Source organism: Odocoileus virginianus, chromosome 10, assembly GCF_023699985.2.
Source record: "Odocoileus virginianus isolate 20LAN1187 ecotype Illinois chromosome 10, Ovbor_1.2, whole genome shotgun sequence".
In the NCBI taxonomy this organism is placed as follows: domain Eukaryota; kingdom Metazoa; phylum Chordata; class Mammalia; order Artiodactyla; family Cervidae; genus Odocoileus; species Odocoileus virginianus.
In genome coordinates this window covers 15,442,691-15,963,017 of record NC_069683.1, presented here as the reverse complement: position 1 = coordinate 15,963,017, position 520,327 = coordinate 15,442,691, and the positions used below count along the sequence as shown (strand labels likewise).

At 43.6% G+C, this 520,327-nt stretch overlaps 3 protein-coding genes, 7 long non-coding RNA genes, 1 other non-coding gene and 4 pseudogenes across 19 annotated transcripts; 10 read left to right on the top strand and 5 right to left on the bottom strand.

Annotated features, from left to right (window-relative positions):
- The first annotated feature begins 6,620 nt into the window (after window positions 1-6,620).
- Window positions 6,621-14,282, top strand: LOC139037009 (uncharacterized). Of its 3 annotated transcripts, none has more exons than XR_011489784.1 (3): window positions 6,621-6,906; window positions 8,351-8,428; window positions 14,092-14,282. It is a non-coding gene; the product is annotated as an uncharacterized lncRNA (long non-coding RNA). The 3 variants fall into 3 exon arrangements; XR_011489783.1 differs by lacking the exon at window positions 6,621-6,906 and adding an exon at window positions 7,043-7,275; XR_011489782.1 differs by lacking the exon at window positions 6,621-6,906 and having other exon boundaries at window positions 8,023-8,428.
- Window positions 14,283-34,182: 19,900 nt separating this feature from the next.
- Window positions 34,183-34,823, top strand: LOC110130858 (large ribosomal subunit protein uL22-like; annotated as a pseudogene).
- Window positions 34,824-48,507: 13,684 nt separating this feature from the next.
- Window positions 48,508-169,796, top strand: LOC110130833 (uncharacterized). 2 transcript variants are annotated; one of them, XR_011489890.1, is made up of 5 exons: window positions 48,508-48,653; window positions 80,508-80,622; window positions 142,715-142,820; window positions 145,287-145,358; window positions 169,401-169,796. It is a non-coding gene; the product is annotated as an uncharacterized lncRNA (long non-coding RNA). The 2 variants fall into 2 exon arrangements; XR_002311991.2 differs by lacking the exon at window positions 48,508-48,653 and adding an exon at window positions 76,168-76,257.
- Window positions 64,846-65,920, top strand: LOC110130810 (uncharacterized). The gene is made up of 2 exons (XR_002311981.2): window positions 64,846-65,100; window positions 65,295-65,920. It is a non-coding gene; the product is annotated as an uncharacterized lncRNA (long non-coding RNA).
- On the top strand, window positions 148,513-155,735 carry LOC110130847 (uncharacterized). Its single transcript, XR_002311994.2, has 2 exons — window positions 148,513-148,613; window positions 153,901-155,735. It is a non-coding gene; the product is annotated as an uncharacterized lncRNA (long non-coding RNA).
- LOC139037289 (U6 spliceosomal RNA) lies at window positions 168,433-168,539 on the bottom strand. The gene has a single exon (XR_011490110.1). It is a non-coding gene; the product is annotated as a U6 spliceosomal RNA (small nuclear RNA).
- Window positions 169,797-170,288: 492 nt separating the features above from the next.
- Window positions 170,289-170,414, top strand: LOC139037237 (5S ribosomal RNA; annotated as a pseudogene).
- A 1,769-nt stretch (window positions 170,415-172,183) lies between these two features.
- On the bottom strand, window positions 172,184-176,994 carry LOC139037093 (uncharacterized). Its single transcript, XR_011489892.1, has 2 exons — window positions 176,924-176,994; window positions 172,184-176,167 (listed from the first exon to the last, which is right to left on the bottom strand). It is a non-coding gene; the product is annotated as an uncharacterized lncRNA (long non-coding RNA).
- A 339-nt stretch (window positions 176,995-177,333) lies between these two features.
- Window positions 177,334-350,548, top strand: HSD17B12 (hydroxysteroid 17-beta dehydrogenase 12). Of its 3 annotated transcripts, XM_070473144.1 has the most exons (12): window positions 177,334-177,625; window positions 237,769-237,815; window positions 240,470-240,545; window positions 279,486-279,593; window positions 296,265-296,329; window positions 297,191-297,235; window positions 318,289-318,323; window positions 326,449-326,530; window positions 328,157-328,222; window positions 343,378-343,527; window positions 343,789-343,938; window positions 348,539-350,548. In XM_070473144.1, exons 1-11 carry the CDS (start codon window positions 177,466-177,468, stop codon window positions 343,891-343,893), a joined length of 939 nt encoding a protein of 312 aa, XP_070329245.1. In that variant the 5' UTR covers window positions 177,334-177,465; the 3' UTR covers window positions 343,894-343,938; window positions 348,539-350,548. The 3 variants fall into 3 exon arrangements, with proteins under 3 accessions (XP_070329245.1, XP_070329244.1, XP_070329246.1); XM_070473143.1 differs by lacking the exon at window positions 348,539-350,548 and having other exon boundaries at window positions 343,789-347,746; XM_070473145.1 differs by lacking the exons at window positions 237,769-237,815; window positions 240,470-240,545; window positions 348,539-350,548 and having other exon boundaries at window positions 343,789-347,746.
- LOC139037209 (core histone macro-H2A.2 pseudogene) lies at window positions 249,832-264,849 on the bottom strand (annotated as a pseudogene).
- On the top strand, window positions 313,593-313,692 carry LOC139037241 (U6 spliceosomal RNA; annotated as a pseudogene).
- An 11,184-nt stretch (window positions 350,549-361,732) lies between the features above and the next one.
- On the top strand, window positions 361,733-401,208 carry ALKBH3 (alkB homolog 3, alpha-ketoglutarate dependent dioxygenase). Of its 4 annotated transcripts, XM_070473140.1 has the most exons (11): window positions 361,737-361,903; window positions 362,414-362,511; window positions 363,676-363,821; window positions 363,924-364,027; window positions 364,818-364,852; window positions 367,184-367,231; window positions 372,907-373,010; window positions 374,601-374,689; window positions 383,425-383,634; window positions 400,020-400,118; window positions 400,850-401,208. In XM_070473140.1, the coding sequence occupies exons 3-11, from the start codon at window positions 363,743-363,745 to the stop codon at window positions 400,940-400,942; spliced, it is 861 nt and encodes a 286-aa protein (XP_070329241.1). In that variant the 5' UTR covers window positions 361,737-361,903; window positions 362,414-362,511; window positions 363,676-363,742; the 3' UTR covers window positions 400,943-401,208. The 4 variants fall into 4 exon arrangements, with proteins under 4 accessions (XP_070329243.1, XP_070329241.1, XP_020763163.2 ...); XM_020907504.2 differs by lacking the exon at window positions 362,414-362,511; XM_070473141.1 differs by lacking the exon at window positions 361,737-361,903 and having other exon boundaries at window positions 362,397-362,511.
- Window positions 401,209-412,409: 11,201 nt separating this feature from the next.
- On the bottom strand, window positions 412,410-418,562 carry LOC139037091 (uncharacterized). The gene is made up of 2 exons (XR_011489888.1): window positions 417,927-418,562; window positions 412,410-417,009 (listed from the first exon to the last, which is right to left on the bottom strand). It is a non-coding gene; the product is annotated as an uncharacterized lncRNA (long non-coding RNA).
- A 5,829-nt stretch (window positions 418,563-424,391) lies between these two features.
- On the top strand, window positions 424,392-425,924 carry C10H11orf96 (chromosome 10 C11orf96 homolog). The gene has a single exon (XM_020907501.2). The coding sequence runs from the start codon at window positions 424,407-424,409 to the stop codon at window positions 425,262-425,264; it is 858 nt and encodes a 285-aa protein (XP_020763160.2). The 5' UTR covers window positions 424,392-424,406; the 3' UTR covers window positions 425,265-425,924.
- A 25,924-nt stretch (window positions 425,925-451,848) lies between these two features.
- On the bottom strand, window positions 451,849-459,646 carry LOC139037008 (uncharacterized). The gene is made up of 2 exons (XR_011489781.1): window positions 459,096-459,646; window positions 451,849-452,811 (listed from the first exon to the last, which is right to left on the bottom strand). It is a non-coding gene; the product is annotated as an uncharacterized lncRNA (long non-coding RNA).
- Between the last annotated feature and the right edge of the window lie 60,681 nt (window positions 459,647-520,327).

Genomic DNA, 520,327 nt, shown 5'->3' with positions numbered 1-520,327 from the left:
GGTGGCAGCTGGACACAGGGCTGAGCATCTGAGGACCAGACGAAGCGGGGACCACGTGGCGTTCCAGACCCGGGGATGCTCACCATCAGCGCAGTTCAGAGTCCTACCTGCGGAGGACGGCGGAACGGGGAGAAGGAGGCGCCCACAGACCCCGCTGTCCACAGCGGCAGCCGCGAACCAGTCTGCCTACTGACATGAACATTTAAACTCATCAAAATGGGATAAAACTAAAGATTCAGTTCCCTCGGTTGCACCAGTCACATTTCAAGTGCTCAATAGCCACATGGGGCTGCTGCATTGGACGGCACAGATAGGAGACGTCTCCATCAGCAGAGTGTCCCACGCGGGGACCACTGCCCGTGGAGAGGGGGCTCCGTCCTGCCCCCAAGGGTATGAACACCCAGGCACCAGATGAGTCTGCGTCAACCCCAGAGAAGGGGTCCATTCAGAAGGTTCCAAGAGTGGGTCCCGGGATCCAGACCCCTCCTCACCTCCTTCTCTTATTCCTTTCCAGTTTTATGGAGATATAATTGACATGCAGCCCTGTAAGAGTCTAAAGCGTACCGCTTAATGACTTGACTTACATAGTTTGTGAAACGATGACCACAGTAAGTTTCGTGAACATCCATCATCTCATATATTGGGACGACCAAAAAGTTCATTTGGGTTTATCATAATATCTGATGGAAAAAACTCAAATGAACTTTTTGACCAGCCTGATACAAAAAGGAAAAAAAAAAAGTTTTTGTTCTTTTTTTTTCCTGTGATGAGACTTCTTAAGATCTACTCTCTTAACAAGTTTCAAATACACTATGGAGCAGTGTTAACTATAACCATCAAGTAGTATATTACATCCTCAGTACTTTTTAATCTTTAGACTGGAAGTTGGTACCTTTCAACTGCCTTCATCCATTTCCTCCTCCCCTTCTTCTTCTTAGGAAATAATCATTACTTCTCGAAGGCCCTGAGGCCTCAAGGAGCCTGGATGGTTTAGGCTCCTTGAGGCCTCAGGGCCTTTGAACCTGCTGTCCCCGCTTCCAGGGATGCCAGGATGCTCTCTCGCATCTACATGCCAAAAGTGCCATGCCGGGGCTGTTGGTACATGCCCATCCCCTCAGCACCGTGTCAACATGCTCACAGTGGCCGCCTGGGGACTGTGCCAGCTGTGGGGGCCGTCTGACCCTGGCACGGGCAGGCCGTGCTGGGGAGTTAACGCCCCAACAGATGGGGTGTTGGTGGACAGACACCTCTTGAGTAAGATCCCTCTGAGAGCTGTTCTACGCGTGCTGCAGAAGCCCGAGTGTCGGCGGTCCCCAGGGGCAACTGGCCTGAAGAGACAGACACCCGTTACCAGCATCCTCCCACCCTATTCGACCTCTCACCCCGCACTGGTGTCTCCTCGGATCACTTCCCAAATGACTAGAGTGACTGGGCAGGAGATGTAGTCATTCACGGAGAAAAGAAATTCAAAGGAAAACTCAGGTTTGGGGTGATAGGTGAGGAGTTCTGTGGTGGAGAGTGACGGATTTAGAAATCTATCACTATCATTATCGATTTCTAAATTGAAGGGTGTATGTAAAAATATACACTATTTTTATATTCTTAAGAATAACTTACTTACTGTAGCACTTTGAACATGATGGGTGGCAACCACATCGAAGGGGTGGTTGAAGCCTTGGCTGAGGCTGGGCGATGCCGGGATGACGGTAAACAAAGGCAGAAGGAACAATGGCCAGGGACAGCACCCTCAAGGACACCGGTGACTCCTCACCCCAGGCCCTCACCTGGAATCTGCTAGAAAATCTCTCTCAGACTTCCCTGATGATCCAGGAGTTAAGAATCCACCTGCCGACGCAGGGGGTATGGGTTCGATCCCGAGTCTGGGAAGATTCCATGTACCACGGGGCCACTAAGCCCATATGCCACGACTACCGTGCCCACACGCTCTTGAGAAGCCCATGGTCCGTGATGAGAAGCCACTGCAATGATAAGCCCCTGGGCCGCAACTAGAGAGAGCCCACACTCAGCGATGAGGAGTCAGAGCAGCCGCAAATCGGTCAGTCAATAAGCAAGCTTTAAGAAAACGCCTCTCCGTCCATGCAGACAGACAGCCTTTGCTTCTGCGTCACCTTCTCCGGGAAGCCTCCTGCCAAGCACAGCGATCTGGTCCAGTGGTGGTCACACTGCAGCCATAAGCTGCTCGCTGGACGTCTCCGCTCACCCCTGTGTCCCAAGGTCAGGGCTGGTTCAATCACGTTTGAGTCCCTGGTGCTTGGTACAGTGTTCGGCGAAGGTTCACAGGTGAATGAATGACTGAAGGAACCCGTTCTCTGAGGTCTGTGACATACTCCACACTTCTTGTCTTTCTGGAAGGAGACTTTCCTGCCTGGGAGGATACTGCCTCTGGAAGGAGCCCTCCAGCTAGTCAAGGACCAGTGACCTGAGGAATGTGGCCCCAACCGCACAGCCTGGCTTTCAAAGCCCTCCATGGGGAAGGTCCATCCTTTTCTCCACTTCCTGTCAAAATCCTAGACTTTCTTTGAGATTTGTATTTTTCCTGATCACCTCCTCCCAATTATTTGGAAGTAACTGCTCTAATTCTCTTAACATCTTATCTGATCTCTTCTGTGGTAATTTGATCATGTTCTACCTTTTCTGTGTTTATTCAGTTCAGTTCAGTTGCTCAGTTGTGTCTGACTGTTTGTGACCCCATGGTCTGCAGCACGCCAGTCTTCCCTGTCCATCACCAGCTCCTGGAGTTTGCTCAAACTCATGTCCATCGAGTCAGTGATGCCATCCAACCATCTCATCCTCTGTTGTCCCCTTCTCCTCTGGCCTTCAATCTTTCCCAGCATCAGGGTCTTTTCCAATGAGTCAGTTCTTCACATCATGTGGCCAAAGTATTGGAGTTTCAGCTTCAGCATCAGTCCTTCCAATGAATATTCAGAACTGGTTTCCTTTAGGATGGACTGGTTGGATCTCCTTGCAGTCCAAGGAACTCTCAAGAGTCTTCTCCAACACCACAGTTCAAAAACATCAATTCTTCAGCGCTCAGCTTTCTTTCTAGTCCAACTCTCATATCCATTCATGACTACTGGAAAAACCATAGCTTTGATAAGACGAACCTTTGTTGGCAAAGTAATGTCTCTGCTTTTTAATATGCTGTCTAGTTTGTTATAGCTTTTCTTTCAAGGAGCAAGCATCTTTTAATGTCGTGGCTGCAGTCATCATCTGCAGTGTTTTTGGAGCCAAAAAAATAAAGTTTCTCACTGTTTCTCCATCTATTTGCCTTGAAGCAATGGGGCCAGATGCCATGATCTTAGTTTTCTGAATGTTGAGTTTTAAGCCAACTTTTTCACTCTCCTCTTTCACTTTCATCAAGAGGCTCTTTAGTTGTTCTTTGCTTTCTGCCATAAGGGTGGTGTCATCTGCATATCTGAGGCTATTGATATTTCTCCCAGCAATCTTGATTCCAGATTGTGTTTCATTCAGCCTGGCATTTTGCATGATGTACTCTGCATATAATTTAAATAAGCAGGGTGACGACATACAGCCTTGATGTACTCCTTTCCAGATTTGGAACCAGTCTGTTGCTCCATGTCCTGTATTCATTATATATACACTATTGTTATATTCTTAAGACTATTTTACTTGCTATACTACTTTGAACATGATAGGTGTCAGATATTCAGGATTATTTACTGAATTCCAAATGAATTTGCTTTAAGATATCTAGCCAAGAGGAAATCTACAGAATCTACAGAAATCTCTGATAAAGGGGTCTTTGTCAGCTATCACTGCATAACAAGCTATCCTAAACTCAGTGGCCTGAAATAACACTTATTATTATACCTTATCTGTCTTTAGGTTGACTGTGAGTAGGCTAATCAAGGCTAGGCTCAAATGGGGCTCAGGGGTCTGCTGACTTTACTGGGGTCACTTCTGTATCTCGAGGTTGGTTTGGGGATAGTCCTTTAGGCAGGGACTAGACAGCTTCATTGGGGCACACGTCTCTCACCCTCTTCCTAGGATCAGCTAGGCCAGAATATTCTCATGGCAATGGCAGAAGCACCAGGGAACACGCCGTCAGGCGAGCATGTTTAAATACGCTGCTTGGGCCACACTGGCCAAACCCACCGTCCAGGGTAGGGGACTTACAGCTTGCCCTCAGAGCCACAGGGCAGTGAGCATGGATATAAGGACTGAAAAACTGGGGCCATTAACACAACTTGCCACAGTCTTCTTCCAAGTTTTGCTGTCAGGAAGCCAGGTAGACAGAACGTTTGCTTTGTGTTTTGTCCAACCCACAGCCCTAGAGGAAGGGTCACTTTGGGGTGAGCTTTTAGGGGGTCAGTTCCCTGGTAGCCCCTCTGTTGTACCACACCCCACATGGCGCTATGGTTGGTTCTGAGATGGTTGAAGCCTACAGCCCTTTTGAGGAGGAGGTGAATAAGGTCTCTCCTGCTTCCCTTGAGTCTTGTGCAACAAGGTATCTTGCCCAAGAACTGGTCTTTCTTTAGGAGCTAATAATCACACAGCACAATGTCTCGCTTATGCAAATGCTTGACTTGTACCCCTGATCACACAGCAACAGTAGATCTTGCCCGGAACCTGTTCTCCCTGGCTAATCTTGTGCCAAAGTCATCTCAGAATGTATGCCCTGGGAAAGAATCTGGTGGAACTCTAACAACCTTGAGGTATTCTTTTAATCTATTCTCAGCAGCCAGTTGAGAAGCATATGAGGCCCTGCTTAAACCAGTGAGGGTGGGTACTCTTTCGACCCCTTTTCGACGTCTATGTCAGAAGCTTCCTCTGTCCTAAAATCTCGGCTGCGCGAAGCTCTGAGTGACTGAGACTGTGTCTTTGGTCCCAGAGTTAGATCTTCCCCTTTGGAGGCCATGAACACGGCACCGAACACCGCTCACTGTGAGTTATCAGTTTTGGGGTGTCTCTCTCCTCTGTTACACTGGGTGCCCCTTCTTACTCATCTAGAGCCCAGAGTGGATGTCCATAAACACGTTTTTTTTTTTTTTTGGCTGTGCTGGGTCTTCACTGCTACGTGTGAGCCTTCTCTGGCTGTGGCGCACAGGCTTCTCGTTGAGGTAGCTTTTCCTGTCACAGAGGGCATGCAGGCCCAGAAGTTGCGCTGAGCAGGCCTAGTGGCCCTGAGGCAATGTCCAATCTGCCTGGATCGGGATCGAACCTGAGTCCCCGGCACTGGGAGGTGGATTCTTACCCACTGGGCCACCAGGAAAGTCCCCCATAAACTCCTCCTGAACGCCGAGCGAAGGCCAGTGCACTTCTGACCACCACGACCTCTCCCTTCCCTGCCTCTGTTTTGACCTTTTATCTTGTCAAAAGGTATTGCTGGTTAATCTGTTGTGCTTAGAATTCATCATTAGAGTCACAAGGCTGACTCTTTACTCACAGAATATTCAAGGCAGTCACCTCAGAAGACTACAGTTTTCTACACTCTTTCCCCACTCTGAGTTCTGAAGGAAGTTTCCAGAACTCCCACAGTAAGCCTGTCATGTTCACCAGAATACTCCTGAGGGTGACAAATCTTTGCCTTGTTAAGACGGATGGAATTTTTGGAAAAGGCTGACAGTCATTTGGGTCCAAAGCTGGTGACTAAGGTGGGTGATCAAGCTGGGTCACTCTGGGGACAGAAACGAGCTGTGGTCAGAGAGAAATGAGCCTGAGCTTTCCCCATAGTTTTAAAGCTATGTCAAAGGAGCCGCAGCTGAAGAAAAGACAGAATCGTCTGAGCACGTCAGCCCCCTCCCAAGGCGACTATTGTACAGGGGCCCCTGCGCTACGGAGGAGGTTTTCATCCCCTTTACTTTAGCTCTGAGAATCTGATGAAGGCTTTAGACCTCCTCTCCAGACAAACGCCCATCTCGTGCATATGATTTCAGGAGGCCCGTGGGCCCCCGCCGAGGTCGAGCCAAGGACCCCAGTTAGAGCTTCTCTTCGGAGTGCACACACTTACCAGTGTGAAGGCAGCAGGCAGCAACAGGTCAGCTTTCCTTCCTTCCTTCGTTTCTGCCCACACACCTCACCCCGAGCCCAGCCCAGGTCCTTGACCTAACAGATCCTCCAGGAGGCCCACGTGAGCCCCTGTCCGCTCGCCGTCAGCCCGAGACCGCCTCTGTGGACGAGGGCCCCTGTGGCCAGCTTGTCCCGTCAGCAGCTGGCCGGGGACAGTGCCCTCCGAGCATGCTGAGCCTTCTCGGGATGGCCGGGCTTCAGCCTCCGCGAGGTTCCTGCTTGGGAAGGAGCCTCGCTGCTCCAGTTGGACTCGGGGCGCCTTAGGGGTCAGGGCCGGGAATGACCTTTACTTTGGGTGCCGGAGGGCCACGACAGACCAGCTCCCGCGTCCTTGGCGCCCCTCCCTTCAGGCACCTGGCAGGATGCTCTGAACCTCCGCCAAGGGCGCAGGGGTGGGAAACGCCTGCCATGAGCCCTGGCGGCCACAAGAGGGCGCCATTTGTCCTGAAAGCCCAGGCGTCTGGCTGGAGTCGTGACTCCCACCTTCACCCCGCCACCCCCGTCACCCCCGACACCCACGCAGGCTCGCGGTCATGTTAGGTGCTGACGGCGGGCGGGGACAGAGCCTGGGGTGCAGGTGGCCGCCAGCTGAGACAGACTGTCCCCCAGCGACCTGCTTCTTACCCAGGCGGGTGCGATGGCCACAGCCACCCCCGAAGCCTCTGAGCTCTCAGACCTTTTATAAAGGGGCTCCCTCATCTAACTTTCTCTTTTCTTTGTGGCAAAAGCAACCCACGTTCAAAGGGGGAAATGAGAATATTAAGATGTGCAAAGGACACCTTGCAACCAGCCCTTACTCAAAAGCCAGTCTGGTCACCACGACAGGAGGATGTTCGGCCTGGGACCCTCAGGAAGGTAACAAGAGTCGGGGAGCCTCTCACGGAGAACGGGGGTGCCTTTGTGTTGAGGGGTATCTCAGCAGCGTGCATAGAGTCGGTGATGCTGCCAGGGTTCCAAGCCACAGGTGCCCAGAGGGAGAAGTGTGTGGCTGGGGAGAGGAGGGAAGGAAGCTGGTCCCCAGCGAGCAAGGCGTGCCCGCCCGTGTATCACACGCCCACGCTCATGGGTGCTGTTGTAAGCGAGAGGATCTGAGACCCAAAGGGGCTCACTCCCTCTGGGTCGCGCAGCCAGTGAAGCGCCGGAGCCCCCGCTCCGAAGTCAGGATGTCTCGCTCCAGAAGCTGCCGCCTTTACGAACACTGATGCTGGGCCTTTGGGAGCAAGGGTCTGTCCTCAGGCTCAGAGAACGGGACCCAGCTCCGCAGCCCACCTGCACCCACAGCATCGCCCACATCCCGAGTTGGCAGGACAGGCGCAAGCTAGGAGGGACCCTCGGGCCGTTGACCTCTGGGCCTGACTTCATGGCCCCTGCCCTAAACCTAGCTGTCAGGAGGCCTCAGAGGGAAAGAGCTGGGCGTTCGGGCAGGTCCTCAGGATGCCCACAACTTGCTCAGCCAAGGGTCTCCCACGTGGCCCGGCGAAAACCGTTCTCTCTTGTCTCCCCTCTGAGGCTCTGCAGAATGGGTCTACAGAGACTGGACTCTTCTCCGGAAAGAAGCCCCTGCAGCCCTTCCTGGGGGTGGGGGTGGGAGTAGGGGGGGACAGGCTGCTCCGAGAACAGCCCCCACCGCGCCCGCTCCCAACCTCTCTTTCTTAGGACACCTCCTCCCAGTTTCAGCCTGGAGGCCCCGGGAGAGGCCGCCCCTGGTTGCCAGGGCAACCGCTCCATTGTTTTCTGCCGCCGGAGTGGAGCCTGCAGCCCCCACCCCCCCCCACCGGACCCGCTCCCCAACCCAGTCCCTAGACCCCCACTCTCCCTACGGTTCTTGAGCCGGTGGAGCCCGCAGGGCCCCACTCTACTCCTCGGGGCCTCTTTGTCACAGCAGGATGCTGAGGAGGGGGAGACAGGCAGACTGGTCACCATGCCAACATCACTTTGCCCACATCCTCGGAGGGCGGGGAGGGGCTGGGGCAGCCGCTCATCCAGCCAGCTGGGGAGGGGTTTGTCTCTCCCCTGGGTCACCTGCCAAGGGCCCCCCGGCTGCCGGCCAAGCCACAGGCCTCGGTGTCCACGGCTGGAGGGGATTTCTCTGGCTCTCTGCTTTTCACCCAGTTTGCTCCGTTTTCCCTCAGTGAAGCGCAGCTCGGAGCTCAGGCTTCACACCCATCCTGAAGTTTCACCAGCAGATGGGGCCTGGGCTATGGGAGAGGAGCCAGGCTATGCCCCGGCCACCCAGCCAGGAGCCCGGGGCCACGGTCCCTCCCCCATTCACTCCTTCACTCACTCATTCATTCAACAGCATAACCCCGGGGCTGACTCAGGACCACTTCAACATTATTAAAACCACTTTACAGAAGGAGAACTCCTACTGCAAGAGGTAAGTGGCCCAAAGTGCCCCAAATATTGTCAGAGGCAGGATTTAATCTCAGGTCTGGCTGCCCCTAGTATTGCTGCCTGTAAGTCAAGACTACATTCCCCCACCATTGACAGTATCTGGACTACCTCGGGCACCATACGTAGATTGATTATTGACTAGAAAAATAAAGTCATTGCAAGGAAGTTAAGGGCAGGGTGTTTTGCACATAGTAGCTGCTTAATAGAGTGGATGCAGGATGGATGGATGAACCGATTCACGTAGAGTATTAAGGGCAACTGTTCATTCACTCCTTCATTCATTTGTACATTCATTCAGTGAATAAGTACTGAGGACTTCTGTGTGCCAAGCATTGTGCCGGGACTGTGGACATGGGGAAACAGTACATCTCTGGTCCCAAGTCTGGGGAGAGCGGTGGACAGGTAACCTGCCCATTACAGTGCAGTGGCGTGAGAGCTACAGTCGGGGAAGGACATCTCTCATCTTCTGAATCACTGAGTCACAGACCCTCTGGGCTGAAACAGATCATAAAATTCTTCTAGTTCCACTTTTATGCTTCAGTCATTTCATGTACCTCCATCACCATTTTTGCCACATCTACCTAGCACTCACTGTTAATATAATAATAATGTGTTATTATATTATATAAATATCAGTAATATTTTTCTTTAAACTGACTCACTTATTAAGCTCTAAAATGATTACATAAGATGGAAACTTTATATCACTACCAGACATGGAAGACCATGGAAAATCCATTCACTGTAAACAAAACAATGTGATTAAATTCAAGGGACATATAGTTGCTGCCAGTGGACCCTGATTCTAAGACCCACTCTCTTAAAAGGGAAATTCATAAGGATCAGTGAGGGTGTTAGAAACACGGGCACCAAGCTGATTCCTTCTCTTTGACTTCAAAAGGCTTAGAAGAGAATTACAGTGGGAGGAACCTTCTTAGTGGGTGCTTTAATGTTATTTAGGGGCTGGCAGGCGGCGAACCACTGAACTTCATGTAAGGAGCCATAGGTTGTGGCCACACTTGACAAGCACTGGTGGGCCTTGCCCATCCCTGCACTGGTTACTATGTCCCCGTGGAGGGGCCGCATGGATGAAAGGACATGCTGGGGCTTCTGGATGACTTCCCTGTGAAGCCCCCTGGGGGCTCCATGATAGTACCCCCTCTCTCCACCCCACCTGCCACCTCCAGATCGGCACCAACTGGTCTCCCCCTCAAGAGGGGCGCCCCAGAGGCAGAGAGTCACCCCTCCCCAGCCCTTTGTACGATGCTCAGCAGGGTCCCGACCACTGACGTGATTCAGGGGCCTCCTCTGGATTCTGTAGGTGGTTGACTTCTGACACTTTCCCTTCCAAGCATAAGAGGAAAAACAAACAGGCTAGATTTGTGCACGGAGAAAGGAGGATCTGAGTGTCCAAATCCTATCCCCTCCCTAAAACACACACGCACCCCTGTTGCCAATACCTGAAAGTCCACTGTTACTGCTTCATTCCTTCGCACTTATAATAAAAAGGCATTCGAGAAGAGAATTTGTTTATTGTACACTCTGATCAATTTACATGAAATGTCCGAAACAGGCAGATCATAGAGACAGAAAGTAGATGAGGGGTTTCCCAGGGCCAGAAGTGATGGGGGGTTGGGGAGTACTAAAGGGTATGGGTGTTGAGGTGATTAAAATGTTCTATAATTGATTGTAGTGATGGTTGTACAACTTATATGTGAATATAGGAAAATTTAAAGTGCGACATTTAAATGGGTGAATTGTACAGTATATGGGTGGTATCTTGATGAAGCTGTTATGGGGGGAGAGAGAATGAGGAGGAGGAAGAAGTGAAGGGGTTCTTTAGGAACCTGGTGATGGAAGATAGCGCTGTCAGTGCTATTCCGTCCTGTCCCCTTTTACTGTCAGATCGAACCTGTCTATTGGTCCCCTCAGTCCATCTTCTATTTCTTCTACTTGCCCCTGACTTAGTAATAATTACAGCCAATATATCTGAGTGCTAATATGTGCCTAGTATTATCGTCCTTAGCGATCTTCATTTAATCCCTCCCTGAGGTCACTTGCTCACAGAGCACATTTACTAAGGCCCCCTTTTGTGAAGGTTAGACGGACTGGGTTGTTTCTTGGTTTCCTAGAGTTACTTCCAGACCCCCTGCCTGTCCTCTTTACAAAACCACGTCATTTGCTTGTAGCATCACCACCACCTCACTTCTGTGTCATCTACCAGCCTACAGGATCGCCTCCAGCCCGGACCTTCCCCCAGAATGTGCACACCTGGCTCATTCACAGGGTTCATCCCCACACTGTTCTCACCTTCACCGATTTCCACATCCAGGCTGAGGGCTTCTCAGCTTGCACCAGCTCCGCTCAAGTTGATGCCTCATCCAGGCTGCACTTGAGTCAGCAAGGCTGCGTGTGGACCTCACTCACAGTCCTTCACAGCTGCTCCGTCCCGAGTCTCAGGCTCTGGACGCCCCTCTCTTATATGATGTCCTGGCCTTTCACAGCCCTCTCCCATCCACTCCATCTGAACTTGTGCTTCGGCTTCATGAGGTCTTCCATCCCCAGACCACCAGAATCACTCCTTCACTTGAGCTCTTCCTCCTCCTCGAAGTCCATCCACCTCTGAGAACTTGCTCCTTCCATCACTTGCCATATTCTTTGCATCTTCCATCTCTCCCATTCCATCATGCTGCTTTCTTGGCCTGCAAACCTCTCTATTCTGAAAGTCCTCCATGAATCCTGGTATCTCCTAACTCTTCTTTCCTTTATCACCAAACGTCCTGCTGGAGTTCTGTCCTCACTGTCTCTTCACAGAGCAGCTCTATTCCTATTTATCGCAAGGATCAGAAAGTGAATTTTTAAAGATGTGGCTTTGACAGAACAAAGGGCAAAGGCCAACCACAGTTTGATAATCAGGAGGATTAGAAGGACTATGGGGTGGGCTGATTGCTTCTCCCCATTCAAGAGAGAATAAACAGAATAATAAGCCCAGGGCATTAAATCGATGGCTCAACAGTCAGAGAATCAAGGGCTTCCTTTAACTGTCTTAAGAGAATATCTGATGAATGCCCTAAAATCATATGTTATCTCTCACAGCTAGTGAGTAGCCAAAAGCCAAATATAGGTTCTTATCCTGTAAGTTGCTGATTTACAAAATAGACTGGATTCACAGCTCACCGTATTTCTAATGGGAAATTTTAGGGCAATGATTAGGGGCTTCCTGAGTAGCTCAAATTGTAAAGAACCTGTCTTCAATGCAGGAGGCCAGGGTTCAATCCCTGAGTTGGGAAGATTCCCCTGGAGAAGGGCGTGGCTGTCCACTCCAGTATTCTGGCCTGGAGAATTCCATAGACAGAGGAGCATGGTGGGCTATAGTCCAAGGAGTCGGACACAACCTAGCAACTAACACACACATTAGGAAAGACCAGAGTCTCAAAATATTAGAACAGTGGTACTTAGGAGAGGCAGTTAAATCCGAAGACCCGAGACCACGAAACTGCACCAGGCTTCGCTCACCAGCAGAAACAACCCCTCTGACCCTGCCTCAGGAGATTGGTCTTACCTTATCTGATGATTCCGTGACTGTCCCCCACCCCAGAGACTCACATGTCCCCAGATCCAAGGCCAACGGCAATCTCCATGTGACCAGGGAGCCAATTATAAAAGTGTGTCCAGTAGACACTCTGATGCTAAAATGTGCGAATTTATGTATCAATGAAGACCTGGAGAATATTCATAGGAATATGTTCAAACTATGCTGCAGTATAAAGAGTATAAAGGAGAGAATGTAGTTTTAAATCTGGCTGAATTTTTCAGTATATTTGCGTGGCTTACCAGAGATTCTGAAGCTGATGCTACCAGCTCAAGAATCTGATCAAAGTTTTATTGTTACTTCAGTTGGCAAACTGAAGCCTCGACTCGGTGATAGTCAAATGAAACTGACATGCCAAAAAGCTCCTGGGTATAATGTAGGAGAAATCCAAAGACTTGGGGAACTGGGTCTGATGAAGTGGATTCTCACTTCTGACTGGTCTATCCAAGCTTTAACTACAGATCTTCCTCAACTTACGAGGCAGTTGTGTAAGCTCATGGTAAGTTGACAATATCATACATTGAAAATGCTTTTAAGACATCTGACCTACCACATGTCATAGCTGACCCTAATCTATCTTAAACACGTGCAGAACACTTACGTTAGCCTACAACTGGGCAAAATCATCTAATATAAAGTCTACAATAAAGTGTTTAATATCTTATGTAATTTACTGAATGCGAAAGACAGAATGGTTCTAAGTGTTCCAACAGTTTACCCTCGTGATTATGTGCTAACTGGGGGCTATGACTTGCCACTCATGCCCAGCATCACAACAGAGTACCATATACATGTTGGTTGCCCAGAAAAAAAAAAAAAGCCAATCTCAGAATCGGAGGTGCAGTTTCTATTGAACACATACTGCTTTTGCACCATCATAAAGAGGAAAAATTGTTAACCATCAGAAGTCAGGGACTGCTTGTACATCCCCTGAGAGAGACCAGAGGACTCCCCTTCACCAAGGCATCAAGAAATTCCTAGAGGAGAACCTAGCTTCCTCTAAAAGTGCTGGAGCTGCAGCTCTCTATATGTTGGGGGTGATGATGGGAGACACTGCCGTTGAAATACGTTCATGGGTACTAACGGGGATAATGAGATCCAGTACTGGCTCTGTAGTGACACTAAGTGACCACTCAAGCTGGACAAAAAGGCAGCAGGGCCAGAGTGACGGTGAGAAGAGAGTGACTCACAGGGGACTTCAGTGGTGGCTCAGTGATCATGCAGACCAGGGGCTAGACCACATGGAGCACTGCATTAACATCCTGCTGGATCTGCAGAATTAAAAACACGCCAGAGCTCTAGAGAGCTGAGACAAAGTCTCGGGACATCAGAGGGTCACAGGTTGTCACTAAATTCCCACGCTTAAGTCAGGTGAATAGAGAAACTGTGTACTCTGTACCATATGACATTATAATTTTATATCGTACATCTTCCCCCCAACTTTTCCCCAAGGGAACTGTGGCTATTTAGTAGAGTGAGTGTAACATGGGGAAAAGAGGAAAAGACTTTTCAGGGGTTATTGCTGGCACTGAGTTAGTACTAATCCCAGGTCATGGGTTGAGTGGAAATTAATGAAGAACAGGGGATAAATGATTTGGGGTCCAAATCTTTACACAGTGGCTCCATCCTGCGGTTGTTTCTCCAGGTCCTGAATCTATAGGTGGAATATGTATGTTCAGTGACAGGCAGAATTTCCTATGGGTTCTCTGCCTGACCTATGGGTTAAGGGCCATCATGATAGGAAGGACCAAGTGACAGCGCCCGATGAGCCCCTCCTTAACAAAACAGTAAACAAAAGCCAATACCACATTTCTAGAAGAATCACAGAGGTTGGTAACACTGAGACCTGAAGAACACAGGACTGATGACCCAGTGGCATGCAGGAATCAGCTCATACAGCCCCATTGATATTATTTATTCATAGGAATTGTTATGTGACTGTCAACCTTGCCTTGAAACTTCATCTTTGGTAGCTTTAAATTGGCCATGATTAGACTATTTAAACCATGAAATCGGCAAACACTAAAATCAGGGCTTTTTTTTTATCCTTTCAGAGCCAGTCTGCCAGCAAACTAGAGGCGATCCCCATCGTATCCTTATTTAACCTACCTGTTTGGCTTTGACCGGATATATCTTGGAATTGGAGAATGATGGCAGATTATGTAAGATCAGACTGTGATTTCAACTGCTGTTGCTGTTCTACACCTGGCCAACTCATGCACCATATAAACAGAGCAGCTTCTGATGCCTACTGTGGTTGGATGGTTGATGAATGCATGGATGGATGATGGAAAGTGAATGCGTGCCACTCACAATAGCTAAGATACAACCTAAACATGATGATGACTGAATGACTAAAGAGAATGTGGTACACACAATGAAATATTATCATTCAGCCATAAAACAAGAAGGAAATCCTAGCATTTGATGATATGGATAAACCTGGAGGGCATCCCAGTGAAATAAGCCAGACACAGAAGGACAAATATGGATAATCTCACTTATATGTGGAATGTGAAGTAGCCAAACTCATATAATCAGACAGTGGAAGGGCAGTTGCTGGGGTAGGTTTGGGGTGGAAAGAGGGAGGTGTTGTTCAAGGTGTCCAAAGCTTCAGTTGTGCAAGATGAGTAAGTTCCAGAGATCTAAGGTACAACGTGCAACGTGGTAGCTACTGTTAACAATACATTATTTACTTGAGATAGGGAAAGGAGGGAAAGGAAGGGGGAAAATGGCAACTCTGTAAAGTGATGGCTATGATAATAAGCTTGATAGTGGTGACCATTTCACAATGCATGCTAGTATCAAAGCATCATCACAGGGACGTCCCCGGCAGTCCAGTGGTGAAGACGCCATGCTTCCCCTCCAGGAGGGCAGAGCTCCACCCCTGGTTGTGGAGTGAAGACCCTGCATGCCACAGGGTCCAGTCAAAAAAACATCAAATTACATGTCTTAAATATATATCGTTCCTATTTGTCAGTGATAGCTCAATAAAGCTGAAAAAAGAGAAAATTATGAACAAGACTATGGTAATTGCTTCCAGTATCATATAGACAGATTGGTACGCTGTCCAATGAGACTGAATTGACCTATAACCTGTATGGTTCATTAAGTATTATTATTAAATATACTGCACAATCTGTTCTCTTTGATGGCCTGGAAATATGTTTGGTAAAGAAGTCACCTGCCAAGTAGAAGACGCAGGTTCAGTCCCTAGGTCAGGAAGATCCTCTGGGGAAGGAAATGGCAACCCACTCCAGTTTTCTTGCCTGGGAAATCCCATGGACAGAGGAGCCTGGTGGGCTACAGTCCATGGGGTCACAAAAAAGGCAAACAGGACTTGGCGACTAAGCAACAACTGCCAAATACATTTGGATGATAAAGTCCTTTGCAATACTATACCAATGCAGACCTTATGTCAGCTGTAAAATGAAAAGAGTAACCCCTATGAATGTCCAGTTCACAATAATCAAATAAAATCATATATGAGAAAGAACACTAAACTTCAGTGCCCTACCTTAAAAGATGGAAGAGGCTCAACACTAGGTGGTTTTTATACCCAAGACTGAAGTGGAGAATCTTTCAGTTCAGTTCAGTCCCTCAGTCGTGTCCGACTCTTTGCAACCCCATGGACTGCAGTACACCAGGCTTCCCTGTCCATCACCAACTCCCTGGCAATTATTTACATTATTCAAGGATGAAATTCTACTGTTATTAATCAGCTTGATCAAATCCTTTAATTGTATATTAGGCTTACATCTGATTTCAGCTGAAATTAAAGATGGATGGATGGATGGCAGTTTGTATGAAGGGATAGTTAAGTCAGGTAGGAGCATGCTACTGTTGTTGATTAGAATTTAAGTGTGGGGATAAAGGTATGTATCCCTGTACGGCAGAGAATGAAAAACTAAAAACTTCCCAAACTCCTTTATAGCTAGAGTTTAGATTGTGACTTAGGTTCTGCAAATAAGAAACACCTCATGAGGCTTGAATTTGAACCCTTGGCCCTGTACTCAGTTACTGTCCCAACTTCCTGATCCCTGCATGATAGCTAAGTGTCCCAAGTCAACAGTGTGAGCTTTCAGACTCCCCAATTTCTTTCTCTTTTTTTTTGGCTATGCTGCGCAGCATGCAGGATCTTAGTTCCCTGACCAGGGATCAAACCCATGCTCCCTGCAGTGAAAGCAGGAGTCTTAATCACTGCACCACCAGGGAAGTCCCTCCTCAACTCCTTGACTGTGATAGAAGGGGTAGGTCCCCTGGGAGATGAGTGATCATCTGGGTTCATTCCTGGAATCTCAGTTTAGAGTTTCCAGTGATTTTTGTAAGCAGCCAATTGACTGCATTAAGTCCTTCTCCTCTTAAAATAGCTACAAAGGGTTGTTAACTGCAACTGAACTCTGACTAATACAGCCTTTTCAAGTTTTTCTTCCCCTCATCATTTCTACTATCTAGCCACCTTCCATCACACTCCCCAGAGATGAATCATCTCTCACATTTTAGGGGAAAAAAAAAGACAACATCATTGAGGAATTTCTCTAATTCCTGCTGATCCATCTAAGGTTTCTGGACCTACTACTATCTCCACTGCATCGTTCCTGCATGGATGACCCAACCATCTTTGCTCTGGATCCCACCCTATTCATCTCCGGAAGTCTTCTCTTTCTTCACTGCATATTTGACCTCTTCCTCCTGCTGTTCTGCTCATTCACTATAGAAACACCGTCAAATCTTTCTCAAAGAGGAAAAAAAAAAAAAACAACTACAAATCGTCTGTCCCCCTCTAGCTACAGTCTCTTTATCTTCTTCTACTACCAAGCTTTCTAAGAGAATCACCCACACTTCCTCCCCTTTCAGTTCATTCCTTATCTATGCAACTTAAACTTTGCTGCGTTCACTCCACTAAAACTGACCCACTGAAGCAGTCAGTGACCACCAAATAGCCAATCCAAAGATTTCCTTTACTCATTTTTTATTCTCAGTCTCCGAGGGGCATCTGATGGTGTTAACTCCCTCCTCCTGATGTCCACCAGACTTTCTCCAGGGTAACCTCACTGACCTTTCTCCATCTCGTTTGGAGGCTTCTCATCCCACACATGGAATGACCTTCTCTTCAAGGCTTTGTCCCTGAGCCCTACATTTTCTTTTTTCACTCTAAAGTTTCACTCTAGGGACTTCCCTGGTGGTCCAGTGTTTACAACTCCATGCTTCCACTGCAGGGGGGTGGCGCAAGTTCCACCCCTGGTTGGGGAACTAAGATCCCATGTGCCGAGAGATGGGAGAAAAAAATAAATAGGTTCATCCTAGGTAGCTTCGGACTTCCCTGGGGGCTCAGATGGTAAAAAATCTGCCTGCAATGCGGGAGACCCAGGTTTGATCCCTGGGTCAGAAAAATCTCCTGGAGAAGGGAATGACTACCCACACTAGTATTCTTGCCTGTAGAATCCCATGGACAGAGGAGCTGCAAAGAGTTGGACACAACTGAGCAACTCACACTTTAGGTAACTTCATCTAAGTCTATCACTTCAACTACTGAGAGCTTCCAGATATATATCTCAAATCCAGACCTTTTCCCTCACTTCCAGACTGTATTTACAATAACTTTCTACTCTACATATCCACCTGATTGCCCCCACAAGCATCTCAACACGTCTAAAAGAGACCTAAGTTTCCCCCAACATCCTCTCTGCCTCCTGAAGTCCCCGTCTTGTAAATATCCCCTTGTCTGGTCGGACGTTCACACCAGATTTCTAGGGATCAGTCTAAAGCCCCTCCCTTGTCTCTCACGACTAAGTTGTCACTAACAGATGCCAACTCTCCCCCCAGGACTCTGCATCCCGGTTTCTCCCCTCTGCATCCCTACTACTTTGGTCCAGTGTTCTGTTCTCTTTCTCTCTCATTCCTGCCTCTGCCCGCTCACTAGTCTCCCTGGCTCCCCTCACAAGCCCCTCAATCCATCCTTCCCACAGAAGCCAAGTCTAATCATATCACTCTGTCCTTCAGTCTCCTGGATGACGTCCCACGTACACCCTGAAAACTTTGTCAAGTATACGTGTAAGGTCACATTCCTTACCGTGGACCCAAGGCCCTTCAAGACCTGGCATCCCTAATCTCATCTTCCTCCACTGGCGCTAAAGCCATACTCTTACACAAACCTGCGGCCCTCACTCACTCTGTGGACTTACCTCCGCACGGGACCCCCTTCCACTTCCTCCCCCCCTGGGCCACTCCTCTGTTATCCTTGGAGACTCAGGTCATGTCACCTCCTCCAAGAAGCCTTCCCTGACCTCCTTGAGTAGCACTGACCATCCTGCTCTTTTTTCTTTTTCATTAATTTTTTGGCTGCCCTGGCTCTTTGTCGCTGCATGCAGGCTTCCTCTACTTGCAGTGAGCAGAACTATTCCTGGTGATGGTGGGCTTCTCACTGTGCTGCCTTCTCTTGTTGCAGAGCACAGGCTCTAAGCATGTGGCCTTCAGCAGCTGCAGTGCACAGGCCCAGTTGCCCTACAGCATGTGGAATCTTCCCAGACCAGGGGTTGAACCCGTGTCCCCCGCATTGGCAGGCAGATTCTTATCCACGGGACCACCAGGAAGTCCCCACGTTGCTCTTTGTGCTACGACCATGCTCTGTATTATTCTCTGCTTCCCCGTAATGTTACATTAAACTGTATCTTACAAGTGTGTTCTAGAGGTAAACATCCATCTATTTGTCATAGCACTTATTAAACTGTGAAAGTGAAAGTCGCTCAGTCATGCCAATTCTTTGCAACCCCATGGACTGTAGCCCACCAGGCTCCTCTGTCCATGGGATTTCCCAGGCAAGAATACTGTAATGGGTTGCCATTTCCTTCTCCAGGGGATCTTCCTGACCTAGGAATCGAATCCAGGTCTCCTGCATTGCAGGCAGATTTTTCAACATCTGAGCCACCAGGGAAGCCCTGTAGTACATATTTTTACATATCTGTAAAAATACATATCAGACCAAGTGTACCTTTGGGGCCAAGATGCCTCTTAGCATTGTCCCTGATACAGAGTCAGCATCTGGTGTGTATTCAATAGATGAATTGGTAAGTTCTCCTTGAATTTCATTTGGTAGATGTGATGGGTCCACTGAGCTTCCATAAACAGATATGTTGGAATCCTAACCCCTAGTACTTCAGAATGTGACCTTATTTGGAGGTAGAGTCTTTACAGATGTAATCAAGGAAAAGTGAGGTCACGGGGGTGGACCCTAATCCAGTAGGACTAATGTCCTTATAAAAAGGGGAAATTTGGACATGCAGACAGACGAGAATCGAGAAAAGACAGTATGAAGACAGGCAGGCAGATGATAGCTGTCTATGTGCCAAGGAGAGAGGCCGAGGGAAGCTCCGACCTCACAATCTCAGAGGGGACCAACTTTGTCGACACTCTTTGAGTTCAGACTTCTGGCCTCAAGAACTGTGAGATGATACACTTCTGTTGTTTAAGCCACCCAGTCTGTGGCACTTTGCTGTGACAACCCAAAGCAAGTAAATACAGTAGGATTTCCTGTGCCTGTTAATCCACTTTCTTTCTCTGACTCTCTAGCCATAAGCTAGTAACTCTGGTCTTCTATCTGGAGTCTGACAGATTTGTTTTTCTAACATCTGTCTCCTATCTCTGTTACCCTGTCTCTCTCTCTCTCTCACACACACACACACACAAGCACACCTCACATGGTCACATGTCCTTTTCTCCCCAGAACTTCCCATTTTCCTCCAGACACTTCCATTTTACCAGCAAGTTCTTCCTTGCTGGTCAAGATTAGATCCCAGGTCACAGCTCCCCTCACTGCTTTCTCATCTTTCTGAGAGTCTCCGGTCAAGAATCTAATTCACCACAACGTTCATGACAGAATAGGGCACCGAAGGCTGTGCCCATGAACCCAGTTCACTGTCTCCACGTCAGGCCTTCCTGGGCCAGAAAAGCATCACTACACCGCTAGCCAGACCAGCGGTTAGGAGCTCCCATAGCAACATCACTTGTTTCTCCTTGCATTCCCACCCATGTTCCCCATGGCACCATCACCAGCTTTTATGACATCAAATCATGCCATTATCCTGTTCAAGACTCTGTAATGTCTCCCCACTGCATGTAAAGCTAAACCTCAACTTGCTCCAGAGGCCCTTCCCACGTTCACTGAACACCTGTCAGACCCATCCAGCCTCAGAATCTTTGAGCATGCCCTTCCCTCTGCTTCCCATGCTCCCTCCCCCACTCCCTTGCCCTTTCCCTGGCTAAGCTTAGCGTCATTTCCTCCAAGAAATTTTCTCTGAAGCTCCACCCAGTATCAGCCTCCTATTAGCTGCTCTCAGAGAAAGGTATAGTTATCTTGCTCCAAGGATTTATCACAGTTTCTACCTATATATATATTTATATTTGTGGCTATGTGATTAATCTCCTCCTTTCCCACTAGACTGAAAACACCATGAGAGCTGGATGTTTATTTTCCCCTCACTGACTCCCCAGCCCCCACCGTAGGGCATGACATACAGTAGGTACTCAATTCAGTTCAGTCGCTCAGTCGTGTCCGACTCTTTGTGACCCCATGAACCACAGCCAGGCCTCCCTGTCCATCATCAACTCCCGGAATCCACCCAAATCCATGTCCATTGAGTCGGTGATGCCATCCAACCATCTCATCCTCTGTCGTCCCCTTCTCCTGCCCTCAATCTTTCCCAGCATCAGGGTCTTTTCCAATGAGTCAGCTCTTCACATCAGGTGGCCAGAGTATTGGAGTTTCAGCTTCAGCATCAGTCCTTCCAATGAATATTCAGGACTGATCTCCTTTAGGGTTAGATACTCAATAAATATTCATTTAAATAACTAAGCGAACTGAGTTCTTCTCCTTAGCCCATTGCCATGGGGGTGAACAGAATCCCTACTGACAGAATTCACATAAGCCTCATCCAACCAAGTGCTGGTGATGACACTGAGCTTATACTACTAACCTCACATTACAGTTTCCATTTGATGTTATTTATTAGATTATTGTATCAGGTGGGGTCCCAGCAGGAAGTGGCTGGTAATATCAGATGTGATAATGGGAGTCTAATAAAGGGGCTGGTTAAATCCTGTGGGTACGGTAAAGGGAACCAGTAAGGAATGAAGCTGTCAACAGTGGGGGCTGTTACCATTCCAAGCTCTGGAGGCCCAAGGGGAAAGTAGGTACTTCAATCTGGAGACAGCTGCTGTCCCAGGTTACCACCTGACAGGAGCTGAGGTCTTTAGAGGAGGAATACAGCCAGCACGTGGAGACTCTGCTGGGAGGGAGCCAGAAAATAAACAGCCCAACTTCACTTTCCTCCCATCTCCCAGTCTCCGCTAAGCAAGTAAGGAAGTGAAGTTGCTCAGTGGTGTCCGACTCTTCGTGATCCCATGAACTGTTGCCTACCAGGCTCCTCCATACATGGAATTTTCCAGGCAAGAGTACTGGAGTGGGTTGCCATTTCCTTCTCCAGGGGATCTTCCTGACACAGGGATTGAACCCAGGTCTCCCGCATTGCAGGCAGTAAAACTGGCTGAGCACCAGGGTGGTTAGGTCTCCCGCTGGTTGATTCTTATTGGTTGAACCCAACAGAAGCCAGAGTGCCTGAGAACCCACTGACACATCCATTAAGATAGGCTTCCAGGTCCCAGGGCAGGATGTTGAAGAGAGGACGGAGAGGAGAAAGTCAAGATCTCCAGCCCAAATCGGAGACCACAGAAACATTGTTACTTAACAGAGGACATTTTTGCTTCTATTTTTCCACTGATTCCATGCTCATTTTCCACAATACATTTTCCAGTTTTTACTGTAGATGGATACTTTCCCCCTCTCTCTTTCTTGCAAAAATTCAGTTTAAGTGACTTGGATTAGGTGGGAGATTTTCTCGCCAACCACCATTGTCATAAGCCCAGTTAGAGGTACTCTTGTCCTTGGTAGAAATTCCACTTTTATAATGTTAAGTCTTAGTTCTGAAAACCTCGTTCTGATCTTTAACACTAGATGGCCATTTCCCACAGCTTGTTTTCTCTGTCAAGTGAACATAAGAATGGGTAAGAGACAAATGTTATTCGGCCTTGCCCTTGGAGGTCCCACTTCTCCCCCTGCAATTCCTGCAGCTTCACAGGGCTTCCAAGTGACCAAGTTCCATTGAGAACCAGCTACTCCCATTCCCCGGTCATCTCCCCAGGGCCCAGTGTGTGCAAGTCCACGAGATGCTTCCGTCCCAGGGATGAGGGCCAACACCATTCTTGCTCTGGGGAGCAGGGTCCCCGGCTATGTTCAGGCCTCCCTTCCCTTCTTGGGATCCTGGGACTCAATAGCTGTGTTTCCACATCTCTGTCCCAACACCCGGCTTCACGGTGCCACACCCAGGCCGCCTCACCCCCCTCTCACCAAGCTCTGCGCTCCGTACCTCGTGCCTCAGACCAACAACTCTGTCATGAAGCCCGCAGGCTGTGAAAAATGCTGACTCCTCTGGGTATCCGCTGAATATGACCTCCCTGAGTTTTAATATTTCCTTTTAGAAGTCTCTTACAGACATCTAAGGGCTTCCCTGGGGGCTCACATGGTAAAGAATCTGCCTGCAGTGCAGGAGACCCAGGTTTGATCCCTGGGTCAGGAAGATCCCCTGGAGAAGGGAATGGCAACCCACTCCAGTGTTCTTGCCTGGAGAATCCCACGGACAGAGGAGACTGGCAGGCTGTCCAGTCCACGGGGTCACAAAGATTCTGACACAACCGAGTGACTAAATAGACACCTAAGAAGCTCTTAGTTGTTTTAGGTAATGCATGCCACTTCTTTCCTTGTTTCTAGAACCTGATCACCTCTCTCTTCTCCCCTCACTTTCAGAGAGATTGTGTCCTTCTCCATGCCCTTCCCCACAGGGTCAGCAGAGGGAAAGTCTACTGCAGAGTCTGTGGCATCTCCTCACCTCCCAGCCCAACACAGGCTCAGACTGGGGGCGGGAGGACCGCGTGTCCAGGAGGACCTCGCCTGGGGCGGTGGTCCCCGTTAGTAACAGCTGGTCTCATAGCTGACTTGTGGAGGAATAGGGCTCCAAAGCAGGACGTCCCTTTGTCCAGGCTGAGGTTTGGGGGGCTTCGAGGGAACGTAGGGATGGGAGGGGGCCACGTAATTGTGGCTGCCCTGCTTTTGATCTAAAACCAGGGACTCCCAATGACCCCAGCCTCCAGCCTGCTGTCTTCCTATCCTTTTCACTGGGATGAATTTTTTTTTCTCCCCTTCCAAATATTTTCAACATCATATTTATATATAAAGCCAAATCCTGAAATCCTAACACAATAAAAAGCCAAGACAGGAGGAAAAATAACAGGGAATAACAGCTCTCAGTCCCAGCCGCAGACAAGAACCCACTCTGACGTCCTTGGGCGCCCGGAGGGTTAACCCTCTGCTGCCCGCGGGGAAGCCACCGGCTCCCCGCCTCCCCTCGGCCCCGCCCACTTTCAGCGGAGGCCCGGGGGTGTTTGCCTTCCGTCCGGCTATAGATAGACGGAGTTAGTTCCCCGTCTTTTGCCAAATCCTACAGGAGCTCATCTCCACCCTCCCCTGCTACTCCCACCCGCACCACCAAAGCTTTTGTCTCAGCGCCTCCTTCCCACGCCAGACAGTCAAAGAAATTTCCCCGGTGAACCGCACCATCCGCCCGACTGCTTTGAGGACACTCGCTGCCTGTGAGTGCTTCTCACCATCACTTGCCTTCTTCCGCACACACCCTCTCCCCAGGAGCGCGAGACAGGCACGCGCCTTCTGCAGCCCACCTCTGGGCCATTAGTGACAGCTTCTGTTGTCCTGTGGGCAGAAAGCAAGTGGACAAAGGACCCCAGAGGATGTAAGCCACACCCCTTGACCGCCTCTGAGAGCCCCCCACCCCCACCCCTCCCCAAGCCAGGCTCCTCCAAGGAGAACAGAGCAGGGAATCCTATTAGAGCCACTCTTTTCTTAAGCAAAGGCCAAGTTGACAGTACAGCTTACCGAGAGAAGCGTTTTCACCACCCCATTAAAATTACACTTGTCTCAATTTTTAAACAAAAGGGAATTGGGGTTGAGGTTCGCCAAACCCCTGGACAGCTTGGTGAGCTAAGAGGACCTGCAGCAGGTTAGAGAGATTCTCTGACAAAGTATGACTAGAAGGCATTCGCATCCGCCCTCCCCCTCCCCCATGCCAGAGGAGCCCCCAGTGGGGTCCACATGCCAGCCAGAACCAGCTGCTCAGGAATTACAGTAAACTGGGGTGAAGCTCCCATGAAGCTGACACCCAGACTGGACAGAACACTTGGGAAAGCAACCTCTCAGGCCCGAGGCTGCAGTTATTGTGACTTAGGGCATGGATCAGCACCAGCTGATTTGTTCAAGTCCCTTGTTAGGGCTGGGGTTGGGGTGTCTACGAGGTGGAGAGGGAGACTTAAAGAGAGGAATAAGTATTACAGACATTGAGAGCTTTTTTGAGAGCTTCTGTCAAAGTGCCAGCACAGAGGTTTCCCTGGTGGCTCAGTGGTAGAGAATCCACCTGCCAATGCAGGAGACGCGGGTTTCATCCCTGGACCGGGAAGATCCCACATGCCTGAGAGCATCTAAACCTGTGCAGCGCAACTATTAAGTCTGTGCTCAAGAACCCGAGAGTGGCAATTACTGAGCCCACGTGTCACAACTACTGAAACCCCTGCACCCTAGAGTCCGTGCTCTGCAACAAGAGAAGCCACAACAATGAGAAGCCTGCACACCGCAGCTGGAGAGTAGCCCCTACTCGCGACAACTCGAGAAGAGCCCATGAGGAACGAAGACCCAGCACAGCCAAAAATAAATTATGGGGGGGAAAAGTGTCAGCACAAAAAATGTTCATTCATTCTTTTCACACCATGTGGACTGCATCCTGGCCACTTGTCCTGAGGATGCAGATCTGTGATGACTCAGACACAACCCTTGTCCTCAGGACAAGATGTTGTCTAGTGTCGATGACTCCACACCAAGGATCTAGTTTCCAGTTTCCAACCTTAATTTCCTGCTCAGTTTCTACATCTGTAAAATGGATGTACCAGGTTTTTTATTACATTATGGAGCAGTGAGAGGAAGAGCTGAAAGTTTATTGTTCAGTTTGAATTAAAATATAACGGGACCAGAAATACCCAAAAGAACTGAAAGCAGAAACTCCAACATATTGTATCCCAATGCTCATAGCAGCATTATTTACAATAACCAAGAGGTGGAAGTAACCTAAGTGTCCATGAACAGGTGAGTGGATCAACAAAATGTATATATGTACAATGGAATATTCTCTTGGCCATAGAAAGGAAGGAAATTCTGATGCACGTTTTAACATGGATGAACCTTGAAAACATCATGCTAAATTAAATAAATCAGACACACAAGAAACAAATTTTGTATGATTTCTCATAAGACATCTGTAGAATAGGAAATTCTTAAAAACAGAAAGCAGAATGGAGTTACTAGGGGATAAGGAGGAGGAGGAAATGGGGAATTATTTTTTAATAGGTACAGAGTTTGTGGTGAAGAAGTTCTGGAAATGGATAGGGGTGATGGTTGTACAACTTTATGAATGTTCTTAGGAGAAGGCAATGGCACCCCACTCCAGTGCTCTTGCCTGGAGAATCCCATGGACGGAGGAGCCTGGTAGGCTGCAGACCATGGGGCCACAAAGAGTCGGACACAACTGAGCGACTTCACCTTCACTTTTCACTTTCATGCCTTGGAGAAGGAAATGGCAACCCGCTCCAGTGTTCTTGCCTGGAGAATCCCAGGGACGGGGGAGCCTGGTGGGCTGCCATCTATAGGGTCGCACAGAGTTGGACACGACTGAAGCGACTTAGCAGCAGCAGCAGCAGCATGAATGTTCTTAATGCTGATAAATTGTTAAAATATTAAACATAGTTAAAATAATAAATGTATGTATCTTTTACTATAAAATTTCAAATATGTACATATGATATTGTGATTTATAGTAAGAAATAAATAGTTGGTCTTCTGACACATAGCTCCTAAAACATTTGGAATTCCCTAAAAGAGTATTAACAGAGAAGGCAATGGCAACCCACTCCAGTACTCTTGCCTGGAGAATCCCATGGACGGAGGAGCATGGTGGGCTGCAGTCCATGGGGTCACACAGAGTCAGACACGACTGAAGCGACTTAGCAGCAGCAGCAAAAGAGGATTAAAGGGGAAAGGACCATCTTTTTATTCACTAGCCCCTATAAACCACACCTGAGTTTGTTAATGAGGTGACTGTTGAAAAACCCCTTAGGATGGCAGCTGGTTGCCAGGGGAACCAACGTTTTGGAGGGCTGGAACTTTCAGCCCCTGACCTGACCTCCAGGGAAGGGGAGAAGAACTGGAGGCTGAGTTAATCATGAATGGCCAACGATTTGATCAACCATGCCTAAGTAATGAAGGCTCCATGCATAAGTGATAGTTTGGGGTCCTGGATGCCTCCAGGTGGCAGAATATGTAGAAGTGCTGGGAGGGTGGTGGCCCAGGGGAACCGTTGGGCTGCACCCCATAGGCCTTCAGGGCCTGCACTTGCCCAACCTCAAGTCCAAACAAAAAGCCTGGAGTCAGTGACAGAGACATCAATGATTTAATGGATGAGGGATCTTACACGTCTGAAGCAAGGTCCGAGAGCAATGCCCCACTGTGCAGAGAGGCAGTTTTCACTCCTGCCCGGAAAGGGGGCGTATGTAGGTTACCAGTTACAGGGCGAATGACATCAGGCTGGCACATTCACCTGCCTCACCTTCAGAAAAACACGGAGGTGGGCTCAATCAGAAAAACTAGGACCCTTTGATAAAGGTCAAAACCAGAAAGAGAGAATAGGACTTGCATTCATGGACAAGGTACTTGCACACACGCAAGATAAAAGCCAACCCAAAGACAAAAGACTCACTTTGATACCATGCTGGAGACTTTACTCTCTTGGCGCCCCATTCCCCCAAAAGGACAGCCACCAAGGACCCCACTTCCTAGGGGATGGCTACCCCGGGACCGTTCGGCCCCGCCAACTTCCCTGTCCCCGTCCTTGTTTCCCGGCATCTTGGCGCTCTCAGGGGTTTCCTCAGTCTCCTAGCTGCTCCGCCGGTTGTTGGGCTGCACCCCACAGGTCTACAAGGCCTGGACTTGCCCAGCTTCAAGACCAAAGAGCCCAGAGTCAGCAACAGAGATGTCAACAGCTTAAGGAATGGGGGAGCCTACCTGTCTGAAGCGATGTCCTGGAACAACACCCCACCATGCGTGGAAAACATCGATAGGCAGGCCAGGTCAGCAGTCTTCACTCCCCGGGTAGGGGGAGGTAACCAGTTATGGGGGGGAGTGATGTCAGGTGGGCTCAATCTACGATGTCAGGTTTGAACAATCACTAGCTGGAGTGGGGGTGGGGCAAATACACAGGAAGGTCAGTCATGTAAATAGGGTATATATGAAGCAGGCACTGGTCGGGCAGGGGATGTAGAGGGCAAGAGAAGAGCCATCTTGGATGGCCTGATCATACAGAAAGGCTTGGAAGCTCCATATCCCCCTCCCCACCACCCCCCACACACATACTTTGCCCTTTGCATCTCTTTGATCTGGCTGTTCCGAGTTATATCCTTTTATAATAAACCAATTCTCTAGTAAGTAAAGGCTTCCCTGGTAGCTCACACAGTAGAGAATTTGCCTGCAATGCAGGAGACCTGGGTTCCGTTCCTGGGTCAGGAAGATCCCCTGGAGAAGGAAACGGCAACCCACTCCACTACTCTTGCCTGGAGAATGCCATGGACAGAGGAGCCCGGCAGGCTACAGTCCATGGGGTCGCAAAGAGTCGGACACCACTGAGAGACTAACACACACACACTAGTAAGTAAGCTGTTTTCCTGAACTCTGTGAGACGTTCTCACAAACGATCAAACACACGGAAGGGTCACGGGAGCCTCTGATCTAGAGCCAGAAGCTGAGAAGCACAGGTGACAGCCTGGACTGGTGCCTGGCACCGAAGCGGGGAGCGGTCCTGCAGGACTGAGGGGCCTGTGGGCCTATGTTAACCACAGGCGCTTACTGTCAGAATTGTGTTCGAATTCTCGGGCACCCAGCTGATGTCTGAAGAGTTGAAGAACTGCTTGGTGGGGAAAAGCCCACACACTTCTGGTGTAAGAGGTATTCAGTGAACAGTGAATAAAGAAAACAAGTGTTCTCCTTTCCATATTTAAAATAGGGCCCATTGAAGGCCAGTTTAGCATGCTAGTATGAATCATAGGGCTGAGCAAGCAGTAGGTGTGCAGGGCACGCTTAATGGATGGTGCTGTGCCAGGGGGTCAGATGTGCATCCAGAACAAAGGCTCTCAGAATTCGGAGGGAGTTCACCTGGGATCAGGTCAGCCTAAAGGTGATCTCCTCCGACCTAGCCCACCCACGCACTAGGCAGACCTCCTCCAACACGTGTTGTAAATTCAAAACCACACAGGAGTCAGGTGCTTCCCATAAACGAGAGAGGAGGCCCGAGAAGAGGGCGTAAGACAGACTGACATCTCTTAAGGGAGAAGCCACAGCTAAGCTCCGTTACTGATATCCAAGACTGTCGGCTAAATGTTGCCGGATCTTCCAACTCTGCAAAAATCAAGCAAGCAAACAAGCTGAAAATCTAGATTTTTAAACAGGAAAATCTCCCAATCCACTGTGGACTCTGTGAAATTAAAAAAAAAACAACAAAAAACAACATCAGCCCAAACAACACACCTTGGGAGTTAAGATCCGTCCAGCCCAATGTACTACCCATTTGAAAAGTCTGTTCTTTCAATTCTAGGAGAATTTCACATACCATCTAACTGGATGGCTATTCAGGATTTTCCTGAATGCCTCTGATGACAGGGGAGCTCACTACTTAATTGGCCAATTCTAATTGTTAGGAAAATCTTATCTTCTTTTGTTTTGGCCCTGAAGCATGTGGGATCTTATCTCCCCAACCAGGGATCAAACCTGCAGCCCCCTGCATTGGAAGGTGGAGTCTTAACCACCAGACTGCCAGGCAAGTCCCAGGAAGATCTTGTCTTAAATAGAAATTTACCTCCTTGCAACTTTCTCTCGCTGTGTTCCGACAACCACCCATGTTCCCTCCCCACCTTAACTAGGAGAACAGCTACCTACCAGGGTCATCAGTGCCAGTTCCCTCCAGAAACTAAATCTTACATCTCAAGATGAGGATAATGATAGTCAACATTTATTGAGCACATATATGCCAGACACTATTCTAAGCACTCTACATCTATTAGTTATCTTATCCCTCATGAGAACCCTGTGAGAGATACTATTACAAACACATCTTACAGACAGGGAAACTGTGGACAAATCATGCTAAATAACGTGTCCAAGTCACACAGCTAGTAAGTGGCAGAGCCAGGACTGGAACACAGACAGCCTGACTCCAAAGGGGATGCTCTTAACATTGCGGCACTTGTACAGGGACAATCACACTCATTCAATAATTGTCTGTTGATGCGAAATAAAACAATACCAACTCTTTCTTCTGGAACATGAACATCATGAACAGGTCTCTATAACACCAACATTAGAGATGGGCTCCACCATATGCAAAGATGTGAAAGATGAGAAGGGAGAAATAATGGGCTTCAACCATGGAGAATCAAGTTAGACACTATGCAGAACTTCCTGATGTGAGGGCTTTGCACCACTGGAATACAGAATGAAAAGTTGTGCTTGCTTGCTTGCTTTCTTGGGGATACATTTAAAAAGGAAAGGAAGGAAGGAAGGAGGGGACTAATGTTTCTGGATGGCTCTTCTGTCTGAAGCTATCCAGAAACAAAGACAAGTTTTATCAAGAAATATGGTTGCTGAGAAACTTGCCTTCTTCCAGGTTCTCTTCCTCATGGGTTCCCCTGTGGGAGGCAGAATGATTATTGTCTGGGTATTTGAGCTTACTGTGGTCTCAGGCCCTGATGGATTCCAGACTGAGGACACTGGAAGCAAAGAGATCAAAGATTCACAGATCAAACCCCATATCCTAAAATATAACTACATGGGTCAAAAATTGACACAGTGTATGGTTATGCCAATCAAGACGGCTGTTTTCTTGCTCTCTGCACATCCCCTGATCATCCAGCCCCGCTGCTCTCACATGATGATGCAATCCTCTTTAATTATAGGACTTAATTAGTCCACAGTAATTCACAAGCCCACCTGATGTCAATTCCCCCTATAAATGGTAGCCTCCTTCTCCCCCCAGTAGGGAAGACTGCTGCTGGGTCCTGCCCACTGTCCTCCACACACGCTGCAATGTCACTCTAGGAGCTTTTGTGAACGATCCCCCTGTCTAATAAACCACTGAGGTCTCGGTCACTGTCTCTGGGCTCTTCCTTCCATCTTGAGGTTCAGCAACCACAAACCTTGCAGGCCTGTGGGGTGCAGCCCACACAAAGAATACCCAGAATCAGTGTATCTTAGTGTGGGAAATGGCTGAAGAAGCAACCTCTTCTCATCCAATCTCCCACTCACAGCAAGAATTCTTTCCACAGTGTTCCAGACAGATGGGCACTCACCTGTCGCTGACACTCACCCATCATAGCTCCTGGATCAGTCCTCACACCCTCAAAAACAGGTGAAGTGGATCACAGGTGGGTGCAGGAAAATCTAGAGTCAGACTGAAGGCGAAGACATTGGGAAAGGAAAGTTAGGGAGACAAGGAATCTGATATGGGAATATCTCAGCAGGGACTTTTCATGCATGTCCATGTGAACATGGGACAATTATGAATAAAGCTAGATGGATGCAGTTTGGGAAATTTGGAGCAGTCCATTCTAATCCTATTGCTGAGTGCATTTTTTCCAACACTGTGATGAACTGGATTATATTTCTCTGCTCCACTGATGTTGGACTCGGCCTCCCCACTTGTTTTGGCGAAATGAACACGGGTAGAGTCAATAGCACACCAGTTCTGAGTCAAGGTTCTTAAAAGGCATGGGGCGGGGGTTGCTTCTGCCCATCCCATGAGCTCCTGGCACTCACCATGAGAATACACCCTGAGCGACTCCTGTTTCCAGGCGGTGGTGGTGGTTTAGTCATTAAGTCATGTCCAGATCTTGCAACCCCATGACTATAGCCCATCAGACTCCTCTGTCCATGGGCTTCTCCAGGAAAGAACACTGGAGTGGGTTGCCATTCCCTTCTCCAGGGGATCTTCCCGACCCAGGGATCAAACCCAGGTCTCCTGCATTGCAGGCGGATACTTTACCACCTGAGCCACAAGGGAAGCCCTTGTTCCCAGGAAGATGAGACAAAATAGACCAGACCTGAACCCAGTCCACATCCTGGGGCCAAACTTCGTCAACCTGACATGTGTGTGTGTGTGTGTGTGTGTGTGTGTGTGTGCGCGCGTGTGCGTGCACGCACACACACACTCAGTTGTGTCTGACTCTTCGCGACCCCATGGGCTGTAGCCCGCCAGGCTCCTCTGTCCATGGGATTTCCCAAGCAAGATTAGCGGACTGGGTTGCCATTTCCTTCTCCAGGGCATCTTCCCGATCCAGGGATTGAATCCAGGTCTCCTGTGTTCCAAACACCCCACAAACCCATGAGTGAGAAAAAACTTAATGCTAAATAGCGTAAGCCATTGAGTTTAGGGATGGTTTGTTATACAGCCTTATTGTAACAATACTGACAGATACAGACTACTGTTGGTGAACTGAATAGCTGCTGTTTCTGTCACCCAGCCGCTATTCATGTTTCCTCCTGTCACCACCTTTTCTTGCCTCCTGTAAGCCATCTCCTCTCCATCCCTCAGTCCTGTGCTTTGAGTGGGGAAACTCACCCACAATATACATGCCTTTGGCCTTTGATCAATGGAGCATCACAATCCCCAAACCACAAGTTGTTTAGGAAATACCTGTGCCAGGATTGCTGGGAAAGGTACAGATGTGCTTTTCCAGTGGGCTTGGATCCAGGCAGGTGCAAGATTGGAAAGTCTGGAGCTATCTCACAACTAGACTGAAGGAGCCTAGATGAGAGAGGAGCCAGCCATGAAGAAAGCAGAACCTAGACATGGGGAGGGGCTTCCCACGTGGCACTAGCAGTAAAGAACCCGCCTGCCAAGGCAGGAGATGTAAGAGACACAGGTTCTTTTCCTGGGTGGGGAAGATCCCCTGGAGGAGGGCATGGCAACCCACTCTAGTATCCTTGCTTGGAGAATCCCATGGACAGAGGAGACTAGTGGGTCACAGACTTTCCTGCTAAATGAACTAAAAAAAAAAAATCCTACTTAGATTAAGCCAGTTAGGCTGAATTTTCAGTTACTTGCAACTGAAATATTCCTGATTCTGTTCAGAAGAGTGGCCTTCCAACTAACCAACCCAAATACAAATCTCCCTTGGGTGACTCTGGTCCTCAGGAAAGTACTGCTCTAGGGGATACAGGGGGGTGGGAATACAGGCCACGAACACTGCCCTTCAGGCATTTACAGCACCGGGAAGGAAAAGCCAAACACTACAAAAGGTTTAACTAATTGTTCTACACATCCACAACATGCATTTGCCACCTAGACATCTTGGTTTACAGTTTCCTTCTTTTAACACCTAAATCAGAATAGAAAATGAAAGAAGTGGGTGGGAATGAGGCTTTTTATTGATCAGGCTTATCAAGAAACACAGCAAGGGTGGCAGAGACTCGGATGACTATCAGAACCATCTAGAGACATCCCCTGAAACTCCTCCATGAACAAAGACTGAACTTTTACAAGATTTGACATGTGCAGGGGTCACTCTGGTAGCCTCCGCCTCTAGGCACCGCTGCCCAGATCCATCACTATTCCGCCTTCAAGGCATCAAGAATCTCATGGCAATTTGCTGATTTGTTGATGCTGTTGTTTTCTTTTACAGTATTTATAAAAGACTTTTCAAAGTACTTTCCCAGTACTTAAAAAAGAGTCTTTGGGGAGTAACCTGGGTCCATTTCCTCCAGGAAGACATGTAACAACTAATCAGCACCCTTCCCCTAGTGACAGCCCTTTGAAACAGGGCTGGAGGCGAGCCTCTAAAAAGAGATCCATACATCTGAAGGGTCAGTGGAAGAAGGATATACCGCACCACACTACGCAGACTTAGAAGGCAAAGTTGTCGGACCAAGCAGTTTCATGTCTTCATGACTGTGGCCAGTGGGGTTCTCTCTACAGGAATACCCTCCCCTGCTGTGTCTGCTTACCTGCCCAAGTTTTAATCTACTTTTGCAATCAGCCCAAGCATCACCACCTCCAGAAACCATGGTAGATTGTATTATTGGTCCATATATTCCCCACCCCTCCCAACTGGCCTGACCCAGTAGAAAGATTATACTTTCTGCTCTATTTATGGCCAACTCACTCACATGTCTTGCTTTGGTCAATGCCGCGTGAGTGAGTGTTATACACTACTCTAGAGGAGAAGCCATTGCATGGCTCTGCCATCTCTCTTTTCTCTCTGCCCAAATCACTGCAGATGGGGACTCTAGCTGTGAAATTAAAAGATGCTTGCTCCTTGGAATCGGAGAAGGCAGTGGCACCCCACTCCACTACTCCTGCCTGGAAAATCCCATGGATGGAGGAGCCTGGTGGGCTGCAGTCCATGGGGTCGCTAAGTGTCGGACACGACTGAGTGACTTCACTTTCACTTTTCACTTTCACGCCTTGGAGAAGGAAATGGCAACCCACTCCAGTGTTCTTGCCTGGAGGATCCCAGGGACGGGGGAGCCTGGTGGGTTGCCATTTATGGGGTCGCACAGAGTTGGACACGACTGAAGCGACTTAGCAGCAGCAGCATGAATGTTCTTAATGCTGATAAATTGTTAAAATATTAAACATAGTTAAAATAATAAATGTATGTATCTTTTAGTATAAAATTTCAAATATGTACATGTGACATTGTGATTTATAGTAAGAAATAAATAGTTGGTCTTCTGACACATAGCTCCTAAAACATTTGGAATTCACTAAAAGAGGATTAATGGAGAAGGCAATGGCAACCCTTGGAAGAAAAGCTATGGCAAACCTAGACAGCATATTAAAAAGCAGAGACATTTCTTTGCTAACAAAGGTCCATCTAAGTAAAGCTATGGTTTTTCCGCTTTTCCAGTAAGTGGCCTGAGCTGACCCCTAAAAATGGTGCGCTATTCACTTGACCCAGAAAACCCCACAAAATCATGCAAATCAAGAGGTTCAAATCTTCGCGTTCACTTTAAGAATACTCGTGAAACTGCCCAGGCCATAAAGGGTATGCATATTTAAAAAGCCACCAAGTATCTGAAAGATGTCACTTTAAAGAAGCAGTGTGAGCCATTCCGTCGTTACAATGGTGGAGTTGGTAGGTGTACACAGGCCAAACAGTGGGGCTGGATGCAGGGTCGGTGGCCCAAAAAGAGTGCTGAATTTTTACTACACATGCTCAAAAGTGCAGAGAGTAATGCTGAGCTTAAGGGCTTAGATGTAGATTCTCTGGTCATTGAGCACATCCAAGTGAACAAAGCCCCCAAGACGCGGCGCAGGACTTACAGAACTCACGGTCGGATCAACCCCTACATGAGCTCTCCCTGCCACATTGAGATGATCCTTACTGAAAAAGAACAGATTGTTCCTAAACCAGAAGAGGAAATTGCACGGAAGAAAAAGATATCCCAGAAGAAACTGAAGAAACAAAAACTTATGGCCCAGGAATAAATGCCGCAGAAAATAAATGCAAATAAAAGTAAAAGTGTTGGTTGTCTTAATTAGTAAATGTATTTCAAGTGTTAACCACAAATAAAATAAAATAAAATAAAATAAAGCTATGGTTTTTCCAGTAGTCAGGTATGGATGTAAGAGTTGAACTATAAAGAAAGCTGAGCACTGAAGAATTGATGCTTTTGAACTAAGGTATTGGAGAAGACTCTTGAGAGTCCCTTGGACTGCAAGGAGATCCAACCAGTCCATCCTAAAGGAGATCAGTCCTGAATATTCATTGGAAGGACGGATGATGAAGCGGAAACTCCAATAATTTTGCCACCTGATGGGAAGAACTGACTCATGTGAAAAGACCCTGATGCTGGGAAAGACGGCAGGAGAAGAGGATGACAGAGGAGATGGTTGGATGGCATCACGGACTCGATGGAATGAGTTTGGGCAAGCTCTGGGAGCTGGCGATGGACAGGAAAGCCTGGCACTCTGCAGCCCATGGGGTCGCAAAGAGATGGCCACGACTGAGTGACTGAACTGAACTGAGAGCAGAAGCCATTGCATGGCTCTGCCATCTCTCTCTTCTCTCTGCCATTAAGACCAGCCAGACCCACGAAGGGACAGCACTTTGACCTCTGGTTCCAGAATGAAGGGAACATGAAGCAGGACCATAGGCGACCTCTGATGGACAGGCATGCAAGTAAATAATACCTCGTTTGTTTTTAGCTACTTGAGTCACTGGAATCATTCGTTACTGCAGCTCAGTGTAGCCCAAGCTGACAGATACATTTCCCAGGGCAGATTTCTGCAGCCCCTATGTTATCATTGCATCTCATAAGCAATCCAGTTATATCAATTATTTCACTGTAATAAAATCATTTACTGTCTTCTCAAAGGACACATGGACAGAGGCCATGTCATTCTCACTAGGTTTCCCCAGTGCCTTGCACAAGGCGTGGAACACAGTAAGTCACCAAGAAACATGAATAAATAAATGGTCAAAGGATCCTAAAGCTCTGTACTGCCCTTTCCTCCTCCAGGAATGAAGCCCTCTCTTGAGGCCTTTTGCATGTTTGCACATAAATCCCCATTTTCAAGGTGATACCAGGTGACAAAATTAAATCAAAGAACAAGCTGCAGCTGAACTGTATGAAACTACCATCCTGAATAACAGGAATTCGGAGAAGCATGACCTGGAGGACAGGGGGCTTTCTGAAAGGTGTTCTCAAGTTTCTGATGTCCAAGGCAACCAGATTCAACAACCCCAGTTGGCTGGAGCAGACGAGGGCCCAGTGGACGCTGAGCCTTCCACTCAGACCTCTCTTGTGGGGCTGATAGAGCTTGTCGGCAAGGCATTTTTCAAGAACCTATCCAGGTCAAGTTTTCAGCAGCTATGGCTGAAACCTGGAATCTCAACCCCAGCCCTGCGGCCTCTCTCCTGGTGAAACTTCAGCCCCAGGCAACTGCAACCTGGAAGAGAGGGCCCCACGAATATCTTTTAAGACAGCATACAGAATCTACCTCTGGCTAGGGGAGGGGCAAAAACACCTCCCACACAGTCCCGCCCTCTGAATGAGCCCACATGTTCCAGTGCAGGCAGGGCATTCCCAACTGAGAGAGCACAGGGTCTCATTTCTGAGAATCTCTTGCTTTTCATATTTATTTCTCACCCTACCTATGTGTCCAACACACACCATCTTATCTCAACTCCTGCGTCAGACGCACAGTTAACCCAGAGGAGACAGACCTGGGCCAGGCCTTGCTGCCCAGTTACCAGGGGCAGCGAATACGTCTTCTTGGGGGCTGAATGGAAGCAAACCACAATATTTACCCCGGAGGCGGACACGTGCTTGGGTGATCAACAAGGGGCGGGTGAAATGAGCTGGTGTTTAGACTCCATCTCCTCCTGCGAAGCTGTTTGTTTTTCCACTGCCCTGTTCCAAGCGGGGTGTACATCGAAGGGGCCCTGTGTACAGTCTGCGTGTCACCCTGCTCCCGTCCGCTGCCCGCACCCATACAGACTCTAGAGATGGGGGCCGGGATTGGGGGGGCGGGGGGCGCCCACAGGAAGAGATGGGAGATTTCAATGCTATTGAGGGCAAGCAGGTGCAGGATGGAGTATCCTGCAGGATGGCTGGGGACACGGGGGGGTGGGGGTGGGGTGGGGTGGGGGCTGGGCCTGGGAATGACCTAGTGTGGGAGGGGGCAGGTAAGTGGAGTACCTGGCTGTCGGGGAGGCCCGAAGGTGGTCAGCTCTAGGGGTTAAGGCTGGCAGCCAACCTTCCCACCCCCACCTCCCCCACAAGTGCACGCTGCGGAATTTTGCCAGCACGAAGCAGAGTCACGAGCTGAGCCAGAGCAGCGGAGCGGGCAGGACATCATCAGCGCTGGGAGAGCACGCGCGCGTGGGTGGATGGGGGGGAAAGGGCTGGGAAGGCGGGAGGGGGGGGGGTCCTCGCATCCAACTGCCTCCCTCGCCGCCACCAGCCAGCTCGCCGCTGTAATTCCGCATCCCAGCTTCTCCTTGCCCCAACCCTAGACAAAAAAACCTAGAGTCCGGGAGAGACTGGGGGAACTGGGGGACGGGGCTTGCCCAAGGGCAGGCCGTCGTTCAGCCCCGGACGCCAGCCCTCCCCCCGCACTTTCTTCCCCGTCCCCCCTGCCTCCCCCCACCTCCCCTCCCCAGCTCCCCTAGTCGCCTGGCGCCCGCTCCCCGGGCTCCGCCACCCGCCCCCGCGCGGGAGCTCTCGGGGCGGAGGCGGCGCGCGCAACGGCGCGGGGGCGGTGGCGCCGGGAGGGGCGGGCGCCGCGCTCCTACGCAAGCAGCCGCGAGAGGGGATCCTGGGCGCAGGCCCCGCCCCCTCACGTGCCCGCGGCGCAGCGCCGCGTGCGGCCCGCGTGACCCGCTGGCTCCGCCCCGCCGCAGCCGCAGCTCGGCGCCCACGCGTGGGAGGGAGGCCGCGGCGGCGGGGGCGGTCGGGCGGGAGAAAGTCGCCTCCTGCAGCCGCACCCTTGCCCCCGGCCCCCGCACCCGCGCGCCCCTCTCCGTCCTGAAGTTGGAGGCCAGGGTTGCTGACCTCCCAGCTAGCCTGGATTTGGGGGAGGAGGTCTCCCATCGCTACTCTCCAAACCCCTGAGTTTCAGAAATATAAGAGGAGGCAGAGTGAAAAAAAAAAAAAAAAAGGCAGAGTAGGGGCGGTGGGGGGGCTCTTAGTGAAGAGATGGTTCCCCGATTGAAACCTAATTTTGCCTTGGGAAGGGCAGGGAGACGAGGTTTTGAAATGAGCGGGCGCGCACTGCCCTGTTAGACCTCCATCACTGCGCCGACTGGGAGGCATCACCGCCTGGGTTGGTCTCGACCACCAGACTCTCGGCTCGGTTGGGTCAGGTGTGCCCTGGCATGCTGGATACAGTGCCGAGCATCGAGCTCAGTGCACAGGAGAACAGTCTGGTATCTTCTTCCTTCCCGCGTCGGTGACCTTGCTGACTCCCCGGGGCCCCATGCCCCTCCCAGAAGTGGCAGGGGAAGCGTCTAGAAAGAGCCAGGGAGCCGTGGAAGCCAAGGACAGGCTACGCACCGAGTCGAGTGTCCACAGCAACGGAGGAGACCCATCATCTGTGCCTTTGCCTTGTGTCCTTAAGTGACCCATGTTCCTGCCGGGTGTCAGGTGTTGAGAGAGTCCACACAGCCTTGTTGCCGTCTTGAAACTTGTGTCTTGCTGCTTGCTGGTTCCAAGGGCTGATGAAATGGGGTGGGAGAGTGGCTCCGAGTGGAAGCTGCTCAAGTAAGTACACAGTCTCAGGGGAAAGCGATGGATGATGTGGTCCAGAGCTTGGGAGCAAGTTGCAGGAAGCCAGCAAGCGCCGGAGTGGAGTGGGCATCTGACCCGGATCCACTTCCGTTTCCCCGTGGAAAACCGTGGTTTGGTGTGTTTTCTTGAATGTGGATAATATTGTCTAGAGCAAGGGTAATTCCCCAGGATGGTTCTTTTATAGAAGGCGAAAGCTAGATGTGTCCAGTTCGTAGTGGTTTCGTTTCTGAATGGCCGGGGAATGGAAGACATTTGGAGACAAGAAGAGCAGTCTCCTTGGGCTATGTGTTTAGGTGTCAGTGTATCTGGACTATTGCCTTTCTACTCATGGCTCTTGAGAAGGCCCATTGGCTCTCCGCACTCACTGTATTAGGTATGAGGGTGGTCAATATAATTGAATGGCCTGAGTGCCAGGCAGTGTGGAAGAAACAAAGGGAATGCCAGCTAATGTCCTTGACCGAAAGGAGTTTACATCTCATAGGGAAAGTCCTTCTTGAAGTACATACTTAAGGAATGCGTGTATATGAAGTTAAGAACCAACATGAGTGCTGTAGACAAGTGCTTTGACAGAAGGGAGGGAACAATGGAGGCCAAGGAACCAGAAAAGAATGGGGGAGGTTTTGAATAAATGGATAGGAGCTGGGCAAGGTGTCCTTGGTGCTGAGAACTACCTAAATAAAGGCAAGGAGGAGGACATGGTTGTAGGCAGCCCACTGGTCAAGTGGAAGGCTGGTCTGGCTGGAACAAAAGATTTAGGATTAAAGAAAGTTGAAGATGGCCTCAATGAATGAAGGTACAGAGGCCCAAAGCAGAAACTTCCAGGTTCCCCTGCAGCCTCTAATTACCCGATAGGCTCTAAAGCTCAGCTCTGATCCCATAAAACCCTCCCTAGGAACATGCTGTGATTCTCCATTGCCCAAACTCTCATGGCCCTGCAGGCTCTGTGATTTATCCCAAACATTCCTGTTCAATCTTAACATCCTAGCCCCCTCTTTGGAGCGTGTTATAATCCACAGCATGGAGAAGGAAATGGCAACCTGCTCCAGTATTCTTGCGTGGGGAATTCCATGGACGGAGGAGCCTGGTGGGCCACAATCCATGGGCTCACCAAGAGTCAGACACGACTGAGCAACTGTCACACTCACGTAATCCACAGAACTGCTGCTGGGCCCCAAGCATGCCTTCTGCTTTCTCTCTTTTGTGCCTTTACTCATCTGCTTTTCCCTTTCTTTGGAATGTCCTCTCCTCCCTCGCCATTTCTACCCACTCATCCTTGAAGACACAGCTCAAGTGCCAGCTCATCCCACAGCCAGATGTAATTTTCGTCTGAGTTCCCACAACACAGTGTACTCTATCTTGGCACCTCACGTTCTACGCCGTATTATGCAGATGGAGAGGCAGCAGCTTTCAAATGAGGTACCGCTGATCCAGTCACTCCTCGCGCTCCGTGAATGTCAGTCTCATCCAAGCCACGGTCATCTCTTGTTTCACTGCCATGATAGCCTCCTGACCAGTCACATGGCTTTCCCCTTGCCTTCTTCAGTCAGCTTTCTACACAGCAGCAAGTGTGAGTGTTTAAAATGTAAACCGGTTCGGGTTACTCTTCTGCCTCAAACCCTGAAATGGCCTCCCATCACATTTAGATGTAATTGAAAATTAACATGGCCTTCAGGATCCTATGTCATCTGACCCCATCTGTCTTTCACAGTCTCATGATCTCTAGCTACCTTGCTCTTCCTACTTCTGGAATATTCCATGTCTGCTTCAGAGCCTTTCTGAAGGTTCTGGTTGACCCCTCTCTTTTTTTCTCACTTATTTTTATTGAAGGATAGTTGGTTTACAATGTTGTTAATTCTTGTTATCCAGCAAAGTGCTTCAGTTATATACTTCCTTCTTTAGTATTCTGTTCCATTATGGTTTGTCATAGAATGTTTTTCTTTTAATTGGAAGATAATTGCTTTACAATGTTTTAGTTTCTGGAATACAACAGTGTGAATCAGCTATAAATGTACATATATCTGCTCCCTCTTGAGCGTCCCTCCTAAACTGCTCCCCTCCTCGTTGGTCCCTCTAAATGAAGTGTGTTTCTTTTGGAATGTACAGGATTTGCGCTGAAATTTCATGTCTGTGGTCAAATACCTTCTCCTTAGAGGTTTTCCCCGACTACCCTATCTGAAACAGGCCTTCCTATCAGTCACTCTCCATTTCCTTACTTTTTCTTTCTTTCTCTCTCTGTTTATTTCTCTGCTTTGGGCTGTGCTGGGTCTTCGTTGCTGCGCACGGGCTTTCTCTAGTTGGGGCCGCTCTCCAGCTGGAGTCCACAAACTTCTTGTTGTGGTGTTTTCTCCTGTCGTGGAGCCCCGGCTCTAGGGCATGTGGCCTTCAGTAGTTGTGGCTCCTAGGCTTAGTTGCCCTGCAGGCATGTGGAATCTTCCCAGACTAAGGATTGAATCCATGTCCCCTGCATTGGCTGGCAGATTCTTAACCACACTGGCTCTCCAGGGAAGTCCCCTCACCTTTTCTTAAGAGCTGTTACCACTGTCAGCACTATATTATACTTCTTCAGTTATTTATTCATTTATTATGTGTCACTCTCATGAGAAGATAAGCTTGGTGAGGTCAGGAACTTGTTCACTGATGCAGAATAGTGCCACCTAGCACATTGTAGGTACTTGATTTGTTAAATGAATAAATGAGTGGGATAATCTTGTTACTCAGCTATAAGCTCCTTGAAGGCAAGCACCATGTTTTATACACTTGGCTTCCTTTCCCCAACACCTGGTTTCTCTACATGTAGGTCCACTCAGATACTCATTGTGGGAATTTCAGATTCTATAAAGAGTATCTCTAACTGACTTTTTCTGCATTAATGTGACTACACCTATTTAGAAGACATGAAGATATGGTCTCTACTTAGTCCGTCACCTTCAAAGAACATTCATCCCTGGAAGATACACCCAATCAATGTCTCTCCATTGATGAGTTGGGACCCACATTGTGTGTGTGTGTGTGTGTGTGTGTGTGTGTGTGATGAAATAGAACAAAAGAAGGAATATCAGAGTGCCTCGAGAGTTTTAAGGCTAGGCATTATCTTTTAGCTTTGTGTGTGTTATCTTCAGGTCATGATATAAAATTGATATCTTACTATTGGCCAGGGACCCAAAACTTTGAAAGTACTAGATCCTCCATAAATGGTCATCTGTAGCGTGCATGCTTATAGTCTGAATAGTTAAATACCTAAGAGGTGACTGTTGGCATAAGTCCTCTTGGTGGTCACCATTAGCCCTACCATTGAGCCTTTAGACTCCAGGACTGAGTCATCTCAGGCCAAACAACTAACAGGGAAGGAGTACAGCCCATCCATCAGCAGCTGATTGGATCAAAGATTTACTGAGCATGGTCCTGCCAGTGGAGCAAGACCCAGTTTTCTGCACAGCCAGTCCCTCCCATCAGGAAGCTTGCACAAGCCTCTTATCCTCATCCATCAGAGGGCAGACAGAAGAAGCAAGAACTACAATCCCACAGCCTCCAGAATGAAAACCACAACTTCTGAAAGCTCACAAAAATGATCACATGGATCACAGTAACTCAATGAAGCTACGAGCCACACCATGCAGGGCCACCCAAGACAGATGCGTCATGGTGGAAAGTTCTGACAAAATGTGGGTCACTGGAGAAGGTAATGGCAAACTACTCCAGTATGCTTTCCTTGAGAACCCTAGAACAGTATGAAAAGGAAAAAAGATATGACAACGGAAGATGAGTACCCCAGATCAGTTCGATTCAGTCACGGTTGTGTCCAACACTTTGTGACCTCGTGGAATGCAGCACACCAGGCTTCCCTGTCCATCACCAACTCCAGGAGCTTGCTCAAACTCAGGTTCATTGAGTCAGTGATGCCACCCCACCATCTCATCCTCTGTTGTCCCCTTCTCCTGCCTTCAGTCTTTCCCAGCATCAGGGTCTTTTCCAGTGAGTTGGCTCTTCTCATCAGGTGGCCAAAGTATTGGAGTTTCTGCTTCAGTATCAGTCCTTCCAATGAATATTCAGGACTGATTTCCTTTAGGATTGACTGGTTTGATGTAGATGTCAAATATGCTCCTGGGGAAGAGTAGAGAAATAGCTCCAGAAAGAATGAAGGGACTGGGCCAAAGCAGAAACGACACTCAGTTGTGGATGTGTCTGGTGGTGAAAGTAAAGTCTGATGCTGTAAAGAGCAGTATTGCAAAAGAACCTGGAATGTTAGGTCCATGAATCAAGGCAAATTGGAAGTGGTCAAACAGGAGATGGCAAGAGTGAACATCAACATTTTAGGAATCAGTGAACTAAAATGATGGGAATGGGTGAATTTAATTCAGATGACCATTATATCTACTACTGTGGGCAAGAATCCCTTAGAAGAAATGGAGTAGCCCTCACAGCCAACAAAAGAGTCCAAAATGCAGTACTTGGGTGCAATCTCAAAAACAACAGAATGATCTAGGTTCATTTCCAAGGCAAACCAGTATCATAGTAATCCAAGTCTGTGTCCCAACCACAGCTGCTGAAGATGAAGTTGAGTGATTCTATGAAGACCTACAAGACTTTCTAGAACTAACACCTGAAAAAAAAAAAAAGTCCTTTTCATCATAGGGATTGGAACACAAAAGTAGGAAGTCAGGAGATACCTGGAGTAATTGGCAAGCTTGGCCTTGGAGTACAAAATGAAGCAGGGCAAAGGCTAACAGAGTTTCCAAGAGAATGCACTGGTCATAGCAAACACACTCTTCCAACAACGCAAGAGATGACACTACACATGGACACCACCAGATGGTCAATACCAAAATCAGATTGATTGTATTCTTTGCAGCTGAAGATGGAGAAGCTCTATACAGTCAGCAAAAACAAGATCAGGAGCTGAATGTGGCTCAGATCATCAGCTCCTTATTGCAAAATTCAGGCTTAACTGGAAGTAGGGAAAACCACTGGACCGTTCAGGTATGATCTAAATCAAATCCCTTATGATTATATAGTGGAAGTGACAAATAGATTCAAGTGATTAGATCTGATAGAGTGTTTGAAGAACTATGGATGGAGGTTTGTAACACTGTACAGGAGATGGTGACCAAAACCACCCCCAAGAGAAAGAAACGTTAAGAAGCCAAAGTGGGTTGTCTGAAGAGGTCTTGCAAATAGCTGAGAAAAATAAAAGGATTCTTTACCGCTGAGCCACTGGGGAAGCCCCGAAGATATATCTAGCCTTTGCCATTCTATTGTCTTCCTTTATTTCTTTGCATTGTTCATTTAAGAAGGCCTTCCTATCTTTCCTTGCTGTTCTCTGTAACTCTGCATTCAGTTGGGTGTATCTGTGTAAGTTCCGACAGACAGCGTTTTACTGACAAAAGTCCATATAGTCAAAGCTATGGTTTTTTCAGTAGTTATGTACAGATGTTAGGGTTGGGGCATAAAGAAGGCTGAGCACCAAAGAATTGATACTTTTGAATTGTGGTGCTGGAGAAGACTCTTGAGAGTCCCTTGGACTGCAAGAAGATCAGACCAGCCAATCCTAAAGGAAATCAGCCCTTGAGTATTCATTGGAAGGACTGATGCTGAAGCTGAAGCTCCACTACTTTGGCCACCTAATGCGAAGGGCTGACTCACTGGAAAAGATCCTGATGCTGGAAAAGTAAGGGCTGGAGGAGAAGGGAGTGACAGAGGATGGGGTGGTTGGATGGCATCACTAACTCAATGGACGTAAGTTTGAGCAAACTCTGGGAGATAGTGAAGGGCAGGGAAGCCTGGCATGCTGCAGTCCCTGGGGTCACAAAGAGTCGGACACAAGTTAGTGACTGAACAACAACAACGAAGATTTACTATGGGTTAACTCTGTGCCAGGCAGTGGGTTACACGTTTTCACACACGTTACCTTTCACAGTCCTTATAACAATTCTAAGAGCAGGGTGCTGTTATCAGTACTATTCTTGTTTTACAGGGGAGGAAACTGAGGCTTAGAGAAATTAAGTAACTTGCCCATGATCACAGGGCAGTTAAACAGCTAAGCTAATGGCCCACTTCCAGACCCTCCTTAACTGCTTTGCTGCAATATCTCCTGCAACGTCTGTCCTTTAATGAACTTAACTGAAAAAGCTCACCGTGTCCTATGTGCATAAAACAAACGCTATTTACCCAGCATTCTGATGGGAGATGTTTTGCAGTGGCCAGTAGGAACCAATGAGGAACGTGGATCCAGGGACTTCTGCCCTACGGAAGAGGAACACAGCCACAGACAACCCATAGCTTGGCCCGGAGGAAGATGGCACGACTCTCCAGTCTTCAGACTTCCCTGGCAGGGTCCCCCCATTGGTTGAACCATACAACCAGAATTCATGGAGGTCAACCTCCAGAGGCACAGAAGAGAATGAAGGAATTCCCAAGCGACTCTGAAGGGGCAAATGGAGAATCCCCATCTCCCCAACCTCAGTGTCCAGACCCACACGGACTCCCAGGGCCTGGGAATGCCAAGTCTTGGCTCCTGCAGGACTTGACAGCTCTCTACAACTCTCACCTCTTCCCGAAGGACACGGTCTGAACAGGCCAAGTGGGGCACTGTGCAGTCTTGGGCCACACTGCAAGCCCCTCCCTGGCCCTCTCTTTGTCCACCAGGCTGCCAAGGGAGGAAAACCAGGCCAGGAAAAGAATTGGCCTCCCCTCATCCACCTAGACATCTGCGCCTCTGCCAGCGCTTGGGCATCTCATCCATGATCTAATCATGGGCGAGGTCAGTAGGTCTTTATACAGGCTGGGGATTCAACTGTCTGTATGGCAGATGGCTCAGAGGGTAAAGTGCCTGCCTGCAGTTCGGGAGACCCAGGTTTGATCCTTCGGTTGGGAAGATCCCCTGGAGAAGGAAGAAAACCCACTCCAGTATTCAGGATTCTGAAGAATCCTATGGACGGAGGGGCCTGGTGGGCTACAGTCCACCGAGTCGCAAAGAGTCAGACAAGACTGAGTGGCTTCGCTTTCACTTTCTGTGGTAGAAATCTGTTCTTTTCAAGGGGAAGGAAGCAGGGCAGACAGTGAGGATGTATGTCAGTGTGTGTGTCTGTGCTCAAGAAGGGAGGGGTGGAATGCAGCCTTCTAAAAACATGTTTCTGCTGTGCACACTTGCTCAGCCTTTGCAGGCAAATGTGTGGCTGCAGCTGTGGCTAAAATATGAATGAATGTCGCTGTGTGCAGGTGCATGAATGGCTGTAGATTTCTGTGAATGAATGCATTTGTGATGAAGGGTGTCTGGGAGCCCCTGCAAGCCGGGGTAGTGGTTTGCAGGTGCCTGGCTGGCTGGAAGCATCCACCGATCAGTTTCTTTACCACAGTCTACAGACTCTGCTGGGTTGGGGGCAGAGAGAAACACAGGGTTTTCTCACAGCATCTCCCTGTTGCTGCTGCCCCTGTGGCGGCACACACCATAGGCACTTGCCTTGCCCTCCCTGAACCGTCAGAGAGGAAAGAGGGGGAGAGACAAGGAAAACCATGTGGTCAGTCTGTCACCAGCTGAAGATTCCTCCAAACACCGAAACTGTCCTTAGATAAACTCTGGCCCTACTAGCCCTCAGGGCTTCTCCTTGGGTCTGACAAGGGCCAGATGGGGTTTGGTTTTCTCTGCCCTCCACTCCCCTGACCTACTAGCCTGGCATAATAGAATTATGCATTTTCTGTCCTTGTCTGAAAATTTTGAGAATGACAGTGTTTTACCCCTGTCTCTCTCTCTCAACTAGATTTTAGGGGGTGAAGGGAAGGGCCTCATTCTTTTAGGAAATAGTGATAAGCAAAAATGATTGGGTGATGAGGGATGGGAAGCCTGACTTTGTGGGTGTATCCAAAAAATTAAAGGTCCTCATAATTTTAAGTCTTAATTTCAATACATTGTGGACGCTTGTCCTCCACCCAAGACCCCCCACAACACTTGTCATCCAAATGCTTCCCAAGAGGGCCCCTGTACACAATGGGCCTAATTAGTCCCCTCATTAACAGTCTCAGCAGAGGCTAAAGACTGAATGGATCAGAGGCACAAGTGCAAGGAGAAAGGGTCAGGGGGAGAGGATTGGGGAGCAAGAACTGTGGGCAATGGCCTCCATAAATTGCCTTCTCTGAAAATAGAGAAATCCAATATCCCCCCTCCCCAAAGTTTTGAGAGTGACACCTGTCACCCAACTTGCTTCTATGGGGGAGATACTCTCTATATTCCCGTATATAATTCATAGATATGTAGAAAAATGTATGGTTTTAAAATAGTCCAGTTAGAACTGCACTGTGAACTATGTGAAGAGGGTGGTGGCTCCTCCCCACAAAAAAAGCAGATTTTTAATACATGCAGATTTTAATAACATAATCTAATTATCAGGTTGAATATTTAAGTCCCCCCAATTAAACTGAAACCTGTTTTGGTGGGCTGCTATGCCTTTTCTGCCAAGCAACCAGGAGAGGAAGGAAGATCCCAGAGCCTTTGCTTATGAATGTACTGTGTCTGCTAAGTGTGAATGCCCTGGTGCTTTGTGTTTGTATGAATGGGGGTTGCATGTGCTGGTCACAGGCCACGTGAGACACGTGGGGTGGGAATTATAGCTTTAAAAGATGAATTGGAAAAAAAAAATGAAACGATAAAGTGTGAATGGCATACATCTTCCCAGGGCGCCCCCTCTTCTCTATTACCCACCACCACGATGAGTTGCAACCGTTTTTATTAAAATTAATTCCTGGCTTTGCAAATATCAATAGATCGATATCTGCACTGTGTTCCACCCTTCACCAGGACCACACTGCTAAAAGCAGAGAGCTGCAACACAAAAGATACCGCAGTCAGCTCAAGCAAGGGGTTATTTTTAGATCAGAAAAAAAGAGGAAAGAAAAAAAAGCAGTTCTGGGTTTTTGCAATCTAATTTGGTCCCTTTTCTTAAGGGGAAAAAAAATCCCATCAATGGCATTTTCCATACAATCTGATTTCTATTTGGCTCCTAGAAAAAGAAGAAGAGATCTGGGGCTGAAAATTCTGGAGTTTTATGGCTGATTCCAGCTAGTAGCCTTTCTTCACCAGGCTCCAACTGAATTAATTTGATACTATTTTTGAAAGTCAGTGTTTCTAAGGGAGACCTAATGACGCACTGACGTCAATGCAGGTCAATAGCACACACTGCTGGAACTGGGCGTGCTACACCGAGCCAGAGCTGGAGCCTTTTCAAACAGCCCCAACTCTGCAAATATCCCAGCTTTGCAGGGGGAAACAAGCCAGGGCTTGGTAGGCGTTGAGACCCCCCACCATTCTTCTCGAACACCCTCAAAATTGATGCATGTTTTCCTGATGCAAAAAAAAAAGAGGGGAAAGAAAATCCAAACATATAATCAGACGCACTGCAGTGCAAAAAAAAAAAAAAAAGAGAAAAAGAAAAAAAAATTAAAAAATCATACCTGTCAAAGGAACCGTATGTAATCCGCACACACACATCTACGCTCAGAATGCAATGCATATCATTAGGGTCTGTCTATATATAGCCCCCGAGTGTGTGTGCATCGGGACTTAGTCCCCAAACGTGGGTGATGAGTTCTTGCTCTGATCAGTTACTCAGGAGGTGCCTGAATGTGTGGGGGTGGGAGCGTGGGAGGGGGGCTGCCTCCTCTCTCTCCTCCGGCTCCCCCTCCTTTCTTCTCTCTCTCCCCCTCCCTCCTCGCTTACCTCGCCTCTCCTCTCCCTCTATCTCTCCCTCATTGCCTTTCTTTCTCTTCTTCTCCCTCTCTCCTCCAGTCTCCCCCACCCTCTTCCTTACTCTCCCCTCCCTCTCTCCTCTCCTTCTCTCCCCCTCCCTCTCTCTTCTCCCTCTCCCTCCAAGTCTGGCACTGAACGAGAACTGTTTTGCTTTGCTCCGGGAAGAGTGCAGACACAGAACGTGAAATCCCGAGCTTTTTTTTTTTTTTTTTTTTTTTTTTTGCGTGGTGCATTTAAAACGCTTCCTTATTTATATTACCCTCATTCCCTCACCTCTCCCACCCCCTCACCAGCCTTTCCAAATTTCCCTAGAAATCTCCATAAAGCGTGCGGAGGGGAAAACATTTGCACAAAAAGTGAAGCAGCTCGCCAAGGTAGGTTATACCATGCACCGTCTTGGGTTTGGCTTTTGCAAAGTTTATGATGTCAGTTACTGGATGTTTGGAGGAGTAGAGCTGTGTGACGGGCCATGATTACTGTCTGTTTCATTGAACCATTATGTTCCTACAAATCGACTGGACTTCTTGAGCAGGCTTTCCCGGGGTTGGGTGTGTGTGTGTGTGTGTGTGTGTGTGGTTTTTGCAGGAGGCATGCCAGTTGGAAGACAGTTCTGTGGTGTCAAACTGGGGTGGGGGGGGGGATGCTGTCTCCTCTCCCCCCACCCTGATGTCTTGGGGGGGGGCGGCATGCAGGAGGATTCTGTAGTGGGCAGTTTGTCCACTTTGTCAGATTTGGGGTTGATTCTCATTCACTAAGTGTCTTCATTCTTGTCATTATTTTGCACATGCAATTTTAGTTCAGAAAAGGCTTCATGAAGTCAGAGCAAAGTGGGGGAGAGTGGGGAGATGGAGTCAGGGCACAGTGGTGGTGACGGTAGTAGTAACATTTCTTGCCTAGAGAATTTAATCTCTCATCCCATTATTTGGAGGAATGCTGCGTCTTTAGTGGGGGCCGGCCAAATAATTTTTAAAAAAATCCTGAACAGCAGGTAAAATGAAATTAAAGAAAAACACCCCAAACCACCACATTTCTATGGCAAGAGCAAAAACTGCTACAGCTCACAACCACCTGTAGAGGGAAATCTCTGTGCAGGATTTCTTAGGGCCGGTTGTGTGGAGGAAAACCGCCGGAAAAAAGCGCCTGGCAAACTTTGCAGCCTGAAGCCCGGAGAGGATGAACTCCGCAGGGCGGAGGGTTAAACCGCGGGGGCGGCGGCGGCGGCGGCGGCGGCGGCTGGCGCGCGCAAGGGCCTCTCCCCGCCTGGGAAGCCGCGGCGCTGGCCTCCGGGCTCTGGGGGGCTGGTGCTGGGATGGGCCCAGCTTGGAGTGGAGAAGGTAAATAAACGGGCTTGCAGGGTGTGGGCGGTGGTGCTGCGGGGGTGTGGGGGGGGTGGCGTCCCGTGAGATGAGGGGGCGCGCCCTGCCCGGTGCCCTGTGCAGATGGGGGGTCAGAGGCCGGTGTCCCCCGCGGAGCCCTGGTTTCCCCGCGGCCGCACAAAGCAAGGTGGTGACCAACAAGTGTTTCTCTTGAGAAGATTAATTCTGACAGAGACTTCAAGGGGCTCTCTAATCGGGGTAAATCCACCGGGGCTTCATTGTGTCGTGGCAGAGAGCCCTTCTTTGTGAGGAGGGAGGGCTTGGGCAGGGGAAGTGGAGAGACGGAGGGGACTTTTTGCACATCGGTCGTTTGACCTTGGGGGGTGGGGGCAGAGTTCAGATCCCCCAGAGGGCTGGAAAGGCCAAATCGGACCCCTTCTCCCACTCCCACGTCTTTCGTCCTGAGCTTTAAGTTTAATGGGAAACATCCAGCGCCTGGTGTTGGTCAGACCTCGTCAATGGGAATTCCGTGTGTCTGAGAGCAGGGTTTTTTTTGGTGGTTTTTTTTTTAATCTCTGGAAGCAGGCAGCACTCTGAGCAGTAGTACTGTATTTTCCCTGCAAATGATCTTCTAGGAAAGCTGAATCACCTCCACTCTGATGAGCAGCCACTTCTGGGAGGCGGAGCACAGGTCTCTTCTGAGGGGCGTGGGGGCGGGGAGTCCCCCCACCACAGCCTTTAAATATAGACGTGGGGGTGCCACCTGAATGTCTGGTTAAAATGCACTGGGAAATACAGAAACAATGAAAGGCAATGATTCTTTGGTGGGCTGGTGGTGGTCAGGACCACCCAGCGGGGGGGGGGGGGGGGGGGGGGATGTGCTTCTAAAGAAGTGAGTGACTTTTTCCTCCTGGGGGTGCTGGCGGGCTCACCAGATTCCCATGAGAAGGGAATCTCCTTCAGCAGAGGGGATGGGACTGGGGAAGGTGGGCCTGGAAGTTAGAATCAGCAGTGCCCTTGCCACCTCTTGGCTCCAGAGCTAGCGGAAGCGATGGGGTAGGACGTGAGATCGGGACACGGACTAAGCCTGCCGTGGGGAAGCAGCAGCAGCTAAAGAGGCCGAGTAGATGGCCACCCCATGCTTCCGGACTCGCTGGTGCCGAGTCGAAGAGGTCAGCGGGCCTGACATCCGCTCTCCACGTCACTCACGGGCCTCGCTCATGAGACTGTCTCCTCGTTTTTCTGTCCAGTGGTGGAAGAGTCTTTCACAGCCTCGGAGGCGGTAGGGTTGCTTCTGTTACTCCTTTCGGAAGGAAGTCGAAAATCCTTCTGTTCTTTAAGTCAACAGGTGTTTGTCTTCTTGTGATATAAACGGAGAGGAGAGTGGTTACAGGAAAAACTGCTTCTGGAAATAGAGCCATGTGTCCCCCCACCAGCCCCCCAAACCCACCAGCCTAGCTCTCCGCCCTCAGCTGTGGTCTCTGGAGGACCGAGGTCCAGAAGGACCGTGTCCACCCCAGCCTTAAAGGTATTCTGTCAATCAGCCGGTCCTCGCACCCCCAACCCCGCCCCTGAGAGCCACGTAACACCGCCTCTCTTAGGTGATGAGGGGCCCAAGTCCACATCACATGCAAACACTTATGTGCAGCGTCAAGACCAACCACAGCGTGCACGCATGTGTGTGTTTGTGCACATGCAGAGTTCTCTCCACCTATGAGCTCACGGACAGCACACAAAAGAGCGGACTCTCTTCACCTCTGTCGCGTGTGAAGACGCCAACGGAGAAATAGCACTTCTGGTTTGGGGGTGGATCTGACGTCCCTGAGTATATGTGGTGAACCTGAATTTGCCTGGGGTTTCCTCATATTCATTCAGGAGTGTCAGTTCTACCTGCACTCGACGTTGGAGACCACTGTTACTGCGAACGGGTGCCCACCTGCTTAGGAGAAGAATCAAGTCCAAGTTTTCTGTTCATCGCCTTGAATTAGCCCTGGTGCTTTGCTTCTATTTCTCGTAAGAAAAATAAGGATAGGAGCAGGGCCAGCGACATAATTCATGAGGCCCAGTAAAAAAAATGTAAGGTCCCTCACTCAAAAACGCAGGAAAAAAGTGTTATTAAAGGTACTAAAATATAAAGCTTTTTTCCTTGAGTCTCTCTCTTGTCATGTTTTTTATTTGCTAGTTTCTTGTCATGCTAAATAAAAATAAACATTTTCATTAGCATGAATTTTACCATCTATATAGTGTGCAATGCTAGTTTTAAATGCAAATATAAGAGCATTTAATTCATTTGCAGAATCACTGAAATCACACAACTTGTATTTCATAGGTCATACCTTCATGTGTGTTTAGTTCTTACCAGAACACTGGACACGTTGAACAAAATGAACTCAACTGCTTTCATCTGACTTCTAATATGTGAATGTTCTACCAGCATCTCTGACTTCAGCTTAATGATGAGGAAGGAAGGACTGGAAGGAGAAGCAACTGTGGACTGCTCTAGTCTCTGCTTTCCTTCCATGCCATCCTTTTCCGCATAGGTGGTTGGCAAATAGAGGGAAGGAACACGAGTAAGAAATGATAAAGTAGGGGTCCTTGGTCACTGGTGTTCCATAGAACCCCGCTGCCTTATTTCTACGTTTAAGTAAGTTGTGGTTCCAGCAGCAGGACCTCTTGATGTTGTCCATGCCCCCCCCCCCCACTTCTCATAGACACACCTTTGACTTACTTTGCATCTCACTGGGCCCCCACTGGAATTCTGTGCTCTTGGGGGAACTGCAACATCATGGGGGCAGTGAGGAATGGTGAACACATGTATGGTACGTGCCTTCTCTACTCATGCATTCTCCATTGTCTCACAGCAGACTCTGCTTACAAAACACAAGTTCAAAGATACGATTATTAAGAATCTCAGGACAATGACCGCAGAGGATTAAACCAAGCACATGGCCCTTCTGAGCACAGGGCCATGTGTGTCTACACAAGTTGCACACCCACGAAGCCAGCCTAGGCAAGAAGTCACCCAGATCCTAGACTGAGAGCACTGTTGCTTATTTTCCCTCCTCAAGTGAAGAATCCATCTGCAGCAAAAACAACAACAAAAACTGCATTAGCCTCCATTTTTCCTCCACTGGGGTTTCCTCCTTCTCTAACCAAGTCTCACTCTACAAAAAGCCCACCACTTGCTGGTGAGGGTGTCACAGCTTTGAAGACAGAATTCATCTGTTGATAGCTCCCTAATCTGCTGAATCCTTGGGTTAGAGCCCAGGCCTTGGAAATGAAGCATCTATCCAAGTCCCACCCACCACTTTCGAGCTTGGCTCCATCAAGCAGATCTTCTGCCTGATATGTACTTAGGTTTCACCATCTACAATCAAATGAAAAAATACTTAGCTTGCTTCATGAGAAATTTTGCTATTATTTAGTACTTGATCAATTATTACTTACTTCCCCACTGCTCCAAAGTCTCCTCAGGGATCTCTTGGGCTAGTGTGACAGGTTCTCAGCACTGACTTTGGTAATACAGTCAACTGTTGTTGACATGGAAGAATTAAGAGTTCGAGGCTCAAAGGGTCAAGAGGAAGATAGACCTATAGTCCTGATGGACTCTAGAAACAAGGGAATTTTTCCTTCCTTCCATCATCAACTGCCTCCCTACTTCTTTACCTTGAAGGAGCAAAGCTAGAGGGCACCTCAGAAATCTGGGGTGGACTAGAATGGAAATAGAATAGCATTAGAAATGCATCCAGCAAAGAGAACAAAGACACTACTGACCCTCCATCATTGGATCGGGGACTTTGAGACTTGAGTTTTTCACCCTTAATCTGGTTTTTCTTTTTTCCTTGGTCCTTCAGGTGACAACAGCACCCTTTTGTGAAATATTTAGCTTGGACTTAGCTACTGAGAATATCTAGAGAAAAGAAGAAAAGGAATTACTCTGATTTATTCTTTTATATAACCTTGACTAGGAGGCTGCTGCAGCTACAGCCCAGCTTAGTGAACTGGAAGACCAGTCAATGAATAACTATTTATTGTTTGTGAAAGAGCCTAGCACAGTGCTTAACCTGTGGTGGGTGTGTAATAAATGCTAGCTGACTCTGATTATTGTGACAGTATGTTATAGTGAAAAAGCCATGGATTTGGCATCAAACCACATAGATTCAAGAAATTGAGTGGATGTATGATCTTGGACAAATTGTTTAGCTTCTTTGTGACCTGCTTACTTCACCTAAAAAGTGGGAGTGTGTGCCTGCTCAGTCGTGTTCAGCTGTCTGCAACCCCATGGACTCCAGCCCACCAGGCCCCTCTGTCCATGGAATTTTTCCAGGCAAGAATACTGGAGTGGGTTGCCATTTCCTTTTCCAGGGCATCTTTCCGACCCAGGGATGGAACCTGCATCTCCTCCATTGGCAGGTGGATTGTCTACCACTGCACCACCTGGGAAGCCCCCAAAGTGGGAGTGTTCACATTATAATGTCTAATGTATGGAGAATGAAAGGAGAAGTAGCTTACCTAAACATACTCTCTTCTACATACATGATACATGAATCTGCACATATGCGCGTGCACAGAAGAAGATGTTAATGTTTTTTTTTTAAACAGTGCCTTCCTCTCTGTCTCACCTCACTCAACTGTAGAGGTAGACATAGGGCTCTGCTTAGGCTAGACTCTCAGTGTCCTGAGTGTAACAGTAAATAGTTCAGGGTTTGCAGCCAAACAGACCTGGGTTCAAACATATCTTGGCACCTGAATTTCATTGATTATATGACTTTTCATAAGCTTTTTAAACTTTCTAACTTTTGGTTTCTTGATACTTCAGTTCAGTTCAGTCACTCAGTCATATCCAACTCTTTGTGACCCCATGGACTGCAGCATGCCAGGCTTCCCTGTCCATCACCGACTCCCAAAGCTTACTCAAACTCATGTCTATCGAGTCAGTGATGCCATCAAACCATTTCATCCTCTGTCGTCCCCTTCTCCTCCTGCCTTCAATCTTTCCCAGCATCAGGGTCTTTTCCTATGAGTCAGTTCTTCCCATCAGGTGGCCAAAGTATTGGCGTTTCAGCTTCAGCATCAGTCCTTCCAATGAACACCCAGGAGTGATCTCCTTTAGGATGGACTGGTTGGATCTCCTTGCAGTCCAAGGGACTCTCAAGAGTCTTCTCCAGCACCACAGTGCAAAAGCATCAATTCTTCAGTGCTCAGCTTTCTTTGTGGTCCAAATCTCATATCCATACATGACTACTGGAAAAACCATAGCTTTGACTAGATGGACCTTTGTTGGCAAAGTAACGTCTCTGCTTTTTAATATGCTGTCTTGGTTGGTCACGACTTTTCTTCCAAGGAGCAAGCATCTTTTAATTTCATGGTTGTATTCACCATCTACAGTGATTTTGGAGCCCAAGAAAATAAAGTCTCTCACTGTTTCTATTGTTCCCCATCTATTTGCCATGAAGTGATAGGACCGGATGAGAGGAATAATAGTATTCACCACAAATAGTTATTATAATTTATTGAGTTATTTGCAAAGGTTTTGGCACATGGCAAAGGATCTATTACTGTTATTTTTATTGTTGTCTTTATTATTATACCTCTGGCCACTGATGGGCCCACAGAAGCATCAGAAAAGTGACTTGGGAAGTATCTTCTCATGGCCCAGTGTGGGATGGCATCTCCATCATATGACTTTCTTTCCTGGCTAGATTCTTCCTGTTCTGAAGCTAGTGGAGTTGTTCTTAGACCTTTTCACATATATACTCAGGTCCTCCTCTTGAGAGATGCTGGTAAAATCTACTTTCCCTCTTCTTCCCCTAGTGAAAGTCAAAGGAACTATTCTCATTGACCCTGCCAAGCAAGGGACAGGCCTGGGATCTTCCCTGGACCTTTCCCTTCAGGTCAAAGCCCATAAACCCTTTTTTCCCAGCTCCCAGTCCTAAAAGTGGAGGTACCCAGGTAAGGAGAAAGGGTCCCAGTCAATACTTAGCACAAGTCTGGACCTCAAGAGTCTGGGTATAAGAAGATCATCTGCATTTAACTCAGGGGAGACTCACAAGTCTCTTCTTTTCCACTGGCCAGATATTCAGAGTTCTCCTTGGACATTGTGAGAGTCCCTCAGTGATTCCTTGGGGGCAAGTATGACCATCTACTCCTCATTCAGGTCTTGATTTTCAATGACCTCATTCTCTAATAGAAAACAGAAGAAAGTTATAAATTACCCAGTCCCCATGGCCTCATCAACATCGTGGAGGGTCTGGTAGGACATAAACTTTGTTTTTTAGTCACTCAATCACGTCTGACTCTTTGGGATCCCATGGACCGCAGCATGCTAGGCTTCCCCATCCTTCACTATCACCTGGAGTTTGCTCAAACTCATGTCCACTGAGTTGGTGATGCCATTCAACCATCTCATCCTCTGTTGTCCCCTTCTCCTCCTGCCTTCAATCTTTCCCAGCATCAGGGTCTTTTCCAATGAGTTGGCTCTTCACATCAGGTGGCCAAAGTATTGTAGCTTCAGCTTCAGTATCAGTCCTTCCAATGAATACTCAGGGTTGGTGTCCTTTAGGATTGACTGGTTTGATCTCCTTGCAGTCCAAGGGACTCTCAAGAGTCTTCTCCACACCACAGCTCAAAAGCATCAATTCTTTGGCACTCAGCCTTCTTTATGGTCCAACTCTCACATCCATACATGACTACTGGAAAAACCATATTCTAGGCTCAGCAGATTCAGAGATCTGGATCCTGCTTGCCACCATGGCACTCACAGTTCAAAAGGTGAAAGAGGCCTTTAGCAGACCACATTCTTCTCTCAGTAAGACTTACACCTACCTGAGTTCTTTTGAACTTATATAGCCCTTGCCTGACCAACAAGCCTATGGTGATAGGCTTCCTTTCCCTGTTGCAGACTTCTATGTCTTGTGTCCCACTATATCAGGAACACTTTCATCCATGAGTTTATATGAGCATGTCAGTGTGTGTGGATGTATCAGCTGAAAAGAAAAAAGCTCATCTGTTAAGATCCAGGTTTTAGTTCCAAGGACTTGGTAATGTTTGGGGACAAGGCCAGGTTTTTATGGGCAGTTCATACTCTTAGAAGCCCACAGGCTGACTATGTTTGGTTTGTCAGGTCCCAGATTTATAGGCCTTATCCAGACCACATCTTGGCTATTAGGAATGACCAAATCTGAGAAGGGAGTGGCTTTGTGGGGAGTGACTTCACCTACCCTCACTCTGGGGCAGCAGTTAGGATCCTAATTCACTACGAGGGTGATTTGCTTCTACTTAGTTTTCTGTCTTGAATTCACTTAGATTTAGGAAACAAAAATGGTTCAGAGAGGTGATGTAAGAGAAAAGGAAAGAGCAAATTAGCCACTATCCCTCCCTGAAAACGCTTCTTTGACCACTTCCACCAAGGCAAGAGAAGTTCTCCTGCCCTTCGTTAGCCTACGGATGTCTGAGCTCTCAGACTTTTATAAGCTAACCACCCCCACCACCTGTGCATCTGGTGATCTGGATATTTGCAGACAGAGATCAATGAGCTCATTCCCTAACTTGGCCTGTGAAGTGAAGTCGCTCAGTTGTGTCCGACTTGTTGCAACCCCGTAAACTGTAGCCTACCAGGCTCCTCCATCCATGGGATTTTCCAGGCAAGAATACTGGAGTGGGTTGCCATTTCCTTCTCCAGGGGATCTTCCGGACCCAGGGATCGAACCCGGGTCTCCCGCATTGTAGACAGAGGCTAATACCGTCTGAGCCACCAGGGAAATCAACCTGGCCTGTGAGCTGGCGTAAACTGACTCTCCGTCCAGGCTCTAGTTCCTGACACAAGTTAGAAAAACATCTCCCTCTCTTTTCTAGAAGGTGGGGTCTTGAGTACCAGTAGCCTCCCTCATCAGTAAGCACTGTACTCTCTTATCTGACCCCCTAGCCTTCAGACACCCCATGATCGGACAGCCTGACTGAACCAGGAGGCAGTCGGGTTCCCGTCCAGCCTCTGCTCCCCTAACCTCGTGGACTTTGTGATTCACTTGGCCTCTTTCGACCTCAACTCTAAAATGAAGGGTCAGAGTCCATGCATCCTGTAATTTATGCAATCTCATGACTGTCGCTCAGAGAAAGTTGAATAATTCTTGCCCTTTAGGAGTCACTCCAGTATTCTCGCCTGGAGAATCCCATGGACAGAGGAGCCTGGCAGGCTATGGTTCATGGGCTTGCAAAGAATTGGCCACGACTGAAGCAACTTAGCAGAGTGCCGGAGTTCCTAGGGTGTGTTAAAGCTACTGCTATCACAGTCTTCTTCTATGGCACTGTGTCGAGGGGTCAGGGGATCCCCAGGCCTCAGACAACAGGTTTCTATGGGCCCATTAGTCCCTGTGGTATCTGGTCTTCTGCACACTGTCCATGGCAAATACAACACCAGACTGAATATGGATCCCTTTTCATTTGAGACCTATACATGCCCAGACCGTCCCCCACTGACCCCACCGGAGATCCTCCCACGAAGAGGAGAGAATCTAGCACCCGGCTCAGAGCATAAGCCAAAGAGCCTGGATGAGAACCCTGCCTACTTAAATAGCCCTGAGACCTCGGACAAGTTCAGTCACCTCCCTCTTTTCTCATCTGTAAGACCGGAATAATACTGGTACCTGCCTCCTAGGGTTACTATGAGTAAATGGAGCTATGTGAAGTGTTTCTGGACACTGCCTGGTGTATAACAGGTGCTCGGTCAATTCTTAGTAGTATTATTAGTGTTTCCCCCATTCTTAAGGCATCTCTGTCCCTAATCCCCCATCCCTTTAGGTCCCTTGGAAGACTTGACTGCTAGGCATTTGAAGGCGATTTCAGGGAAAACATATATATTCTGTAACCAGTTTGGCCCCGGAAGGCTCCAAGCAGGATGCAAATGAAGCAAGTTGCAAGTTGCAGCCTGATGAAGGCTGGTCCCTGCTGAGGGCTTGGTGCCTCTTGTTTAAGTGAACTGGGCCCCAAATCCCTAATCAGAATGAACTCGTCCTGTGCATGAGCTCCAGATATAATCAAAACATTAGTAATTCTCCTGTTATTTACAATCCAGGCCAAAGTTTTCTTTTGATTTGTAACTGAACATATTTCAAACCAATTGGAACAAATTTGCTTATACTGGTGGCCCAGAACAGCAAGTTATTCCATGAGTCAAAACGTTATAGACGAGAACATGAGAAGACAAGTTAGGAGGGACCTGGAACAGACCTGAGCCTCCTTCCTGCGGCCAGTGGTTCTCAGGCTCTATAAGACAGTATCATTTTTTTTCTCTTATCATCAGAAACCCACCTTCTCACTGGACAGCTTCCCCCTGTTGACTTCAGGAGAAGAGGGTAATAGGAAGAGTCAAACTCAAGGGGTAATTGAAAGCAGGGCCTTTGTCATCCCGGATTAAAGAGAAGTGCCTCCTATGATGTTAGCTATACAGCCTCTGTTTTCCCTACCTGGTCCAAACCTCATTGTCAAAAGAGGCAATGCTGACCCTTAACCAAAGTTGGGCACGCAGAGCCCAGCAAAGTTACAACTCAGGGTAGGTGGAGTCATGACTTGAGAGCTGCTGATAAAATCCATTACCTACTCCTACCCCCGCTATAGATTATTCTTAATGGCAGGGCCCAAACAGTCTTTTCTTTTCTGGCATAAGGCTTAAATAATTCTACTCTTGAACTAGGTCTCCGGCTGTCAATCTTCCAGCTCATCCCCAATTCTAAAAATCGAATGAAATTTCCCAAGATGTAATGAGTCCTGTTTGTTCTCTGCAGCTTGGCCAGGTGTCGGATGGATTATCTTAGAGAGAGAAGAGGAAGGCAAAAGCTTCATCCTTGTGTAATTGTTTCCTCCCAAGACAGGGAGCACTTACTCCATGGAAATGAGGCAATACAATGAAAATGAACATCAGATGTATCCATTGGGCCTGAGGGGAACTTAACAAGGTGTGTCCCACTGCCCAGGCTGCCCTTACCCTTGGAAAAGTCCCCTGATGCTGAAGGGAACTGTTGTCTATTCTGGAGAATGCAGCTAGGGCTCAAAGAGGGGTTCACTGTATTTCAGAATACAGCCAAGACACTGAAACAGCTCTTCGGCTCAGGGCAGGTCATTTTGGGGCTCTCCAAGCCCCAGCTTTTCAACCTCAAAATGGACAGTGTAAAGGTACTGTTTCACTGCTGCTGAGTCACGTCAGTCATGTCCAACTCTGTGCGACCCCCTAGACGCCAGCCCACCAGGCTCCCATCCCTGGGATTCTCCAGGCAAGAATACTGGAGTGGGTTGCCATTTCCTTCTCCAATGCATGAAAGTGAAAAGAGAAAGTGAAGTCGCTCAGTCGTATCCGACTCTTCGCGACCCCATGCACTGTAGCCTACCAGGCTCCTCCGTCCATGGGATTTCCCAGGCAAGAGTACTGGAGTGGGGTGCCACTGCCTTCTCCGACTGTTTCACTAAGATGCTGCTAAGGGTTGAATGGAATAATGTATACATACCTCTTAGCACAGCACCTGAGGCTTGTCAATATTCAGTACATATCAGCTGTTGTTATTCTTGATCATGATCCAGCAGGTGGGAGAGGAACACTCAGATGTTCTTAAGCTTCCTGATGGCAAGCCTTCATCTTGTTCCGGGTTCCTCCTGAGCATTGTATCATCCTGTAAGTAGGTGAGGCGCACCGCCCCATGGGTACCCTTTCACAAAGCAGGCCACTGCTAATCAAAACCACACTGAGCAAATGCTAACTGTAAGAAAGACTGGCAAGATCTCCCGCCATCTCGTGGGGCTCCTACTATTACACTGATTAACTATGAGCCAGAAAGTCAGTGTGGGGAACAAACAAGGTTTGTCCCTTGATGATGGGCCTCCTGGTTGATCTGAAGGGTCTGAGCAGAGAAGGAACTATGGAAAAGCTTGTCTCAGAGGCTCCGCAGAGTCCATCTTGCTACCTCTCGGCAGCATTTTGGTCTTTCATCTGAGAAGGTGTTCATGTCCATCACTGAGTTCTCAGGTGCCTACATGTAAAGTCTCTTGAGAGTGAGCAAGGCCTGTTCCCTTCAGCCTGATGCTTAGCAGCATCCAGGCTCCATGACTGCCTTACAACAAGCTTTTAATAAGGGCTTTTGGGGCTTCCCAGGTGGCTCAGTGGTAGAGAACTGGCCTGCAGATGCTGGAGACACAGATTCGACCCCTGAGTTAGGAAGATCCTGCGGAGGAGGTGATGGCACCCTGCTCCAGCATCCTTGCCTAAGGAGTCCCATAGACAGAGAAGCATGGTGGGCTGCACAGTCCATGAAGATGCAGAGTTGGACATGACTGAGGGCATGAGCAATAAGGTCTTTTAGGGACTGTGATCTTTTAGATTTGATAGACCAAGTGCCTGAAGAACTATGGATGGAGGTTCACAACATTGTACCGGAGGCAGTGATCAAAACCATCCCCAAGAAAAAGAAAGGCAAAATGGTTGCCTGAGGAGGCCTTACCAATAGCTGAGCAAAGAAGACAAACCAAAGGTAAAGGAGAAAAGGAAAGATACATCCATCTGGATACATGTTTCCAAAGAATAGCAAGGAGAGTTTAAGAAAGGCTTCCTAAGTGAACAATGAAAACAATAGAATGAGAAAGACTAGAGATCTCTTCAAGAAAATTAGAGATACCAAGAGAAAATTTCATGCAAAGGTGGGCACATTAAAGAACAGAAACAGTATGGACCTAACATAAGCAGAAGATATGAAGAAGAGGTAGCAAGAAATGCAGAAAAACTACACTAAAAAGATCTTAATGACCCAGACAACCACGATGGTGTGATCACTCACCTAGAACCAGACATCCTAGAGTGCGAAGTCAAGTGAGCCTTAGGAAGCATCACTAGAAACAAAGCTAGTGGAGGTGATGGAATTCCAGCTGAGCTATTCAAATCCTAAAAGAGGATGCTGTGAAAGTGCTGCACTCAATATGCCAGCAAATTTGGAAAACTCAGCAGCAGCCACAGGACTAGAAAAGGTTACTTTTCATTCCAATCCCAAAGAAGGGCAATGGCATAGAATGTTCAAACTACTGCACAGTTGCACTCATTTCATATAGCTAGCAAAGTAATGCTCAAAATTCTCCAAGCTAGGCTTCAACAGTACGTAAACTGAGAACTTCCAGATGTTCAAACTAGATTTAGAAAAGGCAGAGGAACCAGATCAAATTGCCAACATCCATTGGATTATAGAAAAAACAAAAGAATTCCAGAAAAACATCTACTTCTGCTTCATTGACTATGCTGAAACCTTTGACGTGGGGATCACAACGAACTGTGGAAAATTCTTCAAGAGATGGGAATACCAGACCGCCTTACCTGCCTCCTGAGAAATCTGTATGCAGGTCAAGAAGCAATAGAACTGGACATGGAACAACGGACTGGTTCCAAATTGGGAAAGGAGTATGCCAAGGCCGTATATTGTCATCCTGCTTATTTAACTTATGTGCAGAATATATCATGCAAAATGTGGGGCTGGATGAAGCACAAGCTGGAATCAAGATTGCTGGGAGAAACATCAATAACCTCAGATATGCAGATGACACCACCCTTGTGGCAGAAAGCAAAGAGGAACTGAAGAGCCTCTTGATGAAAGTGAAAGAGGAGAGTGAAAAAGCTGCTTAAAACTCATTCAAAAAATGAAGATCATGGCATCTCGTCCCATCACTTCATGGCAAATAGATGGGAAAACAATGGAAACAGTGAGAGACTTTATTTTCCTGGGCTCCAAAATCACTGCAGATGGTGACTGCAGCCATGAAATTAAGACACTTGCTCCTTGGAAGAAAAGCTATGACAAAGCTAGACAGTATATTAAAAAGCAGAGACATTACTTTGCTGACAAAGGTCTGTATAGTCAAAGCTGTGGTTTTTTCCAGTAATTATTAATGGATATGAGAGTTGAACCATAAAGAAGGCTGAGCACCGAATAATTGATGCTTTTGAACTGTGGTGTTGGAGAAGACTCTTGAGAGTCTCTTGGACAGCAAGGCAGTCCAACCAGTCCATCCTAAAGGAGATCAATCCTGAATATTCATCGGAAGGACTGATAATGAAGCCGAAGCTCCAGTACTTTGGCCACCTGATGGGAAGAGCCGACTCATTGGAAAAGACCCTGATGCTGGGAAAGATTGAAGCCAGGAGGAGAAAATGAAATGGTTGGATGGCATCACCAACTCAATGGACATGAATTTGAGCAAGTTCTGGGAGACGGTGAAGGACAGGGATGCCGGGTGTGCTGCAGTCCATGGAGTCTCAAAAAGTTGGACACGACTGAGTGAGTGAACAACAATAAGGGACTGTGAATCTCAATCTTTGTAGGGAGAGGATGATTAGAAAACTAGAGAATATTCAAAATTCCACGGGCTGGAAAAGTGTTAGCTTCAAAAGTCTCAGCCCCACATCTCCTGGGATCAGCCCTAATAGGAACTTTCTATTTTGGGTAGCCCAGAGCCCAATCTTGGCATGGGACTCAAGTTGTTTCTAAAGTACAATAACCCCTCCCTGGCTACTCTGAAAACAGGACTGGGTCCAGGTCTTTTGATGAGGGCTCCAGTTTTCTCTAAGTAAAAGATTTCTGGTAGAGAAAAAGTCCCTGGCCTCTGGGCAGAGATTTGTTTTATAGAGAAATGAGGCAGACCAGGGACGTTTTACTCGAGAGCTCCCTCTACTGGCTCTTTGGTAGAAATTCCATAGCAGTCATTTTGCCCTGCCCTGTGGGTAGCAATTTGAGGCATCAGAGCTTCTTGGAGGTGCCTTGAACCAATGAGAAAATAAGATATCCTGAGCCACCAAGGAGGATGACATTCCAGAGGCTGGTTTCTTCTGCCTCCTTCATAATTTCATTTAACATTTACTGGGTGCCAACTCAGTGCTAAGCATCTTAGTTGCATGATCTCATTAAATACCACAATTGCGTGAGGCAGCCAAGACCGCGGGAAATGTAAATAACTTGCTGGCATCACCAGAGATTAGGAGACCCTCAGTGACATTCATGGTTCTTGGAATTTCCTGAGAAGCAAGGACCAAAGGACAATGTGAAACTGGAAGTGAAACTTGTTCTTATTACCTAATATGAATAGCTCATACCTGGTTCCAAGATTGTTCCATAAACTTCCTGGAGCTAGAGCATTTTGAGCCTGTTTTTTTTGAAAAAAGACTCAGTCCATAAGGCAATTACTTACATAGCAATGCTTGTCCAATCTGTGCTCTCTGAAGCTCAGGCAGAAAAAACAGGAACTGCCACAATGACTAAGAAGAATTTCCATGACAGAGGTGAGGCCTTTTTAAATTGTGGAGCATGTTCACACCTGTGTTTTTAAAAATAAAATCCTGTGAGGTAGGGCAGGTAGCAGTACACACATTTTCTAAGTTGGCAATTTAAGGTACTGAGTGCCGTGTTCTAGATTTCAATTAGGAGCAAATGGCAGAGTCAAGACCAGAATCTTCACTGGCAGCTCAAGTTCTGACTTTCTGGTTGGTGTTAGTTGAAACCAAGGTTCTCGATCAGGCTTTTTAACTGCAGGTAATGAAACCACCTCCTTGATTTACACACAGATCCTATCCTGAGTCACTCCTTTCCCTGTTTCAGGTTGGTTCATGATTGAGCTCCCTTGATACAGAGTCATTTGGGAATTGGGAAATACACAAGCCACTTACCTTTTTAAAGCTGGTCACTCACCAGCCCATATTTTCAAGGTATCTAGGTCCCTGGGAGAATCCCACATATTATTTCAACTTTCTTGTACCATGCAAAGGTGTAATCCTTTTCACTTCACACAGAACCTTAAAGCATTTTCCCACATTGATTCTTCCTTGACATTTGAGATACAGGTAAGTCATAGGATGGGGTTTCCCCAGTGGCTCAACAGGTAAAGAATCCACCTGCAGTGCAGGAGATGTGGATTCAGTCCCTGGGTTGGGGAGATCCCCCAGAGGAGGAAACAACCTACTTCAGTATTCTTGCCTGAAAAACCCCATGGACAGACTATATGCAGGCTATAGTCCAGTACTGGTGCACACACAAGTCATAGGATCCCCATTCCTCTATGGATTGAGTGATGCTTTCCAGTTTCACTTCTGTATCTCTAAATCTACACAGTGGGACAGCAGTCACACCAGATATTACCTATTTCCCCTACCCCTGTCTCAAGACCTCCGATTAGCTGCCCCATTCCAAGTAGACAGAGTGATGTCATAATGGGGTCAGAATGGTACCAGCTGATAATAACACAGCAGATGCAAGAGCAGGCTTGCCGCAGCATCTCCTGAACAATTGGGCTGTCGTCTTAACGGAGTGGTTGGGTTAAACATATTTGTCTATGATGTAACCTCCTGGCCCTCAGCTACCAGTGGAAGCAACTCTTTCTGGCTTGACCTGGTTGATATCACAAGCTGTACTTTGTCAGAAATGTGATTTCTTGATGAATAGTTGGTCCAGATCTACCAGTTCGGAGTTAACTCATATTTGGCCACCTGCTGGTAAGGCTGAGCATACCTTTACCTAACTGTAGCGGTGAGCATCTGGCCCTCGTGTCTCTGCTATGTTCAGAGAAACCAAAATGATACCGCTGAAGGAGAGGATGGGAGAACTTGGAACTGAGTGCTCACAGGGAGCTCTGAGTGATGGAATGTAGATTGCTGACACCCTTTCCCTTTCATTCTTGCTATTGTAGGAGCACCAGCGACCAAGAGGAGACCAGATGAGTTTTCAAAGCAGTCCTCAGACACCCAGGACACACCTCATCCTTTGCCTCGTGCTTTCCGCAATGTTGCTGCTCACATTCATCTTCCTATTAACCCTTGCCACCATCACCCCCTCTTGATCACCATCCTTCCTCCATTCACTGTCTACCCAGCTCTTTCTCTGAGGTGCCCCTCCCAGGAGCAGTGGCTTTGCTCTTTCTTTGGCAAGTTCCCCTCTGAGTTATATCCAGATGGCTGATAATAGTTTCCCTGTCTCCTCTCCCTGCCTCGTGCCAGAATCAGCCCAGTACTCAGCCCCCCAGGTCAGGAAAACCACGGCAAATCCTACCTCTTCCAAAATGAAGTTTCAAGACGCTCTGGCAGAGCAGTCTCACTCACTAAAGGTACCCCAGGTATCTGAGAGTGATGTAATTGAAATCAGATGGAGGCACCCTCAATCCGTTAATCCTAGTCATATAGAGTGAAAGACCTTACTTAGGGCGGATTGAGAATATGGGGGGTAACAAAGAAAGAGCCCCTGAATTGGACTGCCCCTGAATACAGGATGGAATCATCTTGATTTTTTTTTCTCCAATTAAATTTGCATTTCATTCTACCATATTGTGATGGCTTCACTCTAGACATTTTCATTTGAGATCCAAGGCTTTTCTTCATGGGTTTTGAGCCACAGGTTCCTGGATGGTGAGGTAAGTGACATTTGCCAGCACTGTCTAGGATGATTGGTAATGATCTCAGAAAGCCAGGGCTCGTGAGACAGGTCCTCCTGGTTAGGCTGTGAGATTTGTCACTTACTGGTTTCTTTTGACCTGAATGCCCCTTGGGGATTCCCCAGCCCTGACGCAAACATTGATCCAGCCTCACAATGTTAATCTAGACCACACATAAAACAGACCCCCTCCACCCTGCTACCGCCACCACCAGGATTAACCAAATCAGAATTTGTTGAGGTCAGAGTGCTCTCTCACAATCACTACAAAAAGTGTGGTTCTCAGAAAACCCACGATACTTAGAAAACATATTTTCTCTCCCCCCGTTTTATTTCCACTTCTAGGGGTAAGTTAAAACCATTTGCAGATGCCAGATTTTCACGAGTGAGATGAACTATCTCTTCTCATGAAAAGATTCAGACTCAGCTCGTTAACTCATAGCCTTGCCAATAAGTAAACAACAACAACAACAACAAAAAAGACAAAACTGGCCAATCCAGTGGATATGTTAGGCCTTTCTTCTACTGCTCCATGACCTGTATTTATTAGACTAGGACTTAAAGAGATGCAATGCCCATTTTTTACTGTTGGACTATCAGATATAGCAATCCAAGTCTCACAGAGCAGCAGCTAATTTCAAGACTGCTTTAATAGTGAAAGGATAAAAAGTTCAGCTAATTTGGATCCACTAGATCACCCCCACCCAATGAATTTGTGGTTGAGGTCTCTCTGCCCTCAGAGGTAGACAATTGTCCATCAACGACAAGGTCAAGGTCAAACTCACACAGCTATCTTGAAGCACCCCTCTTTTATTATTATGCTTTTCTCCCCATGATCCAAAGTTCTGATTCTTTTCTATGTAGCTTCTGCTAAACTAAAGCACGCTGGTGTCCTGAGTCCCACCCAACCCTACTGCTTCAGCCTCAGCCCCTAACATGTGCTTGCTCTGGCTTCCTTGTCTTTGCTTAGATCCTTACCATGAAGCCCACTCAAGACACTCCGGGGTGACCCTCTAGGTCCCGATTCTCCCAAATGTGCCTTTCATCTGGCAAGGCATAGGAAAGTCTATTATCTGGTTCTCCAGGCATTTCGAGTGGCATAGGGTGGGGAAGAAGGCATTTGAAAGAGATTGCTCCTTGATAATGAAGGTGTGCAAAGAGCAGATATTGTCTTAACTGTTCTGATATTGAACACTGTCATTGCTTTCAGGTGGATGGAGAGTTGAGACTTTTTTGAGTGCTGATGCCAACAAAAGGAAAGGGAGGGGGTGGAATTCTAGTTACTTTCCTTCAGTATGCAAGTGGTCCTTAAAAACGTCTCCCTTAAACCTCCAAATATGCTGGCTTCTAAGAAGTGTTTTCCAAGACTGAATGTACCTCTTGATCAGGGTAAGTGATGAAACGTGTACTTAACAGAGGAAGGGGATGGTGGCATAGCTTGTATTATGCATGCTGTGGCTCATCTCCCCCACCGTGCTAATGCTTGGCCTCTGAAGTTTTCAGAATCAGGAAAGGATCAGGGATTGGAGTTGCTAAAAGCATGAAGGAGGACTAGCCAACCCAAATGCAGATTTGCTGCTGTTCTCACCTTCAAAGAGCCTTCTAGGGAGACTGGACTGGGGAGTTCCTAACTCCTCCCTGGTACCCCCCACAGGACTTCCTTAATGGAGGGGGCAACATGGTTGGCTGTAGCAGCCTGAATGGACGGAAAGTTCACTGCATCTTCACTTCGCACTGGCTGGCTTCAGACAGATCCCTTGGGTTTTGGCTGAAGCTGAACCAGCTGGAACTTTCCGGTAGAAAGGTTTGGAGAGGGAGGTCTCTTCTCATAGGCAGATAGCCTTGTGGCGAGGGGGTGGGGGAGTGGTGGCATGCATACTGGCTCACGGGACTCTTAGGAGAAAAAAATCAATTTTATTGTTCAGGTCACTGCTGAAAAAGTCCCAGATATCTCTAATTCCTAATGATGGAACTAGAACTAGAACATAGAAAACTGGATATTGAAATCAAAGCAATATGATAGAGAGATGTGAGCATGAGTATGGGAACGGCACAAATATAAATATGATCAGATCCTTAGTTTTACAACTTCAAGCTCCAAGACTTTTGCACAAAAGTCTCTGCCTGCTCTCCATTTTCTTAGCTTTAAACTCTTTAGTCCATGGAATTTAGTGCAACTCTTTAGTTCACGGACTTCTCCAGGCCAGAATACTGGAGTGGGTAGCCGTTCCCTTCTCCAGGGGATCTTCCTGGAGAACCGGGGTCTCCTCCATTGCAGAAGGATGCTTTACCAGCTGAGCTACCAGGGAAACCCTTGAAAATAGAAAAAATAAGTAATATTTTGGGATTGATTTATGTTCAACCTAATGGGGTGGGCAACATCATTATAGTGATACCCATAAAATGGCCATAAGCATAAGATCGTTTATGTGCAAGCACCCAGCACAGTGTCTGGCACATAATAGGTTCTCAAAAACTATTGGTTTATTCTCCCCCTACCCTGGCCCTTATTTAGGCCAAAATAGTTCTGCTCCCTGATGGAGACATCTTTAGGCCAAGAGGAATCTCTTTCCTGGATATCTTCCCTGACAGACTCCCCTTGGTTGATTTCCTGAGCTGGATTTTTTTTTTCCCTCTTACAAACACGGTACTTTACCTACTGGCATTTTTCTTGGTGCTTGGAGAGCAGACAAGAGACACGGGCGGGACATTTCTGGGCTTCATTGACCCTGAAAGAGAGGAGACTCCATTCTTTTCAAGGGCTTCGTGACAGCAGCCTACCCCCCAGGCCCTCTGGGGCAGCATTAGGGGAAATGAGTCCTCTTCATGCTTGGGATGCCCAGGGATGGGTCGGCAGTGCAGAAGGCGGTTTTCATCTTGGACAGATTCCATGTCAGTCTATTAATTCTCTAGGTCCTTAGCTTGACTGCTCAGACAGGAATTGGGCACCACAGCCCTTAGCAAAGAATGGCAGGACAGCTTGGAAAGCCAAGGTCACCAGCTCCAGTCCAGGCATGTACCAAAGGATCTGACTGTTGATGCGTAGGGCAACCAAAAATGCTGTCTGTGAAGGGCTGACCTTCTGCAAATGTTTCTGCTGAGTTTCCTAGGTGCCCCCAGCCCCCAGTGTAACCTCTCAGTTTGATTAGAGTAGCAAGACAGAGAAGAGAGGCATTATCTTGTCGGGGGGTGGGGGCTGTGAGGAGAAGCAAAGATACTGAGCCCATCAGACTGCTGCAGGTAGTGTAATTGTGGTTGCTACACGCAGAAGTTCTCAGCATGTTTCTTCTATTTCCAACTCAGCCTTATTTGTTAAGGTTACATACAGGGTTTGCTGAAAGCTGTTAGGGGGCACCCAAAGTGATCTTGAATGAAGCTGCTTTGGCTTCAACATCAGATACAATAGCACCCAACCACCACAGAAAGCCTAGAAACAGAAAGCAGGTCACACTATTCCAAAGTGTCTCTTCTCTACGTAGTTCATGTAGTCTATTTAGAAATGGTGTGGTCACATGAGTTTATGCTGACACATAGCTCATCTCATATCTCTAACAACATACCTACTCTGTGCCTTTAAAAACATAGTCAGCCTAACACTCCCATTAATCCAGTAAGACTTCCTTGAGACACATGATGGGAACACTTTCTCTGTCCAATGGGCCACATCTAATGATCCCATGTGATAAGCCATCTTCAGTGCAAGAACCCAGGCGGACTCTGTCTCACTGATCCTTCTAGCTGCCCGCCTCCCCCACGGTAGCGGCATTCTCACATGCATACATACATGCATTCACGGAGCTAAAAATAAACAGCTGTTGATGGGCTGCCAGAGGGTGTCCTCCGTGCTGAGCAGGCGTCCTCTGCCTTCCTACAGTAGGCAAGGCTTAAGCCACAGACAGTAGTTGAGGGTCCAGGACAGGCTTAAGCTGAAACCAAAATCTCTGAGGCAAGTTACAAAGGCTCAGAGGGCCTGAAGAGGGAGATGAGAGGGTATTAAAGATCACACTGATTAAAGGTCAGTCCCATGACCTCTCGCTGTCTCTCGGGCCTTGTGCCCCCAATCCTAGTGGTAACCTACAGAAAATTGTTTATTGGCGAAAGGGAAATCACTGACAGGGAATGTTGATAATTAAAGTTGATAAAGGAGATGGACCAGGCATCAGGCATGATGTAAATAGCTTTCTGGTCCCCCACCCCCACTCCTCGGGGCAGAAGTTATATGAGCTGGATCTGGGATCGTGTGTAGATATGAGGAGGGTGATTTGTGTATGTAATTGTGTTCCGATCTTCCAATCCGCAAGAATTCTTGCCATCTCCATCACATCCCCAATCAATAAACCCTCTGTCATGCTGAGGTGTGGCATGTCTTCTGCTGAAAACCTCAGATTCAGAAACAACACACACTGAGACACACGCTCGCGTGCGCGTACACGCACGCTTTATCACCCTCATGACACAAGCTCCTTTCAAACTGGTTTAAAAATAGCACTAATCCATTCAGCTTATTTTTCAGGAGCATTATTTTAAGATGAAAAATAGAAGATACCCTGGTCTTTGAGAGGGAGAAAGGCTAAAGCCTTGCCTAGTCTTAAAAAGTCCTGATAATGTTGCTAGAGACTAAGCCTTTGCAGTCTTTGTTCCATTTTCTCCTCCTCCCATTCAACAAAAGTTGTTTATCGGCTAATACCCTGCCATCTGGGTATTTACAGAGGTGGGTTTCCTTTTCAGGTGGTGGTGCCAGGGCAAAGCTACAGCATCAAGCCCTTCCCTGTCCCTGGCCTCTCCATCGGCTCTCCGCTCCCCCCGCCCCCCTGCAGTGACTGGAGGCCGGTGGATTTGTGAATCAGCTTTCCCTTCCCCTACACAGGGGAGCCCCTAAACGCTGCTGGCCGTTTGCAAAAGACTGTGTGTATGTGTGTGTTTAATTGCAGGTTTATTTGTTCCTGCTCTGGGAGTCTGTCTGTCTGTAACTTGGATGACTGCTCTCTGAGAAGCTGTAGCTGGCTGATTCCGTGGGCGACCGAGCAGGATGCGTGGGCGCAGGAAACAGAAAAGGGAAAAGAAAGCGGGAGGGAGAGAAAGGGAACGCGCGCGAGAGAGCGGGAGCCTTAGAATCTGTTATTTGCGTCACTTGAGGAGCTGGGGCTATCTGCCCGACAAACAGACAGAATTAATCCGAGTTATAGCCAGAGCTGTCTCCGCTACAGCGGTCAGCTGCGAAAGGGCGGGGAAAGGACGCTCGCTCCGCGCTTGTGCCGAGCCGAGCTTGCACCCGGCGGCGCAGGGCGTTTGGGGAGGGGGGCTGTCCTGCTGGGCAAGCCCTCGGGGCCCCGCACGCCCGGTGCACACCTGGTTGCAGCCTTCTCTGCAGCTGCCCAGCCCAAGCCTAGGGTGGCGCCCGCCTCGGCCGCCTCGCTTGTTCAGTGGCTGCGCCGAACACAAAGCGTCGTCTCTGAGCAGAAGCCTCTTCTCGGCTGAACCAGACCCACCAAAGAGGAGAATCTGCACGTGACGTCAGTAGCTGATGACTGACGCAGGCTGGCAAAGGAGACTCAAGGCGGCTGCTCCGCGCTGCCTTCATGAGTCTATTTTCTCCAACCCCTTCGTAGTGAATTACTAGAACGCAAAACACACACACACACACATACACACACACACACACAGCGCCTTCAAAATATACATTTCCAAAGGCGGTGTGTTGCAAACACAGCGAGATTTTGCAAAGCATGGGTGGGAAACGTGGGAAGGGTATGGAGGGTTTTTTTTTTTTTTTTTTTTTCTTTTCCTTTCCTCATTTGGGAGTCTCCAGCGTGGACCGCATTAGACTCTAGAGCTTTTTTTGGAAGCTCCTCTGGGGATGGGGTCTAAGCACCCCACCCCACCCCCATTTCCCAAGCACGTCTGGTCAATGGGGACCTGCAGCTCTAAAAGAATACAACCACTCCAAAGCCTTCTGGTCGGGGAGACAGTGAGGAGCTTGCAACAGGCGGAGGCAGACGGGAGTTAATGGGAGGGAGGGAGAATATAAGCAATATTTGGGTGTTTTTCTGCTTTGAAAAAATCATCTGCAGTAATGTAAGTGAGTGTGGTGGTGCAGGGAAAAGTGGGGAGGGGGCGCTTAATGCACATCTAATGTTTTGGACGTAACGTTCCAGCGAAATGCCTTTGTGTGTGGAGGTTTTTTCAGTACTTGCTAAAAATAGCATCAGGGTTTGATCGTGTTCCAGAAATAGACCGAGGGCTGCACTGGGATAAAAAGCCAGCGCGGGTGGAAGAAAACCTGGACATCACCGCATTCCTCCCCCCCCCGCCCCAACTATGTCTGGAAATTAATTGTTGGATTTTTCCTTTCCTCTCTCCTGTCTCCCTCTCTCTCTCCACTTTCTCTTCCCACCCCGTGTTTCTCTTTCTCTCTCTTAAGGAGTTCCCGTTTGGGTAAGTAATATTATGTCATGTGCATGCCGCAGACTGTGAGTATGAACTGAGGCTTACTTTGTGCATGCCCTGGGGTTCTTTTTTGGCTGCTTTTTCACCCCTTTTCTAAAGAGAAGGGTGGTACTGAGTAGGGGGTGAGGGGTATAGCTGTGTGTGTACATAATGAATTTGGGGCTGCATGAAAAGGAACCGAAAGGGGGAATTCTTGCAGAGCCGGGAATCACCCTGACCAATCTCTGAATCAATAGCTGCAACTCTCTCTCTCTCTATGGGTCGGCGCTGTTGAGCCCGGTTCTCTCGACTGCCCCCCTCCGTTCCCCATTTTCTCTGTCTTAAAGGGTGTCCAGATACGACTTAATGGGCCATCTCTCTGCGAGATTAATGGAGACAATGCGATATAGATTAAAATTGCATGGTGGGGCTGGGAGGTAAAAGAAGGAAAAATCCGCGTTCCTTTGACAAACTTCCCTGCTCGCTCCGGTCCGGGAGCCGGAGGACCGCGACCCTGGCGGATCCCGGCTGGCCCAGGGCGCGGTAGCTGTCCATGGAAGGCAGGTGCTGAAAATTCCTTGGTCCTTGGCGAGTTCAGCTCCGAGCGCCAGGGGGCGGGGTTGGCGCCAGTTGCGGATAGCCCCGCCCTGAATGCAGAAGAGGGATATGGAGAGGAGAGGGTTAAGGATGTTCAAAGAGGATAGTCGTGACTTCGGTGAGAGCTTTGGGGAAAAGGAGGGGTGAGTGGGAAGGAAAGGGAAAAAATGTAAAGGAGGGGGTGCAAAGTGTTAGATTCGAGGATGAGCCAAGGCCCAGCGCTCCAGGAACCGCAAGCCGGTGGTTTACCGGCTTTCTCCGCAGAGGCCAGGCACTATCTGGGTCTCCATTCCCAGGCGCCCGCACCTTCCCGCCAGTGGGTTTGAAAGATTTCTCTCCAGTGATGGTCCCTTTCAAATAAGAGGCTATAGGATCGCTCTATTCAGACTCTCGTCGCTCCCACTTTATGCCCCCCACGTTCCCACATCCTGCAGTTCCCGGGAGGTGTGTAAGGATGTGTCTGTGCGTTATGGCATTTTCCTTACTATTCCCTTTCCTTAGCGTCCTAGTCATGGGAGCCCCAAATGAGTTGGTGGAATGAATGAATTAGAAGCCAAACCAAAGCACAAGAGTTGCTGGTGCGATGCGCAGAAAATCCAGGCTTGGGAACATCGCCCAGAGCCTTCAAGCCAAAAATGCCAAAGGGTTTCTGAAAACCGGCTCTGAAGGAAACTAAGGAGGGAGGGGGTTCTTCTCCAAGTTCCCAAATGTTATTGGGGAGACCATCAACTCCCTGGGGTTATGGGTTTGACCCAACGTGATATGCACTGCAATCAACTCCAGTTACTTTAGTTAAACCTGTAGCCAGACAGGTGAAGAGGGAGGAAGGTTATCAGAGGCCAGAGTGGGGGGGGGGGGGTGAGGAATAAACATCACTGGGGCATACAAAGACATCTTGCTGATTAACTCCTCAGGGAGAAATAATAAAAATGCATCCTCAAATTGGCCCACAAGGGTGGGCTGTACACAGTGGGGGGGGAGAGGTGAAGCTATCTTGTAGATCTGCAGTAAGCTTGTGTGCATGCAGGGATATTTTCTATACCTGTAATAATAATAAAGGAAAAAAAAAAAAAGGACGGTGAGGTAAGTATCTGTGAGGTCTGGCCTTCAACTGAAAGAGGAGAGCCCAGGTCCCCCATCCTAACCCACTAACAGCCTATGGCTTCAGTGACCTGACCACCCCCCCCACCCCAACTCAGGGCACTGGAGGCGTAGCCCTGGGGTGCGGGCCGGGGGTCGAGTTATTTTTACTTTAGAAGTAGTCTTATCTGGGAAGGTTCCCTGGCTGAGACAGTATTCGTCAACTCATAATAGTAACAAGGGCTGTTACTGATGTTGTGGAGAATAACACAAATAACTTCAACCCACACTTCGTCTTGACAATTTAGCTCAAACCAAAGCTGCTCGCAGCCTCCCAGCCCACCCCTCGGCCTCCTCGTCACTCACCCGGACCCACTCCTTCCCTTTCCCAAGCCTCGCCCCTCTCAGCCCCACAAGTTGCGTGGTTATGTTTACAAATTCTGCCACATTTGCAAAGGCAAGAGCTTGGGGGGGGGGGGGCGGCGCTAGGAGGGATGTCAGCGCAATAAAACATATGCAACACGTGGAGTGGTGGGAAGCGGGGTCATTACGGGGAAAGAGAGGACGCCCCATGTCCTCATTTTCCCCCCGGACCCCTCTCCTCATCGCTTGACACAATGCACAAGTTTACCCCCGAACTAGATCCTATTAAATAATTCAATGGTAGCGGTGTAATTTTGGTTGGAACCAGCACGGATTCCCAAGTCGTGACTGCAAAAAGTGAGTAATGCGCGCTGGCTGCGTCATGGCTCTAGTCACAGTTCATTCCGAACTGAGAAGGAATCGTGACTTCGCCTGGAGACGTCCCCTACAAGGGAGACGGCGCGCGGGGGGGGGGTGGGGGGACAAGCCGGGGGGGTAGGGAATGGAGGTGGGGGGGAAGACCTATCCAATGAAAACCGCTGCCAGGGGGACTTTTGAACTCCGCCGCTCGCTGTCTGGCTCTTCCCTCTCGGCCCGGTGCACCGCTCTCCACCTCCCCCCCACCCCCCTCCTGCCGGCGCGCTCGCCAGCGCGCTCGCTCGCTCGCTCTCCCGCGACCCGACGAGTCCTCAACAAGTTGGAGGAAGGCAGGAACGCAGGGGTTAAGCTCGGAGAGCCGCAATTACCAAGATCGTGACCCTCCCACACAGTACAGTAACTTATATACTTACCTGGAAGAGCCCGCTCCGCCGCCGGGCCAACACCCGTGGGGGGCGGGGAAGGGCGGGAGGGGAGCGGGCCGGTCGGAGAGGGGCGCCTCCAAGCTGGCTGCAGTGCGGACCGGACCGGCGCGCTCCAGGAACCTGGGGACCCAGGTAAGGAGAAGGGGTGACGGTGCACAGGTCGGCCGGCGGTCGGTCGGCTCAATGGTCGGCTGAGTAGAACTTTTTCTTTTATTTTTCTCCCACAGGGGGCCGCGCCGCCGCTGCGGCGGCCGCGGACTGTGGAGCCCCCTCTGGCGCGGCGGACGCGCCGACGCTCCGAGGGTGTGTGCGTGCGTCTGCCGGTCGCCGAGCCGAGGGGACGCCGTGGGAGGGTGGGAGGGTCGCGGAGCTGCCGGAGGGTGATGGATGGGCGGAGGGGGTGGGCCAACAGAGACTTGGAGACGGTCTAGCTGGATTTTCTCTGGGCAAGCTTAAGCCAGAGCGTGCGTGTGCGCCCGCGCCCGCCGGCACGTCGATTCCAGGGTGGCAAACAACAAATATGGCAACTTTTCCCCCCAAGTTCTGGCGATGTTTTGCAACACCCCACTTAGGCTGAATCTTTCCTCCCCCGGGGGGACTACCCTCGGGGAGGGAGGTGGTCTGAATGTTCCTTTGCCCAAATCCTTCTTGGACCGTGATGGGGCGAGGTGGGGGGGGGAGGGGAGGAAGACCAGACTGGGGAAGGGTGGCGCTGCCCTGGGGAGAAGGAGGGCAACCCCTCAAAGTTTGACTACGTTGGATGGCGGAGGGGGCCTAAAGGGAGAGAGGGAAGAGGGAAGGAGGGATAACGTAGGAAAGAGATCTCCCTCCTCCTTCCACCCTAGTCTCCCTTCCCCTCCCCTCTGCTTCCTCCAGCAGAGGGTGGAATCTCCCGACGTTGTGGGAGCCGGCGGAGAGGCGGTCGCCTCTTGTTCCCCTCAACATTCTGCAGAATGGGTAGGGAGTGCGGGGCGGGGGCTGGGAGAGGGGGCTGGCAGCAATGAAAGGGCGCCCGAGGCAAGTGGGACATTAGACACTGAACATCTAGACGGGCTTGGGGAGGGGGGGTACGGAAGGAGGGGCTTCACCCTGCCTATCGAGCTTCCAGAACTTTAACGGGGAGTGGGGTTCGAGCCATCCTCCTTTTTTTTTTTTTTTTTTTAAGAAATAGGCTGACTACTGTGCAGTTTGGGTATATTTTCTGTTTATCTTGGCCTGTCATTTTACGTCTGAATCTCCTGGCTTAGGTCCTGTTGGGAGAGGTCGCTCTCTTGAACCCTGGCCCAATATCTCACGCCCTCGCCTGGGCTGGAATGGGGCAGGGGGGCTTGGCCGGATTTTTTGCAACAACAATATTTTAACGTGTTCCAGTCTGGGTTTTGTTAAATAATTAGAAATGGAAATATTTTTTTCCTCCCTCCCCCTTCTGGAAAAAAAAAAAAAGGAAATGTGAGCTCTCTCCTGATTGGTGGGTGACGATTTTAGTCCTCACCAATGAGCTGGCGGCCTCGTCTGTATTTATTTAGTGCTCTGGGGGAGTTTTTCTCTTTACGCAGCGCCTGTAGTCACGGCTGGAACCTCTGCTGGGGGACTAGGAGGGACAAGAGGGGGTTCAGGGGGAATCCGAACTGTACCTGTTCAGAGATCCGCGACCTTGCAGCCGGGGCTGGCGGAACCCTGAGAGGGGAAAGAGGGTGACAGGACAGATAGGCGGGGAGGCTCAGGGTGCTGGGGTGCCGGAGAGGGGTGGAGGCTGGGCTCCGGGATCCCTGGTCCCCTCTCCGCTCTCCTCCTCTGGCCCTCTACACACCTCGCTCGAGGCAGTTGCGGGCTGAGTTGGGGGATCGCGGACGGTGTGGAGAAATGGAGGGATGGGGCGAGGGGTTCGAGGAGGGGCGAGAGTCGGGCGGGCGGCGCGCAGGGTGGGAAGGCTGAGCCGCGTTGGAGCGCGCTGGGGAGACCCAGCCTGCTCGGCTCCGGGGTTCGGAGACATCCTGGGCTGAAGGCGGCGGCGGCGGACTGAAGAAGCCAGCAGACTCTGCCCTTCGCGAATCTTTTTGCGGTCTGGGCTTGCTGTACATAACTCAATAGCCGGAAGCCCTTACCCCAAAAAGCATTCGCGGAGGGCGCACTCGTCGAGAAGACGGCAGCCACCAGCGATCGCCGAAGTCCGCACCTTCCCGAAACGGCTCAGTCCGAGCCTTTCCCAGCCCTCTCCCCGTTTTCCACGGAAGAATCAGTCCTTTCCCTCGCGTCCTTCCCGCGCTCCCTGAGGCTTTGGTCACCCGCCTGTCCTCCGCGCAGGTCCCCCACCCCCAACTTTTTAATCGACTTTGTATCACAGGGGGAATCGGAGCAGGCGGTGTGCGTAATGGTTTCGGAGAAGTGGGAAAAAGCTGAAATACAATAAAAGTTTACACAAGTTGTGTCTCCCCCACCACCACCACCAACCTCCACCCACACCCCGAATAAGCCCACTCACCCACTGCAAAAAAAAAAAAAAAAAAGGAATCTGGTCTTAGGGCCAAATCGGTACCTGGAATATGAATCAGTTTAGGACATTTTCTGGTCATTTTTGACCCATATGATCCAACTCTGCAATATAGGGGTGGGGAAGCCCTTGAGGGAGAGGCGGGAAGCCCTCAGCATCCCCTTTCCTAGTGGGGGACCCCGAGGTGAGGGGAGACGCGGTGAACTGGGCAGCTCCGAAAAAAAGGGAAAATACCCAGGCACCGCCCGCTCCCCGGAGTCCCTTCTTCCCCCAACACCTGCTTCCAACCTAATTTGAAGCGTTTTGCAGCCTCAGGTCCCCCCCATCTCGCCTTGCTCAAAACTAAGTGGCACAGAAAGGGATAAAACATGTGAAAACTGGGAAAACCCCCGCAGAGAAGGAGCATTTGGGAGATGTGGTTGCACCCGAGTCAGAAGCTCAGCAGTGGCAACAGCAGCGCAGTCCTGGCCTCTTTAGGTGCCCCGTCCTGGGGAGCGGAGCAGAGTTGCAGGGTTGGGGATCAGCTCTGGGTGCCCCCCTCCTCACCTCCCCTTCCACTGCTTGCAGTCGTGACCGCTTCGGTTACAAGTGGCAAAGATCAGGCCTTCACCATGCTCTGCGCCCCCCACGTCCTTCGTCAGCTAGAAACACTGCTAGACGCCCTTAGGGACTGAACCAGAAGGACACACAGACACACGGAGGCCCAGAGGGATGGACACGGCTAGAGGATGAGTCTAGGGATATGAGAGTCGAAGACCCGAGGGCTGCGAAGCTTCGCATTTTCCGGGAGGGCCTGAATTCCGCCCCCCCTGCACCCCAATCACCATTCTCCCAGCAAACTAAACGCCCACCGTCATTCCCTTCTCCCTGAGCCGAGCACCCAGAGTCTATCCTCTCCCGTAGGAGGAAAAAGGGCTCCAAAGTCCGAGAGTGCTGGACAGAGTCAATCTTTTCTAGCTCAGCCTGCGAGGAGGCACGGAAGGCGAGGACTCCCAACTCCAGGGATAAATCAGAGCCCCTCTCCCCAGATAAAGGAGATTTTCTCTCTCCGGTTGCGTTTTCTGAAAGAGTAAAAGGGTCCCTAAGATCTGCAAAGGAGATGGAGCCGAAGCAAAAGCTCTGGGGGATTTCCTCCCTGCCTCTCACCTGGGGCCGTCTGTGGAGCGATAGCTTCGCGGAGGGAAGACGCGCAAAAGCCAGGCTAGATTAAAAATAGCCTCACCCCGTGTCCCTTCAGCATCTCTTTTGTTTTTCTTTTTTTTTTTTTTTTGCTTCTTACCTTCCCCTTCTCTCCCCAGCCAGAAAGCCCTCCTCTCTCCAAAAGCCGGAACCTCCACCAGGTTTTGGAGAGAGGTGACCTGAGCGAAGTGAACTCTCACAAAAGCAGTAAAAGCCGCCCGAGTGAGGGCAGCTCGAGGTCCCCGCGCCCCTGGCCCCCCTCTGTCCTCCCACAGGCGAGGTGTGGGGCCGGGGCCCGGGAACCTCGAGCACCCGGCCGAAGCCGGCGTCGTGCGCGCCCGAGCGAGTCCTCGCCTCGCCTCGCCTCAGCCAGACAACTGTTGCTGCTGTGAAGAAGCTACTGCGGCACAGCTGCTGGGGCGGCCGACCTCACACCGGTCACGCACTGATCCGGGGCGGGGGGCTTGCGCAGAGGGGGGGTCTCATTCCGGGTGGGGCCAGAGGAAAGCACCCCCCTCCCCTTTCCCTTCGCCAGGAGTGAAAATTGGTGGCTTCTTGGACATCTTTCCTTCCCTCCTAAGGGCGGCTGCTTCACCCTGAGGCCAGTGGGAGCTGTCCCTCCGCTTTCTCCCCACTTTGTCTTTGCTGAGAAAGGAGGGCAAAGTGGGGGGAGGACCTCTTTGAACCCTCAAACTGCTAACGCACACACCTTTTGAAAAAAAAAAAAAAAAAGCCACGTCACCCAGTAAGCCAGGGGCCTGATGGAAACTTCCAGGCACTTGCATCTGATGCAAACTGTCGGGCGCCTACATTAGGGAGAAGGGGTAGCAGTTGGAGACCCTTTCTCACCCCAGTGTGCTTCCCCCTGGGGGTGGGAAGTGTCCAGGGAGTCCCCGGGGACGCTTGGTCCCGGGAGCCCATTAGCTAGCTTAGCTTTTGCCTAGGTCAGAAAATCCAGACCAGGCTGGTCTCCCGAGCAGAGGAAGGGGTGAAGACATCTCGGAGGCCCCTCTCTATCACCTGCCCCCTGGTGGCTGGGTCAGGCTGGGGGTTCCCCGCGCTCTCACCCTCAGGCCCAGTTTTGGTTGCTCTGTTCTTGCGCAGCTCCCCCCTTCCTCTCCTGCTCTATCCGTGGCTGGAGCCAAGTTTCCTCCCCTTGCCCAGCTCTTTTGCCCCTTCTGGCCTCTTTTCCAAGACCTGTGGTTGCTTTGAATCCCTTCCTTACCTGCCTTAGGCTGGAGGCAAAGGAAGGGACCGAGTCAATGAATTGAGCACACGTCTGCAGTCTCAGACCGGGGCCCTCTTCTCTGTCCCAGGACTTCTCAACCCAGGGGGCTGTGTGGGCATCTCTGAAAAGCTCTCCTCTTGCTTCAGCCCCTCTGCCTTGTAACTCTTGGCCCAGATGCACCCCTCTGCCCCTTTCCTTCCCTGTAGCCTCCCTACCCCCATGATTTCCTACAAAATGCCCCAGCCCCCAAACGTTCCCGTTCTCCTCCAGAGCCAGCAAAGTAACCTTGCCCATCCTTGGCCCTTTCAGGTGGTCAAACCTGCCCTGACCCCTGGAGGTCTGCGTGAGGGGTGGTCACTGAAGGAAGAGCTCTCAGAGGCCATAGGAGCTGAAGAGTCTGCACAGATGAGTTCTGGAGTCCCCGGTAAGTGCAGAGATACCCCAGCCCGTGGCCCCTTGGCCTGGGCAGTGTGTGTACACTCCCCACTTGGCGACGAGACACAGGGAAGCCAGAGATCCAGTGCTTGGGGATGGTCCTCAATGGCTTAGCATTTGGCAAAGAGAAGCATCCAGCATACAGGTGATTGGGGAGGGGCACAGTACCCCAGGAAGCAGCCCCCTTTCCTGTCTTATCCCCTAGCAGGACCTGGACCTGGGTGTTTGGAAGCTCCCAAGCCTTCAGGACTCAGGGGTGCAGGGCTTCTTCAGTGGGGCCCAGAGGTGCCCCTCTGCCCCCATGTCCTGGGCTATGTCAGGCCTCTTAGGGGCCCAGGAGAGTCATGGAGTTGAAGGGAGATTTACTGCTCAGCTTAGTTTTTCTGAGGAAGCCAGCACTTTGAGTTCTGTCTACTTAACTGGGGTTCATCATAGGAAAGATAGGAAGATTTTTAGGTTATTGATTTTTTTTTTGAGGGGTAAGGCATTAAACTCTAAACACATTTACTTTTACTATTAACCAGCAAAATCCTTTGCTACAGAGCTTTTGTTTAGCTGCTTTGCTCAGCTTCAGAGTCATACTGTGATTTGCATTGGGGAATACAGTTCAAAGCTAGGCAGAGAATTTTGAAACTCCAGGGCTGCTAGATTTGTGAGATGGGGAGGAACCGAGCGCCCTAACTTATCCTTGGCTGTTATGTGAGCAAAATGTAGGAAGCTGCCAGAAATTCTAGAGGAAACTTGAGGCTCATGGTAGAACAGAAGCACAGTCCATGGAAGACCTTCGGATCATTACACAACAGACCTATTTACTGAATTAATTAAATGACCGCTACATAGATTTTGTGAAATGCTTACTTTTGAGAATGGAACTTTAACAATAAGTTGATTGACTAGAAACCTCTATAATCCCACCTTGTAAAGTGAGAGCAAGATCTTCAAATCACTGGCTGAACCTAACTTCTCTTAAATTCCCCTTTTGAATATAAGTTTTCAGCATCTGTCTTAGAGCAACAGGGCTGTAGTTCATTCCAAGAGGTTAACATCTCCCCCTTCTCCCCCTTTAATTGATATTTCAGTTGCCTTGTAGAAACATCTAAGAAAATAATAGAGGGGGTAAGATTTTCTTGCCTGAAGGGTAACCTCTTCTAAAAACATCTGTTGATGGGTTAAATCTCAAACTTAAATGTAATACGTAGCATGTGAAAGCTAGAAAGAGCTATAGATATACAGACCAATACCTTTATTTTATAAATCAAGAAACAGGGGCTCGGAGAGATTAAGTGATTTTACCAAGGTCACACAGCTGGGGCTCTAACCCAGGTTGTTTACTGTCTACTCTGGATTCTTCCAGCTTCACTCAGTAATTCTTAACACTACTAAATAATACAGACAATCCATAAACACAAATTGTAACAGATTTCCTTCCAAAATGGCTTGCATTTAGGATGCCAGGGTTCAAAGGAGAGTTTACCTAAAGGTTCGTCTGCTAGCAGTTAGCGTTCTGGGGGCATCACTAGGTAAGGCAAGGCTCTCCTCTCTTGCTTCTGACACAGCCTAGACCTCAGTGCCTCCACGTGGGCCTTGATCCGCTAAGGAAGTCATCAGCACAAGGAATTTGCTGTGTCATGGAATCCGAGTACTGGTCTCTTCCAGAGTCTCTCTCAGCCTGAAGCAGTTCCATAAGGCCTAGGCCTCTCTCTCCCTTATTTCTTTCCTCTGGTCGGCAGCTTGAATCTTATCCTTCTTGCCTATGGGGCTTGACTGGGAGCTATTAGGAGGGTAGTAAGGGCCAATTGACTTCTCCCAGGATTTCTTAATTACTTGACAAGCAAGGAAGGTCCACGAAAGCAGCTTTCAGACCAAGCAGGGATTCGTTTGATCCTTGTCCCTCGGATATCTTTTAGAGTGCTGCGGGTCACCTGCTCCTAGGACACTGGCTTGGTCTGGTCAGTTTTAAGATTTACCGCCAACGCCTGGATCTAACCCAGCTTTGCATATTTCCATCAGTGACAGCCATTTTGATGCCATTATGAATCATGTCTTCAGCACATAGGAAGAGTAGCCGTGCTGTGTGTGCTATGACCAATAAATTATTGTGACGGCCTTTTCTCATAGACTCTCCCTGCTGCTTGCTTCCTCACTTCTCTTTCCGGATGTGCTGTTACTGGCAACTTCTAACTAGGAAATAAGATGCATTTCTCAACTTAAAAAGAAACAGATTGGAAGGAAGAAAAATGAAATGGAGTGCAAAATACAGTTAGGTTAAAAAACAAAACAAGGAGATTGGCAAACAGTGGAAGGCATTAAAAGAGCTAGTTCTATCTGGTCCTGACTACTTAGGTTCATGACCCTGGAAAAGCTATTGTCTTCTTCCTAGGCTTCTGATCCTCCATCTATAAAGTTAGGGCTCAGATCCCTCTTGTTCATTCATTCGTTCAACACATGTTGAATGTTTATAGAGTCCTTACTATATATCAGGCCTTATTCTAGGCATTGGGGATATAAATAAATTATTCTCCCTTTGATAACCTAATGAAGTTACGCAGCTTCTTCCCAGAAAAACAAAACAACAAAAGGAAATAGAAAAAAGAGAAACACAGATATTTTACATAAAATTTCAAGGAGCTCATGACTTCCCTAGGCTTCACTGGGCCCTAATTAAACATATTTCATCTAGTTAGTCTCGAAGTCCTATATCTTACAAAATTAAGGTTTGCAGCTTAGGTTGCATCATCAAATCTTGATTTGTAGCTGTTCTTTTCTTTTTTTTTCCTTACCTAGCAGCTCTGTGTTGTGTTTTTAATCATGGTTTTTGGCCTCCCTTTTGTTGTAGAATAAATATTTGGAATTAGGTAATACTGCAAAAGGCTAGAGTAAATGCTGAACATAAAATCAGTAACTGAAAGGCAAAGCAGGCATGGAGGTGAGGGACAGAAGCAGATGAGAAGTTTTAATGGCCAAATCTAGCCCAGTCCTGCAGAATTTTGAAGTGACAATCCATCTTTCAGGCTAAATGTTCTTGGCAAAGTCTGGTGATTTGGAGGAGGGAACAGAGGTTGGTGTTGAAGCTGGACAGTGTAATGTCTCAACATCAGGGCTCATAGCAAAGATGGATTTTCTCTGGCGCTTTTGACCACCAGGGAAAATTAGAGATAGGCAGGAGAGGGATTCCTTGAGAAGGACAGGAACAGTCCATTTGTTGGATTATTATGTTGGTAGACTGGCCCTGTTGGGATGACCCTGTTGGGTTGATAGGTTGCTTTTATATAGCATAGCTGGGGGCTTTATGGCAGGCAGTGCTGCTGAGATCTTCAGTAAAGGAGAAGTTGGAAGTCTTTAAGACTCAGAGTGGACATGGAGAGGTCAGCGTGCAAAGGTCCCCCACTCCAAGTCTTCCAAAGCCTCTTTCTCCCCTGCTGTTAACTCCCTCAGAATTCTTCCTTGCAATGAGGAAGGCCTGGCTTTTTTCATTTAGGGTGAAGGATGTTTATGGACTTTAGTGTGATCAGCTACTGATGCAAGCTTTACGTTCAGGGTGAGCGGGATGCTCTTACTCAGCGCTCCCAGTGAAAGGCACTGCTGGGACATGACCTTGGAAGTGGAAGGTCTGGATTAAGATCTGACTTTGTAAAGACTTCAGGTAGATTGTGGGAGGATCTGGTGAAGTGTGTGAGTTTCTACTTAAGCAAGAAAGTAACAGATCGCTGCTGCTGAGGCTAAAGAATAGAAACATCCACCTAAAAGCAAATCAGTCCTTCTCATTTGCTCAATTTCCTTATCTGTAAAATGGGAATAACAATAACAACCCTAAGGTTCTGGTGAGGACTCAATCAGATTATGCATGTAAAGAGCTTCACTCAGCTCTCAATAAATGTTAATTGTTGTTATTATTATGTTTTTTCCCCCTGCCTGACACATATAGCAATGGCATACAAGGCTTATATCATGGAATCTGCAGTCATAGAACCAGAGCTATTCCCTGAGTAACAGATAAAAGATAATCTTTTCTGAAAGCATCTGTCCATTTGCTCCGTAGCCTGCCAGTGCCCAGGATTACCCAACTGGGAGTAAATCAGAAGGGCTGATAGGAAAATCTTTTTCTCTACTTGATGCATCCCTACCCAAAGATTATCTCTTTGTTGTTTCATTCCCCTTTAATTCCTTGCTTTCAAGTTCGTTTTAAAAATCTATTGAATTTAATCACAATATTTTTGCAAATCATTCCCTTTTTCACTTTTTAAACTTTTTTTTGATCAGAGCGGGAAAAAAATGATTCACCCAGAATACTTACCATTCACCTTTTACGTTCGGCTTATATCCAGTCCTAAGTTTTCAGTTTAGGTGATTCCCACCAAGGAAAGAGTAAAGGAACAATAGAAGGGCAAGAACGGATAACACTATTTGCTATCATCAAAGATGCTTTCTCTTTCCTTTTCACATATATTTTCTCTTCGTTCCTTCCTTCCTCCAGCTTCACTTTTCACTGTCTTATAAATCTTTTTGTCTTCTCTTATCATCCCTCCCCACCTCAAAAAAAATCTTTGCTCTCTAGTCTTTGATTCACTTAACTTGTTCTATCAAGCATTTCTTTCAGGTCTTAGTTGAAAGTTGCAGGGTGATGACAGGAAGCATCTGATGAGGTCCTTACATTTTCTGGGGAACACTAGAAGAAAAGGGCTACTCTTTGCACCCCGGAACCTATAAAGCCCATCTGAAGCCATTTCAAAAGGTGTTTTTGCCTATGTTTACTGTTTATGTATTTTATTTAATTATCTTAGAAACAGGAGCCTTCTCCACAGGCCTTTCTGCATTTCCCCCACAGCCTACCCATCAACTCTACTCAAAGACTTTTCTCCTTTTTTTAAAAAACCATACTAAAAAGCTCAGGGACATGTCAAACATAAACTGCACAGTAGTCCTTGCTATCTCTTCTTTGCAGCCTTTCAAGGGGCGGCTAAAAGCAGCATAATTTGAGGAAGCAGTACAACCTCTTGGTCCAAGGCCACGGGCTTTGAGGCCAGTGAGATCTCGGTTTACTGGTCAGTTCTGTTCTTTTCAGCTGCGTGCACTGAAGCAAGTTATCTCTCTGACTCAGTTTCTTCATCTGTAAAATGGGGATATTCAAATGCCTATTTCGTAAGGTTGTTGGGGAGATGAAATATCAGTTAACAGACAATCTGGTACTTCAGGTGTGTAGTATGTCCTCAACCAATACTCACTGCTAGTGTTAAGACAGGTGCCTGCAGACCCAGGGTCTAGATAGTCCTGGACTGGTTCAAAGAGTTGAAATAGGAATAGGAAGCAGGTAACACCACCAGGAGTTGTGAGGTGGGAGATGAGTCTAAAGTCAAGGAGTGCTGGGATCATCCTGAGATTTTTCCAGAGGTTGTGAATTGGGCTGGGAACTGGTCTGGAGCTGAACAAACAGTAATAGCCTCTCAGGACAGCTGTCATTCAAACTGCAATGATTTATGCCACATTGACCTTTTAATATCTCCACAGGCAAATCAGACTGACTTTGTAAAAAATTATGATCCCCAAGGTTGACCCTTCTTTAAAGCCCAGATCTTAAGTTGGTAGGAAAAAAAATCAACTAAAAAAATAATTTCACTGTTTCACAGTGGAGTTAAGTGATTTTTTTTTTTTTTTTTAATTAAGGGGTCTCTTTTACGCTTTGAGTTTGTGTCAAGAATACTTGATCAGAGATAAGGAAAAGAGCAGAAAACCCCCTTGCCGGAGATGGGTGTGGTATGAACCAAAATCAAATTGTCTGAGAAGTTCTGCAATTCTTAGCTGATAAAGGGGCAGTAAGTAAACTGGCAGCCTGTACATTGATTTTGAAAAGGAAGGGTGAATTAGATATAGCCCTCCAAACTTTATCCTCTATACTTCTACCACCTCTGAACCTCAGCATCACCTTTAATGAAATGATATTTGAGTAAAAGAGGAAAATTGTTTCCCCTTAGCAAATATCCTTATGCCTCTCTTTTTAAATTTTAAGTTATATGTAGCTAATGGAGCACAGAAGTAATCATTTATAATAAAAATTTTTAAAGAAAGAAAAAAAATTTATTGATAGCTTCCTGAATTAAAATTTGCTCATTAAAATCCTAAGGAATTAAAATTAAAATATTAAGAAAATATTTTAGGCTGTAACACTAATTTAGTATTTTCATATATTTACAGACTTATGAAATCCTCCAGTTCATAGCTATTTCCCCCTCAAACTTGCCCTCCAGGGAGCTGGTCCAGAAAAAAAAATTGTTTCAGGTAGTTTTACATAAGAATTACTTGCATTTAAATATGAAACAGTCATGAAAACACTGCTATCTCTTCAAATAATAAACAAATGGTATTTTAAAAATATAAGCTTATTACTTTGTTGAGGATTAGCTATTAGCTTTAGAATTTTTTTTAAAGTCATGCTTTAGAATTCTGAGAGAAAGAAAAATATTTTTTTCAAGGAAGGGGAACCTTTAAAGATAAACTGTAAAATATTTTTAATCTTATGATGAAAAATCTTGCTTCTCAGTGAGCTACCTTTCAGCTTCTCTGAGATTTTAACATGAAATTTTGTTTCTTTTATTTGCATAATATTAAAGATAGTTTATCACAGTACAGGTCATTATTTAACCAAAGCTCAAATATCTAAGAAGATATTTTATTTATGATTATAAAGCATTAATTTTTCATGTGGCACAAAGGAAATATAATTTCCACAGAGTGATGTGTGATATTCATTAATATGCTTATTTTAGAGAGGAGTGGCACTTTCTTCTACTATTCATAAATTTATTCCTTAATTTAAAAATAAAATGTTTTTTTAATCTTTTTTAGTTAGAAATAGAATTTTCAGTCAAAATGTTTTCCCAGATATAATTTTAAACTGACCACACTTTTTTTTTACTAACATATTTAGGAGTTTATGTTTTAGCACTAGATTGATTTCATCTTTAATTTTTTTTCTGTATATGCTCACAGATTATAAAATGTATAGATTTTAATATAATACATCAAAATAGGTTGTTTTATTTCTAATGTTTATGCTTCTAGAAGGATTATATATGGCACTAAATAGGGATTATATATTTATTGCTGTGTTTTTGGCAAAAATATTTTTTATTTTTTTAAAATGTAATAAGGCTTTGTAATAAAGTAGTAGATCCTAAAAGTTGCTTGAGGAATCATATTATAGAATTAAATAAAGTTTATAGAAATTTCCCAAAAGGATTGCAATTTAAAAAGCCAAAAATCCTCCCCCAAAGTATAAAAACCTAGGTCATAGAATTGCTCCAAATTAAATTTCTTTTCAAAAATTTCACAGATCTTTCATTGTCTCTCATACCTTTTACCACAATCACCAACCTGTTGCAAATGTACTAAATCTGCCATAGAGAAGACATGACGTGATTAAAATGATGAAATTCCTCATGTAGTCGCTGGCCTCTTCTCTCTGCCATTTTCTTGGGCAGACAAGCCCAACCTCAGAAACAATTTCTCCATATACACAAATCTTTTCCCATTTTTCCTGTTGTCTGTTAATATGCAGTCCTACAGAGGAAAATACAGCTTCTAGAGCTATCTTTTTTTTTTTTTTTTTTTAATAGAGGTTCTTTGATAGTCAGGAAGGTGATGCCTGTTAATTCTTCTTTCTTTTCAAGGGGGTCAGAATTATGTTTTTGATGTCATGCACTCATTGGAGGTTAATTAACATTTACTAATGTAGGGGAAGGAGTCTGTGATCTTAAAAAGATCCCCAAAGAATGAGGTGAAAATCTGTCACTAGTTTAGGAATTGATTCAGAGAGGAGAGAGTAAAGAGAGATACAGGGACCTTATCCCAATGTCTTAGATCAAGGGCACCATCAAAACCCTGAAACTGTATGCTCGACATCAGTCTACATGTTGTTAGTTTCATTATGGCGTGTTTTGTTTTGTTTGTTTTTTTGTCTGTTGCGCACGTGCACGGTCTCACATATACATATATATGTTCTCACCAGCAGAGACGGTAGCTCATCTTTCTTACCCACAAAGTAGAACTTAACCACTTGTATCTGAAGGTAACCTAATGTTTGAACCATAGTCTCATGCTGGCTTAGACTGACTGATATACTGGAAGATATGAATTCCTCTAAATTTCATTTAAAATTAAAGTAGAGTCTGCACATGAATAAACTAAATATTGACATTATTTTTGACATAAGGTAGTCTTTTCATTAAATGTAAGTTGCCCTCAACTCTGAATTAAACCTTAGAGGTCTTTTGTGTCCTTAAAAAGACTGATGGAACTGTGTCTGACAATGCTAAATAAAAATGTCTTTAAATAAATAAAATTTTAATCTTCAATCCTGAATACAGGGAAATTCCAGCAATGATGTAGGAAAGACACTGCTTTGAATGATTTAACATTAGTATAATGTACCCCCCAAAATTACAATTGTCAAATTTTTAAATCCTGTGACAGGAGAAGAAATGCTGATTTTATTTTCTCTTTGTAAACTACCTTGAGATCCTTAGAAGGAAAACAGAAGATAATATAATTATAATCTTCAGTGTTGCTGTAACCATCATTATTTACTGATAATTTTGTTATTAAAAAATATTGTTCATAGGCAAAAAAGTAAATAGTATGAATAGCAGAATAAAAGAAAAAGTAAAACATGAAAAAGGAAAGAGAAAACCTGACCATAGGAAATTAAGTGTAGAGGACTAGTTGAGGTAGGTTTAAACACATAGTATAAATGTCAAATGAAATTCTTCCCTATTCCCCTTTCTTTCTTCAGGAATGCACATACATAAACCCAAAATTTATACACAAGAAGCAGTTTTTCAATTGATTTGTACAAGCTTATTTAAAAACTTCACTGCTATTAAATTTGCCATCATATTTGGTAAATTTAGAAATCAGTGTTTTCTGAAAGAAATTTTTTTTTTTTCCATAGTATAAACAGATTGAAAGGAGAAACGGTCCATTCATCCTTCACCCTGATAATTGGATTAAGGGCTATCTGAGTCATAAAGATAGTTAACTTTTTAAAATCTTAATTACTCCATAATGACATAATTCTTCAAAAAGTAGCAATTACTTCTAAATATCCTGAATAAAAAAAGAAAAATTTGGAGGAGGATTTTCTTTCAGAAAAAAAAAGGCTAGCAAACTCTACAAAAACAAACAAAAAGTTTGAATCTATTTTATTAATATATTGAAAGTATAGATTTGGAGGGAAATGTTCTTTTGGGGGAATCTTCAGCAAAGAAAAAAATACATATTTGATTTTAGGAAAGGCATTGCAGTGAGAAAAATATTTTTAAAAGGATATATATTAAAATATATGATGAAACTGAGTCTTAAAAATAGTCTTTTGAAGTTTTGGCTCAAAATTTTAACTGATTTTCTTTTCTTCCTTTTTGAAAAATTTTTTAAAAATTGTGTTGATTGAGCAATACTGATCTGAAAACCATCCCCCTCCTTGTAGACTGGCTTATTTTGGCCTATAAGAGCTAATGGCTGTACTTAACTGAAGATCCCTGTTTTAAAAGAGCCCTTCTGCTGCTTCTGTGTTTGCATTTAAAATATGTTTACCCTGTGAAGTACATTAGTCACTTTTCTTTTCCCTTTTTTTTTTTGATGTTTTCTTTTCTCCAGAATTTTACATGATGTTGCTCCCCAGTCCCTCCAGAAAGAACCTAATCAAAATTTTCTTTTGTCTTCTTTTTTTTTCTTTTTCTTATTTTATAAATTTATTTTTCCCTGCAGATCTAATACCTTTTACTTATAGCAAACTCATAGTCCTGATATACTAGAGCATTTTAATTGGGGCCACAGTGGCATTTCTGTATCTGAGGCCCAGTATTATGTGCCTTTGGTTAAAACAGTCGGGTGTAATATTGGAACTGCACACAGTAAACATTCGATGGGAACAAAGATGTGAGTCTGACCTTGACCCTAACAGCACCAAAGCCCCTGTTTATTCCTGGTTTTCTCTGACAGCTGAGGGAACAAAGGACACCTTACATCCTTGGGGAGGCATATAGAGAACTGTAGTGGGCTTCTCCTAAATCAAACTGAGCGTTCTCAGGTTCATCTGTATATGCACACGCTTGGTATACAAGCTGTGTCTTTTCATCCAAACCTGTCTAAGGAGAGGTTTAGTCCAGTCTAATTGATGGTTTTGAAAATAGCTGAATCCAGATCAACTGGTTATTAAGTAGTGAATGATGTGCCTTCATTGACACTCTGACTAAAAATTTATTGTTACATGTTCCCTCACTCCCTGCAGAAGTTGATGCAACCCTGTTGATTTATTCACTCATTTGGTCAAAAGAGATCCTTTTGGATGACCAGTCAGATGCTAAATGTAAATGAAGAGAACTTATTTGTTAATGGTGATCTTTGAGTTCTATAGGTCTGTGGATTTTTTAAAAGCCATTCTCAACTGTAAGATTAGTGGATTTAAAACTAACCTTCACTAGTTTCTTAATAACAACAACAAAAATGATAATCCCTAGTAGAGAGTAACCAAGCCGTGTTTTTACGATTTAGGTATTCACTTAAATTGTAAATTTCTTGAAAGTAGACTTCCATGGATGAAAAGCTTTTCACCTTCCCTGCTCAATGCACAGACACAAAACATTCTCAGAATACACACATACACACACAGAAATCTATTGCCCCGTTTCCATAATCTTCCGTATTTTGTTGTACACAGGTTGGCCTGAAGAATTAGCCAATTCCCAAGTCATCTTGTGTATGTTCTTTCATACACAAGAAATCTTAGAGAATCTTAGGAACCGATCAGTACCTCTGAGGTCATCCAGCCCAAATGCCCCATTTTACATAAGGTTTCATTGGTGCCTCAGATGGTAGAGAGTCCACCTGCATTGTGGGAGACCTAGGTTCAGTCCCTAGGTCTGGGTTGGGAAGGTCCCCTGGAGGAGGTCATGACAGCCCACTCCAGTATTCTTGCCTGGAGAATCCCCTTGAACAGGGGGACCTGCTGGGCTACAGTCCATGGGGTCTCAGAGTCCTGGGGAGTCGGACATGACTGAGGGGCACAGCACAGCACATGGTGTAGGGCTGTGTCTTGTAGAAAGTTTATAGAAAATTAGTAGCTGGTCCAGGGTGAGAACTGTCTAGCTTGTTGAGGTCCGACTCTGGGCAGGATAGAGATATGATGCTGAGTTCCTGGGTGGGGCCAAGAAAAAGAAGCAGAAAAAAGGACAGTGTTGTTTTCTGGATAGGGCAGTTTTCTAAGATAGAATTATCAAAGACTAAATATTTGGCACCCCTTCTCTATGCCATCCAACTGAGTTGAACAGTCTAATTTTTTCATTGTCTTCTAAAGGAGATGTATTTAAGTGGCCTCCTGGTGAAGCTCAGAAATCAAACTATTACCCTTCTCTTTAATAGAATAATACAACACACATTTATGAACACCTGAAATGTATGAGCATTACATGTTAGCAACAGAAGGATAAATTAGATGATGTCTGTGGAAGCACCTGGCATCCATAGTAGATGTTCAATAAACGTTCATTCATTCACTTATGACCAATAAGGACAGATTTAAATCAAGACAGATTCAAACAGCAACTAATAGAGGGCAAAATGAATTAAGTCTAACTAGAGGTCAAAACAAAGTTCCAATGCCCTGAAAGGAAGGAAGCTTAATTCTGATGGGAGTTCTGGGGGGGTGAGGGACATGTGAGCTAAGCCTTGTATATTGAGTAGAATTTTGATAGAAGGATGATGAATTAGGGATTCCTGGCTGTGGAACTTAATAATAAAGGTCTGGAAGAGTGAATGAGAGGTGGATTCTGGGGTAATATACTGTGATTGGAGCACTGGATGGTGAGGAGGAAAAGGCAACTACAAAGACAGGGGCCAGGCTATAGAGGAAGCTGAATGTTGAGCAAATGACTTTGTACTGAGTTTGGAAGGCATTGCAGGATCACTGAAGGCTTTAGACGGGGGAGTTGATCTCTGATGATAATATTAGAGGGTGGTTTCAAAGAGCAAGGAAATGCAAATAAGTGACTCAACTTCATTCTGGCCATTAGGAAAGACCCGTGTTTTTTGTGTTCCTTTAAGGGAAGTCAAGATATTGTGACAGTATTTGATATAAACTTAAGTAGGGTGATACCATTTAGGTGATCACAGAGCCTGATGACTTGAGGAGCCATGTGGGCCTTAGTTGTCTTCCCTGGAGAACTCAGGGTACCTGGGACCAGCCAGGGCCCTCCAACAAGCTGTCAGGTGATTGGGTATCGAGCAGCTGTGTGTGCTGTGAATGAAGCATCCTTCCCAGGGTGGAAAAAGCCCATGACTTGGGTGAAAGAAAGGCCTCTGAAAATCCGATGCCTTCACCCAGAGTTCCATTATGGCGTCTAATGTATCTGGTCTCCTGGGTCAGTTCTGTTCCTTTTGAACTGTGTCTGCAGATAAGGTAGTACCTTCTCCGACAGGCGGGAAAGCCGAACCTGTCGGGTGTCCATGCATGTGTCTTGCTCCGAGGATACTAGATGTAGGCCTGTCTGATAAGAGCTGTTTTCTACTCCTGACATTGAGCTTTTGTTTATTCATGAATCCGTTTTTTAAGTTTTTTAAATTTAATTTACTTATTTTTGGCTGCGCTGGGTCTTCAGTGCTTTCCGGGCTTTCTCTCGTTGCGGCGAGCGGGTGCTCCTCTCCACTGTGGCGCATGGACTTCTCCTTGTGGTGGCTTCTCTTGTTGCTGAGCTCAGGGCTCTAGGTGCGTGAGCTTCAGTAGCTGCAGCAGGCGGGCTCCGTACTTGTGGTTCCTGGGCTCTCGAGTTTGGGCTCCCTACTTGTGGTTCCTGGGCTCTCGAGTTTTGGCTCCGTAGTTGTGATGCCCAGGCTTGGTTGCTCCACTGGCCTGTGGGATCTTCCCAGACAAGGGATTGAACCTGTGTCCCCTGCATTGGCAGGAGGAACCTTACCCACTGTGCCACCCAGGAAGTCCATGGATCCAATTCTTGACCTGGGGTCTTTCCCCTCCAAACTTGATCTCAGTGTAGTTAGTTTGTCTCCCTCGCATCCCCGTTTCTGTCTGTGCTGGCCAGTAGGAAAGTGTTTTTCCGTGGGACTCAGTGGGAACAGACCCTCCTTTCACGTCACTCCCCCCGCAGCTCTTGTCCCTTCTTATTTTCCTGGCCTTTGTGCCCGCCTGGTTTCCCTTTCTGCTCCTAAGTGCCCACATCACTGTTCCTCTTCCTCTCGTAGTTCTTTTCAGCTTTGTTGCTTTTCCTCCGGAATCGTTTCTCATGCATGCATCTCAGCTTTGCTCGGATGTCCCTGTCCCAGGTCTTCTGTATCCGAGTGAGGTGTGATAAGTCAGACAAGGGAAATCTCTTCTGTGGGTGCAGAAAAAACTTGGTCAGACCTCAGGGTGCTGTAGATCAACAGGAGAATAGGCCTGGGGTGTGTGTGTGTGTGTCTATATAAGTGGGACTGCCCGGCAGTGTGTGTATCCAATAGAGCAGTTTTACTCGAGGGATCTGGGCTGGACTTCTTACATCCTTTGGATGATATCATGGTTTAGGAATTAAGTGGAATCTATTAGGAAATACTGCATCTAATCTCATTTTATTTTTTATAATACTTAGCATGCTATTTATCTGATCAACTATCTATCCACTGATTCTTTTATCTGGATAAAAATTATCCAGACTGATGTTCACCTGATAGCAATGATGGTTATTTCTAGATGGTAGGACTTAGTGTGGGGTTTTTTTCACTTTTTTTTTTTAACTTTCTTTTTGATGCTTTTTTGCACTGCTTAAATTCCTAATAGGAGATCAGAATACAGGAATAGAATGAACATTGACTTATATCACAACAACCTACGTGTCCCTTAGTACTTAATCTCATTCTGGTTTTGTTTTGTTTTTTTGCATTTCATACCAGTGACTCGTTTAATTTGTAACTGAAACTTTGTACCTTTTAATCTCCCTCACCAACTTCTCTCAACACCCTTTCCCATCTGGCAACCACCTATTTGTTTTCTGTATCTATGACTCTGTTTCTGTTTTGCTATGTTTGTTCATGTGTTTTGATGTTTAGATTCCACAAATAAGAGAAATCATACGTTTTTTGTCTTTCTCTGTCTGACTTATTTCACCATGAGTAATACCCTCTAGGTCCATCCACGTTGTCACAAAAGGCAAGATTTCATTTTTTTAAAGGCTGAGTAATATTCCATTGTGTATATGTATATATATATATCACATCTTCTTTATTCATTCATCTATTTATGGGCACTGAGGTTGATTCCATATCTTGATTATTTTGAATATTGCTGCCGTGAATATAGGGGTGCATATCTTTTCGAATTAGTGTTTTTGTTTTCTTTGGAAAAATACCCAGAAGTAGAATTGCTGAATCGTATGGTAGTTCTATTTTTAATTTTTTGAGGACGCGCCATACTGTTTTTCACAGTGGCAGTACCATTTTACATTTGTTCTCTTACCATATAAAAGAGGAAGAGATTTTAAAAGCCCCAGCCAGCTCCCCAGATGCATTATTATAACTTTGTTTTTCTTTTTAAATAAAAATCACTATTGTTTCACTTTTAAAGGTACTTTATTCTTTTTAAAAAAATTGTGATTTTTAAATAATTTTTTAGGCACATAAAATAGAACAACTAATGGAAGGATAAATGAATGGATGGCAAGAGATAGTCAATATATTATTGATGAGATACAAAATGAGATCATACTGCTATTTTGAAATAGAATGATTGTGTTTAATTTAACTTAAATTGAAAGAAGAAAAAAGAAATTGAAGGAATTACTAAACTTCAAATACACATTTCTTTATCACAGGAAATATCATTTCTCAAATATCCCTTCTAATTTTAAGAAGAGATTATGAAGTACCTTAAGAAGTTACAGCCTTTATTTTTTACCCTGAATGATTTTGTTTTTTAGGCAATGTTGATTTATTCCCCTCATGCAAGCACTCTTTTTTTTTCCTCCTATCTCTTTCTCCCTCACTTTGATTTTTATTGTTGTATCACATTATTTTGCTATTGTTTTGATTATGTTTTTATTATTTGTGCATTATCAGATTTCATATCATTTCTATAGCCATAATTCATATCATAGCTACTGTCTAGTATGTGTGCTTTTTATTATACTTTTTACAACAGCTTCTCCACCCTGAAGTTCTTTATTTGGATTTATTTTATAATTGGCTGGATTTTATTGTAAACACTTTTTTTTCCTTCTAAAACAACTTACTGTACGCTTTCATTGAGTTCTTTTGTATTTGTTGCCTATATGTTTGAATAAGCATACTATTCTTGGGTCACCCTTTATTTCTAAAGAGCTATGTAGTTATTCCTCTATTATCTTTTTGGCATTGAATATTATTTCGGAGAAGGACGTCAGATGATTATTTCTCATTGTCGGTAATTTACCTTGTCTGACTGAATGTGTGAAAAGTTTCTTCTTTACCCTTGATGTTGTGTTTTGGTCTTCTGAATTTTACATTCCATATTTCTAGAACCCAATGTATGCTTTTCAATAGACATTTTCAGTTCTACCTGACTTAATATTATTAACTGTAAGATCTTAGCAAATTATTAATCTCTTTATGCCTCAGCTTATCTGTTGTTCAGTCATTGTTCAGTCACTCAGTCGTGTCTGACTCTTTGCAACCCCATGGACTGCAGCTCCCTAGGCCTTCCTGTCCATCACCAACTCCCGGAGCTTACTCAGACTTGTGTCCATTGAGTCAGTGATGCCATTCAACCATCTCATCCTCTGTGGTCCCCTTCTCCTCTTGCCTTCATGCCTTCAATCTTTCCCAGAATCACAGTCTTTTCTAATGAGTCCGCTGTTTGCATCAGGTGGCCAAAGTATTGGAGCTTCAGTTTCATCATCAGTCCTTCCAATGAATATTCAAGGTTGATTTCCTTTAGGATTGACTGGCATGATCTCCTTGCAGTCCATTTACAGCTTATCTGTAAATGTAAATAATTATGTCTGCCTCATAAAATTTGTTGGGATGATTTTAGTTAATTTGTGTCAAGTGCATAGAATAGTGTCTGGCACATAATAATCTCTATTTTAAAGGCTACTATTTTTTAGGGAAATTTTCTTTTGTTGGGTCTTTTAGTACTTTTCCCCACTTTATTCATTGAGTCTGATACTTTAAAGATACCTATTATTATTATGTTTATCTTCCATGTTTATTGGCTTCTCACTGATCTGCTTTATCTCTTTCACATACATTTAATTATTTCAACCTTTATTCTACAACTGTGATTTATTTTCAGCTCTGTCTATTCTGTCCTTTTGGTATTTTTATTTATAATTTTTAAATGATATTGTTCTGGCATCCATTTGTTCCCTCCAACCTGTTTCTTTTTTCATCTCATTCTGGTTTTTTTTTTTAAATCATCTCTTGACCTCATGTTCTTATTCGGTTATTCTTTAGTTAAACACACGTGAAAAATTTCTCTCCTCTTTCTTGAGTTATATTTTCTAGGCTGGTTATTTGTGTGTCTTTTGCATGCTGTGTGTGTGTGTCATATACAGACTGTTTTAGTGCCATTTCATTTTTTAAAAATATTTGTTTATTACTTGGCTGTGTCAGGTCTTAGTTGGGGCACGAAGGATCTTTTGTTGTGGCAGGATCCACCAGGGAAGTCCCCGAATTTATTTTTTATCTTGATCATGCTTTAGCAGTTCTATCTATATTATTTTCTCTCTTTACTCTTACAGTGTTAGTGGTGTCTTAACTATCATCTCACAGTATCATTTGTTTTTTTCCTTAAGGTCTAACACTTTAAGAGCTCTCCAGTTTTTTCCTACAGAGCAAGGGAACAGAGAGGATTCACCTGGAGCAGGCTTTGTTAGACAGCTTGGGCTCTGCTCTCCCTTTGAAAGTTCATTAGTTGTCCTGGACCAGCGTTCTCACTGCCTGGCTCCAGCTGGGAGGTGGATCTCCTTTTGCTGGGTAGATAACTTCTGGCTTCAGATCCATGCCCCACTCAGGACATGCCTGGAGCCTCCACTTCTGCCAGAGGCAGCTTCTTGTCCACTTGTCCTGCTTCTCTCATGCATCGTGCGATCGTTTCCCCTACTTCCCAGTGAAGGAGGAAAACCCTAGGCTAGTCCCAGTTTTCTTCTTACCAGGTTTGGAGTTTTAAGTGAGAATTCTCGTGATTGGTGTGACCTATTTGTGAGAGGTTTTGAGAAGTCAGGATGCAGTTAGCGGCCGTTCCATTCTGCTGCCCAGCTCCACCCCAAATCAGAACTGATTTCCTTTTTAAAAATTTTTTAATGTATTATGCGTTTATTTGTTTTTGGCTTCACTGTGTGTGTGTTGCTTCTCGAGGGCTTTCTCTAGTTGCGGCGAGTGGGGGCTACTCTCTAGTTGAGGTGCGGGGCCTTCTCATTGCGGGGGCTTCTCTTGTTGCAGGGCGTGAGCTCTAGAGGGCGTGGGCTTCAGGAGTTGTGGTGCTCGGGCTTAGCTGCCCCACAGTATGTGGAATCTTCCTGGACCAGGGGTTGAACCTGTGTCCCCTGCATTGGCAGGCAGATTCTTCACCACTAGACCAACCAGGGAAGTCCTGATTTTCTTTTTAGCTGCCACTTTTGGAGTCTTACTTCCAGCACTGGCTATGCCCCCTTTCCTTGTTGCTACTGGAGAACTTTGTGGTCACTTCACTAAGTTCTAGGGAAGGGATATCTGTGAGGCAATTCTCTCCTCGTAAGCAGGGTCATTCTCTGGACCTCATTCACTTCCATCTGTCTTGCTTTGTAGGAATATTGAGGGGCTGATTGTAAAGTTAAAAAAAAGAACTTTTATGGCATTATATTTACAAAACTAATACATGCTCATTTCAACCAGTTCAATAATGCAAAAATGTATAAATTCTAAGTTCGTGTTTTCCTCCCAGCAAGTGCCGCGTTTCCATTTCTGTGAGATAACAGCTTGGGTGTGGGAGGTAATGTCTTTAAAGACACAAGAACCCTTTAGAGGTAAGGTGTAGTGTGAATTCATTGTACCAATAATAAGCACACACAGATTTGGTCCTTTTGTAAAACTAGCTAATTTGGTGGGATATTCCCAATGTGGTCTTGAAAGGCAACTTGAGAAATGTAAGCACGCAAACAGGGATTTGGGCTTCCCTGGAGCCTCAGCAGTAAGGAATCTGCCTGCCAGCGCAGGAGACTTGGGTTCGATCCCTGGGTCAGGAAGATCCCCTCCAGGGGAGGAAATGGTAACCAGCTCCAGTATCCTTGCCTGGGAAATCCCACGGACAGAGAGAGGAGCCTGGCGGGCTATAGTCCATGGGGTCGCAAAGAGCTGGATACATCTTAGACTAAAAAATACCACCATCTGACACACACTGCTGACCCTTCATACTTCCACCAGTGCCTGGCACAGAGTAGCACTCATTTCATTTTTATCCAATAAATAAGCAAATGATGGAATCACAGTCCTCAGGTGTGTTTGTTTATAAAGACACGCATGCCAGTTATCTTAGGCAGCTCAAGCTGCTGTAACAAAATACCGCGGACCGAGTGGCTTAAATAGCAGACATTTATTTCTCAGGATCCTGGAGACTAGAAGTCCAAAATCAAGGTCCTGGTAGCTTCGGTTCCGAGTGAGAGCCAGTTTCCTGGCTTGTAGACTGCCTGCTCCTTGCTGTGTGTTCCTTTCCTCAGCACATCAGCACGTGTGCGTGGGGAGAGCAAATTCTGGTCCCTCTTTCTCTTCTTACAAGGGCACTAATCCCATTCTGGGACTCCGCTCTCATGACCTCCTTTAGATTTAATTACCTCCCCAAGGCTCTGCCTCCTAATTCCATCACACTAGGGGTTAGGGCTTCAGCATATGTATTTTGGGAGAACACAGACATTCAGCCCATAATACCATTTGAGTGCGGTAGGTAAGGACTGGAATATATGACTGGCTGTAAGCTGTTTGAGTTAAGGTCTGTCATCCGGCTGTATCATCCTGATTATTTTAACTGTGGTTCTGTACCAAAAGATGGATGGGAAGAAACATCGGAATGTGGATTTTGAAAGAGAGTTGAGTCTGGGTCTGGGTTTTCCCTGTTAAGTAAAAGGAATTATTTCCTCTCTGGGCTAAACTTAGGGTTCATTTGTTCAAATACTCTTTAAAAAAAATATTCATTTGTTTTTGGCTGCACTGGGTCCTCGTTGCTGTGCATGGGTGGGCTTTCTATAGTTGCGTCAGGTGGGAGTTACTCCCTAGTTCTGTGCGCGAGCTGCTTCCTATGGCGGCTTCTCCTGCTGCGAAGCACAGGCTCTAGGGCACAAAGGCTTCAGTAGCTGTGGCACACGGGCTGAGTTGCTCTGTGGCATGTGGGATCTTCCCGGACCAGGGATCGAACCCATGTCCCCTACCTTGGTAGGTGGATTCTTAACCACTGGATCACCAAGGATGTTCTCCAATACTCTTGTAAGTGGTCAGGATAAAGAGGAACCCTAGACAGATTGTTTTATTTCAAAGACAATATCTTCATCACCAAAGTCTCTGGAAAGTTGTTTGGCAGACGCACTGAGGCTGGGCGTGAGATTGTGGAGGGTTTGGTGCCCACCTGACGCAGGAAAGCTCCATGACTCAGGATTGGCAGAAGACTAGCTTGGTCCATTTAAGGAGGTTCCACTGCAACTGACTCCACACACACACAAAAGAAAGAATCCTCAATTTTCTTCTGAGGATTCTTTTTTAAGAATCTTTTCTGGATTCTTGGTCCAGAAGGACAGTAATATTGGAAGTATAACTTGGTGTTAATCAGAGTTCATACATCCTCTGCAAGGATGAACACACATCAGTAATGAGTGAAACGAATCTTAGTTTGGTGAACTTTTAGATCTTTTTGAGTGAAAAAAGTGTTATAAAATGTGTTTTCATTTTTATTAACCTTACTAAGGAAAAAACTTTAATGTAATTTTATTTTGTGTGTGTATGGTTTCCAAGTTTCCTGTCCTGTTAGGGTACTATATCTTTTTATCTCTTTTTAAAAATGTAAAAGAATTATGTTAACTTGGGGGAAAAAATCATTCAGAGTAGAAGATTGGATACAGAAAGAGACATAATCTGTTGGGATTCATAAAGCATACTTTCGTTGGCCAGTTTGAAAAAAGATACTAATAAGTGATAGGTTATAGAAATGAATTTGGAATAATTGTTATTTAGAATTTGAAATTCCATGGCTTAATCCTTTTTTTAAAAGCGTGCTTTATTTTTGTTTGTTTTGGTTTTTGGTGATTGAGTTTTTGTTTTGGGGATCACATAAATCTATGCCCTGATTATGCCATATTGTTTGCATAAACTTTATTTTAATGTGTTATTTCTAATTAAAAAAATCCTTCAAAGAATCAGACCAATATTTTTCCAGATTTATTTTTAGCTCAGTGGTAAAGTTATATAAGAATTTAATCCAAATTTGTCTCTGAAAATGTAGACATAATCTGTTAATACAGAGTAAGACATATAACTGATGTACTAACCTGATAATTTTTGTAGCCAACATTTAAAAACTGTGATGCTGTTTGAGTAATATTTGAAATAAATGAAATAACATGGAGCTTTTGTATTTAAAAATCATTATTATGTAACATAGGCTTAGTTTGAGTTGTAATATCTCAACTACATGTTTCATTCTCATTAGTTCCCCCATATATCTTACCTTATAATATGACTGTACATGAAAAAAGTGTGATTTTTAAATAAACAAAAATTCTGAATATTGAATAACTTATTTCTATTTTTTCAAATTATTAAAATTTTTTTATATAGAAATAGATATTTATTTTGACCTAGACTGGTGCAATTTGGTGATGTGAAAAAGTTCCTGGGCAAAAAGTCTTCAATTAAAACTAGAGGTCCTTTAGACTATAAGGAAGGGCAATGTTAAAACAACATTAATGGGTTTATGTGGGTGTGTGTGTGTGTTTAGTCGCTCGGTCGTGTCCAACTCTTTGCAGCCCTTTGGACAGTAGCCCACAAGGCTCCTCCATCCATGGGATTTTCCCAGCAAGAATACTGGAGTGGGTTGCCATTTCCTTCTCCAGGGGATCTTCCAGACCCAGGGATGGAACCGACGTCTCTTGCGTCTCCTGCATTGCAGGCGGATTCTTTACCTCTGAGCCACCAGGAAAGCCCTTATAGGCATAAAGGTCAATTTTACTTAGATTTACTGTTGTTGGAAGTTTTCCATTTTGTAAATGTAGAACTATCTGAAAATTGTGTACTGTGGCTTGGTTTTGTGATTTTTTTTTAATGTGCCTTAATGTTTTATTGTTCAGTTGCTAAGTCATGTCCAACTCTTTGTGACCCCAAGAGCTTTAATGTTTAAGTGCCACAAAAGTCATCTGAAGGCAGCTACTGTTTAAAATGATTCACAAGTAAATATTTGTTGTTACTAAATTGTTGAAAAAAATGAAAACTCAAAACAGGAAAAATAGTTAAAGCTAAGATTTCCATCACCACCTATTATCCACACCAAATATAGGATTCTCCTAATGGGTTAGTTCTCTTGTCCTGGTTCCACAGACCCCTGGGTCTGGGATGGGTACCAGCTCACACCACAAGGTGAATCTCAGCTTCCTGTGTGGATTGTGTTTATGTGATCTTCCTTCTACCTCTTAAATGTGATTTGAAAATTGCTTAAAGTTGGGAACTTTTAAATAACATCTTTGAAGCTATGATGTACTCTTCAATGATACCATTTTATATTTTCTGTCTAAATATAAGTCAAATTGCAGCTGCCCTTCCGCCATGTCAGCTGGCTATTAGTTCTGTATTAAGACAAGGTGGAAACTTGGGCTTCCTGGACTTAGGTCCTCTATCTAGGGGTGATCTTTGCAAAGAAGTTTGCAACACTTGATGTTGGGAGCTGCTGGGTATGGGAGATTCCCACAAAGGGCAAGAGTAATCCTTGGCTGGGTTTTCTGTGGTCAGAATAGGCAGAATGTCTTATTCCAGAAAAGTAAATCTAGCTTTTGGACTGGATAGGTAAATAGCTATATGAACACTGGCCTGGAATTCCTTTCCCCATTTGCTGCTTCTATCTTAGGTGGTCCATGGAATGAAAGTGGATTTTTTTCCTTTGTGTGCTGGAGTATGGTCTGGATCCTAAAGTCAGCTCAGTTACTAAGTATGTTGTCTTAGGCAGCTTGCCAAACCTCTGTCTTCATTTTGTCTTTTGTAAGATGTGGAGCATAATAATTGCTTATTTGTAGTACAAGAGTGGCTCTGAAATCTAATAAAATTAGAATATACTGGAGGGTATAAAGTACTATATGAGGGCTTTCCAGGTGGCTCGGTGGTGAAGAATGTGCCTGCCAAGCAGGAGATGTGAGTCTGATCGATCCCTGGGTTGGGAAGATCCCCTGGAGAAGGAAACGGCAACCCACTCCAGCATTCTTGCCTGGGAAATTCCATGGACAGAGGAGCATGGCAGGGTACAGTCCATGGGGTCACAAAAGAGTGGGAAACGACTTAGAGACTAAAAAATAACAACAATAACAATAAAGCACTATATAGATAAAAGACACTTCTTATTATCATAAGTAATAATTACAGACTTGCTGGAGAAGTTGAGTGCCATAGTCCCTTGTGTTCTAAGTTATTTGAGAGTTAACATATGTTCTTTGGAGACTGTGCTTGAAAATACACCAAAGAAATTATTCAGTCGTAAAGAGTTGTCTGTGGCATTGTGGATGCAGCCACTCTTATGGACAAGGAGCCCAGAACATCTAAATGAACTTGACCGGCAACATAGAGCAAAAGGGTCTGATGCTAGAACATCAGAGTTGGACAAAAGTAGAAAAGACCCAAGGAGGTCATTTCATCCAATTCTCTACCTCTGGTCAGGTCCATTCTTGAAACATTCAAGAAAGACCTATTTTATTTTTAAATATCCCCAAAAGGGAGTTCTCAGAGTCTCTACCTTAATTTTCTCAGTGAAGTTCTTCCTGACATCTGACTGTACCCATGATTGTTACAACTCAAGCACATTTCTGTAGACTAGGTGCTTTGAAGGTACAGAGGACAATATATCTGCATCCTGATGGAATTTAACTCTGGGCACATCACTTCCAAAGCCACCCATCTCAGATTTTCTCTGAGTGGCATGGCTGGCTAAGGCTGCCATGTGTGGATGTGGAGTCAGTCATCACCATGCAGTTATGGCTAGGTTTCACTAGGAGGACACATTTTTCAACAAACAATAATCTTACCTCCTATCATAGGTCATTAATGTTTATAAGACTCTTTCTCAAATATTAGTGCCTTTGGCTCTCATAACAAACTCAACTGTCACTGTCTCCGCTTTGAATATAAAGAAACGGATGCTTGAAGAGTTTAAATCAGATCTGTGTGTTTGGGGACTTCCCTAGTGGTCCAGTAGTTAAGAATCTACCTTGCAATTTAGGGATGTGGGTTCCATCCCTGGTCAAGGAACCAAGATCCCACATGCTGTGGAACAAGTAAGCCCAGTGAGCCCCAGCACTCTGGAGCCTGTGAGACATAACCAAGACTTAACGCAGCCAAATCAATCAATAAAATCTTAGAAAAAGAAAAAAAATCTGTGTTCATCCAGTAACAAGGATGAAAAGGCAGAACTCAAACACAAGACTTTTGCCTCCAAGTGCAGAACACTAATCAGGGCTTTCCGGACAGTTTTCTCATGTCCCCAGTAATTCTGTAAACAAATTGGGATAACCAGTGCTCTAGGCAAAAGAGGGAGTAAAACTGGGATCACCTATGACTTCTAATTTGAGTCCAGGCAATTAATGCTCATTCTTATAGGGATAACTCCCTTCTGGGAATTACATGCACCTACATAACAATCGAATGACTTGGAAACAATGACTTTCCAACCACTGCCTTGGGAGTCAGTATGAATAGTGCTGCATGACCTTGGGCAAATTATTTAATGTCTCCAGAAGGTGTCCTGTATTTGTAGACAGGGAATTGCAGTAGTCCCTACTTCAGATGATTGTGTGGACATTAAATAAATTAATATATGGAAAGCATTTGGCTCAGATGGGAATATGTTCAATGTGTAGTATGTATTATCTTAGTTATTATTGTGTTGAGACATTTTGTTTCACTCTCAAAATGTCCTGGAAGTCATATTGCTTCCTCATGTGAATATTTGACCAGGAGAGTTCAGGGAATCATAGAGAGAAGAAGAGTGATGGGAGTACTGGTATCTATACACTCTCCGTGTGTGTGTACATGTGTGCGTCCTATGTAGCATATCCTGGTATAATACGCCTGAGAGCCACCAATTAAACTAGAAAAAATTCCAAGAAGAGAAGGTTAGATGTCACAGATCATTTTCTAAAACTCAAGCATTTTATTCATGTCAAAGCCCTTCAAGCTCTGATTCAGAGCCCATGTGATTTTATTTAACTCTGATAGTTTTTCTTTCTTTTTTTTTTTTTAACAAGCACTTACTCATTATTTGGGCTTCCCTTGTGGCTCAGCTGGTAAAGAATCTGCCTGCAATGCAGGAGACCTGGGTTTGATCCCTGGGTTGGGAAGATCCCCTGGAGAAGGGAAAGGCTACCCACTTCGGTATTCTGGCCTAGAGAACATATGGAGTTGCAAAGAGTCGGACACGACTGAGTGACTTTCAATTCACTACTCATTATTTAACATGTGCCAGACCCTGGTTTAAGTACCTTACAAATAATAACACCTTTGATTGTCACAACAAGTATAGAAGGTAGCTATATTAATATACCCACTTCCCAGCTGAGGTAATTGAGTTACAATCATAAATGTAAATCCATCTATAAAATAATATAAAAAGCATAAAATAATTGAAGTTTATATATTTGCATTGTGCTACATACTTCTTGATGCATTTCTTTTACAAATGATTCTTAATTTTTTTAAGGTTTTAAAAAAATTTATTTATTTACTTATTTTTGGCCGGGCCAGGTATTCATTGCTGTGCATGGACTTTCTCTAGTTGTGGCAAGTGGGGGCTGCTCTAGTTGCGGTGTGCAGACTTCTCATTGCGGTGGCTTCTCTTGTTGCGGAGCACAGGCTCTGAGAGCATGGGCTCAGTTTGTGGTGCTTGGGTTTTATTGCCCTGTAGCATGTGGAATATTCCCAGACCAGGGACTGAACCTGTGAACCTTGCACTGGTAGGTGGATTCTTAACCACTGGACCTTCAGGGAAGTCCCTAATGATTCTTAATTTTTGATGATCCAATTTCCCAGCCCACTTGAGGTTAGAAGCTGTGGGCTAGAAGTTGGGGGAAGGGTGGCATTGGTGGCAATAAGATGGAAAAGCTGATTTTGAGATAATAATTGATAGTGACAGGATGAAAAAAGCTGATTTTGAGATAACCAGTAGAAAGACTATAAAATGCAGTCATGAGAACTCAAAGAGCACACTGGTTCAAGACTGTTTAATGTAGTGGAAACAAGCCCTACACATTTCAGCACGTCTTGAGTGCATAACTCCTGTCTGGCCAGTAACAGGTTCATGCTGATGACTAGGCCTTCAGGAAGATGTTCCTCTGAAAGTGAAAGAACTATATATATATATATATTTTTAGCTTGTCAACATGTCTGTTTCAAATTGAACTATAATTGACTTAAAACATTATATTAGTTTTGGGTATTCAGCATGACTCGATATTATGTATGTACTGTGAAATGATCACCTCTAGAAGTCTAGTTAACATCCATCACCATGTAGTGAGGAATTCTTTTTCTTACAGTGAGAACTTTTAAAATCTGTTTTCTCAGCAACTTTCAAACCTACAATACAATATTGTTAACTATAATCACCAAACTGTACATTATATCCCCAGGACTTATCTACAGTTGACCCTTGAACAATGCAGGAGTTAGGGATGCCAGCCTTCTGTATAGTTAAAAATGCACATAATTTTACAGTCCAGCCTCCATATCCAGGGGTCTGCAGCCATGGTTTCAAGCACCTGTGGATTGTTTGTGTGCTCAGTTGTGTCCAAGCCTTGAAATCTCATGGACTGTAGCCCACCAGGGTCCTCTGTCCATGGAATGTTCCACGTAAGAATACTGGAGTGGATTGCATTTCCCACTCCAGGGTAATCTTCCTGACCCGGGGATCAAACCTGCATCTCTTACATCTCCCACTTTGGCAGGTGAATTCTTTACCACTGAGCAACCTGGGACCCTTGTGGGTTGTTTAGTGATGTAGTATTCAGTGTTGGATCCAAGGAAACTGCTAGGAGATCCAACCAGTCCATCCTAAAGGAAATCAGTCCTGAATATTCATTGGAAGGGCTCATGCTGAAGCTGAAACTCCAATACTTTGGCCACCTGATGCAAAGAACTGACTCGTTGGAAAAGGACCCTGATGCTGGGAAAGATTGAAGGCAGGAGAAGGGGACGACAGAGGATGAGATGTTTGGATGGCATCACCGATTCTATGGACGTGAGTTTGAGGAAGCTCCAGGAGTTGGTGATGGACAGGGAGGCCTGGCTTGCTACAGTCCATGGGGTCGCAAAGAGTCGGACACAATTGAGTGACTGAACTGACCTGAACCGATTCAGTATTGGAAAAAAAATTCATGTATAAATGGATAAGCAGTTCAAACCCCTGTTGTTTGAGGGTCAATTGTATTTTATAACTGGCAATTTCTACCTTTTAACCACATTTACCCTTTTTACTCTCCCTTCCCCATCTCTGTATCTATGAGTTAGATGATGTTGTTTGGATCCCACATGTAAGTGAGACCAAACATTATTTGTCTTTCTTTGTCTGACTTATTTTGCTAGCACAATACCCTTTAGGTTCATCTGTGTTGTCTCAGATAGCAAGGTTTCCTTCTTTTTATGACTGGATTACCTCTGTCTGTCTCTCATTCTATTTCTGCTTTGCAAATAAGTTCATCTGTATCATTTTTCTAGATTCCACATGTAAGGAATATTATACTGTATTTATTTTTCTCTTTCTGATTTACTTCACTCTGTATGGAAATTTCTAGGTCCATCCATGTCTCTGAAAACACACCATTTCATTTCTTTTTTACAACTGAGTAATATTCCATTGTATAGGAATCCATGTTCTTTATCCATTCCTCTGTCAATGGACATTTAGGTTTCTTCCCTGTCCTGACCACTATTTTCTTTGTAAAAATATTAGAAAGTATGCTTAATCAAAAAGAACTTATTAATAAAATCTAGCATCTTAGTGTATGCAACTGTATATAGGTTTATTTTACAAAAACAAGCCTGTATATGGATTTTTCACTTAAACTATTGAGAACAGATTTTCATGTAATATCTACCCATGTGTGTGCTAAGTCGTTTCAGTTGTGTCCAACTCTTTGCCACCCTATGGACTGTAGCCCGCCAGGCTCCTCTGTCCACAGGATTCTCCAGACAAGAATACTGGAGTGGGTTGCCGTGCCCTTCTCCAGGGGATCTTTCTGATCTGGGGAATATCTACTTACTACAACATAATTTTAAATGGCTGAGTAGAACTCCAATACATGCATGTATCATGATGTATTTAACGATCCCTTATTGTTGAAAATTTCTCAGCCTAAAAATTTGGGGAAGAGGCTATTGTAGGTAATGTAGCAATGAATATATTTGCAGGTAAATTTTTGTGAATGTTCCTGACTGGTTCTTAGACTAAATTATTGTCAAATTACCTTTCAGAAAAGTTGTTCCAGATAGTAAAGCACTTTGGAAGGCCTTGTATGAAAAGCAGTTGAAAAGAGAGTTAAAGAGGGGACGAGAGGGAGCTGCATAGATGGGTCTGCTCCAGTTAACTGGGAATGTCCTTTTGTTGAGGAGTATCTCATTTCCAGATGAAATCATATACCTAAGGTGTTGTTTTCTAAGACTTCAAAGAGCTTTTTTTTTTTTTTTTTGGTGTATTCTGTTTTTCTGCCTGCTCCAAACTCAATGTGCAGGAATTATGAGTAGTGGATCAGAATTAAAAGCCTGGATCAATGTTCTGTCTCTGCTGCATGCTGTGTGATATTGGGAAAATATTAAGAGTCCTCTGAGCTTCACTTTTCCTCCTCAGTAAAATGGGAATAATAGTATTTTGCCTGAGGACTTCCTTGGTGGTCCAGTGGTTAAGGCTCTGTCCTCCCAAGGTACAGGGCCGGGGCTCAATCCCTGGTCAGGAAACTAGATCCCACATGCTACAACTAAGAATTCACATGCCACATCTAAAGATTCCATGTTTTGCAACTAAGACCTGGCATAGCCAAATAAATATTAAAAAAACAGTATCTCCCATTACTGCCTCATGGGGCCTTGTGAGGTTTAAAACCTCAAAATAAGGATGATGTACATGCATTCTCTTTTCAAAACAAGGAAAATCTTTATGCATGTAAGCTATGAAGGATACAATTTAGTATATATATAATGTCCTATACACCCTGTACCTCTGATCAAGGAAGAAGATCCCCCACCAACCTGACCAGGAGTCATGGGTTCTAATCCTAGATCTGACACCAAATAGCCTTGATGGTTTAAGCAAGTCACTTTCTCTTTCTGGAACTATTTCCCTATTTGTGAAATGAAAAGGTTATATTATATGACCAGCAAGATTTTGATCTGATCTTTATTAGCGACTCTGATTCAGAACAGGAATTATTAGTCCTATAAAGGAAACAAGATCCAGACAGATTAAACCTGTTACCAATGGTTGCATAGTTTATATTTTCATCTGCTCCTTTCTGCAGGGCTTGTAGAAAGGGATAAAATGTGGGTGATTTTTCCCAGTTGTTACTGGGAAAAATTTGGAGTACAGTTTTTCTAGCCCCTTTCCCTCAAGAATTCCTTTCTCATTGTCTTTTTCTCTTTTAGCCTCTCAGATTGCTCCATTATTGTTTGGCGAGGTTGATTCAGGTATAAAGGGTTTAAAAAACATAGTTGATGTCATAGGGACCCAGGATAAAACTGAGTTCCTTACTACATAATGAGATCTTTGAAACCAGGGATATCTTACAAATTTTCGTATCCCCAGCATCTGACATAATGTTTGGCACATAATTGGTGATTAATGATAATTGTTATGAAAGGTAGGGCAGTGAGCAGACAGGGGTCCAGGCATTGTATAAGGTATCTGTCTTATAGTCAATTCTTGGTCTCAGACAACTAGCTCAGTAGGAGTCTTCTTTTTTAATATTAAAATTTTTTTTAATTTCTTTTACTTGTTTGGCTGTGCGGAGTCTCTGTGGCTATGTGTGGACTTCTCATTGCAGTGGCTTCTCTTGTTGTGGAGTACAGGCTCTAGAGTTTGTGGGCTCATTAGCTGTGGTTCACGGGCTTAGCTATCCTGTGATATGTGGGATCTTCCCGGGCCAGGGGTCGAACCTGTGTCCCCTGCATTGACCGGCAGATTCTTAACCACTAGACCACCAGGGAAGACTCACAGTAGGAGTCTTAGGAAGTACTTAGAAGGTACAAGGAACTTAGGAAGAAGCTAGTGGAGACAGAGGATGGGGCTGAAATCCTGGTTCTGACACTAGCTGAGTGCACTGAACCTCAGTTTCCTCATATGTAAAAACAAAATGGAGGTAGTGTTGCCTCACTATCATGGTTATATATAGCACTGGGATATAGTGAGGGCTCATTACAGGAAAGATTCTCTTCAGGAAAGAAGTGTTACAAGATACTTTGGGGCAAGCCATGAACAGCAAGGGAGATCTTTGGAAAACTTTGTTCTTGGTCATCTTTTAACTGATGTCACCAAAAAAATAGTATTTTCTCCTCATTGCTGCATCCACCAGTGGAATGTGTGAGTGAACAAACTGATGTGTGCACCCACTCTTGGTCTCTCATGGATAAAATGATACCTGGAGAATATATAAGGTCTTCTAGAGGAACATGATGTTTTTCTTCCTGTGGGCATACTTTTAGCACTTGGGAGATAGCCACTTGACAGACAATTGAGCACATTTTCTTGGAAATTCGTTAGGGAAGTCCAGTGTTCCAAGAGTTTTAAATTTGTTCCTTCCTCAAACCCAGTATATTTGATTTTCTATTATCTGCATGCTGACTGCCTACTTGATCTGTAGTCTATCCGACCATGATTCCAGCCTATCTTCTTCATGACACGTAAAATAACTCTTAACAAAGACCTTGGGTGCTATACCTTTAATTGAATCTCTCCGGGAACATAGATATTTTAATATCATTTTTTAAAAGAGCAACAACAAAGAAAGCAGTGCCATAAAGGTAATCTAGTTTAAAAATATATGTAGATGGGATTCCAAATATTTTGTGTTATTCTGTGCTTCTGAATTACTCATCCCATAGGGGAAATCTCAATGTTTCTGTTTAGTCTCTAAGTTGTGTCCGACTCTTTTGCGACCGCATGGACTGTAGCCCGCCAGGCTCCTCTGTCCACGGGATTTCCCAGGCAAGAATACTGGAGTTGCCATGCCTTCCTCCAGGGGATCTTCCCAACCCAGAAATAGACTCGAGTCTCCTGCACTGCGGGCGGATTCTTCACTGCTGAGCCACCGGCAAATCTCATTACCCCAGTGGCAAATATTACCCATCCTACCAGATTCAGCTCAAATGACACTTCTTTAATAAAGACTTTTCTTCCCCCAACTCTAGAATGGTCAATAAGTTCTTGTTTGGAGTCAGTGTTATAGCAAGTCCAAGACATTAATTTATTTAGTAAGGGAATAAAATGTTATGATTAAGAATTTATTATATAGAATTTATGTTTGAGATGTGTGCGTGCTCAGTTGTGTCTGACTCTTTGCGACCCCATGGACTGTAGCCCGCCAGGCTCCTCTGTCCATGGGATTTCCCAGGCAAGAATACTGGAGTGGGTTGCCATTTCCTACTACAAATGATCTTCCTGACCCAGGGATCAAATACTTGTCTCTTGCATCTCCTGCGTTGGCAGGCTGATTCTTTACCACTGCACCACTTGGGATGCCCTTATGTTTGAATTATCAGTGGTTTATTTTGTTTTGCTTTAATCTTTCAGAACTGCAGACTCCCACATTGGCTATGGAGCCTCACTGCTTCTGGCCTAGGAAGGATATAAATTCCTCAGTGATCAAAATAGCTCTGGTCAGGAGTAGGTGACAGCTGGGCTGCAGTCATCACTGGTCTTTGTTACTAACAGATTCTTCTAAATATTTGATAAATATAACTATCAAAAAATACTTTATTTGAGGTAACTGTTAAAAATAATAGTTAATATTTGAAGTTCCTCTCATATACCAACTTGTATATTGGTATATCCTCTCATATACTACTCCTTGTATATTGTTTCAAATTCTGACAACAACCATGAAGTGAATTTTCAACATTTTAGGGATGAGAAACTGAGATTTAAAGAAGCTAGTTTACTTCCTCAAAGTCACCTAATATATACTGACTCTTAGTTAATTGTATGGCATCACTTAGTCTGGCTTGAGCTCATAGTAGGTTCATAGTAAATAGTGGTTATTATCATTGTCATCAGTATATTTTGAAGGAATGAGCATAGGTCTTCTAGAGAATTCCAGATCTCATGTTCTTTCCACTATGCTGGGGTACTTCTATTGTCTTTTCTTTGTCTAACTTCTTTCTGGTTAAAAATAATGACAGAAAAAGATGGCTATTTTCTTGGTATTGGATGATATAATTCATAGGAAATGTACTTTGAAACCTGGAAATTTTAGGTATTAAAATTATAATTCTATCAATTATTAAAATAGTATAATATTCAAATTTTAATTATTATTATTCATCTACTTCCATCATTATTAGATTGTGAATCCTGCTGCATAGAAATCTTGTCTTAGTCTTTGTGTCCACAGAGCAATTAGTTACATGAGGCTTAATAAATGTATTGTGCATAATGCATTTGCATTTACTTGCTTAAAGAGGTAGATTGGGGTCTGCGGACAAGTCTGGGACAAGTCAGCCTAGACCAAACCCAGACTTGTCCGAAGACCCCAAGGCTGATGGAGAGGTAACCTGATCCAGTGGCCACTCAAGCAAGTTATACAGTATGATAGAGTGGAGCTCCATTCATTCATTCTAAAAGGCATGTTGAGCATCTAATCCACGCCAGACACCACTCTAGACAAAGGGACAGCTGTGAAGGAGAGTGAGAAAGTCAGGCAAAGGAAGCAGATAACACATAAGTAGGAAAATTACCCACCGCACTAAGGAGTGAAGAAAATAAAAATGGCTAAAGTGAAAGAGAGTTTTTAAAAAGTAAGGCAGAAGATATATCTGCTTTAGATAGGATGGTAGAGGCCTTGCTGAGACCAGGATGAAGAGAAAGATGAGCCACATCCAGATCGGAGAGGAGAGGGTCCCAGGAAAGGCCAAGGCTATGAGGCGGAGAACCCATTGGCATACCTGGAGGAGAGTAAGCCCTGGAGTTTGGTGAACAAGATGAGACAAGGCCTGAAATGTGAGGTCCGAAAAGTAGTCAGGAGCCATGTCGTTTAGGCCTTATTGTGTGTGTGCTCAGCCGCTTGGCCATGGCTGACTCTTTGCCACCCCGTGGACTGTAGCCTGCTAGGCTTCTCAGTCCATGGAATTTTCCAAGACAAGAATCCTGGAGTGGGTTGCCATTTCCTCCTCCAGCAGATCATTCCGACCCAGGGATAAACCCACCTCTCTTGCATCTCCTGCATCGGCATGTGTATTCTTTCCCACTGCACCACTTGGGAAGCCCTTAGGCCTCATTAGCCCCAGTTCAAGAGTTGGGGTTTAACTCCAAGGTCAGTGAGAAAGCCATTGGAGGGACTGAAGCAGAAGAATGACATGCTCTGACTTATTCTTAAAAATATTTGGTAACATATTCAGAGGCTTAAAGAATGAACTCATGGTTGCCAGGGGGCAAGGATTGGGGGGAGGATAGTTAGGGAGTTTGGGATCTACATGTACATACTGTTATATTTAAAATGAATAATCAACAAGGACAAATTGTATAGCACAGGAAACTCTGCCCAATGTTATGTGGCAGCTCGGCTGGGAGGGGAGTCTGAAGGAGAATGGGAACCTGTATATGTGTGGCTGAGGCCCTTTGCCGCCCACCTAAAACTATCACAACACTGTTAATCAGCTGTACTCCAATATGAAATAAAACATTTAGAAAAAATTAGCTTGGCTACTGGTAAATGGATTGAAGAAAGGCAAAATGGAAACAGGAAGACCAGTTAAAAGGCTGTGCTGTGCTTAGTCGCTCAGTCATGTCCTACTCTTTGTGACCCCATGGACTGGAGCCCACCAGGCTCCTCTGTCCATGGAGATTCTCCAGGCCAGAATACTGGAGTGGGTAGCCTATCCCTTTTCCAGGGGAACTTCCCAACCCAGGAATCGAACTGGAGTCTCCTACATTGCAGATAGATTCTTTACCAGCTGAGCTACCCAGGAAGCTCAATTAAAAGGCTATTGCAGGGGAATTCCCTGACAGTTCAGTGCTTAGGACTCTGAGCTCTCACTGTGAAGGGCCTGGGGTTCAATCCCTGGTCAGGGAACTAACATACCACAAACCACACAGCCAGAGAAGAAAATTAAAAAGCTATTGCAAGTGAGAGATAACAGCGGGTTTGTCATGGAGTTTAGGTTCTTGGTGCTCCCAGGAGCCTGGAATGTAACATACCCCTGATACCTTCATTTTCTCTGGGGCTGGAAGCTTAATGAACAAAACTTTGCCTATTCAGGACCAAAATTGTAATCTTAGAGTTGGAAATGATTAACTTCCCATTTTACAGATGAAAATATAGAGGCAAAGATGAAGTACAGTGACTGGTCAGAGTCACACAGTTTCTCACTGGTAAATCCATCAACAGGCCACTTCGCTCCCAGAGATCTTTCCTTGGCAGAAAGCCGGTCCTCCTCCATAGCAGTGTTCGCTACCTTTGTTTTGACATAAAGCCTAAAAGGTCGGGTCCAGAATATTAGGGGGATTTCCTGTGAGTTGTCTAAATGGTTATGTGGTTTGGTGACTGGTGACAGTGTCAAAAATATGACTGGGCCTGATCCTTGTTTCTAGTACAGATGTCATCCACAAATAAAAACAGTTTTGCTTCTTCTTCTTTTTTTTCCCCTAAACACTATGGATTTTGTTTCTTTTTTATTTTTCTTTGTTGCCCTAGGACATTCAGTACAATGTTGAGAAACGGTGAAAGCACACAGTCTCGCCTTGTTCCTACTTAATGCGGTGGGGGAGGTGTTGCCTTGTATCAGGTTAAAGATGTGCTCTTCACTCCTAGTTCACTAAAATTGATGTTTTTTTTATTTTCTTTTTCCTGAATGGTCATCTGAAGTTCTTTTCCTACATATGTTGACATGATTGTGTGACTGTTCTTTATTTTGTAAATGTGGTAAATTACATTGAACTTTAATATTAAGCCAATATTACACTCCCGGAATAAACTCTCCCTGATTATGATATATTATCATTTTTATGTATTATTGGATTTGGTTTGCTAATATTCTTTTAAAAAGAATTATTTATTTATTTGGCTGTACCAGGTCTTTAGCTGTGGCATGTGGGATCCAGTTCCCCGATCAAGGATTGAATCCAGGCCCCCACACTGGGAGTGTGGAGTCTTAGCCACTAGACCACCAGGAAGTCACTGGTTTGCTAATATTCTGTTAAATATTTTTGTCTATGGTCCCAAGAGATATTAATTATAACTTTCTTTCTTTATAATGTCCTTGGCTATTATAAGGGCATTATAATGCCTCATAAAGTAAATTTGGATATATTTTCTCCTCTGTTTTCTCAAAAAATTTATACAAAATTGATATTCTTTCTTTTTCATATTTGGGTAAAATTTATCAGTGAAACCATCTCAGACTGGAATTTCCTTTACAGAAGATTTTTAATTCCTTCCCCATAGGTAAAGATACAGGATTATTTGGGTTTTCTATTTCTTCTTTTATCAGTATCTAGGACACAAATTCTGTTTCAACTAAATTCTCAAATTTATTGACATAAAGGTGTTCAGAATAACCTTTTATTATCCTTTTAAAGTTTGAAAGATTTGTAGTGACACCCCTTTTTATTCTTTATATTGTTAATTTGTATTTTCTCTCTTTTTCTTTATCAATCTACCTAGAAATATGTTACTGCTATTGATCTTTCTCAAAGAATCAGTATTTGATATTGAGATTGTTTTTCTATTTTATTGATTTATGTTCTTTATTATTATTTTTTATTACTACATATTTTGGCTTTATTTCCTCTTTTTCTAGATTCTTGCATTGTTTATTTAAAATCTGTCCTCTTCTAATATAAGTATGTAATACCCTGAGCACTATGTTAGCTGCATCATACAATCTTTCTGATGTGATTTTTTAAAGTGTTATTTATTTCAAATTAAATTTGGGGATAGTCGACATCTCTTTTTAAAAATTTTTATGTATTTATTTCCTTTTGGTTCTCTTGGGTGTTCTTTGCAGTGAGGGCTTTTTGCTAATTGCAGCTCGTGGGGGCTGCTCTCTGGCCTCACTTGGCTCCCTCAAGTGGCTTCCCTTGTTGCAGAGCGTGGACCCAGGGTGCTCAGGCTTCAGTAGTTGTGGTGCAGAGACTCAGTAGTCGTGGCTCCTGGGCTCTTAGAGCACAGGCTCCGTAGTTGTGGCCGAGGGCTTAGATGCGCTGCAGCATGTGGGACCTTCCTGGCCCAGGGATCAAACCCATGTCTCCTGCATTGGCAGATAGACCCCCCTACTGCTGAGTCTCCCGGGAAGCCCTACATCACTTTCTGTTAATGATTTATAATTCAATTCTTTTGTGATTAAGTAACATGCCATATAGCTTCAATCCTTTGAAAGTTACTGAAAATGGTTTTATGACCCTGCCACTGCACTATGCTTAGTCGCTCAGTCGTGTCCAACTCCTTGCGACCCCATGGACTGTAGCCAGCCAGCTTCTCCGTCCATGGGATTCTCCAGGCAAGAATACTGGAGTGGGTTGCCATGCCCTCCTCCAGGGGATCTTTCCAACTCAGGGATCAAACCCAGGTCCTCCACATTGCAGGAGGATTCTTCACTGTCTGAGCCACCAGGAAAGTCCTTTATGACCCTATATATGTTTTATTTTGGTGAGTACTTTCTGTGTACTTGAAAAAAAAAGTGTATTCTGCAATTGTTGGGTATAATTTTCAGTGTGTTAATTAAGTTGTTGATAGTATTGTTCCAAATCTTATACTCTCACTAATATTTTTGTCTGCTTGTTTTATCAGTTACTGAGACAGAAGAGTTAACATCCAACAACAATTGTGGATTTGTTTATTTCTCCCCTTAGTTCTGTTTTGCTTTCTTATGATTAGTATTTATGCATTATATCTTTTGCCATTTAAAATTTTTAACTCATCTGTTTATGTTTAAAGTACATCTCTTTAGCATAAAGTTAGGTCTTATTTTCTTATGCATTTTGATAAGTGCCTTTAATTAGAATGTTTAATAAATTTACATTTAACACAATTGTTAATATAGTTGGATTTATGGCTCAGCAAGTAAAGGGTCTGCCAGCAATGCAGGAGACACAGGAAACCTGGGTTTGATCTCTGGGTTGGGAAGATCCCCTGGAGGAGGAAATGGCAACTCACTCCAGCATTCTTGCTTGGAAAATTCCGTAGACTAAGGAGCCCGGCTGGAGAAGGCAATGGCACCCCACTCCAGTACTCTTGCCTGGAGAATCCCATGGATGGAGGAGCCTGATAGGCTGCAGACCATGGGGTCGCTAAGAGTTGGAAACGACTGAGCGACTTCACTTTCACTTTTCACTTTCATGCATTGGAAAAGGAAATGGCAACCCACTCCAGTGTTCTTGCCTGGAGAATCCCAGGGATGGCAGAGCCTGGTGGGCTGCCGTCTATGGGGTCGCACAGAGTCAGACACGACTGAAGCGACTTAGCAGCAGCAGCAGCAAGGAGCCCGGCAGGCTACAGTCCATGGGGTCAAAAAGAGTCTGACACAGCTAAGCACATGGCACATAAGTCTACAATCTTATTTTCTATTTGTCCCATCTGTCTTTGTTCCTTTTTTTTCTCCTTCTTTTGTAATAAGTTAGTATTACGTAGCACTGTTTTATCTCCTCTGTTAGCCTTTCACTGTATCTATTTGGTTTTTTTCTGGTTGATCTAGGAGGCATTATTTACATTCTTAACTTATCATAACCTTCCATGAATTAATTTGACGCCACTTTGCATGTATTATAAGAATCTTGCAATGTGGTGTTTTCATATATTTTACTTCTACATATCTTATAAAGTGTACTTTTACACAATTACTTTTTAGGCAATTATACAATTAGGAAATAAAAATAATTATATTTGTCCACATATATAATGATGCTCTTCACCTCTTTGTGCAATTCTTCAGCTCAAAGAACTTCCTTTAATATTTTTTGTAGTATTTGTCTACCAGCAGTGATTTATCTCAATTTTTATCTACAAAAAAGGCTTTATTTTTGCCTTCACTTTTTAAAGGAGATAGAATTCCTGATTGGCAAATTTTTCTTTCAGCATTTTAAAGATATTCTTCCATTGTCTTCTGGCTTTCATTGTTTCTGATGAGAAGTCAGTACTTAAAATTTTATTTCTCTGTATATGATTGCCTGGCTATTTAATTTTTTTCTATTTATTTTTGTCTCAGCAATATAACTATAATATGTCTAGGTATAGATTTGCTCTTATTTTTTCTTCTTGAGATTAATTGCATTTCTAGGATCTATGGGTTAATGGTTTTCATCAAATAAGGGGGAAAAGTTGGTCATTGTGTCTTCAAATAATTTCTGTGACTCAAACTCAATTTCCTTTCCTTCTAGGACTCCACTTACACCTATACGAGACCATTTTATAGTCTCCCTTATACCCCTGGGATCTGTTCATTTTTTTCAATCTTTTCACTTTCTGTGCTTCCAGCTCTTTGATCTCTTCTTCGGCAATGTCCAATCTGCTGTTTAGGCCATTTGGTAAAATTTTAAATTCAGATATAATAATTTTTACATACAGAATTTCCACGTAGTTCTTTTTATAGTTTGTATTTATATATGGAGATTTCTTCTGTTCACCTGTTATGTCTAATTTTCACCTAAGGTTCTTACTATGTTTTAAAGTTCTTGTCTACTAATTCCATTATCTGTGTTATCTCTGGGTCTGTTTCTTTTGACTATTTTTTCACCTTAGTTCTAGGTCACAGTTTTCTGTTTCTTTACTTAGCTAGTGATTTTGTTTTCATAGTATACTGGAAATTGTGGATTTTACAATGTTGCAAGTGGTTTATTTTTCTTTTTTTGAACAGTGTTGACTTTTGTTTTGTCAGGTAGTTAATTTAGTCACAGATTAGCTTGATCCTTTTGAGACTTGCTTTAATGTTTTTAGAGAAGGTATAGAGTAACTCTTATTCTGTAGCTAGAATAGACCTACTCCTAAGTCTTTGCCCTTCTAAGATCTCAAAGGAATGCCCAGTATGTATAGTGAAGTCATCCTATTCTGATTTGTCAGACCTCCAATGTCTCCAAGCCCTATGCAATATCTGGAATCTTTGCACAGCTCACAGTTTCTTAATCATTATTCTCTGCCATGGCTTGCAGAGTCTTTTCTATGCATACATAATTTAGTCTCCAGTAAAAGAGTCAAGGAGACTTTTATGCAGAGTTATCAGACTTATTGCTCTGTGTACAGCCCCTTTCTCTCTGGTATGCAACACACAAATTTCAGCCACCTAAGCAAACCTGAACTCCAGTTATTATCCCATCAGATCAGTGAGATGTTGTGCTTTGATTCAGTTAACCCTTCCTGCACCACATCCAGAAGTTTCTTTCTAGGAAGGAAGCTGAAGGTGATTATGCAACTGACATCATATGTTTTCCTTTTCCAGTGACCACATTTGTTCTCTGATTGTTGTCTAGAGTGTGAACACTTCTATTTCAGTTTTGTATTTTTTTATAGCAGAACTAGTCTAGTACAAATTCACCCATAATGAGTGAAAATGGAAGTCTCTAGTACAACAGAGTGGTTCACATTCAATTGTTCATACCCCTCCATCTTTTATGACTCTAATTTTGTTCGTTTCTTTGTTTGTTTAGCAGAAGTATAATGGATTTACAATATTTTGTTGGTTTCAGGTGTATAGCAGTGATTTGGTTATATATGTATTTTTTCAGCTTCCTTTCTATTATAGGTTATTACAAAATATTAAATATAGTTCCTGTGCTAAATAGTAAATCCTGTTGTTTATACATTTTATATGTAGTGGTGTGTATCTGTTAATCCCATACTCTTAATTTATCCCTCCCCCACCTTTGCCCTTTGGTAATTGTAAGCTTGTTTTCTATGTTTGGAGTCTATTTCTGTTTTGTAAGTAAACTCATTTGTGTTATTTTTTAGATTCCACATATAAGTGATATCATATAATGTTTGTCATTCTCTCTCTGACTCACTTCACTCAGTATGATAATCTCTGGGTCCATCCATATTGCTGCAAATGGCAATATTCTGTTCTTCTTTTTATGACTAAGTAGTATTCCGCTGAATAAATATACCACATCTTCTTTATCCATTCATCTGTTCATGGACCCTCAGGTTGCTTCCATGTCTTGGCAGCTGTAAATAGTGCTGTTATGACTATTGGTGTGCATGTAGTCTTGTCAAATTAGAATTTTTGTCTGTTTCAGATATATGCCCAGGAGTAGGAATCCTGGATTGTATGGTAGCTCTATTTTTAGTTAGGTTTTTTTTTTTTTTTTAGTTTTTTTAAGGAACCTCCATGCTGTTCTCCATAGTAGCTGCACCAATTTGCATTCCACCAGCAGTGCAGGAGAGTTCCCTTTTCTCCATACCCACTCTAGCATTGATTATTTTCAGGCTTTGGGGGAATGGCCATTCTGACCTGTGTGAAGTGGCACTTCATTATAGTTTTGATTTACATTTCTCTAATAATTAGTGATTATTATAGATGGCTCTAGTTTTACTTTTGAGAAATGGGGTATCTCTGAAAAGGCATGTGAAGCTACATATATTTTACAGACAGAGAGCATGGCCAAGGTGATATGTGAAATTCAAGATGTTGTTTACAAACTCTGGTTTAATGTTTTTCCTATAAGTGTGGTTGTGTGATTTTGTGTATTCGTGTGTGAGAAAGTAAGAGTGAGAAAAGATGAGTATTAGAAGGGATAAAGAGAGATCAGGTAAATATAAAAGTAGGGAGGACACACTGGGAGGGTCCAAACCTTTATATTTAAAAAATAATACTCCACATTGGAATTTCCCTTGTGGTCCAGTGGTTACAATCCTGAGCTTTCACTGCAGGGGGCATGGGTTCAATCCCTGCTTGGGGAGCTAAGATCCTTAGAGGCCGTGCAGTCAAAAAACAATACTTAGCATGAAAGTGATTTAAAACATAAACCAAATTTAACTCTTGTCATAGTAGCTAAATTTCTGACTGCCTTGTTCTAAGTGCTTCTCATATTTTAACTTAATTAATCTGCATGACAACCCTTTGTGGTAGGTGCTAGTATTAGCCTCATTTTACGTTGGAAAACAGAAGCAGAGACATGGTATAACTTTCCCAAGGTTTGCTGCTGTTGTTCAGTCACTCAGTTGTGTCCAATTCTTTACAACCCATGAACTGCAACACACCAGGCTTCCCTGTCTTTCACCATTTCCCGGAGCTTGCTCAAACTCATGTCCATTGAGTCGATGATGCCATCCAACCATTTCATCCACTGTCACTCCCTTCTCCTGCCCTCAGTCTTTCCCAGCATCATGGTCTTTTCCAGTGAGTCAACTCTTTGCATCAGGTGGGCAAAGTATTGGAGCTTCAGCTTCATCATCAGTCCTTCCAATGAACACTCAGGACTGATTTCCTTTAGGATGGACTGGTTGGATCTCCATGCTGTCCAATGGACTCTTAAGAGTCTTCTCCAACACCATAGTTCAAAAGCATCAATTCTTCGGCACTCAGTCTTCTTTATGGTCCAACTCTCACATCCGTATATGACTACTGGAAAGACCATACCTTTGACTCTATGGCCCTTTATCAGCATAGTGAAGTTTCTGCTTTTTAATACTCTGACTAGGTTTGTAATGGCTTTTCTTCCAAGGAGCAAGTGTCTTTAATTTCATGGCTGCAGTCACCATCCTCAGTGATTTTGGATCCCAAGAAAATAAAGTCTGTCACTGTTTCCATTTTTTCCCTATCTATTTGCCCAAGGTTACAAAGTTAATAGATAGGAATTAGGGCTTGATCTCAGGTGGTCTACATCTAAAACTACCTTTTTAACCTGTGCACTGCCTTCAGAACAGAGAAAGATCTTGTTACTCTTCATTTCCCTTTCCTAATTTTTCTGTCCCCATACTTTAAACGGGCTTCCCTGTGGCTCAGCTGGTAAAGAATCTGCCTGCAATGCGGGAGACCTGGGTTCGATCCCTGGGTTGGGAAGATCCCCTGGGGAAGGGAAAGACTACCCACTCCAGTATTCTGGCCTGGAGAATTCCATGGACTTGCAAAGAGTCGGATACAACTGAGCAACTTTCACTTTCATACTTAAAAAAAATTCCACAGTAAGTTTTGGTGAGGTGTAAAAATCTCACTGGGATTTAGTGCTGGTGAGAGCCGCTTGACAATTGAAGAGCCCAGCATTCTGTTGGTCCAGATTTTTCACTTCTTAACTTCTTCTATTTCATCAGTTTCAGTAACCAATATTTGTTTTGATATTTAAGTGACCTTCAAGAGCAGGCAAAAGTTGGTGAGTGACTCAAGGAGATTTTCGGTGCCTATCCTCTTAATCTGGACCTCTTGAGAGACCAGCTGACAGTTGTGATGACCCATCTTTCTCGATGTCATAGGAAGTTGCTGGGAAAAAAATATCACTTCCCTAAATCATCAGTAATTCACATCGGGCAGCTGACTGTTTCTGCTTCTGACGGGGAAGGGTGCGCCGGGATCCTGATTGAGACTAGTGGCTGAATCGCGCTAGGATTTTTCTTCCCACTTCTCTACCTGCCAGTTGCTATCTCCCTGGGATGAGTTCTTCCTGTGATCTTTGAGATTTCAAGAAGGAAATGGATAGCAGATTGCAGGCTATTATTACGGCAAGATCATTTCTCTTTGGCCACCAAACAGTTGTTCCCTGAGTCATTGAACCACTCTGTTCAGTGTCTGTCAAACTCAACTGCCTTTGAAATTTAGAGGAGAAAGTCTGTGTGTGCCAAAACCAAGGCCCTGAGTCACCCAGCGCCCTGCAGGAAGATAGCAATGAATCGGGTTGGAAGTAGTGCCAGGAACCACACCTTTCAGTTAGTATGGACCTACATGGGCCCATTCCACAGACATCTTTCCAGACATAAAATCTCATGTCCTCGCAGATAGGAGGTAACACTGTCTATTCTCTCTGCTGTCTGCAAGGTTCCTCATTAGTGAATCATCTCCCTAAGTATCTTTTAACATGGATTGAGCCATGTACTAGGGAGATCATATTTTGAAATGTCTAAGGAAACTGCATTAGACATTACAGTTTATGATACAAAATAGAGGGAGTTTGTATTGGGAAACATAACCTCTTATTTACTAGGAAGACCTGAGTTTGGACAGATCTACCTGGGCCCATTTGAAAACCAGAAAACCACTGTCCTTTTTCTCTTGTCAACCAGAGTTCTGCAATTATTCTATATAATTGTTATTTTTCTTTTCTTTTTGGAAGGAGTCTCCTGCTGAAGAAAGAATCTAAAGAGATGCCTAAGTTCCAAGGGATTTTCCTCTAAGACTAATAACATCAAGATAGCTTTGATTTTATTTATTTATATTCATTATTTTTTTCCACAAGAGAAATGTATATCATCTTCAGAGATCTTGGGTTAGAATTTTTTATTTCACTTTTGCTGGTTGAAGATGAATCTCAAACCCTGATGCTGTATTTTTGTTTATTTCATGAAGAATTTCAGATGGTGCTTGACAACTGATACCTCCTATAAAACCAACAAATACTGTCATACACTGTGTCTATTAAAGATATCTTCCAAGTGTCATTTCACCAAGTAAAGAATTTGAACCACCTCACACTGTACATTTTTGGTTAAATATTTGAGAGCTATTATTTTGAAATTCACCCATAGTAATTAATAGCCAATTCAAAAAAATTAAAATTTGGGGTCTGTTTCTACATTTATACTCCATCTTCTCCCTCTTTAAGTTCTTCTGGAAACAAAACAGAGTATCCCTCTTCCAGCAAACCACTTTCAAAATTCCATGTAAGAAAATAGCAGACTTAAACTTATGAAACATCACCATCAGTTTCTGAGGATTCTGGGACTAGAACACAACCAGAAACTTTATAATTTAGAACGTGAGAGCCTAGAACATTAACGTCTGAGTTGGAATGGTATTGGCTCCAAGGTTAAAAATAGAGGACCACAGTTTTATTGCCTGTGATTATGACATACTCCCCTTGAATACCAGTAGAGCTCAAACGTGTACTGAAGGCAGCCAAAGGGTAAATAAATTAACTGAAATGACTCAGAAAGCACCGAGGGAGCCAAGGTGTGTAGTCGTAATAAGGGACTTTGTTCTTGAGAACAACCCTACTCGGAACTCAAGGAACAGAGCCTCAAAGAATTATAGCACTTAAATGAGTTTCATTTATAAGCTTTCTCCACAGACATGGGAAAGAACACACATATGATGACTTATTATGATGTTTGGAAGTTCTGGGCACTTACCAGACATTCAAGCCAACGCACTTTTCCTTTTAACCCAACAGAATACCTGAGTCGTGTGTACTAAGAATGTTTTAAAAAAATAGGGGCTTTCCTGGCGGCCCAGTGGTTAAGACTTCACTCTTCTACTGCAGGGGACTCTGGACCCATCCCTGGTGAAGGTACTAAGATCCCACATGCCATGCATGGCAAAAAAATAAAAAATAAAATTTTAAAAATAGATGAAATGAAAAGACTACATTGATATAAAGACCTTGAGATTTTCTTCAATCCCTCTTGCCAGCTTACTACTTGTAACAGCTTCCTGCTAAGGCAGGGTGCTGCTACTGAAGCTCATCTTTGTAGAATATTTTTTTCTCAGTGATTTGTCTGCACTTAACCTGGCTGCATTTTTTCTGTGCCAGGACAAGACCTGGTTGTCCATTTTCTTTTGTGAAGGCATCTATGAAAGGTTTTGAAGTCCACTGGTTAAGAGGAAAAAGTGCTTTCGTGTTTGATCAGTACGTAGGCAAAGGGTAGTTGGAAAAAAAGCTGAGTCACACTCGAAACAGCTGCATTTGCAAACAAAGTGAGGGGGCTCCATCATAGGCTTCGAAGTCCCAATCCTGGGTTCTGGCCTTGGCTGCAATCAAGGGCACACCTCTCAGTGACTCTCAGCTTCATTTACCTTTTTGTTAAATACCAACATTTATCGAGCACTTACTATATACTAAGCACTTTTAGCCATTTACCGCTCACAACAATCCTGTGGAGTAAGCATTATTTTCACCCCCATTTTACAGATAAGTAAACTGAGGCTCAGAAAGTCTATGAAGCTTGTTCAGTGTTACACAGCTAGAAAACTAAGAAGACCAGGATTCAAATTCTCATCAGTCTCATTTCAGAGTCTGAGCTTTTAGTCACCCTGAAATGGGTCTAATAACAACACTGTTATTGACACTGTGAGGATCAAAAGAGATAATGTTTGTAAAAGCACCTAATTCATATACACGTGGGAGGTATTATAATTGTTAGAATGAGGTCATTTAAGAAAAGGGAAAACTAAGAAATAGTTCTATGACTTGGTTATGGAAAAATATTTTCAAGTGCCTGTAAACCAGAGCTTACTTGTTCCTTGTAAACCAACTTAAAATTTCCTGACACATTATGTTTCTTGACAGTACTCCATCAAAATGTGAAATATGATATGTTACATAAATCAAGTATAATGAATGACTATTTCACTTTATTTTTTGTTTTGTTTTTTATTTTATATTTATTTTTTAATTGAAGGATAATTGCTTTACAGTATTGTTGGCTTCTGCCAAACAGACCATTCCACTTTAGATTGTATCTGTTTATGAAAGCTGGACAAGCTGAAAGACTAAGAGAAGCAACTCTGATCCATTGTTAACTCTGAGCCAAGCTTCACTGGTTTGCTATTTTATTTAAGTTATGAACACATTTGCACAGAAATTCAGCTCAGATACCCGGGAATAATAATGTAGGTTACCAGTATTCTAAAAAGTATTATTTGTTGCTTATAGGACAAAAGAGGATCAGAGTCTATAAGATGGAGACATAATGTTCCTTAAATCACCACCACAATCCTAAGTTATTTTACTTTCAAATAGAAATTTAAAAGGACCTCAACAAGCAGTAAATTTAGAAACACAGTGATCAAGATGTTTTGTAGATGGATAGTTAAAAACAGCCCAAACAAACAACAACAGAAACCCCCAAGAATATTGAAAAGATTTATTTGAGTTCCATATGCTCTTTCTCAGAAGTATATAAAAGCCAAGTGTTTGGACCCCAAAGCCAAAATATACTTTCCCCTCCATGGGATCTGTAGGTTCCTCAGATCCACAAAGAACTCTGCTTTTGCTGCATGAGTCTGTCTTCTGTGGTTAGAACTCTTTTGACAGGTGTTGTGTGAGATGGAAGAGAAGGCTCAGAGCCTTGTTCCTTCCTCCTCTGTGTCAGGAACTCATCAAGAACCCTTCAGCCATCAGCAGGACGGTGATAGCGACATGGCCTAACTAGATGGAGTCTCTTGGGCGAACCACTTCTTAGAGTCAAACAACTGGCTTGCCTTTTCCTAGTTCCCATAGTATTGATGGAATTGATTAAAATGATTGGTTATTTTAGGGTTATGCAGACAGATATGAATGTAGAATAATAGGTAGATCAAGAGTAAAGGAACTGTGGTCACACATATGTCGCAAAATGAAAACGAAAACCCTCGTTACCAGATACTGCGCCCTTTGGGGAGCCAATGACTGAAAATTTAGAATTCATATTTATATTTCTTATAAAGAGTTTCTTCCAAATTCTTAAGCTTGATGGTAACAGTACTTCCCCACCTTTTTAGTTGGGAATATTTTACCTGATAGATGTCCTTTTTTTCTGAATTATGAGTCCATAGATAGAAAATACCTTTCAGAGCTATAAATTTACATCACATTTAGTGCATGTTTCATTTTTATTCATTTTAATTCATTTTTATTGAAAAGAATAGCAATTTATGAAATTGGGGCTACACCAGAAAATCCACACTGAATGGTTTCCATACTTGTGGGTTATCCTAACTGATCTCTATCTGCTGGGTTATAAAGGTTTCTCTTCTGAAAATCAAAGGTTTAGTAGACTCACAGCACCAGTTATGTCGCTGGTGCTCCAACCTTACGCCTTTTGTCCAAAAATAGGAAAGGGTTTGCACCCTAGACAATGTGAAGTGGTTTTGTAAAGTTGCGTGAGCTCTGTCCTTGGAGAAGGTAAACCAGAGATGGGTTATCCTAGGAAGGAAGAAACAGGATGAGGTAACTGAATGCCGGGTACAGTGTTTGAGGGACAGGGAATTTTACACTCTTACTGTTCTAATCCTTATTGAACCCTGTTAACTTCTCAGAGCCCTTGGCCACCAACTACCCTTTTATTATCTGAAGTTGGAACTTCACTTTCATTCTATCAGCGAGAATATTGAAAATCCATTGTAGGATAAATAGAAGAGGATACGTAATAAAGAAGGTGACCAGATTTTATAAATGAAAGATTTGCAACTAACTGATGGAATCTGCAATTTTTGGAAAAGGTGCTATTCTAGACTTAATAGCCTAGCGTCCTTTCATCTTAGTTTTACTAGTTCACGCACTTTGAAAAGAAAAGAGGGCATGAATAAGGAACTACCATATGAGAAATGAAGCCATGAATCCCCTTGAGAAAAATTTTTTGGAGGAGATAGGCTTATAAAAATTTATCTAGGTACACCCAAACCAAAATGGCTTAATAAGGGACCATTTTGAAAAAGGCAGTCTCATGAATTTTAACATCAAGAGGGAATCAAACAGTTCTACAGGGTATGTGATTAAATCCTTTTCTGTTTTGAATTTTTTTTTCCTTTTGGTTAGCTCAATTTGTTTAATAGTGAATAGATGCTATTTGTGATGTCCAAGAGGTACTTTGTGGGTTTCAACAATAACAGTAAGGAAAAATAATATTGCTAGAGTCATGTTTTAAGATCGACTGATTAACAAAATTCAAGGCCTTGTATGGTTTTTGGATCTTGTGGCTACAGCTTTACTTTCCAAGCTTTATTCTGGAATGAGAATATAGTTTATTTTAAAGGGCTGAAAATAAAGAATTCCATGCAAGCTCTTGTTTTATCAACATAGCAATAGCGATTGTTGGAACTGTAAGCTGACATTCATTAAAACTTCTGAATCAATCATATTTTTAAAATTTTTATTTCTTTTTACTGTTTTCTTTTTCAGTTTTATTGAGATATAACTGACATACAGCACTCTATAAGGTGCACAGCATAATAACTTGACCTACATACACTGAAAAGTTATTAACAGTAAGTTCAATGACTAGAGTTATAAAAAATTTTTTTCCTTGTGATGAGAAATTTTAGGATTTATTCCTTTAGCAATTTTCAAATATATTATACAGCAGTGTTAACTGTAGTCATTATGTTGTTCCTTAAGTCTCCAGTAATTATTTATCTTCTAACTGGAAGGTTGTATCTATTGACCACCTTTATTCACATTTTAAACTCTTTCCAGTCTACCATTAGCCATTTAAACAAATGATGATTAAAGATTCAGATTTTTTTTTTGCACATTCTTCAAACATGATTTTTTAAAGTACCTATTTTTTTATCTTATTAAATGATCCATAATATTTTCTAATAAAGGGTTTCAGCAACATATAATTGAACAAATTCTGTGTCTAACAAATTAAACCATTGCCACATTGTTTCCTTTCCCAAAAAACAAGTTATCTTTAATTAGTCTTTCAGCAATGTGGTTTAAAAAGCCACAAACACAGACTTTTTCCTTTTATATAAAAGAGTAAAAACACTTTCATTTGTTCCTGAAAACTGGGTGGGGGAGAAGAGATAATTTATATTTTCCTTCACTATAAGTGCCACATGAAGAAGATCTGAGGTGAATTTTTAGAAGAGAAAAAGCAGAAGAGACCCTGGTAAGTTTTAAAACCATATATATATATATATATATATATATATATATAGGATGAACACTTAAAACTTCACAAGATTTCTGGAAGGCCTCAAATGCAAGCATTCATTGAGGTTACACATGGAAGATAGTAAGAATTACAATTCAAAATGCAGTCTCAAAAAATCACGATCCTTCCAAGCCTTATTCAATCTAGTTTCCTGTCTAGACTTGCAAATTGAACTGGAGAGTTGAAGCAATTATTCAGATAATTCAAAGGAAAAAAAATCCCCTCACTGAAAAAAAATTTTGAGGAGCCTAAACTATCTGAATTGTTTGTCCTCACTGATCAATTCACCAGATAATTGTACTTCAGTCTGAGAATTTGAAAAGGGCCTTAAGATTTGAGTCAGTAAGAAATTTCATGAGTATTTTTTTTTCCGGTGCGTTCAAACTCAATAAAATGTGTATAATTTATAGGAAAAGAAAGGAAGCTCTCGGAGAATCCTCTTTCAAGAAAATTGGAAGCTATTTTTATGAGGGATAGAAAATCTTGTATTTGTAATGACCCCCCTCTCCCTACTAAAAAGTTTTCTTAAGTCTAATCTTCTAAGTACCTTTGTTTTTCAGATGAGATGACAAGATTTAACCAGAAGACAAAAGAAACTCATTAAGCTATCTTCAGCTGGATGCGATACCCTGTAGTTATGTTTACATGGTATTTGTATATTCTTGTGAAATACACCTTAAATAAAGGAAGGAATTATAACCAGTGTTTAGTACGCATTAGTATTTTTATTGATAGATGCTAAGGTAACAGCCAAGCTTTGAAATTGTAAAGGTTCAGAAGCTCAAAACTAATTGCACTGATCCAGTCAGATAAAGGTAGATAATATTAAAAAAAAAAAATTTTTTTAAACACATTATAAGTATACTTTAAAAATTTAAAGAAAATGTTCACATAAAACTGAACTGGACTGTAAATTTCAAAGTAAAAATTGTGTAGATTAATAGTCCAGGAAATATATCAGATATTTAAATTATTTGAAATTTGAAACCCATTCATGCCAGAAATTACTACTGCATAGGCCTGTCATACATCCTGTTAGAAAATTAGAAGCATAATCTTTAAACCAGGAATAGTTAAATAAGTATTAAAAGGAAGCTTATTATTTATCTCACTTTTTTCAAATATAGACTAATGGAATACATTCAACAGAATCACATTAATTCCGATACTGCTTTAAAGAAGGTTCAGGCACACACAAAATTTAAAAGACAGTTCTTCTACAAACAAAAACATCATCAAAACAATGATTCCAAATCATACATGAAATGGCTGTTGTCTGTTCACAAAAATCCTAAACTTTATGGAGCTAGATCGATAACACATAAAAAGAAAACAAAACCAAAAATTAAAACTTTCTCAAATTTAACTTTTAGGATCTTCCATTACAGTTTTGTCGTATTTGAAGATTTTTTTCAAGATGGCATGATTAAATACTTTAAACTTTTTTATAAAGCTTTTATAAAGCCTGTGGTAAATAGTGGCCTTAATCCCTAAATGTTAAACTAATAATAACTGTTAAAATGATGTACATATTTTTTTAAATTTAATGTATTTTCAGAATTAAAGTAAAAATAGATAATTCTAAAATAATCTGAAAAATTAAATTTTGTTTATTAACAATCAGTTTGGCAATTGTTTTGTAATTTAGAAAAAAAGAAGATAGGACTAAAATATGTTTTGTTGGGAATCATAGCTTATAAATATGTTGAAAGCATGTAAGACATTTTATCATATGTTTACGTGAACCTTATTTTAAAGGAAAGAACCAAATTATAGAAAGAAGATGCTATCCTTGTAAATTACATTGCTATAATTTTTGCCAAGTTGGAACATTTTTATGAAATCATAATTGATAACTATGGAAATTCCCTGTCAACATAGTCCTGAAATCTGTCTTTAATAATTCAAAAAAATATTTTAAAGACCAAAATTAACAAGTTTGGATTGATAATTAACATATGATACTGTTAAAAAGCAATATAATCTTGTATTTTCTTCCATAAGAAATCATTGGTAATTTCTAAACGTTAATACAAATTATTTTTAATTCATAAACCTTTTAGTTTAGGAATAACATTATTGTAAATATTGAAAAGTTTTCTGCTTTTTAAAATTTTAAATTCTTGATATTTGAAATACTGATATTTGAAAGGAAGATGAGATAACTTCATTAAAGTTTTATTTCTATGAAAAGCAAGGAGTTGCCAAGAAAGTATTAACTGCTTAAGATTTTTTAATTTCAAGTTTTGAAAAACTGAAATTAAAAAAACTCTGCATTGTATCTATTTATAAAGCAATGGGAAAGTATACATTCTGAATAGAAATTCTATTTAAAAGCACTTACTAAATACCAAAAGCAATTTTAACAAGATATAAAAAATTTTTAATTGTTTTAGTCAAGCTCTTTTTGGATTTATAAAGCAGAATAACAAAGTTTTATTTTGAATGCCAAATATTTAAGTAAGTTGATATTTTACTGCTCAGATTTTTGTAACCTTTAGTTGGAATATAAACCTTACTTCAACTTATTTATAAATTCTAAATATAAAGTATAAATTCTAGAATTCATCCCTTATTTATTTATTGGCTTTTAAAAATGCATATAAAAATAATGCATTTCTATTTTCACAGATAAATGAACTAGTAGCAAGAAACAGAAACCATATGGCATATTGAAGATTTCTTGCATTTTATTTTTTAAAATTTGCTAAAACAATAATTTCAGAAGAAAAGGTTATTTTCATTTTATCTGAGACCTGTAGTAAAATAAGTAACATTTTCAATTTTATATTATTTTTCAAGTTTCTATTTTGCCAGTTCTTAGGCTTAAATGAAACAGATACAGCAGATTACAATTCTGATGCAAAGGGTAACTCAAAATATGGTTCATAATCTTATCTTACTAAACTAAGTATTTGCATTGCTGTAAAAATAAATATTACATGTTGTATGGGGTGAAAATAATAGTAAAATGGGTATTATACAGAATGTTAGGATCTGCCACAGAAAGAATCAATAAGGAGGAAAATTTTAATACAGTTTTAGAACCTTCAAATCTATGGCTAACCGGTTGCATTTACTTTGCTTTACTTTCTTAATGAATTAGTCTCACAATTTTGAAAGTTACAGAGGGATAGCTTGGTTTTAGAAGATGCACAAAGGTTAAACAACTGGGTTCTCAGCTACCTGACACTTACAAACATCCGGTTGTGAGGCTTCATGCAGGCAACAGAGTCCTGTGCAGATTTTTGGTTTTCATACAGAAATACTGACATTATAAAAACACAATAACTGGTTTTATAGTAACCATATGGAGTTATACCAACATTAAGAAAAATGTTAGGGGTAAGCCCTATTATCTCCCGAATTTCTGTTTAAGTATTGTCCTTGATTTGAAAACAAAATTGACTCAATTACAATGAACTGTATTTCAGAAAAAATCATTTAGGTATGTTTTTGAGTTAAAATAACATGATTTAACAAAGTATTTATAGTGATATAAGATAGGAAACATAGAGAAAACTAAAATGGCAATTAAAAAATAACCCTAAAATGTCATTTTACTATTATTATTCACTATTATGCCTTTATGAAATACCAAAAATATTTTAAAAATAGTGATGCTATATCTGTTAGCATATAATTTTTAATTAGCTTAAAAATTTCATAGTATTAAAAAATCTGTATTCTGGTCTCAGAGTAATTGCCAATATCAATGAAAGCTTAATAAGTAAATTGCATCTCTTTCTAAAACATAATTTCAGATGTTCTAAATGATATTCCTCTCTAGGTTTTGATCAAAGAATTCTGACATAATTCTAGCCTTTAGACTCTTGATCATGATAAATAAATCTTTAAGTAGTTTTTTTAAATTTATTTTTTAATTGAAGGATAATTGCTTTACAGAATTTTGTTGTTTTCTGTCAATAAATCTTTAAGAAGCTTTAATTTCGCCTAATGTTAAAAAATCTTATCTGTCTTTCAAAGTATTATTAGAAAGAATTGAAAAACAGTGGCAAATTTTTCTTTTTGCCAGTTATAGGTAATAATAATATAATAAAATAATAATATTTTAAAACTCTCCAGAAGTTTTTGTCTTTATGATATTTTTTTACAAATACCACATAAGGAGAAGTAAAACCATCAAAGATTTACTGTATAACACAGTGAATAATATTTAATACTTTATAATAACCTATAATGGAAATAATCTGAAAAAATAATATATGTATATATAATAGAATCACTTTGCTGCACACTTAAATCAAAACAATATTATAAATCTACTTTTAAAAAAGAAGAAATATAAAATTATGGTTTAAAATGTCTGCAATATACCACATAAAATAAATATTGCAAAGCAATGCTTTTTTTTAAATACTAGAGGATCCCATTTCAATACAATTTTCTTTCCTTTTTTAAATAAAACATTTTAATTTTCTTTTTTTTAGCTTCTCATGTTTTGTTTTATAATGATATCCCATTTTACTGAAGAACTTTCTGTTTGAAACTTACTCCAAATACAGTAGATTTGAGCTTTCTCAGTGACATTACTGGTTCAAGCTTGGCGAACTATTGACTACATTTTTTTTGCTATCCACATGTTAATAAAAACAGCAACAAGCAAACCCTCTGGTCTTGATCACTTTTCACTATCACGATTGACTAGAATTTTAGAAGCATTTTTAATTCTCAAGACGTGTTAGGCATTCAGATGAGCACTGGCTCACAACTCACAGATAAAAAAGAAATTGGCTACCCAAAAAGAATACATTGTGCAAATATAAATGTTAATAAAAATGGACAAGAAGACCACTTCACTCTCTTGCAGTTTTTCAGGCTTTGACTTCAAAACATTGTGTCCTAATACACATTTGCTTAGGTTAGACTTAGTTTCCAAAGCCATGTTAACTTTATAATTCCCCCTCCTTTAAAAAAAAAATAACCTGTATTATAACCATAACCAAAGAAATAGCAAATGAATAAATACATGGAAGCATACATGTATATTCTTTTGGTTTTGTGTATTTATTGTATTCATAGTTCTAACTAAACTGTGATACTACATTATGCCGCCTGTAGACTATCCCAAAGCTCTCTTAAAAATCTCCGAGATTCATCTAAGTAATTTTCAAACAAGTATTGTTGACTTTTGCAACGTCATTTAACTGGCTTAATCAAAGTGTTATGAGCTATCTAAATGAGCACCTAAGAATGTCACTCATTTTTACTGATAATCCATACCATTAATCTCATAACATTTCACCTGATGTCTGGGTTTACTTTTGCAAATGTTATAAAGTAGTTACTGGGCCAAACATGATCCCAGCCCTACTATTTATTTATTTATTTTTTAATGTTGATAGAATCGGAAGTTGATTTACCCAGGACTATTTTTCTGGAGAAACACGGATAATGGGTGGAGGAGGGTGGGAGGGAGGGGAAAGGAAGAAATGTCTTTATTCCTCTCTATCTACAAACCTGGAAAGATCTAATAACTGCCAATTCTGACAAAGCCTATTTGCAATCCCTTTGCATTGAACAAATGACCTAGACTTCTCAACAAAATATAGTAATTTTTATAATATTATAATTTCCGAATGAACAGTGTCAAGTGATTCTAATGGGGTCCTGTAACATCTTGGTATTCAAATTGTGATCCTATGTGGGGTTTTTTTGTTGTTTGTAACAGGAGTAAATCTAGTTCATTATCTCTAAATGTACCTTGAGAAAGCTACTATTATATTTTTATTTGTCCTTCGTATGTGTTCAATTTTCTCTCTACGTTTTTAAATCTATTAGGTCACCCTAACCAATATAAAATTACGCTGTCCTTAGAAGAGTTGACCGGCAGAGGACCCAAACCCTTTGGGAATTCTGTTCTTGGAGTTTGTGGAGCTGGTGGTTCCCTCCTGTCTCTTCCCTCATCTCTCTTCCTTATCACTTTTCTCTACATCTGCTGAGAAGTAAAAGAATCTGTCTGCAATGCAGGAAACCTGGGTTTGATCCCTGGGTTAGGAAGATCCTCTGGGAAAGGGCACAGTATTCTTGCCTGGAGAATCCCATGGACAGAAGAGCCAGGGTCAGGGGTAGAGGGGCTACAGTCTATGAGGTCGCAAAGAGCTGGACACGACTGAGCAACTAACAATTTCATTTTTTCAGCATATAAGGGCATGCTCTCTCGCCCACAGGCTCGACAGGCTTTATATCAGTTTACTCGGTGAATTCCTTGTGACTGCATGTTCTTTTCTGTATTAAAGGATCACTATAAACTAGGAAAGCCCATGGGGTTGGGCTTCCCAGCCATGGCAAAGCCTGCTGTGAGATCCAGAGGAAATTTACAAATCAATACATTCTCCATAATGTTTAGTAGGGATGTTGTGTGTGAGTCGCTCAGTCGTGTCCGACTCTTTGCGACCCCATGGACGGTAACCCACCAGGCTCCTCTGTCCATGGGATTATCTAGGCAACAATACTGAAGTGGGTTGCCATTTCCTTCTCCAAGTAGGGATGTTGGAGTGTTGAAATGCTTTTTTTTTTTTTTGAGGGAATATTTGTTTTTAGTCTGCTCTCCAATTCAAACAGGATGTTTTTAATCTTGTTGGCTTTTTTTAAAAAAATTGGAATACCAGAGAAAAATCATAATATGTGAAGTTCAAATGTAGACACTGAATAAACAGAGACTTGCTTTCAGTTGTCAGTTAGGAGAGCATCTGATTCTGTGTCCAGGAGTGTCAGTCCACGGTCATGTCCGACTCTTTGAGACCCCATAGACTATAGCCCAGTGCCAGGCTTCTCCGCCCATGGGATTCTCCAGGCAGGAATACAGGAGTGGGTTGCCATTTCCTTCTCCAGTGTGTCTGGGAGATCTGATTTTAATTCTGAGTCTGGCAGTGACTCTCGGTGTAAACTTCTACAGTAATTTCTTTGTCTGGAAAATGGGGATAATCCTATCAGCCACAGAGGTTTCCTTACAGGATTAATTGAGGTAATGGATAGTTAAACATTTTGGAAAGGTGAAATCCAAGGCATAGAAAAGAGAATGGGGCGGGTGGTTGTGTCACTTTGGGTGCTTTCCTCTCCCATCCCAGTCTATTTATAAGATGTGAAAAGTGAGCTGTTTGAGTTTAAGTCCTCTAGTTACTTTGACAACTTGTCTTTGGGGGTGATGATGAATCTTAGGGTAAGTGTCTATTGACAAGATAGCAAGGGTCCGAAATACCCCCAAAGTGGGGGTCTCCAGAGTGCTTTTAATTTTTTTTCAGCTCTCAGCTTTACTCCATTTCTTTTGCTTCTCATGCTTCCATTTTTTTAGGGGATACTGTCCTGGAGGGTATTAAAAATCATGAGAAGCCCCTGGGCACAAAGGTATCTGTGACAACCAGAAGCATTTTTGTCTAGATGCCCTGTATTGAAGTATCTTGCCACAGAGTGGACTGTGGGGGAAGGTTGGCTATTTGGCTGCCTCAGCTTCTATGTTGCTATGAATTTCATCTCCTTGTAAGAACCTAACTGGATAGCTAACTGAAGGGGTAAAAGGGATGAAGGTTTAAGATGGTTGAGTTTTTACTGCCTTAATTAATATATCACCTCTACTGAAGTTTCCCCAGCATTGGACTTAATGCCCCATAAATGAAGTCTTAATCATCTAATAGCTTCCTTTTCTTTAAAAAAAAAATGTACCTTTGCCTTTCTAAAGTTGATTGCTTGGACACATGACTGAGACTACAAAAGAGATTTAAGTTTTGGTGCAGGCAGCAAGTAGATGGTGGGTGGTTAGGCCAGGGGTAAAACAATAATAATAATAATAATAAAGTTTCTTTGAACAGATTGGGTGGGAAGAAAGGGAACTCAAGTGTCTCTTTATAACTATTTAATAAGAGCTCTAGGTCTTCTTGTATCAAGAGGACATTCTAAAATATATTTTAGAAATAAACACAACTTACTTGTTAAGCTTTCATTGTTATTGGCAACTACTTTAAGAGACCAAAATACAGATTTTTAATACTACAAAAAACTCCTGAGTTAATTAAAAATTACATGCTAACAGATATAATATCACTATTTTTTTTCTAGAAAAAGATCTTCCAAACCTTTTCCCTCGCAATTCCTAAAGGCACTTTCTAATTTGTCCAGAGAATGGTCAGTCCAAATAGGCACCAACCGAGCTCATTTCAACCCATTTGGTAAAAGGAGACTATTAATATTAATACTGGGAAACAATAAGGTTTCATATAAGGAGACTGAATGAAAAACAAAAAAATGAGTTTTTTTCTCTTTTCTTCCCCCTTCCTTTCTTGCATTGTAGGAATTGTTCTCTGTTGAACCCTGAGCTGCTCTGCTGTGTGGTACCCTGCAAAGAGCTATGGATTCTCAGAGAAATGAACTACCTTATCAATATTTGATGGCGAGCTCAATCTGTAGGGATCCTGCCATTTTTCTGAAGCATGGTTTGGACTGTGTCTTGGGTAGCCTCTGTGTCCTGCAGCCAGCGTCCTGATTTTCCTCTCTGTCTCTCCCTCTCACCAAACCGGGGGCTGGAGAGCAATCGGGAGGCAGTGGTTGATCACTCCACAGCATGGTGCTGGGGCGGGCTGGGTGTGTGAGGGGCTGGGAAGTGAAAAAGAAGGGGTGAAGAAAACGACCAGAGCTTTTCCTTCTTCTGAAAGGTTGTCCGAAAGTACAATTCTTCATCTTTTAGTTTTGCTAGCTGTTCTCTATTATGTCCCTGGCAGTTCCTTGTTTTGAGCTCTTTGCTTCTACTGAAGAAGAGGAACAGTTCAGAAAGCTGTATGACCTCAGTAAGTCATTTTACCTCTCTCATCTTTCTCTGTAGAGAGAAAAAATTGAATTAGAAGATCTTTAAGGACCCTTTCAACTTCAAAGACCAATGTCTTATTACCAATGTCTTATGCAGTGAGAATTAGTAACACTTATTTGATGAGTAAATGATGCTAACATCCTGTTTCTTGGATGTGCTATAAAGGACGGCGTAATTATAAGACTACTTATACTGTAAACTTCACTTAGTTACTCTGTGCAGGGGGAAAGCTACCTTTTTTGTGAGCAATTAATGTTTTTTGATGTGTATGTGTGTGTGCTGAGGTTGTTTCTTGTAACATCCCATTGAATGAGGGTAGGAGGGCGTCGAATGTGACGACCACAGGGGTAAGGATGGATGTGCCGCCTGTCTGTCCATCCACACATACCTTGAGTGACTGTGCAGACAAGGTCACTTGTCAGGGACTGGTTTCTGAGTTTTTAGATCTCCTTAGGTCCTTTACAGCTTTTTTTTTTAAAAAAAACTTCTTGCACAGTTTCCAATTTTCTTGCCTTTAAATTCAGAAGAGTGGTAAGGGGAGGTAGCCAACTATTAAGTGATTTATTTTTCTGGAAAGATTTTTATGACTAAAGGCAAAAATAGAAGATTGTCTTTGGATTCTGGTTTCCCATACTGTCTGTTGGTCCCATTTTTGGTAGTAGTTCACTTTAATTTCCTCCACCTAAATTATCATATCAAATGTAAACATTTCCACACATATATTTTTGTAAATGTACAGTGGGCATATTGGCTTGTCTTTTTTTTTTTTCCCCTTGTTGGTTATCTATTTTATTTTTGGCGTGGCTTTTAGAATGAGGTTCTTGGTGGGGAGGCACATGGCTGAGTGTTGCTGAGCATGCCTTACTCAATTCTGATACTGTCAGTAAATCTTTTCTACTTCATATTTCTGCTGTAGTTCCCTTATTATAAAAGAAAAAGAGAGAAAATATAATATGGTACACTTTGGTTACAGGAAAGGGTAAGGTATTTTTATCTTTTCCTCACCCAGTTTTACCTCCGAGAACAAACTAAAATTTGTATTTCCTTAACTAGTTCAGTCATAGGTAAACCAAAAGGAAAAAAAAAACAATTTTAAAAGAATAAGGGAACAACATTTTTAAGGTGGCTTTGTGGCTTCAGGGAGAAGGAGAAGATGCCAAAGGTAAAGTAGAGAAAGGAAGAGGTTTAGCTGTTGTAAGCACTGGTCTCGCCGAGAATAGCATGGACGAACAGCCTTCAAGTGTCGGAGCTTGCAAAAGCCTGAGTGATCATCTTCCTTTGTTTGCGTGAGTTTTTGAGAAACAAAGATATATAGATATATAGATATGGATAGAAGACGTGATCATTTCTAGAAAAACAAATAGTTTGTTGATGGTAGAGGAAAGATAAACTTAGGTAGGTTACTTATTTTCTTTATTCCTCTATTTCCTATAAAAGTATAAGAGAGGTCTTTTGCCCTAGTCTTTATGACAAAAGCATAACTCAAAATTTATATCAGGTTAATTTCCAGTCTCCTTCCTGAACCCTTCGAAAAGCCTCTTTATTCATCACTCCGAGAAAATCCAAATAATCCAGTTGTTCCATCCCCCTCATGGATTATTATAATTTTACTTTTCGCGAATTAACCAAATAATTGAAGGAAAAGTGAATTTTTTCCTCCAAATTTCAATGAATTTGACTGCATAGAAAATTACCACCTTAGCTTCTTGTGTGGATGGGGCTAGACAGACCTGTAGTGAATGAGGAGGCAAAATGACCCCATTTTAAGCTGTGTCACTATATTCAGGGTTTATGGTCCCTTGACCCACTCTCTCTTTGCTCACCAGTGCCCACTGATTATTGAGGGGAGATACCTATTTAAAATTCCACAGACTCTTTTATCCAGTTCTCATCAGTGTTTGATGTGACGTGACATCGCCAATAGACAGAGCGAGATTAGATGGTGCCTGATGGTCGGTCAGATAACGGGCTTGGAGCAGTCAGGGTAGGCATTGCTTTCCTAGCACAAGTGATTGGAATTAGCCCCTTTAGAGGGGGCTTTTATTTAAGAACGTATACACTTTCACTGATGAGAGAATAAAGACTTAAAAAATATTATCAAGAAAATCATATTCCAAGTAGAGAAATTAGAATATGGCCTGGGTAATAGGGAGTTATTGTTATTTTGGTGGCATTCTGATTATGTGGGAAAATATCCTTACTTTTTAGATGAACACAGTGAAGTATCTGGGAGTTAAATGCCATGATGTCTGTAATTTCCTTTAGAGTACCTCAGCAAAGAAAAAAGGGAGATGAAGCAAATAATAATTAGATGTTAATAACCATTTAAATAGAAATGATGTATGCATGCATATTTGTTATACTATTTCTACTTTTCTTTGAAATTTTCCATAATAAATAATTAGAACCACCCCCCCAAACCCTTTAGGGCTTCAATATTTTGATGCCAAAAATACCACACATATTGATAAAATAAAATTTCACTGAGATAATATTTTTGTGTGCGTACAAGAGGGAATCATAGATTTAGAATTTCTCTGGTCTAAGGGCAAATTTAAAGTTCTTGGTGGTGCTTTAGTTCTTAGGAATATGATTAGTAAGACATAAATTGGCATAAAAAGAAAATCCTGTACAAAAATACTATTCAATGTTTTTTAAATGCATTTAAAATCCTAGAATTTAAACTACAAGAAAAGCACAATAGACATTAAAAAATGAAGACGTGTTCCTTTTTATTTACTTGAGCTAACTGATGAAAAGTTTGGGGTTCTGACCTTGGGGCAAGGTGGAATGTTGCTTAAAGAAGGTCACAGAAATAAAACTTGGATTCTCAGAAAAAAACTTGAGAGGAAATCAAGGTAGTCAGTATCACTATATAAGCAAACTGCAAATCTGATGTTGATGATATCAATTATGAAATTACAAATTGTGCCAAGATATTTTAATTGTCTTTGGAATTGCCAGATTTATGTACTTCTTTAAAATGTTTCTTTTACCTTTTGAATAGTAATTACCACAATAGCTATGTTCTAACCAAGTAATGTAGTACTTTTATGGTATATTAGTATAGCATTTGTTTCTCACTAAATGTGTGTTTATTTATTGCCATGAGGACACTAACAGAAAAATACGTCCAGTAGTGAAGGGATTCTTTCTATGTAAAATTCTAGAGTGTGCAGCTCAGCTTCACCTATGTTAATGTCAAGCTCTTTGATTCTTTGCTGTACACAAATGCATGCTGGAAACTACTGTTATTATATTAATATGTCACATTGATTTAAAGATAGAAATAGCCCAGTTTTGTTTATACAGGTAAGGAGATCTTTCCTTTGGAACACCTTTTATCTTTTTTTTTTTTTTTTCAGTTAATACATATAAAATGGGCTCATTTTCAAGTATGGGGCTTCTGTGAGAAATACATTTCATCAAAATAGTATCACCATTTGAAAAAACTTTAAACCTGTATTCAACATGGGCCATTCTTAATAGATGTGAAGGGTCTGGTAATCTTGATCTTCCAAAAACAATCATTGCCGACTTGCAGGTTAACAAAGCTCAGCTGTGCATCAGGAGATGCAGACAGGCCAATACAGACTTGGTGATTCCCTGGAATTTGCTTTTTAGCAAGAGCAGTGTGGTTCAATAGATAAAGTCCTGGACTAAGAAACACGAGACATGGGATATTTTAAAGTATTAAACTTTGTGTCTTTTAAGTTAGCCTTGCATTAGTAAATAGTATTTTAAAAAAGAAGAAGAAAAAGCTGGTGTGTTACTCCTGGGTTCCAGTCCTAAATTTTTCCTCTGACTTCTGAACTTAGCGTGTTCATTAGCAAATTGAGAGCTCACCCATTAATAACTGCTGACGTCTTCTCCAACTGTTTACTCTGTGCCGGGCACTGTTTTGAGCGCTTTACATTAAATTTCTTTAATTCTCACAATCTTAAAGGAGATACTCTGATTATGCCTAATTCATCAATTAAGAGATTACATATCCTGAGGTAATCAAGAGCTGGGTAATCAGAGGATTTTAGAGGTGGGAGGGCCCATGGAAATCATTTAAGCAGAGAAGCAGTGCATCATGGTGGTTAAGGGTACAAGCTCTGTCCCCATAATGCATGGTTTTCAAACTTGGATCCTTCACTCATTAGGAATACATCTTGGGTTAATGACTTCACCTTTGTTTGCCTCAATTTCCTCATCTGTAATATGGGGATGATAATAGGTCTGCATTAGAAGATTGTTAGGTTAAATGAGCAATGTTTAGTCATCTGCCATCTAGGAAACACTTATAAATGGTATAGATGAGGAGGATGACACTGTCAATGGTAGGGTAAGTAAACACTATTGTTTTAGTTAGAAGAATGTGTTACAGAGTTATTAAGAGATCCTCAATTAGGTCAGAAAAAGGCTGCATGTGGCAGTGATGTTCTTGATGGGAAGGATGGAGTTAACATTATCAGTGATATAGAAGGTTTCTTAGAGAAAGAAAATAGTTTGAAGAAGCAAATTGAAGAGGGGACTGTTAGCCTAGAAAGGCAGGAAAAAAGAAATGTGTGTTATATTGTAATTGAGCAAAAAGTTTACAGAAACAGTGGCAGCAGTAACATAGAAATGAGGCCCCAATTTGGGTGCTCATGTGGAGTGAGTCCAGTTTCTCTGGATCATCACAGACACATATAGAAATGTTAGAGCTAAATGGGACCTTGGAGATTGTCCTGTGCAACCCCCTCATTTTACATTTCTATGAGAACAGAGTTTGGAGAAATTTGGCTGGGATTACATTACAGCGATGCCAGGGAAATTTGTATGTTTCAGAGAGATTTCAAGTAAGGATGAAGGAAAAGAGAGAGGAAGTTTCTTGGGTTTTTGAAGTGATACCCAGGTAGAAGAGCAGAGTAGAGAAGACAGTGAATTTTCCCAAGTTAATTTTAAAAAAGAGGGAGAGAAGGAGGAAGAGAGAGAACTCTTAATTTTATGCTAAACAGTGTTCCATTGGATTTGTGATTAATGTATAAAAGTCCATGATAAAGAAAATTCTTTTTTTTTTTCCGAATTATTTCTAGGAACTTGGCTTCTAAAATGAAAAGGAAGTTTGGGGGAAGAGTCTGGCAGTGCTGATGGTTCCAGCAGATGAAGAATCAACCCCATCTGCAGCTGGTGTTGAAAGTGGTAAGGAGTTAATCTGTTACTGTTTAGGATGAATATATCTTGGCTTTTTTTTTTTAATCACTTTTAACAAAGTTTAAGCTTAGTGCTTTCTTTTAAATAATGAAGACTCTCAATAGGATTGAATGAGTCAGATTAATTTGGTGTGGAGTTCTGAACAGGGGAGGGGACAGAAATCCTCCTAAACACTAATAATGCTTTGCTGAGTTTGCTTTGCAAGCCACTGAGCCAGTGTTGGGTTAGAGGGAGTTTGAGGGGTTTAAAGGGGTTTAAAGTGAGGACACTGTGCTTGTTCCCCAGTAACAAAAGATAGGGTTAGTGAGTGAGGACTAGTTAGTCTGTTTACATGGAGAAAAAGCCAGCAACACTGTATTTTAGTCGCTCAGTCGTGTCCGACTCCTTGCAACCCCATGACTGTGGCCCACCAGGCTCCTCGGTCCATGGGATTCTCCAAGCAAGAAGACTGGAATGGGTTGCCATGCCCTCCTTTAGGGGATCTTCCAGACCCAGGAATCATTCTTTACCATCTGAGCTACCAGGGAAGCCCAACAGCACTGAGGCTGAAGCAAAGATTTTTATGGCTCTGAACCCACTTGTGTATTCCTTTTTATAAGAAGCATTTACCTATCATGTCAATATTTTAGTAAGAGGCTTGTAGTCTGGCTTTTATTATTATTATTATTAAAAAAAACACAACTTTGCTGTTATTTCTGGCCATATCACCGCCTGCACTGGTGTAGGGTTTGGAGATTTTGGAGGCTGTCCATTTTGTTGCCTCAAGCTCACCCAATGCCGCAGCCCACCTCCTTTGCTGGGATGCTTCAGGAAAATGGGTGGGGTTGAGGAATAGACGCCCAGGGTGAGTTTAAGTCCCTCTGTTTTTGGCCTGTTGATTCTGCCTTCACTGGCTACTCCCACATCAGCATCGGTTTGGTGTACTGAGTCAGAGAACGAAGTTGGAGGTGAAGAAACTGAGGCACGGTGTGGTTGTATGCTTATTTTCAACCCCTCAGGAGCGTATGACAGGCAAGCTGACAGGCAGAACTCAAGCGTCTATTCTGGGTGGAGACCTTGGAGGCCACGTGGCTTCCATCCTAGGAACTGGTTGAGTCTATGGGTAGCCAACTCTCCTATCCTCAAAAGAAACCTTTGCTTTGTATTTGCAAATTATACCACAAAGTTTACATCCTTTGAAAATAATGGCTTAAGAAATCAAAGATAGCCTAGGGTCACATAAGGAAAGGAATTTTTTAGTGCTTGTGCATGTGAATTTTTAAACCTGTAAAGTATCAAGGTAGTTTGAGCAAGATTCTTTTGGTGATATGAAAACTGATATCTGTGGTCAGCATTCTTTCTTGTGGCTCTAACTCACCTGGCTCTCCAACTTGATTCATCCATATGTGAATCCCACATGGGATGTCCTGGTGAAGAACAAGAAATTTCTGTCTGGTTAATGAAAGCCCACAAGTCTCTAGTGGGAAGTGCACTTACTTGTATTTAGTGTATGAAGAGGTACCATCAGCCAGACTGTGAAACATGCATCGAAATGCAAAAGAGAAAATTAGAATATGCCCTCAAATGCTGAGGAAATAAATATTAGGCAAATTGTGTTGGTGTTTAAAAAAAAAGCTAAGTTGGAGTATGGTAGAATCTTACAGAAGGAAGAATTAGAAAACAGGTCTAGGAAAAGAAATTCAAGGGAGAAACAGCATAATTAATATTTAATTTGAAGTATTAATAGTGGGTCCTTCTGTGAAATTAAGAGGAAACATAAGGAATCTGAAAATTTTCCAAGAAGAAGGTAATTTTTCTTTGGAGAAAAGGCATGATGTGAGTTAATGAATGTAATCCTGAATTAAAGTGGAGAAAAAATTATCAGCACAAAGAGGAAGAGGGAGGAGCAGAATAATTGTTTTTAAAAGTTCAGCCTAGATCTTATTCTGTCTTAAAGTATTAGTATTTTTACCTTAGAGTATGTATCGTTTTACACATCTCTTTTTGCAGAAATTGATTTGTTGTTACAAAAAGCCTTTTGAAAGAAAGTTTAGGGTTTGGATTTTTTTCTTTCATATATTGATTTGATATTTAGACTATAGAAAATATATATAGAGGGGGCATTATTATGTATTAGAAAAATCTTAAAATACATAAAGATAGTTAATGGCTTCAATATATTGAAAGAGTATTAAAACTACTGAGCCATATACATAAGAACAAGATATACCAGTGACAGAATAACAGATCAAGTAAGGATAAGAAACTACTACCTTGTGATGGTTCTGTGATAAAATTTTAACAGTAAAACAGGATGACTTTTTAATTGACAGCATCTATTTAATTAAATTATATTTAGGCCTTGCTGGCTAAAATTATGACTAAAAAGATTCAAATAGCCATCATCCTATAATGATTTTTTACAGAGTAGAAAGTTATCATATTCATTAACCTGTATGTTTTTCATTTCCATAGGAAAATCTAAAAAGTTTTATCTCCTGATGAACCATGAAGATTGTTTTTAAACGTGAAACGTATCATCTTTAGGTAAGGAAACGTTTTCCATTGTTTATCAATCTGTTGAAGAGATAGCATTTCGATTAGAGAAAAGAAGTAACATATACTTAAGCTTTGCTTATCCTAACTGATGCCAAACATTATGAAGAGAAGAGAAAGCAAGCTTTTTTAAATTAAATAAAACAAAGTAGTTGGAAAACTTTGATTTAAAAAGATCAATTTCCCGGAAAAAAAGGAGACCCTTTTTTTTGCGCTTCCTCACAGACTGACATGATAATAGAATTCCCATCATTCCAGCTTTCCTAAGTATTTAGACATAAAGTTAAAACTATATTTAGAACAATCAGAAACTAGAGATTTTTCAGACAAGTAGAATATTCCTAAACATAAATGTAAACGTATATGGAAATAAAAAGTAGACTATTTTGATAAATTTGAAAGACTGGTCACTGTTTTAAAAGCAGGCCAATGAATTAAACGTAATTAAGGTTTGAGAGAGAAGCTTAAACTCTGGAATAGACTAAATATTGCTTTGTAAGGGTCATAACGTAAATATAAACAATTAGTTTAAATCAGGCAAGAACTTGTCCTGTGTGTGTACCTCTTTTCAGTTTTTGCTTGTGTAATACTGATAATGTCAGAGAAGAAAAGACAGACTAACTTTTTGAGCATAATAGAATATTAGCAGCTCATTCTATTTTGGGGAGAAATTCTATTAGTACAGTTTACGTGTATGAACAGTATAAATTACATATATGAAAATCAGATGTTTTAAGGTAGATAAACTAAACATGCAATTAAAATGTCTAAACATTTAGAGATGCTTTGAAGTATTTTATGGGTTAAAAGAATAAAAGAAGTACTTACTGAAATTATATATAGAATCTGTTGTAAGATCTGCAATCTGTACATTCTAGCTTTGTCACCAATACCACATTTGGAAAAAGAAATAGATTGCAATGTTTGACTTCTATTAACATATATTCTCAAGAATAAACAAGATTTCTCCTAATTTTAAATAGGTTAATATAGTTACATGTGAATATTTTAAAAATTACAGTATAGATATTTAGGTTTTTAAGAAATACACGTAAAAAATTCATGTGAAAAAACAGAACCTAAAACCTTTGGGAGAAAAATACTGAATTTTTGGTATGAATTTGAAGAATTTATTTCTAGAATATATTTGTTTCCTCCTTAGGAAGAAACTCATGTTAATATTAAGTATATAGGTTAAGACTTACTTGAATTACTTAATTAGGATATACTAAACTGCTAAGTTATTTTTAAAAGAAGAACTATGGTAACCTGAAAAAAAAACAAAATTACTTCTATTGTAATCTTTAAATGCATCTTTCTAATATACCAATTTTAAAATCTCATATTTTAAAGGATAAAAGAAAAGAAAAAATGACTAACCTCCTAATGGAAAATATGACCTCATAGCACTGAGTAGAGAGCTGTAAGCATGTAATACATATACGAGGAGATAAGTTTCATTTCTGACTTGATTTTGAGTCTTTCTTATGAATCATATATTTTAACATCAGGAGAGTAATATATAAAACATGTGTTAAATTCTTATAGTCTGGCAGCTATTAAAAATAGGAGAAAAAAATGAAACTTCTTCTAGCTAAATTCTAACTAAAGTGTTAAGTGAAAATTAGAAAAATACAGAGGCTAAAATAGTATAATGAACTAAACTTCATAATATCTATGTATGTATAATTTTTTATGTCTTGTTATGTAGCATTTATCTCAGTTGTTAATGAAACAACATAGTGTGACACGAGTGAAAAAAATAAATGGATAAGTATTTTCTCATTGCAGTTTACTAGACCAAAACCTTTACTAATAAGCTAAATGTAATATGAAGAGACACGTTTAAAATAGAATATTGTAGAATAGTTTTGCTGAGGACCTATCTTAACAACAAGGCTTTGGGTTTTTGTTTATGTATTAGGATTTCTGAGTTTTGTGATTCGAAATTCATGATAGATTTTGAATGCCCCTTCAAATGGCAAAATGTTTCAATGAAAAAATCAGATATTGTGTACATTTTATTTTATATTTGAGTATGAGAACAATGGCAGATACTTTAGGAGAATTCTAGTTGTTGTTTTACTGCACGCATCAAATACCAAGCAATTATTTTGTCTGTCAGTCAGTTACAGGTCTGAGCAGGTTCCTTTCTGTTAACTACAGCTTAGGCATTTAATTAATATTGATAACACAGTGATCTCTAGATGTGATTGTCATTTTTTTCTGAAATTATGGGCAATATACTTAAAAGAAATGTATTTTAAACCTCATTTTTAATTAAAATGAGAAAGACTTTGAAGGAGTTTTTTCGTGAGTAAAAGATTTGCTGTGCAGTTTTCTGAAAGAATGAAATCTTCATTTATTTTTCAAATTATATTAAAATGTTTTTTTACCTGTTGTTTGCTGATATTTTAAAGTCAGAAAGAAATAAAGCAACGGTTTATGCTGTAATCTGATTATCAATATAGAAAAGGGAAAGCAAAGTATGTTGGCATATAAGGTTTTCCCTTAAAAAAAATTACCTTGAAATTTAAAAGATATATTGCCCATAACTAATTTTGTCTTATTAGGACTTACTTAGACTTGCATGAATTTTCTTAGTCAAATATTTGAGGAAATTCGTCTTTATAAAATAGAGAGATGTAGAACATATGTGGCCAGTTATAGGCTAGTCTTTCTTGTTGCTTCCCAAAACTTCGGAAACAGGTTTTAAACTAATAAAGTTGAGTACCAAAACCTCTAGGCTATAATAATTTAGAAAAACGCCAGAAAGTTATAGCGAAGGGGAAGATTAATTGAAGTTAAGTGTCCCCTTGATTGACAAAACACTTGGCACTGTGAGGAGAGCTCTGGAGATAACAAAAAGTTCTCTGTCAGGGATAATTTTCTGGGCAGTTGGCGTTGTTTGTGTGATAAAAGAAGGCGCTGAGATAGTATAACTGTAGCTGCTTGACAAAACTTCCTAAGTTAGTTTTAGATTGTGAGGGTAAAAGTAGGTGCAACAACTAGGAGTTGGGATGGGTAGGAGAGCAGGGTTCGTCAGTCCCGGCGCCACGACAGGGTTAACCATGGCGCCGCCCGGTGCACTCTGGGAGTTGTAGGCCGCAGGCATTGTGGGAGTTGTCGTAAAAGTTCGCTTTCTTGCTGTGATGGCCGCCGCCGAGGCAGGAGTTTGGAGTTTCTGCTGTTCCGGACGGCTTGGGGGGCTCTCTGAATCGTTAGAGGGCCCCCAGCAGCCCCCAGGTTGCTAAGGGCCTGTTAGTTGTGTGTTTGGGAGGTGGGAGAGCTGTCTGACGGGTTAATTTGGTGGCCTGCTGTGGTTAGATTGGCCAGGGGGGCCTTTGGCGGCTACAGGCTCTGTGAGGGGGGCCCCAACTTGGTAGGACCCTGGCCGTTTGGCCTTCTGCCTTTGAAATTTCTCTGTGGCTAGCGCCTGAAAGTTTCAGAGTCTGCTTTATTTTGTTGTGGTTTGTGCCCTGCGCCCCTCCCCTCTTTCTTATAGCGTTCCACTCTGTCCTGGTACTCGTTGATGCTTACGACCCTGTATGGGGTTAGGTTGGGCTCTTTTTCGTGGTCTGGTGGGATTTATTCACGAGCTGGGATTTTGGAAAGGGTGGACGGCTGTAGCTTGGGTGTTGTCTCTCTTGTTTTAGGTGTAAGAAGTTGCACGAGTTGTGAGTCTGTCGTTGGTGAATGTGTGATTCACTTTCTCTTGCTTGTTGTGAACTTTGCCCTTGTTTGCTAATGCTGCGAGGCGGTGGCCGGCCGTTCCTGCTTGTGAAATGCTTTTCTGTTGGCTTGAATGTGATGTTAAACTTTGAAACCTTCGGAGGAGTGTTTTGCAGTTGTTTGTAGGAAGGAACTGTGTGCAAAAATAGATATAAAGCAAATGCCAGTATCTCAAGTTCCTTTAGTTCTAGGAAACAAGCCCCTGTGGCTCCTCTGGTGCTCAGAAGTTGTTAGGAAAGTTTTATGGGAATCAGATTTACTTTTCCTTGTGTTAATAAGATTCCTGTGCATGTTGGGACAGTTTGACCTTTGTTATTGGGTGTTTTCTCAGTATCAGGCAAAAGGAGACGCTGTGCACTGCCATTTAACTGCCCCTATTAACATCTCAGGATAACACCAGATTGCTAAGCAGGTCATCATCTGCCTTACCTACTCTGCAAACTTGGACCTCACTATTTCTGGTGTCTAGGAAGTTCTTTCAAGTTTGGTGAAGTAGGGGATTTCCAGTAACGTACAGTAGATGCTTTGGAAGTCAGGTATCAGTTTTTAGATTGGAGTGGCAGGCCACATTACAGAAATTATTTATAGAGAAAGTAAGAAAGTATGTTCCGTTTTTTTCTTGGTGTAACTGAAAGCATCTGAAACCGGTTTCTGTGTCAGTGCGTTACACCACTTCATATATAATGGAAAAGCCCTTTGCTGTTTTGTGATGAAATGGATTTTCATAACTTCGCTCTTGTCTGAGTTTGCTCAGTGCTTGACTAGTTGAGAGATACTAATGGTGGAAAAAGGAGGAGCAGAGCTAGATGGGTTTGTATGTGTCTTTCTTTTGGAGCATGATTTCAGGTTTAAGTTGGCAGACTGATATTGTTGGCTTGCTAATCAGGTAACTTCAGTTCTGCCGCTGATGTAAAAAGTGTTTTGTAATCCATAAAGCCTTTTCCTTTCCTCTGACCTCACCCCAGTGTGTCTCAGAATATTAGCTAACTTTCCACTTGTAAAAAGATTGAGACACTTATTTCTAAATGATCTGTATTGTCCATATTGGTTATGTTTTGGTAATTTAATATAATGAGTGAGTTTTGTATCTTAGGAAAACTGGATAGCTGGAAGTTATAGGTTTGTAGAATCACTCAGAATTAGTCAAAACCAAGCACGATTTTCTTTGAAAAAAGATACATACATTTTAAACTGCCAGGCTACCTCAGATTTGAGTTAAACAGAACAAACAGTTCATAAGAAGGTGCTCTGAGAGTGGATGGGTGTATGTAAGTTTAGAGATAAGCTTAATGCATTTGCAAAGAACCCTCGTTCTTTGGACATTTAACTAGTGGACACACTTCTTCACTAAATGGGAAGAGTTTATACCCAAGAATTGTAACATTTGGCCCCAGAGTTCTTTATTTTGTACCCTGGTTTCCATCTGTACTACTCTAGTTCTGCTCCTGGTGTAAAATGTGTTTTGTAAAACATAAAGTCAACAGTAGTTTCAGAAAAAAATACATCAAAATCCACTGCCTAGTGGGGAAGATAATCCCTAAGGTTTTGTATTGCGTAGATGTGTCAAAAGCTGTCCTTTTGAAATTTAGGTTTGCATGGGTTTGGTGAAACTTCTTTCAATGAGACATAAGCCAAAGGGTAACATTCTTGACTTAGGTGTTAATAAGTGAAAGCCTTTGTTTCTGGTGTTCATTCAAAAAAGGGACACAAACTTAGTTTCAGGTATAGCGTACTTTGTTTTATTGTGCTTTACTTTGTTGCACTTTGCAGCTTTTGCATGTTATTTATTTTTGCAAATTGAAGGTTTATGAAGCATCAGTACCATTTTTCCAATAGCATTTGCTTACTTTGTGTCTCTGTGTCTCATATTTTGTAATTCTCACAGTATTTCAAACTTTTTCATTATTATATTTGTTATGATCAGTGATCAGTGATCTTTGATGTTACTGCTGTGACTTGCTGAAGTTTCACATGAGGGGTAGCATTTTTTAGCAATTGAAAAAAATTTTTTTTTCTTTTTTGGCCACAACTTGTGGCATGCAGCATCTTGGTTCCCAGGCCAGGGATTGAACCTGAGCCCCCTACAGTGGAAGCATGGAGTCTTAACCACTGGGCCACCAGGGAAGTCCCAATTAAACATTTTTTAGTTATAGGTCTGTATGTTGTTTTTTTAGGCGTAATGCTATTGCACACTTAACAGACTACACCATAGTGTAAACATTACATTTATATGCCCAGAGAAACCCCAAAATTTGCATCACTTGCTTTATTGAGATATTTGTTTTATTGTGGTGTCTTGGAGCTAAACCTGTAATATCTCTGACCTATGCAGCAGTAGAATTTGGGAGATAACAAAAAATTGTTTTCATTTTAGGTTATAGCCAAAATTTGGAAACATTTTTGGGGGGAGGAGTAGGAGTATCTATTTGAGGCTTTTACTTAAGTCCTTTCTAATTCCATTTCCCTATATTTAATTGTTCACTTTGCTGAAAGTAAGCATCTCTTATTAATGTGTTTCTGTATCTGTGAACATTGGTGAGTGGTAAAAGTGGATATAGAAGACAGTAAATCACTCCTTCAGAATTTGGCCCTTGCTTTTTGCTTACATTGTTTGAAGAGGAGGAATTGTTGAGTGTAATTTGTGCACTTATATGTGTATTTTGTCTTCTTAAGTTTCATACATTTGTTTTTAAATTGCAGTACTGTTAACCATGGGCTTCCCAGGTGGCTCAGTGGTAAAGAATCTGCTAGTGTAGGAGATGTAGGAGACGCAAGTTTGACCCCTGGGTGGAGAAGATCCCCTGGAGGAGGAAATGGCAACCCACTCCAGTGTTCTTGCCTGAAATGTCGCATGGAGAGAGGAGCCTGGCGGGGTGCAACCCGTGGGGTCACAGGGTCAGACACGACTGAGGGTCTGAGCGCAGCACAGCACGCGGAGGGTATTGGCGCCCCTCACCCCCGCCTTTCCGGGAGAGAGAGGAGACCTGTTTAAATGTTTTCCGTGCTTCTCAATTTTATTTTCTGATTTTTTTCCTGCATATATTTGTTAGATAACATACGTTATTTTTGCTCTGATGGGCCTCATTTTTTGAAGTTATAGTATTAGTCATATGATTTTTATGGGCAAGACTCAGCAAACCAACAGTTACTTCAAAATACTACGTCTAAAGTAAAAGACATTAATTCATCTCCATCTGAAAGAGAGCAAGATCATTAGCATATATCCTGCCACTTAAAGGATTCTAGCTGTATCTTAAAGGTTCAGAAGACCTTAAGAGATCATTTTGCTGTGTCCTCTCCCTTCCTTATTTTTGTTTGACTTTCTTAGTGTGCCTTTGTGGTTCTAGAACTTAAATGACATTTTTGTTTAGTTTGGAATTTGTTTTTCCAAGTTAATGTGCTTCAACTTTTAAAACCATTTTTTTTGATCTGAAATATTTGTGATAAGGACATTTTCTTAATAAAGGATTCTTGTCATGTTACAGTTTTATAATTAAAATGCTATGCACATTATATTTCTGTGTGGTAGGGAAAAATGAGTTAATAATTACCTTAAATGTTAGCACAAAGTGCCAGAATTTGTCATCTAAAAAAACCCAGGGTATATAGCTTAGTTTGCTTTTCTATTATTATCAGTCTTTAGTTAATGAAGAGACGAATAACTTGTCATTTTCAGACAAGTTTCACTTGAAGGCAGTGTTACTTCTTGCCCGATACTCTCGTGAAATACATATTTTTGAAAAGTTTTATTAAGAAAATATTAGAAGTCATTAAATTCACAAGATAGAAGAAAACAGTTCTGTGTGTGTTTACTAGCCAAAAACAATTATATTTGTAAACTGCTTTTGTAGTTTGTTTTTTTAAACTCTCTAATATATGTTTCTGGGTTTTAAATTGTTTTTAAAGAAGTCTTTTTGAGGGAGTGAGGACCCTATTGTCATTGAAGTTGTTTTAAGAGTGGCCAACTTTTTCCTTTTTATTTTAGTGTTAACCAAAGATGTAAAGTATGTGCAGTTTATGATGAGAAATAAAAGGCCCATTGTATTAGAAAGTCAAAATGTAGACATCAGTAATTTTAAACTTTTTGTGCCACTCGTTATAATCGTACCATATAATTTGAATTTTTAATATTATGGGGTTAATTTAAAGAAATCTGTGAAATGGATGAGATCTTGTAATATATATCATTAGTTTTTTGAGATACATAGTGTTAATTTTCTCATCCTAATAAAACATTTTTAGAAGGAAACTTAACAGTGAAGCAAATGAAACTGTCTTATATTCTTCTACCTGAGGAGAAAAACTTGTAAAAAATATAATTTTTATAAATGAAACATTTTGAGATATGTAATATAAAAAGTTTTTATAAATCAATTGGAAAAGATGGAAGGACTAAACCATGGTTTGATAATTCACAAAAGAAAAATGTGGCAGACTCTCTTTTCCAAAGTTGGCCACAACAGTATCTCCCAGCTCACATGTTATGCAACATAATATTAGAGTGTCGTCAGAAGGTGGCATCTCTCCACTTCCTTAAATTTGGGCAAGAGAATATGGTAGAGGTGCTGTGCTTAGTCGCTCAGTTATGTCCGATTCTGCCACCCCTTGGACTATAGCCCACCAGGCTCCTCTGTCCATGGGGATTCTCCAGGCAAGAATACTGGAGAGGGTTGCCATGCCCTCCTCCAATGGAACTTCACAACCCGGGGATCAAACCCAGGTCGCCCTCATTGCAGGTGGATTCTTGACTGACTGAGCCACCAGGGAAACCCATGGTAGAGGTGATGATGTGCATTTCCAGGTGCTGTTGTTAACTTGCCTGACAGCTTCTGCTTCCTGCTTCTTGGAAGCCAGCCACTAAGTAAAAACTACAGTTCTCTGAGATCTGTATGTCGTAAGAAGCCCAAGAGCGTGAGAAGAGGCCCTGGAAGCTGAGACAGCGAGTAGAGAGGTCGAGGAGCACCACGGAACCAGAAGAAGTGAAGTGTAAGTGAAGCAGCCATTCTGGAAATGGATTCTCCAGCCCCAGCTGCCTTGGCTGTTGCTGTGGAAATTAGGAGAACCACCCAGTGGTGCCTGTCCTAGTTTTTGACCCCCAAAATATTGAGCAAAATAAAATATTTGTTTTCAGCTTGTGAGGTTTTGAGTGCTTCATTATTCAACAACAGATCACTGGAAAAAAGTCCTAAGAAAAAAGATTTTGTTAATTTATAATAGATGGCAGTATTGGAGAATATATTTTCATGTCTAAATCCAACAAGGAACTAGTACCTACAATATGATAAGAAATAACTAGATCATCAAAAAAACAAAGCAAGTTACCAATAGAAGAATGTTATAACAATGCTTGTAAAACAGAAAGATATGCTCAAACTCATTAGTAATCAGAAGGGTTCATATTAAAGCAACAGTATAATCTCTCTCTACTTAGTAGACTAACAAGCAGAAGGATGGGTAATGTCAAGTGTTAATGGGGATGAGGGTATACATACACTGGTGCTGAGAGTATAAAGTGGTAGAACCATTTTGGAGAGCAATCTGGCAGAATTTAGTTAAATAAATATAGATATTATTAATAAATTGTTTCTGGGTATGTGTCCTCAAGAAGTCTTAAACAGGTCTCCAAAGAAACAAAAACAAAGATATTGATCTCATTTTTGGGGTTTGTTGGGCAGTAGTTTAGAGTGAATCTGGGATTCTTTTTTTTTTTTTTTAAATGTATTTATTGGCTGTGCAGAGTCTCAGTTACAGCACGCGAACTCTCGGGTATGGCATGTGGGATCTAGTTCCCTGACCAGGCATTGAACCCGGCCCTGCTGCATTGCAGCACAGAGTCTTAGCCACTGCACTACCAGGGGAGTCGGAACCTAGGATTCTTAATCCCTTTGGGGAGGTGGGGGAATAGGTAAGATATAGTGGAAACACACAGATAGTACTATGCATTACACAGAAGCAAAGGACTACATATACTGACCACATATGCATATGTTTTAAAAAATGCAGCGTTTAGTGAAAGTAATAATGAAGTCTATAATATAATACCATTTGTATACATTTAAAATACATGGACACAAAAATGTTTTAAAGAAAATACTCAAAAAAACATGTCAAATATAGGATGGTTTCCTAAGGACGAGAAGAAGGTTGCACATAGAGCAAAAAGTAGAACAGGAGCAGGAAATGAGGTAAAAAGATACTAAATGAAAAGAACAGTGATGATGATGTGCTATAAACCAAGGTATATGATCAAACTTTCTGTGGGTGAGATCCCATGAAAAATCTTCCCAAGAAGAGAAAATCGTATCTGGGAGGAAAAAAGTTTTAAATGAGACAAGTACTTAGAAAAGTGTGGTCAGACAAGCATTCTCATATTTTGTTAGATATACAAACTGGTATGACCTTCGTAAAGGACAGTGTTTACCAAGAACCTTAAAAATGCTCATCATGTGGTTATATTGCCTAGCAAGCACACCCGTGGTTGTGAAAATAGAATAGCAAAAAAGAAAAAACCCCGGTTATTGATGTACTAGATTTGTGTATGTCTTTTAAACAGTTCTAGTTTCCACCTTACACGGAATAATCAGGAAAAGTGTAAAAACTCAAAAGTGAAATAAAAATTTTATCAGTTAAAAAAAAGCTCATCATAGCAACAATAATTGTAAATTGTAGTTAAGAATCAAAAATCATGTCAATAGCACCAGTAAACATGAAATACTGAAGGATATATTTAGCAAAGTATGTTCAAGACCTGTATACTGAAATTGCTGAGAGAAACTAAAGAATACCTAAATAATGAGAAAGATACCATGTTCAAGGATTGGAAGACAATATTGTTAAGATTTCACCTCTTCTCAAATTGGTGTATTGATCTATCTGTAGTTCAACAGGCTACAACTTATATGCAAATACAAAGGCTCTAGAGTAGCCAAAATAAGAACAATGGGAATTACACTATCTGATTTTAAGACTTTATTTTAAAAAAAAAATTTTAGCCGTGCTGCATGACTTGCAGAATCTTAGTTCCCCAACCAGGGATTGAAAGTGCCAAGTCCTAAGCACTGGACTACCAGGGAATTCTCAAAACTTTAAAACTACAGTACCCTACATGTAATTTTAGCAAAATGAGAAATTAACGAGACAAAGCAAAATGGAGGTGTGCACATGATGTAACATCTAGTGACTTTCAAAAAAGTGCCAGAGTAAATCATAGGCAAAAATAATCATTTCAACAAATGATTCTGAAACAGTTGGGTATCCATATGCAAAATGATGAGTCATTCCTAGCCTCATGATATACACAAAGATTAACTTGAAAATCTAAACATGAGAGAAAACTAGAATAAAACAAGAGATAAATCTCTGATCTTGGGTAATGTAAAGATTTTTTAGATAAAAAACAAAAAAAATGATAAATTGTATTTCATCAAAATTAAGAACTTCCTCATCAAAATACACTTAAAAAAATTAAAGATTGGAAAAAAATATTCACAACTTATCTCAATAATTGCATTTCTAAGAATTTAACAATAATTGGAGATGTGTATAAAAATATGCTAGTGCTTGTTTCAGCTTTATTTATATTAATAGTTAAATACCTGAAACAACCTAAATACCCAAAAATAAAATGTTGTTTAAGTAAGTAAGGAAGTGTTAGTTGCTCAGTCGTGCCTGACTCTTTGCGACCCCGTGGACTGCAGCCCACCCAGTCTCCTGTGTCATGAGATTTTCCAGGCAAGGATACTAGAGTGGGTTGCCATTTCCTTCTGCAGAGGCTCTTCCCCACCCAGGGATCAAACCCAGGTCTCCTGTGCTGCAGGCAGATTCTTTACTAACTGAGCTACAAGGGAAGCCCCAAATGTTTAGAATCTATGATATATCTATACTTGGAATCTGTCAAGCCATTAAAAATTATGTAGAGAATATAACTTGGAAAAATATTTACTATTTTAAGTCCAAAAGCAGATTACAATGTAGTATGGACTCTGGTTTTTTGCTTTTATGTTTATTTTGAAACTAGGTTAACAGAATATGTTGTTCACTATCATTGATAAATGAGGGGCAAGTGGGATTTTTTGTGATATTGTGCCAGTGAGATCTGAAAATACGGCTACCTCCATATGTATTTCTTCATCTCATTAGAAATAGAAGAGATTAAAAATTTAGAGCAATGATATTTAGCTCCAAGGTAAACCAAGTTCACCATTTCCTTTTACTATAAAGCAGGGTTTATACTCACTGTAAAAGGTATTGACTAATGTTCACTAATTCCCCAATTGAACCTCTTAGGTTTGACTTATTAAAAATCTCCCTAAGTTAGATTAAGAGAACACTTGTATCTCAAGTCAGGTGAGAGTTGAAATGAGATTTCAACAAGGGCACAGTTATAACTAAGCATGGATCCTTAGTACATTCCCTGGGATATGCAAAGGGTCAGAATATCTCATCCCATTTTACCTGTATGTCAAATTTACCATCTGCTAGTTGAGCAGCCCCAGATCAGGAGTTCAGGATCACTTAAACTATTGACTACTTCCTCTTTGAGAAGGTAAAACAGATCATCTGATAGTGTTTGAATCTATATTAAATAAGGAATAAAGAACCTACAGACTTCTTTGTTTAGTCTCTATCTTGGTGTCCCAAAGTTTTCATTTCATGATGAAAAGAATGAATGGATTAACTCTGAGATCTCCTAAAACATCAAGGAAGTTATCAAAACAGGATAAATAACTATTAAAATAATTGTATGTATATTTTCAGTATCAGTTAACTTTTTGAAAGTAAAGTAGAAAAATGTTAGTGGTAGTGTTCAACATTTTAAACCATATCTTCTATATACTTGGAAACCACACTCAAAAATTACAGTCTTGTCCAAAAGTTATTTTTGTTGTTTTTTATGAATAATATATATTCTTAGTTTTGGAAATCATCTCTTTCACATTTCCATTTAAGTGATTAAAATATTTCATTCATGAAGTGATGATTGAGCAGTATTTCAGGAACTTGTGAAAATATTAAAATTGAGCCCCTTGGTCTCTACAGATTCAAACCAAAAAGACACCTTTGTTACAAAACTTAGAAAAAGAGTAAGTATTCCTTCCTATCTTCATTAAACACACATACATATATGCAGATATTATAAGGTGCCAAATGTCGTTACCCGGTGATGCTGAAGGAAAAAAAATGTCTAAGAGACAGTGTATGGATTTGAATAGAAAACAGGGCCCTAGGAAATACTCATGTTTTGTGAAAAGGTTTCTCCCCAACAAAAACTACATTTTCAAAGTTTTATTTTTAGACAGTTGATGTCAAAGAGCTATTGTCAATTGCATTCACATTTTTTCTTTCCCGCTGAATTTCATTTAATTCAGATAATGCTGAAACCAAGAGCATTGTTTTACTTTGTGTCAAGCTATAAAGATCACTTCCTTTTTTAAAAAACAAAACATTTATTTATTTATTTGGCTGGCCAGGTCTTAGTTGCAGCCCATGGAATCTTTTAGTTGTGGCATGCCAACTCTTAGCTGCGTCATGTGGGGTCTAATTCCCTGACCGAGGGTTGAACCCAGGCCCCCTGCATTGGGAACATGGGGTCTTACACACTGGAGCACCAGGGAATTCTCAAGACAACTTTGTGCTCCGAGAAGAAGCTATTTCACCATTAGGATTATTACATTTTTTTTCCTCCCTTCTGGTATTCAGAAAGTGGAACCTTGCCTAAATTGACTTGATTTACACGTTTCTGATGATTTCTTTATTTGTGATGAATCTAGCTGCTGACTACATCTGTTTTTAGCTACTCTTGTCTAGTAGTTCTTTGTCAAGTTAGCTAGATACCATTTTTGAAGATGACTTAAGCTTTTTTCCCACATAATCCTACCTTTTGTTTTGCTTTTCCTGTTCATCGAGGTGTTCTCAAAGTGATAAATCTTTCACATATGTATGTTTGAAACTTTCAGAGATATAAGAAGGTATGTGGTGTGTGAGTTAGCAGTATCATAGTTTTAAAAAGTTTTGTCACCGAATGCAGTTTTGTGTGCCTAATTTCCGAGTTTGGAGTAGAGAAAGGCTTCTTTCAAGGGGCATACAAGAAAAATGGGTGCTTTTGCTAAAAAACCCTGAGCTCCCTAATGTTTTTTGGAGAGAAGTCTTACAGGCAAAATTTGGGTTGGTGGCTGCAGGGTGTGTGTGACTTCCCTCTGATTTTCTGGTGGTGAGATAACAGAGTGGTGTTCCAGCATTGTGCTCAGCCTGAACTTACCATCATCCTCCTGTTTCAGCAGGAACGTCCAGTTTTATAACCAGTCAGTCAGAAGTATGCTTACAACCTGGATTTGCATTTGGTGCCTGAGGTGGGGACAGTCCTGTGGCACTTAGCCTGTGGGATCTGATGCTATCTCCAGTAGTGTCAAGACTGAGTTAATTTAATTGCTCATTAGTGTTGGGAAACACATTTGGACATGAGCTAAATAAACTTGCTTTCGTTTTGCTGTGGCCCATTCTTGAAATCTTTTCTGCATGAAGCCACAGATCCTCTCTTGGTGGCCCACCCCAGGAACTCCTCTGAGACCTGGAACATGAACATTCTCTTGTGCCCACTTTTCCTACAACAGAACCATAAGACTTCTAGAAGAAAACATAGACATGTGTACTCTTTCACAGTGGTCTTAATAATATTTTGGGGGGATGTGTCACCTCAAGCAAGGGAAACCAAAGCAAAAATAAACAAATGAGACTACATCAAACAAAAATGCTTCAGCATAGCAAAGGAAATTATCAGAAACACAGGTTGTGTGATGATAAGTTTTAAGAATTAAGGATTTTGAGAGGAGGAAGATTAGAGGGCCTAATCTAAGCATAGTTACTTAAAATTATAGAACCTTTCAACATGGTCCACTGGAGAAGGGACCACTTCAGTATTCTTGTCTTGAAAGTCCCATGAATAATATGAGATGGCAAAAAGATAGGACACTGAAAGATGAACTCCCCAGGTTGGTAGGTGCCCAATATGCTACTGGAGATTAGTGGAGAAATAACTCCAGAAAGAATGAAGAGATGGAGCCAAAGCAAAAACAACACCCAGTTGTGGATGTGACTGGAGATGGAAGTAAAGTCTGATGCTGTAAAGAGCAACATTGCATAGGAACCTTGAATGTTAGGTCCATGAATCAAGGCAAATTGGAGGTGGTCAAACAGGAGATGGCAAGAGTGAACATTGACATTTTAGGAATCAGCGAACTAAAATGGACTGGAATGGGTGAATTTAACTCAGATGACCATTATATCTACTACTGTGGGCAAGAATCCCTTAGAAGAAATGGAGTAGCCATCATAGTCAACACAAGAGTCTGAAATGCAGTACTTGGATGCAATCTCAAAAACAGCAGTATGATCTCCGTTCGTTTCCAAGGCAAACCATTAAATATCACAGTAATCCAAGTTTATGCCCTGGCCAATAATGCTGAAGAAGCTGAAGTTGAATGGTTCTATGAAGACCTTCTAGAACTAATACCCAAAAAAGATGTCCTTTTCATTATTGGTGACTGGAGTGCAAAAGTAGGAAGTCAAGAAATAACTGGAGTAATGGGCAAATTTGGCCTTGGAGTACAGAATGAAGCAGGGCAAAGGCTAATAGAATTTTGCCAAGAGAAAGCACTAGTCATAGCAAACAATCTCTTCCAACAACATAAGAGAAGACTCTAAACATGGACACCACCAGATGGTGAATACCGAAATCAGATTGATTATTTTCTTTGCAGCCAAAGATGGAGAAGCTCTATACAGTCAACAAAAACAAGACTGGGAGGTGACTGTGGCTCAGATCTTGAACTCTTTATTGCCAAATTCAGACTTAAGTTGAAGAAAGTAGGGAAAACTACTAGACCATTCCAGTATGACCTAAATCAAATCCCTTACAACTATACAGTGAAAATGACAAATATATTCAAGGGATTAGATCTGATAGAGTGTCTGAAGAACTATGGACAGAGGTTTGTGACATTGTACAGGAGGCAGTGATCATCGCCAAGAAAAAAGAAATGCAAAAAGGCAAAACAGTTGTCTGAGGAGACCTTGCAAACAACTATGAAAAGAAGAGAAGCAAAAGGCAAAGGAGAAAAGTAAAGATATACCCATTTGAATGGAGAGTTCCAAAGAATAGCAAGGAGAGATGAGAAAGCCTTCCTCAGATCAGTGCAGAGAAATAGAGAAAAACATTACAATGGGATAGACTAGAGAAATAGATGAGATCTCTTCAAGAAAATTAAAGATACCAAAGGAACATTTCATGCAAAGATGGGCACAATAAAGGACAGAAATGGTATGGACCTAACAGAAGCAGAAGACATTAAGAATAGATGGCAAGAATACATAGAAGAACTACACAAAAGTGATCTTCATGACCCAGATAATCACTGTGGTGTCATCACTCACCTAGAGCCAGACATCCTGGAATTCGAAGTCAAGTGGGCCTTAGGAAGCATCACTATGAACAAAGCTAGTGAAGGTGATAGAATTCTTGTTGAGCTATTTCAAATCCTGAAAGTTGATGCTGTGAAAGTGCTACATTCAATATGCCAGCAAATTTGGAAAACTCAGCAGTGGCCACAGGACTGGAATAGGTCAGTATTCATTCCAATCACAAAGAAGGGCCATGCCAAAGAATGTTCAGACTACCACACAATTGCAGTCATCTCACACACTAGCAAAGTAATGCTCAAAATTCTCCAAGCCAGGCTTTAGCAATATGTGAACTGTGAGCTTCCAGATGTTCAAACTGGATTTAAAAAAGGCAGAGGAACCAGAGATCAAATTGCCAACATCCGTTGGATCATCAAAAAAGCAAGAGAGTTCCAGAAAAACATCTGCTTTATTGACTATGCCAAAGCCTTTGACTGTGTGGATCACAAAAAACTGTGGAAAATTCTTCAAGAGATGGGAATACCAGACCACCTGACCTACCTCTTGAGAAACCTGTATGCAGGTCAGGAAACAACAGTTAGAACTGGACATGGAACAACACACTGGTTCCAAATTGGGAAAGGAGTACGTCAAGGCTGTATATGGTCACCCTGCTTATTTAACTTATATGCAGAGTACATCATGAGAAACACTGGGCTGGAAGAAGCACAAACTGGAATCAAGATTGCTGGGAGAAATATCAGTAACATGAGATATGCAGATAACACCTCCCTTATGGCAGAAAGTGAAGAAGGACTAAAGAGCCTCTTGATGAAAATGAAAGAGGAGAGTGAAAAAGTTGGCTTAAAACTCAAAATTCAGAAAACTAAGATCATGGCATCTGGTCTCATCACTTAATGGCAAATAGATGGGGAAACAGTGGAAACAGTGGCTGACTTTATTTTCTGGGGCTCCAAAATCACTGCAGATGGTGACTGCAGCTGTGAAATTAAAAGACGCTTGCTCCTTGGAAGAAAAGCCATGACCAACCTAGACAGCATATTAAAAAGCAGAGACATTACTTTGCCAACAAAGGTCCATCTAGTCAAAGCTATGGTTTTTCCACTAGTCATGTATGGATGTGAGAGCTGGACTATAAAGAAAGCTGAGCACCAAAGAATTGATGCTTTTGAACTGTGGTAGTTGAGAAGACTCTTGAGAGTCCCTTGGACTGCAAGGAGATCCAACCAGTCCATCCTAAAGGTGATAAGTCCTGAATATTCATTGTAAGGACTGATGCTGAAGCTGAAACTTCAGTAGTTTGGCCACCTGATGCAAAGGACTGACTCATTGGAAAAGACCCTGATGCTGGGAAAGATTGAAGGTGGGATGAGAAAGGGATGACAGATGATGAGATGGTTGGATGGCATCATCAACTCAATGCACATGAGTTTGAGTAAACTCTGGGAACTGGTGATGGACAGGAAGGCCTGGCATGCTGCAGTCCATGGGGTCACAAAGAGTCGGACATGACTGAGTGACTGAACTGGACTGAACTTCTCAGATTTGGTCAGAAAGAGATGTGACTGTGGAAGAATGATCAGAGAGATGCAGGGATGCTGGCTTTGAAGATGTAGGAAGAAGAAGGGTTCCATGAGCCAAAGAATTCCTGCAGCCTCTGGTAGCTGAAAAAGGTAAGGAATCAAACTCTTCCCTAGAGCCTCCAAAATGAACAGTTCGATTTTAGTTCAGTAAGTCCCAGGTTGTGATTCTAACCTATAGAACTGTCAGAAAATAAGTGTGTGTTGCTTAAAGTCACCAATTTGTGGTAATTTATAATATTAACAATGGAAAACTCATACTATTTCTGTGTGTGTGCATGTGTCCTAAGGAAGCACAGCTGGTTGTGGCCTGTCTTCTTCACTACACTCAAACGATAAGAGCCTTTTCTGAAGTCCTCAAAAGCACAAAGATCCATCTGATACCAACCATACTTTAAGCACTGTAAACGTCTGTCTATTTATTGGGAAAGACCCTGATGAAAAATCGAAGGCAAAAGAACATGGTGGCAGAGGATGAGATGGTGAGATAGTATCACTGATTCAGTGCACATCAACTTGGGCAAATTCAGGGAGATAGTGGAGGACAAGAAAGCCTGATGTACTGCAGTCCATGGGATCTCAAAGGATTAGACATGAACACAACTGAACAACAACATAATTCTAGTAAACATATAATAGCTTCTAAATAAGAAGTCAGTAAATGAATGAATGGACTATTATTGTAGAAGGAAAAATGTAGAAGTTAATGGCAGGGAGCAGTAACTTCCAGTTGGAAAGTAAAATCAGTCACATATTTTTAGCTATATAGCTCAACTCGGTTCTACTTTTCTCTTAAGTTATAACTCACAAGATTTTCCTTTATTAAACCAAGAATCGGAAAGAAGCTACACTTCTTTGTCTCACTTTGTCCAAGTCAATTTTTTTAACTGTCTGCCGGAGGGGAAGCAAGCTGTTAAAGATAGTGTACAGTTAGTCGGTTACTATTTGTTGTGCTTTTGAAGGCTCACCTGGTGAGTCTACCAACTTCATTGTCACCTCTTACTCAAGAATGATTGGGTCTTAGGAATACCACCCCCTGTTACTCAGTTTACAGGGGATGTTGAGAAATTGAAATGCTGGTTATGTCTCTGTGAAATAGATATTGCTAGTGAACTATGTTCATATTATTGATATAGGGGATCTAAACATATTTTCCTATCTCTAGATCCCTTCTGTTTTTTTAGTTTTGCAATAAGAGAATTTTAATAAGCCTTCTCAAAATCTTCTAATTAAGATAGGGAATGGAGAAATAAATAGCCCCTCCCCTGCTTTCCAAGCACCCAGATATGGAGGGAACTGAGCAAAGAGTGTGCCTAAAGGCTGCAGGCTAAAGAGTTGAGGAAGGAAGAGAGAGGAGCATGACTGGCATACAAGGGAAGTAGGGCAGAAAAGGAAATGGTAGAAGGTGAGGTTAGGCACCTGTTGGCTGTTCAACCATAAAACCTCCTTGTTATACGATAAACTGCATTTATTCCTCAGTCCCACATCCGTGAACCTGCTGGTGGCTCAGCAGTAAAGAAGCAACCTGCAATGGAGAAGACCCGAGTTCGGTCCCTAGGTCTGGAAATTCCCCTGGAGAAGATGGCAACCCACTCCTGTATTCTTGCCTGGGAAATACCATGGACAGAGGAGCCTGGTGGGCTACAGTCCATGGGGTTGCAAAGAGTCAGACATGACTGAGCAGCTTCCGCTTTCCCACATCCATGGGTTGACTCGATTTGGCTCCAGGCCATGGGCTGGGCTGAGGTCTTCTCTGTTTCACAATTATCTTGCATCACCCAGGTCAGAGAACAACTCATTATCATATATATTGCAAAATATTTCAAAACCAGAATCTTCTCTTTCAATTGTATGAGGAAAAGAACAAGCCCGAAGTTTCGTGACCTTGGACAGCTCTCGTATTTGGTTAGCTCACATGTAAAATGGGATGGCAAATAAAGCCCCATCTTTCAGAGAAGATAGAGATAACAACTGAGAAACCTGAGAGGCCTGCTAGGTTTACACATCTACTAGTAGTGGGTGTGTTGCAGGACAGTGGGGTGCAAGAGGATGATCATGTGTCCCAGTCTCCAGCAGCCAAGTGAAAGTCCTTGGCTTTGCACAAGAAAGAATCCAAGAACTGGCCACAGTATAGGGCAAGCAGGTTTATTTAGAGAGGGACAGATTCCACAGGCAGAATGTGGGCCATCTGAGAAGACCCTGATACAAAGGGTGGTTAGCTTAGTTCTGTTTCTTTATAATTTTACATAGTATTTGTGGCTGTGCTGAGTCTTCATCACTGCACAGGCTTTTCCAGTTGCAGCAAGCGGGAGATACTCTCTAGTTGCAGTGTGTGGGGTTCTCATTGTGGGGGCTTCTCTTGTGGAGCACGGGCTCTAGGGCCCGTGGCTTCAGCAGTTGCAGCACGTGGGCTCCATAGCTGTGACTCCTGGGCTCAGGAGCGTTGGCTCAGTAGTTGTGGTGCAGGGGCTGAGTTGCTCCATGTCATGTGGGATCTTGCTGGATCAGGGACTGAACCCTTGTCTTCCGCATTGGCAGGCAAATTCTTTATCACTGGGCCACAAGGGTGGTTAGTTTTTATGGGCGGGGTAGTTTCATACACTATCAAGTGGGAGGGATACTCTAACTATTCTGGAGACGGGGAGGGGATTTCCACCGCCCACTTTTTGACCTTTTGTGGGCTGCCTTTTATGCACTGGCATGGTGCCTGTGGGCGTGCCATTTCGCTCACGCTGTGAGTGCACACGCAGATTACAGGGACTTCCCTAGTGGCTCCGTGGGAAAGAATCTGCCGCCAGTGTAGGAGACAGTTTGATCCCTGGGTCAGGAAGACCCCCTGGAGGAGGGAATGGCAATCCACTCCAGTATTCTGGCCTGGGAAATCCCATGGACAGAGGAAGCTGGGGGGCTACAGCACATGGGGGTCACAAAAGAGCTGGACACGATTCAGTGACTAAACAACAACAACAGAAGGCAACAACATGTATAACATGAGTGTATAAGGAGGTTCAAGGTCTACTGGAAGTTGAATTTCCTGCTGTGTCAGGTCTAGTAAGTTTTAACCAGTTTCTCTTGTATCCTTAATGGCTAATGGTTGTGCACTGCCCCCTTCCCTCCTTTCTCACTCTCAGACCTGAACATTTAAGTCTTTAATCCATTTTGAGTTTATAGGGTATGAGAAAGTAGTCCGGTATAATTCTTTGGCCTATAGCTCCATGGGACTCAGCAGTGTGTTCCTCTGGTCATTAGAACTGTATGCCTCAGTGAAAAGTGCAAGTCACTCAGTTGTGTCTGGCTCTTTGTGACTCCATGGACTGTAGCCCACCAAGCTCCTCTGCCCATGGAATTCTCCAGGCAAGAATACTGGAGTGGGTTGCTATTTCCTTCTCCAGGGGAACCTCCCAAGGATTGAACTCGGGTCTCCTGTATTGCAGGCAGATTCGTTACCATCTGAACCACCAGGGAGCTCTTGTAGCTCCCAGTGAGCTGGGCACACCCTCCTGTTGTGGTGGGGTTGACTACTGCGGGCTCTCTGGTAGGTGGGGCTGACCCTCAACCTGATTGGCTGCAAGGTCATGCTTTCTGCAATGGATATGGGCTTTCTGGAGCCTGGGGTAGCCTACTCTTGAGGCTGTCTGTGTGGCTCAGAGTTCCTGGGCAGCTTCTGCTGCTGAGGGTGGGGCCAGGTGCCTGCTGCTAATGGTGCTAATGGTCTGGCTGGAGGATTACAAAATGGCACTTGCCACACCAGTGTTATTGTGGAAGAACGAGCTCCCCAAAATGACTGTCACCAATGTCTCTTTTCCCAGGGGGTGTTCCAGTTACCTCCTGCCTCTCCCAGAGGCCCTCCAAGATCAGCCAATGGGTCTGACCCAGGCTCTTTTCAAACTACTGTTCTGTGCTGGGGTTTGTGAGATTTTTGTGCACATTCTGGTTTTTTTTTTTTTTTTAGGAGTAATTAATCACCTCGCTGTTTGCTTTTTAATGGTACATGCTCATTACAAAAAAAAAAAAAAAACAAACAAACATAAAAAAGCAGAAAATGACTCCAGATCTTACCACTCAGAAGTAACAAGTATTAATATTCAACGAACATTATTTTAGACATGTGCATGTATATAGATAAACAGGTTGGAGAGAAGTGCCCTCAATGAAGATCCTTCCACAGTTAGTACATACTTTAAAAAAATTATTTATTTATTTGGCTGAACTGGGTCTTAGTTGAGGCATGTGGGAACTTTGATCTTCATTACAGTCTGTGGGATCTTTAGCTGTGGCATGCGAACTCCAGCTGAGGCACGTGGGGTCTAGTTCTCTGACCAGGGATTGAACTTGGCCCCCTGCATTGGGAGCCGCTGGACCACCAGGGAAGTCCCTTCCCACCCTCTGAAGAGCAGAGTCTCTCTTTCCTATAGCTCTCGACCTCCTCCCCAACATAAAGCCCTGCTGTTTTTCAAAGCCAGATATTCTGGAGGCTCATTTTCCTGCATTTCCTAGCTCAACTTTTGGGCTAGGGAGCCCAGAGTGGGGTGAGGGCCCTCGTGCTTCTGGGAGAGGCCCTCTATGATTGTGATATTTCTGGTGAGTTGCCCACCCAGGTGTGTGGGTCCTGACTGTATTGCATCTCCATTCCTCTTACCTGTCTCATTGTGAGTCCTTCTTGATGTCTTTAGTTGTAAAAAAAAATCTTTTCTGATAGTAGTTAGGTCATTCAAATAGATAGCTGCTCTGTAAGTAGTTGCAATTCTCGTGGGTCCTTGGTAAGAGGTGAGTTCAGGGTCTTCCTACTCCACAATCTTAGCTACCTCCTCATAATTTAAAAAATTTTAAAAAATTTTTAATTTTTTCCATTTATTTATATTAGTTGGAGGCTAATTACTTTACAATATTATAGTGGTTTTTGCCATACACTGATATGAATCAGCCATGGATTTACATGTGTTCCCCATCCTGAACCCCCCTCCCACCTCTCTCCCCATCCCATCCCTCTGGGTCATCCTAGTGCGCCAGCCCTGAGCACTTGTCTCATGCATCAAATCGGGACTGGCGATCTGTTTCATAATTGATAACATACATGTTTCAATGCTATTCTCTCGGATCATCCCACCCTCGCCTTCTCCCACAGAGTCCCAAAGTCTGTTCTCTACATCTGTGACTCTTTTTCTGTCTTGCATATAGGGTTATTGTTACCATCTTTCTAAATTCCATATATATGTGTTAGTATACTGTATTGGTGTTTTTCTTTCTGGCTTACTTCACTGTGTATAACGGGCTCCAGTTTCATCCACCTCATTAGAACTGATTCAAATGTATTCTTTTTAATGGCTGAATAATATAGAAATATGGAACGCTTCACGAATTTGCGTGTCATCCTTATGCAGGGGCCATGCTAATCTTCTCTGTATTGTTCCAATTTTAGTATATGTGCTGCCAAAGCGAGCACACAATTTTTTTTAACTTAAAAAAAGTATGTATGTTGTGTATATCATATAGCTTAATACTTAGAAAAACAAATAGAAGCTGTACTCCCAATTGCCAGCTGCAATTAGTGGGAATAGGAAATGAGGTGGGATACTTTCTTATATGTGGATTTCCCTGGTGGTTCAGACAGTAAAGCGTCTGTCTATTAATGCAGGAGACCTGGGTTCGATCCCTGGGTCAGGAAGATTCCCTAGAGAAGGAAATGGCAACCTACTCCAGTACTCTTGCCTAGAAAATCCCATGGATGGAGGACCCTGTGCAGGCTACTGTCCATGGGGTCGCAAAGAGTTGGACACGACTGAGCAATTTCACTTTGTCACTTTCTTATATACTTCTGTGAGCTTTTGAAACTAAAAAAACATATCAAAACTATATTTTTCAATCACTTGTTTCAAAATGACTGGTTTAGTTTGTTTTGTTTGTTTACAGAAGGTCTCATGAAATGTATGTTCTCTTATAAAGTAGGTGATAGAGTAGAAAAGAGCCCTGGGTGTTTAGAGAAGACCCCGTGGTTCTAGAAACAGACCTGCTGCACCAGAAAAGTTCTTAGGCAAGAAGTTCATCTCAAAGGGTTGAACTTCTTGAGAGCTGAATAAGTAGTGGAAACTCATGCTGAAACATGAGAGTGCTAGTGTGATGTTTGAATGGATAATGTGAAGTCACTTTGAATGTGATAATGCAGTACTGAAGCATGTACATGTTAATGCTTATATCTTATGGTAATATTATGTTTCAGTAAAGTTTTACTTTTTTGGAAACCTCCTAGTTTCTAACGTCAAAGGCTTTTCTTTTTTATCATGGCACTATTTCTTTTTTAACCTAGAACTGAACACCTTCTCAACTGAACTTAAAGGAGAAATTAAGTGCAATATTTGGAATTACATTTAAATGAAGATGAGGTAGAAGACAGAACTGTGACAAGTATGTAAGTTTTATTGTACAGACAAATGAAGGCTTCAGCTCTGTTGTATTCTTAAAAATTCCTAGCTTCTATGTAATTCTGTAATTATAGAACTTTATTTCATTATGTTGAACTAGTCCTGATTTCACCATGAAAATCTGACCTGAAACTCTGTTTACAGAAATATTGAATATGAATTTAAAATGAAATGTTGACTATTGGTATATTAAGAGATACAATTTGGTTGATTCATATTTTTTCCATGTTAAAGATTATTCTGAGCTCTAAATATTTTAAATAAATGAGACTGAAATCCAATGTGGTTGTGTCTGACTATGTTATCTGTGTAACAACCAAATATTTCTAAAGACTGTTCTTCATTAAACTTATTTTAAATGCTTTAATTGGAGTATAATTGATTTACAATGTTGTGTTAGTTTCAGATGTACAGCAAAGTGATTCAGTTGCACATATATTAATAGATATATTAATTCTTTTTTAGATTCTTTTCTCCTATCAGTTATTACAGAATATTAAGTAGAGTTTCCTGTGCAGTACAGTAGGTCCTTGTTGGTTATCTATCTTATACATAGTAGTGTGTGTTCATCCCAAGTTCGTGATTTATTCCCTTCACCGCCCCCCACGTTTCTCCTGTGGTAACCACAAATTTGTTCTCCATATCTGTAATTCTGTTTCTGCTTTGTAAATAAGTTCATTTGTAACTTTATTTTTAAAATTAGATTCCACATATGAAGGGAGAAGGAAATGGCAACCCACTCCAATATTCTTGCCTAGAGAATCCCATGAACAGTCTACGGCCATACCACCCTGAACGCGCCCGATCTCGTCTGATCTTGGAAGCTAAGCAGGGTCGGGCCTGGTTAGTACTTGGATGGGAGAATCCCATGAACAGAAGAGCCTGGTCAGCTGGAGTCCATGGGGTCACAAAGAGTCAGACACAACTGAGTGACTAACACATGTCCACATATGAGTGATATGATATTTGTCTTTCTCTGGCTTCACTTAGTATGATAATGTCTAGGGTCTAGGTCCATCCATATCACTGCAAATGGCATTATTTCATTCTTTTTTATGGCTGAGTAATATTCCATTGTATGCTTGTACCACATATTCTTCACGCATTCCTCTGATGATAGACATTTAGGTTGCTTTCATGTCTTTGCTATTGTAAATAATGCTACAATGACTATTGGGTGTGTGCATGCTCAGTTGTGTCTAACTCTTTGTGACTCCATGGACTGTAGCCTGCCAGGCTCCTCTTATCCATGGGATTTTTCAGGCAAGAATATTGGAGTGGGTTGGTATTTCCTCCTCCAGCAATGAACACTGGGGTGCATGTATCCTTTTGGATTATGGTTTTCTCAGCTACAGGTTTTAAATTGAAATTTCAGTTCTACACTTAGTTTCTATATGCCCATTAGGGAAGTTACTTAAATGTTTTAAGCCTCCCTTTCCTCATCTTTAAAATAAGGATAAGAGTAGTGCCAGCCTCACCTAACACTTAGTATCTGTGCACCATTTGCTGCTTAAGCAGTATTTCCCCATTTTACAGACGTAGAATTCGAATGCTTAGTAGTTTAATCCACCCAAGATCACTCAGCTAGTAAGAGGTAGAAGTGGGATCTTGTCCCGAATATCCCAGACACTGGAGCCCAAAGTTTTATAGTATTGCTTCCTCTTTGGAGAGCTTTTAATGATTTCATATGCTTGGAGGTATGGCTCTACCAATCTCGGGGAACTGTGGTCTACATTAAATTTGAGCACAGAATACTGCTGAACAGGAGTAGACCACCACAGGTTCCTGTATATATTAGTGTTTTTAGTGGTTCACAAAGTTTATCCAGGGGCAAATAATTGTTGTTCAGTCCCAAAAGGGTATAGTCGTCTGAACTAGAAAGGGGTTAACTCTGGTGTGTACCACTTCGCTCTGTGAAGTCTCTAGTTTTTACTCTTAGTCAATAGAATAATTAATATTCCTTAAAGGAAGTTGAAGTGATCAGAATAAATGTGTGCATTGTTAATAAAAATTGTTCCTGTTAACTGCGTGGGTCATGCCCAGATTTTACAGAGAAAGAATGGATACCAAAATGAGGTGGTTTCTATTTTTTATATTCCTCGAGTTAAAATAACATACTTAATATGATTTCTGACAGCAATGGAAAGTATGTCTCTATCGTACCTGTCCTTATTTATTAAAAAAATCCAAAATTTCAAAACTAAAATTATTTTAACTGCCTGTTTAGTTTTATGTCAGGTGCTATGGGAGGTGCTAGAGGGATGTATGTGTGTTCTTCAAAACCACAGCAAAACCATTAACAGGTATTTGTTGCTCTTTCCTCTTCTCTACTCCACTCCACTCTTTGCCAAATTTGTACTTACAATTTTTACCATATAATCAGTTGAAAGTATGCTTAGTGTCTGTTTCTCCTGCTAGCCTATTTTCCTTCCTTCATCATTCATTCATTCAGCAGGTATTTATTGAATACCTCTACTAAGTATCAGGTACTCTTAGATGCACATCTGAAGTGAAAATATGATGTTGAACAAGAAAAGATCACTTCCTCATGAACTTACATTCTACTGGAAAGATGGACAAAAATCAAATAATCAAAGAATCTGAAAACATTAAGTATTATAAGGTTAAAAAATTAGGGTTATGGGATAAATAGTGACAGGACAAAGGATACAAGGCTATGTGGTTTATTTATGTAGGACAAGCAGTGAAAACCAACTCTATATGGTGAGCAAAAGTCTAAATAATGTAAAGGGCTGAGTTTTGGGAAACAGGAGGTAAAAGGTTCCAGGGGGAGGGAATAGGAAGTAGAACTGCTTTGAGACTGGAATGAACTTGATTTATTTGAGAAACTGCAAAAGGTATGGCTGGACTCAAATGAACATAGGAGAGCCTGGTTGATACTGCTGGGGAGGATGAACTAATATTGGAGGGTTTTGCTCTTAATGTGATATAAGGTTTGTGAAGGGATGTAAGCAAAAGAATGATATCTAATTTACTTAAAAGAAATGCTAGTTGCTTCATGGAGAACAAACCCCAAGACAGGCTTCAGGGAGACAAGTTAGGAGAATATTGCCATATTCCAGCTAAGGAATGTATGTCATTTGGATTAGGTCAGTAGTAGCAGAAGTGGGGGAAGTAGTCTGTCAAGTTATATTTTGGAGGTAGAATGAAAAAGACTTGCTGAAGAACTGGATATGGGAATGCAATGGAAAGGGAAAATAAATCAAGGTTGACCCCTAGATTTGGGGCTTTTGAAAGAGGGTGTATAGTGGTGCCTTTAACAAGGGAAGGAAGGTGTTTGTGTATGGTGGGGGTAGAATTCTGTTTTGAACATGGTAAGTTTGAATTGTCTATTTTTATTGTACATCTGGGTGGAGATGTTGAATATGCTGGTGGAGATTATATGTATGTGTGTATTTATATATATGCAGGTGAAAGTGTTAGTCGCTCAGTTGTGTCCGACTCTGCGACCCCATGGACTGTAGCCTTCCATGGAATTCTCCAGGCAGTTCTCCAGGGAATCTTCCCAACCCAGGGATCAAACCCAGGTTTCCTGTATTGTAGGCAGATTCTTTACCATCTGAGCCATCAGGGCAGCCAAGATATATATATATATACTTATATTAATAAATGTCCAGAGACATTTGGAAGTTATCTGCTTACAGCTGATATTTATAAACAAGGGACCATGGACGTTCCCTGGTGGCTTAGTGGTTAGTATTCAGTGCTTTCACCACTGTGGCCCAGGTTCAGGTTGTGCCCCAAGCTGTGAGGCTTATCCAAGATCAAACAAACAAAAACAAATAACCCTCTTCCTCCCTAAAAAAGGAAGGGACTAGATTAAATGTAGAAAAGTAAAGAAAGCTGGGAGCTGAGCCCAAGGGCATTGCATCATTTAGAGAGCAGCAAGAGCAAGGGAACAAGCGTCTTTTAAATTCATGGCTGCAGTCACTGTCCGCAGTGATTTTGGAGCCCAAGAAAATAAAATCTGTCACTGCTTCCACTCTTTCCCCTTCAAGTTTCCATGAAGTGATGGGACTGAATGCCGTGATCTTAGTTTTTAAATGTTGAGTTTTAAGCCAGCTTTTTCACTCTCTTCTTTGACCCTCACCAGGAGTCTTTAGTTCCTCTTCGCTTTCTGCCGTAAGAGTGGTGTTATCTGCATATCTGAGGTTACTGATATTTCTCCCGGCAGTCTTCCAGCTTGTGATTTATCCAGCCTGGCATTTCAAATGATGTACTCTGAATATATATATACTTTGCTTTAGTTAAATTAGCTGGGTGACAGTATACAGCTTTGACATACTCCTTTCCCAATTTTGAACCAGTATATTGTCCCATGTCCGGTTCTAACTGTTGCTTCTTGTCCTGCATACAAGTTTCTTAGGTGACAGGTACGGTGATCTGGTATTCCCATCTCTTTAAGAATTTTCCACTGTTTGTTGTGATCCACACAGTCAAAGGCTTTAGTGTGGTCAATGAAGCAGAAGTAGATGTTTTTTTCTGGAATTCCCTTGCTTTCTCTATGATCTAAAGAATGTTGGCAATTTGATCTCTGGTTCCTCTGCCTTTTCTAAACCCAGCTTGTTTATATGGAATTTCTCAATTCAAGTACTGCTGAAGCCAAGATTGAAGGATTTGGAGCATAACCTTACTGGCATGTGAAATGAGTGCAACTGTATGGGAGTTTGAACTTTCTTTGGCATTGCTCTTCTTTTGGATTGGAATGAAGACTTTTTCCAGTCCTGTGGCCACTGCTGAGTTTTCCAAATTTGCTGACACATTGAGTGCAGCACTTTAATAGCATCATCTTTTAGGATTTTATACAGTACTACTGGAATTCTATCACCTCCACCTGCTTTGTTCTTAGTAATGCTTCCTAAGGCCCACTTGAGTTTATACCACAAGATGTCTGGCTCTAGGTGAGTGACCACACAATCATGGTTTTTTGGGTCATTAAGACCTTTTTTACAGTTCTTTTGTGTATTCCTGCCACCTCATCTTAATTTCTTCTGCTTCTGTTAGGCCTTTTTGTTTCTGTCCTTTATTGTGTCCACCCTTGCATGAAATCCTTGATATCTCCAATTTTCTTGAAGAGATCTCTGCGTGCACATGTGCTAAGTCGATTCAGTTGTGTCCAACTATTTGCAACCCCATGGACTATAGCCTACCAGGTTTCTCTGTCCATGGGATTCTCCAGGCAAGAATACTGGAGTGGGTTGCCATTTCCTCCTCCAAGGGATCTTCCCAACCCAGGGGTCAAACCTGAGTCTCCCTTGGCTCCTGCATTGCAGGCAGATTCTTCACCGCTGAGTCACCAGAGAAGCTCCAAGAGATCTCTAGTCTTTCCCATTCTACTGTTTTCCTTTATTTCTTTGCATTGTTCATTTAAGAAGACCTACTTATCTCTTCTTGCAATTTTCTAGAACTCTGCATTCAGTTGGGTATATCTGTGTAAGTTATGACAAACCTAGTCATCATATTAAAAAGCAGAGATATCACTTTGCCTATAAAGGTCCATATAGTCAAAGCTATGGTTTTTCCAGTAGTCATGTACGGATGTGAGAGTTGGACTGCAAAGAATGCTGAGCGCTGAAGAATTGATGCTTTTGAACTGTGGTGCTAGAGAAAACTCTTGAGAGTCCCTTGGACTGCAAAGAGATCAAACCGGTCAATCCTGAACACTAGACTGCCGGGGAATTCCCAGAATAGTGTTGAATGAATGAATCTTTACCTCTACTTATCTGTTAGATAATTGAGTATCTCTAAGTTCCAGGTACTGTTCTATGTTCTATAGATTCGTAGTATAGTATTCCCAATAATCATAAATTGTACTGTGAGTTATATATGCATAAAATATATACATATATATAAATGCAGCAAGATATGTATTTTTAGCTTATATAACTCTCTTCCCCTCCTTCTACACTATTTCTAAGAAGGATGGAATTGAATATGTGGAAGGCCCTTTGTTACTGAGCAATGATGATTGTGATATATAAATCTGGGGCTATTCTGTAGGTAAAGGTTTTGACAAGAGAGAAATAGGAGAAAGGTGAGGTAGAAAGAGAGAGTGGTGAGACTTCAGTTGAATTGGACAGGCATCTCCAACCAAAGTTATTAGATTCATTTAAAATAAAATATGATGCCAGCTTAACTCACACTCTGTTGGGCAATTGACAGTTTATGAAGAACAGTAATTAATCCTGTAAGAGGGAGTGGAGAAATAATATATAATCCAGTACAAGATTATATCTAATTAATCATACAAGAGGAGGATGGAGGAGGTTTTGTAGGGAGCGATAAGTTTCCTAAATATTACAAAATTATGACTTTAGCTTCAGGATGTTGAACTGTTGACATTTAGAATTATTACACTTAAGTCCCTGCTTTTTAAGAAACTCTCAAGTCTTCAATCAGCAGCCCCTACTGGTTAAGAGATATAACAGACGTGGATTCAATCCCTTGGTCAGGAAGATTTGAAGGAGGGCATGGCAACCCACTCCAGTATTCTTGCCTGGAGAATCCCATGGACAGAGGAGTCTGGAGGGCTACAATATATAGGGTCCGAAAGAGTCAGACGCGACTGAAGGGACTTAGCACGCACTGGATCAGAAAAAACTTCGGGTATCTTATATGATTTTTCAAATCCCTGCCAGAAAAGGAAACAAAAATGCGTGTGAATCACTGGACAGCATCACACAATTTCTTAAACTTTGTGGTTCTACTCCGTAACTTCACCGAGGTGGTTTTCGTACCCCTCCTTGGACTGCACACTTTTTTTTACGCCCTCCCCACTCCCCCTCCCATCTGTCTTCCCCACCCGCCCCCCCCCCCCCCACCAAAAAACTCCGGAAATAGAAAAAGAAAGTAAAAGAAAAACCTCAACAGTCCTTTAAATCCTGTTAAAACACGGAGCCCTTCCCCCCCCCAATCTAGTTGTTCATCAATCCATGTTCCCATAATATTTTCATTCATTTTATAGTTTTCATGCCATTGTGTATTATAATCATTGGACTCCATGACGTTTATTTGCCTTGAACTTCCCCCCCCATCTAGTTGTTCATCAATCCATGTTCCCATAATATTTTCATTCATTTTATAGTTCTCATGCCATTGTGTATTATAATCATTCGACTCCATGACGTTTATTTGCCTTGAACTTCATCCAGGACTCTGGGAACTTTGTGATTTAATGCTGGGCGCGGGACCGAGGCCTGGCATTTAGAAGGCCCTTCACATTCGGATGTGTAACCGCAGCGAAGCTGTGCTGTGCGGCCGCACGGAAACGGGAGAGGCAAGCGTTTGTTCGGAAAAGCTTCCGGGAACAACGACAGCACATTTGACAATGATACCGAGTTGTTTAATAAAGATGTGAAAATAAAACAACGGCTCCGCGTCAACTTACTACTACAATCTTGTCATTCACGAGCGGCGTCTCTCGTTCCATTCGGTCCTCAAACCCGAGCTCAAACCAGACTGGGTCTGATTGGCCAATCGGAGCACAACCTCCCGTAGTCGCGAGGACTCCTCCAGCCAATGAGAGACGTGGGCGATTTGGTGGGGTGAGAAGTCCTCCCCACCCCCCACGGAAGAATCCTGGGGGCGTGGTGACGCGTTGGGTGAGGCTGAAGTTTGATTGGCAAGTGAGCGATCAGCAGCCTTAGAAAGGATACGCAGTCGAGTGGGAGAAGGGGAGGTCGTGGGCGGGGCAGTGGAGCTAGAGTCAGCCAATGACTGACGCGCTGCTCGTAGAGCGAACGATAGGTCACCAATGGCGGCACGGATGTGGTTCTGTGGGCGGGGCTTAGGCTCAAAGCGGCGTGGGGGGTGGGGGGTGGTGCGCAGCGCCTATTACGGTCGTCCTCACCGTCACCGCCGGCGCCTCTTCCTGGATTCATTCATTCGATTTTTTTCATTCACGAAGGTAGTGAGGCCTGGTTGAAAGCCATGGAGAGCGTTTTGCCTGCCACCGGTTTCCTGTACTGGGTGGGCGCGGGCACCGTGGCCTACCTGGCCCTGCGTATCTCGTGCTTGCTCTTCACGGCCGTTCGGGTCTGGGGTTTGGGTAACGAGTCGATGGTCGGACCGAGGCTCGGTGAATGGGCAGGTGAGTAGAATCCCGCGCCGCCCACCCCCTGACTCCTGCTGCGGCTCGCGCGGCTCTGGGCCTGGCCTGGTTCGCGCTGACCAGTTCCGGGCCCGGCGCTTGGCCTTCGCGTCCCCAGCTTCCCTCCCTCGTTTTCTGAGGCTCCTGCGTCTTGCGTACCCGCTTTCTCCCATGCCATCGCCTGGTTTGCTTAGACTTGTAGTAGAGTTTTTAAATACTAAACACACTGCTGGCTTAACTCAGCGAATCTAAAGTGCCACTTGGGTGCGGGAGAAATCTGGCCTCAACTCGATGGAGCTTGTGCCATTTAAGCCATTCTGGGTCCAGGGACTTACTTGTCTGGTTGCTTCCAGGAAGCTGGTTGCTTCCTCAGTCACAGGCTACCTCTTCTGAGAGTTTTTGAAACAGAAAGTCTTTGGCTTGGATACAGGCCAAGTGCTCAGGATGAAAAGCATTCTGTTGTCTTTTGGGGGGGCGAGGGTGGAAGAAGGACAAGAATTTCCCAAGTCTTTCTGCTCTTTGGAACCTTGGATTCGGCCTATTTCATATAATTTACAAAGTCTTTTTTTTTTTTTTTTTTAAATTCTTGGCTAAACTGTCCTGGAGTCCTAATGACTAGCAAGAATTATTGTTTCTTCAAGATGGTAACTCTTCATGTAGAAGTCAGAAATGCCTTCTGCAGAAGGAGGTTTGCAGGAAAGAGTATTCCCACAGAGAATGGGCTAAACAAACCTAATCATAGTTTTGGGAGTTAGGGTGTCTGGTTTACGATTCCCTGTAGGCAAGAATTCTGAAGATGTAAGGGAAAGGTCAGATTAGAGAAGTTGGGAAAATTCCACAGAAAAGTTTTGCTTTTTTCCATTTCTGCCTTTTTTGTTGATTTTCTTTCCTTTTTTTGTTTCTATTAGCTTTTTTTAAAAAACCAAGTGATATGCCATTCTCCAATTATTCATTCTGCTGTTTTATAATTGATTTTTAAAATTATCATTGGTTTTATATATAATTCACAGAACATTTTGGTCTGGTTAGGGGTTGATTTCAGGCTAGGCTCAAATAAGGTATATAAATAATTTACTCCGTATTCTTAACTTTATTCACTCAGAAACATTTCAACAACTTAGTAGGAAAAACATAAATTAACCTTTTGGAACTGCAACAAAAAACATCTCAAGTAGGAATGAATAAGCATCTATTAACATAATAGATATTTTAAAAACTTACTGTTTTTTCATCATTGAAAAAGCAAGTGAAGTGCTCAACGTTGTTATAATCAAGATTATAATTTCACTGCCTGAGTTCTTGGTTGTCTGGTTTGGAAAACCTGTTGACTTTTGAAATAGTGGAATAAGACTCCAGTGTCTTAGAAAATCATATATGAAGATGAATAAGTTTTATAGTTTGTAATTAAAGACTTATGGTAATAATTTCTTTAACTATCTAAAATTGATGACAGTGGCTGGTAACTTAAATGATCTAAGTCATCTATATAATAATCCATAGTAAAAGCCAAGTGTTGTGACCTTGTCATTTCATGAGTAATATTTATATTGAAAAGATTTGGCCTCAGAGGAAAGATTTTGATAAATTAAGGGCAGTGTTTAAAAAATTTAGAAATGAAATTTGAACCTGAACACTACTATCTAGCAGAGAAGATCATAAAGTGAAGTATTATCCAGTTTACTTGTTGGGAAATTTGTCTTTTTTAAATACTTAAGTAGAAGAAATGAACAAGTTGTTATTTGTAACATTACTTACATGTGGTGGCCTGAATCTTAAAATACTTCGTCCTTTATCTCTCCAAATTCAGGGAATCTTTGGAAAGCAAAAACTGAAATCATTTGGAAAACAAAGCAGCAGAGATGATACTTGAATAATTAGGGTTAAGTTGTAATTAAAAACAGGTAATTTGTTCAACTGAGTATGAGGGTAACCAAGCCAGGGCTCCTGTGCCTGTGGCCCTGAAAGCCAAACTGACAGCTGGTGTTTGCAGCACAATGAAGGTTTATCTGGGGCTTTCCAGGTGGCGCTGGGGGTAAGGAACCTGCTTGCCAGTGCAGGAGACATAAGAGACGTGGGTTCGATCCCTGGGTCGGGAAGATCCCCTGGAGGAGGGCATAGCAACCCACTTCAGTATTCTTGCCTGGAGTATCCCATGGACAGAGGAGTCCGGCAGGCTACAGCCCATGGGGTCACAAAGAATCGGAGGCGACTGAAGCAGCTCAGCAAGCAAGCAGCAGACGGGTGTGGGAGACAAGTCTCAGATCCACTCTGACTTTGTGTTTAGAGTTTTTCTGTGTTTTGTTTTTTAAAAGAGGCTGGGATTAATCATTACCTAGTGACATTTCCTAATCATAGTTTTGGGAGTCAGGGTGTCTGGTTTACTGTTCTCAGGCCACGTGGTCCGTGGCACAGGGGTCTGTGAGCTCTCCTTGCCCTGGAGAAGCAACTTGAATTTGTACGTTAATGACACTGACAACAGCAGTTTCAGTATATTAATGATGTTAACAATAGCAATTGTAGACTTCTGATTCTGGTTGATTGGTGTTCAGTTAGCACAGGATTGAGGTAGAAGGGACCAGAAAAGGAATAAAGTTTTGAATAAGGAGATTAATCATAAACTCAAGAAGGGAGCTTGGTTTTAGGGAGTCTTGGTGTCATCAGGGAGGCAGTCTGCTTTCTGATGTTGATGTTTGTTTAACATCTTCCTCTTCTTAACCAGTTATTTTCAGTAATATATAATAATGTGTGTTGAGTTGGTGGTATATTTTTATACTTGTCATGCTTAAGTCTCTGCACGAGAGTATGATTAATTCCTGACCACCCCCTTCCACCCCGCCCCCGCCCTTAGATTTTAGAATCTGAGAGGCAGGGACTGTGGGTCCTCCTTTTTTGCTTTTTGCCCTCAGTAATTGGCACATGGATCAGATATCAGTTCTTCTAAACTTAAAAGCTTGGAAAATCCCTGAAATACAGTCGGACTTTGCAGTCCCTAAAAATACTCCAGACCATAGATTCCTTAGTCTAGTGGGTTTTTAAGACTACCCATTACCTGGCCCATCCCCTAACTTATCTTCTTCATCTCCTGATCAAGAGCTGGGTATTCCCTTCCCTCATTCTCTCCAGTTATAGTCCCATGCAAGTAAATTACTGTGATTTCACTAGGTCTCTATCGGGTGAGTTTAGCCAATTTAGTAGGTAAGTCTCTCTTGCCTGCCATTGTCATGTGATACTTTTGTATTCCTTCCAAGAACAAAGAGTCCTGTGAAAGTAGAGTTTCAAGTTGTTTGAAGATCTCTGTAGCAAGTAATGAGAAGAAGAAGGCTAACAAAGGTGATCAGGTCTATCATTTTCCTGAATGTCACCAGGGAGTTTATTACACTTACCAAGCTGAACCTCCAGAGAGTCACTAAACCTGTTTGAGAATGCCAGAGTGATAAACTTGGCACTTTGACCAGAGTGAAAATGAAAGTAGTGCTAGGTATTTTTGTGTGTTTTGTTTTGTTTTTTTTTTTTTAGAGCAGGGCAAGTAGTATAAAGCAGAGAAACAGATGAACTTAGTCATAAAAGTTCTAAAAGGAAATCTGTAGGCCTAACTGGAGCAAAGTCTCCAGATTGGAGTTGGCAGTGAGCTGTGTGCTCAGTCACGTCCGCCTCTTTGTGACCCCATGTACTGTGGCCTGCCAGACTCCTCTGTCCATGGGATTTTTCGGGCGAGCATGCTGGAGTGAGTTGCCATTTCCTTCTCCAGGGAATCTTCCCGACCCAGGGGTGGAAAATGCATCTCCTGTGTCTCTTACATTGCAGGCAGATTCTTTACCTGCTGAGCCATCCAGGAAGCCCAGGGGCAACCTTAAAGAACTCGTCCTCTGGCCATGTAAGAGATGGCAGGTGCAGCTGGAGGATGGAACCTAAAAGCATGCCCTAGTCTTATTTGGAGGAAAAACCAGAGAGGATGGTTTCCTGGAATTAGAAATTCAGCCTCTGTACTCTGAGCTGTTTCCTCCAACCTCACACCAGCCTCCATTGTCTCCTGCTTCGTGTTTTTTTTTCCCTTGTTCTTCCTTTCTGTGCAATGTTAAGGTTCCTATAAAGGGTCAAACGTGAGATCTCAGAGACTCAAACCTAGACTTGAAGTCTAGCTCCTCCTTTGTACTTACTAGAATGTAGCATTGAGTAAAGTAGTAGACATCTGTGAATCTCACTTTCCTCATCTGCAAAATGGGGATAATACTGGTGCCTGTTTCATAGTATTGTTGTAAAGGGTAAATGAGAATACTTACTCTATGTAAAGCAGATGGTGCAGTGCCCTTGTATATAAATGCTTGATAACTTATTGTTACTAGTCCAGTAGTCATGTATGGATGTGCGAGTTGGACTATAAAGAAAGCTGAGCACAGAAGAATTGATGCTTTTGCACTGTGGTGTTGGAGAAGACTCCTGAGAGTCCCTTGGAATGCAGGGAGATCCAACCAGTCCATCCTAAAGGAGATCAGTCCTGGGTGTTCATTGGAAGGACTGATGTTGAAATTGAAACTCCAATACTTTGGCCACCTGATGCGAAGAGCTGACTCATTGGAAAAGACCCTGATGCTGGGAAAGATTGAGGGCAGGAGGAGAAGGGGACGACAGAGGATGAGATGGCTGGATGGCATCACCGACTCAATGGACATGAGTTTGGGTAAACTCCGGGAGTTGGTGATGGACAGGGAGGCCTGGCGTGCTGCAGTTCATGGGGTCACAAAGAGTTGGACATGACTGAGAGACTGAACTGAACTGAACTAGTGATACTGTTAGCCTTAGTAGCATTATGTACCTATCACTTTAGCTAATTGACAATATAAGGCTTAGTAAGAAAAAATTAATAGCTGGGTGACTCCATCTTCAGAAAACTGAGATTACCTTTGCTACTGCAATTGAGTGTTGAGCTTCAAAATTTTCTGTTTATTTTTGTTGGTTGAGGAAATTTCTTTTGGTTTCAGAAAAAATTATTGAAAAATTTAGTGAATAGAATATATGGGTAAGTGGATTTGAATAAGTCAATTCCATTGTCTTTAAACTCATTTGTAGGTAAAGGATGAGTTAAAAGAAATTTAATAGTGTGTCTTTGTTTGGGCTGCTATACCAAAAATACTGTAGACTCAGTGGCTTAAACAACAAACATTTTACTCAGTTCTGAAGGCTGGGAAGTCAGATCAAGGTGCTGGCAGATTCTGTGTCTGGTGAGGAACTGCTTCCTGGTTTATAGATAGCTGTCTTCTTGCTCTATCTTTACATGACAGAAGGGGCCAGGGAACTCTCTGGCATCTCTTGTAAGGGCACTGATACCATTCGTTAGGGCTCCACCCTCATGACCTAATCACCTTCCAAAGACCCCCACCCTCAATACCATCACATTCAAGGATTAGGATTTCAACATAAATATTTTGCCCCAACATAGGAATTCAGTCTATAACATAGATCCTTCTCATTCCATTTCTCTCCTGCTCATCTATCATGAAAATAAAAATACTGAAATATTATAGCAATTTGTATCTCTGCCTTCTGGAATAGATGGTGATTAAGGCAGGGAGCGTGGGCGGAGAGTATGATCCAACACTATTTATTTGTCCATCCGCTGCCCAAATCCTCTTGAGTTCTGGCCAGGGACCGGGGGATGGCCAGCAGGAACGAACAAAGCGCCCTGTTAAGTGGTGTAAAAGCAGATGCACTTGGTTCTGTGGAAGCTTGTGCAGGAAGGTCAGAGTGATGTGACCCGAGATCCGAAGGGAAGTGAAGAGCAGCAGACAGGGCAAGGGGACCAGCAGGCGTTAGGCTCCTGAGTTGGGAGAGAGCAGGGTCCCCTTAAAATAAGACCTGAGTGCCTGGAGCCAAAAAAGGGTAGGCCTGATTTAAGATGGGAGTGGAGCGGGGTGCAGGGGCCAGTGAGCAGGGCAGTCTAAGAGCATGGGAGACAATTGTGGGGATTTTAAGCAGAAGGGTAATGCTGAGTTGCAACTTTATTTTTTATTTATTTGGCTGTACCAGGTCTTAGTTGTGGCACGCAGGACCTTTAGTTGCAGCATGCAAACTCTCAGTTGCTGCACGTGTGATCTAGTTCCCTAACCAGGGATCGAACCTGGGCCCCCTGCATTGGGAGCGTGGAGTCTTAGCCACTGAACCACCAAGGACACCCCTGAGTTGCAACATTTAAACAGAAGTTTTTGCTTCTGTGATCTTTCCAAAGCTGTTGTATTGCCACAGAGATAGATCAGTGCAAATTATTCAGTTAATCTCCATTAAAATTGCCTTTAAAAATGCAGGATCATACTTTATACTCAGGGAGGCCATTTCTGTGCACCTTCTGGTTATCATCTTTCAAAGACTGTTTCTCTCTGGGGGAAATCTAATCACCCTGGTGTGGGAAGTGCTACTCTGAATCAGGGCCCGGATGATAGCATTGTTGAATGAACCTGGAAACAGGTCATTGCTTTCTTGAGGTCAGTCCATAGAACTGAGGTGTGATAGTTGAGAAGCCCCTCACGTCAGTCTCAGAGGGAATGCTTTATTATTGATTTTGTCTGGTGAAACAACGCGTTTGCCCAGTCTGTAACTGGCAGTTCCAGGGAGACTATCCAGTTTCTGATAAGTTATCCTTACTGTTATTAAGTGAAGTTATTTCTAGTTAAATGATGTCGTCATTTCGGGAAGAGAGGAAAGGCAAGAAAAAAGCAAAGTCTTAAAAAATAAAAAAAAGATTTTGAACTATTACTGCCTCTCAAGAGTGTGACAGTGGGTAACGATAGCGCTAAGGGGAAGTTTGGCTTTGGGGTCAGTGCAATGTGAGCTCTGCTACTTGCTAAGCTGTTTGACCTTGGGCAAAGATTGCTAACCCTGAGCATAACTTCCTTCATCTATTAAATAGGGCCAATAACTTTTGGGGATTATTATGACAATGAGATGATACTGAGGGTCTTATGTAACCTTTTGTGTGTCTTTATGGGTATCAAGGAACACATATTTAAGGCATCTTTATTTGTACACCTTGTTCTTATTTGATAAAAGGGGATTGTTGAAACCAAGAAATAATGTAGTTCACTCAGCAGATAAACTGTTGGAAATCTGAAGCTGTGAATAGATCAGTTACGAGGTGATTCATGCTGCTGCAGGAGAATTCCTTGCTTTATGGAAAGATTTACCAAATTCTTGGTTTACCAAAATATGGTTCCCATTAGTGAACCTAAGCTATGATGGACTTAGAAAATCTGGTTCTATGCAACTTTTCAATGACATTTGTAAAAACCTTAGGTCATCTTCGACTCTTCTTCTGGCGCCCATGTACAGTCTGTAAGGAGACCTTGCTGACTTTAACTTCAAATACCCAGAATCCAGTTTCTTCTATCACTCTGGTGTAAGCTACCAAAAATCTCTTGCCTTGATATAACAACCGCCTCTTGTCACTGATTCCACCTTGCTTCCCCTATAATCATGTCTTAAAGAGCAGCCAGGGAACCTGAAAAGCCCTAGTCAGATCATGTGATCCTTTGTCCAGATCCCTCCAATATCTTCAGATGAAAATGCAGAATCCTTCCTGTGGTTGACAAGGCTTTTGACCACCTGCCTCCTGCCTTCTTTTACCTCTCCTCTCCTATGTCTCCTCTCTGCCCATGGTTTGTCTCTCCCTCCCTCCTTCCCTGCTAGCTGCACTCTTTTTTCCCTTGAACTCGATTCCTTAAACATGCTTGGCATTGCTGCCCTGACCTTTGGTTATTCCCTCTTCTTGAACGCTCTTCCCCAGATGTCCATTTGGCTAAGCCTTCTTCCTTCCTTCTAGTCTTTACTCAGATATCACCTTCTCAATGAAACCTTCCCTTCTACCTTTAAACCAGCAATCCAATCTCCTTCACCTCTCTTCTGACCCTGGTAGCCTGCTCTACTTGGCTTTATGTCGCAGCATTTGGCACCATCTCCCATTCTGTAGATGTTCATTTCTGATGTTTCTTGTTTGTCTACTCCTGTTAAAGTGGCAGCGCCATGAAGACAAAGGTCTTTTTTGTTCACTTTTGTATCTCCAGCACCTAGAACAGAGCCTGCACTTAAGCGCTAATACTTAGTTGTTGAGTGAATGAAAATATTCAGGTACTCCAGTATTTTTGAGGGATAGTGTATTTTTTTGTGGGGGATTCTCTTCTCTTTCTACATTCTCTTTTTAGTTAGAAATCTAAGAGCTATTAGTGGTCTCCCCACCTCTAAAAGTGAAATTATTTAGTCTAAAAACAAAATATAGACGATAACTTCAGGGAGATGTTCTCGTAGTGGAGACCCTGGAATCAGACTGCTCAGAATGACTTTCTGTGTCCCAGATATGCTTGTACTTACCTGCTTCTTTCTGCTTTTGTGTCCTTTTGTTCGTGCAAAGACTTTCAGGAGTATGTATCTGTGGTTGTTAAATGTTGTTCTCTGCCTGGAGTGGGCTTTCTTCTGCTGTTCACTTTTTCTTACTCCTCCTGTTCATGAAGTTCTACCTACTTTTCAGAGTCCAGATTCTGAATGTTTCCGTGCAGCTGCCCAGATGGAAGCCATCATGTACTTTTGGAATTCTGGTAGCTCTTGTTTTATCATTTTTTGTGGGCTTTTCCACACTTTACCTTTTTAGTTGTTTGAGTGTATGTGTGAGCATTTCTGTGTATGCATGCATGACTTTGTTCTTAACTATAAACCTGTCAAGTGTGTACAATAAATTATATATAGTGAATGAATGTATTTTCTTTGAATTATATTTTGACAGGGGTGGGGATGTTTTGCAATTTGCAGGTTATATTTTGCAAAATAATTTGTACACCTTTTTTTCCTCTTTGTTTTAAAACCTGAAATGACGCCTTAAAAGCTGGTTGAAATTAAACCAAGGCTGACTAGACAAAGATGGGTTATTGAATTATTGCAGCAGAGCTGGGATAACAGTTTTGAAAGTGTGAAATGCAGTGAGAGCAAAGAGATGTCCGTGTGTGTGTGTGTGTGTGTGTGTGTGTCGTGCATGCAACCCCATGGTCTGTAGCCCGCCAGGCTCCTCTGTCCATGAAATTTTTCAGGCAAGAATACTGGAATGGGTTGCCATTTCCTTCTGCAGGAGATCTTTCCAATTCAGGGATTGAACTTGCATCTCCTGCATTGGCGGGCAGATTCTTTACCACTGAGCCACCAGGGAAGTCCATCCTTGCGTAGCATAGGTAATAAGCTAATCTTTTTTCATACATGTGTTAAAAACCAACTGCTCTGCCAGACTTAATGAATATTTCAGTATTAATAAAAATTTTGTAATATATTTATTATTTAAACCCAAGATTTTTTTTTTTTTTTTAACCCCGTTTGGCTGTACCACGTGGCTTGTGGGATCTTAGTTCCCCGACCAGGGATTGAACCCTCAAGTCCCAGTCACTGGCTCACCAGGAAAGACCCCTCAAGTCTTTAAAAATTGTTGTAAGTAGATTTTCCTTGCATAAGAGGGTCTTTCTCTATGCAGGTTTTAGTGAGGTTTGCTAATTGGCAAAGCTGAGATGAATTAGTGAAAAAATTGAGTTCTAGGATGTATTGACCAAAATGTAGTTTTGTTATTTTAAAGCCCCAGTAAAATGAACCCACACCTTCTAGAGCCTTCAGACCTTTTGGGGGACATTGGACTGAATTTACTAGAATATCTCTTTGGTAGTAAAGGCACTGAATTGTCAGTGTATATAGTTAATAACTGCTAGAAAGTTAACCACAGAGCATTGAGTATATGCATTTTTTTGCTTCATGGAAAGAAATGAATACTGCAGTTGGTTGATCATCTATAGAAGTTTAGTTGGCCATTTTCTGAGAAACTTGAGAAAACTGAAAAATCATTAGGAGGCAGAAGAGACTAATGAGAGAATGACAAAACTGGAAGGACCTCTTCAGTTGAACTATTAGGGAAAGAAGCTGGAAGAGGTGAGATGATAATGTAACCTTTTGTGTGTTTTTATGGGTATCAGGGAACATGATAGAGAATATCTAGGCAAGAAGATCAGTGGCAAAGAGCAGAAAATGGGGGATGCATCAGTGGTGGGTTGATTAAAAGCTGTGGTAGGAGTGGGGCTTCCTAGTGGTCCAGTGGTATAAGACTCCACTGCAGGGGGCACGGGTTTGATTCTTGGTCGGGAAACTAAGATCTGACATGCCCAGCAGCCAAAAAACAAACAAAAAAAAGTATTAAAAAAAAAAAGTGGTAGGAGTGATGAGCAGCAAACTCTGACAGCAAAATAGATTTGTCAGGGTGAATTAAGAGTGGAAACCTAGTAAGGAGGACCAGTAGAGGCAATGAGTGGCAACAGCAAGGATGTTGGCAAAACTTAATTCCATCACACATTTCCACCACTGGTGTGAGGCATAAAGCCTTCTCTGAGCCTGAATTCTGAAGAAATGCCATGTCTCTGTAGCCCCGAGGGTACCATTATTTCATGTTCTTGTTACATGCCTACATGGACATTAAGATTGGGGGACTTCCTCATTATATAGTGCTTCAGGCCAAGTGGATCGATCCAGTATGTCTTATCTATAGCTTGGCTGTGCCTCTAGCCTTAACTACAGATGATGCTGATGACACTAAATTGCCAAGGAAATATTATATAGGTTTTAGGATATGCTTCTCAAGATGGCCAGGAAAGGGTACATAGAGTCTCCTTCAGAAATTTAAATTCCAGTTTTTAAAGTTCCCTTAACCCTTCTGGTATGTTAAAAAAAAACAACCCTAATTCTCCAGATTGATTTTATTGTAATGTCTGGTGGTAACTGCTCACTACCAAGCTCACTTCCAGTGGAAATGATGCCAAGCTTGCTTTAATGATCACTGAAACTCCCATCTTGTCACATCAATGGAGCTAATAAACTAAACAAGCTCCCTTAATCTTGCACATTCAGTCTAATAATTTTGCTGTGGAACAGGGAGCAGCTGCTTATCTATGTGTTCTAATACCTATCATTGCCTGTCTTGAGAAAGGAGGGGATGATCTCCTTATAGATAATGGGGAAAAAAAAATAACCCACAGCAGGTTAGACAATGATGTTCACACATTCTGAATTAGAGGAGGCTGGATTAATGAGATCTTATCATAATAATGACATCTTAATTTACAAATTGCTTTTGCACGTTTTCTCAAATGATTTCCATAACCACGTCATATACCAAGACCAGGGGTAGCTACAGTGACTGTAAGGATGTTACACAGCTGGTAAATGATAGAGGAAACTGAATCCAGGTGTTCCAACTCCAGGCGCCCACCAAAGCTCCTGATGAGGGTGATTTTAAGGCAGTTTGCAGTACCTGTCCAAGAGCTTATATGTCCGAGACTTCCTCAAATGTTGCCTGAAAGTGAAAGGTCTGTTTCTACCATATTTTCGTCATGACAGTATCCATGGGACATAATCAGTTGGATGTGCCTGTTAAAAATAGAGCCTAGGGGTTCACTCCAGACCCATTCAATGAAATCTCTAAGAAAAGAACTTGGGGAAATGTATTTTTTAATAAATTAAGTTGATTTTTAAGCTCATGCATTTTTGGAAGCACTGGGCTGGGATCAGGCTAGTCTTGGAAGAAGGCAGTGGGTTATACATGCAGGCTTTTTAGCCAGATAGCTATTCTTAGTACCAGGACTTGGTTTATAATAGTGTTAAAACTTCCCAGTGGTTTCTGTACTAAATATTTACATGTAATTTTGACAGTTAAATGGAGATTCTATTTTAGGCTACTTCTGTGTTTGTGCTTTGAAAATAGATTAGGAAGAAAGCAAACAAAACTTGAAACTTCTCTCTGTTGCTGTGCAGTGAGAACTACAACAAGCAGCACACCAAGTCTTTACTAGCTGGAAATCAGGTGAGAGTAGGGGGCAGTAAGAATGGGTTTTGGTAGATGCAAGTAATGGAAATTTTACTTTGCTTTTGGGTAAGACCATGGGAAGAATAGCTGAAGACTCTGGGAGCTTCTTCACTATAAAGAATTGAGAGAACAGTATGTTCTTACTTTCTGTTTGCAGTTATTTTTGGTGGCCCCATTTTTTACTTTATTGCATTTACAGACAAGAACATTTTAAATCTTTCTTTCTTTAAAGGTGGATTTTTACAAAGTTGTCTTTATTGTGAAATTAATGTAAGTGATACTGATTGGGTCAATAGTCAGGAGAGGATATTCGTTTTCTTAAAAAAAAAAAAAATTAAAGTCCTCCAAATGATGAAGAAGCAAAATGGGCTTAGGCTTAACCAGAAAAAATTCTGATTTTAGTGGGCCATCTGGATGACATTTGTAGTGATTAAACAGTGGAATCAGTTTGTTCATTCATTCAGCAGATAATCATGCATTATGTGCTGACTATATGCTAGGCATACAGCACTGGGTCTGGGGATTAGTAGGGAGTAAGAATGTGTTGGCCTGTACCTTCTTTGTTCTAGTAGAGGACACAGATGATTACAAAAGCAGCTCCAGAAAGTTTACTGGGAGCCAGCTGTGGGGCCACCTCTTCAGGGGTTGAAAGGTTTTCTGGAAGAAGTAACATTTAATCCAGTGTGTGGAAGGAAAGATGATGATGATGGTAATGGTTAATAATGGGAATAAGACAAAATGATAAAACTTACCATGTACCAGATACTCTTCTAAGTACCTCAGTTAATTCAGTTACTCCAATCAGGTAGGTCTCATTAATACCCCCATTTTACTGAAAGAAAGCTAAGATAATAGAGTTGTTGTTGTTGTTCAGTCGCTAAATCATGTCCGAATCTTTGCAGTCCCATGGACTGTAGTATGCCAGGCTTCCCTGTTCTTCACTCTATCCCGGAGTTTGCTCCAACTCTTGTCCTTTGAGTCAGTGATGTCATCCAACCATCTCATCATCTTTGCTCTATTCTTCTCCTGCTTCAGTCTTTCCCAGCATCAGGGTCTTTTGTTGGCCCTTCTCATCAGATGGCCAAAGTATTGAAGCTTCAGCATCGATCCTTCCAGTGAATATTCAGGGTTGATTTCCTTTAGGATTGACTGGTTTGATCTTGCTGTCAAAGGGACTCTCAAGAATCTTCTCCAGCACTGTAGTTCAAAAGCATCAATTCTTTGGTGCTCAGCCGTCTTTATGGTCCAGCTCTTACACTGGTACATGACTACTGGAAAAACCATAGCTTTGACTATATGGACCTTTGTCAGCAAAGTGATGTCTCTGCTTTTTAATATGCTGTCTAGGTTTGTCATAGCTTTCCTTTCAAGGAGCAACTGTCTTTTATTTTTTGTGGCTTCAGTCACTGTCTGCAGTGATTTTATAGCCCAAGAAAATAAAATCTGTCACTGCTTCCACTTTTCCCCCATCTATTTGCCATGAAATGATGGGACTGGATGCCATGATCTTAGTTTTTTGAATACTGAGTTTTAAGCCAACTTTTTCACTCTCTGCTTTCACCCTCTTCAAGAGGCTCTTTAGTTTCTTTTCTGCCATTAGAGTGGTATTATCTGCATATCTGAGGTTATTGGTATTTCTCCCGGCAGTCTTGATTTCAGCTTGTGATTTATCCAGCCTAGCATTTCACGTAATGTACTCTACATAAAGCAAAGGAGAAAAGGAAAGATATTACCATTTGAATGCAGAGTTCCAAAGAATAGCAAGGAGAGATAAGAGGTCAATGCAAAGCAATAGAGGAAAACAACAGTATGGGAGACTAGAGATCTCTTCAAGAAAATTAGAGATACCAAGGGAACATTTCATGCAAAGATGGGCTCGATAAAGGATAGAAATGGTATGGACCTGACAGAGCAGAAGATATAAAGAAGAGGTGGCAAGAATACACAGAAGAACTGTACAAAAAAGATCTTCACGACCCAGATAATCACAATGGTGTTATCACTCATCTAGAGCCAGACATCCTGGAATGTGAAGTCAAGTGGGCCTTAGAAAGTATCACTACGAACAAAGCTAGTGGAGGTGATGGAATTCCAGTTGAGCTATTTCAAATCCTGAAAGATGATGCTGTGAAAGTGCTGCACTCAGTATGCCAGCAAATTTGGAAAACTCAGCAGTGGCCATAGGACTGGAAAAGGTCAGTTTTCCAATCCCAAAGAATACTCAAACTACCGCACAATTATACTCATCTCACACGCTAGTAGAGTAGTGCTCAAAATTCTCCAAACCAGGCTTCAGCAATACGTGAACCGTGAACTTCCAGATGTTCAAGCTGGTTTTAGAAAAGTTAGAGGAACCAGAGATCAAATTGCCAACATCCACTGGATTATCAAAAAAGCAAGAGAGTTCCAGAAAAACATCTATTTCTGCTCTATTGACTATGCCAAAGCCTTTGACTGTGTGGATCATAATAATATGTGGAAGATTCTGAAAAAGATGGGAATACTAGACCACCTGACCTGCCTCTTGAGAAATCTGTATGCAGGTCAGGAAGCAACAGTTAAAACTGAACATGGAATAACAGACTGGTTCCAGATAGGAAAAGGAGTACGTCAAGGCTGTATATTGTCACCCTGCTTATTTAACTTATATGCAGAGTACATCATGAGAAATGCTGGGCTGGAAGAAGCACAAGCTGGAATCAAGATTGCTGGGAGAATTATCAATAACCTCAGATATGCAGATGACACTACCCTTATGGCAGAAAGTGAAGAGGAACTAAAAGTCTCTTGATGAAAGTGAAAGAGGAGAATGAAAAAGTTGGCTTAAAGCTTAACATTCAGAAAATTAAGATCATGGCATCTGGTTCCATCACTTTATGGGAAATAGATGGGAAACAATGTCAGACCTTTATTTTTGGGGGCTGCAGATGGTGACTGCAGCCATGAAATTAAAAGACGCTTACTCCTTGGACAGAAAGTTATGACCAACCTAGAGAGCATATTAAAAAGCAGAGACATTACTTTGCCAACAGAGGTCCGTCTGGTCAAGGCTATGGTTTTTCCAGTGATCATGTATGGATGTGACAGTTGTACTGTGAAGAAAGCTGAGCGCTAAAGAATTGATGCTTTTGAACTGTGGTGTTGGAGAAGACTCTTGAGAGTCCCTTGGACTGCAAGGGGATCCAACTAGTCCATCCTAAAGGATATAAGTCCTGAGTGTTCATTGGAAGGACTGATGCTGAAGCTGAAACTCTAATACTTTGGCCACCTCATGAGAAGAGCTGATTCATTGGAAAAGACCCTGATGCTGGGAGGGATTGGGGGCAGGAGGAGAAGGGGACGACAGAGGATGAAATGGCTAGATGGCATCACCGACTCGATGGACATGAGTTTAGGCAGACTACAGGAGTTGGTGATGGACAGGGAGGCCTGGCGTGCTGCAGTTCATGGGGTCACAAAGAGTTGGACACGACTGAGCGACTGAGCTGAACTGAATTCTGCATATAATTTAAATTAGCTGGATGACCATATACAGTTTTGAAATACTCCTTTCCCAATTTTGAACCAGTCCATTGTTCCATGTCTGGTTCTGCCTGTTGCTTCTTGACCTATATACAGGTTTCTCAGGAGACAGGTAAATGGTCTGGTATTCCCATCTCTTTAAGACTTCTCCATAGTTTGTTGTGATTCACACAGTCGAGGCTTTAGCATAGTCAATGAAGCAGAATTAGATTTTTTTTTTTTTAATTCCCTTTTTTTTTATGATCCAGTGGAAACAATAGAGAGGTCAAGTCATTTGTCTGAAGTCACATAGGTAGTTAACGTGGAGGACCCCCTGGGGTTGGAACTCCTGTGACCTCTCTGCAGACTGCATTGATGAATGAGAAATCGGTGGGTAAGGGGAGTGGGAGAACGGGAGAGTTTTTCAACTGATAGAACACTTTGGGTGATGACCCTGAGGAAAGTGACAGCTTTCAGAAACTTCGGGCAGATGGTCCTTGGGAGAGGAGAGGCAAGAGATAAGACTTACAGAAAGGGGCAGCGGGCCAGTCCTAAAGGACCTTGAGACCCTGTGAAGGTTTTGTTTATCCTGAGGGCAGTGGGGAGTCACTGAAAGATTTCCAGCCGTAGACCTCACCGTCAAGTGTGTATTTTGGACAGTTTACTGTGGCAGCTTGGAGATTGGATGCGGAGGGAGCCACCCAGGAGATAGGGAGCCCAGCAGTAGACTGGTGGTGGTGTTGGTGGTCAGCCAGGTGCTGAATGATGGTGGTTTGCATCAAGGTCATGGGGGCAGGGACTGAGCGAGGGAGTTAGACAAGAAAGACACAGATACAGGTCCTGGGCCCTCAACATAGATGGGCTGTGGGGATGAAGGAAGCGGCAGAATCAAGGACTGTGGGGTGTCTGGGCAGATGGTGATGCTGACCTTGGAAACACACAGAGGAGCAGGGTCTGGGAGGGAAATAGTGATTGCTCTGTGGTTCTGAGCGGGAGTCTGGCAGTCTTCCTGTAGGTTAGCACTGGACCGAGCCTGGGTAACTTAGCACAGTCCTTTGGCTCAGCAGTCATTTATAGTAGTCAGAAATTATATGCCATTAATACATCATGTATTTTACATAAAATTTAGGACTTCTGTGGTGGTGCAAGGGCTAAGACTCCATTTTCCCAATGCAGGGAGCCCAGACTCAGTCCCTGGTTAGGGAACTGCATCCCATGTGCTGCAACTAAGACCTGGTATGGCCAAATACATTTTAGAAACCATTATTTAAAAAAGGAAAATTTGGAGCCTCAGCATATAATATTTTAGGAAAAAGAAAACCATATTTTTGAGCCATTTGAGTGTATCCTATGTAGCACTTTGTGGCTTGAATTGGTAAATGTTTGCCAGGATAAACAACACCCTCACAGGGTCTCAAGGTCTTTCAGGACTGGCCCGCTGCCCATTTTCTGTCCTTTTCAGGCAGAAAAGCCAAGAAGCAGACTATCAGAAGACCTGAGTTCCTAGCCTACCTTCCCACCTTTGACACTTATTAGCTGTGGAATCATCAGTCAGCCATTCTATTTATTTCTCCTATCATATATGTCCAAAAATACCCACTGTGTCTATCTTCAGAGATACTGAGTCTCTGAATGTGTCTGGAAGCACAGCACGAGGTACAAAGCATTATGCACAAACAGGGCGTTGGGCTTTTTCCTTCTGTTTCAGTGAGAAACCTAGAAACAGACTTGCCCCATGAGTTGATCAGATCCTTTATGTGAGGTTCAGATTGCTTCAGAGATTTATTTTGGGATCTGTTACACCTTTGTCATGATCAACACCTAAGTTTCTATTGGTTTGATTATCTAATATATGTCAATTTTAGAAAGTACCTAAAACTTTTAAAAACAATTTTGTTGATGTAAGCTGGGTTTCTGAATTAAACTAATTTAACCATTAATATGTTAATTTTAAATAAATACTTAAACTTCAACTTTTATTTTTAACTTACATAAAATCTATGGTTAGGTATCAAGGATTAAGGATATAGTTAAATTATTGGTATTGAAGTGTCATTTCAACTCTGATGTAATTGGAAGACTCTCAAGTTTGACATAACTGTTTAAAGTTCCATTATTGTATTATAAGCGTTACTGTAAGAGGTAATTATAAGTTCCTGTCATTTCTCATGCAATACCCCATTGTTTTTGTCTCCAGGTTTAAAGATATTCAGAGAGTATTTTTTCTTTAGTTAAAGGTTTAGATTCTTATCAGTTATGACATTGATGACATAATAGCACTTTCTAGATCTCTATAGTAAAAGTATTATCTTTGATATGAGGAAATAGTTTTCAGGTGTACTTTGAACCTAATTTTTAAAACTATATCAAAGATTAGGACTATATCTGAACATCCAAATCTTCTAAAAATATTTGCTTCAAAATATATTACTTTTTAAAAAAATTGTGAATTCTTTTTTTGGGGGGAAGCTTCTTAATATTTCTTCAAATGGAAACACTCACTTTTCTCTCCTTTGGCATTCCTGTCCTTGGGTTCTCCCAGAGGCAGATACTGACAGAGGCAGAGGCAGGAAATCAAGCGCAATTAGTTTTTTGGAAGGTGATCCCAAGAAACACCAGTAGGGAGGGAGGCAGGGAAAGGAACACAGCCAGGACAGTGGGTATTGTCAAGGCTCTGTGATCACCTGGACCTAGTGTAGAACTCAAGTTTCAGAGTTACTTCACCTTCGGCGTCTAGAAGCTCAGATATTTATACACCCATGGCCATTAGTCACTGGTTGGGGGCTGCTGGTGGGGAGCATTAATCTGATAGCACTTAGGTCCACTGCGCACTTGCCGGCTTCAGCTACCAGATGAAGCGGTTGGGCAAAGAGATAAACTTGGAATGTGCTCTGCAGCGGTGTGGACGGGGCATCACTGGCTTAGCTCTAATTCCCATCACAATATTTGCCCTTGGTTTCATTTTTTTAATTTTAAAAAAATTTTTAAAAAGATTTTTATTTTAAGGTGTTTGTTTTTTATGTGGACTTTTTTTTTTTTTTGGTCTTTATTGAATTTGTCACAGTATTGTTTCTGTTTTCTGTTTTATTGTTTTGACCCTGAGACACGTGAGATCTTAGCTCCCCGACCAGGGATCGAACCCGTACCCCCTGCATTGGAAGTCAGAGTCTTAACCACTGGACTGCCAGGGAAGCCCCTCATTTTCTATAAACAAAACAACGAATAAAGCCCAAGGAGGAGGAGTTATTTCCTGGAAATAATAAATACAGTAGATGGGAGGTAGAAGTTGATTTATGTTAGACTCTTTCATTGTGGTTGGGGGTTTTGCTAGCTCTCAGGGTGGTTGATGGATTGGCCTATTTTAAGTGTTTCTACACTTTTTATAAATACAGATGACTGACTAAATATTGAATAAACCTCATAAGCTTATGGTTGCATTAAGGTATGACTTAATTTCTTCCTCTCCATAATTGAATTCTGATCTACTAAACTGGAGGTGGTTTCCCCAAGGTCTGTACAGAGTGAGGACGGCGTTGGAGGGAGTTGTGGCAGATGTGGTTGGTTGCTTGTTGACAGAACGCCAAGTTTATGTAGGTACTGGACAGCCATACACTTCAGAGGAGGTTGGGCCTCTCCTCAGCCCCAGGGGCCCAGTCTTGAGTAGTTTACACTCATCTTGATGATTCCTCTTTCCTTGCCACAAGTTGGGTTAGAAATAGGCATGAGCAGAGTTCTGGCCACTGAGATGTGGGGGATGTCCTAGGGGGAGGGCTCCTGAGAAGGCTTTCCTTCCCTTTCAGAAGAGGCAGAAAGAAGGATATTGTTCTGTGAGGGTGGGATGCCCGTTCCCATCCTTGGGACCAGAGGGGACAGACCGAGGAAAGAACCAGCACACGGAGGTCTTCGAGCAGAAAGAAGGAAAGCATCTGGGTCTTCAATCCTGTTCCTGAGCTGCTGAATTCACCCATTCTGGAGTACCTGACACTTCCTGTTATTTTGAGATGACACATCCCATTTTTCTTAAAACTTTCTGTTACTTGCAGCTGAAAGCATCCTAACCTACAGATTTGGTAAAAAAGGAAGGAGATTTTCTTCTGTGGAGTAAAAATTTTATGATTGATTTAAGGTCCTGTAGACTTGGACAGGGCTTCCCTGGTGGCTGAGATGGTAAGGAATCTGCCTGTATGCAGGAGACCCAGGTTTGACCCCTGGGTCTGGAAGATCCCTCAGGGAAGGGAGTAAGCTCCCCATGGGATTCTCCAGGCAAGAATACTGGAGTGGGTTGCTGTCCCCTCCTCTAGAGGAATCTTCCTGACTCAGGATCAAACCTGCATCTCCTGCATTGCAGGCAGGTTCTTTATCGTCTGAGCCACCATTTGTTCTAAGTAACTGTTTAATTTTAGGGAGTACCGAGTGATCTGAGGACTTTGACCCAGTGTGGTTCAACTAAATTGGAAAAAGATCAAGACAGGGTGAAGAAGTGAAGGTGGGTTGGGTATATGTGTGCATCTTCTACTTCCTTAGTGCTTGTGCTGTGCTGTGCTTCGGGACTCAGTCGTGTCCAACTCTTTCCGGCCCCGTGGACCGTAGCTCCTCTGTCCATGGGGATTCTTCAGGCAAGAATACTGGGGTGGGCTGCCATGCCCTCCTCCAGGGGATCTTCCCAACCCAGGGATCAAAGCCAGGTCTCCTGCATTGCAGGCGGATTCTTTACTGACTGAGCCACCAGGGAAGCCCATCTTTAGTACTTGCTTCTGTCTAACTGCATTATAAGAAGCCAATAAGAAGTTGATAGTGTTCATCACCCTGGCGGTGTGTTCTTAGCTTTGTCATTTTCCCGTATTGAGCTTCCCCTGTAGCTCAGTTAGTAAAGAATCTGCCTGCAATACAAGAGGCCTGGGTTTGATTCCTGTTTTGGGAAGATCCCTTGGAGAAGGACTGGAGAATCCCATGGACAGAGGAGCCCGGCAGGCTACGACGTCCAGTCCATGGGGTTGCAAGAGTCAGACACGACTTAGCGACTAAACCACCACCACGACATCCATTTCAGATATTCCTGATTCGGGACAGCAATCAAGTGTAAGGTTAGAGATTCAGTATTATGTAAATTCCATTACTTTTAAAGTCTAGGGAACATTCCTGGCAGTCTAGTGGTTAAGACAGCCCTTCTACTGTGGGAGATGTAGGTTTGATCCCTGGTCCACAGCCACTATGGAAAACAGTGTGGAGATTTCTTAAAAAGCTGGAAATAGAACTGCCATATGACCCAGCAATCCCACTTCTGGGCATACACACCAAGGAAACCAGATCTGAAAGAGACACGTGCACCCCAGTGTTCATCGCAGCACTGTTTATAATAGCCAGGACATGGAAGCAACCCAGATGCCCATCAGCAGACGAATGGATGAGGAAGCTGTGGTACATATACACCATGGAATATTACTCAGCCATTAAAAAGAATTCATTTGAATCAGTTCTAATGAGATGGATGAAACTGGAGCCCATTATACAGAGCGAAGTGAGCCAGAAAGATAAAGACCATTACAGTATACTAACACATATATATGGAATTTAGAAAGATGGTAACGATAACCCTATATGCAAAACAGAAAAAGAGACTCAGATGTATAGAACAGACTTGTGGACTCTGGGAGAAGGCGAGGGTGGGATGTTTCAAGAGAACAGCATTGAAACATGTATATTATCTAGGGTGAAACAGATCACCAGCCCAGGTTGGGTGCATGAGACAAGTGCTCGGGCCTGGTGCACTGGGAAGACCCAGAGGGATCGGGTGGAGAGGGAGGTGGGAGGGGGGACTGGGATGGGGAATACATGTAAATCCATGGCTAATTCATTTCAATGTATGACAAAAACTACTGTAATGATGTAAAGTAATTAGCCTCCAACTAATAAAAATAAATGGAAAAAAAAAATTAAGATCTTGCATGCCACTTGTGGCCAAAAATTTAAAATAAAAAAAATATAGTCCAAATGGGGAAATATGCCATCCGAGTCATTGAAAAGCTGGAGCAAAGATACAAGGAGCTTAGGAAGGTGGATTCTGCTTTATATCCCAGGTGGGGATATAGCCTTACTGATGCTGAGTTTAAGAACCAGGAGAACCTGCTGTGTGAATCTAAATACTGTTTTAGAAAGAAGGTATTGTTTGAGTTCCTCTTGAATAGCAGTAGTGCAGAAACCAAGTCTGAAAGGACCCTAGTAAAATAATTAAACCTCGCAGGCCCGCCACGACTCAGGTTGGCCCTGTACCACCTCTGGGGCTCAAGGGAAGCTGTGCTTTTTTGTGTGGGTATGTCCCTCCTTATAAGAGAGATTCAGTAAGGTACTCAAATCTTGCCCTGTGAATGAAGGGGTGTGTGTGTTCTTTTCCTGCCTTCCTCTTTAAGAGGAATTTGGTTTTTGGAAAGATGACTTCTTTTTTTATTATTTAAGGTAAGGTTTTATTGCTGATTAGTAAAAGAATCTGATTCTTTGATAATGGATCAAAGGCAAGTATTAGAAGACTAGGACACCTAGTGTTACCGGTTTTAATTTTGCAGCCTTTATGCCTCTTTTTCTTTCTTGTTACATTTTTATATAACTACTGTATCTGCTCCTTACTCGGTACTGGCACACCATATCAGACATAACAGATATCATGGATATTGTACCGTCTGTTGTCCAGCTGTTTCCATACTCCCTTAATTATTCTTTCATTTAATTGATTCAACAATTATTTTATCATCTTTGGTGTGCCAGATACCTTGCAGTGTGCTGGGGGGATTAGCAGTGAACAAGATGGGCCCAAGTCTTGGCTTTCATGGAGCTTGCATTTTAATAGGGAAGGATGGACAGTAAACAAACAAATAGATATTTGGTAAGTCTTGTGATGAGGTCAACTAAGAAGAAAAATAAAGCAAGTTAGGAGAATAACAGAGGAGCATAGAGGAAGTGTGTGTGCCTGCTACCTTATATAGGGTGGTTCAGTCAGTTCAGTTCAGTCAGTGTCTGACTCTTTGTGACCCCATGGACTGGAGCATGCCAGGCCTCCCTGTCCATCACCAACTCCCAGAGTTGACCCAAACTCATGTCCATCGAGTCAGTGATGGCATCCAACCATCTCATCCTCTGGCGTCCCCTTCTCCTCCTGCCAGTGTCAGGGTCTTTTCCAATGAGTCAATTCTTCACATCAGGTGGCCAAAGTATTGGAATTTCAGCTTCAGCATCAGTCCTTCCAATGAACACCCAGGACTGATCTGCTTTAGGATGGGCTAGTTGGATCTCCTTGCAGTCCACGGTACTCTCAAGAGTCTTCTCCAACACCACAGTTCAAAAGCATCAATTCTTTGGCACTCAGCTTTCTTTCTAGTCCAACTCTCGCATCCGTATGTGACCACTGGAAAAACCATAGCTTGGACTAGACGGACTTTTGTTGGCAAAGTGATGTCTCTGCTTTTTTAATATGCAGTCTAGGTTTGTCATAACTTTTCTTCCAAGGAGCAAGCGTCTTTCAATTTCATGGCTGAAGTCACCATCTGCAGTGATTTTGGAGCCCCCCCAAAATAAAGTCTGTCACTGTTTCCATTGTTTCTTCCTCTGTTTGCCATGAAGTCATGGGACCAGATGCCATGATCTTAGTTTTCTGAATGTTTAGTTTTAAGCCAACTTTTTCATTCTTCCCTTTCACTTTCATCAAGACTCTTTAGTTGTTCTTCGCTTTCTGCCATAAGGGTGCTGTCATCTGCATATCTGAGGTTATTGATGTTTCTCTTGGAAATCTTGATTCCAGCTTGTACTTCATCCAGCCTGGCATTTCACGTAATGTGCTCTGCATTTAAGTTAAATAAGCAGGGTGACAATATACAGCCTTGATGTACTCCTTTCTTGATTTGGAACCAGTCTGTTGTCCCATGTCCAGTTCTAACTGTTGCTTTTTGACCTGCATGCAGATTTCTCAGGAGGCCGGTCAGGTGGTCTGGTATATCTCTTGAAGAATTTTCCAGTTTGTTGTGATCCACACTGTCAAAGGCTTTGGTGTAGTCAATAAAGGAGAAGTAGATGTTTTTCTGGAACTCTCTTGCTTTTTCAATGATCCAATGGATGTTTGCAATTTGATATAGAGTGGTTAGGCAAGGTTTTCTCTTGAGGTGACATTTGAACTCAGACCTGAATGGAATTGCCTATCTCCACTCCAGCCTTGCTGGACTCCTGGCTGTTCCTTGTCCATCTACAGCACAAGCTTAGAACTAACCTCTCCCTCTGCCTAGAATACTCTTCATATGGATAACCCGGATTTAAATAAATGGGGGAAGGGTTTTGGAGTGACCAATTGTGTTGTCAGGCAAATGGAATTCCTTCTTCTCTTAGGACTGAGGAGGATTGGTCTGGGTGCCACTGAATGGTGTAGAAGACCCTAACTAGAGCTTTTAGATTTCTTTGGTGAAGCACTAAAATAACATGAATAATTTGTTTAAATATACATGGTATTTAGACAGTCTTTTGAAGGCTTAATCCCACCCAAGTTATTTTGCCCCATTTGCAACTTTAAAAAATTGAGTCTATCTATAATAAAAAACTCAGTGATAATGCTTTGTCATTTGACCTAATGAAGTATGATTCCCTAGGTGATACCCATGGTCTTCCATCACTTTACTTTCAGCACAATAAAAGCTTAGAAAACTTACTGATACGTTGAAGCCTAGCAACAGTTTTATGCAAAAGCCATTTTTAAAACAACAAAGGACTGTTGTTTTATTAGCTCATCTGAAAGCTGTACATTTATTGAGTTTATCTACAAGTACAGTATTTATGTGTTTCTTTACTAATCTTTTCCCTAAGCATATTGAAACTACACCCTTATGATTTATTAGGTATGTAAAGAAAAGGCAGCTGAATTGTTGAATAGCATCCCCTGTGGGTTTATCTCTAAAATGATAATGCAAAAAATAGAAAAATAAAAAAAAAAAACCTGTTTTTGCTGAGCATATGATTTATGTTATTGCAAAAGAACTGAGTGATTCAATACTACAATCTCATGGTGATGCCTTGTTGGGACTGTTGTTTAGTCGCTGAGTCATGTCCAACTCTTTTGCAATGCCGTGGAATATAGCCTACGAGGCTCCTTTGTCCATGGGATTTCCCAGGCAAGAATACTGGAGTGGGTTGCCATTTCCTTCTCCAGGGGATCTTCCTAACCCAGGGATCAAACTGGCGTCTCCTGCATTAACAGGTGGATTTTTTTTTTTTAACCACTGAACCACCTGGGGAGCCCAAGGGACTGTATTGAAGAGGAGAATTTCTGTTTGCACTTACTTCTTGGATTACTCTACCTGAAGTGGGTCACTTTCACCATTTCTAAAAATCATTCTTTTCTTTCTACCTCATCTTTTATTTGTACATTATACATAGTGGTGTTTGGAATATATTTTTTTGTTTTAGCTGTTAGCCAATCAGTGATTATCTTTTATAATGGTTTTCAGGGAGAACAGAGATAAGTAAAATTCAGAAATATTACTGAAACATCTTTTCTGAGAGCAGCTTTAACCTCATTTCTCACCCATACTTTTTTTTCTGGAACTGTAGAACAGACCAAATTAGGTTTCACCAAATTTTCTTTTAGCTAACTGTGCCCTCCAGTGGAGAAAACACAGGACAGTGAAATAGCCCAGGTAATAAGCAGCAGAGAGTTGATGTAACACATCCAGGTAAGAGCCAAGCTGCATAACTCTTTCCTGCATAAAAGAAAGAGCTTGTTGTCATCTCCATAAGCAAGAATACTATGCATAAGCCCTCCTCTTTATGAGTTTGTCGAACATTCAAAGAGGAATTTATTCTTTGTGCTTTGACTTCATTGCTTTAAAAAAGTAGTTGATGCCAGGCTTTGCTGCCTTTTGTCTGTGTTGTGATGCCATGTTCAGTTTATGAACCATCAGGCAAGGTTAGCAGAAATTGAGAGGAGGTAGTAACTGGAGACGGAGAAGGCACTGGCACCCACTCCAGTACTCTTGCCTGGAAACTCCCATGGACGGAGGAGCCTGGTGGGCTGCAGTCCATGGGGTTGCGAAGAGTCGGACGTGACTGAGCGACTTCACTTTCACTTTTCACTTTCATGCATTGGAGAAGGAAATGGCAACCCACTCCAGTGTTCTTGCCTGGAGAATCCCAGGGACGGCGGAGCCTGGTGGGTTGCCATCTATGGGGTCACTTAGAGTTGGACGCGACTGAAGTGACTTAGCAGCAGTAACTGGAGAGGAGAAGGCAATGGCACCCCACTCCAGTACTGTTGCCTGGAAAATCCCATGGAGGGAGAGCCGGGTAGGCTGCAGTTCATGGGGTCGCTAAGAGTCAGACTCGACTGAGAGACTTCACTTTCACTTTTCACTTTCATGCATTGGAGAAGGAAATGGCAACCCACTCCAGTGTTCTTGCCTGGAGAATCCCAGGGATGGGGGAGCCTGGTGGGCTGCCGTCTATGGGGTCGCACAGTCGGACACGACTGAAGCGACTTAGCAGCAGCAGCAGCAGCAGTAACTGGAGATTTCCTCCTAGAATGAACTCAAACAATGACTTTTTTTCCCCTTAATTTTTAAAGATGACAAAAGAAAACCCAAAATTAATTTAGTGGTTGTAAACAATAAACATCTTGTTGCTGTACGTACGTATGTTTAAGGCATTCAGAAAATTGTGAATGGGCCACTACTCCCCTCTTTTCTGAATAGAAAGGTCTGCTGCCTTGTGCTCTGACTGTTGGCCTGAACATGGTCTTTTGGTGCACAGGCTTCAGCATCGAGCATGGTAACTGCATGTGCCTGAGCCCCTGAGAGCTTTGCAGAGGCGCATGCGCAGAACATGGGCTGGTACACGTGCAGTTCTGGGCTAGCGGATCTTCAGCCTGAAGGGGTGTTGAATTCTCCCGCCTGATGGACATTTTGTGGCCACAGACTTCCTCCGTGTCTCTGCAGTTCTAGGGTCAGAGAACCGGATCACTCACGTGATGGGGAAACATAAAAAGAGATTTGATGGTAGTTTTTGTGTTAGTGGAAATTTTAAGATATATATCGTGAAAATAAGTTAGTGGGTGATATCTGAGAAATCATAAACATGGCTTTTCTTTTTCTTGACTCTTAAAAATCCCGGGCCAATTGTCTTTATAGTGAATTTTCATTTAGTATTTTCAACATATTCAAGAAATATATGCTTCTTTTATCTCCTTTTAATGGAGTATGTATTATGTAAACTTTTTTTGCACAAGATTGATGCTTAAAATTTAGGCATACGGAGGACAACTAGAAGTAAAGATACCTGACTTAAAAATCTTAAAAATGCATGTCTTTGAGCAAGGATCTTTGCAAAGTAAACTTCAAAAAGGTCTTTCACTTGAACTATCCTTTTGCGAAACAATATAAATATCTTAAAGCGACACTGCCAAACTGAACTCAATTTTTTATTTTAAGTACATGTGGATTTTTAGAGGGGAATTTTGAAAATTTGGAGGGAAAATTTTGATATGACTGTGATTTGATATGATATGATATGACTGTGATTAAAGTTCTTTATTAAAAATTATATTTATTTTATCTATTTTATTTTAAATAATGAATTACATTTTAAGATCTGGTTCACTTTGGGCTGTAATAACTGACTCTAGAGGGCGCTGATGAGCACCAAACACTTCCTAAAAATTTACATTGATTTTTATTAAAATGAAGTTTTCTTTGACTTTTAATCTAGTGCTTGAAGATAAATATTTTGCACCCCCAAGAGAGCCCAAAGCAAATATACTTAGTTTTTTAAAAACTGGGTAATTTACCCTTTTACTTTGAAATTCTTTGAAAATTCCATCAAATTTGTGCAATTTCTGTAAACCACCTTTGCATCTCATTTTTGAAAGCTTGTTTACTATTTCAGAAGAAAAGCACCTACTTCATGGATATAAAGTACAAATCTTAGTACTGGATAAATTTGTCATCTTTTAAATTCAGGTAAACTTGCAGACATTTTAATATTTTAGAAAAAAGCTATTCCAAGAGTGTATCCTAAAGTTAGATTTTATGGAATTAATATTTAGCTATTAGAGTCCAGATAAGATATGCTTTATGTATTTTAGGAGATAAAATACTTTAAAAAGCATAGTGGTATATTTGGAGAAAATAATCAGACTTTTAATGATGGGAAAGCTTTTACAAGATTGCTCCTTCTACCCAAACTCCAAAAATAGTGATGCTGAAAATGTACATTAAGAAAAAGATCTATATTACAGATGGGAAATCTTGCTAAGCAAAATGAATTGTCATTAATTGGAATGTTAGTCACTTCAAAGAATGAATTTTTACATTAACGTTTGCATTCTCTCAAACTATGAAAAAATGATTTATTTCCTTTTTTCCTGACTACCCAACATTTCTTTGGAAATATCACACTGTTTTCATTACTGCAGGCAGAAAGCCATATTGAAAGAATCCTCTCAGTAATTTGATATGAAATTTTTTTTTTTGAAGGTGTATGTGCGTGCTTGGTTGTGTCTGACTCTTTGCAACCCCATGGGCTGTAGCCTGCTAGGCTCCCCTGTTCATAGAAATTCAGGCCAGAATACTGGAATTTTCTGTTGTTTTTTTTTTCATGGAATTTCATGGTTTTTCAGGCCAGAATACTGAAGTGGGCTGCCATTTCCTCCTCCCAGGATTTGAACCCTCATCTCCTGCATTGGCAGGAGGATTCTTTACCACTGCACTACCTGGGCAGTGTTGTCCAATAGAACTTTCCAGGATGATGGGAATATTCTGTATCTGCTCTGTACAGTTTGGTGGCCACCAACTGCATGTGGCTTTTGAGCACTTGAAATGTGGCTAGTATGACTGAAGAACTGAACTTTTAAATTTTGTCTGATTAAAATTAAATAGCCATGTGGTTAGTGACTACTGTGGTGGACAGTGTAGACTTAAAGTGCTTCTCTTGAGTGGTAGATATATCAGGGGTTGAATTAATGACTGATGGTGTGAATGAATATTTCAGTTAATCCTCTGCATTTTTATTGTCTTGCCTGAGATACTATAATATGTAAACATCTGACTTTCAAATAACCACATTTGTGTAGAAACAAGAACTTTGTCCTGAAAAACTAAGTCAATGTGTCCGTTTAGGTGTAGACTTCTGTGACTTTTAAAAGCCACAAATTAAAGGTTTTGTGCCCTTTGACTATATCACAAACCATGAACATTTTCTTCTCAGTAAATACAATTACATGTTAAAACGTAGAGGACATGACAGCTGACTGCAAAATGGAGTGACTGATTAAAGCAAAGCAAAAACCCCAACAAGTCAGAAGTCACATGAACCTGCATAGGAATTTGAGTATTAGAAAGAGGAAATTTGTGCTCATATCTGGTAAATAATGTTAAAAAGTTTGAATGATGCTTTACAGTTTCCCAGGCAGTTGCAGTTTCATCTTCTCCTTGGATTCAGTTCAGTTCAGTCGCTCAGTCGTGTCCAACTCTTTGTGACCCTGTAGACTGCAGCACGCCAGATTTCCTGGTCCATCACCAACTCTCTGAGCTTGCTCAAACTCATGTCCATCAAGTAGGTGATGCTGTCCAACCATCTCATCCTCTGTCATCCCCTTCTCCTCCCGCCTTCAATCTTCCTCAGCATCAGGGTCTTTTCTAATGAGTCAGTTCTTCACATCAGGTGGCCAAAGTATTGGAGCTTCAGCTTCAGCATCAGTCCTTCCAATGAAAGTTCAGGACTGATTTCCTTTGGGATTGACTGGTTTGATCTCCTTGCAGTTCAGGGGGCTCTCAGGAGTGTTCTCCAACACCACAGTTCCAAAGCATCAATTCTTTGGCACTCAGCCTTCTTGATGGTCTAGCTCTCACATCCGTAGATGACTACTGGAAAAACGATAGCTTTGACCTTTGTCAGCAAAATAATCTCTCTGCTTTTAATATGCTGTCTAGGTTTGTCATAGCTTTTCTTCAAAGAGCAAACTTCTTTTAATTTCATGGCTGCAGTCACCATCTGCAGTGATTTTTGGCGCCCCCCCCCCCCAAATAAAGTCGCTGTTTCCATTGTTTCCCCATCTATTTGCCATGAACTGATGGGACTGGATGCCATGATCTTAGTTTTTTGAATGCTGAATTTCAGTCTTGGATTATTAGCCCCATTTTACAGGTGAGGGAGCCATGATTTAATCAAAGATTTAAGACTCCTTCAACAGACATTTATTGTTCATTTATGATGTTATGTAGATTTCTAGGTTAAAAATAGAACAGTCCTTCCCTGGAGGAAGGAGCAATCTCATGGGAAAAGTTAAATAAACAGGAAATTATAGTATGACATGTTTGTTACTATGCTGTATGTATGCGAAGGATGCAATGGAAGAGCTGGAGACACAGTGACTGATAAGGGCGATGGGAGTCCTCCAGGTGAAGTCTGTGGGGAAGGGCGGGACCAGAGGTGGGAGAATGTTTGTTATAATCAGGGAATCTATTTAGTACATTGAAGATACCCGAAAACTGGGGTGTACAAAATTTACTAGTGGTATTACATCTTCTTGTCCTTGTTTTTCTTCTCGCTCAGCCTGAAGAAGGGCTGGGCTAAAAATAGCTCCTGTACAGTGATAAAGCATCCTAGTAACAATTCCAAGGAGAAAGGTCAAACTAGACTTAGTTATTTGGCAAACAATAACTTACATTATTGATGTGCTAACTAAACGTCATTTCATTTATTAAAACAGGTCCATAAAGATGTGTCCTTGTTTCCCCTCACTTGTCCCCACTTTTACATCTTTGCTCCTGCTGTCTCCCTGGGACTTTAATTCACTGTTTTCCCAGAGCCTAGAACAGTGCCTGGTGCATATTAGGAGCTCAGTAAATATTTGATGAAGGAAGAAACGAATCCTAGGTTATTATCCTACAAGTCACTGTAAATGTTTAAGAGTATTAAAAGATGTTTTTTCAAAATTGAAAAAATTGAGAGATTTTTAATATTCAGACTGGCCTTTTTCTCTCCCCAGTGCTGCAGTTACCTGTTGTATATAACTGGGGCTTATTGCATTGCCGGCAGATTCTTTTAACCACTGAGCTACCAGGGGATCTGCATTACATATAACACACTGTCCTAAAACTCAGTGGTTTAAGAAAACAGCCAAGTGTGTTATTGCTAATGATTGGTGGATCAGGAATTTGGGCAAGGCCCAGTGGATGTAACTTTATTCCACATGTTAATGGCTGGGGTGACTCTACTGGGGCTAGAATGTTCAAGATGGACTTACCTCCGTGTCTGGGGCCTTGATACTCATTGAGGGGCCAGTTCACCTCTGTGAGGCCTCTCTAGATGGTTGCTCCTCATTTGCTAAACTGGCTAAGAGCTTTCTTCCATGGCAGTGAGATTACCGTTCCAAGAAGGTAAAAACAGAAATTGCAAGGTATCTTAAAGCTTTGAGCTGGAATCCTGCAGTGTCACTTTTGCCACATTCTTTTGGCCAGAACAAGTCATAGGACCCAGCCAGAATCAAGTAGAAAGGAAGAGATTCCACCTTTTGATGGACGAATGGCAGATTCTCCCAACAAAGTGGCCCAAGATGGGAGGTATTGTTGCAGCCACCTTGGAAATGATCTACTGTGGTCAACCCTCTGAGTGTAAGATCAGTTTACATTTCTTCTGCATGCAAAATCTATTTACCCCTCTCCCAGAGGTTTTGGAGTTTTATCCCATTTCTTCAAGTTCAGGATCTTATTATTTAAATAAAGTACAGATGCATGTGAAGTTTCTCAGGCACCCCTGCTGTGGTCCAGCTTCTTCTTAGAGGTCTGTGAACTCCACACCCACCCGTGCCCAACATACACTGGTGGGCCAGGAACAGGAAAACCGTGGTAGCTGCTGCCATTTAGAGAAAGGAAGAGTGCACAGGGAACTCTACTCAATATTCTGTGATAACCTGTAGGAGAAAGAATCTGAAAAAGAATGAATGTTTGTACAGGTATAGCGGTACACCTGAGACTGACCCGATGTTGTTAATAAACTGTACTCCAGTCTAAAATAAAAATTAAAAAAGAAAAAAAAGAAGAATGAGAAGAACGTAGCTATTATAGCAGTTCTGAAATCCAGCTGGGCTCTCCATTGCCTGTTTTCTTACTCCACGTTGTGAAGATATTCCATGATCTGTGCCCATTTCTCCTGCTTGGGAGTTGTCCCCTAATACACTGTTTGCTGAGGCTGTTAGCTCTACCTTTGGGGTTTTGATTTTGTCCTCTTGCTGCTTTTCTCATTCAGAAGAAATGGGTTATATTCGCAGCTAAGTAGCTTTGTCAACCTGTTTCCCATCTGTATGAAGTTGGGACCCCCAGACACTTTTTTTCATTTTGAACTGTTTTTTTTTTTCTCTCTTTTAGTCCAAGATGGTAGTACTTTTAGCATTCCAGTTTTCTTAAAAGCGTTGAGGGTTTTCTATGAATTTTATTGGGGGTTGATTCTAAATCCCCAAAACTACATCCATAATTTTTTTCCCAAGACTGTCTTGTCTTTGGTTTCCATCTATAAGACAAGGAAAGTCCTTATGATTCTTATAAGTCCCTTTGTGTAGGTGAGAAGAGTCTATTAGATAATACTTTAAGTATTTCCAAGATCTCAAAAGCTTTTAGGGGTAAACCCTTGACCTGATATTTACTCGAAGACCATTTCTTAGTTTGAGAATCTTTGGCCAATCCTGTACCCTCTATGTCTTCTCTAAATTCTGCTTGGAAATTAAATAGGTCCTTATTTAGTTTATTTCTCTCTGGAAAATTTCATCTAGGAGGTTTTATATGTGACTTCTCTTGAACAAGAGTAAACAATTGTACTGGATCTGCATTTTCACATTTTCCCTTCTCCAAGAATCATCCTGACCCAGGGGTTGAACCTGGGTCTCTTGACTGTACACAGATTCTTTACCGTCTGAGTCACCTGGGAAACCCTGCTAACACTGCATTTCTAACATTAGCTGGTAATTACCAGTTTTACTCACTTACGGTACCTGTCTGGTTCCTTTGGAATTTGAGTTTGCATTCTTTGCAGCCATAGATGATTGATTTATACTGTAGGGTTTTTAAAGAATAAAGAGGATAGAAAGTAACTGGTATGCACGTGGTGAAGTGGTGGGGATGTTTTAGGTAGGATGATCAGGAAGGCCTCTCTGAAGGCACGATATTGAGTGGTATTAATGATGACAAGAAGCCAATCTTGTGACAAGTAAGAGTGTTCTAGACCCACAGGTGGGACTGGGCTTCGTGGGCTTGAAGAAAGGGAAGACCTTTGGCTGGGCTCTGTGACTAGGTGTGGGGTGTAAGACGGAAATGGTCGTAGAAGAGGTAGGCATGGATGAGGCCATGAAAGATCCCACAGGACCTGGAAAGACTTTGGATTTTATTCACTGAGTGTTGGGACATGATGGAGGAATTCAAGAGGGTGTTGATGTCGTGTGATGCCGTTAGGTGCGATCACGTCATGTGATTTCATTAAGGTGACTCTGGCTGCTCGTGTGGCAAATAGACTGTCGTGGCCAAGGATGGAAGCCGGATGGGCTCTGAGGAGCCTTGCAGTTGTCTAAGGAGCCTTGCAGTCATCTAAGGGAGGTGTGAATGGTGGTGCCTTGGACTGGGGTGTGGTGCTTTAGGGCAGGAGTCCCCGACCTCTGGAGTCTAAGACCTGATGATCTGAGGTGGAGCTGATGTAATAATAAGAGAAATAAGTAGTGGTGCTCAGTCGCTCAGTGGTGTCTGACTCTTTGCAGCCCATGGACTGCCTCCCGCCAGGCTCCTCTGTCCATGGAATTCTCCAGGCAAGAACAACTGGAGCGGGTTGCCATTTCCTTCTCCAGGGCATCTTGCTGATCCGCATCTCTTGCATCTCCTGCATTGGCAGGTGAGTTCTTTATCACTAGCACTCCCTGGGAAGCCCGATAGAAGTCAAGTGTACAATAAATGTAATGTGCTTGAATCATCCCCAAACCATCCTTCTGTGCACCGTCCGTGGTTGTCTTCCACACGAACAGTCCCTGGTGTCAAAAAGGTTGGGGGTCCCTGCTTTAGGGGGTGGTATGTGTGTGCATGGTATGCATGTGAGAGATAGAATAGACAGGTCTTGTGGGTGGATTGGATACAGGATGTGGGAAGGAGAATCAAAGCTGACTTCTAGGCTTTTGGCTTGAGCAGCTGAATGGGTGGTTCCATGAGGAATCTGAAAAGAGGAGCAAGCCTGAAGTGGGAATCAAGAGTTATTAAGTTTGTGATACCTACTATGAAAATGAGACCAATGATAAAAACTGGCAATGAAATTGTTTTTATCTCATGGCTGTTTGTGCTTTATTCCCTTATTAATTAATAAACTGCCATTATCAGATTGAGATGTGAGTTTGTAATGAAGCATATGGATGTGTATTGGCGGATATAGGTATTTTAGTCATTTGCTGTGAAATGAGTAGCACAATCAGATACCTTCAAGAGTCAGGCATTGTTTGTTATTGTAAATTGTGAAAACTTCATTGACCCCTGAGAAAAGATATCCATCCCCTCCCCCCCGCCCCCATTTATCCCAGCTGGGTGTGGCTATAAGGATCATGTGTCATTTGTCATTCGTATGTTATTGCTATGGAGAGTTCATTAATTTTTACCATTGAAAATAGTGGCATGATATTAATACTCTGGGAGAACCTTCCAGAGGTGTGTGATTCTTCGCATTGAAAGCGGCGTTTAGCTGCGACCAGAGCCCTGGCGCCATGAGGCAGGAGTCAGGAAGTTGCATGGCCTTGACGAATTAAAGTGCTGCTTCTGCAGGACAGAAACTTCACTTCTCTACTGAGCTAGCAGCTTTTTATTGTGGAATTCCGGTACAAAATGAGACAGTAGGTTTTCACTCCATCTCCAGAGTTATTTGAAGATAGCATTTTGACTAGATCTGCCATTTAAGTCAGTGGCCTTAGAAATAATTCATGATTTTATTTTCAAATTGCGATTTTAGGCTATTATCACGAGATGCTCATGATGCCACTGTGTTTCACTATCAGTGAGCTGGGAAGAAATAATCTTTTATATAAGATGAGTTAATAGTTTATTGCTATTACCATTGATTTTTACCTTTTTTTAGTAAATGAGAATCATTTAAACTTAAATTCAAATTCAAATGGATATTTTATAGAGAGCATAACTGATTGAAAACTACATAAAATATGTTCTCTTGCTAACAAGACGTTCGGTTTTTCCTTCTTAGTGAAACCCTGAGTAGAAATGTGCTAGAGAGTGAGGGTGTTTGTATTCCAGTGGTGTAGCTGAACCAGACAGGTCTGCAGCACAAGCGGTTATTTTTAGACACTGGGTTGCCATTTTTATCCTGCAGAAATATTCATCAGTGTCTTGCTGACAGGCCCTCAGTTTTATAAATGTGTCACACAGACCAGATTTTGTTCTTTGTCTCATTTTCCCTCCAACTCTTTCCTTTTCCCTTTGCTTTGTTCATATAACCATTTGGAGGAGGAGAGTGTTTTTTTATTTCAATTCATGTATTAGATACTTCAATTCACAGATTTTCAGCATCACACAGTTCATTCATCTTTCTGCAGCTGCTTACGCATTTCTGCTTATTATCTATTATGGGAAAAGTATTGTAGATCACTGAGCTTGTGGGCAAGAAAAAGAGGTGCACATGCATTGGAGGTTATCTTCGTGGGCCCATTCAGCTTTTGGCTGCATTCTCCAGAAGTGTTATTTTATGTGTGTATTTGTATGCAGTGTGTGTGTGTTTATTTACTTGTCTTACCCGACTTGGGACTGGCATTATTTTGCATGAGCAATAGCTGCCTAAGGGCCTGGGGTTACCCTGTGTGGCAAAAAGCCTATTGGTTTCTGTTGAAAACAAATCCATCATTATCTCTAAATATGTACAACACATATCATTTAATTTGTTAGGAGACCCTTTTCTTTATTCTAGATGGTTGAGTAGCAGATACAACCACAGCAGAAGGAGAATCCCTGCAATCAAAAGAAAGCAAGGGGCAACCCATAAATATAGTAAATTCATTTTTTTAAAACAAAGTATGCTCATATCTCTCCTATTTTAAGAAGTTTTATTTATTTGTTTATTTGGCCGCACTGGGTCTTAGTTGCAGCACATGCAGTATTCAGTTGTGGCCTGCAGGATCTAGTTCCCTGATCAGGGATTGAACCTGGGCCCCCTGCACTAGGCACCTGGGGTCTTAGCCACTAGACCACCAGGGAAGTCCCTCATGTCCCAGTTTTATAAACGTTTAGATTTGTATCAAACATCGTCCTCAACAGTAATAATATAATAATAATGAAATATAATGGCTGACACATATAATGAGCATATATAATGCTGATTATGTGCCAGGAACTGTTGTAAGGGTTTGACACCCATATTCATATCCTAATCTCTCGGTTAAGTACTATTACTATTGCCATTTTATAGACAGGTGTGTTGAGGTTGTTGTGTAGCTTTGACCAGGGTTATTTGTCTTCAAGAACAAGAGGCAACCAGAGAGACAGCATCTCATTCTCTGGTCAGGAGGATTGAATAGCTGAGTGTAGTGCTCATGGGGCAGAAACATGTAGGTGGAATCCCTAAATCCTCAGCAAAGGAAGGAAAGAGAAATCCGGGGCATGAGTTGAGCCTGAGGTGGCTTGTAGGAACACTGGCGCCCCTGATCTCTGCAGCTTGGTTTTGCCGTTAGATGTGATTTGGTCCAGAATTCCCTCATGCTGCACAGACAGTCTTCCCATGACTAAGCCTCAAGCGTACACCCTCCTCATTAGGTCCCACTGAATACTGGCACTGCTGATCTCTATGACTTGGTTTTGCCATTAGGTGTGATTTGGTCCAGAATTCCCTCATGCTGCACAGACAGTCTGCCCATGACTAAGCCTCAAACGTACACCCTCCTCATTAGGTCCCACTGAATGCTGGCACTGCTGATCTCTATGACTTGGTTTTGCCATTAGGTGTGATTTGGTCCAGAATTCCCTCATGCTGCACAGACAGTCGTCCCATGACTAAGCCTCAAGCATATACCGTCCTCATCGGGTTCCATTAGGATCCTTTGCTCCTAGAGCATGTGTATGCTGCTTGCTCAGTCTTGCCCGACTCTGTGACCCCATGGACTGTAGCCCGCCGGGCTCCTCTGTCCAAGGCAAGGATACTGGTGTGGGTTGCCATTTCCTCCTCCAGGGGATCTTTCTGACCCAGGGATTGAACCTTCATCTCCAACATCTCCTGCAGTGGCAGACATTTTTGTTTGTTTATTTTGTTTCACTTGGTTATCTCAAAATTAAATGAAAAATGGTTTTCCTAGCTTCAGCATTGGCCATCTAACAGACTGAGTTTCCAAGATGAGGCATGTTTAGATGGTGTCTGAATAGCTCTTTTCAAACAAATGTTATGACATTTCCATCTGGTTTCTTGCACACATGCTGTACCAAATTAGAAGCTTGCCAATCTGTCAGGATACAGGTGTGGTCCACTCTTAAGGAAACCTGGTGTAAGAGAATATAAATTTACAAAAATTAGCTAAAGTGGGGGGGGATGTTTGCATTTCAAAAAGATTCTTAAGGCTTCTATTAAGTTAATTGGAGAATTTGCTTCACATAATGATTCAAAGAACAGATTGTATTTGTACAGTATATAAGTGTAAGACCACAGTTATTACCTAAAGGTAAGCTTACACATATGCTATATGGAGGACTTGGTTATGATACAATGTCTTGCTTATTCTCAGCAAAGGTGATGGTTGTATAATCAGGTGGCACATGAAGAGAAGACTGTAGCCCGTTAAAGGCCAAGAGGCAACAAATTCAGTGTAAAATATTGCAGCTGTTCCTCAATTATTTTCAGAGATGTTGCCTTCATTATTCTTATGTTATATGGTATCAGCTAACTCAACAGAAGTGGCTCAGTCTTTATTTAGTTTTTATTTTGGCTCTATTGTCCTTGAAATCTGAGTAGAAGGCTCCAGAAGATCCTGTTTAGAGGCAACTCTGTGGGAACTTTGAGTCTATTCGAATCTTAAGCACGGCTAGGAAAGTAACTCCTGATTATAAGCTATTTTGTTGATATAAATTGTTGTTGTTGTTCAGTTGTCAAGTCGTGTCTGATTCTTCACGACCCCGTGGACTGCAGCGCGCCAGGCTTCCCTGTCCTCCACTGTCCCCCGGAGTTTGCTCAGATTCATGTGCATTGAATCAGTGATGCCATCTAACCATCTCATCTTCTGTCACCCCCTTCTCCTTTTGCCTTCAGTCTTTCCCCGTATCAGGATCTTTTCCAGTGAGTCAGCTCTTCATGTCAGATGGCCAAAGTATTGGAACTTCCCTCATAGAATCAACCATCATCTCTTGATGTTGAATTTTACAGCTCTCTTTCTCCAAGTTCTTAGTATTACGATTAACAGTAGAAAACCCGCAAAATTCTCCTCTCAATATGCTCTTATCCCTTCTGGCCTCTGACCAGTCCTGTTTCTCTTTGTTTTCCCCAGTCTACCTCTGGGTCTCAAGTTGGAAGAGATAAACTGAAGCAGGGCGTATACAGTGGGCATGGCTATCCTCTTCTCCAGAAGTGGTAGGATAGGTTCCGTTCTTTATTTTGTTTCATTTGTAGAAAGCTTGAGTTTGTTAAGTGTTTTTCTATCCTAGGTTTTAAATGCTAAACTGAATTAAACAGACCATCTCACTGTGGCAACAAGCATATAATAGAGTATAGTGACTTCCATAGTATAGTTCTGTTTGAGTTAGCACCTACAGAATGTAATTTTTTTTTGAATTTTAAACTTTATAAAAACATATAAGAAATACATTTAATTATTATAGAAAAATTAGAAAATGCAGCTAAGTAAAAAGAAGAAAGTAAAAATTACAGCCCTCTACGTAGAGACAGTTACCATCAACTTCTTGGCCTATGTATGACCTTTTAGACTTTCAAGAATTTTTCCAACATACATACGAACATACACATATGTATGTGTAGAACTTTTTTTTATACTAAAGATAGTGATTGTACTTGTCATTCCTACTACTGGTAATTGACTTGTTTATAAGTTAGGGTTTTGATAAGCTTCTTCTGGCTCATCATTAGATAGTGGTTATTAGAAATTCCAACTAAGGGTCTTCAGGAGAAATAAACATTAAAACAGTCAATTTTGCTCCTCATGTTTTTTTCCCCATTTCACTTGGAAATATATCATAGACACCTTTCACTGCCAAAAGGTGTTCTTTGGTGCTATAATTTTTGATAGGTGCATTGTATTTCCATTATATTGGTATATTATCATATATCATAGATATTATATATAGTAGGCATATTTATTGATATACCATGTATTATATATGTCATAATTATATACTGTATATAGTAAATATGCTATATACCCTATATATATTCTTCCATTATGTGTTCTGTCTAATTTATTTGTTGTTGTTTTTGTTAAGTCAGTAGGTCACATCCTTTTTGCCACCCTGCAGACTGTAGCTGACTAGGCTCTTCTGTCTGTGGGGGTTTCCCAGGCAAGAATACTGGAGTGGGTGGCCATTTCCTTCTCCAGGGGATCTTCCCAACCCAGGGATCGAACCCACATCTCCTGCTTGGCAGAGAGATTGTTTACTGCTGAGCCCCTTGGGAGGTGATTTATTTAGTGGTCCTTTATTGTTGAATGGTTTTGATTTTGCTATTGCAAACAGTGCTGCAATATACCAGCCTCTTAAAGGTCATGTTCATTCTGAAAACCTAAAAAGGAAAGGCAATTGAGCATTAAGTTAGTTAGAGGCCAGCAGGTGGCATGGAAAGGCGTGACATTTAAAGAATTGCCTCAGATGCCCTTGTTTCTTAGGATCAATGGCTAATTAAGAAAACCAAGGGCTACTGTTCATCTATTAGAATCTAGTAAAATACCAAAATCTCTGAGTTTAGCAGTGAGGAATCCTAATCTTGAGAAACTGAAAGGATTTTCAGATCATTAAATAGCAGGAGATATTTATCCTTCCAGTTGACCTGTAAGGTAAGTAAGTCAGTAAACGACACAACTTTTAACATTAGGCATCAGAGACCTTATTCTTTCTCTTTTCCAGCTCAGTTCAAACAATGAGACTTTGTTAAATAATTTATATTTGAACAAGTTGTGGAAACTTTCACTAGAGATCAGTGAGTTTCCACAGGTCCTCTGAAGAATAAAAAGAGATGTAGGTAAACAAATGGGACTGCTCAAAAATACATGAGATTGCATGTTAGATCAGGCTTTTGGAGGTTCTGTTTGTAGGAGGTAGCTTCTAGAAGGGAGGAGAGTACGTTTCCTTTGATTTCGTAATGCTCTCGGACGGCTATACTTGCTACCTAATTGCATCTGAGACTAGGGCTTATCTATGAACTTGAATAAAGCAGGCTTCAAAGGACAAGCAGAAAATCATTTCACTGGTCTTTACCACTCCTGGAACCCCAGTGGTTCACAGGTGAAATAAAGTTATAAAATAAGCCTCGAGTTTTCTACCTTTCTTGTTAACTGTTTTTGGAAGAAAAATTAAAAGTTAGAAAGAGTTTTTGATTCAGTTACTCATGTTCTTTCTTTCTTGACTTCCTAAAGATGAGCTAGCCTCAGGTTCTATTTTATTATTGTAAATCATAACTCTGACTTGATATCTCCTGTTTCTAAAACTTGTGGATGTGTGTTTGTTTTAGTAGTTAAAGGTGAGAAAGAAGTCATGACTATAACTTCATGTTCACCATAGTCATGGAACCATGGAGTCCTGGCTATTCATATAATATGTGACTGCAATTAGAAAGGACGCTTGCTCCTTGGAAGAAAAACTATGACAAACCTAAACAGCATATTAAACAACAGACATTACTTTGCCAACAAAGGTATATATAGTCAAAGCTATGGTTTTTCCAGTAGTCATGTATGGATGTGAGAGTTGGACCATAAAGAAGACTGAATGCCGAAGAATTGATGCTTTGAACTATGGTGTTGGAGAAGACTCTTGAGAGTCCCTTGGACTACAAGGAGGTCAAACTAGTCAATCTTAAAGGAAATCAATCCTGAATGTTCATTGAAAGGACTGATGCTGAACCTCCAATATTTTGGCCACCTGATGTGAAGAGCTGACTCATTAGAAAAGACCCTGATGCTGGGAAAGATTGAAGGCAGGAGGAGAAGGGGACAACAGAGGACAGGATGGTTGGATGGATTCGCTGACTCAATGGACATGAGTTTGGGCCGGCTCCAGGAGATGGTGAGGGACAGGGAGGCCTGATGTGCTGCAGTCCATGGGGTCGCAAAGAGCTGGACATGACTGAGCGACGGAACAACAACAGCAGCACTTAAAAAGATGCTGAAACTAGGCTCAGAGATCTTAACTAGTGGTCTAGGTTCACTGAACTAACAGAACTAGGACTAGAACCAAGGTTTCCTGACTGCTAGTCAACACACCCCTATTTTATGTAGACTGTGATCTCTGTAACTGAGAAAAATGGAGTTGGATTACATGAAGCTCTTCTGAAAAGATGAGATTGAAAATGTATCTCATTGAGTGTTCATTTTGAGAAGTGTGATAGTTGTTAAGTTGCTTAGCATAATTTCCTTGGCAGTTTTGGGTTTTCCTAGACATTAGAAAGAGAATTCAGTTAGATCTCTGATGGGAGGAAAGTGTGCTTCCATGTTTTGTCTCTATGGAGATAAGGAAAAGAAAAAAGAAAAAAAAACTGTTGGAGAGAATAAATTAGCGTTCTTCATTTCCTTCCTCAAATTTGATGTTGATGCTTGCCAGTCTTCAAGATATATCATAAATTGTTTACCAAACTATCTTTTGGGGAAGTGGTTTTTAAAGTTCTTTTTTATTTTTATTTTTTATTGAAATGTAGTTGCTGGACAGGGTTTTGAAGTTCTTGACCTGGCCTGAGTCAGTATGAACTTGGTTTCTCCTAGGTGTAAAGTCCCTAGGGATGTGGTGAGGCCTCTGGGGTTGAAACATGAACACTTAGACTTAGGGAATTACTTAATCCTCAAAGAGGGAGAAATTACTCACTAGGAGACTCTTGCTCAAAATAAGAGTTTATTGCAGTTACTGTGATAAACCCAGTTTGAAAGCAGCATAGCTTCTTAGTTGGTAGGGCGTTAATTTATCAAAGTGACTAAAATTTGCAGTTGCTTTGTTTTGGAGGAATTTACCCATTTCTGATATGAAGAATACTGTTAAAAGCTTAAACTGGGGATTTTCCTGGCAATCCAGTGGTTAAGACTCCATGCCTCCAGTGCAAGGGGCACAGGTTTGATCCCTGGCTGGTTGCCAACAAAGCTCCGCCTAGTCAAAGCTATGGTTTTTCCAGTACTCATGTATGGATGTGAGAGTTGGACTGTAAAGAAAGCTGAGCACCTAAGAATTGATGCTTTTGAACTGTGGTGTTGCAGAAGACTCTTGAGAGTCCCTTGGACTACAAAGAGATCAAACCATTCAATCCTAAAGGAAATCAGTCCTGACTGTTTATTGGAAGGACTGATGCTGAAGCTGAAACTCTAATACTTTGGCCACCTGATGCAAAAAAACTGACTCATTAGAAAAGACCCTGATGCTGGGAAAGATTGAAGGCAGGTGGAGAAGGGGATGACAGAGGATGAGATGGTTGGATGGCATCACTGACTCAATGGATATGAGTTTGAGCAAGCTCCAACAGTTGGTGAAGGACAGGCGTGCTGCAGTCCATGGGGTCACAAAGGGTCGGACACAATTGAGCAACTGAACTGAACTTGGGAACTAAGATCCCGAGTGCCAAGGAGTCACCCGCCCCCCAAAAAAAGTTAACCTGGATGAGTTAGGTTGAAATAACCAAATAATCTACACTAGACCCTGCACACACACACACACACACACACACACACGTACCTTGGGTTGTATAAATGCAGACCATTCAAAGAAGTTAATTATTGGAATTACCAAGTAGATTTCATTATAAGTTTCACTTTTATCAGACCTGAGTTACATATTTAAAGAACATTCATGTAGTAGGCAGTATTGTCCTACAAGTGTACTGCTTATAAACTAAGAAAATGTTTAATTTTAGATATTACTAAATGTGTGTAATCGTAAGATATATCAAGACTAATATTTCTTATTTTGAGGTAAAGGACTGTTCCAGTTTGGACTTCTTGAAGTAAATTCAAGCATTGTATGCATTTGTAAGATGTACATTTCTTACATAGGCATATGTTATGGATTATGTTGAATATAAAATACATAGATTAGACAGTTGTTGTCATTTGAATGTTACTTATTCCACATGAAGGAGAAAATGGGGCCAGGGTTGCATAACATATTAGAGATAAGAATCTTGAAACTTCGCCATCAACTCATTCTTTTTCTTGCCTTATTTCTATGCAGAATGTGAGGTCTTAGTTTTCTGACCAGGGATTGAACTCTGACCCTCAGCAGTGAAAGTGTGGAGTCCTAACTGCTGGACTGTCAAGGAATTGCCTTCCATGGCTTATTTTATGGTTTAATTAATCTTTACTATTAGAAGCAGATAAAAAGTCAGAGAACTTCAGTTCTGTTTCTTTGCTTTCAGTTATTTTGAACTTGTGAACAGTATTTAGCCTCAAATAATAGATTATCAGGGCTTTGACATCCCAGAGGCTACACAGTCAGCCAGACTTAATGATTGATGTGGTCTGTAAAGCTTAGAAGTTCAGATTATTGGATGGTGGCTGATGGGGTTGGGGAGTAAAGAGAAATGTCTGTCTCAACATGAGAAGTGACTGGGGCATGACATGGGGTCCATCCCCTGGCATGTTATTTGGAAAACACCAGACAAACTGGCTCAGGTTAAGGGGCTGGTTAGGAACAATGAAAAATAAAAGTTGGATTCTGCATCACCAGATTAATGACCTGGAAGCTCTTTCGACTATTTGTGTGTATACCATGCATTGTTGCTAAATGTGACTGTTTTAATTAGTTCCAAGTGTGTAAGTCAGTGTTCTATTGTGTAGTGGGTTCATGTTCTGGGGACAGATAATGTTGTCTTCACTTCATAGAGAAACTGAGACAATAGAGGTTCACTGTTGATAGGTTTGGGCTTCCCCGGTGGCTTAGCAATAAAGAATCTGCCTGCAATGCAGGAGACATGGGAGATGTGTGTTTGATCCCTGGGTCTGGAAGACCCCCCTGGAGGAGGAAATGGCAACCCACTCCAGTTTTCCTGCAGGGAAAATCCCATGGGCAAAGGAGCCTGGTGAGCTACAGTCCAAAGGGTCGAACAGAGTCCAGCAGGCTGAGCCACTGAGCACACGCACGCATTGATAGCTTCTGGTAGATGGCAGAGTAGCCTTGAACCTTGCTGCTGTGATTTTTAGCGCCCATGTTCTTAACCCGTTCACTTAGGCCTTTTGCACTTAAATGGCCAAAGCCTACATGTTTTCCTTGATGGTGTCTTTCTAGGCCTGTGATTCCCAAGTAGTCACTGCTTTGTCTCCAGTCACAATTCCAACTCTCAACTCAGGAAGCCCCTTCCCTGTCACCCTCACATTTTGGGAATTCCCAAAGGAAGCCATGAAGCAGTTTGAATCCACGAAATCACGCTGAAGCACACGGATTGATGGCCTTTTAATTCTTCTATGAGAGTTTGCATTTTTGAAGAAGATGTGGCAGTAGCTGAAATAAATCATTATCTGCAAAGGTTTTCAGTTAACCAAGTAGAGTGAAAGAATCAGGCAGAAGATATTCTGGGGTTTTGGTGCTACCAGAATGTATCACACGGCTTTGCCTGGAAGTCAGCCCAGGGGATTAACTGACTTAAGCGGATTCTGCTTTTTGCAGTTTTTTCATTTTCTCTATTCTGAACCTCTGAGTGCTTGGAGTCTTTTGTTCTGTTTTGGTTTTGTTTGTTAGTTTTTTGAGTGGCAAATTATAACTGTCTGCACTATTTGGTTGTGTCAAGAGAAGAGAAGGGACAGGTAGGAGAGAGGCCTGTTCAGTAGGGAATCCAAGAGGGCTTAGGGGGAGAGGGGCCCGTATAGACCTGGATAGTGTGTTTGTAAACTGGGCCTTTTCCTTCCATAGTAATAGACTGTGCTTGAGAAGAGATGTCTGTTTCCCCAAATCATGAGGTTAGGGGAAATGCCCATAGTGTCACAGTTGATGTATAATCAGATTTTTCTTCGTATAAGATTGTTTTTTATTAAAATATGATGAGAACAAGTTATTATTGTCCTTTCTTATTTTGCATCACTTTCACTGTTTCTTTTTAATGAAAAATGCAGGAAGTTGCTGCTGCTTTCTTAACTTGCAGGCTGCATGCCTGTCCTCTTTGTTCTTTGTTAAATATGAGCTGGCATGTGTTAGACTAGGTTTGCATTTGCTCTTCGGGACTTCAGTGGTTTCTAAATTCAGCCCTGGCTAAGCCAGTTCTCTGTTTGCCTGAATCAATTGAGACTGCTATTTTTAGCAACAAAAGGGAATTGAAATAGCAATTTTCTTCCCATGTAATAGATCCCCAAGAGGAATACTGATGCAAGCTCTCTGTCATTTTCTATTCTCCCCACCCCCCGAAAGCACTCAGTGGAACCGCAGCTGTCATGGTTTGCGGCAGTATTAATCTTTAATCAATCCAGTGTTCTCTGCATTCAGGTGTTAGTGGGGGAGGGTGGGTAAGGGTCAGGAGAAGGAATCTGCCTAGAATAACTAAGCTCTTATGCATGGGCCCCGCGGTCAGAATTGGGTGGGTAGTGGCAGGGAACAGAAGAAGCTAAAAATAGCACGTTTGCTTCCAGCATTCCTCTAGTCTATTTTTGATGTTTGATATTGGTAAGGTTGATTGGATTCTTACTAAAAATATCTGTTCCTGGCAAGTTGAGGACACCAAGAGTAGACTATTTTTAACCTACACAAACTGAAGCATTTTCGTGGACTCTCTAAAATCTGGAGGCTGAGCCCTGGCCAGTTGCCAGTATTTTATATAATCTGTAACAAGCAAGACTCTTTTGGGTGCCAAGTTGGGATATTCTTTACAGTTGTCAGTTTCCATCTTTTCAAATCTTGCAAATTTGGTTTTGGGTGTTATATTTACATATGAAAACATAAGCCTTTAAAAATCTCCTTCCCCTGGACCGCCCCCACCTTCTTCCTCTTACTTCAGTTCTGCCCCTGGCCATCATAAAGACTCACAACCCATAGGGTTGTGGGTGATACCTGAGGCCCCTGGATTATGGGTGGGAGACACCTGTAGCGTTATTCTGTGTATTGTTGAAAACTACCTACTTATTCCATAGCATTATGGAATCAGAGAACACCAAATGTTAACTGAAGAAGCTAATTTTAATGACAAGAACAGAGATCTGTCACAGCTTTTGTAATTTGGCGTGCTTTACTAAGCCCAAGAGATTCATCCCCCCCCCCCCCACCCCTCACCCCCACCCCTGCCCAATCTTGCTTTGGATCTGTTCAGTTCACATCCACCCTGGCACATTTTGAGTGAAGTAATTCTCTCTAGCATCGAAAATCATCTCTTTTCAAGGACCCCCCCCCCACCTCAGAATCCTTTGAAAATGCGTGTCTATAGATTCACCATAAACTGAGCTAAACTTCTGAATGTGACATTTCTTAAATTTTATTTTAGATCACTGATCCTTGATAATGAGAGGGGCTGAAGAGTGCTGGAGATTGTGTGCAGTGGATGACTGGGCATTATTTCTGGAAAAAAAAAAAAAAAAGTAGGTGAAGCAGTGGGGAGTGTCACAAGAAGATCGTCCTTCATTTATAATCTCCTTTTATCCTTCACTCATCTTGTGAAACATCATCTACTTTTTGCCAGACACCGTGCTAGCCTTTAGACTGTGGTGACCCAGACCTTTATGGAAGTTTATATGATGAATGTCAGGTAGGGGAAGTACAGAGTGCCAGGGGGCTACGAGATCCTGCTGATCTAGAGGTCAAGGAAGGTCCAAGGGAGAGGAAACGTTCAAGTGAAACCCTCAAGGATGGGAGAGAGAAACTGGTGGAAGTAATATTGGCGGTAGTGGAAACAACATTTGTGAAAAGAGAGCATGTTAACTTTGTAGAAATTAGAAAATTTTCAGCATGACCAGGGCAGTGGGTGGTAGGGGGACAGTGATGGGAGGTAAGGTCAACTCATGGAAGACCTTGTAAAGAATTAAGGGCAATGGGAAACCATTGACAGGTTTTTGGCAGGGAAGTGATGTCATGTTTGCCCAATGGACCAGTCACTTTGGTTGCAGTGTGGAGAGTAATTTGGAGAGGAATAAGAAAGGGAGTAGGTGAGTGAGTTAGAAGTCTGTTGCAGTAGTTCTTGTGGGAAGTGAATTCTCGTAGCCCAGGTGGTGGCAATGGAGAGACATGAATAGATTTGTGTTCCAGGTTTTATATAATTGGCTGTAGACAAACATTGTCATTTCTTGATGGAAGAATGAGATCATAAAAATGGCATTTGAGTCCACGGGACTCTCAGGAGTCTTCTCCAGCACCACAGTTCAAAAGCATCAATTCTTTAGCACTCAGCCTTCTCCATTTCTCACATCTGTACATGACCACTGGAAAAGCCATAGCTTTGGTTATATGGGCTTTTGTCGGCAAAGTGATGTCTCTGCTTTTTAATATGCTATCTAGGTTTGTCATAGCTTTTCTTCCAAGGAGCAAATGTCTTTTAATTTCATGGCAACAGTCACCATCCACAGTGATCTTGGAGCCCAAGAAAATAAAGTCTGTCATTGCTTCCACTTCTTTCCCATCTTTTTGCCATGAAGTGATGGGACCAGATGCCATGATCTTAGTTTTCTGAAAGTTGAGTTTTAAGTCAGCTGTAGCCGCCACTTTTGAATTGGCTGGACAAAGGGCAGAGAGGAGCCTCTCCCTGATGAGTCACTTGTTTACCGCAGCCTTTCTCAAAGTCCCTCCCAACATTGCTTGCATTTCATTTCCTGAATTTAGTTCACGAGGCTGCACCTAGCTGCTGGGGAGGTTGTATTCCAGGCCTCGATTGCTACCAAGAAGGAAAGGAAGGGTGGGTACTGAGAAAGACAGTTATCAGCATCTGGCCCCTGTGTGTATAACATAAGAAGGGTGGGTCCCCAGGGTTGTTTTTGCATATTTCTTATTCTTTTGGTGTGGCTGTATTTAATTCTTTTTTTGTTTTAAGAAAGCACAAAAAGCAAGCAGTACTTCTAATGTGGGTGATTTGGAAGCTGGTCTTTGTTTCATTTGATTTTCATTGCAAAGTGGTAGAAATATCAGGGTGATAGTGCTTAGATGGTGTTTCCCAGAAGACCAAACAAGAGATGATCTTATTGATCATCATTGATGAATACTTTAAATTTTAATAGTTTTCTGTATACATATTTTATACTGATATTCTGTTTATATTATATATTAATTGAAACTGGTGGTCTTTTACCAAATCAAGTAATTAAGCAAATAGTAATTCCATTTTCTATTAAATTTAATTTTTTAAAAATCAGTTTTAAGAAAGTATTAAGTGACCTTAGGAAACACTGATGTAAGTAATGCTATACTGATACTTTGGAAACTAGAATAGATGGAGAATTTGTTGAATCAGTTTACACCATCTTTCTATTCCTGGTAGGAAAAGACTTCTTTTTTTGGAAAGGCAATACACGCACATGGTTAAAAAATACTGACAGTAAGAAGAGTAAAAAATAGTAACCTCTTTCCTGTATTTCCCCAGTGTCCCAGAACAACTGCCAAAAGACTTTTGATTTAAGATGTGCTTTATTTAGCTTCCTAAAGTGAATGATGAAGAGTTGACTACCCAGACAATATGGAGCATCTAGTGAGACACACTGTTATTTTATAAAATGTAAAAAATTATTCAACTTGGTTAAGGATTATTTTCTATCCAACCATGAGCTGCTATCTCTGCTACTACTGTTGGAAGATTTCTTTAGCTTTAAAGCAAAGAATATATCTTTAAAAGCAAAGACAGAACAATCCTTGTCCCCATCCTCCCTGCCTTAAGTTGACAAATTTAATCTTTTTTTGGCATAAAGTAAAACTTTTACGATTGACTAAAGTTGGACAGATGAACTTGGTCATGTTTTTACATTATTTCAAGCATATTACCTGTGATGACTTAGAGAACCAAAGAATTTGTCATTTCCTTTGATGGGGAAATCATACTTGATCCCCCATTGCCTGCCCATTGTACATGAGTCTGATTATTATAGATCTGCAGTGGTGCTTATAGAGATGACTAAGAGAGGTTCTCGGTTTCCAGTTTTATTTTTTGTTTCTTTGTGCCCATAAAAATAATTTTTATATTTTTCTAAATTCTCAGAAAAAAATATACTTGTGAGGCAATGTTTGACTTATGTGTAACTATATAGTGCTGTATTTGGTTCTGAGAATTCTCTGAATATGGGAAAGTGATATTTTTAATCTATCTAAAAAGATCAAAGGCTAAATTTTTAATACTTATGTGATTTAAAGTCACATCGTTTCTGCATAATAGTTAAAGCCCTAACCATGAAATGGGTGGTTTATAGAATACCTAATATCCACAGTGGGTCTTATGCATCATTGTAGTCTCTGTAGTCATACACATGATAGTTTCTAAAAACCGTTAATTTGATTTAAATTTGATAGTTAATAGGAGATGATAGGAAAAAAAATGTTCTTGTTGGGAGCTTAAAGCCAAATCTTCTTGAGAAGTGTGTTTAGTATCTTATTCTCAACTTAGTCTACTTTAATATGTTTAAGTGGGACCTTGGGGGAACTTCCAGTTTTAAAATAGGCAAGTAACAGTATTTTCTAGCCTTTTATCTCTTGTAATGTGTAGGAAATTATTTAGGAGAATAAATTCTCCTAAATAATTAGGAGAATAAGAAGCAGTAAGCACCATTTGGATGAAATGAGGGAACTTCTGAAATCCTTGATTCCCAGTCACAGAGAATAAAGTTGGAAGAGCGACAACTTACTTCACAGAGCAGGTGTCTAAGAGCTCACAGATGGTCCACCACTGAGAAGCAAGCAGGTTTGCTATGGACCCCAGAAAAGCACAGGAATTCAAAAGACAAGGATGAGGAAGGGCACCGAACCAGATGTGCTGGTGAGTCCAAAAAACTGGGCGCAGAAGAGTGGAGGTGAGACACCAGACTGGAAACAGAGGTTAAGTGGTCTGCAGACTAACAGCTGTCCAGCTTCTCAGCAACCAGAAGACTGGAGTTTGGGGAATGGAGAGATCCCAGAGTCCTAGAGAAAATACAAACACTGTAATCTGTATGTTATCTGTGTTGCTACCTGCATTTGGAAGAGTCATTTTCCAATGTTGGATCTGTTGTTTTGACTTTAGCCTTTGCTTTTTGTTGCTATTGTTATTATAATCATACATAATGGCCTGCCTCAGGTAACCCTGTCCCTCTGCTAGACTTAAACTGAAGTGTCTTTGTTCAGCTCACAGAGAGACAATCTGACCCAGGCCATCTGTGAATAGCTGCAAAAACAAGAAATTGACACCCTCCCACTGTGGCGCCCCCCCCCCCCCCCCCACTGGCCATTCCAGGAGGTATTTGCAAGATTAATAGCCTTTTTTACTTTACTTCCTTACCTCCTCCCACTCTGTTCAGTAAAAGAATCTGGCATCCAGATCCCACAAGATGGTTATTTTGAGACATTAGTCTGCCATCTTCTTGGTCTGCTGACTTTCTGAATAAAGTCGTATTCCTTCCCTCAACACCTCATCTGTAGACTTTTTGGCCTGTCATGTGGTGAGCAGAGCAAGCTTGGACTCAGTAACAGTACTGACTTGTGGATCCCCTAATCAAAGAAGTGGTTTGCCCAATGATTACCCTATAGTGAAGGCCCCAATATAGTCATCCCACCCATGCACCCTCATTGCCATGTTATTGTCTCCAAGATGAGACAAACCAAAACAATCAAAAATAACTTAGAGGAAACAGAATAAAAGAGTAAAAGAAACTATAAATATATAAACAAAGTCTTATTAATGTCCTTAGAGATAAGAGACGATAATGAATGTATAGTAAGAACAAGCTGCTGCTTTAAAAAGAGAACAATCAGAATAGAGAAGAGCTCTTTAGTATTAAAAAATTGACAACCTAATTTTAAAAGTCAATACAAAATTTGTAAGATAAAAGTTGAAGAGATTTCTAGGAAAATAAGAAGAGAAGTAAAATTAATAAAGAAATTGTTATATCCAAACTCTGGTTAATGGAAATTCTAGAGAACAAGGTGAGAAAGAAATTATCAAATAATTAATATTTAATACATAAGAAAATTGCCAGAATTGAAGACCGTGAATTTGGAGTCCCATCAGTGCCTAGCACCAATGAATGGAGAAGCACCCACTCCAAGTCCTATTATCATGACAGAGTCCTAAAGATGAAGTAACAATCCTGAAAGCCCCAGTGACAAAAAAGCAAATTGTCATTTGCAAATTGTCTGTAACTAGAATGGGTGAAACATTCTTTTTAAGCAATACTGGTGCAGTGGAGGGTTGTTTTAAATTTTTTGTTGAAAATGATCTCCTGTTCAAAATTCTAGTGTAGACTTTAAAAACGTGCACTACCAAAAATTTGAGAATTATGTTTTATTTGGCAGACATACTGAGGACTTAAGCCCAGGAGACAGCCTCTTAGCTCTGAGTGACTGTTCCAAAGAGGTAAGGGAGGAGCCAGGAGATACGAGCTTTTGCAATAAAAAAAAAACAAGTAGTCAAAAGATTGCTGTTGATGAAAGAAAACCAGACTTCTCAAGTTAATGAATTTAGTGCTTTTTCCTGTATGGGAAGATGCCAGAGTCTGGGTTTATTGAAGTCATTCCTTTGATAGGCACCCTAACAGGCCAGTATCCTGATTCTCTCCATCCTGATCCCCCCGAGGGTGCACAGTTGGGGGCAGCTGCAGTGGCTGATGGCTTGATGACCTCAGCATCCTTTGTTTACTGATGGCAGGCAGCATTCTTTGTTAATACTAGTTAAACTACTACAGGTGAAGTTAGAATATAGACTATATTTTTAAAGATATGAAAGATTAAAAAAATTGCCTCTTAAATTGTCACACGAAGAGATGTGATAACTAAATTTAAAATTCTGGATGGCATCCTAGAACAGAAGGACACTCAATAACAGGATTGCCTGAAAAAAATATGAACTTTAGTTAATATATCATTATTGGTTCATTAATTGTGACAAATTTTCCATACTAATGTTAGATGTTAGTAATAAGAAGAACTAGCTTGGAGCTTGAGGAATACTCTGTATTACCTTCATGGGTTTTTTTGTTTGTTTGTTTTTTGATAAGTCATACTTTAGCCACCTGATGCAAAGAGCTGGCTCATTGGAAAAGACCCTGATGCTGGGAAAAGTAGAAGGCAGGAGGAGAGGGGATGACAGAGGACGAGATGGTTGGATGGCATCACCGACTCAATGGACATGAGTTTGAGCAAGCTCCGGGAGATGGTGAAGGACAGGGAAGCCTGACGTGCTGCAGTCCATGGGATCGCAAAGAGTTGGAGACGACTGGGTGACTGAACAACAAAAGCTGCTTTAAAATTTAATAATTGCTTTTCAAAATGTTTAAAAAATGTATCTAAATGCCTCCTTGTTTGGCAACTTAGATGTGCTTCATAATGAGGGACTAGAATAAGATCTAAAAAACAAGAGCTTCAACCCAGGAGAGAGAGTCCTAGAGAATTCCCAAGATTAGGTTCTAGAACCATAGCTGTGCCCACAGAGTATCTATTCCAGGTTGGAATAGGATGAATGTTAGAGTGTTCTGTGAAGGTGATCTTTAAGGGAAAGAAAACCAAAAAAAAGAAGCATGGAACAAACTGCTGGGGTTGATTGTGTGGAAAATTATACTGAGAAGCCTTTAGAGACTGGGGGAACATTTAAAAGGAAAACTATGCAAATGCAAGAAAAAGGCCATTTTAACTCCAGGAGAAGAAAACGTTGATTAGGAAAGAAAATGTAATTCTGCTATGCTGTCTGGTTCACTAGTGGATGATATATTTTTCTAGCCACAATAATTGTTGAATAGTAAAGGATTTGACAGATTTTGTTCCTGCTCCCTGGGAAGTGAAGTGAAGTCACCCAGCCGTGTCCGACTCTTTGCAACCCCATGGACTGTAGCCTAACAGGCTTCTCCGTCCATGGGGTTTTCCAGGCAAGAATACTGGAGTGGGTTGCCATTTCCTTCTCCAGGGGATCTTCCCAGGGATTGAACCCAGGTCTCCCGCTTTGTAGGCAGCAGCTCTCTGGGAGGGAGTATCCGAATCCTTGGAGTTTCCTAAGTGATAGGGGTGTCTTTGTTATTCATGGTGGGCTCTGATAATGTATGCTAGTGAGATCGCTCATGGTGGGACTGTATAGAGAGCTTCAAGATGGGGGCTGGTCCTGCTGGAAACACCAACCTCGGGATTAGAAGATTGGTGCCTTGAGCCATGGGATACCAGCTGAACCTGTCAACCTCTGCGGAGGGATGAGGAGCCTCGAGTCTGAGTTCAGTCCCGTGGCCAATGATTCAATCAACCACACCTTTGTAATGAAACCCAATGAGAACTCCATATTCCCACCATGCACTGCTCTGCTCAAGAAAAAGTAACCACTCCTATGGATTTATTCTCCATTCACACTGGGTCACACTTGGTGAAGGAAATGTGACCCAGAAGGAAACGCTGGCTCACACTCCAGTATTGTTGCCTGGAGACTCCCATGGACAGAGGGACTGGCGGACTACAGTCCATAGGGTCACAAAGAGTTGGACGTGACTGAAGTGACATAGCACTGGATCACAAGATAGTACACCAGCTATTTTACTTGCTTTCAAAAATATATCAATATTTCTAAAAGTCTGTGCAGTAGGACTTGATTTCTTTCATCTACCAAAAGCAGCTGTGTTGTATAGAAGTCCCAGAGGCAATGTTGCTGTGTAAAATGATGATTTAAGTAGCATTAAGCCCTTCTTGCAAAAATCATCTTGCAGTTCCTAGTGAGTGAACACACTGATGTTCTGGGGTGGGGCCGGAGGAGTGGCCCCCCCTTACTCAGAGAGGTCCTAGAAGTGCTACAATTTGGGGACCCTCCCACACCTTGCCCTCTGTGGCTGTTCACTTGGTTGGTCCTGATTTGTATCCTTCATTAGAAAGCTCTAGTCATGAATTGTCTTAGGTTATCCTGAGTTCTGTGAGTCATCCTGGTGAATTCTTGAACCTGAGAAATTGTGAGAACCTGAACATTGTAACCAACCAGTCACAAGTGTGGGTGGCCCAGTGACGCCTGGACTTGTGGCTGGTGTCTGCCTCATGGGCAGTTTTGCTGTCTTTAACCTGTAGGATCTGCACTCACTCTGGGTTAATGTCAGAGTTAAAGTTACAGTATTATTATAATGTAATGACTAACTGTTGGCAGAATCTTGTGCTATAACTTTATTGGAAGGATGGGGAAATTTAAAGGGGGTGAAGATTCTCTTCAACCCTAATGAGTCAAGTAATATAAAAATAAATGAAAAAAAATGAATCAGGGAATTAGAGTATAACAGGATTTAGAACATGTAAAGACAAGGAGATGCAATTAAAAGTAGTGAAAATTGTTGTTTCCGGGAATAGAGTAGGAAGGTGCAGAAGGATACAGATAAAATCCCACTTTTTTTTTTTTTTTTTGGTCTAAACCTCTTGAAACTGTTTTCTTTTTCAAGCTAAGTTACGTATTTCTTAGATTTAAGTAGAATCACTTTAAAAACAAGGGAGCCTGACTTGTAGGCCCTCAGTAGTTCATCACGAAATAGACTTGGACATTTGTGACGTGTGTATGTAGGGGAGGTATGTAGGGGGATGTTTTTAGGAGTGGTACCTAAAAGTGGGTAAGCAAAGGAAGCAGGGTAGGGCAGGGGGAGAAGTAGACTGGTACGTGCTGTGAGAGAAGTGCGTGTAAAGATGTGGAAGAGAGAAAGGATTCTTTTGAAGTGATCTGAACAGTGGAGTTAGTCGGTGGAGTCTGAACAAGCTATGAAGAAAGGGGCATGGAGATGAGGTTCTGGGGATCTGGGAGAGAGCAGAAAAGTTTATCACAGAGAAAAGGAAAAGGAGAGAATTGGAAACAATTAGAAAATGTTTGTCCTTCTTGTGCGAAACATTAGTGCATCAGTGACAGGAATTCAGTGTAAAATTTGGGTCCCCATACTTCCAAAATACTCAGAAGATGAAAAGTTACAGAAATTTGCAACAAAGTTGATAATGAGGTTGGAGGAACTTGCCTATGATACTTAATTTCCTATAGGTGGATTCCACTACAAATGTTTAAAATCATGAGTTAATAATGTTTCTTGTAAGCAAAATCACAATCATAAAAACACATGAGTTACCTTTGAGAGGTATCAGAGAGCAAGTTTATTTTGAAAACTGGTAAGTAAAGGAAAAAAATCCAACATTTATCTTGTGCTCCTGTGCAAACTCTGTATCAGATAACTGATAAGGAGTCGTTTCTCTGTGGAAATATTCCAGCTAATAAATTAAGCTGGGATGACAGAATTCAAGTATCAGTATAGTTCAGTTCAGTCACTAAGTCATGACTGACTCTTTGCAGTCAAATGGACTGCAGCACGCCAGGCTTCCCTGTCCATCTCCCTGTCCAACTCCTGAAACTTACTCAAACTCATATCATTCAAGTCGGTGTTGCCATCCAACCACTTCATCCTCAGTTATCCCCTTCTCCTCCTTTCTTCAATCTTTCCCAGCATCAGGGTCTTTTCGAGTCAGTTCTTCATATCAGGTGGACAGAGTATTGGAGTGTCAGCTTCAGTATCAGTCCCTCCAATGAATATTCATGGACTGATTTCCTTTAGGTTTGACTGGTTGGATCTCCTTGCAGTCTAAGGGACTCTCAAGTCTTCTCCAAACCACAGTTCAAAAGCATCAGTTCTTCAGCCCTCAGCTTCAACTCCCACATCCATACATGACCCTGGAAAAACCACAGCTTTGACTAGACAGACCTTTGTTGGCAAAGTAAGGTCTCTGCTTTTTAATATGCTGTCTAGGTTGGTCATGGCTTTTCTTCCAAGGAGTAAGCATCTTTTAATTATATGGCTGCAATGAAATTAAAGATCATCTGCAATGATTTTGCAGCCCCCCAAAACAAAGTCTCTCACTGTTTCCATTGTTTCCTCATCTATTTGCCATGAAGTGATGGCCTGGATGCCATGATCTCAGTTTTCTGAATGTTGAGTTTTGAGCCAACTTTTCCACTCTCCTCTTGCACTTTCATCAAGAGGCTCTTCAGTTCTTTGCTTTCTGCCATAAGGGTGGTGTCATCTGCGTATCTGAGGTTACTGATATTTCTCCTGGCAGTCTTGATTCCTGCTTGTGCTTCATCCAGCCCAGCATTTCTCATGATGTACTCTGCATATAAGTTAAATAAGCAGGGTGACAATATACAGCCTTGACGTACTCCTTTTCCTGTTTGGACCCAGTCTATTGTTCCGTATCCAGTTCTAACTGTTGCTTCTTGACCTGCATGCAGATTTCCCAGGAGGCAGGTCAGGTGGTCTAGTATTCCCATCTCTTGAAGAATTTTCCACAGTTTGTTATGATCCACACAGTCAAAGGCTTTGGCATAGTCAATAAGGCAAAAGTAGATGTTTTTCTGGAACTCTCTTGCTTTTTTGATGATCCAACAGATGTTGGCAGTTTGATCTCTGGTTCCTCTCCCTTTTCTAAAGCCAGCTTGAACATCTGGAAGTTCACAGTTCATGTATTGTTGAAGCCTGGCTTGGAGAATTTTGAGCATTACTTTACTAGTGTGTGAGATGAACGCAATTGTGTGGTAGTTCGAGCATTCTTTGGCATTGCCTTTCTTTGGGATTGGAATGAAAACTGACCTTTTCCAGTCCTGTGGCCACTGCTGAGTTTTCCAAATTTGCTGGCATATTGAGTGCAGCACTTTCACAGCATCATCTTTTAGGATTTGAAATGGCTCAACTGGAATTCCATCACCTCCACTAGCTTTGTTCGTAGTGATGCTTCCTAAGGCCCAGGATGTCATTCCAGGGTTGTCTGGCTCTAGGTGCGTGATCACACCGTCGTGGTTATCTGGGTCATGAAGATCTTTTTTGTCTAGTTTTTCTGTGTATTGTTTCCACCTCTTCTTCCTATCTTTTGCTTATGTTAGGTCCATACCATTTCTGTCCTTTATTGAGCCCATCTTTGCATGAAATGTTCCCTTGGTGTCTCTGATTTTCTTGAAGAGCTCTCTAGTCTTTCCCATTCTGTTGTTTTCCTCTATTTCTTTGCATTGGTCATGGAGGAAGGCTTTCTTATCTCTCCTTGCTATTCTTTGGAAGTCTGCATTCAAATGGGTAGATCTTTCCTTTTCTCCTTTGCCTTTAGCTTCTCTTCTTTTCTCAGCTATTTGTAAGGCCTCCTCAGACAACCATTTTGCTTTTTTCCATTTCTTTTTCTTGAGGATGGTCTTGATCACTGCCTCCTGTACAATGTCACAGACCTCCATCCATAGTTCATCAGGCACTCTGTCTATCAGATCTAGTCCCTTGAATCTATTTCTCACTTTCACTGTAGAATCATAAGGGATTTGATTTAGGTCATACCTGGTGGTTTTCCCTACTTTCTTCAATTTAAGTCTGACTTTTGCTATAAGGAGTTCATGATCTGAGCCACAGTCAGCTCCTGGTCTTGTTTTTGCTGACTGTATAGAGCTTCTCCATCTTTGGCTGCAAAGAATATAATCAATCTGGTTTCAGTATTGACCATCTGGTGTTGTCCATGTATAGAGTCTTCTTTTATGTTGGAAGAGGGTGTTTGCTATGACCAGCGCACTCTCTGACAAAACTCTATTAGCCTTTGCCCTGCTTCATTTCATACTCCAAGGTCAAATTTGCCTGTTACTCCAGGTACCTCTTGACTTCGTACTTTTTCATTCCAGTCCCCTGTCATGAAAAGGACATCTTTTTTGGGTGTTAGTTCTAGAAGGTCTTGTAGGTCTTCATACAGCTGTTCAACTTCGGCTTCTTCAGCATTATTGGTCAGGGCATAGACTTGGATTACTATGATATTGAATGGTTTGCCTTGGAGATGAATAGAGATCATTCTGTCGTTTTGAGATCATATCCAAATACTGCATTACGGCCTCTTTTGTTGACTATGATGACTGCTCTATTTCTTCTAGGGGATTCTTGCCCACAGTAATAGATATAATGGTCATCAGAGTTAAATTCACCCATTCCAGTCCATTTTAGTTCACTGATTCCTAAAATGTCAGTATTCACTCTTGCCCTATCCTATTTGGCCACTTTCAATTTGCCTTGATTCACCGACCTAGCAATCTAGGTTCCTATGCAATATTGCTCTTTACAGCATCAGAATTTACTTCCGTCACCAGTCACATCCACAACTGGGTGTTTTTGCTTTGGCTCCATCTCTTCATTCTTTCTGGAGTTATTTCTCTATTGATAATCCAGTAGCATATTGGGCATCTACCAACTTTCTTTCATTGTCCTATCTTTTTGCCTTTTCATACTGTTCATGGGGTTCTCAAGGCAAGGATACTGAAGTGGTTTGCCATTCCCTTTTTCAGTGGACCACGTTTTGTCAGAGCTATCCACCATGACCCATCCGTCTTGGGTGGCCCTACATGGTATGGCTCATAGTTTTATTGAGTTAGAAAAGGCTGTGGTCCATGTGATCAGTTTGTTTAGTTTTCTGCAGTTGTGGTTTTCATTCTGTCTGCCCTCTGATGGAGAAGGATAAGAGGCTTATGGAAGTATCACCATTTTGCAGTCTCTAATGAAATAATATATCTCAGTGGTGAACATCAATGGCTGCTTACATAACAAAAAGCAAAATTAGCAAACCTGTGCCTCCTGATAGAAGTACGTACTATTGCTTATAAAGTATTCTTACCCAAAACATTAAACCTGAATTTGATCACCTAACTATTAGTAGACAGAAGAACATGTTAAATGACATCAGGAGGATGCAATCAGCCAGTGACAGGCTGGTTAAGTTAAATGTATGTTCTAATATATTCAGAGAATGCCAGGGAGGGGAGGTGGAGGGAGGCAGAGGGAGAGGAAGCGAAGCCGATAGAGCAGATAGAAAAAGGCAACCCATTCCAGTATTCTTGTTGGAGAATCCCATGGATGGAGGAGCCTGATGGGCTACAGTCCACGGGGTCACAAAGGGTTGGACACGACTAAGCAGCTAAGAGGGGGAGAGACAGAGATGGAGACATAGATATGATTTCATAACCTGTTCTCTTCATATTCTATTATGATTGTGAAAGATATGACTAGGAAGAATTTAGATATGTTTGCCGTATTTCTGAATAGTAAAAGTAGGGAAAATGTTAGTTGCTCAGTCATGTCCAACTCTTTGTGACCCTGTGGGCTATAGACCACCAGGCTCCTCTGTCCATGGAATTCTTCAGGCAAAAATACTGGAGTGAGTAACCATTCCCTTCTCCAGTGGGTCTTCCCAACCCAGGGATTAAGATCCAGGTCTCCTGCACTGCAGGCAGATTCTTTACCATCTGAGCCACAGGATGCTATTCACAACCATGCTATGAATTTGTTAATAAAGAGTATTTTAGAGGTAAGATACCATGGTGTGGTCTGACCTGTTATTATTGTCAAGTGTTTATGCTACATAAGATTTTAGAGCTTTAAAGAGAAATATGCTTTCTCATAGAAGAAATAGATATTACTCAATTTCTACTACCTATATATATATTTTAAAGTTTTTAAATGTATAATAGGCTAGTGTGTACTTAATTGTACAGCTCCATGCATTTTTACATACACACATAAACATCAAGATATAGAATATTTCCTACATCCTGAAGGTTCCCTTAATGCCTTTTCCCTGTCATCTACCCCATTACCCAGGAGTAGCCAGTATTGTAACTTCTGTCATTATAGATTAGTTTTTCCCTTTTTGGAATTGGATAAATGGATCAAAACAGCTTGAACACTTTTATTTCAGGCTTTTTTGGCTCAGTATAATGTCTGAGAGATCTGGTCATCTTTTGCATGTATTGATGGTTCTTTTATTTAAAAAATTGCTATTTAGTATTCTGTTGTGTAAATATACCTTAATTTACTTACTCATTCTCTTATAGATTAATATTTGGACAACTGTGCATCAATAAAGCTACCATGGACATTGTTTTGATAGACATGATGTTTTTATTACCTCTTGGGAATTGTTAGGTCACAGGTGGAGGCACGTTTATTTCTGGACATAATGCAAAGTCATTTTTCCAAAATGATTGTGTCAATTTATAGTGCCACCAGCATTGTGTGAGAGTTCTAGCTGCTTCCCATCCTTGTCAGCCCTTGGAAGTGCAGTTTTTTTATTTTTAGCTTTGTGCTGGGTATTCGCTCCTAATATTGAACCACTGGTAATTGCTCCATCTTTTACATCAAAGTATAGTTGACCCTGTCAGCAGCACGGTCAGTTAGGGTCACGGACCCTCCTCCATGCAGTTGAAAATCCAAATATAACCTGACAGTTGGCTCTCAGTATCTTGATATTTAGCTTCTGAGGTTTTATATCTGTGGATTCAACCAACCTTGGATCATGTAGTACTGTACTATGTATCTATTGGAAAAAATCCGCTTATACATGGACTCTTGGTGTTCGAAGCTGTGTTGTTCAGGGCTCAGCCGTATCACACAGGCCCTCTTGTGTCTCATTGGTGAGTTTTAACTATGATCAGTTCTACATCGTGATTCTGAAACTGAACTGCTACTGTTTTCTTTTCTCAGTTGTCACAGGTAGTACTGATGGAATTGGAAAATCGTATGCAGAAGAAGTAAGTAATTTTCATGACTTTTCTTTTTGGTATAAAAATATAAGAACAAATATAGAATGCTCTTTTATAGTAATTTTGATTTTGAAGTTAAAAGCACCATTAGAGCATTGTACAATATAATAGAGGTACTTTGTTTCTACCTTGTTAGCAATGCTATGCTTAAACACAACTTTAAAACAAATTTTGGGGCATAATGCGTGTAAAACATTTTGTCCAGATAAGTTGGAATTGTGAACATTTTAGTGTAATTTTATTTTATATTGTGTAACTATGGACCGTTCTCAGTCTTTAAAGTTAATTGCTTTGGATTATTTTTCAAAAGGTAGATAAATTATGAGAGAGCGATTGAATATGCAGACTAGCCATGGTGTCGTTTTCACAAGAAGGACTGTGATTGACAGATATTGACAGACACCCTCAGAGGATTCCAGTTGTCTGTAATGTAACTGAAAGGGAAGACATCATAATAGTTTGAACAGAACTGTACAGACCAGAAGCATTGGCCGTGCCGTTAAGGCATGCAGTCCTCGTTCCAGAGGCACCAACAGCCTGAGATGCTGTCTGATTGTGACGGAGATCCTGGCCGATCCACTGACTCTCTCATTTATCCTTTCAAAAGGGTTTTTAAAAAATCCTTTGGTTTCTCAGCCTTCTGTTTTTAATACAAAATCTATAGAAAAGTTGCAAGAAGAATACAGCAAGCACTCACATACCTTTCATCAGGACTCACCAGTTGTTAACGCTTTGCCCTGTTTCACTTTATAATTTGGTGGGACCATTTGGGACTTACAGGCTTTGTAACAGTTCACCCTTAAAGATTCAGCATGAAGCTTCTGAGAACTAGAACGTTCACTCTTGTAACCACAGTCCAGTGATCATACATGGGATAGGAAGTTTAGCTTGACACCTTACTACTGTACAATATATACTCTGTATGCACGTTTCCCTGTTATCCCAATGATGTCTTTTATAGAGCTTTTTGTATTCCAGAATCCATTTAAAGATTATGTGTTGCAGCTAGATGTCCTTTTCCTTGACTAGGAGAGCTCCCTAGCGCCCTTCCTCGCAGCCCCGCCCGCGCCCCCCACCCCCGCCCAGCTTTTTTGCCTTTTTTCTTTTTTAACAGTGGTGTTTTGGAAAAAACCATGCCAGTTGTTTTGTAGATTATCCAGTTTGTCTGATTTGTCTGACTGTTCCTCGTGACTGTGCGTGTGTGCTCAGTTGCTCACTTCCTCATGATTCGGTTCAAGTTAAATTTTTTTAGCAGAAATGCTGCACAGGTGTTAAACATTTTTTAGCAGGAATGTTACACAGGTGATACTGTATTCTTTTGAGTTAATCTTATCAGGAGCCACAAGAAGTCCATTCATTCCTTTATTGATTATGTTGAGATAAATCACTTATTAAGATGCTCTCTACCATAATTTTCTATTATAAAAGTACCTTTTCCCCCTTTGTAATTAATGAGGAATCTGTGGGATGATTCTTTGTATGCATACCTCATTTCTCAACAAACTTCCACCCCAGCATCTGTTGCTGATTTTTGCCTAAATTAGTTATCACTAGGGTAGGTTTAAAATGGTGATTTTTAAATAGTATCTTTCCTTTTACAATTATATTAGATGCCATTTTTCTATAGATAGGCTCTTTTTTTTGTTCTTCCTCTCCCCATTAATTAAAAAGAAAAAATAACTCTTGGTATATATTCGTGGGTTTTTTTATAGTGTTTTTATAAGAGATTAATTCAGCAAGTTATTACCAATCTTAATTATTTTTTTTTTAAAAATGTTCCATATCTTCTCATTTGCTATACCACTTTTTACTTAATAAAAGCTGACTTTAGGATTTAGGACTGGAAAATTAGTTTACTAAATCATTTATAGTTCAGAGCACATAATTTATTCTCATTTATATACTGTCTGTAGTAGTTCGCTAAAAATTCTGTGTATATCAGAGTTCTTTCCTCTGCTCCTATATTTATGGGTCTCTGGGGGTAGAAACCATGTTACTATAAATCTTATTCATTCTGTGCAGTACTTATACAGCACTGGGGAAGTACACAGAAGGGACTCCTCAGGAAATTCTTTATTAAGTCTTTTAACTAATAAGTCAATTAACTATCTTAGTTTGCCTTTGTAGTCCATAAAGTATAGTATTTAAATAAAAACTTTAAAATTGATTCTATTTATGAATTCCCAACATTATAACCGTAGCGTCCTTTGCTAGTTCTACAGTCTTCATATATCCAGTCTAAGACAAAAACTTTTAAAGCTAATTTTTAAATTAAAGAAGTAATATATACTTAGGAATAAAAACATTAAGTATGGACAGGTACAAAATAAAAGTCTTCCTTTTTCTAAAACCCATTGACTTTTTTTTTCCATTTATTTTTATTAGTTGGAGGCTAATTTATTTTACAAACCCATTGACTTTTATACACTAGCTTGACTGAGAAGGATAATTCTTTGGGGAATCTTTTTGTAAAGTCTTCATTTTGGTTTGCCCATTCATTACATTCAGGGGTATATTTGTTTTTTAACTTGAGTTATCATATGGGTCAGATTTTCTTAAAATGAGACTATATCTAATTTACATTTTAAAGTGAAACACACAAATGTGATTCAGCTCTTCAGTGTCTTCTTTTATTGTTTCAGTTAGCAAAGCGTGGAATGAAAATTGTTCTTATCAGCAGATCACAGGACAAACTGAACCAAGTTTCCAGTGAGATAAGTAAGTCCTCATATCACCCTTCCCCTTATAATCACAAAAGGAGTACAGGTAGTCTAACTTTAATGTTTTCAAGCAGACATCTAGCATTAATGTATTTATTTATGGTTCAGAAAGCTTCTTTTTTTTTTTTTTTTTGGCTGTTAATGGGGTGTTTCAAAGGTGGATCAGTTTTTTCAAATTAATATAGTACCATTATAAGTTGCTTAAAATGTATTTTACTGACTCATTTAGGTTCTTTTGTGAAGAATCAGATTCTCTGATTATGTTCTCCTTAAACATCTGCATTCCTTTTCTGTTGCTCCTTTTAAGTATTCTAACTTCTTTTTTTTTACTCTTTGACTTCAATGTCTGTGTTTACTGGCCATGCCATGTGGCATGTGGGATCTTAGTTCCCCAACCAGGATGGAACCTGCACCCCCTGCAGTGGAAGTAGAGTCTTCACCACTGGACCACCAGGGAAGTCCCTGACTTCATTGTCTTTAAATGTATGTCATACATGACTGAGGAAAAATGCAAAAGGACAGCATATATACATGTGAGAGAGAAACTACTTTGGACTTTTTTCTTAGACAGCTGTGCTTGAGACCTGAATTATAATATGGCAAAAACTCTTTTCAACTGACATCTCGTTAACCAACCAGATGGTTAAACCAGTGCTGTGCGTTTCCTGGGTAAAACGTGTTAACTCAGGTTCCTCCTACGCTGTTTGTGGCTCGTGAGCTTCTCAGTATGATGCTTGTGTACTTTTATTCCTGTGGTCTAATGGTTTACCTGTTAGCAGTCAGCTTTATTTGTTTTCAGACTTACTTACGCCAGGTGCATTTGTTACTAAGCATTCTGTACACTGATGAATTACTAGTGTAAAAGGGAGAAGACGATAACTAAGTTGAATGCTCTGAAAAAAAGTGAGAAAAGCAAGTACTTTTAGAAATTGGCTGTCAACTTAGGGGAAAACAAGAAAAATGCAAAGTATTGGGGAAAAAACGGTTTGGACTGTTTCATATGTTGAAGTTTTTGCCGCATTTTATAAGAACTGAAACTGCAATTACAGATAATGCGTTATGGGTGTGGGGGTGTTGTATATTTAAGACTGGAATTTCAGACAGCAGATCCAAATTCAGATAAAGACTTGGTCCCCTACACAGAGGATTGGTGAATGAATTATACTTACTCATGGTGTCAGTTTAAATGGTTATAATGTGTGCTTATCATTTTCTAGAATTCCTTGCTTTAACTGACTTCTCTGAGTATCCAGCTAAAAAACTGCCCTAATTCTTTCAGAAGAGAAAGGATTTCTACTGTATTTTTCTGTTTTCCCAGCTTTATTGAGATATAATTGACATATAACATTATATAAGTTTGTATATACCATATTATTAACATTGCTATCTACTACTAACATTTATATAGTATGTTGTGAGGTGTATATTTTGTTGTTATTTCTACTCAGACCATAACTGGTCCTGTTGGACAGATTACACATTGAGACACTTTAGGTGAAAAACAGATCTTTGTAATATAAAGTATATTAAAATTTTTTTAAAGCCCTGTTGAGGGCACAGATCTTTGCAAAAGTGAGATATGCAATAAGTCTTTGGTATTTAAGGATTTCAACTTTCAAAGTTTCAACTATGTAGATGCAACCTTGAAGGTCCAAGACATACAGTATCTTGCAGTTTTGCTGAGGTGTGAATTCGAATTAAGGAGTGCTCCTGTGACACTAAGCAGTCTGAGGTATTTACTTAATGTAGTAGATGATGTTAACATATTGCCTGGATCTTAGTACTGTTTCTTACTTAGTTACTAGTAGTTAAATGTGTGTAATAACTCTTACAGTGATAAAAACATTGTATGTTTGTGGGGGGTGTGTGTAAAACTGACTTGGTGAAAGCACTTAGTAGTTGCTAGAAATAAAGGTTCATAGACTGAAAATAGAAGCTTTTGATTAAATGGAACATTGAATTTTGAAATGTTGTACTATGAATGACTCCACCCCCTATTTGATACAGAAGCAAGAAAAGCTTCCTCGTGACACTCATAGCAAGTGCTCCAGGCTGTACAAAAATTGCCCCATGAATCAGAAGATACACTTTAATGGCATTTGAGAATTTTGTTAACTTGTGATATGAGGTGACACATGACTGTGGGCAGAAATGTGATTCTGGAAAAAGACAGGATCCTCTTCAAACATTTTTCATGCAGAAACAGATGGTGAAGGCACTAAAATGACCTTTATTATGAGGAAAAAAAAATTTTTAAGTTGTTGAAAATTTTGAAAAACATTTTTCTGGGCATAATATAAATTTGCTGGGAGAGGTGATATCAGCAAGCCAAGTCATCTGTTTTAGGCTGAAAAAAATAAATACACAGAGGCGATTTATAAGTTTGTACAAGTTTTCAACTCAGATGTAAATCATCTGTGAGGGGATCATGTTTTCCTGAATATATGTATTCTAGAAGAAGGAAGGACCAGAATTTAAAGTTGGCAAAGACAGACTGACTCTGTTTATGCCTTCAGCAAATCTTTATTGAATGCCTGTGTACCAGGTACTATGTTAGGCAGTCAAGATACAATAGTGAATAAGATATATGCAGTTGTCATTCTTGTGGAATGATATGTAAGTGGAGGACACAAAAAAAAAAATAGGAAAAAAAAATAAACAAAACCAAGAAAAGACAAATAATTGCAGTTTATAGTAAGTACCATGAAGGAAATAAATAAGGGGTTGGAGAAAGAAAATAGGGAGTTCTTATATTGCAACAGCACAGTGAGTTTAATGACTGGCAGACTAATAAAGGGCTACACTAGTGACCTCTTGCCTATATAATAAGCAAGTGGGTGCTTCAGCGAAGCATCTGCTGGGCCCTCTTGGGGTTGTGGTGGTGGACGGATTATGTGTGCAAATTGCCAGGATAGATCCACTCCAACATTTCTACTTTGTTAAACTTTTGGGTTCTTGACTCTATTATGCCATGAGAAGTTGTGGCCTCTGTAGCTCAGATGGTAAAGAATCTGTCCAAAGAGTTGGACACAACTGAGCGACAACACTACTACTACTACTATTTTATTAGCTGAGCTATCTAAAATCCTAAAAGATGATGCTGTTAAAGTGCTGCCCTCAGCATATCTGCAAATTTGGAAGACTCAGCAGTGGCCACAGGACTGGAAAAGGTCAGTTTTCAATGCAGTGCCAAAGAAGGTTTAAACTCCATATAATTGTGCTTATTTCACATGCTGACAAGGTAATGCTCAAATCCTTTAAGCTAGGCTTCAGCAGTCCATGAACCAAGAATTTCCAGATATATAAGCTGGGTTTCTAAGAGACAGAGGAACCAGAGATCAAATTGCCAACTTTCCTTGGATCATGGAGAAAGCAAGGGAGTTTCAGAAAAACATCTCCTTCTGCTTCATTGACTACACGAAAGCCTTTGACTGTGTGCATCACAACAAACTGTGGAATCTTCTTAATGAAATGGGACTATCGGACCACCTTACCTATTTTAGAAACCTGTATGCAGGACAAGAAGCAACAATTAGAACCTTACATGGTACAACTGACTGGTTCAAAACTGGGAGAGGAGTATGACAAGGCTGTATATTGTCACCCTGCTTATTTAACTTCTATGCAGAGCACATCATGCGAAATGCCAGGCTGGATGAATCACAAGCTGGAATCAAGATTGCTGGGAGAAATGTCAATAAACTCATATATGTAGATGATATCATTCTAAAGGCAGAAAGTAAAGAGGAACTAAAGAGGCTCTTGATGAGGGTGAAAGAGGAGAGTGAAAAAGCTGTCTTAAAACTCAACATTCAAAAAACTAAGATCACGGCATCAGGTCCCTTCACTTCATGGCAAATAGAAGGGGAAAAATTGGAAACAGTGACAGATTTTATTTTCTTGGACTCTAAAATCACTGCAGACAGTGACTGCAGCCTTGAAATTAAAAGATGCTTGCTGTTTGGGAGGAAAGCCATGACAAACTGAGACAGCATATTAAAAAGCAGAGATATCACTTTGCCAACAAAAATCCATATAGTCAAAGCTATGGTTTTCCCAATGGTCATGTACGGATGTGAGAGCTGGACCCTGCATGAGACAAGTGCTCGGGCCTGGTGCACTGGGAAGACCCAGAGGAATCGGGTGGAGAGGGAGGTGGGAGGGGGGATCGGGATGGGGAATACATGTAAATCCATGGCTGATTCATGTCAATGTATGACAAAAACCACTACAATATTGTAAAGTAGTTAGCCTCCAACTAATAAAAATAAATGGGGAAAAAAAAAAAAAAAGAATGCTGAGTGCCAAAGAACTGAAGCTTTAGAGTTGTGGTGTTGGAGAAGTCTCTTGAGGATTCTTTAGACAGCAAGATCAAACCAGTCAATCCTAAAGGAAATCATCCCTGCATATTCACTGGAAGGACTGATGCTGAAGCTGAAGCTCCATTACTTTGGCTACCTGATGCCAAGAGCTGACTAACTGGAAGAGAAGATTTGAGGGCAGGAAGAGAAGGGGCGACCAAGGATGAGATGATTGGATGGCATCACCAACTTGATGGACATGAGTTTGAGCAAACTCCAGGAGAGAGTGGAGGACAGAGGAGCCTGGCGTGCTGCAGCTCACATGATAGCAAAGAGTTGGATATAACTTAGCAACTGAACAACAACAGGAATCTTATTAAATGTGGACCATCATGGAGTCAAAGTTAACTCTTGGGGCTCTTTTCAGCTGTAGAAACTAACCTTTAAATCCTAAATCTTTCACAAATGATTCATGGCATTGATCCCTGGGTTGGGACAATCCCCTGGAGAAGGGAATGGCTACCCACTCCAGTGTTCTTGCCTGGGAAATCCCATGGACAGAGGAGCCTAGTGGGCTGTAGTCCATGGTGTTGAAAGAGTGGGACACAACTTAGCAAATAAACCACCACCAATGTGGTGTTATATTTTGTTTTCCTTAGTCTAATACTCATAGAATCTATTCACACCCAGATTTTTCCAGATCTCTACCAATACATTTTTCCAGATCTCTACCAATACATACCAGATCTATACCAATTGTATTAAAAAAAAAAACCTTGACAGTTATTGTTGTGTGTAAGTTATTACTTCATGGATTAGACTTTGTACTTGTGCTCCCAGAGAATTTCAGTATCTAACCCTGTTGGGGGTGGTGATAAGGGATGTTCTGGGTGGTGATAAGGCCTCCTCAGCTAGATCTTGAGTAGAAAAGGCATTCCGTTGCAAATGAATTACCCTTATATTTATGGTGAGGTTTTTACAGGATTTTCAAGCCAGGGAAAGCTAATCTCTTCAAAGACAAGAGAGCAAGCTATTTCTGTTTCCACTGGTAGGGCAGGCTCAGAGTAGCATTGCAGGGGCAGCGTGTGTATCAAGATTCTTTAGCCTCGACAGAGTCCACCCAGATACCCTCATCTCCAGTCTCAGGGTCTCACTCTTTCTCATTCTGCTTCACTTTCGTCCGTGAAACATGGTGCGTCTATGAAATTCAGCTTCTATTGTAATTCTGTAAATGATACACTCGAACCTGGGATGTTAGTGAAGTGAGCTCTGTGGCTATAAAACATAAAAGTTTTTACTGGAGTTGCCATAGAAATTCTCTGGATCCAGGTCATAAATGTGATCTTGAAATCTTGAAGACCCAAGCTTGTTATTTTCTTTCTGTTAGAGCCCCAGTGCATTCAGAAGAAGCCACATACTGCAGTCTTTATTTTTTATTGAAGTTATAGTTGATGGATGATATTGTATGTTAGAGGTATACTGTACAGTGATTTGCAGTTTTTAAAGGTTATGCTCAACTTATAGTTATTATAAAATGCTGTCGGTATTCTTCATGATGGACAATATTTCCTTGTAGCTTGTTTTATCTATAGTACTGTGTGTGCCTTTGTACCCTCCCGCTACATTGCCCCTCCCCGCTTCCGTCTCCCCACTGATAACCATTAGTTTGTTCCCTTTATCTGTCTTGCTCTTTTTTGTTATATTCACTAGTTTGTTGTATTTTTTAGGTTCCACATATAAATGATATCATATAGTATTTTCTCTCCCTGATTTATTTCACTTAGCATAATATCTTCCAAGTCCATGCATGTTGCTCCACGAAGCAGATTTTCATTATCTTTTATGGCTGAGTAGTGTTCGTGTGTGTGTGGGTTTGTGTGTACTCCCTGTTTGCCATTCATCTGTTGATAGACACTTAAGTTGCTTCTGTATCTTGGCAGTTGTAAATAATGCTATTGTGAACATTGGGGTACGTGTATATTTTCAAATTGATTTTTTTTCCTGATGTATACCCAGGAATGGAATTGCTGGGTCACAACGTAGTTCTGTTTTCAGAGTTTTGAGAATCCCCCGCTCTGTTTTCCACAGCGACTGTATCAGTTTACATCCCCACCAGTGTCCTAGGCGTGTTCCCTCCTCTCCACATCCTCACCCACGCTATGGTCTGTGTTCTTTTCGGCAGTCACCATTCTGACAGGTGTGGGATGATGTCTCCTTGTGGTTTTGATTTGCCTTTCCAGCCTTTGTCGTCATCATTTCTTCCACACTGAAGTGTCTGTGCAAGGAGCTGCTTGGGCTCTTAAGGCACTTCTTCGGTAGATACTTGAACGATGGGCAACCACCATTAATAGTGATGCTGCTGCGTGAAATCAAGCCAACGTGAAAGTCTCTTGAGGTCTGCATTTTGGTACCCAGCTCCATACAAGTCGGAGTCGAGTCAGGAGAGGGAAGTCGAAGCCAGTCTGTCTGACTAGGCTGCCGTGTCTCTCCATGCTCGTGCTCAGTCGTGTCCGGCTCTCGTGACCCCATGACTGTAGCCCACCAGGCTCCTCTGTCCGTGGGATTTCCCCGGCAGGAATACTGGAGTGGGCTGCCGTTTCCTCCTCCAGGAGTTCTTCCTGACCCAGGGATCGAACCTGTGTCTCCTGCATTTCCTGCGTTGCAGGTGGATTCTTTACCACTGAGCCATCGGGGAAGCCCTCTCCCGCTTTTAAACTCACTCCAGTGGGTAAGCTCATCCTTCTTTCTTCCCTGTCTCACTGGAGGAGAAGACGGAAAGGAGGAGACTGAAAAAGAAACCAAGTGGAGAGAAACAGGGCTCCTCTCACCGTCTAACTCTCTACTGTTATTATGTAAATTTGGGGATTCTGTGCCTTGAGATGTAATTGCTTGTGTACGTGGAGGATAGCCTACTCATCAAAGCTCTTCAGAAAAAACTTTAAAAGGATTATATATAATATTGTAAGGAACTAAATGTTTTGCCAGCAGTGGTTAAATGCTTTTCCAGGATTGACTGCTTGGATGAAATTACAGTTCTTTGTAAGGATACCTGTCACTTGTTGAATTAAGACAAGCTGAAAGTCATCACACATATAATAAGCTTATTTTATTATCATTGTTAGCCAGGATTATGAATATATTAAGTATTTTTTATTGATTTTGATTTGTCAAAGAAAAAAGACTCCTGGATAATTGTCAAACTCTGAGTTGAGTTGTGCTTTACTTGCAGTAAAGCACAGTGCAAGAGAGACTGGCTTTCAGAGCAACTTAATGGTTCACAGAATATAGAGAAGGAAATGTTAATAGTTCATATTATTATGTGGCAATCGATAATTCTCATTGCATACAACTTAATCAACTTTGATTTCAGAAACACACATTTCTGTCTTTGATTAAAGAAAGTGAAGTCACTCAGTTGTGTCTGACTCATGGCGACCCCATGGACTGTAGCTTGCCAGGCTTCTTCCGTTCATGAGACTTTCCAGGCAAAAATACTGGAATGGGTTGCCATTCCTTTCTCCAGGGGATCTTCCCAACCCAGGGATTGAACCTGGGTCTCCTGCATTGCAGGCAGACTCCTTACTGTCTGAGTCACCACAAATATGATGTCTCTTTTGTGTCACTTATGTCAGGATGAAAACCTTTAGGATGGCCCCAAAATTTCATGACTCTATTTCTTCAAATGTAAAGCTTTTAGAAAACTGACTGGTAAATAGTCAACAGAGGAATAGGTTAAGGTGAACAATATCAGTTTTACTTTTTTAGTCTTTACCTATGATCATATCTGTGCAGTTAAAGTGCAGATTTGACCCAGCATGTTGTACCCATGTTTTTTTGATGCACCATCAGTATTGTTAATATGTAGCTTTACTGTAGTTAGCTTTTCCATCTATCTAAGGAATATGAAACATTCTTGGACACATAAAGATCTTTTTGTTTTATCTTTAATAAGGCTAGAACCATAAGATTGTAGGAATAGAGTTAATCTCATGTATTCCCTAGAGTCATATCTCTTTTATCACTTCTGTGGTATCAAAAATATCTTAAGGGCCCTTTGAGTTCACCTATTTCAAGGTCATGAGCCATCAGGAACCAAAAAGACCATCCAGTATGCCTCTACTGATTTTGCCTATTTGTAAGATCATAATAGCTATGATCTTACCCCAAGTTCCCCAAATAACTTGGTGTTGTTGACCTTCAGAAAGTGACATTTGTGCTCCCCATAAGACTCCCTTTAAGTCATAGAGGAGGTACCAGGAAGCTTTACTGGGAGGTCTTTGAAGCTTTGTTTCCCCATATGTGAGTGTAATCCCTCCTTACTTGTGGGTTTGCTATGCCTAATTAAGTGAGATGTACTGTTAAATGAAACATTTCTGGCATGGTGATAGTTATAAATTTGGTTTAGTCTAATTTATATCCTGGTAGGAGAAAGGTAGATTCCTACTGAGCCTATGCAAATAATTACATCACCATGTAAAGTAAAAGGACTTGGGACTTCGCTAGTGGTCCAGTGACTGGGACTCCATCACGCTGCCAAGGCAGGGGACCTGGGATGGATCCCTCGTCAGGGAACTGGATCCTACATGCAGCAACTAGGGACCCATGTTCCACAATGAAGGTAGACGATTCCGCTTGTTGCAACCAAATAAATGTTGTTTTTTTTTTTTAAAAAAAAGAACTCAGTAAAGACATGTTATGTGATACTTGACCATTGTTCTGATTAGGTTTGCAGACAAGGCCAATGAGTCTGTGTTGTATTTTCTATATGATTTCCATATTTAAATTGACCTAACAATTACTAGTTTATATTCAAGTTACTATTGCCACATAACAAACTACCCAAACTTATCAGTGTAAAATAGCCATTTGAGATGCTTACAAATTTTGTGGGTCAGGAATTTTGGCAAGACTCAGGGAGCAATTCTTTTACCCATCAGAGCATTATTTTTTTTTTTTTTTTTTTTTTAAGAAAGACACTGGATCTTTTATTTTTTTTCTTTCATTTTCTTTAAAAAACAAAACAAAACAAAAAAAAGCCTGAAGCAAAATCTTTTTAAGAGTAGTTACAGATATTATAGGGTTAAAGGTGGGGGCACTAAGACAGAAAAGAAAAGCACCAGTGAGATGCCTTTCTAATTTTCTTCTCTCCCATCACTGAATACAGACAGCCAACAAAGCCCAAGTCACTTTTTTTCCCGCCCTCTTCCCTTGCAAAAAAAGGAGAAACAGAAGATTTTAAGAATTTTGAAAAGATTTTGTGTGTGTGTAAAAATCAATGCTATAAATCTAAACAAAGTCTTTTTTTTTTTTTTAAAGTTCTAAAACAACAGGAAGAAAACACATAGAAAGAAAACCCTGGTGGAGACCTGGTTAATTACGGACTGAGGCTCTTTCTTAACGAGAATATAAAATAATAGAAATGCAGAGGGCTCTTCCCGTGGGCAGGGCCTGCTCCTGCAGCTCCTGCTACCCGCTTCCCTTTCAGCTGCCCTCCGCTCCCCTGCCGTCACCCTTCCTCTCTCCTTGTAAAGATAAAACCCCGCTCCTGTGACTCTGATCCTCCTGACTCCCGTTGGTGAGTGTGGTGGCCGCCTGTGGGCGCAGGGTGGCTACTTGGCATCAAGCTTGGCCATCTCCTGTACGTAGATGCCGATGCTCTCGCTGTCGAAGAGGAGGAAGTAGACGTTCTTCAGCGAGGATGCGCTCGAGTCATCAAAGTGGGCTGAGATGGCTTTGAGGGTCACCTGGGCTGCCGTCTGTTTGGGGAAGCAGTTTCTGCCGCTGGGGAAGGGCGGGAACGCCACCGACTTCAGCTTCTTGTCCTCTGCTGCCGAGAGGCAATTTTTGATGGTCTCTTCAAGCTGTTCTTCACATTTGTCAGAGCCCCTACTGCGGGATGTGACAGTGAATGACAAATTTGGCTGCAAGTCCGCTCGACTGGCTGACGGCGGCTTCAGCTACTTCCAAAGGGCCCTGGGACTTGCGAAGCTCCTTTACTGTTTCCAAGAACTCCTTGCCCCCAGCCTTTTCCAAGGCCTTACCTATATCTTCCTTGAGGTCAATTTCGGCTGTGGTTGGGTGGACGATGCCCTCCACTCTCATGGAGCCAATATGGCTGATGTCACTCTGGGTCAAGGACAGCTTCTGCCCTAGAACAAGGCTCTTAGAAGACAGGATAGTGAATCCATCCCCTGGCCCGTCTTCAGAGGTGGAATTTGAAGTCCCTTCTTTATCGCTGTCCTTTGGTTTGGACTTTTTGGATGTCCGAGGTTTGGCAGCCTTTGATTTCTTTCCCCCCTTCTTTCCTGACGTGGCCTTCCTTCCTCTTTTCTCTGGGGGAGGGGAGAGGATAGTTTCTGACTTGCCTTTGGTCCCTCGCTTTTTGGCCAGCAGTTCAGGGTGGATTCTGGGCAGGACGCCTCCGCTGGCGATGGTCACTCCTTTTAGCAGCTGAAGAGAGACGTTGTGTGAGCTCAGACAGCAAAGAGCACGTTGGTTCTCCCCATCAGAGCATTATTGAGGTCACTCATAGATAACACAGTGGGTGGTTGCCTGGCCTGGAAGACCTGAGATGGCTTCTCACAGTTTGCTGCCATGGCAGGATGTGGCTGCAGACTAGCCACGGCTGGGACTGTTGACTTCAGTGCTTCCTTGTAGCCTCTCCAGTGTGTTCATCTCACGGTAGTTGCACTTCGTACGTGGTAGCTATCTTCCCCCAGAGTGCATGTCCTAAGAGAACGAGGCAGAAGCTGATGTCCTTTTGGTGACCTACTCTCGTAATTCATACGGTGTTACTTTTGATATGCTGTGTTGGTCAAAGCGATGATGGGCCGTCTCAGATTCAACTGAAGAGGAAAAGATACCACGTCTTGATGGGGGAGTGATGTGGTAACTTTGGAGAACATGTGGGAAGGGAGATTTTTTTTTTTTAAATAAAATCTTGATTTGGAAAATACAGTCTGCCACATTTTATAAGCTATATGAAGATTTCTCAGAGAATTTTTTTTTTTCTCCTGAATCCAGAGGGCTTGGTCAGAGTAATATAGCATTCAAAGAGTGTTTCATTTCAGTATGCCCAAGTATAGTCAGACACCATGAGAATTAGTGAGAAAGGGAGAAAGAGGTTTTGTCAAAACCAATTAAATTTCCCTCATGGGTTCCATTCAGTCTTGCAAAATTAATTCTTTTTCCGTTGGATCTTGGGTTAGCAGCCTGGTTTTACAAGGTGTCTGATTTTCGAATAAAAGAGTCTTATAAATACTGACTTAGGCCCCTGGTACTGGTGGTACTGTTGGGTTACACGGGACAGGAAGCCTGACCCATGAGTCCATAATAGTCGAGGGTACTAATATAGGCCTTTATCAAGGCTTTATTGTTTGAATGTTTCATCCTAGAGACCCAGTTTTCTCACCTCCAGCCTATGGCCTGGCCTTTCAGCATCTTTGAAGGAAAAGTAGAAACCACCTGTTAATAAGACTGATGGTCTCTGGTTAATTTATTACAGCAGTTAGCAGCGTCTGAATGGAATCCCCTACTGGAGTATAATATACAGCCACTTAATGGTTCAGTCAGTGATTATCCCGAGGGCATGAGCCTTATGATGAACACTAAAGGCACTGATAAATAGATCTCCAGGGACCTTTATATAGTGTGTTTTAAACCTGCCACCAACTCACAAGAGTATTTAACATTTAGAAATCATATTGTTTGCATGTTGTGCCAGTCCTCTTCACAAGATCTTGAATGTGTTCTGTCCAAGTGTTGAGCCACACTCATTATTAGTTACTTCATGGATCTGCCCATTTTATGGGTTTGGTAAACAGGGCAACTCTTACTTAGAGTTAAGCTAAGTTAAAGATACGGAGTATACACTGACATACCTAGTTCTTCCTCATGGCCCCCTTGCTCAATAGTGCTGCCCAGTGGCTATCTGGGAAACACCAGCGATGGTTTGGATATAATATATATCTTAAATAATTCTATTATTTTTAATTTGAGGCTTATGTTTACACAGGCAGTTATCATAAAGAGTTGCCAGGAGACTAGTGATTACAGCAAAATATAAGCAGAAGTCATAGGTGCCCAAGACAAGAAATGATTATTGTCCTGGTTTGGAGGGACAGTAGTTCAAATAAAGCATAGCTGCAAGAAATAGTAATTATTATGAAATCTGGCTTTCTCAGAAGCAAGAAACTTTTGTTAAAAGAATGTTTCAAGGGCACAAGAAAAGTCAGCACAGAAACTCAAAAAGTTAACTGGTTGTTCGGAAGTGAGAGTGTTCTGAGTAGATAAGGAACCTGGCCAGGTTAGGAACTGGAGGCACAGAATAGCTTGTTTTTAGAGTCTTCTTATTAAGAGAAGATTATATTATCAAAGGTCAAGTTTCTTTGCAACAACTGGTTTCTAATGGCTTAATTCATAAGCTTTCTTTGTAGACTTTACTATATTTTATAAGCCCATTTATATATAGGTATGTGTGTCTATACATATATATCTAGATGACAAATTAACACTTTTACCTGTAACTTAGAATGTATTAACTGTATTCTCTTAGTATTAAATGATTCACATAACCACACTGAACTTAATATCCTAATTAGAGTTTTCTTTAGGAATTTTAGTATTCAGAAATCGGCCAGTTAACCAAACATTCCTCATTATTTAAATCACCATGATACTACTATAGTATCTTAAGGCCAATTAAGAGTTTTAGAGGTTTATTTCCAATGACATTACAGAGCAATACAATCATTTTTGACACCAGATTTGTCAGAGATGGCTTTTAAAAGTTTTACCCAGGAGACAGGAAGAGTGATTAAGATAAGATGATTTGCAGCATTGTCTGTAATTTAGAAGAGCTAATAACCCTTTAATAAAGACATCAATTTTCATGACTTTAAATTGTATGTGTGGAAACAGTGATAATGCTTCTAACTAGTAAAACCTGGGTAGAAAATTTAAAAGCTAAAAGAATGAAATGTTACAGTGCTTTATTTTTTGTATTGTAATATGATCAGAAAGAAGACATATTTAAAAAACCAGTTTTAATTTGGTCAAGTATTTACCTTAATTAGAGGTTTATGGAGAAGTTGGGTTCTTACCAATTATTAAAAATATTTCAAAAGTTCATATTAGTATAATTATAAGTAACTATTAGTTGCTAGTCGAATGTCTGTTTGACTTTTTAAACTGTCACTGCTTGAGCTGATCATTTCTTTCAGAATGATTTTTCTGAAATCATCAGCATATGTAAAGTATTAGAAGTTTTGTCCTTGTTTGTTAATTTTTGAGTTTTCACAGATTTAAGTGAGCACTTATTAGTCAGAAAAGAATAGGTGTTTTGAGATTTAAAACAGTTGCTTGACAGTATTGTTCTTTGCACTGAAATCTACTGTGTCCAACTTTATTTTGATTACTGTTAGCATGATATATCCTTTTCTGTCTTTATTGTTAGTCTATATGCACTTTAGCATAGATTTAGTCTTGTTTTTTATCCCATTTGATGATTTCTGCTGTTTAATTGGTTTTTTCAGGCCATTAACATTTAATGTTATTGTTGAGGTAATTGAATTGAAATTTACCACTTATTTCTTTGAATTTTTCCCATATGTTCATTTGCTTTTTTGTAATTATTTTCCCTGCCTGCTTTTGGATTAATAGCCTGGTTTTTATTATTGCATATCATTTTCTTCCTTAGCTTATTGATTGTACATCTTTTTCTGTTTGTTTTTAGTGACTGCTTTTGATTTTGCAGGGTACATTAACTTACCACTGTCCTACTTCATGTGTAGCATATGAACTTGAGGATCCTGTGCTTCCCTTTCATACGTTCTGTTCCTCTATGTGTTATAGGCTGTGTAACATAGTACTTTTGCCTTAGTATTTTAAAGAGAATTAAATTTATTTTTAAAGTATTTTATATTTACACACATATTGTCATTCCTGATGCTCTTCATCCCTTCATGTAAATAGATTTCAATCGGGATTTTTTTCTTTTTTTCTGTTTGAAAGATGTCCTTTAACATTCTCTTGTAGTGTTGGTTTGCTGGTGACATTCTTTTTGTGTATCTGACAAAAAAACTTTTACTTTTGAAATATATTTTTCCTGGGTATAAAATTTTAAGTTGACTGATTCTTCCCACCCCTGCCCCCCCCCCCAGTACTTTTTTCCCCCCACCAGAAACTATTTGTTTCACTGTTTGCAGTGTTTCTGACAAGAAGCCTGCTGCCATTCTTTTGGCCACTAGTTCATCAGATATTCTTTCTGTGCCTCACTCTTTTCCTAGGACTTCAGTTATAGTGTATTAAACTGACTGAAGCTGTCCCTCAGCTCACCAACAGTGCGCTCTTTCATCTTTTTTTCAAACTCTTTTCTCTCTGTATTTCATTTTGGATGGTGTCTCTTGCTATATCTTTACATTTACTAACCTTTCTTCTACAGTGTCTAATCTGCTGTTAATCCTGTTAGTGCATTTTTTTTTAATCCAGAAATTGTGTTTTTCCTCTCTATATAAAAATTTAGATCTTTTTAAATATCTTCCTTATCTCTTTTTAAAATACTCACCCTCCAGTTTCTAGAGCGTAAAGAATACAGCGTGCTCTCCCTCTCTTGAGAGAGAACAGCACTGGTTTGAACTGCTCAGTGTGCTGCATGATCTATGGATGCACATGTGCAGACGTGGAGTGCTGCCTGTAAGCTTACATGTTGATTTTCAACTGCGCAGGGGGGTCAGTGCCCTGATTTCCGAGTTGTTGAAGGATCCATTACATATGTATATATCTTTCTTACTGTTGTTCTCACTCACTTTTACTCTTCACTCTGCTAATTCTACAGACTGTGTTTCTCAAGTGCTCAAGTCTGTTCCCCAGCTCAGGGGACACCACTGGTATCTATGCAAGTTCTCTCTTCATTCCAGTCCAGGAAGCCTAAGCGGGCAGTAAGCTAGGGCAACCATAAGGGTCACCTTATTTATTTCCCTTTTATTAGGTATTCCTCTCCTGAACAGCCTACTGTCCAGTGTCTAAAAACTGTTGTTTCGTATATTTTATCATTTTTTTTTTCAAGTGGTGGAGTAAATCTGGTTTTTGTTAAACCATCATGGCTATAAGCAGAAGATCCCCTCCCCATTTCCCCATTACCATTATAGATTTTCTGGTAAGCATAATTACTGTCTTTGCAGGTGTCTATAAATGTTTGGTCTGTATTAAACTTTGAAGAGAAAAAAGGACTCTGTGCTTTTGCAAATGTTTGCACGGGGCTTGGCATGACTTAAGGGGGTGAAATGTGTCCACTTAGCAAGTATTGTTTTGTTGGCTGAAGAGTCATTATGAAACCTCATCATATTCTTAATATCGCACAGAAAGATGCTTTTGACATTTAGCTGACGTTCCAACTATGGCACAAGTGTTTTTCTAAGCTAATGCAGGATCATGTTCTAAAGCTGTCCAACTGAACAATTTCACCAAATGTAGCTGATTTCAACTTCATTACTGTTTGTTACCAATCGTTTACTCCAGCAGAGAGCAACATCTGTAATATGGGTGGATATTTTGTTAGAAATGTAGCGTACCTACCAATTAGTTGGCTCTGCCAAATTAGCATGTGTTGGTCTGCATCTCCAATTAAGGCAGCTGCTTGAATTTCGCTGTTCTGCAGCTGGCACCAGGCGTGTGGGAGTGTGCAGCACCATGGCCAGACACTAGCTATACCTCTTAATTAAAATATTTGCTTATGTTTGTGTGATTTCTTTAAAACAGTAAGTGGTCTTTCGAATTATGTTATTGATGGTTCCATGACTTTTGTATGAAACAGTTTTCTTGGTTAAGGAAATGTGGGACCAAGGTGTTCTGAAATGGCTCCCATTTAAATAGATAATTGGTGTTTCTCCTCCCACTTCTAAATTGTTAGTTGTTGTTTTAAGTGGATAATTGTAATTTGGGGTACAGCCTTCAGCTTTAATAAAAGAATTTGTAGAAAGGCATATTCTTTAAAACAAAAAGTTCAGTGGTCTTACATAGGGATTGCTTTCTTTTTCATCACAGAGAGAAATTATTTTTGAAAGCTTTATGGAAAAGTTTAATTTTATCTTGATTTTTCTGGCAAGTGAAGTTCTATGTTTTCTTGTCAATTATCTACTGTTTTAATAATCTCTTTATACCATCAGTTATTAAATGTATAATTTATGTTACATGCTGATCTTTAAAATAACTACAAATGAAATTTAGATAATCTACTGCTGTATCTAATACTAGAATCAAGAGAGAAGATGAGTCCATTAAAACTGACAGGAAATTTCATAAATTTTGAATTACTTATTCCTTTGTTATTAAAAAACAATAGAATTAATATTTTGTAACATCAGTCTACTAGTAATAGAATATTGATATAGAGTCAGCTTTTGTTATGCATTCATTCTGTTTAATGCTGTAGAGATGTATGAGATCTAAAATGCAGTCACTTTTCAGTAACTGATTAAAATATTAAGCCACAAATGTAAACATATTCACTTTTGTGGAATACACAGAATCATGTTTAGGTATGTGTAGTTTGAAAAGGGCACTATTTTAAAAGGGCATCTCTGTTTAGGAACCACTGATGGATTAAAACCCTCATTTTATTAATATGGAAACCCAAGTCTGAGAAGCCAGGTCATAACTAGTTAATGGCAGAGGTAGACAGGGTTCGGATCTTTGGCCTCTTGTGCTGTGTTTTCCATTACCCCCACGCTCTTAAATATACTTTGAATGGTGTGGCTGATAACTGAATGATAACCTTTGGGGAGGCACATTTCAAAAACTTATTGCCAGAGTAACCTAGCATCAAGAGAACAAAGAACAGGCTAAGCTAGATTTGCATTATGACTGTTTTTGAATGCAGTTGCCTATTACATTTATTATCATTGGATCATTTAAAGGATGTGTGAGCATTTTGATTGAATGGATGTATTCTTTCTCTTTGAGATAAAGCCACCTATATAAAGCCATAAAGGAGGACTTTGAATTGGTAAAACCCTAACAGAACTATATAAAACTGTTGATATTAAAATAAGCTTTGAGTAAAAGCAAATATTCTTCTAGTAATATTTGAGATATTTCCTGAATAAGTAGTGAAATAAACATTCATAATTGATTCTTAGAACCATCATGAGGACAGCCTGTAAGCTTACCCAAGGCCACATAGTAGGCAGTGTGAATTTTAATTACAGACCAACTAACTGCAGGTCTTGTTCTCTTTCCACTCCTAGGTGACACTTCTCATTATTCGCCCCTTTTCCCCAAGTTATCCTTTATGGTATTAATATAGATTCTCAAGGTGTCTTGAGTATAGAGAGAATCCATGTTTTGGACTTCCATTTCTGAGTGGCATGGAAGATTCTAGAAGGCCATTATTCCTCCTTTGTGTGTCTAGTCGTGATCTGTGGTGTTGGATATTGGACTTGCAGGAGGATAGGGGGCACCCTCATGGGTGGGACCCCAGCTTTCCTTCTGCTTCAGTGTCGGCCACTCTTTGATCGGTTTTGTACATGGGAGTTGTGTGGACTTTTGATAAAAGGTCCTGTTGAAAGTGAAGTTTGGAAACCATTGCTGAAAAAATCAGTGCTTGTCACTTAATTACATAAATCTTAATTTATGTCTTTGAGAATCCAAATGCTTTGTTCACCCTAGGCCCAGCCTTCCTGTAGAGCAGCTGTCAGCTGGAGTTGTGGCCTTCTTGGCCTTTGGGTGGGGACTGTCCTGTCAAGTGCATCCCATCCCCTCTGCACTCACACAGTGCCTGCGTATGTACTTTACCAAGCCCTCTTCACACAGTTGGGAGATGTGCTTGGTCCCTGAGGACGTGTGAGTTTGCAGCCTCTATTATCCTTGCCAGTCTTTCTAAGCAGCACATCTAGAGAGAAATTCTGTTTCATTTGCAGGGTGTGGTAGAACATTTGTATCACTTGGATATGCCTTATCTTCAAAAAAATATACCTCTGGTATGGTATAGGTACACTTTTATAAGTATTCTTAGGGCTTCCCCTGTGACTAGGTGGTAAAGAATCTGCCTGCACTGCAGGAGACCCAGGCTTGATCCCTGGATTGGGAAGATCCCCTGGAGAAGGAAATGGCAACCCACTCCACTCTTCTTGCCTGGAGAATCCCATGGACAGAGGAGCCTTGCAGCCTACAGTTCATGGGGTCGCAAAGAGCCAGGCACGACCAAGAGACTAACACTATCACTTTCACATAGGTACACTTTATAAACATTCATTAATTTTGCTTTTGTCTTGTAACAGAAAAGTGAAAGTGAAAGTCACTCAGTCGTGTCTGACTGTTTGCGACCCCATGGACTATACAGTTCATGGAATTCTCCAGGCCAGAATACTGGAGTGGGTAGCCTTTCCTTTCTCCAGGGGATCTTCCCAACCCAGGAATCTAACCCAGGTCTCCCGCATTGCAGGTGGATTCTTTACCAGCTGAGCCACAAGGGAAGCCTTGTCACAGAAACATACCTATAAATATTAATACTGAAAACAAATATAAACTTAGGATAGAGAAAAAATAGTAAAAATACTCATGTACAGGTTAGTGAGTAGACACAAAGTTGAGGGAGCCATATGCTCCCTCCCAATTATTACTGTCTCTTTCCTCCCCCAAAGTAGCCACTGTCTTAATTTCTAATATTATCATTTAGCTTTGACTTCTTTAGACTTTCTATACATTGCATAATACAGTGTGCATTTTTTTGATTTTTGGCTTCTTCAACTCAGCATTATGCTTGTGAGTTTTGTCTGTGTTTTTAAATGTAGCTGTAGTTCATTTATTTTCATTCCTTTGTGAATATACCACAGTTTAGTTGTCTGTTCCACTGGTGATGGGCATTTGGGTTGTTCCTATCAGTGATGTTACCGGGAACAATCCTGTGTATGCCTTTTGGAGCACATGTGCATGTGTGTGCATTTCTTTTGGATCTATAGTATGAGTGGACTCATATTCTTCGTAGCTTCTTTGGCATACACATAGCACTGCTCTCTCTTTCAAAGTCTTTGATAAAGAGATATCAAGTACATTTCTTAAGATCACATTTCAAATGTTATACATTAGCAGATTCAGAATTGGCACCTAAGACCTTAATTCCTCCTGTGCCATTTTCAAAACAAAACACAACAAAGTAAAAAAGTTAAAAACATCTAATGAGACTGCAAGCTGCCTCTTTATTTTTATGTCTTAATTTGTAGTAGTTTTTATGAATTTATATATGTAATTTATATGTATTATATATACATATATATATTGCTGAACATCTAATCTTTTTACTGAACTGCTTTAAAATTTTTCAGACTTAACAAAGATTTTATAAGTTGGTTCACCTGACAGTTTTCTTTCGCTTGGCATGGCTTCAAGCGGTCAGAAATTGTAGTGAGGAGACTTAAAGTACACTTTAAAGATCACGTTAATGGTAATGGAGCCTGAATATGGTTTCCCATTTACTGCGTTAAATGGGAAATAGTGTAAGCTCCCCTATTGCACCCCACCCGTTTTCTCTTAAAAGTTCATTCTTAAAAATGTTATAGAACAGATACGTGTACTCAATAAGTTCACATGGCCCTTCCTAAGCAAATCATTTATTAAAATATGTTTTGGCTTTCCCTCCTTTCCATCACCCTTTCACACAGTTAAAATATTATTAATTGAATTTTCTCTTGGTGTAACTACAAGATGAGTTTTGCACGAAGGGCTTAATGTTACTTAAATCATTGTTTTACACCACAGCATTGCCTCTGGGACTTTTACACAATGCAGCTGCTTCTGGTAGGTGAAGGAAATCAAGCCCTACTGCACAGATATTGATATGTTTTTAAAAGCAAGTAAAATAGCCAGTGTACTAGCTTTGACCCAGTGCTAAGTCACTTCAGCCGTGTCCAACTTTTTGTGACCCTATGGACTGTAGTCCGCCAGTCCCTCTGTCCATGGGAGTCTCCAGGCAACAATACTGGAGTGTGAGCCACTGTTTCCTTCTGGGTCACATTTCCTTCTCCAGGTGTGATCCAGTGTGAATGAAGAATAAATCCATAGGAGTGGTTACTTTTTCTTGAGGAGAACAGTGCATCGTGGGAATACAGGCTGTTTGTAAATCTTTTTTTGTGAATGGGTTTTAGGTTGTCAGATGCTTGTTTGAGCCTTTTTGAAGATGTTTAGAAAAATTAAAAAATATTTTATGGAGAAGATTTTATCTTACTAGATTTGAAAATATTTTGTAGTTTGTTTTAAAAAATAAGCTTTATTCTTTAGAGATGATTTTCGGTTCACAGCAAAATTGAGGGGAAGGTACAGAGATTTCCTGTGTACACAGAGCTTCCCATGCTATCAAAATCCTGCACCAGAGTATTAGCATTCATTACAGCTGATGAACCTGGGTGTTAACACACCATTATAACCCAAAATCTGTAGTGCAGGGTAAATTTTTCATACTCTTGGAAGGAATATATTTAAATCTCAAGTTTGTTTTTGTTGTATACTGCTACAAAATGTGTCTTAGATGTCTCTGTTTGGATTCCTTGGCTTATATTCTTTTGGCTTAAAAAAAAAAAATGGCATGGAAAGTAAAATTTTTGCTTTCCACCCGTTAACTTTTTTAAGTTTATTTTTGTTTTCAAAAAATATATTTTACTACATGCCTATCTTTTCTGTGTCTATATTGTTCACTGGACCTAAACTGAAAGGGATGAGTTTAGGTCCCAGGTTAGAAATGCATATGCTTCTAGAGACCAGGCAGGTAATGAAAATGAATCACCTGGGCTAGAATGAGACAAGAAGGAGTGGTCCGGTCTGGGGAGCCAGAGAGCTCTCGCACTGTGTAAAGATGTTGGCTCTTACCACGTGTTACTATGTGGCAGTTCAAGCCTAAGGATGCCGCTGTTTCTAGTTATTTAAGAATGATTGTAAAAAGAAACCAAGATGTCTTAAGTAAAACTTTGCAATTTGACATCAACTTAACTCGTTGGGGCCAGATAAAATTGAGGAGGCCCCAACAATCTACAGGCAAGTATTTTATTTCCTTTTATCAAAGTATTAGTGGCCATTCAGGTATGGCCTAATCAAATCGCTTATGATTACACAGCGAGGGTGACAAATAGATTCAAGGGATTAGATACAGTAGACAGAATGCCTGAAGAACTATGGACAGAGGTATAGCATTGTTAATAGGAGGCAGTGACCAAAACCATCCTGAAGAAAAAGAAATTCAACAAGACACAGTGGTTGTCTGAAGAGACTTTACAAATAGCTGAGGAAAGAAGGGAAGTGAAAAGCAAGGGAGAAAGGGAAAGATACACCCAACAGAACGCAGAGTTCCAGAGAATAGCAAGGAGAGATTAAAAAGGCCTTCAGTGAACAGTGCAAAGAAATAGAGGAAAACAATAGGATGGGAAAGACTAGAGATCTCTTCAAGAAGATTGGCGATTCCAAGGGAACATTTCATGCAAGGATGGGCACGACAAAGGACAGAAATGGTAAGGACCTAACAGAAGCAGAAGAGATTAGGAAAAGGTGGTAAGACTATGCAGAAGAAGTATACAGAAAAGGTGTTAATGACCTGGATAACCACAATGGGGTGGTCACTCCCTAGAGCTGGGCATCCAGGAGTTTGAAGTCAAGTGGGCCTTAGGAAGCATTACTACAAACAAAGCTAGTGGAAGGGATGGAATTCTAGCTGAATTACTTAAAATCTTAAAAGATGATGCTGTTAAAGTGCTGCACTCAGTAGGTCAGCAAATTTGGAAAACTCAACAGTGGCCACTGGACTGTAAAGGTCAGTTTACATTCCAATCCCAAATAAGGGCCATGCCAAACAATGTTCAAACTATCGTATAATTGCACTCATTTCACATGCTAGGAAGGTTGTGCTCAAAATTCTGCAAGCTAGACGTTAACAGTGCGTGAACTGAAACCTTCCAGACTTACAAGCTGGATTTAGAAAAGGCAGAGGAACCAGACATCAAATTGCCAACATAGTTGGATCACACAGAAAGCAAGGGAATTTCAGAAAAACATCTACTTCTGCTTCATTGACTATGAGAAAGCCTTTACTTTGTGGATCACAACAAATTGGAAAACTCTTAAAGATATGGGAATACCAGACCACCTTACCTGTCTCCTGAGAAACCTGTATGGGGGTCAGGAAGCAACAGTTAGATCCTTACATGGAACAACTGGTTCAAAATTGGGAAAGGGTTATGACAAAGCCGTATATTGTCATCTCTTTTTATTTAACTTATATGCAGAGTACATCATGTGAAATGCTGGGCTGGATGAGTCACAAGTTGGAATCAAAACTGCTGGTGAAAATATCAACAATCTCAGATATGCAGATGGTACTATTCTAATGGTGAAAGCAAAGAGGAACTAGAGAGTCTCTTGACAGTGAAGGAGGAGAGTGAAAAAGTTGGCTTAAAACTCAACATTGAAAAAAACTAAGATCATGGCATCTGGTCCCATCACTTCATGGCAAATAGAAGGGGAAACAGTGGAAGCACTAACAGATTTTCTTTTCTTGGGTTCCAAAATCGCTGTGAATGCTGACTGCAGCCATGAAATTAGAAGACGCTTACTTCTTGGAGGGAAAGCTGTGACAAACCTAGACAGTGTATTAAAAAGCAGAGACATCACTTTGCTGACAAAGATCTGTATAATCAAAGTTAAGGTTTTTCCTGTAGTCTTGTATGGATGTGAGAGTTGGACCATAAAAATTCAGCTGAGGACTGAAGAATTGTTCCTTTTGAATTGTGGTGTTGGAGACTTTGGAGAGTCCCTTAAACTGCAAGGAGATCAAACCAATCAATCCTAAGGGAAATCAACCCTGAATATTTGTTGGAAAGACTGATGCTTGAAGCTGAAGCTCCTATACTTTGGCCACCTGATGCCAAGGGCCAGCTCACTGGAAAAGAGTCTGGTGCTGGAAAAGACCGAAGGCAAAAGGAGAAGGGGATGACAGAAAATGAGATGGTTGGATGGCATTACCGACTCAGTGGACGTGAGTTTGAGCAAAGTCCGGGAGACAGTGAAGGACAGAGAAGCCTGGCATGCTGCTTGTCCATGGGGTCGCAAAAGTTGGACACGATTTAGCAGCAACAACAACACCAACAATTATTTCTCTGATCATTAAATGTGCTGGGGATTATTCTCAGAGCTTTGTAGAAATCAGCTCATTGAATCAAGCAACACTGGGGTTGGTACTTTTGTTATCCCCATTTGAAAGGTGATATAAATCAGGTACAGAGGGGTGACTGTCTGTGATAAGCAGAGTTTAAGATGCTCCTAAAGATTCAGGCACCACAGTGCACAGAACCCATAGAATCCCTTCCCCTTGAGTGTAGGCGGGGCATCTTGTAGCTAGGTTACATTTTATGGCGGATGTGAAGGGAATTAGCAGATGCTAATAAGGCTCTCATCAGCTGACTCTGAGCTCTTCTAAAGGGAGATTACCTTTGATGTGCCTGACCTCATTAGGTGAGCTCTTTCCAAGCTGGCTCAAGCCTTCCCGGGGTGAAGAGATTTGAAGCAGCAGAATTATCCTTGTGGCCTTGAAGAAGCAAACTGCCTTGTTATGGGGAGGACCGTGTGACAGGGAATGCCAAGTGGCCTCTAGGACCAGAGAGGCTGTTTTACAACGGCAAGGAGCGGTGTTCTGTCCAACAGCCAGTGAGCTTGAAAGCAGAGCCCGAGCCTCAGGTGAGATCACAGACTTCTGAGACTCTGAGCAGAGGACCCAGCTATACCATGCCTAGATTCTTCACCTGCAGAATCTGGGGGCTCATGAATGCCTGTTGTTCTAAACAGACAAGTTTGTGGTCGTTTAATGTGCACCAATAGGGAGCTTGTATCTGTTCTCCATTTCACGCTGCTGAGGTCACACTGCAGATCTGGGGTGTGGATCCCGGCTGTGCAGGCACAGAGTACACCACCCCGTGTCACGAACGATCCTAAGAATGTATTTTTTAAAGCCTCCACTCTGTCCTTCATGGCCGCAAGGTGTATATTCTACTATGATGTTTCATAAATCCACTTTTTTGGGCAACTCAGGAACTTATTACTTTAAGTTCTCTTTTTATCCCCCCCCAAATTAAGAAGCTGTATAAATATATACATATAACATTTATTTATACATGGAAATATTCTTACATAATATATTCAAATCTGTTTTTATTAAAAAGCAGTATTTTTTTCTGTATTGTGAACTAGTGTTAATGTTTCCTTTCTAATCTCTTTGGTATGATATTGTAAAAAATGTGCATTTCAGGGTATGCAGATAAAGTATTTGCTGAAATCCCTTTGAGGTGTTGTAGAAAGTTTATTTTCATTGATTCAAATTTTTAAAAGATGATGGAGTATTTTACAACTTGTAATTGAATTAATGACATTCATCCTGAACTTTCTGACCTTCAGAACTTACAGTCTATCTTATATTTTAAAATTGTGAAGTGGAACTGATCATTTTTTACTTCACTTGCATGTACTTTTAAATATGTGAAACTTGCCCAAAGTAGTGCAAAGGACATGGTGTGGAGTATAATCTTCTGTGTGGGCAATAAAAACTCATCGGTTATTATTATAGGTATTAATGATTAATGAATCTTAATTATTTCGGGCTATCAAGGTTCTTAAACCAGCTGGAGTCCGTACCATTTTAAAAAGTTTCCAGTTTGGAATGTGAAATCAGTCGACAACATTGTTTTTATCAGAATGCTCTGTTAAATACCAGGCACTACAAAGAGAACACGATCTGTGACCATGGATTAACTGTTAGGCAACCTGGATCCGCTTCTGGTCTTCCCCTGAGAACCTTTGGCACCTGAGACCCCTGATGGTCTATTGTACTTTGTGTTGGACAGATATATTCACATCTATGATGTTGATAATATCTGCTTTCTATAACTTAGAGGATTATAGTACGGATCAAAGAAGATAATATACTTGAGGAATTTCTGAATGTAAGGGGAAAGCTTAAATTTCATTATTTGCCTTTCCCAGTATAATATGTTAATTGCTTTCTTGGGAGCTAAGTGAGAAGTATAATTACTGTTGTCTTCCCTGGTGGCTTAGCAGTGAAGAATCTGCCTGCCAATGCAGGAGACACAGGATGAATTCCTGGGTTGGGAAGATCCCCTGGAGAAGGAAATGGCAACCCACTCCTGTATTCTTGCCTGGAGAATTCCATGGACAGAGGAGCCTGGTGGGCTACAGTCCATGGGGTCCCAGAGAGTCAGACCCGACTGAGCAACTTTCAGTCACTAAGTCTTATTTCTTGGTGGCATTTGGTATTGAGGAACAGGAGAGGATGAAAGGGAGATAAAAGATCTCTTGCTTTTCAAGGTAACTCTTCATGGCAGTGACACTGTGGTCATTACTGAAGCTTATAAAGCAAAAAGGAAATGTTGCTACAGAAGAATATTGGCTGAGGGCCCAGTTCTGTGACTGCCAGGGGTCTGCCTGAGTTTATTACCTTTAGGATACATGAATTGATTTCCTCAAAACGACCAGTGAGTCTTCCTAAAAACTTGGTTGAAATACATATAGAGAGACATGGACTTTATTAATGACAGACACATTATGTCTTTATATTTTACATTAAATTGTATGACATTCATCAGTTGGAAAAAATTCAAGTGCTCATTTTTTGCTTAGAAATAATTGAAAAGTATAGTAAATACAAGTAAATAAAGTTTACTTCTTGAGGATTCAGCATTCAGTTAGTTGTCTAATTCAGTCCATTAATTCCCTGTGATACTATGATTTTGTCATAGACTAGGATTGGCATGGAATTTAAAGTGTTGTATCAGTTTAACACATTAGGAATAGAATTTCTTAGCTTCAAAAAATAGTCTCGTTTTAAAAGAACTGTTGTTCGGTCATTCCCTGTCCCTCTCACCTTGCTTTTACTTTTCCCCCCATGGCATTTATTACCAAATAAGATGAGTTATATTTTTGCTTGTTTCTTTCCTGGTTGCCCCTACCCTGCAATAAACTCAAAGCTCCAAGATAAGCAGATTAGTTGGGTCATGGCTAACATTCCCACATATAAAAGGCACTCAAGAAATATTTGTTGAATGAGTGAGTGAATGTCCATAGTATTAACTGCCTTATAAAGAGACTTTGGAGGATATGCTTTATTTAGTTTTTAACTGGAATATATAGTTGGTTTACAATCTTGGATTAGTTTCTGCTGTACAACCAAGTGAATGAGCTGTAAGTATACGTGTATTGCCTCCTTGTACCTGCCTCCCGCCCCAGCACCCCCGTCCCATCCGTCTAGGTCAACCACAGAGCACCAAGTTGAGCTTTCTGCACTATCCAGTCGGTTCCCATTAGCTGTCTGCTTCACACAGCGCAGATACCTCAGTCCCAGTCTCCTATTTCTGGAAGGTATGCTTTTTAGATGATTTAACTCCCCAGATTTGAATGAAGTCATCAACAGGAGACTAGCTAAACTCAAGGTGTTACGGGCCATGTTTCCAGATATTCATACACTGAGAGTTTCAAAAGTACAGTTATGGGTTAGGTATAGCAATAAACCTCAGCATGGCAAGAGTCATCCTAAAACTGAAAAAAAAAAAAAAAAAAAAGTTGTTATTTTGTTCCTCACAAAAAATGTGGATCTAAATGGAAGGCTTACCAGCCTCAGTTAATCCGGAAGCAGCACCTGACGCCATCAAGAGAGAGTGGGACTGGAAGCAGGATGCCTTCTCCAGCACTGCATCCATCCCATCCGGTCTCTTGACAGGACTTTCTGGCATTGGACGAGCTATTTCACTTCAGTTTAGAATGGAGACAGTCCTAGCACAGCGTTCTAGGACTGTGGTGCGAATTCAGTGAGACGATTCATGGAAAACACATGGGCCTGGCACGTGCAAGCTCTCAGAGGTCACCATTGTGATTTTGTTAGAGGAGCCCGTGAGATGAGAGAAGCAGACCACGAGAGTTCCGCATTGTCAGAGGAGTGTGTTCTGCTCTGCTACTGAATATGGAATCAGGTTGTAGGCGGACCTCAGTGGCCAAGGGGTGGGGTACCTAGAGTGGCCCGCAATAGTGCATTCGTGCTTGCTGCTAAAGAGTGCTGGCCAGGGTAGGGGACGGAGAGAATCCATGTGCATGTGAGTCTAAGACAGAAAGCTTAAATTCAGTTCAAAAGGAAACTCTTGGAGAACTGACCCAAGATTTAGAAGCTGAGACCTGATTTTGTCTGAATATTCAGAGTAAATACACCTTTCAAGGGTAAACTTGCATGAAATCAACTTTAAGAGGCCGGTAAACAAAATGACAGAGGATGAGATGGTTAGATGACATCACTGACTCAATGAACATGAGTTTGCGCCAACTCCGGGAGATGGTGAAGGACAGGGAAGCATGGCATGCTGCGGTCCATGGGGTTGCAAAGAGTCGGACATAACTGAGCGACTGAACAGCAGCAAAACAAAACTGAATGTCCAGTTTTATTTGTTTATTTTATTTATAGGAAGTGTAACTATGGTGACAGCTAGGATACTCATCAGTGTCACTGCTTCCTGTTGGCAGATGTAGAGAGGAAGGCAAAATAAAGCCAGAAGTTCCCTTCGTGAGCGTGCCGTCTATTGCCCAGAGAGTCTGTGTGTTTAGGGGCATCAAGTGAAAAGTCTGGCATTTCCATTTCCATGAAGGGAGCAACCTTGCCAGGATACCTCGCATTTGCTGCCTCTGGTCAACCTCCCTCACCCAGTGCCTGGTGAACCTTTCCAAAACTTGTCTTAGTGACTCTCGTTTTCCTACTGCAGGCCTCCCCAGCATTCCCCTCTCTTCTCCTCAACACTTTTTTTCCTTATGTGGTATACTGCTTGCAGCTTGGCTCTCTTTATAGTTCTTGTAGACCTGGGAGCGAGTCTTGACCAGAGGAGTTATTTTTTTTCTTTTAAAATGACAGAAATGCTTCTGGCTTTCTGAAATTCATCAACTAATTAATTCAGACTGTAAAAAAGCCAAAGGTGTGGAGAAGAAAATGGCAACCCACTCCAGTATTCTTGCCTGGAAAATCCCATGGACAGAGGAGCCTGGTGGGTTACAGTCCATGGGGTCGCAAAGAGTCGGACACGACTGAGCAAGCAGCTGGTCATTTTGAGGGGAGGAGATGGTCCCAGAAAATTTGAGGCGCTCGCCAAAGGCCCCAGAGCTTTTGATGGCAGAGCCAGAACTATGGCAAGAGGACTCCCAGCTGCCAGGCCTCTTGACCCTGGCCTCTCTCACCAGATACCCACGTGGAAAACTAGAATCTAAAGTATGCCCAAGGGCTTCCCTGGTGGCTCAGTGGGAAAGAATTCAGCTGCCAGAGCAGGAGGTGCAAGTTCCATCCTTGGTCCGGGAAGATCCCACAGGCCTTGGAGCAGCTAAGCTACTGTGCCACAGCTACTGACCCCGTGTACCACAACTCCTGAAGCCCGAGAGCGCTCGAGCCCTTGCTCTGCAACGAGAAGCCAGCAGTGAGAAGCCCACACACCACAACTAGAGAGCAGCCCCTGCTTGGCGCAGCTAGAGAAAAGCCCACGCAGCAGTGAAGGCCCTGCACAGCCATAAATAAATAAAATCAGGAAAAAGAAAAAAAAAAGCCGAAGTTGATGTCTTTTTCTCCTGTACCCAATTTAAAAACACAAATACCCTGACCGTTCTACATCTAGGAACTTACCTTACAGAAAAACTCAAGTAGCTAACTGCATGAAGATTTAGGTGCAGGATATTCAACGCACGTTGTAGTAGTGAGATATGAGAAATGATCCACATGTCTATCAGTGACTCCCTAATCCGCTCTTCTGTTTGATTAGAGACAGGGCCCCGCCTCTCAGTGGAGATGGTAGGCCCTAGATGGTTCTGTGTTAACGGATCAGCTTCACCGCAGGGCAGTGGGAACATAAGCCACCTCTTCTTGGCCAGTGACTCCTTCCAGACCTTGATGCGGATGATCAGAGCAGCAGTCGTGTGATTTATTGCCTGTCTTGACCACAGTGACCGACGTCCATGAATAGTCCTGAATGCTTTGACTCAGTAGGGCTCCTTGATGTGTTACTCAGCGTTTTCTTTTATGACTTCATGCCTTTGTCTGTTGCCTATGTTACAGTCTTTCCCAAATCTCACCCAGACCACTCCCAAGGTGGCCTTAACTAAACTACAAATATCCTTGCCTTGGATTTGATTTATTCTACATTCTTTAGTTGTGTATGTATGTTTTTTTCTTTTATTATCATGGCTTTGGCTGGGGGAAGGGTCTTGGAAGCTGGGGCGGGCATATGTGAGGGAGCAGCCTTAGTTGCAGCCATCACTTCCTCTGGTCAAATGGCTTTTCACTTTGATGTTAACATAAACATTCTGTAGTTTCCTAGGTCCTTATTTTGTCTCTCTTTTTTTTAATAAAACCTTGGTGACCTATAAAATCCCTCTGCATTTGTTGGCTTCTCACATTCTGTTTCTTATAGCTTGCCAGGTTACACTCCCCCTCTCTAGTACAATGAATTCTTTAGATCTGTGCCCGCTCATACTGTGTTTTGAATGGCTCATTAAATTATGGCCCAGAAATTCTATGTAATTAAAAATATCTCTCAGTAGGTACTGACCTGAAAGGCCATCTTTATTTAAAAAACAATTTAGAGACTAACATATTTAGAGAAGGTCTGGTCTTACTGTTGTTTAAAAGAACAAAAAACCCAGCCTGCCAATGCCACATATATACAAATAAAAAAGTAACAAAACTCAGGAACCAACTCTGTGTGTGTATATGTCTATATGCATCAAAAAAAGATCTATAGGATAACAGACCATTCACAGTGGTTATTTCTGGGGAGCTGTTAAACCAAAAACATTTATTCTTTTGAGGGTAATGACCGCTTTGTGATTCCAAATAAAAACCTTATTTCTATAAAAAATATGTACATATACAGGGTATTTTGCCTACAAATTTAGGGAGTTCAGGGACTCTTCTAATAATTTTTTTGACTCAACCCGTGTGTTTTGGTATTACAGTCTAATATCCATCTTAGTTGGTCTGTTTTTAAGTACTGAGAAAACACTTCATCTTTGCCTTTATGATATATACATTGTAATAATATGTATTGAACTTCTACTATATTGCTTTGAAGCAACAGTAAGGGTAATAGAAATGATATTGCCTCTGTCTGCTGCAGAGAAACTTGTTAATTAAAAGGTTTAACTCATACCTCCTTGAACTTTTTTTTAAAGGCCCATTCTATACAAATCATTCTAAAGTCTAGGAAGCCAGTTTTATTGTATATTAAGTGGGACCAACATGTTTTATGAACAAATTTATGATATGATTAGTTACATTTTTTACATGTTAAATACATACTTTACAGTAAATTGGGTCCTTAAGACAATCAGTATTTGGGAGCATAATTTTACTATTTTAAATTATTATAGAGGCTAATGGTATTATATGTTTGTATATTTATTTTATGTTATTGGGTTTAGCTATGATTGATTTTGGTACCAGAAATTCCAATTATAAAATTGTTTCTGTGGGAAAATGGAATCTATTTTCCAGTATCTGTTTAGTGTACTTTCTGGAAATGCTTTGAGCAAAGTATGTGGAGTTGTTTATATGTTTTTAGCATGAAACTCCATAGGTAACCAAGAGTCTGTTTTGCCCTTCACAGCTCAAATATTATTTCATACTCTTAACCTACCAAGGCAAGGCCCCAAATAAAGCTACCCCTTCTTAAACTAAGAAACTACAGTGTTTCATCAGCCTTTATTTCACATTATGTATCAAAGACATTTGTGCATCTAAGATGATGTTGTTAAGTTGTGTCTGACTCTTTTGGGACCCCATGAACCACAGCCAGCCAGGCTCCTCTGTCCATGGGATTTCCCGGGCAAGGGAGTGGGTTGCCATTTCCTTCTGCAGGGGATCTTCCCGACCCAGGGATTGAAGCTGCATCTCCTGCATTGGCAGGTGAGTTATTTTCCGCTAAGCCGCCTGGGAAACCTGTATGTGAGATACTTGGACACGTTTGCAATGTTCCAGGCCTTGGAGGACCCGGGCCTGCCTGCAGCACCTTTGGTGAGAGCGCCAAAGGTGTGAGAGCGCCTCAGATGTGTCTCAGTGGCCACTGAGTCCTCTGTGCGACATGCCCAGTGTGTATTTGTCTCATGCCTGGGACTCTGTGAAGTTGGTTGCCAAAGCCTATGTTCTTTTCTGGGAGCAGCTACACTCCAATCATAATGAGTAAACTCACCACTCATATCTCGGTTTCCAGATACTGTTTTCTAATAAAGGGTGCAGTGCTCCTTGGAGACATTGCTAGTTCCAGGGCTGGAGCAGGGGAAATAGAAGGTGAGCCTGGAATATCTTATTGTGCCAGAATGCAGGAAAGTATTCAAAGAATAATGAAGATGTATCAAAAAGACACAGAAAGTAGTTTGAAGAGACTCCCTCCCATTAGTCAAATCTGGATAAATTGGACATTAAAATTAAAATGATAGACATTATAACTATTGAATAAAATAGGAAGTTATGAACCCAGACTCATATAATAAATGCATACATTGAAATTTTAATGAGAAAGGGAATGTTGTGTAGTCTCAAAATCTCTCCCCACAAAAAACCCAAAATATTTGTAATTACAAAGGGGAAAATACTAACTTTACAGTGGAAGAGCTAAGCAGTTACCATTTTAATAAGAGATCAAATATATCTTCATGGGTAATAGGACAGTTGATAGGGTACAATGAGAAACACAGTTTCATGTCTATGATATTCCTGCCAAGGATGTATAACCCGAATCTAATAATGAGGAAACATACAAACCTAAATTGAGGGATGTTCTACAAAGTAATTGGCCTGTGATCTTCAAAGTGTCAAAGTCATGAAGGTCAAGAAAAGACTGGAAAACTGTCCTAGGTTGAAAGGCTACACAGACATGGCAGCTAAACGCACCGGGTGATTCTGGTTTGGATCCTTTGGCTCTAAGGACACCGTTGAGACAACTGATGAAATTTGAATAGATTCCAGGAGTTACAAGGCAACACTGTATCAAGGTTAATTTCTTAATTTTGATGCTTATATAATATTTAGGAGACTGTAGGAATTAAATATGAAAGGGACATTCTTAAACTGTCCTGAGACTAAAAAGTTTAAGAATGTCCCTTTAATATTTATACATATTTATACATAACTTCCTATTTTATAGACTTCTATACATGTTCATATGTATACATAACTTCCTATTTTATACACTTCTATACACTTAAAAATTGTGGAGACTCCCATAGAGCTTTCATTTATGTAGGATATAGCTATCAATGTTTATTGTATTAGAAAGTCAAGCTGGCTAATTTTTTAAAATAGTTTTTTAATTCATGTAAAAGTAATAGCAATAAACCCATTCTATGTTAGTGTAATGTATTTTTAGTAAGGACAGTAACTATCTTCTGAAACAAGATTCAGTGAGAAGAGTGGCGTTACTTTATATTTTTAAAACTCTCTTTGATATCTGACATAGTAGACAGTTGTGTTTGCAGATCTGTTTCTGTACTCATTATGTGAAGATATGTTCTTTTGGTTGAAGTTTAAAAAGAAAGGGCTTCCATGGTAGCTCAGCTGGTAAAGAATCCACCTGTTTGAGTCCTGGGTCAGGACGATGCCCTGGAGAAGGGATAGACTACCCACTCCAGTATTCTTGGGCTTCCCTGGGGGCTGAAATGGTAAAGAATCTGCCTGCCATGCAGGAGACCTGGCTTCGATCCCTGGGTCGGAAAGATCCCCTGGATGAGGGCATGGCAACCCGCTGCAGTGTTCTTGCCTGGAGAACCCCATGGACAGTGGAGCCTGGTGGTCCGTGGGGTCACAAACCCAGATGCGACTGAGCAGCTCAGCACAGCATGTCGGAAGAGACTCTGGTTTACGTGGACGTGCAGCTGGAGAAGAGAAAGTGATCTGGGCAGCCTCTTCAGATAATTGTGGATTTTTTTTTTTTTGGTTACTACATCAGCATTCCTTAAGTGGAAATTTCTTCAAGGTTTGTTGTGATATGGAATCTGAAAACGTATCAATGAACTTTTCATACTCCATCACCTTAAAATCCATATGTCTATCTCCCACATTGAATAAGTCTTTTGTCCATCATGATTTTTTAACTTTATGATTAGTTTTTGGAAAATATTGATTCCTGAGTTTTGCGAATCTTACAAATGTTGACACAGTCCCCCCCACCCCCCACCAAATTACAATTACTAATATCAGTCCTAATCTCATCAGAAAAAAAAAAAATCTTTTCTTTCAGTCTCAGGATGGTGGATACAAGTTTTACAGAATTCTAATTTTCATTTAAAATCTCCAATTTTACCATGGACAGTAAATCCTGTTGCTTTTGTTGAAGTGCCAGACTTACTTCATCCATTTTTAGGATATGTCTGCCAAATCTGAATAATTACAGCTTTTCTGTCAGTTGTTCTTTAAAGGAAAATGATGCTGCCTGAAAAAAAGGCAGCTAATTCAGCTCACAACTCAATTGTGCTTGCTTTTTCTCAGGACGGCCATTATACTGGGTACACAGAAAAAGTGCTTTATGTAGACTTCCCATTTTGTCACATGGAACATTAAAAAGATGTGTACTCAAGGGTAGAGATTTAATAAAAATTATTTTACTGCTTCATCAGGAGCTATTCTGTAACGAAACTGACTTTTTTCTTTTTTACTGCAGGTATGTGAAGAACACGGTGACTTTTAACATAGTTAGGTTTCTTGCAAAGATTCTAGCAGTTTTAGCCACCATTACTTTTGTGCTATTGGTGCATTTATCACCAACTAAAAAAGGCAAATAATGTCTTAGTAATTTTGACTCTAAAGAGCCATCAGGGTCATGGGTCACTATTTGAGAATGGCTACATTGAAGTATTTATGGGTGATGGAATCTGAAGCAACTGAATGAAACATGGCTCAGGAAAAAAGTTCCTTGTACAGGTATTTGCAACTTTGATTGAGATTATTTCAAAATTAAAAAAAAAACAAATAAATGGTAGCCTTTCAAATGATGAAAACTGAAATTTATGATAATAGTCATTTGTAAGTTTCAGCAAGATACCAGTAAATTCTTCTGCAGATTAAAAGACATGTGTCATTTAGTAAACTTTTTGGCATCTAGTTGATTCTTAGCAAATGATAACTTATGAATTATTACTGTAATAACTGTTATCAGGGATTACTCCTGTTTAGTTGGTAGACTATTAATTGCAGCCCTAAGCATTTTACATGGTAACTTTGCGTTCTTTAGGACATCCTAGAGTCTAGATGATTGTTGTCAGATCTGTATTCTTAGTTCCAATAATATAGGAGGAGATTCTAAATCAGCACTTTTGCTTTTACTTTGGTTTAATATGTAAAAACTGTACTCCTTCTACTTTAAATGAAAAGTGCTGTTTTGTGTTAAATAGAAAAATGGTTCTACTCTTGGCAAAATGTTGAACTATATTGATCTTCAGAGTATTAATTGCCATAAAGTAGTTATTTCAATAGCTGATATTTTAAATTCTATAGTAATTTTTTCAAAAGTTCCTGGATTGGTTTTGTTTTGACTTTAACGAAATAAAAGCAACTAACTGTTAAGCTTCCTTTTTCTAAATACCAATGTGAGAGACCTAGATCTTGAAAAGAATACTTTTTTCCTGTGGTGAGATTTCACAGAACCAGAATGGAATCTTGTAAGAACAAAGTGACAGGTTGAAATAAAAAGAGGTCACTTAAAAACAAAAACAGCACAATCAGCATTTTTAGACGAAAGGTACTGTGTGATATTTGACCTCTAATTAATTCTAACTATCTTTTTATTTGGAAAAGAGAGAGAAATGTTATGGAGGGTTACAAAAATATCCCTTTTGCTTTCGAACTTGATTTTTAGTTCATGTATCCTGCATGGGAAATTGGTCTACTCTGGTCCAGATCTTAACTGGTAGTACTTACTACCTTCTGTGTTCATGAGTTCCACATGGTGGATTCAACCAACCCCAGGATCACATGTTTACAATCCTGGGTTGGTAGAATTAGTGGATGTGGTAGGCCGAATATGGGACTTGAGCCTCTGTGGATTTTTATATTCACAGGGTGTCCTAGAAACAAAATACATCGATACCAAGAGACAAGTTTAATTTCATTTCTCAAGCCAACAAAGAGAGGTACCTCAAGAAAAAAAGTTGCTTTCCAAAAGAAAAAAAAGTATTTTATGTGATTTTAAAAAAAATGCTGAGGCATATTTGGAGGAATTGTTATATATATATCCCACGGCACTTAGGGTATTTATTTTAACTTATCACAGCTTCTACCTTGGAAGAAAGACAATAGAGGCAGTCATGTCATGGCCTGTTGTGGTGGACAAGGATCAGGGTCCTCAGAAGTGTGTCTCCAGAGCTTTGGTGCAGTTCTTACTCTTCTCTAGTGGTGGGCTGTTGCTGGGTTGTAGACTGGTGGTCGTATGAAGAGCCTCAGGTAGGCGACGTGGTGAATGCGGAAGTGAAGATTATATTGGGATGGCCAAAAGGTTTGCTCAAACCTGAATATAACGGTCCCCAGTTATGTTCCAGGCTCTTGTTGCATCCTTGTGCTCATGTTTAAAATGGAGGGTTCTTGTTCATCTGTGTTGGCTTCTGTTGGCAGGGCCAGATGAGAGTTGATAGGCTATGGGATGCGGGGAAGGGGGAGATGCCTAGATTTATTTCCATAGTTCCTAAGGAAGCCAGCTGTCTCCCACCCCAGCCTTTCAGAACATCTGTCATTATTCTCCTCTAATGGCCTTGGCCCAGAGAGCGGCATCTCCTGTCCTGTTTTTATGTCCGTGGTACCATTTTTGACTCACACAGCTTGGTGGTGGTGGTTTCAGGGGGAGTTCATGGAGTCCTCAAAGCTGGTCCACGGCCCTGGTCAAGAGCATGCATAGCCCATAACCCTGGGAAAGGAAATGTGAGAGCAGACTCCTGGATTCTTCTGGGGGAGTTTTCCTCACTATAAAAGGGACCTATAACAGGATGTCCCATTGCTGCTTCTGAACGTTACCTGCATGGATGCTTGGAATGGCAGTGGCCCTCTTGAAACCAAGAGAAGAGCCAGTCTAGAGGAATAAGAGAGGGTGGAAGGACCCTGGAACCTTTGTGACATTGTTGAGCAACTGAACAAAACAGATCCAAGTCCTTGTCCTCACAAGCTTAATTCTGGTGGGAGCGGACGACAATAGACATGTACATTAACAAAGTACATAGTAGGTTAGAGAGGGGTAAGCACAGTGGAATGAACAAAAGCAGAGAAGGACAGATGGAGTACAGAAGAGGAGTAGCTGCCTTTTTTAAAGGCCAGTCAAGGAAGACTTCTCTGGCCCAGCAGAGACACGGGATCTGGAAGAGCATTCCAGACAGAGGGCATAGGAAGCGCAAAAGCTGTGAGTGTATTTGGAGAAGATTCTGTGTCTACAGAACTGCCCGGACCCCTGTGAACAAGGCTGGGGAATGACTGGAGAGTAGGTGGGTCAAGATGAGTTTGGTATCAGGCTGTTGCTGAAGACTTTGTTTCTTACTGTATGTGAGATGACACCCTTTGGAGGTTTGCAAGGAAGAAAGTGACAGGATCTGACCTATGTTTTTTAAAAAAGAAAAGCCCACAATAGGGGCAGCAAAGAAAAGAGAAAGAAAACAGTGTTAACTGGACTAGAGCAGGATTCAGAGAAATTCAGGTATAAGTTCAAATTTTTATAGATCTGGAAAAACTTGCATCAAAAGCCATTTTATTTATCTTAATGTGGTGACATAAGAAAACTTACTTATGCCGTAGGTATATAGGCTGTGCCATGGAAGTACATTCACCAAATCTTCTGAGATCTAAAAGAAAATTTGATTCAGTGGCTGTTAGGTGGATTTCATTACTAGAGAGAAATTTTCCTAAATGTCAGTGTATCGTGCTAGTGTGGAAACAGACTTTGCTTTTCTTAAATAAATAGATAAATTTTATCTTATTTTACCTCTGGAATAAAGTTTTACTTTCAATAAAAGATTTCCTTCAGCCTTTTGATTTTGGTCTTTTTTCTTGTGAATTGGTGGCTCTAATAAAGGCAAAGTTCTTTACTTATTTGTGGTAAATTCTGTGAACCATTTGTGATAAGACATGTTGGACCAGCTATGGGGAAATTACAGCCCTATAACTGGCTGTCCATTACATGAACACATATCATAACTCATTTATATTCAAATTGTTGGTGTTCCTTTAACATTAGATAAGGTGTTTTCCAGGTCAGTTATTATCCTCTCTAGTTTATTCATGGATTCCTATCTAGGGTCGATAACTTTTCATTGAGCCTAACTAAGAATAAATCTGTCGTGAACCAGCTGTTTTAGTTTCAGACATAAATCCTTTTAGGTCAAGAACAGAAATCTCTGAGGATTAATGCTGTATATTCTGTGATGAGCTGGCATTGACTTCAAAGGAAGAACATTTTATTTTTGGAAGTAGGGTTTTTAAATTAATTCTTTTGAATTCTCATCCAGTTCCAAAGAATAAACATTCTCCGAGACTTTATGGACTGCCTCCTGTATGCCAGTACATAGTAGTGTTGATAGTACTAAAGGTAATATTTTTGTACCTTTGTGTTGATAGTACTAATGAGTATTAGTACCTTCATTTTCACAGGAGGATGCAGAGCCCCATAGAGGGTATGTGACTTGCTCAAAGCCATTTAGCAAATAAGTGTGGAAGTGAAATTGGTACCCATGTCTCGGTAACCTCACAGTTGATGCTGTGTTCTCAGAGCAGCTCACTAGTGAAGGCAGAAATCAACATGACATGTTCCTCCTCATGAGTATGCTTTCTCCAGTGTCTCACTTCTCAGCTTGTTTTTTCCCTTAATGGCGCCCCACTCCAGTACTCTTGCCTGGAAAATTCCATGGACTGAGGAGCCTGGTAGGCTGCAGTCCATGGGGTTGCAGAGAGTCGGACACGACTGAGCGACTTCACTTTCTTTCTTTCTTCTTTCTTTAGCTCTGCTTGGACCTTAATAGTCCTGTGCAAAGTGGAACACAGGCCTTTCTTGTGTCACTTCGTGGCTCCATTACTGTGCATTTTATGTGGGCTTTTTAAATGTAGCGACTATTTACTATTAACCAAGTTTCCAAATTCTAATATCATATTCTTTTTATTTCCAGATTAATAATATGGATTTTTTGTTTTAATAGATCACACTTTACAATATTTTGTGACATAGAGACTTCTTCCAGAAAGAAAGAAGTTATCAGTTTGCAATTAAAATCACAAAGCTAGAGATATTTAAAGAGTATATAGCATGATGATATGAACCATGTTTTATAGTTTGTACCTAAGGGTCTAAAAAGTCATCATTATTGATTTATAGGAGAACTGATTAAGAAACATTCAGGAAACTCTGTGATAATACTGGATTCCACTTACTTCAGAACTATTGTGCTGACTGTATAGCATCTCTTAGATGGTCTCATGATTGCTTAAAATTATCCTGGTCTAAATTTCATCTCAAATTGGGGCAGGGAAAGTGTTTGAAAGAGTAATGCCATCAAATGCTTGAATCTTATTTGCCATATATTAATTATCCTCTCTCCATTTGTGTTTTTTCCCCTAGGAGAAAAATTCAAAGTGGAAACAAAGACCATTGCTGTTGACTTTACATTAGAAGATATTTATGACAAAATTAAAACAAGCTTGGCAGGTCTTGAGATTGGTGTTTTAGGTTTGTATCTTTGTTACATTTATAGATTCTTCTTGCATCTATTGATTAGGACTGTTTTCATTTTGAATGTTAGGTGTTCAACTGGTGGCCTAACTAGTGAAAAGAAAATTGTCTTGTTAATACAAATGATCATTAGATGATATTAATTTATATATGCGTGAATCTTTACATTTTGTGTTGTATTTTAATGACGACTACAATTTAGGTTGTTTTCTCGACCTGCTTAATTTCCAGTCTTTCATTCTCTTGGTATGTATTTAAATATAGCTATATTGTTATAATCTTTTATATCAGGTGATGCTGACCCATTTTTATAGTTCAGGAAATAAAGGCTTACCTTTGTTCAGTATTACCTTCTCCCCAACAAGGAGTCTTTTTAGACATTATTTTCCACTAATCTTCCCTCCCATGAAATTTTAATACCACAGATACACTGTGTATCTTGTTTATGTGCTATACCTGTGCTTTATATACAGAAAGGTTAAGAGCTCACACCACACGCCCAAAACAATTTTTGTCCACTGAGGGGAGCTATCACCCCAGTTGAGAAGATGTGACTCAGATGAGTGACTTGCCTGAGGTCACACAGAGGTTGAGAACTGCACCTGGGTTTTAGCCACCACTGTAAATCCCCTACCTAAAAACGAGTTCCATTCTGAGAGTGTGTTCATAAGTCCAGTTAGTAAGTTAGCCAAAGTTAGCCTAGGTCCCAGCTAACACAGCTGGCTATATAATACTGTACTGTAATGGGTGTATAATATTTTTCACACAAATAACACATAAAAAACAAGCAGAAAAAACAAAAGAACATGTTTTTGATCTTACACAGTGCATACAGTACCTTGAAAAGTCCTATTGAGTACTGTTGTACTTTTGTACTTTTCAATAGTGTACTAAAAGTACTACCGTACTTTTCAGCAGTGGTGTACCAGTCATATCACTGCTGCTTTAAGCTTGCTTTGGACGTCCTGGGCTTAAAATAAAGATACTGCACAACTACACTGGATACAGTTGTTGTTGTTCAGCCGCCCAGTCGTATCTGACTCTTTGCAACCCCGTGTACTGCAGCATGCCAGGCTTCTCTGTCCTTCACTATCTCCTGGAGTCTGCTCAGACTCACGTCCATTGAGTCGATGATGCCATCCGACCTCTGTACAGTACTGTACAGTCAGGTACACAAAAGCACCGACACTTGGGATGATGCGTGCATATGACAGTGTACGCCACACACGTGCACTGACTTACGTGATTGGACATGTGGATGCATGTTCACATCTTTGAAAGTTTGCAACTTGAAGGTTCACGTGTAGTGGACTTACTGTATTTGTTTTTTTCAAGTCTATTACTTCCTTATGTTACACCTCAGCTACCTTACTCTTATTACCAAAAATCAATGCTTTTGCTGAGATATAGCAACTATTAGACCTTGTTACAGAAAAGATTCACCAGATTTTAAGGAGAAAAAAAATACAGGCTTCAAAAAGTTACCCGTCATTCTCTGACTCATTTCTAGAAAGAAAAAGGGCATCTAGTTCAGAAAAACATCACTTCTTCACTAAATCTCTTTATCCCCCTGCCTACATTGGTGTGAATCTGGTACTTGCCATTGTTTTCTGTATTGGAGTATAACAGGAGGAATGACAGAGAAAATACTTTTAAAAAATGTTTCCTAATTTTTCTTTAGTCAAGACCCCACCTGTCTTCCTCATACTATAAAAGAATGACCTCTCATATAATTAATTGGTAAGGCAATTAGAAAGTACTATACACGTATCGCCCTCCATGGTGCCCTTGGGCCTGGGGTTAACCCTGGCTTTACTATGCTATCTTCTCGGCCCCTGCCTGGCCCGTGTCACCATCACCATGCCCCACTTACCCTCAATGCTACTCTCACACTTATAGGAGAGCAAAAGATGAGTGAACACACTGTTCTAGTATTTGCCTTGTTCTTCTCTAATGCATACACTGCCTGGAGTCTTTCACAAGCTCTTCTTCCTTTAGCTAAGCGTAAATCACGACTAACATTGTTAAAACTGGACTTTAATTTTCTAAACTTCCAAGTGAGTAGCAGCTATAGCTTACTAGTTAGGATAGACACTGCCAAAATCTCTCCGAAACCCTTCCCAGCTAGTCATGGATTAGAGAGTGAAGACTGACTTAGGCCAGGAGGTGCGTTGAGGACCCCTAATGAGAGGAGACTTATTTTGAACTTGTGTTCTTGGAGAATGGCTTTCTTTCAGGGGTAGTTCAGTTAATCACAGTGGTTCTTAGCTTTGTAAGATTTCAGCTGCTTTTCACCAGGTGACTTTAGAATTGTAACTCCTCTGGGCTGTGCCACAGGAGATGGAAGATGTCAGGCGTCAGTCAGGCTGCTGAAGGGCTTGTTGCTGCTGCGCAGTCTCAGTCCTGTCCAACTCTTTGCGACCCCATGGACCGCAGCCCGCCGGGCTTCCCTGCCTTTCACTGTCTCCCAGAGTTTGCTCAAGCTCATGTCCACTGAGTTGGCGATGCCATCCAACCATCTCTTCCACTGTCACCCCTTCTCCTCCCATCCTCAACCTTTCCCAGCATCAGGGAATTTCCCAATGAGTCAGCCCTTTGCATCAGGTGGCCAAAGTATTGGAGCTTCGGCTTCAGCATCAGTCCTTCCAGTGAACATTCAGGGTTGATTTCCTTTAGGGTTGGAGTGTTATAAAAGGCATTCTTCAGCTGTTCTTTCCTGACCCAGTATATAGAAAGTCTACAGCGTGAGTTTAGGCACAATAGGTAGATCTATGAAGGATGAGGTACAGGGTACCTACTTCCAGAATCCTAGGACTTGTGTTAGTACATAAGCATTAATATTGAGACCTAAGAATTGATATTTTCCTGGGCCACATATGCTAATGGAACCGCTGCTTTTGTAGTCCAGCCCCTTAGTAAATTGCAGCCTGCAAGTCTGCAGTTTCCACCCTTCTTTAGCCATTCACCAGTCAGTCAACTGGAGATACAACAATGAACAAGAAAGCACCTAGCTTTATGTAGTATAATGTTCTGAATGGAAGGACAACCCTGACCAAAAATCGTTATCAATGGGATAAGTGTTGAGATGGAGAGGGCAGGGTGTAATAAAGAGGGTAAAAGGAACGGCAGAGTTGATACGGGAAAAAATAGTGGTGACGTGGCCTAGCCAGTAGGGTAGGGAAAAGGGTGATTCCAGAAATATGGACGGAGTAGAGGAAGCAGGACTGTACATGTGAGAGACGCAGGAGAACTCTTGATGACCTTCAGGTTTCTGGCTTGAACATCTGTGTCAATAATACCATCTAATAAAATGGGGAATCCTAGAAAAGGAATCTTTTTGGGAACGAGGATCGTTTAAGTTTGGGGTTCCTCTGGGATGCCCAAATGGGTTTTTTTAAATTAATTTTTATTTGAGTATAGTTGCTTTATAAAACTGTGTTAGTTTCTCTTGTACAGCAAAGCGAATCAGCTATACGTATACACGTATCTCCTCTTTTTTGGATTTCCTTCCCGTTTAGGTCAGCACAGAGCACGGAATAGAGTTCCCTGTGGTATACAGTAGGTTCTCGTTAGTTATCTATTTTATATACAGTAGTGTATATGTGGACTTTTCTGATGGCTCAATGGTAAAAAAAATACGCCTGCCAATGCAGGAGATTGCCTGCCGCTGCCAACTCAGGGCTGGATCCCTGGGTCGGGAAGATCCCCTGCAGGAGGAAATGGCAACCCACTCCAGTGTTCTTGCCTGGGAAATCCCATGGACAGAGGAGCCTGGTGGGCTGCAGTCCATGGGGTTGCAAAAAAGTCAGATACAACTTAGCGACAAAACCACCACAACAGAAGTGTATTTATGTCGATCCCAGTTCATCCCCTCCCCACCAGGTGGGGTTGTCAAGCTGGACTTACAGGTCTAGTTCACAGTAGAGCTCTGAACTAGAGACAGAGCTTAGAGGTCAGTCATCTCTTGAGTAGTCGTCTCATTGGAGAAAGGAGACTGGAGCTAATCCAAGGAGAATGGAGAGAAAGTAAAGAGGAAAACTGGGACAGAGCTCTGTGTCATCAAGGGCTGCCTGGAACTAGTGTGGAAGAGGGGTAGTTTTTTGCACAAGTTCAGCACTGTCCACTGGAAATATAATGCAAACCTCATATGTGATTTTAACCTGTCTTGTAGCCACATTTTTAATAAGTGAAAAAAACTAATTTTAGTAATGTATTTTATTTTAACCTGCTATATCCAAAGTTTTATCATTTTAACCAAGTAATCAATGTAACATTTTTGGAAACATTTTATGTTCTTTTTCTCATACCAAGTCTTCAAGTCATAGGGTATGTTTGACATTTATAACATTATCTCAGTTCAGACTAGCTACCTTGTAAATGTTCGGTAGCCATCCATACCAAGTGAAAGTGTTAGTTGCTCAGTCATGTCTGACTCTTTGCGACCCCGTGGATTCTAGCCCGCCAGGCTTCTCTATCCATGGAGTTCTCCAGGCGAGACTACTGGAGTGGGTAGCCATTCCCTCCTCTCCAGGGGATCTTCCTGATCCAGGGATCGAACTGGTCTCCTGCATTGCACGGAGATTCTTTACCATCTGAGCCGTACACATGCCTAGTGATAGACATCTATCTCCAGTTCATCTTGGCTGTCTTTCATCCTCAGTTTGTGTGGGAGAGCCATAAATATAACTACGAGGTTTTTCTTACGCTTTGACATGGCTTTTAACCTGGGCAATTTTGCAGTGTCTGGCAATATCCAGACACATTTCTGGTTGTCACTAATTGAGGAGAGAGGAGGAAGCTCTGTTGGCCCCTGTGAAGGGCGGGAGGGAATGCTGGTAAACATGCTCAAATGCTCGGATAGATTCCCTCCGCAAAGAATGATCAGGCTGAAATGTCAGCAGTGCTGAGATTGAGGTTAAAATCTTAACAGTGTGGCTTTGAAGTTATACTGTAATTAAACAATTTGATCGACTACTTACTGAGGCCCCCCCACACATACACAGACAACTTAAGTTTTGATTTCTAGGTTGGTTGCAGCTCAATAATAAAAATAATTAGAGCTAATGCTCCTTTAAACTTTATAGCAGCACTTTCACATTCATAATACTATTAATTGGCTATACACTTTGTTTTCTTCCTACTCTGTCAGAGCTATCTCCTTAATAACAAGCTTTGTATAATTATTATGAACATTTATTAGCAGATATATGGCATTGTAATTTTAATTTGCCAAGAGTTTTGAGGAAAATATTAAAGTGTCCTTATGAGCTAAATTTTATCTCACTACTAGGTCGTATTCAACCTAAACCTTATAGTTCTTTCTCTAGTGTGGGTGTAACCATCTAGAACTTGTGGGAGGGGTCTAGTGTTGATTTTTTTATTGTTATTGTTACCTGAACATATAGCCCTTCACTTTGTTCCCTCTTCCCCCCAACCCCAGTCAAGATCCCATTATACCTCCGCCTCTGTCTAAGAAGGGGAAAATGATCTTAGTTTATTCTCCTTCCTCTTCTGCTTAATGTCAGTCTCACCTTTATAACATTACCTAAAATAACAAACATATATATTGATTTCTAGTAAGATTTAGCAATCAATCCATATTAAGTCATGAGAAAGATTTTTTTTCTACTGAAAAAATTGTAATGAAACCAGTAATGATAAAAAGAAAGAAAAATCACCAAGGTATATTCCACTTGTTTGAATAGCATTGACCACTAAAAGCATAGTCAGTGCTTAATAAAGAAAATTTCTATTTTCAGAATTGCAATAGAAAATGCTCTGTGTTAGAAAAGAAATATTAAGTTTTCAATAAGATAAGTGGAAAAAAAATGGCCATGAATTCTGTGAATTCATACTGAAAGCTCACCATAACTTGATCAGACTGCAAATGTGTAAGGTTGAGATGATGAACTCTTTACTCTGTTGTGTAAAATAAGCAAACATCATCTGTCTTCTGTCAGGCAAATGCCAAGAAACACAGATTTAAGAAAACTTAAAAAAAAAAACAAAACTCCAGCTATTTAGAGAAAATGACATCAGTCCTGCTTTCAGTAAGCAAACAATTGGTTAACAGAATGTGACTGTTATAATGCTCACTTGATTCCTCAAGAGAGACTCTCATGTGTGTTCCAGATTGGTTTGGAGGACTTCATACAATACATCGCAGAAGGCGTAATTTACCAAGGCCAGGGGAGTAGACTTGGTTTTGAAGTATGCCATAGACAATACTTTTCTCAAATTCCACTCTTTTTTTTTTTTTTTTACTTTTAAATAGTGGCATTCTTTATTCTAGAGGTAAAAATAGAAAGGTCCTTCTGGAAAAAGATGCTTAGTTTGTGATTCATTTTTTAAAAAAATCAACCATAGCTTTTTTCAAGCTTTTAATGCATACTGGACCAAGAGTTTCCCTATGCCAAGTGCTATGAAGGTCCTCTCCACCCATATGTCATTGTTTATGTAACTTGTAGGGTCCACAAAATCAGTGGGTACACGGTGTCGATCTGCAAGGGCTTAGTGTCTTAGACCTGTTGATTACCCATCAACTTTTTTCTGTCTCTACACAGTGCCCATAATTACATTAAGAGGCATCATTTAAATAACAACAGTATGGATAGACAATAAAAGTCAGTTGATTGCAAAATCTGAAATAGATGTTATTCTCTTTTCTTCCTGTGCCCTTCATAAATAAATAATTGTTCTCTTAATGTATTTGGTGGGTTGTTTTTTAATTGGTGTCTTCCCTTCTCAGCCAAATGCAAAAGTATCTCTTGATTATCCTTACCTGTGCAGCCTTATGGATTATGGGGAAAACATCAGAAGCATTTGTGTTCTGTTTTTCCCCCTATAACTTAGTGTGTGTTCTGGGATGGAAAATGGTTGAGTGTTGGGAATAAATATCTTAAAAGATAGTTTGAGCAGAGACTAATAGTTAAGATCAGTCCACTCTGTAACCGTTTATACTTAATTTTCAAAGCTTCTTAACAAAAGACCCAAAAGTATTATTAGCTACATGGGGGAAAGGACCAGTTAGCTTTCCCTGGCAAACTCCCAGGGAATTAGTTTGGTTGAGATCTCTAGAAGGCTTCCTTATAGTTCAGTACCCAAAGCATTAGAGGGACAGGAAACAGGTGGCTGAGCGGGAACCACAGGGGTGTAGAAACTGGGCTGAGGAAACCTTTTCTAGGAACCCTGGGAGGGGAGGAATCTTAAGCACCTTGGGAAGTTTTTATGTGGCTTCCCAGTCCCAGCTGATGAAGGAAATTACAAGTAGAAGAGTCTTGCTGCTTTTTCAGAGGGTTTTAAAATATGTAAAGCTACAGATGATCTCCTTGCCATTCTCAGGAACTTTACTATTTAGAAATTAGTTTTAAAGTGCCTTCTTTTGAAATGTAAATATCTCTGAAACAGCAGTGACATCTTCATTTACATCTTATTGGTATCAGTGTTCAGTTTACTGTTTACTTGCTGGATCAGTCACCTTGAGGAATGACTATTTTAGTTAATAAAAGATGTGAAGAAATCATTTTGAAATGAAGTAGCGAGGCTTAAAGAGGAAACTGTAGTGGTAGGTTGATGACTAGTGGAGGTGCTTAGGTGGTGGTGGTGATTTAGTTGCCAAGTCGTGTCCAAGTCTTGTGACCCTATGGACTGTAGCCCACGAGGTTCCTCTGTCCATGAGCTTTCCCAGGCAAGAATACTGGAGTGGGTTGCCATTTTGTTCTCCAGGGGATCTTTCCAAACCCAGGGATCAAACCTAGGTCTGCTGACTTGCAGGTGGATTCTTACTGACTGAGCTACCAGGGAAGCCCAAGGGTGCCTCTAGAGGGGATGAGAAATCGAAGGGCAAGATAAGGTTGGTTGAGAGAGCACCAGTGATAAACTTTGGATGTCTGGAAACACCCTTCTTCCTTTTCCTTTTATTCCCCCTTCCCTGTAGCCCAGGTATAAAATGACTCTGGCTCAAGAAAGGACAGAGGCTGTTGTTTCAGTATGCAAGAAAGGATTAGAGGATCGTGGTAGGATGGTAGTTTGTAGAGAGGGTGAATTTACTCTGTTGTGCCAGGATATAATTTTCATGCCTTCTTGGGGTTTAGGACATTTCCAAAACTTCTCTTTTCTAGTACAATCAAGTTCTGTCCCAAACCACCAGAGTCAGTGTAGACCCCACAAGTGTGAAGACACAGTCCCCAAATAGACTGCACTCACTTCAGACACGAGCTGTAAGTTTGGAGGTCCCCAGGCCACCTACACATCTGACCAACTGGCCACAGATTTATGGTTTCCCGTGAACCTTTCAGGTTCAGCAACTTGCTATACTTAAAATTACAGTTTTCTTGTGCAGGATACAAATCAGGACCAAGCCAAACGAAGAGACAGAAAGGGCGGAGTCCGAGAGGGGTCCGGACACCGAGTTCCTGCGCCCTCTTCTTGTGGGTCGGGACTCAGCACCCTTCCCACACATCTATGTGTTCACCAGTCAGGAAGCTCCATCGAGCGCAGGGTCCAGAGTTTGTATTGGGGTTTCATTATTGAGGCATGGTTAATCAAAACTTCGGCCAAGTCATTCAACTCAATTTCCAGCCCCCATCCCTTTTCCACAGGCGGGGCTGGCTCAAAGCCCCAACTCTAGTCACCGGTGACTAAGCCCAGGGTTTTGTCTGGTTAGCTTAAACTCAGACGTGATCCAAAGGCCCCACCATGAATAGCAAAGACATTCCAAGGGTTTAGACGTTTCCATTCAGGAATCTGGGACAAGGACCAGGCAAACTATATTATACAGCATTCTTTATAAAACAGCATTTTTTTTCTTTCTTAATTGTTTGTCTTCCTCTCCCACGCCACCCTCCCCACCCCCTGCTACAGGCAGATTCTATTTTTTAAAAATAATTTTATGTATTTACTTTTGGCCGCACTGGGTCTTTTTTTTTTACTGTGTGCAGACTTCCTCCCGTTGTGGTGAGCAAGGGCTTCTCCTCTCTGCTGTGATGCTCTTTCTTGCGGCGGCATCTCCTTGTGCGGAGCACAGGCTCTGGGTACGCAGGCTTCCATAGTTGTAGCACATGAGCTCGGTAGTTGTGGCTCACAGACTTGGTTGCTCCATGGCATGTGGAGGCCTCTGGACCAGGGATTGAACCCTTGTCTCCTGCATTGGCAGGCGGAGTCACATCCACTCTGTCATCAGGGAAGTCCCTTCCTATCTGTTGATAGTCGTACCCCAACTCATTCAACAAGTAAAATTGTGGAGAGATAGCGGTAAGCAAAACTGATACTGTTTTTGTTTTCGTGGAAGACAGCCACTGAGCGAGTAATTAGGAATATGTTTCATGTAATGAAAGGGTAAATTGCTGAGAAGGCTAAGAGTGTCAGGATCTCTCCAAGAAAGTAATATTTAAGTTGAGACGTGAAAGCTGATTAATCCTGCAAGAAAAGATGTTTCTAGGTAGAAGAAACAGGATGTATAAAAACCCTGAGGTGAATGTGCTTGGCAGGTTTGAGGAGCTGACAGAAGGTCTGTAAATCTAGAGCACAGACTGCAATGCTAGAGCCTGGAGATTAAGCGACACCACAAAAGTCTTAGAAATCCAGGTTGATGCGTTTGGACTTTATTGGAAGGACAGTGTAGACATTGTAGAGCTGTGAGCAGTAAATTGATATCATTCTAGCATCTTAGATCATTCTGACTCCTGAGTAGAAGAGGCAAGAATTGATGCAAGGAGACTGATAAGGCCATTTCAGCAATGAAATATAAGATAAGGGTGGCTTATATTAGAATGGTGGCGGTGGGAATGGATAGAAGTGAATTGACTGGAGAGATGTTTAAATAGAAATAGGACTAATTTCTGATGAGGTCCTCATCAGAGGTCTTGTCTGACAGAGGAGTCAAGAATAGTAGCAGTTTGCTTTTAATTATTATTGCCGAGATTCATTAAGTGTTTTTGTATGCCATGCACCATGCTCATGAATCTCATTCAGTCCCCAGCAATCCTATGAGATAGATATTAATATTTCTACCCCATTTAACAGGCAAGGAACAGACTTACGGTGATTAAATGCGTTGTCCAGGATTATTTTGTTGTTTAGTCACTGAGTCGTGTCAGACTGTGACCCCCTGGACTACAGCCCATCAGGCTTCTCTTCCCTCCACTGTCTGCTGGAGTTTGATCAAATTCATGTCCATTGAGTCAGTGATGCTACCTGACCATTTCATCCTCTGTTGTCCTCTTCTCCTTTTGCCTTTAGTCTTTCCCAGCATCAGTCTTGTCCAATGAGTCAGCTCTTTGCATCAGGTAGCGAAAGTTATTGAAAAGCAGTCCAAGGTTATACAATTACTAATTAATAGCTTTCAGGTCGACTTGAATAGCTGAGTGCTATTTCTCTAAGACAAGAGACCATGGACCAGGAGCAATTCTGTAGAAAACAAGGATGATTTAATTTTGAGTTATGTTAAACTTGCGAAAGCTGTGAGAAAGCAAAGTGGAGATTCAGGTAGACAGTGGGATCTGGTGTAAATGCCCTCCTTTGCGCTGAATGAAGCAGAAGCCTGATGCAGCCAATGATGGCAAGCAGAACAGGTACATGGAATTTTTAGGAGACTCATCAGGAACATTATTAGACTAAGTATAGTGCCTAATGGGCTTCCCTTGTAGCTCAGTTGGTAAAGAATCTGCCTGCAACGCAGGAGACCCCGGTTCGGTTCCTGGGTTGGGAAGATCCGCTGGAGAAGGAAATGGCAAGCCACTCCAGTATTTGTGCCTGGAGAATCCCATGGACACAGGAGCCTGGTGGGCACAGTCCATGCAGTCCCAAAGAGCAGGGCACGGCTAAGTGACTTTTACTTTCATAGCGCCTTATAGTTCCATCAGATGTATTGAGCGAGATTGGATTTCTAAACTGAGAATAAGGTTGAATTCAAATGTGTTTCCTTTTACTCAAAACCCACTAGTGGTATTAATTAAAGCAAAACCTTTAGCTTAAAACCGGGCAATTATCTGTGACTTTAGAAATGTAAGCAGAATCATCATTCATGAAGTTGACACACGTTCCTCCCGTTCACTGAGCTTTCACTACCAACCCTCTCCCATCCTTCTGTCCTCATTCTCTCTTCCAGCTTGATGGATGGCAGATCTTACATGGTTTTGTAATGAGCATCACGTAGCAGTGTGTAATTAAACAGTGGAGCTGAAATGTTCTGTTATGTTGCTTCTGACTCAATCTTAATTTTTCAATTTCTGAGTAAAAGCGCTGTAGATTTAAAGCCTTGTAAACTCTCTTTTATTTAGAAATTGCTACTCACAAGTGTAGGAAAACTGTAAAGTTTGCAAAATGTTTTACTTGCTGTTCCAAATATCATCTGTCAGAGTCTGAACATGTGCTAGCTACAGCAATATGTTAAATAAGGCAAAGAAGGAATTTTCTTTGCATCACTTTCCAAACTCCGCAGACTGTAAGATTAGATTACTTGAATGAAGTAAAGAGGGTACAGGAGCAGTTAGGGTAGATTCAATCCGTGTAAAGTTATTCTGGTTAACTCTGGCCTGGAGCTGTCTTTTAGACGGATCTTCCACTTCAGTGCTGGTTAATTACAATAAGAAGAGACCTTGGCTATTGTGCTGCAGCCCCAGGACCTACCCTGGTGTTGGGTGCAAAATAGGAGTTCAGTAAACACTTGCTGAATAAGCAGCCGAGGGTGGGATGTTCAGAGAGAACAGCATTGAAACAGGTATACTATCAAGGGTGAAACAGATCACCAGCCCAGGTTGGATGCAAGAGACAAGTGCTCAGGGCTGGTGCACTGGGAAGACCCAGAGGGATGGGATGAGAAGGGAGGTGGGAGGGGGGATCGGGATGGGGAACACATGCAAATCCATGGCTGATTCATGTCAATGTATGGCAAAAACCACTACAAGATTGTAAAGTAATTAGCCTCCAACTAATAAAAATACATGGAAAAATTTTAAAAAAGTGAATAAGTGACAACACAGCAATAACAACTTTCTCCCCAGTTTTTAACAGACCAGTATATTCTAAGTGTTAGTTGCTCATACAAGTGTTGTATCCAACTCTTGAGACCCCGTGGACTGTAGGCTGCCAGGCTCCTCTGTCCATGGAATTCCCCAGGCAAGAATACTAGAGTGGGTTGCCATGCCCTCCTACAGGGTATCTTCCCGACCCAGGGATCCAACCCAGGTCTCCTGCATTGCGGGCAAATTCTTTACCGTCTGAGCCACCAGGAAAGTTACCAGGGAAGCCCGCCACTGCCACAGCTTTGAGGGGTCTCACTTGGGATTCTCTGGGGGCTCAGATGGTAAAGAATCTGCTTGCAGTGCAGGAGAGCTGGGTGGCTCAGATAGTAAAGAATCTGCCTGCAATGCAGGAGAGCTGGGTTTGATCCCTGGGTCAGGAAGATCTCCTGGAGAAGGGAATGGCTACCCACTCTAGTATGGGTGGGTAACCTGGAGAATTCCATGGACAGAGTATGTTCCAGGCATTGGGTTAAACATTTTTATGTGTATTATCCCATTTAATGCTTAAATTGTTATGCCTATTTTATATATAAAGGTGATGAGGAAACTGAGGCTTACTGGAATGAAATCACCTGCATCTCATTAGGACCTAGTAGTGGAGACTGAAATCTGGGTCTGTTGGCCTCTGAGATCCAGCCCCTCCTGGTTCGAAAGCTTTAAATAAGAGAAGTTTCTCTCCACTCATGGTGTTACTTGGGTCTACATTTTTTAAAAATTCAGTATCTTTTGCAATAAAATGAGGTGGCAGCATTTTTTAAAATTCATCTTTTTATGAATGAACTGCATTAGTGTATCCAACTACAAATGTGACCAAAATGTAAACTTAGTATCTTGTTTTCTACTTTGATGTGATGAGAGAGAAATAGAGAAGACTGCATTATTTGTTATGTATTAGGAAGCCCCATCATTAGGCAGTGTGTTTTTAAGCTGCCTTAATGTCTTACATATGATTAATCTGGAAGAGGCAGCAGGTTGAAGGTGGTCTGTGTGTGGTTACCCATATCTGTTATTATTGTGTTCGTTCACATGGACTTTTATTCTCTAGCAATTTATTGTCATTTGCTCCTCCCTCATGCCCAACCCAGATGCCAGAAATCGAATTTCCTAATGACATCATTATCTCTACAGCAGCTGGTTTTGATAAAGGATTCTAAGTCCAGTAAGGGTAGAAGCAGCAACAAATGAATTCAGAAGAAACAAATCTTGTGTATGTTCTCATTGTTTTTTAAAAGTACGAGAGGTGGAAATGATTTTTAAACAGCAGCATGGTGTAATTTAGAATATTTCTATAACATTCAGAAATACTCAGTGGATTCGCCGAGTCTTTAAAATATGATTTTTCGGTTTCGGTGTTTTTGGAAGTCCTGGATGGCAGACGTGGCAGACAGTGTTGAGCATGGCGCACACAGCTCCTCTCTGCAAGGGTCCGCCGCCTCCTTCTCTCTCCACTTACCTCATCCTTGTTCTTGGTCTGTCTTCACCTCTGTTCTCTGTCTGCCTCATCTCTTCCGTTGAGCTCTTCCCAATCTTAGAACTCCACTGAGAAATCGATGGGAAAGAGTTTCTATCTGTTCATGGTCCTGTGATGATTGTTGGGGTAGTGCTTGGAAGTCTGAGCTTACATGTACATATAACACCTCATTTTCTGAAAGACATGGTGTGTTACATGAGTTAAAAGGGTTTTTCAGGTCATTGAACAAAAATGTTCAATCTGCCTCTGGTGCCTGACTTGAAGAATTCAAGGAAACTCACTAATGAACAGATATTAATGCCAATTTAAAACGCTGCCGTTTAAAAGGGATTTTCAATTATCGAATGATGTTGGAACAACTTGTGGCATTGTTTGGTTTGGCGAATCCTGTAATGAATCCTGTAATATAAGAAGATGGTATTGCATGTACCCATTCTTAATGAGATTAAATTATAAGGGAAACATTTCCATCCTTCCCTCCTACCCAAAGCCTGTTTTCTTCCTTTCGCAAGTCCCTGCTGTTTGGTTGCTTTTTCCGCCTGCTGTCTGGTTGTTGCTGCCACCTAATGTCTGAAGATAAAATTGCAATGAGTTTACTTTTTCCAAAAGATTCTCACCGTTGTGCAAGTTTACAGAAATAACATTTGAGAGCAACAGTTGTTTTTCTTGAACTCTTAAATAATAGCACTCTGAGGCGATTACTTACTGTGGAGAGAATGCAGGTAGCATATCTTCCACCAGCGAAAGGTCTGACTGATAAAATAGCAAGAAAGAGTAATGGACCACTTGCCGCTGTGACCTTGGCATGCATTTCCCCCATAAAGTCAGGCTCAGTGCTCTCTAAGATCTGTTCCAGTTTTAACACCTTTTTTCCCTGTGTTTATTTTTGATTATAAAAGCATAGCCCTTATACATAATACCATTTGTTTCTTCAGACTAAAGTTCTCAGCGTTGACTGTTTCTTTTAGAATTGTGTTAAATAGATGGTCACATTTTCACCATGTGAGTAGATAGCTGTGACGTCTTTGCTTTGCTCAATTAGCAGAGACAGATCTGAAGGCTTTGTGTTGTAGATACAACCTTACCCAGAGTATCACTTGCTTGCTTGATTAGTTATGTATGGGCATCCTTAGCTTGACTTTGGCCCTTGGAACACAGTTGCCAAGATGGCAGAGTTAACAGTGCTGCTTACAATGTTCCTGGTTTTTTTTTCCTTCTAAATCCAAGTCCGGACTGTTAAAGATTTATAGTAACACTGTTCAATTTCCTTCAGCATTTTGAAAAGGAGCATTAGTATTTCCATGGGCTAGAAAGAGACCTCAAATCTAGATCTAGATTCTAGATCCAGAGACCTACAGCTAGGAAGTTTTCTAGATACAAGAGAGTGAAGAGAGATGGAGTTCACAGTAAGTGATGGAATCTTCTTTCCCGAAGAACATTACAATTCGGCAGAAACCTTTCCTTGAGGACTCTTGTAATCATACACTGACTTTCTAAAGAATAGTTTAACATTTTAACAGATGTTTTGGTTGTTGCTATTTCTCTGTAAATAAGTCATTCATCCTTTATAACCTTGTAGATGGCTAAGGCAGTCAAATGAACACAAACCGCACCATCAACTAGTTTTGATGATCTTTAAAGAATTGATTCCTAGAACCCCTGGTGGGTGGAGAACATATTGATTAAAATAAAAATGGATTTGAACCTGCTATTATTTTTCTGTTTAGATACCAATTCCTGTTCAAATGGTCATGAATCTTAATTAAATACAGTTTGCTTTGCTACTGTCCTTTGCTTACAGATTTTTCAGACAGGTTTCAGTGATCTTGTTCAAGCCATCCTGACCGAACTGTACCAGTAAAATCTTGAGACTCACAGCCAGAAGTGACTGGCTTACTGCTAAATATAGAACCTTTATTGAGTTCCTTTGAGCCACTAATTTTGTTAGTCTGTTGAAAAAGTTACTACTACTATCAGGTTTATCTGGCATAATTCCTTATAAGCTTGAACAGAATGATCAGAATTTCATTATCTTTTTGATACTGAAACCTTTATTTTCTGGTACCTTACAGTTTTATTAAATATTGCTATCAGATTTCTGTTTATTATCCAATTATTACTGACATTTTTTTCTCTGAGATGAATAAGGAGTGAAGTCATAGGATGGCTTTAAGTAGTGGTTAAGACACCTCTGAAGTCAAATATTCTCAGTTTGAATCCTAGCCTTACTTTGCTCTATGACCTTGCACAAGTTATTTAACCTCTGTGAACGTCAAACCCTCCCTCACCTCCCAGATGAGGTCTGGGACAGGCCCCACAGCACTCTGTACTTTGTAATGAAATAATTGTTTAATTCTTTTTGTTGAGTCTTTTTTTCTCTTTCTACTGGATAGTTTGCTCCATTATGCAAACTATTCTTTATGGTTTTTCTGGTTCTTCACACATGTCTTGCACACAAGTGAATGGCAAATTTTTGTTGAATGATTAAAACACACTCTCATTTAAGAGGTGAAGACACTGAGATGCATATCATGTGTGACCAAGTCACATATTTTCTGAAACAGTTGCAAGTAGAACTCAAGTTTTTGGTCTCCTATATAACTGTATCCTCTGCTCTTTCTACTGTACTCTGCAAATTGAAGATCTAAAGAGAGATTGGGCTTCCCAGGTGGCTCAGAGGTAAAGAATCTGCCTGCCAATGTAGAAGCTGTGGGAGATGCAGGTTTGATCCCCAGGTCAGGAAGATCCCCTGGAGGAGGAAATGGCAACTCACTCCAGGATTCCTGCCAGGATGATCCCATGGACAAAGGAGCCTGGTGGGCTACTGTCCATGAGGTCACAGAGAGTCAGACATGACGGAGCACACACACGGAGAGAGAGGTTAAGCAATATCTACAGATGTATTACGGAGGCGGAATGCACATATACTCCGAGGGGCTATGGAAATTGGGAGGCCAAGAAAAAGTCCTTCTGCCAGGGGTTGGATACAGAAAGGCTTAGTGAAAGAGGAGACATTTGAACTGTCCATATGGGTAGATTATGGATAGAGAGAGCACTCAAGATATAAACATTTTATGTAATTGTATGTATCATCTCAGTCTCATCATTTTTAATCTCTTTATGTCAAATCTACAAAATGTATACTAGCTAGCTAATGATCTTGTTTTATTTCAGTGAATAATGTGGGAATGGCATATGAGTATCCGGAATACTTTTTGGATGTTCCTGACTTGGACAGTGTAAGTTGTTTTTTGTGGATTGTGGTCATAGAAAGAATGTGTGCAGGCATGGGTGAGGCAATATGGTATGATATTGAGACTGAGTGCTGGAGTCCATCTAACAGCCGAGATTTACGCCCTGGTCCTTCTACTCACTACCTGAGCTCCCCAGGGAATGACCCAACCATCCTTAGTCTCCGTTCCCTTGTCTATAATATAGGCAGCTTTACAGAGATGTTAGAAGGATTGAATGAGAAAATATTTATCATCTCATCTGCACAATGGTAGGTTCAATAATAGCTCCAGTTTTATTATTATCGTTTTTATTACATCAAAGCAGCTCTGTTTAGGTATCAGGATTCTAAACACCAATTTAAAAACCATAATTGTGTTAATAATATACACCAATATGGTGGATTCAGGTAAAATAGCTCTACCAAAATGAAAGCTATATATTTGATGCATGTCTAATTCTTTAGTAATAACTAGAAAACATATTATTGAAAGAATATGTAAATTTTAAAAAATTGTTGAAAATCTTAGATTCAGTAGTTTCTTCTTTCCATATTAGCAGAGAGGAAATTGCATATTTATTTTAGGTTTAGTGTGGTTTTTTTGCTTGCGGATTTTACTTGTATGTATACTTTGGATTTTGTATATTAGTATGAATTGCTGCATTTAGTTGAAAAATACTATAATAAGAGTAAAATATAATCTGCCTGTTTACCCCAAATCCTATCAGTTTCCAAGGTCTGTACTGTATCTGGGGAAACTTTCAGTGCATCTCTGGATTATTTATATATCTCTACCTATCTATCTTATATATAATATGGTCGCTTCCATGATTAAATCTATATAAAATGACCAATATTTCTTTTGCAGACCATCAAGAAACTGATCAATGTTAATGTCCTTTCTGTTTGCAAGGTAAGGAAACTTATAATAAATGTGTCATCTTTATAAATAGCTTCTTTATATATATGTCACCTTTTTCTGGATCTTTCTATTTAAAAACACTGAATCAGTTTGTTCACTTCAGTCAGCTCTTATTTTGATTCAAGTACGTATTCCAGATGAAAGTGATTTATTTCCTTACACTTTCAGGAAGTAGAAAACTAAATACCAAACAGACATCTATATAGTTCTTCCTTTTAGCAACTGAACATTTATTAAATGCCCCCTATATACATACACTCCTACAAAAACATAGTGAGTCCTGGGAATATGCAGACTAATTTAGGCTGAGGATTGATTCTTTTACAGAGCTTTCACCTACAAATAATTCATTGCTAATCTACTGTTTCCAGTTCATATCTCCTGTGGTCCACGTAAGCTGATGAGCTAAATGTTGTGGAAAAGCATTGTATGTGGGACCTCACAGTAATGAGAGTGATTTTTATTAGCCACACATGAAAATTACTCTCATTTCTAGTTGCTAGACATGCATTATAGCCATGTCACTTGTATATGCCAGCAAAAGACACCACAGCTAATATATGCTAAAAGGAAGAATAGCTAGCAAGTATGAGCATCTCAGAACCATCCCTTCTTACCTCTCCTAGGATGAGGAATCTTATTTTCCCAATCTGGGATTGAACCTGTGCCCCCTGTAGTGGAAGCCTGGAGTCCTAACTACTGGACCACCAGAAAGTTTCCATTTCCCCTTTTATTTTAACTGTAACTACAGTGAGATAGCATACCTTGATTATACATAACAGACCAGCAGAAAATACTGCTTAAGGCAGAATTTCCATATGTAATGTCAGGTAGTTTAAATTTGAACATACTGATGGAACAGCAAAAGTATTGATATTTTCATTAACTCATATACTAATTTAATATAACCAAAAAAAAAATGCTCAAAACTATTTGGACTGACCAGATAATATACATAAGAATGTAATTATATATATGGCATAGTCTTTTTTTTTTTTAATTGTGAATATTTAAAGAAAAGTTCTCCTTGGGTCTTCATGTCCTGAGAAATCATAACCCTTACACAGTTGATTTCAAAACCCTAAAATCTTATGCCAAGTTCAGAGACCCTAAAATTTTATTATACCTTGTTCAACTTTTCATATACGGATAGGTGTGCTTCTCCCTGTGTAATATATATGTTGCTTTTAAAGCATGTAGTAGGTAATTCAGTCTTTATGTGATTTTAGTGATATAGTTGATTCAGGTAAAGCAGGTCTATCAAAAAGAAAGCTACACTGTTGATACATGCACACCATGTGACATCTGGCAGCTTGTTACCTAAAGGCACCTCAGATGAATTACATTGTAAGATGACAAATAATTATATAAAACAAATAGTCGCTCTATCTTTTTTGTTGTGGTTAACCAAGATTTTTTCCCAAGTAAGATTCAGTGTGAGGCAAACTACTAGCAAGTGGATCTGTGAGTAGCTTTGGCTCAAGACCCATGTGCACAAAATTAATGCTTATAAAACATGGTTAATGTGCACATATCTGTATAGTCTTAAAGGTATTTCCCTTGGCCTGCTATGTAAATGTAATCATTCTTCAATAATCTGTGTAAGGTTTCAAGTTAATTAAATAACTCCATCATTTACTAGTAATACAGCCTTGAGTGAATTACTTACCCTCTGTGCTTCAGTTTTTCATCTATAAATTGAGGAGGATAATTCTCTTTACCTTACAGAGTTGTTTTGGGAATTAAACAAGGTAATATGTGTAAATCTCTTAGAATAGTGCCCAGAGCATACTAAAGGCTCTAAAAAATGTTTCTATTGCTTTGTTAAACTCAGAGGTGGTGAAGATTTTGAGTAAATGTACGCAGCTATTACTTTTTAGCAAGCAGATTTTTTTATCAAAATTGAGATCCCTTGTGGTCTATAATTTGTTTTATGGTTTTTGCCTTTTGAAATGACTGTGTACTATGGTTTTGATAATCCTTTCTAATATATTTGGCCAAATGCTTAAAAATAATGAGTTTAAAAATAATGTTGGAGAGGCGGTCCTAAGATGGCACAGTAATAGGACAGGGAGACCACTTTCTCCCCCATAAATTCATCAAAAGATCATTTGAATGCTGAGCAACTTCCACAAAACAACTTCTGAACACTGGCGGAGGACACCAGGCACCCAGAAAGGCAGCCCATTCTCGTCAAAAGGAGGTAGGACAAAATACAAAAGACAAAAAGAGAGACAGAAGAGTTAGGGATGGAGATCTGTCCTGGGGAGGGAGTCGTGAAGGAGGAGAGGTTTCCAAACACCAGGAAACCCTCTCACCGTCGGGTCTGTGGGGGAGCTTTGGAATCTCAGAGGGCAACATGACTGGGAGGAAAAAAAAACAAAACCCACAGTATACGTGCCTAACCGCAACTCCCAGCGGAAAAGTAGCCCAGACGCCTGCGTCCGCCATCAGCGAGCAGGGGCTGAACAGGGTGCAGGTAGCATTGCTTAGGGTGAGAACCGGGCCTGAATGCCCCGAGGACAGTCTGAGGGAGCTAATGTGAGATAGCAACCCAAACTGTGGGATAGCCAGAGAGAATAAAAGAGAGAGAGAGAACTTTCAGACAAAAAGCTCTAACCTCAGGCACAGCCTGACCTGCTCACAGAACAAAGGACTGAGCGAATACCAGAGAGCTAGCCGGCTGCGGACCGGCCCATCCCCTGACGGAGGCAGAGAGGCAGGCGGGCGACAGCCAGAGCTGGAAGGCTAGGGGCAATCTCGGCCCCAGAGATGGAACCCTCCACCAAACTGTGAGCAGGCACCCAGTTGCTAACCAAGTCTTCCTAGGATCCTGGACGGTTGACATCTGCCAGGAGGGTCGCAGCCAGAGATCAGCTCCCCAGAAAACACACACAGCACCCCTAGACCAGCGCTCTCATGGTGTACCCGGGAGACTAACAGGCTGGGACAGGGGAGGTGATAAGACGCACAGACCACCTGGGACAGTGTGCTCGCCGTGCGTCAGTATTTGCAAATCAATCAGTGTGATACACCACATTAACAAATTGAAAGATAAAAACCATATGATTTTCTCAATAGATACAAAGAAAGCCTTTGACAAAATTCAACATCCATTTATGATAAAAACCCTCCAGAAAGCAGGGCATAGAAGGAACATACCTCAACATAATAAAAGCCATGTATGATAATCCCACAGCAAACATTATCCTCAATGGTGAAAAATTGAAAGCATTTCCCCTGAAATCAGGAACAAGACAAGGGTGCTCACTCTCACCTCTACTATTCAACATAGTTTTGGAACTTTTGGCCACAGCAATCAGAGCAGAAAAAGAAATAAAAGGAATCCAGATTGGAAAAGAAGAAGTAAAACTCTGTTTGTAGATGACATGATCCTCTACATAGAAAACCCTAAAGACACCACCAGAAAATTACTAGACCTAATCAATGAATATAGTGAAGTTGCAGGATATAAAATTAACACATAGAAATCCCTTGCATTCCTCTACACTAACAATGAGAAAACAGAGAAATTAAGGAAACAATTCCATTCACCATTGCAATGAAAAGAATAAAATACTTAGGAGTAAATCTATCTAAAGAAACTAAAGACCTGTATATAGAAAACTATAAAACACTGATGAAAGAAATCAGAGAGGACACAAATAGATGGAGAAATATACCATGTTCATGGATCGGAAGACTCAATATAGTGAAGATGAGTATGCTACCCAAAGCAATCTATAGATTCAATGCAACTCCTATCAAGCTACCAATGGTATTTTTCCGAGAACTAGAACAAATAATTTCATGATTTGTATGGAAATACAAAAAACCTCGACTAGCCAAAGCAACCTTGAGAAAGAAGAATGGAACTGGAGGAATCAACCTGCCTGACTTCAGACTCTACTACAAAGCCGCAGTCATCAAGACAGTATGGTACTGGCACAAAGACAGAAATATAGATCAATGGAACAGAATAGAAAGCCCAGAGATAAATCCACACACCTACAGACACCTTATCTTTGACAAAGGAAGCAAGAATATACAATGGAGAAAAGACAATCTCTTAATACAGATGGCTAACAAACACATGAAAAGATGCTCAACATCACTCATTATCAGATAAATGCAAATCAAAACCACAATGAGGTACCATCTCCTGCCAGCCAAAATGGCTGCTGTCAAAAAGTCTACAAACAATAAATGCTGGAGAGGGTGTGGAGAAAAGGGAACCCTCTTACACTGTTGGTGGGAATGCAAACTAGTACAGCCACTGTGGAGAATAGTGTGGAGATTCCTTAAAAAACTGGAAATAGAACTGCCATACGACCCAGCAATCCCGCTGCTGGGCTGGGCGTACACACTGAGGAAACCAGATCTGAAACACATGTACCCCAATGTTCATCGCAGCACTGTTTATAACAGCCAGGACGTGGAAGCAACCTAGATGCCCATCAGCAGACGAATGGGTGAGGAAGCTATGGTACATATACACCGTGAAATATTACTCAGCTTAAAAAGAACGCATTTGAATCAGTTCTAATGAGATGAGTGAAACTGGAGCCTATTATACAGAGTGAAGTAAGCCAGAAAGAAAAACACCAATACAGTATATTAGCGCACATATATGGAATTTAGAAAGATGATGACGATGACCCTATATGCGAGACAGCAAAAGAGACACAGATGTAAAGAACAGACTTTTGGACTCTGTGGGAGAAGGCGAGAGTGGGATGATGTGAGAGAATAGCACTGAAACATGTATATTATCATATGTGAAATAGATTGCCAGTCCAGGTTTGATGCATGAGACAGGGTGCTCAGGGCTGGTGCACTGGGATGACCCAGAGGGATAGGATGGGGAGGGAGGTGGGAGGGGGTTCAGGATGGGAAACACATGTACACCCATGGCTGATTCATGTCAATGTATGGCAAAAACCACTACAATATTGGAAAGTAATTAGCCTCTGATTAAAATAAATAAATTAATTTTTTAAAATGAGTGTTACATTATGTACATGTGTTTCATAATATATTATAATGAAGTAATGATGAAAAACATGTTCAAGTGTTTTTAAATTGTACTTTATAGAATTGTTAGTGCTAGCTCTATATTAGTCTCCTGATCATTTTAATTCCTCTGTCAGAGAAACAGTGTAAAGTTTTTGCTCTATATCCATTAATTAGTATCTTCTCCCACAATCTCCATATAGACTGAAGTCAGAAAGAGAAAAACCAAGTATCATATATTAACCACATGTGTGTGGAATCTAGAGAAATGGTACAGATGAACCTAGTTCCAGAGCAGGGATGGAGACACAGTTGAAGAGCACGGACGTGTGGACACAGTGGGGGGGTGGATGGGAAGGGTGGGCTGAACTGGGAGACTCGGTTTGACATAAACATACTACCAGGTGTCAAACAGACAGCTAGTGGGAAGCTGCCGTCTAGCACAGCGAGCTATATGATGACATATCTGTGACGCTCCGTGATGACCTAGATGGGTGGGATGACGGGGCCAGGGGAAAGGAGGGAGGTCCAAAAGAGCAGGGATATATGTATACATGTAGCTGATTCACTTCACTGCTCTGCCAAAACTAACATGGCATTGTGAAACACTTATACTCCAATGTCAAAGAGAGAAAACAAGAAAAAGAAACCCTGGCCGCCTCTGTCTCCCAAAGCACACACTTTGGGCTGGCAGTCTACGGGGTAGCAGCAATGAAAAGGCCAAGGTCCTGACCTTGATCTCTGAGAACCGGTCAGCTTGCTGTGCTCTGTGGTCACACACCGCATCCTTTGAGCAGCATCTGAGCGTCGATAGCATGTCCTGGTGGGGGTCACCTCGTGGCCCTGCTTACAGATGAGTAGTACAGGGCTGGGAAGTGTGGAGGAAGCACCACCAGTCCACCGCACGGGAGAGCATCCTCAGTTTTCTTTACCGTAACGATGAAATAATAACATCAGTCCTGGTATCTTGACAGATGATAAAATGCTCTGCCCACCTTTCCATTCTTCTTCCACTTTCTTTTTTCCCATGGGCATAGATGCTTTTTCCCATGAAAGGAGTCAGTGGAGACAAATGCCAAACTTACTAAACATCATACCCTATCATTTTGTGAGCCATACTGATGAGAAGTCTCACCAGCAGAAGAGATGGCTATATGTTTTAAAAGTTTGTCTGTTCACCTCCTTTTGCAAGTCAAATCCCATTTGCAAAGCGCTAAGGGAGTTTGCTATTCAGAAATGCTTCTTCGTTCAGCCAAAGAATGAAGAATCTTTTAATTTATCTTTCATGTAAATATGTATTTTTCTGTCTGTTTGTGATGGGCGCTTTTAGTGGAAAAACAGTTCAAAATGCTTGATTTATTTATCATGGAATTAGTATCATCTGGAGGACAGCCAGTCAGTTTTCATTGTACTGTAGGCAGGATCCAGGTCGTTTGTAGCACATTTGACTGACTGTTCAAGTATGGCAATAGTTTGACTCAAACAGCGGGAGGTGAGTGGTGTGCAGTGGCTTTCCAGAAGCCAGAAAAGTAAGTTAGGACATGATTGTTCAGGTCCTTGAGTGCTGTGCTCAAGAGGGCAGAGAGCCTTAAAGTAGAAATAAGGTGTGATCTGGTGTACATTTTAGAAAGACAATTCTAGTGGCAGAGTGGCATGGCAGTGTGTGTTTAATGGCGTGTGTGTTGATCTTGTTTGTACTGAGAAGGGGCATTCCCCTTGATGGAGTTGTGTCTGATGCTCCCAGGTTTCGTGTTCTTTCGTGCTGCTGTGATTTGCCTTGTCATGTATTTTGATGAATTGCTCCTGCTGTCCTTCAGTTGACTGTGTTACACTGCAGGTCCAGGGCTATGTTTTCAGTAGCAGTGGCTGTTCGGAGCTCCGAGGTAACTTAGAAGGAGATGAAGATTGCTCTAGAATCTTATAAGGTTTTCTGGTGGTTGGACATCAGGGGACCCAGGGCATGGATGTCTATGGCCCAGTGCCTTAATAAGTGTGTTGGAAAAGGCTTATATACGAAGGAGAATGACATTTTCTGTCCATCAGTGTTGGTTCAAGTTTTATCTCCTCAGCAAACCACATGCTGGAGGCTGACTGGCTGAGAGGCATGCCAGGAAAGGTTGGAGAGGAGAGCTTGCCCTGTGACCTTGGGTTTGTGCCCCTAAGTTGGAGATATTTGCTGGGTAGGGCCCAGCATCTGGCAGTCCTGTGCTGTGCCTTGAGCGCTGAATGACCTGGCTTGACATTCCAGGATTAGTGCCTGGTGCCTGTGTTCCTGTCCGTGTATCAATAGGTCAGATGATGATAAAAATCATCGAAGTCCCCCATTCCACCAGAGGAGTAATAAAACTGCAATATCCTGGCCAATGGATTTACAGGTCGTCACCAGATGAAGTGGCGATGAGTGGTCCACAGAATATGGAGGAAGAAATGTTAACAAGAATGGTGGTGACTCTCGACCCCTGATGTTCAGTCGGAGAGTCCGGATTCGCTCTCGCAGGCCTCTATCTCTCCAGTCCCATATGGTCGTTTCACTTTTCATCTTACTCAGTAATTTAGAATTATTCCTTTTTTTCTCTCTCAGCGACTTGCTTAACTGGGCTTTCCTTTTAGCAGGCTAGTTGAGGTAATCCAAGAGGTATTTAGAAGCCTTGTTGCCTGCTTCATAGTTTTGCTCTTAGTACCTTCAGGGTTAAAATACAGTCTTGCTCTCATTCCCTGTAGAGCAGGTAAGTGCCAAGGTCAGGAGAGCAGTGGTGTGAAAATTCTTCATAAAGGTGACTGATATGGCCAGTAGATCAGCCGTTAACTGGAAGAAAGATCCTCCTGGCCAGGGCTTTTTTTGTGATTTCAGATGTTCTGTGACTAAAATCTAAGGTTAAGGCTCATTTCTCCTCAACATCAATGACCTTCAGACCAGAAATGGTAGCGTTTAGAGATAGTTGAACCTCCAGATATTAAACCACACACTTCTACAATAGTTCGGGTTTTATGCCTGGAGGGGCTTCCCTGGCAGCTCAGACTGTAAAGAATCCACCTGCAATACGGGAGACATGGGTTCAGTCCCTGGGTTGGCAAGATCCCCTGGAGAAGGGAAACAGCCACCCGCTCCATTATTCTTGCCTGGAGAATTCTTTGGACGGAGAAGCTGGGCAGTCTACAGTCCATGGTGTCGCAAAGAGTCAGACTCGACTGAGCAACTTTCACTTCACTATGCCTGGAAGGAGTTTCCATCTCGGAATACTGAAGAGTTTGCAGATGAAATTGTGGTATTACTATTGGTTATTATTAGAGAAATCATAGAAAAGGGGAAACACGCCATAACTCCAGAGGCAGGTATATACTGATCCAAGTCCACTTTCAATCAGGTAGCACACTCAGCACCAAATCCAAAGACTAGTTCCGAAATGGATCTTCTCCATGTTGTTTGTCACTGATTGGAGATCACTTGTTGTAACATCTGCCAAACTGAGAACTGCCTTCCTTCTCGAGGCCTGATGGTTCTTTGATTCCTTTAATGACAGTATAAGAACCTCAAGGACACTGTAGACCTTTCACTCCTTTTCAGATGAACACAGCCCAAGCTCTTTCCATAGCTTATCTAAGAATGGGAAAGCCATCCCTCCTGAAGGTACTGGGCCTGGTGAATATGCTGGACAATCGGGAGTGGCCCTACCTATACTCAGATCCCTTAGGAAATTTCCAGACTATCATTCTGACAAATACAGGGGCTGTCCTACTTTCTTTATTACCTTTCTCAGAGCAGAGAAATAGGTGAGTGGGGATCAAGGTAAAATTTGTTAACAATTTCCACTTACAGTGAAGTACCACTCAGTCTTGTTTTATTTGGGAACAGGGAGGAAGAGTCTTAAGCAGGGGATCAGAATTTAATTCTTCCTTCATCAGATAATCAGCCAAAGTGGAGTAGTTGAAAGAAGTAGAGATGTTTAGCATGGAGAAGGGAAGCATGACATCACACACACATGCATATGCATGCGTGCATGTGCGCGCATGCACACACACACACTCAAGACCAGTTAGCTCAGCCTCCTGAATCAGCTCACCCAGTGATTTCTTCCAGACATCACACACACACACACACACACACACACACGCACTCAAGACCAGTTAGCTCAACCTCCTAAATCAGCTCACCCAGTGATTTCTTCCAGACATCACACACACACACACACACACACACACACACACACACACACACTCTCAAGACCAGTTAGCTCAACCTCCTAAATCAGCTCACCCAGTGATTTCTTCCAGACATCACACACACACACACACACACACACACACACACACACACACTCAAGACCAGTTAGCTCAACCTCCTAAATCAGCTCACCCAGTGATTTCTTCCAGACATCTCACACACACACACACACACACACACACACACACACACACACACACTCTCAAGACCAGTTAGCTCAGCCTCCTGAATCAGCTCACCCAGTGATTTCTTCCAGACATCACACACACACACACACACACACACACACACACACACACACACACACTCAAGACCAGTTAGCTCAGCCTCCTGAATCAGCTCACCCAGTGATTTCTTCCAGACATCACACACACACACACACACACACACACTCAAGACCAGTTAGCTCAACCTCCTAAATCAGCTCACCCAGTGATTTCTTCCAGACATCACACACACACACACACACACTCTCAAGACCAGTTAGCTCAACCTCCTGAATCAGCTCACCCAGTGATTTCTTCCAGACATCACACACACACACACACACACACACACACACACACACACACACACACACACACAATCAAGGCCAGTTAGCTTAACCTCCTGTTTTGCAAATCAGCTCACCCAATGATTTCTTTTAGACATCACACACATACACACACACACACACATAATCAAGGCCAGTTAGCTCAGCCTCCTAACTGTTTTGTAAATCAACGTACCCGTGATTCGCTCCAGATTCCAAGCGCCTTACATTTCTCAGTGGGAACCACTCAAGTAGCCTCACCAGCCAGCTTATCTTTCTCCAGTCCAGTCTCCGCGCTCTAGCCAAAGTGTTGTCATTGTACTCTGGGCCGTATCCCACCGCTGTTAAACCCCTCTGTGACGTGACCTGTGGGGAAGGGCCTGCGTTGCTTTGGCTCCTCCCCACGTCTCCCTCTCACCTCCGAGTGCTGTGCTCAGCGCCTTGAACTCGCCTCAGTCTGGTGTCCCCTCAGGCTGTGCCCTCTGCATGGAGGACGCGCTCGTCTCCTGCTTTACTAGTTCTCCTCACTCTTCAGTTCTCAGCTAAAGTGTCACACACCTAGCGGTGGGGAAGGGGCAGGGAGCCTCCCAGGCCTGATGAGGTCTCCCAGCTGTGCTGTTTCATCGCCGCTGTGTGTTTCCCCTTCTCTTAGCGTTTCGTTCTTCGTCAGGTGTCTCCAGAGGTTGTAAGGCCTGGGACCAGGCCCTTGTCGTTCTCTGCCATTTCCCAGCCCTAGCTCTCACATGTGGCAGGCGTACTGCAAATGCTTTTTGAATAAATCAGTGAATAAATTTAAAAACAGAAAATTCTACTCCTTTGGAAGTAAGGATTAAGCCCCACACTTAACTTTGTGGGGCTCTGCAAGGCTGGCCTTAGATTGGTTGCTGATATTTACCCTGAAGTGAGCTGTGAGAGCTTGCTAAGCTTTGGATCTGCCAGAAGGGGAGTGGGTGGGTGAGTTCCTTCTGATTCTGGGTCAGAGGTTAAAAATCCATAGTCTGTGGGCTGGATGGGGGCTGCTAATATATTTTGGTTGGCTCCAGCAGTGTGTTCAAAATTAGGACGTTTCCCAGCTTTCTAGCTTCTCTTGGGAAAACTTTGACTCAGACCTGAGCTGCTGCTTGGCAGCGAGTGATCAGAGCTGAATAACAGCGGAGCATGCTTGGTAGTTGGGCCTGCACTCTCCAGATCACCGCAGTCCCCGCTGGCCCCTATTGTCTGACCCACTGCACTGTTCTTTGTCACCCACATGGCCCTTTCAGGCATTTGAGTTTATGGTTCCCCCGCTGCTCAGTAACTCCAAGTATTCAGCCTACTCAGACTGAATCATTGCTTGCTTGGAGGACTTGAAGAATTAGACTTAAATCCATCTCTTCCATCCCTATGATTGTCTGAAATCAAATCACTTGGAGTATAAGACCCTTTGCCTGCTTTTGAAAAGCCAATTTTTTCCCCTCATGATACAACTATGTATTCACTGTTTATCACTTTAGCCATAATGCTATGTCCTGCACATGGAGTAGATAATAGTAATAAATGTTTGGATGGACAGACAGATGAAAACACACACGAAAAATATTTGTTTACTTTTTTAAAAAACATGGCTTTTCCTCTGGCATGTCACATAGTACCAGTAGGGGGAGCCCTCTATTAATTTGGAAATCCATCAGGAGAATCTGTTCAGCAGTCTGAAGTGAAGTGAGGTCGCTCAGTTGTGTCCGACTCTTTGCAACCCCATGAACTGTAGCCCACCACGCTTCTCTATCCGTGGGATTTTCCAGGCAAGAGTACTGGAGTGGGTTGCCATTTCCTTCTCCAGGGGATCTTCCCGACCCAGGGATCGAGACCTGGTCTCCCACATTGCAGGCAGACGCTTTACCGTCTGAGCTACCAGGGAAGTCTGTTTAGCAGTCTAGTTGTATTTAATTTAGGGATTATGCTAAGAAGTTGTCCTCCGACTCTGCCCCCAAAATTCAAGTTAACACAATAGGAAATTAATCAATTGTAGGAAGGAGAGTATGCTTCTCACTACTGCTCCTGCCCAGGAAGAAACATTCCAGGTTAATATCCAGAGCCTTTAAATCTGTTTGAAAGCAGTTATCATTAAGCTCTTAACAGTTTCCAAATTGAGGAGCATATTTAGCCCTAAGCGTCTCAGAGTAATGGGCTGCTTCAGGCACAAATACAAAATGATGGGTTTGCCAAAATACAGGACCACCACTCTTTCCACATCTTTAAAAAATGAGGGAGTAGTTGGAGATTCCAAGGTTCTTTGTAGTTCCAAGTAAAGCTTGTTTAAAGAAGAAATGCCTTATAAATGAGTGAACGTGTAAAAATCTCTGTGAGAAACTTAGGGCTTCTTTTCTCCTCCAAATCTGTCACTTTTGGAGAAGTCAGCTTATTTGGGGAAAAGATAAGTAATAGAAAAGAAACTCTCAGTATATTGGTTGGATAGTATCACCAACTCAATGGACATGAGTTTGAGCAAATTCTGGGAGATAGAGAAGGACAGGAAGCTTGGTGACCTGCAGTCCATCAGGTCACAAAAAGTCGGATGTAACTTAAGGACTGAACAACAAACTTGGAAAAACTGTGTGTGATGGTATATATGTTCTTTTTATTTTCATCTTTGTTTAGAGTTTAAAAATTATGGCTTTAGATTCTTCATTATTAGTTGGCATCCAGTTCTCTGTTCTGGAAAGTTCTTTTCTTTTTCTATTGTTAAGTCATTAAAAAAAATTTAAACCAGAAATTATTATCAAAGAAAAAGTATTGTTTTTTTATAGTATGGGGTTGAATTTCAAGTTCAGTTAATATGGGATGGGGGAAATGGCAAAGAGGGTTGATAACTTTGACAAGAAGGGCTGATAACTTTCACAAAGACCTAAGCATTGGTAGAGGAGGGACAAATAATACTCAGATCTCAAAGCCGTCTAAAAACTCAGTCTCATTAAGCTTCTTACCCCCTGTGCAGTAAGTATTCTGTTAGCCATACCTATGAAATTCTAAGAATTTATAATTAAGTTGTATTCTTGGTACCAGAGCTCAAATTATACATTTCGTCAAAGGAAATGTGTGCTGTGTCATTCTAGTATGACTTCCAGTGGAGTTACCACCGATTTTCTCCAAAACAGGCATTGTGTAACATCGTTGTTACTTTATGTAATTGTTTGCACTATTATACTGTGGTTTTAAAACATTATTGTTAATGATTTCAACTGAAAATTTGCTTAAGGCATTTGTATCTTATTTCCTTTTCATTTGTGTGGGTTCATTTTTCAGTTGCTTGAATTCAAATCCTGTTTACTCCATGCAGGTTTCTGTAGGGTAGAGGGCAGGGCAGCAGTGGACAAAGTGGCTATTTGTGGTGTTCTGACTATTTGCCAGTATCCCCTGGATCATCGAAAAGGCAAGCGAATTCCAGAAAAGCATATATTTCTGCTTTATTGACTACGCCAAAGCCTTCGACTGTGTGGATCACAATAAACTGTGGAAAATTCTGAAGGAGATGGGAATACCAGACCACCTGACCTGCCTCTTGAGAAACCTGTATGCAGGTCAGGAAGCAACAGTTAGAACTGGACATGGAACAACAGACTGGTTCTAAATAGGAAAAGGAGTACGTCAAGGCTGTATATTGTCACCCTGCTTATTTAACTTATATGCAGAGTACATCATGAGAAACACTGGACTGGAGGAAGCACAAGCTGGAATCAAGATTGCCAGGAGAAATATCAATAACCTCAGATATAAAGATGACACCACCCTTATGGCAGAGAGTGAAGAGGAACTAAAAAGCCTCTTGATGAAAGTGAAAGAAGAGAGTGAAAAAGTTGGCTTAAAGCTTAACATTCAGAAAACTAAGATCATGGCATCTGGTCCCATTACCTCATGGGAAATAGATGGGGAGACAGTGGAAACAGTGTCAGACTTTATTTTTGGGGGCTCCAAAATCACTGCAGATGGTGACTGCGGGCATGAAATTAAAAGACGCTTACTCCTTGGAAGGAAAGTTATGACCAACCTAGATAGCATATTAAAAAGCAGAGACATTAAAAAAAAAATGCAGAGACATTACTTTGCCAACAAAGGTCCATCTGGTTAAGGCTATGGTTTTCCCAGTGGTCATGTATGGATGTGAGAGTTGGACTGTGAAGAAATCTGAGCGCCGAAAAATTGATGCTTTTGAACTGTGGTGTTAGAGAAGACTCTTGAGAGTCCCTTGGACTGCAAGGAGATCCAACCAGTCCATCCTGAGCAGATCAGTCCTGGGTGTTCATTGGAAGGACTGATGCTAAAGCTGAAACTCAAGTACTTTGGCCACCTCATGTGAATAGTTGACTTAGAAAAGACCCTGATGCTGGGAGGGATTGGGGGCAGGAGGAGAAGGGGACGACAGAGGATGAGATGGCTGGATGGCATCACCGACTCCATGGGCATGAGTTTGAGTAAACTCCGGGAGCTGGTGATGGACAGGGAGGCCTGGCGTGCTGCAATTCATGGGGTCGCAAAGAGTCAGACACGACTGAGCGACTGAACTGAACTGAACTGAAGTGAACTGAACTATTTGTACAAGAAGCCTGGATTCCTGGGGCTTTGCCCAGATTCCAGAGCAAGTTGTTACACTTTGCCTCCTATTTTATAATGGTGATACAGGTGTCAATGTTGTTTTCTTATTTTAACTAAAGTATCTTGAATTTTAATCTTTTCATCTTGTTTTTTAGTTATCTCTTTGATCATTATGCAATAATGTTTTCTTTATACTTTTCTCTCCAAAAAAATGACGAGACACAAGAGGTTACATGATACAAAAATAATTTGCTTGTAAAATAATATGCATGATTCATTTGTGTAGGCATCGGTTTTCATACCAAACTGAAAAAGTGGGAAACTTGGATTGGCTTTTGAGTATAAAATAAGATTTTTTTTTCCACAAATTCTTGATTACTGGTGCCAGAGAAGTGAAAAAGAAAACAATGTATTTGTGTTAATTTCTTTTAGAAATAACATTAGTTGTGGGGGCTCTTCTGATTGCAAAAGCAATGCAAGCAGTTGCCAAAAATAGAAGAAATATTTCAGAATACTAAGATGGATACATTTTAATATAACATTTAAAAGGATTTTGTAGGTCAGTCAGTACCTTTTTGAGTCAGGTTATCTCAACTGAATGATCTAATAATACTGATTTTGATTTTTATGTGAGCTACTTCAGCCTCTTACTTATTTCCCAGCCAGAACGTACATAGCTGTGGTAGTAAATATATAACTCTTGAAATAGAATATGTGGTGTCCCCAAGAGGAATTCTCAATTGAGCTATCATTGGTGAAGACTATGCCAGGCTTGCATACAAAGTGATGTAGTATCTTGGTGTGAAATAGCATGTATCGACCTTTCTCCCTTTGATTTAGGCTTCTAGGACATTTTTGTGGTAAGGATTGATGAAACTGTCCCTAAAAAATATGTCTTTATAAATAGGAAACATTTGTTTTTTTCCTGCAAGAATTTGAAGCTGCCATTGTCGTAGAGGTGCTATTATAGGACTTTTATTCACTTTGAGGGAGGAATTAAATTTATATCGTCTGCTGTGTACTTTTGGAAATAACCTTAATGTAGAAGAAAACAAATATAGAAGTCATGTTTACTACTATTTTTGATATTTTTAACCACTGAACTTACAAGTTATGGTAACCTTATTTTAGCAGTATCTTAAGAGGAACAAAACTTTTCCTGGTACAGCAATTATCACCTGCAGATGGCCTAAAATTAGCATATTGAGTTAACTCCAGAAACAGCTTGTAAGCTGTGAGATGGAGTTCAGATAGTGAGATTTCACAGAAACGCTTGGTATATGGTATAAATAACCAGCCATCAAGATACCAATTGATGCATATAAAGTAAAATGAGACTACTAATAGCTTAATTTAAATATCCTATGTAAGACTTGACGTTAAAGAGAATTTAATTTGATGTTAACGTAGTGAAGCCTCTCTGCTTACACACAGAATATTAAGAATTATTTGTATGCACATACCCCAACAAAGAATGCTTGAAATTGAATTTATTATGACGTGTATTCTGAGTAGAAAGAAAGATAATTTAAGTGTAGACGAAGGCATTAATCAGCCTTATAAAAGCCTGCGGATTTCAGGTTTACTCTTCCTAGGCTTTTCACTGTTGTTATATCTGACAGATCCAAGAAGATACTCTATTTTATGACAGGGAGAGATAATTTAGAAACAGAATTTAAGAGGAGAAGCCAATGACCGATTCAAAAGAATTTAACCTTTTCATGCATGAATTTCCATCTTTGATGGTGAATCATTTGTTCAAATGAGGATTGCAGCAAGTATTTCTGGCCCTTTAATAGCCAGACATTGAAAACACTGCGTCTTCCTTTGTGTTATTAAAACTCCTTGAGTTTCATTTCACTTGTATAAAACTATGGAGAAGGAAGTAGCTTCCCGTTCCAGTATTCTTGCCTGGGAAATCCCAGGGACAGAGAAGCATTATGGGCTACAGTCCACAGGATCGAACCCAACTTAGTGTCTGAATAACAAAAACGGAAAGACTTGTTTCAGCGCTCATTTCAGCAGCAGAGATACTTGAATTGAAATGATACAGAGATTAGCATGGCCCCTCTGCAAGGATGACACACAGATAGTAAAGTATTCTGTGTTTTTGATGTTAACTAAACTTTATTGTGGTAATCATCTTATAATATATACATGCATTCTTATGATGTGTACCTTCAGTTCAGTTCATTTCAGTCACTCAGTTGTGTCCGACTCTTTGCGACCCCATGGACTGCAGCACGCTTGGCCTCCCTGTCCATCACTCCTGGAGCTTGCTCAAACTCATGTCCATTGAGTCGATGATGCCATCCAACCAGCACATCCTCTGTCATCCCCTTCTCCTCCTGCCTTCAGTCTTTCCCAGCATCAGGGTCTTTTTCAAGGAGTCAGTTCTTCGCATCAGGTGGCCAAAGTACTGGAGTTTCAGCTTTAGCATCAGTCCTTCTAGTGAATATTCAGGACTGATTTCCTTTAGGATTGACTGGTTTGATCTCCATGCTGCCCAAGGGACTCAGAAGAGTCTTCTCCAGCACCACAGTTCAAAAGCATCAATTCTTTGGCACTCAGCTTTCTTTATGGTCCATCTCTCACATCTATACCTGACCACTGGAAAAACCATAGCTTTGACTAGACGGACTTTTGTTGGCAAAGTAGTGTCTATGCTATCTGGGTTTGTCATAGCTTTTCTTCCAAGGAGCAAGCATCTTTTAATTTTGTGGCTGCAGTCACCATCTGCAGTGATTTTGGAGCCCCCCAAAATAAAGCATGTCACTGTTTCCACTCTTTTCCCATCTATTTGCCAAGAAGTGATGGGACCGGAATGCATGATCTTCATTTTTTTGAATGTTGAGTTTTAAGCCACTTTTTTACCTCTCCTCCTTCACTTTCATGATGTGTACCTTAAACCAGTAAAAATGTTACGTAGATTATGTCTCAAATGAAACTGGGAGAAAAAGTGAATATATTTTGAAGCTATCCACACATTAACAACCATCAGGACTGAGTTAATGTTTAGCATGCTGTTGATATAATTTTGTAAATAAGATAATACCTTACCAGGTTTTATTTTGTCTCTGATCATTTCCTGGGTAATTTTTACCATTCAGAAAGAAGACATTTCATAGATGACATACACACAGTGTAAGGAAAAAATAACTCCCAAAGTGTGCATTTATATTTCCTTAATAGCCCAGCTTAAAGTGCTGTTTCTTACTAGACTGTATTTAAATGTGTACATTTATGTCTTGGGGAAAAAAAAAAAACCTGAATTGAACTTTAAAACTCTGCACAATCGGTTATTAAATATTCAAGTGATACTGAAATCCCTGGTCAGAATAAAGGACTCCATCAGCAGATCTTGTAGACTTTCCTGATAGTCCTCCAGATTGATCACTGCCTACAAATCCCATCCCTCCTCGTCTCCTTTTGTGCAGAAAAACTCGGCAGTCAGTGGCTCCCCCTGTCAACTCCACTTCACTACTTCACATGTTAGAAGTTTCACTCCTCACCCCAAATGCACATGTGCATACACACACCCCGACCCCTGGATGAGAACATTTTTTACTATCAGTCTTCTTCTTCCTCATCTTGTTTCTGGGGATCTCAGGACACTGGGGGAACTGTTTAACAACTTCTCCTTACAAAACGCTGGGGAGCTCCTTATAATACTGAGCCTAAGCATTATGGTCCCCTGATGAAATGTATTAAATAAAATATATGTTCAGATACTGCTCAAAATGCATATAATCTATCCCTAAAAGAAAAATCCCCCACAACTGTTACCATGCCTGATGTCTGTCTGTGCTAGCATGGGAAGCTGTCTGTGACGTAGTATGATATGCAGACTGCAAGTCATAATCAATGGCGTGCACATTTTTACTTCTTTCTACACCCATTCAACAACAAGTTCTTTTAATGCATTGATTCTATAGCATACATTGTAAGTTTCGCATTCTGTCCCCTTGATCAGAATTTTTTTTCTGCCTAGGGAGCTCATTTATTATTTCAGAATGTTACTGAACCGTAATCTGGGAAGCTCTGCCTGTTTCCCCAGACATGACTAGTCCGTCTCCTAGGTGCTGGGGCCCTCTGCCCTTACCCCTACTGTCTCACTCATAACACTGTCTGGAAAGGATTTATTTATATAAACACCTGTTCTCCTACTCCACCGTGAGCTCCCATCACCCAGCCCCAATCCAAGAAACTAACATGCCCTCTAATGAGTGGAAGAATGCTTGTTTTATTACTTCATGTTGCTCCAGGCCATGCATAGAGCATTTTGAGAGTCCTTTTATTTCTTGTGTTTGATAAAGTAACATCAAATGTATTTTGTGATTACAGTTCTTTAACTCATCCATATGATTATTGAGATTTGCTTTAAAAAACAGCTTTATTAAGGGATAATTTATGCACTTTACAATTCATTCATTTTACATGTATAGTTGAGTGGTTCTTAGTGAATACAGTCCTACCGTCATCACAACACTCTAATTTTAGAACTGTTCTTTCACCCTAAAAAGCTCCCATTTGAGGTACTTGACAATATTGCTGGAACTGTCCAGAAACTTCTGTGTGGTGAGTTGAACTGGATGACCTCAAAATGTGTTACCGTCTTTTGCTCTCAACTGTCAAGCACAGCACGCTGAAGTGGGGCCTGCGTACTGAGTGGTGCTGTGTCCTGAAAGAAGAGCACATGCTGACAACAAGGGACACGGTTTCCTTTCAGGGCCTGCTCTGTGCTGGCTGTCTGTGCTTGGTTCGTTATATATATCACCTTATATGAGATTGCAGTCCCTTGGACCGCATGGAGAGCCAACCAGTCCATCCTAAAGGAAATCAGTCCTGAATATTCACTGGAAGGACTGATGCTGAAGCTGAAACTCCAATACTTTGGCCACCTGATGCAAAGAACTGATTCCTTGGAAAAGACCCTGATGCTGGGAAAGATTGAAGGCAGGAGAAGTGTACGACAGAGGATGAAATGGTTGGATGGCATCACTGACTCGATGAACATGAGTTTGAGCAAGCTCTGGGAGTTGGTAATGGTCAGGGAAGCCTGGCATGCTGCAGTCCATGGGGTCGCAAAGAGTTGGATACGACTGAGCGACTGAACTGAAGTATATGAGGTTACGGTGTTATAGAAGGAGGAAGATTGGAGGTGCTTCAGGCCAAACTCTTTTCTTACAGTGTCTCCTTTTTTTTACCTGGAAGATTTGGTGACATCAGATACTTCTGTTGAAACGATCCCCCTAGGCTTTGAAGACACCACTTTGTCTGTTTAGAAGTTGGCAGTGTGTTCTTCTATTATAACATGGTGTCGGTTCAAATTCACGTCCTTCCTGGAAAAGTGTACATGGCAGCTCAAAAGTTGACCTCTGAGTTGAGAGTTCTGCAGAGCAGTTTCTATGTTGGTGAAGCCTGGATGTATTTTCTTTTCTTTGAAATGTTTCTAGGAAAAAAATGCTCTCTTTGTCAGAATGCTATTTTGATTAAGACATAATGTTATTCAAGATAGCTTGAGATTCCTGTGCCTGGCATGCATGCAAACTTCTCTGGAACAAAACAGCATTTGTTTCTTCACGGACTGATGGTATGCAGGAGTCCAGAGTTCATGCTCCAACTTAACTGTGCTTAACTGTGATGTGGCCTTGACTAAACCAGTGGATGTCTTAACTTTTCTGAGTTAATAATATCTTAAAACAGAGTTTAGAAGTATTAATAGTTTCTCTCATCACAGTATATATATTTCGGCAACAGTCATGAAATCCTTTAAAAATGAGGGTATACGTGGAATTCCTTGGTATTCCAATGGTTAGGACTTTGTGCTTCCACAGCAGAGGGCCAAGGTTCAAGCCCTGGTCAGGGAACTAAGATCCTGCATATTGCTTGGCTCAGCCAATAAGGAATAAAAATGCTGGTGCCCCTTTCTTCATTGTTGGTTACCTAAGATGACAGATAACATCAACTTTCTTTAAGGATACATTTTACTCAAAATTAGCTTGAGCAAGAGGAGAAATACGTGTGAAGATAGACTTAATATTTGCCTACATGTCACTTAATGGCATTCTCCTCAAGGTTTTTTGTTAGGAAAAAAATTATTTGATCTGTTAGGATTAGAAAGCTTAAGTAAGTTTGGTAGGCAGGATATTTCTCGTAACATATGTCATTTACTGAGAATGTATTTTGGGAGACATGGATTTCACCATAAATCCTTACTTATTTGAAGATCTCCATGCCAGTATTACATTTCGGGCAAGACTAATTTTAGCCAGGTTCACTGAAAGTGTGTTTCCAGTGTTATCTCCAGTAATTTCCACTGGTCCCTTTTTATGCACTCTTGCAAACATTCAGTCAGGGCCGCTCTTGCCTTCTGCAACGGCCCGTGCTTCTGTGGAGTGTTTCCCCCAAGGTCGCTCTTGCCTTCTGTGTGGCCCATACTCTGTGGAGTGTGTTTCTCTGTAAGTAAGTCCATCTCTTAGCTATCAAAAAAAAAAAAATTCATTCAGGTTTTTCTCCAAGAAGGTATGGCAAAACCCAATTGAAATTTCTGGCCAACCCGATATATAAATCTATAAAATAAGCTGCTGTCTGTAGAAGTGGGGAACAGCTCAGTGATTCCCCCCTTGTGTGTGTGGGCAAGTTCTCTCCACTCTCGGTGGCCTGCATCCTCAGTCACCATGGATGTTTTGTTTTTCTCTTTCACAGATGACACGGCTGATCCTGCCTGGCATGGTAGAAAGGTGAGTCATAAGCTCACACACAAACACTCAAGCTCATGATTATTTATAGGGAGAATCCTTTCTTTGAAAATTTCATTAAAGTGACTAATGAACCTCTCCTCCATGTCTTGGTGACAGAGTAATGTGCCAGGCGAGTCACACGGTGGGGCATGAGTCATCCGGTGGTGCAGGCCTTTTCCCCTCGATTCCCTTTTTATTTCCCTCACCAGGGTGTTGGTGGTTCCTTTCCATCAGGATTAAAAAGCCTGCCTGAGTCACCATCACTAACTCAATTGCCTGCTCTTCTGAGGGGGTGGATAGAGTTCCTGGGATATTCCCAGGAATGCCTTCTTAAAGTGGTATGCTGTCAGAGCCCAGCTCAGTGGAGTTTCATGAAGTGAGACTCCAGATCCTCTGGTTTTTCTGTTATGGGAGAAATGATGTATGAGCAACTTAGGCATGTTATAAAGTGATCTCAAGGGGTCAGCCTCTCCCACATCCACCCTTGGAGGAAAAAGGCTATGTCCTCTAGCTTCAGCTGTATTTGTATTGGGCTCCACTAGGATTTGCTAGATGTCTTCCTTTCTCTTGAGAAATGTGTTGCTAAGTCCTTATGTTAGGAATAGCAGGAAGTATAAGATGGGAATTAAATTCTGTTCCTCCCTTGGAGAAGTCTGAGTGATGGCTAAGCTTTCAAAGAAAACCTGTTGCAGACGGATGGGCTTGCTTGGTCATTTGCTAAATTTAGGGTCTCACAGTCATCCTTGCTATGCAAAATGGCTTTGAGTTTGGGAGAGATCCACAGGAATCACAGCTTTGCAAAGAGCCAGGGACCCTACTTCCATGAAGGAGTCTCTGTGACCAGCTTCAGGCAAGGATTTACAGCTTATGGTTATCGATTACATATTCTTTGCCAGGTGTCGGACTGAGAACCCGATAAGTGTTTGCTTATATAACTTTGATAGCCTCCCACCATTGTACAGATGAGGAAACTGAAGTTCGGATTTGGTAGCTACTTTTTAGTAAGGCTCTTTGTTTGTAATTGCATTTATGTGTGATTTTTTGTGTCTTAATTGCTTTATTTTAGTAAAATTTCCCTTTAAAACCTTTAAACTACTACTGATGGTTGAGCATGCCCCTGATGGTCAGATATGAAAGTGATGGTGGTCAAACCAGACCAGAATCCGGAATGATTATAGAGAATTCGGGCAGACAGTGTAGAATTCAAGACGGATGAAATTTGGGTCATCAGCTTAATTCTAGTTTGGATACCTACAAGTAACACAGTATAAATTCAGGGTGGTATTCTACCCATTAAAAAAGAAATACTTACATTCCACAGAGGAATTTTTAACTATGTTGTTAAAAACCATATCCAAAGAGTTACTGGTTATGACGAATCAGACTTGAAGAATCATGAAATTTCAGTACTTGAATTGAAACCAATCCCCCCTCATTTGACATAAAAAGTGAGATCCAAAGAACTTGAGTGCCATGAGGCTACATAGTGAATTAATACATGATACAAAGTGCTGACACATCTCTGTAGACCTCGGAGCCACCATCACAGCTGTAACTGAAGCCTTAGATAAAGAATGCAAAGGAAAGGATCCATCCATTTCACTGAGTATAAAGTTTATCATATGGAAGATGAGTTGGATCCTTGTCTTTAAGAAATCAAATTGATTTTATACTGAGGTTGTGAAATGATCTGGTGAAAAGCTATCATGGGCTGAAGAACTAGTCAGAAATGTAAGGGGTTTTATGAATTGGTGCTTTTGGGATAGGAGAAGGAACAGGTCTGTCTGTTTGAATTAAAGGAGTTACTTGTTGTATTAGTCAAGGCAGGCTAGCTGCTATAACAGACCACCCCAGAATCTCAATGACTTAAAATTCTCAAGGTTGATCCTCCCCTCACATCACAGTCCGGTGTGGATCAGTGGTCAGGCCTCTGCTCTCCACAGTCAATCCAGGGATCTCAGGGCTCCTTCCATCTGGAATTGGGGGGGGGGGGGGGGGGCCTACTCTTCCCTTGGGTTTCCCTGGGGGCTCAGGTGGTAAAGAATCTGCCTGCAATGCGAGAGACCAAGGTTTGATCCCTGGCTTGGGAAGATCCCTGGAGGAGGGCATGGCAGTCCACTCCAGTATTCTTGCCCAGAGAATCCCATGGACAGAGGAGCCTGGCAGGCTACAGTCCATGGGGTTGCATAGAGTTGGACACAACTGAGGCCTTGCAGTTCTCTGCAGAAGTATCTGCACCCAGCCAGCAAATAAGGGAAGAGAGAGGAAAGATGATTTTACAGAGCATTTCCTGGGTCAGGCCTGCAGGTGGTGTCCCTGACTCCTGCACTCGTTCCATGGTCTAGAACTCAGCCACAGGCTACAGCTAACTGCAGGGGAGACCAGAAGCGTTGTCAGCTGTGTGCCCAGGAGGGAAGAAAGACTCCAAGTTCACAGATCATCTCAAAGCATTCTTACTTACACATCATAAGTGATTTGATCATAGCCTGCCCTGGGAGCCATCCCCAAATGATCTATTTCCTATGGTTGGTAGACGTAGGTTTCTTATCTCCATTGAGGAGAAGCAGAGCTCTTTGTTGTGGTGGGTTTGTTTTGTTTTTTCCTTTCACTGATTCTACTTCTGATGCATGTGGCTTTCCACACTCTCTAGAACTATAGCCTAGGGCCAACTGATTATCACTAAACAAGTCAACAAGCCTCTATAATCAAACTAAGGTATTATTATTACCATAGAAGTAGAAAGCACGTAATTATGTTACGGAGGAAACTTGCTCTTTCCACGTCCCTGGAATTATAAACATTGTGTACAGCTGGAGCCAGGAGGTGGTTGCCATAACAACCATGGAACAGCTAAAAATAGCCCCTTTCATACTGTATTACTTAAGGTGGAATTATGACATGTTATGGTGTTTTAGGGCAGGCAGTTCTCTTTCATATGGGAAATGTTTGCAAACTTTCTTCAACAAAGCAATATTTGTATAATGTATTTGGATCACTGGTTCTAATTATATACCTGACCCCCGTGATCCAGGATTCTTTTCTGACATGGAACTCTGTTTTGATATGTTTCTCAGTCTTTTTGAGAACCTCTTAGAGAACTGTCTGTACTAATATTCAGTGTTATGTTTCAGCTTCAAAAAAAACACACAAAAACTAATGACCCTCCAAGAGCAGACTTAAGTGCTCCCTGATAAGAAGTGAAAATATGAAGAACTGGGAGGCAGTCTTTTTTGCACAGCCCTCCTCTTTCTGCCATCACTCTCTGTATCCTGTAAGCTGTCCACATTAAGACCAAACTGTGTTCCAGTGCTGCCGAGCAATATTTAAGCCTCCGTCTCTCTCCCTCCCCACCTGCAGCGTGGAGCAATGATGAGAGTCCCAGGGAAGGTGGAAATCAGAGACTTGTTTCATGGGGGACCTGGCGCTTCCTCCATGACAGTCCTGTTTAAGAGCTGGGCACAAGGATACTACAGCTGTCTGACAGAATAGTGGGGCACATGTGGAAGAAAAGAGGCTTGGTAATTCTTTTATCCACGTGATCATTAAGGAGAGTTTTCTAATTGGGAATTTCACCGAACTTAGGAAATTCTAGAAAGCATAACAAAAGGAGGCTGCAAATGCAAGGAACTGAATTTCATAGGGATTGTGTTTGTTTAATGTCTGGCTTGTGGGAGGGCTAGTCATTGAAGAGAATATTTTTAGATGAAAAAGTGCTTCCTTATCAGCAGTGGTGTTTTCTCCTTTGTCTTTGCATTATTTTAATTCTAGTAGATCCTCAGTAACTTACGCCACTGAGGCACCATCGTGTGGCTGTTAGCAAGTAAGCAGCATGATGAATTAAGAAGGTTGTATCACAGAAAATATTACTGGACTTGTTTATTTGGGTACTTGTCATAACAAACTGGAAATGTTCAGAAATATGAGTATCGGGAGTCTTCATTATGGAACTTCAGCAAATATTCTTAATGTACCTTCCAATCTTAGAATTGTTCCCCAAGTCCCCGGAAAATGAGAGATTAGCCAGGGTTTGGTTTTATGTTTGTTTCTGTGTGCAATTAAGCGTGGCCCATTTTGTCCTTCTGCTTGATGTAACAGAGTTGTCGTGAGTCTGGCTGTGCCATGGAAACTAGTTTGACGTCACTAATTCTGCTTCGATGGGGGATTAGCACTAGATAGAGTAGTTGATTTCAGAAGCTAGTCCTTTGTGTGTCTCGGTCCCAAATGTTCACCGCCATCTCTACGTGAAGAATAGATACTGTATACAGCACAGAGAGTAAGACAGCTCTGCAAAGGTGCTGTTTGTGAGCCAGACAGAACTAAGCTGCGTATCATTATCCTTGGAGAGGGAGAGGGACTTGTGTGTGGGAGGGTTTTTGCAAGACAGACAAACAGGTGTGCTGCTCTGCACCTCAGTGTTTTTGTGGAAAGGGTGCTTTTTTCTCTGCTCTCATTTTGCTCCAGTGATAAATGCTGTCCGCTTCGTGTTTACTTAGATCTAGCGCATTCTCTCTTTATACTTTTTAATGTATTTTTGGAATGCAAGTATTGTGTTTTGAATAAAGTATCTTCCAATTCCAACTTTTCACTTAAGTCAAACTAACTCTACCCCCTGGAAATTTTTAAATTAGGGTAGAATATTTGAGAAACAAAAATCTCACTTGCCTCAAGGAGTAAACAACTCAAAGCACATGCTTGCATAATTGTGGCAAACCATATTTGACTATTGGTCTGTATTAATTTTGCAAGCAGGGACAAGGTTTTTTTTTGTTGTTGTTGTTGTTTATTTATTTTTTCCATTTATTTTTATTAGTTGGAGGCTAATTACTTTATAATATTGTAGTGGTTTTTGCCATACATTAACATGAATCAGCCATGGATTTACATGTGTTCCCCATCCTGAACCCCCCTCCCACCTCCCTCCCCATCCCATCCTTCTGGGTCATCCCAAGGAACAAGGTTTTTATTATCTTGCAATGAACTTTCCTGTATTGAAATCATTGCTTTGGTGAGTGGCATTTTAGGAATCCATTTTGGTGAGGTCAAGATTTCCTTTTTAAAAATGGTTGTTTTTTTTTTTTTTAATATTTATTTATTTGGTTGCATTGGGTCTTAGTTGCAGCACATATGATCTTCGGTCTTCATGGCAGCATGTGGGATCTAGTTCCCTGGCCAGGAATTGAACCCCAGGCCCCCTGCAAATGGAGCTCAGAGTCTTAGCCTCTGGACAATGGGGAAGTCCCTAAAAATGTTTTTAATAGCATTTAAACTTTAACTTTTGGAAGACTTTTAAATTGTATTTCACTTGTGAGAAAGGAGAGAAGCAGAATGTAAGATTTTTGTTCGAGGGCACATGCCGCCCTTTTAGTCAAATTGAGTATTATCTAGCCCAGAATCCCACTGATTAAACCAGCAGTGATCAGCTACAGTGAAAAACATCATCTTTTACAACTACTTGAATGGCTTTTCTTCACTTGCTGTGATGAGTGAGGTTATAGCAGTTGCTGGTTATATGAGAAAATGTTAAAATAAAACACCACCTAAACTTACATGGATGCTTGGGGCTCAGGACAGGGTGCAAAGATTTGGGCTTATTCTCAGAAAGCAGATTGTATTGCAGGAGATAGCTTCTACTTGATTGGGATCTGCTTTTAGCTTAAAGGTAACACATTCTAATAAATTATAAATATATTTCACTCTCTTTATATATAGATTTATTGAGATATATTTCACATGCCCTAAAATCCACTTATTTAAAGTGTACAATTTGGTGGTTTCTAGTATATTTACAGAGTGTATCATCACCACAATCTAATTTCAGAACATTTTTAACACCCTAAAAACAAAGATATTTTAAACATCATAAATTAATACTATATTAAAAGTCTCAGTAACAAAGGTGGTTTTTAAACCCTTTTAATCAAAGGAATTTCTCACAAATATAGATAAAATGAAATTACTAGATAACTAATTGCTAATTCACCTGTTTTTAATCTTAGAATAATTGGGTTCTAAGTCCTGATAGACATCCTTACTCTTAAAATTTAAAAAGAAAAGCCTTTTCTGTCTGTGTGAGAGACACAGGCAAAAACTACAAGAATGGTATGATTAATACTTTGACTAAATGTTTCGAACTTTCTTCAGAAAATTTGAGATTTGATTTCTAAGTCCAACCTGTTAATTGAGTCACCACTTAGGAAAGTGTATATTACTAATAAAGACTTCAGTTCAAAAAAAACAGAAGCGAAAAAACAACTCATTTTTAGTGACTCATTAAGTGGAGGGCCCAGACTTCCATTTGATGGTTGAAGTGGCATCTCGCCTAGAGGCTGGCAGATGGACTGAGTGACCTTTGGGGATTATTTCTTTTCAGATTTATGTCTAAAATAACTTAGAAGCCATTTGGTCTTGTTTCTTTTATTATTTTGCATAAGAAGGGCCTATATAGTCCTTTTAAAAAATACAAAAAAAAAAAAAAAAAAAGGCCTTGGGAAGTAAATTCAGGCCAAGAATAATGAGAAAGTAAGAGCTTCCCAGATAGCTCAGTTGGTAAAGAATCCTTCTGCAATTCAGGAGACCTCAGTTCTATTCCTGGGTAGGAAAATCTCCTGGAGAAGGGATAGGCTACCCACTCCAGTATTCTGGGGCTTCCCTTGTGGCTCAGCTGGTAAAGAGTCCACCCGCAATGAGGAAAACCTAGGTTCGACCCCTGGGCTGGGAAGATCCCCTGGAAAAAGGAAAGGCTACCCACTCCAGTATCTGGCCTGGAGAATTCCATGGACTGTATAGTCCATGGGGTCGCAAAGGGTTGGACACGACTGAGCAACTTTCACTTTCAAGTTGAAAGAAAGGCTTCCCAGGTAGCACAGTGGTAAAGAATCCGTCTGCCAACTCCAGAGATGCAAGAGACTCGGGTTTGATCCCTGGGTAGAGAAGATCCCCTGTGAAGGGAATGGCAACCCACTCCAGTATTCTTGCCTGGAGAATCCCATGGACAGAGGAGCCTGGCAGGGCTACAGTCCATGGGGTCGCAGAGTCGGACACAGCTGAGCAGCTGAGCATGAAGGATGAAGGAAAGGAACCTGATCTAGAGGGCAGGAGACAGGTCGGGTCAGGTCCAAGTTGCTGAATAAGGGGACCAACTCCCCTGAGAAGAATGGATTTGAGGGCCAAAAGCTGGTTGTTAATTCTGTCTAAAATTCCCAAAACCCTAATTTCACACTTTACCCAGGCCATATACAATTGCTAACAATATGATTACAGATCGAGATATATAATTATTTGAAATAGAATAACCTGGCTGTTTTTCTAACCCACCTCTCTCCTTGCCTTTCATCAGCATGTGCTATGCTTGGTATATTTACAGCATTGCTTTTCTCAAACTAATTTTTACTTATTTGTAGAACGAGTCATTCCTGGTAACTTTCTGACTCTGAAATCTCATTAGTTTCTAAAAGTTATAGTAGAAATTGAACTTTGCCTTTTGGCAAAAGAATATGATTTGGTGAACTGTGGAGTAGCGTGACTTTAGAGTCAGCTCTTCATTTAGCACTTGAATGCCTACCACCTGGGAAGGTGAGAAGGCGGGGCATAACCATTCATTCATGTACGTACCTGTTACATGCTCACCACAGGCAAGAGTATTTTGAGGAGAGGTATAAGTTAAGAGCTATGATGTTGAGAAGCTGATGGGGTTTATGAGGGATAAAAATGTTGATGATCACAGAATGATTAAATGCTGCAGCACGATAGTATGTGACAATGTGCCAAATTAGAAGCATACCAGGAGTATGAGAGTGTTTTTAAGAGTGATAATTCTTGGTGCTATGGCCAAAGAAGACCTCAGAGGATAGAAATTAACTCCAGAAGACTGAAGATCGAATCTGGTCATGCCCCAGATTACTAAGACTGAGAAGTGAGCTAATTGCAAAGAAGAGCTATTTTTAGTTGATTGAGTTATGCCTCATTCACTGACCAAGCATAGCACAGGCTGATGAAAGGCAAGGACGGAGGTGGGTAAGAAAAACAGCCAGGTTATTCTATATCAAATAATTTTATATATCTCAATCTGTAATTTGCAATTGTATATTTGATTTCACTCTGTTTACTTGCATCTTCTCTTTTTTAGATCTAAAGGGGTAATTCTGAACATCTCCTCTGCCTCTGGCCTGTACCCAGTTCCACTGTTGACCATCTACTCTGCAACCAAGGTGAACAGTTTTTTAGTAAATGGTGTCAGAAGAAGAATAAAGAATAGTGTTCAATCTGAGAAACAAGCGAGGGACTTTCTTGAAGTTCTGTCTTTAGCCATTTTCAAATGGACTGAGAAGAAAAGGAAAATAGCCAACCCTAGTTTCAGAAGAGCCGGAGCTGGAGATTGACTGGTATCAACTTGACAACTGAACCGAGGCACCAAGATCTCAGATCCACAGATGATTTTTTTTTTTCCCTCACGGTTCACTGGTTTTAAAACTGGTATTTGTACTTCCAGTAGAGAGCTGGTCTGGGCCAGTTAGCTCAGTTAGCTCAGCTGATCAGAACATGGTGTTAATGAGTCTGAGACTGGGGATTTGGGTCATGAATGACTCAGCATACAGCTTAAGTGCCAAGTCCGCAGAGCTGAGTAGTAGGATTGCAGCTAGTCAGCACATAGGTAAACATGGTAGACACAAGATAGATGGGGAAACTGAATGTTTGGCAACATTATTCAAAATTCATAGATATTTACTGCCACTTCTGGAGTGAGACAAGAATTTCCAGAGCTCTCTGTGAGATTCCATAATTCTATACCACATCACCATTCACCTCTTCACACTACTACCAGGACAGGGATTTAGAATGCATCTTATACTGCCTGCAGGTTGATAGCATTGTTCTCAAATACATTGTTGAAGCATAGGATACATCTCTGAAGTAAAGGTGACCACTGAGACGCTGCTTTTAGGGGAAAATGAGCAAACTAAAATGCACAGTAAGAACTTGCATTGTGCAGGGGGAAATAAAGAGCAAAATACCTGCCCTCTTTTCCCTTGCCTTTTGGCCCCTGGAAAAACTGAAAAGTACTGTATTTTGAAAAAGCTTGCCACCCCCCCCCCCCACCCTGCAATCTACCTGCTTTCTATATCTCTGAAACATACAGTAGGTATGTTTAAAATGAACACCATGTTTCTTGAAGTGATTGGTGAACTTCTTCCAGCCTGTTCTGCTCCACAGACACAAGACTATTGATATTATTAACAGGGACTCTAGTAGAGTCATCATTGATACATTTCAAGCCTGAGGTTGAGTCCACGTTTGAAAAAATGGTATATTTTACAAATAGATTTAGAGTTGTTCTGTTGGAAGAAGATGGGCTGTCACGCTCATCTCTGCACTTCTTGGATCTTGCCATCCCAAAGGACGAAGAGAATGCATGCTCTTTTCTTCTCTTTACTGACAACAAAATCCCCGTAGAACAGGCTTGAACAGAATTCATACTGTGTTTCTGTTCGAATGGCAAGTGGGGAGGAGGAATGTATCCTTTGTTATATAATAAGAGGTTTTTTCTTGGAAAGTAATTTTCTGAAAACAGAAAAGATAAGAAGAGCCTTTTTCAGTTCAATCAGAATTTGATTTAGATATTATATTTGGTTAAAGAATACTTAATTAAGTGGCAGATAAAGAAAACGTGAGGTTTTGAGTTTTTTGTTTTTTTTTTAAGGTCTCATCTTCATTTAGAGTGAAAAGAATGATTAGAAACTATAGTGTTAAATGGTTAGTTGATTATTTTTGTTTCCATGGCTACAGATCAGGCCGATTGATGTAATGTGTGTGTTCTCACTCCCACCCCCTCCCAGGCTTTTGTAGATTTCTTCTCTCAATGCCTCCATGAGGAATATAAGAGCAAGGGCATCTTTGTGCAGGTGAGTAGAGTTCGGTTCAGTTAAGTATCCCTGTTTTTGTGTGGTTTCCACAGCAACAGTTGCTGTCTTGGCAACGAAAGAAAATCACATCCCTAAGTAAGTGAATGTGACGTTAACACAGCGTTAAAGACATGGTTTCTTTTCCTCTATGCCCTTAAGTCTAGATTTTGATCAGTTATTCTCTAGAATTTTAAAGCAATGACCCCTAAAGCAGAACTATGCAGCATAAACAGTTGGCACATAGTAATTGTAAGTGCTTATGATTTTATTTTGAAAGAATTAGACCATCAGTATCTCTTAGCTGCCAAGTATGCAAGGAGTGCCACAGTTTATTAATGATAGGAGAGGAGAGTGCTGAATAAAGCTAACTTTTACTAAAGTGAGGATGACTGCATTTACCAGGTTGATATAGGTATGGTAGTGATTTTTTACTTTTTTAAAATTGTGGTAAAATATACACCAAAAGCACCATTTCTGTCGCTTTTAAGTATTCAGTTCAGTGCCATTAAGTACATTCACATTGTCTACAGCCGTCACTACCTTCCATCTCCAGAACTTTTTGCAGTTGTCCAAAACTGAAACTCTCTATCCTTTAAACAGTTGCTTTCCATTTACCCTCCCCCAGCCTCTGACAACCCGCATTCTACTTCTTGTCTCCAAATTTGACTACACCAGGTACTTCGTAGAAGTGGAATCCTACAGTATTTGTCTTTTTGTAACTGGCTTATTTCACTTAACATAATACCTTCAGGGTTCATCCGTGTTATAGCATGTGTCGGAATTTCCTTTTTAAGGCTTAATGTAATTCTGTTACTGGTATATCTCACATGTGTTTATCCATTCATCTGTCGATGGACATTGGGTTGCTTCCACCTTTTGGCTGCTGTGTATAATGCTGCTTTGAACGTGGGTTTACACCCATCTTTTTGAGACCCTACTTTCAGTTATTTTGGATATGTACACAGATGGAATTGCTGGATCGTATGATAATTCTTTTTTGGAAGAATCACCTTCCTGTTTTCCACAGTATAATAGCTGCCCTATTTTATATTCCTACCAGCAATGCATAAGGGTTCCAGTTTCTCCACATCCTCACCAATATTTGGTATTTTCTTTTCGCTTGTTTTTAATAATAGCCATCCTTATGAGAACTCCCCAGGCGGCACAGTGGTAAGGAATCTGCCTGCCAACGCAGGAGACACAAGAGATGGGGGTTCGGTCCCTGGGCCCGGAAGACCCTCTGGTGAAGGAAATGGCCACTTGCTCCCGCACTATTGCCTGGAGAAGTCCATGGACGGAGGGGTCTGGCGGGCTATGGTCCAGGGGGTCGGTGATCCAGACACGGCTGAGTGACCGATCTGAGCTGATGCCTGTGCGTATGGAGTGGTATCACAGTGCGGTTTTGATTTTGATTTGCATTTCCTTAAGGATTATTGATGTTGAGCATCTTTTCAAGTGTGTACTGGCCGTTTGTCTTCTTTGGAGAAGTATCTATTCAAGTTCTCCACCCATTTTTTCATTGGGTTGTTTGCTTTTTTATTTTTGAATTGTAGGAGTTCTAGATATATTCTGGACATTAACCCTTTATTAGATATATGATATACAAACATTTTCTCCCTGTCTGTGGGTTACCGTTTCACTCTATGGGTAGTTTCCTTTGGTGCTCAAATTTTTAAAGTTTGATGCAGTCCAGCTTATTTTTCATTGCTGTCACCTGTGCTCCTGGTGTCATGGCCAAGGAACCATTGCCAAATCAAATGTGAGGCTTTCCCCCTAGGTTTCTTAAAAAAACTTCATTGAAGTATAGTTTATTTTCCCCTTTATGTTTTCCTCTAAGAATTTTACAGTTTTAGCTCTAATATTTAGGCCTTTGATCCATTTTGACTTAATTTTTAGAGAGACCTTGGATTTTATTATGTAGTTAACAGATACAATGCTGTGAAAATACGATACAGAACATAACGAATCCAATGAAGGGGCTTTTATGGGTATCAGTCTCATATCAGCTATCGCTCAACACAAAGAAATGGCTCACAGCATTTTCCACGGTTCAGTCAGTTCAGTTCAGTCGCTCAGTCGCTCAGTCGTATCCGACTCTTTGTGACCCCATGAATCGCAGCACGCACATCCATTTTCCATGGTTAGACACATTTTTATCAATGTCTTGGGAGATACTGCAATCCTTATCTCTTTCCTGCTCCTGTCCATGACCTGCGCCCACCTCTTCACACATCCAGTGGCTTTCCATTCTGTGAGCCTAGTATTTTCCTTTCTGCACCCTGAAGCCCAGATGATCAATCACAATGCAAATAGCTAATGGTAGAGGGAGTACTCTTCAGGCACCACGCTAGGTACTTCATATGTCTCTGTGTGTTTCACGGCATCTCCTAATGATCCTAGAGTCAGTCACTCATTCGTGTCTGACTCTGCAGCTCCCTGGACTGGAGCCCGCCAGGCTCCTCTGTCCATGGGATTCTCCAGGCACGGGTGCTGGAGCACGTTGCCTTGCCCTCCCCCAGAGGGTCTTCCTCACCCAGGGATCGAACCCACCTCTCTTATGTCTCCTGCATTGCAGGAAGGTTCTTTACCACTAGCACCACCTGGGAACCCCACTGAACATTTATTGGCTCCATCTGGTCAGGCAGAAGGTGCTGGGCTGTTTAGTTTCATTTCCTCCCTCATATCTTTAGGGTAAATATTTCCTCATCTTCCAGGGTCAGTTTAGAGCCTGCTCCTCTAAATGTCTCCTCCTTCCCTATCATAGCCCTCTGGTGTTACTCCAGTCTGCAGCCCCCCATGAATACAGGGTACCCTGGGAGGTCAGGGTTTTCAAGACTCCTGAATTTTATATGGAACTACTATACACACCCACCTTCCCCTTCTCTTGACACCAGTTATTTTAATGCTAACAGTCTGAACCTGCTACATAGAATGTGTTGTATTTTGGTAACAGGAGGTCCGTAAACCACTCGGGAGGTCAGGCCTCACGTGTCACCCTGTGTCATGCCATCTTCTCATTCTGATGAATCAATTATATTCAAGCTATTAGCTTACAATTTTTAACTAATAATTTTTAAACACTGTGGAGACCCAGTAGGAATCTTAAAGGTCCATTGGCGAGTGACCTGGAGGCAGTGTGACCAGAAGAAGCTTCCAAGTGTTTCAGTGACAAAAGGGAGTCTTAAGCCTTGTGAGTGCAGATGAGCAATTTCTAAAATTCCGTGAACAGACAAGACTGTTCCTTCTCCCGTTTCCAGGTCTGCTTTCCCTCAAAGATCTCTGCATATTCTCTGCCTGTTGATCTGTTGTGACCAGCAGCTACTTCAGAAACACATTAGCATTTGTTTCGGAAATATTTCACTTTGATAAACTTTTCTTTTCCCTAAAGATGAATTACCAGTGATGTGATTTCATTGGTCCCTGTGTTCCGTCATGGGAATTCACGCAAAGTTTAGACTTAGAGTGAACTTGGTGAAAAACCAGAAACTGCAGTGTTTGTGAGGAAAAGTACTCATTTCTGCATGAGCACATCAGAATGCTGAGGTAGAAGAGACTCTCATGTTAACTTTGACCAAAGGGATAAGAAAAAGAAAAAAAAAATCCGGTCTGAATGCAGCTCCCTTACAGAGTATTGGTTTTTTCTCTGTTTCTTGGGTCTTTTGGGTGAGGAGTAGTCGTCAGCTGGTTTCCCTTCCACTCCTTCCCACGTACCGTTTCCTGGGCGATCTGATTCAAAACAAGCGAGCTGTGTAGCCCTCCTCCAGCGTCCTCCAGTGGCTGCCCATCAGGTTCAGGATTGGAGTCAGACCCGACGAGGCCATCGCCTCCGAGCGCTCCATCACGCCACCCCGAATTCCAGCCAGAGCGGACGCTGTCGTGTGTGGCCCATGCTGTGCCCTCGGCGGCGCCCTGACTGGCTCCTCCTCTGCCAGCACGGCCTCGCCCCGCTCCTCTGCCAGCCCCCGTTCACACCTCCTCCCTGCCGGTGCCCCGCGCCTCCATCAGGGCTTCGGCCTCGCTTCACCTGGGAAGCCCCATCTCAGCTGCTGGGCGCACGTGCTTACACCTTCCCTTTTGCTGAATTCTTTTTCCCTTTTTTAAAAGCTGGATTTGTTGGGCTGTCCTGGGTCTCCGCTGGTGTGCGGGCTGCCCTATCCTGCAGTGAGCAGGGGCTGCTCTCTCGCCGCGGAGCACGGCTCTAGAGCATTCGGGCTCCCGTAGTTGTGGCACATGGGCTCAGCAGCCGTGGCCCCTGGGCGCTGGAGCCCCGGCTGCCTCCTTGCGGTGCACGGGCTTATTGCTCTGCGGCATGCAGGACCTTCCCGATCCGGGGATGGAACCCGTGTCTCCTGCATTGGCGGGTGGTCTTTAGCCTGAGCCACCAGGGAAGCCCCTCTCTTATTTCTTATTACATATCTGCGTCTGATACTCTCTGGCCCCAAACTCCCCCACCCCCTCCCAACCAGTGTTTTCTTGGATACACTGTATCTAGTGGGCTTTTTATCATGTTTGTCTCTGTTGCTCATGGCACCTGCCGCGCGGGGCACACCAGAGACCTGCCGTCTGCTGGCCTCGTGCAGGACCCTGGCAGTGCCTGGCTGTGTGTGGTGACGCACAGTCCTCCGTTTTAAGGCCTGAGCTGCTTCTGTTGCTCGCATAGGCCTCTGGTCTTGAATTTTCAAATTCTCTTATCTAGAGGGTTTCCAGGCTAATGCTATGATGTCAAATTTCAGTTTCTTCTAATCTTTGGAAAACAAGTTTCCTTCTAGGTCTGTGTCCACGTGGAGATAGGACAGATTGCTCTTTGGGAAGAGGGAGAGAGAATGTTTTTCAGATTCTGAATTGTTTTATATTCATTCTGTTGTTATATTTTTCTCTTTGCTTTGCTTTCCTTATAGTTTTGTAAGAGCATTTAACATTTCCTTCATGAATTCAGATTTGCCAATAGATAAGCTTTTCCTGGAAACAAACAGTAGCAACAACAAGTGATAAGAAACGTCTGAGAGGTGCATTTTGACTCTCTTGACGTTAGAATAGAGGATAAGAAATACATTCTTGTAAATCTCATTGAAAGTTGCTCTGTTAGCAAGAACGATCTGTTCTCATTATTACCCTATAACTAAATCCCAGTCAAAATTATACTTAACTCTTTCAAAGGGCAAAGTCGTAAGTGATCTGACTGGCTAGTTGGTGGGCCCCAATACCAGGCTCCATCTCTTAATGCCAAGCAAGTAAGAAAGAGCTGAGACTAAGATGACGTCCTTAAACTGTAGTTCTTGGACTCTTCTTCTGCAAAACTTTCATAGGCTTTCTTGAGTGTGTTTTTTTAATTTGGAAATAATTTCAAATCTGTAGAAAGCTTGTAAGAATAGTACAAAGAACACCCCAATATTCTTTATGCAGATTCACTTATGGTTAATATTTTCCTCCATTTGTTTTATCATTGAGAGGTGAGCTCCATGTATCATGTTTCTTTACTTCCAGATCCTTCAGTGTATTTTCAAAGAATAAGGATACCCTTATAACTAATCACAATACAGTTACCACCTTTACAGTTAACATTGATGTAGTGTTTTTATCTAACCTACCATCTGCATTCTAATTTTTGACTGTCACAGTATCTCTCATCTTGGCTGAGCTGTGTGGCTTATGGGATCTGAATTCCCCGACCAGGAACGGAACCTGGGCCATGGCAGTGGAAGCTCAAAATCCTAACCGTTAGGCCATCGGGGAACTCTTTCTCATAATATTCTTTATAGCATTTTTTACCCTCCTGTAAATAATTGAGTCTAGGACCAGGTATCATATAGTTTTCCTGTCTCTTGAGTTTCCTTTTATCTGGACTGTATCCTTAGCCTTTCTTTGTCTTTTATGACATTGACATTTTTGAAGAGTATAGGACTCCTCTGTCTTTTTAATGGAACATTTCTCGCTTGGGGTTTCTCTGATGCTTCCTCATGGTCAGATTCGGGTTATGTTTTCCTGGCAAAATGACATATGTGACGGTGTGGCCTTCTCAGGGCGTCACATCCAGAGATGCATGATATCCATCTGCCCCTTCTTGCTGATGCTGATGTCGGCCCTTCAGTCAAAGAGTTCCCTGGTGTCTCTGCTGTGGTGTGACTGTTCCTTTCCCCCTTGCGCTGATAAGCAGCCTGTGGGGAGACGCACTGAAGACCACGCACATGCCTGCCCCTATCACAGTTTCTCCTAGATTTAGCATCAGCAATGACTCTTCACAAACCTGCCTTATGGAAAGCTTTTTTTTTTTTTTTTTAATCTTTTGGCTGCACCACCCAGCATGTGGGATCTAGTTCCCCAAGCAAGCATCGAACGCACATCTCTCTGCAGTGATGGTGCGAGGTCTTAACCTTCAGGCCACTAGGGAAGTCCCCATTACGAGCTTTCTGATGCTAAAGAATTTATGAAGCCCTGCCCAGATATCTAGCCATTTCAAAGCCAGAAGTCTCAGCTCCCTCCGTCCAGGCTGTGGTGTTACACAGACCATACTGATTACCAGCGTGCTTGGTGGCGGTAAGGGAAGGATGCTGAGCCTAGAGTCAGCAGGCCGGGGTTTAGTTCTGATAACATCCCTCAGTGGTTTAACCCACAGAAACCTGCCTCATTCCCTTGAGAGTCAGCCTTCCCCTCTAGCCTCTGGGGACACGTGATATTGCATGTATAAATAAAAACACTGGAAATTCTGCAATGATACAGAAGCATGACATAAAGAGGAAAGAAACTCACATTTATTTTGACTATCTATAATGTTTTCACCTCTTTTGTTATCTCATTTGAGAGAGATGTTAACCCAATCCCATTTTTACAAACAGGAGGCAAAGAATCAATAGGCGTCGTGTAACTTGCCTGAGGTCCCTGCAGCTCTCCAGTCACCAAGTGCCTGCTCCTGGCTGGCTGTTCAGCCAGGCAGGGAGGAAGCAAGTGAATAAGACACACGGTTCTGTCCTCAAGGCACCCACACAGACAGACATTTAAACACACTACGATGACAAGAGATAGTGAGTCCCAAACCAGAGGTGTATATTGTGTTTCACGTTTCTTCAGTCAAGAAATCCTGGGAGGGAACTGCTGGGGAGGTGGGGCTGCAGTGGCAAAAAGACGGACGGAGTCCCTGCTGCGGCAGGGTTTATATTTGGTGAGAAGGAGACAGACAGTAAGCAAGCAAACACACACATGAACGAGGCGATTTCACACAGTGCTCCGTTCTGTGAAGACTCTAAAGGAGGATGCTGTGTGGGGGGCGTGGGGAAGGCATGGGGACTTTAGGAGTTTCCCCATCCGGATCGGTCAGGTGGGTTTGAGTGGCGCCGCAGTCTGTGTTCTCTCTGCCAGGTCCCTGTGCTTCTCCCTGGGGTGTCACCCTGCACCATGGTCTTCTTGCTTGGAGCTGGGGAAAGCCAGGTCTCTGGAAATGTTCTCAGCACGGGGATCATTCAACTAAACCCATTAGGTTTAGTTTGAAAGGGAAAGTGTCAGTTGCTCAGTCACGTCTGACTCTTTGCAATCCCATAGACTAGAGCCCACCAGGCTCCTCTGTCCATGGGATTTCCCAGGCAAGAATACTGGAGTGGGTTGCCATTTCCTTCTCCAGGGCATCTTCCCAGCCCAAGGATCGAACCAGGGTCTCCCGCATTGCAGGCAGATTCTTTGCCGCCTGAGCCACCAGGGAAGCCCAGGTTTAGTTAACCTGACTCTTTACCAGAGGAAAGGTGAGGATGCAGGTGACGACCATCCAGACCCAAAGAGGGTAGGTGTAGGCTTCAGCCGGTCTGGCCTAAAAAACGAAGGGGGGGCTTGTCACACTTAGCAGGAGATTACAAAAGAATGCTGCATTTAAATGTGAATTTATCATAACAGAGAAGGGGTCCGTTCTCTTAGAGTCCTACCTTCCAGTGGTTTGTCTCTCCTTGGCGATAAGAGTTGGCAGTTTCGTTAATTCTTTAAAAAAACATAGTTTTTAGAATAAATTTAGAAAACAAGTCAGACAAATTGAAGTGAGGGAGCAGACAAGATTCCAGTTTATTTTGTTAATGAAAGAAGATATTCTTTGTGTGTATTTTGTTAAAGCATTTTATTGCTTAGCATAATCAGACAGATCCTCGAGGCTTCAACGAGCTAGAAAGCTCAACACGGAGAAATAGGTGTTGGGAATGAAAATGTAAGTCCTCATACATTCTTCTTGTTACTTGACAATGACAATAAAAGAAGGCAATGGTGTGTGTCTTTAGTTCAAATGGAGTCTAAATACAGAGAACAATGAAGCAGCAGAAAGATTCTCACAGGAGATAGCTACATCTGGTCAGCTGCACCAACTTTGAGAAATGTCTTTAAGAATAATAAAATTAGTCCTGTTGGGATCTTTGGACCCAGACCCCTTCCAACTAGGTGAATCCTTATTTTTGTCAGTGATAATGGCCTTTTTTCCTTGGCTTTTTTAATAATGTTGCACCATGAGAAATAAAAACCTGAAGTGTCCTTCCGTGATAGTGTTAGTTGCTCAGTTGTGTCTGACTCTTTGAGATCCCATGGACTGTAGCCTGCCAGGTTCCTCTGTCCATGGAATCCCTCAGGCAAGAATACTGGAGTGTGATGCCATTCCCTTCTCCAGGGGATCTTCCTGACCCAGGGATTGAACCCAGGTCTTCCGCACTGTAGACACTTTTCTGCCTGAGTCACCAGGGAAGCCCTTCTTCAAACACTTTAAATCTATATCCATGAAGGACTCAGATATCCAGGTCATTTTTTTTTTTATATAGCAAATGGTGTTCTTATACTTCTTACAGGATATAAAATGTTAGCTAAGTTTTTCTTTCTCAATCCATTCTGAAAAATATAAATATTAGAAAACTTGGAAAATTGCTAATACATACCAGAGTTCAAGTCCCACACTCTTGAACTGACAATGTTCTTTTTAATCCTCGTAGTAATGCAATAAGGAAGATGCAGTATACCCCAAGGAAGAAACTAAAGCTCAATATTTTGCTCAAGATCTCACAACTAGTAAGTGGTAGAGTGGAATTTGAATTCAGGTCTATAGATTCAGAGCTGATGTTCTGCCACCTGTATCTAGCTTATTCTTTCTTTTCACCTGACATTCCATCCATCAGGAAATCTTCCTGACTTTAGTTGATCCTTTAACTCATCCACTACCTGACCACTTTTCGTGACCCACCACTGCTGCTAATCTGAGCCACCATGATCTCTTGGCTGGACCTTTTGCAGTATCTTCCTGTGTGGCTTCCCTACTCCCACCCCTGCCAGCCTCCATAGTCTGCTCCTGAAGAATGATCTCTTTAAAGCGTAATCCAGGTGGTTTTACTCCTCTGCTCAAAATGGTCCTGTGGTTTTTCATCTCTTTCAGAGTAAAATCATAAATTCTTATGACCTACCTTGTTCTGATTGCAAGCATTTCACATTACCTCAGCCCTACCCCTGCTATTTCTCTGACCTCCTTGCAGTTCCGCAAACGCTCCAAGCACACTCATGCCTCAGGACCTTTGCACTAGCTATTCTTCCAGTCTAAGGCTCTTTATCCAGGTATGCTTTTGGCTCGTTCTCTCCCTTCATTGTAATCTTTGTTTATATGTGATCATATCACATATATGTTACTGTATCACGGAGGGCCCTTCTTGATCACCTGCAGTAACAGCCCCCATCACCTCCATCCTTCACTCAGGTTTATTTCCCTCCTTCCTTTTTTATCATCACCTGCCAATCTTATAGACATTCTTTTGTCATCTGTTTGTAGATTCTATGTACAGGTTCCCCTTCCCCCAACTAAGATGTAAGCTCAGTAAGGTCAGGGATTCTGTCTTTGTTCATAACTGAATTCTGAGTGCCTAAACCAGTGTTCTAGTAGGTGCTCAAGAAGCACTTGTTGTTGAATACATGATTTTTTGGGGGTGAGATTACACTGTTTGTCCTTTGGTTCTCTGAATTTTAACGTACAAATTCCACATATATGGAAGTAGGTCATTTGTAAGATTATCAGCCAGCCAGTGTTGATCAGAGATCGTCTTTGCGCAGAGCACAACACGTCAACTCCTTTATTTTGTGCTTAGGTCCTTTGTAGCTAATGTTACTATGGGGCCTTTGCTCACTGCCGTGGAATCAGGGATCTCTGCAGCATCAGAATGATTCCTTTTTCCTGAGATTTTCTAGCAAGTCCAAGGATTTGTTTCTACCAATGAGATAATCAAGGGCCCTTTGGTGAGAATGCTCGTCTCATGGTCTGCTAGTGAAATAACCCAGTCTCAGACAGCAGAGAGTCTGCCTGCTGTGCAGGAGACCCGGGTTCCGTCCCTAGGTCGGGAAGATCCCCTGGAGAAGGAAATTGCAACCCACTCCGGTATACTTGCCTGGAGAATCCCATGGACGGAGGAGCCTGGCAGGCTGTAGTCCCTGGGGTCACAAAGAGTCAAACACGACCAAGCGACTTCACTTTCCTTTCCAAAAGTAGGGTCTAGGTGTGTGATCATTCAGATTTTCTGGGGGATATCAGATCCTGCGATGGAGGATGAGTACACAGACTTAAGGGAAGAGATTCCCTGAAACGCCTCCTAGGAGCTGCAGCCTCTGCCTTGAGAATGTGTGCCGGCTTCCCTGGTAAATGTAATGTAAGTGTAATGCTCGTAAAAGGCAGACCAGATGCCATATTGTACAGACAGACTGGAACCTGGTGTTCTCTGGATCCTTGTTTCCCAAAGCATGGTTGGGGGTTGTTGTAGTCATCTTTAAATTTGAGACGGCATGTTCAGTACACAGATGACAACATGAAAGATCACTGTCACATGAAGTTAGAAGGTTTGGTGTTTGATTCTTGAACACCTGCCGGGCAGAGCTGGGCATCCATCTTTCTCCTATTCTGTGACATTAAGTTGTAGTTAAACTTCCAGTTCTGAATTGAGGGCCCACTAAACTGTTCCCTAAAGACCAGATACCTCAGCAAGCTACTCAGTGGGTGAGAAAAAGGATACCAAATTTATCTCCAGGGATTTTTTTTTTTTAAAAGGCTGATGCAAGGATAAAACATCAACAGCTTTGCTTTATGGCCTAGTTAATGATTTTCGGTTTGAAGACCAGGGCATGTGCCTGCATCTGTAGCTGTCAAGGGTCAAGCTGTTTCCAGGCTGACTGTATTTATCACAGCAAATTGTTGAGCTTAAGCAACTTTTAAAATTTGTTGTGTTCTGCCCAAAATACTTCCTATGGAAGTATGGGTATCTTCTTGACCTGTTCACTGTAATGTTTCCCTGAACAGACAGGAAAGACAGGAAAGGTGGATTAATGATCATTTATTGGGTTTTAGTTTAACTGTTTAGATGACATTTTGACCTATATTTCCTTGTTGTTCAGTCACTAAGTCATGTCCAACTCTTTGCAACCCCGTGGACTGCAGCATGCCAGGCTTCCCTGTCCTTCATCCTTCACTATCTCGTAGAGTTTACTCAAACTCATGCCCGTTGAGCTGGTGATGCCATCCATCCGGCTCATCCTCTGGCATCTCCTTTTCCTCCTGCCTTCAATCTTTCCCAGCATCAGAGGTTTTTTCTAGTGAGTTTTTTTCCATTTTCTTCTCATCAAATGGCCAAAGTATTGGAGCTTCAGCTTCAGCATCAGTCCTTCCAGTGAATATTCAGAGTTGATTTCCTTTAGGTATTTCCTTATACTGTCCTATGCTTAGTCACTCTGTTGTGTCCGACTCCTTGCGACCCCCTGGACTATAGCTCGGCAGGCTCCTCTGTCCATGGAATTCTCCAGGCAAGAATACTGGAGTGGGTTGCCATGCCCTCCTCCAGGGGATCTTCCCAACCCAGGGATCAAACACAGGTCTCCCGAATTGCAGGCGGATTCTTTACCATTTGAGCCACCAGGGAAAGTTTTACGTGATTTGAAATACTGCTTTTTAAATGCTAGCTGAGCTATAGAAAAAGCTATAGGTTTGCTTTTGTTTAGATAGATAGATAATCTTAAGTGTCAGGATATCTAAAGTTGTGGTTTAAAATGTCATATCACGTTGTCAGCTTTCTGGTGTCATTAATTTTCTGGACTGCAGCAGTAGAAAGAGACCCCAGTGGTATATTCAGGGCTGTCCCGAGAGCTCTGTTGCTGATTCATTCAGTAGATCTTCTTGGCACTCATAGCACATGCGCGGCTATGGCGGTGGCTAAGCATATAATGGTGAATAAGACCGTGACATCACAGAACTCCTGCTCTGGAAATCAGTACCGTTGGTGATTGGACTTAGTTTTCTGTACTCTTTAGCCTTCCTCCTGGCACTGCTTCGTGCCTTTCCTGTGGGTGGACCGTAGTGAATTGTTGCAGGTCCCTGAGAACATCCTGCTCCCTGTGTCTCCTTTTCTTTGCTCCTGCTGTTCCTATTACCCAAAATGTTCTGCCCTTATTCGTTTACCCGACAAACTCCCATCTCTGAATCCTTTCCATCCTCTGCTAGGCCATGTGAACTGCTTCGATTTTAAACCTTTGTAGAAATAAACACCCTTCCCAGAGTAGAATTGGTATGTCTCTTTTGTCCCCACCTCCAGAGCCAGGACCTCCTCTAGACAAGCTGGAGGTTTAACTGAATGATGAGTTGACATTTGGCACCATCAAGTGGCTCAGCCAGGCAGTGCGACTTAATTTAAGATGAGAACAGCCTGATTTATGCTGCCCCTAGGAGGGAGGCAGGGAGGACTAGAATAGAATAATGTAATTGGAACGTATCATTAGTAGACTACCTTTATACTGAGAGGCTCGAAACTTCTCTCTTGATAGGCTTGTGATCTATATATGAGAAAGGTTTTTTTTTTTTAATCTTTCCTTTTTTGTAAGCAAGAAACCCGAGGCACAGAGGTGTGACAGCGTTTGCTTGAGGTCCTTCACCACTGAGTCAGAGTGCACGCACACATTCTCTCTGACTCTGTTCGATACTCAGCTTGACGAACAAGCTTTCTTTCCCTACCCATTGTCAGAGCCTCGTGAGCTCTGCATTTCACACTGTGTGTTAGCCTGGGATCGCTCTTTGGTTTGTACCATCGCATACTGGATCCTTGCAGCAACATGGTGTTAAAAATAAGAACCTATTTGACAACAACAACAACAAAAAAATGCTTTTTTAAGTTAAGAATAAGTGTAGAGTAATAATTCAAGTAAGTGTGTGTGTTAATCACTCAGTCGTGTCCAACTCTTGGTGACCCCATGGACTGTGGCCTGCCAGGCTCCTCTGTCCATGGAATTCTCCAGGCAAGAATACTGCAGTGGGTAGCCATTCCCTTCTCCAGGGGGTCTTCCCAATCCAGGGATTGAACCCAGGCGTCCCACACTGCAAACAGATTCTTTACCATCTGAGCCACCGAGGAAGCCCAATTCCAGTAAACAAACTGTCAGACGCCAAAAAGTCACCCAGTCAAAGCTGGCCCAGGCATTGAAGTACTTTGGGGTAGTTTGTCTCCTTAGTGTCTGGTTTGTGACTGCAGGGAGTAAGAAAAGGTTGGCGAGTGACAGTGCTTAGGCCCTTGGCTTCATGGTTCTATTAGGTGGGTTGCAGCTTCAGCTCACCTGTTATGGAGGGTGACTCATGCTTGGGAATGAGAAAAAATAACAAAAGAGAGAGATGGGAACTCCTCGCTCTTAGCAGAAAGAAAACCTATAGATTGGAGCACCTTTCAGTTTTATTTCTGCCTTTAGTAATGAAGTTTTTTATTTTGACCACCATGTTTTGAAATAGATCCACTTCCTTAATAGAAGTTTCATCGTAATCTATACCCTTTCCTTTCACACATTTCAGATAAAGAGAGTGCATTCACTCCTTGGTATACCAGCGTGCCCAAGTAATTTCAGAGTGTAGAAGGGAGCTCTTGTGTGACTCAAGAGTCGCTGTAGTAGGGTTTCCTTTCGTTCTGTGTTGCGGCGTATCTAAAATACAGCAAGCATCAGAAAGAATTAATTCCCCTAAATAATAATAATTAATTCCCCTAAATAATAAAGAATTAATTCTCCTAAAAGGTAATGTCCAGGTCTGTCATCCCACACTAGTGCTGTCCAAGGTCTGTTAGTTACCCAAGCTGTTTGCGTAATGTTACCCTGTCTCCCCCACAACAAAGAAAAAGAAAAAAACAAGACAGATGGCGGTCCTAGCTCATCAGCAGCAAAGTTTATAAAACTCAGAAGCAGAACGGCAAGAGACTAGGGGAGAAAAGTGGGAAGGCCAGAGCTGAGAGTGTGGGGTGTCTTTTATTTTAGATGGGCCAAAGCTGATAGAACAAGCTTAGTAACGGTAACGTAGGGAGAAAATTAATTTTACCTCTATAGGGACGTAAAATGTCAAAAACTCCTATATGGTGGTTCTGTAACCATGTTGTTTTAGTCAGAGTAGAAAGCATCCTATTCCGAATCTCTGCTCTAGATTTGTTTAATGCTTCTTTTTAAAGACTCAAAAAGGTGTGTTTCTGCTTATTTTTTTTAACACTTTCTCTAGTCTCGAACCCTGTTGTATTGATCAGGCAGTTCAGTTCAGTCACGTCCGACGCTTTGTGACCCCATGGACTTGGGCGCGCACAGCAATGAAGAAATTTCTCTATTTTTTTAGGGAAGGCTTTTTTTTTTTAAACATTTGTTTGATTTACTTATTTGTGCTAGGTCTTCATTGCCACGCTCGGGCTCTTTCGAGTTGCGGTGAGCAGGGGCTGCTCTTCGCTGCAGCGCCCAGGCTTCTCTCTGCCGTGGCTCCTCTCGTGGAGCACAGGCTCTGGGCGCTTGGACCTCAGTGGGCACAGCTGCGGGCTGGTAGTTGCCGCTCCCGGGTTCTGCGGTGCAGGCCCAGTACTTAGGGTTCACGGGCTTTGTCGCTCTGCAGCTTTCTGTGTCTTCTGCATTGGCAGGCGGATTCTTATGCACTGCGCCCCCAGGGAAGTGACAGATTTGGTTTGGTTGGTTTTTTAAACTTGTCTTCTGCAGTCATTTCTTCTATCACGGTAGCTTTAGATAGCTGCGTCTCTTTTTCTTCTGTCTCTCTCCAAAGATACAAACTTTATACTTTTTCAGAATGTTTCTGCCACTCAGAGCAATCAAGCATCACAGTGAATTCTGGGTTTATGGCCTTGCTAACCAATGGCGTGTTTTTTGTGGGGTTCTAGAGTGTTCTGCCCTACTATGTTGCAACCAAACTGGCTAAAATTCGAAAGCCAACTTTGGACAAGCCCTCTTCAGAGACGTTTGTGAAGTCTGCCATTAAAACCATCGGCATGCAATCCCGGACCAATGGATACTTCATCCATTCTCTTATGGTATGTCAATTTTTAAGTCCCAAGTTAGTACTTTGGTTTGGGGTTTTCTTTCCCTTTGACTCACAAAATTAGTATGTGATACATTAGCATATATATATTGTCTAGATTTACTAGCAAGGCCTCCATGTTTTCCACCGCACATCTGAGAACTCTTAAATCTATCTATGAAAAAATAGTAATATAGTAAAACATAAGATCATATGTATCAAATGAATTCAGATTGCAGGCCTTAATTACATATCTCTCTGTTTCTTTCCCTAGGCCTCAGTAGTCTCAATCCTGCCTTCCTGGTTGTACTTTAAAGTGATCATGAATGTGAACAAATCTGTCCGGGCTCACTATTTCAAGAAAATGAAGAAGAACTGAGCACTGGTAACAGCTTTGAGTAACTCAGCAGATGCACCAGCCTAGGTGTGTTTGCTGCAAGGCACCCACCGTTTCCAAATCTTCAGTTGTCATGCTTATTAACAGTTATTGATAAAGCTAAATGTTGTCATAATTAGGAGGAAAGCAGAGGTTGCTTTCAGGAGTTCCTGGCATATATTCTGGATGCTACCAGGAGTTATTTAGAAGTTTAACATAAATGCTCATATCAAATGGATATAGAACTAACATTAGCAAGAACTGCTTACTATTAATAGAAGGAACATAATTATAGCAAATCAGTGAATGACAGAGTCAGACATAAGGCTAAACAGTTTCATCTGGTCCAAAATGCCAGTGATGATTATCCTTGTATTTGCACGGAAATGTACTTTTAAAAAGTAATGGCCAGCTACTCTTTTTTTTTTGGTTTTGTTTTTAACTTTTTAAGGGAGTGGGGATTCACTAATATGGACAGACACACTGCAGTCTGCAGAGTGCTCTGTAAGCTTTCCTAAAAGCGTGTTTGCACATTTATGTAGAACTTTCCTTTCGCAGGGGTAGCTAGTGACGTAAAAATAATGGAGTTATTTTTGACACATGATGCCTACTGAAATACGCTTTCCTCTAATACACATGTCTTCTCGGTTTAAATGTATGTAAACACTGAACGCTCTGCAGTATGATTTATGAAGGTAAACAGGCCGAAATGCACGCTGAGGGGCAGCCCTTCCAGTGCCGCTAAAACCCTGGCCCGGGAAGGCGGCCTTCTTGGACCGCAGGTTCTTCGTTTCTGCCCCGCACCGATACTGCTCACATGGGTGACACCGGGCCGCTCCTAGGACAGTGATGATATCAGGGAAGTGGTGTTACACTTTTAAATAGGTACCATATAGGTACTGATACAATTAGTTTTAATAAAAGATGATGTAACCATGATGTTGATTGAAAATGTATTTCTTTGGTGCTTGAAATTAAGGCCATTTTTTCACTGGTTTAATATAAATTAAGACTTTTTTCCTGCTACACGCATAACTTGTTTGGGGAACTTGCTAAGAAATTAATTCAGTGTTGTGGAATATGCACAAAGCCAGATCTTTACCTAGGCTGTGGTTCCCAGATTCTGAGTTTTAAGCACCAGGAAATTTGGAAAACAAAACAAAACAAACATCCATTTTAATTGGCATATTTAAACGTGTTTCTAGCTTTTAAACTTGCCAGCCAAGGACATTTGGAAAAAAAAAAAAACAGAAAAACCCAAATCACCATCTGCCATTGCATCATTATATAAAAGTAAAGAAACTTTAGTACACTTAAAATAGGAAGAATATAATCTCAGAATAAAAAAATAGTCATTTAAATTGAATAAATTTAGCTTTACAAAAAACACTTTGCCTTTCTCTCTCTCATTTTTTTGTACAAATGGTGAAGTCACAATGACCTGGGCAATATATTATTTGCTTTCACACATTTGTTGGTTGATTGTGGTGGTGGTGGTTTTGGTGGAGAGTTGGTGGAGAGGGGGAGGGATTGGTTTGCAAGTATGCAAAACGCTGCTTCTTGTTCCCCATCGAGAAAATAGTGGTAGTCTGGCTAGGAAACCCCTTAGCAGTCTCGAACTTCTGAGGCATGGCTCTGACTCCTTCAGCTCAGTGAGCATCCTCTCGTATGTGACACTCAAGGCTGAAAATGACGACCTGACAGTCTGCTTCCAGGAGCATGAAAGGAAAAAGTACACCAAGAGAGAAACCAGTGTTCTCAAAACCCATTCAAAATAGCGAAGCATAGTTTTTAGACTTCATTTTATAGTGACTTGACTTTATAGTCTGATGTGTGCTAGATAACGGTCTGAACCCAAAAAAGAGTAGAAGATAATATTTATTGTTTATGTAGAATCTGCTCACCTCATGACATAGAAAACTGGATTTTAATTTATTGGTCCTTCATTGTCCTTTCAGTACCATAGCATGGTGTGCTGGTGGCCAGGAGAGGTATTGCCCTGCACACAGAATGATGTAAGCTGTTTTGATTTGTCCTTGTATCAGGCCCACGTGCACTGGGAATAAAGAAAGATACTAATCAGTTTCTATTTCCTCAAATGTGGTCCCGATCTAAAGAGATGAATTCTTGAATTCTCATTGATATTTATTGCATCAAAATACAATGGAAGTGAACTTTATATAAAGTGAACATCAATTCTAATATCAGTACAAATGGTGCTAATTCAGTGTAGAAGAGGAGATTTTGGGGGTTAATAATACAAGTGTAAAATGAGCTTGTGTGCATTCTTAGTCACTCAGTTGTGTCCAACTCTGCAATCCCATGGAGCCTGCCAGGCTCCTCTGTCCATGGGATTTCCCAGGTAAGAATACTGGAGTGCATTGTCCTCCTCATGGGGATCTTCCCGACCCAGGGATCAAACCCGGGTCTCCTGCGTTGCAGGTGGATTGTTTGCCATCTGGAACTATGTAGCCTCCAGGGACTATAATTTCTGAAGTCTACTGATACCAAAAATTACCTGAGACTTTGGTGGTCTTGGGTTCTGCTGCTTTGCTCTTTAGCTTACCAGGATCAAAACATACCAAAACACTTTATTTAATATGTTGGATAAAAATATTTAAAAAATTTTAAGGACTCACTACTTTGTGACATTCTAATATTTTTAGATTAGCAGATTTATGTCACTCATTATGTAAAACATATAAATAGGGACAAAATTAAAATTCCCGTGTGGAAATGTAATTCTTCCTATTGAGATTTATATGGAAACATCTAGAAATGAAACACTAGCATGAACACAAACTTAATAGATGAAAAAATTTTAACATGGTGAATGGTAATACCACAACTTTGTGCCCTTCCCTTACCTGTGTCATTGAAAAGCAAGCAAAATGGGTACTACAGACAGTAATCCTAAAAGGATATAAAGCTAGCTTGTCATCCTTGTTACAAAAGCTTCTAGACAAATTTGTGTGAATTTATTGAATGCCAACCATGTCCATTTACGCTTCTGGAAGCTGGAGAAACCGCCCTGTTAAGCTAACCCTTGAGCTTGGGGATGGGGGAGAGCCCAGGGAGGGAGCAAAGAAAAGACAGGTAATAAACAAAAGAAATAAACGCAGTATAAGTGCTATATGCGGAGGGGAAAATGAAGCAGAGTTAAGGAGGATGGGGAATCAGTGCTTGTCGGGGTAGGGGTGGGAGGCTTGTGCTGTTAAATAAGGTACTCATGGCAGGCCTAGAGAGGTGGTGCTTGAACTGTCTTGAGTAAGCCTTTTAGCTCTCTAGGGGCAGAGCATTTCAGGCAGACCAGCCCGTGCGAAGAGCCCAAGGAGACAGCATACCTGGTGTGTTCCCAGAATAGCCAGGAGTACGTACATACTGAAGCACATACTAGGTGACCGATTTCTGGATGATTTCAGAGATCTTGCTTTAGTTTAGTTATGACTTCCTAGTGTTATCACCTTTACATTCTTGATCTTATTTCACTACCTTTATTCACTGCATAATTCAGTTTGCTGGTATTTTAGTTGGATTTCTGCATCTATATTTAAGAAATGGGCTTGCAATTTTTCTTTCTCATATTTGTATGGTTTTCATATCAAGATTATAACCTCACTGGGAAATTCCTGGCAGTCCAGTGGTTTGTACTCAACACTTTCACCACTGGGACCATGGTTCAATACCTGGTCAGGGAACTAAGATCCTGCAAGCTGCAAAAAAACACAAAAAAACAAAAAAAAATGTTTATAACTTCATTAAATGAGCTTGGGGGTGCTGCGTATTTTACTATGCTCTAGAAGAATATGTAAAAGATTGAGACAATAATAAACTGTTTCTTTGAAAGTTAATAAAACCAGTCTGGCCCTAGTATTTATTTGTAGGAAGATTGTAGCATCTACTTATCTTGTTGCTTTAAAGATAAGACTAGTCAGGGTTTCTGTTTTTTTCAGTTAATTTTGAAAACTTTTTTCTAAGCGTATACTCATCTCCACCCTCCTTCAAATTTATTAGCATAAGAAACTTGAGGAACTTTCTTATTTGTTTAAACCTCTGCTAGATATGTGTCTATTTCCTTTCCCAGTGTTGTTTGTCTTCTCACTTTTTTCCTTGACCAGTTTGCTAGAAGTTTGTCTATTTTATTAATTTTTAAAAGAACTGGTTTTTGGCTTTGTTGATTCTCTCTGCCTTTTTTTTTTTTTAATCCTCTCCTGCTTTCTAGAGGTTTACTGTGTTATTTTTCTTTTTTCATAATTTGAACATTTGTTTCATGTTCAATGTGTTTTTTTACTCTTATATAAACCCACAATTTGTGTGTGTGTGTGTACACATATGTATATACACAAGTGTATTCTTCAGTGCTAACATTATATCTTTACATTAGAATTTCTATGACCTATGAATTTTTTAGAAATGTTTTTAAAGACACAAATTAAAGTAAATGTATTTCCTTTAAAAAAAAACTTGTATTCATGTCACAATTAATTTTACTTTATGTACATTCTGATATGATGGACTAAAGATACAGCATCACTTACGGTGGTATTCCTAGCAAAAATGTATAAACTGGATATAATCAAGAAGAAATGTTTTTTAAAAAACTAAAGGATATTCTAAATAACCAATTTATATTTGTCAAAACTTTCAGATTAAAGAAGACTAAAGAAACATGCAAAACACATGATCTTGGGTTGGAACCTGGTTGAGAAAATTTTTTTTTGCTCTACAAAGGACAGTTTTGAGACAATTTGTGAGATTTGAGAAGTCTGAAGATTAGATAATAGCATTATATCAATGTTAATTTCCTGAGTTTGATCATGTTACTTAAGAAAAAGCTTACTTAAGAAAAAGCTCTTGTTTTTTAGGAAATGCACACTAGAGTATTGATGGATAATGGGACGTTATATATGCAATGTAATCTAAAAAGATTCAGAAAAAATATGTATACAGAAAATGATAAAGCAAATGTGTTAGTATGTTAACATTTGGAGAATCTAAGTGAAAGGGAAATGGGAATTCTTTGTGCTATTTTGCAAATTTTCTGTAAATCTAAAGTTATTTCAAGATAAAAAGTTAAATCTTTTGTTGTTGATTTCTAAATAATTGCATTCTAATCAAAGAACATGTGAATATGACATAGTTTTAACCTTTCTCCACTTCAGTTTTGTGTTCTGAAAAATGGGAATAATGACAGCACCTATCTCATAGATTGTTTTGAGCACAGCTTAATATTTTAAAGTGCTCAGAATCCAGCCTAGCATAAGGTATACACACACATACATATATATGTTAAGGCATATCCAACTCATTGTGACCCCATGGACTGCCAGGCTCCTCTGTCTTCCACTACTCCCAGAATTTGCTCAAATCATGTCCATTGAGCTGGTGATACTCTCTAACCATCTCATTCTCTGCTGCCCCCTTCTCCTTTTGCCTTCAGTCTTTCCCAGCATCAGGGTCTTTTTCTAGTGAGTCAGCTCTTCCCACAGTGGCTAAAATATTAGAGCTTCAGCTTCAGCATCAGTCCTTCCAATGAATATTCAGGGTTTTCCTTTTTGACTGATTTGATCTCCTTGCTGTCCAAGGGACTCTCAAGAGTCTTCTGCTGCACAATTCAAAAGCATCAATTCTTCGGCACTCAGCCTTCTTTGTGGTCCAACTCTCACATCTGGAGTCAGGCAGGACTGAGCAAGTAACACTTTTTGATTACATAGACCTTTGTGGGCAAAGTGATATCTCTGCCTTTTAATATGCTGTCTAGGTTTGTCTTCCAAGGAGCAAGTGTATGGTAAAAAGTGGTACCCAAAGATATCAGGTTTTAATCCCTGTATCTGTAAGTGTTACCTTATATGGAAAAGGGGTGGGTATGATTAAGTTAGGGATCTTGAGATGAGATTTTCTTAGGATATCCAGATGGACCCTAAATGGAATCACAGTGTTCTTCATGAGAGAGAAGCAGAGAAAGATTACTGAAGTAGGAGATGGCAACCCACTCTAGTATTCTTGCCTGGAAAATTCCATGGACAGACGAGCCTGGCAGGCTGCAATCCATGGGGTCACAGAGTTGGACACGACTGAGCACACACACAGCCAGAAGAGGAGAAAGCAATGTGGCCACAAACACAGAGATTGCAGTGATGCAGCCACACGCCAAGGAATGCCATCAGCCATCAAACGTTAAGAGCCGGGAATGGATTCTCCCCTAGAAGTTCTGGAAGATGCAGGGCCCAGTCTTTGTATTAGTAACCGAATTTGGACTCTGGCCTCCTGAACTGTGAGAGGATAGTCATAATTTAAGCCACTGAGTTTGTTACAGTGACCACAGGAAACAATCCCTAACAGCTATAAACTTATTACCTAGTCTCAGAAGTTTTTGAGACTTATGTCTAGGTATAGCCAACGCTTTAAATGTGCCAAGTGTGCTTAAGAAGAATGTCTATTTTCTAATTGTTATTTTTCAATATATGTCCTTTATGTTGTTTGTTAATTGTATTCAAATCTGCCATCTCTTTACTATTATCTGCCTGATCTGTCAGTAATTGATAAGTGTTTTGAATTCTCTCACTGTAATGAATTTGTCGAATTCCCCTGTTTTATCCATTTTTATTTTATACATTTTGAAGCTATCTTTTTAGATGAATAAATTTTAGAATTTTGATTTTCTGGTGAGTTGAACTTTTTTTTGTCATGTACTGACATCCTTATTGCTAGTGCGTTTGCCTTAAAATCTCTTTTCTGTGATATCAAATTAGGTACCTCTATCTTTCTATGTATTTATGTTTCATAAGCAAAATAAACCTGGGTCGGGCGGGTGGATAGTTGTTTTTTAATTTGGTAGTCTCTGCTTTTTACAGGCAAGTTTATTTCATGTATAACTTATGATTCTTAAAACATGAAGGCTTCTTTCTATAATGTTATTTTGTTCTCTTTGTTTCTTTTATGCTTCTTTGTTTCTCACTTTTTGATTGGCTAAATTTTTTTTTCTTTTACTTTGTTTTTCCTCCTGTACTAGTTTGGAAGTTTTACATTCTTTATTTTCCTTGTCTTTACTCCTGAACATTTTTAGTGCATACACAATACAATGTAAAGTTATCTGGAGGGATTTCCCTGGTGGCCCAGTGACTAGGACTCAACACTTTGACATCAGGGAGTGTGGGTTCGATCCCTGGTCTGGGAATTAAGATCCCACATGCTACCCAGTACAGCCAAAATTATATGTATTATTATACATATATGTATATACATCCCCTCTTATTAACATCCTGCATCAGTGTGGTTCATTTTTCACAACTGATGAACCAGTATTGTTACATTTGATTATCAACTAAAGTCCACAATTCACATTAGGGTTTCCTGGACCTTTTAACAAATGTGTGTGATGTGACCGTCACTACAGTATCATAAAGAACAGTTTCACTGCCCTAAAAACCCCATGCTCCTCTTATTTATCCCTCCCTTTTCCTCCACCTCCAGACCCCTGCATCCGTGATCTTTTTGTTGTCTCTATAGTTTTGCCTTTTCCAAAATTCTATAGTTGGAATCACTATAGTACATAGACTTTTCAGACTGTTTTTTTTTTCCACTTCATATGCATTTAAGTTTCCTCCGTGACTTTTCAAGGCTTAATAGCTCTATTCTTTTTATTGCTGAATAATATCCCACTGTACAGATGCACAGAGTTTGCTTATCCATTCACCTATTGAAGGGCATATTGGTTGCTTCTGGTTTGGACAGTTATGAATAAAGCTGCTGTAACCATTTGTATGCAGGGTTTTATGTAGACAAAAGTTTTCAACTCATTTCAGGTAAGTACCATGGTGCATGATTACTGGATTATATAGTAAGAGTGTTCAGGTTACTTCTGCTTAGCTTCTTTTCTGTCAGCTATCTTTTAAGTTCACTAATCCTCCCATATTGAAGGTATTTTCTGGTGTTAAATCCATGTTATATCAGGTATTAATACATTTCACCTCTGGAATGTTCATTTGATTCTTTAATTTCTAGTCGTCTATTTAAATACTCCCTTTTTCGTGTTTTGCCCACTTCTTCTATTTTTATAAATATTCTAATTGTTTTAAAGTCCTTGTCTGCTTACTCCTACATCTGGAACATCTGTGGATCTACTTATTTTTTTCTTTTGAGGAGCAGTCACATTTTTCTGCCTCCTCACATGTCCCACAATTTTTAAATACTACATGCTGGAGATTCTATGTAAAAGAACCAAGACTGAAGCCAATGCTCTCTTTTTTTAGGCAGGCTTTGCCACCTCCCTAGTAGATAGGATGGAGACTGATCACTTCAACCTAGATAAGTCTTGAGCTGATCTAGTGTTAGGTTGCCACTTTTATCATATTCAGTGCCACTGTCGTTTGACATGTCAGCAGAATGAAACCGGTCATATGTTTCTTGTGGGCTCATCTTTCTGAAGATTTAGCTTTTCAAGGGAAGTAAGACCATGAGAGGTTCCACCTTGTCTTTTCATCCCAGACCTCTACCCTTCTGTGCAACCATGTACTCAGCAGATGCCTCGTGGGGGGAACTGGTCATGCATCTGAGAGTGCTTCTAGATCCAGTCCATCATGCTATCCCAGTGACTGTCAAAAGGTCTGTTGGAGTCTTTCCCCTTGTAGAGACGCCACTGTCTTTGGCAACTCCAGTCAACAGTTGTCATGCTTGGAAAATGTCCCAGGGGAAGAACATAGCCAGCTCACCTAGTGAGGGCTCGCTCTTCAGAAGTTTAGTTAAGCTAGTCCTCATTGCATCCAAATATCTCCAGTGTCTTCAAAGGAAAATTATTTATGATTGTTTTTCCTGCTATAATAGTGACTGCTTGCTACTACCATGTCCCACTGAAAAATAGGGACTTCACTGAGTTTTTAATTTTAATTGTTACATTTGGTTCTTTTTTTAAAAAAATAGAAAAGCTTTGAATTTTTGATGGTTTCAACTATATTTATATCTTTGTTTTATTTATTTCAACATATTAAACACCATTATGTTGTGTTTCTTATGGTTCCAATAATCCAGTTTTTTTAATAGATGTTTCTATTGTTTCTGCTGACTTTTGCTAATGGTACTTCATTTCCCCCTATTTTTCATGATTCGTGTGAGTTTTTCATTAGACCTATATTGAAATTATTCAGAATCTTATTGAGTGTAAATTTTCCTGGCAGGATTTGTGTTTTCATCAGGTATGGGGGCGTTACTGATTTTCACCTGCCTTATATTAAAAATTCTCAGGTTTGTGGCTATTGGGTTTCTGTTGTTCTTGGGTGTGGGGGAGGGGACAGGGAAATTGTACAAATGGTATTAATTCATCCTTACAGAAAGAAAAGAAAGTGAAGTCACTCAGTCGTGTCCAACTCTTTGCAACCCTATGGACTGGAGCCTACCAGGCTCCTCTGTCCATCCATAGGATTTTCCAGACAAGAGTCCTGGAGTGGGTTGCCAGTTAAACCCATGGAAAATTAGGCTAGTGGCCATGAGTTCTCAGGGAAGAGTTCTTCCTACCCTTAGTTAATGCCAAGACAAAAAAGTTTGCTTGCTGTTGGCCTCTGTGACATTTCTGCACCCCTTTCCGGTATCGACTCCTTTGCGCGTCTCAGCTTTACTCGGGTCTCTGCTACAACTCTCCTCCTGCGCTTGGGCTCCATCCTGTCCTAACCCATCTGCCCCCGCCCCCAGGAATATCCAAGCAGTGGGCCACCCAGGAGTGTGTATGTCCCAGCCTACTCATCTCTCTGGACTCAGATTCCCACATTATTCCTGGTCTCAGCTGCTGCTGCTGCTAAGTCGCTTCAGTCGTGTCCTACTCTGTGTGACCCCATAGACAGCAGCCCACCAGGCTCCCTCGTCCCTGGGATTCTCCATGCAAGAACACGGGAGTGGGTTGCCATTTCCTTCTCCAATGCATGAAAGTGAAAAGCGAAAGTGAAGTCGCTCAGTCATGTCCAACTCTTGGCGACCCCAGGACTGCAGCCTACCAGGCTCCTCCATCTATGGGATTTTCTAGGCAAGAGTACTGGAGTGGGGTGCCATTGCCTTCTCCACTTGGTCTCAGAAGAAATCTTTTTTTTTGCACAAGCTAATTCATTTATTGAAAAGCATTTTATCTTTTATTAGTGTTTTATAGCAGATATCCCTCAGGTTCTCCAACCTAATTTCTAAAAACAGAATCTCTACGTATTTTCACCACATGGAGCCAGATTCTCCTACCTAATATTCTACTGACTAGCTCACCTCCCCAGAGCCACTGCTCTGCCCCTGAGAGGACAATGGGGCAAGAACTGGAAGAATCCTTGCAGACTCATACCTTATAAATGTAGTTTCTGCCCAGCAAGTGGTACTAGAAGGATGAAAAATATGAGGCCACTTTTAACACACCCCATGCTGATGGCTTACTGTGTTTTTTTCATTCATGCATCCACCCTGGTGCAGATGTTGGCTGCATTTGACAATTGGACAAACCAATTATGACTGGCAAGCACTACACAACCTATGGGAAAGTTATAAGTGGAACCTCGGATGAATACTCTATTTAAAGCTATGTCATCTCTGGTTCTTTCCAGGCAAAAGACCTAGGCAGATCAATTTAACTTTTGTGCTTCTCTATATAATTGATTTGCTTCTACAAAGTGGATAATTTATTTCTAAGGCATTAAGGGACTTAGTCCACAAATCATTAACTTAATAATTTCAGGTACTTTTAATTTATTCAGTAATAAGCTTTTATTGACTATTTTCTGACCAGAATCCTAATCACTTGAAAGAAAACAATCCCTGCTTTAAGACACACCTAAAAACAAAAGGGCCAATATTCTGGTTTCTCTTTAGATTGTATAAATCTTTCACCTTAAAAGATGTGGACTTGACAACCATTTCAAAGTTTTCTATGAGATGGGAAGTGAGGGAGGAAGGGCCCTTGAACATTTAATGTTAATCATATACTTCATACCACATGTAAACTAATGTTCAGAGTTTATTATGCCTCTCAAGGCCTGCACAATCTGACGCCTTTCTGTGCTGTGCTTAATTGCTCAGTCATGTCCAACTCTTTGTGACCCCCGAGGACTGTAGCCCGCCAGGCTCCTCTGTCCATGGGGATTCTCCAGGCAAGAGTACTGGAGTGGGTTGCCATGCCCTCCTCCAGGGGATCTTCCCAACCCAGGGATCGAACCCAGGTCTCCTGCACTGCAGGTAGATTCTTTACCACTGGAGCCACTACCTCATCTCAAAAAACTGCTTCCTTCACTCTCTATTCCTGCAGCAACTTTCTGTTTCTCCAATATTTCCCATCATGGAGTGTGGTAGAATGATTGCAAAAATGCTTCAACACTCTATCCCTCCCATTTTCCATACCCTCTGGGATGTGACTTTACAACTCCAGTCAAGAGGTAAAGTCTATTTCCCCACTCTTTGAACCTGGGCTAACTTGCTTTAGCCAAGAAATGAAGAAGTGGTTCTATGCCACTTCCAAGCCTGGGCCCGGAGAGGTCTTGTGTGTTTACATACACCTCCCCTGACCCCACCATTAGATCATGCCTAGTGAGCTTGTTCAAGGATGAGAGACCACATGGAGCCAGGACTAATCTGGACCAGTCAAGCACCAATTACTGACCTACCTGCTGAATCAGATCCAAATCAGAGCTCCCAATCAACCTAGGACTCGGCATACGATGCAGACACCACTGACTAGGTTAGGTCCCCCATGTCTCGTATAAAATATGACAACTGTAATATCTTTTTTAAATGTCTACTTCCCCTACTAGACTATTACCTCCATGAGGGGAGGAATCAGGTCTGTCTTGATCACAACTTTGTCCCTCACATCTAGCATGGTGCTGGCTACAGTCAGCACTCATTATTAGTGGATTAAATGAGTATATTAGTGAATGTATGAGCAAATCTTCACAGAGTCCTACAGATAAGGAAACTAAGGTTGGGAGGGCTTAAGTAACCTTTCTGAAGTTACTCACCAAGGAAATCGTGACGCTGAGACATAGTTCATACACTAGAAATAATACAGCTCACACAGTTCTGAAGACTAGGCAACTCTAAAGAGGAATCTGCTAAGCCATCTAGATAAAGCCATTAAGAATGACCCATAACCCAGGATCTGCTGGAAAATGTTGCTACCAACCCTTCAGTTTTGTAGTCACTGAAAGAAACCGGCTACGAGGTCCTGGGAAATGGCTCCATGAATGATTTGGGAACAGTCCTGCCTTTTCTATTTGGCTTTCATTCTACCATGCATTTATACAGAAGTAGCATGGTGGCATCATGAAGCAGGATGGTTCGGTTTTCTCCTTTGAAAATGGGACTATTTGGTAACATTTGGTATTATATAATAAATATGGTAATATATATATTCAGTTCAGTTCAGTTCAGTCACTCAGTTGTGTCTGACTCTTTGTGACCCCATGGACTGCAGCACGCCAGGCCTCCCTGTCCATCACCAACTCCCAGAGTCTACCCAAACCCATGTCCATTGAGTCAGTGATGCCATCCAACCATCTCATCCTCTGTTGTCCCCTTCTCCTCCTGCCCTCAATCTTTCCCAGCATCAGGGTCTTTTCCAATGAGTCAGTTCTTCGCATCAGGTGGCCAAAGTATTGGAGTTTCAGCTTCAGCATCAGTCCTTCCAATGAATGCTACTGCCACTGCTGCTAAGTGGCTTCAGTCGTATCCGACTCTGTGTGACCCCATAGATGGTAGCCTACCAGGCTCCGCTGCCCCTGGGATTCTCCAGGCAAGAACACTGGAGTGGGTTGCCATTGCCTTCCCTGCCTTCCGATGAATATTCAGGACTAATTTCCTTTAGGATCGACTGGTTGGATCTCCTTGCAGTCCAAGGGATTCTCAAGAGTCTTCTCCAACACCACAGTTCAAAAGCATCAACTCTTCGGTGCTCAGCTTTCTTTATAGTCCAGATCTCACATCCATACATGACCACTGGAAAAACCACAGCCTTGACTAGACGGACCTTTTTTAGCAAAGTAATGTCTCTGCTTTTTAACATGCAGTCTAGGTTGGTCATAACTTTTCTTCCAAGGAGTAAGCATCTTTTAATTTCATGCCTGCAGTCACTATCTGCAGGATTTTGGAGCCCCCAAAAATAAAGTCTGCCATTGTTTGCACTGTTTCCCCATCTATTTGCCATGAAGTGATGGGACTGGATGCCATGATCTTAGTTTTCTGAATGTTGAGCTTTAAGCCAACTTTCTCATTGTCCTCTTTCACTTTCATCAACAGGCTCTGTAGTTCTTCTTCGCTTTCTGCCGTATGTATTACCTACATCATAAGACTGTTCTGAGAAGTATACTGGTGTCAGCATGAAAATAATTGGAGCAGCCCTTGACCTGGAAGATGCTCTCAAGATGCTTGGGTGGGTCAAGTGGGCACTTTTGATGACATGGCCTCTCCTTTGGCATATTTAATTGTGACGGTTAATGGACATCTTTGCAGTTTAAGATGACACTTTTAAAATAGAATTCTCTCATAATGATGCCTTGAGCCCTGCCATTCAATGGGAGAATCAGCAGAACTTGTAGTATCTTATTTGCAATTGACATTCTCTATTGTAATTTTGTTCCTGTTTTAAATTTTTTCTTTTGGTTTCCTTGGGAAGATGTAGCTCAGTTTTCAGCTTGAAAAGTGTGCAAGGTTGCTTTGTTACAATAAAAATAAATGTGTTAATAAAAATAAGAACTTCTCAAGAAATGTTAACAAATAATATTATTTGCTCCTATTTAATAACAAGGAGGGGCTTCCCTGGCAGCTCAGCTGGAAAAGAATCCACCTGCAACACAGACCCTGGTTTGATTCTTGTGTCAGAAGATCACTTGGAGGCGGAATAGACTACCCACTCCAGTATTCTTGGTCTTCTCTGCTGGTTCAGATGGTAAAGAATCCTCCTGCAATGCGGAAGACCTGGGGTCGATCCCTGGGTTGGGAAGAGCCCCTGGAGAAGAGAATGGCAACCCATTCTTGCCTGGGAAAATGCCATGGACAGAGGAGCCTGGCAGGCTACAGTCCATGGGGTCGCACGAGTCAGACATGACTTAGCGACTAAACAACAGCAACAAATCACTTACACTGCAGTTCATATCTCTGGCAGTATCTGCAATCATGCTGGGCACTGAACAGGAGGAGTTCCTGTCTGGAGTTTGAGGAAACATCCTCTCTCCCTCATCATGGTGTAAAGTTGGCAGAGACTTGAAAACCTCCATGCACACACCCTCTGGCCTCCAGCCGGGAAATGCTGAGCCTCTGGCAGCTGAGACAGGAGCCGGGAATATTATGACATCTTCACTGAGAGCTATTAGCGTGTTGGCCATCATTTGCCTTGGACTGGACTTTCACAGAATTCAGCAGCAGGTACTCTAAAGGCAGCACAGGACTCAATGTTTGGCAAGAGTCTGGGGTAACAATCAGCAACTGAAAATAAGCTGTGGTGTGCAGATTACCCAGAATGATTTCTAAGAGCTACCAGTGTTTAAAGTACCTATCAGTTTTTCCATCCTGGGGCTAAGATAAATGTTGGGCAGAAAACTAATCACTTGAAGAGAGCTGGCAGCAGCCAAGGGTAAAGGGAACTTTTGAAACTTCTTACAAAATGAGACAAGGCACTGTTAAAAGTGCAAATTTTGGGGCCCTGCCCCGGACCCACGAACTCTGGATCTTATTGTGGGGCACCTGGGATCTTCATATTTATAAGCATCCCCTACTGACTCCAAAGCAGATGGTCATCTAACCACATGCTGAGAAAAGGTGGCTTTGGAGTACAGGCAAGTCAATGGATTCTGCAAAAACCTACTGGGGCTTCAGAAGGGTTGTCTCAGGTGAAGAGACCCAAGAAGGGTAGTGCAAGAGTAAATGGTCAGGGATGACCAAATCAGAGGCAGTTTTAAGGCCTGCCCTTACAGTGGAAGGCCCACCATGGAGCCAGTCACTTGCTAGCTATTGCTCCCACCCCTGCTATCACAAGCACACCATAATGGTCAGGACTCAAAGAGGAGACAGCAATCATATAGTGATTCAAAGAGGGAAATTGGGTATTACCTATCGAGGGGTAAGCTTTTCCTGTTGGCTCAGATGGTAAAGCATCTGCTTACAATGTGGGAGACCTGGGTTTGATCCCTGGGTTGGGAAGATCCTCTGGAGAAGGAAATGGCAACCCACTCCAGTACTCTTGCCTGGAAAATCCCATGGATGGAGGAGCCTGGTAGGTTACAGTCCATGGGGTCGCAAATAGTTGGACACAACTATTTGAGTGACTTCACTTTCACTTTTTTCACTTACAAGGGGTAAAGGAAAACTCTAATATATAGCCACTACCTACCTCGAGATCCAGGCAGAACACAAAGGCAGGCAGAGATACGGAAGCACTCCCAACCCATCAGGAAGCACAGGCCTTTCCACGTCGTCTGTTCCAGGTGAGAGTTTTGCAGGGCTTTTAAGCAGAGGATGACCAGGCTCCTCAGACATAGGAGGGCAAACTGCTGCCATTGCCAAGGGAGGCTCAGGGTGACCTGGGAGTTCAACATGGTCAATTTCATCTGGGTCCAAGCAGATGTTTCCTATTTCAAGTTTTGGGATCCCATTTCTTCCAGTTGAAGATGATGTCAACTTCACAAGAGTTGTTAACAAGGCTATAAATTCAACTAATTCAGTGCAGAGAGGTGCCAATCATATCAGGCTACCATGTACTGTAGAGCTAGCTAAGAGGAGCACTCTCAAATCAGGGCAAAGAGCTCCTTCTCATTGTAAGGGTCCTCCAGCATCCTCTACTGATGAACCTTAAGTGAAGTCACTCAGTCGTGTCCGACTCTTTGCGACCCCATGGACTGTAGCCTACAAGGCTCCTCCATCCATGGGATTTTCCAGGCAAGAGTACTGGAGTGGGTTGCCATTTCCTTCTCCAGGGGATCTTCCCAACCCAAGGATCGAACCTGGGTCTCCCACATTTCAGGCAGACGCTTTATGGTCTGAGCTACCAAGATGAACCTTAACACCAGGCCAAATGGCAAGAGAGAAACGTTCCAGTATTGCAAGCAAGGCAGAAAAGGATGGTGTTGGGGCTGAGAGTCAACACACTGGTGACTGGCAATGCACCCCTACCTTTATTGTCTCGCCCATGGTCTCCACTACCACCCACGAAAACAAAAACACAAATACTTCAAATAGAAATGAGGAAACCCAGGATGCCAACAGCCATCAAAAACATCTTTTGAGAGCTATATACTCATATCTATCTAGGGTGACCTACCATCTGTTTGCCCAGGGCTCTTTGCCCACCTTTAGCACTTAAAGTCCTGCATCCTAGGGGCACCCCTCAGTCCCAGAAAACCTGAAACATAGTTGTCATCCTACATGCATCCCAAAGGTTTTCAAACATTCTGTGCATTAGAATTACCTTGGACACTTGGTAAAAATACAAGTGATTCTATTAAATCTGTTAAAGGTTATTTTGGGTGCAAGCAGACCATGGAGTGATTTTAAAGAACTTTTTTACTTGGAGGACAGTCCAGGACTTCTTTCCACTCTAAAACCATAATCATTGAAAAGAAAGAAATGGCATCCTTGGGAAGATACAGACAAGGTTCTTGAGCCAGGAGACACTGACAAGTTGTTTGTTGACAGTGCTAAGTCGCTTCAGTTGTGTCTGATTCTTTCCGACCCTATGGACTATAGCACACCAGGCTCCTCTCTGTGATTCTCCAGGCAAGAAAACTGGAGTGGTTTGCCATTTCCTTCTCCAGGGGATCTTCCTGACCCAGAGTCTGAACCCACATCTCTCATGTCTTTTATGGGTAAACTAAGCCACCTGAGACTTAGTTTATGGGAAGTGGGGAAAGATACAAATTATAGTCTGGCCTTACCACTTGTCTCTCCTCTCAGTTTAAGGATAAATCCTTTCCCCTTCAATGTCACAAAGTATTACAAAGAGTAATGGATGCTGTGAAATTAGATTTGACAGTGGCAACAATGTAGGGTCGTTGATGGGGTATACTAAGCTTCCTGCAGATTAAGCACTATATAACACAAAGTTTATTTTAAATCCTTCCACAGTATAATTTGCACAAGGTGTAGTTAATTTAGCACTACTTCTGCTATTTTCACACTGTAAGGTACACGATTTAACACGGCACTTAAAGATGTTTCTCCAGAACTCAGACAGATTGAAGACACTTAACAGTTATTAAGTTTCTATTATGTTCCAGGCATCGTGCTAAATTCTGTAAACACATTATCTCATTTAATGCCCCCGACAGAAAAGCTATGCCCATTTCGTAAAAAAGCAGGGTACCCGACCTAGATTATACACCAAGTAAAAGGGTGTATATCCTGAAACTCAGATCTTTTCTGTCAAGCAAACTTTGTTAGCACTACAGACCCACGACGAATAGGGCGTGGTCCTATTCTCAGTGCTAGGATAGAAGTCTGCACCGTCTGCAGGGAAAACAAACGAGGTGCATCTCAGACGCTGAGTGGAGTTCAGGATACAAGTCAAACCGTGTAGCTCAGCGCATCATGACCAACGCCTTTGCCCTTCCGCTGGGGCTCGGTCGTTCTTCCCGCAAGGACCAAAGAAGCGAGAGCTTGGATATCTCTCGTCTTTGGTTAGGGGTGTGTGACTTCCGCCGAGGAAACGTCTTCATCCCCACCATCGCCGTAGCCCACCCTTAACGGGGCTCCACCGCACCCTTAATCTCTTGTGCTCCCCTCGAGCCCCGGCGCCGCCACCTTCACCTTCAGAGACCCGGCCCTTTCGGCTCGAGGGACGCCGAGCCGCCCGGAGACCCGGGCTGTGGCGCCGGAAGAGGCGGTGGCGGCGGCGCGTGACGTCAGAGGACGTGCCTGCCGCCGTGGGCCTGCGGTTAGGAAGTGCTGGAGTCGGGGTCGGGGTCCTGAGACTCCCACAGACCGCCGGCGGCAGAGCAGACCCGAGGCAGCGCGGAGTTGGCTGTAGGAAGAGCGGCTTTAAAACCTGCGCGCCCGGCTCCGCTGGCAGGTGCGGCCTCCCGGCCTGTCCTTGCGAGTTGTGGGGACCGTCCTGAGGTCCCTTCCCCGGCGACCCCCGGGGACTTCATTCAGGGCCTCCCAGGAAAAAAAAAGGGGGTCTAAAATAAAGCTGCTTAAGCCTTACTGATAGGACCAGACTCTTTCACCTTCGAGCATTGCTTAATTCTCACTCGAACCGTGAGAGAGGTATTGGCTCCTCTGTTGACAGAGGAGGAAACTGACTCGGAAAGGGGAATGGCATTTGCCTCAGGCCACGCCGCTGGGAAGGGTCAGGTTTGGATTCAAAGCGAGTCCTTTGGCTGCCGCCGGAGCGCTCGCTCTTGGCCCTGGAAGCGGGGTTCTCGTGCTTAATTCGGGTAAAGAATCTCAGCGTAGGAGGTAGGGGTTAGTTAGTAGTTTGCGGGACTCCGCAGATTTAGCCTGGGATAGGGTTCTGGAATCTGTATTTTCAGCAGCCGTGCGGCGCACGTAACAACTCATCGCTCTCCTCTGAACACAGCAAGAATGATAGCTGGTTGTCGCGTTACGGTTTTAAGGCCTCAACTGAAAGAAAATATCATATGAGAGCTTCCTCTACAAATCACATGGGACTGGAGAGTAGGTATTTGGTTCTGCCGTTAACTCTGTGGGCAGATGGCAGCCTCTGTTCTCTTCCGCTTATTAAATAAGAAAACTTACATGCTTGTCACTTGGGAGAATTTGTTAAACATACAGATTACCAGGAGCAGCTTAGTTCTACTGAATCAGAAAGTCTGGGGGTGGGGCTGGGAATTTGTAGGCTAAACAAGCTATTAAAAAGAGCCTGTTAACCTTTGAGAACTTTTGAGTGAAGTTGTCTTGGACCTATGAAAGAATGGACTATAGGTCCATACGTGCCCCAACGTTCCCGTTTTGTTTGGTTTTGTTTTGTTTTGAGAATATGTATGCTCTGTATTTGATGTGGGCTAGACTTTTATTCTTGCCTGCAGAATCCCAGAGACTGCGGAGCCTGGTGGGCTGCCGTCTATGGGGTCGCATAGAGTCGAATACGACTGAAGCGACTTAGCAGCAGCAGACTTTTATTGGCAAAAATGTCAAATTAATATTACTGGTCATTATTGTGTGGATTTTTTACTTAACTGAAGACGAACGTGATAAAATTTGCACGTTAATTACCTGTTGATTTCCTGAGTGGCACTGGGTGAACCACATAAGCTTGTGGCCCTTATATGTCTGTTTATCGTCATCGTCTACAATGCTTGTTTCAATGACAGACACCTGTATCCATCCAACATCAAATCTTCTGAGACAGGCCATAGGTGTTTTTAACAAGCTTCAAGGGAAGTTTGATGCAGCCTGTGGTTATGGAGTATGGAAATGCCCTGGGAAACTGAGTTTTAGCCTATTTCTGAATCTTCATGTAGGTGGCATATTACGGTTTTGCTGTGTTGTCCTCTTGGGGTCTAATAAGAGTAATGTGGTTTATGGTAGGTCCTGGTTTCAGAATTTCTTAGTATCTACTTTCTTGTGAATGAAATGAAAGTACTATGATAAGATAAATCATTAAAAGATAAACATTGCAAAAGATAAAACATTAAAAGCAGCATCCCCGAGTAACTTAGTAGGCTCCTGATTGAGATGTTGTGATCTCAGAGTTGATTTTATGTAGAAGCACTGATTGCTATTGAGTCATCTCATCTACTTAAAAGGCTTATAATTAATCCCTTGGTAGTCAAAGCTTTCACAAGCCCAACTTAAAGCATTTTTTTTTCCTTTAAACAGATACCATTGCATAGTTTGAATCAGGAATGAACTTTTCTGAAAGCTAAGAGTGGAAGTCTTGATCAGCATGGAGGACAAAAGACGGCGAGCCCGAGTGCAGGGAGCCTGGGCTGGTCCTGCTAAGAGCCAGGTCACTGCTCAGCCAGGCAAGTACCTGTGGGGATCTCCTGTTTTTGTGTGCGTGTGTGGACCAGTATCATTCTCTTTTAATTGATGTTAAGGTTTGAATCTTCCCTGTCTTTCTTCAGCTCCCACTGCTGAGAACCATCTCCAACAGAGACTTGGTAAAACCTGGATGAACAAGGAGCAGCATCTGTCTGACAGACAGTTTGTGTTCAAAGAACCCCAGGAGGTAAATTCTTGTTTCTTCTTCAACAGTAACAAAGATTTATTTATAAAAGCAACAGTCACATAGTAGACACTCAAATAAATAGTGATTGAATAAACTCACTAATAGAAAGAGAACTGAAAGGCCTATAGGAATAATGAAATGTGGAGTATCAGTTTCTTAGTATGTCTGAGGATTCTTTGTAGTCTTCTCCCAATTTATAGGCATATATAATTCCTTTTTTTTTTTTTTTTGCCAAGGAGATGTACTGTGACTAGAGGTTATACCATGACTAGAGTTTGCATTAGTTATTTAAGTTCTAACAGTCCTAAACATGCTAGTGTATCAAATATCTCTGGAATTGGATTGAAATTCTAGCTACTGCAATGCTTAATCCCGCCAGGAAAAATGTAAGAAACGGGAAAGAGTTGCCATTTTTAATAAGATGGGAAAAAGGAGCTAAAAATCAGATATCTTGCTGTAGTAATGATTGTATAAATAATGATTAAAACCTCTTATTTCCTAGTATGTCTTCTGTTTTTAAAAATCCCTTGGAAAGAATGTTTTTTCCAGAGCTGCTTACTGCTAGGAAAACCTATTCTAATTTTGTCATCCTTTACTGCCTACTAGTCACTCTGGAGTAGTTCTAAGAAGAGTAGAACCAGAACTTTCTGGAATACTAAGAGCTTAGAATAAAACAGGGATAGTTTTAAACCTGTCTTAACTAGAAATGAGAGGATGCCGTAATTCTGCAAGGAAGCCTCCCTGGGGATTAGGAATCATTCAGAAATAATATCTGACTGTTTTTCTGCAGGTGGTACGCAGAGCCCCAGAGCCACGAGTGATCGAGTAAGTACACTGCTGCGCTCCTGGGGCCGTTGCCCACAGTGAAACGGAGAGCCCCGGATCTTTCCTTCGGCCTGGTTTTTCCATCTGGAAAAGATAGTGGCCAATTAGTGTCTTAAATTTGAAGCTGGGATATCCCTGTCTCAGATATCTTTAAACCTGGTCTTTTGAGAAGCCTTTCTGAATTGCTGATGGTGTGGAAAATGCAGCCGGATATCTGTTCCTTAAACTCTGACTGGTGTAGATTTCTTGACCCTGTTTGACTAACATATATGCAGATAGCAGCTAAAATATCCCTTAGGTAAAGACACAGAGGAATTTTTTTTCCTGAGTTATTGAAACATGGTTCTTCAAAAAACCTTTTAGTATCAATTTACTAGCAATGCTATGAAAACTGCTAGAAATCTAGAAGCTCTTACAGTTCATTTATTAAAACCACAGAATTGTTCCAGAGCAATTAAATGATTATAAACATTTATATTGATCTGTGTCTAAAAATATTCTTTTTCAAAATGATGAAAGATGCTTTGATTTCTCTTGTTCTGCTTCTCAGTTTCCATCTAATGCAGATAAATTATCTGTAGAAAGCGTGCTTTTATTTAAGCAAATTAGCATTAAATATGTGTGCTGTTGTTCATGAGCAAGTATTAAGCTGTTTGGCTGTTTGCAGGTCAAGCTGTATATCTTAGAAAAGTTTGAAACTAACACAAGTGTCATCCTGTTTTCAGAGAGGGTGTGTAGTTGTGGCTTGGCCACTAGTCAGCTATGTAACTAGTCCTTAGGTAAGTTATTACTGTCTCTCTGGACTTTTGTTTCCTTGCCTGTAATACTAAGGGGTTGGACTATATAATCACTGAAGATCCAGTCTGGTAGCTCTAACAGTCTTTGTTTTGCAAATACAAATGTGATACTGCCTCCATCGATGGTAAAGAGAAGAAGCAAAGCCAAGAAACCTACTACAAGCTACAGATGGGACATTCAGGTTGAAAAAAGGGACAATTGTGAAGTTCCAAGGCAGAGACAAAAAATGATGGTACTCATTCCCACTTGACCATAGGGTTTGTTAATTCTGTTTATCTAAAATTAGCCTTGCTAGATTTTTTTAATAGCCAGAAATACCCCTCACATTTGGAGTGAACCATTTTCTAAATATGGCCCAAAATATAGCACTGAAATATTAGCAGTCTAGGAAACTTTATAGCCAACTAATATTTTGAAATAATGCTATATGTTTATGATAATAACTCTGCCTACATTTTGGCTCTGAGTGGCTTACACATCCAGCTAAGAGCCCAGCTCAGAGGTTATGAACTGCTAAGTCACATGGAAAAGGATGACGTAAATACTATCCCTTTATATTATTCTCCAATGCTTATCTCTGAGAAGCGTCCGACACAGCTATCTGGACAGAAACACCTGTCCAGTTTGGATCACGTTTCTTACTGTGACGTGCCCTTCTGTAACAGTTCTGTACTTTCATACATTTGATTAAGTTCAATAAACTTTTTACTGTTCATCAGTTGTGTGCTAGGCACTGGGAGACAGAAGAGTCACCCATTCCAGCCCTTCAGCAGCTCATAGTCTAGTAAATGAAATAGACATGAGTCCGACAAATTGTGATCCTGACTATCTTCCAACAGTATACTTGTAGGTGAGGTGTAGTGGTCACAGAGGATGAGCTGTGTAACATTATTTGACTGGATTACAGGCCAGGAAAGGCTTAGACAAAGTGGTACTGAGCTGAGATTTTTGAAGGATGAATTAGAATTTTCCACTGGACCAAAGCTGGGGGCGAGTTGGATTGGGGTGCTAGATAGTGGGGACGCATACCAGTATGTAGAAGAGCGTGGGATCAGACACGTGGTGGTGTATTCAGGAGATTCCAAGCGGTAATTACCCTGGAGGATGCTGAGTCTGTGGGAACTATGAGGAGGCGGAGCTCTATCATGGGGACCTTCAACTTCTGTTCCGTGTATCTCTGTTCCAGGCTCCAAGGCACCCCTTTTTGTGTGATAGATTCCCACACCACATCAACCTGAATTATGGGTGAAATATGAAGGTATAGGACAAGAATTGACTTTATCCTGGCCTTTGCCTTCATGGCCCGATTTTGTCAGGATTCTATACCTAGGGCCATGAATGGTTACCACCACCTTACCCCTTATCTCAGTGATGGAAGAAGGTGGGGCTCTACTTCCCTCACCGTGTACGCTCATGGGAAGTGGTTTTGGTGAGCTGGGACTCTGCACTCCGAAGGACAGCTCTTCCTCCCCCTGCATGCAGTATATTGTTTAACTTGGTACTAATAGGTCTTTGTTTTCTTGGTTTCTTTAGTAAAGAGGGTGTGTATGAAATCAGCATGTCACCCACAGGCGTATCTAGGTAAGTGAATTCTCACTGGAAAGGGATTATAATTATCACTTAAAGTCTTTTGAAATATTTAGAATGTTTTCCTTGTAGGATGTTTACCTTGATTAAAGTAGGTAACATCTGCCCCTTAAATTCCTGGAGAGCAAATATGTGGTAATATCTCCTTTTATACTAGCTTCAAAACATTTTCATAACCTCTCTGTCAGGTATAGTATTAACTATTACTTCTCCAGTTTTTCATGTGAGGAAATGAGGTCCAGGGAGATTCAGTACTTTGTCCTAGTGTTACACAGTAGTTTAATATTAAAGTTGAGTCTGGTCTCAACTTCTGTGCTGTGAGTGATGTATTATTGTTAGATTGTTGTAGTTGTTCAGTCACTAAGTCATGTCCGACTCTTTGGAACCCATGGACTGTAGCATGCCAGGCTCCTTTGTCCTCTGCTGTTTCCCGGAGTTTGCTCAAATTCATGTCTGTTGAACTAGTGATACTATCTAACCATCTCATCCTCTGCCACCCGCTTCTCCCTTTGCCTTCAGTCTTTCCCAGCATCAGGGTCTTTTCCAGCAAGTCAGCACTTCACATCATGTGGCCAAAGTATTGGAGCTTCAACTTCAGCATCAGTCCTCCCAATGAATATTCATTAGGATTGATTTCCTTTAGGATTGACTGGTTTGATCTCCTTTCAGTCCAAGGGGCTCTCAAGAGTCTTCTCCAGCATCACAATTTGAAAGCATCAGTTCTTTGGTGCTCAGCCTTCTTTGTGGTCCAACTCTCACATCTGTAATGAGTACTGGAAAAAATCATAGCTTTGACTGTATGGACCTTTGTCAGCAAAGTGATAGTCCTGCTTTCTAATATGCTGTTTAGGTTTGTCATCACTTTCCTTCCAAGGAGTCAGCGTTTTTTAATTTCATGGCTACAGTCACCACCCGCAGTGATTTTGGAGCCCAAGAAAAAAAAATGTGTCACTGCTTCTGCTTTTTCCCCTTCTATTTGCCATGAAGTAATGAGACCAGATGCCATAATCTTAGTTTTTTAAATGTTGAGTTTCACGTCAGCTTTTTCAATGTCCTCTTTTACCTTCATCAAGAGGCTTTTCAATTCCTCTTCACTTTCTGCCAGTAGAGTGGTATCATCTGCATATCTGAGGTTGTTGATATTCCTCCTGGCAATCTTGATTCCAGCTTGAGCTTCATCCAGCCCAACATTTCACCTGATGTACCCTGCATATAAGTTAAATAAATAGGGTGACAATATAGAACCTTGATGTACTCCTTTCCCAATTTCGAACCAGTTCATTGTTCCATGTCTGGTTCTAACTGTTGCTTCTTGACCCACATACAGCCTTCTCAGGAGACAGGTAAGGTGGTCTGGTATTCCCATCTGTTGAAGAATTTTCCACAGTTCATTGTGATCCACAGAGTCACAGGTTTTAGCATAGTCAATGAAGCAGAGGTAGATATTTTTCTCGAATTCCCTTGCTTTCTCCATGATCGAACGAATGTTGGCAGTTTGATCTCTGGTTCCTCTGCATCTTTGAGACCCAGCTTGTACATCTGGATGTTCTCAGTTCATGTATTGCTGAGGCCTACTTGAAAGACTTTGAATATAATGTTATCATGTGAAATGAGTGCAATTGTATGATAGTTTGAACATTCTTTGACATTGCCCTTCTTTGGGATTGGAATGAAAACTGACCTTTTCCAGTCCTGTGGCCACTGCTGAGTTTTCCAAATTTTCTGACATATCGAGTGCAGCACTTTAACAGCATCATCTTTTAGGATTTTAAGTGGCTCAGGTGGAATTCCATCACCTCCACTAGCTTTGTTTGCAGTAATGCTTCCTAAGGCCCACTTGCCTTCACATTCCAGGATGTCTGGCTCTAGGTGAATGACCACACCGTCATGGTTATCCCAGTCATTAAGACCATTTTGTATAGTTCTCTGTGTTCTTGCCACCTCTTGTTAATCTCTGCTGCTTCTGTTAGATCCTTCCTGTTTCTGTCCTTTCCTGTGCCCATCCTTGTATGAAATGTTCCCTTGGTATCTCCAATTTTCTTGAAGAGATTTCTAGTCTTTCCCATTCTATTGTTTTCCTCTATTTCTTTGCCTTGTTCGTTGAAGAAGGCCTTCTTATCTCTCCTTGCTATTCTCTGGAACTCTGCATTCAGTTGGGCGTGTCTTCCCCTTTCTCCCTTGCCTTTCACTTCTCTTCTTTGCTCAGCTCTTTGTAAAACCTCCTCAGACAACCACTGCCTCCTTGCTTTTCTTTTTCTTTGGAATGATTTTGGTCATCTCCTATATAGTGTCTGTAGCTCTGCAAGCACTCTGTCTACCAGATCTAATGCCTTGAATCTATTTGTCAATCATAAGGGGTTTGACTTAGGTCATACCTGAATGGTCTACTGGTTTTCATTACTTTCTTCAATTTAAGCCTGAATTTTGCAATACAGAGCTCGTGATCTGAGCCACAGTCAGCTCCAGGTCTTGTTTTTGCTAACTGTATAGAGTTTCTCCATCTTGAGCTGTAAAGAACATAATCTGATTTCAGTTATGACCATCTGGTGAGATCCACATGTAAAGTCATCTTTTGGGTTGTTAGAAAAGGGTGTTTGCTATGACCAGCATGTTCTCTTGACAAAACTATTAGTGTTTGCCCTGCTTCATTTTGTACTCTTAAGGCCAAACTTGCCTGTTATTTTGGGTATTTTTTGTGGGCCTCCCTGGTAGCTCAGCTGGTAAAGAATCCGCCTGCAGTGCAGGAGACCCTGGCTTGATTCCTGGGTTAGGAAGATCCGCTGGAGAAGGGATAGGCTACCCACTCCAGCATTCATGGGCTTCCCTGGTGGCTCAGTTGGTAAAGAATCCCCCTGCAGTGTGGGAGACCTCGGTTTGATCCCTGGGTTGGGAAGATCCCCTGGAAAAGGGAAAGACTGCTCACTTCAGTATTCTGGCCTGGAGGATTCCATGGACTGTATAGTCCATAGGGTCACAAAAAGTTGGACACAACTGAGTGACTTTCACTTCCACTTTTGGGTATTTCTTGACTTCCTACATTTGCATTTCAATCCCCTATGATGAAAAGAACATCTGTTTTTTCGTGTGTTAGTTCTAGAACATGTTGTAGGTCTTCATAGAACCAGTCAACTTCAGCTTCTTCGGCATCAGTTGTTGGGGCATAGACTTGGATTACTGAGTTGTTGAATGGTTTGCCTTGGAAATGAACCAAGGTCATTCTGTCATTTTTGAGGTTGCACTGCATTTTGGACTCTTCTGTTGACTGTGAGGGCTACTTCACTTCTAAAGGATTCTTGTCCTCAGTAGTAGATGTAATGGTCATCTGAACTAAATTCACCTGTTCATGGATTTAATTCATTTTAGTTCACTGATCCGTAAGATGTCAGTGTTCAGTCTTACCATCTCCAGCTTGACCATGTCCAGTTTACCTTGATTCACGGATCTAACATTCCAAGTTCCTATGAAATACCATTCTTTACAGCGTTGGACTTTACTTTCCCCACCAGACACATCCGCAACTGAGCGACATTTCTGCTTTTGCCCAACCACTTCATTCTCTCTGGAGCTATTAGTAATTGCCCTCCGCTCTTCTCCAGTAGAGTATTAGATACCTTCAGACCCGGGTGGGGGAGGGGGCTCATCTTCCAGTGTCGTCTCTTTTTGTCTTTTCATGTTGTTCATTGGGTTCTTGCAGCAAGAATACTGGGGTGGGTTGTTGTTTCCTCCCCCAGTGTACCGTGTTTTCTCACAACCCTTCACTATGTCCCATCTGTCTTGGGTGGCCCTGCGCAGCATGGCTTATCGCTTCATTGAGTTACACAAGCCCCTTCACCATGACAAGACTGATCCATGACGGGGATTGTTTATTATTGCATGTATTATTATGTTAATCATGCATTATTATATATAATATATGTTAAGTTATATTGTATTGCTATATAAAGGTAGATTTCAGTAACATTAAAGCATATGTGATTTAGGATATGTTAGGCAGTAGTCATTGTTTCATTTTGAAAGCATCACCTTAGTGCATGTTATTATAAATCAATGAGATGTTTAAATAAACCAGAATTTATATATCTAAGTGAATTGCCTGGAAAGAGTTGCTTTTGCATTTGGAAGTCTCTGTAGTTAGTCCAATGGCACTGCCATTGTTACAACCCTTTTCAGAAGTTCCGTTTTCAGAACTTCCCTTTTAGAGCAAGTTTAATAGTCACACAAGAAAACCAGTTGCATTCTTTTTGTTACATGTCGTTGTTAACCTGGTATAGCTTCAGGTGAGCTTTGGCTCTTTCGAAATATCAACTCACAATGTGTGTAAGCCAAATTATTATGCTTTACACTGAAAACATGTATAGTGCTGTGTGTCCCTTATATCTTAGTAAAACTGGAAAAAAATAATAATTCAGATCAAACATTGTAAACTGTACAGCTGGTTAAAATTAATAAATTCCTTGTTAAACTGTTAAAAAAAAATCAAACGTACCTTCAGAGAGTGAAAATATATTACCAGCAAGGCTGTTGAAGAGCATGTTCCATGTCTTTCAGAACATTTCTTAAGAAAGTTATCCAGAAATCCAAATGCATTGTTAAAATGAAATAGTGCATTAGGGACATTGAAATCAAAACCACAATGATACCACTTTATATTCACTAGAATTTCCACAATCAAAAAGACAGTAATAAATGTTGTTACAAGAGAGAATGTCGAAAAACTAGAGCCTTCCTGTGTTCCTGGTGGAATATAAAATAATACAATCCACTTAGAAAAAAGTTCGGTGGTTTTGCATACCTTTATCATATGACCCAGCAGTTTCACGCTTAGGTATCTTATTCAAGAGAAATGAAAACATACATCCACACAAAAACTTGTGTGTGAAGGTTTATAGCAACATTCAAAATAGACAAAAGCAGAAACAACTCAAATCTCCACCAGCTGGTGCATGGACAAACAAAAGGTGTTATATCTATATAATGAAATATTTTATTCCACCATAAAAGGAAATGTTTTGATAATGTGCTACAACATGAAAAAAAACCTTGAAGACATTACACTAAGTTGAATTTTATAGTATATTAGACCATACCTCAGTTATACCTCAGTTAGAGAAGAGATATCCAAAACAATTCTGAGCTGACTTGGCATTGTTGAAATAAGTGTGTATTCCGTGAGAGAAAAAAATCCTCATTTGAATATCTTTAGTTTGTTGCAGTTGTAAATGATTGATTTCCCTACGATTGGCATGGTCTTGGAAGACTATCAATTGTTAAAGTAACACAGGGCCAAGCATTTTATTATTCTACTTTTCACAGATGCTATCAGGTCGAGATCATCTTTGTGTTAAAGGTGAGAAAAGCCAAGGTTCAGAGAGGTTAAGTAACTTGTCCAAGGTTTCACAGCCCAGCAGTGCTGGGGTAGTATTTGAACCATGTCTGTGAAAGCCATCATGTACCTCCTTATCCTTCATTGCCTGTCTTAACTTGGCAGAGGTTGGTTTTTCGTCTGGAGCATCATGATCTGGGTGATAACCACCCTCTGGAGGTGTGGCAAGTTGATTTCATCTACCCCACCAGAGGAAGCATCGTCCAGATTAATTTACTCTGCTAATGGTTGGTGTCTACCCCATCTTCTGTGTTCTTTAGTTAGTAATTGTTCTTTCTGCATCCAGGGTGTGTTTATGTCCTGGCTTTATTGACTTGAAAGAAGCCGACTTGGTGTTTGAACAGCTTTGTCGGGATGTTCCCTGGAAACAGAGGACCGGCATCAGAGACGGTAAGTGGATATCTTGAGATCACAGTTGTTGATGTTTGGCCCTCCTTTCCGGATTGTTTTCCAGTACCCTTGCTTCTTAGTATCGCAGCCAGACTTTCGTAGAGATTTTCAAAGCCTAACTGGAACCCTAAGGATAGGCAGGAATTCGCCAAAGGGGACAGGGAAGAGTGTTCCTCACAGAAGAAACAGCACATGGTTCTCAGTGTATGGCAGAAGGTAGGCTTTCCAGGAAAGGAAGGAAGTTTGGTTTGACTGAGCTGTGGTTGACGTGCTTTTCTCCCTTAGTGTTTGATAACTATTCGTTACTTCAGATGGTGCCAGCTTCCCTCTTTCTTCATAGACACTTCCAGAACTTGTTTTTTTTCTGATTCTGTTTGGCATATATTCTTTTTATCATCTTTTTATTCTCACTCTAGTTTCACTAGAAGTGTCCTTTAGCTTCAGCATTTGTATTATTCTCCTGAGCTTGTCAAGATTACCTAACTTGAAAAAAGAAAAAAAAGATTACCTGACTTGGAGCGGGTTCTACGCAAGCAACAGTCCCTGCTGTACCAGAGGTGGTCACTGGGGGGCGGCGATGCTCTAGCATAGAATCTTTTTTTCCTGGCACATTGGGTGATTTTAAATTTTCTGTGGAGAAAGAGGCAAAGTATACTGGCATCACTTTTGCAACAGGCATCAGAAGGAGAGTCAGCTCTTTCAGGGCAGCCTTCTGATTCCCAGAAGTTTCTACAGCAGGGTTTTTGGTGACAGACTTGGCTTCAACTGCTGGCTCTTTCAAAGTGATTGTTTATTTTAGACAAATGATAGTTAAGTAATTTTCTGATTCTTAATTTTTCTGATCAAGAAAATAGAGCTAATAATAATACCTATCTTGCAAGGTTGTTGTGATAATTAAATGAGACAGTGCCTGATACGTACTTAACAGAATGCTTGGTACATAGTAAGCCTTCAGTGAATGTTAACTGCTTTTATTATTATTGTTATTGTTGTAGCGGTTGAAGTCAGTTGTAGGGAAAAATAGCAGATCTGCGGGTAGCTCCTTCTCTAATTATAAAGTGGACATCAAAAACTTCTGAATAAAATTAACTATGTGCTGTGGTGGGTCAGAACACCTTTTTCTTTATTTGGAATCAAAAGGGCTTAGATAGTGGTGGCACATGGGTGGACAGTTGGTTTTGTTTCCTGTATGGACATTCATGCCACAATTTCCTACCTACAAGGGTTTGGACTCCATGTCCTGCATCTTAGACCCTCTCTAATGTGAATCCTTCTGTCCTGCGGTGTGACTCCTTCACTCTTGTTTGTGTCACCACTGACACAAATAGGTTAAACACATTCTCACCCCAGAGCGTCACCCATACTGGCTCTGCCAATATACCTTCACTTGCCATCCTTTTAGCTGTCGCCATTCCACTCCTGATGGCCCGTGCCCTTTATGAAGGTGGAACCTTGGGTGGGAGCCCACCCTGCCTCTTCCTTTGTATTTCTCATAGCTCCTTATACATTACTAGGCAGGGTGTTGGCCCTCGGTAGGTACACCTAAAATAACATTGAACCCTTTCAAAGGCCCTGTATTTTCTTTCTTAGATGTAACTTACCAGCAGCCAAGACTTACAGCATGGTATGGAGAACTTCCTTACACTTATTCAAGAATCACTATGGAACCAAATCCTCACGTATGTTGGAATGTTGTTATTGGTATGGTTTTATAGACGGTATACTGTGACTGTCGAGGACTGTAAAATAACAGTAAACGACCTTGCGGAGCTGCATGGTGGTTCCTGGTTCAAAAAACCCTCCAAGTTCCAACACTGAGTCTTTGTGCATATCACCATTGATGTGCTTTTGATCCACGGATGAAGTCAGAGGATGAGAAAAAAAAACTGGGCCTAGAGTAAACTAGAACCAGACGCAAGGATTTCAGAGAAATGAATCATTTCTTTTCCTAATCTCCCGCTTCCCCAAGCTTTTCTGCCATAGCCCTTTGTGTATCTCCTGGTACATATTTGCTGTGGTTCCAAATCTTTACGACTGACCAGTGAGGTCAGAATGTTTCTTTCCATGTCTCAGGCTCTTTTGCCATTTGTGAGAAAAATCTGTTGCTTTTCTTGTTGACTTTGTATTCATTCTGTGGCTGCAGTTCTCATACTTATCATTGCTTTGGCTTGTCTCTACTGCGTCTTGTGTTTTTAAAAATGTCCATGAAAGATAAAGAGATTCTAATATATAAATTAAGCTTATCCAGATGATGGAATTAAGATCCAAGAAATAGCTCTCTGTTTAGTCCCTGGAATCTTGCCTTTGGCAAATAATAATATGGTTTTTGTGTTTTTTTATTTTTTGAAGGAGACTTTGAAGAAAATGAAGCTTTTGCTTATGGCATTGGAATAAAGAGAAATGTGACATATTTAGAACTCCTAGTAATTTCTTATCATAAACTAGCATTTTACTAAAATGTTCAGGGGTCAAATATTGACTGAAGGGAACATGACTTTTTCACATGAAGAGATAGATGGGTGCTCTGGTTTCTAAGGCTGCATTTAGAATGTAACCCGGGGAAGTACAGAGAGACCCTTTATATCTGAAATTGACTTGGGAACATGAAGAGAATTGAACTAGGCCAGTTCATCATAAACTGCTGGCCATGTTTCTGTCAGAATTAGTGTATCTTCTTATCAACAGTTAGAGCAGAGAAGTTCAGGATTAAATAGCCTGTGGGAAAGAAGTTCTTTCATTCTAGCTAATCTTTCAGAACAGGATTTCTCAACCTTGGTATCACTGACATTTCAAGCACAATAATTCTTTGTTGTTAGGTTGTCATGTGCATTGTAGGATGTTTAGCAGCATCTGTGACTTCTGCCCCCTAGATGCCAGAGGCACCCCTTACCCAGGCAAGGCAACCAAAAATGACTCTGGATATTGCTAAACATCTGTTGGGGTTCCAAAATTGACCTTGCTTGAGAACCACTGCTTTAGGTTAAACATAAGACATGTAGGGTCTGCTGAGATACTGACCAATTATGCTTGGGGACATTTTGACAACTCTTCAAAAGAATTGATTGAATGACAACCCTTTTCTTATATCGTTAACTAATACGTGTTTATTATTGAAAATTTAGAAACTACAGGTAAATATGAAGAATATTAAAATTTTGGATAACACTTCCATCTGATGTTTTGGTTTCAGTCTTTTTTTTCTTTTTAGGCAAATATATAAAGAGAATTTATTTTTATATAAAATCAGTTATTCATATACTATATTTAATTTTGCTATATTATTAACATTCTATTATCATAAGATTGTCATATTAGAATTCTTTAATTTGAATTTGACTGGCTCATAACTTTGTATTTATTGCTAATAGATTTAATTTGTATACCATCTGGAACAAAATCAAAATAGACGTCCCTTTCTCAGATTTTTTAAGGGAAGATTCCCTAATGTGTATATATATGTTGGGGATATTAGTTTAATTTTAAAGTTGTTTTTACCTCAAGCTTAGTATTCCATAGCACAGGAGGAGGTTCAGTCATAGGTACTTAAACATCTTTTAGTCTTTTATTTGGCTGCACTGGGTTTTCATTGCGGCACGCAGGCTTTCTCTAGTTGCAACACGTGGGGGCTTCTCTAGTTGCGACTTGCGGGCTTCTGTCATTGTGGAGCATGAGTGGGTGGCTTCTAGAGCGCATGGGATCAGCAGTTGCTGCTTGCGGGCTCGCTAGTTGCCCTGCAGCATGTGGGATCTATTCCCCAACCAGGGATCAAACCTGTGTTCCCTCCACTGGAAGGTGGATTGTTAACCATTGGACCTCCAGGGAAGTCCCTTTTAGTCTTTTTTTCAAGCTAGATGTTATATGAATCCACTGTATGGAAATAAAAGAGTGCCCTCACTGACTGGCAGTCCCACCAGCTTGACTGCTCCTTTCTCCTCCTGTGGTCCCAGAGGCATCTCTGTGGCACCTGGGTGTCTGCAAAACACTGTTTGAAGTCCACCAAATAGGTCCTTGTACCTTCTCATACTCTTTTCCTCAAATGTCTTTTAAGGATAGAATGTCTTCCCTGAACATTGAGATGACGCTGGGTTTTAATTTAGACTTTTCAGTGCTGCGGGATCTGTATATAGAGTATTGGTTGGAGAGTCTAAATTAATCCCCTAGTTCATTATTCCTTGTTTTCTCCTTTTCTACTTACTTCACCACCAAAAATAACCAATAAAAAAAATATATTCACTTAGAAACATAATGCAAACTTGGTGTTAGCTCAGTCCCTAAGCAAGTCAAGGAAGTGCTAATTAGTTTCTCAGTTACATTGCCGAAAAGCTATCATCCTCCTTTACGTTCTTGTGTTTCTTGTTAAGTGTATGATTCTAGCATCTGGTCTTTATCCCCACGAAGATAAGCTTCTTCTTGTTGTCGTTCAGTCGTGGCCGATTCTTTGCGACTGCATGAACTGCAGCATGCTAGGCTTCCCTGTCCCTCACCACCTCCCAGAGTTCACCCAAGTTCATGTCCATTGAATCAGTGATGCTGTCCAACCATCTCATCTTCTGCTGCCCTCTTCTCCTTTTGCCTTCTGTCTTTCCCAGTATCGAGCTTCCCAGGTAGTCCTAGTGGTAAAGAATGGCCTGCCAATGCAGGAGACTTAAGATACACAGGTTCAATCCCTGGGTTAGGAAGATGCCCTGGAGAAGGAAATGGCAACCCACTGTAGTATTCTTGCCTGAAGAATCCCATGGACAGAGGAGCTTGGTGGGCTACAGTTCATGGGGTCACAAAGAGAGCCAGATATGACTTAGGGACTAAACTGTTATCTACAGCCCTTGAGAAAGAACTAAATATCCTTGCCCATGCTTAATGGCTTCCCCCGTATCAGGGTCTTCTCCAGTGAGTCAGCTGCTCACATCAGGTGGCCAAAATAATGTAGCTTCTGCTTCAGCATCCGTCCTTCCAATGAATATTCAGGTTTGATTTCCCTTAGAATTGACTGGTTTGATCTCCTTGCAGTCCAAGGGACTTTCAAGAATCTTCTCCAGCACCACAATTTGAAAGCATCAATTCTTCGGCATTCAGTCTTCTTTATGGTCCAACTTTCACATCCATATGTGACTACTGGAAAAACCATAGCTTTGACTGTACAGACCTTTGTCAACAAAGTTAATACACTGTCTAGGTTTGTCATAGCCTTCCTTCCAAGAAGCAAGTGTCTTCCAGTTTCATGGTTGCAGTTACCATCTAGTGATTTTGGAGTCCAAGAAGAGAACATCTGTCACTGCTTCCACTTTTTCTTCTATTTGCCATGAAGTGATGGGACCAGATGCCATGATCTTAGTTTTTTGAATGTTGAGTTTCAAGCCAGCTTTTTCACTCTCCTCTTTCACTTTCGTCAAGAGTCTCTAGTTCCTCTTTACCTTCTGCCATTAGAGAGATATTATCTACATATCTGAGGTTGTTAATATTTCTCCCAGCAATCTTGATTCCAGCTTGAGCTTCATCCAGCCCGGCATTTCACATGATGTGTTCTGCATGTAAGTTAAATAGACAGTGACAACATACAGCCTTGTCATACTCCTTTCCCAATTTCAAAGCAGGCAGTTGTTCCATGTAAGGTTCTGTTACTCCTTGACTCACATACAGGTTAAAGATAGCTTAAAGCCATAAAATAAATAGGAAATACAGCTTGATAACATTATTATGGAATTTCACTCTTGAATGTAGGTTAGTTTAATAACATTTAATGACATTTAAATAATATTTAATAACATTTAATGACTAAGTTTTGTTTGTTGTTATTGCAGTTTATTTTTAAAAATCATCTGCCTTAGAGGAGCTGAATAGATATTTTTCCAAAGAAGACATACAGATGGACAGTGGTGGTGGTGTTGGTGGTTTAGTCGCTAAGTCGTGTCTGATTCTTGTGACCCCATAGACTGTAGCCTGCCAGACTTCTCTGTCCATGGGATTCTCCAGGCAAGAATACTAGAGTGGGTTGCCATTTCCTTCTCCAGGACAAATTGACAATAGGCACATGATAAGATGCTCAGCATCACTAATTAGGGAAGTGCAAATCAAAACCATAGTAAGATAACATCACCTCATGTCTGCTGGAACGGCTGTTATCTAAAAGGCAAGAAATAACAAGTGCTGGTGAGGATATGGAGAAAAGAGAGTTGTCATTCCCTGTTAATGGGAATTTAACTGGTGCAGCCATTATGGAAATATCTCAAAAAATTAAAATATCATATGATCCAGCTATCCCACTTCTGGTTATTTATCCAAAGAATATGAAAACACTAATTTGAAAATACATGTGCACCCCTGTGTTCATCACAGCGTTATTCACAATAGCCAAGATATGGCAGCAACCTAAGTGCCCATCAACAGATGAATGGATAAAGAAGATGTGATGTGTGTGTGTGTATCTGTATATATGTTGTTGTTCAGTCACTAAATTTTGTCCAACTCTTTGCAACCCCATGGACTGCAGCACACCAGGCTTCCCTATCCTCCACTACCTCCCAGAGTTTGCTCAAGTTCATATCCATTGAGTTGGTGATGCTATCTTACCACCTCATCCCCTACCGCCCTCTTCTCCTTTTGCCTTCATTCTTTCCCAGCATCAGGGTCTTTTCCAATGAGTTGGCTCTTCAAATCAGGTGGCCAAAATATTGGAGCTTCAGCTTTAGCATCAGTCCTTTCAATGAATATTCAGGGCTGATTTCCTTTAGGATGGACTGGTTTGATCTCCTTGCAGTCCAAGGGACTTTCCAGAGTCTTCTCCAGCACCACAATTTGAAAGCATCAATTGTTTGGTGCTCAACCTTCTTCATGGTCCAACTCTCTTATATTTATAAATGGACTACTACTCAGCCATTTAAAAAAAGATGAAATCTTACCTTTTGTGAGACCATGGATGGACTTTGAGGATATTATGTTAAGTAAGTCAGGTGAAGAGGGACAGATTCTGTATGATTTTATTAATGTGTGGAATATAAAAAAATCAATAAATAAATGAACAAACCAAACATGTAGGTACAAGGAGCACAGTAGTGGTTACCAAAGGGGAAGGGACAGAATGGAGGGCACAGCAGAGGAAGGAGGTCAACTGTGTGGTGACGGATGGAAACTGAATTTTTGGTGGAGGTGAGCATGCTGTATGGTTGGAGAAGGAAATGGCAACCCACTCCAGTATCCTTGCATGGAGAATCCCATGGACAGAGAAGCCTGGTGGGCTACAGTCCATGGGGTCACAAAGGGTCGGACACGACTGAGTGATTGAGCACACACGCATGTGCATGGTGGAAATATGATGTTATAAACCAGTGTCACATCAGTAACATAAACAGAATCCTCTGCTTAGAATGTAATGCCACACCCGAAACAAGGAAGGCCAGCTTTTAACACGATTTCCACGAGACAGTGAAGCTGATTCCCGCATGTGCTCCCTGGAAGTTTTCCCTGATAATAGTCATGGTATATACCTAAGAATGATATTATGCTTTCCTTTGCTGAGCATACATTTCTTCACTTCCGGACATAGAACATGGACTCTGAAGGGGTTCTCTAAAGTGGCAGTTCTTTTTTTTTTTTTTTAATAATTTTTAAAATTTATTTATTTTTGGTTGTGGTGGGTCTGTGTTGCTGCGCAGGCTTTCTGGTTGCAGAGAGAGTGGGGGCCTGTCTCTAGTTGCAGTGCACAGGCTTCTCATCGTGGCGGCTTCTCTTTGCAGAGCTCGGCTCTAGGGTGCATGGGCTTCAGTAGTTGCAGCTCCTGGGCTTTAGCGCACAGGCTCAGTAGTTTGTGGCACATGGGCCTAGCTGTTCTGCAGCCTGTGGGATCGTCCTGGACCAGAGGTTGAACCCACATCCCCTACACTGGCAGGCAGATTCTTGACCACTGAGCCACCAGGGAAACCTGAGTGGCAGTCCTTAAAGTAGAATCTGTGGATCCCTGGAGGAAGTCCATGAAATTCTTTCTGGGAATCCACAGGGTCAAAATTAATTTTATGAGATTACTAAGACTAGGTGACATTTTTCACTGTGTTGAGTTTGCACTAGACAAAAACAATGGTGACTAAAATTGTTGGTGCCGTAGTATGAATCAAGGCATCGCCACCAAACTGTACTAGTAATCATTGTTTTCTTTACCACATGCACTTCCAGTAAAAAAAAAAAAATGATGGTTTCATTCAAGGGTGTCCTTTGATGAAGCCATAAGCATTATTAGTTTTATTAAATCTTGATCTTTTAAAATTGTTTCATGAAATGAAAAGTGTGTATAAGGCATTCCTGCTCCAAATGATTTATGATGGTTGTGTGATTGTTTAAGGTATAAGCGGAACTAGCTGCTTTTATCCTGGACCATTTTACTTGGAAGAGCCACTGGCACACACACTATTTAGACTTGAGAACTCAGCAGACATTTTCTCATAAGTGAATGAAGTGTCACTTCTAGGAAAACAATGGACAGGATTTAATAAAAGTGTGATACTGATAAAAGTTGAGGTTTCAAGGAAATGTTAGGAATTCTGGAAAAACTCATATCCTTCACCTTGAGCCTGACCTCTTCCCATTACTTAGCTTTTTCTGAAGAGATCAGTGGCAATATTAATGGAGGTGATTTTTTTTATGGTATATAATGAAACATGTCAGTAGTAAGAGGGTCTGCATAACTCAGTGAGCCAGTATTTTCCAAATCACCAGTGCTTGATGTTACAGAATCATGCAAGATTAAAAGATTCATTCAAAGTGCAAGTTGGACCAATGGATTTAGATGTAATAATATCAAAAGTGTGTTGATGTAGTTTCTGATTCCACATTGCTTTTAACCTTTAAGAAATCAGTACAGTTGAGTTTTGGTGTAATAGCAAAGAATAGCTACGGTTATTTGAAAAGGCTTTTTCTTCCTTTTTCCAACTACATCTCTGTGTGAAGGCAGTTTTCTTTGTATGTGTCAACAAAAACATTTTAAACAGATTGAATGCATAAGCAGATATTAGAACCAACTCTCTTCTGTTAAATCAAACATTGAAGAGATTTGCAAAACAGTGCCACTCTTCTCACTAATTTTTTTATATTGGAAAAAAGCTACTACTTGGTTTAGCATATAATGGAGTTGTTATTTTTTAAATGAATTAACCAAAAATTAAAATTTTTTTAGTTTTAATTTTTAATATGGTAGCTATCATAGAAGTTCTTTGGGGTCCTCAGTAATTTTTTTTGGCTGTGCTAAATAGCTTTCAGCATCTTAGTTCCCCAACCAAGGGTTGAACCCAGGCCCTCAATAGTGAACGTGCTGAGTCCTAACCTCTGGACTGCCAGGGAGTTGCCTCCTCAATCAACTTTGGTAGTGGAGCGAGAAACCCTGTCCTACAGGAAGCTTCTGTAAAGCACTTGAGGTTTCTCGGGAGGCAAAACATACAGAACTCTAACCAGAACCATAAGAGCTACGCTGTAGCTCCCTAGTACAACCTAAGTTCGCTAAAGCACGTATGGCGAGATGGTGAGTTCTGAATATAAACTACGAATGTGAACTCGGTGCTCAGGAGGCAGGGCTGTGGGCTCTTTAAATCTTTTGTAGTTCACAGACATTTCATGACTCCATTCTGTAGAATGTTTTTCCCCTCTGGGTTCTGGTCTTAGGAAGTTTGCCACTCTGGAAATATTAAATATCCTTTTCAAAGAGCAATTTTGCCATTTGTGATAAAATGGGAACTGCATCCTGGTGGGTCAGACGTTAAAGAATCCGCCTGCAATGTGGGAGACCTGGGTTCGATTCCTGGGTCTGGAAGATCCCCTGGAAGAGGGCATGGCAACCCACTCCAGTATTCTTGCCTGGAGAAGTGCCCATGGACAGAGGAGCCTGGTGGGCTACAGGCCCTGGGGTCGCAAAGAGTCAGACATGACTGAGTGAGCACAGTACAGTACAGCACAGTACAGAAATGGAGCAGAGGGCCCCCCCGAAGAAGAGCTGTTTCACCCTCAGACTGCAGTCTTTATCTGCCAACTCCTGACGGCCCATCAGCCGTGGTGACAAAGCAAGCTTCCTGCTCCACATGCCACCCCCATGCCTTACTGAGGCGACTGCCCAGTGTACTGACAGTTACTTCTCGGGAGGGTCATATATTTAACATGGAGAGGATGAGATGGGAGGGTAGGTCTGGTCTTCATGACATCGCTACACCAAATTTAGCATCTTAGTAAAATTGCAGAGGCCAGCTTGCTTCAGAATAGACATAACGGGCGACAATGCACCTTCTCTTCTGGCGTTACGCTTATTATGTTTCAGATGGTTTGCTTATTCCAAGCCCCTGTTTATAGCATGACTGACTTTGCACTTCCTGTTTTCCCTGTGACTGCCACCTTGTTCTCATGTGAGCTGTCTCTGCCCCTTCTCTTGACCTGTTGACTGCAGTGGCATCCCGTGCTGCTCATGCTGAAGAACCAAGTTGAAGAGAACAGTGGCCACACCTTCAACTCCTTGCTCTGCAATCTGTACCGGAGCGAGAAGGACAGCGTGGACTGGCACAGTGATGACGAGCCTTCACTGGGGAGGTGCCCCGTCATTGCTTCTCTCAGTTTTGGTGCCATGCGTGTGTTTGAGATGAGAAGGAAGCCCCCACCAGTGAGTAGTCTGTTTGTTTATTTTATGTTACTCCTGCCATATAATAATCTGTGGAAAAAAAACTGGGCTCCTAAAAGGCTCCTACTTTCAGATTTAGGAGATTGGAGTGTGTGTTTGGTTGATGAAATGTTTTCAACTGATGGCTTATATCCTGTGGATAACTTTTGACTTCTACAGAAGCCATTTGTTCATTTCTGCAACAGAAATTGCCCGCTGTGTGCCAGGTGTTAAAGGCTTATTTCCACTGGTGGAAAGGACAGACACGGTCCCCATCCTCATGGAAATGGGGGTAGACAGACATTACTCATTACTCAAGTAACTGGAATTACGATAAATGCTATGAAGGAGGGCTCACAAAGGGATGACTCGAGTGAGTAGGGGCAAGAAGGGAAAGGAAGGAGGCTCAGGGAAGATGCCCTTCTTCAGGAGCCTTTAAGTAAGTGTCCTTCATGGCAGTGTTGCCTGTCTTCTTTGAAAAGAAGTACCACAGGCATCCCCATTCCTTCTTAGCCGGTTCCTGAAGTCCAGTTGGATGGTACTCCTTCAGAGAGGAAGTTCCAGCCAGATGACCAGACAAGCAGTGACTAAAGTGTAGAATAACTTCAGTTGTCCAGCCCAGCTCTTACTATATATTATAAGACACTGGAGGAGTATGAGGGCTCTGTGTGTGTGTGGTCTTTTTTAAATCAACAAGTGTAGAACTTTAGGACTAAGGTAGATAGAAAGATAGTAGGAACTCTAAGAGAAGAGCAAACCTCTACCAAATTATCTTATTTCCAGCATTTGCGTGTGGGTGTATTTTTTAAACCAAGGCTCCCGATCATTTAGCTTATAACATTAAACCAGACGCAGTCAGCGTGGACGGCCTACAGGGCGGTGTTTTGAGCATGACCTAATCCAGACCACATAATTATCAGGCAGTCAGTGCTTATGTCTGTTCTTCATCAGATATACTTCTTGGGCTGTTTTCCAGACATGTATTTGGGTTTCCAAACATGGTATTTTGAAGCATATTGTGTTGTTTTGCACTTACTCCATTAAGCACCTTTCCTTGGCATATCTTCTATTGACAGGGCTGTATTTGCTCTTGTTTACAAAGAAGCTTTGGTCTGTGTTGGCGGGGTGGGGGTGTGGTCAGTTGCCAGTGACTTTCTGCGTGAACTTGCTCCCCGAGCACTCTGACTAGCCTTCACTGTTTCAGTGTACCAGGGAGACCCGCCTAAGAAGCAGGCTCCCAACCTTTGCCATGTTCCTTTCAGGTACAGTTAGCTTTTATATGTAGACTTCCACTTGGTTAAATCCTACGTTTGCATGTGTGAGGAGTTCATCCTCCCCTTCGTAAGTCTTCTGTTGTGTGGATGGCAGAGAAACACCATGTGTCTTATTTTAAAGTTCAGACCCTCAAGCCAGACGTGCGGAACACCACCTTTTTGCCAGGCCCGGTCTTGGGAGCTGGGATTATAGCCATGAGTAAGTGAGATGAAGTCATCCTTCCCCTCCTGGAGCTGATGATCTGGCCCCTGTTAGTGCTCTGTCTCCCTTCCAGGGTTATCCTTCCAGCTTTCTGAGTGGACAGCAAACTCTGGTGGATCCAGGATAATCTTTGGTGTAAGCTGAGTCTCTGGTTCTTTGCAGTTACTTTCCTTGTTGCCAAGTGTTTTAAGTATTCAGTTACCGCTTTTCTCTACACGTACATTCGCCACCACCACCATCACCCTTTTTAAAAAACATTTTTTTGCCTATTTCCAGATTTTAAGGTTAAGAATTCCCAAAGCATGCTTTGTAGGATAATTAGTTTTACTGTACAAGCAATTTCCAACTGTTAAGCATTAGTCATTGAAAGGACTGATGTTGAAGCTGAAACTCCAATACTTTGGCCACCTGATGCAAAGAGCTGACTCATTTGAAAAGACCCTGATGCTCGGAAAGATTGAAGGCAGGAGGAGAAGGGGACGACAGAGAATGAGATAGTTGGATGGCATCACAGACTCAATGGACATGAGTTTGAGCAAGTTCTGGGAGTTGATGATGGACAGGGAAGCCTGGCGTGCTGCAATCCATGGGGTCACAAAGAGTCAGACACGACTGAGCGACTAAACTGAAGAATTAACAGTGTTCTGGTACCCAGAATACCTCTATTTTTTCCCCTCTAGGCAGCTGAAGGTCTTCATATTCTCATATGAGAACATATTCATGGTGATCAAGAATTATTTCTTGGAAATACAATTCAGTTATGTTATAGGTTAATGGGTGGATAGAAAATGTAACTGCCACGTAGCATTGTGTCTGAGGGCAACCAATTGGAACGAAATCTCTTAAGAGGGACACTGACCACACTTACTGAAACTTTGTCTTCTCAAGGCTTCTTAGAGTCTATTTTGATGAACAAGAGTAAAAGCACAGGCCGTGAAACACTGAAAATATGGTTAAGTCCCTTTAATTGTCTGCCAATAGCAGGGGAATTTGCACTATAACTTAGTAGCTGATTTGATGAAAAAAACCTATCTGATAAGTAAGAAAATTTGTCTAAGATCTTGAAACAGAGTTGGCTAAGGAAACAGATATGGGAAGAAATACAAATGTGTCAGTATATCAAGTTACTGATTAATAAGTTTTGCTTCTGGCATAGTCTTAACTGATTGAATTTGATGCAGTTGTATATTCCTTCAATTCTGACTTCTGTTTAAGATGGGGAAATTGAAGGTTAATATATTTGAAATTATAATCATGAGTTAGTGAATACAGTTTTAAAATTACTTCCCGGCCCCAAGAACTATAAACTCCATTCTTGGATAAACAAAACCCAGGTTTAAACTTTTGGAAAAGTTTCTTCGTTTCTTTAGCAGATTTAAAAAATCTTGGGCTCCACAAATCTAGCTAAACTTGAAGTATAGAAGCCTTTCTCTGAGTTGACATCCTTGGGAATGTATCTTAGAGTACATCATCTTTATCTTAGAATAATAATCCCTTTTCCAAAGGATTGAAAGGAAAATGGTTATTGCAGATCTGTCTACTTTTCTTCCTTAACTATGGTGATAGCTTTGAGAACATGACTCATGATTCATATAACTCAAGGTAAAAGCATAAAATAAAAAATGTAATTCAGGTTAGTCCTCTGTGTGGAATTTGTAGGAGTCTGACTTTCTGTAGTTCCTAGGAACCTGTCCCGCTATGCCACTAAAGATTGTAATTTTCATGTCTGTCTACAAGACATTTGGAGTGTGCTAGAGATTGTGGGAGGGCATCTTTTTCAAAATCCAGTTAGTTTTAACCAATCTGAGGAGAAGAAGGTAATACCTGTTTGACTTGAGTCAAAGTTTCTCATCTAAAGCTGACAGAGAGGAATCATGAGATTTCCTGTGTTTGATTAAGTATGTAGATTTGAGACAGTTTGAGGCCACTTTCAAAAAGAATTAGCCTTTTTTTTTTTTAACATTCAAACTCCCCCACCCCTGCAGCAGCTGTTTGTTTTGCAGTCTGGCACCTTAAGTAGTTCTCTGTAGCTGCTGATCTTCTGAAGGCTGCCCCAGTCGCACACATTGCATCCCTAACAATTTCTCGCTGTGCTGAGATGGTAAGGAGATCTTTGCTTCCCTCAGCACCAGTGTCCCTCTGATTCATGCAGTTGGCTCAGCCGGCTTTGTGCATGCATCATCCCTAGGATTAAACATTCACTCCTCCAAGATGCCAATCCTTGATCCTCATCTCCCTGTCCAAGTCTGTCAACTTCTGCTTATTTGTTTTGATTTTATAGTCAATTACCACTTCCTTTAATGATAATAAGCTACTTGGAGACATAGTAGTCTTTCCTTCATTCACCCATCCCTTCTTTTGTTAATTCAGTTAAACCTGAGTGAACAACATTGTATCTATCTTCTGGCCAACATCAGAATATACTATCTTAAGACAAAGCTTACCAACTATGCCTCTGTAGACGTTTTTTTTTTAAAGAAACCAAGAACCTCTTTTATTCTCCCAAGGTGGGCTCATTAAAGCTTTTATATGCTTGTGTCCCAAACCCAGTTGTACTTTTCAGACTGCGTCGTGTCCCTGTTATAAAGATTAGTCTGGTTCTTTTCCCGGTATAGCTTTAATTCTATACTGAAAAACAAGCTGGAAAAGGAAGTACAAAAGCCATTTGGCAGGCTGCTATTTCTCTGTCGGTTACCATAGAAACAGTGATGGCTGAGTTGGGGAGGGGGGTGAGTATTAGATAATAGGAAGTTTGTGATGCACTGGAGGTTTAGATGCCAAAAGCCTTGTTTTCTAGAAAATTACCCATGCATAAGCACTGTCCGTTATCAGCTGAATCTTGAAAATGTGAGGGGCTTCTATCTACCTCAAGATGATTGAGTTGAGGCAAGTTGGGAAATTTCTCCAACCATTCCTTTCTCTAGCACCTTCTGAAGAATGAGAACTCTGTTCATAATACCAAAAGAGATGTTTGTAAAACCACTTGTAATGGGAGAGGTTGAGAGTTCCCAGTACATTCGAGTTCTTAGTACCTCCCTGTTTACACACTGCTGGGAAGAATGGAATATAAAAAGGTCACTTTGATCATAAATATCAGCATTTTTCCCAAGGTTTTAGAAGAATTGAGGATATTGGAATCCAAAATAATATAAGCTGACTAGCTTAAATTTGAAAATTGGGTAAACTAGACTGTGCAGTGTTTCGTGGAGTGGCGACCGGACCGCCGCCTCAGCCCCCACGCCCACTACTGCTCTTCCTGGCATCCATACTTCTTAGTCCGTCTTCTGATTACTGCATCTATCCTGAGAAATTACAAGAACTACTCAAAAGGAACTGTTGATAACCATCATCTTTTTAATACAGTCCCTAATGAAATTTAAAATATCAGGTTTTGTTTCCTGTTTCTGTTATGATGCCTGTAAAAAGCACTTATCTGCTTCATTTATACTCATTCCATTTTTGTAAATGGGGACGATAATTGGTAGCAACTTTATGGAAGTAATAGGAAAGTTTTCCCATGAAAGGCACTACGAAAGTTGTTGCAGTAATCAATGAATTTTTAAGCTGTTATAAATGGTGGATGCTACAGTGACTTTTCAGATGTGGAAATTGAAAAAGAAAGTGAACAACAGTGAGGCTAACCTCCAGGGTTGCCTTGGCCTGTGAATGGCATTCACTGAGGGGGTGCAGGGGAGACTTGGGGAGGGTCAAGGGGCCTGTGGATCAGGAATGGTGATTGAATTTCTGAGCTCCTGTCTTTAGGGTCATGCAGTGTTTTGGACAGTGTGAGTGAGTGAGTGGGTAGATAAATTGGTGCATGTTTAAGTGGATAAAGATAAGTAGTCCTGGTAGAACCTCAGTTCTCTACACACACGAGCTCTTTGGGGAGTTGGGATCGTCATTTGCTTCCTTGGGGGCTGTCTCAGGCTAGAATCCATGTCCTAACTGCCACTGGGAATAACTAATTTTTGTAGAGAGCCTCCCAGTTTTGTATTGCCACTGATAGCACTTTTAATCTTGGGAGAACAGTGTTTTCCAAAGTGATTTGTCAAATTTGTGTGTGTCCTGACTAGGTGTGAGGTCTGCTTGCAAACTTTTTTTAAAACCTTGTCTTAATGGTAGTTTTTTTTCCCCTCCACTTTGCCATGCTCTAAAAAACTATTCCTGAGCCTTCTGCTAATTTTCTTTCACAAGCCACATTTTCCTGGTAGATGACTGCTTAGCTGAGGCAGAAAAGAGCTTAGTGAGTTTGAGGAAGGAGAAGGAGGCCCAACAGAGGAGCAGAGTGAGCAAGTGCAGAGAGGAGCAGGTGATGAGATGGAAGGGGTGGGCGGGGCCAGATCACAAGGACTCAGGATCCTCAGGAAGGAGTGGGTTTTAAGTACATCAGGAAGCCATTGAAATGTGTTAGGAGGAAGAGTGACACAATCTGACTGAAATTTTACAAGGTCAGTTGCTACTGCGTGGAGCTCAGACCAGACAAGAGCAAGAGTGGGAGCCAGGAGCCATTAAGAGATTGTTGTACCTCCTGGGGCCGAGGCAGAAGAGAAGAGGGGTGGGCAGCTCCAGTGACAGGAGCTCAGAGGGGCGAGCATTTTTAAGACATGCCTGGGAATAATGGTATGAAAGTGTTAATGAGGAGTGTCCCCTCACTCTATCAATGTGAGAGACATGATCACCTTCCACAAGAGAGAGAGTTTCCCAGAATTTGGAGTCTTCTGGAGAGAGCTAGGTTTTGATTAGGACAGGAGGTAGAGGGAACCTTCAGAGCACATGAGGCTGAGGATCTGGGTATGTTTTCTCATCCCTGAATGAGAATTCCAGTGGACACAGTGGCAGGGCCAGGGGTGGGTGTGGGGGATTGTGTTTGATCAGGTTATGTCCTGGGATGGTTTGGGAATGAGTGTTCTGATGTAATGGATGACTGGGGAACCCTGCACTTTTCCTGGTGACTGAGGTCAGCTGGATGTCAGGCTTCATGGAATTTGTCCTGTATGCTCTTCAAGGAAGGAGTGTTTATTTCTGGTGCTGCAGTCTTGAGTAGAAGCTCTTTCAAAACAGCAATTCCTTTAAGTTGCATTTCTTGGAAATATTATATCACCAAGAATGGCATCTTCATTGCATTAAATCTTCTGGTTTCAAATGCACATTTAGTATAGTTAGAGTGACTATAACGGTAAGTGTAAAGCCAACCTTGTTTTTGCTTAATTCAGTAACTTTTCAACCCTCCTACCCCCAATAATACATCAACAACTAACACTGGTGGTAGGTGTTGCAATGTAAACTGCATTTGCCGTTTAAGATCACGGGATGTGCCTGGTCTGGACTGACCAACTGCATGTGCCGGGCCCTCGTGCTTACTGTTCTCACTCACCTCACTAGAACCTTCCATGCCAAATCCACGTCAAAATTCAGGAAGAGAGTTTGATAAAGCCCAAGTATTTGTGTGTGGCAAGTGAGCTCAAAACTGTTTTTGAACTGATAACCTCAAGTCACTTTAAATCTGTGCTTTCCCAGAGGTTTCCCTGGTAGTCCAGTGGTTAAGCTTCTTGTGTTCCCACTGCAGCGGGCACAGGTTTCCCTAGTCAGGGAGCTAAGATCCTGCATGCTGCCTGGCGAGCCCTAAAAAAAAAAAAAAAAAAAAAGTCTATGCTATCCCATCTAGTTTCCTACTTTATCAGATCTTATTTCAAAACCAGCTGCTACTTTTTTAAAAGTAATGTTTTTCAGATCATGTTGAAGATGCCATCTCTGAAAGTGTTTGGTTTGAGTCAGCAGACTAACTGTGGAGATGACTTTGTGGGGTCCTAGCTTTACTTTGTTTCCATAATTTCCATAACTAATATATTTTGTTTATGTCAAATTTAAAAATATATTACGGCTATCAATGACAGGTCCAGCTGTGTTCTTACATTGGCACTGTAGAAACACATTTACAGTCCAAATACAGCTGCAAACTTTGATGATCCGTAAAGCTGTCTAGAAGCCAGCCAGGTTCTCAAGGGCAAGGCCACACCATAGTTTGATTGGGAACACAAGCTGGAAAGAAATGACTGAAAGGAGAGGAGGCATTTTGGCATAGCCCTAAGTCAGGAAGTAGAGCCAGCGAAGGGACAACTGGGTGCAGCAGTCTAAGTAGCTGTAGCACATGCTGGCATTTAGTTTTCAAATATCATTTCAGTCTGCGGTAAAGCCTTAACCATACTTGTCAAGCAGCTCTACTATGTATCTGATTCTTGGACCAGAGAGCAAGGGAAATTCCTATTCTGTCTGTTACCATCTTGAGAAAACCCTTTGCTTGATTCTACAGACCCTCCAACATCTTGGTTTTTTCTTGATTTTTGAAGCACAGATTCTGGGATCAGTTGTCTGCATCTGCAGGTTCCCTTTCCTACAACTTAACTCATTTTTGGAACACCTGCTCTCTAGCTCCATCTCACCATGCTGCTAATGTAGTGATACCATCGTCCTGAATAGCACGTAGTTTGGCCTTTCCTCAATCATTGTCCTCTTCCTTGTAATGTTGGTCACCAGCATCCAGCATCTCTCTCCCTGAAACTCAGCCATCTGTTAGCTGCCCTTTCTTGCTCCTGTTGGCTCCTGAAATACTGTATTATCTCAGCTATTCTCACACTTTTCTCACTGCTACTTCTTTGCTTCCTTTGAGGTTTTTTTTTCCCTTTACATTCAACCCCTTTAAATATGGATGTTCAGGATTGTCTTTGATTCTGTCACCTTTGCCTACATGACTTTTAAGGGGATTATGAAGTAGGAGTAGACTGTAAACGCCATGTCGGCAAGGTCCATCTCTGTCTCCTTTATCATTACATCCCCAGTGTTTAGCACTGTGTGTATGTGTGTATTTTGATTGAATACATAAATAATGGGATTTCATTTGTTGTTATGGCTTCAACTATTTCTTCTTTGGTGGAGCAACTTGTGAATCTCAATTCCAGCTTTGACTTTTATCTCACATTCTAGTCATCACTTTGTTCTTGGTCATCACTTTGTCGTGAGACATTTTTACTTACAACAGCACATGACTTCTCACCTGAAATTGTAGACTTACTGTTATTCTCTCAGAAAACTCCACAATTCCACCTGCTCACAAGTGCCGTTATGTTCATAGTGTCACTGCTCTCTTGGTCAGGTTTAATAATAAATTATTTTCAGTTCTTCCCCATTCTCTCATTTCAATTGTTTTAGTTCCAAATCTTCTTAATTCTTTCTTGAAAGGTCTGAAAAACTCATCCTTCTAATAGTGACTTCATTTCAGGCTGTCTTTACCACATGCCTAAAATACTAAAATGCCATTTTCCACTCTGATATCCGTAATTCTAATCTCTTCTCCCTCAGTTCTATCTGATAACCAGATGCTAGATATTTTCAGGAACAGCTCATTTTCTCTATTTGTTCTTTCTTCTCTTTCCTCCTGTTCACAAATATTAATTGAGTACCCACTATGTGTCGGGTACTATGCTTAACTCTGGGTAAATAGCAGTAAATGTGGCAGACATGGGCCCTGCCCTCCTGGATGTCACGGGAGCTAGAGAACAGTCGATTCAATGGAGAGACATAATTACAACTTGCAGTTAGGGCTCTGAATTTAGATTTTACTCCAAGCGGAATGGGAATAGATGAGGTTGTGACATGCTCTGGTTTATATTTGAAAAAGAACACTCTGGCTGCTGTGTGAAGAATAATTCAGGGAGAGGCAAGAATAGGAGACTAAAAGGTTGTTCCAGTGTTTTTACTGGGAGACTGCTGATTTGCACTCAGATGGTGGCAGTGAGGAGGAACACAGTAGATGAATTTGAGGTGTATTTTTGAGGGTGAACCAGGTTTCTGGCTCAAGCAGTTGGTAGATGGAGGTGCTGTTTACTCAGATGGAAGAGGAGCAGGGGGTTTGCATTTTATTTTTCTCTTGTTTAGGGAGGATTGTGGAGGAATCAAGAGATCCTTCTTCTACATGCTAGGTTCAAGATGCTTGAGACTTCCAAATTGGCTATGGCATCAGGGCCTCAGATGAGAGGCCTGTGCTAGAGGTATCATTTGGGAATTGCCAGGATAACAACAGTAACAACAGTAGAGAGGTAGTGATCAATAGTGAGTGCATAGTCCTGAGTCTGTGCCTGGCTCTGTCCTCACTGCTCTGCATGCAGCCTCCAGGAATCTTATAAAGTCAGTGCTGCTGTCGTCTGCATTGCACAGGTGAGGCGGCGGAGGCACTGTGTTAAGGCACTTGCTCCACATGGCATGGACAATCAGTTGTTGAACTGAATTGAAACTAATAGTCTAGATAGTGTATAAAGCTATGGAATTACCCATTATCAGTTCAGAGCAGAAGTATAGAGAAAGAAGAGCAGAAAGCCAAGACTGAGCTCACTGCTTTCATCAGTTTGTTTTCTAGCTTAGAAGTCTTTACTTGCTCCTGCTGGAACACAGGGTATAAAATGTGAACTCTTCTAGCCAGATGGTCAAATCTTCACAAAATCTATGCCCAGCCGACTCTGATGTCTTCCTTTGATGTCCCTGTGTGATTGCACCATACTGCTGACTTACCTCTTTACTCCTTAGACAAGCTCTCCACCTTTTCATTGGGCTTCCTGGGTGGCACTAGTGGTAAAGAACCTGCCTGCCAATGCAGGAGACGTAAGAGACACAGGTTCGACACATGGTCGGGAAGATCCCCTGGAGGAGGGCATGGCAACCCACCCCAGTATTCTTGCCTGGAGAATTCCATGGACAGAGGAGCCTGGCGGGCCCCAGTCCATAGGGCTGCACAGAGTCGGACACGACTGAAGCGACTCAGCACACATGCACACCGCCTTCTCGTTAACTGAAGTCCTCTCCAGCCTTCAAGGACTCCTGTAGCCTTGAAGCCTCTCAGTGAAGAAAATAATGATAGTTGCTGCATGTCAGGTGCTCCCTGAGCTTTCAAAATGAGAAACAGGCAGCAGGCTTCTACTTTGTTTTAGCCTTTGTTCATTTGTTTTGTTATTATAAGCATCTTATTAATAAAAAGATGGAAGAATTTGTAGGTAAGTAGCTCATCCAGGAGATCAGAGATGACTTGGAAAACCAGATGTCTCACTGTTGACTAAGATCATTAATTTGGAAGCATATTTTGCATCCATGGCCTTTTCTGATTGTGTTGGGATCACTGAGATCAAGAACACGATACTTGAAGCAGCATGTGTGTACTGAGCTTTGTCTCAGGCACTGCCATGTGGAATGGCAAGAGGGCATCACAGAAGCTGGGCAGATAGCATCTGGGCTTGCTTGGGAGCTTACGTGGGATGCCTGGAAGTGAGCGTGAGAGAAGGAGTTGTGATGGGTCCAGCAGCAGCTCGGTTGGGCAGCTCTTAAGCAGAAACTGGTCCTCAGACTTGTGTATATACTTCCCAGTATTTTTAAAGAAACTGGGTTAGTTGGCAAAATTTATAACTCAGGAGAGATCACATGAAAATCCAGAAGATCAGGCAGCACCCAGGGAATAACGAGGGAGCCGCAGAGTGTCCACAAGTCCCGTGCTGTGTGGTGTCCGTGGTCCCCACTCCCCACTGTTGCACCTGCCCCATGCCCCTTGTTCATGCCACCTGCTGGTAACTGTGACCCTTACAGAACAGACAGGGTGCCATGCAGTTCAGACAGGAAGTATTACAGGATTTCAGAAGAAAGAAAGCACTTTGGAGAGCACAGTAAGGTGGAAAAAAATACAGACTTTAAAACCAGGCAGGTCTTAGTTCAAATACTTGCCTCCGTGTCTCCTGCCAGCCTTTTGCCTTAGAAATGTACTTTCCCTCCAGCTTCCTTTGCTTATAATAAAATGAAGAATATCACGTCCCTTACAGGGTTGTGGTGAGAATTAGCAGTACTGGGTACATAACGGTCCCTAACATGCCTGGCATTTTAGCAGCTTACACCATGGTTGATGGTGTCCAGAAAGTCTAGCAGGATGACTTGGTTTAAGTACCTGGAAATTGTTAGGAAAAAACACTTGGACCCAGGGGAGTGGGGAGCCAACTCCAGGTGGATTAAAGAGTTAAATCTGAAAAATACAGATTTTTTTTTTTTTTTAGCTGAAAGGAAATGCAGTTGTATATTTAGGGTTCCTGAAAATGGGAAAAAGACTTTCTAAGCATAAAAACCATGAAGGGGAATCAAAGAAAGATCAGCAGAGTTGATTATAAAAATTTTTGAGCCATTCTGTGTTAAACATCATAAACACAGTTAAAAGTCAAATAGCAACTGAGAAAAATATTTACAGAAAATATAACAAAGGGGAAATATCTTACTATATATGGTTGCAGATCAATAAGAAAAACGTTAACATCCCATAGGAAAATGGACAAAAGACATGAAGGAGTTTGCAATAGAAGAAATGCAAACAGCAGATAAGCATATGAGAAAACGGTGAACTTGGTTCACCATTTAAAGTAATTAAAGAACTTTATGTTTGAGAGTGAGCTGCCGTTTCTCCCTAAACTTTTCTCATCATTGTTAATTGATAATGTTCCATGTTGATGATGTGCTCAGAAGGCAGGGACTGTCATGTTTTCCTGATGGAAGTATAAATTGCCACAATCTGCTTAAAGCAGCTTGATACTATAAATAAAGTGCCTTTAAGTTCATACCCTTAGATCCAGTTTTTCCATTTTAAAGGATTTATCCTAGGGACTTCCAGTGGTTAAGATTCTGCGGTCCCAATGTAGGGCGCATGAATTCGGTCCCTGGTCTGGAAACTAAGGACCCATATGCCGCACAGCATGGCCAAAAAAAAAGAATATAGCCTAGAAATACACTCAGATGTTTTGCCCAAAATCTACTTGGAGTAGCTTTTTCTTTTTTTTTAAGTATTACTGGTATATTAAAATCTATTTCTAACCATGCATACCTCACTGCTGTATCCTCAGCACAATGCCTGACATATCCAAGTGGTCAAAAAATAATTTATGAGTTTAAAGGAGGAAGGATATGTTCATGCAAAGGAGTATTGTGTAACCATTTTTAAGAAAGACTGTACATCTAAGATGTAGGAACTGCTCACAGGACAGTGTTAACAATGAGTGCACAGTTGCATGTATACAATATTCCCTGTGATTGTGTTGTAGGAATTCTGGACGATGGGATTAAAGGTGATTTTTATATCTTCTTGGTGCTTTTCTTCAGTTGTTCAGGACATAGTTACTGATATATGAGATATGCATTGAGTATATTTCAAAAGGGAAAGACAGCATCGTCTTCCCCTCATGGAGTTTATCAGAGATCAAAGAGGCAGACATTGAATAGGTATGTGTCATTTACTCTAGTGAACGTATGTTACTTTTATAGTAGGGAAAAACTATGCCAATGACGATTTTTAAACATTGATATTTGTAATTTCTAAGACACCTTTTTAGGACAAGAAAGGCACAATTACATGAAAGATCTACATTGATCTCATACAGTGTGAAGTTTTCCTTTCCAAGGGGACGAAGAATGTTTAGATTTCTTATCTGTTGGGTGGTGTGTAATGATATGACAATAAATACATCCAGGCTCCCCACCCCCACCCCCCCCTGCTAAATAGCATTTTTCTAAGGGAAACTGAATAGATTCAGATCTCGGTAAGAGTTGTGAAACTTTGGGAAAATCTCAACATTCATTGAAAAGTATAATTAAGCATTCAAATGAATTGACTATGGTTGAGGAGGGAGTGAGAATGTTGATTAACAATGTAAAAAAAAAATGGTGTTTTTTTTTTGCTTTTTCCATCTACTTGTGAGGTTTCAAGTGTGTGGGAAACCAAGAATGTCAGTAGCAAAACCCACCCTGAAGACTGACTCTGGCCCTACAAGTTTCTTTGAACCGGGATCAGGAATGGAAAATTTTATCCTAAGCCATGGCTTTTTAGGGGATGTGTTTTGTTTTGTTTTGTAGAAAGACCTGAGTAAATCAGAAGGGTTTCAGAGCCATGTTTGGGTAACAACCATGCTTAAGAGCCGTGAGCTCGCGCCTCTAAACAGTCAGACCCATGCTTCCACTGTCGCTTATCCATTTATCAACTGAGCTCTTATGCTCAGCCACGTGAGCTCCTCTAGGCCTTTATCTGCTTCCTCGGTGGATAAAGTCTCTGTGAACCTTGGTTGCATTGAAGGGTTGGCTGTGTGGCCTGTTGCTGCCCCGGTCTCAGGAGAAGGAAGCATCTGTGCTGCTTTGGTAGAATCCCCTGTCCTCTTTCCTGTCTGTCTCCTTCTGTGGATTATGGGGGGCTTCCCTGATGGCTTAGTCAGTAAAGAACCCTCCTGTAGTGCAGGAGGCCTGGGTTCTATCCCCGGGTCGGGAAGTTCCTTCCTGGAGAAGGAAATGAGGAATGCACTTCTGAGCCAAGGGTGTTTGAAGGAACGAATGACGAGCAGCAGAGTAATGGCATCATCTCTCCTGTGGATGTGCTGGTATCACCGTCTCCTTCGGGGACGGATCAAGGTAGCTCCCTGCTAAGAAAAGGCTCGCCCTCTTTTGCTCTTTGGTACAACTAAGGGTTATACTGGATGTGGTGTGTTTCAAACCACCCTGAGGCTTTCTCTCATTTGAAGAACTCAGATCTTAAAAATGGAGAGGGAGACGTGGCCCTGCTGAGCATCACATTCCATCCATGCTGATAGATCCCTCCTGGGTTTGGAATCCTCTTTCCCTGCTTCATGTTTCCAGATAGAGTTACAGTGCTCACCTCTTCTGTTTCGCTGGCCTTAGCACCTCCTCCTCCCCAATAATGACCTGTTTTTTTCATGTTTGGAAAACTGTTAAGGAGTTCCATTTATTTGGAGGACAGGGTGCCCGTGAAAGGGATGTAGGAGACGAAGTTAAAGAGAAGGAAGCAGGCAGGTCATCAAGGGCCTTGGGTGCCAGGCTAATGGATTTGAACTCCATCCTGAAACCTTTGGGATGTCATTAATGTGTTTTAAGCAAGGGAGGGGTATTCTGAGATCAGATTTGCATTTTATTACAATGGCTCTGACAGAGCAACCCTGGATTAGAAAGTGCTGGCTCTTAACTCTCCTAACTTCTCCAAATCACTCCTTACACCTGCCCTCTGGTCTCACAGACCTATGTATGCGGTATGGGCCTTGACTTCTTGGCCTCTGGCTGTTGGATATACAACTCCTTCTTCCTAGGACATGCTTCTCTTTCTTAGTTTTTTTTTTTTTTTAATTGAAGTATAGTTGATGTACAGTGTTATCTCAATAATGCTTTAATGTTCTAAGAGATCATCATCTCAGGCTTGTCTTCCTGTTGTGTTAAGTGTCTTTACTGTCTGCTGCACTCTTCTGTCCCAGGGCTCGATTTATAGATTAAAGCCCCGTTGTACTTCTGGGTTATGCAGAGGGCAGCAGCAGTTCTGTCTGTAGCTGTGTTGAACCTTGATCTGGTGACTAACTTTACAGCCTAAATCAAGGAGCCTTGGACCCTCTGATCTCATGAGCAGTGCACTACCTTCTGATATCTTTTCTTCAGTAGGATGTACATCTCCTCTATATGAGATCCTTTTTTCAGAGAGCACCCTTTTGCTTTTCTGAGATGGAGCTGGGCCACCTGCAGACAAGGTCACCTTCCCAGTGCTCTGTGGTTGGCTGAGGGGTCAGAGGTAAATGTTTTGGTGCTTGCTACTGGAAAGCAGAAGGTGGCAGACACAAAGTCAGTCACTGAGACTGAAAGTTATTTCAAACATCGCTTGTGTCTTCTGCTTATGAAAGTTATGACAGTGCTCGACAAAGTCACTGCCAAGGGTTGGGCCTGGAATCTAGACTGTTTATAAAAGTCCATTATTGTTTTGGTTTTGATTTTCCTGGGGGAAAGCATTGTAAACAGTTACATTCTCAGAAGCACCTCTGCAGTAATAACATAAACACAGCACTGCAGTGAAATCAGTCCTGCAGTAATTTAAATGTAAATCTCTTGCACTGGAAGTGAATCAGATGAATGGGTGGGTCTGCTCAGAACGGAGTGAAGAAGTCAGGACACTTGGGTCTGTCCCAGTCCCAGTTCTCCATGTGCTCTCTCTTGCTGTGAGTAAGAAAGTTGTTTAACGTGCCCTTTGTCAGCAGTGGAGGAGGGACAACCCCCTGTGAGCCATATCGTTATGACATTGCCCGCGCGTCGACTTGGAGCTCTGGAAGAAAGGGGCAGTGTAAAGATGAGCATGTGCATTCTAGGTGCTCACGCGTTGCCCTCTGTCCTCAGAGGCGCACAGCCAGGTGCAGTTTAGCCGTGCTGCTCTGGTCACGACAGAGTCCCCTTCTGTGAGAAAGTCTGGCTGTTGATTGTTCTGGAAAGAAACGAGGATGTGTCTCCAAAATATCAAAGTAGCTATAGGGAGAGTTGTGATCAGTTTTAACATAGATATTAATTAATGAATTAGCATAAACTGTGAAAGGTGGTCAAAGCTCATCACACCACATCTTGTTTGAAAGCCTGTTCTCCTAAAACTATGTCAAAACACAGGGCGCAGAATAAGGCAGATGTAAAGAATTATTGTATAAATGACTTTGAATTCCCTCATGGGCCAGAATGTACTTTTCTGCAGTTTGGATGCTGATAATATGAATGCTAATAGCTAGTACACTGTACCTAATACTTGCTGGGCTCCAGGTGACTCACACATGGATCAGCTGAGGCTCACAGCAGCACTGTGAGCCAGGTAATACCATCATCTTCGTTTTACAGATGAGTAAATTCAGGAACAGAGAGGTGAAATCACCTGCCCAAGGCCATCCAGCTGCCAGGTGACAGAGCCAGTAAACGAGGCCTTGCCATCTGGCTGAGCTGAAGTTGCCATTTCTCTGACCAGTGTCGCGTTCTGTTGCATCTTAATCACACAAGCCCCCCCCCAAAAAAAAAAAAAATTCAGTCCCGTGAATGCTGTTTTCTAGGAAGACAATGGAGACTACACGTATGTGGACAGAGTGAAGATACCCTTGGATCACGGGACCCTGTTAATCATGGAAGGGGCCACGCAAGCGGACTGGCAGGTGAGAACGTGCGAGTGACACGGACTCGCTGTCGTGTGGAGGCAGTTTCCCGACTGGCTCACGATGATTAATTTCGGTATTAAACGTGGTGAAAAGCAAGTTGCATTACAGTGAGCACGAGGCAGTAAACTGACCCCATTTCCGAGGAGTTTGACACTGCTGACAGAATGGCCCCCTCAAGCAGCGCCGTCCAGTGGGCCTTCCTGTGATGAGGGGCGTGTTCTGTGTCTCTGCGGCCCAGTGCTCTCGCCGCTAGACACGTGACTCGTGATCCCTTGAGGTATGTCTGGAGTGCTGAAGAACTGCACTTTGAATTAAGCTAGAGCTTCAGGCAGCCAGGGGCTCTCGCATGGGGCTGCACGGCTCCATAGCCTCGGCCGGGCCATTTTTAGGGTGTGCAAACTAATGGAAGAGCACTTAGCATGAGCGGCGCATCTGGTGCCTCTCTGTGGTCCCAGCCATTTGTGTGTGGTCTTAGGAGCTTTGGGAAAATGGCAGGAGGCCACGAGGAAGAGCAGCACTTAGAAGAAAAGGAAAATATCTCCCCGTGAGGGTGGGGGTGGGGATTTGTGTCGGAGAAGAAGACCTTTCTCCACAAGACTTTGAAGAGCTATTACTGCTCACTGAAGGGAGATAAAATTGAAATATGTCTGTGTCCTCATAAAGAAGTTTTAAATGGCTTTGGATTAAAAGTGTGTGTTTATGTCAGAGTTATTCATATTTCCATTTAGCATCGAGTGCCCAAAGAGTACCACTCCAGAGAACCAAGAATAAACTTGACCTTTCGGACAGTTTATCCTGACCCTCGAGGGGCGCACTGGTGATGTGAGATCCTGGAGAGAGGAGCCATGCTGAGACTGAGCAAACCTTCCTCCATGAAGACACTTCCAGAGGCTGGTCCAGCTGCTCTCGTGGCTGTTTGGAGGATGAGGATGGGATTTGCTTCCCAGCTCGGAGTCCTATTAAATGACAGCCTGCAGTTTGTGTTCAAAATACGTTTACTGTGGGAACAGTAATCCCTAATCACATTTTGAAATCACATATTTTCTTTAGGCAAATTAAAAACCGCTGTGGCTGTGTTTACCAATGATTTTGCCCATAAGCCGTTTCCCCTGCCTGCCCTCTCCGGTTTCGGTTGAAGAAATATGAATGGACTTTGCCTCCAGGGGAGGGTAAATCCACATCTTTGTTCCTTGTGCCTGTAGCAAAGTGGAGATAGTAATACACATCAGTGACTCGGGAGCCTTCCACAGGCAGACAGCTGCTGCAACCCAACAGAGCTTTGTTGAAGTCTGCCTCGACTCCTGAACATCTTGGCTTATGTGCTGTGGTAATGGAAATCTGCATACTCTGGGAGTGCTTTATTTAACCGAGTCTCCTTGCCTGTCCATCTCCCTGGGAGACACGCAGACAGGTTTCAGGCCTCTGAGTGAAGAGCAGAGGTGGTATTCTCCAGTGTATCTCCAAGCCGCCCCCTGGACTGCTTGTAATACAAGAGGAAACTGTCCCCTCAAAGGGAGGAGAAATGGAGTGATGTCATGAGAAATTTCAGCTGAAGAGCGGCAAATGCCCTGCTAGTGGCAGCTGTTCCACATAGATTAGTTCCCCCCTGGAGAATTACTTGAGTCACTTAAACCCAAGCCAGATAGGAGTGGGAGCCGTCCTGCAGGGAACAGACTCAGTTACCTTAACAGTGCTGTCCCTGTAGAGTTCAGTAGCCCCGTGACTAAGGCTTTTTTCTGACTCAGTGTTGTTTTCTGTACACGCTCCCGAGATTCAAGGGTTCGTCTCTGATGTCACCAAGGTTCCCAAAACAGAGCAGCTGCCCCTTGTTGCATCATAAAAGCATCTGTCTTCCTGACCCCTCAACTTCGGAGCAGCATGCCGGATCAGTTCCAGACCAAGACAGAGGAAACCAGAGAGAAAGAGGATGGATTAACGTGGCTGAAAGTAGGGTGAGGGAGTTAGAGTCTCCCTAGCGCCCCAGGGGGGAAATCTACCCAGCCTTCTTGCTTTTTGGGCTTGTTTCCATTCCATGCTGTAAGACTGATGAGCCCCAGGATCATGATAGAAGGCCAGAAGGCAGATGAATGCCTTGCCTGGCCAGGTGCTGTTCTTCTCTGTCAAGCTCTATGACTTCTTGAACCAGAGTCTCTTTCTCTTAAATGTTGTTGCATGTGTGTAGCTCCTTTGTCTAAGACACACCAAATACTTTATAAAATCTGAGCATCACAGTAAGCCTCCTGTGAGAGAGATACAAATTACCACAACAATAAAACAAAACCTGTTTAATTCCTAGCTTTCCTGCAGTTCAGACACACGCAACCTGGCCAGGGAGGTGTAAGCCAGCTTTGGCTCTGAGCTGGATGCGTGACCCTGGGGACATTCCTCTTGCATTCCCACAAGTGAAAGAGCCAGGAGATGACTCCAAGTCTTGTTACCACATCCCTCTCAATTCAGGCCGTGCATTGCGTCAGCTGCAGATTTGATCTCTTCCCTCATCACGGCTGTGTCTGTCAGGGAAACAAATTCCTGGCTGCCTGGGCCACCACCTGGGTTTCTTCATCTGAGAGCAGCAGTCTGAGGTGGTGTTTCTGGCTGTCCAATGGCAGAACAGCCACTCTTCCTACTACTAAGGTAATGTCCCTCCTGAAATGTCACGGAGGTCGTTGCCATAGAGGAAAAGGACAGGGCTCAGAACGCACAGGAGTGCCAGACCCTGGCAGACGGTGCCCATGCTCAGTGACTGCACCAGCCTGTTGCTGCGTTTTACTGATTGTAGATGTTAACTCGGAATTAAGGCCACAGCTCTTTTTGCCAGCATTACTTGTTAAAGTTGAGGGAGCAAATAAAGCAGCTGTAGCTTGAAGGAAAAAACAGGTCTGGTTTTTCAGCTGCCCTGTTTTTGAGCTTTAATAACCTGCTAGGACAATTTAGTAACCATGCTAGGAGCTTCCCTGGCGGCTCAGACAGGAAAGAATCTGCCTGCAATGCAGGAGGCCCTGGTTCAATCCCTGGGTCAGGAAGATCCCCTGAAGGAGGAAAATGGCAATCCACTCCAGTATTCTTGCCTGGGAGGTCCCATGGTGGGCTACATACAGTCCATGGGGTCGCATAGAATCAGACACGACTGAGCGACTAACACGGGAGCTTCTTATACATAATCCCTAACCCTCCTTGAAGCCCTGCCAGACCAGCTGCTGTTCCCATTGTAGGGATGAGGCAGCTGAGTCTCCAGGAGGTGAAGTCATCTCACGGGATTTGTGAACGGCAGAACCGGAACATAAAGCACAAGCTAGTCCCCTAACTGTGCTGCTCCCTCGGGCATGCAGAATTTAGGCAGAATGGTCTAGTGGGCACCCCCAGGCCCCGAGCCTCAGGGCTTGCTCCTGCAGGGCTGGCAGCCCAAGCTCACCTCAGTGCCCTGCTGGCTGGGCTGACTGCCAGGCCACCCTATTGGTCCCCTGGCTTTTCTGTGCACCAGGGCAGATGTCTGCACCTCCTTAATCAACACTGGCATCTCCTAGTCAGAAACTCTGCTGCCAACTGGACTAGAATTGTCCAGCTTAACAGGGGAGGCTCATTGTGGGGGGGTACAATCCAATTTATGATGAATTAGACAAATTCTCCTTCAGCCTTCCTGGCAAGTGACTGAGAACGTGTTTCCTGACCATATCCAAGCAACCTTTCTGTCTTAGGCGGGTGGTCCCTTCTTCCCTTCATTCTTCCCTGTGAGTCATTTAGGGACCCTAATGCTTGGATTCAGCATCAGGCTTCCTCATGATGCTGGCCAGCACCACGACTCCGATCAGTCAGCAGACAGCCCGAGAAGCAGAGCAGGCTAGGCACTGAAAACGTGGGCCACAGGCAGCTGGCCTCCAAGCAGGCCTTGGAGCAGTCTGACAGTTCCCATCAGCTTGTGTCCTCAGTATTGAAATCAGGTTCCACGTTGTTGTCGGCTAAACCACTAATTCATGTGGCATTGATGATTCCTATTAAGTCTGGCTCACAGCTCATTAACCTGCTTGTGATACCCTCCCTGCTACCTCCATGGCTGGCATGACATGCCCCTACCCCCCCCCCCCCCCCCCCCCCCCCCCCGTGAGTGGCAGGCCTGTCTAGGCCTGGCCAGTAAGTGGCACCATCTCCTGGACCATGTCATGGCAACTCCAGAAGAGTTACGTGGGCCCTGCAGTGAGCAGAAGGCTCTAGTTGGAGGGCTTCAGAGAAAGCCCCGACACATGACGGGTCCCTGCCCTACTGGCAATTTTTCTTCCTTGAGTTTTGGCAGCTTTTACTTGGCTGCAGAATATCTGAGACCCATTTGCCTTTTCTGGTCATAAACACTTGTAGGGTTGAATCTGAAGTCTTGATTGCTTTATTTTCTTAACTATCTCTTTGAGAAAGTCAAATGTTTCCATAGTGATGCATTCTGTTGGTTGAAATCTTTACATATATGTGGTTCCACCCACATGCTCTCTTCAGAGGGACCTAGTCTACAACTGTCCCCTGACCCGCCCCTCCCATTTTCTCTTTTTCAAGGAACCCCTGTATGAGAACCCTGTTGGTTTTGTGCTGCTGGAATCCACTCTTAGATACAGTGATTCCTGTGTCAGGGGGTCAGAAAGAAATCGTCTTGATGTTTATTCATGAGAGTGGAACCCAGGCTAATGGTGCCTTTTCCAGCTGGCTTGGTACCACTGTGCCAAGTTAGAAAAGCCTTTCTCAGCCTGTGGCCACAGCCCCATGCTGGGCTGGGCCTTCAGCATAACTTGGGTCGTGTTTCTGTAGCCAACATTACCCAAAAGAGCGTTTTCTCAGATGAGCCAGCTTGGAGCTGACCAGGGCCTGTGTGATAGTGTCATCATCACAGTTATTTAGATAATACTCTAATCATTGCTCTCACTCCCCCTCCGTGTAACGGTGATATCACAGTCCCTGGACACCAGGGACAGTCCCTGTTCTCATGTGGGCTCCACAAGTGTGGACGTGCTCTGGCAGGACCCTGGCCTCTGACCCCACTAATTTTTAACTCTGGACACAAATGCTAGGTTTCTAAAAGGGTGGGAAAGGTGAAAGCCAGAAGGAGGCACCGAGTCTTTACTGGACCTATTGCATGCCTGCTCAGTTGTGTGCAACCCGTGACCCCGCGGACTGTAGTCCCCCAGGCTCCTGTGTCTGTGGGCTTCTCCAGGCAAGAATGCTGGAGTGGGTTGCCATTTTCTCTTTCAGGGGGTCTCCTGACCCAGGGATGATCCTTCTTCATTGCAGGCGGATTTTTTTTTTTTTTACCGCTGAGTTAGGACATAATTTGATTGCTTAGTTTTTTTTTTTTTTTTCTTTTTCTTTTTAAACAGATGAGGAAACAGGTACGTAGAGGATAGTTCAGATCCTGAGATTGGGCATCCCTGCTGTTAGGGGCAGTCTCTGCACCGCCCGCCCGCACCCCCGCCATCCCCGTGGCCCCTCTCCCCGCGCTGGGCTGGGGCTGGAGGGACTGCGCATTCTCAGCCCCTTTCACCAGCCGGCAAAACCTTGGCTCCGTGCCCGGAGCCGGGAAGCTTCTTCCCCCCTGGGGAGGGGGATGGGCAGGAGGAAGTGGTGCGCCAGGCGCGGGGCTCCGGAGTGCCGCGTGATCAGGTTGCAATTAGCCGCCCACTGCAGGAAGGGTGTGGGCGAGCGCTGTGACAAGCGCCTGCCGCGCCGCGCCTCTGATGCTCCAGGCGCCCCTGAGAAGGAAGGCGAGCGGCAGCCTGCAGGAGCAGCCTTCGCCGTGGAGACAGAACGGCGGTCTCGCCTTTCTCAGAGGCTGTGGCAGGAAGGCCCTCCCCAGGAGGCTCTGCCGCTCTGATGACTGAGTCCCTCCCTGCTTCCCCTGCCCCCAATCTGCACGTGTATGGGACCATCTGGGAAGGGAATCCACACCCTCCAAAAAGCCATTCTGGGTGGAGAACTGTATCCTCTCTTCCTGGGGAACGTTTCTGGGCCGGGCGGGCAGATGAAAGATGCCCTGGGGGCCTCCCTAACTGGCAGGGCCCGTTCAGGCCAGCTAAGCATCCAGCCAGGTCTCAGGAGAGGCCTGGAGAGGAGGAGGGCCCCCGGGAAAGGTCTCCCGCAGGCCCTTGTTGCTTAGAGAACGCTTTGCTGGAATGTTTTCTCTGAAAACATATCAAGGGATGAGGCACTAATTTCTTCCCTGCACCTTCTCTCTGAAGGTAGCTGTTAGCCCCTCTTCACCTGGTGTGAAGGTGGAAAGGAGGACAGCTAGCCTAGAGGCAAAAATCGGGGGCGGGGGAGTGGATGAAGAGGAGTCTGAATGTGTGGCTTCCCTTTGCTACCCTGCTGGCCCCCCAGTCTGCCTCCTGGAGACCTCCTCTGCCTGCGGGGAGAGGGGCCAGAGAGAAGGGCTGGCACACCCTTCCACACCTTGCCCCTTGTCTCCGGAAGTCCCGTGAGGGTGGTTGGGAACCACTGTCCCCATTGGACAGATGCTCCTCTGACGGCCACCTAGGGCCATGCTGGCAGAACCAGCATGAACACCCACAAGGGCCTAGGCCGGTGTCCTTTTGGGCCTAGGCCGGTGTCCTTTTCATCACTCTGGGGTTCTGTGACCTCCTCTGAGATCCCCAGCTAAAAGCAGAACCTGGTGACAAGAGGGAACCTGGGCACAGACAACCCCAGAAGGTCACAGTGCCTGTGGGGGCAGCCCTCGGAGGACTGGTATGGGCGGTCTCCCTTGTCGCACCAGCCAGGTGGCTGGGTAGGTGGCGAGGATCCCTGCTGCCCCTCCAGGTGGCACCCTGCTGCTGAAGACAGTAAGCCGAGCTCTGCACCAGCGGCTGGCTCCAGGGAGCTGGCCGGACAGCTTCTGGCGGGACTGCCTCAGAGCCATCCTTCCAGCTGCTGAGTGCAGCCGCTCGGGGGGTGGGGTTAGGAAGAGCTTTGACACACGGGGCTCCCCTGGTGGCCCGGCTGGTAGAGAGTCTGCCTGCAGTGCAGGAGACCTGGGTTTGATCCCTGGGTCGGGAAGATCCCCTGGAGAAGGAAATGGCAACCCACTCCAGTGTTCTGGCCTGGACAGTTTCATGGACTGTATAGTCCAGTTCAGTTCAGTCGCTCAGCTGTGTCCGACTCTTTGCAACCCCATGAATCGCAGTACGCCAGGCCTCCCTGTCCATCACCAGCTCCTTTAGTCTGCCCAAACTCATGTCCATCGAGTCAGTGATGCCATCCAGCCATCTCATCCTCTGTCGTCCCCTTCTCCTCCTGCCTTCAATCCCTCCTAGCATCAGGGTCTTTTCCAATGAGTCAACTCTTCGTATGAGGTGGCCAAAGTATTGGAGTTTCAGCTTCAGCATCAGTCCTTCCAATGAACACCTAGGACTGATCTCCTTTAGGATGGAGTGGTTGGATCTCCTTGCAGTCCAAGGGACTCTCAAGAGTCTTCTCCAACACCACAGTTCAAAACCATCAATTTTTCAGTGCTCAGCTTTCTTCACAGTCCAGCTCTCACATCCATACATGACTACTGGAAAAACCATAGCCTTGACTAGACGGACCTTTCTTGGCAAAGTAATATCTCTGCTTTTAAATATGCTATCTAGATTGGTCATAATTTTCCTTCCAAGGAGTGTCTTAATTTCATGGCTGCAATCACCATCTGCAGTGATTTTGGAGCCCAAAAAAGGAAGTGACACTGTTTCCCCATCTCCAGGGGCTTGCAAAGAGTTGGACATGACTGAGCTACTTTCACTTTCACTTTAACACTCCCTCTGTGTCCCGGCTTCTTCCTCTGCCAGAGCCACTGCTGATTGAGCCTCCCCTTGAGCCAGGCTGATGTGGCCTTGAATCCCATCTGTCCTTCCCAGGGAGCCACCTTGGGCCCCACCCATCAGCTCTCAAGCCTCAGTCTCCTCACTTGTGAAATGGATACCGGAGCAGCCACCTCTCAGAGGTCTTGTGAGGGGCGAGGCCCTGAATGTGACGTCCCCGACAGTCACATGCTTAGTGGTGTAATTGTTTCAGGTAGAACGTTCCACATGCCCTGCCAGCCCCAACCCTAACCCCTGTGCTGGGCAGGCAGTCCCGCTGTAACTGATGGAGGGCCCTGCGACCCTGCCCTTCCCCTTGCCAGGCTCCCTGGGTGCCTGCATCTCCACTGCAGCCAGCAAGGAGAGGCCCAGCGGCTTCGGGAAGGAAGGGCAAAAGGGAAATTGTGCACAAGGAGGCTGATCGGTTAGGATCCAGCTGCACTTCCTAGTGTCTCCTGGGAAGGTCTTTAGCCGGAGCTGAAGAGTGCTCGCAGATGCCAAAGTGGCCTTGCATCGAGGCTCGACCGCTCTCCGCAGCCTTACCACATGTTCCCCAGGTAATGGGTCTCTTGATGCCCCCGCTGGCCTGGTTCCCCCGCCTCTCTCCACCCCCACCCACCCCCCCGCCCCGGGGTCAGTTCCCGATGTTTCGCAGCCTGGCGAGCAGGTCACAGGTCAGTGTGACGCACCCCCACCAGTCACATTGTTTTCTTATCCTTGCAGGCCATTTCTGGGTTCTGTACAGAACGCTTTGGCCTGGAAGCATAAACAAGATTACCAGGCAATCTTGAATCAGGAATTCTGTTCAAGACAGGGCTTTTATGTCCAGAAATTGTTAACTGCAGTGGGGAACATATAAAAGGGAGACACGATCCTTCCTATTACAGACAGAAGTAAACCAGCATGGCTTTTCTTTTCTCCTTCAAAATTAGTTTTTATTCCTAACTACAAAAGGAGTATGTGTTCTTGGTAAGGAATGTCAAAGAAAGATACAAGGGAAAAAAAGAAAATCATTTCTGACTTTACACTGGAGTTGACAACTCTTCGCATTTTGCAGTGGATTTTTTTCTCTACATATTTGTATCCTTGAAAAAAAAGAAAAGCAACTTCATACTGACCCGATCAGTGTGTAGCCTTTCTCTACTATTTTGTAAATTGCTGCGTGACATTAATTGTTATTCCCTAAGGAGTGACAGCTTAAAATTGTAAAGATAGATACATCATTATATAACGAGGCTGTTGTCTTAGATAATTCAGTCATTGTTGAGGTTGGAGTTGCTTTTGCTATTTGTAACCATTCTGTTGATTTTGGAAGTCATAAGAGTGGATGGTGGGGTGGTAATATAGCTAAGAGCCCAGAATATGGCCTCAATCAGACCTGAATTCAAATAATAAAAGAAGGGGATTTCCCTGGTGGCCCAGTGGCTAAGACGCTGCACTCCCAATGCAGGAGGCCTGGGTTCGATCCTGGGTCAGGGAACTAGATCGCCCATGCTGCAACTAAGACTTGGCACAGGCAAGGAAAAAAAAAATAGGAAATGTTTAATCAAACAGAAAAAAAAAAACCCAAATAATAATAAGTAACATTTTTATAGAGTCTGAATATTGTGCCAGACACTGTGTTAAGTGCTTTACATGTATTAACACATGATTTGTAAATCCACACAACAGGCCATAGACTAGGCATTATTTTTACCCCTTTTTTACAATTGATGAAGCTATCAATTGTATGTAAGCTAATGATGAAGCATTAGCCCTCCACTTATGCAGCCATCCTGTGGTGAAACCTTTGTGCACATATATGACTGTTTCTTAGAATACCTTCCTGAAAGTAGGGTCCTGGCCCAGATTCAGAAAGGTATACATATTTTTTAGGCCTTGAATATATATTTCAAGTGGCTCAGTGGTAAAGAATACACCTCCCAATGCAGGAGACACATGAGATTTGGGTTCGATCCCTGGGTCAGGAAGATCCCCAGGAGTAGGTAAATGGCAACCCACTGCAGTATTCTTGCCTGAAAAATTCCATGGACAGAGGAGCCTGACAGGCTACAGCCCATGGGGTCACTAAGAGTCTGACACAGCTGAGCAACTGAGCATGCATACATAATGTAAATGACTTTCCAGAAAGGTTGCCCCAACTTCTACCAACAGTGTTTGAGTGTATTTGAGAAATTCATGCCATGCTTTAAGCAACAATAATGTGCCTGGCCGGTGTTCTAGCAAGTTTCTGTCCGTGAAGGAGAGACTGTCCTGTGCCCGGCAGAGAGTAAGCAAGCACTCAGTAGATTTTAGCCCGCGTTAGCACTGTTCTCACGTGATGTGTCTTTGTTGAGTAAACAAGTCACGTACTTGAAGAACCTTCATAACAAGGTGAATGTGGACTGAGGGGCCCTGACAGGTGTTGAAGGACTATGGGATGTAATTTGGGATAGTAGTCATGGAAGGCTTCTCCGTAGAGGGGGCGCTCAGAGAATGGGACCGAAGACCCTGAAGTGACAACCTGAAGGCTCATGAACAGTGGAGCCCTGAGTGGCTTGTGTCCAGGGCTCAGGTATGAGTGTTGAGCTGGAGGAGAGACAGTGAGAGAGAAGATGGGCCCAGATCAGGTCTGGGAGCTGCCCCAGGCAGAAGGCTCTGGTGGTGCAGAGCCTCTGAGCACGGAGACATTTAGGAAAATACGTTTATCAGGAGGGAGCAAGGGGGTGGGGCTGGAGGTGGGGAGACCTGTGGGAGACCAGGGCGGCGGCCCAGGCAGAGGGGCCTGGGTGTGCTGCCCTGTAGATACTCCCGGAGCAGTGAGGAGGAAAATATGTCTGGTTTCCTGGGGCCTGGAGTGCTGCAGCAAAGGAAAAACAGACGCGGGACTCAGCCACGAGGTCAGCGTGTGGGCCGGAGCTGGACGGGAGACCTTGGCTTCTACCCACGCCACGGTCAGACCCCTGATGCCGCCTCACCAAGTCCGGGCCTCGGCCGCCCTGTTAAGGAGAAACAGCACAGCAGGCTCTGACCCGCCAGCTGCCCCTGGGAGTCGGGGCCACGCCCGCTGCGCTGGGGCAGGGGGAGCCGGGGAGGTGGGCCTCGGGCCGGCTTCCAGCAGGGGGCGCTGGCCCTCCCAGGCATCCCTCCCTCCCAGGCCGGGACCCAGGAGCGGGAGCGAGCGGCACACACAGGCTCTTCTGTTCCATTGCCTCTGGCCTAGGACCCCCAAGCAGGGGTCAGAGATCTGCAAGCGGGCAGGAAAGGGGCTCCCTGTTCCCTGTCAGAGACACCTGTTCTCTGCAGGAGGAGTGATAAGGGGGCCTTGGAGAACATGTCTGATGATTTTGTCCGCTGGTTTTCCTTCCTGGGGTCAGAGCTCTCCTTTCCTCACTGGCACTAAGGTAGGAGATGCTTGCCCGTCCCCCACACAGTCATCCCGCCCCATCCAGGATTCTTGGGGGAAAGGCTGCCAGGAATGGGCCAGGCAGCGGGGGTGTCCAGGTGTCAGTTCCAGCGCCATCTCGATCTGGGTTTAGAGCAAGCCCCTCCGTTTCCCGCTGTGCGGCCTTTCGCAAACTTCCTGACCTGAGTTTGTCCGCCTGTCAACAGGGTTGTTAATGAATATCAGGGTGTTGTGAATATCGAGTGTGACAGTGTAACTCTGTCTCCATCTGGGTGGCTGTCATCATCAAATAATGGAGACGGGAGGAAGGTCCTCCACCCTGCGGGCTGGGGCCTCCCTCACTGTGATGGAGAGGGAGGGACTTCTGTGTAGATGGGTCTAGGAGCAGGCCTTGGGGGAGAGGGGGCCCAGTGTGGCCAAGAGAGGCAGGGAAGAGTTTGTGCGGAGGCCACTGTCGGGGCAGGTGGGAGGGAGCATGTAAAGGGACCTGATCCTGGGGTGTTCCCAGGGCTTCCCTTGTGGCTCAGCTGGTAAAAGAATCTGCCCGCAACCTGGATTCAATCCCTGGGTTGGGAAGACCCGCAGGAGAAGGGAAAGGCTACCCACTCCAGCATTCTGGCCTGGAGAATTCCATGGACTATACAGTCCATGGGGTCGCAAAGAGTCAGACACAACTGAGCGACTTTCAGTTCACTTCACTTCCATGGAGCAGGGCGGGGAGGGAGAGGAGACAGGGAGAGGAAAGAGAAGGTTCTGTTACAACCCCCTTCCCTCTCGCATCACCCACCCCCACCCCCAGGGCCTCACTGCAAAGCACTGGATTCTTCCCACTCTTGCCTGGGAGCCACATGGGGCAAGAGTTGGAAAGGCTGATTGTGTTTAAGCTACGCTCTGAAAGGTGGCCCCCCGGGGGCTGGACCGGTAGCGTCAGGACTGAGTCTTGTCTGTCTCTGGCCCCCAGGCCAAAGCCCTTTCCCACACTTAGCTCCAGTTTTTCCATCTGAAGAATACAGGGTTGAACCAATTCAATTTTTTTGCAGCTGTTTTGACCACAATTCACGGTCAAAAAAAGAAAAACAAAGGTTTACACACACATTTAACTAAAGCTTCATAGAACAATCCTTTATGACACTTTTGTCCTCTGATGTTTTCTGTTGTACACCATTAAAAAATGCTGGTCATGGCCCTCCTTGCTCTGAACACTGACCCAGCTCATCTGGAAGGTTCCTTCCTGCTCTGGCAGGCAGCAGTTCTGTTCCATTTCCTCTGGCCTCATGACCCCCCATCAGCCAAGCCTTCGTGGTTTCCTTCTTCATATCTTCAAACAGTAACCTCAGGCTGCAGGAGGCAGCCCCTGGACAGACGGCGCTGGTCTGAGTCCCCCCACCCCCCGTCCGTGGGAGGTCCTGGCGCGCCCACTGTCTGGCTTCGCGCTGCCGGCTCTGTGTCTGTGGGTGGGGAGGGTCCCTGGTGCTGTCACCATGGAAGAGGGCTGGGTGTGAGTGGCATCCGCGCTGCTCTCCCCACCCCACCGGACTGTTGCTGGAGCCATAGGACACCCGTCTTCTCTCTGCAGAAGTCGCTGGGAAGTGGAACTTGGCTCCCAGATGGAATCCCAGGCTCTTCCCCAGGCCCGGCCTCTTCCCCCTGCCCCACCTCGCCCTGAACTGCTCTCTGAAGGCCCAGGAGGCCCCATCGTGGGAGCTGCTGATGGACAAGAGAGAGCTTTGGACTGACAGACCTGGGTGCAGACCTTAGCTCCATCTCTGCCTGACTGTGTGACCTTGGGAAAGTTCGCTGACGTCTCTGAGCTTTTCCCTCAACTAACGCTTGGAGATGGCAGCCCCCGTCTTGGAGGGTAAACTTAAGGGTGAGATGATGGGTAGAGTGCTTTGTCTGGTGCCAGGCACAAGGAAGACTCGGTCCTTTTAAATCCCATCCCCTTTGTGTCTCTGTGAGGGACCAGCTGGAGAACCGGCAGCTCTTGCTGCCCTAAGGCAAGAAAGGGGAGCTGCCTTCCAGGGTCAGCTACAGGAGGGGCAACATGGGAGAGGGCATGCCTTAAGGTGGCGGTCCCGGGAGCGACTCCCCAGCCCCCAAATGCGCAGAGTCTCGGGTGCAGCAGGCATCTTGTGTGCACTGGGCGGCCCATGACAGTGTCTGAGGAGGGGACTCCTCCCCTCCCCAGGCAGGGAGTGGGGAGAACGGACGCTCTGGGCCCCCAGAGTGGGCCAGGAGCTTCTCCCAAGGCTGATGCTGTGTGTCAGCTCAAGGCCAGGCTCATCGCACGCCACACCATGGGGCTTCCTTTCAATCCTCGTTCTTTGGAATCCCTTTAAAAATTCACTCTCCTGCAGGGCAAGGAGGAATTCTCATAGTATGTTCTCTTGGAACAATCTGGTTCGATCCTCAACCGCCACCCGGGGTAAAGGGTGTGCTGTGCTTCGCTTAGTCACTCAGTCGTGTCCCACTCTTTGTGACCCCACGGACTGTAGCCCGCCAGGCTTCTCTGTCAATGGAATTCTCCAGACAAGAATACTGGAGTGGGCTGCCATGCCCTTCTCCCCAGAATCTTCCCAACCCAGGGCTCAAACTCAGGTCTCCCGCATTGCAGGCGGGTTCTTTACCAGCTGAGCCACCAGGGAAGCCCAGGTAGAAGATGGGGCAGGCCTAAGCCTTCCATATTCACAGGGTAGGAAGAAGGACTTTCTAGCAGACCCTGGAAGCAGAGTATCTAAGCAGGCAGTCTTGATGTGTTGTTTGCCTGTTCCCCTGATGTCACCCATTACTGAGGCAGCATGAACGTCTTCTTTGCGGGTTATCTTCAAAGCCCATCTCACTTTGTTTTCGGTGCCATCCCATGGTGATAACTGTTGAAAGATCCATATCTTGGCTCAGATCCGAGTTATCATGGCTCTTAGCCCCGCTGGAGATAGGCATGAGGGTACCTCTGTTTTCTGGGACTGCTGTTCCCAGGCAGCTGCTTCTCAGAACATGGAAATCCGTTCCTCCCAGGGCTCCTGGGTGCATTGGCTGTTGATAGCTGTAGACCCTGGGGCTCTGCCAGCTGAGGTGACATGCCCAGGGGGCACACAGCTCCAACAGCAGAGGTTAGGGGCCCTTCACAAGGCTGCCTTATGCAGCTGGGTCTTGACTCTGCCTGGGGAGACCTCTGACCCCTTACCTCTGTGCTCCTGGCCCGCTGCCTTCTGCTCTGTTTTGCCAATAACCAGAGAATCTCCTTCCAAGGCAGTGGCTGGCTCTTTAACCTTGGAACATAAATAAGTTGCTGGGTCTTGTTTTAGGGAGTTCATGGGACTGGCTCATGGTTCAGTAGAGGCTGTGAAATTTCTCAGGACCCGAGGCTGCCAGCGCAGTTTTAGGCTCACTAGCTGGAGGGCTGGCTCGGTGCCTCAGTTTCCCTGCCTGTATGTGAAGGGCAGTACCCGCTGGACCCATTCTGGAGAACCTGCCCTCACAGAGGGCAGCGAGGCTGGGCTAAAGTTCAGGACTGGGTTCTGTCCTTATTCTGCCACTGCCTTGCTACTTGCTGTGTGACTTTGGTCTAGTTTCCTCCCCTCTCTGAACCTCTTCTCAAAAGACGGCAAAGGTAGCGGTGCTTTGCAGAGGTCACAGAGGGGAGACTTCACCAAGCTCTGGGGCCACAGATTGTGCATTATTTCATCATTAGCCACGGAGCGACCCCCAGCCCTGTGGGCCCAGGGGAGGCTATGCTAGGCCTGCAAGAAAGCGTGTGGGTGGGGGCACTTCTCTGGTGTTCAGTGGCTAAGAATCCAAGCCCCCGAGGCAGGGGCCTGAGGGCGATCCCTGGTCAGGGAACTGGATCCCCAGTGCCGCAGCTAAGCATTCACACGCCACAACTCAAGGTCCTGCCTGCTGCCACGAAGATCAAAGATTCTGTGTGTCACAACCAAGACCCAGTGGCAACCAAACAAACGTTAAAAAAAAAAAAAAAGCCTGCGGGAAGGACTGAGCTACACACTCCGGGCTGCCAAAGCTGTGTCAGGCAGCAAGCCCCCAGCAGGGAAATGTGTTCCCATCATTCGCGGCAGCATAGCCTGGCCCCACAACCTGGGCAAAACTGTTGGGAGGTTTCCCTGCGCTCCGGCTCGCTCCGAGTGCCCAAGACTCTCCCTGTCCCCAGCTCCAGGCTGGTGTCCCCTGGAGCTCATCCTGGGAGTCGGGCTGGTCAGGGTGCCTCCCCTTGCTGGGCCAGCCAGCCTGCCAGCAGCTGGTATGCCGTTGCACTGGGTACAATGAGGCCCAGATTAGACAGTGAGCTCACCGCGACGTGAATGGGGGCACGGGCGGCTGGAGATCTGACTTGGGGATATCACTGCGGATCTCCCAGGACCCTCTCCCTTCCTCTCTGTCTCTCGGACTCTCTGCCTCTGTCTCCCCCCATCTCCTATGCACACACCCAACACCCTCTCTCGGAAAGCTTGCTGGGGATTGTCATGGCAACCCTCCAGCAAAATTGTCAAGACACTTTTATGCTCACAAGCGTACCAGACCAAGTGCTAATTCTGAGTGAGGCAGAAGCAGCTGGTAGGACGCTGAAGCCATGGGCTTTGTGCAGAGGGCCCTCTGTGGGGTAAAGAGGGCCGTGGGAGGTGTGGGTGGAGCCAGGAGGCAGGGCAAGGCCCTGTCACTAGTCTGCCACAGCTGACTCCTCCCCGCCCCCAGTGCCACATTCATCCACCTCCATCACCCATCTCCACCTGGATTCATGTGCACACACGCACACAAGTGAACAAGTGTTAGTTGAGCCAACATATACCCAGAGTACAGACTGACCCAAACAGCAACATCTGGAATAACCATGACCTCATTCAGCACTTAGAGGCCTGAGACCCACCCTGGAGAGACTTCTGGCTGAGCCTGAGGGCACAGCTAGCTGACCCAGGCTTTTAGCCGGCGATGGGTCTCTGCCAGTGCCGCAGGAAGGGGCCAGGCCCTCGTGTAAGGAAGCAAAGAATGGACCCGTGACCAGCAGTGCCCTGACCTGGTCCTTCCCACCTTGCTGTGTGGCCTCGTGGCTCCCCGCCTTTCTGCATCCCAGGACAGACGCAGCATCCCTGGGCCCATCGGATCTGGACCAGGTACCGTGGGCTCCCTTGGATACGAAGCCCTGCTGATAGCTGAAGAACTGGTAGTTGCTATTTTTAAACCCCGGCTCTGCCCAAAAGCCAGAGTGGGTGGGGATGGTGGAGGAGGTGATGGCACAAGCCCCTCCCCAGGCTGATGCCATCTTCCCCCCATCTGCTCCCCCAGCAGCGCCCTCCCTGGGGGGCAGCCTTCCCCCTGCAGCCTCAGCCCCAGTTGCTTGCCACGCTCTGGCCCCAGCGGGAGCATCTCCCTCCTGCAACTGGGTCCCCTCATCGGCACTTCCTTCCGAGGATTCTTGACTTATCAGAGCTGGAGGGGTCCGCAGCAAAGCAGAGTCTGGCCTCTTCACTTCAGACAGGGAAACTGAGGCGCAGAGATGGGAAGCAGTGGTTTCCAGGCCTCAGGATACATGGAGGATGGAGCTGAGGCTGAAACCTGGGCTTCTCACTTCTCATCCAGTGCTGTTCCCATCGCATCAAAGGGATGGTGTTTGGAATGGATAGCTCATGAGGACGCACTGTATAGTTAAGGGAACTGGGAACTCGGCTCAACTTTCTGTAGCAACCTAGTCGGGGGAAAGAATTTGAAAAAGAATGGATACATGTATATGTAAGCAAAGAAACAAAATTTCCGATAGAAAAAAAAACCCCTAAAACTGAAAAAGGTTTGGGGGGACGATGAGATTGGGTATTGCAAACCATGAGCATTGCTTTCTGAGTCGGGCAGACCTGGCTTGAGTGCCGGCTTCAGCACTTTAACACCAAGGGTGACCCCAGTCAGCGGCCAAGTGCCTTCAGCCCTCATCTGTAAGGTGGAGTGAGAGCCGGGTCCCCCCCAGGGGTGCTGTGAGGGTGACTCAGATGAGGCACGTGCGGGGCACCGCTTGCATCCTAGGTGTTTCCCCGGGGGACAGTCTGTCTCCCTCCTGTGCAGTCCCGGGGGTGCAGGCCTGCTGAGAAGAGGGGCCACCTCTTGTTCCAGGGTGGCCAGGGAGGCAACCTAGCCTGTCCCGGGAAGGCAGGCTGCACCGACAAGCGCACATATGGAGAAGGCCTTGCAGAGAGTGGTGCAGAGTGACCCAGCAGGGCCCCGAAGCGGGCGGACAGGAAGGCTGCAGTGACGAAGCGGCCTCGGAGCTGAGACCTCCGCGGGGCGGGGACACAGACGGCATGGCCCCGGCCTCTCAGTCCGTTCAGGTGGAGCCTGGCTGGGCCCCGTCTCTACTCCCATCCTAATCATCTCCCTCCTTCTAGAAGCATCCTTCTCCCGCACTCTGACCCATTCTCCTGGTTTCCACACTCTTACCCTGTGGGACGTTGGTCCTCTGAACCCTTGACTGACTCATGCTCCTCTCCGTGTTGGCTGGTCCGAGCCCCGCTCTGTCTGGAAGGTGGGTTTCTACCTGTTTCCCTGTCTACACCCTGGCGACTCCCAAACTGCCGCCACCCGCCCCCCACCCTCCTCTAGGTCCCAGAGCCCCACCTGAGCTCTCCGCCTTATGTCTAATGGCTCTCCTGGTTGGGACGATCCAAGTCAGTGTAAAAGAGGTTCCAATGTAGAGGAATTTAAAGGTATCCAGTTGATGGCTCTCTCACAAAATAGCTCCACAGGAAGTGTTTCAGGTCGGTAGAGAGCTCCGATCCACAGGGTCATTTGGGGACCCGGGCTGATGATGGCCCTGTGGTCTTTAGCATGAAACCTCCGGGGCTTGCATCCAACATGAGGGGAGGAACACGGAAGTCCCAGGCGGGATTTTCCTCTTCAGCAATGAGACCCGAGTCTGACTTCTGCTCACATTCCCCAGATGGAAGCTCAGACACGTGACTCCGACAAGCCGCAAGGGGCTTCCTGTCCTGGTGGTGGAGGAGGTGCTCTGAAGGGCGGCCCCCTCGTCCTGTGTCTCCCTGGCCCCTGGCTTTGCCCTTGGCAGTTCTCTGTGGCTTTCAATTGCCACCCTGCAGGATTCTGAAAGTCTGTCCTCCTTGGGTGCTTTTTTTTAAAGGCTGGGACCATCATGGGCTCTTCAAGTCCGGTCTTGCAATTTTGTTGATAATAACAGTCCCTTCAAAAATGTAGTAGGCTTCATTCAGGTCTTTCTGCTTAGTCAGTTCCATGTGCAGTAACCACACCCCAAGTTCTGTTCTTTTTTTTAAACTTTATTTTGTTTTGGAGTACAGCCAATTAACAATGTTGTGAGAGCTTCAAGTGAACAGTGAGAGGATTCAGCCATACACAAACGTGTATCCCTTCTCCCAAGTTCTGTTCTTCATGGAGTTACCTGTCTCTTTCTCCCCCATTTTAAATGAAAGCTACCCTAAGGCCATCTGAAATAACAGACCTGGATTACAAGGCAACCCCCCTCATATAATACTTTTCCGCAAGTGTGATTCTGTTATTCTGCTTCCTGTTTGCTGTGATAGACAGCCTTTGAGAAAGGCTCTGAGCCCTGAGGTCTGATCACTTGCTATTTGGACAAAACCCAGTTGTTTTTTCCAACCCTGAGGGTAGGAAGATTTTCCACATTATCTCCCTTTCTGTCTATCTCTTCTTGTAAATGAAACTAGCCAGTCTCTTGTAATATCTTGCTAAAGGCAACACTGAGAAGTCAGCACATGCCAAGTGTTTTTGTCTCTTTTCAACCTTAGCTCAGCTGGTAAAGAACCCGCCTGCGATGCAGGAGACCCCGGTTTGATTCCTGGGTCGGGAAGATCCCCTGGAGAAGGGGTAGGCTACCCACCCCAGTATTCTTGGGCTTCTCTTGTGGCTCAGTTGGTAAAGAATCTGCCCACAATGTGGGAGACCTGGGTTCGATCCCTGGGTTGGGAAGATCCCCTGGAGAAGGGGTAGGCTACCCACTCCAGTATTCTGGGCTGGAGAGTCCCATGCACTGTATAGTCCATGGGGGTCACAAAGAGCCAGACACGACTGAGTGATGTTCACTTCACTTCAACCATTTCTTCTAGAATTAGATGCTCAAGTAGGCATGTGGTCTGCCTTCCAAATTACCACAGGTAATGTTTTTTGTTAAATGTTTTGTCACAGCATAAGAAGGGTCACTGGTTTTCCATTCTCCAATATTTGTTTCCATATTACTCACCAGTTGTTGGCCACGCCAGTGCCACGTGTTTTAAGGTTTTTATACATGGCACCTTTCCATATCGGGTACCAATTTCTGTATCAGAGTATTGCTAAGCTGCTATTAAAAGGACTCCAAAATATAGTAGCTTAAGGATTAGAGAACTGAATTTTTCTCTCACATAGTACAGTTCTTTTTTTAAAAAAATTTTTTATTTTTACTGGAGGAGGGCATAGCAACCCACTCCAGTATTCTTGCCGGGAGAATCCCCATGGGCAGAGGAGCCTGGCGGGCTACAGTCCTTGGGGTCGCAAAGAGTCAGACACGACTGAGCGACTAAGCACACAGCACATTTATTTTTAATTGAAGGATAATTGCTTTACGATATTCTCTTGGAGAAGGCAATGGCACCCCACTCCAGTGCTCTTGCCTGGAAAATCCCATGGACAGAGGAGCCTGGTGGGCTGCAGCCCATGGGGTCGCAAAGAGTCAGACACGACTGAGCGACTTCACTTTCACTTTTCACTTTCATGCATTGGAGAAGGAAATGGCAACCCACTCCAGTGTTCTTGCCTGGAGAATCCCAGGGACAAGGGAGCCTGGTGGGCTGCCGTCTATGGGGTCGCACAGAGTCGGACACGACTGAAGAGACTTAGCAGCAGCAGCAGCAGCAGCAGCATTCTCTTGGTTTCTGCCACACATGACCTGAATCACCCACAGGTTTACATCTGTCCCCTCCCTCCTGAGCCTCCCTCCCCCTCCCCCCGGCTCCACCCCTCTGGGTTGTCACAGAACGCCGGTTTGAGCTCCCTGAGCCACACAGCGAATTCTCACTGGCCGTCTGTTTTACCTAAGGTAAGGTGTGTGTTTCCAAGCCACTCTCTCCATTTGTCCCACCCTCTTCTTCCCACTGTGTGTCCCCAAGTCTGATCTCTATGTCTGAGTCTCCACTGCTGCCCTGAAAACAGGTTCATCGGTGCCATCTTTCTAGATCCCACGCGTGCGTGCTCAGTCACTTCAGCCCTGCCCGACTCTGCGACCCTGTGGACTGTGGCCCACCAGGCTCCTCTGTCCACACAAGCATGCTGGAGTGGGTTGCCATGCCCTCCTCCAGGGGCATCTTCCCGACCCGGGGATGGAATTTGAGTCTGCCTGCATCTACTGCATTGCAGGTGGATTCTTTACCCACTGAGCCACCTGGGAAGTCCTTCTAGATTCCATATATATGCGTTAAAACACGATATTTGTTTTTCTCTGAATTACTTCACTTTGTATAACAGTATTTGTTTCTCTCTTTCTGACTTACTTCACTTTGTGTATCAGGCTCTAGGTCTGCCCACCTCATTAGAACTGACTCAAATGCATTCCTTTTAATAGCTGAGTAATAAACCACTGTGTATATGTACCACAACTTCTTTATCCGTTCGATCTGTCAATGGACGTCTCAGTTGCTTCCATGTCCTAACTGTTGTAAATAGTGCTGCAAGGAATATTGGGGTACAGGTGTCTTTTTCAGTTATGGTTTCCTCAGGGTATATGCCCAGTAGTGGGATTGCTGGGTCATATGGTAGTTTTATTCCTAGTTTTTTAAGGAATCTCCATACTGTTCTCCATAATGGCTGTATCAATTTACATTCCCACCAGTGCAAGAGGGTTCCCTTTTCTCCACAGCCTCTCCAGCATTTATTGTTTATAGACTTTCTGATGATGGCCATTGTGACTGGTGTGAGATGATACCTCATCGTAGTTTTGATTTGCATTTCTCTAATAATGAGCGATGATGAACATCTTTTCATGTGTTTATTGGCCATCTGTATGTCTTCTTCAGAGAAATGTCTAAGCCTTCTGCCCAATTTTTGATTGGGTTGTTTGTTTTTCTGGTGTTGAGTTTCATGAGTTGCTTGTATATTTTGGAGAGTAATCCTTTGTCAGTTGTTTCATTTGCTATTATTTTCTCCCATTCTGAGGGTTGCCTTTTCATCTTGTTTATAGTTTCCTTTGCTGTGCAAAAGCTTTTAAGTTTAATTAGGTCCCATTTATTTATTTTTGTTTTTATTTCCATTACTCTAGGAGATGGGTCATAGAGAATCTTGCTATGATTTATGTCAGAGGGTATTCTGCCTATGTTTTCCTCTAAGAGGTTTATTGTTTCTGGCCTTATATTTAGGTCTTTAATCCATTTTGAGTTTATCTTTGTGTCATAATACAATTCTGATATGATCATTTCAGGCCTCACTCCAGTGGGTGATGGATTCTGATGCATAACCTGCAGACCCCACAAGGGCCCTCCCCTCCCCAACCCTCTCTTCCCTACAGCCTGCTTTTCTCAGTCAGCGGCACCACCATCTAACATTTGTTCCGGCCAAATACAATGATGTCAGTCTTGATTTCCAGCCTCCCTCCCCAGTCCCTCCCCTTCCATCCAGTCCATCAGTGAGTCCTCTCAACTCTATCTTCTGACAAATCCCAGATCTAACCATTTCCTTCACTCTCGTCCAAGTCTTCCGTGTCTTCTATTTGGGGATCATGTGATGATCTTCTATGTGGGATCCCTGCTTCTTCCCCCACACCCTCTCCAGTAACTCTCCACTCAGCAGTCAGAGTAAGACTTTAAAAACACAGACTAGAGCATGTAGCTCCGCTGCTGAGAAACTCCCAGTGCCTTAGGATAAAATGCAGTCTCCTGACGTACACACACTACGGTGTATAAAATAGGTGACTAGCGAGGGCTGACTGTACAGCGCAGAGAACTCTGCTCTGCGCTCTGTGATGACCTGTATGGGAACAGGACCTGTGAAGGAGTTTGGGTGTATAACTCGTTCACTTTGCCATGCATCAGACACTAACACAACACTGTTCAATCAACTGTACTCCAATAAGAATTTTTTCTGAAGATTAAGTCCTGCTTTTATTTTTCCCCCATTTTAAAATGTATTTTTAATTGGAGGATACTTGCTTTACAATAGTGTGTTGGTTTCTGCCATATATCAACATGAATCAGCCATAGGTATGTGTATGTCCCTTCTCTGTCAAACCTCCCTCCCACCTCCTACCCCATCCCTCTAGGTTGTTTTTATTTTTATTTGTTTTAAATGCAATCTCCATAGCATGATCATCAAGGCCTTCTGTGACTGGCCTTACTTCTCACGACCCCTGCCCCCTCTGCTTTAGCCACAGGAGTCTTCTTGCTCCTCCTGGAATAAGCCTTACTGCGTCCATGCCTTGGCACTGTTCTGTGGGAAACGCTCGCCTCCCATTTGTCACACCCTGGTTCCTTCTTTGTCCTCCACGGGGCAAAGAGCTTCAGTGGAACGCATAAACAAGGAGTCTTGGGGGCTAAGTCTTCTGGGTTTGAATCTCAGCTCTGCTGCTTACTAGCTGTGTGACCTTGGGGAAAGGTGCTTAGCTCCTCTGTGTCTTGATTTTCCTGTCTGTAAATAGGGATAGTAAAAGTACTTTGTTATCCAGGGTTTTGAGAAGATTGAATAGAAGTGATCACATTAAATGAGTTAATGCACAAAAAAAGACTCAGAGCTGTGGCATCTATAAAACGCCTGACAGTGCTATTATTGAGGAGGGCATGGCAGCCCACTCCAATATTATTGCCTGGAGAATCCCCATGGACAGAGGAGCCTGGTGGGTTATAGTCCATGGGGTTGCAGAGTCGAACGTGACTGAGCGACTAAGCACAGCACAGCATGGTGCTACTACTGTCCTTCAGGGAGCAGCTTAAATACTCTGAGGAGCCTTACCCGACCACCGCCTGACCCCCACCCCCACCCCTCCACACCCCCCATCTCTCCATCTGCATCCCTGTCACACCACCCCCAGGACATTTCTTGTTTGGGTGTTTATTGTCTGCTCTGCCCCCTTCCCTAGACTGGAACTTTCATGAGGGCAAGGACTTTCCTGAGCCGGTATTCTGCAGGTTCTCAATAAATCTTTGTTGAATGGCTATGGACAGAATGGAGGCCAAGTCCATTGATTCCCTCCTTTCCCAGCAGCCCTGAGAGCTGGGTGCTGGCACCCCAGGGCCATGTGTCAAAAACGATGCTCAGGGTTTTTCCTTGGGAGTCTGGGAACCCCAGGCAGGGGACCTACTTTTAGAAGCCCTGGGGGCATTGGTGGGTACCACCCTTAGCAGAGGACAATCAGAGCCTGGAGTCTGGAGTGCAGACCCCTCGGTTCCATCCGTCTCTAGTGGACTACTGATCCTCTCTGGTCCTCAGCTTTCTCATATGTAAAACTGCGGGAATACCAGTTACCTCACAGGGCGGTTAGGGAGATTAAGTGGGATAATATATGTAAAACACAGCTCCCTGCCTGGCTTGGAGTAAAGCTCTCCAGATGGTTAGTTATCATTATTGTTGTCAGTGCCATATCTAAGTGTCATTCTTCTGAGCATGAATGGGGGTGCGCGAGGGACTTGGAGGGTGCAGGTAGTTGAAGACACAGACATAAAGACAATTAGGGGAGAGAAGTGGCCTGGAGTCCTCGGTTGTGTCTGTATTCACGCGTGCCTCTGTGCCTGCGTGCGTGTGTTTGTATGCACGCATGGGAAGGAGAGGTGGCATGGATCCAAAGGAGAAATCCGGTCCTTCCTCGGAACTCGGTTTTGGGGAGCCCGAGGGGCCTGGCTTTCCCTGCGGCAAGGAAGACTGGGAGCTGTCTCCGCCCCGCGCGCGCTCAGCGCGGAACCCGTGGCCAAACAACCGAGCGCCTCGATTGTGTGTTTCTGGGATTAGGAGGCTGGATGGGGCGGGGGACCTAAGCCCCCGCGGCCACCACGGTTGGGCCGGACTTGGGGAATCCCAGGGTGGGCAGGACCCCCACCCGCTCCCCGACCGCCCCGCGCCCGGGCCCCGCCGCGCGCTCCGCAGCCTCGGATGCTCCCGGAACGCCCGCGGGCGGGGCCTGCCTTCCGGAGCCGGGTTGGCGGGCGGCGCGGGGGGGAAAGGGCCGCTCCTTTCCCAGAGTGGCGGGGCGACGTCAGGCGGAAGGGCGCGGGGCGCGCACGCTTTAAATGGCATTCGCTGTCATCCGAGCTCGCAGCCGTGTGGGCTGGAGCCGGCTATATAAGCGGCGGGCCGGGCCGCCGCGGGGCAGACGGCGACAGCGGCGGCGGCGAGCGCCTCGGAGCAGCGCACCCCCCACCCCACCCAGCTCCGGAGCCCCGCGCCCCCCGACGGGCCCGCCCGCCCTCCAGAGGAGCGCCGACCCGGGCCCGTGAGGGCCACCGCCACCCCGCAGCAGATTTGGATCCCCCGCCCGGCGAACCCCAGGCTGCTGCCTCCCGGGGGGTCCCGGCGCAGCGGCCGCCCCCGGAGAGCCCCGCCGCCCCGCCGGCCGGCCCCGAAGCCGCCGGCCGCGCCATGGCGGCCGCCAAGCCCGGCGAGCTGATGGGCATCTGCTCCAGCTACCAGGCGGTGATGCCGCACTTCGTGTGCCTGGCCGACGAGTTCCCGCAGCCCATGCGGCCCGCCAAGCTGTCCAAGGGCAAGGGCCGGCTGCGGCGGCCCCGCCAGTCCCGTTTCAAGACGCAGCCGGTGACCTTCGACGAGATCCAGGAGGTGGAGGAGGAGGGGGCGTCCCCGATGGAGGAGGAGAAGGCCAAGAAGTCGTTCCTGCAGAGCCTGGAGTGCCTGCGCCGCAGCACGCAGAGCCTGTCGCTGCAGAGGGAGCCGCTCAGCGGCTGCAAACTGAGGAACAGCCTGGACTCCAGCGACTCCGACTCGGCCCTGTGACCTGCGCCGCCCGCAGCCGGGACCCGCGCGCCCGGGCGGCGCGTCGCGACGGACCAGCGTGCGAACCTCGAGGAGGGCCCCGCGCCCCGCACCTCGGGGTCCCCCATCCGCCGAGCACCCCGGTTGGGGGACTGCCTGGACCCTCACCCGACTGCGAACTTGTCCGGGCGCCCCGAGCTGAGCTCGCCCCGGCCGGGAGCGCGCGCCGGGGAGCCGGGGAATGGGGGGGCGCCTTTCTTTGCCCTTGTAAATGTTTATTTTTTAACTCTTCCCAGTACGAACTCTGCTGTGAGTGTGTGCGGGGAGGCGCACCCGCGCTGAGTCGCCGCGGGTCCCCGGGGCTTCGCGGAGAGTCGCTCTACGCTCTTGTCCGATGGTCTGAAACTCCGATTTTTGCACACCGCTCCACCGTGCCCACCCCCTCCCCCCGCGCGCACACCCGTTTACACTCACGCCGACCCACTCTCGCTGAACACTTTTATAATTGTTAGGCGCGGCCGATGGGACTTGGGGCGCAGCGCAGCTGGCGCTGTGGCCAGAGGATTGATATTTATTTTTGCATTGCGATGGCTGACGGCGTTTATTTAACGATCTTTTTACCTAGATATGTCTGTGAGGCTCCCAAACGGAGACAAATAAAGTCAATATATTTGCACAGTGCATTTCTCAAGGCTCTTGACTTCTTGGGCCCCTTCAGGGCCCAGGTTCCCAAAACTAGGGGAGAAGAGGGGAGGATTAATTAGCTGGAATGGGGTGGTGGTGGTGGTGGTGCCAGGAATCCCCGACTGGAAGTAACTTAACCAGCTTCGGTCACCGGGACGAAGTCGCAGCCCCAGTCCGCGGGTCCATGACCCACCTCCCCAGGGGACCCGCCGGCCCGAGTTCTCTCCTGCCTCCCAGGTCTGTTCCCCATCACCAGTGTCCAGGACGGGGTGGAGCCGCTAGGGAGGTGAAGGTTGGCGCTGTGAGGACTCAGAGCACCTGCCTGGGGCGGGCTGACCTCTCATGGAGACCGGGATCAGGGTCATCGCCCCGTACCCACCACGGAAGACCCCACTCACCCCGCGCCCTTTCCAGGCAGTGGGGGGAGAGATGCCCGAGCCAGCAATGAGAGACCCAGGCGGGGATCTCTGGGTGGTGGGATCCGAGGGACGGCTGGGAGCGGGCGAGAGTGTGTGTGTGTGCGTGTGTGTGTGAGTGTGTGTGTGCGCGCGGGCGCACTCCAAGTCGCCCGAGGGGGCCCGGCGCCCCTCCACTGGGGCAGCAAACAGCGGCTGCTTCGGTGGTTTCGTCCTGTTCGCCACTTCTTCCCTTTGCCCTCGTCAAGGTTCCGCAAGGAATCTGTCTTTGGTCAGAGCCTGAAGGGCGCTTGGGTACCACGGAGTCCCTCCCTCCCCCGCCTTTGTTTACAGACGAGAAAACAAACCCAGCGGACAGGGAAAAGTCACATGAAGAGCAGGCGCTATGCAGCCAGCTCTGACTCGCCGTCCAGTGCTCCTTCCGTCACACGACTCTTGTCTTTCCAGTGCTTTCCAGCAGCGGCCGGCATCCCTGGCAGTAGGTGGTAATGGGGGTAATAAACGGCATTTGGTTGAGGAAACAGGTCTCCACACTTGGGACCCCCCCAGCCAGCCCACCTCTCTAGGGTCACGCCAGCGTTGAGCCACCAAGGCCAGGCTTTCCTCTGAGTAGTTCGGAGGGACACGGAGGGGGTGGATGCCCTGACGACTCGGGTCGCTCCAGGTCGCCGGGAGTCTGTGCTCGGGTGTCCCCTGGTGGTAGGGGACGCTGATGCTCAGCTCAGCCCGGCCCTGCGGGGCATCTGCGCGGCCTTTTGCTCCTCACACCGCAGCTCTTGCAGGCCCCGGCTCTGCGGAAAACCAGAGGGCAGAGCAAACAAAACAGACAAAAAGGGGTCGCACAGGGTCTGAAGGGGAAGCCTGGCCTGATGCGGTCCCCGGGGCGGCACAGAGTCCGCCATGACTGAGCAAACGACCAGGGTCTGAAAGAATGCTCTCCCCTCTGGCGCACAGAGGGGGCCAGGCTCAGGCCCTTGGGAAGAGTAGTCTTTGGCGCCATCTTCGCCCCCACCCCGGGAATTCACTGGCCTCTGGTCCCCATCAACGGCCAGGTCCATTGCAGGGATGCATGAACAAGGAAGGCATTTGGCGTGGTGAGGCAGCCATGGATCCACGTTTTGATTCCAGTCTCTGCAGCCGCCCTGGCTAGGCTGGTTTGAGCTCCTTGGGTGGGAGGAGGGTGGCTGAAGCTCAGAAGCCCCTCCGAGAACCTCCTCCCATTCTGTTCCCTCATCCTGTTCCACCCCCTACCCCCATCTTATCTTATATTTTAGCAGTAGTTCCTGTTTCTGCTCTTCAAGAGCCAGGCGCCCCCAGCCTTCCTATGGGTTTGTCCTTAAGGCCCGAGATCCTGGCTAGGTGTCTCCCTCTGGGCACCACCTCCTGCCAGTACCCTTCTCCCGGCTGGAGAACCTCCTTCTCCACCACCTTCAGCTCATAACCCCAGCTGAAGGCCTATTTGTAGAGCCTCCTTGAGTCACCCTGGCCAGGACCTGGGAATGTTGTGGGGACCACGTGTAATCATTCCAGTTCTTGCTCAGCCTCTGGCAGGACCCAACACCCAGTAGTCCCTTCTGAAAAGTTTGTTGGGTTAAAATGAGTAAGGGGGCAGGGGGAAGATTGATGTTCATCTTGCCTACTTCCTGGTTTGCTTTAAAGTTGTTCTAATGTTTTATTAGCCAAGAACTGTTTGTTCCTTATAATAAAAACGAGTAACTCATACTCCTACCACCCCGAGATAAATATGTCAACATTTTGGAGGTTATGCCTATATTATTGTGTGTATGTATATACATATGTATACAGATATACATGTTTCACGAAATGGATTTATGCTGTAAATACTATTTTTAAGGAAATATTTCTTTAATTTCTGGCTGTGTTGGGTCTTTGTTGCTGGTCATGGTCTTTCTCTAGATGTGGCAAGCAGAGGCTACTCTGTAGGTCCTCGGGCTTCTCACTGCCGTGGCCTCTCTTGTGGACCACAGGTGTGAGGCTCCAGTAGTTGCAGCTCACGGGCTCCAGAGTGCAGGCTCAGTCGCCCCGTGGCATGTGGGATATTCCCAGACCAGGGATCGAACCAGGGTCCCTTGCATTGCAAGGCAGATTCTTAACCACTGGACTGCCAGGGAAGCCCCCCAATACTATTTTTTTTAAGCCACTTGTTTTCTTACTTGGATTTGTATTTAATATCAGTATTGATCTATATCATGATTTGTATAAAATCCTACTGAATAGATGTGCTTCCCAGGTGGTGCTAGTGGTAAAGAACCTGCTTGCCAGTGCAGGAGACGTGAGAGATGAGGGCTTGATCCCTGGGTTGAGAAGATTCCCCTGGAGGAGGGCATGACAACCCTCCATGCCTAGGCAGTACTCATGCCTGGAGAATCCTATGGACAGAGGAGCCTGGTGGGTTACAGTTCATGGGGTCGCAGAGTCGGATACGCCCGAAGCAACTTAGCATGTTGAATCGATACCCCAGATTTAATTAAGCTAATTTCCCACTCTTTGGTATAAAAGTGATTGTTCCGGTTTCTTAGTTTTGCCTATAACTGACTTTAGTTCTAAGGATTGAGTGTGCGCGCACGTGTGCTAACTCGCTTAGTTGTGTCTGACTCTTTGCGACCCCATGGACTGTAGCCCGCCAAACTCCTCTGTCCATGGGAATTTTCCAGGCAAGAATACTGGAGTGGGTTGCCATGGCCTCCTCCAGGGGATCTTCCCAACCCAGGGATTGAAACCATGTCTCTTAGCTCTCCTGCCCTGGCAGACGGGTTCTTTACCACTAGCGCCACCTGGACTGAGTGTAGAAAGAAGTTGGAAGCAGTAGTGACAGGGAGAAGGGGAGGAGATGGGGATGCTGGTGTGGTGGAGGCAGCAGGCCGGGTCTGGGTGCTGGGGCCTGCCGCGTTACACTGGGGATGCTCTCTGATTCCGAACATCTTTGCTCTGCTCAGGGGAAGAAGGAAGAACGAGACAGGAGGGGCTTCTCTGAGGTGCCTGTGCAACTTCTAGGGCTCAGGTCCCCCCTGTGTGATCCAGGGCACCACACAGCTCCGAGGAGCTGGGCTGGGCTGGGCTGGGAAGCCAGATAGTGGGAGAGGAGGGGAGAGACGGAGACATGGGCTGAGGGAGCAAGAGAGCATGAGAACCAGAAAGATGGGAAGGAATGAGGCCCTCGGGGAAACGCAGAGACAGAGAGAGATGGGGAAATACAGAGTCAGGAGCCAGAAAATGTCACGAGACTAAGCAGAAGCGGGGCCACCCTTGGGGAGAGTGAGAGAGTGGGATCCGTGGAGAGTAGAGGGGAGGGAAGGCGACATCCGAAGGACTCTGGAGCACAGGGCTTGCAGGAGAGAAAACCAGGGTGAGAGCGCCTCGCTGGGAGCTGGGAGCCTGCACGTGCGTGTGCCAGGGCCGGGTGGAAGCCTGCCCAGCTGTCTGGCTTTACAGCCGTCTGGATTTACAGGCTTGTCCAAGGAGACGCTGCCTTCCTTCCCTGCCCCACCTGGGCTTTAGCCTGCAGCCCTAGCCTGGGTGATGGGTTTTCAAACAAGCTGGGGCCCGGAGGAGGTAGCACGTTGCCATCCCAGCCCTGGCCGGCAGCCTCTTCTAAACATTTCTCTTGGCCCCGGGGGTGACACTTCTCAGGGTGTTTTTCTTGCACTTGTTTAAAAACCAGATTGGCCTCTGCAATCCGCCGTGTGCCACTGCGGGTCTGCTTGGTGGGCGGTAAGGGGCGGGGAGCGTTGGTGAGCGGGAAAGGCTGTCTGATCCCAGGGAGTCAAGGTCAGCTATGGGCATGGGGGGCTTCCCAGGTGGCTCAGTGGTGAAGAATCCGCCCGCCAATGCAGGAGACACAGGTTCGATCCCTGAGTCGGGAAGACCTCCTAGTTAGGAGATGGCAACCCACTCCAGTGTTCTTGCCTAGGAAACCCCATGGACAGAGGAACCTGGCTGGCTGCAGTCCATGGGGTCACAGACTTGGACACGACTAGTGACTGGACAGCAGCAGCGTGGACTTGGGAGCCCTCCAGCAGGGAGCACATTTGGGGTAGCCCCTAGGCCCACAACCTGCTTTAAGATGGTAGGGGAGAGAACCGCCGGTGGGTACTCTGAATTCATCCTTCCCCAGGTGTTTTACAGAGGAGAGAACAAAGGATCCGAGGGGTTAAGTTTCCTGCCCAACGCCACACAGCTAGTCAGTAGCGAGCTGGATTGTGACATGTCTTGTCTTTTGTATTCTGAAGCCTGTTCTCTTCCTAGCTCCCCAACTTCTTACTGTACTCTGGTGATGAGGGGCCAGAATAGAGCAGCTCTGGCTTTGCCATCCGTCTCCTTCTTTGGCTGAGGCCGGGCCCCTCCCCCTAGACATGCTCCCCACCAACAACTTTGCAGGTGGCTGGGGTTCTAAGGCAGAATTCTCCCAGTTCCTGGGAGACCTGAGATTTCTTTCTTGGTGGACTTAAGTTGGTGGACTTTGCCAACAAAGGTCCGTCTAGTCAAGGCTGTGATTTTTCCAGTGGTCATGTATGGATGTGAGAGTTGGACTATAAAGAAAGCTGCGTGCCAAAGAATTGATGCTTTTGAACTGTGGTGCTGGAGAAGACTCTTGAGAGTCCCTTGGACTGCAAGGAGATCCAACCAGTCCATCCTAAAGGAGATCAGTCCTGAATATTCATTGGAAGGACTGATGTTGACGCTGAAACTCCAATACTTTGGCCACCTGATGCGAAGAGCTGACTCATTGGAAAAGACCCTGATGCTGGGAAAGATTGAGGGCGGGAGGAGAAGGGGACGACAGAGGATGAGATGGTTGGATGGCATCACCGACTCAATGAACATGAGTTTGAGCAAGCTCCAGGAGATGGTGATTAACAGGGAAGCCTGGCATGCTGCAGTCCATGGGGTCGCAAAGAGTCGGACACGACTGAGCGACTGAACTGAACTGAACTGAACTGGATTTCAGCTCAAGGATCTCCCGATGGCTCTGCCGAAGCCTTCTCAGACTGCAGGGCCGTTGCAGACACCCTGTCTCTCTCTCCTTCTCTCAGGGTCACGCTTGCCTTGCAGCCTGCTGGCTGGCATCCCCAGCCCGCTCTGCCTCCCTCTGCATTTCATGTCACACCAGCCTGCCTCCTAACAGAAGCCTTGCACACTTAATCCCAGCTTGGCTTCTGCTTCCCAGAGAACCCGGGCAGGCACTTGCTTCCATCTCCCAGCAGGTTCGGGGCCTGCCCTGAGTCTCCCTCAGGCATCATCGGAGAGAGAACTGTAGGGGCATGGCAAAGCTTGCCGAACGGAGGTGTGTGGGGAGGTCTGCTCGCCCTGTGGTTCTGGATGGAGAACAGTTGTGGCCTGTGTGTCTGTGTGCGGTGAGGGGGCCAGGGGGGCTCATGAGGACAGTCCTCTCCTCCTAATCTCAAGAGCACGTGACTCACACAGCGGCCACCTGCCCGTTCGGCTCCCAGCCTCTGATTAGCAGTGGAGACCGCTAATGTCTGCCAGCATTGATGTTCCGCTTCCTCCCGGGCATGCAGACAGTCGCTGTGTCCCGGATGCTCTTGTCCCTGCGTCTATCGATGAGGTAGGTTTCTTGCCGATGATATAGATTGGGAAGAAAAGTGTGTTTCTCCCCAGGCCTCGGCCTTAATACGTACCCTCCTCCCATCCCACCCCCATGTTCTCTGTCCCTTTCCTGCAAGCGACAACATGGATATGCCTGCAAGCCCATGATCAGGCCGACAAGGCCAGTGGCCCAGGGGATGGCAGAGAAACGGAGGGAAGGCCCCCAAGCCCCTGGATGGCCTCATGGAACTAAGAGTCTGCCCACCTGGGATGATCACCATGGACTGTGACACAGGAGAGAAACACACTGCCATCTTCTTTCAGCCAGTAAATCATTATCGGGCCCCTTTGTTATGGCAACCTCACCTTACCCTGAATAAACAAAAACTAGTGATGGCACTGGGGTGCTGTCCTAAAAAAAACCCCTGCAGTGCGAGGCGTTGACTTAGCGATTTTGCTGGATGTTGGGAGGGTATAAATATTACAGGCTGGAGAGTTAGAGTCCCTCGTTATACTTTGGAAGAGCATTTGGAAAAATCACGTTTATGACATTTTGGAAGGCTGATCGTGTACTGACCGAGCACACAGCTCTAGGAGAAGCGGTTGGAAAGAGCTGGAATGTTAGCATGCGTCTGCTATCCTCTGTGGCTTTTAGCAAATTATTACAAGACAGACATGAGTGATGGGAAAGAATAGGGAGTATCTAGAAACATGGGACCTCACAGGGGCGAGAGCCACCCCTTTTTGTAACCCACGCAGAAGGAAGTCAGCTGATGAGGCTCAGAGCCTTTCTCCAAGGCCACCCAGGAAGCCTCTTCCTGGAGCCAGGTTAGACTAAGGATATCATCTGCCCACTCAAACTTATTGTGGGAGAATCCACATTCCCCTCCCAGCTCCTCCCCTCTGCCACCCCACACAGCCCAGATTAGAGTGAGAGCGTTACCAAGGAGGGTTCTTGGCCTCTCTGAATCAATAGAAATTGACCAGAGCCCAGACCAGAAATTCAGGCAAGGTTTTACTAGGGCTTCTGCTGCAGCTAGAAGCAGATTCTCCTCCTTCTTGTTTGCTGATGGGGGTGGGGTAAGCTGGTTCCTAATATGGGGTGAGGGTAGGGATGTGGCCAGAGGTTGGGATGGAGGGGTGGCTTAGGTGTTTCGCCTTCCTCTTTGTTCACATAACCTCTTTGGTTGTGTGAAGCGGGCATGCGCAGTAGTACCCTGCTTTTGCGTCTGCCTCCTCCTAAGTGGCAGTGTTGGGGTGTCTTTGGTCTTTTTGTATCTTGTCCAGACTTTGCCCCCACTGCACGCGCATGCAGTTGTTTTTAGTCTCTTACGGTTGCTTTGTATTTTGTTACTTGGGAGACACTTGTCCAGGTGCAGGTACTGCAGCAGACGGTCTCAGGTCCCAGGTTCCGGCCTGTTTCAAGAGGGCCGGGCCAGAGCGGGCCACAGTGAAATAAAACTGCCTTCAGAATCATGTTCAGAAAACATCTTTGGGTATGATTCTTGGCCCGTGGAATCAGCTAGAAGCACCTCGACCAGAAGCTTGTTGAGAGAATTGCCAAAGCAAGTAGCAGTTGGCCAGTGATTACGATTGTTTGAGCCCCAAAGAAACCTTCAAGGAGGCCAAACTATTTAACGCCTGCTTCAGATGTAGCCACAGGAGATGGGGGAAAAGAGACTCTTCCAGAACCGGGCTGGCCAGATTAGCTTCCTCTGCCAGAGCAAGTCCCGACCGTTGAGGCCTGTAGAACTTACGCACCTACCTCTGCGCACCAGCCGGGGCTGCCCTGGTGGCTTAGACGGTAAAGTCTGCCTGCAATGCAGGAAATGCGGATACTGTCCTGAGTCGGGAAGATCCCCTGGAGGAGGGTGTGGTAACCCACTCCAGTATTCTTGCCTGGGGAATCCCATGGGGAATCCCATGGACAGAGGAGCCTGGTGGGCTTCCGTCCGTGGGGTCGCGAAGAGTCGGACACGACTGAAGCGTCTTAGCGCAAGCGTGCATGCACCAGCGACTTCTGAATGTTTCCCTGCTTCCCTTTTCCACATGGGAGTTTGTGTTGCGGTTTTCCTGTTTCCTATTTCCCACTGCTGTGTTTCGGCTGGGCAGAGGTGCGGCCGGGGTGGCGGGAAAGGAGCAGGCGCCTTGGCTCGCAGTTTCTGTCGTGAACTGTGATGAGCCTGTGGGGCTCTGGAGAGGATTTCCTTCTCCCAGGTCTGCGGCACTTTGATCTGAAAGTGTAACCAGATGGGAGTTTGGGATCCGTGTCCTCAGAGAGGGCGTGCGCGTGTTCTGTTGTGGGAAGAAGGGGTACCTAGTAGCCAGGTGAGCAGTGGGTGTCCCGCCCGTAGACCAGTGAAATCTGATTCTGCATCTTCCCAGGTACAGGGCCAGGCTGCAGTCTCCCCTCTTCGCGGTGAGCAGGCCCCATGCTCAGTGCTCCGGAAGGAGCAAGCCAGTGGCACGTGCCACGCCGGGCCTGGGCCTTAAGACGGCGGGCACGTGGCTCTTGTCCTGCCCCTAAAGACAAACGTGGGCGTTCTTGTGGCCTACCAGTGACCAAGCGTGCGGGCGGTGCTGGGGACCTCAGGACAGGACCGGGAGCTGCCTGAGGAGGTGGAATGTGGACTCAGGGTGGGCCGTTCTCTGAGACAGAAATGGACTCCGGTCTTCCCTAAACCACTGCCTTCCTGTTGAGTCTCTTTGGATTCACCTAACAAATACAGAGGCCTTTCCCTCAGTCCACAGCAGAGCCGGGGAGGGAGTGCGGGGTGCCCTCCACCAAACTGATCAGAGCAGGTGTTTCCACGGTAGGAAAATTCCCATCCTCCCACCCCCGAGGTGATCCAGCCGTGGGGGCGGGGAAGATGGAAGTGGCTCAGGACCCGCCAGACACTCGCCCAGCTCTGCTCCTTGACCTGTGGCCTCGGGCAGGTCACTTCCCCTCTATCCCTGGAGGCCTCCCAGCTTTGATTGCTGAAGTTTATCAAAGACCCTGATGGCCTTGGAGCACCTAGAGCCTGAGAACCCTGGCCCTCGGGGACGTGTGGGCAGGCAGCAGGGGCCGAGACGAGACCTGCAACCCCGCCCCGTAAAGATGGGGAGACAGAGGCACAGCACTTCCCTCCAACTCCTCTCCCAGCCTTGGGGAGAGTCCCAGAAACCCTGGGCTGGGCTGTTTGGTGCGGAATAATTCATGCCAAACCCAAAATGAGAGCCTGAGAGCCAACCCGCTGCGGGCTGGGACCCCAGCCAATGTGCACCGCCCCACGGCCCTGCTCTGCCCCCACCAGGACTTGGTCTGGTCGAGCTGGTTGGCCTTTCGGAAACCTCTGCCCTTCCCTCTGATCTCATGCAGAGGAATCTGACAGAGCCACCACTGTCCCCGTGGTCCTAAGCCTGCGAGGTATTCCAGGAAAGGCCAGACCCTGTCAGCCTGTTACTCCCAGATCCATGCCCCGTAAAACCCATTTTATTGGCTGTTATATGTGTTCTGAGGTTTATTGGTTGGCTGTTCTCTGGTCTGCTGTGGAATGTAGTTCCGCAGGAAGCGGCTGGCCGTGCCCATTCTGCTTTGGACCATCAGTGAGTAGCCCACATGTGGGACCTGGACTTGCAGAGCCCGTGTGGGGCTTGGTCCGTGGCCCTAAAGAAGCCTCACACACACACACACACACACACACACACACACACACGTTTATAATACAGTTCAGGGTGGGGAAGAAGCTCTCAACTTGAGTTGGGGTGGAAGTGGGGGTTTAAAGGGGCTTCCCTGGTGGCTCAGATGGTAAAGAATCTGCCTGCCACGCAGGAGACCCAGGTTCAATCCCTGGGTCGGGGAGAGCCCCTGGAGAAGGAAATGGCAACCCATTCCAGTGTTCTTGTCTGGAGAATTCCATGGACAGAGGAGCCTGGGAGGCTATAGTCCATGGGGGTTTAAGTCCTGACTCTGAGTCCCCTAGGGTGTACATTCAGAAATGTAGCACAGTGTGGCCATGGCTCAACCTACAAAGACAATAGTTACTGTTTGTAGAAAAGACATCCGAAGGAAGGTTGAATGGCTCAGTGATCCAGATTCAAAGAGTATCTCAAGGGTAGGAAATATAACCAGACCCAGCCTAATGAAAGGCTGTATCTGAGAATCAGAAAGCTACCTGGAGCTTTCTCTCCATTTCTGGCAGGGGGAGGGGGGTGGAAAGCCAGGTGTTAGGGATTGGGCAGTAAAGATGAATAAAGCTTAGGGAGAAAATAAAAGACCCAGATTCTGACAATATTCTCTGCCATCTTTGACAACATCTCCCCCCACCCCCCCATGGTTACAAGATGGTTGCCACAGTACCAGCATCACATCAGCCTTCCAGCAGGAAGGATGGTGCTGGCAAACAAAGAACCTTCACCTGGAACACTCTTTTATCCCATTATAGCATCATCTCAAAGTTCAGGAATCTTCTTATCTAGATTATACCCAAGTTCACTGAGGCTTATTAGGTACAGTCCCTCAGATACAGCCTCCTGACCTATAGTTCCTCTTGATCTCAAGACATGTCGACTATAAGGACAAATATTTTTTTTTTTTGTCCATTATTTGTCCATCACACATCCAACATACAGTGGTAGAATAAGCATAGGATAATTGATACAGACCCTTTTGTTTAAAGAGAAGGAAAATGGAGGGCACACAAAGGCATCAGTCCATAGCTCTTCTGATATATGGTTTCTTCTAACAGTCTTTAAGTTTTTACTAAGACTGTCCCTAAGATCCTTCCAACTTCCCTCTACTACCTAGCCCTGAAGCTACTCCAAAATGTTTAGGTCTTTGTTATGGTAGTCCCTACTTCCAGTTCCAGTCTGTATTGCCGTAGCACTAACTATTCCCAAGGGTGGTGGTTGGTGTAAACCAACGTAATTCTCTAGTGTCTCTCATGAGGTCTCTGATCAGGGTTTGCGAGCTCTTTGGCTCAGTGGTTCTGACTTGGATTCACTTAGGAGGCTGCAGTCTGACGTTAGTTGGGGCTGTACCCACGTGAGGGCTTGACTAGGGCTGGAGGGTCCAAGATGCGCACTCACACAGCTGGTAAATTGGCACTGCCGTCGGCTGGAAGCCTCAGCCCTTCTTCCTGTGGTCTCTTCTAGAGGGCAGCTTGAGTGTCCTCATGACCTGGTGGCTGGCATTCCCTGGAGCAAGTGGCCAGCCTGATTAAGTATGTGAGAAGATTACACAAGGGTGTGAATCCCAGCAGAAAAGGATTATAAGGAACCATCTTGGAGCCTGGCTACCACACAATACCTGCTTTAAAAAAAAAAAAATTCTTGCTGTATTTACAGAGTAATTCATTGAAGCATGTTTTGCCTCAGTAAAGGACTGGGAACTGTTAGCAGTAGAGTTAAATAAAGTGTGGTGCATTCATAAGAATGGAATAGTATGCACCAGCAAAAAAAAAAAAAAAATCACAGGTTTATGTACTGACATGGAAAAGTCCTTAAGATATATTTTTATGTAAAAGAATCAAGGTGAACAGCACATCTATTAGGGAATCTAAAAGTTTGTATATGCATGGAGTACCTTTGGAATGCTATTCTATGAGGCTGGATAATGCTGCTCAGTTAGGCTTCTTGCAAAGACAGGGAAGTGGAGGCACCAGTCTGTGAGCTGGCTGTCTCAGCAAACAGTTCAGATAATTGAAAACCAGAACAAACTTGACTCAGTAGTCTGCAGAAAATGTTTCCACATTCTTGGTGAAGCCAGAGGAGAAGGGCTAAGTTGCAGGTATTACAGGGGAGCCCTGGTTTCTCTGGGTTGGATCTGCCATTTGTTTCTCCTCAGTTGGGAAGAGAGAACAAGGGATGCGGGGATAAGGGTGTAGGGCCTTTCTGTGTATTTCATATTATGCAGATGATCTGCAAATTACACAGAGGGTGCTGCCTGCACTCCTCTTTCTTCTTAGCAGAACCCGGAGCTTCGGTGCTATCAGCCAGGATGGAGCAACAGGGACTGGATTTAACTTCCTGCCTGAAACAGTCAAAAAAAGTCAGACAAAATATTTATGAAAAAGTAGTTTTCAAGTCACTAGATATCAGGCAGTGAAAGACAGTGATTCTTGAGATAGGAAGTAAGTCATGTGAGCCTTGCATTGCTCTGGATCATTGTTTTGAGAGAGTTACAAGACTGCGGGTCAGGAAGCGTTGGGAACTCAGATGGGTCCTGGCACACTCCTTGAATTGAAAAGCGGGAGCTGATAGCCTGGGCAGACCAAGGCATCTCGAGTTGGCAGGGCAGTGTGCGCGAGAGGAGAGAGCTACAAAAGGAATGAATTCCAGATGTCTGCAGAGGGTTTGCCTCCAGGACCCAACAGAGCCCTGATCAGTGAATGTATGTGAGGCTGGGGAGAGAAACAGCCAGAAGGGATTAGCGGAAACCCTACCTGGAGCTGACACAGAGGCGAGAATAACACCTGTTCCATCAGCCAGCCTGGGAAACCTCCTACTTCTCAGGGCATTGGGAAATGTACTCCCAGGGGCTTGTCTCAGCAGTGGGGATAATTAACCTGAGACTAAACATGGGGCTTCCCTGGTGGCCCAGGGGTAAGGTACCCACCTGCCAATGCAGGAGCTGTGGGTTCGATCCTGGAGTTGGGAAGACCCCCTAGAGAAGAAAATGGCAACCCACTCCAGTATTCTTGCCTGGGAAATCCCATGGACTGAGGAGCCTGGTGGGTCCCAGTCCATGGGGTCGCAAAGGAGTCAGACACGACTCAGCATCTAAACAACAACAAAAGACATGGCTCTGGTCTTGTGTAACAAATCCTAAAGCAAGACTCAAAAGGATCCTTTAGAGCAAATGTCAATAATCTCTATTTTATTGAATGCTTTTATAAATAATGGAGGTGAACGTTAAATGCCTTTTTGGCATCTATGGAGATGACCATGATTTTTTTCCCCTCCTAGATCAATTAATAAAATAAATTATATGAGTAGATTTGCTTTAAGGATACTTAACCATCCTTAAAGGCCAAGAGATATTCTTATGTCAGCATGATATATTGCTCTTTTAATATGCAGCTGGATTCGGTTAGATATTTTCTTTAGGTATTTTATGTTGTTTTTTGCAAATGACATCAGGCTGTGAATTTTCCTTTTTTTGGTGCTACCTGAAATTGATAACCCTTGACATAGCTCTCCATTTCCTTGTTAGAAATGATCTGTTTATATGTTTTTATTTCTTTTGGACAGTGTTTACACATTGTTTTTACTGAGGAAATTATCCATTTCATCTATGTTATCAAGTTCATTTACATAATGCAAACAAATTAATCTCCTGTGAACCTCTTAATCTCTTCCATTTCTGAGGGATCCCCCAATCATTTCATATTGTGTATATTTGCATTTACCTGCCTTTTGCTGTTGAATTTTTTTTCAAAGAACTAACTTTTGTGTTTATATATTAGTTACATAATATTTTCTATTTTATAACTTTTATTAATGTCTGCTTTTATCTCTAATAGTTCTTCCTTTCCTTGGTTCAATTTATTGTTTTTTTTCAACTTATTGCCTAATTTTTTGAATCGGAAGCTAACTTTCCTTCTCTTCTCTCCACCCTTTAAAAAAATTGATGTAGATCTTTAAAGCCATGAATTTTCCTCTGACTACTTCTGTAACTGTGTTTCATTTTTTACTCTTTTATGGGAATACTGTAGTTTTAGTTTGTATTTCCTTTTTTGATCAGAGTTGTTTAAATACCAGTTTAAAATTAGGCTTCCCTGGTGGCTCAGATGGTAAAGAATCTACCTGCAATGCAGGAAACTGGGATTCAACCCCTGGATTGGGAAAATCCCCTGGAGAAGGGAATGGCTACCCACTCCAGTGTTCTTGCCTGGAGAATTCCATGGACAGAGGAGCCTGGAGGGCTGCTGTCCATGAGGTTACAAAGAGCTGGACATGACCAAGTGACTAACACTTTAAAATTTTTCCGTGCAGAAGAATATTTATTTTTTCAGATATAGTTATTAATTTCTTCTTCTTTAATTTCATTGTGGCCAGGCAATGCTTTCCCTAGTATTCCTCTTTCTGGAAAGTTCTTGAGATTTTCTGTGAAAAAAGACCTTGTGAAAGTTCCATGATCACATGAAAGTACAGTATGTTTACAATTTTCATGTCAGATTTGCCCAATAAATTATGTTAGTATGTTACTATGTGTCTGTGATACAGACAAATAGGGTATTCACTGTAATCTCTTCTCCTATTCTCCCTGGGGAGAGGATTAGACTACATTTATCAAATCTTCTATAGATAGGTATGCCCATGAGACTAAGTTCTGTCCAATAGAATGTAGATAGAAACTTTTGTGCCATTTCTACATCTAGGTCTAATGACTGTATATATTAAAAGATGCCTGCTCCTTGGAAGAAAAGCTATGACCAACCTAGACAGCATTTTAAAAAGTAGAGACATACTTTGCCAACAAAGTTCCGCCTAGTCAAAGCTATTGTTTTTCTAGTAGTCATGTATGGATGTGAAAGTTGGACTCTAAAGAAAGCTGAGTGCTAAAGAATTGATGCTTTTGAACTGTGGTGTTAGAGAAGACTCTTGAAAGTCCCTTGGACAGCAAGGAGATCCAACCAGTCCATCCTAAAGGAGATCAGTCCTGAATATTCATTGGAAGGACTGATGCTGAAGCTGAAATTCCAGTACTTCGGCTACCTGATGTGAAGAACTGACTGATTAGAAAAGACCCTGATGCTGGGAAAGATTGAAGGCAGGAGCAGAAGGGGATAACAGAGGATGAGATGGTTGATGGCATCACCAACTCAATGGACATGAGTTTGAGCAAGGTCTGGGAGTTGGTGATGGATAGAGAAGCCTGGTGTGCTGCAGTCCACGGGGTTACAAAGAGTTGGACACGACTAAGTGACTGAACTGACTGACTGACTTACTGACTGATGCCTCTCCCACATTTTCTGTTTTCTACTTGTCAGCTGAAATCTGTGTATGGTGATGGCTCAGCTTCCACCATGCTGATGAAGACACAGCTCTAAAGGTGGTGGACCAGACATTTGGAAGGAACCTCAGCCTGGAATGCTTACTTTTTTCTGCTACATGAGAAAGAAACTTGGTTCTTTAAGTCCTCATTTCTTTTCTCTATCTCTCTGTCTCTCTCTGTCACACACACATACCCACAGAGTCAACAGTCCTCACCTGTGCATGCCCGCATGCTAAGTCGCTTCAGTCATGTCCGGCTCTGTGCGACCCCATGGACTGTAGCCCACCAGGCTCCTCTGTCCATGGGATTCTCCAGGCAAGAATACTGGAGTGGGTTGCCATGCCCTCCTCCAGGGGATCTTCCTGACTCGGGGATTGAACCACGTTCCTTACATCTGCATTGGTGGGCAGATTCTTTACCCTTAGCACCACCTGGGAAGCCCCAGTCCTTACCCGAATGAATAATCAAAGTTGGTACCAAGAGTAGGGCCCTGCCATAACTGAAACCCAGTGGGCAGGCAGCGGGTGGCAGGAACACACATATTCTGGGTTTTGTATGCTGGAAATCTGGGGGCTCTTGGTCACATCATAGGTGAATTTGTTCCTGCGGTGGTCTGAGAGGCAGATTCTGTGCCTGCCAAGGCTGTAACTTAAGGAGAAGCTGGAAAGAGCTACACTGTTAGCGAATATTCGTCGTTCCCTGTTATTTTAGCAAGATATTCAAAGAAAAGAGATGACATCCACACATATTGGGCAGATTTCAAGCAAAGATGAAAGGGAAAAACATCTAAAAATGTAGGGGCTTCACAGGGTTGAAAAAGCCATCTGTTTCTGTCACCCAAACAACAGCAGATCTGACAGTTAGAGCTCAGAGCCTTTCTCAAAGACTGTCTGTCGAGCAAAACATTCATTCAAGGCGTCCAGCCCCAAGGCAGGGATCAGACTAAGGCTTCTCAGCAAACCTCTTATTTCAGTAGGACTCCAAATAGCTAGCTGCCTTTATGTGAGGAAAGAGGTGTGGCTAGAGCCCAGAAGCAAAACGCTGAAGTCGACTTGAGAATTCTGTGAGAAAATAGCTTCAAGTGCGGTTACTGGCTTATGAAATGACTGGAAACAGATTTTTTTTTTAACCCTTGCCTGAGATCAACACGCACACAGGGCTATATTTATTTATTTACTTATTTGGGACTGTTTTGGGTCTCAGTTGCCGCGAGCAGGCTTTCTCTAGTTGCAGCGAGCCGAGGCTACCCTGCGTTGCGGTGAACAGGCTTCTCATGGTGGCGGCTTCTCTTGTTGCGGAGCGTGGGCTCCAGGTGTGCGGGCTTCCAGCTGCGGCTCACCGGCTGTAGATCGTGAGCGCAGTAGCTGTGGCCCGCAGGCTTAGTTGCCCTGTGGCATGTGGCATCGTCCTGAACCAGAGATCGAGCCCGTGTCCCCTGCGTTGTTCGGTGGTTTCTTACCTTCTGCGCCACCAGGGAAGTCCTGGAAACAAACAGACTTTGACTTCTAATACATCTTCCAGGGAATTGTTTTTTTTTTTTCCCATAGTTGTTTAGGCCCTAAACCAGCTCTCAAGAAAGACGTATTTTCTGACACCCAACTTCCAATGGGGGCAGAAGAGAAGGAAGACTGCTCCAGAGGCAAAACCAGAGCAGACAGAGCATCCGCTGCCGGGTCAGGGGTCCTGAGAGTTCCTCCCTGGGATTACTGTGAATTCTCCATGCCCTGTCCTCTGGATGGAGGTCTGTCCTGTGGTCTTCCTTTCTCTGTTTTATTACTGCCTGTTGGTGAGGAGGGCGGGACAAACAAGTTGTCTTTTGACTTCCAGGCCATCGGACCACAAGGAACCACCTCTGGGCCCGGTGGAGGGGTCTGTGTATCAGTGAGGGATCGCCAGTATTGTAACTGGATGGACTGTGCCCTGTGGCCCATGAAGGAGGGTTGAGAGTGTCCTCCTCATGGCGGAGTGGGCACCCAGAGGGATGGGCTTTGGCACAGATTGCTAGTGATCCCCTGAGATTTTCCTAGGCGTGAAGCTGGGCCACTACCAGCTCAGCCCACTCTCTTTAGGCTTATCCAGTGACAAGTTTCCTCCAATAAAATATGCATGCAAGTAGTATTTCCCACTTACAGACCCAGGTCTGAAATTATGGGCATGTCTGCTCCACAATTTCTCCTTGCTGCCTCCAGAAGCAACCTAGTGGTAACTTGAGTTCTGCCAAGCTGATGTTGCTATGGTCTTAGGGAAACGTGGAAGGAATGTGGGTCTGTGAACTATGGAGTGAGTAGAGCTGTCTAGCATCCTGGACTGTTACAGGAGAGAAAAATAAAATTGTTTCTTCTGTAGGTCTTTTGTGTTGAGCAGAGCTGCCTTACTTAATATACGACCTTTGCTTTTCTGCCCCTGAGATCACCACAAGACAGATGAATTTCCATCTCCTATTTCTCATGTGGGGCTTCCCTCATAGCTCAGTCGGTAAAGAATCTGCCTGCAATGCAGGAGACCTGGGTTCGATTCCTGGGTCGGGAAGATCCCCTGGAGAAGGAAATGGCAATCCACTGCAGTAGTCTCGCCTGGAAAATCCCATGGGCAGAGGAGCCTGGCAGGCTACAGTCCATGGGGTCGCAAGAGTTGGACACAACTGAGTGACTAAACCATCCACCACCAGCTTCTCATGTGCTTTGATTTTCCTTGTGTGGCTGTATCTAGTCCTGGTGAATGGAGCTGCTGGGTTACCTGCTGCACAATTTATGATAGTTATATCTGCATTTGAGTGGCACCCTGATACATAGCTTCACTCCTTTTCATTGTTTTTAATGCTTGGCCTGAATTGCACTTTGTTTGATAATGAGATAATGGCTTCTGTTAGCCATCATTATTATTACATATTTGACTAGAATGCCTTTGTTTGTCTTTTAGTTTCAACTTCTTTCTATTGGTATGTCTCTTGCATCTGCTGAAGAAAGTATTAGTCACTCAGTCTGACTAACAGTCAAAAGTCTGACTCAGACTCAGTCAAAAGTCTGACTCTTCGTGACCCTATGGACTGTAGCCTGCCAGACTCCTCTGTCTATGGAAATCTCCAGGCAAGAATACTGGGGTAGGTTGCCATTCCTTTCTCCAGGAGAATCTTCCTGACCCAGGGATTGAACCTGGATTTCCTGCATTGCAAGCTGATTCTTTACCATCTGAGCCACAGGGGAAGCCCCATACACACTTGCATATAGTGAAGGGTTGATTTTAATTTTACTTTGAGATTTAATCTAAATACATATATATTTTAAAATTAGTTTAAATACAGACTTAGAACTAGAGATTGGATCAGTAATCAGAAACCTTCCAACTAAGAACACTTTTAGGCCAGATGTCTTCACGGTTGAGTTCTAGCAAATATTTAAAGAGGAATTAATACTAATACTTCTCCAAATCTTCAAAAATTAGAAAAGGAGGGAACACTATGTAACTCATTCAATAAGGCCAGTATTATCCTGATTCCAAAGCCAGACAAAATACCACAAGGAAAGAAAACTACATACCAATGTCTCTTAAGAATATCGATGCAAAAATTCTCAATGAAATGCTAGCAAACTGAATCCAATAGCCTATTAAAAGGTTATACACCATGATTGAAGGCAGGAGAAGAAGGGGACGACAGAGGATGAGATGGTTGGATGGTATCGCTGACTCAACGGACATGAGTTTGAACAAGCTCTGGGAGATGGTGAAGGACAAGGAAGCCTGGCGTGCTGCAGTCCATGGGGTCACAAAGAGTTGGACACGACTGAGCGACTGAACAGAACACCACCATGACCAAATGGGATTTATCCCAGGAATGCAAAGCTAGTTCTGCAAATCCAACAGCTTTTCATAATAAAAACACTCAGTAACTAAGAATAAAAGGGAACTTCCTCAACATGGGAAAGGACATTTATGAAAGCATCAGTCCCAACAGTGAAAGACCAAAAGTTTCCCTAACTAGGTTCAGAAATAAGACAAGGATGCCCACTTTTGTCATTGCTGCTCAGTATTGCACTGGGAGTTCCAATCAGAACAGTTAAAATTCTTATTTAGGAAGCCTTCTTCTTTTTTTTTTCCTAGTGTTTACCTTCATAATTATAGTGTTATATATAGAACACTGCAGTTCAGTTCAGTTCAGTTGCTCAGTCGTGTCCAACTCTTTGCGACCCCATGAACTGCAGCACGCCAGGCCTCCCTGTCCATCACCAACTCCCGGAGTCCACCCAAACCCATGTCCATCAAGTCGATGCTGCCATCCAACCAACTCATCCTCTGTCATCCCCTTCTCCTCCTGCCCCCAATCCCTCCCAGCATCAGGGTCTTTTCCAATGAGTCAGCTCTTCGCATGAGGTGGCCAAAGTATTGGAGCTTCAGCTTCAACATCAGTCCCTCCAATGAACTCCAGGACTGATCTCCTTTAGGATGGACTGGTTGGATCTCCTTGCAGTCCAAGGGACTCTCAAGAGTCTTCTCCAACACCACAGTTCAAAAGCATCAATTCTTTGGCACGCAGCTTTCTTTATAGTCCAACTCTCACATCCATACATGACCACTGGAAAAACCACAGCCTTGACTAGATGGACCTTTTTCTATATATAGATAGACAGTATCTATCACTGTCCCAGAATGAACAATGAAAAATTGGTACATTTCCCACCTCCCCATCTTTTCTCCCAACACAATGCAAAATGATCTCTATACATGTTTATATTCGTATTATATTTGTATTATTGAAGCTGAAGCTCCACTACTTTGGCTACCTGATGTGAAGAACTGATTCACTGGAAAAGACCCTGATGCTGACAAAGATTGAAGGCAGGAGGAGAAGGGGATGACAGAGGATGAGATGGTTGGATGGCATCACTGAGTTGATGGACATGAGTTTAAGCAAGCTCTGGGAGCTGGTGATGAACACGGAAGCTTGGCATGCTGCAGTCCATGCAGTTGCAAAGAGTTGGATATGACTGAGCGACTGAACTGAATTTGCATTATTAAATGTTATAATAAATGTATTAATTATATTGTTCGATTTCTCAGTGTGTGATGGTCTTTAACTCCCAGCTCTTACAGATAGACAGGACCATCAGAGGGCATACTCTGTTCTCATCTTCTCTCTCCTCCTCCCCATTTTTTATTGGATGTGTCATTTCCACGTTGTCATGGCATGTATGAGTTTACACTCAGAGGTCCACATTTCTCGTTGTCGCTGCTCTGCATCTGAACATACTCAACGCTCGCCCCGGCCCTCCTCTCGCTGTGGTTTCCCCAGTCGCCACTTGGTGGTCTGCAGCTTGTCCTCTGCTATTTCTCTCAAAAAGGGATCATGGGAACAGTACTCGCTGGGTTCTTGCATGTCTCAAAAATGTTTGGAGCTTTTATACTTGAGGAACAGCTTGACAGCATATAAAATCCTTGGCATACACGTTTTCCCTTAAATATCCCATGAGTATTGTGCCACTGTTTTGGCACTGAAAATTGCTGGGGCTAGCCTGATTTTATCCTTTAATGAGTGTTGTTCTGAGGGGGGGGGCTATCTGCTCACAGGATATTTTCTTTATCTTTAAAGTCCAATAATCTTATCAAGGGAGTCTTGGAATTTTCTGTTCTGTGTGAACTTTCTGTGGCACATATAGTATCATTTACATAAATTTAGATCTTTTATTTCAAGAAAGTTTCCTTTAGTTCTATTTTTTGTATTTTATTGTTTTGTTTTTCTTGTCTAAAGACTCCAATTATGTGTATGTTGGCTCTCTCCAGTCTTTTCCCTATATTTATCATTTTCTCTTGTTAAAAAAAAAACACTTTCTACATTTTGTCTCATTCTATTCACTTTCCCTGTTTACACCCTCTGTTTCTACTTTCTGTGTCTAGGTCCTCCTCCTGACTGCCTCCTCATCTCTGAGATTATTTTGTTTTTTCCTTATGCTTCTGCCCTCAGTCCCGCCAGCTCTCATCTCCCCTCTTCCCATTGTCTTGCCATCTCTTCACTGCCTGATCAGATGTCTGCTTTGTGTTCTTCCTTCACAGAGGCAGTGGTTTTATTAAGGTTTGTTAATTCATAAAACAGACGACTCCTTTGGGGTTGGCCTGCTCCTATGTCTCTGGAGTGTCTGTCTAATAAAAGGTCTGTCTCCTTGGGCTGAACTGAGCTATAACTGGTCTTTTATTTTAAACCCTTTAGTCTGTCGTTCTTAATTTTTGTTGCAACAAGACAAAAACAGAGGAAGAGAAATAAACCGACCTGACACTTCAATGAAAAATACACTTAAAAAAAATTAATCTAGGGGAAAAAAATTAAATGAACTCCCCAATTCATAAACCCTTTGTCCAGAAGTCAGACTCTTGACCTTCACAGATGTTCTTAATGTACTCAAATTGCTAAGTGCACCTACATTGCAGGTGCGGAGCTCAAGCCTACCTCTACAACCACTGTTGGAACCTCAGAAAGCCCTTCACCTCCCTGCTCCCCCAGCCACCAGCCCACGTGGTCTCCGGCTTTAGGTCTCTGAGGCTTCCCTCCGTGTCAAGTTTCCTTCTGCATTGTGAGCAGGTAGGACCCGTGCAGAGGGAGGGTCCCCAGGAAGAAATGGGGGCTTCAGATGCTTCCTTTTGTAGGCTCGAGGGGGCCCTAGGTTAGAGAAACTGACCTGGTGGAGTGACAAGGTCTGATTTGCATTAAAAAAAAAAAATGGTTCTGGTTTCTGTGAGAAGAATGGACTGGACTGGTTGGAATGGTTGTTATATAAGATCTGTTAATTAAGAAAGCAATGTTTGGTCAAATTTTTTCATCTATTCTGTGGTAACTTTTTTTTTTCCTGGCCAATATTCTTTTTTTTTTTTTTTTTTAAGAGTTAACAGGGCTGTTAAAAATTAATTAATTTTTGGTTGCACTGGGTGTGTGCTGCTGTGCGTGGGCTTCCTCTAGTTTCGGCAAGTAGGAGCTGCTCTCTTAGTTGTGGCACACAGGTTTAGTTGCCCCACAGCTGTGGAATCTTCCCGGGCCAGGGATCGAACCCATGTCCCCTGCATTGACAGGCAGACTCCTAACCCCTGGAACACCAGGGAAGTCCTGGCCAGTGTTCTTTACCGATAGGTTCAATGGCATTTCCCATCCTTTTGTGAAGGGTCTTTGTATTGTTCCTGTGCTCACTCCATTAAAAAAAAGTCATCCCTTGGAATGACTTAGATTCTCAGGCCCCCAGCTGCTTGTAGAAGGTTCTTTCCGGCAGGGTAATTTGGCTCGCTCTTGCTAAGAGTTGCCGTCGCTGGGCTGTTGTACTGTTTTCTCAGTGCGTTAGTTGCCTCCTTCCGCCTCCCACCAGACCACAGTGAGTCTTCGCCGTCTGCTCTGTGCTTCTCACATCTGTATGCAGCTAGTGTTGAATACAAGGGATCTAGGTTTATTATTTCAGGCCAGTGGTTCTCAACCAGAGGTGGTGTTCCCCCTCAAGGGATATTTAGCAATGTCTGGAAACATTTCAGGTTGCCACAATTTGGCGTGGGCCTCGATGCTCTGTCATCTAGTGAGTAGAACCCAGGGATGCTGCTGAACATCTTACATCAGCCGTACAACAAAGAACTGTGTACCCCAAATGTCAGTAGTGCTGAGGTTGAGAAACTCTTCTTTATTTATTTATTTATTTAAGCTTTTTTTTTTCATTTATTTTTATTAGTCGGAGGCTAATTACTTTACAATATTGTAGTGGTTTTTGTCATACATTGACATGAATCAGCCATGGGTTTACATATATTCCCCATCCTGATCCCTCCCACCTCCCTCTCCACCCGATTCCTCTGGGTCTTCCCAGTGCACCAGGCCCAAGCACTTGTCTCATGCATCCAGCCTGGGCTGGTGATCTGGAGAAACTCTTCTTTAAAATGAGCGCTCATCTAAATGTAAAGTATTTTTGCTGGAGTTTTTGGAAATTGGCCACACCTGGGCTGGCTTGCTATTCCGCTCTCTCCCAGCCCCCACCAAGCAATTTCTGCTGTACTTTATCTTCACAACTTCTGTGTGAAATCTTTGCATTTGCCAGTCTACATTTTTGAGTCCTTGGTTAATATCCTAGAGTCCACATTATTTTTTTCTGTTTACCTTTTCACTTTTGAATACCCAGGAAAAGAGAAAATTTGCTTCTTCCTGTTTCTCCATTCATTCCAAAAATCTCTGGGTGGATACTTTAAAACGTCAGCTTGAGATATTTCAGTTTCACCAGGGAATGTGAATCCAAGCTTCCAAACCACCTACCGTCCATTTGGGCTTATGTTATCTCCTGGAAAGTGCTTTTTCCCCTCCACCCAGTGTTAAGATTTCTTTCTAGGCTTTAGTGGGGATGGTGCGTGGTAAGTTCTGCCTTTAGTTTCTCCCTGACCTGGTGGAGCTGCCACTGGAGCTCAAGCTTCGTGTGAGGCTGGGGTCTTCTAGCCATGCCTCATCTTGAGTGGGCTCTGGGCATTCACTCTTTTTTTCTCATCTCTATCAGCCCATGAGAACCAAAGCTAGCCTTCGTATGGCATGAAAAATGTCATTCATGAAAAATGAATGCTCTCAAGGAGAAAGGCGGCCTCCTTCCCTGCCCATCACTCTGGATTCCTGATTTCACTTAATTTTTTGGCTTCTGAGTGTCCCATACTTTCTTGTGAGATCATTGATTAAGTAAAAAAAAAATTATTATTTTGGCCAGCTTTTAAAGTTGCTTTCAGCATAAAAGTCAGTTAGCAGATCTATTCCCCTAGACGGCCCCAAACAGAATCTCTCTCCTTATGTCTCTAAACCTGTTTCCTCATCTCCATGGGAGGAGGGATAATAGCAGAGATTATCTCAACACTCTCTATGAGCATTAGCGAGGTAGCATAGGTTAAACCACCCAGAACCAGGCTTGGCAGAGAGGAGGACCTGGCAGGTGTTAGTTCTCCCCACTCCCCTTCTTCCCGGTCCTTTCCAGTCCCTCCGTCCCCCCTCCCTGTGGTGGGGGAGCCTTGGGCAGTGAGTCTCCCGTCCCCAGCAAGCCCTGCTGGTCCACAGATGCCGCCAGGCCCCACCTCCTGCCCACGCCTGGTTTCCCGGCGCCAGTCCTCAGGGACTAGCTCCTCAGCCCCACAGAGCTTTCACTGTTTCCTCTTCTTGTTCCCACCCGCGCTGGAAACGGGCCAGAAATAATGTTTCTCGCTGTCAGCACCCTTCCCTGCCAGCCGGAAATGACTGTCTGCATGGAGGCCCGGCCCCTGGGTTGGTGTGCCAGTTCTAAGATCTGGTCTCAGGTCTCTCTCCTTCCCCTCCCCTCTGCACCCTCTACCCCAAAACAGGCATGGGGGAGGCGTTGAAGTTTTTCTTGAGTTTTTGGAAAGCTTTTAATTTTTAAATAATTTCAGATTTGGTCGGGGTGGGGGGGGAATGTTGAAAAAATAGTACAAAGAACTTCTGTACATCCTTAACCCTGATTCCCCAAATGTTCACATTTTACATCCTTTGCTTTATCATGTTATTCATTGATTTATCTATCCATATATATACACACACATACATCAGTATGCTTATTATTTTCTGGACCATCTGAGATATGGTGGCAAATATAGCAGCTCCGTGTCATATTCCTCATCATCGCTCCTGACGGTTAGCCCCCTGCCCGAGGGTCCATGACTTTGACCAGTTGTCAAATGTCTACTTGTGAACATTGATCACTGTTTGTTTATTTGATTAGGTAGTTCACGTCTGTCTACCCTGGTAGACTCTGAGACTCGTGAAAACAGACATCATGCCTGGTTTTGTTACCGTGGTATCTCCTGGGCCAACCTGACACATAGTAGGCACTCAATAAGTCCTTGGGGCATGTATGAATGGCTGCAACCCTTTGCTTTCTTATTCATGCATTCATTGACTTTTCCCCAGAGTTTTGCAACAGAGCGTCCTCAGCTATGAAGAGTGAGGGTATGCTTGATTGTTCAAAGAAATGGGCCTATTTTCAAATTCCCACAAGCTCATTCTACCTTTGTGACTTGGCTTCCCCACGGCCCTTCACCTCAGTGTTCATATTCCCAGTCCCATGGAAATAGCTCGAGACTTCTGGAAACCCGCACAGAAGGACTCTGGGTAGTAAGCAGTTGTCAGGAAAATGAAGTTATTTATATTCCTAATACTTGGTTTTGAAATTTATACGGTTGGAGAAGGAAATGGCAACCCACTCCAGTATTCTTGCCCGGAGACTCCCATGCACAGAGGAGCCTGGCAGGCTACCGTACATAGGGTCTCAGAGTCGGACACGACTGAAGCTACTTAGCCCAGGGTGTTTCTGGTGATTTATGCCGATACCAGGAGTGACCTTAGAACCCATCTCAAACTGACAGCTGTGCTTGGCTTGCAGTCCTGCAGGTGACCAGAGAGACCTTTCTGGGGAGACAGTCTCACGCCTCCCAGGAGGTCTGGACTCTCCTGGTAATAGTAGGTGTTAGGGCTAAACTCCACAGACTAGGAGTATACCCTGGGGTATAGGGGAGCTGCTGTCACTGACAGGCGCCAAGTAAAGAGCTTCTGTATTAGGTTAACCAAAAAGGCCAGGTACAGACCAGATGTAAATTAAAAGGAAAAGGTCACATGTGACCCAAGCAACAAGCCAGGACTGAGGAGAACACCCAGCAGCAGGGTTAGGGTTCTTTGCATCAGAATCACTTTGAGAGCTGGTTAATGCAGAACCTCAAGTATACCAAATCACAGCCTCTAGGGAGAACTTGTATCTTTTAAAGCACCCGCCTAAACTGATCTAGATGACACTGGACTTTGAGATCCAATAGCTCAGAGAAAAGACTCTACAATGTGACCTGGAACGAGACACAGCCAGTGTCAAATAAATACACGGGTGTGGACACAGATTCTGCAAGATAATCCAACACTATTTATCCCGGGCACTAAGTAATTGCTATACATGTTCTATGCACAAAATGATTCTGAGTGGTAGGTTTAATGTGTGAGTGTTCCATTTATGGATTCCATATGCATACATCATGGAGGTTTTTAAAAATAAACGTAGATGCCTTGTTCTTTGGTTGGTTTTGATATATATGCTGGAAAAGAAACCTTGGTATATGCGATAATAGTTTGCAAAGCAATAATGCTTAATCCAATACAATCTCCATGTTATTAATAGTCTAAAATATTACTTTGGTCTGCCTTCAGTCCCTGCAGTGGACTGGAGTGGAACAGTTTGATTGCAGTTGATATAAAAGCGAGCTCCCAGATCAGGAAAGAAAAGAGAAACATCTAATGAAGGGGAAAAGGTGGAGGAGCTTAAAGTGGTTTCAGTGAGTGTTGAGTCAGCTGTCCTTAAATTCTCATTGAAAGAATGAGATCCTGAGGATAATTCACTCCCCTTGTTTCCTCTGGAGCTAGCTGTGTCACAGCATTCAGTGTTTCTTCATTTATTAAATGATCACCCCAGATCTCTCTTAGTCTTCCTCCAGGGAATGTCTAGGGTCGTTATAACAGGGGGGGATTTGAAGGAGCCAAAGTACCAAGATACTGAAGTGAAATTGACTAGAACGAAAGCTTCAGGAAGGCAGAGATTTTTGTCTTCATTATTCACGGTGGTGTGTCCCCGGCACTGGGAACAACACATGGCAAATGGCAGGTGTTCACTACGGATTTGTGCAATGGCCATTATGAGGTTCCAAAAGGCAAAAAGAGGACGAGGTATCACTCAAGATGCACACCTCTAGAGCGAGGATCACACGGATGGCCGGCTTCCTGCGGTAGCCAGGTGTAGTGGAGTCCCCCGGCTACTGGATTAATGTGTGGACAGGGTTGGTTCTTTCTGAAGGCTCTGAAGGAAGAGTCCATTCCATGCCTCTCTCCTGGTTTCTGGTGACCTTCGGAAATCCTTGGAGTTCCTTGGCTTGTAGACACCTATCTCTAGAATTTATGAGAATACAGATAAACTTCCATTGTTGTTAATGGCAAGCTAAATAATTTGGATACACCCTCCTACTGGTGACAATTTAAAAAAAGCTGAGTGAAATTCAAATTCATTTTGTTAAAAGTATTAAAAAGTTGACAAGACAAGGATGAAGTATTGAGCCAAAATCTAGAAGGTGAAAAGTCAAAGAATTATTATCAACTCAGCACTCAAAATTATCTTCACAATGAGGTCATTTGTTATTCTAGCAGAATCAGTTACAAAACTGGTAACTCTTTTCTTGCAAGTTGGAACCTCAAATATCTACTGCGTCAGGATAAGGGTAAGCAAGAAAGAAACTAGTCTGAGCAGCCTTGCAACTCAGATTTGCTTTAGCAGGTGGCCCTGGGAAATCACCACCCTTGAATTCAGTTAGGGTGATGTCCGATTCGGAGAAGGCAATGGCAGCCCACTCCAGTGTTCTTGCCTGGTGGGCTGCCGTCTATGGGGTCGCACAGAGTCGGACACGACTGAAGCTGCTGCAATGTCAGATTATCTGTACCTCCAGGTGCTCTGTGAAGTAAGCGAAAATATTTTCTGGAAAAAAATTCTCTTATGAAGAAGAGCACTGCCCTATTATTCTCCAGTTATTTCTATAACTAATTTTTCTAATACCCAAGATAACCAAATGCATAAGGAAATGTGAAATGATGAGTGAAAACCAATAGAAACAGATTTCCTAAAGACTTGAGATGTTGATATCATTAGACTCAGAGAGTAAAATACTGATGCTTGCTGTGCTTAAAGAAATGAAATGTGGGCTTGAAAATATCTGTGAAAAATAAAAAAAACTATGTATGTCCTCAGTTATGCCTGACTCTTTGTGACCCCATGGACTGTAGCCCACCAGGCTCCTCTGTCCATGGAATTTTCCAGGCAATAATACTGGAGTGTGTTGCCACTTCCAACTCCAGGTAAAAACTCTAAAAGTATTATAGAATATTTGGAAAAGAACCAAATAGAATTTTAGGGAGGAAGAAAAATACAGTAACTAAAATTGAATAACTCAATAAGTGGTTTAATTGTAGATTAACCACATCAGAATTTGTGAACTCAAAACAAGTCATAAAAAAATATGAAAACTTTAGCAAGGAAAAATGAAAATTATAGAAGTAATGATAAGAAATATTAAAGGATGCAGCTGGAAGATTCAACCTGTATTTCATCAGAGATAAAATATAAGAAAAAGAGAGTAAGAGGCAATGTTAGAAGAGACAATGATTGAGGATTTTTCAGAATTGAAGGAAGATACCCATCTACAGATCTCAAGAGTCAAAATAATCTCAAGCAAGATAAATGTAAAGAAATCTCTACTCAGATATATTATAGTAAAACTGCAGAAAGCCACTGAAAAAGAGAAACGTTTATTAAAAGCTGCCAAAGGCAAAAAGGATTACCTTCAAAGGAGCCGTTTAGACTGAGTGTTGGCTTGTTAGCAGTAATTGTACCAGAAGATATTTTAGTTACTTCTTCACTGTGATGAAGGAAATTAAATGTCAAGCTACAATTATACCCTCAGTGAAAACATCCCTCGAGAATATTGAAGAATATTCTTCAAGCAAAGTTAAAAATACAGAAAGACAAAAGCACTAGATTATTGCAATACTATATGTATTAGCAAAGACTGGAAATAACCCAAATTCATCCATTGGAAACTGGTTGAATAAATCATGACACATCCACAAATGAAGCCTGAGCAACTGTAAGAAGGAATGAAGAATATCTCTACATGCTACTCTGGAATGGTTCCTAAGGTGTGTTAAGTACAAAAAGTAAGTATGGCATGCTACCTCTTATCTGAAATTGTGAGAAACACACATATGTGCGTGTATGTGTTTATATTACAAAAAAGGGAAGACTGTGTATTTTTAAAAAAAGATTACATGTGGGCAGGAGGAACAGAGATGTGGATGGAAGTTAGACATCTTCGAACAACTTTATCTTGTAAATTTGACTTATCTTGTAAATCTCTTATATAATTATAGAACAGAAAGAAATTTAAGAACTAATCCTTCCAATTAAAAGTAAAATAAAACAGATGAGCCCAACTGTGTGTCAAAGTGATCCACTGGTACAGAAAGAAATTATTCTAAGCATTTTAAGCGTAGTAATTTCCTACACATCCTGAATAGAACACAGCCAAGGAATAAAGAACTGCCAGAACAACAACAGCGCCTTAGACTGTTTCTACTAGTCATATTGTTGGTGCTAATGCTGGTATTGTTACTCTGAGACTGTTGTGTGTATAGAATGGAATCAGGCCCAGAACCATGGGTGAGGTTAGTGAGACCCTTAGGGCTGACCATAGAAGGAGGCACCCATCAGCTACACAACCCTGAGAGTGAGGCCGCCTTAAATTTTACACCGTCTGTGTCTCACCCGCCTCACCCCGGTCCTGGCCACGTGTGGGATAAAGCAAGTGAATAAATATGCTGATGTCGTGGAGGACCATGATCTCTGATGAGAGAACATGCTTGATGAGATTAAATGAAAACCTGTACCCCCAAATTTGAATTGGAAATATGAACATCAACTCACAGTATTTTTCTTCTTGTGATATTTTTTAATCTCAAAAATAAGAACAGATTTCCTAAGTCTGTCCACAGAAAAGTCCAGAAACAATGACTAGCCCAGTTGTAAGCAGCGTCCCTGCTGCCCAGATTGTGGTCTTTAAATACTACTGGCCGCTGAAAGTTACCATGGGACTTCTGAAAAATGTAGGACTGGGGGGCGGGAATATCTTTTCTCACCAGAAAGCATAAAAGCTATTAAGGACTACTAGGGTAACTCCCTGGTAGCTCAGATAGTTAAGAGTCTGCCTGCAATGCGGGAGACCTGGGTTCGATCTCTGGGTCGGGAAGATCCCCTGGAGAAGGAAATGGCCACCCACTCCAGTATTCTTGTCTGGAATATCCCATGGACGGAGGAGGAGCCTGGTGGGCTACAATCCATGGGTTTGCAAAGAGTGGGAAGAAGGAGGAGATGGGGGATGGGAGGGGGGAAAGACGGGAAGAAGGAGGAGAAAAGAACTCAAAAGGACCCTGGTGGCCATTTATTTAGGCTCATACTGACCATAGATGGAACAATTGGTGCATCACTATGTATTATAACTGCAGTGGTTTGAAGCACATCAAATGTGTTTAATTGCATAAATCTATGTGAGTGAGTGAAAGTTGCTCAGTCGTGTTTGACTCTTTGCAAACCCATGGACTCTTTGCGACCCCATGGACTATACATAAATCTATAAGGATAGAAAAAATCTCATGAATCACCTTTGGGAGATAGTAAGGGATTAACTTATTTTGGAAATGCTAAATAATGGAGGGAAATCAATTATTTTGCCTTCAGGATTAACAAATGATTGATGTGAAAGTGAAAGTCTCTCAGTCTGTCCGACTCTTTGTAACCCCCATGGACTTCACAGTCCATGGAAGTCTCCAGGCCAGAATACTAGAGGGGGTAGCCTTTCCCTTCTCCAGGGGATCTTCCCAACCCTGGAACTGAACTGGGATCTCCTGCATTGCAGGCGGATTCTTTGCCAACTGAGCTATCAGGGAAGCCCAATGATTGATGAGGAAATGTTTTTCTTCATATAAGTATTCCAGCTAATTAGTGAAGTAGGACTAGCATTAGAATGTCACCATTCTTCAACCTCTAATAAATTCATGGATGTAGGCAGTGACCCTCAGTCCCTAGTTATGTGTCCAAGAGAAACCACGGACATTATGTGCTTCCTGACGGAAGAACACAAGCTCACCTGTGAAGCAGTCTTGCCAAATAATTGAACCTGAGTTTGACTAAGTCTCCAGATCCAGTGACAGGAAATACAGAGAATAGAGAAATGTGTTAAATGACAGAACAGAGGTGCAATTAGCAAAATCCAGACTGTTTCTTCAATAACAACAGCCACAAAATGCAAGAAAGAGAAAGATGGAGGAGGAAATGTATAGAAGACCCTGAGGTGACAAATTGGCCAATAATAATATGAAGAACTTCTTTAATCACCAGTTTAAACAGATAAACGGTAAAAACAAAAACGAATAGGACAGCTGGGGACATGTGCACATTGACAAGATACATGATGATGTAAGGAATTTTTACTGATATTTTCCCCTGTTTTCTTTTTCTGGTTTTGTTGAGATAGAATAGACATGTAGCATTGTATTAGTTAAAGGTGTAGAACACAGTGATTTGATATGTGTGTATACTGCAAAATGACCACCCCAAGTTTAGTCGATATCCATCAGTGACATTTTGGGAGTAGATAAGGTGATTGTGTTTAAAAAGAGAGTCCTGGGGACTTCCCTGTTGGTTATTTGTTAAGACTCCATCTGTGCTTCCAGTCCAAGGGGTGCAGGTTCTATCTCTGATCTGGGAACTAAGATCCCACATGCTGCATGATGTGGCCAATGAATAAATAAATACTAATTAAAAAGAATAGAAAGTCTCCTGGTAAGATATATGTATAACACGGCTTCCCTCATGGTCCAGTGGCTAAGACTCTGCACTCCTAATACAGGAGACCGGGGTTCTATCCCTGGGTCGGGAAGATCCCCTGGAGAAGGAAGTGGCAACCCACTCCAGTACTCTTGCCTGGAAAATCCCATGGACCGAGGAGCCTGGTAGGCTATAGTCCGTGGGGTCGCAAAGAGTCGGACACAACTGAGCGACTTCACTTCAGGGAACTAGATCCCGCATGCTACAGCAAAGACCATGCAAGCCAGGTAAATAAATAAATATTTTAAAAGATATATATGTAAAATATTTACAGGCGAAATAGTGTGATGTCTTGTGTTTGCCTCTAAGTAATTTAAGAGGACATGGCAGGGGGTGGAGATGAAGAAAATAGGATTTTTCTTGAGTTGATGAAACTTGTGATGGGTAGAGATGTTCTTTATACTAGTTTCTTTTCTATTGTTTATGCCTAAATTTTTCTTAATAAAATGTTCAAAAAGAATAAAGCCAAAATAAAGATTGTTCAGACAAAACCCTCTGCCATCAAGGAAATCCTAAAGGAATTTCGGGCCAAAGAAAGATGATTATAAGTGGAAGGTTAGAGATACAAGAAGGAATGAAAAAGAAAACAGTAAAGAAGAGATAAATCAAAATGAACAGTGATTATGTATAAAGATAATATAACAATGCCTAATGTATGCTTAAAATTACATTTTATTGTAATAAAACGAATCAAATAAAAAGAATAAAAACACACACCACAAAAATAGCATGTAATTGAAACATTGAATAAATTGAGTTAACGAGGTCTAAGCTTCTTTCATGGTCTAGAAAGAGGATCTGATATGAATTTACACTGGGTCCTGGCAAATTTTGGATGCATGTAGCAATTTCTAGGATAACAACTCAGAGAGTCTGAGGAGTGCATAAGGAATGCCTGATACTAATTGTGGAGAAGGGAAATGGAACCATAAACTGTTCAAAACATCCAGGGGGAAAAAAGAAGAAAAATTAAAAAGAAACATAACAAGTAGGCTAAATAAAAAGAACAAAAAAAGGATGGTAGACTTAAACTCAAATATATCAGTAAATGCATTAAAATTAATAGGCCAATTACTTTAGGTAAAAGATTTCAGATTAGATTTAAAAAATTAAGATATGGGCTGTTTAACAAGAGATGTCTAAAACGTAAAGTCATACTAAAAAACGAGAATAAAAAACTTGTCCTTGTAAATATTAAACCCTAAAAGGTAAAGAGTGGACAAGACTATATTATAGATATTAAAGTTTGCTAAGAGACTAGTGAAAGTGAAAGTTGCTCAGTCGTGTCTGACTCTTTGTGACCCCAGGGACTATTCAGTCCATGGAATTCTCCAGGCCAGAATTCTGGCGTGGGTAGCCTTTCCCTTCTGTAGGGGATCTTCCCAACCCAGTGATCGAACCCAGGTCTCTCACATTGCAGGCGGATTCTTTACCAGCTGAGCCACAAAGAAAGCAAGAGACTAGATCTTAATTGTTCCAAACACAAAGAAGAATGATAATCACGTGTCATGCTAGATATATTAGCTACCATGGCAGTCATATTGCAGCATGCATGTATCAAAGCAATATGTTTTACACCTTAAACTTACACAACATGTCAAGTAAAATCTCAATAAAAAGAGTAGTAGTGTGGTTGCATATATAGCAGACAAAGTAGGTTTTAATGCAAAAAGATCGATAGGGATAAGAGGGTAAGTAGAGTGACTGGCATTTTGATTATACTGAGAGTCTTCACGGTACTCACCTGGCTGGTGGTGAGCAGGGTGATTAGGGAACAGGTGGGGCTTCTGCTTGTTGACAATGCTCAGTTTCCTTGCTGGATGGTGATCACATGGGTATTTGCTTTGTAACTGTGCGCTCAGGTGCTCTGTGTCCAGCTCTTTGCAGCCCCTTGGACTGCAGCCCACCAGGCTCCTCTGTCCATGGGGTTCCCCAGGCAAGAATACAGTGGGTTGCCATTTAGGAAATGGCAGGGGATTTAGGAAACCTCCAGGGGATCTTTCCGACCCAGGGATCGAACCGTGTCTCTTGTGTCTCCTGCATTGGCAGGCAGATTCTTCACCACTGCACCACCTGGGAAGCCCTTTATAATTCTTGGATAGAGGATATACTGTACCTTAACTTCATAGCCTCTTCTGTGACATACTTCACAAAAGAATTTGCTTGTTTTTTTTTGTTGTTGTTGTTTTAATAAATGAATGATGAGGGCTGTTCTATTCCGGGCAGGCTGACATCAGAACATAAGCCCTTAGGCACACTAATTCTGTGTTTACAAATTACCTAATAGTAGGTAAAAAGTTCTTTGTACATGGTAACTAGTTTAACCCTTATAATGGCTCTGTGTGGTGTATTCTATTTTTCATCCCCATTTTAAGATATGGAAACAGGGGCATACACACGTTAAGTTCAAGGTCAGAGAACTAGAAAGGAACAGAGCCAGGAACTGAAATCTGTAACCTGGTTTCAAAGCCTCTGTGCCTAACAGCTCTGTTGTGAGACCACTTTTTGACACTCTGATACAAAAGAAAAGGGCTTTTTTTGGTGTGGGCTGATAATATTTTTTCCTCTAGAAATAAATCTCTGCTGTCACATTGGGGAAATTTTTCATATTGAAGAACATTTAGCCTAGAAGAGCAAACAATTGGGGAGAAAAGTGGAGTGATTTCTCTTTACTAAATCAATAATTGTTAAGCAGTGTGTTTTGGAGGGGCAGAGGTAGACAGATCAGTAGGACTGAGAACCTAGGAATAGATCTAAGTAAGTATGGAAATATAGAAAAACCAGAGAAGCCCCACAAATCAGTGAGGAAAAGATGGACAATTTAATATATTCTGTAGGGGAAGATGGCTATCTGTATGGAAAAATGTGAAAGTTGCTGCCTCACACCACATATAGTTATAAATTCCAGACAGATTTAAGACTCTTTTAAAAGAAGATAACATAGTAGAAATGCCTTCACGTCTGTATGACTACACTGAAATTATATTTATATAAAAAACCCAACCCTTTATGTGACCAAAGACATAATATATCGAGTAGAAGATGTGCCACAGATGGGGACAAAATATTTAGAACTCATAAAACTGACCACTTGGGTCCAGAATATATGAACTCCACCTCCCAGTGAATTTTCTAAAAAGTCAACAGAAAAATAAGCAAAGTATTTGAGTTGGCAGTTCACAGAATTTAACAGATAAAAATGTTAAATTTTTATTTATATAATAAAATATAAAGACATAAAACCATCAATTTAGCAAAAATGATGTTAAAAAAATTTAGCAAAAAAAGTGAATAATATTTGCTGGTGGGTATAAGAAGGGTACAGCTTCCTTAGAGAAGATTTTGCAATACCTGCAAAAGTAAAAAGATGTTCATTAAAATGTGACCTACCAATTCTACTTTGAGGTGTCCATCAAGACACTTTCTCATCAGAGCATAAAGAAACTTGTAAAAGGGTATTGTTTGCTTACTATGGAAGCAACAAAACAAAACAAAACAAGATGAAGACAATCCTATTGTTCCTCAAGGGATCAAACATTTGTTTGATTATATAATTGTCTCATAATCGTTTAACAAAAGCCAAGTTCCCTGCACTATATAGTAGACCCTTGTTGTTTATCTATTTCGTATTCCCTATCTGTTAATACCAAACTCCTTGTTTGTCCCCTGCCCAGTTTCCCCTTTGATAACCGTAAAGTTTTTCTTCTGTGTCTGTAAGTCTATTCCTGTTTTGTCAACAAGTTCATTTGTATAAATATCGTATTCTAGATTCCACATATAAATGGTATCACGTGATGTTTGTCTTTCTATCTGACTTACTTAGTATGATAATCTCTGGGCCCACCCATGTTACTGCAAATGGCGTAATTTCTTTCTTTTTTATGGTAAAATATACATAGCATAAAAATTACCATTTTTACCTGCTAAGTGTACTGTTCACTGGCATTGAGTACATTCACAGTGTGCATCCATCACTATCAACTATTTCCAGAATTTTTTCATTTTCCCAAACTGAAACCGTACCTATTAAACATTGACTTCCCGTTCCTCCTTCACGCCCAGGTCCACTGGCAACCACTATTCCACTATTGTGTATCTATAAATTTGACTACCCTGGGAACCTATATCGGGGAATCACATAGTATTTATCCTTTTGTGACTGACCTGTTTTGCTCAGCATATCTTCAAGGTTTTACCATGCTGTATGAGGTGTCAAAATTTCCTCCTTTTTTTTTTTAAGGCTGAATGGTGTCCCTTTCTATGTATACAGCATACTTTATTTACCTTTCAGTGGACACTTGGGTTCCTTCTATTGGTCTTTGGTGTCTGGAGGACCAGGATTGGGTCTCCTGGCAGAGCCTGGCACCCAGAAGGTAATGTTCGACTTTCAGAGTTTTTGAGTTATTTTCCTGGAACTTGAGCACAGGAAGTGAAAGAGGCCACCACCACCCTGAGGAGGAAGCCAGGGAAATTCAAGGCAAAAAGTTCGTAGAGCAGCTTTCCACCGGCCCCACGGCCTTTGCTCCTCGCCCTCCAGGCTCTCTTTCCCACGCCAGCCAATCCAAAGACCATTTCAACCCATTTTCAGACTTTGGTGGCTCACTGATATCCTCAGGATGCAGTTCAAGATTTTGATGATGGTCCACAAAACCCTGCCTGCCAGCCCCATCCTGTCTCCCTCCTCATCTCTTAGCACTCCTCACACCAACTGAATTCAGTGTCTTCTCAGTCATAAAGCGTATCACATGTAGGTACGTGCAACTCTGGATGCCTGGAACACTCCTGTTGGGGCTAAGTCCTCTTTATCCTCAGAGTCTGTGTCTGTCGTGTGGACCCTTGCCTCGCTGGTTGAAGGTTCAGTGATAAAAAGCATGTTTTCAGCTGCAAGTAACAGGAGACTTGATATACCGTGGTTAATCGGGAAGGATTGCTTTTGTTGTCATCACAATAAACTGAAGAAGTCTATATGGGTTAGTCCAGTGGCTCAGAAAGAACATCCAGGGTCCAGAGAGCCCCCATCTCTCCTCTCTCCCAGCCTCCGGTGATCAGCTCGTCCTCTGGGCCTGGCTGACCTCCTGGTGCCGAGATGCTGGCAGCGGCTCCTGACGGCAAGGGTCCAGACTTGTGTCCCTCTTTAGACACAAAGAAAATGTTCTCCACAGCCCCCTGTCCAGTATCCCTGAACACCTCGTTGGGCAGAATGATGTCACATGCCCTTACTCCGGCTGGTCACGTGGCCTGGGGAATGAGATCAGGTTGAATATTCAGGCAGTCAGGGACCTGCGCCCTGCGTGGCATGGGGAAGGATCCATCACAGTGCTATCTGAAGCTTGAACAAACCACTGTCTTTTAGCGGAGTGCAGAAGTGGCCCTGTCTTAGTCTCTCTCTCCTCTGTATCCCCAGTACCTAACCAGTGCTTGGTACACAGTTAGCATTTAATAATTATTTGTTAAAAGAAGTCACAAGCCCAAAAGGAAGATGTGGCCATCCTGGACCCTCCTCCAGGCAGCATGAACGTGTGGCCACCAGACGCAGGCTCCGTGGTGGGTGAGACGCTGTCCTTTGAGTGTTTTTGTGACATGGACATCCCTTAGGATCACCCATTCCCTAAACAGTTGCTCTACACTCACCAAAATACTTCATCCTGAAAGCAGAAATACAAACCACCACTATACTTCGCTAATACTCATGAGGGGCATGAAGGCATGCCAAAAGAAGCGAGTTACCATTTCTTACCTAACATGTTGGCAGAAATGAAACACCTGGATGGCACCTAGCACTGGCGAGGGTTTGGGAAAACAGGCACTTGCATTCACTATTCATTAGAGTTGATGTTGGTACAGACTTAGGGGAAAGCAGTTTGATGCTAGTCCTTCAAAATAGGTGTATGAGCGAGGCTTTGGCCCCAGCAGTTTCTCCAGCTAGGAGCACAGCCTTTAGAAATCTACACGAGGCTGTGCAAAGATAGATTTGCAGGAACATCTGTGTTGAGTGTCATTCATAATATAAAAAATCTGGAATCATTTGAAATATCTAGGGCTTCCCTGGATATGGTAAAGAATCTGCCTGCAGTGCAGGACGCCTGGGTTCAATCCCTGTGTTGGGAAGATCCCCTGGAATAGGAAATGGCAACCCACTCCAGTATTCTTGCCTGGGAAGTCCCATGGACAGTTACCTTGAGCGACAGTTCCATGAGGCTCAAGGTCCAATATCTATGTGGGTACTGGCCAGGGAAATACAGGACAACTTTACACCAAGAAATTCAATGCCATTAAAAAAACAAAGTAGATACCACACTTAATCTTAGCCCAAAGTCTGAGAAACAGTGGTGTCTGTAGTTAACAATATGGTGTTGCAGACTTCAAAGTTTGTTAGGAAGGTAGCTCTCATGTCAAGTACACACACACACACACACACACACACACAGATCCAGGAAACTGTGAAGTGCTGGATATGTCCTTTTTTAAACATTTTATAAAAAGTATTTATTTGAGGATTTCCCTGGTGGTCCAGTGATTAAGAATCTGCCTGAATATTAGGAGACATGGGTTCCATTCCTGGTCCAGAAAGATTCCACATGCTTCCGAGCAGCTACGCTCATGAGCCCTAGAACCTGTGCTCAGCCATAAGAGAGGTCACCGCCATGAGAAACCTGTACCCCAAAACTAGAGAGTAGCCCCCTCTTGCCGCAGCTAGAGAAAGCTCAATCACAGAAATGCAGACCCGGTGCAGGAGAAAATAAATAAATAAAAAAATTCATTTGTATTTACTTATTAGTTTGGCTGTACCCGATCTTAGCTGCTGCACATGCAGGCTCTTTAGTTGTGGCATATGAACCCTTAGTTTCAGATCGTGGGATCTAGTTCCTCGACCAGGGGTCCAACACAGGCCCCTTTCCTTGGAAGTGCAGAGTCTTAACCACTGAACCACCAAGGAAGTCCCTGGATATGTTTATTATCTTGAGAGTTTGCATATGTCCAACCTCATCAAATTGTACACATTAAATATGTGCATTTATTTGCAAATCAATTTTACCTCAATAAAGAATTTTTTTTTTAAAAAAAGAAAAACCAGCTAAGTAGATCTACATGTACTGAAAGATGCCTTTGGCTGACTGCTAAGTGAGAAAAACAAGTTGCAATTTCTATATTTGTCTTATAAGTATATGCTTTATATTTACTTGGTAGAAATAATTCTGAAAAATTTAACGAAACTGAAGTGTCTCAGTATTTGTTAAGGTGATGATAGCTGATGTAACTAAGTGCCAAAGCTGCCTGGCACGCAAAGTAGAACTTTATTTCTAGCTCATCACGTCAAATACAAGTCCCAACCCATGCACCTCTCTCTTCCAAGCAGCGATCCATTTGCATCCCGAGCCTGCCCTTTTCCGCACTTGGTGTCCCAGGAGGATGGCTAAGGAGGATTCCTGGGCCCAGGCCTGGAGGTGGTGCACTTCACTTCTGCTCATTCCCATTGGCCAGAACCTGCCACATGGCAACACTGGGCTGCAGGGGAGGCTGGGAAAAGAAGGCCAGCTGTGTGCCCAGTGAGAGCCGGAGACAGGTTCTGATGAACACATTATGGGGCCCCACAGTTACCCGCTTCTCTGATGCTTGGATATTTTCTGTGAGCAGATCTTCCTTTGATAACAGTAAACATAAGTAAGAATGGGTGAAGAGTCTCAGCCGGGTCTTGCTGACCCCATCAGGACCAGGACAGGGGCCCTTCCCACTGTGATAAATCCCTGATGCTCCTAGCCTGGGAATCAGTGTCTTGGCTCTTTTGCTCAGGGTGAGTCAGTTTTTTCAAACTCCACGAGGAGGTGAGAATGACACTCGGGGTCTGGTGACTCCAAGCAGTCACAGCGCCTCTGAGCGTGGTGGCAGCAGTGTCCTCCCCGCCTACCAGCACACATACTTGGGGTGTCCACATCCTAATCTCCAGAACATGCAAATAATGTGTTACCTTACACAGCAACGGGGAATGCAGGTTGCAGATGGAATGAAGGTTGCTACTCAGAGACTTCAAGGAGACTACTCTGGCTTACCTAGGTGTGCCCTGGGTATTCACCAGGGTCCTGGCATCGGAAAGGGGGTGGGGGCAGAAGAATGAGAGACAGAGAGATGGCATTTGGCGAAACCGAGAGTGAGAATGGCTGGATCGGTCATTGCTGGGTTCAAAGGAGGTGGGAGGCGCCGGGAGCCAGAGAGCGTGGGCACGTCTAGAACCTGCAGAGGACAAAGAAGTGGATTCTCCCCGAGTCTCCAGAAGGAAACGCAGTCCTGCCAACACCTCGACTTTGGCCGAGTGCGATCTCGTTCAGGCTTCTGAACCCTAATATATTTCTGTGTTAAGCCCCTGAATTTGTGGAGACTTGTTATAGCAGGAAATGAGTATACTGAGCATCCTGCCTAAAGAACCCACCAGGATTGTTTGGTGACATCTCCCCCTGAATCTAACCATCGTCTCTGGTGGTGAAGTCAGATGACCTGGATTGGAGTCTTGGTCTCACCATGGGAACAAGTCGCTCATTCCTCTGGGCCTCATTTCCCTCATCTGTAAGGTGGGGATGGTAGTGCTTGTAGGGTTGTTGTGGGTAACCAAGGACATCGTTTTTGTATAACATGTAGAATATGCTCCATAAATAATGAGCAGTAGCAATGGATACAGATTTCCCTGGTGGCTCAGTGGTAGAGAATTCGCCTGTCAATGCAGAAGATGAGGGTTCCATCCCTGGGTCAGGAAGGTCCTCTGGAGAAGGAAACGGCAACCCACTCTAGTATTCTTGCTTGGAGAATCTCATGGACAGTGGAGCCTGGTGGGCTACAGTCCACAGGATGATCTACGTATTGACATAAAGTGATCATTTTTCAGAATGTCCTCACTTACCCCCTAATGTTAGTTGAGATTACTTCAACTTGATGGCATCTCTTTTCAAATCCATATGCTTTGGGAGGCACTGAATCTCCCATCACCTCATCCTTCTGAAGTGGGGAGACTTGTTTATCTCTTCTTGCTTGAGACAATGGTCCTCAGGGTGGCCGAAACACTTCATCTACTTAATGCTCAATAACCCACATGAAACGGATGAAACTTCCTGGTGGAGAAGATGGGGTTTTAGCCATCAAAGGGGGCTGTCCTTCTCCAGGCTTGGGGTCCCTCCCATGCTCAGTACCAGCTGGTCCAGTAAGGAGTGTAAATTCCTTTTATTTCCAGGCACAACTCAGCCTTGAGTGGGAGAGGCTGGGATTTGGGGTTTCACTGGGAAAGCCCAGTACCATTTTGGTACTAATGATTGTTGTTATTGATCATTTCTGGGTAAGGAATGTTTATGATTATTGTCCCTTAAATCTGGGTAAAGGGCCGGGGGTAGCCCTCATGAGCGGTTTACATCTGGCTGGAGTAAAGTGACCCACTATTTCTATTTCATTGAAACCTAATCCAGACTGAAGTTTGATGAGACACAGACCTTTTCATGAAGGTCTCATGAAGCTGGAGGATGAGGTCTTGTTGTTTACGGCCGTTTTGTCCTTTTTATTACTAGGAAAAAAGCTGCAGGCACTAAGCGAGGCTTTACATCTATCTACCGTGTCCTCCGTTTGATCTACATACTGACATAAAGTGATCATTTTTTTAGAATATCCTCACTTACCCCCTAATGTTGGTTGAGATCACTCCAACTTGATGGCATCTCTTTTCAAATCCATATGCTTTGTTTCTAGTCCATGGGGTCACAGAAAGTCGACACGACTGAGCAACTGAACTGATCTTCTCATTGTAGAAAATATGACAAATATAAAAATACAAAGCAAGTAGAAAGAAAAACAAAAAATCACCAGTGTCCCACTTCTGTTAATATTTTGCTCTTTTCTTCTTCCAGTGTATTTCTTGATATTAATAGTAGCCTTATTCAGTATTGTTAATTAATGAGTAAGGTTAATTAACTAATAATATATAAAAATATAAATTAATATTAATTTTATGGTGCATGTACTATTTTATGAGCTTCCTTCACTTGAAATGATCTGTTTTAGGGTGCCTCCTTAGTGTTCAGATTACCTGTGGTCTCAGAAGGTGGGTGGGGATGCTTGCATGGTGTCCTGCTAGCTCGAGAGAATAGAGAGAACAGATTGGCCTGAATTTTTCTGATCATATGCTTGTTTCAAAATTTTTAAACATAATAGAGACGTGCGTGCGTGTGTGCTAGGTTACTTCAGTCACGTCCAGCTTCTAGGGACCCGATGGACTACTGCAGCCCCCCAGGCTCCTCTGTCCGTGGGACTCTCCAGGCAAGAACACTGGAGTGGGCTGCCGTTTCCTCCTCCAGGGGATCTTCCCGACCCAGGGGTCGAACCGCAGTCTCTTATGTCTCCTGCATTGGCGGGAGTCTCCTTTACCACTAGTGCCACCTGGGAAGCCCCTGATAGAAATGTGTATCTTGGATATACAAAATCCTTGTAATCCTGAACCTCAGAAATAATCGCCACTGCTTGGTATATGTTATCTTCAGATTTATCTATCCAACTACAAAAATTTACAAGGATGTATTAAAGTATTACTTAATGAAAAGTGTGGTCTTGCTGTCTATAGAATTGTGTGACTTCTACCTCATAATAAATGTCATTTTGACAGCACATGTGAATCTCTCTCCTTTTTAAAAACAAAACAAAACAATTTATTTATGTGGCTGCACAAGGTCTTAGTTGGAGCATGTTGGTTTTTTTTTTTTTTCCTAGTTGTGGCTTGCAGCATGGTAAGGAATCTGCCTGAAATTCAGGAGACCTGGGTTTGATCCCTGGGAAGATCCCCTGGAGAAGGAAATGGCAACCCACTCAAGTATTCTTGCCTGTAGAATTCCATGGACAGAGGGGCCTGGTGGGCTACAAACTGTGGGGTGGCAAAGAGTTGGGCATGACTGAGGGACTAACACTTTCACTTTCATGCAGCAACTTTCGTTCGGCACTCAAACTCTTAGTTGCTGCACGTGGGATCTAGTTCCTTGACCAGGGATCGAACTTGGGCCCCCTGAATTGGGAGCGGGGAGTCTTAGCCATTGGACCACCAGGGATGTCCCCTTTCTTTCTTTTCCATGACTTCCTAGAATTTGGCTGTTTGGGTATGATGTAATGCAGTCATTTAACCCCCTATCAACCATGTTTGGGTTTTAGAACTGTTTTCTGTGCATAATGTTGTAATGACCATCCTTTCACCAGAACCTTTTTTGCACAAGTGTGGAATTTCTGTTTGAGGAATTCCCACAAATGGTTTGTGAATTTGAGATTTGAACAGTAACTGCCAAACTATCCTCACGGAAAGATTGGAGCAGTTTGTGTTTTCATCAGCTGTCTGTTTTAGCCCCACCCTTGTCATCATAGGATATTATAATCTTTAAGAAATGTTGTCAATTGGATAATTTTTATGTCCTCGAATTACTATGGTTTTCTTAGCATTTCTTTGCTAATTAGTGAAGTTAGGCTGAATGTCTTTTAATGCAGACATTGGGTACTTTCATTTACTCTTCTGTGATCATGTATTCATGTCCTTTGAATAAGAACTTTGAGTCCTTGTTTATTAGGGATAATAATCCTTTGCTTGTTACCTGTTGTAAATGTTGTTGTCTGTTACTTGGCTGTTTCATGACCATTTGTTAATTACAGCTAGTAGTTTTTGAGTGTTTACAAATACTATTTACTAAGAAAACTGCTTTACATGAATTATCTGATTCAATTCTTTCAACAAATTGTTGATCTTGGTACTGTTATTATCACTCCTATTGAATACGTGAAGAAATCGAGGCTCGGAAGTTTGTCACCTGGAGAAAAGAAGATGAAGCCCAGGTTTGAACCCAGACCCCTCTGCATGGTCTCCTTTCCAGAACATCATCTATGTGGTTATTTTTGCTTTGTCAAGGGGTGAACCCTGAGAGGGGATTTGAGGGCAGCTTATTTGGGATGTGCAGGAAAGGATAAGGGGACGGGGAAACAAGATAAGGTCGGAAGGACACTGACACAGATTGCATTACCGAGCAGGTGGCCGCTGTGCACAGCTGGCCTCCATTGACTGGGAAGCTCCTGGGGGACTGGGTAATACACGACCCAGACCCATGAGAGGGGCGGCGAGCCGGGTATTTATCCATCGGTTCCCTGTAGCACTGACTGAAGTCAGCCCCCCGAGGACATTAACTCGCTGCCACTTCAGACCTCCCCCAAGCACTGTTTTCCCTGCAAATGGTGGGAAGCCTCAGGTAGAGAAGCACAGAGACTCACTGAACAAAGCTGCAAGTCAGGGTGTATGGGGTACGGGCAGGAGAAGAAGGATCTGCCGCAGTAGCCAAGTTTTTCTTTTTTTTAATAGGGTCACTTTTGTTTAAAGCTTATACAATAAAGGCCAGTCCTTTTCTTCCCATGCAACATTGTAAATTCCTCCCAGTTTTAGCCAACCCCTCTATCATATCACCCCGTATCCAGCGTGTTACATGGGAAGGAATTTCATCTTTCTTACTCCGGGAACTTAGCCTTCTGAGGTCCAGGAGGCCAGCCCAGCAGCTAAGCCCTGGGGACCCTTTGCTCATGAGCCTGACGTCTTGGCCGAATGCCCGGGTGGGGGACGGTGCAGCCCTAGTGCCTGTGGCTGGATCCAAATGTTGAGGGATGGAGGCTGGCTTTCCTCGGCCTCAGCCCCTCTCCTTGCGGGGACACCCTCACCATCTCCTTTTCTCTCTTCACCTCCAGTCAAAATATTCTCCCTGCTGAGATGCTGAAAGAAGAGGGCCGGTTGCTGGGTCTTAGTCTGTTTGTGGCTTTGAAGGTGGGGAGTAGCCACATTGCATTTGTTGAGAAAGCTTTGTTTAATGCTGGTGACATAGACAGCTCCCTGGAGCAGAAACGGGGACGGTGGGTGGGCCTGGGGGGCTCCAATAACACCCCTTCCCAATTCACAGGGTGACAGAGCCTGCATGATGGTACCCAGGGAGCTGGGGGTGGTGGGTGGTGCCCTCAGTGCCCTACCTTTCCCCTTCATCTCCCTCAGAGAGGCCTTCCCAGGACCACCCATCTCACCTGCCTCTCCCATCCCAAGACCCTCTTGACCGCTTCCTCCTGTTTCTAAACTTTTCTTCATACAACTTATCACCACTGTAAACTACTGGCTTTCTTTATCGTTGTCGTTCTTGTGCGCGTGTGTCTGTGTGTGGTTGCACATGTGTGCACGCAGCTCTGGCACGGGGAGGGAGTAAAGACGCGTCTTCCGAGAACATCTGTCCCTAGGGCTCAGGCCTGGACCAGGCGCACAGTAGCCTGACCTCTGTTGGAGGGGTCTGGGAGCCAGGGGTCCGGGTCTCTGGTCTGGACTCAGCTTTGGGGTTACTGGCGGGCCTGTAAGTCCTGCCTGGCATGGTCAGGGACCCCCAGAGCCAACTCTGAGAAGGAGCTGTGTGTCCAGGGCACAGTCAGGCAGTGATTCGGGATCTGGGCTGTAGGATGGGAGGGAGAAAGCAGGGGCGGGATGCAGTGGGTACCACCCCCAAGGTCACCCCAAAGATGGGCGGCCTTCCCCACGATATCAGGAGGGGGACCGAGGAGCAGAATTTCATTGCTTTCACTTAAGTCACTCATCGAGAAATATCTGTCGCGCACTTTCTATGTGCCTGGAGCAGGGGATGTGGTCCTTGCCTACGTGAGTGTCCATCTTAGTGGGGGAGACAGACAATGGCCAAGTCAGTGTATAGGGTCCGTTTGGGTGTTGGTCTCCGCCATGAAGAGGAGAGAAGAGAGGAACAGGGCTGGGGAATTCTTTCAGATGCTGAGCAGAGGGAAAGAGGAGGTACAGAGACAGGGCATGCTCTGGGCCACCGGCGAGAGGAGGGGCGCAGGGGATGCTTTGGACTGAGTAACTTTTTAAGGAACACGCTGAGCAGATGGAGGTGTTATGACTGGGTCACTTGTAAATCACCCGTTAAATGTTGTGCTTAAAGATAATCATAAAGGGCCTGGCGGTGGGAGGGTCGGGGGGAGAACCAGATGTGGTTTGGATTCCAGCTTCTTAACCCACTAACTATTGCTCAGGTGATCCTGTTATCTTCTGGAAACTCAGTCTCCTGGTCTGCAAAACTAATAAGAAGAAAGGACACAAATGATCTGCATCTGGAATGACAGTAGACATAACTAGAGATCCTGCAGACGTCAAACGAGGAAGGGAATGTTATAAACAACTTTGTGCCAGTACCGTGAACGTTTAGATACAAGAAGTTCTCTGAAAGGCAAAAACAGCAAAAATGGATTCAAGGGGGAAAAGAATATTTTAATGTCTTTAATCCCTGAAAGAAGTTAAAAGAAAAAATCTGATTCTGAGCCCTGTTTCTGGCACATGGTAGGTGTCTAATACACACAGCCATTATCATGCACTTATTCCAAACAGTGATGTCAATATTTCATCATCTTCAGAAACACCTTACATTATAAGAAAAAAAAAATCTGTTTCACCATTAAACTCTCTTCTATACCTACTTCCACCCCCACTAGCATCCAAAGACATCATCTACTTTATCTATTAGGCTTGACACAAAAGACTTTCACTTGTTACTAAAAATATGCTGCTTGCTTGCTTTGGGAGAGGATGCCCAGAGGAATGTGCTGCAGGTTTAGACTGCCTGTAAGTACAAACAAGAGGTTTGTGTGTGCAGAAGCCGGAAGGGACAGTGACCTAGCAAGGCTCCGTGTTCGGGGATGCGGCTGGGACACGGCGCCACGGCCAGGCTCTGAATGCATTAGCAGTGACCCAGAGTCAGTGGCGTCCAAAAGGACCTTTTCTCTGTCGATCTTGCCAAGATATTCATTTCAAAGACGGCCCTGGCTCCTTCCGGCGGCCGTTCCCGTCGGTCACGTGCCTCCCCTCACAGGGCCGTGTTGCACAACTGACTTTCCAAGCAGGGGTCAGGTCTTGTCCGTTTCCTGTCACAGCCTTGCCCAATTGAGGGAAGTTGTTCCAAGGCTGGGCCACGGGCCTTCGATGTGGAGAGCAGGTGGCGCATGTCTGCTGGACCGAGGGGAGGTTGCTCGGAGATGGGAGGGGCTCCTGGGGGACCACCTGGCCCCGGGCAAGGGGCACCAGAGGGGTGACCCGGGGCGGGGGCCGTGGGGGTTGGGAGGTCGGGCAAGAGCCTTCAGATGACACCCTGGGGACTGCTCAAAGCTGGGGTCCTGGGACCTTCAGATCAGAGAGAGACTCAAAGAACTGCAGGGGCGCCAGGGAACCCGTCCAGTTTCATCCAACATCCCATTTGTCAGATGGGAAAACCGAGGCCCAGGGAGAGAAGAGGGAGTTGGCTGAGGCAGCCCAGCAGGTTCTCTCCGGCCTCCTCCCACGGATGGGGACAGATGCCACGCGGGGCCTGGGCCACCTCCGTGGCCTGCAGGGACGCTCGGCTCAGGGGGCGGCAGAGTGAACCTGGGAACGCGGGTGACTCCGCGGAGGAGGCTGGAAAGGCCCCCTGGTGGGTGTCGTCCTCAGAAGAGGGGGAGCCTGGGTTGTGATCGTGGAGCAGCATAGTGGGGGGCTGGTTGTCCCACGGACCCCTATTCAAAATGGGGAGGGGCTACGTGGAGAGGGTCCCCAGGGGTACTTCCCCCAGCCTGCACTCTTTTCTGGACAGCGGTCACAAAGCCTGCAATGCCACCAGCCACACTCTTTTTAGGGGCTTCTCTGCCTTTCTGTTTTCAGTGCAATATCCCAGGGGAACAGAACACCCCCCTTCCCAGACTCTTGGTGAATTCCGGTCGTGCCAGTGAGGCCCTAAACACTTCTTCCCTCGTCTCCTGGAGGGGAGCAGCCATCAAGTGGGCCTGCCTCTGCCCACCTCCCAGGGTAGTCTGAAGGAGCACTCAAGATAATGGCAGGAAAGTGCTTTGGGAACCGAAGTGCACTGCCTGCCTAAGAGGTGGTTCTAGTTAATGATCTATGCCTGGGGGCGGGGCGGGGGAGTGTGTTTCCTGGCAGGAAGCTGGCAGGAGGGAAGGAGACCACAGTGAGAGATAGGAAAGCTGGAAGCCAGCGGCCGAGTTTCCCAGGGGGTCAACCTGGACAGTTTCCTCGGGCAGGGTCTCTCTCAGGGGGCCTCGATTTCCAGCTCCCACCCAGCAGAGAGAGGCTACACACCCAGCTGCACACCCAAGTTTCCCAGGGGGTCAACCTGGACAGTTTGCTCGCACGGTCTGTCTTGGGGGGCCCTCAATTTCCGGCTCCCACCCAGAAGAGAGAGAGGCTACACACCCAGCAGCCTCTCTCTGTTCGGTTTATTTTATAAATATTTACTGAGCACTTCCCTACCTCCCCGCCCACCAGGCTCCAGCCCAGCACCGGCCTCAGGGCTGAGAACAGGGTTAGGAGCAAAGCCAGGCTCAGCTCCTGACCTTACGGGGCAAAGCCTAGTGGGGAGACACACGGCAAACAGGAAATAGAAACACAAACCGTATGTGAGTTTCACGATTCTTGTCATTGCTGTGAACATCCAGCTCTCTCCTTCACATCTCCCTGGGATGTCTAAAGGCGTCTCTAACTTAACTTGTCTGAAGCCAAGCACTTCATTTCACTCTCCCCTAGGCTTACAAAATGCCATCTGTCGGGTCACGAAAGCCAGAAAGCACCCTTGCCTCTCCCCGTCTCAGTCATCAGCTCCTTCAGCAGCCCTGTCGCCCCTGTTCCCTACAGCTCTCTTCAGGCAGCCCGCTTCTTTTACCATCCACCGTGCCTCCCTCCGCGTGACAGCCTCGCTCATCCTGATCACTGCACAGCCTCCTAGCCAGTCTCCCTGCTGCCTGCCTCTCTCCCAGCTCATCCCCATCCACCCTTTATTCAGAGTAAAGCGTTCAAAGCGCAAGTGTTAGTTGCTCAGTTATGTCTGACTTTGGGACCCCATGGACTGTAGCCTGCCAGGCTCCTCTGTCCATGGGATTCTCCAGGCAAGAATACTGGAGTGGGTGGCTATTCCCTTCTCCAGGGCATCTTCCCAACCCAGGGATCGAAGCCAGGTCTCCTGCATTACAGGCGGATTCTTTACCGTCTGACCACCGGGGAAGCCGATTCAGAGTAAAATATGTTCCTAACACATAAATTGGATACCATCAACCCTCCTGCCTTATAACTTTTCCCTGGATCCCTGGTACTTTGAGAATAAGACCCAAGCTTCACACCCTGGTCACAAAACCCTGTGTGACCTGGCCCACCTCCCAGACTTGTTGGTACCCCCCCCTGCTCCCTCAAGGAGCTCCAGCCTCCAGTGGTGGCCTTTTGTCTCTTCTGGTGACAATGCTGAGATCATGCTGACCTCAGGGCCTTTGCACCTGCTGTCTCCTCTGCCTGGAACAGCCCTTTCTCCAGAGCTTCACCAGGCTGGTTCCTTCTCTTCCTGTGGGCTCAGCCTAAATGCTTCCTCTTCTGAGAGGCAACCCCCTCCATAGCCTCCTTTCTGTCAAGTGCATCCCAAGCCTGTTTGCTCCCATCACAGGGATGTTGCTGCTAGTCATCCTGCATTCCTTTTCTGGCTTGTCGCAAGTGCAGGGACCTTGTCTGAAGGGCTTGCTGGGCAAATGCTGTTAGGTGTGTGCTCAGTCGATCAGTCGTGTCTGACTCTTTAGGGCCCCATGGACTATAGCCCCCCAGACTCCTCTGCCCATGGAATTTTCCAGGCAAGAATACTAGAGTGGGTTGCCATTTGTTCCTCCAGGGGATCTTCCCCACCCAGGTATCGAACCCATGTCTGCTGCTTTGGCAGGAGGATTCTTTATGATTAGCGCCACCTGAGAAGCCCCCAGCATTTGATATTCCCCCAATAAACTTCTGTTAACTAAATGAAGGAAAGAGTTCCCTCACCACTCCCATCCCAGAAGAGGTAAATACGTTCTAGGGATGCCCCCCACTCCAAGAACTGGCATGGTGTGGGCACTGCCAGACCCTCTTCCCTCTTTCTAGTGTCCTGGTCCTCCTGATTCCTCATGAAGAGCTGTCTAATGGATTCTTAATTTCCCCTGTCACTGTGGCAGGGGCATAGGCATCAGGATTTTCATACATCTGTTCATTCATGCCTGCGTTTATTCTGAACTTCCCGGCCGCCTGAAGTCAGAAGGCCTGGGCCTAGATGTGACCCCTGCCACCAACCCGCTGTGTCACTTTCGTCAGATCTCGGCTGCACCCTGAGCTCAGTTTGTTCCCGTGCCGAAGCGAAGTGGGGGTGGCGGACGGATGGACAAACTCCTCACCGCCATCAGAAAGGCCTTGGGAATGTGGTCCAGCTGGAGTCCGGGTGGGCTACAGGATGCCCGACTCCAAGCTGGAGCAAAACTTGAGTCTTGGCTTCACAGCGAGGAGATGACTGTCGGTTTCCTGCTGGCCTGTGGTCTGTGTCCAGCCCCAGCTGGTGTCTGGGAATGGAGGGAAGCGGGACAGGAAGTAAAATCTGGGTCACCAGCCCACCCAGCCTCCCTACTCCACCACCGACTTTCCCAGGCTCACTCTGCCTGCCTCTGAACCGAGCCTCCTTGCAGACCAGGGAGGTGGCCCAGGCCCCATGCAGTATCGTCGCTGTCGAGGGGAGGAGCTGGGAGCCAGGGCAGGAAGTCGAGCCTACTTCCCAGAAGAGGCCCTGCAGCTCTTCCCAAGCGATCAGAATGCAGAGAAGCCAGCATTCCCAAGTTCAAGGCCAAGGCAGGGCGGAGGTCCCCGCAGAGGTGGGTCTGAGGTTGGGGTATGGTGGGAACAATGATGTGCTTTTGGCAGGCCCAGAAGATTTTTCCTTTCTGGCACTTTAGGCGGATGCCTTCCCCCTCCCCCACCTCCTGCAGGGAACTTCCTCAGGCCAAGGACCAGCAAAATCTGGAAGAATCTGCCTGGAAGCTGATTTCCCTGGTTTCTGTCCCAGAGGTCAGTTCTGTATCCCCACTCTGATCCCAATACAACAAAACAGGATGGATGAATTCCCCTGATGTTCTAGGGACAGGCAAGTGTTTTCCATGGTATGACACTCTCCTACGGACTTGATCTCACAACCTTCCCCCTTTCAAAGACAAGTGGTTTATGAAGCTAATTCATACTAACATGTGAACAACTGCCTGCTGACTTTCACCTGCCCTGTGTACTTGACTATGAACTCCTGGAGCACAGGGACTTTTTTATTCCTCTTCATGGTTGCAGTGCCAAGTACAAGGCTTGGTACAGAGTTGGTGTTGTATGGATAATCATAAAGAAGACAGCAATAATAAATCATAACAGCAAACAATTACTAAATGTTTTCTGAATGCCACACAATCAGGTAAGGGTTTTATGTATGTTACCTTATCTCATCTTCACTTTGTGTGATAGGTGCTGTACTTATTCCCATTTTACAGAGGAGGAAACTGAGGCTCGGGGAGGTGAAATAACTTATCCAGCAACCTAAAGCGGTGGAGGTAATGTTCAAATCAAGGCAACCTGACTCCCAAATGCACATTCTTAATGGAGTAAGCTAGGTAATTCGGACCGAGGTTAATTCGGCTTGATCTGAAGTTCTTTTATAAAACACTCAAGACCTCTTCCCAAATGTCTCTGATGATGAATTTTAGGCTTCCATGAGTGTGGGTTTTTTTTTTTTTTTTTCAGGAAGTCCCCAAATCCAAATCAGAGTGATTCGGGAGAGGACCGGAAGATGTCAATGGATGTGGTTTTCCTTCCTACCTTCCCCTGCTCCCACCTGTCTGGTGAAAATATAGGAACCCCTGGGATGCCCAGCTTCAGGGCGGGCCTGGAGAAGACTCAGGGAAGCCAAGCCTTTGCTGGAGGGCAGGGAGCCTCACTTTGGGTTCTCTTGAAGCCCCTATTTTTCAGAGGTCCCCTGTTTGCCTTTCTCGTAGCTCACGGCTCCTCAGCGAGTGGGCTCACTCTGCACAGGTGTTCGTCTCTCCCATCAGACGGTGCGTTCCACAAGACCAGGATCTGTAGTTCTGCGGGGGTCCCCAGGCAGGAACACAGGGCCTGCTGCTATTTGTTGGGAGCTGGCCCTGGAGCCCAGTGGTCCTTCCCAATTCCAGCCCTCTCTGCAGCCTCAAAGCTGGGAGGAAGGTCATAGCCAGGATGACCTTCGCCTAGACATCTCGTTGAAAGGGAAGCCCTCAGAGAAGAGACACAGCTGCAGGACACGTGTACCTGCAGAGGCTGCCACCGGCCACTCGCCACAGCCTCCACGCTCATCTACATCACCTGGGTCCTGGCTCCCCTCCTCCAGGAAGCCCTCCCTGGTGAGCCCCACCCACATGCCCTGTTATACCACTCGCTTGGGTTCCAGGAAGCTCGGGGCAATCACAGCTCTGGGGAGAAGACCAGAGAGCACGACTCAGGCATCTCTAGAGTGCAGAACTGGACTTTCAGTTCCAGATCATGGTTTCTGTTCTCTTCTCCCCTCTTCTTTTTACGAGAGACTCTCTCAGTCATCCTTGCTTTTCTTTTTCTCCCTTCTTGTCTCTCCTTGCCTTATTCCCTTCTTCCTTCCATCTCCCCCTCATTTTCTTCCTTCACTCCAGCACTGTTTCACAGGAGACTTGAGGCCACTTTTGCCTTCAGCCCACCTCCAGACCGCTGGGCATTCAGACCGGCCCGAGGTCTGCTCACTGGGTTGCATAGCACAGCACCAGCCTTGGGTGCTGTGGGCCTTCCTCTGGGCTGTCGGGGCAGGGCGGCCTCGCCATGACACCCAGCAGCCCCACCCTCATCACCCACCCTGCTGGGCCAGCGCTGGAAGCAAGACACCGCCCCCCCCCAACACACACACAACTTCCTCGCTACAAGTGCAGGAAGGAGTCCAGGGGCCGAGGACAGAGCCCTGGAGTAGGCGTCTCAAGACTGCAATCCCTGAGTGGGTGGCCCCAGCGGTATCCCCAGGCACAGCTTGCATCCAGCAAATGCTTGTTGAGTGATTGAATGAAAGCCACAGACTGAAGTCCTGGCTGGCTGCCTCATTTCAGAGACACCCCTTCACCTCTCTGAGCCTCAGGACCCTTGGTTAAAATGAGGAGGAATTGCCCGGCCCTGTCTACCCCCTCGAGGCAGCTGAGAGGAGCAGGTGTGATGGGGCCTTCAGCAGTAAAGCCCAGGCCGGCAGGCTGTGTGGGTGATGGTGGCCTGTGCGGGGCCCCTTCTTTGGGGCTGGAAGGGGCTTGAATGCTCTGGGCTGAGTGATCCTGAGGAAGTGATCTGAGGAGCATGAGAGAACTTCAAGGTTCTGCGAGGGGGCCCCGCCTTCCTCCCTGGCGGAATCCTAGCAGGGTCTGCCCACCGTGCCCCAGCCATTCTTCAGCACCAAGCCTCCCTCTGCCCTGGCCCGCTCAGCACAGGCGGGCCAGCGCCACCAGGAGGGTCCTTATGAACTGGGCTTTCAAGGGGAGCTGGTCTAAGGAGAGACTGAGCCAGCAGCTTCCAGGGTGGGCAGGGGCTGCCTCGTGCCTCCGCCCGGGACTCCGAGCCGCTCAGCTCTGCCGTTTGCCAGCTGTGTGGCCTTGGACCAGTCGCTTCCCCTCTCTGAGCCTCAGCTGGCTCATTTCTCGCTTGGCAAGTGCCCTTGCCTTGGCAGCCGAGTCATGAGAGTCCGCAGAAGGGGAAGGGGAACCTGGCAGGCAGAGGCGCCGGGTGATGGTGGGCGTCTGCTTGGCCCAGGGGGTGGGGGGCCCACCCACGCACCGCTCCCCCTACCCCCACCCCCCGCCGCTCTTCCGCCCCGGTTCAGCCAGATGGTAGGAGCAGGAAAATGCCGCCGAGCTGCAGCTCCTGGTCTATTTTGAGAAGCCTCCTGTTTCCTCTGCTGCCTGGGGCCATGTGGTGGCTGCAGGTCTCTGCTCACGGGAGGGGCTCCGAACCGGACCTTGTCCTTCCTCTGTGCCTCACCCCCAGCCCTTTCCTTCCACGTGGCCTGAGCCCGCACGTCCTGACTCCCAGCTCAGGCACCACAGCTTCAGCCAGGAGGGGCAAAGGTCAGGTGCCCAAAGGGGGCTTTGCAGTGAGGGTTGGTCACTTGTTGGCAATATGGAGAAAGTGGGGAGCTGGGGTTGGCCTCCCCATTGTCCGGGCTCAGCCCCTGCCTGCCCAGGCCCCCGCTTCTGCAAGCCTGCCCACCACCCCCATGGCCGTCAGCATCCTCGGGTCCCCAGCAGCAGTTATCACTGCTGGGGTTGAGCGCTGGGTGGAGTCATCTGTATTCCCATATGCGGCTTCCTCCAGAGTGACCTCAGAGGCCCACAGAGAAACACAGCCACCCAGAAGGCTGACCTGGGCAGGAGGCCGGACAGTCCACTGGCTTGCTGCCTGGCTGCTCTTAATTGCCCCAGTCACCCCGTCAGAAACCTGGGAGCCGCCCTTGCCTCCTCTCCTGCCCCTCCTCCCCCCGGCACAGAGCTCTGACCCTGGTGTGCCACATCCCTCATTTACTAGATCTGTGACCTTTCATCTCTCCGTGCCTCGATTTACTCATCTGTGAAATGGAGCTAAGGAGATCCCCCTATTCATGGGCCTGCGGGGAAGAGATATTGAGTTAATACTGGTGAAGTGGTTAGGACAGGGCTGGACACTTAGTAATTGTAGCTCCTATTTCGTTCAGTTCAGTTCAGTCGCTCAGTTGTGTCCAACCGACTCTTTGTGATCCCATGGACTGCAGCACGCCAGGCTTCCCTGTCCATCACCAACTCCCGGAGCTTGCTGAAACTCATGTCCGTTGAGTTGGTGATGCCATCCAACAATCTCATCTTATTATCCTCAATAAATTGTAGCTCCTATTACCCGATTGGCCCACAAAGTCTGCCCACTCCATCTCTTCTACATCACTTCCGTCTCCTCTACTGTGGTGCTGCTCCAAATTCTCCCTGAGGCGCTGCCAAGCCTTTTTGCTGGCTTTGCTGCCCCCGTTCTCCATCCCGCTAGAGCCAAGGGCATATTTCTAAGTAAAAAGTCTGATTAGCGCTGTGGAGTTTTGGAGTTAGATTTATTCATTCACCACTGCCCCCGAAATATTTGAGGGCTGACTCTGTGCTACAGCAGTAACCTAAACGAAGTAGGAAGTTTATGTTCTAGTGAGTGCAAGTCCCAACCATACAACTGGGTGGCATTGGGCAAGTTTTTAAATGCTTGGAAACTTAATTCTGTCATCTGCAAAATGGGACCATAGAGAACCTGCCCCATGGGCTTGCTGTGCATGTCAGCAGAGTAGTCAGCTCTTCTATCAAAGTATGTGAAATAATTTCCAAGTGGAAGCCCTGGGACGAGGATGGTAAGGATGGTGTCATTCCATTCCTCATAACCTTCCAACATTCATGCTGAACGCTGGCTCTCTGTGATCTGGTCCCAGTGATGCCTTCCCCATCCCCCACCAGCCCTGTCTTTAACATGGTCCTGAGGATGCTTTATCTCCATCACTACTTCCCAAACGACTCAGCCCTTTCACACGTCTTGCTTTTGCACGAGCCCTTCTCCTTTCTTAGAATTTCTCCCTCCCTCCCCTTCTTTTCTTAACCTCTCCCTCCTCTTTTCAGGGCCGTCCCAGTTACCTGCCCCTGCTAGGCAGAGTCTTCCCAGCCTCTCAGGACAAACCCCCCTGGATCTGGGCTCTTCTTGCCAGGTGTTCCTGCCCCCACAATGCCCCTGCCCGTGGTGATCATCACCGCGTGGCCTCAGGTCTATTCCCTCAGCCCTTGGGCAGGAATGCATCACGCTGACCTTGTGCCCTCAGAGCCTGACAATGGCTTGGCGTGTTGGCAATCATTAACTTTTGGCATATGACTCGTCACTGACTTTTGATGAGTGCATTCATGGCTGCCAAGACACCTCTGATGATCAACCTCAATTTACCCAAGTGAAAGGTGGGATCAGTGTTAGAGATTCTCACCCTACTGTAAGGAAAGACCTTGACAAATGCCATCCCCTTGACAAACGCCAGCTGCAACAGAGAAGACCTGAGAGTCTCTATGTGCGGGTGTAACGGGATATGTTAGCCAGTGTAGACCACACACTCTCTGATGGTGCACACATCCTGGAAGTATGCTCCGTTCACATATAAGGTTGAGAGGCATGCTCCGGTCTGCATGTGGCTTCCTCCACACAGTGATCAGGGGACACAAGCTCCCTCCATCTTGAAGCCCAACCATTGTTTAGGTCCTTGTTGTCATCTGCACCCAATGGGCAGAAAGAGAAAATGAGAATGTGAGGAGGTCCGGCTACTCTCAAAAAAATTGATACAGGCTGCCTCTACTCCTGTCCTGTCGCCTAAAACCCCATCACATGGCCACGCCTGAGTGAGGAAGGTGGGATCTGGGGACTAGTGTGTGCTGCAGAAGGAGAGGAGGATGTGGATTCGGGTGAACGCTGACCATCTCTGCCAAGGCAACCACCAGTCTGATGCTCGCTCCTGTGTGTGCGCGTGGAGACCAACGGCAGACCCCCCACCATGGAGGGAGATGGGCTCGCCCGGCTACCCCCACGTGCTGGCATGGACACAGTCCAGACCACGCTGGACTGGAATGACTGGAGCCGTTCTTGGATCCCAGCCCTGCCTGGTCTGTTGGACTGCCCATCGGTCAGGGCGGGGGTGGCGAGAGCTCATGGAGGGTGGGAGGGTGGCTCTAGGCCCAGCACCCTTCCTGGGGGCCTGGGGACACTCTCAGCGTTCTAGGGTCAAATTTTACAGCTGCAGGAGCCCAGACCCTGGGAGGCTGCCCCCTCCTTTCTTCGTGGAATGGGCCGGGCTGGGTCATGGGTAATGTCCCGGACTCTCAGGGGGTCACAGCTGCTTAGAGGACAAATCTCTGTGCCCTCCCCATACCAGCCGAGGAGCCGAGACCTGGCCTGCCTCCACGGCCAAGCGTGCGCAGCTGCGGTTTGAAAAGCCCTTTGGAAGCTCAGCCTCCCTTTCCCCCAACACTTCCAGCCACCGGAAGCAGAACCGGTCCCCTGGCCAACCCTGCCGGGGTGAGCATCATGGCTGGGCCAGGACACCTGGCATTCCAGCTGGCTCGGCGACTCCCTGCCCCACCTCCTGCTCATTCCAACGCCTGCCCCCTCTCAGTGATCCCACGCCAAGGTCAAGGATTTCTGGAAACCTGAGAAGAGAGGATTCCTATCGACCCTAGATGGTCCAGTGGTCCTCAGCAGGGATGTTCAGAACTCAGTGGGTGCGTGTTGTGTGGCTCCAGTGACAGGCGGCCCACTGGCCAAGGATGCTGCAGATTCTGGGCTGGGCAGAAACTCTCCTGTCTCCCATGGGGACACTCCACGTTCCTGCAGGGCAGTGCTTCCACACCTGAACACAAGGGCCTGGAAACACAGGTCCCTGAGCTCCGCCCCAGCTTCCTGATTCACCGGGTCTGCAGTGTGTGTGTGTTTCTAACAACTCCCAGGTGATGCTGACTCTGAAGTTCTGGGGGCCACACTTCGAAAACCGCTGTTGTGGGGGAAAATCTGTTTTCAAATGTCTGAACCTGGAATATCATTCTGCTTGACATCTAAATACAAAGTATTTTTTGCCTTTTTATATTTGGTTCATTTTTCCAGATTGCAATTACAGTAATCTCTTTTGTATTGTTTACCAGGCGTTTTTCACCAGCTCAGAAAATAGAGACCTCCCTGGCAATGCCACAGGAGGTGTCTGAGTGGCTGATTTAATGCTCCGTGGTGGTCTGCATTTGTAGCTGGGTCATTCGCGGTCATCTCTCAAATGTGTGCCTTTGGTGTCATATTACTGAAATAGTTTTGAAATGTCTGTGATTTTAGTATAAAATATTTTTCTTTTGTTTCTCCTTTGTATGAGCATTAGAGCAGAATGTGTGTTTGAATGTTTGTGTGTATTTGTATTTTAGTTTAGTGATTGGGTAGTTTTTTGTTCCCAAGAATTTCATCTTGGGAGGGAAAGGGGATGTTACTAAACATTTACTATAAAAGGAGGGGGGGCACTGCATCTGTCAGATGTTAGACCACTGCTTGAGTCCCACAGCCACCCTGGACAGAATAAAATGCACCCAGACAGGGAGAGAGATGCGGCACAGTGGCACTGGGAGCCTCTGCCTCTGCTGTGATCCCTGGTTTCACACATTTTCCAGGCAGAGGAGAATGAACCCCCTTCAGAACTTGCAGGGCAGGGTGCCAGGTGTTACGGAGGAGGGAAGCGGGTGTCCTTCGTCCCGTTGTTCAACAAAGACTCGCGCTCTGGAAGGTTAGGTGACCTACCATGGCTGTTGTGGCATTGGGGTTCCAACCTGAGACTCTTCCACAGCCACAAAGAGCTATCGTGCCTCGGTATTGGAGGATGACATCGTCCTGTCGTATATATGATTCTCTGCTCACGTGGAGGAAGGGCATGGGTGATGCTGTCAACAGAACTGTTTCAATGCCTGTCCTCAGGGAGCTTACCTTCTTTCTGATGGAGAAGACAGCATGAATAGCTCATTGCCATGTAGATGTTTTGAGGGTGGAGAGGCGAGGAGAGTGTGTCCTGGGGAACATGACCTGACCTGGGAGAGACTGGGAGGGGGTGGAGAGGGCTAGTAGGAGCCAGTAAGTGAGGAGGCAGGAAGGAGAGAGTTCCGCTCCCCAGGAGACGGTGGAAGGTGAGCTGTGTTTAAGAGGAAGGAGGCCAGGGCCTTTGGAGCCCAGAGAGCAAGGGAGAGAATTAAGTGGGAGAGGCGGCTGAGCCAGACCTTGCAAGAACAGGATGGCCTTGGGGTGAGGTTGGTCTTGAGTCTAACAACAGTGAGAAGCCACGTGTTAGGGTTGAATCATGTCTCTCCCTCCCCCGAAGGATGCTGAAGCCCTAACCCCCAGTACCTGTGAGTGTGTTTTTACATTTATTTGTTTATTTATTTGGCTGCGTTGGGTCTCGGTTGTGGCACACGAGTTAGTTGTGGCACATGGCCTCTGGAGCATGCGGGCTCAGCAGTGGGGCACGGGCTTAGTTGCTCCCTGGCACGTGGCATCTTAGTTTCCTGACCAGGGATCAAACCCGCATCCCCTGCCTTGCAAGACGGATTCTTAACCACTGGACCACCAGGGAAGTCCCCTGTGAGTGTGATTTTTATTGGAAATAGGCTCTTTGCAGATGAGCAAGTTAAGAGGAGGTCATGAGGGTGGGCCCTCATCCAATATGACTGATGTCCTTTTAAAAAGGAGAGATTTGAACACAGAGACAGATGCAAGCAGGGGAAAGAGCTTGGAGAGACACAGGGAGGGTTGTGTGCAAGCCACGGGATGCCGGAGGCTCCTAGAAGCCCAAGGAGAGGCGTGGGGTAGATCCTCCTTCACGGCTGGTAGAGGGGACCAGCCCTGCCTCACCCAGTCCCAGCCTTATGGCCTCCAGAATAGTGGGATGATAGAGCTCTGTCACATAAGCCCCTGGCTCGTGGTTCTTTGTTATAGCAGCCCCTGGCAACTGATCCAGCATGGGTGGCCAGTAGCAGAGGATGACTGGCATGACTAGCGCTGGTGTTTTGAGATGGTCTTGCGTGGTGTGGCACAGAGAACGGACCTGTAGGGAGACCTATCAGGAGGAGATGATCACGTTACATTCTACTGACAGCTGATGGCCGGTCGGTGTGACTGGGGCAGGTCGGGGACAAAGGTCTCGTGGGAGACGCTCAGAAGATAGAGTTTACAGGGCATGTCAAGGATGAGTCTCAGGATGCCGCCTTCTCTTAAGGGGTGGACGGCAGTGCCAGTCCATGAGATGAGGGGTGACGAGGGTGAGGTTTGAGGGTAAAGATCATGGTGTGTGTCTGGATCTGAGGTGCTTTTAAGGCATCCAGTGGAGCTGCCAGTTCTGTCCCCCAGGAAAGTTTGGACCAGAGATAAAGACTGGGCTCTCCTTCTAAGATGTTTCCAGAAGCCTCTGCCTTGGGGACTTAGCTAGAGCGGCTTTGATGGACCTCGGTGAGGGAGACATGTGTCTTCAACAGATGTTCTCAGCCTTGGTTTCACATTATACTCGTGTGGGGAGATTTTAAAACCCCCGTGTCCAGGCCGCATCCCGGACCATTAAACTGGAATCTCTTGGTGGGGGTGGGGATGCAAGTGTCAGGGGGCTTTGTTTTCCTTTTGTTTTTTAGTTTAGCAGAGGGTGCCGTGTTGTAGCTTCACTGTGGGCGTGTCAGGTGAACTGTTTCTGGGAACCCCTGGTGTCACTTTCTTTGGGGTTGTGGGAGTTCCGGAGAAGATTCTTTCAGTTTCCCTGCATCTTCTTTCAGCTGGGAGTGAGCGGGACGGGCAGAGTCCAGGTGGGGTTGCCCAATGGCAAGGAATGGGAAGGGGCACTCCTGTGACTCCACCCACTTTTCTGTGAATTTTCAACCAAACCCCTTATCTCAGCCCACCACTCCCACTTCCAGTCGTGTCTGGCTCTTTTGCAACTTCATGAACTGAAGCCCGCCAGCCTCCTCTGCCCATGGGATTTCCCAGGCAAGAATACTGGAATGGGTTGCTATTTCCGTTTCCAGGGGATCTTCCTGACCCAGGGATCGAACCCACATTTCCTGCCTTGGCAGGCAGGTTCTTTACCACTGAGCCACCTGTGAAGCCCTCTAGAGATCCTGGGGGCTGACAATTCCTGATCCTCTGGAGGATTCTGCAGCGCCAATCAGGTTAAATGTCTGCTTTCCCCCAGGTGTTGATTTAGGATCCAGCCTTTTGGGAGCTGACTTAAGCTACAACCTGTCTGGTTGCTGATTAGCAGCTGCCTTTTTCATGCTGTTTTTCCCTCTCCTATTCTCCCTATCCTTGTAGTTTCACAGCTTCAAAACCATCCCTTGACTATCATTTCAGTGTGTTTTGGGCGAGATTCAAAAGTAGATGGATGTGTTTAAGCTTCATCCAGCCAAGAAACGTGTGTGAACACCTTGAAATACAGATCACCTGTTGCCAATGGATCATCAGGAAGGCTCCTGGCTGCATCTAATAGGAAACCCAAGGAATAACGGCTAAAACAAATGTGTTGTTTATCCCACACAAGAGGCTAACTTTAGCAGCTGAAGACTTTTGTTTAGGGGCTCAGCAATGCCGGTGGCTGCTGTGCTTGGCATTGCCTTGTGGGGAGAGAATGTTTTCCCTTCTCCAGCACCTACAGGGGGTGGGGATGGGGGAACTGACAAAGGAGATGGGATGTGCCGGGTCAGCCATCCAATGGCATCTCTACTCGCTCACCAGATCGCCACCAGCATCGCGTGGGGGTTAAAAGCCTGGCATTTAGAGTTAGGCAAACCTTGATTTAAATCTAGTTCTTCAGTTTCTCAACCGTTTTGAGCCTCAAATTCCCCACGTGTGAAAAAGGGGTGACAGTAGGCCTCACCGAACATGGGGTTGTGATGGTTGAGTGAAACGAAGTATGTGAACAGTTTAGCCAGGAACTGTCACAAGGCAGAGACTAAACAAATACATGTACGGATGTGAGAGCTGGACCATAGAGAAAGCTGAGCGCTGAAGAATTGATGCTTTTGAACTGTGGTGTTGGAGAAGACTCTGGAGAGTCCTTGGACTGCAAGGAGACCCAACCAGTCCATCCTAAAGGAGATCAGTCCTGGGTGTTCATTGAAAGGACTGATGTTGAAGCTGAAACTCCAGTACTTTGGCCACCTGATGCAAAGAACTGACTCGGAAAAGACTCTGATGCTGAGAAAGATTGAAGACAGGAGGAGAAGGGGACGACAGAGGATGACATGATTGGATGGCATCACCGGTTCAGTGGATATGAGTCTGAGCAAACTCCAGGAGATGGTGAAGGACGAAAGACAGGGAAGCCTGGCGTGCTGCAGTCCGTGGGGTCACAAAGAGTCGGACACGACTGAATGACTGAGCTGAACCATGTTCTTCTCACCATGGCGTAGGAATGTGAGCCTAGTTCAAGCTGGCTTGCCACAGCCATTTCATCTCCTACTTGACCCAATGAAGGAAGTGCAGTCGGCTCTCCATATGCTTGGATTCAGAATCCACAGGTACAGGGCCATTTATATAAGTGACTTGAGCATCCTGGGATTCGATATCTGCAGGGATGGAGGTGGGGCCTGGGGCAGCCCTGGACCCAGTCTCTCCTGTGGAAATCAGGGGATGACTGTACTATCAGCCCATTTCACAGCTGAAGAGGCTGAGACACGGAGAGTTTAAGAAAATCGAGACTGGACTCAGACCCAGGCAAACGTGATCCTGGAGCTTGTCCTTATAACCCTAAACTAAGCCACCTCCTCAAGAAACAGTTGCTATTATTACTGTTATTCAAACATTAGCTAATCACCTGTTTTCTGCCCAGGCCGGTCCTGGTCACAGGGGTCACGGAGATCCATGTATAAAATACACTCCCTCCCGTCAGGGAGCTCCCAGTCTTGTGGGGGAGACAGAAACAAACAATGCTGGGCCATGTGGAAACCGGGAACCATTTTACCAGAAGAAAGATTGGCAAATAATGCTCATTATCTGTATTTGAAAAATGAAATCACAAACAAGGATTGTTCTTGCATCCAGGGGCAGAAACACCCAGACACCCAAGCTGTCCAGCTTTGGCTGGTGATTTGTTTCTGAGCTTTCCCCACGGGTTTTTAACTGCTGTTTCTGTTCAGTCGTATGCTATCAACAGCAACAGAGATCCATATGTTTTTTAAATGGAGCAGAAATAAAATTGGGAAAGTTATAAGATTCTGGGATGAAGCTGTATAGAGAAGAATGGAAGTGGGTGCCTCGTCTGCAATGACTTGCTGGTGGCAGAGTCTAGCCTCAGTTTGTCCATCAGTCCAATGGGAATCATTCATAGATTTCTGTATTCATTCAAGGAAATAGGAGATCTTGTTCACCTGCTTCCAGAGCCAAAGTATACATCTGAACAGTAAGAGGACAGGCAGGAGGAATTATAGAGATGGAAGCTCAGTCTCTGCCTTGGAATCAAGGCCAGGGTGGGATGGAGCAGGTGGAGATGCAGGGGTGAGCAGGAGTGTGTGTGTGTGTGTTTAAGGAGGCCTAGCCCTGCTTCCCCACAGGCTGCCTCCCCTACCCCCTGGATGAAAGGGCCTAGGAGGAACACAGTCCCTTTCTCCTCAGCATCTCCTACACCCTGGTAGGTGTAGAACAGTCTTCGCAGGGCCAGAATGACTGTTCCCAGTATTAATGACTCAGGAAGGGGGCCTTGGTGGCAGCTGATCAGGGTAAAGGAAATGGGTTTGTAATTATCGTCTTGGTTTTTCTTTTATCTGCAGGTGCAGGAGGTAGGGAAAGTGTTTGTTTCTGCTCCTGGGTCCCTGTTCCTGGGCCAAGGTGACACAGACTGTCCTCTCTCCTGTGTCCTGGGGCCCCAGACCGCTGGGAGTAGGGGTGCATTCCGGTGGGTATAGGAGACGGGGACAGGCTAGGGGGACGGAGCCTCTCCACACTGCTCTGGGTTTTGTTTGAAGCTGGCCTTGAAGACTCATCCCTTCAGAGTCCTCCCCAGACCATCCCCCACCCTTCACCCCCCTGTCCTCCACCCCTTGGCCGGCTTGCACCCAAGCGGAGTACATAGGACCCCCAGGAATAACTCGTTTACAGGAAGGAGTGGCACAGATGGTTTTCAAGCAAAGTTTATGATGTGAGGGTCTCTCTGGCTTCAGTTTATAATTAGTCCTGACATAGGAAGACCAAAAGTCATCCCTGGGGCCAGCCCATGGTTTTACCACTCACTTCCCAAGAGACTGGACATTGGGAACTGCCAGTGACTTCAGAGGCTGTAGTCAGGCGGCCACTCTCTAAGAGCCACCACCCCAACCCCTGCCCTTACCCGGGGGTGGGGAGGGCTCTCTTAGACCTTAACTGGCATCTGGCAAAGGGCTGTCTGGGAATCTACCTTCTGTGGGTCTGAATGCTGTGTGTGTGACATCAGGCAAACTATTCAACCTCTCTGAGCCTCAGAATTCTCCCTGGTAAAAGGGATAATCACCTTATCTGGAGTGACTTTTGTTGTGGAGACTAAGTGAGATAATATGCAAAAAGCCCCATCTAGGCTTCTGGTGGAGAAGCGACTCCATAAGAAGGGCGTGGCTGCTATGGCCTTGCCGGGGGCTGGAGAGATGGGATGGGGGCATTGTGATGGTGGTCCCTCTGGGATCAGGGGAGGAGAAGATGTGACCCCATACAGGCGTCAGGAGGCCACGGCTGTGTTGATGATGTATAAGCTGGGTGGGTGTATGCGGATAAGACCTGATAGTTCACGTGAATTATTTCATAACAAATAGTTCAGTTCAGCAGCTCAGTCATATCTGACTCTTTGTGATCCCATGCACTGCAGCATGCCAGGCCTCCCCGTCCATCACCAACTCCCGGAGTTAACTCAAACTCATGTCCATTGGGTTGGTGAGGCCATCCAACCATCTCATCCTCTACCGTCCCCTTCTCCTCCCACCTTCAATCTTTCCCAGCATCAGGGTCTTTTCAAATGAGTCAGTTCTTCACATCAGGTGGCCAAAGTATTGGAGTTTCAGCTTCAACATCAGTCCTTCCAATGAATATTCAGGACTGATCTCCTTTAGGATGGACTGGTTGGATCTCCTTGCAGTCCAAGGGACTCTCAAGAATCTTCTCCAACACCACAGTTCAAAACCATCAATTCTTCGACACTCAGCTTTCTTTATAGTCCAATTCTCACATCCATACATGACCCCTGGAAAAACCATAGCCTTGACTAGATGGACCTTTGTTGGCAAAGTAATGTCTCTGCTTTTTAATATGCTGTCTAGGTTGGTCATAACTTTTCTTCTAAGGAGCAAGCGAACTAACAAATGTTTGTAAATGGTTAAATGTTATTACCTTTTGCAGAAAATAATCCAATGGCTAGGAAACCTGTTTGTAAAAAGAGTGAGAAGAAAAGAGAAAACTTAAAATACAGTGCAACATTCCGGGGTTTGGTGGAGAAGGGCCCTGGAGGGAACTTCTCAAGGCCTCTTCAGCCCTTGCCAGCTTCTCCCTGTTTATATTCCACCTGCCCTTCATGGAATCGGCATGGAGAGGCAGCCCGGGAAGTTTCCGGGAGCTCTGACCCTGGCTGCTGCCCGTGGGCTGTGGGTCTGGGTTCTGGGGGCACCTGTTATGCACCAGGTGGGGAGCGCCTTGCCCTGGAAGACCCTGACCCCGGGAGCAGCAGCCTGCGGCAGGGAGCTCCTCCCTCCTGGAGGGGGAAGGTAGAGCTCCTGGGAGAGGCTGGGATCAGGGTCACCAGAACCAGACATCCGGGACCCTGAGCAGAGGCTGCCTAGCTATCTCCAGCCTCTGGTTCTGACTGGTTCTGACCAGGGATGGGGCTATGTCTGCAGGTGGGAAGGGGGAAACAGGCCGCGGGCTCCCAGGAGTCAGTCAAGCGCAGGTGGGAACGTGTCCCAGGCTTGGAGCCGAGACACCCCAGAGCAGAAGGGCAGTCAGGGGAGGGGCACGGGTCAGGCCATCCTGGGCCAGACTCTTCTTGGCGTCTGCCCAGCCGCCTGCCTCCCTGGTGTGCCGTGGGCTCAGTCGTGTCTCCTTGTGACCCCATGGATGGTAGCCCGCCAGGCTCCTCTGTCCACGGGGTTTCCCAGGTAAGAATACTGCAGTAGGTTGCCATTTCCTCCTCTAGAGGATTGCCTGACTCAGGGGTCAAATGCATGTCTCCTGTGTCTCTTGCATTGCAGGCAGATTCTCTACTTGCTGAGCCATTGGGGGACCCCCAAACTATATCCAGACCTCAGGTGAGAGAAGCAGTTTCACCATCTTGTTCTGAAATTTGAGCTCTGGCTGATTCCTATGCCCCGCCACCTGCTCCCCACGCCCACGCCCCTGCCACTGCCCAGGGCTTTCTGGGCCAAGCTGAAGTCCAGCCCCCTCCCCATAAATGCAGGGCTTGTCCACAACCCTCATTTCCCGTTCATTCTCTGCCCTGTGATGCAGGCATGATGTCCCTCTTTTTTACATTAGGATAATGAGGGTCTGGAGATTGAGGGGGCTTGCCCAATGTTGCAGAGCAGGAAAAAGACCCCAAGGTCTTCCTCTCCCTTCACACCCACCCCCCCCACATCCCCAGAGATGTATAACCTCGCTGCTCAAAATGTGGTCCGAGTCAAGGGCACCCGTGAGGAGCTGGTTAGAAATGCAGAATTTCAGGCCCTTCCCTGGACTCCCAACTGGGATCTGCATTTTAGCAAGATCTCTAATAATTTGCAAACACTTTAGAGCTGGAGAAGACTGCCTTACAGAAGTTCTTTCCCTTAAGATGATGCAACTTCCTGACCCAGAGAGGATACCACAGGGTCGACCCCCAGAGGAGGGTGTTCGGAAGATCTATTTTATGGGGCCACACTGGGGTGATGAGGGTGGCCTTGTCTTCAAAGACCCTTCCCTCATGGGGTCTCATGCCCCCCGCGTCTCCATCATGCCAGTGTGCCCCGTGCTTTTCAGTTCCCCGGCAAGCGCACCCCCACCCTTCACTGTATGCCGCAGCTGGAGAGGGGGTGGGGGGAAGCCATTTCAGTGGCAGCCTCCCCAAGACTCCCAATCTTTCCCTGCCCCCAGCTGGCGAAGCTGATTGTCCCATTCAGCACCCCCTCCCAGCACTGGCTGACAGGCTTTCAAACCCGCTTGCTGCCTAATTACCGCTGATCAGGGTTTGCACGTGCCGGCTTCTGTGAATAAGTGATTCTGTAATTAGTGCTGGCACCCAGCCTGCCTTGGGCGGGGGAAGGGAGAGTTCTGAGGACAAAGGGTTTTGCAGTGGGGAGGAGGGCCCAGAGGGCAGCACTGGGTGGTGTTGGGGCCTTGGGCTTCCGGGCTCGGGGGCAGACCCTCTGTGATGAGCCAGGCTGATGGAGGGAGCCACAGCGCAGAAGAGGGCCTGGTAACACAGAAGCAGTTTTCGTACATTGGGTGTGTTCTCAGCCAGGATCTGTGCTCTGTGCTTTGTATACTAGATTTCACGAGTGATCAACTCACCCCAATTTCCCTGGGACAGTCTCAGCGCCACATGGCTTTCAAGATCATAGTTCCCCAGCCAGGGATCGAACCCCGGCCCAGCCATGAAAGCTCTGAGTCCCAACCACCGGACCGCCAGGGAATTCCTGACATTCCCAGTTTTATCGCATTCCCAGAACCCATCCTCCACCGCTTCCAGTTCCAAGCAAACCTGGGCAGACGCTCACACTACATATCTAATTCTCTCAACAACTGGAAGAGACCGTAGAGCCACTAACCCCATTTTACAGATGGAGAAACCAAAGCTCAGAGTGGTTGAGGATTTTCCAGGGCGAAACAGCTGCTGAGTGCCAGAAGCTGGACTTGGACCCAGGCCTATCGGCTTCCAAAGATCCACAGTGCATGGAATCCTCCCGAATGCCAAACAGCAGGGGAGGGCAGTCCTCACACTCAGGTTCATGGTGTGCTCCCCTCTGCCCTGCCCGGCCCTGCCTCCTCATTTCCTTGAACCCTGGCTGAGGCCTGGGGCCCCCAGCGCCACCCCCATCCCTCCCCCAGCCCACAGACTTTCCACCTTTCTCTGTACAGACCACCTCTCCCGGGTCCCAGGACTGGGCCAGACTCGGCAGGGGTGGACAGCGCAGAGCCTGGACCTGACTGGACCTTGGGGACAAGGCGCTCAGGGAAGGGGCAATGCTCTGGCCTTGGAGTCTGGGTGATCTCAGCTCGGACCTGCCGTCAAAGTGCGACAGAGGAGGCCCAGCCTCCCTTGTCGGGAGGAGGGGTTGTCTTGAAGGCCGGCGGGCAGAGGCCCCTTCCAGCACTGCCTGCCAGCCGGATGTAGCTCATCCGAGCGGCTGAGAGTCAGTGTGCCTGGCTTTGCCACCTCAGCTGACTCTGTCACCTTGGGCAAGTTACCTAACTCCTCCTAGAAGGTGCTTCCTAAAGGGGGGATAACAGTGACACCCACTGCTTGAAGGCCTTAAAGAGACAGTGCATGGAAAGCTCTCAGTATGATGCCTGGTGGAAATAACAGCTAGTTGTTGCTATTATTGTTGTTATTATTTTTAGTGCTCCCCTCCTCCCTGGGGTTGGGGACTCCAGCTAACACCCCTCCACCCCCATCCCCAGGCTGCATCAGGGTCCTGGCAGGCCCGGCGGGATGCTTGAGCCAATGAGAGCCGGGCGGAGAGGCCGACACTGCCCCAGGGACTAAAATAGCGACAAAGCAGACTCCAAAGCCAGGCTTTCCAGGACAGTTTTGCCCATACAAGGCCAGAGCTGGTGCCACCTGGCAGCCCCTGGGGGCAGGAGCTGCGGGTTAGACTGCCTCAGGCCTGCTCTGGAGTTTTGCAGATCCGCTCTGGGGCCGCCCCAGAGTGTCACATGTTCCTTCTCCCTCAGATTGATGGCTCTCTGGGGGCTGAGTTTTATTGGAAATCAGTTTAAGAGAAGCAGCCCCCAGCTCCAGGCCCCCCTCGTGGCCAGACATGCCAGAGCCTGGACAAGAAGGAGGCCCCAAGGCCCGAGACTTCCCAGATGTCCCTCTTGGATGTGGAATTTGGAGTCACTTCTTCAGGGGAGTGTCTGGGCAAAATCTGGGGCTTCAAGATCCCCTTAGCAATAGACTTCCAGATGGCTAGGCAGTCATCGGCCACCTAGCTCCTCTTAATCAACTCCTGGTTTCTTTACAGAGACCAGGCCTCGGATTTAGTCCAAGAAAAGGCACTTGAGTGTAGTGGGAAAGATAGCACTTGAAACTTGCCTCGGCCATGCAGAAACTGTGTGACCTTGGGCTAGGCACTCAGCTTCTCTGAGCCTCAGGCTGGCCTTCTGGTAAATGGGGATAGTAATGCATGCCTCGACAATTTGTGGTCAGGATTACGGGAGACAATGGTGGGATGGAATGAACAAGTCCAGGGCTGGCACACAGTAGGCTTTCTGTGCACGCTCACCTTTATTCCTTCTGTCATAATGTGGTGCGGGCGGGAGCATGGATGTCATAGCAAGATCTGTCTCAACTCCTGGAAATAGCGCGGTAGGGTTCACCTCTCCCTCTTGACGCCTTCAGATGCTTGCATGTAGGAAGGAAGTTCTTGCACAGACAGCATCCACCCAGCACTGTGTACAAGAGACTCTAGTCCAGCCTGGAGGGGGAGATGGCGGTGGATTCTCCAGGCCAATTGCCAGGCTTTTGTCTCGTTGTCCCATCCAGCTGGACCTGCCGATACTTCAGTGCCCAGAGGACATCTGCCAAAGGTTTCCCAGCCCAGGATGAGTCGCCCTCTGCAGCTGCCACTTACTCCAGGCCTTACACAGATGCTCAGTGACTGCTTTTGGAGGTGCTGCTGGGGACCCTGACCACTGTGGATATGAGACCCTTCCTCCCCGCAGAAAGCTAAGAGGTGGCACAGTCACCAGGAACCACATGGTCCAGGGTCAGGGCCTGGACCACAGTGCCTGATCATGCTCTGGTCAGCGGGCAGCTTACCTCTCAGAGACCTCCTTCAGCCGTCAGGGCGGAGAGCAGGGCTGAGGGCCCAGGTCAGCACTATGGGGACCATTCCTACTCTGTCATTGGGGTGATCAGGGCTCCTCTGAGACTTGTTTTTCCCATCTGTAAAAGGGGAGTTTGTCTATTGAGTGCAAGAGTTTAGAAGGTGGGTTTGGGGTCAGCCACGTGAGTTTTTGTGTCATTTTTATTGGAATATAATTGCTTTAAAGGTTGTGTTAATTTCTGCTGTACAGTGAAATGGATCAGTCACAGGCATACATATGTCCCCTCCCTCCCGGGGTTCCCGTCCACCCCACCCCCTTCCCACGCATCTAGGTCATCCCAGAGCACCAAGCTGAGCTTCCTGTGCTGTGTAGCAGGTTCCCAGGAAAGTTATGACCAACCTAGACAGCATATTAAAAAGCAGAGACATTACTTTGTCAACAAAGGTCCATCTAGTCAAGGCTATGGTTTTTCCAGTGGTCATGTATGGAAATGAGAGTTGGACTATAAAGAAAGCTGAGCGTCGAAGAATTGATGCTTTTAAACTGTGGTGTTGGAGAAGACTCTTGAGGGTCCCTTGGACTGCAAGGAGATCCAACCAGTCCATCCTAAAGGAGATCAGTCCTGGGTGTTCATTGGAAGGACTGATATTGAAGCTGAAACTCTGGTATTTTGGCCATCTGATGCGAAGAGCTGACTTATTTGAAAAGACCCTGATGCTGGGAAAGATTGAGGGCAGGAGGAGAAGGGGACAACAGAGGATGAGATGGTTGGATGGCATCACTGACTCAATGGACATGAGTTTGAGTAAGTTCCGGGAGTTGGTGATGGACAGGGAGGCCTGGCGTGCTGCGGTTCATGGGGTTGCAAAGAGTCGGACACGACTGAGCAACTGAACTGAATTGAACACTAGCTATCTATTTTACACATGGTAGTGTATATATGTCTGGGCATATCCCTTGAGAAAACCATAGTTCAAAAGGACACATGTACCCCAGTGCTCATTGCCGTACTAGTTACCATAGCCAGGATATGGAAACAGTCTAAAAATTCAATGACGGATGAATGGGTGAAGAATATGTGATACATATATACAATGGAATACTACTTAGCCACCAAAAGGAAGGACTTTTGCAGCTGCGTGAGTTTTAAGTGCAGACCTCCCACATGTGACCTCTGTCCACCTGGGCAAGTTTTTTAGCCTCTTTGGGCCACTGGGTATAGCAGTGGTGATAATAGCTGTCTCCTAGCTTTGCTGCTTTAAATGGTCTGCAGGAACACTTCCAGGTGCTGGGCAGTGCCCAAGCAAGTTACCTGTATCAGCGAATTCCATTTGGAAGTAGGTGCTAACATCAGCCCTTGTTTACAGACCAGGAAACTGAGGTCCAAGTTCATATAGCTAAATAGTGTCAGGGCCAGGATTCAGCGCCAAAGGATTTGGCTCCAGAGCCCACAGTCATAACAAATAAATGTCAGTTTTCTTATTTTTGCTGTTGTGTTATTGAAATTAAGCACAATGCTATGTTTGTTGTTGTTTAGTTGCTAAATCGTGCCTGGCTCTTTCATGGTCCCATGATTGTAACCCACCAGGTTTCTCTGTCCTTGGGATTTCCCAGGCAAGGTTACTGGAGTAGGTTGCTATTTCCTTCTCCAGGGAATCTTCCTGACCCAGAGATTGAACCCGCATCTCCTGCAGATGAGTTCTGTACCATTGAGCCACCAAGGGTCTGTGAATGGGAGCCTCCCTTGTTATTGAATAGGACAAGACTGATGTAGTTTCAGTGTCCCCAGGCCTTTGCTGTTGGAAGAGGATTCTGACATTTCTCTCCTTCCCCAACCACACAGGAGGGTCTCTGAGTGTTCAGCCAGTTCCTTAGGTCTAGGCTAGGACTTAGAGGGAAGAGAAGGATTAAGAGAAGAGTACCATTGAACATGGGTGTGACACAAAATTGCAGGAAGATAAAACTGTACGTGAATAGTGTCTTGCAGAACTTGTGAGTGGGTTCCTCTTAAGTACCTTTTTAAAAAATGTGAGTTTTGGAAAAAATCTATTAGATGAACTGTGAACCATTGAATTGTACCATTTGATACCAATACCACTTAGAAACTGAGACTTTTGGTCCCGCCATCAGCAAGGTTATGTTTGATGTTGAGTGAGAATGTATGCCCAGGCTTAAGGGGAAGCTTTGAATGCATAGGTAGATGGAGGTAGAGGGCTGACCTTTGGTGCCTCCAAAACAGCCTTGAGAAACCAGATCTGAAAGAGACACATGCACCCCAATGTTCATCGCAGCACTGTTTATAATAGCCAGGACATGGAAGCAACCCAGATGCCCATCAGCAGACGAATGGATGAGGAAGCTGTGGTACATATACACCATGGAATATTACTCAGCCATTAAAAAGAATTCATTTGAATCAGTTCTAATGAGATGGATGAAACTGGAGCCCATTATACAGAGTGAAGTAAGCCAGAAAGATAAAGACCATTACAGTATACTAACACATATATATGGACTTTAGAAAGATGGTAACGATAACCCTATATGCAAAACAGAAAAAGAGACTCAGATGTATAGAACAGACTTGTGGACTCTGGGAGAAGGCGAGGGTGGGATGTTTCAAGAGAACAGCATTGAAACATGTATATTATCTAGGGTGAAACAGATCACCAGCCCAGGTTGGGTACATGAGACAAGTGCTCGAGCCTGGTGCACTGGGAAGACCCAGAGGGATCGGGTGGAGAGGGAGGTGGGAGGGGGGACCGGGATGGGGAATACATGTAAATCCATGGCTGATTCATTTCAATGTATGACAAAAACTACTGTAATGATGTAAAATAATTAGCTTCCAACTAATAAAAATAAATGGAAAAAAAAATTAAAAAAAAAAAAAAAACAGCCTTGAGTCTTGGCACCCTCATGAGTGCCTTCCCTCTTGATGAGAGGGCACACTCCACCTCTCCTGTTTTACAGCCTTCTGAGGTGAGGGGGACTCAGTCCCCTCCTGGAGATGGTAACCATGAAAGGGTCTCAGGTGCATCCCAGTGAATTCTGAAGCAAAGTCCCTCTCCAAGAAGCCCCTCGTGGGCAAAGACAGCTGGAGGTCAGAGTTGCAAGGGAGTGTGGCCCCATCAGTGTCTGGGTCAGAGGCCCCCAAAGTCCTTATTATTAACACTCATGTGCAGCCAAGAGGGAACTGTGAAAGGCCAGAGCCACGGGGCAAGTGCAGGGCGTGAGTGTGGTCAGGGGAGCAGACAGTGAGCTGACCACGAGGGCAAGCGCAGCTGCACTCCAGAGGGAGAACCCAGAGGTCTTGTAGAGCTGATGTGCTGAGTGATGGGATAGGGTTTTTAAACTCGAAGCGACTGTTGATTGGGTTGGCCAAAAATTTTGTTTGGGCTTTCCGTAAGATGTAATAGAAAAACTCAAACAAACTTTTTGGCCAACCCAATATTTCCATTAGTTGTAAGATAAACCATTGATTTTATCCTAGCTCTTTGGGAGAGTTAAAAAAAAAAGCTGCCATTTATATGTGCATATCAATTGGAAAGCCCAATCAGATATCCACACTATTAAAATGTGAACAAATTGTGCATCTTGGAATCCAGGGACTCTGGCTGCCCACAGATAAGGCCTCCTCGTTTCTCTGAATGGTCAGATCACTGTCCTTGGCCCTCTGCTGTTTCCTCCCTCTGTCTTTTCTGGCCAAGTAATGCCGAGTGTGAGTCCAGGGCTGCCTGCTTCCAACAATTGTTTGTTGATGGAAGAACCAGACCAAGGAGACTGAGATGTAAATGAGAGATAAAACGTCCTCGGGTTCATTCACTCAACAGATATTTACTGAACTCTTCGTTTCTGCAGGCACTGTTCTGGGAGCTGGAGATACAGGAACGAATGTCCTCAAGATAAAGCGGACACATGGTTACCTGGAGTTTTCAGAGAGGACTTGTGATGTGACTGGCAGAGTTTGAGTCACCCCCTGTCCTGTCTAAGTGGATAATGTGAGAGGAAGTGTCTCCTGTCTCGCTTGATCTCTCTGCTGAGTGGTTCTGCTCTGTTTGTGTGTTACTTGGCGGCAGGTCACAAGCATACACCCGATACTGCCCCGAAGTCGTCAATTCCAGGGAGTCAAACCTGAAACAGAGGGGACTCCCCTGGTGGTCCCATGGTTGAGAATCTGCCACGTGGTGTGGGGGATGTGGGTTCGATCCCTGGTCAGGGAACTAAGATCCCGCATGCCACGGAGCAGCAAAGCCTGCACAATGCAACTACTGAGTCTACGAGCCACAGCTAGGCAGTCCGTGTGCCACTCGAAAGATCCCGCGTGCCGCAGCTAAGACCAGACATAGCCAAGTAGATGAACAAATACTGAAAAAAAAAATAAGACAGAATCACACATGGTGCTGAAAGCTAGGAGCGATGGATTTAATTTGTTATCTAAGCCTGGAACTGTTTCCATGCCTTCCGAGAAGTTATCTGGTCTGGGAAAACAGCAAAAGAAAACTGGGGAAAAGAAGAGGGAACAAGAGGTACGAACAACAGGGGGAGGTTGTGCTGACATAAAAGCCCAGATTGAAGAGTTTGCACTATGTTTTTAACAAAAATCTATAAACATGTCCATGTAAGTTAGCTCTAGCCTTAGTCGTTGAAACGGTGACTCAAGTTCGGCAACTTGCGTGATGGAAAAGCTGGGGAATAGAAGTCCAAATAAGTTAAAATATTGTGTTACCCTCAGGGCGTGTAATCTGGGGCTCTTCCAATCTTTCCACCCTTTGGAGAAAGAAACGCAGGAATCCCCTACACCTCCTTTTCCCTACCCTACTCCCATCTCCTCATCTCCCCTGAAACCTACCTAGTCCAGGCTGCCTTCCAAGGACACCATACTCCACTGTCCTCTTGCCTGGACATTTGCTCAACCAGCATTTTCACCCTGACCGCCCATCAATTAGGCCAGATCCCCTGTCGCTGGCTCCAACACTGGCACTTCTTCATGGCACTTAGTGGTCCTAACTGTGGATTTATTACTGAGCTTGTTTAAGTCATGGCTGCCTCCCCTACTTCATCACAGCATCCTTGAGAGCAGGGACTATATCTGTTTTTGCTCATGATTCTGTCCCTTGCACTTAGCACACAGCTAGGAAGGAGTTTGAAATGTGTTTTGACCAAGACTTGGTAAACATATCCAAATAAGTTAGCTTACACTATCTCTCCTTATCTTTAGCCATGGAAAGTGCTCAACAAATATTTGTGAAAGGAATTGATAAATGAATAAATGAGTTTTAAACACAAAATAGAGGTGAATAATTTTTTTCACATGTATGAAATTGGTTTCTCTCCTCCCCCGCAAAACAAATGCTGCAGAAATATTTCAAGATCGTCCATTTGGAAGGACATATTGGCCTGTTCAGAGCTCACTCGTGGGTGGTAGAGACCCTCACAAACCATGTGTGTGTGTGTGTGTGTGTGGTTGAGAGGTTAAAAGAGTATTCCCTGGGAAGTGTAAAAAACAGGAAAACAGTGAAGATTCGATCTCATTACCTATTAAGATACAAATTCATCCAACTGAGAGTCCTGAAGCCTTGTCCTAAGTAGAAGCCTACTAAGTGTTTGTGTGATGAATGCAGACGTGAGGGAATCGTTCCCACGTGCTGATGCTATGAGAGGATGCAGCAGAAAAGAGTCTCCCTTGCAGCCTTTTCTGTCTCCATCTTGCCCAGGTCTTCTCCTGGATGGTCTTGTGGGCTTTTGTGAGGAGCTGATGGCACAGGCAGTGGTCAGTGGGTCTGCTGTTTGGCTCCAGACATATACCCTCTTTGCACCCACTTTGTACCCGCTCCAAAAAGACCAAGTGCTAGCTTCATGTGGAAAAACAGGGTGTCTTAAATACTCTTTTTGGGTGTATAAACTTGATCAACAATTTTTTAGGGCAGTTTAACAATATCTGTCAAAAATTTAAAGACATGTATCCTTGATGGGGGCAAATGCCCTCCCAGAAATCTCTTCCATGGATATACTTGAACTGTGTGCAGAGATGGAAAAATGAAGATGTCCATTACAGTGTTAATTATGCTAGGCAAAAATCAGAATAATCAAATGTCTAACAATAAGGAAACGGCCTAATATATTGTGGTCCCTCTTTACCGTGGAGTATTATAAGGCTGCAAGATGGTTTTCTCCATATCACACTCTCTTGGTTCTTCCCAAATTAGGAATATTACTTCTTAGTGTCTTTTTTCAAGTTCACCTCTTCTCAGCAACAAAGGATTCTCTGGTCCTAAATGTCGGCAGTGCTGAGCTTGAGAATCTTTAGGCTAGAACTGTGCCTGGGACAGAGGAGACATTTACTTCATATGTGATGAATGAACAGAGTCTGATGCGTAGTAGGTGCTCACTAAGTAATTGTTGAATGATTGAAGGAAAGAAAATGAGGTAGGTCTACATGTACCAAGAAGAAAAGAAGTTCAAGACACATTGTAAAAAAGCAAAGTTAAAAACAGTATGCATATTACCATCCCTTTGGTGTTAAAAATAGATATAAACAAATGGATATGCTTGTCTATGCATAGGAAATTCATGTAAAAGAACATGAAGTCTTCATAATGTTATCTCTATGAGTGGGACAGAGTTTGGGGTGGAGAGTAAGGGAAAACACTGACTTTTCATTTCATAGTTTTTGATCTGTTTTAATTTTCTATTATGTGCATATCATGATTCTACAACAATCCTCACTGCCGCCAAACCCAGTTTAATTAAAAAAATGAAAACAGAATGAGATGACTGCCTGGCTCACCTTTGTTGCAACACGGCGTGTATGTCAACAGTGGCAGTTGAAGTCTTGTGGGATGAGAACTCTAAGTCTGTAACAGCTGGATATGAGTTTTTCACAGCTTGCAGACGTGAATTCATCTCTGTAGGTCTTCCTATCAGCTCTAAGAAGAAGGTCTCTCTCTCATCATTTTTACTGCTGAAGAAGCTGAGGCCCAAAGAATTTAGTGCCTTGCTGAGGGGGAGACAGCAGAAAACGACCCCGTTTGTTTTGATCCCATGAATACTGTTGGGGGAGGGGAATGTGTATTAGATAGCTATTGCCGTGGAACAATATCCCCAAACTGCACCTTTTTTTTATGTTTTTTTTTTTTTTTGATGTGGACCATTTAAAAAATCTTACTGAATTTGTTACAATATTGCTTCTGGTTTATGTTTTGGTTTTTTGACCATGAGGCATGTGGGATCAAACCCGTACCCCTCACTTTGGAAGGCAAAGTCTTAACCACTGGACCACTAGGGAAGTCCCCCTCACACTGTATCTTGAGATAACAAACATTTACTATCTCATAGTTTCTGAAGGTCAAGGTTTCAGAAGTGGCTTAGCAGGTGATTCTGGCTCAGGGTTTCTCAGAAGGCCGCTGTCAAGCTGCGGGCAGGGGCTGCCACCATCTGAAAGCTAGACGGTGAGTGTGTGGTGGGGGCGTAGGGGTGGGGTCTACTTCCAGGCTCACTGTATGCTCATTGGAGCCCCCCGAGTTCTTAATCGCTCTTAGCCAGAGACCCTGATTCCTTTCCACATGGGCTGCCTGAATGTCCTTAGGACATAGCACTTGGCTCCCCCCATGGTGATGAGCTGAGAGAGAAAAAGAGAAAGAGAGAAAGAGAGAAGCCACATAACCTAACCTAGTCTCCGAAGTGACGTGCCATCACTGCCACGTATTCTATTGGTCATACACACAGCATGGGAGGGGACCACGGAAAGCTGTGATGAGCAGGAAGCGAGGTCGCTGGGGGACGTCTCGGGGGCTGTGACCACAGGGCAGCTCCTTCACTGGAAGCCTGGACTCCATCCTTGGGGCAGGAGGCTAGGAGGACCTGCCTGGACAGGTCCGTGGTACAGCAGGAGGGGAAATCACAGGCAAGTCCTCGTCACCCCTGCCTGGGCCTGAGTCCCCTCCACCCAGAGTCAGTGATGACTCGACGGCCCTCTGCCTTCCCTCCTCTCGGGGATGTGGTGATAAAAGGGCAGGGACGCCTGGGAGACGGTGGCCACTGTCTGTGCTATAATCCCAAGTGCAAGTGAGCTGCTGTGGACAGACGGTCTCACCACGCTGGCCATGTGATAGGAGCTTGACAAGCACTTGGTGATGGGCTAATTGCTTCTTTTCTAAACACATGTACTGAATGCTTCTGCATGCCAGATCCTTTGATATGGGCACAGTGCATGCCTTGTATCAGCGTTTGTCACCAACACACATGACAAGGTCGGTAACCCCAGTCGCCCCATTTTACAGATGGGAAACTGAGGCTGGGAAGGTTAAGTACAGTGCCCTGGGTGCCCGGGTGGACCTGCACTCAGGTCAGTCCGACTCCAAAGCTTCTCTTCTTGTCTCTGAGGCAACCCTTCCTCCCACCCACTCTCCTCCCGTGGGAATTAGGGCCGTCGGATACGGGACATGAGCCTGGGACTGAAAGGTGCCTTATCGAGGCTCCAAGTCCTCCGTTCCTCCCTAAAGAAACGGAGAAGGTATAGTCCCCAGACAAGATGCACCTTCCCTCCTGGAGTGGGGAGCAGAGCCCAGCCCCAAAGCCTCGCAAGAGCCAGGGCAGTGGTCTTTCACATCCATCTGGAAGCCCAGGCCTTGTAGCAGATCATGCAGAAATACTTCAGCACAAGACGGATTCACTTTTAAAGTCTAAAGCTAATTCCCAGAAGGGTGGCATGCTAGAAAGAGCCTGGGCTATGACAAGAAGCAGACCTGTGTTAAAATCCTACTTCTCTGTCCTTAGGCAAGTATTTAACCTTGCTGGGACTCAGTTTTCATATCTGTAAAATGGGGAAGTCACACTCATTTCTGAGTTCACCATGAGGATTAAATGAAACATAAACAGTAAGAATACTTGGCTGTCATAAGTACCAAATCACATTCATTTCTTTTTTCTTTTCTTAATCATATCGTAGAGACTCCAACCGGAGAAGGCAATGGCACCCCACTCCAGTACTCTTGCCTGGAAAATCCCATGGATGGAGGAGCCTGCCTGGTAGGCTGCAGTCCATGGTTTTGCTAAGAGTCTGACATGACTAAGCAACTTCACTTTCACTTTTCACTTTCATGCATTGGAGAAGGAAATGGCAACCCACTCCAGTGTTCTTGCCTGGAGAATCCCAGGGACGAGGGAGCCTGGTGGGCTGCCGTCTATGGGGTCGCACAGAGTCGGACACGACTGAAGCGACCTAAGCAGCAGCCAGTGAAGACCTCTATACTGCAGTGGTCCCCAACCTTTTTGGCACCAAGGACCAGTTTCGTGGGAGACAATTTTTCCGCAGATCGGGGGTGGGGGGGCGATGGTTTAGGTGGTAATGGGAGCGATGGGGAGCAATGGGGAGTGGTAGAGGAAGCTTTACTTGCTCACCTGCTGCTCACCTCCTGCTGCATGGCTGAGTTCCACTGATGGTCTGTGGCCCGGGGTTGGGGACCCCTACTCTGCAGCGCTGATGGGAACTCTGTGTTCTGTGCTTTGATTAAAGTCAGGCCTGAAACCCCCAGGAAAATGGAGCCCTGTTACAGCCGGCTTCATTTCAGCTGACAGCCCTGCTGGTGGGCCAGGTCAGGGGAGGTTCCTGCAGTATTTCTGGAGTGGAAAAACCCCAGGTTGCTGGGTGGTGGCTGTGCCAGCACTCTGGCCAGCTTAGTCACCGGGGGCAGGCCTGGGAGGTGGTTGGATTCCAGCACAGAGGTCCCTTGGGGGAGTCGCTGCTTCTGTCCTAGCGGAGCTAGGGGAGGGGGCACAGGAGAGCAGACATTCTCGGGACACTCAGCTGGTCCCTAGTGGGACTGGAGAGGACCCTAAATCCTCTCCTAGCTACTTGGACCTGAGGTTTTAGGGAAAATCAGGGCCCTGTATTGCTTGCGTTCCTGCAGGGTAAGTTGCTTCAGTCATGGCCAACTCTGTGCTATGGACTGTGCTATGTGCTATGGACTGTAGCCCACCAGGCTCCTCTGTCCATGGGATGCTCCAGGCAAGAATACTGGAGTGGGTTGCCATGCCCTCCTCCAGGGGATCTTCCTGACCCAGGGATTGAACCCGCTTCTCTTACATCTGCAGGTGGGGATGTAAGAACCCGAATCTCTTAACACTGGCAGGTGGGGGTTCTTTACCATTAGCTCCATTTACTTGGTAAGTACTGCTCGCTTACTCACAGGTGGTTGACTGAATATAACCAGAAAAGGGTAGTTTCCATTCTCACGCGGAGGCTGGCTCCAGGCAAAGGGTGGGGGGCAGCCCTCAGGAACTGCTATGTGATTGGACCAGGCCTTGATGGTCCTTTCTCATCCTGAAAATACAGGGCTCTGCCCTATGGGGCCTTCCTGGAGGTAAAGTAGACAAGCGTGGGGACTCAGAGACAGAGCTGCTGCAGCATTTCGAGGGGAAAAGAGGGGCCACGAGCCAAGACCCTGGGTGGTCCGTGGAAAGGGCTCTGGACGGGGCTTCTGAGCTCGGACTGCCCCCGTGACTCTGGGCAAATCACCTCCCTCTCTGAACCTCTCAGTTTCCCTACTTGGAAGACAGGGAGGGCATGCTCTTTCAGAGACTTGGCCGGCTCTGAAAAATCTCTGATTCATTTCTGGGGTTTTTGCCTCATCCTTGGTAAACTGGAGATCTGCCAAGGTACAAATATTTATAGAACGCTTGGCATCTTGTCAGGTGAGGTGGGAGAAACAAATGGCTTCAGAGCCAGCCTCTGCCCTCCTGACGCTCTTCAAGGATGCTCAGAAACATACAAGCCCACACACAGAAGTACCCAAACGGTGGTATCTGTTGATAGGGGATCAGAGAAAGGGAGATCAAGGTGGCCTCGGATGGTCCAGGAAGACTTCTTGGAGGAGGGAGAATCTGAGCTGTGCCTGGTGAGATGGGCAGAGTTCACTAGGTTAGAAGAAGGGAGCAGGGTGTCCCAAACAAGGTCTGGTCAAGAGTCGGGGCTCAGACATACACCTGTGTGGGATGGTATGCTGCTCAACCCCCAAAGGCACCATTCACATGGGGTCTGTGTGACTATCGCTGCCTGTGTACAGCCTACATGGCCTCGTGGAAGTCCCTGGAAAATCTGCTGGGATAGATGTCTTCCAGGGCTGCAGGTGTGGGGAAGAGGAGCTGTACATTTTCCTCTTGGCCTATGAGGTGGTACTATTCTCCCGGCTCTGAGGATCAGCTCTGCTCATTCTCTGAACACAGTTCCAAGCGTCATCAAACAGAGTACATAGAGAACGGATAAACAACCAGGTCCTACTGTATAGCCCAGGGAACTATATTCACTATTCTGGGATACACCATAATGGAAAAGAATATAAAAAAATAATGCATGAATACATATGTGTATAACAGAGTCCCTTTGCTGTGCAGCAGAAACTGACACAAAACTGTAAATCCACGATACCTCAATGAAAAAATAAATTTAAAAAGAGAAAACAGTCGAAGAGATCAGGTTCAGATGTTTCCTCTGCTGCTTTGTGGGGCCCTGAAGCGATAATCTCTCTAGGACTCAGTTTCCTCCTTGCAAATGGGCATCCCAGGAGTGCTACCCAACTGGAGGAGATGAAAGCGGATTATGTATGTGGAGTGTGTTCTTGACAAGTGATACACGTCATGATGACTGACTCAGGGGATCCGGGAGAGAGGATGAGTAGAGTGGTTTCTGGAAGGTGCTGGAGGCGGGGGGTGGGGGGGGGGTCAGGGTGGGGCGAGCAGCTCGTGGTTCATCTGGGTGGGAGCTAGTGCCAAATAACAATGATTTTGCCGGAAAATTTTAGATGACTTTCAGGGTGTCCTGGGAGAACTGTTTTATTAATAGGAAAAATGCTTCACGAAGAACATTGGAGCCAGGGACCCAGGGGACCAGAATTCTTTTCCTCACTCACCAGGGGCCTTGGACCACTTCCTGCATCCAGGGCCCTGTCTGCCCCCACCCTTGTGATGGGAAGGACCCTCACAGCTGTCACGCACTGGATTCCCGGGGCCCTGCCCACCCCAGGCCCGCTTAAGGAGGCTGAAGAGGCAGGCACCTGGGAGCATCATGACTCCAGGCAGACAGCTCCCCAGACTGGGATGTTAACAGGGGCCTATAGCAGGAGTGTCAGCTTCACCCCATCACATCAGCTCTGCAGATGCAGGGCTGAGCAGCAGGAGCCCCCAGCTTGCCCAGCCTACTCAGGTTTGCTCTCGAGACCCCAGAAGCTGCAGTGGGCAGGAGAGAATCTTCTCCCATGGGCGTGGAGTCAGCCACACTCTTCTTTCTCTTTCCTTGGCCTATGCAGCCAGAGATTGAGGCTATTTTGCCTGGTGGGGGCCACCAGCACCCTCAGTCCTTTGAGACACTTTATAGAAGGGCTTCCAGGCTTGAAGACAGGATAATAATAAAGATAATAATAGTAACTAGTCCTTTTTAAAAAATAAAACAGCTTTATTGAACTTTAATACAGATCATAAACTGTACCCTTTAAAACTATACAGATCAGTCCATGGACTGTGGCCAATTGGGCTTCTCTGTCCATGGAATTTTCCAGACAAGAATGCTGGAGTGGGTTGCCATCTCCCAGTCCAGGGGATCTTCCTGACCCAGGGATCCAACCTGCATCTCTTGCATCTCCTGCATTGGCAGGCAGATTCTTTGTCACTGCACCACCTGGGAAGCCCCAAAAGGATCATTCATATTGAGAATTACCTTTAAATGTAAATGGATTAAATGCATCAAGCAAAAGACTGGTTGGGTGAATGAAAACATATGCATGTATGCACTTCCACTTGCCACATCACTCTATTTAACCCCCAAATTGTATGTAATTATTCTATATTGTTAGGTTAATCATGTTTCCATTATGACTTACAATTATAATTATTTTTTATTTTTTGTCTGGCTATTGATTGTGAAAACTGATAAACATCTTTTACTATTGTGATTATGTAGCTATTATTCATTTTAATTAGCAGAAAATAATAGAATTCTCTATCACTGAAACTACCATTTAGCAGAAAAACCTGTAATCATTTTTAAAAATCCAGATGCACATTAGAATTATCTTGGAATTTTTGGAAAAATACAAATGCCCAGGTATTGTTTTTTTTCTCCAGAGCTCCAGATGCGATTCTAATGAGCAGCCATACTTAAAAGCAACTGGACTATATGATCATCTTTTACTTTTATCTAGTTTGTTTCACTTTTTCTATTTTATATTCAGTGCTCTCATTTCATTTAGTTTGTTTTCCAATTTTTCCACCATTTTTTTTGTTTTTTTTTCTCAAGCCTTTATCAAGTATAGCAGAAAAGCTTTTGTAAACATATATATATAGTATGTATAATATATATATTTTAGAAAACATGAATTTTTGCTTAGTTAAAAAATTTATGACATTTTGGTTCCACTTGTTTGACTAAGCATAAATAGAATACTAGATTTCTAATATATACTGACTCAAAACTTTGATATAATTTCATTTAGTCTGGCGTCTAATATTACTGCTAAAAATCTAGAAAGGTTATTATTTTAATGATTTAAAAACGAAAAACTGAATGAATCATGAAACTTCTAATCCAATTCTGAGAATAGAAAGAAGTGGCTCAGACGGTAAAGCGTCTGCCTACAATGTGGGAGACCCGGGTTTGATCCCTGGGTGGGGAAGATCCTCTAGAGAAGGAAATGGCAACCCACTCCAGTATTCTTGCTTGGAAAATCCCATGGACGGAGGAGCCTGGGAGGCTACAGTCCATGGGGTCGCAAAGAGTCGGACACAACTGAGTGACTGCACACACACACACACACACACACACACACAAAACAACACCTGGAAATTGACATATGATTCAGTATTATTAACTAAAGTACAGATTTTGTTCAAATTTCCCCAAATTTTATGCTAGTATCCATTATTTGTTTTCATACCTTAAGATTCCACATTGTATTAACATTTAGTTGCCTTAAGCAACTTCAGCTGCATGCAACAAATTCTGATAAATTCCCTTTTCATTTTTGTTACAAATATTTTCTAGGTTTCCTTGTTATGGCTTCTTAGATACACCCATCATTTAAAAGTGGACATTTAATTTCCAAATACATGGGATTTTTTAAAAGTATCTTTGATATTAATTTCTCATTTAAATGCTTTCTTCTCTGCAATCACCCTTTGTGCTTTTGCAGTCTTTTTACTTTATTGAGGCTTTCAATGGCTAAGTCAAAGATCTCTCTTGGTAAATGTAACATTGCACTTGAAAATATGTGGGTTATTTTCAAATATCTTTTGCTACTGATTTCTAACATAATTCCACAGTGATAAGAGAACAAGCTCTGTATAATATCAATACCTTTAGACCATGAAATTTTTGCACCTTATTTTATGTCCCTGGATATGTTTTATTAAAGTGTCTCCCTGGTTTATAGTCTATGGGAACTTGAATAGAATTCCTATCCTGCTGCTGTGTGAAAATTGTATAAATCTTAATTATGTTGAATTGGTATGTAGTGATTTTCAGGTCTACTGTATCCTTCTATTATAACTTTCTGTCTATTCATTCTATTAATTTTTGAGAGTTCAATATTGAAACGCCAATTAAAAAATTTTAGTTTATCTACTTAAAAAAATTAAGAACTATATGTAACTTGGTTCTGTGTTTTCCAAGTCTCCTGTAAATGTGTTATCATACGTCAATAACTTAAAAAATAAAAAAGAAACATGAAAAACAAAATGAAAAATTAATCTTTTAACTTCATACAGTATATACCATGGTTAGCTTGTAGTTGACTATGATTCATTAGCATGTTACGATTAATAAATATACATGAGCCCCACATCATTCTAAATCTGAGTGGAGTGAATGATTATGGTGACAAGTTTGGAGAAGGAAATGGCTACCCACTCCAGTATTCTTGCCTGGAAAATTCCATGGACGGAGGAGGCTGGTAGCCTATAGTCCATGGGGTCACAAAGAGTCAGACACAACTGAGCGACTTCACTTTAATTAAAGATGTCTTGTTTTTCTTCATTTGTGTTCCAGAAATATTGTTATTATAGAATGGCTGTTTGTATTTAATATTAAGATATTAACACTAAACCCCTCAAAAAAACCCCGAAAGTATACAGGTCAGAACTTACCTGGCAGTCTAATAGTTAAAACTCTGTGCTTCTAATGCAGGGGCACAAGTTTGATCCCTGGTTGGGGAACTAAGATCCCACATGCTGTGTGGCATGGCCAAAAACTTTAAAAAATAATAAATAAAATTTAAAAATATACAGGTCAGAGGTTTTAAATATATTCACAGAATTGTGCAACTGTCACCATGATTTAGTTACAGAACATTCTCTTCACTCCAAAAAGAAATTTCTAACCATTAATAGTCATCCCCACCTCCTCCCTGCCCCTGGCAACCACTAATTTACTTTCGGTCTCTGTGAGTTTGATTATTCTGGGCATTTTACATAAATGGAATCATACAGTATGTGGGCTTTTATGACTGGTGTCTCTCACTTAGCATAATATTTTCAAGGCTCATCCACATGGTTTCACACTATCGGAACTTTGTTCCTTTTTATTGTTGAATTCTGTGTGTGGATATACCACATTTGTTTATCCATTCATCAGTTGATGGACTGAGTTGTCTGAATAACACTGGTAAGAAGAATTGTATGTAAGTTTTTGTCTTCACATATGTTTTAAATTCTCTAGACTATATACCTAGGAGTAGAATTGGGTCATACAATGACGCTGACTTTTTGAGGAACTACCAAACTGTTTTCCAAAGTGGCTGCACCATTTTACAATCCAGCCAGCAGTGGACAAGGGTTTCTAGTTTGTCCACATCCTCACCAACACTTGTTGTCTTTTTTATTCTCTCCATCATAGAGGGTATAACTTGGTATCTCATTGTGGTTTTGATTCGCATTTCCCCAGTGACTAAGGATGCTGAGGAGTTTAATGTATCTATTAGCCATTTTTACATCGTCTTTGGAGAGATGTCTATTCAAGTTGTTTGCCCACTTAAAATTTGGGTTATTTTGCTTTCGTGATTGAGTTGTAAAAGTCTCTATATATTCTAAATACTAGATTCTTCTCAGATGTATTATTTGCAAATATTTTCTCCCACTCTGAAGATTGTTTTTTCACTGTTTAGATAGTGTCCTTTGATACCACAGTTTTTAATTTTAATGAAATCCAATAAATTTTTTTTCTTTTGTTGTATTTTCTTTTGTTCTATTTTTGGTGCTGTATGTAAGGTACCTAACTTAAGCTCATAAAGATTTTCTTCTATGTTTTCTTCTAAGAGTTTTATAGTTTTAACTCTTACATTTTGGTCTCTGATTCATTTTAGGTTAATGTTTGCACATGGTATAAGGTAGAGGTCTAGTTTCACCCTTTTGCCTGTGTATATTCAATTATTCCAAAAGACAATTCTTTTCTTATTGAAAAAAATGAATTGATAAAAGCAAGGGTTTATTACTGGACCCTGAATTCTATTCCATTGATTCATATGTCTACCTTTATTCCAATACCACACTGTCTTGATTACTGTAGCTTTTTAGTAAATTTTGAAATTAGAAAGTATGAGTCCTCCACATGTGTCTTGTTTTTAAAGATTGGTTTGGCTATGTGAGGTTCCCTGCATTCCCAAATGAGTTTTAGTCTGCCAAAAAAATGGGGTAGGGAACAGAGGGGATTTTGATAAAGACTGTATTGAACTGTAGTTCATTTGGGGCTTGTTGCCTTCTTAATTTGTTTTTCAATCTGTGAACACAGAGTGTCTTTCCATTTATTAGGTCTTTTTACATTTCTTTCAGTGAGGTTTTGTAACTTTCAGTGTATGAGTCTTACACTTCTTTCGTTAAATTTATTCCTAAATATTTTATTCTTGTGTATTATAAAAATAACTGAGAAATTATTTTCTTAATATTATTTTTGAATTGTTCATTGCTAGAGTGTAGGAATATAACTAATTTGTATATGTTGATCTTATATCCTGCAACCTTGTTGAATTCGTTTATTAGCTTTAATAGTATGTGTGTGCATACGCATATGTATTTTCCTTAGATTTTCCTATATATAAGATTATATCATCTGCAAATAGAGACAGGTTTTCTTCTTCTTTTAAAAAATAACATAAATGTCTTTTATTTCTTTTTCTTACTTAATTGTCCCGTCTGGAACCTCCAATACAATGTTAACCAGACATAGTGAGAGCAGATATCTTTCTCTTGTTTCTGATCTTCGGAAAAAGCTTCTGATCTTCACCATTAAGAATGATGTATACGGTGGGTTTTTCATAAATGCCTTTAATTAGGTTCAGAAGGCTCCCTTCTATTCCTAGCTTATTGAATGTTTTTAGCATGAAAGGTGTTGGAGTCGGTCAAACACTTTTTTTCTTTCCGTAAGATGATCCTGTGGGTTTTGTTTTGTCCTTTATTCCATTAATATGGTGTATTATTGATTATATGGTGTATTGATTGATTGAATGCCCTAGCTCCTCCTGCTATTTAAGGACACAACAAAAAATCTGCAATCTGAAAGAGGGCCCCTCTCAACCATGCTGGCACCCTGATCATGTAAGTCCAGCCTCCAAAACTATGAGGAATAAATATAGATTGTTTATAAGCCAGCCGATTTATGGTACTTTGCTATAGCAGCCTGAATGGACTAAGACATCCAATCCAACATCTGGGCTTCCTTAGAGATAGTTTTCATTGACTGTGTTTTGCTCCAGTGTATAGACCATATTGTCTTATCTCCTAGAATCTCATAATTTTTGTTGTTGTTGAAATGTAAACATTTAAAATAATATGACAGTTCTGAAAATGAGATTCTGTCCCCTCATTAGAGTTTGTTATTGTTGCTGTCTGTTTCCTTAGTGTCTTTCCTAGACCAGTTCTTTAAACTCTGTATTATTTATCACGTGCGGCCCCTGAAGTATCTGCTTATTAGCCTCTGTATGTGTGCCTGCTCAGCTGTTTCGGTCACGTCTGACTCTTTGTGACCCTATGGACTGTGACTCCTCTGTCCTTGGGGTTCTCCAGGCAAGAATACTGGAGTGGGTTGCCATGCCCTCCTCCAGGAGATCTTCCCAACCCAGGAATCGAACCTGCATCTCCTGCATATCCTGCATTGCAGGCAGATCCTTTACCACTGAGCCACCTGGGAAGCCCTGCTTATTAGCCTACTGGTCAGTTAATAATTGGTCAGAGATTTCCTCAAATGCTAGATCCAATAAGCCTCTCAGCCTTTGCCAGGAGGCTCTGCAGATTTGTACTGGAGCATGTGTTCAGCTCTGGCAGAGAGTTTACCACTTGGCCTTAGCCTTCACTTCCTTCTTGTGCAGAGGCTCAGATTCAGCTAAAGGAAGATGAGTGCCCCTTACATCTTTCCTGGGTGAGCTAGCAGCCCTTTGATTGTAGATTTCTAGATTCTCAGGGATACACTGGCACTTTTCACAGTCCCCTACGGACACGTTTTTATTTTTAAGCTTCTGGCTCTGAGTGGGACTAGGAGAGGGGAAAAAAGGAAGATGGGAAGGGAAGTTCAGTTGATAAACACCATGTGCCAGGCTCAGTGCTAACTTTCATTATAAACCTCTTTACCTGATTCTTATAAGAATTCAGTTGGTTCTTTTTTTAAAAAAAAAAAATTACGTATTTGGCTTCACTGGGTCGTAGCTGTGGCATGGGGATCTTTGATCTTCGTTGTGGCGTGTGAGATCTTTAGTTGCAGCATGCGAACTGCTATTTGTGGCATGTGGGATCTAGTTCCCTGACCCGGGCCCCCTGCATTGGAAGCCAGGAGTCTTAGCCACTGGACCACCAGGCAAGTCCCCAGTTGGTTCTTTATTATCTCATTTTCTTTATAGATTAGGCAAAAAAACAAACTAGGATCCAGAAAGGTGAAGAAATGTGCTCCAGGGCACAAGCTGGTTAAATGGTGAACTCCTCTGTATCCATGGCCCACGCCTCTCTACCAGTGTTTCTCAATCATGAGATGATTCGAGGTAAATAGATGACCATTCAACAACTTTAATCGCATGTTTGTGCATATGTATAGTTTGTACACCCAACCCATGACTTTGTGCTTAGGTCAAGTCATATATCAGTATTTAACTTTTAAAAGTTAGTCAGTCTAAATACAATTATTAAATAGGATATGATTCACGTGGTGTGTTGTCAGGGCAAAAGTTGAGAATGATGGAAGTTGACATGATACCACATACCACCCGTAAGCCCTCCTCTCTGACAATGGGAGTTGGGCTGGGCAGGACAAGAAGGGTTGGTTGTCAGTATAGCGCCATCTGGTAAAATTTTCAGTGATAATAGAAGTGTTCTACTATCTTCACTGTCCAACACAGCAGCCACCAACCACATCGAGCACTTGAAATGTGGCAAGATGGAAAAATTAAATTTTTAATTGTATTCAATTTGAATGAATATAATTTGAATTTAGGGCTTCCTGGTAGCTCAGCTGGTAAAGAATCCGCCTGCAACACCGCAGACCCTGGTTTGATTCCTGGGTCAGGGAGATCCGCTGGAGAAGGGGTAGGCTCCCCGCCCCAGTATTCTTGGGCTTTCCTGGTGGCTCAGCTGGTATAGTTTAAACAGCCTTATGTAATTAGTTGCTACTGTACCAGCCAGTTCAGCCACAGACCAACCTCATCACAACTGCTCCAAAAGTCATCCATTGAGCGGAGAGTGTGGCTCTCGGGGCCCTTACCCAGGAGGCCGCAGGCCCGGCCCGACCCTGAGTCCCTGGACTGTGCGGCTGTGCCCCTTAGCCTGAGGCACTTAGCTGTTCCGTGCCTCAGTCTCCTCATCTGTAAAATGGGAATGCTAATGCCTGCCCCACATATCTCACAGGCTTGTGATGAGGGTCATGTGGAATAATACAGGAGAGAAGGTTTCATACACTGCAAAGGAGTAAAGAAATGAAAGAATCTGTTTAAAAAATATTTTCAGCATAGATGAGTCCCTTGGGAAGATGGGTTCGGGCTGGGCCAGGGTGTGGAGATGTGGTATGAGTGAACTGGGGGTAATGGAATGTAACAGAGCCGGGACTGTTCCTGTCTGCTACATAGCCTGGGGCTGAACTCGGGTTGTGGGTTGTTCCAGACTAAAGGCACCAAGTGATCTGTGAAGGCTTCAGGGAACCGATTCTGACCCAAGGCTGGATCCACACACACAGTCCTGGTCTTCCCCTCAGATTTACTCCTTCTGTGGTTTCCCCGCTTCAAATGGCAACTCGCGCTTCCCAGTTGCTCAGGCCGAGGCCCTGCCTCCTCCTTATGTGTTTCTCCCCACCCGCAGGCCTCATGTCTGATCAAGCAGCAAATCCTGTGACCTTGACTTCTACCCAGCATGCAACCACTTCTCTGCCTCCTCACCCCCTTAGCCACGTTATCATCACCATCTCACCCTGGGGTCCTCTGTCTGGCCCATCCTTGACCTGCTTCAACAGCATCCTTCCCACAGGACAAGGGTGTTGCTGTTGCTGTTGTTGTCACTACATTGTGTCAGACTCTTTGCAAGCCCAGGGACTGCAACACGCCAGGCTCCTCTGTCCCCCACTGTTTCCCGGAGTTTGCTCAGATTCATGTCCATTGAGTCAGTGATGCTATCCAACCATCTCATCCTCTGTCGCCCCCTTCTCCTTTTGCCCTCAATCTTTCCCAGCATCAGGTAGCCAAAGTATTGGAGCTTAGGGGAATCCTTTTAAGTGCTAACTCAGATCAGATCTTGCTCAAAGCGCTACAAAGACTTCCTGCCACACTGTGGAGTTGTGGGGGGGGGGGGGGAGCAGCGGAGGGTGGGGTTGCGGGGAGGGGGCGGGGAGTCACGCTTCTTCCAGTGGCCTACAGAGCCTACCTGTTCCATCTCTGACCACATCCCCAAATACTCCACTCCAGACATCCAGCCTCTCGCGGGCCCTTGAACACACTATTCCTCAGGGCCTTTGCACTCACTGTTCCCTCTGGAATGCTGGTCTAGCAGATATCCTCACAGCTCACCCTTCACTGATTCTAGGACTCTGCACAAATGTCACATCAGAGAGGCCAGCTGTGTGCACAGGCATAAAGCCATCTTCTCCCACCTCGCATACCCACCTACTGTGACAGCGCCTGGCACATAATTGTTGCTCAGTCACTCTTGGACAAATGGCCTTCGGGCAGAAGGGGTCGCAGGCAGGCGTGCAGGGCAGCAGTGTCAGGAGATACTGACAAGCTGCTCATCCTTTTGGATTTCAGATACCTCATCTGTATAATGAGCCCTAAACAAGGGACTCAACAACCCGGAAGATTCCTCTTCCTTTCGAAGAGTCCGTGGTCTTGCGCTCCTAAGGGTCCCTGCAATTCCAGCTGCATGCTTGCCCCATGGCTTGGTGAGCTGGCCCTCCCGAGGAGCGTTAGACTTAGGCTCACCGAGGGACCACTTAGGAAGGAGAAGGACGAGGTCTAAGCTGGGGCCCCTGGAGGAGGGCTGGGAAGGGCAAGGGGACGGCTTTTGCAGAACACGGACCTCTTAGAAGTGCTTCCGTTGGCCTGGATTCATTTCAGACACTCAAGCCAGGGTCCCCTGGGCCTCTGTGTTTCCATTTTTGTTCTTTTTTATGTACACGAAGGGGCTCCTCCTGGTCTCTCTGGCTCGGTGGTTCAGTGACGTCTCTTCCCTTGGTCTAGTAAAGTCTAGCCTTGCGTCCTTGGTTTTCCTGCTCCCCAAAGCAGTCATTCCTCAGGATTCTTTGGCTCCCTGGATCCAGAGAGCCCTGACCTGACCATTTCTTCCTTCCCTTCTCCAGGAAGCCTCTTCTCCCCATCTCCCCTTCCGGCCCCAAATTGCACAGCCCCCCTCCTCCTCCTGTTTCTCTAGGATACAGGCATCAGGGAGGCAGACCCCCCTCCTTCCATCCCTCCCTTCCTCTTCTCCAAGCCCCAGAAGGGGCCGCCTGCTGCTTGGCTATTTTTATCCCAGGAGCTTTCTCAAGGAGAAAGCAGCGTGGTCCCTGAGCCAAAGCACAGGGCTGTGTCCCTGTGGAAAACCTCCCCTCATGGGAAAAGAATCCAGGGGATTTTTTTTTTTTGGGTCCTGGCTGGGAGCCTTTGATTTTTGTGAGTCGCGTGCTCATTTGTCAAGGTTTCAGTTTGTTGATGTGTTGTTTTATTTGTTTTATTATGGAAATGAAGGCAACACCATATTATGAATCAGGTCTGGATATCAACTCTTGCACAACTGTGATCATTCTGGGGCTTGGGTTTTTCACAAAAGTGCTTATCTCATTTGTGTCAATAGCAGAATGGAAACAGTGTGGTGTAATGGAAAACTGGCCGGCCTAGAGGCAGGGGTGCGGGTGTGGGGGCAGAACTAACATGTATTGAGCACCCACTAGTTCCAGACTCCATCTGCTGTGCTTGCAAGGTCTCTAGGAAAAAGGGGCAGTTGGAGTCCAGGTTTTATATGAAACAACTGATTGGTTCAAGATTGAGGAAGGAATATGACAGAGCTGTCTGCTGTCACCCTGTCTGTTTAATCTGAGCACATCCTGAGAAGTGCCGGGCTGGACGAGTTACAAGCTGGAATCAAGATAAGTGAGAGAAACATCAACAGCCTCAGATATGTGGATGGTAACCACTCCAATGACAGAAAGCGAAGAGGAACTAAAGAGCCTCTTGATGAGGGTGAAGGAGGAGAGTGAAAGAACTGGCTTAAAACTAAATATTAAAAAAACTAAAATCATGGCATCCGGCCCCATTACATCATGGCAAATAGAGGGGGATAAGATGGAAGCAGTGACAGATTTCCTCTTCTTGGACTTCTTGCTTGCTTCTTGCCTATGTCTTGCTTCTTGGCAGGAAAGGTATGACAAACATAGGCAGTGTGTTGAAAATCAGAGACATTACTCTGCTGACAAAGGTCCATATAGTCAAGGCTATGGTCTTCCCAGTAGTCACATATGGTTATGAAAGCTGGACCGTAAAGAAGGCAGAGTGCCAAAGAATTGATGCTTTCAAACTGTGGTGCTGGAGAAGACTCCTGAGAGTCCCTTGGACACCAAGGAGATCAAAACAGTCAATCTTAAGGGAAATCAACCCTGAATACTTGTCCGAAGGACTGATGCTGAAGTTGAAACTCCAGTATTTTGGTCATCTGATGCAAACAGCTGACTCATTGGAAAAGTCCCTGATTCTGGAAAAGATTGAGGGAGGAAGGAGAAGAGGGCATCAGAGGATGAGTTGGCTGGATATCATCACCAAAGCAGTGGACATGAACTTGGGCAAAGTTTGGGAGATGTTGAGGGACAGAGAGGCCTGGCATGCTGCAGTCCCTGGGGTCACAAGGAGTTGGACATGATTGAGCAACTGAACAACAAGTGTCCACGTTTTATATGGGGGAAACTGCGACTCAGAGAGGTTAGGTAACTTGCTCAAGGTCTTTCTGGAACACATAAAGGAGCAGGGAGTCACACCCAGGATTTGGGAAGCACCTGACCACTCAACTGCCTTCTATCTGGGTATAAGTCTCAGCTGTGTGACTTGAGGCAAGTGGCTTCACCTATCTGAACCTTGTGTCTTCACTTGTAAAGTTGTTGTTCAGCTGCTCACTTGTATCCCACTCTTTGCAATCCCATGGACTTCAGCATGCAGCACGCCTGGCTTCCCTGTCCATCACCAGCTCCCAGAGTTTGCTCAAACTCACATCGATTGAGTCATTGATGCCATCCAACCATCTCATCCTCTGTCATCCCCTTCTCCTCCTTCCTTCAATCTTTCCCAGCATCAGGGTCTTTTCAAATGAGTCACTTCTTCACATCAGGTGGCCAAAGTATTGGAGTTTCAGCTTCAGCATCAGTCCTTCCAATGAATATTCAGGACTGATTTCCTTTAGGATGGACTGGTTGGATCTCCTTGCTGCCCAAGGGACTCTCAAGAGTCTGCTCCAGCACCACAGTTTGAAGACATCAACTCTTCAGAAGGCGTTGTAATTCTGGCTCAACGGGCATTGGGGAGAATGCAGTGAGATACTGCGAGCAAAGGGCTTGGGGCAGAGAAGAACACGAGCCCTAGCGCGTCACCCCAGCCCCACCCCCGGCTGCCACCGTCCCTCTGTGGAGGCTCCCGGCTCGTGTCAGCTCCTGAAGAGCCCGGGGTCTGTCCGGCTCCCCCAGGCATGTCTGCGGAGGCTCCCGCACCTTGTTTTCCTCGTCCTTGGAGTTTCCCTCTCCTGTGGCCTTGGAGCTTCTGTGGGCTGTCTGCCCCTTTGAAGATGCCTTTTCTCCTGAGAGGAAAAGTGTCTGGAAAGAAACAAAAGGGAAATGTCAGCCCAGGTTCCGTGGGTTCGACACTCTGCTTTCCAGCATGTTAGTTCATGTCCTCAGAGAAGCAGACACCAAAACGGGATTCAAAACAGTGTATTAACTGGAGGAAACACCTGTGAAGGATCAACGGGGAGGGAGTGGGAGGAGGCGGGGGAGCCTTGTGGCTGCGGTCCTGGTGGAGGAGGAAGAAGGAGGGGGCAGGACAGGGAGAATCTCAGACCACAACAGACTCCAGAAAAATCTCAGCGCCCCCCACTGCGCCCCCCACCATGGGGAGTCCTGGAGTCAAAGCAGGCCAAGGGGGAATTTCCACATCTCCAAGGACCCGGCCTGTGTGACCCCCCTAATACAGCCCATCATGGGCTGGGCGTAGCCTGGGGCAGCAGGAAGCCCGCCTCAATGAGGACTGATGGTGAGCCCTGGGTGATAGAGCTGGGCTGTCGTCCACTCAGCTCCCCCAGCAGGAAAGCCAGAGAGTGGTTCTCCTTGACCGCATTTGCTTACGCAGTAGACAACCTTGGCAACCATATTCCAGCTCTCCGAAGCTCAGGCTCAGCATCTGTGAAAGGAGGATGATAATCTCAGTGTCTGGGCCTCAGGGTTTGTTTCCATTTCCTCTTGCCATGTGTGTGACATACCATCCCCTGAACTTAGGGACTCAGAATAGCAATGATTTGTTGTCTTTCTATTCTGTGGGTCGGTGGGGCTCAGTCAGGGAGCTGGAAATATGCAAGGTGGCCTCTGGTCCTCCAGGCTCTCTCCCCACAGGGCTGCTCATCACTCCGCAGCCTGGCCTGAGCTTCTGTGCATCAGAGGACCAGCCCCAGGGCCCAAGCACTTGTCAAGCCCCTGCCTGCACCTTGCTGGCTAACACACACGGCCAAGCTCAGAGTCGGCATGGGAGGGCACTGCACAAGGGCATTCACTGTGGTCACCAGCCTGACAGGCTGCTGCAGGGCTGGGTGTTGGTGCGGGGGAAGGGGTTTGACAGGACAGTGTTGCTGAGAGCTCAGCACAGTGTCTGGCCGGCCCTAGATGTGCGTCCAGGACACAGGGACTGGCATGATGAAACTGCCTCTGAAAGGCTCTGGGGTGAAGGAGTCCGCTCTGACTCTGAGAACTTAAGAGAGCGCTTAGAAGAACATCAGAGTGGGCTGATGGCGCAGGGGACCCTTGGGCCTTGTCCCTGCTCAAGAATTTCTAGGAAGAAGGGAAAGCAGTGGAGTCC

What these genes read in the sequence shown, in the direction of transcription:
- HSD17B12 (XM_070473144.1), top strand. Translation starts at nt 177,466, where the DNA reads ATGGAGAGCGTTTTGCCTGCCACCGGTTTCCTGTACTGGGTGGGCGCG. An exon ending in TCTTGAGATTGGTGTTTTAG is followed by an intron (nt 279,594 to 296,264) that starts GTTTGTATCTTT and finishes GTTTTATTTCAG; the next exon opens with TGAATAATGTGGGAATGGCA. An exon ending in CCATCTACTCTGCAACCAAG is followed by an intron (nt 326,531 to 328,156) that starts GTGAACAGTTTT and finishes ACCCCCTCCCAG; the next exon opens with GCTTTTGTAGATTTCTTCTC.
- ALKBH3 (XM_020907504.2), top strand. Translation starts at nt 363,743, where the DNA reads ATGGAGGACAAAAGACGGCGAGCCCGAGTGCAGGGAGCCTGGGCTGGT. An exon ending in TCACCCACAGGCGTATCTAG is followed by an intron (nt 367,232 to 372,906) that starts GTAAGTGAATTC and finishes TTCTGCATCCAG; the next exon opens with GGTGTGTTTATGTCCTGGCT. An exon ending in TGAGAAGGAAGCCCCCACCA is followed by an intron (nt 383,635 to 400,019) that starts GTGAGTAGTCTG and finishes GCTGTTTTCTAG; the next exon opens with GAAGACAATGGAGACTACAC.
- C10H11orf96 (XM_020907501.2), top strand. Translation starts at nt 424,407, where the DNA reads ATGCTCCCGGAACGCCCGCGGGCGGGGCCTGCCTTCCGGAGCCGGGTT.